The sequence below is a fragment of the Asterias amurensis genome, chromosome 12 (assembly GCF_032118995.1).
Source record: "Asterias amurensis chromosome 12, ASM3211899v1".
Taxonomy (NCBI): Eukaryota; Metazoa; Echinodermata; class Asteroidea; order Forcipulatida; family Asteriidae; genus Asterias; species Asterias amurensis.
This window is the reverse complement of record NC_092659.1, coordinates 13,927,514-14,348,079: the sequence shown is the minus strand read 5'-3', so window position 1 is coordinate 14,348,079 and position 420,566 is coordinate 13,927,514. Positions and strand designations below refer to the sequence as shown.

General features: G+C 39.0%; 16 protein-coding genes across 26 annotated transcripts; 10 read left to right on the top strand and 6 right to left on the bottom strand.

The window, feature by feature from the left end:
• Window positions 1–1,437: 1,437 nt before the first annotated feature.
• On the bottom strand, window positions 1,438–48,934 carry LOC139945217 (anosmin-1-like). 2 transcript variants are annotated; one of them, XM_071942523.1, is made up of 13 exons: window positions 48,649–48,934; window positions 30,741–30,812; window positions 16,915–16,974; window positions 15,411–15,627; window positions 13,893–14,083; window positions 13,169–13,504; window positions 12,592–12,724; window positions 11,346–11,504; window positions 10,735–10,829; window positions 9,967–10,014; window positions 7,272–7,443; window positions 6,268–6,491; window positions 1,438–5,761 (listed from the first exon to the last, which is right to left on the bottom strand). In XM_071942523.1, the coding sequence occupies exons 1-13, from the start codon at window positions 48,871–48,873 to the stop codon at window positions 5,438–5,440; spliced, it is 2,256 nt and encodes a 751-aa protein (XP_071798624.1). In that variant the 5' UTR covers window positions 48,874–48,934; the 3' UTR covers window positions 1,438–5,437. The 2 variants fall into 2 exon arrangements, with proteins under 2 accessions (XP_071798624.1, XP_071798625.1); XM_071942524.1 differs by lacking the exon at window positions 9,967–10,014.
• Window positions 48,935–55,773: 6,839 nt separating this feature from the next.
• Window positions 55,774–86,398, bottom strand: LOC139945553 (ras-related protein Rac1-like). Its single transcript, XM_071942942.1, has 8 exons — window positions 86,273–86,398; window positions 83,128–83,344; window positions 66,888–66,933; window positions 65,839–65,977; window positions 65,300–65,414; window positions 64,768–64,885; window positions 63,480–63,640; window positions 55,774–62,653 (listed from the first exon to the last, which is right to left on the bottom strand). The coding sequence occupies exons 3-8, from the start codon at window positions 66,910–66,912 to the stop codon at window positions 62,573–62,575; spliced, it is 639 nt and encodes a 212-aa protein (XP_071799043.1). The 5' UTR covers window positions 66,913–66,933; window positions 83,128–83,344; window positions 86,273–86,398; the 3' UTR covers window positions 55,774–62,572.
• A 97-nt stretch (window positions 86,399–86,495) lies between these two features.
• On the top strand, window positions 86,496–91,803 carry LOC139945552 (BPTF-associated chromatin complex component 1-like). Its single transcript, XM_071942941.1, has 6 exons — window positions 86,496–86,625; window positions 87,730–87,824; window positions 88,461–88,562; window positions 89,536–89,681; window positions 90,313–90,435; window positions 91,472–91,803. Exons 1-6 carry the CDS (start codon window positions 86,608–86,610, stop codon window positions 91,534–91,536), a joined length of 549 nt encoding a protein of 182 aa, XP_071799042.1. The 5' UTR covers window positions 86,496–86,607; the 3' UTR covers window positions 91,537–91,803.
• A 2,654-nt stretch (window positions 91,804–94,457) lies between these two features.
• LOC139945551 (lymphokine-activated killer T-cell-originated protein kinase-like) lies at window positions 94,458–102,561 on the bottom strand. The gene is made up of 6 exons (XM_071942940.1): window positions 102,108–102,561; window positions 100,933–101,065; window positions 99,648–99,780; window positions 98,454–98,650; window positions 97,749–97,902; window positions 94,458–96,420 (listed from the first exon to the last, which is right to left on the bottom strand). Exons 1-6 carry the CDS (start codon window positions 102,353–102,355, stop codon window positions 96,143–96,145), a joined length of 1,143 nt encoding a protein of 380 aa, XP_071799041.1. The 5' UTR covers window positions 102,356–102,561; the 3' UTR covers window positions 94,458–96,142.
• A 200-nt stretch (window positions 102,562–102,761) lies between these two features.
• LOC139945468 (lysosomal dipeptide transporter MFSD1-like) lies at window positions 102,762–117,390 on the top strand. The gene is made up of 13 exons (XM_071942820.1): window positions 102,762–103,096; window positions 104,658–104,710; window positions 105,169–105,281; window positions 106,302–106,344; window positions 107,040–107,107; window positions 108,595–108,703; window positions 109,853–109,949; window positions 110,766–110,864; window positions 111,577–111,688; window positions 112,450–112,663; window positions 113,043–113,140; window positions 113,696–113,808; window positions 116,140–117,390. Exons 1-13 carry the CDS (start codon window positions 102,883–102,885, stop codon window positions 116,259–116,261), a joined length of 1,455 nt encoding a protein of 484 aa, XP_071798921.1. The 5' UTR covers window positions 102,762–102,882; the 3' UTR covers window positions 116,262–117,390.
• A 2,670-nt stretch (window positions 117,391–120,060) lies between these two features.
• On the bottom strand, window positions 120,061–182,536 carry LOC139945137 (cAMP-dependent protein kinase catalytic subunit PRKX-like). Its single transcript, XM_071942415.1, has 7 exons — window positions 181,897–182,536; window positions 159,091–159,259; window positions 144,710–144,973; window positions 143,718–143,837; window positions 128,560–128,655; window positions 127,979–128,114; window positions 120,061–123,451 (listed from the first exon to the last, which is right to left on the bottom strand). The coding sequence occupies exons 1-7, from the start codon at window positions 182,033–182,035 to the stop codon at window positions 123,326–123,328; spliced, it is 1,050 nt and encodes a 349-aa protein (XP_071798516.1). The 5' UTR covers window positions 182,036–182,536; the 3' UTR covers window positions 120,061–123,325.
• A 1,748-nt stretch (window positions 182,537–184,284) lies between these two features.
• Window positions 184,285–193,522, top strand: LOC139945100 (hydroxymethylglutaryl-CoA lyase, mitochondrial-like). The gene is made up of 8 exons (XM_071942366.1): window positions 184,285–184,409; window positions 186,102–186,170; window positions 186,834–186,941; window positions 187,702–187,856; window positions 189,004–189,157; window positions 190,522–190,710; window positions 191,634–191,759; window positions 192,780–193,522. The coding sequence occupies exons 1-8, from the start codon at window positions 184,308–184,310 to the stop codon at window positions 192,879–192,881; spliced, it is 1,005 nt and encodes a 334-aa protein (XP_071798467.1). The 5' UTR covers window positions 184,285–184,307; the 3' UTR covers window positions 192,882–193,522.
• A 3,340-nt stretch (window positions 193,523–196,862) lies between these two features.
• Window positions 196,863–202,883, bottom strand: LOC139945099 (alpha-(1,3)-fucosyltransferase 7-like). The gene is made up of 3 exons (XM_071942365.1): window positions 202,622–202,883; window positions 200,672–201,291; window positions 196,863–198,372 (listed from the first exon to the last, which is right to left on the bottom strand). Exons 2-3 carry the CDS (start codon window positions 201,229–201,231, stop codon window positions 197,559–197,561), a joined length of 1,374 nt encoding a protein of 457 aa, XP_071798466.1. The 5' UTR covers window positions 201,232–201,291; window positions 202,622–202,883; the 3' UTR covers window positions 196,863–197,558.
• A 368-nt stretch (window positions 202,884–203,251) lies between these two features.
• LOC139944934 (uncharacterized) lies at window positions 203,252–211,938 on the top strand. Its single transcript, XM_071942121.1, has 5 exons — window positions 203,252–203,441; window positions 206,792–207,136; window positions 207,983–208,188; window positions 209,189–209,318; window positions 211,758–211,938. Exons 2-5 carry the CDS (start codon window positions 206,891–206,893, stop codon window positions 211,803–211,805), a joined length of 630 nt encoding a protein of 209 aa, XP_071798222.1. The 5' UTR covers window positions 203,252–203,441; window positions 206,792–206,890; the 3' UTR covers window positions 211,806–211,938.
• On the top strand, window positions 211,831–220,621 carry LOC139945433 (solute carrier family 22 member 15-like). The gene is made up of 6 exons (XM_071942781.1): window positions 211,831–211,982; window positions 212,600–212,734; window positions 213,811–213,896; window positions 216,639–216,753; window positions 218,263–218,335; window positions 220,448–220,621. The coding sequence occupies exons 1-6, from the start codon at window positions 211,831–211,833 to the stop codon at window positions 220,619–220,621; spliced, it is 735 nt and encodes a 244-aa protein (XP_071798882.1).
• Window positions 218,323–235,837, top strand: LOC139944932 (solute carrier family 22 member 15-like). 2 transcript variants are annotated; one of them, XM_071942119.1, is made up of 12 exons: window positions 224,332–224,373; window positions 224,464–225,003; window positions 228,456–228,787; window positions 229,573–229,778; window positions 230,420–230,549; window positions 230,713–230,804; window positions 231,365–231,589; window positions 232,003–232,137; window positions 233,445–233,530; window positions 234,056–234,170; window positions 234,408–234,480; window positions 235,493–235,837. In XM_071942119.1, exons 3-12 carry the CDS (start codon window positions 228,545–228,547, stop codon window positions 235,658–235,660), a joined length of 1,473 nt encoding a protein of 490 aa, XP_071798220.1. In that variant the 5' UTR covers window positions 224,332–224,373; window positions 224,464–225,003; window positions 228,456–228,544; the 3' UTR covers window positions 235,661–235,837. The 2 variants fall into 2 exon arrangements, with proteins under 2 accessions (XP_071798221.1, XP_071798220.1); XM_071942120.1 differs by lacking the exons at window positions 224,332–224,373; window positions 224,464–225,003 and adding an exon at window positions 218,323–218,335.
• Window positions 235,838–235,978: 141 nt separating this feature from the next.
• Window positions 235,979–243,216, bottom strand: LOC139944935 (dynein light chain Tctex-type protein 2B-like). Its single transcript, XM_071942122.1, has 5 exons — window positions 243,028–243,216; window positions 241,775–241,908; window positions 240,311–240,380; window positions 238,805–238,868; window positions 235,979–237,978 (listed from the first exon to the last, which is right to left on the bottom strand). Exons 1-5 carry the CDS (start codon window positions 243,120–243,122, stop codon window positions 237,931–237,933), a joined length of 411 nt encoding a protein of 136 aa, XP_071798223.1. The 5' UTR covers window positions 243,123–243,216; the 3' UTR covers window positions 235,979–237,930.
• Window positions 243,217–243,516: 300 nt separating this feature from the next.
• Window positions 243,517–363,527, top strand: LOC139944860 (guanine nucleotide exchange factor DBS-like). Of its 9 annotated transcripts, XM_071941999.1 has the most exons (29): window positions 243,517–243,616; window positions 279,751–279,896; window positions 289,838–289,927; window positions 292,024–292,138; window positions 294,482–294,508; window positions 298,258–298,348; window positions 300,519–300,632; window positions 302,813–302,929; window positions 314,804–315,072; window positions 315,347–315,461; window positions 316,868–316,987; window positions 318,054–318,245; window positions 319,376–319,567; window positions 321,188–321,202; window positions 329,910–330,152; window positions 341,952–342,055; window positions 342,903–343,085; window positions 344,542–344,611; window positions 345,913–346,011; window positions 347,507–347,599; window positions 349,032–349,157; window positions 350,117–350,317; window positions 350,726–350,818; window positions 351,576–351,663; window positions 352,660–352,696; window positions 353,473–353,698; window positions 354,166–354,391; window positions 357,182–357,232; window positions 359,302–359,417. In XM_071941999.1, exons 2-28 carry the CDS (start codon window positions 279,788–279,790, stop codon window positions 357,196–357,198), a joined length of 3,372 nt encoding a protein of 1,123 aa, XP_071798100.1. In that variant the 5' UTR covers window positions 243,517–243,616; window positions 279,751–279,787; the 3' UTR covers window positions 357,199–357,232; window positions 359,302–359,417. The 9 variants fall into 9 exon arrangements, with proteins under 9 accessions (XP_071798100.1, XP_071798094.1, XP_071798102.1 ...); XM_071941993.1 differs by lacking the exon at window positions 357,182–357,232 and having other exon boundaries at window positions 354,166–354,264; window positions 359,302–363,527; XM_071942001.1 differs by lacking the exon at window positions 357,182–357,232 and having other exon boundaries at window positions 359,302–359,462.
• On the top strand, window positions 254,879–259,235 carry LOC139945073 (uncharacterized). Its single transcript, XM_071942326.1, has 2 exons — window positions 254,879–256,745; window positions 258,179–259,235. Exons 1-2 carry the CDS (start codon window positions 256,170–256,172, stop codon window positions 258,221–258,223), a joined length of 621 nt encoding a protein of 206 aa, XP_071798427.1. The 5' UTR covers window positions 254,879–256,169; the 3' UTR covers window positions 258,224–259,235.
• A 5,574-nt stretch (window positions 363,528–369,101) lies between the features above and the next one.
• LOC139944786 (organic cation transporter protein-like) lies at window positions 369,102–381,906 on the top strand. Its single transcript, XM_071941899.1, has 9 exons — window positions 369,102–369,544; window positions 372,283–372,513; window positions 373,272–373,468; window positions 374,397–374,681; window positions 375,764–375,898; window positions 376,201–376,286; window positions 377,845–377,965; window positions 378,258–378,330; window positions 378,889–381,906. Exons 1-9 carry the CDS (start codon window positions 369,197–369,199, stop codon window positions 379,129–379,131), a joined length of 1,719 nt encoding a protein of 572 aa, XP_071798000.1. The 5' UTR covers window positions 369,102–369,196; the 3' UTR covers window positions 379,132–381,906.
• Window positions 381,907–387,689: 5,783 nt separating this feature from the next.
• LOC139944785 (organic cation transporter protein-like) lies at window positions 387,690–417,375 on the top strand. Its single transcript, XM_071941898.1, has 9 exons — window positions 387,690–388,852; window positions 392,455–392,685; window positions 395,085–395,281; window positions 401,458–401,742; window positions 408,753–408,887; window positions 410,549–410,634; window positions 411,681–411,801; window positions 414,487–414,559; window positions 416,815–417,375. The coding sequence occupies exons 1-9, from the start codon at window positions 388,505–388,507 to the stop codon at window positions 417,058–417,060; spliced, it is 1,722 nt and encodes a 573-aa protein (XP_071797999.1). The 5' UTR covers window positions 387,690–388,504; the 3' UTR covers window positions 417,061–417,375.
• Window positions 417,376–420,566: the final 3,191 nt, after the last annotated feature.

Here is a 420,566-nt window from a genome sequence, read left to right as displayed (position 1 = left end):
TAAGCAAAAAATGCAAACCTTGCTCACCAACTGCAATCATGAATAACATTGTGATTCAGCTAGTATTTCATTTCCACTAAGCGAAGTGCTTTTTGTGCTTACTAGTTATCATGAAATTGGGTCCTCGTTTTTTATTTCATAAAACTGTGAACAAGATGTTCATTCTAAGCATGAATTTCAACGATATTTAAAAAAAAAAAAAATAATAATGCAAAAGGTTACCAGCCAATGAGTGTATATGTTGTATGATAAATCGACTGGTAACCAACAAATGATACATGCTTAGCTTATCTGCTCACAGTTTTATAATAAAAATTCAACTTGATCAGTTGATCAGCCCCAACATAAAATTGTCTTCTGATTGAATAAAACATAAATACAAAAAGTGTTTTAAAAAAGTGTACAAAGTTTTCATTGCAAAATTGTAAAAAAAGCCCATCCAAAACCCATCCAAAAATAAAAATCGTGTTGTACCCTTCCACTGTACTAAAGCAAAATGAACATAGCAAAATGAAAAAAATTCATTTAAAATGACAAAAAAAAGTTGTCCCCCCCCCCCAGGAAAGTTTTTTTCTTTCTTTTTTCTTCTTAAACAAAATAAAAATAATTTCAGTCTGGTCAAAAATTGTTAACTCTAAGAAACTGTTAACTCTAAAAAAACTGTTAGAGCTCAAACAAAAGTGTATCCCCCACAACCCCCAATGATTGTTTAAATTGACAATGATATTTTAAGGTTGGGGTTCACCAATAATGAGAACCAATAAATAGGCACAAGTTTCATGATTTTTACATACATTGATAACACTTTGAAATATTTGTTTACTTATAACTTATCTGAAGTTTTAAACCCTAGAAATACAACCAAGAATACCGTACGCTGTGCTTTGACAAAATTTGCCAATACCATGTGACACAAAGGTAAGGCAAACTGTAACAAATCGAACAATCGTAGGAAAGCTGTATTTTTCCCGAAACTGATGTACTAGGAATTCTCCTGGCCAATTTCACAGAGCTGCATAAGCATAAAAAGGAGGCTAAGCATGACAAATTTCTGCTTAGCAGAATATACCCACCCAAGCACCATGTCCAAAGTACCATCCTGCTTGTATTTGCTTTACAGAAAATAGCTTGTTAAAGGAACACGTTGCCTTGGATCGGACGAGCTGGTCTATAAAAAGCTATGTATATAAACCGTTTTTAATAAAATGCATATGGTTGGAAAGATGTTTTAAAAGTAGAATACAATGATCCACACAAATTTGCCTCGAAATTGCGTAGTTTTCCTTTTACTGTGCGAACTAACACGGTCGGTCATTTATGGGAGTCAAAAATTTGACTCCCATAAATGGCTGACCGTGTTAGTCGACGAGGTAAAAGGAAAACCGTGCAATTTAGAGGCATGTTTGTGTGGATCTTTGTATTCTACTTTTACATCATCTTTCTACCCATATGCATTTTATAACAACAATTACAAACGCTTTTCAAAGACCAACTCGACTGATCCGAGGCAACGTGTTCCTTTAAGCTATAATTTCTGCTAAAGCAGCTCTAGGAAGTTGGGCCCCAGTTCTATTTCTATGATTGTACTCCTAACTTACTACTTGTCCCCTAATTTTAAAATATGAATCATACATGTAAGGTACATCGTACTTAAAGAAATCTGGCCTTAAAGTTTGTTGGACATTTTTAACCTGACAATAAACACACGTTTTGGTATTGGGGAGCGGTATGAAGAAAAAAAGAAACTGTGCAAAAATTCAAAAAACAATTAAACTACCAAATATGAACAAATTGGACGACATACTTCAAGATGTCATCAAGTCGACACAGGCTGTTTGGGAAAAAATAGTAACTTTACAAAACAAAGAGTGATCAAGAGTTGGACCAAAAACGTGAAGATAATTTGTCTTAAGTGTCTTAAGTACATTTAAGTATATTTTTTTAAAGGAACTTCTTTTCATCAATCCTGAGTCAGTCACAAAAAGTACATTTCAACAACAAGATATCACTGAATAAAAAAAAAAACTCATTTGGGAACCAAGTAACAAATTGAAATGATTAGAAGTTGTCACCACATTTCACTAAAACAAAAAAATGTACGAATCCAGAAATCTGTTTAACTGACACAGTTTACTGTTGTACAGATTACAGTGCATCGTGAACTGAGAAAGTCCTTTTTTTTTCTTCTCTCAAAACATTGTCTTATGTTTGTCTTAGTGCTTGAATATATTGATGATTTCTCTGGGTTTTCTTTTTTTTTCCAAGATTATTTTTCAAGAAGCACTTGTGAAAAAACGTGTTTTCATTTGTTTTTCTTTCATTAAGGATACCAGCCAAAAAGTGAATGATTTTTTTTTTAGCAATTGGCTTTAGAAAAATGCTTACTTTTCTAAAATAGTGCCACACACAACGACTGCATTCCAGGAATAAACACAGTGTTTTCAAGCAAAATATGGAACAAAAGGTTTTCTATAAGGCGGGTGGTTTCAACTGTCAAAGAAGAGTAAAAAATCACTTCTGTTTTGTCAATATTCCACCAATTTCTTTAAATAAATAAACTGAGACGTTACCAAGAGATAATTTAAACAAAATTTGTTACGCTGGTGGGTACAACATCAATACAATAAAGATAAAAAATATCGATTAAAAGAAAATCAATGTTTTCAGCAACATCTTCTTTCCTTCTACTTACAAGTAATGAATAACATGAAATGCATAGTAACACATAATGAAGGCAACACATATACGTAATACACATATTCTTGATAGGCATGCAGTGATTGCATATCGATAACAGTAAAAAATAAAACGACTTTTCAAAACTTCATGCATTTTGTTTTACAGAGATTATAAATATATCTTTGTACATACTACTGTTTTCTTTTTACACACTTTGTTATTTTTAGTTTTCAGCTGAATGTGAAGTTTGCATAGAGTTATATATAAGAACTAGAGGGAGCACTGGTAATGCTTCTTGCACAAACGCCACGGGACCGCAAGGAGACACGCACGCGTTATTCTGTACGCGTATTTAATAAGAAACACACGTTGGAGTTTGTGTTTATTGAAGGCTACGCGATGCTGTTTTCTCAACTTACAAAATGGCCGCACGAACACACCCTTAGCAATGCACGTTTGTTCAACTTTGATAATGGCCGCCTGCGCGCATGCCGGGTCGCGTATACAGGCCAGTGCGCCCTCTAGTTCTTATATATAACTCTATGGAAGTTTGTACTATTATGCAGACTCAACAAATCTCCACCAAATACATTCGGATGAACACATGAACAAGTTATTTGCATGATACCTCTGCCTGTTCCCATTGGTGAAAGAACATAAATGCTGCAGTAACCAACCAATCAAAGGGCTCTTAGATGACAGCTCATTAGCATAAAAGAATCAGGAACTGTTATAACAAAATAAAATTCAGCAACAATTGTAGAAAAACACAGTTCTACTGTCACTGGTTTGTGTCCAATATAAACCAAAACAAATTTTAAATTACTTTCACAAACATTGTGCTGTTTAACTTGATAGACAGCAGAAAGAATTACAACAAAAATACACAGTTTTATTCATATGGGGTGGATTTCACAAAGAGTTAAGACTGGTCTTAACAAAATACTCGTCCTAGCTTAGGACTAGCTACACATTTTGTATATCTCCTATGACTAGTCCTAAGTTAGGACTAGTCCCAACTCTTCGTGAAATCGACCCCAGCACATTCAAAACTGTCGTCCAAAATCTGAGGTAAGGCAAAGAGTTTTTTTTTTTTTTAAATAGGGAAAATGTGACTTTAAAAAATGTATTCAGTTGAAAACATCTCTTTTTAAAGTACAAGCTCAAACACACCTTTGGCATTTCAAGAAATGACAGACATGACTTATAGAGTTTTGAGATGTGATGGATGTCTCATTACGAATATTCAACTTTTAGAAAAGATTTCCTCCTTAAAAAGTATTTTAAAAAGTTAACTTGAGATTGGAGTTGGTACTGTCAGTATTGCCAAGTTACCATCTCGCAAAAAAAAAAGTTCTAATGTTATGTTTGATCCATATAACATAACTAAACTTTTGTTTAAAATGTGGTGATAATTTCAACCTATGCCGGTTTTCTCTCGCTTTTCCCCTTGTTTTTAAGGAATAGAGGAGTAAAAAAGAGTACAAAGATAAATTTAATAAATATAGTACATTTCAAAAAGATGAAAGGATTTCCCGCGATACAAAGAAAAATACTCACAATTTGGAGTAGTTACTACGTAACAATTGATGCTGGCTTACTCTTTGCTCTTTTTACGTTTCAACAGTTAATCTTAGATCAGGATTTTGTAGATCAAAAATGAGGACGAGTTTCAAGTTTTGTTGCCGAAACATAAGTAGTTTTTGAGTTATGAATAACACAATAATGCTTGTCTTTTAAAGTGAGAGAAGAAGAAAAAGAAACTAGACATGAAGGTTTTATTTATCTGGAATCCTGACCCTTATTCAGTTTCTTACAGTAAAGTGAAACCAGAGCACCAGTCTACAGTTGTTGAAAACAAATTAAAACAAATTAACAGAAAACATCCATAAGGCATCAGATGGGAACAAAAACATACGACTATATGACAAACAACCAAAAATATAAAAAGGACAAAAAAAAACTCATAAAATATACAATATAATCATATTTAAAACATGACAAAGTTATATAATGGTTCTGATTTTGTACAGGTGCTTAAGTGTACAATATAATACAATAAACAATTTACAATGCAACAATAACACATTCAGCCCTTTAAATTACAAATGCATATTGAACTGTACATTTTTAAATATAATACCAACGAAAAAAGTTGGTATTTGTGTGAGGCACAAAGAACTGTGTACTAAACCCAACCCTTAAAAAATATAAATCTCAATTCATGGTATTTTATTGCCGCAGATCACACAAAAAAATTAATGCTTAAAAAGCTCCATGAAAAGTGGATTAATAATAAATATAAACTGATACTGACTAACAGTCTCAGGGCAAATGGCTGATAACTTTCCGAAGAAAAATTAAACAGTGTATAACTGTACCCGTAATACAAAGATTTTAGACAGCTAGTCTTGCAGCCCATGGTCAACTTTCAAATCCCAGTGGTGTGGTTGCCCAAACCATGAAGGGACCATGCTATTTTTGACAGACAAGGTCTCATATAATCATGCACTGAAAAACGATCATCAAATCTTTACGATTAATTCAGATCAAGTGAATAAGCAGGAAACCAGACCAGGCATAAATCCTTGTTTTGAAAACTTAGTCATACAGCCATTTAAACCCTAGCTCCCTCCCCTTTCTGTAAAAAAACCTATAAGCAGTTCAGAATGTTTACAAATAAATTACCATGAATCCAGACTTTCCCAACCCCAGTTTTACAAAAAAAAACACCCTCTGATCTTGAGCCTTGACTTCATCATCTGAGTATTAACAGATGCATGAGGCAGGAGAGAAAGAGCACCAGACTCAATGTCCATTTTGATGTCTCGTGCCACGACCTCGTCCCCGAGTGACCCTCCTGGTCGGTCTGCACCGCATTGCTCTGAGTTGAAATTCTCCCCATGAGGTCGGTGACAACGGTCGCCGTTGGCACAAAGTTTTGCGGAGGACTGGGCTGGATCCTTGGCGTTTTAAGGTCCTCGTAGGCCACTGCACCGCCACTCCTGTTTGTCAGTGCTTGGATCTGAACCCCGTACCGTGTACCAGTCTTTAAGTTCTCAATATCATAGTTTTTCTTTCTCTGCATGTGTAAAATGTAATTAAAAAGTGAAATTGTTGAAACACATGTGAACTTTGTACGTCAAACAAAAGTAACTCCTTTACGAAGTACGATCAAGAGGCACCATAAATGAAGAAACAACTCCAAGGCCCTTTTTAACCAGGGGTAAGAGTCATTACTAACGAAAAAGTCTGAAACTTGGAAACAAATTCAAAATTATGTTGAAATGATGCCATTTCTACTGTTTGGTAACCCCTGGGATTATATATTCCAAGAAACTTTTGGAATCGGTATCCAAAGCGCTATAAAGTAGCCAAATGAGCAGGATTTCTTATTTTGTGGAAAAAAATAGTCTGATTTTCTTCACTAGGCCAATATAAAAAGTCTGAATTCAGTCAAAAGTCTGAACAATCTCATCCCTGTTTTCAACCAAAGGGCTAGTAAATGTTACTAAGAAAAGAAGGGTCATACGTCAGAATAAAAGCCTACGTCAATACATGATAATTTTACCAAACGTTGAATCTTACCGCTGGTAATATGATACTTTCTGCCTTGGACATCAAAAGCAAAGGAAAGCCCTCCCCAAATAGAGTGTCCGAGATCTGGGCATGCTCCGCCCACACGACCCTGTAACCTATGATGTCATACAGAGAAACGGCAGGAGGTGCCCATCGGAAGCGTGCCGTAATGTTGGTGTTAGCCAGTAGAAACACATATGAAACATTCTGTGGCTCACTCGGGATGTCCGGAACTGAAAGCGAAAAAAAAGATATACAATATATATTTGGTTTGCGGTAACACCATGTGTGTATCTACTTGCCAGGTAGAGTTTGTTCTTAGAGAACTGTCTTGCTTTAGTCTACTGCCGCGGAGTAGATAATAGTTGAAATCCTATACGGTGTACAATGTTGTAAGTTGTTATAAGTTTTGATTTTGTTATGTTAAGGCAAGCCACTAGAAGCTACCTGGCTTATTTTAGGCTTCCGCCTCCACGCGCTTTCCAGCTAGTTTATTTTTTCCCCGTCTTTTATGCAATATGCATTATAATGTAGTTCTGTCATTTGTGAAAATGTGTTAGTGGAAATGAGTTGAAAGTTCCCCGACTGCTGTACATGATTAAGCTCACTGTACATATCAAAGCTGGTTAAAGGTACCAGACTATTTCTGATATAAACCTCTTTTTGTAGCCATTATCAAAACCGTGGTTTAAACCTCAGCTCATGGCCTCAGACCGGTCTCCGGCTAGGCCTTGGCTCTGGCTTAGGCCTGGTCTCCGGCTAGGCCTTTGCTCTGGCTTAGGCCTTGTCTCCGGCTAGGACTTGTCTCTTAGCTATGGCTTAGGCCTGGGCTATGTCTTCAACCTTTATCCTCAGCTAGGCTCTGGTTTAGGCACTGTCTGAATTGCCATACTGAAAGTGTATGCTTTCAAAGTGGCCTTGCTGAATGGAGCTTAAGCCCAAAGCGGGGTTTGATCTCAAGAGCATAGTATTAAAGGCATCCAAAATTAGCAGATTTACACTCAATATCGTACCTGGTGTGGGGCAAACTGGTTTCACCCGACCTTTGACCTTCAACGCGTTACAGGCTGGCGTGTAGAAACGAATACTAGTTCCATTACTCCTCAGGCGTGTATCTGATACAGCTACTAATTTTACCCGATACTGGCAGTCAAACATCAAGTTGTAGATGTCGAAATGGCGGTTCTGTTGAGACGGAAAAAAAGGAAATTGTATAAATTTTGGGAAAGCAAAGGTTTCCTGTAATGGGGATTTAGTCATTCTTGGCACACTCATTCCGAATTTCATTCAGAGTTTTCTAAACGGGTCAAGTAATACGTACTTTACAGCTGAGTTCAAGCTCATAGGCGAACAATTCTTAAACAGCCAATCAGCAGCTATCATTCATATTAGATTATTGAATTTGCAATTATCCCTAGGCTTAGAGCTATTTGGATTTGTTTTTTGGATCTGCCCAGTACTTTTCAAAAGTATTTTTTTTTTTTTTTTTACACCCTGCTATGATCTGTATGGATTTTCTATCAACAATGTGTACATAACTCACATTCTTAATGGTATTGTGATGGTTGATTGTTTGTTTGGTGTTTTTACCAGTTTAAACTTTTAGCTACTTTTAAGGAAATTTGATGGATTGTTCCAGTGCAATTCAACCTATCATTTTATATTAATCTATTCTCAAATAGGGTTGTCTTGTTAAAAAATTAATATTTTGAATGGTTTCCTCATGCTCATTAGAATGTAGTCTGTGGATAAAAAAAAAACGTGTTATTGTCTTATTGACATTTAACGTTCATACAGTACATGCAATTACACTTTTGTTATCGCATGCACATCTTCAAATTGATGAGAGATTTAAGAAACATTGCCTTAAGTGGCAAATCTAGATACAGTTGACTCACTATCTTTCCACTTTATCAAAGTCCCACATAAAAACATAAATCACAAAAACTCTGAAACGTTTTCAATGACAAGCCAGCAGGACCAGTTAGCTATCTTATCACTAATCTGCCAGCTCTTTTTGACTAGTCCATGGTTCATATTAAATAGAGCTGTTTTCCAAACTTTTAAGTAGCCAAGACAACTTGGAGTGAATTCTGACTGGTCCTCAGGTGTTTTAGCTGGCATTTGGCCAGAAAACCACTAATAAGAGTGAAAGCTGTGTCACTGGAACTTAACTACGTGTATTAAAAGTGCTTTCAAACTGACATAAAGTGAGAGAAAATGGGACCACAACGATACTTATTCTTCAACAAACTCACAGTGATTTTAAAGCAATACAACAATATTTGCGAGTAACATTAAAATGACACTTTGACATTCGCGTCTAGCAAAAACATCACTAAAAGTTGTACAGTGCAAATTTGAGACACAAACTGGAACAAGAATCAGTTAAAAACAAGACATTTGTCTGTCTTTTGACAAAAAAAATGTTTCGTCATTATTACAAAACATGTTGTGCTATAGATAGTTCCAAAAAGACGCCATATCTACGGGCAAACTGTACGTTAGCTTGCAGGCGCGTCAAGCGCTCAAATTATTACAGCCGAATAGTCCAACCAATCGTGCAATGAGTTTTGTGGAATGTGCGCGAACTGTACATCACACTAAATTTACCTAACATTGCAACCCATCTACAAAACCACAAACCACCGATGTAAGTTTTGTAGTATCTTTACATAAATTCGATGTTAAAAAACACAAGCAAGATATTTTTCTAAAAACATATTCAACCCTAGCAATGTATGTGGCTGTGAAAATTAACCCATCCGTATTTAAGCATATATCAGGATTTGTCTTGGTTACAACACACCACGTGACCATAAAATTATATCAGTTAAAGCCATTGGAACCTTTCGGTACAGGGGAAAAAAAGAAAAAAAATCACAGATTTACAAATAATTTACAGGGTTTACAGAAGGTAATGGTGAAAGACTTCTCTTGAAATATTAGTCCATGAAATGCTTTACTTTTTGAGAAAACGGTAAAACAATATAAATTCTCGTTAGCGAGAATTACGGATTTATTTTAAACACATGTCATGACACGGCGAAACGCACGGAAACAAGAGTGGGTTTTCCCGTTATTTTCTCTCGACTCCGATGACCGATTGAGCCTAAATTTTCACAGGTTTGTTGTTTTATACATAAGTTGTGATACACGAAGTGTGGGACTTGGACAATACCGTTTACCGAAAGTGTATAATGGCTTTAAATGCTTCAAGTTGCGACATAAATAAAGTCACAAATGTCAACTTTGAACATGAATTGTGTATGAATAGACTGCAGTCAATGTTTTAAGAATTTTTATTAACCATTTTGAGAAAGAAGTATAAGGCCTGGAAAATTCGACTGAGACGTGACTAAGGGCACTTCAAAGTCTATGGGAAACTTTTAAAAGGCACCTCCATGGCCTATGTGTTATCCAAGGCATAGAGTAATTCACAGCTTCAAATGCATGGTGTTAAGTGTATTTATTAATACAAGGCATTCTTCGAGGGTTAAGGATACACCAAATATAAACAGACAAAAATGAGATTAATAGATGACGTGATGGTGAAATAAAGATAAAGAATGGATGAAAAGGTCAGCTTGGTAAATTCATGCACACATTAACTGGCAGGTACATGGTAAAACTTGCAGTTCACGTCAGTACTTCACATCGTGCAGTTGGTGAGAGAGGCTTTGGTTATATCAGGGCAAAGAAACTTACATGTGTTGTGGCCACCTTTTCCGGGTACTGGGGAAATAAGGCGTTTGCCTGAGCGGGCCGGAGGCAGGAAAAAACATTTGTGAGACAAGAGAAGGATACGACCAAAGGAATGAAAGCAAGGGGAAAAATTGATGATAGGAAACAAGTAAACCCATGTCCCAGAAAACAGGATCAAGATTGCAGTAAGAATGTCACCAAATTATTTTGTTTAATGAACGTCTGTCATCTGGGCCCAATTTACTAGAGCTGCTTAAAACAGAAAATACTGCTTAAACAAATTCAGCTAAGTAAAAACTAAGCAGGATACCAGCCACATATATGTAGTATATATGCTACATGTGAGATTGTATTTTGGTTGGTAACCTTAATCTGGTAAGCATGTTTATTTTGTGCTTAGTTAAGCAGCTCCATATAACCGGGCCCTGATTTCCTCAGTTAATTTTAAAAGAAGATAAAGGTGAAATTGGAAATGTATAATTCGTTGGACACCAGCTAAAAAGTCTACACGAAATAGATGTCCGCTTGTGTGTTATAAAGACAAAGGGTTGCCAAGGAAAATATGAAGTGTTGTAAAACTATATTAATTAATTACTTGGTTTTCCCACCTTACCCCCAGGTCATTAACCGTAGTCTGTGATACAACTAGTTTGGCACCAGCAGTGCTGGCTTGGTATTTGAAATTATTGAATCCATCAAACTCGGCTACAACAATGAGACAATATTTTGGAGGAATTGGGGGGTTTCGATCAAGCATTGTGAAATACTTACATGTGTTGTAGCCGACTTGGTACTATTTTCATAGTCCTGAGCACATCCCATAGGTTGCCAGTGCACCATGAAACGGTTGACTGTTTCCTCAAATCCTGTAAAATGAAGCAAAGAAAATATTAAGGTATTCCATTCCATCTAGATCATGGCGCTTAATAGCAACAAGAAGCAATGAAAAACAACTACATTTAAAGAGCAACCAGAAAGAGGTGATTTTTAAAGTTGTTTTTGAATGAAGAAATGGTGTCCAGTGATCTAACGCGAGATGGCATTGCTTATTCCACAGTTTCAGGCCAGAGATGGCTTTATCCGTGTTAGTGTTTTTGGACCTAGGTTCAGACAGCAGCGTACCATCATGGTAGGATCGAGAGAAAAAAGATTGACTGTTATTGTTCTTTGTTAATTTTTTTACATTTTTTTTTTGGGGGGGGGGGAGGCTAAAATTAACCTCAGATGTAATTCCTTTCACAGTTTCACTAAGTGGGTCCAACTAGGAAAAACGTTCAAACTTTTTAATTATTTCGCCTCAAGAATGAGTTTTGAGTGAACCTTTTTCGAGGACCAGAATAAAAAATAAAATAACTAAAAAAGCACCTTGAGAAGAGACTAACCTTTGGGTTTCTTCCACGAGATGCGGCACTTGAGAACTCCCGACTCCCAATAGGGATCTTCCGGCGTCACGTCTCTGGGTTCACCGGGTATCTCCCCTGCCTCACCTGGGCCTGGTAAGGGGTCGATTGGTTTCGGGACGTGAGGAGAGTCTGCCAGTCCTGAAATGAAAAAAGGAAATCGTTGGGTTTTGTTTTTGTTTTTTATGCAAGTTTGCCCAAAACAAGGTTTAAAGCCACTCTAGGTCAGCCACTCTAGGTAAGGGGCTACAAGAAGAAAACTATTAAACATGACAAAAACTCAATAGAGCTGGAGGCAGGAACTGATATTCCTCTTAAAACAGTCCAGATTGTAGAATAATAATAATAACCGTATTTATAACGCGCCTTTTACCAAAGGATACAAAGCGCCAGGTATTATTACTGCAAGGAGTGGGGCGAATTTTGAGATATAAGACCTAATCCTTAAGCACCATGTAATGGTTTACAAGGTGCTGTGGCGCAATATGCTGCCAATCCAGCCAGGAACACCGGGGCGAACCCCTTCTCTTTTCGATAAGTGCACTGGGTTCTTTTACATGCATTTATACAACACATGGACCAACTGCTTTACGTCCCATCCGAAGGACGAAGCAATGGTAATGTGTCTTGCTTAAGGACACAAGTGGGGGGGGGAGGGGAACATCCACCAGGCAAGGAGTTCCAAAGAGATGCAGTACGTGGAATAAACCTGTTAGAGTGACTCTGTGTTCTACATCTCAACACATCAAGAGTGTAGGCCTATGGGTGTTGTTGTTTGTTTGTAAACATAGGCACTTGGGTTACGTGACTAACGGCACTACATAGGTTGTCAGAACGAAATATAGTATGTATATTATTTTCACTATATTCACCTAAATATTTTCCTCTTGTTCTTTCCACTCTTTTTACCACCCCCTGCTCTACACAATCCTTTTTTCATTATAATTTTGCTCATGTTTGTATTTATGTTGTCCGTTTGTCTGTTTATCTGTCCTTTAAGGCATCCCTCCTCAAGCTCCGCTTTTCGGGATTTGCCCCAGTATCACTTCATCTTTAAGTTCTTGTTTATTATACAGCCATTTTGTATGCCTCCTTTGTTAGTTTAGTTAAATTAAATAACTGTCTATTTCCTGCATGCATTTTCTGTATTTTCGTCTGTCTGTGATATCGAAATAAATGTTATATGAATGAATATGAATTAAGGTTTGGCAAGCAAGAATATGCTTACCTCCTATCGTACGGATTAAGATTTCCGTCCTTTCACTTCGCATTCTTGCATCACCCCACAGGGATATTGCCTGAACTTGGATCTTGTATCGCATATCAGGGCGAAGATTCGGTATCGTAACGCTGTGCTGACTCTGCAGAGAGAGAAAAAAATGTAAAATTAAACGTTATCCGTCTCATGGCAAGCACATCAGCTGAATTAAAGGCACTGGACACCTTAAGTAATTGTCAAAGACCAGTCTTCTCACTTGGTGTATCTCAACATATGCATAACAAAAAAACTGAGAAAATTGGTCGTCGAAGTTGAGAGAGAAATATGGAAGAAAAAACACCTTTGTCACACGAAGTTGTGTGCTTTCAGATGCTTAATTTCGAGAACTCAGCTGAGGTCTTGAATTCCACCAACCCACTACACTCATCCATCCATTTGCCCAGGGAGGAACATCCCCACCCTTCCTTCAGCCAAAGTATCAAAATCTCAGTACATTTTCACCCCTACACCTGCCTGCCCTTTTCAGCCAATACCCCTCTACCCACCCATCTTCATCCCACTCGACCCTAATTCAGTCTGTACTCACCCCAGGAACATTAATGCTATACTCTGTGACCTCAAAGAGATAATGCATCACACTGGACGGCCATTCCACAAAGAAAACCCTGTACCTAGTGATTTGCAAATCGCTGCTCTTGGGAGGGTCCCATAGAATCTTGACGTCAATCTTGTGGTCGAAGGTAGCAGTGGACTGGCCCTCTCTGAGGTTAATAGGTGCACTGGGCGACTGAGGATCTCTTGATAACCTGAAGGGTGTCGATGGTTGACAGAATCCCATGGAGCCGTTTTCATTAACAGAAGCAATCTGGAAAGTGTAATACTTCCCGAGAGTCACGTCCACCTCGTAACTCCTGTTTTCCGTCTGTGAATGGAGAGAAGAAAAAAGAAAACACCAATGAGCACTAAAAACCAATCAGATTATTTGGAAAATCATATTTTACCTAGGACCAATTAGTAGGGGGTGGGATTGGATAGGTGTAAACATTAAAAACCGGGACCTATAACAAAAGACTACCTTAGGGATCCCGTGTGGGCAAAGGGCTCCCAGTTGGAGAGCATACACAAAACCAATGGGAGCTGTTGCCAAAAGAGTACAGTCAGAGGGTCCCCCCCTCCCTCTTTACTGTTTGCAGGAATCATTTTCTTAAAAAAACAATTAGCAAGTGTGAAATAAGCGTAAAAGAAAGTAACACAGATTTAACGGGAAGCTTTTTTTGTTTAATCAGAACAGATTGGAGAGGTCCACTTACTATTGCAAGGTCGGTCCAAACATCCATGTTCCGCGTACTGGGATGGCGCCCAGAGTTATTTCTACCCTGTACTACATAGAGTATGACGCCACTCGTATCCTGACTACCTCTAAGCTGCCATTCCAATGTGATAGAGGAATCCTCAAGGTTTTCTGTTACTGTTGGGATATTCCTTGTCTTTGGAGGAAGCTCTGTAAAGGTGATGAATAACAAACATTCGCATTTTTAAAACTTTGCCGATGCACAATTCATCATGAAGCCCGGTTCATACTTCCTGTTGCGAATTTGTGACGTCAACATTCGCTTCGCATTCGCAGGAAGTATGAGCCTGGCTTCATGCAAAAACAATTTATTTAATAAAAGATAAGCATTTTCAGACAATATGATTTTTTGTTCTAAATGCAGAAGATTTCACAGAAAGAATTTAGAGGGGCTTCAAAGCTGAATTTAAGTTTATTAAACGGCAATGAAAACCAAGCAGTAGAACCAATTTCAAATCAATCTACACTTTGTACAAAAAAAACCAGCAAAATTTGCGTCCCATTCCACAAGGGTTCTGACACACTCCTGGGCCCAATTTCATAGCGCTGCTAAGGACAAAAATTTGCTTAGCATGACATTCCTTCCTTGATAAAAACAGGATTACCAACCTTCTTTGTAAAGCGCTAAGAGAATTAAGTGTTAATTATTAGGCGCTATATAAATCGAAAGTTATTATTATTATTATATTAAAAATGTGATTTTCAGGATAACCAAACAACAGCTGAACACCAGTAACAAGCAATATATATGCAAGAAACGACATTTGGTTGGTAAACCTGTTTTTACCAAGAAAGAAATTTTATGCTAAGCAAATTTGTGTGCTTAGCAGCTCCATGAAATTGGGCCCTGGGGATAATCTTTTATCAGCCTGAACAAAGCATACCCTGGAGTTATATTACATCAGCAAACTAATTTGTTGACGAATCCCTGCTTCTATTTGAACTAGTTATCTTTTAAATCATTTATCTGTAAAACCAACTGATAAGTATGGCACAGTGTTACATTCGTCTCAGTTGGGTTGGTTTACAAAAGTGTCAAAGCAAACAACTTTTTCATGGAAGGGAGGGGGGGGTGATTGCAGGCCTGGGATTTTTCCCTTGAGGTTCCCCTGGGCCCAACTGCATGAAGCCTATAAGCACAAAAATTTGCTAAGCATGAAATTTCTTCCTTGATAAAAACAAGATTACAGACCAAATTTTAATTAGGTGCACATTGCTTGTTACTGCCATATTTGGTCGGTAATCCTGTTTTTTGTTAAGAAAGAAATTTCATGCTAAGCAAGTTTTTGTGCTTACAGGCTTTATGAAATTGGACCCTGGTCTTGGCCTTCCTTCCAAATTTTCCCAATAGACTTTCAAATGGAAATGCTCCTTGCAAAATGAAAATCATCTTATCTTGAAACTCTCAGAGATGAAATTCCAAACCTGAGATTGGTTTAACAGGGGGGGGGGGGGCTTGGGGAGGTTGACGTCTTACCCGATCTGTTCACAATTGGTTCTTGGCATGTATACCCACAACCATTGTAGCAACATTTCTCCTTCCGGTTACATTGCGAGTCATTAGAACACGTCTCGGCGCAGGCTTTACCGAATCCTTGTATTGTATCTAGCGGCGGGCAAGTGCCAGTTTTTTGGTTGTGACTTAATTTCAAATACTCGCAAGAGCTGTGGCACCATGAAATGTCAGACGACAACTGTTGAGAAGGAGAAAAAAAGTATTAACATTTCAAAGTTAGAATTTTTTTTTACAGTTATAGTTTACAGTATCATTTTCATAAAAAAAGGAAACACAAATTTGAAGCAAAACATTCGGAAAGGGTTTTGCATTAAGCTTATAAATACTTTCCTTTTTATTCTGCATTTAACTAAAAGGTTTTGCAAAATCGATGGTTACAAAAATTGATTTAAATGTTGGTGTACATTTTCAGACAGTTAGGAAAGTTTTAAACCTTCAAATGAGATACTGAACAAAGCAAATTTCCATTGATTAATTATACCTAGTTAAAAGATACAGCATGAGTTATTGTCAGGACTAAACATTATCGCACATAACCAGAGACATGAACAAACAATTTGCCTGATAAAAGTATTCCAACTTTTTATTTTTTATTTTGAAACAAACTCAGCTGTCAAAATTTGTTTCGCTAGAGAAGATGACGACGAATTTATTTTGGCCAGAATTTTTGGTGCATTTTCAAACAGGAGGCAGCCTACCTCTTTAACTCAGCGCCTTGTTGAGTACCTTGTTGGGTAGATACGTGCGCAATATAAGACTTCGATAATATTATTATTATTATTATTATTATTATTTCTTTGACTTCCAGAGCTGTCATTACTCACGTCTTGCAATCGGGGAGATTTTAAACACAAACTAGGGAGACATTTCGAATTACGAACAACTTGATCAAGACAATTTCCAAGTTTGTTCATTAGAACATAGAAAGATTGTATCATTTTCAGGGAACTGTCTGCAAAATCAGAGAGTTGGCAGCTCTGGGCCACTTTTTTCATTTCTTTGCCAACATAACCACCTCGCCAAGAACATTTGCCAAAAAGGAAATAATAAATGAACGCTTACTTTGTGTCATTTATGAGCTTTTTTCCCATGACATTTACATCACAGGAACACTCAATTTGGATGTAGATGGAATTATCACGCAAATGTGTTAGTGCCTCAATACTTGTCAATTTGCAGGCCGCTTAAATTTTGCTTCAACCATCAATTTAAATATTTAACAACCTAGCTCATTTCACTGGCCACTCCAGGGGGAAATAATAATAATAATTAATATCAAAGTCTTATAAAGCGCACGTGTCTACCAAATCAAGGCGCTCAAAAGATAGGTTATTGTAAAGCACATTGCTGGCACAGGCAAAATCCATTGATCAAAATGCATAAAAACCAATACAAATAACTGCTCCAGAAATATGCAGATTTTAAAAATTAAAAATAAGTAGTAACCATAACAATATTGACTCACCACACATTTTGATTTGCATAATGATGATGTTTTATACTCAGACGAACAAGGAATAACACACTGCAGAAAGAATGGGGGAGAAAAAAGGAATGGTATTAGAAATGTCAGTTCTTTAAAGCCATTGGACCCTTTCAGTAAACAGTATTGTCCAAGGCCCACACTTTGTGTATCACAACTTCTACATGTATATAAAATAACAAACCTGTGGAAATTTAAGCTCAATCGGTCATCAGAGTCGGGAGAAAATAACGAGAAAACCCACCCTTGTATCCGCGTGTTTCGCCGTGTCATGACATGTGCTTAATTCCCAAAATTCTCGATATCGAAAATTGATATTGTTTTACTGTTTTCTCTAAAAGTAAAGCATTTCATGAAAGAATATTTCATATCAAAACAACTTTTCCAAAAATGCAGCCCAACAAAAATGCTTTGTTGTATTGCAAATCTAGCAAGGGAGTATAGTCTGGACCCCTTTAAAAGTGACATATCCTGATTGCTATTGAAGACAGGGGCTATGACCAAGATAGCAGGAGCCGGTCTTTACAAGTCCAGATCAAACACAAAGATGTTTGACACTATGGCAAGACTGAATCGACCATGATGCAAATTCCCAAATAAAAGGATACCATAAAATGTCTCAATGAAATCCCCTTCAAGCAGCCCCCAAAATAACCAGGGATTAACAAAGCTCTTGATATTATTTTAACCAAACAATAATTGACAGCAAATCATTTTTCATTGTCCTTTGAGGAACCATTTCAGCAAGACAGATTTTTCATTTGAAAAATATTTAAAACTTACAAAAAAAAAACATCAGTGAATTGTTTATTTAGCTCAGTAAAAAAGGACAACCAGCAAAAATAATAAATCATTGTATATATATTGTTTGTGACTATCTCATTTCTTGCTTTTTGATAAACTGGCTACGCACTTGTTTCAGCTTAGCGTCTCTGTGGAGCAAAGCTTACGGTTTACTTAACTTGTTTACTGTTTTTTGAATATAGTTTCTCATGAGGATGTTGAACCCGTGAGATCACTTCCAGATATGCAAAGAGAAAACAGCAATGTTCCATGAACACCTGACTAGGCAAAGGACAAAGACGGATGTCAGTCGGACTAAAGGGGCTACTCTGTGTGGCGATTGTTTGAAACGCTGGCAACTTGGTATAATAGTGGCCCGGGTAAAGGCCCACGCATGCCTCATAGACGGACGACTAAAGGATGTGTTATCCCCCTCGATGATTGGCAAAAGGGAGCTTCTTCTCTCTGGACAGACTGATTACATGGTGCAACGGGCACGATCCATCCCCTGCATTGTACAAGTATCGCCTGCCATCAGGGCCACGAAAGAAAGCAACCCACCAACAGGGGATCTTGATAGAGAGGGTGATACATTGTCAATCACCTATCCTCAGTCATCCTTTGTTCTGGGATTTAGTTTCTTCTCAAGAAAGACACGTAGGTTCTTAATACGTAACGACTTTAATCAAACTTTGATCGCACTGTGGCTCATCTACTCTGTCAAGTCTATCAGTTGGTCGTATAGGAAGAGGATATTATTTTCTTCATTAAGAACACAGGAAAAAGATTAAACAATTGTTCAAGTGAAGTTTCTTGATATTACTTTTTTATATTTGAGTAAGTGAAGTTAAAATGATAAGATCAGACTTTGGCCAATTTCAAAGGAAGCTAAGCACAAAGGAATCTTGCTGAGCGGAATCATATTACCAACAATGAGTACTGCTTGCTTATTCTTCCCTGAACATTTCTGCACAGCACGGCAGATAACTAGTCAATATTATCAATCCTAAAAAGTTAGACCGCTGTCAAAATTCATATCCGTCGAAGTTAACTAGAATTTGAATAGAAATTTTCTCTGTAAAGTAAATTTTACCGAGAAAATTTGATATTAAGAAAATAGGGATACATCTAGTGTCAGGATTTCTCTCCAGGATTTTTCAAAACTGCGGGGCATTCTCGACCCAAATGTTTGAAGTTAAGCCTAAACACGATGGATTGAAATAATACCCTTGCAATATATGTTACTCTGTTTTTTTTATATCCTTGGTTTGAAAAGCCATACTGTGTATGCTGGGGCATTCTAAATGGTTATAATAGTTGGGTTTCATTACAATTTAAAACAATTTGATCTGAAGTCAACACCCTCCCCCAGAAAAACTAATAAAATAAATTATTTTGTTTTGTTGGCGTATTTGGATCATGCAATTCACATGAGCCGACCCAATGCAGTAGCTTGTGCATATGGGGAACTGTGTTTTCGAAAGGGACTATAATAGCTGACAAATCTGCAAGTCCGCACAACTACAACATCCAAAAGCTCTCCCTGCGTGCAACTCCTACGTCGCCTGTTATTTTGTTTCAGTGGGGGGTGCTACACCCCCACATACCCGGACAAGAAATCTTTATGCAGCGGAACAAAATATTCTTTTGACAAAATGTAATCAAGCGGTTTGGACTCTGACACATCATGAAGACTGTTTCCAATGGACCAAATCCCTCTCAGGTACAACCAATTAGGAAAAAACGCCCCTGTTCATCCTCCCATCCAAGCACACTTAAGATTTTTATTTCCAAACACCATTCTTATAACAGTCAAAAATAGACAATCTGCTTAAGTTTGATCTATCCCACTTCCTAATTAGACTGAACGTCATCGTGTTGAATTACTCATGTCTCTGGCTCAGATAGCCATTCCGTGTTCTGAAACCATTAACTGTAGTGGTATTGTCCCTTTAGCAGTCACTAAACTCTGACCTCAGGAATTTTCTTGTTCTTTTCAGCACAAACCAACAGTAACAATGCCATTATAAAGTGGGGGTGATTTTGCTCTTTGTTGCAACAGGTTTCTGCTGTTCATTTCTTCGCTTTTTAATAGACTGCTTGCATAGAGTGGCCTTTGAACTTCTGGTGTACAGGCTTATAGTATACATTTACACATTCAAGCGCTACTTCTCCCACAAATCAATTCAACAAAACACAATTTTGCAAAACTTGCAACCTTTACCACCCCCCCCCCCCAAAGAAAAAGTATTTATGCACCCTCTAGCTATGAAACACAATTTAATTTCATCACAATTTTTAATAGAACTGCTTGTATATGATGTTATCTTTAAAAAGAAAAAAAAAAAAAACAGGGGAAAAAAGACATTGAGAGTTTGTGAACAAACTCTAGGTGTTCGGTTTCCGGAAGTAAAAGCCTGGTGTAAAAAAACAAATATTGCACCTTGCTTTGTTCTGAGAATTTGTAATAAATGATCAAAATTGCGGAAAAAAAAGTCAAAACAACATGATGACATCATCATGCCGTGTAGGCATATATAATAGTGAGTGTTAAAGGAACACGTTGCCTTGGATCGGACGAGTTGGTCAAAACAAAAGCGTTTGTAACCGTTTTTTATAAAATGCATATGGGTAGAAAGATGTTGTAAAAGTAGAATACAATGATCCACACAAGTTTGCCTCGAAATTGCGTGGTTTTCCTTCTACTGTGCGAACTAACACGGTCGGCCATTTATGGGAGTCAAAATTTTGACCCCCATAAATGGCCGACGTGTTAGTCGACGAGGTAAACGGAAAACCACGCAATTTCGAGGCATGTTTGTGTGGATCATTGTATTCTACTTTTACAACATCTTTCTACCCATATGCATTTTATAAAAAACGGTTACAAACGCTTTTCAAAGACCAACTCGACCGATCCAAGGCAACGTGTTCCTTTAATATATAAAAACACAATGTATCCCGCACAAGTTTTTCACTTTTAAAATATTGAAGGATAACAAACTTTTATCAATTTTGTTCGACTGGTTTAATGTTTAAATACAAAGTCTTCATCTATCACCCAAACTAGTAACTGGTGGGTAGGAAAACTTGGTTTGTGCATATAATCCAAGTGGTACCGTCGTATCATGGCTACAGACAGCTGGCCTACTTGACAAACGGCTGGCCAGCTTGACAAACGGCTTGCAAACTTGACTCGGTAATAAATTTTTTAAAATCCACACTCAATCAATCCACACTGATTATTCTATATGGAAACCCCTCTCCGAAGCAGGGAGGAAAAAAAAAATCCTGTTTTCCATGACAATACCCTGAGCTTCCGTTCCACTTGTCTTTCTATTCTCCGCTTTATTGGTTATTGTGTCAGATAGTTTCAAGCCGAGCGGACACTGCTGGCAAGGAATGAAAGGAGCGGGCATAGCTGACAGGCAATGAAGCGGTGTGTTTGGTAAAGCCAGCGCACACCGCCCATAAAATCCTTGGCAGCAATCTAAGTGCCCTTGGAGAGCAGCTACAAATAAATTGAGCAGGTTTAGGTTCCCCCGCTCCTGTTTTGTTCAATTTTCTACTCTAGAGTACTTGATTCTTAGAAAAAGCTAAGAGGTTTTTGGACATGTGAGTTTATCTTTTTTCTTTTCTTTTCTTTTCTTTTTTGTCCCCCTTTAAACCACCAAAGCACTTATGGAAATGTTGAAAGGTTTTTAAGTATGTATACACAGAAACAGTAACATTTTTATTTCTGACAGAAAAAAAAGGAAAAACAAAAAAATTCTTTTTAAATTGACACTGAAAATAATTAGCATGGTACATCTCAGGGCAAACAATTAATATAAAATAAAAAAGTATTTGTTTACCCTGCATCAATAAGAACAAGTGAATTTTGTCTCAGACAATTATATTAATAAACCCTTTTTTTAAAGAATGTCAATCAGGTTTCAATCAGGCCTGGAATTACAGGCCTGGAAGCCATTGCCTCTACTGCCCTGGTCTTAGACTTGGTGCCCCTATAAAAAGTTTCCACAGAAAATGGAAGTGCCCTTTGTAAAATGGAAATCACCTTGCCCTTTCAAATAATGAAACTCCCAGTCAATCGGCATTTGTTGTTATATCATTCGCAGCCAGCATCTTGAAACAATAAATCTCTGTTTATCCCTCAATATTTAAGCCTCCTCCCACCCTTCGATCCGGGTCTCAGCGAGGTCCCCCCCTTTTTTTTCCCATCACGATCAGCACCCTTCTTGCACCTGTGAGCATCTCCCAAAGTGTATTGCAGGCCTTGTACGCTCTGGGCTATTTGCCAACCGTATTATAAGCTCCTCTTAATTCCAAATCCAACCCCGGGTTTCTCTCACTGCTTCTCATTCATCGTGAATCCTATTCTTTCCAAAGGGATCGAGGAGCCCGTTGTTTGGGAAAAAGATGGCAGCCAAGAAGATAAATCCGCCTTGTTTCTCTGCTCAGATAAGGTACGGTTTAAGCCAGTAGGTTTGGGGGTGTTAGATATTTAAAGAATTCTGACGTCAATGGGGAAAAGAGGCTTTATAGGAAAAAAGGGTTTAAAACAAGTAGATAACTTGTTCCAAGAAGGCCAGACTAGTTGATGTGTATTCAGTCTTAACTATTTAATAGAGGTTTGTCCTGGGCTTTATCTCTTTCAACACTGGCCACGCTTAGTTGTGAAGCTTTCTTAAATAAAGTTTAAATGAAGATTTTGTGTTTAGGTCCCATTTTCATTACAAATGATATCACCAAATATGAAACTATACTGGACAGGTTAAAAACTTGACTTTGGCATTTTTATAAAACCAAAAGTGCCTTATAAAACATTATTGTTCAATTGATTCGAGGAAAATGAAAGGATTTCTTTAAATGCCTTAAAAACGATTGATCATCTTGAGTTATGGGCTCGAAACCCGGAGCACTGCATAACAATAAGCCTTTTTTGAAATACTCAACGATAAAAATACTTGGGTAAAAACTTATGGATCATTTTGACACAGTCAACAAAAGGAGTCTCTTTCATGTCAAAGCTAGACAGCATCAAAACCCAGCACTCACAAAGAGAACAGCTACAAATTCTACACACTACAGGAAGGTCAAATCAAGCCAAAGGCACAAGAAACATAACGTTGAATTCAAGTGGCCAGAACTAATCCACTTGTTGGGTTCTCAATGGGAGAGAGGACTGAAGAGTAACCCTGGGTGCAGCGGTTTAGCATCCCACCCAACAGAGTCAAGCACACAGTTATCGCCCGTTTTTTCAACCTCCAAAATAGGCATTGGGTAAGACTTACTACCCAGAAAAGTGCACCACAAAGGGGCCAGAGAACCTCAGCTATCTACCCCTTTCATAGCAGCTTTTTTTCGGGGGGGAAATTCAGGGGCTTAATCCCCAAGACTTAGGGATCCCTAAATCCCTCTTGTGCTTGGTTTTTGTTCGGTTTGAACACGCCATCAGTCACAATAAATTACATACATGTACAAATGTATAACACAGACAGCAACTGTGTCCACTGTTGGATTCTGAAACCTGGCAGTTCCCCACTGCTCTAATTATTTGGGGCATTCCACTGTCAATAAACACTCTCAAATTGAAAACAATTTGAGCAGTATAAACATCTTGGTGTCATTTTCAAGTTTCAATACGCCTTTGGTGTTGTTTCTCCTGCCTCTTGGTGAATTCACATGATCAAAAAAAGAATGGGATAAAGCCAAAAGAATTTTGCTGTGTCAGGAATTCTTACGAATATTGTTATGGGTGCAAAATTTCACAACCATAACAACTAACTACTGTTGAGAAGCACTGCAGCTGTCGATAGTATAAACTATTTTGAGAAAGGAGTTCCGCCACAGTAATATGGTTTAGATAACTTTTCACACTCCCAATAATTGAATCTAAATATTGTTCTGTTATAAATGCTTTGTTAAATATTTTGCCCATTATTCATATTGAGATTATTTTGATTGTGAGTACGACAATGGTAATAAGCCATTGTGGTACATTGACAGTAATTCAGATGGAAATATCTCTCTGGAGGATTGGTTGGTACTGGTATGAGTTTTGTTTGATTAGTACAGTGCACTGATTGAAACTTGTCCATTTTATTTTCTCCAAATAAATAACAAAATGCTAATTTTGTCCTTTATCTTTACTATAGCAATAAATTCCGCACAGCAATTGATCTTAATTCTAATATATTCATGGTAGCTTTATAACTTTTTATTTTACATCCAAGTTAGAATTGATCAATTTTGTTCAAGGATTTCTCAAATAAACTTATCATTGGTTTGTCTAAGACCCAACAAACATTTAGGGAAAGAACAGTCCTGGAATAGAATCTTTGAGAGGGCAAGGCCATTTTCATTTTGCCAAGGGCACTTCCATAGTAAAATCTGAAAGTCTATGGGACACTTTTGAAGGGGCACCAAGGCAACCACCAGGGGGATCGCAGGCCACTGCCTCTGTGTAATTACAGGCCTGGAAGAAAAAACTTTAAAAAGTACAAAATTTAATTGTATGTATTTATGACATGTAAAGTGAAATCAATACAGCGTGTATTTTTAACTTTGTTTTGAGTGAAAAGGTACACCCATGATAGCTGAAAAAGCCACCGGATGTTTTGATACAGTACTGTGATGTCATCACTTGTTTTTATATATAATGTCACTGTTCACCCATTCTTACAATGCTTTTGTCTAGATTTAGTATTGATAGGGTCACGGTGTGGGTGGTTCTGGTCTGCGTATTAAACAAGTATTAAACCTCATTAATTCCATTCTGCTGTCATTTTTAAGGGTTTTGGTTAACAACAATAATAAACAAAATATGAGTATGTTTTTTAAATTCCCCCTCCCAATGTATATTGAGTCTTCACTTTACACGTCATGAATACATAATAATAAGACTTGTAATGCGCACATATCTTATTATTATTATTTCCATGCTTCTCCTCATTGAACCCAAGTCTCGACACTCATGGGGTGACAGGTCTTTTTTTTTCAGCCGCGCCACGCATCTGGAACTCTCTACCACTTAATCTTCGATCTTGTGTTTGTACCGCTAAATTCAAGTCTCTTCTCAAAACTTATCTTATGTCACAGGTTTTCAATGACTAATTTTGTTGTGTCTGTTTTTCTTTGTGTTGTGTTTTGTTTTTTGTTTTGTTTTTGGTTTTACTGCGTCTTGAACACCCAGCAGGGTGGATATGTGTGCATTACAAGTCTTATTATTATTATTTATTATTATTCAGTCCTACCATGGTCCTACAGTGTATTGCAGAAGGCCTACTGTACATGGTTCTCTCCAGCAATGACATTTTTCTAAACTTTGGGGGAATTCTGGTCCCAAATTAAGAGCCTTGGAATGTTTTCTAAACGGGATTGAATTTGGTTTTAAAAGCTCTACTGTGCAATCTGGAGCATTCTAAAGAGTTGTATATCTGGATAACTTTCGTGAGTTTGATGTGAAGTTTTAATGGCAGTGGACACTATTGGAACTACTCAAAATAATGATTAGCATAAAACCTTACTTGGTAATGAGTAATGGGGAGAGCTTGATAGTATAAAACATTGTGAGAAACGGCTCCCTCTGAAATGACGTAGTTTTTGAGACAGAAGTAAGTTTCCACGAAGTGGATTTCGAGACCTCAGATTTAGAATTTGAGGTCTCAAAATCAAGCATCTGAAAGCACACAACTTCGTGTGACAAGGGTGATTTTTCTTACATAGTTATCTTGCAACTCCAACGACCAACCAAGCTCAAATTTTCACAGGTTTGTTATTTTATGCATTTGTTGAGATACACCAAGTGAGAAGACTATGGTCTTTGACAATTACCCATTGTGTACAGTGCCTTTGTGCCTTTCAGAAAAAAACAATACAATATATTATTGTTTGCGTATAGGCCGCAATTCACATGTGTCGGCACGCAATTAGTACACACACACACGTATCTGCCCGATACGCTAGCTCTTGCATGGGGAGAAGAACCCTGATGTAAAAAAAAGAATTCTCAAGTCCCCATGAGTATTCTAGAATTAAGATCAATTGTAAGTGGGGGAATTCGTTGATTAGGGGTGCAACAGAAGAGGTGATTAAAACCATTAAGAGGATGAGGTGATTACTGTAATCCCACTAATCTTGCTGCTACAAATAAAAGAAGGGTTTAAAGGCTGTGTTCCAGCTATCCAGAGAAGGGATAATCCTGTCAGATTAATGTCAGGATTAAGGATTTAAGTCAAAGAATGTTACTTTGGTGGCTATTGAAATGACTGGTTGGCAGTAGATGTTGAATACAACTGGCAATGATAGGGGGATGTAAATCTTAGGTTAAATTTTTAACACTCCACCAACTAATGAGAAGCTTGCAGAACACTTTAAACTCCTTTATTTAGATTAAGTTAAAGTTCACATGGGATAAATTCAGCAACCTGAAGGTTACAAATAAAAGCGTATAAAGCATTATTCTTTTGAGTGTTTGTTTGCTTGTTCATTTGTTTGTTTGTTTGTTTGTTTGTTTGTTTGTTTGTTTGTTTGTTTGTTTGTTTGTTTGTTTTTGTTATTCAAGTAACATAAGTATGTTTTATGTGACTTTCCCAAGTTCAGAGTTCATAGAGCTACTTTAAAAAGCACCAGCAAAATAGCCAAGCAAAAGAGTTCTTCAACTGGTGAAAAACATAGCATCAGGATATGTGGACTTTTAAACTTAAGTGACTTGATACTGATTCGGCCGAGAAAGATCTTGGGTTGCCTCTAGTTATCAAATACCAATTTTCATCTGCCCTTTTTTGAAACCACGGCTTCCGCCCCAGATTCGGCTCAGGCTTGGCAGCGCGGTTGACATTTTTGCATGATTTGCATATGGGCTTCAGACAAGAGAACGGAGCCGAAAGCCGAAGACTAGAAAAGGGACGTGGCGTCTGGGCCCCATTACACAGATTTGCTTACACAGAAAATATTGCTTTGAAAAATTTCTGCTGTGCAGGAAAGAGCAGGGCACCAGTCACAAATGGATGTGACATGGTAGCTTGGCTGTTAACCTTAGTCTGGTAAGCACAATTCTGTAAAAATGGACCCAGGAGTCAAGTGGCTACATAGCTACCTTCATTAAACTTTGCCCCCTCCTCAAGTGTTGAGTTACGTCTGGACGTATCAATAATGTGACAAATTGATTAATAAATGGACAAGTGCATACGCACCTGCGCGATATCATTATAGCCCTGTTTCAAGACCCCCTGCGGTCGCTGACAAGCAGATGAGTTTCAACGACTGGTAATTGTTAACTGACATATACAAAATAACAGAGGGTTAAATTCAGAAGGCCAGGATCTTTTCTTTCTGGCAGAGAGGCCACAGAATCCTTAATTTTTTTCCAGCATAGGGCTGAATTTAAGCCGCACTGTTTGGCATTAAGCTGTGCACCATGATGGCGGTAGCTGGATTACGAACAGTGCTTTCAAATTTCAAGGATGCACTCTATTCAAACAGTTTACAAATCGCCGACACATTCAAACTTAAACTGCACTTCACTAAACCCTTTTTCAATAATCTGTGCCTGCTATATGTCGGTTCCCTTTTATGATTTTTCTTTTCCACCTTCAAAAACACTGTAAAAGTAAACTTCAAACATTTAATTCTTTTACTAGATTGTTTTAGGACAAGTCGTCTTTTGAAATGTAAAAAAAATAAATAAAATTATCTGACTTTGAATTCTGGCAAGTCGACAGAAAATTTTCTGAAGTAAAAACAAGCCTGCAAAGTGTAACAATGTATTACACACCGTAATAGTAATGCTATCAAATAGTTCATCAAATATGTAATTGTAAGCCCATGTGAAAAAAATGAGTCTTTTTGCAGTTGAACAATTCTGGTAAATTTGGCTGGAGGGGAGATGAATTCAAATTCCTCAGGTTGTTTTTTTCTGGTCAAAGTACTGTGGGCTGGAAATTTTTTATTTAACACTCTGAACATAAATGGCAGCTGTGTATCCAAAATAAACCACTTGCCGCCACACGCAAGCAGCGGTATTTTAAACTCTTCAGCTGATGAGGCTGGTGCCAAACTAATCACATAGCGTGACTTTGACCGATTGCCATGCCTAGTCGCAGGCAATTTAGCTGCACTTTTGAGGCCAGCGATAGGAAATCCTGCTCGGTGAGGTGTATCCGATAAAGCACGCAATCAAAAGATTCAACAATAGTTGCTTCATAACGACAAAACACGCCATCTTGGTCTGATTCTCCAGTCTGACTACCGAGAACAATCAACATCAAAGCATAGATGTAGGGTACCATACCATATGTTAAGTCTATCATACTTTGCTCCCATCACATCCATCTAGCAGATGCTGAACTTAAACATCCAAGGATGTTTTCTTAACCATAATGGTTTCAAGTACAATGAATTTCTTAACTTAATAAACTCAAAATTTCTTTAAGTCTTTTCCCATTTTCTAAAGTTGAAAGCATACTTTTTTTTGTTAAACGCTTTACCATTTGGCCATGTTTTGACACAGCATTATGGAGTCGTGTTTTGTCAATGAACATTCTTTTGTCGTCATGACAAGCTTGTTAAGGGGCATTCTTCAGTTGATTTCTATCAGGCCTACTGTGGGAAATGTTGTTTTGCACTAAATAATATAGCAAAAGGATTTTTATTTTGATGAAATAAAATAAGTAACAAAAAACACAAGGTTTTTCTAATTTATATTGATAACTTTGGTGAACATGAAAGGAATTCATATCAGGTGGAATTTTCACCTTCTCAGTGAGTTTCAAACACAATTGTATTCAAACTTTCCTTGAAAGAAGATAAGTAATGAAGTTTTTGCGTCCAGCACGGTCAGCGAATTTTCAACATAAAAACAAACTGAACCGACTAGATTAACTGGAATCAACTCTTCAAGAAAGGTCTCTCGGTATTCTGTTTACAGAGAGAGGGTGAAGAGTTTACAAAGTGCGGCAGACAGTTTGAGGGGATTACTGTATGTTATTGCAAGGAGGGGCCAGATGAAGGATGGTGATGATGCCGAGATCAGAGATCACTGATTGGTCATGTTAAAGGTTAATGGTTTTGGGTTCGTCACGGACAAGAAGTCGGTTTGTATTGCCAGCTTCATGTGAAAGCATGCATCTATATGTGATGTTGCTGATTTTGACTTTATGTACTTTAACCTCCCAAGGCACTCTAGAACCTAAGATTTGGGGGAACACCATGTAAACAAATGTACTCTGGAAATGAAATTTTGCCCAGTGGTGTAGATTTTGTTTTAACAGGTTAACAGGCATTCAAAGTTTCAAACCCCAAAATTTCCAAGATATGTTGACAATGATCATTCTTCAGAATCCCACTGAATTTTGCGACGTCACACTAAACTACTCTGTCTCTGCTGAGACAGTTATTATACATTACATTTCAAATGAATCTGTAAAAAAAAACAAGCAAACCTAGGGTAAAATTGTTAAAGATTTATGAGTTTGTTAAATGTTCCCCGAATTATGAATCCATCATTGATTCCAGTTAGTCTTTAGGGTCACAAATTTTACTGTTTTTACCAAACAGGAAAACCAAAATTAATCCGAGCATTTTAAATTTTTACGTAGAAATAATAACCAATACATTGAGAATTTACGTTAACCTGAACTAGTACAAGAACTTTAACTCAGCATGTTTGGTGCAACTTTCCAACAGTTAGTGAAGAATAATTTGAGTGATTTAGCCAAAGGTAGCAGGCAGGCCCTTAATTGACAAGGTGCCAGGCAACAAACTACCTCAACTGATCCTAAATTGACAGAACTGTGCATGCCTTTTGATAAACATGTGCACCCCAAACCTTTCCACTGTGTCATGTATTGGAGGAAGCCATTAGGAATACACCAGTCCGCGTTCACATTCAACTTTTTGTTTGTGATATAATCAGTCCAGTCACTTGTAAAAATGAAATAACAAATCTGCGGTTTGTGGTGTTATTTTTTGCAGAGCATACAAGGCTGGACTTCCTAAACCTGGGTCAATTCACGGTTAAACGACTTAACCACAAAGATATTGTCTACTTAATGTCAAGACAAAATGGAGTAAGATTGACAGCCACTGTCATCCAGACTTTGGACTCCCCTGAACTACATCACGGGGCATCGAATACATGTATTTTGAACTTGTCTACAACATTTCATTCCTGCACTGATGTGGCCCAACCAAAAACAATAAAAACACAATACAAAAAGGAGTTGAAAAACTTGTTGAATTTTTCTAAAAATCTGCACTCAGTAAGCAAATCGCTACTTACATGTACAGTTCAAACTGAACTAAATTTCATAAAAAATTTGCTTAGCAGAAACAGGTTACCAGCCACAATTCCATTTACGATGAACATTTTCTGCTGAACAGCACAATCTTTACTAGCCTTTAGTCAAGGCGCACGCGTCACGACCCCAGATATCACGCATGAAAAAAGACCAGCGCCAACGGCGAAGGCGCTAGCTGCGAAGCACCTTTAGCAACTCGTGTTGGGGCCTTATAAATGCTTTTCTTGACTTTTTGCCACAGATTTTGGTGGGAGAAATGTAATGCATAATGCATGAGCGTGATGAGTTGTTTGCCAATAAGAAGACGCAATACCATAGATCACACGCCGCATGCACGCCCCATGACCCACACACACTCAATGGTGCATTTAAAAGTCACGTGCTGAGGGCAACACACAGAAGGTGCACATATGCACCCCAGATATCACGCATGAAAAAAGCCCAGCGCGAGCGCCTTTAGCAACCCATTTGTCTAATCAGTTATTTATATATCTATGAATAACTAATTAGACAAATGAGTTGCTGGGGGTACCGCCGCCGCGTGCGCCTTGATTAAAGGCTAAATCTTTATCAGAACAAGGTCACAGTGCCATTTATGACTGGTATCTTGCTTATAATTATTTGCTTAGCAGAACATTTCTGAACACTTGGTGATTGGGCCATGATGATTAAAACTCGTTAAAAGAAAAAAAAGTTGTTTGCAGGACAAAACTGAATACTTACCGATGAACAATTTGTTGAATTTAAACATAATAATCTATACGACTCCCCCCTTGATTCTTCCGTCGTTGAAACCTGCAGAAGAGAACACAAAAATGTCATGTTAATACATTTGTTCAAGTTTGAATGAAGTTGACAATTTTTCTCAGATCATTGCATGTCCTGCTTTTTGTGTCGGCAACATCTTGAGGAACCAATCCCTTTACCAATTTTTTTCTCAGGGAGTTCCCCTTAATTTTGTTACGTTAACCCCCCAGATGGGTACTGTCCTTCGGAAAGCTTCATGAATCTAAACAAATTTAGATTCGTTTATTGGGGCATGACTGGAGAAGCTGAGCAATTTCTAACCAGGTTTAGGGGGGAGTGCCCAGATGCAGTTTTCTGGGAATGGACTGAGGAAAAAATTTGACCAAAACCCAGCTGGTCAGCTTGACCAATATCAGCTGCCATGCTGTGTTGGTGGTCGAAATTCCAGGGTCCAGGGATGGTTTGTCCATGGTTTGTCCAGGGATAAGATGATCAGAGAGGTTTGGTTCCTGTGGTTTGGTCCATGGGTCAATCATTGAGGAATGGTCAAATCATAGACCTATCCGGGGTGGTCTCTGCCTTGCCCAAGGACTGAACAGTGGGTGGTGCTCCAAGCAATTATGTTCAAATGAAGTGAAGTTTTGTGCATATATCACATGGGTTGATAATAAATTGTCACTCAATCCAAAGGTGGACACTAGCCCCCTTTCCTCCTACTATGCCTAACTTGCAGAACCCATTAGAAAATCCATCCACTAAATTGGCTTCATTTTGATAAATGGACAGTCAAACCATTATGGACAAACCATGGTCAAACAAACCATGCATAGTGCACGGAGGAAGGAAATTGTCCACAACAACCACACTGCATGCAGTTCAAGTTTTGAAACAAATGGGATTTGATGTCATTAGGCCATTATTTGAGCATACAAAATGATTCTTCTGTGCCCCCCTTTTTCAGGGGCGAAGGGGAAGGGGAAGGAATCCGCCCTTTTCATGGGGGGGAACACAAAAATGGTTTACACAGAGGTAATTGGAGGGGGGGCGCTTTAAATAAGATTGAAACCCAATTGCTAGGTTTGAGTTCAGACAACATGTACAATTCATTTCATAAAAGGAAGAGCTAAAGAACACCTCGTTGCTTGAGGTAGCTCATGAGGAGCTTGACACCTCAGTATCATTTATAAAAAAAAGAACCTCCAAACACCTTTAGAGATTCTGCAAACTTCCAAACACCATGGTTTTCCTTGAAGAAAGACCAAGAAGAAAAAAAAAACTAACATCTAAACAGCGAGGTTATCACACTATCCAATCCTACTAGGAGAACAAAAGACGGCTTTGGATTTTAGTTTCTGTCCAAGGAGAGAGCAGGAGGAATTCTAGACAAAACCTACGCTGGACCCAAGCCCTACCAGTCACAAAACCAACCTATTCATCTTGAAGAAACCCCATGTTCCCCTCTGAAAAAGATCCCCGGCTAAGCTGTGTAAAGTATTAATCTTAACAACGGTGGATGGATGGGTATTAGGAATACTGCAAAGCTGCTTAAAAATTTGTCAGCATAGTCAAAAGGAGAGAAAGACGGGAAGGGAACGCCATTGAAAGAGCTTGTGGTAAAGTTATTAACTGGAGTAGCACATTCCTAGAGATTTAGTTTTGTAAATCCGCTCCTAAGTTCTCTCTGTGCAAGGCTGAGACAGTGTCAGCTATGATGGGTCTCAATTCCATGTAGCTCTGTTTAAAGTGAATGTAGGTTAATACTAACGGGCTAATTTCAAAAAAAAAAGAGAAGAAAAAAAAACACGATCAGGAAGTATTCAAAACCTTATGTAACATTTAAAGTTTTTACAATTTCAAATCACCCTGGGAATTGACGCCTTCACCCTGTTCGAGGGTTCTTATTCTGAGAATAATCACTGAATAAAATATTATATCAATTAAAGGCAGTGGACACTATTGGTAATTGTCAAAGACTAGCCTTCACAGATGGTGTATCTCAACACATGCATAAAATAACAAACCTCTGAAAATTTGAGCTCAATTGGTCATCGAAGTTGCGAGATAATAATGAAAGAAAAATAACCATTGTCACACGAAGTTGTGTGCGTTTAGATGGTTGATTTCGAGACCTCAAGTTCTAAATCTGAGGTCTTGAAATCAAATTCGTGGAAAATTACTTCTTTCTCTAAAACTATGGCATTTCAGGGGGAGCCATTTCTCACAATGTTTTATACCATCAACCCCTCCCCATTACTCGTCACCAACAAAAGGTTTTGTGCAAATAATTATTTTGAGTAATTACCAATAGTGTCCACTGCCTTTAAAGTGGGACACAAAAATAACCATAAAATATTCTCCCAAATATTCACATCTTTTACTAATGTAGATAAACATCGTAAGAAGTCAAAAGTAAATGCACTTTTCTAACCACATCCCCCAAAAAAATAAAAAGCTTTATCACCCTATTAAAAGTTTTCAAGCCACAAGGTAAATGGTAATTTAAATGGAGAAAAAACAACTAAACAAATATTGCGTATGCCATAAAAATATTCACTCTTGTTTATAAATATTCATGTCACTAAATTCAAGTCAACTTCCTAAGTTACACCATAGAGAAAGGTTCAACCAGCCAAATAAAAAAATTAAAATGGTTTTAAACTGAACATTTGTAAGAGTAGACCAATAATTTTTCACACACTTTGGGTCGTTAAATGGTGATATTTTCCTCACTCTAAAACTACAATTTACAGACAAATACTGAACTCTTCTTTAAAAATCCTTAAAAATAAAAAAAATAATGTGGTTTACAAATTCCCATGCTCTAATGAGCTTGCTTGTTTTTTCCCATGAGAACTTTTAGCTAACATGGTCGCCACCGTAATTTTTCTTTTTAGCTGTGAGCAGTATTTCTCAAAATGGTCCGATTGTTACCAGCCTGCATTGCCGCAATACATGTACATGTAATTAATGGGGTGTCGAGAAATGTACAAAATCGCTTTTCAGCTTGATGTATGAGTGCAGACATTTTCTAATTCAAACCCTAAAATATTCAGTCGAGAGAAAACCCAGGCTGCAGCCACTGAATAAATTATTCCATTAGATTTATAAAGCCCCTATTCTCCTCGACACAAAAGCAAACCTTCCTGTGTGACTACAAGTGTGAATTTCAAAGCCAACAAAAAGACCAGTCGCGGAAATTCAACCGTCCTTCAGGTCTCTGCATGCAAGCCTGTCACCTTCTCTTCCTGGCATACATAAAAAAAACTGTGAGTGATGAATAGAAAATTAAAAACGAAAAAAATTCCCTTGGATAAAACTGCATGAGAAAAGAAAAGGAAAAAAGGGCCCAGCAGAGAATCAAAAAGGGAGTGCAAACTCTAGTTTTGCCTGTGGCTTTTTTATCGACAGAAGAAAAAAAAGGTATAACCTGTGAGAGCTACCCCGACCCCTGAAAAGGAAAGGTACCCCTCGTGTGCAGCTTGGCCCTTTTATAGGAGAGGAACAATAATCCCCGGTGTTGGCGCTTTCAATCAGTGCGCTGGGTGTGTGTGTTAGCTACCCTGGCCCAGGACTTCGCTCTGAGGCATTAGGGCTTAAAAGCTAGTGTTACAGCTTTACTGTTCAATGCCGCCAGCTCTTCACTCCTCTGAAAATATCTTGAACTTGCACTGGGGTTAAGCAGAAAAAAAGAATTGAGGTTTTTTTTTTTCTTCTTTCCTTTCTTTCTCACGGCGAAAAAGTGAGGAACACCGTGCGAAAAAAATTGCGGGTAAAGAAAATCCAGGTGGCATTTTTTGATTGCACCAGATGCTGTGGAATGAAAGGTGTTGAGGGAGAATTTGATCTGACCATGATCTGACGGAGTTTGTGGAGATTTTGTCACAAGGATCTGACTCTGTTTGGACCCGAAGACATCGCGATAAATATCACATGGGGGGCACAAATGGCTCAGAACCTCCTGGCCAGCTTCTTGGCTAAAAACATGACCCTTAAAAACAGGGTGTTTAACTTTGATACATTCTCATACATTGAAAATTCCCATACATATACCTTTCAGGAAAATAAAAAATAGTGTTTTTTTGTGGGGGTGGTGTAGGTGGTTGGCTGGGGTGGATCCTTGCCAAGCATCTCATTTATTTTTACAAATACCCTGGGATTTATGTTATTCTTTTCAGCAAATTTTGTTATTTGTATCTTTTTACAAAAGTTTTAAACTTTTTACTGACTGTGAACGTCAACAAAATCATCAACACAATTACAAACAAAACAGCCTTTCTAACATAAAAAACTCAAACCAGTCATCCATATTAACCTTATTTTCCCAAAGGGCAGGAAATCTGTTTTTATCATTAAAATCTAGAATTTGCTTGTGGTAAACGCTTATGAACAAAGAGGGGAAGGAGTGATTGTATTCCCAAAGACATGCTTGACAAGGTAGGCTTGTTGAAAAGAGATCTAGGATAAAAATCAGACATTGGGAACGCAATGGAAAGATGCTCTGAAGTGGAAATATTAGGCCTAATGACTACATAAGGTATGTTCCGCTTCTTTGGTTTATGAGTTTTGATTGTAATATAAAAAGCACATTTGGACAAATGAATACTGAAACGTTCCAGTTTCAAATACAGTAAATGGTGAGGTCTGTCAGTTATTGATATTATTCAAATACTTGATTTAATTTTGATATTGATTTTTATATTTGACAGCATGGATTATAAGCAAGCGTTGGTTACAAGATCACCGTCATCCAGCTAAATATTTGTCTTTAATTTGTTTTACAAAATTCAAAATATTTTAGCATTATGAAACAAACCTAAATGGAGTAGAAATTGTACATTCTTGAAAGGGTTTTTCTTAACTCTGGCCTTCTCAAACCAATTGTAAAGAATAAACGCTGCATGTGGCCACAAAAGTCATGGTTATGTACGAGTTGCCTAGAGGCAGTTTAAATTATTACACTGTCACAATGCTGAGTTTTCTGCATCGAAATTGCAAGTCACCAGTCCCGTTTTTGTCGGCAAGCAGCTAAGCATGGTATAATATTGGGCGTAGCGCTTGTAACCGATTCCAGCAAGGCACAATGAAAGCCTGGCCAGTCATGGGTTATGATCCTATTGTCCCTACCCATAACAGGTTTTTTGTGGAAATGTTTCCATTCCTGACAATGACGTTTGTGATGGAGAAGAAACTGTAACCCAATTGAACGCGCCCATTCATACTGTAAATCTGTTAAAACCATTTTTATGGGAGTGTTTGAGAGTGCATTGGGCGAAACTGAGCTTCTGCCAGAATATCATGATGTCCTAAGTTAGCCATACTTATAAATACAAGAAAGGTACTTAATTTTATCAAGTAGGGGGATAAACAATTTCCTCCTGTAAAAAAGCACTCCCATCAGAAATTATCAATGCTTTATGGGAACATTCCCAGAGCATCAAAGGCATACTAGTGGAGCCACAGGCCCACAAGCTTTAAGAGGCTTGACAGGGTTATTTGATCTCTTGTATTTCAATTTTTTTGCAATTTAAAGGAAATGAATGTTTAAACGAATGTGACATATTTTTATGTAAATGATACAGATGAAATACAATATCCACTACCAGCAATTCAAACCACTTGTGCCATTCAACAGAGTTGTACCCAAGGACTCTAAAAAGAAATTTGATCAACCACAATGAGATCACAACGATATACCAAAGCAATTAAACAGCTTAACTGCAGTGTGGATCTCATGTTATTCAGTACGTCCAAATTAGGGAAGTACTCATTTATAGACACTTTCGCCGACTTTCAATTCAGGATACTAGGGGGTTTTAAGTTACTAGGCCTTATTTTTCAAAATCCAACTGTCAGGCCTAGAAATCCGACGCGAATCCGCGAATCGATTCGCGCGAAGATTCGCGCCCGGCGAATACGCCGCGAATCTGAGTAGATTCGCGTGAAATTGCCAGCATTTAGAAGGGGGAAATCACTTTCTCGGCTTTACATTTGGGTCAACATGAATATATTTGTACTAAGAACCTCTAGTTTTATATTTTTAGTTCCGTTTAACCGACATAAAGTTAGTTTTTAAAAACATTCACGTCGCTGTCGAGTCGAGTCGTCGTCTGATCCTTAACCCTAAACGGCCGTCATTGTTCGTCACACACCACGCACTCCCTGCCTGTAATACACGATGTAGTTCGGTTGAATTTAAGTCGTTGGTAAACACAAGCCAAGGACCGGAACAGTTATTGGTTCCAGCCCCAAAACGAACCCCAGTATATTTTGTTTTATCCTGTCCGCGGATTGGTTGATAGCGCAAAAGATCCCGTTTTGGACCAATAGTCTCCCTGGATAGTAAGCTCACGGAATTAATCTGCTTTTATACACGTGGAAAAACACGATGCACAAACTACATGGTGCCGAGTATCCCATCGCTACACACACACACACGGTCGACCAAAGTTCAGTCTATCTGCACGCTGTGATTGGCCGTTGACGGCAGTTGGTAGTTCCATATTCACGATATTCTTGACTAGAATTCAGTGCAGTACACGTTCACCAACGGAGTAAAGAAATGCTGCACGCTGTGCATTACGCCTGCAGATTGTGCACAAGAACAGCCTTGGAGAAATTCTAATAACACGAACAACTTTTGCCGACAGAAGGCGTTATTGCGGGGCAAAGTTCATTGAATTATTTCTCAGTGACCGATCGTTGATTCTCAATGATTTCGTTACAAACGGAGTTCAAGACATGTTCAAAACAACCGATCCTCAACTCTCGAATTCATAGAATTATTTTTGATGGAAAACGGATGATTTAGGGCATGAATTAAGAGATAAAATCGTCCAAAAACGCAATTCTAAGGACTTCACCTATTACACAATTTTTTTTTTTTTTTTTTTTTTACACGTTACAAAATTTGGTGTATTCAATACACGCGATTGAAACAAAAAGTTAAGAGAAACCCCTGTTATGTCTTCTCATAATTACTTTATTTTCAAAACACTTCATGTAGCAAATATTCATGTAAAAATATATGCAATAAAACAGAAATTCTCCCCAAAAATATGCGAGAATCCTTCCCCGAAATTTAGGAGAATCTTGGATTCTCGCGAAATTCTTCAGCGAGAATCCATTTTGATTCTCGCGGAGTCAAGCGAACTTCTAGGCCTGACTGTAGTTTGATTCTGTAACTGACTGAGAGCTGCACTAGGCTAGTTTTTACTTTCACAAAATTGTTAATGTTAACTGGCAGAAGACAGAAATAAATCTGGTGTTACACAAATTTGATAATATTGAAAAAAGGGGAAAACCTAGGGACAAAGAGCATTATAAAATAATGCTCTTATTAAAGATGAAACACAATGATTTTTGACCTCTTTTCTTGATAAAGTTATCTTTTACACTTTTAATACTCTCTGACCATAGTACTTTCTCAGTTAACACCATTACAAACATGCCATTTTCAAAGAAAGTTCAATAATTGCCTAAAACTAAATCCGTTAGTAAGGCTACCCTACACAAAAAGGGGACTTTTACAGACATGCCCCCCCCCCCAAGTTGTATTGCATAATCATTCTGAAATCATTGATCTTAGTTCAAACTTTCAAAATATTTTACACACATGTTCACAGAGTAAATCTAATCCAAATATATGGGTTTCAGATTATCTGTAGGAAAACTGAGAGTAACTACCCCTCCCATGGCTTCCCTTGTACCAAGATAAACAGAGCTTGGCCATTGTGCCACAATGTAGGCCTACCTACATGGAATTTCTACCAGAAATACATGTAGGCCTACATTCCAAGAAAAGTACTCCTCAATGCATTAAAGGGAAGGTACACTATTGGTAATTGTCAAATACCAGTCTTCTCACTTGGTGTATCCCATCATGTGCATAAAATAACAAGCCTGTGAAAATTTGGGCTCAATCGGTCATCGAAGTTGCAAGAAAATGATGAAAGAAAAAACACCCTTGTTGGACCAATGTGTGGCTTTCAGATAGGAATAAAAGACTTCTGGCTTTTATTATTTTAGTACCTCTTTCTCAAAAACTACATTACTTCAGAGGGAGCCACTTCCCACAATGTTTTATACTACATGTATCAACAGCTCTCCAATGTTCGTTACCAAGTCAAATTTTAAGTTAATATTTGCTTTGAGTGATTACCAAACGTGTACCTTCCCTTTAAAAACAAAGAATTTTGATTTTGTATTTAATTTCTGAATCTACATTTTGATACTTATGCACACAAACGGAGAGTGGCAAAGAACAACACACTGTATCACATTTATTAGAAGATTGCATTGTAATACTTTCCAAAATAATTGCCCAATGAAGTGAAGTATAATGTAACACATTCATTTCCTATACTATTTTTGGCACTGTGACCTTCATGCACAAAGCCACTATAATATTTTACAAAACCAAAATACAACAAATTGTCACAAGGTAAAAACAAACAAAAAAGAGACAAAATACATATGAATCTAAACCCAGACTAGTATTAATTATCATTGTGTAAATTTGTTAAATCATAAATAAATTTAAATAGTATGGAAACAACAACATGCTGTTTAAACTATTTACTGGTACAGTCTTGTGGTGGATCGAGTGTGAGACAAAAGCAACACTATGTGTGACGGTACAGAGTTTTAGAAAGTAACAAACGAGAGCTACTGTGTGTTGAAAATGAATCTCATGATTGATTGGCAGGAGACCATCACTACCAGTACATCCCATCCCTACTTAAAGGAACACGTTGCCTTGGATCGGTCGAGTTGGTCTTTGAAAAGCGTTTGTAACCGTTTTTTATAAAATGCATATGGGTAGAAAGATGTTGTAAAAGTAGAATACAATGATCCACACAAACATGCCTCGAAATTGCGTGGTTTTCCTTTTACCTCGTCGACTAACACGTCGGCCATTTATGGCGGTCAAAATTTTGACTCCCATAAATGTCCGACCATGTTAGTTCGCACAGTAGAAGGAAAACCACGCAATTTCGAGGCAAACTTGTGTGGATCATTGCATTCTACTTTTAAAACATCTTTCCAACCATATGCATTTTATAAAAAAACGGTTACAAACGCTTTTGTTTTGACCAACTCGTCCTATCTAAGGCAACGTGTTCCTTTAAGATCCTTCAAAACAAATGCAGAGATTCACCCTGACAACTGGCACACTGTGGTACAAATACATTAACCAAATTGATGATTGAAAACTTCCACAGTGCACTTATAATCAAACTTAATATTTTAAAAGCCAGTTGACATGTTCTGGTCTGACTATGGACTGACTAGGCCTACTGGTCTTAATTGCTGAGGGTCAGTCAAAAATCTCTCCAACTGACTCGCTGGCTTGTGTTGAAAATTGTTTGCTGTATGAAACATTGACTAAATGTGTAGTCACTGACTGAAAACGATAATATTGGAAAACCATGCGTTTGATCTGCTGTTTTTAAAATGTGCGCCACGTGAACATTAAGAACCAGAATGCATTGTTTAACCACGAATGCATTGTTTAAACGCATCATTTCACTGGCTGTAGTGATCAATGATTCAAAGACTGAAAACTGAAAAACATCAAACATGCAACAACCTCAATACATTAACAATCCTAAGTTGTGTTTTACATGGACTTTATCAAATTAAATCTTCACATTTGGTGCTCATAGTTTACATGCATTATGTCATACATTCGTAGTAAAGGTTTTCTGTTCTTTCTTGCACCATGCTTCAAATGACCAGTGCAACAATCCGATCCAGTCCACTTCGGACCAAACCTATGAAAACACTGAGCCTGAGTTTGTTGATGATCCAAAATTACCCCATCCTTTCTGCACGTTTCCAGCCCACTCTACTCGCAGGCAATTTGGCTGACCGTTAATGACCATCTCAATAACGACCAGTAACATTGATGGTGCTCATGAAAGTCTGGTCTCACCTATACATACAGGTCGCTAAGACCCACAATTAGTGATGGGCTCCGTTAAAATGGAGTGGGTAATATCAATTCAAGAAGGGTGCAACAAAACCTCAGTGCTTCATATACATGCAGCTACGTTCCTTTAGTCATCTACAACGTTCTCAGAGACTAAACCATTACAATTTTGTACTCACTAGTTTGGGGGGGGGGGGTATTATGATGCTATTGATACGCAAATGAGAGGGGGCCTCTACCTGGCCTATGTGTGAACTTTGCATGCTTTGTGGGACCATTGAAGCCCCTTGAGTGGTCATTGGTCCTGTTTGCATTTGAAGTAAAGGATTTAGGAATTTCCTACTACATGCGTGGTGGGTATTGTTAGCATCTTGTATAATGAATTTGAGTGTTGTATAGAGGGGTGCATTGTCAAAAGAGTCCGTCCTGGTGAGAAAGTTACCACAAGGTGGACTTGGATGCGTCATTGGTGTGAATCAATGATTCAAAATGGCTCTTACATTCAAGAAGCTATCTTAATACAACTTCCATCTAACATTTAACTCGACCATCAAATAAGGGAATAAAAGGGTAGCGATGAGTTCTTAAACTGCTGTTTAAAACCAGCAGGGTTGTGGCCGTGCGATAAATTTTTAGTTCACAATGCCTTAACTTTAACAATTTTAAAAACGTGTTTTAGTAACAACTTCTTTAAAATAACATAGCATGCCTTTTATCCCATTATCTGTGCTTTCACTGAAATGCAAAAGGCATTTTATCACCAAGTTACATACCATGTACGTCAGTTATTGACATTAAACCAGCAGTTCTTCCATCCTCATATCACAACAAAAACACAACTTCACCTTTCGAGCCAGCTGTTAAAACTTGACTCCTTATCTGAAATACCAGTCACTGTTATCAGTTTAAATGGTAATAAAAACAGTACTGCCATCTGTTAAGGCCTTCTGTATTTTACATAGTAGATAAACTAAAACAAGTTGAATACTTAGATTACGATAACACTTTGTATAAATGATGACGCAGATGTCCCTGAGAACAATTTCAACAAATGCTAAGCATAAGATAATTCCATTTCAACAAAACTCTGAACCAGTCTTTAAACTTTCTGCAGTGTAAAGCTTCAATTTGGTCCTTTCTTTATGGTCATCCCCACCGCCTTTTGGTCGAGCCCTTGTTTGGGAACAGTTTTTTAGTTCCCACCTGATATTTGATTTTCCCTCCTTTAAAAACTTATTTATTATTCTTCTGTTCTTCTCACGCTTCTTTAGGCCTGGGAGCTTCAGTGCTCTCTATTTTATATATTTACATAATTTTACAAATAGAAAGATTAGTAGCAAAATAAATAATAAATTATCAGCAATAATACATTTCAAAGTTTCACGCCTACACCCACATTCCAAACTCATCAGTTCAATAGCACAAGAAGGGTCAGGGCAAACAGAAAGTCCCAAAGACAATAAAAATGAGCGAAACTAAAAGAACAAGCAGAATTCCAGAACAGACAATACTGATCCCTGATGAAGACTGTTAAGACTTCATCCCATTGATTTTCCATTCTTGGCTTGCCTACTAATGCCACTTCCTGTCTGCAACAAGAGCTTCTTTCCTCCCATTCATGTATTCCAATCAAGAACAAAACGTACAAAAATCAATGAGGAACTTTGAAGACACATTCCACAGGAACCAGTGGTGCAACCTATGAACGATGCTGCGACGGTCTCAGCCCACAATCAATATACATCGTGTGTACATTATTTATTAGGAATATCCCCCTCGGTGGCTGTTGACGGCGAGTAACCCCTGACAACTGGAGTCAGCCAATCAAAATTCGTTTGGAAATCTTTTCAGCGTTGATGAATCTTTCTGAATGAAAGGTAATTTGTGTACCATGCATACCTTTACTAGCATGGTAAATGCATAATTGAGCATTTTAATTTTGACAAGAAATTGTCGTCTTTGCTGAATACAGCAGGCTTGGAATTACATGGAGGACAATTGTTTCTGTTGCCTTGGTCTTGGTGTCCCTTCAATTTACAGTTTCCCATTGACTTAAGGTTTTCTAATTGAAGTGCACTTTGCAAAATGAAAATGGCCTTGCCCTCAGTCTCAATGGTGAATTTTCAGGGCCTGATACAATATTAAGTCTACCATCATGTGGAATGAACAAATGACTTATTCGTGAAAATGTCTCATCAAGGACATTTAAAAGATATTCAACTTGAATAAGGGGGACAAACTCCTTCCAAAAGATGTTAATTAATTGTATTGTTTTTCCTTTTTTATACCAAGAAATTCCCCCATTCAAAACTTTGCAACAGGAAACAAAAACCTCATATCAATCTCAATGACTACCTCAACATTCTTTGGAAAACCTTTCAAATCTTGTGACCATAAGTTCTCCATCAAAATTGTAATGGCAACTCTCAATAACCTGTACTATCAAAACATAAAGAAACCCCTCAATCCAATTTCAGATTTGTAAAGAATGTGTATGTCCGTTCTAATAAAAAGAACATCAACTTATTATGTTACAGCCACATACAGTACTTGTGTACCCTTACAATCAGTGACATACCCTGGGAAAGTAACTTCAATGCACACATAACATCAGTCAATTAAGTGAGGAGGCACTGAGAAACAGCTGTAAATAATGAGATTCTTGACCTTGCCAAAATGCCATCACTCACAACTGAGAAAAAGAGAGGATAGGGAAAGACAGTTTCTGACCAGAGAAATTTACTTAGTTACGAGCAATGAAGAGCTGTTGATGGTAGAAAACTTTGAGATTGTGAGAAATAGCTCCATTTAGAGGCACTGGACACTATTAGCAATTACTCAAAATAATTGTTAGCATTAGAAACTTACTTGGTAACAAGCAACGAAGAGGTGTTGATAGTATAAAACATTGTAAAAATGGCTCCCTCTGAAGTAACATAGTTTTCGAGAAAGAAGTCATTTTCCACTAACATATTTGAACTAGATTTCGAGACCTCGTAATTAGATTTTGAGGTCCCGAAATCAAGCATCTGAAAGCACACAACTTCATGTGACTTTCTTCCATAATAATTATCTCGCAACTTAGACGACCAATTGAGTTCAAATTTTCACTGGTTTGTTATTTTGTGTGCATAATATGCTGAAATACACCAAGTGACAAGACCTGGTCTTTGACAATTACCAATAGTGTCCAGTGCCTTAACTTCTCACTAAAATATTGAATGACTGCAGGCCTAAAGCCTTTTACTTAGCATCTTGACTAAGCACACAAATTTGTGCAACAAGGTTGTTTTTCAGGACTAATGAAAGGACAAGCTATATTGTAACTACAGCTTTCCATGACACAGAAAAAGTTCAGGGGAAACCCTGTACAAAACATGGAGACTTGACCCATGCAAACTCATTATCTATCCCATGACCTTTCTGAGCAGCAATCTTTTATCACCACAAATTCCATTACAATGATTTTTTTTTTACAAGTATTTCTAAAGGTTTTCAAATTTAATTGTACGGTAAAAAACCTGAACTAAAAAAGGCAATTTATCTGTGCATCAAAATTCATGCCACAAAACTTTAGAAAAAGAAGTATGGCAGTCAAGTAAAAAGATAAATGGGTGAGAATATCAACCAGTTTTAGTGACAACAATCAGATGGGGAAAGTTTATTTGTAGTGGACGATGAATCTCAATGCTAGCATCGATAGCCTTTTTACTCTTATCTGAATTGGTGACTTCTACCCAAAAAATAATACAAACATTTTAATTTGTGTATTATTTTAAAAATCATCCTACATGTAGGCCCCTACCGTTTTGTTAAGACAATTGAAAATTTGGCAGATATTTTATCAATTATGATGGCTGTACTACTAAAAACAAATCTGTCAGAAACCATTCACGCTTTTGCTGCACAGTGGTATGTTTTGTTTTTTACAAAAACTAAAACTAAACATTTTTTGTACACACATCAAATTCAACGCTTCCATATCTCAAAAAAACAGTTGACCAAGGAACAACTTGATCAAATTAACTTGGTCTGTTTTTTTCCTTTCCATAGTCCATCCTTATCGTACTTTACCTGAAGTCAAGCAGTTTTATAGTTTTCAAATTTTCAACGATGGCATTATTCTTTTCTCTAACCATTCACAGATAATACCACAGTCTGATTGAGGTCAGATCTAAATAAAGGCTCTACCGCACACACATGCACTGGAATTCTTAGCATGCTTCAATATAAGGGTTTGAGGGGGAGGCAGTGTGATCAGCCATAGCGATACAGAGATATGGATTTTTTTTAAAGCATTATGTTCAGACTGTTCTATTGTGTACACGTTGACTTGTCTATTATGAAGTGACCGATGGTGTATTGGTAGAGCGATATTTTGGCATGCAGAGACACGCCACGCTAAGCGCCACTGTGCCCGTCTGAGCCACCATGGTATTTACAAATTATGGATGGCCCATTGATTAGCAAAGGATTGCGACACACTTCCTATGTAGTGGCAGGAAATATGGAATGTCCCTGAAGTAGTCAATGCACTTCGCACAGCTTATCTCATAAGTTCAAAATACAATGTTCATGAAAGGGGAATTTATTCAAGTTTTATGTATGTAAAAAATGAAACGTAAGTAACATGGAATGAATTGTCTTTTGTGTCTGAAAGAAGTTTTTGAACATTTTTTTTCTTCAGAAAAGTTGACTCTTTTATACCAGACAAATAATACACTTTAGGGGATTTATTGTATTTGTGTGCATGTTAATCCTTATTGTATGTTCATGCTGCACGCACACCTTCAGAAGCTGTACATTTTTGTGGGAATAAGTCAGAAGCACAAATTTATTCCATTCTTTGACCCAATATAACCGAACTCTAGCCATAACCAATTCGTTATTGCGAATTATGGTCCCAGTATATTTTTGGGGGGCACGCATTTTATGCTTCAAACGAACGTTGATAAGATTTAACCAAGCTGTGTGTAGCAGCTGTTTAGTGTGTACCTATATGACTAAATGAAAAGTTTAGCAATGTTTTCATGTAAGACTCAGGCCTGATGTTATGGAGGCTACGGAGGCAGTCGATTGCATCCAGTATGGCAGTCAATTGCATCCAGTATCTGTTGCCCCTGATCATTGCCTTGGGCCCATGGTACCCCCAGAAAGGTTTTTTACTGGATTTTTTTTAATTTACTCATAGAGATGCCCTTTACCAAGGAGAAAAGGCCTCAGCGCAAAGCATTAGGCCTGGGTATTGCTGCATACCAGTAACTGTCCCAAACAGATTTTCTTTAACATGCAGAACCATGATGCAACACTAAACATACATTGTAATTATAGAAAGTGTTCAAAGTATCTTCATACATTGATCTACAATATAAAAATGAATCATTTTGTCATTTATTGCTAGTTGTGTTTGGCTTTGAAAAGATTTGCCAGCTTACAATAAACCGTTCCCTCCTTGACAAATTTAAATCTACCAGTCGTCAACAAAATCCCTGAAAATTACATCTGTGATAATTACTCTCGTTTCTAAAAAAATTGCGGTGTCATCCAAATCCCTCTTATGGAACAAATCCCTACCAAGTGGATACTAATCCATCCAGCATGATAATCTCTGAAAAGGATTTGGTATTAAGAGATTAAAATGGATGGGTCTTGGGAAGAATTTAACCACCAAATCCTCAGCGTCTTATCTCCCAACGGTGAGGGTTTTTGTAATACTTACTTTAAAAAATGCTGTAATAGATCATGGATAAGGGATATTTGGGAGAGACTGAGGAACACAGGGACACAAGGACGCTTGAAATTCGAATGACCTCCCTGAAATTGCTGTGACACGTAAATCCCCAACAAAAGCTGCATCTAGGTGCAGTTAGCATGAAACAGTGGCGGCATTGGATAATATCCAAGCTGAAAAGTTAGCATGAAACAGTGGCGGGCAGAGGAATAACATCCTCGCTGAAAAGGCTGGGTTAGCATGAAACAGTGGCGGGTAATGGATAACATCCAAGCTAAAAAAGGGCAGTTAAAGCATGAAACAGTGGCGGGCTATGAATAACATCCAAGCTGAATAGCCGCAGTTAGCATGAAACAGTCGCGGAAAATGGATAACATCCAAGCTGAAAAGTGGCAGTTAGCATGAAACAGTGGCGGGCAATAGATAACATCCAAGCTAAAAAGGGGCAGTTAGCATGAAACAGTGGCGGGCAATAGATAACATCCAAGCTCAAAAGGGGCAGTTCAGTGGCGGGCAATGGATAACAGGAACACACAAGAGCAATGTTTGGTTTTAACCCAAAAATGATGATTGAAATCAAATCAGCGCTACATGTATCAAATAAATAAAAAAATTATCTTTAAAATTGAGGTGTCCGACCGATATTCATCAGCCACCCAAAACATTCTTATCGAACAGTTTTGTGAAGGCATCAAACTACCCAAAAGAAACTACATAATGTAGCCAGTAAAATCAGTCTATCTCCTAAAACCTATCACTCATGACTCTGAGACATTTGGATGTGGATGACAGACAAATGAACTATTACAATGTACAGTAGAACATTTACAAGATTCTCAAATGGGGCACATGATCTGTATTCTTGTTGTAGAAGAGGAACAGAACATTGAGGAGGACACAGCCCCCCTGCACAGAACCTGGAGTACATCCAAGATTATCATTATAGTAGTAAAGGAAATTTGATATTGGTGTGGCCCCCAAGGCATCAAATGCTTGCATACCAAACTCAAAGTCCCACCACCATGGGTTCTTTCTCAAGGGTCAGTCAGCTCATAACGCTCATGGAGCAATAAACTATGGACCAGTGGCCGATTTCACAAAGCAAATCACAAGACAAAATGTCAGTATTACCATAGTGATTTATGTTGTGACATCACAGTTTACTAAGCAGCTACAATTGATTTGCAGTTTTAAGATCAATCTTAGCTCTTTGTGATATCGGCCCAACTATACTTGTGGTCTGCGATTTTGAACATCGTTCTTCGACTAAAATAAGACGATGTTAAAAGAGAGCCATCAGCCCAACAAGGTGGGCTAGCTTCACTGAAATACTTGTTACCGTTACTGACACCTCAACTTAAGTTGGGTCGATTCGATACTAAAGGGTGCAACTTCACCCTCTATGATATCATCATCATCATGGATAAACTTTTACAAAGGGAACAGGTATATTTAGTGGCATTCCATCTTCCGGTACATGATGTGGGTTTGTAATTAGCCTTTTTCTGACAATCTTGGATCTGATTTGTGACGAAATCTTACCACTGTTATGTTACTGATAACACTAAATGGGGCCCTATCTATGTTAAAGGTTGTATTTTTACCACCCACAAAATAAAAAAATTAAAAAGAGATATGAAATAAAACGAAGAGGAAAGCATTATAAAATGTAAACACTAATCATCTTTCAGAAAATCCAGAAAACCAATTTAGGTAAAATCCAAGGAATTAAATCCAAGGTGCTTTCCACTAAAATAGTATACAAATAAAACGTCAACAAGGATAAAACACTATTGCAAATGCAATTAATATTGAGGTAAAAATGACAAAATGTCACATGATCAAAATAAATAGCAAAATGTGGGTATATTTCAAGTAATAGCATGCAGGACGTCTAAACACAAAGTATCGAACTTCAAAGTGAGCCATTTTGTTTGAGACTCGGCATGCAAATATCATGTCGTCTGCTGTAGGCCTAGTGTAAATGAATACGGTAAATTTTAGAACGAACGGAGGACACTTTTCTCCTTTGCAAGAAAAACCTACATTCCCACATTTATTTCTTACTGAATAAACATAAAAGTAACAGTCATAATACAGAAGTGATATAAACACAAAACGGCGAAAACTACAGTATATGCCGAAGCGAAATGGTCATGCAATGGAGATTTGTGGACCAACCATACAAAATATTCACTGCACAAAATAAGGTTGTTACTCACGTGTAAAGATGTAGAACTGTAACATCTCGCCCGACATTGGGCCTCCAAAATACTACCATGTGTAATTCGTATTGTCCCAAGAAGAACTCCCAGCACTGCTAACCACTTCAATCTTGACATTTTCCTCTTTTGGACACTAAAAAATCTACAGAAATTCATGATATTTACAGGGGTTTGTCCCCAAAATCGTCGATCTTCCCATTCACATTGCTGTGTGCAGAGCATAGAATAACACAAATCCAATGGCCCGTATACGTTTTCGTGGCTGAAAAGCTACACACACTTTCCAAATACATGCAATGCATGTACAAGTCGTTTTGTCGATAAACGATGGGTACTGTGCTCTCATGCTGGGAAAAGATTTCACCATTATTACGAAGGGGAGCCTTTATGAGGGACACATATTTCAGGAATTAAACTGTACTTCTGTATCGCCTAAAAAATCTTTTCCTACTCAAGGGTACCTAAAGGCATTACTTGTTAATATTTTGTCAAGAAATAGCTCTAAATTTGGGGTAAATAATTGTATAAAACCAATATTTATTGGTAAAATAATATCATAGTATTTAGCACCCCGTGTAATAATGGACAATCCCCCAATTGCTTCGGCTCTACCCTGATTGGTCAGTTCTTGATTGAATAGCTTGTGCAATAATCCTGGCCCGCTAGGAGCAGTGTACAACAGAGGGCCCGCTAAATACCTCCTTTCACATGCAAAGCTTGTTGCAAATCCATAAGCTGTAAGACCATCGGGATTTCGCAGTCCCCTTTATTTCTCGACCCTCATTTTTGGCGAAAGGGGATCTAGGCACTGTTCTGGTTTTTGATCCGATCTTTCTAATAAACCAGCGCGGCAAAGGAAGACGACTGGATGCCCCCCGGAGAATCGTGTGTATGTTAAGGAAAGAAAGAAAGAATTTTGTTTAAAAACGATACAGGACCAAAGTTTGAAGTTGTTACTGCCCATTTCAGCTTTTTGAGATTGGTATGTTTACCAAAAGAAAAAACACCTAAAACGGTAGACCGTTCAGCAGGCACTATGGTGGTTGAGAATTGTGTGTATGTTAACGAAAGAAAGAAAGAATTTGTTTAAAAACGATACTGGACCAAAGTTTGAAGTTGTTACTGCCCATTTTCAGCTTTTTGATATTGATAGATTTAACATAAGAAAAAACACCTAAAACGGTAGACCGTTCAGCAGGCACTATGGTGGTTCTGTAAAAAAAAAATTAAAACGCGGAATGAAACAAAACTTTACCAACAAAAGAACACTGGAAAAAATATCTTGTGTGGTAAATTAAAGCTATATTATAGCTCCATCGTTCTCCGTCCTTTTATGTGGCTCCATTAAAGTAATCATTGGAGAGAATTCTTGTGAATGATCTCGCTAAATAAATCCTGGTTAATGGAATGGGTTTCATTTATTACCTGGGTTTAACAGTTAATCGCTAATTAAAACAGTTGAATACCAGAATAAACTGTTCGCTAAAACTCTGCAGGAGATAATGTATGGAACATTGCATTTCAGGGGAGAGAGGAGAACGGGTCATATAATCCAATAATCCATTACATTGACTAAGCTTCGACCCTCTGGGATGGCTTTGCCATGTTATGAATGACCTCGTTTAGAGATCTTATCGTAGAGGGAGCGTTCTGAGTCCTTGGACGCCCAAGAGGAATAGAATATATAGGCAGCAGTCCGGTGTGGCAGGAGATTCCCCCCCCCCCCCCGGAGATTCGGTCCGCCCATGGTAAACTGTGTACAAACTTTTTTTAATAGCGCCCTCTTTTGAAACCTCCTCCTCAAGCCCACTCTAATTTCCCGTATGGTGACAGAATCTCCAGCGGACAGAATTCCCTTGGACACCGGCTACTACCTATGGCTACGGCTAGATATCTGCGTCATCATGCATTGGGGGTATAGGACGTCCTTAGCAACACACTTGGCAACAGTCGTAGCCGTATAATAGCTGTAGAGGACACTTCGGATATACGGCCTTGGAATCCCCACTACAATTTGGAGTTTGCATGATCGGAAACGCCCTCTAAATTTCGCATAAATAGTTTTTCCTACGAATACCCATCCCCAATATAAAGAGGTAGTCTCGATCAACTTATTTTCAACTTCTGGAAATTGAAACAATGTAATTACTACGAGTTGGAACGGTGTAAAATGCAGTTAATTTGTTTGCACAGACTCTCTGAACAGTGCTCAACAGCCTCCCAATGGGATTTTTGTGCACAGGGCTGACGACCCGAGGAGACAATCACAAATAAAGCTCAACCACAGACTATTAAAAATGCTCAATCTGAATTTTTGTTACACCATCGGATAACCATTTTCAAGGGCTTCCATCTCGTACAAAATCCAAACAAGTTTGATTGCGTCACATTTACCTTTTTCAATATTTGGTATTGTTTGTATCAGATTGTTTAAAGGCAGTGGACACTACTGGTAATTACTCAAAATAATTATTCGCATAAAACCGTTCTTGATTACGAGTAATGTAGAAGTGACGTAGTTTTCGAGAAATAAGTAATTTTCCACGAATTTGATTTCGAGACCTCAAGTTTAGAACTTGAGGTTTCGAAATCAAGCATCTGAAAGCACACAACTTCGTATGACAAGGATACTTTTTCCGATCGCGCTCAAATTTTCACAGGTTTGTTATTTTGTGAGAAGACTAGTCTTTGACAATTACCAATAGTGTCCACTGCCTTTAATTCATCACTGAATTTTGATGATTCCAAAGAAAAATGGCACTGAATTTGACCATCTGCCTGATGCAATTAAAATTCTCCTTTCTGTAGCCTGTAGTACAGCCGACTTGGTTTGTATAATGCCTGATCATGTTATTTTTCAAATTTCGCTCTGAACAAGTTTACAAACAAAAAGGAAAATTTAATACGTGAGGTATATAGACTTGGAAATTAATTTCCCCACTGTCTTGGGGACGCTCGCGTTTATGTTATATTTTGAATTTCGCTCTGAACAAGTTTACAAACCTAAGAAACTTGAATACACAATTTCAACGTGAGGTATAGAGACTTGAAAATTAATTTTCCCCCACTGTCTTGGGGACTCTATCGATTATGTTGTTTTTAAATTTCGCTCTGAACAAGTTTGCAAACCTAAGAAAATTGAATAATATACACAAGTTCAACGTGAGGTATATGAGACTTGTAAATTAATATAGTTTTTCCAATAGATAGATAAACTTTAAGTGTGGTGTAACACAACTATAGATTTGACCTTGTGCCCTATTTAATACTTCATAATTAAATAAAATGGTTGAATTCAATCCATTTCCTGCTTATAGCCTTGGGTATACCTAATGGAGGTTGAGGAGACAAAAAAGGATTTACAAAAGAAATTGATGAATGGAACAAACGAGATACTGAACAAGCCGTACGTCATTGTAGTGGTTTGAGGCAAAAGTAGATTGGTCAAACTTTGCTTTCAATTTAATTTTTATTGCAATTTTCATTGCTCACAGTCAATAAATAATTTGATGAAGCCTTTGATGTTTAATGTAGAGTCACTTCGTCCTTCACGACACCCGTCATTAGGCAGCAGAATAAAAGTTATTAAAGGCAGTGGACACTATTGGTAATTACTCAAAATAATTATTTGCATAAAATCTTAATTGGTAACTAGTAATAGGGAGATGTTGATAGTATAAAACCTTGTGATAAACGGCTCCCTCTGAAGTGATGTAGTTTTCGAGAAAGAAGTAATTTTCCACGAATTTGGTTTCGAGACCTCAAGTTTAGAACTTTAGGTCTCGAAATCGAGCATCTGAAAGTACATAACTTCATGTGACAAGGGTGTTTTTTTCTTTCATTATTATCTCGCAACTTCGACGACCAATCGAGCTCAAATTTTCACAGGTTTGTTATTTTATGTACATGTTGAGATACACCAAGTGAGAAGACTGGATTTTGACAATTACCAATAGTGGCCACTGTCTTTAAATAGTCGTCGGGCGTTTGAAACTGTTGCGCCCTCCCTTGATTATTCCGTGTGTTCCACAACTTGTAATCCCTATAAGAATAGATCCGTCCCACATGGTCCCGCCAATCTCAATGCACTGTTAGGCCCTACTTCTTACACAACTTATACGGATCAATATGGTGCCGGTGGAGCCCGAAAATGAGTGGTGGATTTCCATAAGTCATGGGTGACATAATAATCAATAACTAAGACAGGAGAAAGTTTTTTTTTAAAGCAGCTTATCTCATCTTACAGAGGGCTGATCGTTGGGAAATTCTTTGGCCCTTCCGCTAGTGTGATAAAGGACAGATCTGTCCTAACTCTATGGTGTGATTATATCATTTTCTATGAAAAGGATGATCATGTCTATTTTTGGTTTACCCACGGATGATCATCTTGTCAATGAATAGTAAGACCGTGCAAGTCTCTCTTGGAACATTTTGGGGACCATAGCTCCATGGTCTCACGTAGGCCTATACGTTGGTTTCCATTCGTGGACGAAAGAGACAAGTTCATGGGTCAAAGTTTGAATACGCGCGAGACATATCACAGATGGTGTGATGTGGCTATCGACTGTGCTACGGACGTCTATCAACGCATCTGACGCGGCAACCTATAGCTGTAAAGACAATTCGGACACGGCCGTTCTCATTATGGTATCCGTACAACCTAATGCAAAAAAAAAAAACTTTATAAAGTTGGTCCATTTTCGGCATTATAATTCACAGGAAAAAAAAGTTCCGAGATAATTGGGTTCATATAGCAAAATTGATACATTTTCTTGTTTCATTTCGTTTAGCTCGTTGAGCTAAAAACATTATCTCCCGTCTCGAATTGAAGCCAGCAACTTATTTTTAGCATCCCTCAAAAAGTTTCTCGGTACTTAGGCCTACTCCAAAAAATTAATGGCTATAAAACCTCACTTGCTATAGAAGCGCTGCAGCTGACATTACATTTTAAGAAACAATTCCAAAGGAATGCGGCTTTGTAGAGATGAGCAAATCAAAAGCATTTAAACCTTTAAAAAAATGTTTTGTATGAAACGTTGCTCAGATTGTGTATTCCAGTAACAGATTGTCCTTCCAGTCGCTCCAGATCATCATCGGCGATATCCCCAAAACGCACTCCTTTTGATATTAAGTTTTCACATGTTAGTTTATCAAAGAACAAGGACCAGCTGTGGCTGTATTGTATAGCATTAAAACAATCGAATGGTACCAAAAACCAAAGGAATACTTTGCCAAAACAAACCGTTCAACATAAACTAAACAAACACACGTTTTGGAAGCAATCAGGGTGGTCCTTCTGTCTCTAAAATTCCAATAGACCTACAATTTTGTTTTGTTGCAGAGCATTGAACGGTCGTTCACTTTGCAAGGCGTCAATCAATAATCATCGGGGGATTAGAAACACCACCAAACGACGACCGTTATATGATACTTAGTTGGTGATAGATTGGTCGTCAACGTTGTCATGGCTGTGGCTAATATAGCCGCAGCCGTAATCGCTTGATTGGTTATAACATGGAGGTAGACGGCCAAAGTTTCAACGTCTTGGATCTTGTCATGTCTGATTAGCGACAGCCAAAAGAAGAGCATGATGTAGCGCCCTCTTGTGGCTTAAGACATTTCTGACCAGCAGTTTGGGTGTGTAAGCGAAAGGCAAAAGTTCAAATTTTCTACCTCTTTTGCAATAGATTTTCCTTGATTTTATGCTGCGACCAAACATTAAATTTAAGAGTACTTTAAGACAAAAATAAGTGAACACAACAGGGGAGATTGCTTAGAAACAGACCTAGCCTGCATGCTCACAGTTTATAATGCAACTTTTTTCTTTTTTTGCGTAATTCGAATCTTAATAAACAGTTGTAAGAAATTAATTACTACTTCGTCCATTTTTTATATTTTATTTTAAGACCTCGATAACCGAATTTAACATTTTTAAAGCTTAAAGGAACACGTTGCCTTGGATCGGACGAGTTGGTCTATGAAAAGCGTTTGAAACCGTTTGTTATGAAATGCATATGGTTAGAAAGATGTTTTAAAAGTAGAATATAATGATCCCCACATGTATCACTCAAAATTGCATGGTTTTACGTCGCGAACTAACACGGTGTTTGTCGACGAGGTAAAAGGAAAACCGTGCAATTTCGAGGCATGTTTGTGTGGATCATTTACAACATCTTTCTACCCATTTTATAAAAACAGTTATCTTTCTACCCATTTTATAAAAACAGTTACAAACGCTTTTCAAAGACCAACTCGTCCGATCCAAGGCAACGTGTTCCTTTAATCAAGGTTGTCAAGTTTTACTTTAAAAGATCCGCAAAAACCCTGCATACATACACGAACAACTTGCAGGCAGAATTTTGGATGACACACCAAACAAGAGGGCGTAGTAACCATTAAAAGGGCGCACCACACTTCAGGACAAAATTCATGCGCCAAGATGATATCATTATAATTTGCAAACAAAAGTTTGACCCTAGCAGAGTCTTCCTCGAAGGCTTCTCTTTTATTTTGCCTTCGAGAAAGACTCTGCTAGGGTCGAAACGTCAGGCCATTAACTATTTTGTTTACTTCATTTATACCATCGGTCCTTTTGGTTGGTTGTTTGCAACAGCTAATTCTATTTTCTTATCAATATAATTTGTAAGCCCACAGCTGCTTTAGAATTAATTTAAACTTTGGAATATAAAAAATCTATCACAACCTGGGGTTCTGTGTTTCAATTATTGAGGAAAACTGGCAGCTACTCGATTTGAGACAAAAAAGAGGGAAACAAATATTTCCTGTTTTTTTTCTTCTTTTCTCCTTGCAAAAATTCAAAACAACTGACCTGCACAAAAAGAAATCTGAAGTTGTCTAAAAATATGTTTTTGGATTGCTTTTAAAAGGGCTGAGAGACGTGTACCAGTAATTTGCCTTTTTTGTTAAAAGTATTTTTATTAAATATTTAACATTGATCGCTATATTATGGATGGCAGTTTATTTAGTGCAGTGCAGGCGAAACAGCTCGAGCGACTGGGCATGTTCAGGGAAATTAGACTTGCACAAGTCCCTTGCCCGTAAGTTCAAATCTTTGTTAGACGGACCAGTACACTTTTATTTGTTGACATGTACAAACCTTGGTAAACCTTTTTTTTATTTATTCATAAGCAATAATTCCATAACAAAAATTAGGTACAGCCTTGGAATGGATATAAAACAAAAGCATTCCCTCCTTTACACTACAAAGCAATATAATAAGTTTTACCTACAAAATTAAGAGGAAAAAAATCAATATGCCTAAAGTGAAATAATGAGAAAAGGAAAATAACCTTTGCTATTTTGGGTGCACTGCAATTTTTCTCTGACATCAAACTTAAACTGTAAAGTTTTTATCTTACACTGTTTTTGGAAGAGATCATAAAAATAAGCCTTCAAAATGAATCTTTAAAAAAGTTTTTGAAATTAGAAAACAAACTGCACACACAAACTAAAACAATGACCATCGTCATTAATTCTTCCACATACAATTGAGGACTGCAATGAACAAAATTCACTATCTAACTTGGTCTGGGTGTCTAGAAGCTGAGTATCGATTATGTATTGATGAATCAAATATAAAAACAAACAAAAAATCTGCTTTAAAGGAAAATTACAGAATTGTTTTTTTGCTAAAAAAAAAACAGTTGCTGGCAGTGTAAGCACTTAATGTTATCCACCATGTACATAAACTGACAAACCTGTAGAAGTTTGATATTGATCGCCCATCTGGGTCATGAGAGAATAGTGAAAAACTGATTACAAATTTTGCATTGCATCGATGCCAACATAAAAATTAGTAAAACGCTCACTAAGCGATAAACTCCAAACGCGAAGTTATATTATTTATTTCTCATCAAATATGACATTTCAGACCGAAATGTTTCAAGGGATGTTTTCTACTATCATCATCCTTAGACCGTGTAAGTTTTATGTAAATCTGTGATCTTCACGATTTTCGTTTCTTACCAATTCTGTAACGTTCCTTTAAGAGACGAAGTTAGAACGCCAATTTTTGTTTGTGGGGTCACGCAGCTTAGTACCTCTTTTAAATTAGGGTTGGGGGAAGAGTCTAGGTGGTGTGGGGGGGGGGGCTGGGTGAAGGGGCAGAAGGTGATGCCGCATTATCCTTTTTACTAAAAACATCAAGTAGCAAATAACACCTCTTTACAACAAAATCTGTTGGAAAACTGATTCAATTTTGGTGAGATTTTATGGTGGGCAATTTTCAATTATGTGTAGATTGTTCCCTAGTGTTCTGTAGCAGCACTATAGTAGTGTTTATTAAGACATACAAGGGGACCGGTCTAATCTCAGCCTTGGATTGGTTTTGTTCATTGGCAAGGAAGTAATTCAAGACTGCCACTGCAAGAAAAGGAAACCCCCCCCAACTATGTTATAAGGTATCAAAAAAATTCAAAGGTCTATGCACACACGAGAAATACAATGCAATGTGATACTAAAAAATAACAATCATAAAAATAACAAATACAATCAAATAACGTAAACATTGAAAGCGTATTACAAAGGAATATTTGGATTACAAAACCATTACAAAAATAAGCTGTGGAACTTGCTTCTCGTATACAAAAACACTTAATCATAACATAACATTTCAACCATATCCGGAAATGCCTTTACAAATTCCTTCACTCATTATACAAAATCATGCAAATGTATTGGCTAAACTCGGTATGCACCGAGTGTATAAAAAGCACCGTACAATTTGAATACCCTAACGTTATCTTTATAATCCGTTAAACCAAGTTAAAATGTCTTAATCCAGGTAACTAAACCAAGCTATCGAGTGGGTTGAAAAACCTGTTAAGTATTACTACAATCATTTTTTCACAATATGCTTTTGCCATCCTGGATTTTAATGTTATGGTTTTGTATGACCACAAGGAAAAGGTGATTATTACCTAGTTGTAGATTGGCGACATTATTCATTTTATACTGTACAAGTCTATGAGGATCAAAGAGAGGCTTGATTCTGAAATGAACTGGTGCCCTGCAAAGTGGACTTCATTAGCAGTGAATAACCGGATCTACGCAAACATTTGCTTTGTGTTGTTGAAGATGATTACGGATGAAGATATATTTTTAGGAAAAGCAATTTGTATGGGATTTTTAAGTTAATAATTTTAACAATAAATTATAAGGGTTACATTGCAGTTAATCATAAGATATATTTCATACCAAAAATCATACCAAAAGGAAACAAAAATATACGTATGTACACATCAAATCTATGCTTTAAAAAAAGAAGAAGTTACATATACATGATTGTATGTTTAAGCGAATTCAATACAATCAATTATTTTTGGGAAATTCATAATCGATTGGTAACACAGGTTCTGATCAGTCAACCTTACCCCCCGCCAAGCTTGGCTCTTTGGGTGATGCAGTATCAATCCATAAAAAACCTTGCCAAACCAAGAATGGATTTTGGAGGATTTGGAAGTCCTAAGAGTAAAGTAAGTTCAAGACTCAGGCAAACAGTTCTGGCGTGGACTTAAGAACAAGTCATAAACGTTTCACACGTTAAACTGCTCTCTGGCTTCTGATAACTATTAAATGGTGCCGAAAAAGCCCAAAGCAGTACTCTTGTGTAATAGTCTCGCGCAGTCTCACTAGAGAGCCATTAACGCTTTCAGCGCGACAACCATTTAACGACTTGACCACAAGTCTAGCTCTGGCATAGATCCATGCTGAGAAGTGAGAGGGGATGATTGTGAAAAGTTACCAACTTGAAATGTAATTACTCATGCCCTGTGAACTTTTAAAGCCAAGTTGATTTTGTTAATCGAGGAAGCCCCGATGCATACCTGAAACTTGGTTGAGGCAGTTGCTTTAATGCTCCTGGTCACTGTATAGATGGGTTGCAATTAGGGCCATTGATCTTTGATGTATTATCACTGGGAAAAATGCACGTGTGTACGCGCTGCGCGTGGCTCTCGTGCACTTTTCCAGTGGTAATTCATCAAAGATGGCGGTCAATGTCGCGTATTGCAACCCATCTACTGTTGCCCCTTGAAATTTCCCGCACATGCCCAGCAAACAATTTTTTTTTACAAATGCAAAAAAAAAACAATCTCCCTTCAAAGAAAATAGTATCATATGAAGCAATTTATTCCTTTTTATAAAGTGGATAAATTCTTTCTCACGTTTATCAAGGTCTATTCATTATTTGTATTTGTCACACATCGCTGTGAGGTTCAACAGTGGGGGGGGGGGGTGCATTCCCCTTTCCCCTCCAGGATGTAAGCTCACATATTTTCTGCTGACATCTTCCAAAATCCCAATTGGCCTAATTTTAAGTTTGAATACAAAATAACAGCCACTACTGGGGGATAAATGTTTGAGACGCTGGAGGTAGTAAGGGCATGGGATCCAATTTCATATAGCTACTTAGCAGAAAAAGGAGCTAAGCACAATACAATCATGCTTAAAAACACTGTGTCTGGTATCTTGCTTATTTTTGGTAAGCAGAATATTTCTAAGTAATATTAGTTGCATCTATGCAGCTCTATGAAACTGGGCCATGGTAACTTGATACTCAAACCATTTTTTTCTGGTTAGCATCATTTTGTTTTGCTTAGCTTTTTTGTGCTTAAATACACTGGACACTATTGATAATTGTCAAAGACCAGTCTTCTCGCTTGGTGCATCTCAACATATGCATAAAATAACAAACCTGTGAAAATTTGAGCTCAATTGGTCGTCGATGTTGCAAGATAATAATGAAAGAAAAAACACCCTTGTCCCACAAAGTTGTGTGCTTTCAGATGTTTGATTTTGAGACCTCCAAATTTAATTCCGAGGTCTCAAAATCAAATTACTTCTTTCTCGAAAACTACGTTACTTCAGATGGAGCCGTTTCTCACAATTTTTTATTCTATCAACAGCTCCCCATTACTCGTAACCAAGTAAGGTTTTATGCTAATAATTACTTTGAGTAATTAACAATAGTGTCTGCTGCCTTTAAGCAGCTCTATGATATTATCCACTAATGGATACACCAAGCCCAATTGTTAGGATTGCGTTTTAAGTATGAATCTATTAACATCAGTCAAAACTAGGGTATACATTTTTGAGGATTTTTCATCAGCAGGTGCAATCAAGCCACAAACTAAATACGTCCGCTTTCACACATCCAAATAATTACATCAATTAAATAATGTGCCCCATCAATGACCTTACAATGTTCTGCAAACGTTTTTTCCCCCCTTTTATATATACAAAGCGATAATACAATGTACAATTTTGTGTTGGTGGAATAAACATGCATCTTTGTTTTATATTTTTATACCCGCCAGCATGCTGACAATTTTTTTATTATTTTTTTTTTCAATCCAAAAAATTCAACAGAAAAAAAAATAAAAATTATATAAAATAATAAACCCTTCAGCTTTTTTATTTGTGCTTTCTTTTTGCTCCAAAGACACTGCAGTTTCAAATGTCATGCTTTAAACACCTTTAATGGAATAAGCCATTTGCATGTTAGATTGAAATGTCTGGTACAATACGTGCTTGATCACAAGTCACAACTTAAGTTTGAATTACTCAGACTAAATAGACAGTTGCTATGTCACATGATTTGGGCAAGCTTTTTAGGCGTTACGTAAGAGACGGTGAACACCCATACACAATGGACCCTTCCCATGAAATATGCTAATCACATTCACGTATGCGTACAGACCCTGTTGGTTGGCAAACGCCATAGAGTTGTGCACTAAGCAGACGCGCAATCGCGTCTGCGTCACGCACCCATTAGCCGTGTACAAAACAGCGCGATGTTCCCTCATTTTGCCAACCAAAACGTTAGTGCGCACGCGCTATGTGCAATTTACATATTTCATGGGAAGGGTCTATTCTGAATGGATGTGTATGGCACAATGGTCCATGGGTCTGCTCATCTGGAAGTTGCTATACAAAAGCTTGCCCCGAATCATGTCACATAGCAACTGTCTCTGTAGTCTGAGGAATTTAAATGTAAGTGGTAACTTGTGACTAAGCAAGTCATTGTACCAGACAATATTCAAATCTAACTCGCAAATGGCTTATTGGGCCCGCAAGTCTTGATGTCACTTTAGCATTTGCAAAGATTTATAAAAGAAAAATTGGTTGCGTAGCTGGAAATATTTAAAGAACAGGGTCAAGTTTCATGTTTGCTTACCTCGGGAGTCTAACATTTTTTGCTTAACTGGGTAGCGCTAATTTTCTTGCAAAATCTTTGCAGGCAAAAAATGCTAAGTTCACAGGCATTGGGTTCCTTTTCAAATATGGCTTATGCTTAGATTAAGTGTGAACGTTTGTTCCACCGTAAGCGATTTTGTACGGTAAGCAGAGCCATGAAACTGGGCACAGTATTTAAGAAAATTATTCTACACACATGAAGTAATTTCAAAATTACTCAGGATTGCCAGAAAACAAAAATTAAATTAGTATCAGCTGGAGACCCTTTTTAATAATGGCTAGTGGCTATGACTATGAGGTTTGCTTGCCGAGTACCAGGCAAAAAAAAACCTGTGGCTTATCTACATGGGAACCTGCTTGCTTTATACGAGGCTTTGGCTAAAGGCTTTGTCTAGGTCACTCCTTGAATCCTTAAGCCATGTCTGAATTAGCGGCTGCGACTGTTGCTAATGGGAACACATGTTATCTAATGATTAAGCTGCAGCCACAGTCAAAGCCGCAAGTTCAGGAACGGCCTGAAGCTCAATTAAAAAGAACTGCCACACGACCAAGGAAGCTCGATTCAGGCACTGCCAATTAATTACAAAAAATCCCACACTCATTGAGGATATCAAGATGAAGGGGAACCAGTTATCAAGAAGGCCTTGAACTTGAATAGCTGGTGCCCCAACTTCGAATAATCACAGGAAACAATACGTGGGAACCAGCTATCAGACTGTGATAAGCTGGTACCCAATTTCACAACAATCTTACTAATTCACTTAAAACAATATCTGGGAACCACCTATATATATAATTCATGAATAGCTGGTACCCTTTCTCACGATACCAAATGCACAGCAATTTAGCCGGTAAGCTTTGCTATTTCTGATCACAGCAATGCTTGAGGACAGCGACATTGCCCACAATTAAGACGTCATTAGATTTTTAAAACGTTATTAAACAAAATTTGGAGGGAAGGGTCTAGCTTACCTGCCGGTCCAAATTTTAAAGAGCTGCTAAGCAAACCATCCTGCTTAAATCTGCTTTGGTAAAGCAAGTCTTTGCTTGGAAAGGTGCTTAACAGCTCTATGACATTGACCCCTTGTCTCTTCACTGGTATCCTAACATTCTGAGGCATTTCTCATACAGAGACAACAAAGGGACCAGCTTATATCATCACGTCATTGCAACACAGGCTCAATTTCATGGAGCTGCTTTTAAAAGCAGAAAAAGTAGCTAAGCACAACAAAATTATGCTTACCAGAATTAAGATTACTAACCAAACTAAAATGTCACATGTACAATTCTCCATCACAAAGTGCATGTTAGATCGATGAAGACTACTTGCTAAAGCAAACAGTCCGCGGGATACCAGTCACAACATGGTAAATGTAATGGAATTTCTGCTGGTTACCTTTTCCTGCTAAGCAAGAACTTTTTGTGCTTAGCAGGTGTGTGAGTTTTCAACAGCTCTATGAAATTGGCCTGAGGGTGTATTTCTTGTGGTTGTGTGAAAACCTGGTTGCAAATCTCACTCTACAGGTTCCATGTGTGTATATATCTATGATCATTGTACGAGAGAGGTAAAACATTGTCTCAGTTACAAGATTGTCTATAACAAGAAAATGTCTTACGAACTTGATGCTTAGACGTGACGATAAAAGTCTTAGACGACTCAAAAGGATTTACTTGATGACACTTGTACGGCAGGGATACAGCAAACTCACAATATTCTACAATTTTTTCGTTTGGGTTTGGGTGTTGCGTTGGGCATCAAGACTATCTTCACTGCATCTTCGAACAACTGGAGAGAAAAAAAGAAAATGGAAAACAATTTAGGAAAAATCAGTAAAAGATGCATTAAAGGCACTGGATACTTTTGGTGAATGTCAAAGATCAGTAATCTCACTTTAAGTGTATCCCGACATATGCATAAAATAACAAACCTGTGAAAATTATATCTCAATTGGTCAACGAAGTTGAAATTAAAAAAATTAAAGAAAAAACACCCTTGTTGCAAAAAATTGTGAAATTGTTTTACTTATTTCTCAAAAACTACAGCACCTCAGCAAGTAATATTATATAAGGGAAGCCTTCTACCACCATTATCTTCAAACCATGTAAGTTTAAAGCCATTGGACCCTTTCGGTACAGAAAAAAAAAAAAAAAAAAAAAAGTTTACAGATTTACAAATAATGCACAGGGTTTACAGAAGGTAGTCGTGAAAGACTTCTCTTGAAATATTATTAATATTCCATGAAATGCTTTACTTTTTGAGAAAACAGTAAAACAATATCAATTCTCGTTATCCAGAATTACGGATTTATTTTAAACACATGTCATGACACAGCAAATTGTGCGATACAAGGGTGGGTTTTCCCGTTATTTTCTCCGACTCCGATGACCGATTGAGCCTAACCTTTCACAGGTTTGTTATTTTAAATATAAGTTGTGATATACGAAGTGTGGGCCTTGGACAATACTGTTTACCGAAAGGGTCCAATGGCTTTAATATAAGTCTTGTGTTTTGTGTTCTACAAAAAGTATCCACACCTTTTAACGGATCAGTCTTGGATTTGATATTTGATTTCTGAAGTATACCAAAGACACAGAGTTGGTTTGCTACTTACCGGTCTGAGGCCTTTCTGTGTAAGTGCAGAGCATTCCATGTACTTAACGGCGCCGATCTTAGTTGCTAGTTTTTCGCCAGTCTCCTTCTTGAAAGGGCTCTTGCCTTGCTGCGTCAGCTGAGCCAGTGTTTCCTTGTCTTCTCGAAGATCCGTTTTTGTTCCTGACGGGAAAAAAATGAAGTTTAAAAATCTGCTGTATTGGTTTTGTATCTTTGTTATAATAGCCTTGGTGCAAGTCAGGACCCCTGCTTGGTCCCCAATGTAGTACCAGGACAGAGCTGACAACATTTGCATCTTGCAATCAAAAAGATTTTGTATGATGTGTTTTTAAATTAAAACATCAAGTTACTTGTTGTAACAGCAGCTCTACCGATGTTTGATTAAATAGATGTTAAATTTGCATCGGGGATAAAGAATATTAATTTTGGTTTTTACCCATACACCAATGTGTGTTAGCACTGTATACTCAGTACTTTCCCCGAGTCCTGTGAAAAAAAAAAAAAAAAAATATTTCACAGGACTCGGGAAAGTACTGAGTATACAGTGCTAACACACATCGGTGTATGGGTAAAAAAAAAATAAATATGATGTTTGATTTCTTGTGAAAAAGGGAGAACAATAATGATCTGGTGACAGACAGTTAAATCTTTTTTTTAGGGAACGGAATCTCCTTCTGCTACAAGGAGGTATTTCACATTTCATAAATATACACCAATATGGCAAGAGTGAGGCTGGTACTGAAGAACTAGATGGCGCACAAGCCTAGACACGCAGCCCGGTGTGCGGACATTTTTTAAGTTGACAAAACAGCATGGCATAGCGTTATCATAATACACACACCAACTTGTACTTCATATTCAATGCGTGCACAAGGTTCTTACAAAATGGCCCGTGTGTCTCCTTGCGGTCCCGCTGCGTTTGTGCTCGCAGCATCACCAGTGCGCCCTCTAGTTTTGATATTTAACTCTATGGGCTGGTATGACAATAACCTGGTCATGCACTGTGTAAAAGGATTATGAAAGTTAATGGGCAGTCGGGGCATCAGACAAAGATGCTGCTTGTTGTCATCTATTTCATCACAAAATGGTCCTATACCCATTTTAAGAATTGAGATTAAGGCTGTATCCGAATTGGCGGCTGCGGCTACTGCTGAGGGTGTTGCTAAAGAACGTACTATTTTCCAAAGCATGATGACGCCATGATCAAGCCGTAACCACAGCCGTAGGCGCCAGATCAGACACAGCCTAAGTATGAGCAGTCATAGTACCTGACTAGGTTGTTTACTCACCTACTAAGATAAAAGGCACTCCAGAAGCATGGTGCTGTAACTCTGGTACCCATTTAGTTTGAACGTTGGAATATGAGGATGGCCCCACAACACTGAAGGCAACTAGGAATATGTCAGTCTGCAAGTCAAAAGGAGAAAGAAAAAAAATTATAACCAACTGATTTTATTTGACAAGTGAAAACCTTGGTCACATTTGAAGCTCAAAATGTTTACTGGACCAACATTTTTTGTGCAAGACCAGAATCAAAATGTGGAAAAAAACATTCCTGATTCCTGGCGACACGCATTTGAATGTTTTTATTTGAACAATTATTGCACTAAGAGTTATCTCATTTGCCTCTTTGGGTATAAAACTATTCTTCATTACTAAACTGAATTAAAAAGGTATTTTTCAGACTATAATAATATATAATAATAATGGTGCACTTTCCCTTTCACTACTGCTTACATGAAGAGCGCCCTCTATGTGCCATATATACAAAGCAGATATCAACAGTTTCTAGGTGGTGTCTTGGACTGTACCATTTCTTACCTGTGGGTAGGATAGAGGTCTTAATCTATCATAGTCTTCTTGTCCGGCAGTGTCCCACAGGCCAAGGTTCACCGTGATGCCTTCTACTTTGATCAGCTGGGAGAAATTATCAAACCTGCGTACGGATACAACAAGAATTATGAAATTAACTAAAAGAAAATTGACATTAGATCTCCAATGTTTACCGAGTGCTAATAAGTAATGATCTGCGCAAGATTTTATAAAGAAGCGTAAAAACTTGCTTAGCAAAGACAAATCCTACTCAACAAAAACTGGTTACCAGCCAAAACTCGATAAAGTTTACCATTGTTGCAACTGGTGCCCCACTCATTTTTTGCTAAGCAGTATTTTCTGCTTTACAGCTTCATGAATTTTTGCCCTGCACATGCTGTAGAGTTCCTGGTTGATAGCTGGAAGTTTTTTCAAACCTGACCCAATTTGATAAAATATTTTTTTTCCCTCAATATTTTTTTTTGGGGGGGGGGGGGGCAAGGAATCTGAGATCTTTTCCCATGTCCCGACAAGAACATTTGACTTACACTGTTGGGACATATTCTTTCGGGAAGGCATTATGTGTGTATGACCACAGCATACAAGTCTTCCCGACAGCACCGTCACCGACAACAACAAGTTTGACATTCCTCGCTGTTGCAGCCATGCTGTCGTCTCCGTTGTCAACTAGGAGAGAGAGAGAGAAAACAAGTTTTATTTAATTATTTTTCTATGAGATATTGCCCTACTCACAAGGCTGGACGACCACTTCAAGGCGAGGGCTACACTTAACTGATTTGGGTCCAGGGGCAGTTTGCCACCAATACTACACCTGGGGCCGAAACAGGGCTACCCCCTCCACAGTCCATAAGAAAGTAGGCTGTGGTAATCATCCACTATAGGAGCCTGGTTGGTGGAGAACCATGCACTACCTTCCCAACTTTACGAAGCAATGTCTGGTTCCCTGAAGGCACATTTATTATGGTACTCATCATTCCCATTACATAAAGAGAGACCACACAATTCTTCCGTTTGACTTCATTTTGGAGTACTCAGAGTTGCATGGCAGAATTGATGGATGGGCGGTTGGGTTTGGCGTAGTGGCATCTTTCCTTGCCTTCAACCTCTTGGACCCTGGTTCGAATCCAGTTGGGCCGCTTCAAGGTGAGGGCTACACTTTACTTATTAGGGTCCAAGGGCAATTTGCCATCTACACCTGGGGCTGAAACAGGGCTACCCCCTTCACAGTCCGGTAACAGTGCTACCCCTTCACAGTCCGTAAGGGACCCCGGTTCAAATCCAGTTGGGGGTGGGGGGGGGGGGCACTACGAGTACGTGGACTTAGGTTTGGTCCTTTTGTTGGATCCCTTTCTCTAAAGCCCTTTTTCATGGAAGGAAATTATTTCTGCGCTAGCTGTGTAAGCCTAGAATGCCTAGCGGCGTGAAGTACACATGCGCACATGCCCAAACTCCCGGCGAAACACGCTTGATGTAAGCACTAGAATTCCCTGCGTCTAAAAGCGCTGATTCTTTGCTTACGGTAAGCAGAGCCATGAAATTGGGCCATGATTAACATCATGTCTATTGGTATACATACCTCCACCAGATTGATCTGGGTCCATAAAATCTGGATAAGCAGGAATCTACAACAACAAAAGGAACATATTTATTATCATTAAAGGCAATGGACACAATTGGTAATTGTCAAAGACCAGTCTTCTCACTTGGTGTATCTCAACATGTAATGCATAAAATAACAAACCTGTGAATATTTGAGCTCAATTGGTCGTTGAAGTTGCGAGATTATGATGAAAGAGCAAACACCCTTGTCACACAAAGTTATGTGCTATCAGATGCTTGATTTCGAGACCTCAAAATCTAAATCTGAGGTCTCGAAATCAAATTCGTGGAAAATTACTTCTTTCTCAAAAACTATGTTACTTTAGAGGGAGCTGTTTCTCACAATGTTTTATACTATCAAAAGCTCCACATTTCTCGTTACACAGTAAGTTTTTACGCTAACAATTAGTTTGAGTAATAACAAATAGTGTCCAGTGCCTTTAAAGAGTTGTTTGAATTCGGGACAAATTTAGTTATCTAAATTATTTTTAGCGTTAAAAACAAACTGAGAGAGTGATTACTTACTATGTGTAATTTTTTTTTATAGGGAAAAAAGGGAGTCAATGTTTATTGGTAGATCAAATTTTCACTTTCGATTTTGCTGCAACACGACTACATGTACTAATTAAAATGTTATAATACATTTCTGGTAATGAAACCAAGGATGCCTCATAAGTGAACTTAATCACTGTAGCTTGCACGCCTGAAACCTGTAAACCTGGCTCCTTGCTACATGTATATGTACCAGAAACACTATAAAGCCCCTTTCACATGAGAGCAATTTAGCGAGGGTACCTTGCTAAATTGTAGCATGGTTGTCATATTTTACAAAAGGTACAATCGTGTGAAAAGACAACAATTTTTTGAGTGTCCAGGCTCCCTTGTAAAATCTTGTCCAACATTGCTACATTTTGTCGGAGGTCCGGACCTACAACAAAATCTTACACTAGCGAAATTTTTGACCAAGGACGTGTGTTACATCATCAGGAGAAGGGAATCCTTGATAATTGACCAACGTCCTGGATGAAGTTGCCCATACAGCGCATGCTATTGTGGGTGCTAACTTGTCCCATCGAGATGATCAGGATTACCAATAACTTCATGGCACACAAGGGTTGTTAGTTTTTTAACTTTGCAGTGTGAAAACTCACAAAATCAGTCACACAAGAAGATAACAAATAAACAACCCATGCTCGTAAATTTTGTAGAAAGGGACCCTGGCTATATTTTTGTCGTGTGAAAAGGGCTTTAGAGTTAACTCCCACTCTTCCAAAATGAAGTGTTCTTGGTTAGTTTACGTGCACAGCCAATCCTAGTAAACAGAACCTACTCATACATAGACGGCTAACTGTCTCATTCGAAGGACAAAACAATTATGGTAGGCTACGAGTGTCACGACCAGGACTTGAATCTTCTGCTGATCAGAAACACCAGAGCTCGAGTCCGGTGCTCTTAACCGCTAGGCCACGAGACGCTATGGTTGCACACTTTCATTATCTCCTTCTTCCCGGCACAATACAAAATATTAACGAAGTTACACCTTTAAGAGCCATTTCACACCTGGCAATTTATAGTTCAAGGTAATCGCCAAGAGGAAAAGATCCGTTCATTTGACATGTTCTTATCAATTTCTATAGCAGTTGGTTGCCTCCAAGTTGCCAGTAACAAACGTCAGCCAGAATTTGACAAGGCCCTACAAATTCTGGCTGATGTTTTTTTACAGGCAACTAACTTGGAGGCAACCAACTGCACTGCATGCACAAAAAAACAGCTAGGTAAAACAAAATGTGGCCGGCCGGAAAAAAACTACCATGTCACATGTCCACGTTGCGAGTGTGACTGGTATCCTGCTCATTTCTGCTTAGCAGAATGTTAAGCAGCTCTACATGAGATTGGACCCCAATTCATAATGTTCTTACGCCAGAAGCGTCAAATTGGCAGACATCAGCACCCTATTCGTATTGTTATTATTTTAAAAATGTAACATAGGCCTATCAGAGCTGCTAACAAGGCAGTGGACACTATTGGTAATTACTCAAAATAGTTGTTAGCATAAAACCTTTCTTGGTAACGAGTAATGGGAAGAGGTCGATAGTATAAAACATTGTGAGAAACGGCTCCCTCTGAAGTGACGTAGTTTTCGAGAAAGAAGTAATTTTCCATGAATTTGATTTCCAGACCTCAGATTTAGAATTGGAGGTCTCGAAAATCAATCATCTAAACGCACACAACTTTGTGTGACAAGGGTGTTTGTTCTTTCATTAAGACATTATTATCTCGCAACTTTGACGAGCAATTGAGCTCAAATATTCACAGGTTTGTTATTTTATGCATATGTTGAGATACACGAAGTGAGAACACTGGTCTTTGACAATTACCAATAGTGTCCAGTGTCTTTTGAGTAGGACATTCTGGGTATATTATTTCATTCAACATACAGTAGTTAGGAAATGAATGCGCATTTAAAACTTTTAGAACCAGCGGGCTATGTACACTGTATGCTGTACATTGTATGATATGTGTACATCATGTGTCAATATGAAAACTGTATGTAAATATGGTATTATTGTTGTTGTACTGATAATCATATTGAACTAGGCTTTTTATTTACCAACCGTGAGGCACACTGAATTGCACAATTCACACAGCCAGCACCATGAGTCACTCTACATAAACCACCCTACTACAACCATCATACACAGAGCAGTCAAAATAAGGAAACCACCACTGTACATGCTGTATATGTACATGGCATAATGTGGTTTGTCATTGCATTGACTATTAACAGGTGTGTTCGACCTCATAGCTGAGGTCAACTATTGCTAAATAGCAGAGGCAGTGGCTTTCAGGTACCCATGTGGTTTTGTAGTGCAGTCTACAAAGAACCTGGAACAGAGGACCATCCCCGCTGCGGCATAATTGGAAATGAGTAATGATAAACGTGGGAGGGGATGAGGTACCACTTTGTACATCATACAGCGGCCTGACACTGTTGCATTATCAGCCTCTATGGATGAATCATACAAAATGACATGTAGTGTATCAGAATGTATTTGTGCAGTTGTGTACCTGTGTGTACATGTAGGTCATGAAATTCACCTATCCTGTGGATGTATATGAACCAATGTACATGGCACAACAGGCTATGTACAATGTAAAACGAATTGACAGAATTCTTCCTATACAGTGGTCCACTGGGCAAGTGCTAGTTACATCATGGTTACGTACTATGTACAACACCCGAGGTCAAAAATTCAGTCAAATCCAGTCAAAATTCTCCCCAAATGGGTCCGGCTGGCTAGTTCAGAGCTGAAAATTATCACTATTTAAAGACAGTGGACACTATTGGTAATTGTCAAAGACTAGTCTTCACAGTTGGTGTATCTCAACATATGCATAAAATAACAAACCTGTGAAAATTTGAGCTCAATCGGTCGTCGAATTTGTGAGATAATAATGAAGAAAAAACACCCTTGTCACACAAAGTTGTGTGCTTTCTGATGCTTGATTTCGAGACCTCAAATTCTAAACTTGAGGTCTCGCAATCAAATTCGTGGAAAATTACTTCTTTCTTGAAAACTACTTCACTTCAGTGGGAGCTGTTTCTCACAATGTTTTATACTATCATCCTCTCCCCATTACTTATAATCAAGAAAGGTTTTATGATGATAATTATTTTGAGTAATTACCAATAGTGTCCACTGCCTTTAATATAAAATATGGATTAGTGAAAAGGCTGACTAGTATAATGAAATGCTAACAGGGCCCAATTTCATGCCCAATTATGTGCCTGCGTCACCATTCTTTTCTTCTACATGTACATCAAAAGTGCAGATCAACCTTCTTTCATGAGAGTATGGAAATAAATGTATTCTTGAATTGATTTGAATCAATTTTAACTGCTAAGCAAGTGTGACTGTCACAATACAAATCACAAATCATCTTTTACAGATGAATCTTAGCGCTTTGTGAAATCGAGCCCAGGTTTTAGTTTCACTTTCTAGGAAGTTTTATTTTGCGAAGTGCAAAGAGCCCCCCTCGATAAAAGCCAAGGAGGGTAGTTTATAAATAGCTCTCCCTGTATTCTTAAAAATGAAGGACTGGTTTCAGCTGACAGTGATATTATTAAAACATGATGCTCTTTGTACAGAATTGACCCCGAATGTGTAAGTACAGTGCCCTATTTCATGACTCTGCCAAATTCTGCGCTTATTATCACTATTCTTTGCTTACTGTGCAAGTGCCAAATTTCTGTGATACTTTGTAGCTGTGGAAGCCAAAAAATGCCTACATGTACATTGTAGTAACAGGGAGTGCCAACATGCACTAAGCAAAAATTCCCTGCTAACCTAATGTTGGCTTGACATAAGCTGGGAATTCTCTGCTTTCTATGTATACAAGTTATGGCACCCCTATGCCTAAACTCTAAACTGGGTTCATTTACTCAACAATATACATGTACACTCATACTGTATGAGAATAAGAGATTCTAAACAAAAACTAAATGTTGTTTTTTTAAAGAATGTTTGCGACATCACATCACATAATATCATGGCTGCTATTTTAATTGTCTTCACTTTCAATGACATTTGACTATTTCCAAATAGAGCCTGTTTTGGCATGGGGCGTCACAAAAAAATGTAAGTGTACCAGAAAATGTCCATGGGATGTCATTGGCCATGTGCACATTATTACTACAAGATTAGAGCACCTTAACTCCACTGTGAGTATTTGAACTATGTGCTAATTACTATTCCAGACATAACCAGGGGCCAATTTCATAGCGCTGCTAAGCACACAAATTTGCTCAGCATGAAATTTCTTCCTTGATAAAAACAGGATTAACAACCATATTTCAATTTTTTGCATAAAAATATATTGCTTGATACTAGTATTCAACTGTTGTTTGTTTATCCTCAAAACCATGTGGAAATTTGGTTAGTAATTTTGTTTTCATCGAGGCCAAAATTTCATGCTAAGCAAATTTTTGTGCTTAGCAGCGCTATAAAATTGGCCCCAGGTGTACAGTTACCTGAGAAACTAAAACCATATTTGATTACAGCTAAGTTCTAATCAAGGCTTTCACTAACTTTGGTTCCTTGTTTGTAGCAGCATGTCATAAAACAATATTGATTCCTGATAAACCAAAACAAAAGTTTACAGCTCAACTGTCACCATGAAACAGCTTTCAGTTTACAATTGTTGCACGCTGTGACAGGGTCCATGGCGTTTTGTACACCCGAGGGGGAAAATGACACCCGAGGCGAAGCCGAGGGTGCCATTTTCCCCCAGGGGTGTACAAAACCAATGGACCCCAAATCACAGCGTGCAACAATTATTTTGTTACCTTGGTAACATGATTATTCCTATATATATTTGGTTTGCGGTAACACCATGTGTGTATCTACTTGCCAGGTAGAGTTGTTCTTAGGGAACTGTCTTGCTTTATTCTACTGCCGTGGAGTAGATAATCGGAGGTTCGGGAGACTCCTCAGTTCTGAAAAGAACTGTCCTGCTTTATAACTATTACCAGGGCAACCCTAACAATAGCCCTGAGCCCGCCAACCACACAACCAATCAGAGCATTGATTGACCTGCAGAGGATCCACTGAACTTCTATAAATAAGCCCACTCCTCTCTACCTCTTCAGTCTCCTGATGATGACTAGAGCAAGCTAGTCGAAACGTTGAGACCAATTCCGAACTGACTCCGCGGCAGTACAGTTATTACGATCCTATAAGCTAAAGTAGTAGTCCAGTATATCTATACCATCCGCCCTGGTAATAGTTATAAAGCAGGACAGTTCTTTTCAGAACTGAGAAGTCTCCCGAACCTCCGATTATCTACTCCACGGCAGTAGAATAAAGCAAGACAGTTCCCTAAGAACAACTCTACCTGGCAAGTAGATACACACATGGTGTTACCGCAAACCAAATATATATTGATACCCCACCATGCAATGCCTCAAATCCTATATATATGATTATTCCTCTTCTCAAAGTTCTGTTGTCATCTTCAAACATTAATTACGACGAGTATGCAAAGTTTAATAGCATGGACAAACAGTAAAAGAAACCATTTTTCACTGTTCCCTCAAACCCGCAGCCGTTTCATACTAAGCGCTGGAAAGCGACCCAAGGTAATGTACACCGGTTTACAAAACTCATGTTACCCGCCGCGCTGTACAGCCATGGTACATGCGTTTTTGTTGCACCTCACGTGATTGGTTCTCGACCAATCAAACTTCACATTTTGTTACCGAGGTATAACAATCATGCATGTAGCCAACAATACAAATTCCCGCTTTAAAGGCAGCATGCAGGGCTGATAGGCTACACAACTAAGGAATTGCCTCAAAGCCCCTGACCTTTGCCTTGGCACTCCTTCAAATGTTCCAGTTGAAATGTGAAATTCCCCCTATCATAGCGGTGCAAATCTGATGCTTGGTTTTCAAAAGGTAAAGGGCACCAAGGCGTTTTCTCTGAAGGAATTGTCTCGTGTTGCCTTTGTAAAGTATCATGCCAGGTAAGGCCCTTTTATCAATAAAAAATGTCCCCGCCTTTATGACAATGAAATGTATCAGGTCTAGGCACAGCAGGCATGCACAAGAACAATTACCGAGTGATTTAACATTCACTGATATCAGATAGTATGGTACATGTAAATGTAGACACATTTATCTACATTTGTAGTACAACCCGTAACATAACACATGTAGCACTCTGTAAACATCGGATGACTAACTTGTACATGTGGATCACTTGCCTGTGTTATTTGCCAGAAAGTTGTTATCGTGATCTTTGCCATTTTGTCAGACTACATGTAGCGAAAAAGATACATTTTTGTACACAGGCCTGATATCCCTTGGAGTCAAGAGAGGCAATTGCCTCAGTTGTCTCTGGTGCCCTTTGAAAATGCCTTTATGCCCAGCTGCCCTTTAAGAAAACGAAGCATCAGGTACACAGGTCTGCTTTGAACTTTGAGTGAATTCAACTTGTATTCATGACAACCATGGCGTAGGGTCTCATCAAAAGAATCAATAATTTGTGGAATTCTGTTTCTAATATTGTCGCCCTTTGGAGGCACATTCTTCAGGTTCAATCCAGAGTGTCTTGTACATAATGTATGTGTTTCAATTTCACACATTAGAACTTAACATGTACATGTAGTTCATTATGGCTGCATTGTGTCAATAAGTGTTTAATCCACATCAACTGGGCAATTCAGGGGTCGAAATTAAGTGTATTTCCATGGTAGTCAGCAGGGCTAGTGACCAATAATTTTTAGTAGCCCTGATTAGATTTTGGTAGCCCGAAAGACACATTATGTCTCGCGTCACGGCTCAAACTTTACAATACACCAATAACATAGTTCTTTATTGTTTGTGATGATGATTTTTGCATTATTTTTCCATCGGCTATCAAACTGGAAAAATGAGTAGCCCGGCTGTAAATCTGGTAGTCCCGGGCTAGCGGGCTAGTGGCAATTTCGACCCCTGCAATTCCACGCAAATGCGACACAAGGGTCAAAATTTCAAAAAGCTTTTTTCTCAAACATCTTTTGCAAAATTGATAGAGTATATTTTAAAGTTTCTAGAAATGAAAAAAAAAAAGATCTATACCAAATATTTTGAAAGTTACAGCTCTCTGAAGTTGATTCTACGTTATTCTTACCTATTCTTAGGGATTCTTACAATCAATACATCATCGGAACCGCCATTGAAAACTCCGTAAATGCCTCACAGACATGACCCCGTTTTGACCTAGTCTTCCGGTTCAAAATTGAGGTTGACAAATTCCACCATTGGTCGTGCATAAAGATTTTACACATAAAACAGCGTCACGCTTCAGTGCTCATCCATAGAGTGCAATGCTTCACGTATAATAGTCTTCGTTCAAGGCGTTTTCAATATACAGTTCCCTTACGATTAGTTAGTCTGTTCTGTACAGTCGTCAATATTTCATAAAGTTCATATTTTCTCAACCACACAAGCTATTTTGACAATTTATACATCATATTGAAGGGCTTTACGTACTTTACAAAAACGGATATGTTGGTGACCTTCTCATGACCTTTTGACCTGTCTAATCTGGCAGTACGTGTATAATATACTTTGAAAAGGCGTTATGTAATGGCTTTTGGGTTGATACGTACACCTTTTGATGCTTTACCAGTACAGAATACAACTCTGGCAAAAGTCTGGTTTAAAAAAATAATACCGATTATGTCACCAAATGTAAGAGCGGCCTCTAGCGGCAGATTAAAAACATCTCAAAATACACTTGTACTACATACAGATATGTCTGTGGCAGAGTTTATAATAATTGTTTCAAAATTGGTATACATAATCTCCCTCATAATAGCAACTTATATGTGGAGTCTTAGCTTGATGACGTCATCATGTGTCACGTGGTATTGCTTTAAAGGTGCACTTTTCAAAGCTGTGTGTATGCAACACCAAAAGTTCGACTGAGGTGAAACTTGGTGTATTGTTAGTCAAGGACAATTTAACTTCTTGAACTCGAAATAACGTCATGATAACGTCATCGTGTTGTTGCGACAATTTTTGCAACTTTGATCATTTCTTACACATCTTGATACGAAGCAAGTTGCAACATTTGTTTTTTACACCAGGCTGTTACTCCCGGAAACCGAACACCTAGAGTTTGTTCACAAACTCTCAATGTCTAGTTAATTTTTGAACCAAAAATGTACACTGTACACCGCCTACTACTATAGACTTGAAATCATACGGGCAACACACACATACGACAATTAACAGGCACCCAGTTCTAACCAATCTCCATAAGAAATTCATATTTACATTTTCACATAATTTTCATAAGGATAGTACCACACTGTATGAAATTGACAATGTATCTTGTACCTTTAAAGAGTTCCTTATATTGCATGCTGTGTGATTGGTTGCCTCCAGGGGCAAGTTCGAGCAGTCACCATTTGTCAACCACTAGTTAATGTTCCAAGGGCAAAGCCATTTTCATTTTGCCAGTGGCACTTCCATTTTCAAAAATCTTAAATTCTATGGAAATTTGTGAAGGGACACCATGGCTGAGGCAACGGAGGTCATTACCTCTGTGGCCTGCTCGTTATTCCAGGCCAGCATGCCATTGCAATACATTCTGGGTACCAGGAAAAATCGCCCAATTATCGACAATAGCACCGTACCTCGCTTGAACTTACTCCAGGTTGTCTGTAAAAATTGCCCTAGAGGCACTGGACAATGTTGGTAATTACTCACAATAATTGTTAACATAAAAACTTACTTGGTACCAAGCAATGGAGAGCTGATGATAGCACAACACATTGTGAGAAACTGCTCCCTCTGAATTAACATAGTTTTTGAGAAAGAAGTAATATCTCACTCAAATATTTGAATTGAATTGGAGACCTCAGCTGAGGTCTCACGTTAAACCATCTGAAAACACACCATTTGTGCGACGACCAACTTCGACGACCAATTCAGTTCAAATTTTCATAAGTTTGTTATTTTATGCATTATACATGTATGTTGAGATACACCACGTGAGAAGACTGGTCTTTGACAATTATCAAAGGTGTCCAGGGGTCGATTTCACAAAGAGTTAGGACTAGTCCTAACTTAGGACTAGTCCTAACTTAGGACTAGTCTTAGGAGATATACAAATTGCATGGATAGTCCTAAGTTAGGACGAGTAACTGGGTCCTAACTGGAGATAAGACTAGTCCTAACTCTTTGTGAAATCCACCCCGGTGCCTTTAACAGAAAGTCACTGCTGCAGGTCTTATGAAAGGACAATACCGGTACTTATAAAAAGACTGACGTCACCAAAACACGTCACTGGATAATTAGCAGAATTGAGCGCAAATAACTTTTCAAACAGACATATACAAGAGCAATGCAATGGAGGCTACATTTCCACGTCATGGGACTGGCATGAAAAGCTCTCTTTTCAGCAAATCTTTGTTGAATAAAAGCTAAACACATAAAGAGGGTGCCATAGGTCATGTTTTGTGTAAATTCTTGCTGCTATTGAGGTGCTGACTGTGTGTGTTTAAGACCTACGTCATGTACAATGTACCTGTACACTTATAGGTTTTGAGGACAGGCTTTGGCCTGGAATAACCAGGTTTGTTGGGTTTTGCTATTTCTATTCTGTTTTTTTTTCTTTCCTCGTTTATTTCATTGCTGTCATAAGAAACTCAGTTACGATTTAAACATGACACAAACAAAGCCAGATGGGTGTGTTTTCGCAGCCGCAACCAAAAGCTGTTTCGGTGATTGGCGAGTGATTAACCAATGGCCAAGTCAATCAAAACAAATTTACTGGTCTACATGTACAATTATCAATATACGTACAGGCCTGATACTTCACAGAGGCAACGAAGGCGATTGCCTCCGTTGCCCCTGGTCATTGCCTTGGTGCCCATGACATGCTCTGATAGAAATGAACATTGTCCTCATAGGGTGCCCTTTACCAAGTAAAAAAATGCCTTGGTGCCCTAGCACTTTTAAAAACGAAGCATACAGGCCTGCATGTATGTACACGTACACTTCCAAAAGTCCTGTGAACAAAATCTACAGGCCTATCACAATTGGGATTTAAACTCAGGGACAGTTCACTAGTGCCATCCTCAGTCCAACAGAATCAAACAAAACATGCCAAGGGATTCTGAAAAGGTTGGGGACGTCTGATCTAGGGTTGAAGAAAAACAAATTTAGTGAGCAATTTTTGACACCGCAAGTGTTCAAGAGAGTAGGGACGAGAGTTCTGGCTGAAACCTTTGAATGTTTGGCAGCGTGTTACAACAAAAGGGCAGACAGGTCCCGAGAAGGAAACGCAATGTTTTAAAGTTTTGTCTGCATAGTTGTGGTCTATCTATAGTCAATGTTAGAATGTTTTCTATACACGAGCCATGTCTGATCCAGTCTTTAAAATGCACAATAACCTTGCCAGGAAGTTCACGTTGAAGCTCCATTGTACTCAAACACGCAAATTTGCACTCAGTATGTGTGTACCTTAACACAGAAAAAGAAAAGAAAAAAAAAACACCACCCAAGACAAAAAAAGCGAGAAAATAAGGGAGAAACAAAACAACACCAAGGCTAGGGCAGACCATTCAGATTTTAAAGTCAATAGCAAGTAGTGCCGCACGAAAACACACAGTGCAATCCACGAACTATTTTTGAACTTCCTTGTTGGAGTTGGCTTGACTTGGGGAAAAGGAAGTCTTTGGTGACCATAATCAACAGGTTTGATTACAATTTCAACATGTAGGATTGATTTTGATCTTCCCTCGCTGCTAATAATTGATTTTCATACGGTGCATTCAGTCATCATTGTTGTAGTATTGTCATACAATAAATAAATAAAATGGCCCTTCTGTGCAAGACATTCGATAACATTAAAGGCAGTGGACACTATTGGTAATTACTCAAAATAATTATTAGCATAAAACCTTTCTTGGTGACGAGTAATGGGGAGAGGTTAATGGTATAAAACATTGTGAGAAACAGCTCCCTCTGAAGTGGCATAGTTTTCGAGAAAGAAGTAATTTTCCACAAATTTGATTTTGAGACCTCAGATTTAGAACTTGAGGTCTCGAAATCAAGCAATGGGTGCGTTCGTTTAGCTTCCCTGGGTCGACCCCGGTGTGTGGCGGGTTTTTCCCCAGGACGAACGTGTGCAGATAATTACCATCGTTCGTCCTGGGAAAACAAAAACAAACACACACCGGGGTCGACACAGGGAAGCTAAACGAACGCACCCATTAAAAAGCACACAACTTCGTGTGGCAAGGGTATTTTCTTCTTTCATTATTATCTCGCAACTTTGATGACCGATTGATCTCAAATTTTCACAGGTTTGTTATTTTATGCATATGTTGAGATACACCAACTGTGAAGACTAGTCTTTGACAATTACCAAGAGTGTCCAGTGTCTTTAAGTGTTTATAAACCACACACAGAGATCCTTTCTCATTTGATTGGTGGAACAGTATCACGTGTCATACATTATTTTGCCGTATTAACTGCTGGAATGTCTATAATTTAGTGTTAAAGTCTGATATGGATAATTAGTGGAGGCTTCGCAGTGTTGTTTTTGAATAGTCATTCCCCGCCCGTTTTTTCGAAGAAGACATGGTAGTGTCACACTGCGGACAATATTGGTGTCTACATGGAGTGATGGGAGACGAGCGTTTTTCAAAATGCTCAGAATGCTTCATGAGATTTAAATTTGAACCAAAGATCATGGGTGTTCTGAAGGAGGCTATTGGTTCCATCTTAAAGTGATCGAAGACAAAAACTTCAGATTGCTCTGAGATTTATTTTGTACCTGTGCACATTGTTAAAAGTAGTTTTTCGATAACTTTTTCAGTGCGAAGGGTGGATGCAATGTGTAATTAAAAATTCTATGGGCCCTTTACATGTAGGTCAGACAGTCCAAAATTATAAATGCCCAAACATCACCGAATGGGAACAAAGATTCTCAAAGCTCGGTTTTGGATCTGGCTACCCAAACCATTATGCAATTTATGTAAATGAGTAGCGCATTTGTTGCATGAGGCTGTATACTCCCCAGGGAACTGAGATGGGGAATGATTTAAGGCCCAGTGACCAGGGGTAATAATTTGAAGTGCCTTGGGACACCCTTTGGGAGTGAAAAAGCGCTATATAAAAACTGGTTAATATTATTAAAGCATTTCATTGACTATACCACACAAATTATCATGAACTGCATGTCAACTAACTGAACAACATAAAACATCTTTCATAAACACAAAGTCTAGGTCAAGCATTGACAAAATCAACATGAAGTTATCATTCCACAGATTGTCGGCTACAGAGATGAGACTCTGTGTCATGCATGACGGAAGTAACTCGTACAACATGACTTCAGTCAACACAGTTTCAAATCTGGTTCTTACCAGTTTGAAAAAAAGAGGGAAAAAACACACCAAAGTTCATGAGGCCATGTTTCAACCAGAGCAGGCTAATATATCCATCCGGGCATGTGGTGAATATAATGCACATTTTGTGCGACCAGGGGTTGAATTTCATAAACAGTTAAGACTACAGTCTTATCTCGAGTTAGGACGAGTTACTCGTCCTACAACTTAGGACTAGCCTTAAGGTTTTAATATCTCATAGTACTCTTCGTGACACGACCCCTAAAGTACATTGCAAGGGATGTGTGTAAGAAATAGTCTGTAATATTTCGACACATAGTAAAGGAAGTACCAATACAGGAAGAGAAAAAGTTATGCCCTCATAAAGTGAAGCGATTGCCTTGGTGTTGTATTACAAAACTTAGTTCCTCAATGAAACCGACCCAAGGTATTTTAATAGATGTGGTCACGTTCAAACAAAACATTCTGTTCTACATGTACCATGTAATAGTTAGTCATTAAAAGTAATAACTAAGAATGTTTTTCAATGTTTTCAATGTAGGTAAATTTATGCGGCACTCAATTTTTACACTAGACCGCATGTCCGAGGCCAGTGGTTTTGGTGTCGGGCCAGTAAACTTACGACCGGACAAGTCTTACGGTCTTAAGATACATGCAGTACCAGTACCGCACTGTGTAATATATCATAAACAGAAACAAATTTGATCAAATATTGACTTTGAGTCTACCTTTCAATTGTAAGTGATTAGTGAAGCATTAAGCTAAAAGACATTATGAGATAAATTCTTCTCTTACGGGTCTCAGTACTTTATACAAAAAGTTAAAATAATAATAATAATAACAGTATTTATAAAGCGCCAAATTGCCAAAGGATACAAGGCAATGAGAAGGAAAGAAGAGGGAAAAGACAGAACGATAAAGACGACCAGCTACGAAGAGGCAAAAAGGTGGGTTTTGAGAGCACGTTTGAAGGCTGTGACACTGTTTGAGCTTCTGGTTAGGGTAGGTAGAGAATTCCATAGTCGGGGAGCAGCAATTGAAAATGCCCTATCACCAAAAGCATGTTACCAGGACTCATGAACAGTGGTCTCTACTTGATTCTGGTCTTGTACAAACATTTCTAATCCAGTAACCATTTTGACTTACAAGTCCTATGATCTTGTGGTATTTTTTGCTCAAATTTTAGCATTGCTATGTGTACTTATACATTATGTTTGACACCTAAGTCTTGTAAGGGAAGGCAGATTGTTTTCTTATGAAGGCTACTCACTGGCGGGAGATAGAGCACATTCCTTCTGGAACAATTCTAAGGGGCACCAAGGTAATGACTAAGGACATGAAGGGCAACTGCCTCCGCGACGTGTCAGGTTTGGTATTTGACCATTTCGAATTACAACAATGCCAGAGTGTTAAGGTAATGGGAGACTAACGAGACAATACTATGCGTCCCACTCACTGGTCCTTTTCCAGTGTTCTCAGCGATGAAAAAATGATTGGCCCAAATTTCATGGCTCTGCTTACAGCAGAATTCTGCGCTTACGACCCATATAACTGTGTGCTATACAGGCATGACAGGGCACCTTAAGCGCAGAATATAACAGTTAGCAGAGCCATGAAATTAGGTCACGGTAGGCACAACAACAGTTGCCATCTGAAAAGGCTTCCAATGCATCAGAATAAATTTCTATTGGCAAATACAGTTCAACATAAACAACTGTTATTTATACTGGCTACACCAGGAGTCATGAGTTTCCTCATACAGATGATCTCACTAACAAAATGTTTTCCTTAAAACAATGATGTGCACCCACTGATTGTTTGGGCACAGTGGCCAATCACCGGTTTTGGTGTCATTTAAAGCCATAATACACTTTCGGTAAACAGTATTGTCCAAGTCCCACACTTCGTGTATCACAACTTATATATAAAATAACAAAACCTGTGAAAATTTAGGCTCAATCGGTCATCGGAGTCGGGAGAAAATAATGGGAAACCCACTTCTGTTTTCGCGCGTTTCGCTGTGTCATGACATGTGTTTATAATAAATTCGTAGAATTGATATTGTTTTGATGTTTTCTCAAAAAGTAAAGCATTGCATGGAAAAATATTTCAAGAGAAGTCTTTCACCATTGCCTGAAGAAAACCCTGTAAATTATTTGTAAATCTGTGAACTTTTTTTTTTTTTTCTGTACCGAAAGTGTATAATGGCTTTAAGGGAACAGGTTGGATATTATTTTTATTTTGAAATTTGTGTAAGTGAACAGGATTTTGTAGATATTGTGGATGAACAGTTCTGATTGTCAAGTCATTGTGAGTACTGGGACGGTACTTTAGTGAATAGGACTGATACACACAAATTGCACTCCAATGCATAGAATTACAGTCGATACAACATTAAGATTGCTCTAATATATATTTGGTTTGCGGTAACACCATGTGTTTATCTACTTGTCAGGTAGAGTTTGTTCTTAGAGAACTGTCTTGCTTAATTCTACCTCCGCGGAGTAGATTGTTCGGGTGTTCGGGAGACTTCTCAGTTCTGAAAAGAACTGTCCTGCTTATTAACTATTACCTGGGCGGATGGTATAGAAATAGGCTGGGACTACTACTTAAGCTTATAGGATCGTAATTAACTGTACTACCACGAAGTCAGTTCTTGGATTGGTCTCAATGTTTCGACTAGCTTGCTCTAGTCATTGTCAGGAGACCAAGATTGCTCTACACAGTAGGGATAAAATAAAACCAAGGATAAACACCACTTGAGTCAAAAAACATTCTGAAGACCTTGTTTTAGTGAGCGTGCATCTAGGCGTAACTAAATAATTTGAATCCAGAAAGCCTCCCAGTTTTGACAAATCCTAGGGAGAACCCAGAGTAGTGTGGGTTCAAATCCCTCTCAAGATCCAAGAGACAGTGTCCATAGGCAAAGACTCTAAACTATAAATTACTTCTCATACCAAGGAGAAAATTGGTTCCTACGAGGTAGGTATCGTCAATGTGAGTGCCTCGCAACCTACCATCGATTTCACCAAACTCTTCCTAACTTGCAATTAATCTTAGGACTTAGGATGAGTTAAGCTCCGTATTCATAGGCGTTAGGACGCATTGAACCCATCCTAAGTTAGGACGAGTTAATTGTCTGTAGGATTTATCCTAATATTTTGTGAAGTCAGCTGCAGGTCTAAATTTGGCTTATGGTGCTGCATACTCCTAACGAGCCGGGATGACTATCGGAGTCTACGGCCTGATGAGCAGGGCTAGCGATAGTGTACAAATCTTTGATATTGGAAGACGGAAAATTATCTTACCTGCTCTTTTCAGCTATACACTTCAGTTATGAGCACCAGTTGATGCTCAGTACCAACCACAGGGGTAGCGTTGGCTATCACCTAGCGATGGTCAATTTCTAGGATTGGTCACCCGTCCAGCTGGCTTACCCTCAAGGACAGGGTACCGGGCTAACCTTGAGAGACTTCAGTACTGTGGGTTGACCATGAGGTTACCAGCCAATACAGACGTTGCTTCCTGTATGTGGTGGGAAAAGTTGTTAAGGGTACCGGTTATGTCATGGTCACTAGTGACTGGGGGTGAGGTTCAAGTGGGCAGGATACCATCAATGAGTAACGTTTATTGTAAGTGTAAGTATGTCAACTTGCGCTTTTATGGTTTTGGTGCAAGGGCAGCCAGCAGTGACCACAACAAGACCTTCATTACAGTAAGCCACCTGGGCCCAATTTCATAGCGCTGCTAAGCACAAAAATTTGCTGTAGCATGAAATGTTTTGCCTTGATAAAAACGGGATTACCAACCAAATTTCCATGTGATTTTCAGGATAAGCAAACAGCTGAATACCAGTAACAAGCAACACGTAACAAATGGAAATTGGGTTGGTAATCCTGTTTTTATCAAGGAAGAAATTTCATGCTAAGCAAATTTTTGTGCTTAGCACCTCCATGAAATTGGGCTCATATCGTTCAGTGAATATATTGAGACAGAGTTCCGATTATAGAACAAGTCACCTTGTTTACAAAACAGTGACCTCTACACCTTTTCTAAACTCAGAGCATTTCCTGGCGGAAAAGATACTACACAGAGCTACATATGTGTTTATAACAAGTTTGACATTTTGAAATTCATACTTTCATCATTTTAAAAAATTGTAAAGAATTTGGTCAACTAAACACTCAGTATTCACCATAGACATGTGTGTGTACATTGATCAGTGGTTTTCAAACTGTTTTTCATAAAATGGACATAAACAAAATGTTATGTGTACCTATAGATGATTGTGGCTGTGCTGTTAAAGCTTTTCCTCTTCAGCAAAAATAATACAAACTATGTTGAAACTTGATTAAATTGTGCCATTAACAAACTGTGGAAGTAGGAAGTGTTGTTTGAAATAATGTTATGATTGGTAGAGTGGCCCATTTACTATTTCTAATAATACTGACATTGATGTTTCGAAAACTTGATTTATCATTTCCATCCGTTAAAGGCAGTGGACAACTGTGAAGACTAGCCTTCACAGTTGGTGTATCTCAACATGCATTAACATAACAAACCTGTGAAAATTTGAGCTCAATCGGTCTTCAAAGTTGCGAGATAATAATGAAAGAAGAAAACACCCTTGTCACATGAGTTGTGTGCGTTTAGATGGTTGATTACGAGACCTCAAGTTCTAAATCTGAGGTCTCGAAATCAAATTCGTGGAAAATTACTTCTTTCTCGAAAACTATAGCACTTCAGAGGGAGCCGTTTCTCACAATGTTTTATACCATCAACCTCTCCCCATTACTCGTTACCAAGTTAGGTTTTATGCTAATAACTATTTTGAGTTATTACCAATAGTGTCCACTGCCTTTAATATTTTTTTAAAAGGAAGTTGTTTTTAGCTTGTACTGGTTTCCCTTACAACTCTAAACGACTTTTTCACAGCTCGACTCTGACTGGGTAAGCATCTCTAATTGGGTAAGACAAGCCTGTGTGCTTCATTTTTTAAAAAGAAAGGGCACCAAGACATTTTCTCCTTGGTAAAGGGCACCCTATTCCTATGAAGAAACTGTAAATATCTACCGTAAAGCATTTCAAGGTCACCAAGGTAATGATAAGGCAAGGGGGCATGGAGGCTCCGTGAAGTACGAGTCAGGCTTGGGTAAAATTCATTTGGTGCATTTTGGTCGCTTCACTTTACGATTGTAAGTAAAATTTAGCGCAGGGCCCAACTTCATACTCATAGCCTAGGGCTGCTTTAATTTAAATGCAGAAAGTAAATTGCTTTTAAAGGCAGTGAACACTATTGGTAGATACTCAAAATAATTATTATCATAAAACCTTACTTGGTAACGAGTATCGAGGAGAGGTTGATAGTATAAACATTGTGAGAAACTGCTCCCTCTGAAGTGGCATGGTTTTTCGTGAAAGAAGTAATTTTCCACGAATTTGATTTCGAGACCTCAGATTTAAAATTTGAGGTCTCGAAATCAAGGCTCTGAAAGCACACAACTTCGTGTGACAAGGGTGTTTTTTCTTTCATAGTTATCTCGCAGCTCCGGCGAACAATTGAGCTGAAATTAGCACAGGTTTGTTATATGCATATGTTGAGATAGACCAAGTGGGAAGACTGGTCTTTGACAATTACCAATAGTGTCCACTGTCTTTAAAACAATTTTCTGCTATAAAGCAAAAATGAGTCAGGATACAAGTATAATTTGCGACATGGTAGTTTGGCTAGTAATTTTATTCTGGTAAGCACAGTTTTGTTGTGCTTATAGCTACTTTTGGTAGCTCTATGTAATTCTGCGCTTTTGCATTGTTGTAATATTTTTTTAAAAGTTGAATTAGCCAATTCAATTCAAGGAAAAGTTTCTGTATCACTCCACCACTTTTTCATTTGATATGAAGTTGTATGTAGTATCTAATTTAAACCTTAATGAAATACGAGGAAAAGTTTCCGTATAGCGCCACCACTAATTAATTCGATATGAAATAATATAGTATCTAATTTACCTCAATGAGATATCCTTTTTTGTAAAAATGAGTGAAAAAGTGGTGGCGCCATACGGAAATTTATCCAAAAGTTTTTGTAAAAATTAGTGAAAAAGTGGTGGCAGGATACGGAAAGTTATCCCAGTTCAATTCAATTCAAATACGCTCCCCCCCCCCAAAAAAAAAAAAAAATTAAACCTCCCTTCAAATTAGTTAGTACATAAGGCCCAATTGTTTTAAAATCAATGACATTAATATTATAAAAACAGGGGAGCAGCCAGAGTAACAATAACATTCAAGTGAATTGTACACTACTATCTAAAGGAAAGTACTATATGGGGGAACACTGCTGCGTTGAAACATGCTGAACTACAACTAGCTTATTTCCACAATTTGGAAATATTGTAACGGGGAAAAAACAGTATAAAACCACACAGATAAAGCACCAAAATACACACAAAGACTCACCCGACAACATGAACAAGATGTCACACATATATTTACAAAATGAACTTGTGTAAAATGTGAATTCTTGTCAATTTCTCGCCACGGGACAGTTGTCACAAAACGGTCTAAAAACTCCACCCAAGTTGGTTCTTGATTGGATATTATCTACCAACAGAGGGCGGTATGATGAGGTCATCAAAAAGGTGATTCACCATAGTCTGGTACCATTCTGTCAGTGATTTGAATATACTCCAATAATGTGTGAGAGACTCAGGTAACAGACGTATGGTAAACAGCATTGGATTGTCATTATTTTTGTTTGTAGCGCGCGATTTCGGAACAAAAAGCCCGCAATAATGAGTTCTGTATCAAAGGTGAGTTTTGATATAGTTCGATTTCACCGGCATTAGGCTACCGGCTCATCTGTTTTTTTAAATTATATTTTTATTATAAATATAGGCCTATAAATAATAAATTAATTATATTTTTACTATAATTATAATATAAACTAACTCACTATACTAAAACAATAGGCCTGTGTAATAATTATTATTATAACTAAATTTCATTTGTTTGTTATTACCGTCTCCTCCCCAGTTGTGTGATGGTGTCGGTGGATTCAAGTAAGTTCAAGTAAGAGACTCGTGGGGAGCCTTATAGGAGGAGGGTTAGGATAAGGATATTGCAAGTAGGCCTGGGCGAATTATTCGAATATCCGGTTAATGGCAAATAGGTTTTCCTATCCAAAACCGCGAATGCCTTTTTTTTCTTAACCGGATATCCGCATAGGGCGCGAATAGCTATTTATAAACCGGATAGTTCTGTAATTACAACTGAGTAACTGGATATTCTTTAATATCCGAATATCCGCGGACGTCGGGCGACAACTGATATGAATGATTTGTCTGAATCCTTCTGAAACTTCTATTAAGACAGCATCAAACAGCATAAATTAAGTATTAAACTATGCTCACCTCCGTGAAGAGTTAAAACAATGACATTTCTGACGTAATTTGTTCAAAGATTACAAAAGTTTTCCTTCACGTAGAGTCAATCACGATCAAAAGAAATAGCAAATCGCCATCTTTAAATTAGATCCGGTCATTTTTATGAATGAACCGAGTGACACTGTCTAAACTAATATCAATCCGCCCATAAGATCTCATTCAAAAACGAACAGCGCCCTCTAGCGAAAAAAGAAAAAAAACAAAACATTTTTTTTTAATTTTTTAATAGCGCTATTTCACTATTCGCCCAGCACTAATTGCAAGTAGACTCGGAATACCCCCAAAGGTATAAGAAACTGTGAAGGTAGTAAATAAATCAGTGTGGCAGTAGATTCTGTGATTTTATGTGGCGCCCAAGGATTTTTTTAATAGGGAAATAAGAAAATAAGCAAACTTAATAAAGAGAACGCAGCATGCATTGCAGTCAAATCAAACAAACTAATTTTTTGATTATCTTGCCTCTTGTTTTAGGTTGGTGAAATCTTCTCTTCAGCGGGTGTGGCTTTTAGTCGCCTAGGAGACCTGACTATGCAGTTGCATCCTATGGCTGAATCATCCCCAACGAGGTAGTGTTACCAGACTAGAAATTACAAAAGTTTGACAGGAGTGGATTTCACAGAGAGTTAAGACTAGTCTTATCTCGAGTTAGGATGAGTTATTCGTCCTAACTTAGGACTAGCCTTAACTCTTTGTGAAATCGACCCCTTGATTGTTGAATGAACGAACCCACCCCTAATTCAGTGTTGTAGCCTCCGTGGGCCTGCCCAGCACTAACAAATTTCGCCCAGCACTCTGAGCAAAACACACTGTGCTGCCTAGCCCCATAGATAGTGCCAAATACGCTGGAGGGCGTGCAGCACATTTGGCCTTATTTATGTGCTGCCGAGCACAGATTTCCCCCCAGATTGCACTTCAGCCTTTTATTATGCATCTGAAAGCACACAAAGTAATGCAACAAGGGTGTTTTCTTCTTTCATTATTCTCTTGCAACTTCAATGACTTGTCAATTGAAACCAAGTTTTCACAGATTTGTTGTTTTATGTTGGGATACATCAAGTGAGCCCCCTGGTATTTAACAATTACTAACGGTATCCAGTGCCTTTTTATGTATAATGATACTTTTGTCTTTTTTTTTATTATTATTGGTTGTAAATCGCCTGGAAACTTCAATTGTTTAATATATCATTTGATTTTGTTTACAGCGGCAAGTGGACAGATGAAGAGATCGAGATGCTGAGATCCTCCATCAAGACATTCGGTGATGATCTTCAGAAGATTAGCGAAACAATCAAGACGAGAACAGTGTAAGACAGAGCCCCCAACCCCCAGGCCTGCTCACCCAACCCTATAAAACTTTTTTTGGGTTCCCCCAAATTCCCTTTTGAGTCCAAGTTTATGCATTTGTAGATCAAGGAAAAGACGGAGTCTTTTGTAACTTAAAGGGAAGGTAATTCCCCAGTCGTGACACTTGTGTCCTTAGTAGGCAAGACACTTAACCATTGCTTCGTCCTTCGTATGGGACGTAAAGCCGTTGGTCCCATGTGTTGTGTAATGCATGTAAAAGAACCCAGTGCACTATCGGTGTTCCTCGCTGTGGCTGCTGAATGCGCCATAGTAGCACCTCGTAAACCCAAAGGTGCTAATTGGGTCTCAGAATTCATAACTTCAATAACCTCTCTTTCTGTATAAATGTGTATACTAAGCGCCTTGGTAGATACGTGCGCTATATAAGGCTTTGATATTATTATTAATGGAAATAAAAACATTTGGTGAGAAGCCTACCACAGCTTTCAATGGTATAAAGCATTTCGAGAAACATTTCATTTTTTAAGTAAAGTGGTTACGTGAAAAGATGCAAGTTTTTATCCCCCCCCCCCAAATTTTGAATAAGGGAAGCCTGACTGTCAGTAACGATTCTCAGATTGTGTATTCCTTTTGGTTATTATTCTTCCTGCTCATTTTCGCTCTGAAATTTGCCTATGTTAGCCACAAGTGGGACTGGAAAACTTCCACAATACATCAGAGATACCACCAGCACTGCACACATTCAAGACACTCCTGAAAGCTCACCTGTTTCGGGAGGTGTATCATCAATAACACTTCTCCTGTTGGTGCCCATACATCAGCGCCTTAGAGCAAACTTTTGATTTTGACACTTTATAAATTTCTTTTGGTTGATTGATTGATTGCTGATCGGAAACACCTCAGCTTGGCCATGACATACAATGACACTATTTAATTTATGTCTTCCTGACCTTAACTTTTCTTGCTTGATAGATCTCAAATCAGGGCAGCAATGAAGAAGAAGGCCCACGAAACGGCTCAGAAACAAGAAAGCCAGAAGAGACCTCAAGAAAGTGGGACACAAGAGAACAGTCGGAGCGCCCCGGCAGAAGAGCCGCCAATGAAGAAACCAAAGTCAGGTAGAGTTAAACAAATTTCTGAACGATTTTTTATAATTCAATTTTGAATGGGTAAAGAATACACTTGTTAAAACAAAATTTCCAGCAGGTTGACCAACCATCTGCAACCCTTTAAATTGTGCTGGCTGTGTGTGGCGCTGCAACAAATGCACATGACTAATTGCGTTACTTGTGTTTATTGTTGTGATGTTCATTCACCGCATGATATCATATTGCAAGCTGGTATGGTTTATCTATCATTTAAAACCACAGGGGATGATATTGAAGGGTCAAACAGTAGGAGGGTTGACTGTGCACTTTGTAGAGCTATGTATTCAATACTATGATCATACTGCAGTCTGACATTAAAAAACACATTGAATGATAAGGTAGTAGGAGGGTTCAGCTATGCACCGTTGGTTTGGCTGTACAGTACTGTATCCATCAAACTCAGGCAAAACCTTCAGACTCTGTTAAGATTGGTATACCTTGCCAGGCCCCCTTGCTAAGTTGTTGGCTGTACAGTACTGAATCCACCAAACTCAGGAAAACCTTTATTGGCATGCCTTGCTACATGCTAAACACGTTTGGTTTGGTTGTGCAGTACTGAATCCATCAAACTCGGGCAAAACTTGGTTTATGTCTTTTGCAGAGGTGACATTGAACATGCTGAATTCAACGGAGACACCCGGTGACTCCCTGGTAGATATTGAAGGATTAGAGGAAAGCCCAATGAAGAAGCTTGAATTTGGATTGGCATCTGCGTCCGAACATGGTAAGATTTCAGACAGAACATTCTTTACCATTACTCAAAAGTGCCTTACACTGTGACTTGGGTCGAATTTGATAAAGTATGTAAACACACAAATTCGCTAAGCACATAAAAAATATTGCTTAGCAGAAACTAATTACCAGCCAGAATTCCATAAAGTTGTACATGTACTGTAGTGGCGTGTCGTGGCTTAGCGGTTAAGAGCACTGGATTCAAGCTCTCGTGTTTGATCAGCAGAGTGTGGGTTCGAGTCCCGGTCATGACACTTATGTCCTTAAGCAAGACACTAAACTATAATTGCTTCATAAAGTTGGGGAGTGCTTTCTACTTGGTGACATCAGCCCCTGGAAAAAAAAAAATTGTAGTCCACACCTATAAAATTAAAAAAAAAAATTACATGTACATTGTATCCAATGATATCACATGTTCTGTAAAACCAATACATGTCCTTAAAGGGAAGGTACACGTTTGGTAATTACTCAAAACAAATATTAACTTAAAAACTGACTTGGTAATGAGCTTTGGAGAACTGTTGATAGTATAAAACATTGTGGGAAACGACTCCCTCTGAAGTAACATAGTTTTTGAGAAAGAGGTAAATTTCTCACTAAAGTAATATACTTCTAGCTAAAAGTAGGCGCCTTGATCGGTTTTCTGGAAAAGTGCGCATTATAAATCCATATTATTAATATTATTAAGTCTTTTCTTTCTATCTGGAAGCACACAAATTCGCCCAACAAGGGTGTTTTTTCTCTTATCATTTTCTGCAACTTCGACAACCGATTGACCTCAAATTTTCACAGGCTTGTTATTCTATGCTTATTTATGATGGGATACACCAAGTGAGAACAGGTCTTTGACAGTTACCAATAGTGTCCAGTGTCTTTAAGGATAAGGGGGCATAAGGTTACCAGCCAAAATACTGTGTCAAGTGTACCATCTATTTATGTTGTGTCACATAAAGTGTGGATACTGGTCTTTGCGATTACCAATGTTGTCCGCGTGTTCTGACGAAAAATTTGTTTATTTCTCGTTGCAGATGACCTCAACCTGGAATCAAATCTCATCGCATCCAGCTCCGATATAGAATCCTTACAAAGATGAAATAATCGCCAGATTTGGAGTCACGAATTGGAGGTGCCAACCCAACTTTGCCTGCCCCCTCCCTCTTCCTAATACACAAGCTTTTGAACCCTAATCGTGCCATGAAATCGCACTTTGTGCATGACACTCTTGACCTGTGTTTGGCGCTAAGTTTCAAAGCAGAAGCAGGCGACGGGAATGCAAGCCTTGTTGTTTGACCCATATTATATAGTCACAGGCCTCATGGTTGAATCTTTCATAAACAGGAAGAGGTGACCTGAGGCGGGGGGGCGGGGGGGGGGAGGGTATTAGATCGGGGGAATGGTTTAATGCGCATGTGTATAATATGTCAGCCCATCCCAGCACCTTTGGATGAGCCATGGTGAGCTTTGTGAAGAATTTTTGGGTCAATCAACTTTTTAAGCCTTCTTTTGAATATGGTGATTATGACCACATGGTGACACTGCATTGTATAAAACATGTGTATTAAATGCCATGCATTTTAACCTGTAAATTACAATTTTTTTTGAAAGAAATTACAAAATCTAGAAACAAAGTCTGCAGTCAAGCTAAAAACTTGAACTTTGACACAGGTCATTTGAAGGCCAGTGTTACCAATACAAATCATGAGTTATAATTAACTCCCTGCTGATACATAGTCTAGAAATTGGATTGATTTAATCAGCCCATGACACTGCTAGGGTGAACGGAATTTGTTTAACCGATGTGAGAAAAGATCGGCCAAAATGTATATAAATAAGGCCAAGAAATGAATTACTGTAAAGTTTGTTTTTGTGATTTGCTTTTTAAATTATAAATCACTTTGAAAGGAACTGATTGTTTTAAACTTAAAAATTTCTCCCTGTATATATAAGGTTTGCTTTAAATATTATATGAATGAAATAAAAATCTGAATCTTGCTGAAACCGTTCTTGTTTCTTTCATCAGATTTATTTTATTATTTTGGGGTTTTACACATACATTGATGTGTTATATTAGCACTGTGTATAGAGGATGTGATCTCTGACGTCATTCAAAAACATGATTCGCGCGCATACCGCCGAGCAAAACCTTTGTGTTTTGGCAGCCAGCTAGAAAGCGTATGCAATCTTACCATGACTACGCGTCTTTTTGCCCGGTGAAACATGCTGTATACAGGGCGAGGTGAATGTAAACATATAATAGGTCACATCGTCTATACTCGATGTTTTACAAGTCCTGGCTACAAGGGTTTGATTTGAATCCACAACCTCACATTCTAACTTCTAGACCACAATGTTTAACCATAAAAGAGAGGCCAGTAAAGATCATTGTAGTAGCACAGGAAAGTGGAACAATTTGAGATGAAATAAATGTATCATGAAAAGAGAATATTTTTACACTAATGTGTGCTAAGCATTATGTCGTCTGTAGAAAAAAAAATTGTTTTTGACTGGCATATAATTTGTTTGTACCCTTACACCGATGTACATTAAGCACTGTACTCGATACTTCCCCAAGTTCTGTGAAAACAAATCCACAGGCAAATCACTCGGCGGGATTCGAACCCACAACCTTTGCATGGCAAAAGTATACTACTCATGTGGGATACAGTCATACTACAGGCATATTACTTGGGTGGGATTTGAACCCATAACCTTTGCATTGCGAAATCATCCTACTCATGTGGGATACAGTCAAACTACAGGCATATTACTCGGGTGGGATTCGAACCCACAGCCTTTGCATTGCGAAAGCATCCTACTCATGTGGGATACAGTCAAACTACAGGCATATTACTTGGGTGGGATTCGAACCCACAACCTTTGCATTGCGAAAGCATCCTACTCATGTTGGATACAGTCATACTACAGGCATATTACTTGGGTGGGATTCGAACCCACAACCTTTGCATTGCGAAAGCATCCTACTCATGTGGGATACAGTCATACTATAGGCATATTACTTGGGTGGGATTCGAACCCACAACCTTTGCATTGCGAAAGCATCCTACTCATGTGGGATACAGTCAAACTACAGGCATATTACTTGGGTGGGATTCGAACCCACAACCTTTGCATTGCGAAAGCATCCTACTCATGTGGGATACAGTCAAACTACAGGCATATTACTTGGGTGGGATTCGAACCCATAACCTTTGCATTGCGAAATCATCCTACTCATGTGGGATACAGTCAAACTACAGGCATATTACTTGGGTGGGATTCGAACCCACAACCTTTGCATTGCGAAAGCATCCTACTCATGTGGGATACAGTCATACTATAGGCATATTACTTGGGTGGGATTCGAACCCACAACCTTTGCATTGCGAAAGCATCCTACTCATGTTGGATACAGTCATACTACAGGCATATTACTTGGGTGTGATTCGAACCCATAACCTTTGCATGGCAAAAGCATCCTACTCGTGAGGGATGCAGTCATACTACTGGTGTATTACTCGGGTGGGATTCAAACCCAGATTGCCCAGCCTCTACCATGGGCAACACGAGGTGTTGATACCTCTCATCTCTAACCCCTGGAAGGGAAGCAATGAAAGACAACGTCAATTGGCTACTCAAAAAAAATTAATCTGCAAGCTCGTTAAAACCTATTCAAGTGAGGTGCTTAGTACATACATGGGTGGCATTGTTGGCTTGTGCGTAAAGTGCTCGCCTCTCACCAAGGTGACCCCGGTTCGATTTCCGGCCGGGGCCATATGTGAAATGAGTTGTGCGTTGGTTCTCTGCTGTGCCACGAGGGTTTTCCATACCAGACGGTTTTCCTCCCTCGGAAAAAAAATCAAACACTTTCGATCTTTGGCTGTGCTCCGTGGTCATAATGGGTTGATGTGGCTGGCAGCCAAAGGCGCCCTTGCATGCCAGCTTCTCGAACACGTTGTAGCCGCGTCCTTCGCAATTCAGCTCTTAGCTGTGAATTAGGAAGATTAGCCCCCCAAATTATTAGTACATACATGTCAAAATATTTGGATATTTTAAAGTTACACTTCCAGGGGTTATGATAAAGCAAGGTATTATAGGGGAAAATACGCAACGAGATCGTACACCACTGGGAACAAGGTTGCAGAACCGCACATTCTTGTGCAGATTCTAAATCAATTAATCACTGAGTGTGACAAGAGATCATTTTAAATTCTTTAGTTAAATTTATTGTTAATTTATTCATCCTAAGATGCATAAATTTGACAAGATGGACAACATCTCATAAAGTTGAGAGTATATGAGGTATCCATTGGTGATTAGTAATTATCTCTTATTTTAAGTACAAAGGAGAATATGAAAATATATCATCTAAATGTCATATAGCAAAAGGGCTAGCAATAAAAAAAGGTCATAATTAAATTTTGTCAAAAGGAAATTTCTTGCATGCTTGGAAATAAAGTTTGCTCTAGGCAGGAAGGTTGTATCTAACTCCATCGGTTTTGTGTATATACATCCAATCTCATGTTGCACAAAAACTGTGTTTGCAACAACATTGCAACAAGGTCTCGACCGTGTTACACCATGGAGGAAGGAAGAGAAGGAGCTCGAACGAAGGGACTTCAAAAGACGAACCCGTGGTACCGCGGTCGTTTAACGACACCTCGTAATCACCCACATACCTTATACAGACAATGGGCGACCTGGCGTATGTGAGTTTGCGCGTGCGCACTTGGTTCTGCACTCAACTATGGTGTCATATGTCGTATGGATACAATACAGAAAAAAACAACTTCTTTGAGACCTGATAAAAATTGTGTACACTTTGGCCCACCAAATCGAAAAACACAATTGAATACCAACAACCCTCGTGTGCTAATACCCAAATTTTGAACCACCGCTAGTGACCGGAAAGTAAAAAAAAATGTAAAAATATGCAATGATGTTTCCGTGAAACACCACAAACGGTAAATGAAAACGCGTGTATTCACAACTCTTGTCTTCACTGATTCACGAAGGCAACGGCGCAGTCTGGCAGTACCACACCTTCTGTACAAAGAGATCTAATCCTGCTCGTTAATCGGCCGTCCAGCTGGAGGTCTCCTATCTTTTTCCACTGGTCAGACAGGGGCATTGTCAGGGTATTCTTTTGTTACTCTGCGGTTTTGCGGGTCAGTCGAGCTCCTTCTCTTCCTTCCTCCATGGTTACACTAACAGCACTCTGTACAAAATATATACAAATTATTTATACAATATCCAGAATTAATAAATGAAATAAATGACTACAACAGCCTGTCAAAAAAAGTAAGTAAAGAGTTTTTGGAAAGTTGTTTGGTGTCCGTCAATTCAACTAACAATTTTTGTTGAAATACTTTTGTTACAAACTGATGATGACTCCTCCAATTGAAGTTTTCCTGCCTTGAGAACTTGGCCCAACTTCACAGCACTGCTTAAACAGAGAGTAAATTTTTGTGCTTACTGTAGCAGAAAATTTGCCAGAAGCCTATTTCACAGGTTAGCAAGAAATTTAGGCACGTTCACTATGGATTTGCATTGTGACGTCATTCATTTTTGTTCAGTAAGTACCGGAAGGTTAGAATGCCTTTTTGTGTGCTTACCGTTAGCATCGCTTTGAAATGGAAAATCGCACAGTAAGAACATAAAAAAGGCTGTGGTCTTGCGTTCCCCCGCTCACAGAAAATTTCCTAAAGGTTTTCGTCCATTGGGATATTTTCTTTGTCCATGCTTGATTCGGAGTCGCAAGATATCGATATCGACTCCAAAGCATCGACTACCAGGTTCGCTGATGGCCTCCTGGCTGGGTTCTCCTCGGTACACGCCCAGAATAGGCTGATGAGTGGGTTGTACTGGGTACCGAGGGTGAAGTCGGGTAGGGGTGGACGGGTACCGAGGGCTGCCTGGTACTGGGCTTCTTGGAAGGACTCATCGATACTGCTCTCATCAGTGTAGGAGTTGTTACCACCTGAAGTACAATTTGAATATTATTATTCAGTGAACGATTTCTCTTGTAGAGCAGAGCAAACTGCTAGACAAATTGTATCAGTTGCTACTCAAGAATCACCATTTGCTTCTCAATATTAGCTACCAGTGTGCACAAAATAAGTCCACAATATTTGGTTTTCTTTGTAAAACTGCTGGATGAAACAGCTCCCTTTTATAATGATGTAACTCTGGTAATGTCGTGAAAGTGTCGTCGCCGAGCGGTTAAGAGCACCAAACTCAAAGTCTGGTGTTTCCGATCAGCAGAGTGTGGTTCGAATCCCCAGCCGTGTCCTTAAGCAAGACACTTAACCATTGCTTCGTCCTTCGGATGGGACGTTAAGCCGTTGGTCCCATGTGTTAATGTAACACATGTAAAAGAACCCAGTGCACTTATCGAAAAGAGAAGGGGTTCGCCCCGATGTTCCTGGTTTGATCGGCAGCAAATTGTGCCACAGCACCTTGTAAAGCAGTACATGGTGCTATCAGAATTAGGTCTCATAATTCAAACGTAGTCCCACATCTGGCAGGAAATACTGTATGTTACAGCGCCAGGAGCGTCACTGGGTGACGGACATGTGCGCTAAAAGAAGCCACATTTATTATTATTGTAATGAAACCAAGGATGCCTCATAAGTGAACATAATCAATGATAGCTCCCAAGCCTGGGGAAACTCATACAGGAAAGCTCCACCAAAACTTGGAAACTATACATCCTTTTGAGTAAGAGGTTTTATACTTTGTCATTACTTGGGTCATTAAAGTTAGTGGATGAGCAGTTAATATGCCTAAAGCAGACAGCAGCCCTACTGGTTTGTTTCATGATCCAATTAAAAGATTGGGGTCCACTGTTTGGAAAAGGAATCACAATGAGATAACAGGTGTGAGTTGGTAAAGACAAAAAGGATGTATTATTCTGGCTTCTTTCTCTAATGAAGCTTTTCCGAAGGCTGTGTACCAAAAACATCTTAGGGGTTGAACCTTAAGCCCGGTTCATACTTCCTGCGAATGCGAATGTGAATCAAATTTTTATGTCACGTATCTGTTTTTGCAGCCAATGTTTTGCAGAAGTTGAGCACATTTCAACTGATGTGAATTAGTCGTTGCGAATTTTGTGGCGTCAAAAATTGTATCGCATTCGCATTCACAGGAAGTGTTCTGGGTTCTATTACCCATACTACAATTTCAGCACACAGGACCTAAATGGCTTAATAACCCACCTGAAGTGCACACGACATTATGCAAGGGATTTATTACTGATAAAATTCAATGGAAACCACTATTCCCAACAAAGGAGGAACGACTACCCACCCAAACACTCCAAGTGAGGTATCGTCAGAGACATCATCTCCCACAGGACCAAACCATAAGAGAAGATGTCCGCCTTGTCAGTGATGGGTCCCTCCTCATTGATCACCTCCGGGGCACTCCAGGGCTCCGTGCCGACATAGTGCTCATCCGAGTCCTGGACATGAAGGGCGGTAAACACAAATTACAAATGGAAATCAACATTTTCCCTTAACCCTTTGGTGCACAAGGCGGTCGCTAGCGACCACCGAAAACGCGTCAAATTTGACTTTTATAAACATTCATGACTTAAATACTACAACCCCATATACTTAAAGGCATGGACACTATTGGTAATTACTGAAAAATAGTTGTTGGCATAAAAACTTACTTGGTAACAGCAAAATGGAGAGCTGTTGATAGTATAAAACATTGTGAGAAACGACCCTCTCTGTTGCTCTCTGAAGTAACAGAGTTTTGAATTGAATTTGAGACCTCAGTTGAAGTCTCAAATTCAAGGCATCTGAAAGCACACAACTTGTGTGACAAGGGTGTTTTTTCTTTCAGTATTCTCTCGCAACTTCGACGACCAATTGAGTTCAAATTTTCACAGGTTTGTTATTTATGCACATGTTGAGATACACCAAGTGAGAAGACTGGTCTTTGACAATTACCAAAGGTGTCCACTGCCTTTAAGAGAGTGAGACCCCATCTGAACTCAAAACCTACCTCCAGACCAGTCAAGTCTTTCTTCAGCTTCAGGGAAACGCCAAAGTCACAAAGCTTGACGGAATCAAAGTCTCCACCTACGAGGACATTGCCGCTCTTCAGGTCTCCGTGCAATAGATGTTTCTCGCTGTGGAGGTAGCGCAGGGCCTTGGCAAGACCAAGAGCAACTTCGTACATCTCAGACGCGGAGAATGGACCTGGGTGAGGATGTAGAGAACACGAAAAGAGCTGACCCCTTTAGACCTAAGAGTGCAAGACCAATCTAAGCCATCATAAGTAAACTTGTCCTCCCATGTAAAGAGAAGCAATTATGGTTAAAGTTACTGATTACTGGCCCTACATAATACATCGTTTCATTAGTTACAGCCATACGCATCATGTAGTTTTCAGTAAACACATCATACAACACAAGTTGAGAACAGTTTATGAAATTAAAAAGTAAACAATTGCATCCCCTTAAAGGCACTGGACACTATTGGTAATAACACAAAATAAGTGTTAGGGTACAAACTTACTTGGTATTGAGCAATGGAGAGCTGTTGATAGTGTATAAAACATTGTGAGAACTGGCTCACTTTGAAGTAATGTTATTTTTGAGAAAGAGGTTATTGCTCACTCAAATTTTAAAAGACTTTTATAAGGTATCTGAAAGCACACATATTTGTGCAAGGGTGTTTTTTCTTTCATCATTCTCTTGCAAATTCGATGACTAATGTTTTGCATGTTGAGACACACCATATGAGAAGACTGTTTTTTGACAATTACCAATTGTGTCCAGTGCCTAAGGTGATCCCTCGGCTGCTGCTCTCCAAGCAGTATCGTAAATTTAGGTTTGACCCCTGACTATACGGCAGCTACAGGTTGAATGTTTTCTGACTGTCATCCCGAACAAAGATTTAACAAAATAGGGAGACCACCAACATTACTTTGGGCTACATGTAGATAGCTTGATAGAACGCCCGCACATCCATTGTTCAAAGATTTAAATTCTGCTCTAGCTATTTTCACTTTATTTAACCCAAAATATTAACACTCTTCAAGAGCTCGAATGGTTTATTACATTTTTTTTTAAACCAAACAAAAGTTACTAGTTTTCTGGGTTTTTGTGCACATTATTACAAACTTATTATTTTGATTTCGGCATAGCAAAATAAGAAATTGAGTGATACAAATTTTTGAGGTTCAAATTCTTACCACACCCTTCCTCGTCTCTGAGCTCGATGATGTCAAGCAGTGACTTCTCTCCGTTCTCCATGGAGAGGCAGAGTTTTCCATCCTCGGACCGACTGAAGGCACGAAACCCTACGATGTTCTCATGCTTCAGGCCCTATTGTAAACCAATCATAATTGATATCAGCATAGCTTTGCTTAACGCAGTTGCAGATTCACACCCCCCCCCCTTTTTATATACGATGCTCTTGGTCATTGCAGTGAAGCCCTTGAAATTCAGTAGAAATTACAACTTCCTCAAATAATAATAACCAAAACAATAATAGTCTGTTTTTACACTTTTCACACCCATTTAGGCTTCTCAAAGCGCTCCAACATCATTACCCCTGGTCACTGGGCCATTTGTTTAATTCATTCCTTAAACCATACCATCTCAGCCCTCTGATAGGGAGTAGGCCCTAAACAGCCCGTGCTACAAATACATGTATGTGCTTCTAAGCTAAATCAAGCAAAAGAACCATCTCTGCTCTGACAGGTAGGGCCTACCCATTTACCCCTGGGTAGAGAGAAGCAATTGTCTTGCTGCTCAGGGACACAAATGTCCTTTACCAAGGAGAAAACGCCTTAATCAGGCCAGCAACTTTGACTGCATCAGATGAATGTAGTTAATAAATCCCAATAAAAAAATAATCAAACCATCAGCATCTATAATCAACCCAACTGCAACAAGAACCAAAACCTAGATTCACGGCCACGGAAATATAGGATTAATAATGTGCCACAAACTCACAATCTCTATTTAAAGGCTAACTTGAGTGTGATCCCTGGCTACATGGCAGTTAAAGGCTCTGTATAAAACAAAACAAAACATAATGTCCACAGATTTACATTAAACTTACACCGTAATGATAGTAGAAAGCTTACCTTAAAACATTAGTTGCCGAGGCCCTGTAGCTTTGAGAAAATGAGTAAATCAATGTTACAAAAATACATTTTACATGCTGAAATAATTTAAACACTTGTTTTACTCATTTCTCAAAAACCACATCATCTCAGCAAGTAGGCCTAATATTTTAAGAGTAAGCTTTCTACCATCATTGTCTTCAAACTGTGTGAGTTTAATGCCTTTAATGGATGTACATCTGACTGGCACCCTGATCGAAAATATTTACAAAATAGGGAGACCGCCAACATAGGGCTAGCTCAGTTGGTTGAGTGACGGCACGTTGATCTAGAGGTCATTGATTCAAATCCTGCTCTAGCCAATTTATCTTAGACCCCAAATCTCACAAAGAGTTTACATACGTACCTTCAGAATTCTAGCTTCTTTAGCCAGCATGTTCTCAATACTGTTTGGGATGTTACCAGCACAGTTGGCCTGCTGCGTCCTGGCGCTTGTTCTCTTGACGGCCCATGGGGATAAGCCAGTTCCATCCGACCCCCTATGTCAGGACCAAAAGCAAAATTCATAAAATTGTATTTTCTTTTGGAAGACATTCATTTACACCTGATAAAGGATTGGATCTGAATTTTACGGTAAGAATTTGTTTACTTTTTAGCAATTTTGAGTTTGCACTGGGTTCTTTTACATGCGTTGCCGTTACATAACACACGGGACCAACGGCTTAACGTACCATCCGAAGGACGAAGCAATGGTTAAGTGTCTTGCTTGGACACAAGTGTCACCGCTGAGGATTCGAACCCACTTTTGAGTTTTTTTATTCAAACTATTAAACAAATTTTAAGTTTTTATAATAAAATAGGACTCCCAAATTAAATTCCATTTACAAGATACATTCCAGATATAATAAAATTGTATAAGGCAGAGTAAAAAAAAAACATGTTTCACGTCCGGGTTTTTCAAAAAAAGGAGGAAGAGGGGCTTTTTAGTTTTTATTTCAAGATGGCCGCCATTCTTTGTTAAAATGTCAAATATCCATTGTTTTTTCTACTGCTGAAATACACAAAACATAAATGAAACAATTTAGTCGAGGCATTCAGACAAGACATTCAGATTGTTTTTGCTGAGGTCATAAAAAAAATGTGCATAAAAAAATAAAATAAAAAATAAAATAAAAAAGGAGGCGGCCTGTAAAAAGGAAGCGGGCGGGGACGCTAAACATGTTTCTTTTTTTACTTGGCCTAAGTGGTGTTATTTAATGGAAATTTTCCATGCCGACACCACTTTGCATTCGTTTACTGTTTTACTCAAAACACAATGAATTCCCATTTTTGCTTTGATAAAAACGAGTCAACGTGGCAGCATTGCGCCTGAGGTATGGTCACCGTATGGTATTAATATTAATATTAATAAAACTATGGTAGGCCTATTTTTTGGGGGAGGGGGGAAAATCCTTTTTCTGCCCCGCAAATTAATCCTACATTTGACCCCCCAAAAAATATATACTATAGGCCTATAGTATAAATATAAAAAAATAAAAAAATAAAAAAATAAAATAAAAAATAAAAAACACCTCATAATACCTTTGAAAGAGATATACCGAGACACCCGTACCACAACCGAGTTTCTGCATGAATGGCGACGGGGGAATCGACGCGGTCACACGGCATGCCCTTGTTGATGATGGCGAGTCAAAACTGCACGATGAAACGGACGACCGCGGGACGCTGCAACCACTGCTGCCTGCTGAATGGCGACTCATTCGGCGACTGTTGCTAGGTTCTGGACTTAAAAATAAGTCTTTGCCCGCAGAAGAAGTAATATTCGTCATTCTAAAATTCTTCCGAAGTCAAAAAAAGGCGGAATTGTTTGAACGTTTTTCACCCCAAGAGGTTTGTTTTGAATGTCCCTCAATAATACACTGGTCTAGTACCTATACTGTTTTATTAAGAGTAGAACATAGAAAGTTAACGACAGGCACCACACTAAAGAAACTTTGACCCACATACCAAAATGTTTGTTTTCCTAGCATTACAAAGTCAAGCAAAAATAGTGAAATTATAAATTAATAGCAAGTAGAACCGTAGCTGTGCCTCTGTAACTGAAACATCAATTCTTCAACTTATAAATAAATCAATTTTTATGATGACACCATTTTTTGGATCTATTGTTCAAACTTCCTCACGTGATTGACTAATTGACCACGTGATACACTCATCCACGTGACATCCCGCCTGTGTCCAAAACAGAGCTCGAGTGTGCAGCTGTCCTGTGCACAAAACCATACAAACCAAGGGCTTTGGGAACTTATTTTTGTCACACTTTATAATTAGTTTTCCACATTTAAATTGTCCTGAAATGGCAGCCGATGAGTATCAACAACATAACAGTATCAACAGTAACCACAATTACGATGAGAAAAGACCACTTTTGAGGAGCGGTCGAGATGACATTGGGGACGGAGACGATGTAGAGTTGACGGGGTGCGCGGGGGCCTGCAAGGTCTGTGATCCCCGGAGCGCCTGGCATCGCTACACCTTCGTCCTTGCGCTCGTTTGCCTCCTAAGTTTCGGTTAGTATTTTGTTTGCCCTGTGATAATGGAGAATACGGGTTCATACTGTTATTACATCGCCTTTGTTTTCTTGTCATGAAGGCTGCACTTGAAGTTGAATTGAAAGAAAGAACTGAAGATATTTTTCAGAGTCAGACTTGCTTGCATTGCATTAATTAGTTTTTTTAGTTAGTTGCAATCACAAGGTCAAGGTTTTGACTATGAATCCCCCTATAGCCTATAGTATAGGCTAACCGCTGATTTCAAAATGACTAGAATAGCACAATTTCTTGATTTCTTGTTCATAACCCCCTGTGGGAGTTTGCTGAGTTCCCTTGACGGGAAAATCATCTAAACAAACGGTATAATTACTTAACCACGCCCACAAAAACTGGGAATAATTATGTTCCCCCCTTCGTATATTTTTGCCTTGATCCCGCAGTGGGAGGTCGGAGGAGATACATACATGACGGGAAAATGTCTGTATCACGCCACCACTTTTTCATTCGATATGAAACAATATAGTATCTAATTTACCTCAATGAGATATCCCTTTTTGTAAAAATGAGTAGCCTTGCTCAAGGCAGTCGCATTATTCGCTCCGAAAAGACGCCGCTGTAAACCCACCCGTATACCCTGTGCGTGGTGCGTGCGATCCCACCGCATGGCCCACCCGGCCGTATACACACTGTCACATCGTACGACTACTGTACACACAAGTCATCCGCACTCGTACCACTAACCGCATGCGGAGGCCGTCAGTGAGTGAAAAAGTGGTCGCAGGATACGAAAAGTTATCCTACATGACATAGAGGAGGAGTGGTCACCATGGTCCAGTTGTTCAGACCAACCGCAGGACTTACAATCACATGGTTGTGGTGGGTTCCATTCCTACCAAGAAGCTACTTATGTGCCGAATTTGCAATAACTAGAGAAGAAGAATGTATTAATGTTGTTGTCTACATGTAGTCAGTGATCCACAATTTCTCGATTTGTGCAATTCATAATAAACATTCATTATAATAGAACATAGAAGTATTAAAGCCATTAGACACTTTCGGTACAAAAACAAAAAAAAAGTTCACAGATTTACAAATAATTTACAGGGTTTACAGAAGGTAATGGTAAAAGACTTCTCTTGAAATATATTGTTCCATGAAATGCTTGACTTTTTGAGAAAACATTAAAACGATTTTTGGGGTTAAACAAAGAATTAACTAGAGTGGGATTCGAACCAACGACCTCCGGATTAACATGCCGGCGCTCTACCAACTGAGCTATCTAGCCCTATATTGGCGGTGTCCCTATTTTGTCAATATCTTTGTTCGGTGGTGCCAGTCAGAAGCCATACAAACGTTAACTGCCGTGTAGCCACCGTTAACTGCTGTGTTTTGTATTAAAACAATATCAATTCTCGATAGCGAGAATTACAGACTTATTTTAAACACATGTCATGACAAGGCGAAATGCGCAGAAACAAGAGCGGGTTTTCCCGTTATTTTCTCCCGACTCCGACGACCGATTGAGCCTAAATTTTCATTGGTATTGATAGTTTTGATGTTTTGTTTTTTTCCTGTTTAGGGAGTTATTATTGTTACGACACCCCATCTGCACTAGAGGACATTATAAAAGAGGTCAGTTTTGAATTATTATTATTTGTTATTTTTGTTTGGTCATTTCTCAAAATACAAACGTTCAAAATGCAACTACTAGTCTCTTTGCACAGGAAAACGTGTAGCCCAAATCAAGTTGGCAAGGTTTACCTAAAGTGTACTTAAACAATGTGACTGGAAAGTCTGCAAATCTCATCTGTAAATTTTGAATAAATCATGAAGAAACATAGAGTTTATTCTAAAACTGTGAAATTTACTTTTTTGAGAAAGAAAGAAAAATTAATAAACAAGTAGACTAAGTAAATTATTTTTTTTTGCAAATTTAATGCACAGACTGTAGGCAAGAAGAGAGAAAATTATGAAGAAATAATTAAATAAATATTAAATAAACAACAATAATAATATGCACAAATGCTGTTGAATTTGTTTACATGTAGCTTTGCATTTGTTTATTTTATTTTTTGGGTGTAATGTCACAGGATCTGAATGTAAACACATCTCAATATGTGTTGTTGTACTCACTTTACTCCTGGCCAAATGTCATCCTCTGCTTCTTTGGTGGATTTCTCATCGATAAAGTCTTTGGCATCAGGTAAGTAAGATATACATTAATACAGACGCATACTAAATAAAACTAACTTCCTGGCTGGTCACAGTGCATTACACTGCTTTTATGGGTGTGTTCGATTAGCTTCTCTGGGTCGACCCCGGTCTGCCCCCGGTACGTTTAAATACATTTGACTGCATTCCAGGGGCTCAACCGGGTCAGCCCAAAGTGCCTAGCTTGTGGAACGGGTCACTTTGGGCTGGCCCGAGGTGCATGACGTCACCACGTCAGGGCGAGTGATCGTTCGATTAGCTCTTGTCAGGGGCTCACACGAGTGAGCACCGTGGGGTCGACACAGGGAAGCTAACTGAAAGCACCCTATGTCACCTCTGTGGTTTTGAATGACAGATAAACTATGCTACAGTAGTCTGCAATATGATATCATGTGGGGAATGCATCTACACAGTACACAGTCAACCCTCCTACTGTATGAACATTCCATCTCATCTACTATGTTTTGGATATTTGCCAGCCTGCAGAATGATATCGTGTGGTGAATGCATCCACATAGTACACTGTGAACCCTCCTTTTTTTTCCTTTCTAGGGCAGCCTTCATAATTGAAGATAGTCGCACTGCCAGACACACCGGGGGTGAACCCCTTCTCTTTACCATGCATTGATAGTTGTTATACCAACACATGGGACCTGCAGCTTTTTGTCCCATCCGAAGAACGAAGCAGTGGTCAAATGTCTTTCTTAAGGACACAAGTGTCACGACTCTGGAACCCACACTCCCTTGGGCAGGTCAGAGCTTGAGTTCGGTAGTGGTGCTATTAACCGCTCGGTAGACGCCTCCACACTGTCTGACTGCTGTCTGACCATTTAATATCATACACGTTGTCTTTTAAATGACAGATACACTATGATAGCCTGTAATAATGGTACAGTAAACATACACAACTTGTAACGTTGAATTGTTTTGGATGGTTGAGCATCGGTGAAGAAATGTTTATGTTTATAACAGGTGGTTGATGATAATATATTTTTTGATTATTTCTGCACAGAGTTGGGACCCTTGTGTTTGGTGGCTTCGTACTTGCAGGACAGGTAAGCAGCATTCTATCAAATTGTGTAGGAGACGAATAATTGAATTTCTACTTCATTTATTCTGGCTTTGAAGCCAAGCACTCTCAGAAAAGTAAACTTATTTACTGTACTGGCCGATTACCAATTGGAGAGACGACAAAGAAGACAGTTCTCTTTTAAGATGTTGGAGGAAAACCCCAGAGAAATATTCCAGGGAAAACCCAATCAACATATAGTGCCCCCGATGTGATTCGAATGAGTGTGCTAGAGGTGGAATGCAGTGTACGTGATGTGATGATAGAGGCACCATAATACACAAAGGGCTCCCACACAGCAGCGTGTAATAAAATCATGTGAGAAAGTATGTTTGTGAATGACTCGCGTGATTTCGTTGATTCCTTTGATAACAATTATGAGGTATAAATCATTGGGTGCGTTCAATTAGCTTCCCTTGTGTCGACCCCGCGGTGCTCATTCAGGTGAGCCCCTGACAAGAGCTATTCGAACGATCACTCACCCTCTCGTGGTGACGTCATGCACCACGGGCCAGCCCCGAGTGACCCGCTCCTCAAGCAGGGCACTTGGGGCTGACCCGGGTGAGCCCCTTGGATGATGTCAAAGCTATTCGAACAAACCGGGGGCAGACCGGGGTCGACCCGGGGAAGCTAATCGAACGCACCCATTCATGTATACATGCTATTTATTTTTTCCAACAGTGTGTTTTTGCTCTTGGAGCCTTACTTGATAACTTCACATGTATGCTTGCGGGTAGATTTATCTTCGGGTAAGTACAAACTAGGAGATACTTTGAGAACAATGTTAACCCTCCTACTGACTTACCATTCAATACCATCCTCAGTGGTTTTGATAGATAGATAAACTGTGTCACCTAGCAGTCTGAGAACATGTGGTGAATGCACTTGCACACAACACAGACAATTCTGGGCACAGTTATGCCATCATTTACAACCAGTGCAGTTAAAGGAACACGTTGCCTTGGATCGGGTCGAGTTGGTCTTTGAAAAGCATTTTTAACCGTTTGTTATAAAATGCATTGGGTAGAAAGACGAATTGCACGACGACTAACACGGTGGGCCATTTATGGGAGTCAAATTTTTGACTCCCATAAATGGCCGACCGTGTTAGTTCGCACAGTAAAAGGAAAACCACGCAATTTCGAGGCAAACTTGTGTGGATCATTGTATTATACTTTAAAAACATCTTTCCAACCATATGCATTTTGTAAAAAACGTTTACAAACGCTTATTATAGACCAACTCGTCCCATCCAAGGCAACGTGTTCCTTTAAATGGAAGGGTTGGACAATTTACTGGAAAAATGTTCAACACCTCACGTTGGTATTCCAAAACATGTCCATGCCCATGTCCATCTACCAAAGAAGGTACTCAAGGCGCTGAGTATATATACAAACTTTCAGAAAGATAGGTTATTGCGGCCGAGTGGTTAAGAGCATCGAATTCAAGTTCTGGTGCTAATTCACCGGAGTGTGGGTTCGAATCCCGGTCGTGACACTTGTGTCCTTGAGCAAGATACTTTACTATAATTGCTTCTCTTCACCCAGGGGTATAAATGGGTACCTGCGAGGGTAGAGGTTGATATTGTGAATGAAAAGCTTTCGGAGCGCCACGGCAGCTCGGGGCTGTATACTCCCTAAATGGGAGCTGAGAAAGATTAAAGGGATGTTTATTGGCCCAATGACCAGGGGACTAATGTAAAGTGCATTGATACGGTTTATTGTGAAATGCGCTATATAAGAACTTGTTATTATTATTATTGCAGTGATGAATTCTGAGACCCAATTATGTAGCACCGTATAAGGGTTTACAAGGTGCTGCGGCGCATTCAGCAGCCACAGCCAGGAACACCGGGGCGAACCCCTTCTCTTTCCGATAAGTGCACTGGGTTCTTTTACATGCGTTACACAACACATGGGACCAACGGCTTTACATCCCATCGGAAGGACGAAGCAATGGTTAAGTGTCTTGCTTAACACAAGTGTCACAGCAGGGGATTCAAACACACATTCCGCTGATCAGAAACACCAAAGTTTGAATTCAGTGCTCTTAACCGCTCAGCCACGACACTTCCACTAAAAACGAATAATTGCTTAATATGAATTACTTTATATGAATTTTTAAATATGAATTGCTAAATAGGAATTACTAAATATGATTTTTTAATTGTAAATTATTAAACATGAGTTGCTAAATGTGAATGACTAGATATTAATGACTAAACTTCCATTTTTAGGCTTGGGGGTGAGAATTTGGCCGTAGCGCAGAACACCTACGCAGTGACATGGTTCAAAGAGAAGGAGCTGAACTTAGTGTTTGGTCTACAACTCAGCTTCTCAAGAATAGTTAGTGTGCTTTTTTTTGTTGTCCATTGAAATTTCTTGTTACCTTCCGTTCAGGTAGTAGTTAAAAAGCAGGACAGTTCTTTTCAGAACTGAGAACTGTCCCAAAATCTACTCTGTGGTAGTAGAACATAAAGCAAGACAAGAAAAAAGAACATTATCTACCCAGCAATAGACCGATCCATTAAGCTCCGCCCCTATGCGTATTGACCAATCACAACGCAACGAAGGTCCGACATGCACGCGTATGCTTGGCGCGCGCACCAGAGTTGTGCCGATAGGCATTGGAGAGGCTCACGTGTTCTTGCTCACACGTGCGTCGTGGGCGGAGCCTAATGGATCGGTCTATTAGATATGTACATGGTGTTACCACAAACCAAAAATACATTGAAATATTTTAAAATAATTTTGGGTTGAATTAAGTCAAATTGACATGTTGCGTCGTGAACAAACACGGTCAGCCATTTTGTGGAGTCAAATATTTTACTTCATAAAATGGTCGACCGTCTTAGTTCGCGACATACAGGGAAAACTGTGGAATTTCGAGACATGTTTGTGTTGATCATTATATTCTACTTCAAAATTATCTATCTAACCATTTCAAAAGTAACAGTTTCAAACGCTTTTCAAAAGACCAACTCGCCCGATCCAAGGCAACGTGTCCCTTTAAAGGGTCTATGTAACTTTTGTTGGACAAAACACACAATGTCCACAGATTTACACTAAACTTACACAGTTTGAAGATAATGATAGTAGAAAGCTTCCCTGTAAATACTACGTGCTGAGGTGCTGTAGTTTTTGGGAAATGAGTAAAACAATGTCATGAAAATAATTTTCGTCTCATGAGACGAAAATTATTTTAATCATTTACATAAGTATTTTCAGGACATTGTTTTACTCATTTCTCAAAAACTACAGCACCTCAGAAAGTAAGATTTGAAGGGAAGCTTTCCACTATCATTATCTTCAAACCCTGTAAGTTTAATGTAAATCTATGGACATTTTGAAAAAACACCCAAATCCTTTAAGTCATGTGCTCTTAACCCCTCGGTCATGACATGCCACCGAAGACAATGATGAATGGTCAGACAGTAGGAATGTAGTAGAAAAATCAAGTGATTACTTAAAATCATGTCTTTTTTTTGTTTGCAGGGCAGCACCTTAAACATGAATGTAAATAAGCCCATCTATGACACATTCAACACAGATCTGGAGCCATATACACGTCTTGGATTTACTCTTTTCGTAGGTGAGATAAATGTGTGATTTGTTTTTTTGTGTAAACAGTTTAAATCTTTAGTGGTGATAAAATCAAGGGGATCTCCTGAAACGTACAGGGTGGTTGGGTTAACAAGAATGTTTCTTTCCTCGCATTCCACCTCTAGGACCCCAGTTCAAATCACGCCGGGGGCACTGTGTGATTTTCAGTTCCTACCTGAAGGTTTTCCTTGGATTATTTCTCTAGGGTTTCCTCCCACATATAAAACTGAAACTTCTTTGTCTTCTCTCCATAAGCCTTTTTGAGATATGGGGGACACAATGCCACTACAACTATAAGGTTTGGGTAAATTTGTGTGTATTGACCATAGAAAAAATAGAACGTGCGTTATTCAGTGAAGTGCGCATTTTAGGTGACGCGGCGTTTACACGTAAACAACATGGTGAGTGAGGCATCAGTCGCCGCGTGTGACGCGCGTGCAAGGGGTCAATACACTTAAACCAAATCACGCCCGCCATACCCTAAAAAGGCTTATGGGGTTCTTGTGCTAGAATCCCAAGCCGTGACACTTGTGTCCTTAAGCAAGACACTTAACCATTGCTTCGTCCTTCAGATGGGACGTAAAGCCGTTGGTCTTGTGTGTTGTGTAACACACGTAAGAAAACCCAGTGCACTTATCAAAAAGAAAAGGGTTCGCACTGGTTTTCCTGGTTTCATTGCCTGCACATTGCGCCACAGCACCTTGTAAACCATTACACGGTGCTATGTAAAGGAATAGGTCTTATACCAAGTATTATTGTAATTATTTTTATTAACCATAAAAACACCTGTTTCTACCCTCTGCAGGTGCAGCAATGTGTTTGTTCTCGGTAATCTGCGGCATAATCATTGGTCTCCTTGACTACAGAGCTGAGAAAGTACTCAAAAGAGAGAGTGCAAGTACAGGTCAGTCTAGTCCCACTTAAAGGGGCTCTGATGAAAACATTTCATTCTCCCTGATTCTGTTGAATATAATTATAAATATCTCACTAATTTTCTTGTGCTGACTGTATGAAAATGAATGATGTAACAAGAAATTCCAATGTTAAATTTGCCCCGAGGATAAAGAATATTAATTTTGGTTTTTACCCATACACCTATGTATGTTAGTTCTGTTTACTCAGTACTTTCCCGAGTCCTGTGAAAACAAATCACAGGCATGTTACTCGTGTGGGATTCGAACCCACAACCCTTGCATTTCTAGAGCAGTGTCTTACCAACAAGACTACCGAGATCGCCTGTAGCTGGAGGCAGCTTGAGTCCTATGTTTTGGCAGCGGGTACCACAACAATATAGTTTAAGCATTTCCATGGTGAATGCCCAAGCTGAATAACCAAATAGACTGCCTAACCTGTGCAATACATTTATGCTTAAAAGCTAATTTTTCTGCTACTTTTAACAAGGAAGTTTAAGCAGCACTATAAAATTGGCCCCAAGATCCTAACTCACAATCTGACAATGCCATATCTTGAGACCGATGTGCTGTACTCAGTCACGATACACCACTTTTGGTTTTTTTAATTTCATTTTGTTTAAAAATTCAAGCAAAAACAAAAAAATCTGACAAAATCATCTTCGTTCACGTTTCCCTTTATTTTGTTATTATTTGTTTTTTCAGGTGAAGTCATCAAATTATCGGACGTGAAAGATTTCCCACTCACTCTCTGGTTGATCTTCTTCATCTGTGTCTTCTACTACGTGACCGTCTTCCCCTTCATTGGTATCGGACTGTGAGTACCGGGGAACTTAATTATATAATATAATAGTGACCACTTTTATGGTCCAGTAATCCACCCTTTCATACTGTCCATCCTTTGTCATCACCACTTAACTCGTATTGGTTCCTGGGCACCAATTGTTTCTTTGAAACTTTGATTGGCTATAATTTTCCCGCTTTTTCTGGAACCCTTCCCTTAATCCTTTGCCCCTCTTTGTTCTATAAATAGATATGTAATTGTTTGTACTTCACTGTCTTCGCACCCAATGACCTTTGCAATTCTTACAAACTAGACCACCAAGATTGCCCAGTAGCTAGAGGCAGTTTGAATCCTTTATTTTCGCAGCGGGTAGCACAACAATTTATGAGATGAAAATTTGTATCAGGGATAAAGAATATTCATTTTGGTTTTACCCTTATACACCAATGTGTGTTAGCACTGCATTGCCACCCATATACCATCAAGGGAAGGCCTGCGATCGAGCCGGGATGTTACTGGTCTTTCCATCCCAAAGAGTAGCAGGCCGATAGGCGATGGATCGTTCAGTGTTTTTGGGCCAACTCTCTGGAACAAATTACCACATACCATAAGATCCTCTCCAACAGTTTTTGCTTTCAAACACAACCTCAAAATTAGTGTACTTTAATTGCTATTGTTTTTTGAGTAAAGCGCAGTGATCATTTTTTTTTAAATTGCGCATACAAGAGCTGGTACTAATATTATTACTATTATTATATGCTATAAAATTGTTTTCCTTCTGCCTTCTTATTTAGGGTGTTCTTTGAGGAGAAATATGAGCTGAGTGCCGCCTCGGCCGGCATCGTCAACAGCCTGGTATACTTCATCTCAGCAGGAGCCTCTCCGTTCTTTGGACTCGTTGTTGACAAGACGGGCCGTAATGTCTTCTGGATAACCTTGGGAACTGTCATCACGCTTGCCTGTCACATGATGTTAGCGTTCACCTTCATCTCTCCATTTATCGTCATGGTAAAAATTTAGCTTTATAAAATATGAGTAGGATTTGAAACTTTGCATGGTGGAAATACGATATGGAAAGGTTTGCGGTAACACCATGTCATGACTATCTCTAAATGAGTTGGGGTGGTTCTGAAAAGAACCGATGGTTTCAACTCGACGTTTCGATCAGTTTGCTCTGATCGTCTTCTGGATAAAATATGTTGTAACAGTTACTTGGGGGGAATTTTGAAGAGAGTTACACGAGTTAAGCTTGGCTCAAAGACAGACTCGACTGAAGTTAGGTCCGACCTGACTATAAAAACCTGAACCCGAACCCTTGAATTGGGCCACACCATTGGCAAAGATGGATTTTAACCTGGGTTTGTTTAATTATTCCTTGCTTTTACAGAGCATCATGGGAGTGGCCTATTCTATCTTGGCGTGTTCTCTGTGGACCTTGGTTGCATTCATCATGCCTGAACATCAACTTGGAACATCGTTCGGCTGGTATGTATTGCGTTAACAAATAAATAAGTATAAAATCTGAAACTTGCATTGTGTTCTTTTCCCTAACCTTATAAGAATTATTTATAATTTTTATGAATTTTGAAGCAAAAGAACCAAGAAGAATTCATTTCATAGAAAAATAAACATTGTTTGAGTTGTTTTCTTGCACAGTCTTAAAGAACTTTGCCACAGTGCGGCCATCTTGATTTTCTCCCATTCAACTCAATGGGTCTTTCTCAAACCTCGGCTCTGGCTCCAGGCTCTGTCTGCTCGAACCACCGCTTGCAAAATACATGCTGCTCCAAAAATGTACAGGCCTGAAGGCCAGGCTGCGTTTCCATTGCGTTCGCAGCGCGCGGCGCCTAAGCCAGAGCCAATGCCAAGGTTTGAGAAAGGTCCAATGTAACCAAATGAAGGCTGGAAGGAAAAAAAAGGCTGGTACCATTTGTACAACTAAAATTGGCATCCTTTTATTGTTACTGGGTACAGGGAACATGACCAGTATAGAAAAGCCATATTGACATTCTGTGTTTGATCTTTTCACTGTTGACACAGCATGCAGTCCATCCAGAACCTCGGACTTGCTGTGGTCACTATCATCATAGGAAAAATAGTGGACACAAGTGGCTATCTCATGCTAGAAGTCTTCATGTGTGCTTGTCTGTGTGGTAAGTAGACCTATGACCTTGGACAATATGTCATATTTTTAGGACTGTTGGATGTAAACTTAAAACCATTGCTCTACAATCATTAAAGCCTGAAGGCTCATTTCAAAACCAGGGCCCATTTTCATAGAGTAACTTAAACAGAAACGATTGCATACGGCTAGATTTCCATGTTATTATGCGCTGAACTGACACCCTTAGCAACAGTCCTAGCCATTACTATAGCAGCCAATTTGGAAACAGCCTATGGATTTTTACAAACCTTGGCTTACGCCCCATGCTTCTGATCTAGCTTTAGGCTGTCTTGGGCTGTCTCTTGGCTCAGGCTGTTTCTGGGCTCAGGGTGTGCCTGGACTCTGGTGTATCTGGGTTCACGGTAGCTCTGGGCTTGGGGGTGTCCATGGGCTCAGGCTGTCTCTGCATAGGCTGTCTCTGGGCTCGAGCTGTTTCTGGTCTCATCATGTCCCTGGACTTGGGTGTATCTTGGCTCAGGGTGTATCTGGGCTCAGGGTGTCTCTGGGCTTGGGTGTCTCTGGGCTTGTGTGTCTCTGAGCTTGGGGTGTCTCTTGGCTTGGGGTGTCTTTGTGCTTGGGCTGTTTTTGGTCTCAGCATGTCCCTGGACTTGGGTCGATCTGGGCTTGGGTGTCTCTGGGCTCGGGGTGTCTCTGGGCTGGGGTGTCTTTGTGCTTGCGCTGTTTCTGGTCTCAGCATGTCCCTGGACTTGGGTGGATCTGGGCTTGGGGTGTCTCTGGGCTCGGAGTGTCTCTGGGCTGGGGGTATCTCTGGGCTTGGGGTGTCTTTGTGCTCAGGCTGTTTCTGGTCTCAGCATGTCCCTGGACTTGGGTGTATCTTGGCTCAGGGTGTCTCTGGGCTGGGGGTGTCTCTGGGCTGGGGGTGTCTCTGGTCTTGGGGTGTCTCTGGGCTGGGAGTGTCTCTGGGCTCTGGGTGTCTCTGGGCTGGGGGTGTCTCTGGTCTTGGGGTGTCTTTGTGCTCAGGCTGTTTCTGGTCTCAGCATGTCCTTGGACTTGGGTGGATCTGGGCTCGGGGTGTCTCTGGGCTCGGGATGTCTCTGGGCTGGGGGTGTCTCTGGGCTTGGAGTGTCTTTGTGCTTGGGCTATTTCTGGTCTCAGCATGTCCCTGGACTTGGGTGGATCTGGGCTTGGGGTGTCTCTGGGCTCGGGTGTCTCTGGGCTCGGGTGTCTCTGGGTTTGGGGTGTCTTGGTGCTTGGCTGTTTCTGGTCTCAGCATGTCCCTTGACTTGGGTGGATCTGGGCTTGGGGTGTCTCTGGGCTGGGGGTGTTTCTGGGCTTGGGGTGTCTTTGTGCTTGGGCTGTTTCTGGTCTCAGCATGTCCCTGGACTTGGGTGGATCTGGGCTTGGGGTGTTTCTGGGCTTGGGGTGTCTCTAAGCTGGGGGTATCTCTGGGCTTGGGGTGTCTTTGTGCTCAGGCTGTTTCTGGTCTCAGCATGTCCCTGGACTTGGGTGTATCTTGGCTCAGGGTGTCTCTGGGCTGGGGGTGTCTCTGGGCTGGGGGTGTCTCTGGTCTTGGGGTGTCTCTGGGCTGGGGGTGTCTCTGGTCTTGGGGTGTCTTTGTGCTCAGGCTGTTTCTGGTCTCAGCATGTCCTTGGACTTGGGTGGATCTGGGCTCGGGGTGTCTCTGGGCTCGGGATGTCTCTGGGCTGGGGGTGTCTCTGGGCTTGGAGTGTCTTTGTGCTTGGGCTATTTCTGGTCTCAGCATGTCGCTGGACTTGGGTGGATCTGGGCTTGGGGTGTCTCTGGGCTCGGGTGTCTCTGGGCTCGGGTGTCTCTGGGTTTGGGGTGTCTTTGTGCTTGGCTGTTTCTGGTCTCAGCATGTCCCTTGACTTGGGTGGATCTGGGCTTGGGGTGTCTCTGGGCTGGGGGTGTTTCTGGGCTTGGGGTGTCTTTGTGCTTGGGCTGTTTCTGGTCTCAGCATGTCCCTGGACTTGGGTGGATCTGGGCTTGGGGTGTTTCTGGGCTTGGGGTGTCTCTAAGCTGGGGGTATCTCTGGGCTTGGGGTGTCTTTGTGCTCAGGCTGTTTCTGGTCTCAGCCTGTCCCTGGACTTCGGTGGATCTGGGCTTGGGGTGTCTCTGGCCTTGGGGTGTCTTAGAAGTAAGGCCAGCTCTGGGCTCCAATTGATGTGGAAGCATCGTCCAAAATGCACTTTGCTTCAAAATTGACAGAGCCCATGGAAGCTAGAGCCTAAGCCTATGTTTAGAAAAGGCCTTAGATATGTCCCTTGTACCAGAAAATTCAAAATTTTTACTGAACTTTACATATCATGTTAAAGTTTTTTCGTTTCTTTTTTCTTTGCAGTGACCATCTTGTTCTGTGTGTTGCTGTACCTTGTAGACACGGCACGTGGAAGCGGCTTAAATCTGTCAGCCAAGGACAGGAAACGGCGCAAAGAAACAAAAGAAATAGGCAAAGATAAATAAAGGAATGTAATAGTATTACTGACTGGGAGGAACTGGTCAATAGTATGAACTAATTTAACGTGCTTTTGTGATGAAATTTAGACAATAACTTGGTTAAAGATATTTCCATGCATTTGAATTGCATGAGAAATAAATTCTGAGCTTTGAACTTTGATTTCCTAAGCAACTCCAAGCAAAGCTTCGACCCAGATAGGCTCTACTCCTGAATAGACTGGTTCCTTGCAGCAATAAGTTGTTTGTACTGTAATTTTGTATAGAGAAGATGGGGAACCTGATCATTGTCTCCATAAAAACCTGATTGACTAGTATTGACTGCAGACCAGGGCCTTTCAGTGCATTATTTAATACCACTGCTTGCTGTCCGTAGCAGCATGCGCTTCACGAGGCATTTTGGAGGCATATTTGTGTAGATCATTGTATTCTACTTTTACAACAACTTTCTACCCATGTGCATTTTATAACAAATGGTTACAGAACACTTTTCAAAGGCCAACTCGACCGATCCAAGGCAACGTGTTCCTTTAACAAATCTTACATTTTCCTTAAAAAGGACACTTGGTTGAATTATGAATGTTCTATTTGTTTGTTACGTATTTACCTGTTTCAGGTGAGCAAAATGTTTCTCTGTCTAGCACGTTTTTGTGCCTAAAGGCTATATAAAATTGGGACCCCAGTCCTGTGAAAACAGAATCCACTTGGAGGGGATTCGAACTACTGACCTTTGTCAATCTAGAGCAGATGTCAACACAAATAATATTATCTATCCCAAATTTGTATGTTGGCAATAGACCGTGCAAGTCTCACGCTTATCAAATCTCTGTTGTCATTATAATTTTACAAAACTCCATAGCAACTTGATATAAATACAATTTCCATTTTGGTGATACAAGGTATAAACTCAATAAAACTAAAGTATTCGAAGAAACAGAATCGAGCATACTTAAAAGTCAATAATAGTTGGGACCAACTTGGTCACGTAAGTTTAAATAATATGCACAGGACTTGCACGGTTTATTTGACAAAAGTTAAACAGTTGATTAATAAGTTGTTGAACTTGTTATAAGTCGATCCATTTGTATCAGATTTAAAGTATGTATATTAAAAGTTAACAATAAACATTTCTCTGCAAGTTGAAATGATTGGAAATAGTTTGATTTAACCTGTTAGTTTGATTGTACTGTCTGACCACTCCAAATCTTCCACAATGCTTTGAAGAAGGGAATCAATGTGTGGTGACGAGGTTTTCAACTAGTGGTTTAAACTCAACAAGGCCTGGTTCTTGATAATTTAACCGAGATGAAGTCGAGGTAAATTATCAAGAACCAGACCTCTGCACTTTGGTGGTGCACTGAAAAAAACCCAGAACACTTATCACATAAGAGTAGGGATTAATAAAGACAGTGTTTCTGGTTCACATTGCTAGCACCCTTGTTGGCAGGTTTCCTCAGGCTTGCGAGCCACAGTGATTTAAGCCCACTTGTTTTATTACCAGAAATATATGATAACAACAAAAATGCTGATGAGAAAGTTGGAAACTTTCAATCCAGATCTTCAAGAAGTTCATTGAAGGGATTCCATTTCCACCTGTTGATAACACCTAAAGTTATAGACTTAAAGAGGGTTTTGGAAATAGCATCCTCAACACTTAGTGCTTGAGAAATAGAAAAAGAGATTAATTCAATTATATCAAGAGAAACTTGCTCCTTATTGTTATATCACAACAAAATTCCCTGATACGTGATAACAAAAAAAAGTGACAATTCTTTTCCTTGACCTGTCACTGAAAACTCATGAACAAATCCTATCTCGTCCATCAAAGCCAAATATTAGGAGAAAAAAAGTCAAGAAATCAAAAAGAAAACAGCTTATAGTTTCTCATACTTTAACAACTTTTTATTATACTGTCTTTGCAAAGCAGTGTTTATACACTTTTACAGTGCAAAATTCCCTGAAACGTGACACAGCAGTACTCATAGCTGATATATTGAATGCATCACAACAAAATTCCAAAGATGTCCGCTGTTGTGCACATTAACAAAGCCCAGTACTACAGGGTGTCCAAAAAACACTTTACACTTTTGAAATGGCTGCCGAATAAAAAATCAATGATTCTAGGGGAAAAGGTTTATATGTATGGGCAGCTTATGGAGTCAACTTTCATATGACACCAACAAGTCTGAAAATAATTCATGATTGGGTGAGCACTGCTCACTTTTCTAAATGGTATGAAAATCAGGTTGCGCAGTAATTAGCCTTCCAGTGCGTTAGGGGTTAGTCTTTTGGAGCTTAAAAAATTCACTCCCAAGATGTATGCTACTTATTCTTCAGTGAGCAGTGCTCACCCAAGCATGAATTATTTGGTGTCGGATTTTTTGGTGTCATATGAATGTTGAATCCATACGCATCCATACATCTAAACCCTATCCCCCAGAATCATATATTTGCTAGTCGGCAGCCATTTCAAAAGTGTATATATTTTTTTGAGACACACGATGTTCAGGTAAATGGCTCTGCTTTGGACACAGCGGATTGAGGGCGGTATACAACAAATCTAAAAACAAGCCACACATTTTCTTTCTGCTTCAACACATCACACTCATATATACAGAGTAGAAAAATAACACCTCCGTCAATAAATGTACAACAATAATACTGGAGTGTTCTTAAATTAATTTGTGTTGGATGACCAAACAACCAACCACCTCTCTCATATCCCCAATCTCCATTTCGCTCGTCCCCAGCGCCTTGCTTTAACCAAAGGCGCTGGGATGGGCAAACGTATCTTGCACCCACATTGGTTTAATAATGCGCAGTCCCATCATGCATCACAGTACACTGCACCATATTTCTATACACTATACGCATGACGTACTTCCTGAACAAGAATCTGTTCAAGCGATAAGCCCATCCCAGCGGTCCTGGATAGATTGACTGACCGCTGGGGGCGAGCGAAAATCTCCAATTGTTTTAAGTGTAAATAGTTACATTAATTTATTGTTGTAATAATCGCGACACTTTGTTTTAAGGCATTGGACATTATTGGTAATTACTCAAAATTATTGTTGGCATAAAAACCTACTTGGTACGAGCAATGGAGAGCTGTTGATAGTATAAAACATTGTGAGAAATGGCTCCCTAGTTTTTGAGAAAGAGGTTAATTTCTCACTCAAATAATAAAATAAAGCCTTTTATTATGCATCTGAAAGCACATAAGGTTGTGCAACAAGGGTGTTTTTTTATTTCAATATTCTCTTGCAACTTCGATGACCAAATGAGCCTAAATTTTCACAGGTTTATTATTTCATGCACATGTTGGGATATACCAAGTCAGAAGACTGGGCACAAAAATTTGCTTAGCATGAAGTTTCGTCCTTGATTAAAACAGGATTACCAACCAAATTTCTGGGTGGTTTTCAGGATAAGCAAACAACAGCTGAATACCTGTCACCAGCAGAATGCAAAAAGTGGATATTTGGTTGGTAATCCTGTTTTAATCAAGGACGAAATTTCATGCTAAGCAAATTTTTGTGCTTACAGGCTTTATGAAATTGGGCCTTGGTCTTTGACAATTACCAAAGGTGTCCAGTGTCTTTAGAGCAAATATCCCTAAATACCTAGTATAAGGTTTAGGTTACTACATAAGTAAGAGGAATGGTGTCCCACAGGGCTCTACTTTGGCCAGATTAAGGCCGTTTTCAAAACAGTGGCTTAGGCTCCCGGCTTGGCTCTGGCAACCTGAACCAAGCCCTGTATGTAGAGCACACTTTTTTTTCTTCAAATAAGTGGCAGCCACCCTGACCACCAAGCCCAAACAGTGATTTTGAAAAGGGCCTTATTATGGCAAGAAACAGAGCCCTGAGGGACACCATTATTGATCTTTATTGTTTTAAATATATCCACTCTGCGTGGTGTAATAAAGACCATGGCACAGCCATGTAGTAATTCCTCCTCTATACAATAATCATGAGCATGATATACTAGAGTGGTTGCTTCCACTGGACGGCAAAATAATCAGAGGTCAGTTCTTTCTGTAGAAGACAAATCCAGAAGTCGACGAGTAACAAGTCATACAACTCCAAATACAATCATTTGTAATTTACTTATCCTACTAAACCCTGAAACTCAAAAAGCAAATGGACAAAAACACATTTTTAGCAAATTTCATCACAAACCAAATGCAAAACAACCACACAACACGTCCATATAAGAATCAGTTTCTTGAGAATGGAACCAGACTAGCCGTCTGTGTACCAGACTCTCTGTTGATAAGAACAAGGCAAGCTGTGTTCATCATAGAAAAGAAAAACACACAAGCAGGCACAAATAAGAAGAGTTGATGCCAGACTAATAATTTGGCAGACACACTCTGAAACACTTTGCGTAGGCACCGAATAAGTGGATAAAATACTGTTGGTCTAGCTACCAGACCCTTAACTACCAAGGGCCTGGATCAACAAGCTGTATCTTGTTTTGATACTTCTTTTTATTAATAAACTTCAAGGCCATTTGAGCGATTTTAAGGCTTTTCTGTAAGGCTTCGTAAATATCTTTCTCTTTAAAAAGTCATGAAAGCAATGGCAAAATCATTTTCAACTCCTCCTTAGGGGAAAATGGGGGGAAAGGGTATGTCATTTTCTGTCCACTCACACTCAGTCCATCAATTTTTGTTATAAACATTGATGAGTTGCAAAGACCACAACTTTGAAATATAACTTCATCAAGGAGCAAGTTCGAGTGTGCACAATGGTTAACTAAAGGTTGATTATTTTGACTCGAACCCAGGCTGGTCGCCCATTGGTTGACTACTGTGGGTCGACCCTTTGGAACCAGCCTCATAACCATGGTTTCTTCTGTGGTCCCAATAGCTTGTTCCATGCTGACATGTGTAAAACGCAGAAGGGAACCAGTGGCACTGTAGCGAAAAGGCAATGGAAGTGATGAATACTGTGTAAGGCTTCCAAACGAGTCGTTCGAGTGAGTACGTCACTGCGTATACACATTGCTGGTCAATGGTTAATCACAGGTCGACTAATGTTCACACTCGAACTTGCTCAAGGTGTGACTGTCTCATAGAGCTATATTATATATATTGACTAGATCGCTTAAACTCATAATTCAACAAGCATGTTGAGTACGGGCATGTGAGGGCTGGGCACAACTGAAAAAAAATGTGCATTCTCATTGAAAATGAAACTTGTGCGTATAATGGTTGGTGTTCTTTTTAAAAGAATTCTAACAATACGTCGGAAACGATACTCGTTTGAACAAGTACATACATACAGTTGGTTAATACAAAGTAAACAACAGAATTTATGATTTCCTTCACTTTTTTCTCTTGGATTTTTTTTATACAAAATACTGTACTTTTTAAAAAATATTCACAAACATCTTTGATACAAATATATGTTCATCTGTTAGACACTTTAAATAGGACATTAAAAAAGACATTCGGTAAGGAAGAACCAGTTTGCCATTACCCTGCGTGTCGTCAATCTTTAGGAAGAGCATAATCTCAGTCACTCATTATTAAAAGCCTTCAGGCCTGAAGCCTTCTATTATGCATCTGATCGCACACAGAGTTTTGCAACAAGAGTATTATTTTTTTCATTGTTCTCTTGCAACTTCGATGACCAATGAAGCTCAAATTTTCACAGATTTGATATTTTATGCATATGTTGGGATACACCAAGTGAGACCAAAAAGACTGGTGTCTAATGCCTTTAAGCACAAAAGTAGCTACACTGCCAAAAGAGATATTCTTTAAGTAAGAACAAAATCTTATTTAAAAAAAATATTATTGTGTCACATCCTTACAAAAGTTGTCCATTAAGATTTTTGGGAGTGGCACAAATTTCTTTGAATAAGTTGTTTTCTTATTTCAAGAACACAGTTTTAAGCAGTGTAAGCACAAGCAAATTATGCTTAACAGAATCTGGTTACCAGCCAAAATGGCTGAATGTACCACCGTCGACTGGTATCCTGCTGAAACACTATTGCCTGCTTAAGCAACTCTATGAAATCAGCCCCGGTCGAGAAGTTGAACAAATAGCAGATTAAATTGGTAAGCAACTATATGCTGCTTAGCAGCTTATTATATCAAATTGGACCCAGGAGCTAAAACACAGACAAGTTATTTTAAAGTACATTTGGAGATGCTTAACAAGCATGAGGTAGTTTTTGCTTGTACAGGGTGTCTCAAATTAATACTATACACTTTTGAAATGGCTGCCGAATAAAAAATATATGTTTCTTGGGGAAAAGGTTTATATGTATGGATAGCTTATGGACTCAACTTTCATATGACACCAAAAAGTCTGAAAAATAAATCATGATTGGGTGAGCAATGCTCACTTTTGTTAAGGGTATGAACATTAGGTTGCGCAGTAATTAGCCTTCCAATTTGTGAGAGGTAAGTCCTTTGGCGCGTACAAAATTCAATCCAAGATGTCTGCTACTTATTCTTCAGTCAGCAGTGCTCACCCGAACATGAACTATTTTAGGACTTTTTGGGGTCATATGAAAGTTGAATCCATAAGCTATCCATACACCTAAACACTTTCCCCAGAATAATATATTTTTTATTCGGGAGCCATTTCAAAAGTGTATATTTTCTTTTTGAGACACACAGTACATTGGCCCAAACAATGATACACAGGGTTAGGGTTTCCATCCACAAGGGTCAAAGGTCAAAGTTCATATGCGGGTATCCAGTGATTCTCTCCTTTCTTGCACCGCTGGAAATATGTAGGTCATGTAGATGGAGTTTATGATGATTACGGAAGAATGTTCGGAAAGCCACATCTACAAATCCATGCACAGAATGATGATCTCCTTGGCAACTGTCACCTGGTGCTCCATCCAAATTGTTCTTAAACATGATGACGGTATGTTATCAGCATATGTCACGCCATTATGTTCATACTGGGTTGCTTCAACATCGTCCAATGACATTGAGGTTTGTGAGCATGCCATGACGGCTCTCAAAAATTTTAGTTTTAAAAAAACATGGTGGGACACACTATGGAAGTCTGAAAGAGAGTTTCTTTAATTCCTCAAGCCATTCGTCAAAATTCTCTGAAGAGTTCAAGAATGTCGGAGGTGACTGCCTCCGCATCTTGCCAACCGTCATCCTCGTATTTGTCAAAGTTCTGAGTGTCTCCGTCGTGCGAAACGGTGGGTACTACTGGCGGCTGTCGATAAATAAAAAACAACATTTCCTTTTTAATGACAAACCCTTTTTGGAATAGACCAATCAATCATTCCCCTTAAGGAAACTAACCAATCCGGAACGTAGGTTCATACACACACAGACATGGTTCAACGCCAGAGTAGAATGTGATCATCAATCTGCCACCAGGGCCCACGCTCATAAAGCCTGTAAGCACAAAAACTCACTAAACAAAGAATAAAATTGCTTAGCAGAATCTGGTGCCAACCTAAAATTATATTGGGTTTGCATTACTGTGGCTGATGCCCGACTCAATTTTGCTTAGCAAAGAAATTTGTCAAGCAGTGTTTTCTGCGGACAAAGTGCTCGGACTGCTTTTGGGGCAACAACTCCGGCCATACTTTGCGACCCCCGCCCAATGTTGGCTCTCATTTCTTGGTCGGCGCTACAGCTGAGGTTGAAAACTTTTACAGAGGAAGGGTATGTTTATTGTCACGTGGCCAAAGCATTTTGGCTGGAATCGTAGATAAGGGACATTTTGACTTTGTACCCCTATTGTGTGTGCTTTGTGTGCTTGGAAACTCCCAAATTCTTCAGAGGATTTTAGGAGGATTCTTCAGTAAGAGGAAAATACAGGGCGATTCTAAAAGAAGTTGACTGAGATTTAAAAACAAAACAACAACTGACACTCAGAACCCCAGTGAAGCACATATAAACAAGCATTATTCCCTACTTATCTGGAGAAAAGAAAATACTAAAACAAATTAGTCACTTCTAAGAGAAGTTATGCCTGTTTTACTGAAAGCCCTCCATGGAATGTTAACGCTAGACTGCATCTAATCATCTGAGTAAGTAGCAAAAGGGTATACAAAAGTCATTCTTGTGTTTTGTCAAGTATTCCATGTACAGCTTGCAAGATGAGTATTCTTTATTAAAATAGACATAACTCCTCTTAGGAATGATCAATTTCTTTCATTATTTGTTTCCAATATGCAAGAGAGAGTGTTTGTTAAATACATGTTTACTGAACTTTTGAGTGTAATTTTTTTAAGGATTCAAACTGCCTCTAGATGCCCGGCAACCTCGGTAGTCTAGTTGGTAAGACACTGCTTTAGAATTGCAAGGGTCGTGGGTTCGAATCCCACCCGAGTAACATGCCTGTGATATTTTTTCACAGGACTCGGGAAAGTACTGAGTATACAGTGCTAACACACATCGGTGTATGGGTAAAAACCAAAATTAATGTAATTTTTTTTGTTTTGAAAAAAGTCATAAATCCCGGTCAACTTCTTTTTGGTTCACCCTGTAGGAACATTGGAGGGTGGGGATGAGGGTGTGAGATACCCTCTCTGCCCCAAAACGGGTATGTTATTATTGACTAGATGATTAAAGACACTGGACACTATTGGTAACTACTCAAAATAATTATTATCATAAAACCTTACTTGGTAACGAGTAATGTGGAGAGGTTGATAGTATAAAACATTGTGAGAAATGGCTCCCTCTGAAGTGTTGTAGTTTTTAAGAAAGAAGTAATTTTCCACGAATTTGATTTTGAGACCTCAAGTTTAGAAGTTGAGGTCTCAAAATCAAGCATCTAAAAGCACACAACTTCGGTTGACAAGGGTGTTTTTTTCTTTCATAGTTATCTCGCAACTCCGACGACCAATCGAGCTCAAATTTTCAAAGGTTTGTTATTTTATGCATATGTTAAGATACACCAAGTGAGAAGACTGGATTTTGACAATTACCAATAGTGTCCAGTGTTTTTAAGAGGTGCGGCAAGTGTCCATCCCACATGAATGCTGTAACTGCGAAGTTGTCACGGTGGACGAGGCTTAATTGGCCAGTCTCATTTCACATTCTTTTTCACCATCAAGCACATTCATTATGGTTGCAAGCCCTCAGGTTTTGTTATGTACAAGTAAAATGGTAAAACCATAGAGCATGAAACAGACCTGGGGTGGATTTCAGTCCTAGGCAATGCTAAGAGATAGGACCAGTCCTAAGTTAGGATGAGTTACTGGTCCTAACTTAGGACTGGTCCTATCTCTTAGCATTGCCTAGGACTAGTCCTAAGTTAGGACTACCTTTGTGAAATCCACACCTGGTCCCTACTCTATGGTAAAACACAGCATCCTTTCACGAATAATTGTCTTTACTTCCGGCCAAAATTTGTAACTGACTTTCAAACAGGAACAACCCTAATACTAAACCCCAAACCAATCCTTAAATGTAACAAATTGCTAAAAGGAAATGGACGGCAGCTATTTTGGGAGAATGAGAGAATCCCGCCCCAGCCCAGCCTGAAAAAGACCAAGAGGCCAACCTCCCCTTACAAAAAAGTCCTAACTATAGGCCAAACACCTAATCCTATAGGATTTATATAGGACTCCTATAGAATTCCTATAGATTTGTTGTCACTTCTTGGATTCCTCTTGGATTCCTATAAGACTCCTATAAAATTCTTATGTTTTTTTGTTGTTGTAAGGGTCGTAACACCTGGGTGTGTCAGCTGGAAGCGGACTTCAAGTCTCGGGCACGGCAGATGTGGCAATCAGCACCAGATTGCATTAGTTGGGTGGCTCTATCTCCCCATGATGGAGAGAATGGTATTATGATGAGAATCATACATGTAGGCCGTATCCAATGGGGGACTTTTGGGACGCTTGGTGGCAGCAGACTTAACAGGTAAAACCCATTGTTCTCGGTAATATTTTCGCATGCTTAGAACTACTGCAACAATGGAAATTTACCTGGTAAGTTCGCTGCCACCTAGCGCCTCAAAGTCTCCCATTGGAAGCCGTGGCTTTGACTGTGGCAGTTGCTAAGGGTGTTCCTATGGGCATCCGATGCTTCAATGCATGTTCACATGACAATCAAGCCACAGCCATTGCCGAAAATTTTGCCATACTGAGGCTTGAATCAAAAAAATAGTCTGGCACCTTAACATTAGTTTGAACTTGAAAAACTGATATCACACTTTAAGGCTTGTGATTTACGCAAGAGATCTGCTTTAAGCCTGCGTCAATTCAAGTTCGAACGCGCTTTTGACCTCGCATTCATTTCACATGGAGATTCGCAGCCAAATCCTACGTACATGCATTACATGTCAAACAAATGCAGGCGACCGAATGTGCAGCTGCCAAACATCGCCCCTGACCAATCAAAACACAGATATGGAAAGCTTACCTCACTGCAGGTTTATCCAATGAAATCATTGTATCCAAATCATTATATAAAACCAATATCTGTCTTTATCCGGGGACCAGTCTACTTAAACATCCACTTCACAATCACCATTGCTTTTAACCTAACATTGGCTGAGTTCGGGCGTTTCTTTTTTTGGGAAGTTGAAAACAAGTAGGATCGCTGTTCTTGCTTCATCCGCTCAAACGACGATGTTATACAGCGCCACGAAAATGTGATTTGTTACTGGTCAATTGTGACTACGCGGTAGGTCACTCAATAGGCTGGTTTTTCAATAATGGGAAACCTGACAGTAGAAAGAGACCTAACCTTCGACCTATTTCTTTGGGATGACAGTCTAATGTTAACTTTCAACTTATCAAAATTAACTATAACAATCTACTTTAGAGTAATTTTGCATTTAATTTACTAATTCCCTTGAGATGCTGCCGCCATTAATTTGTAAAGTGTTGTTCTCGAAACCTACGATGAAATGTGGTGTATGTTGTTCTTGGGTTGTGTTCTCATAGTTCGGGCGAGAGAACAGTGAACTTGAGCCAAGAACACCCCACCATAGAAATAGAACCTGGAGAACGCCGAGTAAGACATTGTGCGTGTGATTTCAATGTGACACCAGTATACTGTCCTAGGGTCGTATTCTCATAGTTCGGGCCTGAGAACAGTGAAAGTGGGCCAAGAACACCCCACCCCACCCACAAAACATGGAGAACGTCGAGTGAGAAAATGTGCGTGCGATTTCGTTGGGAGACCACCTTTATCGATGCACGTACGCCTTTTTGTTTGTTTTTCCATACAGTAGACGTCATGAACATTGGCCAATGAAAACACGTAGAAACGGTCTATGTGTTGTCACAAGATAATCATTTTGCCATACATGCATGTGATGGTGTGCGGTTCACCGCGTCCAAAGACGACACACGGGGCGGTTGACAAGCCTTTTGCCAAAGGATACAAAGCGCAGGGTATTTTTACTGCAAGGTGAGTGGGACGAAGTTTGAGTTATGAGACCTAATCCTTAGTACCATGTAATGGTTTACAAGGTGTTGTGGTGCAATATGCTGGCAAACCAGCCAGATACACTGCAGCGAACCCCTTCTCTTTTCGATAAGTGCACTGGGTTCTTTTATATGCGTTACATAACACATCAGACCAATGGCTTTAAAATGTACATCCTATCCGAAGGACAAAGCAATGGCTAAAGTGTCTTGCTTAAGGACACATGCGTCACGGCTGGGGATTCGAACCCACACTCTGCTGATCAGAAACACCAGAGTTTGAATTCGGTGATCTTAACCGCTCCGCCACGACACTTACATAACTTATTTTTTGATTTATTTACCTTGAGCTGTCTCCTCCTGACTGTATCCCAGTCTGTTCCAACAAACCAGTCATGATTTTTTATGTCTTCGCTGCCGTTGACTAAACATCCGATTCGTTTTGTCCTGTCAATGACAAGTAACTTCTGCACCAAATCCCTGAAAGAAAACATTTGAAACTAAGTTATGGAGAAGTTATGAATAGCTTGTCCTCAACAGGAATGGAAACAAGATTTATGTTGATAACGTAAGAATGAACCATTTGGGATGTGTACATTTTTTTCAAGAAAAGGTACACTTCTTCAAGAAAAGGCAATATTTTCTTCAAGGAATAAGAACATTTCTTCAAGGAAGAGGAACAGAGGTACATTTCTTCAAGGATTTTAATCCTTGAAAAATACTTTATTTCCAGGAAGAGGTAGTCATTTCTTTAAGACAAAGGACCATTTTTGCAGTTTGTACACTTCTTCAAGAAAGGCAATATTTTCTTCAAAGAATAAGAACATCTCATCAAGGAAAAGGTATTCCTTCAAGTAAGTTTTTATGCTAACATTGATTTTGAGCCTTTAAAGGCCAGATACTGCTAAAAAAAATGTTGACAAACCTTGCGTCTTTTTCCAGATGTTTGGGCCAGTCTATCTTGCCTTCCAATATCTTCTCATATATACCAAATGGATTATCATCAAAGAAGGGTGGGTACCTGACAGAAGAAAGAAAGAAAAAAAAATTCCCAATAAATATCACTAACAAAATGTAAAAGAGATAACATTGCTTATAACACATCATTTTGAGTAAAAAGATAATATTATTATCAGTCTTTATCCGCGAAATAAAAAAGGTGCATCTCCTTCATAAGGGCGATTCCTTTTGCAGCCAGGTTGTATTGTAAACTTGGGTGTGATCCCTGGCAAACTTATTGACAAAATAGGGAAATCCCCAACATACATGTAGAGCTAGTGTAGCTTGGTAGAGCGCAGACCATAGAGCTGTATATATTGACTAGAGCGCTAACACCCCGTTATACACGCACTAAAGTTTTGAAGCCGTGTGGGCGCATCCATGTTTATGTACAAACCAATACAAAAGCTTGATATTTTGTACGGCAATTGTACGGCTATTTGCATGATAGTGCGTTTGTTCTTTTCTATGTATCATCGAACAAAAAAATTCAGCCAATGTGAACGCACAATCTGCTGATGAGCGTACAAACTGCGAGCGTCATGTGCGTCATGTTTAAAAGGCACATATACTTTTTTAAGTACGTCAATCAAGTCGAACTTGCGGTTTTCGTAGCGCAGACAGACGCAAATGGACAGTCGCGTACGTAAGCGCACACGCCGAATGAAAAGGAAAAGCGCCAATGTGAATTAAAACCGTTCCGTAGTCACGCAACACATCAAGCATGTCTGCGCCCAGGGTGGCTTCAAAACGCAGAGCAAGTTAGCGCTCTAGTCAATATATATAGCTCTATGGCGCAGACACACAATATCCAGAAGTTCCTGAGAAAAATCATTTATTAAGTTCAATGTAATTTGAGGCATTGCATGGTGGGGTATCAATATATATTTGGTTTGCGGTAACACCATGTGTGTATCTACTTGCCAAGTAGAGTTTGTTCTTCACAGAACTGTCTTGCTATATATTCTACTACCACAGAGTATCATGTTTCACATTTTTGGGGAGATTTCGGCTCGGGCCCTTACCACACGGCCACGACCCTGCCGGTTTTAAACGACAGTTTAAGAACTCGTCGCTACCCTTTTATTCCCTTATTAAATTTGATTTTCATTTGTTGAGACATTATTATTTCTATTCCTGTACTCTTTGTACTTTGTTGTGTTCGTTGTCAATGCTAGTGTTTTGATGGATATAAATGGTTTTTTTTTTTTTTTTTCTTTTTTCAGAGATGGGATTGGCTGTTGACAAAAACACCTGTGCTATAAAAATGAGGAAAAAAACACCCTTGTAACACGAAGTTGTGTGCTTTTAGATGGTTGATTTCGAGACCTCAAATCCTAAATCTGAGGTCTCGAAATCAAACTCGTGGAAAATAACTTCTTTCTCGAAAACTATGTCACTTCAGAGGGAGCCGTTTCTCACAATGTTTTATACTATCAACCTCTCCACATTACTCGTCACCAAGTAAGGTTTTATGCGTATAATTATTTTAAGTAATTACCAATAGTGTCCACTGCCTTCAACAAGCCCTGCTTTTTGGAAGGTGCCTCCACATTCATATATTATTGACTGCATTTTTTTGATGATAATATGTGGAAATAAACCTTTCAAAAAAAAAAAAAAAATGTTCAGACTGCTGGATTGTGGTAAACCCATTAAAGCAATCGCAAAGCCGTTAATTAAATTAGCGAAAATCATAATGCAATAAGCTGGCAGGTGTACTGAGCAGGTTGGACAATTCAGTTCACCCGATAAGATTATTTTTAGAATATTACAGTTGCATTTGCCTCAGGGGAGGACGAGTGACCGTCAAATTTTCAGTGTGGCTTGAGCTGTCGTGTTTATGTTTGCTTAAAAAATCATGAAGCCCTGAAATTGTTTTTGCTGTTTTCTTTTGGACTCATGGACGTCATGAGTCACCAGCGAAATATTTGACACATATTTCTGTGGCCTTGCTTCAAGATTTACTCTCTATAAACTACCAAAAATCCAAATAATTTTTGATTTACGTCATGTAATATCAAAAAATCCCTTCACACACAGACAAATACTATACACGTCCCCCTGGCACTTGACAATTTGAGATTTTTTTGTGGGGGGGGGGGGGGGGAGGCACATTTTTTGATAGCAAGACTTTGATCATTTACGGTAAAAAAAAGTTGAGAAAATATTAGCTGTTGCAAATAATTTACCAACCAAATGGACCAATGGTATAAATGCACAAAATAGTTAATGGCCTTGCCTTTCAACCCTAGCAGAGTCTTTCTTGAAGGCTTAGTTATCTATTCATGTTGGTGGTGGAGTCATTTACATTAGCCTTTGAGAAAGACTCTGCTAGGGTCGAAACGTCAGGCCATTAACTATTTTTTGCATTAAAAAAAGTTGGAAACAATTTATAAATAAAACAAAATTAAAGGAATGTGATAAACTTAAGACTTGGCTGCAACCAGAAACTTAACATCAAATTTCACTGGCCACAGGAATTTCTTTTTTTCTTTTGTTTTGGATTAATTTCTGTTGCATGAGATAAACTGGCAGAGTGTCAGTCAAGTCCAACGAACATCTGGCCCACATGGTTTAAGGTCAAAGGTCATCCAAGATGTATTACTGTCAATCTGTAAATAATGGCTGGCGCTCTAATGGTTGGAGGCAAGAGGATATTGTTACAATGCAATATTATTACAATGATTACTGTAAAGGAGTTACCAATTATTTCAGTGCAAGGACAGAAGAAAGAAGGATTTCCAGCCATTTCACTTAAAGGCAGTGGACACTATTGGTAATTACTCAAAATAATTATCATCATAAAACCTTTCTTGATTACAAGTAATGAGGAGAGGTTGATAGTATAAAACATTGTGAGGAACAGCTCCCTCTGAAATGACATAGTTTTCGAGAAAGATGTAAGTTTCCATTAATTTGATTTCGAGACCTCAAGTTTAGAATTTGAGGTCTCGAAATCAAGCATCAGAAAGCACACAACTTCGTGTGACAAGGGTGTTTTTTTCTTTCATTATTATCTTGCAGATTCAACGACCGATTGAGCTCATATTTTCACAGGTTTGTTATTTTATGCATATGTTGAGAAACACCAACTGTAAAGACTAGTCTTTGACAATTACCAATAGTGTCCACCACTGGGGGCACTGTCTTAAAGACAGTGGACACTATTGGTAATTGCCAAAGACCAGTCTTCTCACTTGGTGTATCTCAACATATGCATGAAATAACAAACCTGTGAAAATTTGAGCTCAATTGGTCGTCGAAGTTGCGAGATAATAATGAAAGAAAAAACACCCTTGTCACACGAAGTTGTGTGCGTTTAGATGGTTGATTTCGAGACCTAAAGTTCTAAACTTGAGGTCTCGAAATCAAATTCGTGGAAAATTACTTCTTTCTCGAAAATTACTCCACTTCAGAGGGAGCTGTTTCTCACAATGTTTTATACTACCAACCTCTCCCCATTACTCGTTACCAAGTAAGGTTTCGTGCTAATAATTATTTTGAGTAATTACCAATAGTGTCCACTGCCTTTAAAAGGCACTGGACACTATTGGTAATTACTCAAAACAAATGTTAGCAAAGAAACTTACTCAAGGTAAAACCAGCAATGGAGAGCTGTTGATAGTATAAAAGAACATTGCGAAAAACAGCTCCTACGTAGTTTTTGAGAATTAGGTAATTTCTCACTCAAATAATATAATACCTCAGTTGAGGTCTTTTATTATGCATCTGAAAGCACACACAATTGTGCAACGAGGGTGTTTTTTCTTTCATATTCTCTTGCAACTTTGATGACCAGTTGAGCAAACATTTTCACAGGTTTGTTATTTTATGCATATGTTGGGATACACCAAGTAAGAATATTGATCTTTGACAATTACCAACTGTGTCCAGTGCCCTTAAAGACAGTGGACACTATTGGTAATTACTCAAAATAATTATTAGCATAAAACCTTACTTGGTAACGGGCAATGGGGAGCTGTTGATAGTATTTTTTGTGAATTTGATCTGAATATTTTGTTTAATACAAATCGATCAATAAATAAAAAAGCTAAACAATTTTTTTTACACTAATTTCTCATAAACTACAGCACCCCAGCAATTAATAATTTAAGGAAAGCTTTCTATCATCATTATCTTTCAACCAGGTAAAGTTTAATGTAAATCTGTAGTAATTATTCTGTGAGTGTCTGTGTTTTGTGTCGTACAAAAAGTACCCAAATCCTTTATTGGAAAAAATAGCTATTAATAAACAAATCTTAATGGCACTTTTGGGGGTAAATCGGCTAAAAACCTGACTAATCATCACCAATCTGCCTGACTTTTTTTTTTTTTTTTTTTTTTTTTAAATAACTAAATAAAAGAGACAACTTGACCCTTTTATGAGAGCCCTGTAACTGTACCTTCTAGAAAATCTGTGAATTGTGATCAAATTGCGCATCTGGCAGAAAGATTAACAAGCCGGTAACCTGGGCATAAAGCTGGCCCTCCAGTAACGCGCTCGGAAAACATTTAACAGAACAAATAGCTGGCATCCGTCACCCAAAGACCCTGGAATTTTTGTGCAAATGATGGAATGTTGATTTTTTTTGTGAGAGTATGCCTGACATTTTAAAGGCACTGGACACTTTTGGTAATAACTCAAAATAATTGTTAGCATAAAAATTACTTGGTAACGAGGAATGGAGAGCTGTTGATAGTATAAAACATGTGAGAAACTGCACCCTCTGAAGTAACAGAGTTTTTGAGAAAGAGGGAATGTCTCACTCATTAAAAGACTTCAGGCCTGAAGCCCTTTTTTCAGGCATCTGAAAGCACGTACAAATTGTGCAACAGTGGTGTTTTTTTCTTTCTTTCATTATTCTCTTGCAACTAATTGAGCCCGAATTGAACCCACATTTTCTATGCATATGTTGGTGTTCCGTCCCAGACTACCAAACATGTCCAATGCCTTTAAGGGTACGTGAAAGTTCAATGGATTTATTCTTCGTTTCGGAAGTCAACGTCATTTAAAATTGACTGACAGACCCGAGTGGTTTTCAGCTTTGCGGCTTGGACAAAAAATTGTCCAAGTATTCAATCACTATTATTAAAAGTGCATTTCACAGTTCACTGTATCTCCCCTCAAAAAACAAGGAAAAGAGAATAAAAAACTAGAAAACATCTTGAATGAGGACTACATTTTTCAGCGACATAATATATTTTGTTATTACCAAATTCTTGAAAATAAAAATACCCATAGCAATTAGTTATAAATACATTTTCAGTTGGGCAAATTTCTTAAAAATTATGGAGAAGTTGAACAAAGAGCGTGATTTCTGATATCTGAAGAAAACCAAAGTTACCACAAGGCAGTCTGAATTCAAAAACAAATCTGAAATTTCTCATTCATCCCTGGCAGCAACTCATAAAAAGATATCCGATGGAAGAATGGGTCAAACCACAATTTCTTCCTCCTTTGACAATGCCCTCCAAAGTGTCATCTTGACTTGTAGAGGTTTCTTAAAAAAATACCTGTTTTCTTAAAGACCCATAGGCGCCTTCCGTTTTTAGGACTTGAGAGACACTCCTCTCTACAAAAGAAAAATCAAACGCTTCCATTAAGACTTCAACGTCCCTTAACATCACAGCTCCAGTTCGGTTTATATTACAAGTACGCAAACCCCTGGGCACTGGTTGTAGTTTCTACATCAGCTGTAAAACGCAAACCGTGAAGCTGTTATTTTTTTAACACTGTCCGCCCGAACCCCCTTCAGGGGATGAAGCAACATCTTTGATCATCTTGCAAATCTTTTCCGTTTCTCCTCCCGAATTAGAACCACTTTCCAATCCGCCGGGATGATCTCACGGGAAAGAAGAAACAGGGAAGAGAGTTTCTTGAGTCTGTGTCCATTACACGGAACAGGTAATATCGTATTTTCAGAATCGTCACGTCTCAATACTTTCTCTTCTGACTCACCGTACTATGACAGACGAGGTGGTAGTCTTGACATCTTGAGTGTCTTGCTAGGGAGTAGATGTAACTCAAAGAACGTTGCAAAACACGCGGGATTATATTTTACGCGTGAGGTGCAACAAAGCGAAAAGCAAAGAAAATCAACTTGTACTTTGGTATAGAACAAATTCCCTTTTCTCACAGAAAGACGGGGCATCAAAAAGCGTGGCACTTATCAAGTTAACGAAAGAGCAGAAGTTATAACCCAAGTGTTTTTGGTTGATAGCACGCACCCTGTTTTTCACTTAGTTACACTCAATCTTTCTAGCTTCAGTGAACATGAAGTTTGCTGGAAGAGTAGGGGTTCCCACCATATTTTTGGTTGATTAACAAGTACATTTTTAGCAAGTTTCCTCAAAAGGCTTCCAGGCTTCCCAGTTTAATAGAAGAGGTTTAATTACTACAGTGGTTTTGGTTCACAGCAAGCACCCTAGAGTAGACTATTGCACAATTGTTTTATTATTTTTGTTTTATTTCAAGGCTCAAACATTTCAATCTCCTGCTTATATTTATCTTAAAGGAACACGTTGCCTTGGATCGGTCGAGTTGGTCTTTTAAAAGAGTTTGTAACCGTTTGTTATAAAATGCATATGGTTAGAAAGATGTTTTAAAAGTAGAATACAATGATCCACACAAACATGCCTCTAAATTGCGTGGTTTTCCTTTTACCTCGTCGACTAACACGGTCGGCCATTTATGGGAGTCAAATTTTCCCATAAATGGCCGACCGTGTTAGTTCGCACAGTAAAAGGAAAACCACGCAATTTCGAGGCAAATTTGTGTGGATCATTGTATTCTACTTTTAAAACATCTTTCTAACCATATGCATTTTATAAAAAAACGGTTACAAACCCTTTTTATAGACCAACTCGTCCCATCCAAGGCAACATGTTCCTTTAACTTGTTCACCATTATTCTCCAACTTAGACTTTATATTTTTTATTTTATTTTTTATTTATTTTTTCCCTGGAGGGGGAAATTTATTCAACTTGGACTTTACGAACATCTCAACAGTCATTGCTTTCAACTACTAGAGCTTCTCCCATTTTTTATGACCACAGATCTTTTTCATATGCTGCACAGTTTCTTTGGAATAGTCTTCCTGTGCATATTCACCAGGCTAGTTCTTTACAATGTTTTAAGTCCCTGTTAAAAAACTCTTTTGTTTGAAGCTGCTTATTTGTAATCTGCTTATTTGTAATTTGTATCTTTCTCTCTTTGTATATTTTATTGTTCTCTTTATGCGCTTAGAGGCTTTTTGCATTAGGCACTTTACAACTGTCTATTATTACTGTTCTTGCAAGACGTTGTACATGTAGTCTGGGATCCCGAACCATGGCACTCACAGAAATATCATGGAAAGAGTTCAAAGGAGAGCAGGGGTAGATTTCACAAAGGTAGTCCTAACTTAGGACTAGTCCTAAGCAATGCTAAGAGATAGGACTGGTCCTAAGTTAGGACCAGTAACTCATCCTAACTTAGGACTGGTCCTATCTCTTAGCATTGCCTAGGACTAGTCCTAAGTTAGGACTACCTTTGTGAAATCCACCCCTGCTCGCTTAGTCTCTGGTGACTACAGGAGGGAAACAAATGCTACTGCCTTAGTAGAAAAGCTAGAATGGGAGACTATTGAAGATCACAGAATCAAAGCTAGGCTCACAACAATCTATAAAGAAACTCACGGCTTCATACCGAGTAACATAGAACATCTCCACCAAACGGGCTTGTATCACTCGTATGGATGGCCAGTTTAAAGGCACTGGGGTGGATTTCACAAAGGTAGTCCTAACTTAGGACTAGTCCTAAGCAATGCTAAGAGATAGGACTGGTCCTAAGTTAGGACCAGTAACTCATCCTAACTTAGGACTGGTCCTATCTCTTAGCATTGCCTAGGACAAGTCCTAAGTTAGGACCACCTTTGTGAAATCCACCCCTGGGGTGGATTTCACAAAGGTAGTCCTAACTTAGGACCAGTAACTCATCCTAACTTAGGACTGGTCCTATCTCTTAGTATTGCCTAGGACAAGTCCTAAGTTAGGACCACCTTTGTGAAATCCACCCCTGGGGTGGATTTCACAAAGGTAGTCCTAACTTAGGACCAGTAACTCATCCTAACTTAGGACTGGTCCTATCTCTTAGTATTGCCTAGGACAAGTCCTAAGTTAGGACCACCTTTGTGAAATCCACCCCTGGACACCTTTGGTAATTTTCAAAATTAGACCAGTCTACTCACTTGCTGTATCTCAACATATGCACAAAATAAAAACAACTGTGAAAATTTGAGCTCAATTGGTCGTCGAAGTTGCGAGAGAATAATGGTAGAAAAAACACCCTTGTCGCACAACTTGTGTGCTTTCAGATGCTTGAATTCGAGACCTCAGCCGAGGTCTCGCATTCAATTGAAATATTTTAGTGAGAAATTACTTCTTTCTCAAAAACTACTTTACTTCAGAGGGAGCAGTTTCTCACAGTGTTTTATACTATCAACCTCTCCCCATTGCTTGTTACCAAGTAAGTTTTTATGCTAACAATTATTTTGAGTAATTACCAATAGTGTCCAGTGTCTTTAAGTCATCACTAGACACCATTAAAATAACTAATCAAGTTTAACAGTCACGCCCAAATTAAAATGTAGATCATTATGCATGCCACATTTGACGCTATACTGAGATAGTCCAGCAAGGTGTTGATTACAGTACACCAGCAGAAGCAGAAACATACTATTAAAGGCAGTGGACACTATTGGTAATTGTTATCACAAAACCCTAATTGGTAACGAGTAATGGGGAGAGGTTGATAATACAAAACATTGTGAGAAACGGCTCCCTCTGAAGTGACATAGTTTTTGAGAAGTAATTTTCATCAAATTTGATTTTGAGACCTCAGATTTAGAATTTGTGGTCTTGAAATCAGGCATCTGAAAGCGCACAAGGGTGTTTTTTCTTTCATTATTATCTCCCAACATTGATGACCGCTTGAGCTCAAATTTTCACAGGTTTGTTATTTTATGCATATGTTGAGATACACCAAGTGAGAAGACTGGTCCTTGACAATTACCAAAGGTGTCCAGTGTCTTTAAAAAAAATCAATCTTCCAGACGTTATTCCCACAGCCCTCATGAGTGATATAGGCAACTAAAGTTACAACTCTCCTCCATTAATGAGCCCGATGATACCACTTCGTACAGGTCGATGTCCCTCTATCCACACAGTCACTCTGACTGTCGCTAATTCTCTTCCAGCTGGGAACGCCAACAGCGTTTATTTTCTCTCCGGTGGGTCGAAGATTCAATTTCAACTTCAATTCTGGAACCAACTAATAACAGACTGGTACTATCACTTCCATCCCAATGTAAAGTTGGCGCTGAAAATAATAGTTTGTAGAGTGTCATGGCCGACTGGGAGCATCGAATTCAAGTTCTGGTGGTTAAGTCACCTGAGTGTGGGTTCGAATCCTGGTCGTGACACTTGTGTCCTTGAGCAAGATACTTTACTATAATTGCTTCTCTTCACCCAGGGGTATAAATGGGTACCTGCGAGGGTAGAGGTTGATATTGTGAATGTAAAAGCCTTTAGAGCGCAACGGCAGCTCGGGGCTGTATACTCCCCAGGGAGCTGAGAAAGATTAAAGGGATGTTCTTGGCCCAATTACAGGGACACTAAGCGTCAAGCGCATTGATTTGGTTTATTGTGAAATGCGCTATATAAGAAATTGTTATTATTATTAACAACCATCTGGAATTTTTCCCTAATCGAAGTACTTCAAAATGAAATATTTCTCAAATTGCATAATACTATCAGATGCTGCTGTTCTAATCTTAGCCATTAATTTTCAGAGTAATTACCAAATATTAAATGAGGAGGTGCTATACTTTTCGAGAAATTTCACAAAAATAAATTTTGTCTTAGGCGTGTCAGGAGCCAATATTATTTTAGCGACCCCACTGAAAACACTCCTCTTTGATTTTGACTTTTTATTTTATTTTAAGCTTGACAACTAATGAAGCTTAAACTTCTACAGGTAAATTATATTACATACATCTTCATTCACAGTGAGTGGGGATTCATGTCATGATGGCCAAAAACTACAAAAAGTATCAAACCCCTTTAAAGAGCAATGAACCAAGAGGGCTTCTTCAGAAGTTCTTCACTTAAAGACACTGGACACATTTGGTAATTGTCAAAGACCAGTCTTCTCACTTGGTGTATCTCAACATATGCATAAAATAACAAACCTGTGAAAATTTTAGCACAATTTGTCGTCGAAGTTCCAAGATAATAATGAAAGAAAAAACACCTTGAGACCTCAAAACCTAATTCTGAGGTCTCAAAATCAAATTTGTGGAAAATTATTTATTTATTGAAAACTAAGTTACTTCAGAGGGAGCCGTTTCTCACAATGTTTTATACTATCAACAGCTCTCATTACTCGATACCAAGTTTTTATGTTAAATTTTTTTTGTTGAGTAGTTATCAATAGTGTCCACTGCCTTTTAAGTCCACAAGCAAAAGAGCTGCTTGGCCCAATTACACTGAACATTTGACTCCTTCTGAAATGAGATATACAGACTGCGAGATGACGTTCAGACATTCCCAAAAGTCATCGCTCTATAGTAGGGTCAATTAAAGCGAAGATGAATCCCAACTACCCTCACTTGCAAGAAACGATTCAGAAAGAGACAATAAATGGTTCGTTGAAGTCGTCATTCATTCCAATTCCCAAGTTTCAATAACAACGTATCATAAAAGATGGATATTATGCGCATCATTGGTTTATGAAAGAATAAATTAATTCAAGTTCTGTAGTTTAAAAGAAACATCATAAACGGATGGTACATCATTATGTTCATCATTGGTTTATGGAAGAATACATTCATTCCAATTCTTCAGTTTTCATGAGACACTTTTATATCTTAAAGGGGTGGTACATTATAAAGGAATGGTACATCATTGGTACATCATACAGTTTACAAGAAACATCATAAGCCCTTAAACAAACAACCAACTAATTGTCAAGTTTAGCTATAAGTTTCTTTACAAATTATAAAGCGTTCAGCAAGAATATTTCTTAAGGGATATTGAATGATCAAACTTGTCATCAGGTGAGCTTAGTGACAAGTATATGGCTTTATAACGTGAAGCAGCAACCAAAACAATAAACCAAACAGCAATATATCTTTAACAACACTTTGACAAAAGTCAAGAGTTCAAACTGGAAGATTGTTTAAACGTAACGAACGAGCGCTGTCAACAAATTGCAGGCAGGCGGAGGAGCAACGACGCTCATCTGTATCTTATGATGTCATTTTAAAGTCGGGTTGATGGATATAAGACAAGGCTGTGGAAAGGATTCCCAATCACTTCCATTCAAAGATTTGAAAGTATGAGACTACAGCTGCAATGCTGAGTCCATCCTTTTTATTTTATTTTAATTAATGATAGCTTGATGTATAGTAAACAAAGTTCATTTTCATTCACAAGACAAATTCAAATTCAGAAAATAGTGCTAAAACCATTTTGGGGGTGGGTGGGTTGGTTGGGTCAAAACGATTTCCTAATGTATTATATTGTATGGTCTATTTTATGCTTTTGTAGGGCTCGAAATTACATGTATTACTGGACTGTAGGTCCAAGGGCAGTTATCTTTGGGCCAGTAAACTCATGACCAGACAAGTCCAGCACTATAGACAAAAAAGAAACCCCAGCAGTAGTAAGTCATTCTGGAGGTTGTAGTTTTTCTGATCTGCTCCAGGGAAAATATACCAACGTCTTGAAAATCCTCTCAGGACCCAGAGGGTTTTGAGTGAATGTTTAATCAGTTCAGACGATACTCTCCGTGATAACGGGGTGTTTTCTACCGTCATGGAATGGGCGGAACTTGGGGACCTTAATCTCAGTCAGCTGTGATAATTTCTCACTTTGCTGGGAAACGTTGTAAAGAGGGATCGGAGATGAGTGCAGGGCAGCTTCGAGCCGAGGGAGAATCTGACGGACAGTGAACTACTTTTGGCTTTTTTGTTTTTCATTAACGACCTCAAGCACTTCTCGGGTTGGTTTCTATAAATCCTTCCATTAAGAAAATGTTTTCCCTGTAACTCGGCCATGATACTTGGACCTTGGGGGAAAAAAGTAGGAATAGCTGTGATGCGATCAAGTAACATGAGTCGTTTGCCAACCCAAGTCATTTAAAAACAAAATTATACATTTGAAAAGAGCATTCTATGTCACAGTAGATCAGAATTACGTGTAGCAGACAATTTCCAGAACCAACTCATATCACTCAGGGGGAGTAAGGCTAATTATGAGAAGTTCCCAATCCACACCAGTAGATCATCAGAATTAGCTGATTAACTTCCGGAAACAGTTCATCTCACTCAGGGGGAGTAAGGTTAATTATAAGAAGCGCCCCAAATCCACTGAGCTACTCCATAGCAGTAAATCAGAGTTAGCAGGAACAAACTCATTTCACTCAGGAGGGGGGGGGGGGGGGGGGTGAGACTCAGGGGGAGTGAGAATAATTATGAGAAGTTCCCAATCCACATCAGTAGCTCAGAATTTAGCTGATTAACTTCCACAAACAGCTCATCTCATTCAGGGGGAGTAAGGTTAGTTATAAGAAGTGCCCCAAATCCACTGAGCTACTCCACAGCAGTAAATCAGAACTAGCAGGAACGAACTCATTTCACTCAGGGGGAGTGAGAATAATAATGAGAAGTTCCCAATCCACACCAGTAGATCAGAATTAGCAGAACAACTTCCAATACCAACTCATCTCAGTCAGGAGGATGTGAGGATAATTCTTATAAGTTCCCTTGCGCATACGCGATTGTATCCCATGGAATTCCGTATCCGCCAGAGGGCGGTATAGAATTCTTAGAAGTTCACCATCCACTAATCTAAGGCGCAATAGTAGGTCATTTTTGCTGGACTTTGTAGCACTTGCAAGAACTATACTCTACTCACAACAAAGAGATAAAGCATGGTGTGACTGCGAACCAAAGAATCAAGTTGACACTCCACCATGCAACGCCTCAAATGTAACAGAGATGATACCCTGTTGTGACAAAGATTAAAGGCACTGGACACTATTGGTAATTACTCTAAAATCATGTTTAGCTTAAAAACTGACTTGGTAACGAGCAATGTAGAGCTGTTAGTGGTATCAAACATTGTGAGAAACAGTGTACCGCAACGATTTAATAGCATCGGGGATAAAGAATAGTAATTTGGCTTCACCCTTTACGAGGATACGTGTTAGAAGTTGAATCTATTCAAGGCACTGGACACTTTTGTTGATTGTCAAAGATCAGTATTCTCAACAAATGCATAAAATAACAAACCTGTAAAAATTTGGACTCTATTGGTTGTCAAACTTTTGGGAGAATAATGGAAGAAAAAACACCCTCGTTGCACAAGTTGCGTGCTTTCAAATGACTTGAATTCAAGACCTCGGCTGAAGTCTATTCAATTTAGAAATTTGAAATTACTTCTTTCTCAAAAACTCTGTTACTTCAGAGGGAGCCGTTTCTCACAATGATTTATACCACAACAGCTCTCCATTGCTCGTTTCCAAGTAAGTTTTTATGCTAACAATTATTCAGAGTAATTACCAATAGTGTCCAATGCCTTTAAGACTTCCTTGATACTAAGCCAATTGGAATCTCAACTATTTGTACTTGATGTACATGTGTCATTAAGGCTTGTCTTTACTTCAAGTCAAAATTGTCCGACTTCATTCTATTAAATTAGGGATGCCATTTCTTCCGCCGCAAGGTTAACTCGTGATTAGTGTCTGACATGACAGTGACAGAAACGTTCCGCCGGCGTCATATGGAGGGGCCGCTTGACTTGCCGAGTTTAATCAATAAATAATTCTGTAACTCTGACATTCCAATAATAATTAACAGTGGTGGTGAGGCAACTTAGAGGCAAAGTGTACCCTTGGGTTTTTTTGAACCGTTTGATTGGTTTAATCCTATGTAGATATGTACAGTAAAACAAATCTATCAAGTTGCCCATGTTCCCTATGTGCACAAGCAGTAATGAATGCAAATGCAGGCCTGGATTCTTTTCTCCGGGGTAGGACCATTAATGATGAATTGAATTGAATTACAAGGCCTTTGCCTCTGTTGCTCTGGTCTTGGCCTTGGTCCACCTTAAGAAGTTTCCCTTAGACAGTGAACACAATTGGTAATTGTCAAAGACTAGTCTTCACAGTTGGTGTATCTCAACATACGCATAGAATAACAAACCTGTGACAATTTGAGCTCAATTGGTTGTCGAAGTTGCGAGATAATAAAGAAAGAAAGTTATGTGCTTTCAGATGCTTGATTTCGAGACCTAATTCGTGGAAAATTACTTCTTTCTCGAAAACTAGGTCACTTCAGAAGGAGCTGTTTCTCACAATGTTTTATACTACCAACCTCTCCCCATTACTCGTAATCAAGAAAGGTTTTATGATAATAATTATTTTTAGTATTTACCAATAGTGTCCACTGCCTTTAAAGAATTTCCCAATGGAAGCGGCCTTTGTAAGCTGAAAATGCCAATGCCCGTTCAAAGATGAGATTCCAGACATGGCTAATTATACCAAATGGGGTAGCCCGACTCAAGGAGTTACCGGCACAAATGAAAATATCATCTTTCTTTTACATGCTGTGATAAGATGAAATAATAATAATATTTGTGGCTTCTTATATAGCGCACATGTCCGCAGATGTCCGTCACCCAGTGACACTCCTGCCGCTGTAACATACAGTATTTCCTGGAAGATGTGGGCCTATGTTTGAATTATGAGACCTATATTCTAATAGCACCATGTAATGCTTTACAAGGTGCTGTGGCGCAATTTGTTGGCGATCGGACCAGGAACACCGGAGGAAACCCCTTCTCTTTTCGATAAGTGCACTGGGTTCTTTTACATGCGTTACATAACACATGGGACCAACAGCTAAACGTCCCATCTGAAGGACGAAACAATGGTTAAGGGTCTTGCTTAAGAACACAAGTGTCACGGCTGGGGATTCGAACCCACTCTCTGCTGAAACACCATGATTAAGATAAATGCAGTCTAGAACCCTGACTTACCCGACAAGCATCTCAAATATAAGAATTCCAAGAGCCCACCAATCCACTGCTTTTCCGTGACCTTTACTTTGGATGATTTCCGGGGCTAGGTATTCGGGAGTTCCACATAGCGTCCACGTCCTGCGAAATTTAAAATGAGAAAATAGATTTAGCTGTTACAAACAACTTACCAACCAAATGGACCGATGGTATAAATGCAAAAATTTTACACTTAGTTACTTGTTCATGTTTGTTGTGTTGTCATTTAGCCTTTGAGAAAGACTCTGCTAGGGTCGAAAACGTCAGGCCATTAACTATTTTTTGCAAGATTAAAAATGTCGAGATAAAATTTAAATGAGAGATAAATCAAACATTTTTACACTTTTTACTTGATCATGTTTGTTGTGTTGTCATTTAGCCTTTGAGAAAGACTCTGCTAGGGTCGAAATTCAGGCCATTAACAAATTTTTGCAAGATTACAAATGCCAAGATAAAAACCGAATGAGAGATATCTGGATGCTTGATTCAGAAAAAGTGTGCAGCAGATATCCAAAATCTTTTAAAACAGACTTGTTATTTTTTTTGAAAAATGAGATAATTTATGTAGCAAGGGTTTACAAGGTGCTGCGGGCATTCAGCAGCCACTGCCAGAAATACTTAGCGCTAAATGTAACTTGTTTTTTTTATGTGCATTATGGCTTGACATCCTATCCAAAGGACAAAGCACTATGGTGAAAGTATCTTCCTCAAGAACACAAGTGTCAAGTACAGGACTCAAACCCCTGCTCAAATTTTTTTTTTTCCAGGGGCCGTTACCACCTATTCCTGGGGCTGAAACAGGGTTACCCCCTACAGTCCATTTAAGGATAATAGGCTTGGGTATCATTCATCAGTAGTCTGGCTATGGTAGACCAGAAAGCACTACCTCCCCAACTTTCAAAGCAATCATGGTTTAGTGTCTTGCTTAAGGACACGAGTGTCCTGACCGGGACTCGAACCCACACTCTGCTTACCTGTCCTTTAACCTCTTGGCAAAACCGAAGTCCGTAAGCTTGACATGACCGTCTCGATCGAGTAAAATGTTTTCTGGTTTCAGGTCCCGATAGACGATATCTTCTTTATGTAGGTAATCTAATGCGCAGATGATTTCCAAGGCAAAGAACTTGGCGATTGAGGACTTGAAGCGTCCCATACTGCGTAGATAGGTGAAGAGTTCTCCTCCACAAACGTATTCTAGAAGCATATACAGGAATGTCTCGTTGTGGTAGGCCCATATTCTGCAAAGAAGAAAAAAAAACAGAAAGATTTATAATTATTACGGTTAAAATAAATTTTGGGGGTTTGAAAAGTCCAGCTCCCAGTTGTTGACTTCACCAAACTCTTCCTAACTTAGGATTAATCTTGGGAATTTAGTTCCGTATCCATAGACGTTGCGACAGACTGACGAGTTACTCGTTCTAACAAGAGATAGGATTAATCCTAGCATTTCGTGAAATTGGCTGTTGTCTCTTTTTAAACAGGGAGAAGCCAGATTTCAAGCTAAACGGACTGAATCCAACATGAATTAGTCAGACGTGAGATAGGGAGACCTGGAATTTCACTTTTTAGAGGGCGAGGCCATTTTCACTTTAAAAGAGGGCACTTCCAGTAGAAAAACTTAAATTCTTTGGGAGCCTTTTTCTTGGGAACATGAAAGCTTGGAAGTGTCGTGGTCGAGCGGTAAAGAGCACCGAATTAAAACTCTTGTGTTTCTGATCAGCAGAGTGTGGGTTTGAATCCCCGGTCGTGACATTTGTGTCCTTAAGCAAGACACTTAACCATTGCTTTATCCTTCCGATGGGATGCATGTAAAAGAACCCAGTGCACTTATCCAAAAGAGAAGGGGTTTGCCCCGGTGTTCCTGGCTGTAGCTGCTGAATGGGTCGTAGCACCTTTCAAACCGTTTAAGGTGCTACATAATTGGGTCGCAAAATTCATAACTTCAATATATCTTTCCCTATAAATGTATATACTAAGCGCCTTGAGAACCTTGTTGGTAGATACGTGCGTGCGCAATAAGACTTTGATATTATTGTTATTATTAAAGCTACATGTATATGTTTATTCATGTGTACTGAGTGTACTACAACTACAGTTTGGCCCGTTAATTATGCGATGAGAGCTTCAAGTGGACAGTGGAATGTCTGTCTGACATCCATGTGTTGTGAGCAAAAGTAAAATCATTATCGGAATGCATAGTCAGGCCTGCATGCTTTGTTTTTGAAAGGGCACAGGCACCAAGGCGTTTTCTCCTTGGTAAAGGGCATCCCATGTATAAAGAAATTGTAAAGTTCTACTGTAGCATTTCAAGGGCACCAAGGCAATGACCAGGGGGCATGGAGGCAATCACCTTTGTTGCCTCAGTGATGTATCAGGCCTGGGCTATTGCAAGTGTCATACAGTCATTGACTCCCACTGTTTGCCACCAAGAGCATAATAGTTTTGGAAGCTAATTGTATATTAAAGCCTTTTTGAGATATGGCGGACACACTGTTACAACACTATAAGGTTTGGGTAAATTTGTGTGTAATATACACCCAAACCAAACAGTACCTATCACGACCGCCATACCTCAAAACAGCTTATACAATGCTTCGTAACTGCTTGTTCCTGTCATAAGTGTTGTTCGGCTTGATATAATAATTCATTGGGATTTTCATTTAGTGTTTACATTTTTTATTCGTACAGTATCATTCACTTGTTTTTACATGCATTGAATGCAATTGTATAAATCATGCACCGTACATTGGTGATCTTTTTTGATATCATCTATTTCCTTGTTCCTGTTCCTATCACATCCGGAAACATTAATCTGGCCAGAGACTTTCAGAATTAACCAGCTCAGGGCCATTCACATGTTGAAACACTGTGTTTCAAGTATTATACAAGACCGTAAGAGATAAAGGAATAAAAGGGTAGCGACGAGTTCTTACACGGCCGTTTAAAGCCGGCAGGGTCGAATTGCCGTGTGATAAAGGCCCTCGCCTTCAGCTCGGGCCTTTAGCGCACGGCAACGACCCTGCAAGGTTTTAAACAGACGTTTAAGAACGAGTTACTACTCCTCTTTTATTCCCATTCATAAATGCCCTTTTGTTAAAAAACGTTAAAAAAGATACAATTACAGACACTTTGACATTTGAAAATTCACGTTTTTGTTTTGTTTAGATAACTCTTTGTTTTGTTTAACTCTTTGTGAAATCCACCCAGGACTGTGAAACAACCTTAAAAACTCAAATTTGCTGCTTATTTCTCAAAAAAGTACGAAAAAATAAATATTTTTTCCTGCCTTGCTCTCTTTTTTTTTATTTCTTTTTTATTTGTGTGTGTATTTGCAATGCTATTGTCTGTTTGCTAATGCACTGTGGTCTACACGAAATGGCGCTACATAAAAAGTCCAGTATGTTATAATGAAAGGTCCCTCAGAGATAAAATTTCTTTGTGTCACCGAGTATTTAAACAGCGTTTTTAACATCCTTGGGCTCTGTCCAAACCCATGGGTGAAAAAAAACCTTGAATGAGCAATTGAACGACTTCGTTCACATGATAGATGCAGGTTAACAAAACAAGCACTCTCTTGACAACTGTCACTTCAAGTCATTCACAATCTCTCTGTGATTTCCAAATTGAAGAAGGGAACAATGCAGCTATATTAAAGAGCTTATGCTACATTAACACCTATATTACCTCGTCTACACTATTGTACAGCTACAATGGATTGGCCACTCCCCGCTGGGGGCAAAAAAACTGTTAGTAAGTTCGTAACATGGCCGCATGACTTTAGGGACAGCTATCGTTGTCACAAATGCCATCCGAAAAAAAGAATGGTTTAAGCTTTTTCAGAAGAAACCCAAAGACAACTCATCCATGTGTTTACTTTACTTTTCCCCTTGAATAAAGAACTCAATCGAGCGAACGTTGTACAGCATTCCCCTGAGTATTCCCCTCCAATTCTCAAAGAACATTATTCTTTTTACGGCTTTCAGTGCCAAACTTATCAAAGCAGTGGCACTATTTTTGTTTAACAGGTGCGAAGCTGTCACTCAAATCAGAGTGACTAAAAGAGCAATTTTAGTCTGGGCCCCCAACGGAATGATGTTAAACCAGCACTCATTACTTTTAATGTAGACAAGGTACAGAACAAAGATGGCGGTGCGAGTTGAGATCATATAGTCTGTGGGTTGTTGATTCTGTGACATTAGACTTTACATCTGTTTCAGTTTATTTCATTGATAGTTTGTTTTACTTTTCTATAAAAAAAATAACTATTATTTTATAGTATAGACGATGTGACCTCTGACGTCACTCGAACACCATAACATGATTCACGCGCATACCGCCGGGCAAAACCTTTGTGTTTTGGCAGCCAGCTAGAAAATGCATGCAATCTTACCATGACTACGCGTCTTTTTGCTAGGCGAAACATGGCGTATAACTACATGTGTAAAATTTCTTTCCTGGGGTGTCGTGGGTGAGCGGATAAGAGCACCGCACTCAAGCTCTGGTGCTTCTGTTCCACAGAGTGTGGGTTTGAATCCGGGTCGTGACACTTGTGTCCCTGAGCTAGTCTTGGTGCAAGACGTTTCTCGTTTCCTTTTCACACACACCGCGGCCAATTCACCGACAGCGCGCGCAACGACTCACCTGACTTATAGTCCACTCACCGCCGGAGGTGAGTGGACTATAAGTTACGTGAGTCAGTGCGCGCAGTGTCGGTGAATTCGCCGCGGTGTGCGTGATAAAAGAAAACGAGAAACGTCATGCACCAAGACTATCCCTGAGCAAGACACTTAATTAAAGTTGCTTCTCTCCACCCAGGGGTAAATGGGTACCTGTGAGGGCAGAGATGGTTCTTGTGGTTGGTTGAGCTTAGTGTGCTACATATTTGGCAGCGCAGGCTGTATACTCCCCAGGGAGCTGAGATGGCTTAAAGAATTAAATGGCCCAGTGATCAGGGTAATGTTGGAAGCGCTTTGACACATGGTGTATAAAGCGCTATATAAAAACCAAATGTTATTATTATTTATTATCACTCTTTAACAAGACTTTCAGCTTGACAAAAGACTGAATAGGACCGGTCCGAGGTATAGTTGGGACATTCCTCAAGTTTGAATGTAACAAGCTTGGATATAATTGTTACTGAAAACCTTAATAGAATGTACCATCACCCTTTAAAGGAACACGTTGCCTTGGATCGGTCGAGTTGGTCTTTGAAAAGCGTTTGTAACCGTTTTTTATAAAATGCATATGGGTAGAAAGATGTTGTGAAAGTAGAATACAATGATCCACACAAACATGCCTCGAAATTGTGTGGTTTTCCTTTTACCTTGTCGACTAACACGTCGGCCATTTATGGGGGTCAAAATTTTGACTCCCATAAATGGCCGACCATGTTAGTTCGCACAATAGAAGGAAAACCACGCAATTTCGAGGCAAACTTGTGTGGATCATTGTATTCTACTTTTAAAACATCTTTCCAACCATATGCATTTTATAAAAAACGGTTACAAACGCTTTTGTTTTGACCAACTCGTCCGATCCAAGGCAACGTGTTCCTTTAACAAGATTTCAATTACCAAAGACTCAATTGGACCGGTTCTTAATTGGTGTGAATCTTAAGTTGGGACGGAACTTGCATGTATGTATAATGTTATCATGGATGTAGGGGTTTTACCGAAAACCTAATTTATCATCATTCTTTAAAGCCATTGGACCCTTTCGGTACAGAAAAAATAAAAAAGTTCACAGATTTACAAATAATTTACAGGGTTTACAGAAGGTAATGGTGAAAGACTTCTCTTGAAATATTAGTCCATGAAATGCTTTACTTTTTGAAAGCGGTAAAACAATATAAATTCTCGTTAACGAGAATTACGGATTTGTTATAAACACATGTCATGACGCGCGAAACGCGCGAAAACAGGAGTGGGTTTGCCCGTTATTTTCTCCCGACTCCGATGTCCGATTGAGCCTAAATTTCCACAGGATTGTTATTTTATATATAAGTTGTGATACACGAAGTGTGGGACTTGGACAATACTGTTTACCGAAAGTGTATAATGGCTTTAACAAGATTTCAATTACCAACACAGGACTCAATTGGGCTGATTCCTAATTGGGTTGATTCTTAAGTTGGGATGGAACTTGCATGTATGTATGTTACCATGGATGTAGGGGCGTAAGCGAAAACCTAATGTACCATCACTCTTTAACAAGCCTTCCAGTTCCTGATGCAAGACTCAGTGCACTGTCCATGTACACCATACAGCGATGTAAAAAGTGCACACAGTCACCAGTACTTTTTGGAGAATATCTGGTGTGTTATGTCAACAACCTTGCCTCACTCCTGCACTGGTCGATCCAATTATTGATTCCTTCTTTGACGGAGTGGACACAGAACAGACCTCTTGAAAAGTAAACTTTTCTTCGAATGACCTGAGCTTTTGTCTGGCTTTTGTCTGGCTTTAGTCCAACATTGGGAACCTTTGAAAACCCTGGTCTTTTGGGGTCTTATCTATTTACAAGTAACAGTTTTTTTAAGTGGTGAACCAAGACCAGTTTGATACAAGAAAAACTTCTGTTTGATGTAGTTTTAATGGAATCTCCAACAGTGGGAATTTTCTCTTGTGTATGAGGACAGATCTGTGGCACCCCAATGATCCACGCTAAAGAAAACTCCCTTGAGAGTGTATTGATTCTTTTGAGGTTGGATTGACACTGGACAACTGATGACATTAACAACAAAGCAACCCAAGAGTATCTCCCAGTAGCAATCGATGGGACTGGCTTTTTAAGAATGCAACTGATAGGCTGGTTTATCCTTGCTCTATAAAACCCAATGGGGCATTTCACTGTGGGTGTCAGTTATTTTATAATTATGAAGCCTGTCTCTTAAAGCCATTGGACCCTTTCGCTAAAACAGTAATGTCCAAGGCCCACACTTCGTGTATCACAACTTATATATAAAACAACAAACCTGTGAAAATTTAGGCTCAATCGGTCAACGAAGTCGGGAGAAAATAACAGGAAAATCCACCCTTGTTTATGCACCCTTTGCCGTGTCATGACATGTGTTTAAAATAAAATCGTAATTCTCGGTATCGAGAATTGATATTGTTTTATTGTTTTCTCAAAAAGTAAAGCATTTCGTGGAATAATATATATGAATAAGTCTTTCACCATTACCTTCTGTAAACCCTGTAAGTTATTTGTAAATCTGTGAACTTTTTTTGTTCCTGTACCGAAAGTGTCGAATTGTTTTAAAGGTTACTACTGTACACTATTGATAACTATTCAAAATAACTGTTAACATAAAAACTTACTTGGTAAAGAGCAACTGAGAGCTGTTGATAGTATAAAACATTGTGACAAACAGCTCCCTCTGAAGTAACGTAGTTTTTGAGAAACAGATAATTTCTCACTAAAATATTTGAGTTGAACTTGATACCTCAGCTAAGCTCTCGAATTCAAGGCATCTTAAAGCACACAACTTGTGCCACATGGGTGTTCTTTCTTCGATCATTCTCTCGCAACTTCAACGACCAATTGAGTTCAAATTTTCACAGGTTTGTTATTTTATGCATATGTTGAGACACACCAAGTGAGAAGACTGTCTTTGACAATTACCAAAGGTGTCCAGTGCCTTTAAACAGGCAACTATGTAGCTATTGCTATAGCCGTAGTGGCTGCAGCCACAACTAGCTATGGCTATAGCCGTAGTGGCTGCAGCAACAACTAGCTATGGCTATAGCCGTAGTGGATGCAGCAACAACGTATTCAGAGATCTGCTATATAGCCACAGGTGAAGCTGTTAACTTTGGAACCAACTAAACACAGTTCTTTAACTCACCTTAAAGGGTTTGGGTACTTTTTGTACGACAAAAAACACAAACGTCCACAGATTTTTACATTGAACTTATATGGTTTAAAGATAATGATGGTAGAAAGCTTCCCTTAAAGACAGTTGCGAGATAATAATGGAAAAAAACACCCTTGTCACAAAGAGTTGTATGCTTTCAGATGCTTGATTTTGAGACCTCAAATTCTAAATCTGAGGTCTCAAAATCAAATTCGTGGAAAATTACTTCTTTCTCGAAAACTACTCCACTTCAGAGGGAGCCGTTTCTCACAATGTTTTACACTACCAACCTCTCCCCATTACTCTTTAGCAAAAAGGTTTTATGATAACAATTATTTTGAGTAATTACCAATAGTGTCCACTGCCTTTAAAACATTACTCGCTGAGCTGCTGTAGTTTTTGAAAAATCAATGACACAATTGCACAATTTACGCCTCAATTTAGCATGTGCAACGGGTTTATGCGACTCTCCTGAAAACATTGCTCTGTGATTTTCACTTTTAAGTTCTCAAAAAAACTCAAAAACTTGACCACTAAGGCAGCTGAAACTTCTTCAGGGATTCATGTCATGGCCAAAATCTTGATCTACAAAAAGTATCAAATACCTTTAAGCACAAGAGTAGCCATCTTGGGGTTTTTCCGCTTCATTTTATTTCACCGAAACCAAAATTGAGACTGGATTGGCAAAACATCTTATCCCTTTCTCACACCCAAAGGGAATGTGAAATAATGTAGTCAAATACCTACTTTTAATATTTATTTCTCATGAAAACATGTCTTAATATGTTAACTGATGTTTCTGTTTGTTCAAGTGCCATGAGTACCTTAGATATTTAATATTATTACGAAATTGAGCTCGGAATGCCATGGAAATAAACTATTGAAGTAAAACAGAAACCAGGATATGAAGTAATGGTTGAAAAGTTGTTCCGTACTAACGAAAACTTTTTGTAGGACTTTTTAAAAGTAATAATAATATCAAAGTCTTATGCGCATGTATCAACCAACAAGGTACTCAAGGCGCTTATATACGTTTCCCAGACAGATAGGTTATTGAAGTTATGAATTCTGAGACCCAATTAAGGGTTTACAAGGTGCTACGGCGCATACAGCAGCCACAGCCAGGAACACCGGGGTGCACTGGGTTCTTTTACAAGCAGTCTTTTACAAGTGTTACACAGCACATGGGACCAACGGCGTTATGTCCCATCCGAACGAAGCAATGGTTAAGTGTCTTGCTTAAGGACACAAGTGTCATGGCTGGGGATTTTAACCCACACTCTGCTGATCAGAAACACCCGAGTTAAAATTCTCTTAAAGCCATTGGACCCTTTCGGTAAACAGTATTGTCCAAGGCCCACACTTCGTGTACCACAACTTCTATATCAAATAACAAATCTGTGAAAATTTAGGCTCAATCGGTCATCGGAGTCGGGAGAAAATAACGGGAAAACCCACCCTTGTTTCCGCGCGTTTCGCCATGTCATGACATGTGTTTAAAATAACTCTGTAATTCTCGTTAACGAGAATTGATATTGTTTTGCTGTTTTCTCAAAAAGTAAAGCATTTCATGGAATATTATTTCAAGAGAAGTCTTTCACCACTACCTTCTGTAAACCCTGTAAGTTATTTGTAAATCTGTGAACTTTTTTTTTTTCCCTGAACCGAAAGGGTCCAATGGCTTTAACCGCTCGGCCACAACACTTCCACACTTTTTAGCAGTCACCGATGATTGAACAAAAAAATAACCTAATTATTGATCCACGGCTTCGATTACCCGCGCCCTGAGCCAGCTTAAGCCTCATGATGGTAGATCAGCTATCATGAGCCATGTTGACAAGCAGGTGCTTCAGCGAACAGAAAGCAAACATTATACAGCGCTGGGTAAACAGTCGTTTACTACTTATGTCTACACTGTTTGGAGTAGTGCTTGAGCTTAATGACTGTGTATTCACATATAGTAAAGAGTTTATACAGTTATGATTGCATAGTTGGTAGTATAACAATGTAGTCTGAAGCACTTTATTGCCATGAGTGATTATCTGCAGGCACAGAGGAAGGTCCTTCCTTCTTTTTCCTTTCTAGTGCGGCCTTCATAATTGAAGATAGTCGCACTGCCAGACACACCGGGCGAACCCCTTCTCTTTGCGACAAGTGTGTACTGGGGTCTTTTACATGCGCTGATAGTTGTTATAACAACACACAGGACCTACAGCTTTATGTCCCATCCGAAGGACGAAGTGGGTGGTTAAGTGTCTTGCTTTTAAAAGGATACAAGTGTCACCAAGCTTGAGTGTCACGACTCCCGAACCCACACTCCCTTGAACAGGTCAGAGCTAGAGTTCGGTAACGGTGCTGTTAACCAGTCACCAACCCTAACCTACTGTCCTCAAATACAGCACACAGCCTTCTCCTGTGATAAAGGTCTGCTAAAAATGGCACTTCAAATAACTGAAGTCTTTCTCAATTGGGGAGAAACATTGATCACCTCTTTCTCTAGAACTACATTAATTAGTTTAAATAATGTTCTTATTAGGGGTGATCAAGACACCCTTCTGATAAGACATAAAGCTTTACATGCTGTATGTTGTGTAAGGCCAAATAAATAAATAAAATGTATATATCGGCTGCCCTTTTTAAAAATCGAAGGAGGACTTTTTCAAAATGGGCCGGCTGACACATTTTTAAAGACAACTAGCTGGGCTATTTTCCAAGATTCATTTTTTTTTCACCCGAGATTGCTAAAAATATCTTCTTCTTTTTTAAATCATAATAAAAAGTAAACAAAAAGGAGGCAGCCAATAAAAAGGAAGCAGGAGAAGATGCTAAACATTTCTTAATGCGCCGTAGCACCTTGTAAACCCTAATAAGGTGCTAACTAATTGGGTCTCAAAATTCATCACTGCAATAACCTATCTTTCTGAAAGTTTGTATATACTCTTGAGTATCTTGTTTGGTAGATACGTGAGCTAAGACTTCGATATTATTATTATTTATTTTTTTGCCTCATGAATGTCAGGGAAACCAGAACACTTTAGGCTACAATATGTATCTTTACAGAATAGACCTAATGCACATGACGTCCTTTCAGTAGGGCGCCCTCACCTAGAGGTCAAAAGGAGGTTGTTCATTGGCCAATCCTGTGCACCGCGCGTACAAATCTGTGCATTTCGACTGTTTCGTCACCGTTTTCCAATAAGATAGCTGCTGGATGGCGTCAATGCATTAAGGTCTATCGGTCTGCCCCTATGTTTCTGGCATTGGTTGGTTGCAGATTGTGCCACAATATAAAACCACTACAAGATGCTCTATAAATAGGACGCCTGTCAGGAGTGATTAATTGCTACCAGTATTAGGCCAAATAAAACAAAAACCCAGTTGATTGTTCCCTTCCTTGTCCTTTATTGTTGTTATTTATTTTTACTCTTTTTTTATTTGACTTTTGGTTCTCTTAATTTTTCATTAAACTTGCTAATCTTTTGAGAACTTTTAACTACATAAAGTGGTGACTTTAAACTGAAGAATGGGTGGCCAGTTTGAATTAAAATGCCTGGCAGCCACCATAGAAAGAAATAAAAAAATAAAAAGGACATCATCCTCCTCTTTTTGGAAAAACCTGGACGACCAACTGGTATTTTGTTTTACTTGGCCTTAATTATAATTAGCTACCCTGTATTATTAATATTAACTAAATGGAACCCCCCTCCCACTCATAGTAATATGTTCCAGGGAGTTGACCAACCATTTCAAAATCATCCAACTGTACCGGTTGCTTCAAAAAAAAGGCCAGCCAACACAACTGTGCACACAACATAGCTTGTGTGTTGTAGCTATGCATTCGCCATAAAGTTGGTGATCATTTTGTGGCACGTTTTTTTTCTTATTCAAAACCATAGTGGACGATATTAAATGGTCAGACGATAGGAGCTTTAAAGACAGTGGACACTATTGGTAATTGTCAAAGACTACATGTAGTCTTCACAGTTAGTGTATCCCAACATATGCATAAAATAACAAACCAGTGATCATTTGAGCTCACTCGGTCGTCAAAGTTGCGAGATAGAAATAAAAGAAAAAACACCCTTGTCAACCGAAGTTGTGTGCTTTCTGATGCTTGATTTTGAGACCTCAAATTCTAAACTTGAAGTCTCGAAATCAAATTTGTGGAAAATAACTTCTTTCTCGCAAACTAGTCACTTCAGAGGGAGCTGTTTCTCACAATGTTTTATACTATCAACCTCTCCCCATTACTCGTAATCAAGAAAGGTTTTATGATAATTATTTTGAGTAATTACCAATAGTGTCCACTGCCTTTAACGAGGGGCACCAAGGTCAATATCAGTTTTGAAATACACTCATATTCCAACAGAATGACCATCTTAGATTTGATTGTCTGCTAGTTTTACTCCCTCGATATTTGTCTTCCGCAATCCGCTCTTCTCTAAACATTCGACAACCCCCACCCCAATCTCTTCCCCATCTAATACTGCATACCTCTTTACATACTATTTATTTTGGGTAAAAACTAAAAATCGATATTCTTTTTTCCCAATGCAAATTTAACATCTGTAAAATCGTTGCTGTACCCGCTGCTGAAAAAATGTAGGATTCGAAATTTCGAACTGCCTCTAGCTACTGGGCAATCTCGGTGGTCTACTTGTAGTTGGTGAGACACTGCTCTAGAATGGAAAAGGTTGTGGGTTCGAGGTCTACCCAAGAAACATGCCTGTGTTTTTGTTTTCACAGAACTCTGGAAAGTACTGAGTATACAGTGCTAACATCGGTGTATATGGGTCAAACCAAAATTAGTTTATTCTTTATCCCCGATGCAAATTTAACAAAAATCATTGGGGTATACCTGCTGGTAAAATATAGGATTTGAACTGCCTCTAGCTACCACTACCACCAGGCAATCTACATTGTAGGTGGTTTAGTTCAAGGTGAGACACCTGTAGGACACTTTTTCCACAGCACTCAGGAAAGTACTGAGTATACAAATCAGTGTAAAGCCAGGTTCATACTTCATGCAAATGCGAAGCAAATTTGACGTGAATTTGACGTCACAACCCTCCTTTCGCAGAGATATTCGCAAGTGAGTAGAGAAGAGTTGAACTGCTGCCAGTTATTCGTTGCAAATTTGTGACGTCAACATTTGCTTCGCATTAGCATTCGCAGGAAGTACATTATGAACCGGGCCTAAATGGTAAAACCCAAAGTAATATTCTTCATCCCGGATGCAAATTTGACATCTATGTATTTATTTTTGAATTGAATTTTTAAAAGGGAAACTGTCATCATGATCATAGCAGACCTGTGGCTGTACATGGAAAATTATGAACTCTGACCCAGTTTAACTGAACACAAACAATGGCTGTCAGGGCGCTTTCCATGTAAAGCCACAGGCTTGCTAGATGATCATATTCATAACAACATACGTGGAAGTAAGCAGGCCTGTTTACTTAGTATTTGAAAGGGCAGGGGCCTTTGGTAATGGGCGCCCTATGGGGAAATTGTGAATTTCTACTGTAGCCATCTTGGAAAGAAGTTGAAAAGTTTCAAAAACTTAATTCTTGAATGGCCCCTTTTGGATATTTGCCACTGAATCAAGAAAAGGTGAGGTTTCAGATGTTTTTGTTTTTCAAATTTTTTGTCCACATTGATTATAAACGGTAATGCATTATGCCCTTAGGCTGGAGGCAACTGCATATTTCACCCTAGACGTTAGGCGCTGCCTATTTGTCTGCCTTTCATGCAACAGTCACAGTGCGATGTTACACATGCAACAGTCGTAGGTAGCGCGAGGCAGCTCGTAATTGCGACTGACTCACACACACACACTGGGATCGAGGGTGTGTGTATCGTCCCCGCAGCTACACCGCGCTGTAACTACACACCGCGCTTAACAACTACCGTCTTGACTTCAAGACTAATTCCACCCACACACGGCAGAAGAAAATCTGCCTACCAAAACAAAATACCACAATGTAATCTTTCCATTATCAAATATCAGAGGCCTCAAATCTCATCTGCGACAAAAAACACTTGCCAAATAGCCATGCGATATCCCAGGACCCGGTATTACCAGAATTAAACAAAACTGGGTCGCCTAATTCTGCTGTGTCGATAACTTGGTTTAGTGACATTTGGAAAAGGATAGAACACTTCAGCGAAGGCAAATATTTTCTTGTTGATGACATGAGGTTAAAAGCAGGCGAGAGGCAAGTGTTTTAGAATTGGGTCAGTAAAATTAAGGAACTTAAGACAAGTTTAGAAGTTTTGCGGGTTTCAATGGAATAATGATATGTAACTGCCTGCCTATTAACAAAATATTATTCAATGTTGACTTTTGGTCTGATAAAATCTTTCAAATTCTGTTAAGTATCGAGGTACTTATAAGAGAAATGAGATAAATCTTATCTCTCAGCGTTTGTTCAATTAAAAACAGTTAAAGGGAAGGTACACGTTTGGTAACTGTCAAAGACCAGTCTTCTCACTTGGTATATCCCATCATATGCATAAAATAATAAGCCTGTTAAAATTTGGACTCGATCGGTCATTGAAGTTGCGAGAAAATGATGAAAGAAAAAACACCCTTGTCGGACAAATTTGTGTGCTTTCAAATAGGAATAAAAGACTTCTAGCTAAGTCTTTTATTATTTTAGTGAGAAATTAACTCTTTCTCAAAAAACTACAATACTTCAGAGGGAGTCGTTTCCCACAATGTTTTATACTATCAACAGCTCTCCTATGCTTGTTACCGAGTCAGTTTTTTAATTAATATTTGTTTTGAGTAATTACCAAACGTGTACCTTCCCTTTAATCATAGGATAAAATGTGTCGATAAGAATTGTTTCCCCTTATTTTGATCGGTCTTGTAAACAAAATTCTGGTCCATTAAAAAGTTTGGACAAATCCTAAGGTCTAGTGGATTGTTCATCCAAATAAAAATTTGTGAGTCAGATTTGAATAGTGTCTTGTACAATGACTTGCTAACTCACAAGTCACAGCTTGAAGGCACTTGGACACTATTGGTAATTTACTCAAAATAATTATTGGCATAAAACCTCACTTGGTAACGAGTAATGGAGAGCTGTTGATAGTATAAAACATTGTGAGAAACGGCTCCCTCTAAAGTAACGTAGTTTTTGAGAAAGAAGTAATTTTCCACAAATTCGATTTTGAGACCTCAGAATTAGATTTGGTGACCTCAGAATTAGATTTTGAGGTCTCGAAATAAAGCATTTGACAACTTTGTGTGACATGGGTGTTTTTTCTTTTATAATTATTATCTCGCAACTTCGATGACCAATTGAGTTCAAATTTTCACAGGTTTGTTATTGTGTGCATACGTTCAGATACACCAAGAGAGAAGACTTGTCTTTGACAATAACCAATAGTGTCCAGTGTCTTTAAATTGGAATTCCACAGACTAAATAGCAGCTGTAGTTCGAGGAGGGGGGAGACATCTTAAAAAAAAGAGAAAGCAGAACAATTACTTACAAATTAACGATGAAAGGGTGCTGGATGGAAGCAAGAATTGCCTTTTCACTTAAGACATGGTCCGTTTGCTTTAACCTAACGATGTCAGAAATTGCTAGAGCCTTCAGTGCCATGTAATCCTTGGACGTCTTATCTTTGACAAGAATAACTCTTCCAAATGTACCGGTGCCTGACAAGAAAACAAAAGATTAACAGTTAATTAGGATGTTTTTGTTTAATTTTTTTGTTGTTGTATGCAATTCGACAGACACACAAGGCCCGAAGGCCACTTCAAGGTGTGGGCTACAATGTTTGTTCATCCAGCAGAGGCCGTTGCCACCTACTCCAAGGGCTTAAACAGGGTTACCCCCTTTACAGTCCATCTGGATGTAGGTTTGGGTATCATCAATCAGAAGCCTGGCTGGCAGAAAGCACTACCTCCCCAACTTTATGTAGCAAGTGTCACGACCGGGATTCGAACCCCCACTCTGCTGATCGAACACCAGAGCTTGAATCCGGTGCTCTGAACTGCTAGGCCACGACATGCCACCTAATGATTTTAATAACAATTTAGGTTGAGCAAGGACTTTTGACTGGAGGAGGAATTGAAACCTTTAGTTCTCTTTGCACATGATTGTGCAGTTAGCGCAACTAGAATCCAAGCCGTAGGCACGTTGACGCTTTTTGAGTAATTTGTGTTTAAAGAAGGCAATATTGGTGACTACTCAAAATAATTGTCAGCATAAACAAGAGAAAAGGGTAATTTTTTTCAAGACCTCAGAATTGGATTTTGAGGTCCCGAAATCAAGCATCTGAAAGCACACAACTTTGTGTGACAAGGGTGTTTTTTCTTCCATTATTATCTCACAACTTTGTCGACCAATTGAGTTCAAATTTTCACAGGTTTGTTATTTTTTTGCATATGTTGAGACCTACAAATGAGAAGACTAGTCTTTGACAATGACCAATAGTGTCCAGTTTATTTTCAATACATTATTACTCAAAATAATTTTATACATAAAAATAACTTGGTAACGAGCAATGAAGAGGTGTTGATAGTATAAAACATTGTGAGAAATGGCTTCCTCTGTAGTAAAAAAGTTTTTAAGAAAGGGTTAATTTCTCACTCTATAATAATGCTGCCTTTTGCAGCAAAGCACAAAGATGTGCAACATGGTACATGTTTTTCTTTCATATTCTCTTGCAACTTCAGTGACCGATTGATCCCAAATTTTCACAGGCTTGTTATGTTATGCATATAATGCCTTTAAAGACACTGGACACTATTGGTAATTGTCAAAGACCAGTCTTCACAGTTGGTGTATTTCAACATATGCATAAAATAATAAACCTGTGAAAATTTGAGCTCAATCGGTCGTCGAAGTTGCGAGATGTTAATGAAAGAAAAACACCTTATCGCATCATGGTCACACGAAGTTGTGTGCTTTCAGATGCTTGATTTCACGACCTCAAATTCTAAATATGAGGTCTCAAAATCAAATTCATGGAAAATTACTTCTTTTTGAAAACTACATCACTTCAGAGGGAGCTGTTTCTCACAATGTTTTATACTATCAACCTCTCCCCATTACTCGTAATCAAGAAAGGTTTTATGATAATAATTTATTTGAGTAGTTACCAATAGTGTCCACTGCCTTTAAGCGAGAAGCATAATTGAGTTTTGTTTAGTAATAATAATAATAATAACCCGTTTTTATATAGCGCTTTTCACACTCGGAGGGCGTCCCAAAGCGCTTCACATTATTACCCCTGGTCACTGGGCCTTAATTCACTCCTTAAACCATCTCAGCTCCCTGGTAGGGAGTATGCAGCCTGTGCAACATTAATATGCGCTACTCGGCTAAATCAACCACAAGAACCATCTCTGCCCTCACAGGTACCCATTTACCCCTGGGTGGAGAGAAGCAATTATAGTTAAGTGTCTTGCTCAGAGACACAAGTGTCACGACCGGGATTCGAACCCACACTCTGCTGAACAGAAGCATCAGAGCTTGAATTCGGTGCTCTTATCCGCTCGGCCACGACACCCCACATAAATTTTAGCTACATACACATACATTTAGCTACTTTTTGTGCTCCATCAGCTCTACGACCTTGGATATGAATTGCAATTGTTCTTTTCCCCTTCACCAGTTATAGCTTAGGGTTACATATGGAATTTCAGAGAGCCATTTACAGTATTGTTAACCAACAAAACTTTGACCTCCCACAGATTTTACAGCAATTTTTTTTAAAGCCTTCATAGTTTCTTTGCTCCACGGTTGGGGGAGTCTGCCGCAAGCAAAATGTGTACTAATTCGTGGACTGTTGTGATCTAATAAAAGTATTGGTTGTCAAATTTACATTGCAGAGGGCACAATAGATGAAATGGCATTGTGGTTGAAGTGTCGCCAGAATGCCAGATACTATTCCAAATTACTAGCCTCAAATACATTTATTTATTTATTTATTTATTTATTTATTTATTTATTTATTTACTTGTTTATTTATTTATTTATTCAAAAATCTTTATACAGGATACAAAAATCAGCACAAGAGCTGTTTTACATTATGGTCTTGTAAAAAGTCAGAGTAAAAAGATTTAACATCTATAAAAATAGGGACACCGCCAATATAGGGCTAGATAGCTCAGTTGGTAGAGCGCCGGCACGTTAATCCGGAGGTTGTTGGTTCGAATCCCACTCTAGTCAATTCTTTGTTCAACCCCAAAAATCATTTCAAAATTTACCCAGTCAGTTTCCCCTGTGGTTTATATTGATATTTATAAAAAAAACAGACAACATAAAAAAACAGACAACATGAGGATTATAATATACTTTAAAATTGATTTGTTTAAATACATATTTTTAAAACCACCAATAGACGATGCATTTTGGGCCTCAGGTGGTAACTTATTCCATATAGCAGCACCAGACTAATTAAAAGATTGCTTAAAACATTCCACGTTAGGCTTAGGGAGAACAACATGTCGTTCTAACTAAACAAACTTATATAACCCATATCCGTCGAGCTTCGTGATTTTCCGTAGCGTATTTTTGCCAGTTACGCTCCTCATTGTTTAACATGGTTTAAAGGCAGTGGACACTATTGGTAATTACTCAAAATAATTATTAGCACAAAACCTTTCTTGGTGATGAGTAATAGGGAGAGGTTGATGGTATAAAACATTGTGAGAAACGGCTCCCTCTGAAGTGCCATAGTTTTCGAGAAAGAAGTAATTTTCCACGAATTTGATTTCGAGACCTCAGATTTAGAACTTGAGGTCTCGAAATCAAACATCTAAACGCACACACCTTCGTGTGACAAGGGTGTTTTTTTCTTTCATTCATATCTCGCAAGTTCGATGACCGATTGAGCTCAATTTTTCACAGGTTTATTATTTTATGCATATGTTGAGATACACCAACTGTGGAGGCTAGTCTTTGACAATTACCAATAGTGTCCACTGCCTTTAACCCATTTCCATTTGGACTATTTTCAGACCAGAAATGTATTCTACAATCCTTTACTTCAATACACGCTACACTCAGACATGTTTCGCAGTTTTATGTAAATTTTGATCAATGTTTGGGCTGGAAATTCAATTTTTTTTTTGCAAGTATAAATTTCCAGTGGAAGGGGTGAAGAGTGCCGCGCATCCACAGCACACATGTTTGAACTGTTTTGATGTGAATTGTTGTCGTCTAAGACAGAGAAAATTGTCAATAAGGAAAACATTTCAGTGTTGACTGTCAAAAAATTATACTAAAGGCCCGGTCCCACTGCAGCGATAACGAGAATGTGAACGATAACGGACCAAGAGAACGCATTCTATTGGTTGAATGAGCGTGTGCGTATTCTGCGTGGAGCAATATAACCAATAGAACGCGGTCTCTTTGCGGATATGGGTTAATTGTCAATATTTTATAAATTTGTTGCTTTAGAAAATATAATTTTAGTTACATTTTCTGAAGTTAAAACTGTTTGCAAACTTCTTACCAATAAAAGAATGATCTTGTAATAACAAAAATAGTTAATGGCCTGATGTTTTAAGTATAAGGTAATGTATTTTGCTCCAGGACACAAGTGCCACGACTGGGACTAACAATCCCATACAATGCTGATCAGAAATACCAGAGCTAGAGTCTGGTGCTCTTAACTGCTCAGCCAAAATGCACAACTCACTCTTTTCTCTACTTTAGTACAAAAAAAATGCTTTAAAATGTGCTAAGCCAAAACAAAAGGAAAACAAAAAGTACCTGTGACAAGAAACATGCAGAAATGATCAGATACCATTCACATGTATACATGTACGTGTGACATATGACACATGTAGTACATGTAATTTGGCCAGGACAATCTGTTTAGCATAATTTTGATGTCCTTATCTACTTGTCTTGCTTTATAAGCAGCTCTAAGAGATTGGGTCATGGGTAATAGTGACAAACATGGCGGCAGCCTTCTGTCAAAGGAAGCTTAAATAAATGACCTAATGACAAACTCAACTAACAACATTAACGAATGACATTCTCAGAACGCATCAGTGAGACCATGAAAGGGATTAAAACAAATCGAAACCTTGGCTTTTCAGAGCCAGTCAGATGAAAGAAAACAGATTAAGCATTGGGATAATCCCTATTGAAACAGACAATAAACCTTTGTGAGTTGACACAAAGAGTACAAAGCCGTTTTAATCCGGTGGCAAATGGTAATGCGTAATTAAGCACACATTTTTAACAGGCTTGAAGAACGTTTATACCTCCATACAATATTTTCTCTGACAGCATTTGTTTTGTTGGTTCAGATGATCTTCCTGACAAGGGAACTCAGCAAAGCTCACACAAAGGGATATAAACACCAAGCTGGCAACAGCCAATCTCTCTCATAATGTACAAGAATTGGATTGCAAAATCCAACAAATTCATTCAGTAACTAGATGTCAATACTTCAAAGTGAAGGTTTTCGTTTGCTAATCAATGTGTACATTGTATAATTATTACTGATTGGTTTATTTCACAAATAAAAGCTTCACAGCCTTAAGGAGGCTTAACTTTATTTTTACAACATTACGAAAAGTTAAAAATTTAAATATAGTATAAAATATACAACATTAAAACAAAATTTAAAATTGTTTTAAAATCCAAAATACGTGGATACGACAACATAATATAATAATAATAATAATGCATTTATAATGCGCCATCTATCTAGTGTACAAGACCCTATTCCGAGGCGAAGCACAAAAAAACAATACATACATGTACAACAAAAAGAAATGTAGAACACAATAAAAAATTATACAATGAATAATCTACTGTCAAGACATGTAACGAGCTAAGTGTATGAGGGTTTAAATAAATGAGTTTCCAGCAAGTTTTTAAACAAAGGAAGAGAACTACAGCATCTGATGTTATTAGGTAAAGCGTTCCAAAGTTTAGGAGCACAAGCGGAAACATTAAACAACAAAGACATCAATCTACTTGCCAGGTAGAGTTTGTTCTTTAGAGAACTGTCTTGCTTTATTCTACTACCGCGGAGCAGATGTTCGGGGGTTCGGGAGACTTCTCAGTTCTGAAAAGAACTTTCCTACTTTTTAACTATTACCTGGGCGGATGGTATAGAAATAGGCTAGGACTTCTACTTTAGCTTATAGGATCGTGATTATCTGTACTGACGCGGAGCCAGTTCTTAAAATTGGTCTCAACGTTTCGACTAGCTTGCTCTAGTCATCGTCAGGAGACTGTTAACATTATTAGCAATGAAAACTTTTAAAAAGTACCCAAATCCTTTAACTATCCAGCAGGCAAGTTAGCTTGTCATTTCACTAGTCCGTACCTTTTTCACTAAATTTTCACTCAAGCAAAATAGTGATTCTTTTCAACCCTGGACAGCCGGACCACTTGGAGTGGATTCAGACTGCTAGTCCTCGTGTTTGTAACAGGCATTTGGCTCACAGACCACTGTTAATTAGGAAAATGCTGATTATCATTCACCTAAGCTTTCAATTTCTGTTCTCCCAAACTACTTCAGAGGCACAAAGCAACTAATCAAAAACTGTGGCTATTGGTTCAGATTTCAAAGGCTGGCCATTATAGTTTAGAAAGCATCAGCTGATAATAAAACTAACATCCTACAAGAATAGTTATCAAAGCCCCGTGGCACCAAATAACCCCCCAAAACAGGCCACTTCCCCCCACAAACAACTCTGTAATCGGACACGTTTGTCACCCAACTCAATCCGCTTGACAGAAAGCATGACCAACTTTGTCCTCTATATAACCATAATGGTGTGTTGTCGTTGCCATGGTGACAATTACACTAACCCTCATTATCCCCCAGGGGAACAGAGCAGTGGGGACAACTCAATTGAGGTTTCTGTTATGGTGTTGTGGAGTCAAGCAGACAGAACAACACACAAGACAAGATTTTAAGGTTTTAGGGCTGTTGTTCACCCCTAGTGGTAGTTCCCTTTTATTGGAGGGCAATGAAGCAATTTTTGGAACAGTGCTGGGTGTGTAGTATCCATGCGAATAGTGTACAAGTTATGAGGGTTTTTTCTCCAATTTATCAAGGTACAATATACATTCACTTTATGGGGTTTTTTTTCCTCGGAATGTCTGTTGTCTAATAAGACAGTTCTTTAAGAACACACTCTACCTGGCAAGTAGATACACACATGGTGTTACTGCAAACCAAATATATAGGGGCCTATATTTATAATGTCTGCTGTATTTAACGACAACTTTTATTTGTTGGTGAGTTCCAGCTTCATGTATCAGCTAATTGTCAAAACTGCAATACTTTCAACATTTAAAGGCAGTGGACACTATTGGTATTTACCCAAAATAATTGTTAGCATAAAACCTTACTTGGTAACAAGTAATGGGATAGGTTGATAGTATAATCGGCTCCCTCTGACGTGACAGAGTTTTCGAGAAAGAAGTAATTTTCCACAAATTTTGATTTCCAGACCTCAGAATTAGATTTTGAGGTCTCGAAATCAAGCATCTGAAAGCACACCACTTAATGTGACAAGGGTGTTTTTTTCTTCCATTATCATATCGCAGCTTTGATGACCGATTGAGTTCAAATTTTCACAGGTTTGTTATCTTGTACATATATAATGTTGAGATACACTAAGAGAGAAGACTGGTCTTAGATAATTACCAGTAGTGTCCAGTGTCCTTTATTATCACTCATAACTAGACTTGTGGACAGTCGTTTATGGTCACACTCGGTGAGACAGTCGAGTTGTCACTGTTCTTGCGCCAACTGCTGGTTGCCGACTTCTACTCGAAGTCGGGCAGGGCGCAGTAGTCGCGCAACCAGCAGTTCGCGCGCAGAGCACCACTGAAACTCGACTATCTTACCGCGTACGTTATTGACTTGTCCACAAGTCTACTTATCATTCGAGCCAAAATGCAAACCCACCACAACTTGAGAGGATCAACAAATCATTTTAGAAGTCAAACTTTTTGTGGTTATCTACATCACTATCAGTATCACTGTCACTGTCCCTATCTGTTCCTATCGGGCAATCCCTGTCCCAGCTATAGTTGGGCCGTCCCAACTGTATTACTCAAGTATGGGAAACCCGTCCTTACTGTAGCTTCTTAAAGGATTTGGGTACCTTTTCAAAATGTCCATAGATTTACATTAAACTTACAGGGTTTGAAGATAATGATAGTGGAAAGCTTCCCTTCAAATTTTACTTACTGGGGTGCTGTAGTTTTTGAGAAATGAGTAAAACAATGTCATGAAAATATGTTTGTAAATGAGTAAAATAATTTTCGTCTCATGAGACGAAAATTATTTTCATGACATTGTTTTACTCATTTCCCAAAAACTACAGCACCTCAGCAAGTAATATTTTCAGGGAAGCTTTCTACTATCATTATCTATAAACTGTGTAAGTTTAGTGTAAATCTGTGGACATTGTGTTTTTTGTCCTACAAAAGTTATATAGACCCTTTAAGTAAGGCCAGAACGAGGCCTAAAACAATGAACTGTCCAGTGCTAACACATGCCTGTATGCTTCGTTTTCGAAAGGGCGTAGGCACCAAGGCATTATCTCTTTGGTAAAGGGCAACCTATGAGAAAATTGTAAGTTTCTGCTGGAGCATTTCAAGGGCACCAGGGCAATGACCAAGGGGCATGGAGGCAATCACCTTCGTTGCCTCTGAGAAGTATCAGGCCTGTTCACACATACAGTTTAAATTGAACTTTAGCGAAACCACCTTGAAATGCCAGCCAAAAGATGCTCAGCTACTACACAAGAATGTCCTATAATGACCCAACTTCCTCTAGGATTAACTTCTTGAGCAGCCTATGTGTGATTAGCATACAGTGGTAAGGGCTCAACAGAACAGCTAAAGCCAGCTTTAGTTAATCTTGTTTTTCTTTTGACTGGGTGTTGGTAAAGTTCCCACTGGTAATAACAGTGGGTGGTAACACCGTAGAGTAAGGGTAACACTGGGGGATAAAGTTTGTTGACATGTTGGAACCATAGAACAAGGACCAACCAGAACCATGCCAAGCAAAGCTTGATAATGAAAAACAATTACAGTTACACCAACATTTTCTGAGCTTCAGAGTGCTATTCACATGACAGCAATTTAAGTGGGGTCCCTTGCTTAATTTTAGCATGTTTGTAAAATGTAGCAATGTTTGATCAAGTTTTGCTAGAGAACTTGTGGAAAACAATTGTTGTCCTTTGATACACTTGAGGTACATTTTATAAAGTTTTACAACCATGCTACAATTTACTGACTGTGTAAATCTTCATTAATTTGGGGTTGAACAAAGACAAATTGACTTAAAGCTAGAATCGAACCTGCCTTCTATTGTAGAAGGTGATTCGATTCTAGCTCTACACCAAATGAGCCGTCTTAGTAGAGTGTGGCAAATGGCTTGTTTGGATCTGCTTGTATGGTTAACAGAAATATTTATGGACTGTTGCAAATTAATAGAAATATTCTTCACAAATTTTTTGTATTTGACTACAACGCATGAAAAATAGCAGAGATCTGAAGGACGAAGCAATCATGGTTAAGTGTCTTGCTTAGTAGGGGTTTAAGTGTCAAGACCGAAACTCGAACCTACACTCTGCTGGTCAGAAACTCCAGAGCTTGAGTTCATGGACTTAACAACAATAATAATAATAACAAGTTCTTAATACATAGCGCATTTCAAAATACCCGTCTTAATGTGCTTTACATTGATAAGCGCCCTAGTCGATGGGCCAATAACACCCCTTTAATCTTTCTCAGCTCCCTAGGGAGTATAAAACCTTGGCAACCGTAGCGCTCCAAAGACTTTTTCATACACAATATCAACCGCCACCCTCGCAGGTACCCATTTATACCGATGGGTAAAGAGAAACAAGTTACTTGCTCAATGGACACAAGTGTCTTGACCCGGACTCGAACCCGCACTCTGCTGAACAGAAACACCAGAGCTTGAGTTCAGTGCTCTTTTTTCCGCTCGGCCACGACACCCCACAACACCAAAGCTTGAGTCCGTGCGCAGGCCTAATACTTCACGGAGGCAACGAAGGCGATTGCCTCCATGCCCACTGGTCATTGCCTTGGCGCCCTTGAAATACTCCAGTAGAAATTTACAATCTCCTGCTAGGGTGCCCTTTACCAAGGAGAAAATGCCTTGGTGTCCTTGCCCTTTCAAAAACGAAACACAGGTCTGCGGTGCGCTTAAAGGCCGTTGCAAACCTGCCCAAAATCGCGCCGATAGTTGAGATTATTCACAATGTACATTGGATCCTTGCTGCTTCAAAAGCTCTCAGTGTTGTCTTCATGAAAAGGTTAGGAGTAGGCGTTTTCCTACAAGATGTTTACAACTTCTATTCTTCAAGTTAATGGGTCCGTTGCATTTACCTTTTCTTGGCACTGCGGCCTTTTCATGACCCAGGGTCCTTCTGAGAGTTTTATTTTATTTTCACCCTCATTGGTCTGACAAGGGGGGACCCATTGACAAAATGCATCCAAGCAGTTGAGATTGGTGAGCATGAGAACACAAACATATTTATTAGGAGAAGAAAAACACAACTAAAACCACACACTACAAAGTTTCCCCAGCTTTACAACTTGCAAAGTTGTTGGTCCGAGTGTTGTAAACCCGACGCGGTCTAAAGATACCCCTCAGCTCGACGGTCTAACTTTTCAGGGTTAAACCAGATTCAGTCTTACCTTAGAACCGTTCAGACACACAGAGTTGAACTCGATCGGGTTGATTGAACCATGAGTTAAAACCCGACTTAAGTACCGTGTCTGAACCACCTCTATAAAAAATAAAAAACTCTGGGATACACACGGGAAGACATCAATAAAACATTGTCACTTATCATTCTCAACTCTTCATCACAACTCATCAAAAGTCTCCCCAAGCCACCCCTCCCCCCCCCCCCCCCGGGCCGGGTCCATCCATTGTCTTGGTGATGCCTAGATCCCTATTCCTTTACACAGCACTGTTCACTGGAGCATACTTCAATATTACTTGCTAATGTGCTGTAGTTTTTGAGAAATGAGGGGAAAAACAAGTCACAAAAATAATTTTTGTCTCACTCTCAGTGAGACAAAAATTATTTTGCATGTAAAAACATATTAACCAGTTATTGTATGTTACATGTACCAAAACTGGTTAATACATTTTTACATGCTAAAACTGAGACTAAAATAATTTGTGTGACATTTTTAAACTCATTTCTCAAAAACTACAGCACCTCAGCAAGTAATATTTTAAAGGAAGCTTTCTACTATCAATATCTTCAAACTGTTTAAGTTTAATGTAAATCTGTGGACGTTGAGTAAAAAGTATCCAGACTCTGTAAGGTCTATACTATACTGATAATAATAATAATAACAACCGCATTTCTATAGCGCCCAACACCTCCAAAAGAAAGTCTCTAAGCGCTCAGAGGAACCAAAAGAATAATTAAGTATAAGATAATTTGAATAGATGTGTTTTGAGAAGAGTCTTGAAACTTGAGATCGCAGTGGCTTGTTTGATGTGTAGAGGGAGATTGTTCCATAAGTTAGGTGCAGCAAACTGAAAACTACGTTGACCATATGCTTTGGTGGTAACTTTAGGGATAACGAGGGTGTCTTTGTTAGCGGAACGGAGGTTTCTAGTAGGAGTGTATGGAGTTAGTAGATTTTTCAGGTAAGTTGGTCCACTTCCAAGACTGCATTGAAATGTTTGAAGGAGAATTTTGAAGATGATGCGAGAATGAATAGGAAGCCAATGGAGAGATTGCAAAGCTAGAGTAATTTGGGCAATCGACCCAAATCAACTATCACCAGGGAGACGTTGCCACCTACATACTCCTGGGGCTGAAACAGGGTTACCCTGTTAACAGTCCATACGGATGTAGGCATGGGTATCATCCACTACAGGAGCCTGGCTGGTAGAGCAGAATGCACAACCGATTAAGCTTGGGCGATATCGATTTATTTTATTCACGATATATCGCCGACAATATATCGCGATATTCGATATAATCGCGATGAATGAAATTTTACATCATCAGTCTTAAAACTCCAAGTGAAAGTTGTAGAAGAGACAGTCACAGTATAAGAGAGGTGTTCTAATGACCTATTCTTCTAGTTTTACTCCAAACCTATGGGGTGCAAGATGTCTCAGCTAGCAAATACATCGCGATAATTAAACGATATATCTATATATCGCGATTATCTCGCGATATATCGATATTTCGATTAAAACCAAATCCATCTGATATCGAAATCGTGTCCAAATTAATATCGCGATATTCGATAATATCGTGATATTGCCCAAGCTTACAACCGATCCCCAACTTTTTAAGAAGCATTTATGGTTATTAAGTGCCTTGCTCAAAGACACTTGAAGTGTCATGACTGGGAATCTAACCCACACTCTGGTGCATGCTGACGACACCAAAGCATGGGCTCGGTGAACTAAACGACTTGGCAACGACCCGCCATCTTGGTTTAATCTCAATGTGTGCACTCAATAAGAAGAGGATTTCCTAATTATGGTTAAGTGCCTTGCTTAAGGGCACTTGAAGTGTCATGACTGGGAATCGAACCCACACTCTGCTGCTGACAACACCGGAGCTTGGGTGCGGTGAACTAGACGACTTGGCAATGACCCGCCATCTTGGTTTAATCTCAATGTGTGCACTCAATAAGAAGAGGATTTCCTAATTATGGTTAAGTGCCTTGCTTAAGGGCACTTGAAGTGTCATGACTGGGAATCGAACCCACACTCTGCTGCTGACAACACCAAAGCATGGGCTCGGTGAACTAGACGGCTTGGCAATGACCCGCCATCTTGGTTTAATCTCAATGTGTGCACTCAGTAAGAAGAGGATTTCCTAATTATGGTTAAGTGCCTTGCTCAGCTCAAGGACACTTGAAGTGTCATGACTGGGAATCGAACCCACACTCTGGTGCATGCTGACGACACCAGAGCTTGGGTGCGGTGAACTAGATGGCTCGGTTTAACTTGATTTAATCTCAATGTGTGAACCCGATAAGAAGAGGAATTCCATCAACAAAATATCGTTTACCGGACAAACTGTCTGGGAATCTCAACTATGACTCCATACTGTACGATACAGGTACAACAACCCATAAACAATCTAGAAAACATTCATCCATGGATGGCAAACAGCTTGTTTGAATCTCTTCCATGGTTGTAGGCCTACAAGATGACTTCTCAGTTCTACATTGTAAAATCCAGACAGTTTATCCAACATCCATTGCAACAATTTATTCTCGCATTTTTTTAAAATACTTAAATGACAATGCGCCTTATTTTTGAACGCGCGAGGGCGCTATAAATAGTATTTTTTTTAACTTCCGGGGGTATACGCGATTCGCCCTGCACAGATTAATAGGCGTTCTGTCACTTTTGTTGCGCCGTAGTTTCAGGTGGATTATAACGGCTCCTTTAAAAGTCTTGTCGTCCGTGATGGATTAGATGTCTGTGGTGGTAATGTGTTCCAATCTTTAATAACTGTTTTGGGTATGAATGAATATACCCCGGAAGTGATTCCACGCGGTCAAACATATGGCCCATTGCAATTACAAAACGTGTCCAGTGCCATTACTTTTAAAACTTGAGGTTAATTAGCTTTTTTTCTGCTTATCAAGTGCTATCATCTATTTGTAATGTAGATTTGGGTAGTCTCAATTAGGAGTGGTTTCATGAAAAAATCTTCTTTGAACACTACCGTTATTGTCATCCTTTTGAAGTTCTGTTTTTCAAATATTTGGGTTTTCACTATAAATTATTGTTTTCTTGTTTTTTTAACTCTTTGTAATTTTGACTCATTGAAATTTGACTGTTATTAAGCATTTGGCTGCAATTGTCTATTTTTCTATAAACCATTTCAAATCATGGACGGCCGAACCAGGGTTTAGGTGGGGGGGGGGGGGTATGGCATTTTCCCCATCAAGGTAGCTATTTCTTAACCACTCTCCACTCCAAGCTATTTAAACATTTTCCTTAACAAATGATAAGAGGGCAATCTTTAAGTGTCCAGCCGTCGATTTCACCAAACTCTTCCTAACTTAGGATTAATCTTAGGACTTTAGGAAGAGTTAAGTTCCGTATCCATAGACATTAGGACACATTGCCCATCCTAAGTCAGGACGAGTTAACATCCTAACTGGAAATAAGATTAATCCTAGCGTTTCAAGAAATCGGCTGCAGACCCTGCCTTGTGTAATTTGGATAATTCAAAATGGATGCCTGTACTTTGCCCCCCTTTTAGCTTTACCCCACAAAGTACATTGCAAGAGATGCCAAGTTTGGATACACTCTAGACAGCATTGAGAATTCATCAGCTGATTTTAGACAACAGAGTGTGGGTTTGAATCCCCCAGCCGTGACACTTGTGTCCTTTTAAGCATTTAAGCAAGACACTTAACCATTGCTTCGTTCTTCGGATGGGACACAAAGCCGTTGGTCCCATGTTGTGTAAACGCATAAATGAATTTAGAGAATTCAGTGCACATTCAGAAAGAGAAGGGGGTTCACCCTGGTGTTCCTGGCTGTGGCAGAATAGCACCTTGCGGTATAGCACCTTGTAAACCCTTATAAGGTGCTATAATTGGGTCTCAGAATTCATAACTTCAATAACCTATCTTTCTGTATAAACGTATATATACTCAGCACCTTGAGTACTTTGTCGGTAGATATGTGCGCTGTATAAGTCTTCCATATTATTATTACAACATTTAAGATAATTGGTTATGAATAAAAACACAGTTGGTTGATTACTGCGCTCAACTATATGATTGGGGTCATTTCAGATTATGAATTGCACTTTTAAAGCAACTTCCACACATGTCTGGTGGGTTTTAACAACAGAACCACAAGCTCTCATTTCATTGTCAAAAGCTTTACAATAAATCTTCGCACGCTTCCATACTTTTTCTTTGAATCCAGATGGAGTACATCATGCATTCAAAATGAATGTTCAATCAATCTAAACCCGGACAGGCAAATAATAGTCTGAGCCCTTTTTTTGGTAAGTACGATCAATCTTAATTCATTTATATTGTGACAGGCAGGGGACATGACCAAGATGGCGTTCAACGAGATCATAGTCCATATAAAGTGCTATTCATATCACAGCTATTTAACTGGGGTCCCTTGCTAAATTTAAGCATGGTTGTAAAATATAGCAATGTTTGACAAGAATTTGCAAGAGAACATGGACGTAGAATTTGTTTTGGTTCTTTCACACCTAGGTACATTTTGCAAACTTTTAAAACCACGCTACAATTTAGCAAGAGACCCTTGCTAAATTCAATTTGCTCTCGTGTGAAAGGGGCTTTATAGTAAAAACTACTCTTGCCCATAAACAAACCCAGCCAATCCTACATAATCCCCATGAAAAGCGTGTCACCAACAGCACAATTACTAACAGGTCTTTTACCTCTTAACGTGTCAAAAGGTCCCACGGCCTTGCACACACGCCATGCAATGTGCATGCGTTTTCTTTTTTTCAATGCATTTTTCCAGGGACTGTTAAACTAACAAGACTGATTGAACAAGGTTGGCATTCCATTACTAACTCTCAGTGCATTCATCAATCGTCAGAAAAAAAGAGCAATCTAGGATTTAAAAGAGACGTAACCAATAAAAGGATCTAAGTTTTGTTGCTCAGGATTCTCTAGCGAACAATCATTGAGGGACTTTCTCCGTTTTGGGTCAAGTGGCTTTAAAATTCTCAGAAGACAAACAAAGTATAAAAAATTTGAACTGATCAATTACTTACAAGGAAGTCATTTACAAGAAAAAAAGAATGGAGTGTTGCAAACAATTTACCAACCAAAAGGGCCGATGGTATAAATGCCAAAAAAAGAAGGTAAAATGGCCTGACATTTCGACCCATTTAGCCTTCGAGAAACGGGTCAAAACGTCAGGCCATTAGCACTTTTGTTTTAAATTATTTACTGCGGTAATGCTTCTTACGTACATTATTAAGTTTTGAGACAAAAAGTGATGTCTTTTCCAAAATTTTTCTTAAAGGCAGTGGACACTATTGGTAATTACTCAAAATAATTATTAGCATAAAACCTTTCTTGAGTACGAGTAATGGGGAGAGGTTGATAGTATAAAACATTGTGACGTAGTTTTCGAGAAACCAGTAATTTTCCACGAATTTGATTTCGAGACCTCAAGTTTAAAACTTGAGGTCTTAAAATCAAGCATCAGAAAGCACACAAATTTGTGTGACGGAGGGTGTTTTTTCTTTCATTATTATCTCGCCACTTCGACGACCGATTGAGCTCAACATTTCACAGGTTTGTTATTTTATGCATGTTGAGATACATTAACTGTGAAGACTAGTCTTTGACAATTACCAATAGTGTACACTGTTCCAAAGCTGTCTGTACTTCCTACCTCATAAGTTTTTGTTGCCATTCATTTTGAGAGTCATTTACCAAACAAAAATACGCACACTTTTAAAAAATGTCTGTACAACAAACATTTTAAAACAAATTCTTTGCTGTGTGATAACTCCTTTAGCTGAACCCATTCACTCGCCATTTTAGCGCATTAAATAATGAATAATGGCAGACTTGTGTGGCTCAGACAACAGCTGAAGTCATAGTGGAGGTCATGCAGGGGTCATGTCAAAGGTCAGTCATACCTGGGGAGAACAAACAGCTTGCATGATACAAACTGTTTTTATTGTTTTGATCAGACACCAATAAAATGTTATTATATTCAGATTATTCTTCAGGATGTTAACATAAATCAGAATTCAATTCAAAGGCACTGGAAACCTTTGGTAATTGCCAAAGACCAGTATTCTCACTTGGTGTATCCCACCATATTGCATAAAATAACAAGCCTGTGAAAATTTGGGCTCAATTGGTCATCAAATTTGCAAGGGAATAATGAAAGAAAAAACAACCCTGTTGCACAAATTTGTATGCTTTCAGATGCCAATAAATGGCTTAAGGCCTGAAGCCTTTTAATAGTTGAGTGTAAAATTACCTCTTTCTCAAAAACGACGTTTCTTCCAAGGGAACAGTTTTTCACAATGTATCAACTTCCATCAGCAATGTATCATACTATCAACTTCCATCTTTTTCATGCTCAACATTGTATAAATTTGGGCTTAATTGGTCATCGAACTTGCAAGAGAATAATGAAAGAAAAAAAAACGACCTTGTTGCACAAATTTGTATGCTTTCAGATGCCAATAAATGGCTTCAGGCATGCAGCCTTTAATAATTGAGTGTATTTTTTTCAGAGGGAGCTGTTTTCACAATGTTTTATACTATCAACTTCCATCTTTTTCATGCTCAAATTGTATCATTTATAAGACAAAACAACAATGCGTACTGATTTGTTTACTATTGAATACCGAGCCAATTCCAGGGCTGATTCTTCACAGAGGCAACAAAGGCGATTGACTTCATGCCCCTGATCATTGCCCTTCAAATGCTCTCCAGTAGAAATTTACAATTTTCTCAAAGGATGCCCTTTACCCAGGACAAAATGCTTTGGTGCCCTTGCCCTTTTAAAAAACGAAGCATGCATGCCTGCAGTTCTACAAAATGATTACCTGTGAGGGTCCCTCCAATTACATTACATTTGCAGAATTTCATACGCAAGAATCACTCCTATCCCGCTAGTAATAATAATAATAATAATATGGATTAATGCGCACTTTTCCAGAAAACCGATCAAGGCGCCTACACAAATTGAAAACATTATACAATAGAACATGAGGAATAAACAAAACATAATGAAACCCAACGAAAGTCTAAGTGATCAGTGTACTGCCGTCGATTTCACTAAACTCTTCCTGACTTAGGATTAATCATTTATAAGACTTTTAAGTCGGGTTTATACTTAAAAGCCTGGTTCGCAGGAAGAACGAACCACGCTTTAGGAAGAGTTAAAGGGTCTATGTAACTTTTGTAGGACAAAAAACACGATGTTCACAGATTTACACTAAACATACACAGTTTGAAGATAATGATAGTAGAAAGCTTCCCTGAAAATATTACGTGCTGAGGTGCTGTAGTTTTTGGGAAAGGAGTAAAACAATGTCATGAAAATAATTTTCGTCTCATGAGACGAAAATTATTTCAATCATTTACAAACGTATTTTCATGACATTGTTTTACTCATTTCTCAAAAACTACAGCACCTCAGTAAGTAATATTTGAAGGGAAGCTTTCCCCTATCATTATCTTCAAACCCTTTAAGTTTAATGTAAATCTATGGACATTTTGAAAAGCTACCCAAATCGTTTAAGCTCCTTAGTTAGGACGAGTTTAAGCGCCCTAACTTGAGATAGGATTAATCCTAGTGTTTCGTTGAATCAGCGACTGGGCTCTTAGGGGACTTGAACCCACACTCTACTGACAAGAAACACAAGAGCTTTGAGTCTGATGCACTAGACCGCTCGGGTCATGACATTCCAACCCATTACAAGGGTTCTGTATCTACGTCTTATCTCAAACAGCTTGTCCGTAATATAATCTTTCAATCATTGTCAAACAAATGTTAATTACTGCTTGGGGCAAGTTCTTAGAACGCCAATGTACAAGACCTTGGGGGATTCAAATGGAAAAAAGATACATGTGAACCCACCGCAGATGTTTAATCTGAAATCAATGCAAGGACAGACACTCACAATGATTAAATGAAGCCAAATATTTATCCTTGGCAAGTACAAAAATCATGCATGCAGAGCTGTATTTTGGTTTTTCACAAACAAACAATATTTTATCATAAAAAGAATTTAAATTGTTAAAAAATATAGCTAAACATTAAGTCTTTCACAAATGTTTACTAAAAATTCATTCAAATTGTACTATCTACATTACGATCTATATCATGAAATCCATTTTTATATATAAAAAAAAAGTATCAAAAAGCGGTAAAATTTCTGATCAGTTTTAAGATGTGCTCCCCTGATCTGATCTATCCATACTAGCCAAAGTTCAGGCCTGCTACTTCACAGCTGGGCAACAGGCTAGGCAATTGCCTCGATGCCCCACTGGTCATTGCCCCTTGAAAGGGCACAGTATAACATTCCACCCCTTTACAATAGATAAAGCTTGCCCTCCCTAACAAGTTAAGGAAGTATTAGACCTGCTGTCGATTTCACAAAACTCTTCCTAACTTCAGGACTTAGGACGAGTCCCAACCCTGCATTGTAGCATGCAGACCTTAAAACTAATCCTAAGTTACGACGAGTTACTCGTCCTAACTCGAGATAAGACTCCTAATTCCCAGGTCTCACTGAAAGCAATGTAGATGATTGCCTCCATGCCCCCCGGGTCATTGCCCTGGTGCCCTTGAAATGCTCTGACAGCAGAAATTTACAATTTCCTTATAGGGTGCCCTCAGGCTTTACCAAGTACATGTAAAGGCTGCGGTGCCCTTGCCCTTTCAAAAACGAAGCATACACTGAACAGACCTGCAAGTTCACAAACAGACTCTTTGCATGAGGCCGCCATTGATGAAGTCAAACAATTAAAACGTGCATTAGGGTTCATGTTTTACACCGGATCACAGGCTCGAGGGCATTGATTTTAGCGTTGGGTAATCAGTAATCGCACAAAATTAACCAATCCAGCGGTCCTGTATTATTAACACCTCACCATGTAATTATGCTTTACACAAAAATAATAATGTTCAAATGTTAAAACTATTGAATAATTAATTGAGTCAGGTAATATCTAGGTTTTCCTGTTATTTTCTCCTGGCTCAAGTCGGGAGAAAAACAAGTGAGTTTTTATGCTAACAGTTATTCGGAATAGTTATCAATAGTGTACAGTAGTGACCTTTAAAGCCGTTGGACACTTTCTTCAGTACGAGAAAAAAAAAAAGAAAAAAAAAGTTCACAGACTTACAAATAACTTACAGGGTTTACAGAAGGTAATGGCGAAAGACTTCTCTTGAAATATGTTTCCATGAAATGCTTTACTTTTTGAGAAAACAATAAAACACGACTCCAATGACCGATTGAGCCTAAATTTTCACAGGTTTGTTATTTCATATAGAAGTTGTGATACACGAAGTGTGGGCCTTGGACATTACTGTTTACCCAAAGTGTCTAATGGCTTTAAGCCTGTTTCATTATCTAATAAGTATTATTCAAATCATTCTACTACTATGAACAAATAGTGACTTGTTTTTTTGTATTATTCTTCTGAAAGTGCACATTAAAAAATAACATATTTTAAATAAATAGTAGCTATCTTTTTATTTTTTATTCCCTTTATCGATTTTTTTGTTTCAGTTTCGGACTAATTTTAATTTTGTAACCTCGTAGGGATGATGCTAAGTTTGTACGTGTGTTCATGGAGGAAGAACTTCCTCCAAGGTGTGTTCTTGCCTGAATTACTTTTCGTTTGTCTATCTGTTTGTACAATGGCCTGTTGTTTTTGGGGTCATCACTACATTTTGGTCTCTTGCTTTTAAAAATTAACAGCCTATGAATTGCAGGATTCTCACCAGAATCTTTCAAAACTGTGGGACATTCTGGAAACTAAATATTGTGAAGTTGTGACTAAAGAAACTGAATTGAAACTAGGTATTTGTTGTTAAATCTGGCTATTAAAATATTTCAGCACCTACATGTAAGTACACCTGTTAATTAAAAGGTCTGTATGCACTGAGAAAAACTCGTTTGTTAAAGGCAGTGGACACTATTAGTGTTTACTCAAAATAATTATTAGCATAAAAAACGTTCTTGATGAAGAGTAATGGGGAGAGGTTGGTGGTATAAAACATTATAAGAAACGGCTCCCTCTAAAGTGCTATAGTTTTTGAGAAAGAAGTAATTTTCCACGAATTTGATTTTGAGACCTCAGATTTAGAACTTGAGGTCTCAAAATCAACCGTCTAAACGCACACAACTTCGTGTGACAAGGGTGTTTTTTCTTTCATTATTATCTCGCAACTTTGATGACCAATTGAGCTCAAATTTTCACAGGTTTGTTATTTTATGCATGTGTTGAGATACACCAACTGTGAAGGCTAGTCTTTGACAATTACCAATAGTGTCCACTGCCTTTAAGAAATACAGCAGCTTTGGATAGTATAGACCTGTCTTATGTTTATCAAGCATCTGAAAGCACACAACTTCGTGTGGCAAGGGAGAGTTTTTCTTTTATACTGTAGTTATCTTGCAACTTCGATGACCAATTGAGCTCAAATTTTCAAAGGTTCGTTATTTTATGCATACATGTGAGATACACTAAATGAGAAGACTGGTTTTTGACAATTACCAATAGTGTCCATCGAGTCTTTAAAGAAACCTATCCAAAACTTTTCATAACAGTTTGGTTGCTACAACATAAAGCAGCTGTCGTTTCAAACAAAATTATACATGCTAAAACTAGTGAGGCTGATTGTTCACTATTTTCTTCTGTCCTGACTCACACATTGGATTAAAGGCAGTGGACACTATTGGTAATTGTCAAAGACCAGTCTTCTCACTAGGTGTATCTCAACATAAGCATAAAATAACAAACCTGTGAAATTTTGAGCTCAATTGGTCATCGAAGTTGCCTGATAATGATGAAAGAAAAAACACCCTTGTCACACAAAGTTGTGTGCTTTCAGATGCTTGATTTCGATACCTCAAATTCTAAACTTGAGGTCTCGAAATCAAATTCGTGGAAAATTACTTCTTTCCGAAAACTACTCCATTTTAGAGGGAGCCGTTTCTCACAATGTTTTATACTATCAACCTCTCCCCATTACTCGTCACCAAGAAAGGTTTTATGCTAATCAATATTTGAGTAATTACCAATAGTGTCCACTGCCTTTAAGGCCATTTTTACAGGTTTGTGTCTCTCATGTACATTATACAATTGTTGATCAGACAGAACATGAGCACTGTCTGCAACTATTTTTTCAGCTCTTAACCAATCCTGTAAAACACCTTTAAGAACAAAATGTTGTCATTATTATTTAACTTCAGAGTAAATTGTTTTCTTGCATGAGCGGTTGGCCTAAGTAATCAAGATGATTTTTCTCAATCAACTAGATATTAAATTGATTAAGCCCTCTGGATGCGAGCTGACACGGACATTCCTCCTAATGAGCGTCATGTAATAAGTGCATCAAACTGACCCTGGGGTGAGGAGGGGGGGGGGGGCCGAGGAGAAAATTCCATTCCTCTAGAGAGAAAGAGGGGTTCTTGATGTCTTCTTCCTAGACCAAGGAGTGCTGGAATTCAGGGAATTCAGCGAGGGCCTAGGGAAGGAAGATCCAGGCATGGGTAGGCAAGGCCTGTGAGGAGGGGATCACCTCGTTTTGACACTTTGTTTGTTGTTACATACTGAGCAAAGAGAACATCTTGGTAACTGTGGGCAACCAGTCCGAAGCCCGGGTAGTTCGGACGATACACTTTGGGAATGTTGGAGGGGGATTTGATCTGTCTACTTCTGTGTGAAGTAAACCCACACTGATTGTAGTGTCATTTAAACGACATTTATCTTCAATTAGATTGAAACTTGATGTTGAAACTTTATCTTGTGTTTTTTTAAAATCATCTTTCACAGTAATTGATGTGGTGCGTCGACTCAAGCTTCTTTTGCCGAGTTTCTCATTCTTGATGTTGCCTTAAAATCTAACATTCTAAAACATTACATCTGGTCTGGTGTAGGCCTAGTGTACAAAAGTCCCTCATCCAAATTTGACCTAGAGCTAAGAAAAACATCTGCTATCTAAACATTGGGTGTTGAGTTACAATGAATGGCTGAAGGTTTTGGAAACAACTTGGGAAACCTCTCCGACCCAGGTGAAACTGAACTTTATTCGTTGTTTTTTTTCATATTTTAATTGCGTTAGGACTAAACTGGTGAAATGCAAAAGCTTGCACGCTACACGAAAGCTTGAGCACCACGCATCCTGGTTAAAGACTTCTCACCATGTTTATTATATCGCGTGTTTACCCACGGCCACTTGACCTCCTCTTGACCTGTTGACCAATCAGAATTGGTGAAACTGTCCTGGGTATTGTCATTGATGAGCATGTCATGTCAGCCATCAAGAAAGATTTTGCTGGGGTCGGAACGTCAGGCCACTAACTATTTGTTTAGCATTTTTACCGCAGGTCATTTTAGATTGTATTGTAAGCAGTTTGCATTTTAAGATATAATATTTTCTTAATTTATCAATTACATGATTAATAATAATTAGGATACCTTCATCTTCAATATTTTCTTAATTAATCATTTATATTAACAATTATACTTTCAATTTCATGATAAAATTAAAAGATTATTGACACAAAAAGTTGCAATGCAGAATCAAACTTTTCAACTCCCAACTTACCAACAGTAGACAACATTTGTAGATCGTCCAGTTTATACTTCCGTTCACCTGGGGTATCTGGCGGAGGAAGGTCTTTTAACTTCCCAGACGAGCCGGTCCGTTTCAGGGTCTTCCCCTTGGCGATTCTTGAAGACGCCATCGTCAACCATAAAATAAAAATTATGTCCTAAAACTTCACTGAAACAGTTTGACTTCGTTGCCAGAGCAACCGATCTTTCATCTGTTCCAAATGTCCCTTCCAAACGCTCAAGGCAAAACGAGCCGAACGATCCTGTTTATCTGGGAACGAAACAAAAACATCCACTCCAGAGTCTGCCAGTGGTGGGAGTTTCGGTGGCAATTTACGGGTGCTGGGAGAGCTGCTTGTGGCGGTACGATGTGTTTCGAGCACGGTACATTTTTGGAGTTTTAATGCAGAGCCGTTTTCCCCAACCAACTTCCCGGTTCTATTTCTAAATCCAATCTGCAGAATGTCGCGGCAGACGTTGACTCTTAATTCTCAGATGACGAGGTTGCCTTCTTGTGTGACATTATTGAGAAGATCTTTTCGCAAGCCAAATGTATAAAATAAGATCGCAAAAGACATCTGCTTCGTCCACCTTTTCTTCGTGCCAGCGGGTATAACGAACGGGCATTCAACACGTTAATTCTGTCAGAGCTACTGCTGCATCATCAACGATGCAGCAGATATCGTGGTAGTACAAAGTGGATGCTGTGTGCGTGACTAGAAATAAACTTTACCCAGTCAACTGAGTAAACTTCTGTACAAATTAAATCAAGTTAAAACATACATTTTAATTCATCGCACCTCTTACTATTTTTTTGGTGCTATGATTTTGAACTTTGTACCACTTTTGAGAACTTTTATATTATATTATCAACAACATACTATTTTATACTTTAATGAAAGACTCAATCTAGTTGAAAAGTTTAGGCTCACGCGCGCTCAAGCTCTGGCGCCCTCTCGTGTATTTTTAAATCTTAACTTTTTTGAGCTTTTGGAAACTTCTGTTTGCACAAAAAAGTTAATAATAAAGTCATAAATTGTGATAATTTTGTCAAAATATTATCATAAATTCAAACAATATACATGTAGATAGACTATGTAGGCCTACCTATCACTAGTGTGCATACAAATCAACGTAAAGAAGCATATTTCTTGAGAATATATTTTTTTTTAGGCGCTAAAAAGGGGCACTATTATATCACTCTCTGGATTTTGGAAGACTCATGCTTAATAATTATTACAGTTTCCAACTTCAACGCTCAACAACTAGCCTATGTTTTAATTAGATTCGGGGCCAGTCAGAAAAGAAAAAGTTTTTAATAGAAAGTGGGCGATATTAAAGTAACAAAAACGTAACGCCCCCAAACCCACCTGGCCAATTAAGCTGGTTAAAGGAACACGTTGCCTTGGATCGGACGAGTTGGTCAAAACAAACGCGTTTGTAACCGTTTTTTTATAAAATGCATATGGTTGGAAAGATGTTTTAAAAGTAGAATACAATGATCCACACAAGTTTGCCTCGAAATTGCGTGGTTTTCCTTCTACTGTGCGAACTAACATGGTCGGCCATTTATGGGAGTCAAAATTTTGACCCCCATAATGGCCGACGTGTTAGTCGACAAGGTTAAAGGAAAACCACGCAATTTCGAGGCATGTTTGTGTGGATCATTGTATTCTACTTTTACAACATCTTTCTACCCATATGCATTTTATAAAAAACGGTTACAAACGCTTTTCAAAGACCAACTCGACCGATCCAAGGCAACGTGTTCCTTTAAGGATTATCATTCATGCTAAATACAAAGTTGTTTTGAATAAAAAGCCAGCAGAAGCCATTGAAAACTTGATGTTGGAGATTTTCATCTAAAAATATTTTGGTTCATTTGAGTCATAGGCCTGTTTGTTACTTTATTCTTCATGTTTATTATTATCAAACCATGCGGCAAGTTATATGTTCGGAGAACTAATGTTAGCACTTTTGACGGGGGCAAAGTCAGATGGGAAAAAAACAATACATAGAACTTATATAATCTTTGAGTTTCCGAAAACAAAACAATATTACAAGGGAGGCGGGCGGCAACTAGCTCCATGTCTTAACTTTTTTTTAAAGTGAAACAAAAAATGGAAACAATGTTGTATCCTGTTTTGTTTACGGCCAAACCGTACATGTGCAGTTTCTAATGAATATTAACTGTTTCATGGTAAAATTGGAAGTTAAAAGTTAGTCTTTGTTCGACCCCAATAATCTAAAGTGATTGCATTTTTGGGTTGGGAAGGGGACCACACGCGGCCGGGTCAAACTATTGGTTGAAAGAAGCGCGTGCGCGTGACCATGATCGGACAAGGACATTATTTTTTCCTCTTCTAAAAAAATGGTGGCGCTATAACAAAAACAGAATCCAACATGGCGGCATCCATAACAAAGTTGTCAAGTATTCGCACCAATCGGAGACTTTTGCAACTCAATCCTTGCCGCGTTGTGAATAGAAACTGTGCACAGATAAATGTAAGTTGGTTTTCACACTTACTTGCAAACAAAATTTCTATCCAGAGAACTTTTATTTAGGATCTAAACTGTTTAAAAAGGAACGTTAGTTAATTAAAACGAATAGCACATTAAAAAAAATTGTTAAAATGTTAGTAGTATGCGGGTACCGGTCAACTCGGTCCCAAGTCAACTCGGTCCCAGTCAACTCGGTCCCAGGTCAACTCGGTCCCAAGTCATCTCGGTCCCAGGTCAACTCGGTCCCAAGTCAACTCGGTCCCAAGTCAACTCGGTCCCAAGTCAACTGGGTCCCAGGTCAACTCGGTCCCAAGTCATCTCGGTCCCAGGTCAACTCGATCCCAAGTCAACTCGGTCCTTTGACCAAAATTTTATTGGTACTACTTCGTCTTTCGTGCATGTAATTTTTGTAAGTGTAAGTTAATAATATAAATATGATTTATTATGTTATATTGGTAGGCCTATGTGTTTTGATTTTTATTACGTGTAAGTTAACTGGAAAGTTATGTTTGTTATTATTATTTTTAACCAAACATCAATTTTCTCATGTTTTAATTCTCAGAAATCATACTTTTTTGTATTAATTATTTATAAAATTTGTTGATAAAATAAACACCTCAAAGAGGATTAAATTGTTACTGTTTGTCAATTGATGTTAATTGTTGAGAGCCATACAAAAAACAGTACTCTGGTTGAAAGCAAAGAAACATTTGAACTCGTTGTTTTTCAGTTGAAATTTATTAGCCCAACAAGAACTTCCCGTCAACCATACGGACCGAGTTGACTTGGGACCGAGTTGACTTGGGACCGAGTTGACTTGGGACCGAGTTGACTTGGGACCGAGTTGACTCATAAGCATCGATGCAATGCAAAATTTGTAATCGTTTTTTTTCACTATTCTCTCGTGTCATGACCAAGACAGTCGATCGATCTCAAACTTCTACATTATACAATTGTTGCACACTGTGACGGGTTCCATGGCGTTTTGTACACTCAAGGGGGGAAATGGCGCCCGAGGTGAAGCCGAGGGTGCCATTTGCCACCAAGGGTGTATAAAACCCATGGACCCTAGCCCCATAAATCGGTCCAATCCACTCTGTATCCTTGGCTCCAGCACCACTGATATCAAAATCTTTCGCTTCCTTGAAAAGCACCATCTGCATCATGAAACTTACCGATTTAATGCTTCAGAAGTTTCAGATAGCCCTACACTTGGAATTGTTCAAATAGGTATCACAGGTTTTGAGTAAAAATCAAGTGAATTTTGAGTGTGAATTTTCTCAGCTACCGCTCTTTTACCGCTAATGCCGATATGCCGATTGTCCCCCGACCCTGCGCGTATTTTTTTCCCAGGACAAACGTGTAGAACTATCTGCCCACGTTTGTCCTGAAAAGAAAAGATAACCAATCCACGCTTCGTGTACAAACATATGGACACGCGTCTGGGAACTACGAAGAATAGTTCCCCAGTCTGTGCTTTGTGTACAAACATATGGACACGCGTCTGGCGTTTCTCGCAATAGTAATGCTAACAACAGCTCTCCATTGCTCGTTACCAAGTATGTTTCTATGCTAACAATTATTTTTAGTAATTACCAATAGTGTCCAATGCCTTTAAGCATGATGAGCATGGTGAGTATTCTTGCTTTGTTGAGTCAGACAGTGATACTATTCCTTTCTTTTCTTTTCCATCAGACGAATGCTCTACCTACCTTTGTGAAGATTGTTGAGGTTGGACCGCGCGATGGATTACAAAATGAGAAGGTAAACTAATGACATGCCTACTGAGTAGCCCCCTGTGTTTCGCCAATAAGGTATCCACTTTATATCCACAGCCGTGGGTGACACTTGTGTCCTTAAGCAAGACACTTAACCATTGCTTCGTCCTTCAAACTTTATCATACGGCCGCCAACCCTGCTGGCTTTAAACGACCATGGAAGAACTCATTGCTACCCCTTTATTCCCTTATTCAATTAGACTTGAAAGGCAGTGGACACTGTTGGTAATTGTCAAAGACTAGCCTTCAAAGTTGGTGGATCTTAACATATGCATAAAATAACAAACCTGTGAAAATTTGAGCTCAATCGGTCGTCAAAGTTGCGAGATAATAATGAAAGAAAAAAACACCCATGTCACACATAGTTGTGTGCATTTAGATGGTTGATTTCGAGACCTCAAGTTCTAAATCTGAGGTCTGGAAATCAAATTCGTGGAAAATTACCTCTTTCTCGAAAACTATGGCACTTCAGACGTGTCAGAGGGAGCCGTTTCTCACAATGTTTTCTACCATCAACCTCTCCCCATTACTCGTCAGTAAGAAAGGTTTTATGCTAATAAATATTTTGAGTATTTACCAATAGTGTCCACTGCCTTTAATAGTTTTTTACATCTTTTAATAGTTTTTACATTTCTTAAAATCCCTGCAGGAAATGGTCAGCACAGATACCAAAGTGGAGCTGATAAATAGGTTAGCGGGTACCGGGCTAAAGGTTATAGAGGCAACCAGCTTTGTGTCCCCTAAATGGGTACCACAGGTAAGGATAAAATGGGCACCACAGGTAAAAAGAAAAAGGGTGAAGTTGGGGTTTAAAGGGTTATGTGCTGTCAAAATACAAGGGTGCTTATATTAACGGATACTTACGGAACCTCAGGCTCCAAAGTTGGACTTGGTCTATTTGTGTCTATTTGGGATCGAATTTAATTCTGAGGTCTCGAAATCGGGTTCAAATATTTTAGTGGAAAATTACTTCTTTCTCGAAAAACTACGTGACTTCAGACGGAGTCGTTTCTCACAATGTTTTTGTACTATCGACAGCTCTACATTGCTTGTTACCAAGTAAGTTTTTATGCTAACAGTTATTTTGAGTAATTACCAATTGGTAATTGTCAAAGACCAGTGTTCTCACTTGGTGTATCCCATCGTAAGCATAAAATAACATGCCTGTGAAAAATTGGGCTGAATTGGTCATCGAAGTTGCGAGAAAATGATGAAAGAAAAAACACTCTTGTTGGACGAATTTGTGTGCTTTCAGATAGCAATAAAAGACTTCTAGCTAGAAGTCTTTATTATTTTAGTGAGAAATTACCTCTTTCTCAAAAACTACATTACTTCAGAGGGAGTCGTTTCCCACAATGTTTTATACTATCAACAGCTCTGCTATGCTCGTTACCAAGTCAGTTTTTAAGTTAATATTTGTTTTGAGTAATTACCAATAGTGTACCTTCCCTTTAAAATAGTTAGTGGCCTGACGTTTGTAAATGTATTTCATGATCTTTCTTGAAAACTTTCTCCAGATGGGAGATCATAAAGAAGTCATGGAGGCCATTAATCGTCAGGACGGGGTCAACTATCCGGTTCTGACACCCAACGTCAGGGGCCTACAGTCGGCCCTTGCTGTAGGGGCCAAAGAAGTAGCAATATTTGGTGCTGCCTCAGAAACTTTTAGCAGGTGAGTCATAGATCATTCAAAGAACCCTGTTTGTAATTTTGGTTTTTACCCATACACCGATGAGTCCTGTGAAAAAGTATCACAGGCATATTACTCGGGTGAGATTCGAACCCACGACCCTTGCAGTTCTAGAGCAGTGTCTTACCAACTAGACTACCGCGATTGCCCGGTAGCTAGAGGCAGTTCGAATCCTATGTTGAACCCTGGTCTTCTTCAACAACGTACCTCCGGAAGCCGTGTATACAAGAGAAATATACCGGGGTCCAATTTCATAGAGCTGCTAAGCACAAAAAATTTCTATGTGATTTTCATGATAAGCTTACAAGAGCTGAATACCAGTAACTAGGAAATGCAACAAAATGGAAATTCGGTTGGTAATCCTGTTTTTACCAAGGAAGAAATTTCATGCTAAGCAAATTTTTGTGCTTAGCAGCTCTATGAAATTGGGCCCAGATCTGGAACTATACTTAAAAATATTAATTTTGGTTGTTTACCCATACACCGATGTGTGTTAGCACTGTATACTCAGTACTTTCCCCGAGTCCTGTGAAAAAATATCACAGGCATGTTACTTGGGTGGGATTCAAACCCACGACCCTTGCAATTCTAGAGCAGTGTCTTACTAACTAGACTACCAAGGTTGCCCGGCAGCTAGAGGCAGTTCGAATCCTATGTTGAACCCTGGTCTTCTTCAACAACGTACCTCCGGAAGTCGTGTATACAAGAGAAATATACCAGATCTGGAACTATACATAGGCCCCCTACTTAAAAAGAAATGTCCAGGGATGCCCTCGACCAGGGAGAGGTCCCTCTGGATTACAATTGCTCAGCATCCGACACTACTCGCCTCATGGAACCTAACTCAATCTAACTTGTTAAGTCAGCTTCAAGTCGCACATTATCTCATTTTGCTCCCCACACCTGGAATGCACTCTCCACCTCAATCAGGAAATCCGACTCTCTTTGAACATTTAAGAAGTGTATCAAACATTCTCTGTACCCTATCTAATGCGCTGCGTTCTTGACGTAGTGGCGCTATACAAATGCCCAAGGTGACCAAGCCGAAATACGACCATCATAAAGAAACATTCAACTTAACATTAACTTGCCCTTGCCTCTGTTTTTAATTCTTGGTTTGTTTTATCAGGAAAAATATCAATTGCTCTATATCTGAGAGTATAGAAAGATTCCGAGCTGTTGTTGATGCGGCTAGGGAGGCGGGTCTTTCTGTCAGGGCGTACGTTTCATGCGTGCTGGGATGTCCATATGAAGGGAAGGTGCAACCAACAGCTGTAGCTCAGGTAAATGGTCAATAGTCAATAGTATGGAACTACTGACTGCTATGAGTTCGCTTCAGGCAATAGGCATGGTTCTGAAATCACAGAGGGCCTATAGTTTGAACTGTTTTTCTATTATAAGCAGTCAATATTTCTTTTATATACCAAATAAAGATTCTTCTATCAACAACACTCTGACTATATGGTGAAAGGTCGTCTGCGAAGAAATATGGTGAAAGGTCGTCTGCGAAGAAAGGTCACGCCGTGACACGGAACGCTAGTCATACATTATACATATCATAGTTGCGCTATTTTCAGAGCGGGTATAGTCTATTGACTATGCCCTGGGCAGAGGCACTGTGATGCATCTTAGTAGAAAAAGGGGGCATAGCTATTTCCATGACTCCATTTTTAACAAATCAGACTAGAGGATTCTATTCATGAGGTACAAGTATATAATCTGTTTTATTGTCACACACATGTTCACAATATAGAGTGAAATTCACTCGGTTTGCGAGTCTAAAAACATTAAAATTACAAAACATAATAATAAACACTAAAGCCACGTATAGGCTACACAATACACCCCTTCTTTTTTTATTTATTATGTTACGCTTTTCAACTAAAAGGTCATTTATGAATTGGAAAAAAAAAGAGTTGTGACTCGGTTTTGAATGGCTGTTTAAAATTTCGCAGGGTTGTCGCCATGGGTTTTGGCTTGGTCCTTTATCATCACACCACAAGGACCCTGCCGGTTTTAAACGACCGTTAAAGACCTCTTCGCGGCTCTGGGTCCATATCGACATAGAGGGTGTACACAGCAGACATAGACATCAGGGCTCAATTTCATAAAGCTGTTAAGCAGAAAATACCACATGGCAAATTTTTGTTGCTAAGCGAAAAATTGAGTGAGGCACCAGCCACAATAGTAAATGCAAACCTAATGTACATGTGGCTGGTACCTGTTTGTTTGTTTGTGTATTTTAATACTGTTCTGTGCTTAACAAAGTTTTTTGGTGCTTGGCAAGTTTTGGGTACTTACAGGCTGTGTGAAATTGGGCCCAGTTGAGCTCAGCATCCACTACTCTGTATATTTTCGATTATTATTTATGTTTGCTTGTCTTTGTACTTTTGTTGTCCGCTTGTTTGTCTGTTCATCTGTCCTGTAAGGCATCCCACCTCAAGCTCTGCTTTTCGGGATTTGCCCCAGTGTCACTTCATCTTTAAATTCTTGTTTATTTTATGGCCATTTTGTATGCCTCCTTTGTTAGTTTAGTTATTATAAATTGTCTATTTCCTGCATGCGATTCTGTATTTCCGTCTTTCTGCGATATGGAGATAAATGAATGAATGAATGATGTTGATCTTTGATCCTATCAAATCTACAGCTGGCGAAGAAGCTGTATGACATGGGATGCTATGAGGTATCTCTGGGAGACACGATAGGGGTGGGTACCCCCGGGGAGATGAAGAAACTTCTCGAGGTCGTCACCATGGAGATACCGGTCAAATGCATAGCCGTGCATTGCCACGATACCTATGGGCAGGCCCTAGCAAATATATACGCTGCTTTGCAGGTGAGATGCATGAATGCATTCAGTTTCATTATTAAGCCACTTGCGAGTTAGATTTGATTAATGTCTGGTACAATGACTCGCTTAGTTATGATGCACTGCTTACATTTTAATTCCTCAGACTATCGAGACAGTTGCTACGCCACATGAGTGGGTACGAAAGAGACGGTGAACACCCATACACAATTCTGAATGGATGTTTATGACTGTAGGTGTACCAGGGTTTGCTCATCCTGGAGGTTGCTATACAAAAGCTTGCCCGAATCACGTGTTGAAGCAACTGTCATTGCAGGTCATTGTACCAGACATTATTCAAACCTAACTTGCAAATGGCTTATTCAACATTTATTTCATACTCCTCTTCTCAAGACTGACTGACTTGCCCCAGTCTCCTGACGATGACTAGGGCAAGCTAGTCGAAACGTTGAGACCAATTTTGGAACTGACTCCGCGATAGTGCAGTTAATAATAGTCCGTTTAGCTAAAGTAGTAGTCCAAGCCAGTCTTCTATACCTTCCGCCCGGGTAGTAGTTAAAAAGTAGGACAGTTCTTTTCAGAACTGAGAAGTCTCCCGAAAAATCTGGTAAATCTACTCTGCGGTAGTAGAATATAGACCAATCCGATGAAACAGAATTGGTAGCGCCCTCTATTGACAAAAAATTAACAACTGCGGTGTCTTTTTTTGCATAACCTAGGCACTAAAGACACCGCTGCAAATGGCGCGCAGTGCTCAACACTTGCGCACAGATTGGTGTATAGAAAGACAGTTCTCTAAGGAACAAACTCTACCTGGCAAGTATACACACATGATGATACCTCAAACCAAACAGTTTTAGCAAACCTCCCACTCATGTGGACCTTTACTTCTGCCATGTGTGTGTCACATGATACTGAAATGTACGCTGATCATTAACCCCTACTACTAGGCTGGTGTGAGTGTGATTGATTCATCGGTAGCCGGCCTCGGTGGGTGTCCATACGCTAAAGGAGCATCTGGTAACGTAGCTACTGAGGATGTTGTGTACATGCTGAACGGACTCGGAATTAAAACAGTAAGTTTTTTCTTTTATTCTTCGGGATTTTGGGTGTTTGTTTGTTGGGGAGTTGGGGTGTTTGTTTGTTTGTTTGATAGGATTTGGGTTTTTTGTTTGTTGGGGTGTTTGTTGGGGTGTTGGGGTGCTTGTTTGTTTGTTTGTTTGTTTGATAGGAATTTGGGTGTTTGTTTGTTGGGTGCTGGGGTGTTTGTTTGTTGGGGTGCTTGTTTGTTGGGGTGTTGGGGTGCTTGTTTGTTGGGGTGTTGGGGTATTGGTCTGTTTGTTTGTTTGTTCAGATCACCTCATTATATTACCACTTTACTGTCACATCACACTCATCCACGATTTCTTCGGTCCACACTTGACATCACTGGCTTGAATGTTCCCCGAGCAAACAAAGTTCTAGGTCGGAAGGCTTTCAGTGTTGCTGGGCCCATTATTTGAAAGAATCTCCCAACTGCCAATAGGGAATCTATTCTTTCTAGTGCGCTATGATGGAATAGCGCCTTATAAATTTGAATTGTTGTGTTATGTTGTGTTATTGAGAATTGTTGTGTTATGTTGTGTTATGTTGTAAAGTATTGTACGAGGGGATCAGAAGAGTAAGACATCAACTGTCATTGTCCGTTTTTGTTGGACTTTCTTTGCCTCAACGCTGGGGGATTTGGTTTGGTCTGATCGTGGTTTGCCCTCTTGGTTCCGGTGTGTTCCCAAATGGTGTTATTCTAATTATTATTTACTGTCTATGAAAGCATATCAAGAGGTCTTGTTTATAGCGCAGTAGAAATTAAATACTTAATGTTGGATAGTTTCTGCGCTCTATAATTGTATTTATTATAATATGAGATTGTGTACAATGATGACACTGTGGTTGATACTCGAATGGCGGAAAAACTCAAGGAAATGCCTACCAAAGGTTGCGAGTTGCCAGTATCAACATGGTTTGTTGCAGTTTTAAGGATTACCTAGCCGGTGACCCCCCCTTACAAACTCCCCTTTTGTAGTGATAGTAATACACTTCTTTTGTACATTTGGCAGGGCGTTGACCTTACAAAGGTCATAGAGGTGGGGAGATTCATCTGTAATGCTCTCGGGAGAAAAACTTCCTCCAGGGTTGCCATGGCAATGAGCAAACTCTGAAGCCAATGAGATGGTTCGTAGACCAGTCAATCATTCGCTCTGTGCACATCCTTCCGAAGGATAGAACCGTTTCAGAACGAAGCCACATTGGACGAGTGTGAATTTGGATACTGGACTCAAAGTAGTAGGTAGTCTTGTTGGTGGATCAACATAATATACCGGTAAGCTTTATATCCAACATTCTGTTCTTGGAAGAGTCAGCCTCCGATCATCAACAAAAATGAAACTGGTAGAGTTTAGAACGAACAGATCATGGGGGATAGATCCTTTGCTGCAGCAGCCCCTCGTCTCTGGAACTCTTTGGCACCATCCATTAGGTCATGCACCAGCATATCAACATTTTAAGAAACCGTAAAAAACTGGGCGTTGAACTTAAAAAATAATCCCCAGCTTCTTTTTGAGGTTTCAAGCCAAGGCGATTGAGAATTTGATGATGGTTTCAGTTGATGGGATATTTTTAAAAGTTTAAATACATGATAGAAAACAAGGATGTCGAAATAAAGATGATTTTGCCGTTTCAAAAACTATTTGTCATTATTTTGCCGAAAGTAGAATACCAATTTATTATGCCAACATGGAAACAACTGGAAAGGTATGGCAATGAAATATAAAATAAAGGCACTATCTTGATGGTACAGAAATTTTAATGTTGGTCATAATTTCTTTTGCATATATTGTTTATACAAATTATATTACCATAATAACTGCAGACAAAATACTAGTTACCTTCACCTTCTATAACTTTATCTGATATTTTAAACTCTGACCATGCACTTCGACATTACAGACAAAAGTTAGTGTCATGACTCCCGAAACCACACACCCTATATACTGTGCAAGTCTCGCAAGAAATTGAACTTCCGGGACCATTGTGGTCCCAACCTTATGGGGTTTTACGTTGGGGAGATTTTGTTTCGGCCATTATTTTAGTTTAACGTACCTTACGACCATAAAAATGACATATGTTGTTGAAAATGTAATACTAATTAACAACATAATATAAAAGTAAAAATAAATTCAACATATTAGCGGAGAAAAACAGATATTTAAATTTGACCTCAGGTCAAGTTGCTTGAAACAAATTAAGAATTTGTGCCCATCTCCGATCACGAAACTTACGCAGAAGCTTGTTTTGGTCGTGCGGGGTGGAAAGCCTTTTCATTTGTCGCTTAGGCGTTGGTTTCCCCCTTGAAAACTGCATCACGCACTAACCGAACGCCCTCGCGACAATCGTGCGATCAAATAAACATCCTAGTCCCGGAGTTTTACTTTTGTTTATGAATAAACTAAAACCCTATTAGTTGTATATTTGTTTTAAAAGCTAAAACTAATTTAAAACAATCTGTAATGTTTTTTTGTTGTTCAGATTCGCCATAAAGAATAATTTAAAGATTTGATTTCATAAAAAAATAAGTTCTTTGTCGTGGTGTTTTCTCGCTCCGGTGAGCGCGAGACTTGTACAGTCTATTGTCAGTTTTTTCCCCTTGATTTCAGGAGCTCTTATTGTCTAAATTGCATTATTTCCTGATTTCAAAAAGTTTAATCAGTTTTTTCTTCTTCAGAAAATCTGTTTCGGACAAAAGTGCCAACTTCAGAATCATTTTGAGAAATAGTCAAGAGTGCCTGAATGCAAATGCAAAATACTCAATATTGTAGACCCACTGTTGCTGTTGGGGTCTAAGAAACTCTCTGTGAATAATTTGTGGACTTTGCATTGTCTTTAGGTTTCACCCATAAAAACCAGATTATTATCTAAATTAAAGGGAGATTTTTATTTTTATTTGTCACTTTGTAAAGTTGGAGAACAATCAATATTTGAAAAGTTGCTTTTGAGTATAATTATCAATATTTTATTCAAACAATTTTATTCAAACAATGTACATGTATATTAACAAACATAACTCCACCACATATTTAATGTATATTTGAGAAACTGATTTTTACTAGTTTAAATAATACTATGGTAAAACTGGACGGTATCGAATGCAATGGCAATTTACATTAACTTAACACGACATATAGAATTCTTGTAATTTTTCCCCTCTCACACTCTACTGCCATCAATTGAAAAATGAGTATTTCACAAAAATGAATTGTCATTTCCCTTCTTCTTTATCAGATAATATTTATTATAACAAGTTCGACATTTCAACTTAGTTTTTTATATCTTAAAGGCAGTGGACACTATTGGTAACTGCTAAAAAAAATATTAGCATAAAACCATTCTTGGTAACGAGTAATGGGGAGAGGTTGATGGTATAAAACCTTGTGAGAAATGGCACCCTCTGAAGTGCCATAGTTTTCGAGAAAGAAGAAATTTTCCATGAATTTGATTTCGAGACCTCAGATTTAGAACTTGAGGTCTCGAAATCAACCATCTAAACATACACAACTTCGTGTGACAAGGGTGTTTCTTTCTTTCATTATTATCTCGCAAGTTCGATGACCGATTGAGCTCAAATTTTCACAGGTTTGTTATTTTATGCATATGTTGAGATACACCAACTGTGAAGGCTAGTCTTTGACAATTACCAATAGTGTCCACTGCCTTTAATTCGGATTGCTGAATTTTCAAGAATCAAACACTGATAAAGTTTAAATGACATGATCGATCCTCGTGCTGCGATTTATTTTGGGTTGCATTTAGACAAGGCCATCGAATTGATGGAAATACGTTAAGGAGAATGGACAGGAAAGTGTAGATTCGTGAATAGAATGTACGAGCCGAAGGCGAGTACATTGTATTCACGAATCTACACTATTCTCTGACTTAAAAACTATTTCCCCCAATCTTTGTACTTTGACAAATGACACTTTGGCTCATTTATAACTATTTTGCAAAATATTTAAGCATATTCTTGCAACATTATTGAGTACAATGTTTTTTAGTGAAAATTATATTATTTACTAAAGTTAATTGTTTTTAACTGAACATGTTTTTGGACATTGAAATAATAACATGTTTTCAGCCGAGTTTTTCACATCATGTTATTTTTAGAAAGAAGGTTAAATTTTCGAATTGAACTTTTACTCTAGTTTATACACTCAACTGTAGATTCGTTACGAATCTACTGTTTTCAAACATAACGTCTTGGACTTGCAAGATCACAGCTATTTGTTTTACTCATTTCTCAAAAACTACTGTGTTCAGTGCTGTAGCCACAGTGGGTGGTGCTGGGCGGACTCGCCCAGGACTCACAATTTTTGCACTCTGAGCAAAACACATTGTCCTGCCCCAGCACAGATTCCCTTAGAATGAATCAAAAATATTGTCCACTGTGGTTTGATCTGAGACACAGCTAATGATCAAAAGTAACGGAGAATGAACACAGTCAAAATGCTATTCGACTTATTTCCCCCATAATATGAACAGTTTTAAACTTGGCACCATGCCTGAAGCTTGCACATATATGGCCAAATAATTAAAAATGAGTAATTTTGTTGATCGCTCACCCTTGGTTTACTTCAAAAACATTTGATTTATAGCCCACCAAAGTTGTTCTACATACAACCCAGATTGCGTTTCATGCAAAATTACTTCACCATGACCATCTTTACACCATGTCAGTTGAGTGCTAATCATTCTGTGAACATTTACAATGTATATTTTTACTCCAATTAATACCAGACTGATTTGTACCAATATTATGCACACCCTTTTTAATCAGTATTGTTCCACAAAAGAAAAGCCCCTCCTATTTGTGGTATAGGTCCAGAAGAACATTGTAAGCAAGCTTGATTGTAAGGTTTGCTTCTTGTACGCATGGACATTTCGGGACCTCAATATTTCTCGACAGTTGATTGGTCCGACAGCCCACTGGTCCGACAATTTTAGATTTTTTGTTCAGAGGTTCAATAATCTGAAGTTCATTGGTCCGATCACCCATTAATCCCGTCAATAATTTGTTTTTACCCATTGGTCGGACAGCTCCATAGTCTAACAGATTGATACCAATCATGGACCCCCCCCCCCCCCCCCCCGCCCATAAAATTAGTTTTCACCCATTGGGCTGACAGTAAACAAAATTATGTATTATAAAGATAATATTCCACCCCACTTGAGGGATTTACATAAAAGTGCAACAAACTTATTTTTAATCCAGCTGGCACACATTGGAATAATATGAGGAATTTTGTTTCCAGTTTTTTTTTCGCTGGGAAATAAAATTTACAAGTGGAACTATGATGGAGGTGAATTTTTCAATTAGTATGGGAGACTTTCTGTGATGCTAGGTGGCAGCAGACTTACCGAGTAAATCCATTGTTCTCAGAATTATGCGCATGTTTAGAACTCAAAAACAATGAAAATTTACCCGGTAAGTCTGCTGCCACCTGGCGTTGAAAAGTCTCCCATTCCAATTCAATTGAATCAAGAAAACCGAGTCCAATTGGATTTCTAAATGGACGGAGTTGTCTATAAGATTTGATTCCAATTGGAATTTAAGTTTTTTAATATTTTTATTTAAACCAACTCACACCAACTCAATCCAATTCTTTCCAACTGCATATCCGCTTGAAATGAATTGCACATTTTTGGTAAGGGTAGATCCAGTTTTGTGTGGGTTCAATCAGGATTAAACCGGTTCAATCAGGATTAAACCGGTTCAATTAGGATTAAACCAGTTTAATCCAGAACAGACCAGTGGGTGACAAGTTTGCAGGTTGTTCAAAATAGCTCTATTTCCATGTTGAAAATGTTTTAAAGGAACCTTCCTCCGCAAACGTCCCCTTCAGGTTCTTGCAACCTCTGAAATACTCGCTTTCTTTCACCACTTTAAACGCTGGTGGAGGCTTCAATACAAAAGGCACAACCTCACAAAAAATACTTGAATCCAACGGTGGGTATACAGTTTTTACCCTTCCGTGCTGCCTCCATGCATGGTATAAATTATACATGCTTTTGTTTTTGTCGAGAAGTTTGAGGTAAGATGCTAGATTTGCAGTGGAGTCAAAATCGCTGATGTGGATGAACGACTTGGGAGGTAACAAGCGTTCGTAGGCTTCCTTCCGGCCGCCATAAACAACCGGAACCACACCTTGGCGGAGGCCATTATTCCAGACCTTCTCCGTTATATACTCGTCACATTCAGTGTTCTCAAGGGAAAGATAGAACTTATAACTTGCCATGAGCTTTGTACATTTCTCAGATAGAGCTGGGAGGCATGTTAGCGTTCCACAACCACCATAGATGTCGATTGGGATGTGTTTCTGAAGCTCCTTGACAAACTCGTTCCGTGGCCAGAAAGTATTCTTACAGTTACTCGCCATCCATGCGATGACGGATGTTTTGTTAACAGTCCAGTCTTGTGCCCCGACTTGTGTAGGCTCCCCGGGTATGTATTCACCATAGGGAAGGCGGATGTCTGCAGAGGAGTGGTAAAGGATAGAGTGGTGGTACAATATCTTGCTTATGTTGGAATCCCAATAGGTCATCATCTGCGGGCTTTCCACGGCGTAGAAAAACCAGTGCAGTTTAGAATGCAAAACATTCCTGTAAAGAAAGAAAAAAAAACCCAGCAGAGTGACTGCATGCTTCGTTTTGAAAGGGAAAAGGCACCGAGGCATTTTTCCTTAAAGGACACCCTAAAGAGCACATTTTCAAATTCTACTGGATCATTTCAAGGGCACCAAGGCAATGACCAGGGGCATGGCGACAATCGCCTTAGTTGCCTCCGTGAAACACCAGGCATGGATCTATTGTAATCTTACATGTTTACTCCTTGAAGCCAGACTTGCACATACACAAACTTAAAATATAATAAAAAATCAGAATCAAACCATAGTATTGATTAAAGGCAGTGGACACTATTGGTAACTACTCAAAATAATTATTAGCATAACACCTTACTTGGTAACGAGTATTGGAGAGCTGTTAATAATATTAAACATTGTGAGAAACGGCTCCCTCTGAGGTAACGTAGTTTTCGAGAGAGAAGTAATTTTCCACGAATTTGATTTTGAGGCCTAGAATTAGATTTTTAGGTCTTGAAATCTGATGAAGCACAAAAAGTAGCTAAACAAAATTCAATTATGCTTACCGCTTAAAGGCAGTGGACACTATTGGTAACTATTCAAATAAATTATTATCATAAAACCTTTCTTGATTACGAGTAATGGGGAGAGGTTGATAGTATGAAACATTGTGAGAAACAGCTCCCTCTGAAGTGACGTAGTTTTCAAAAGAGAAGTAATTTTCCATGAATTTGATTTTGAGACCTCAGATTTAGAATTTGAGGTCTCAAAATCAAGCATCTGAAAGCACACAACTTCATGTGACAAGGGTGTTTTTTTTTTCATTATTATCTCGCAACTTCAACGACCAATTGAGCTCAAATTTTCACAAGTTTGTTATTTTATGCATATGTTGAGATACACCAGGTACTAATAGTGTCCAGTGTCTTTAATTAACAGTAGTGCAATTGCGCAATTAAAAAAACCTGAAAATCCTGGAAGTTTGTGTCGGTCTCTTTTTGTCGGAGTGACAAGTTCATAACTCTATTATTTCTCTGAAAACTCAAGAGGCTCAAACATCTACCTTTTAATTATTATTTACTTTTGACATTTATAAATGAATTAAAAAGTAGATGTTTGACAGGATTTATATAAATATCTGACATCCAAAACCCACTGCTGAAAAAAGTATGCGGCCATAGATTGTTAATCTGGTTAGAAACATAACAATTAAAATGTATACGGTGCTATTCCATCAAGATCATAGCGCACTAGAAAAAAATCACATGGGAAAAGGTTAGTCTTTAGGACTTTACGAAATGCAGATAGAGTAACTGATTCCCTAATGCAGTAGGGAGATTGTTCCAAATCATGGGCCCAGCTACACTGAAAGCTTCTTGACCTAAAACTTTATTTGCTCGAGGAACATTCAAGCGAGTGATGTCAAGTGTGGACCGAAGAAATCATGGAGGAGACCGAGTGTAACGGGACAGTAAAGTAGAAATATAACGAGGTGTAGTTTTGTTCAAGCATTTAACACCAAGAAGAGAAATTTCAAGATGGATTCGTTCTCTAATTGAAGTTCCCTTAGTGACGGGGTAATATGTTCTTTCAAGGGTGTGGAATATATTAAACAAGCTGCACAATTTTGTAATCTTTGAACTCTGTCCAATTCACATGACACCAAATAAAATGAGATTGCCATAGTCAATACGAGAGAGTACTAAAGCTCTGACAACATGATGAAGAGTATCCTTGTCCATGTACCGTCCTTGTAGCTTCTTTAGAAGTGAATTTAAATGATGGAGCTCTGCAAATGTTCCACCCCAGAAACTGGCCGTCATGTGTTTGTGTACAGCGTAGAGGAAAAATTCTTCTTACAGCTAGAGGTGAGCTATACCACTTCAAGCCATTTCAATATGTTTGAACAGACAAGTACCACAAGTATTAAATTGGCCTTGCATGATTTCCTTGCAGAAAATGTCTGGAGGGTAGAAACATTTTGTTATTATTATATTTCCTCCGGCAATTAGGCTGTCGCATACTGTTTAGTTTTACCCATACACCGATGTGTGTAAGGTACTTAATACTCTGTGCTTCCCTGAGGCAATAAACTCAGGAAGGATTTGAACCCGGGACCTTCCATTCTAGATCAATTCCGAGTCCTGTGATAAAAAAATCCACAGGCATATTACTTGTGAAGGGGTGTGAACCTACAACCTTTCATGATAGTGTCTTACCACCGTGATTGCTTAGAAGCTAAAGTTTGAATCCTATATTTTAGCAGCGGGTACTTTAAACAACTTCACATCCTATGAGGCTATCACAGTTCAACACACCTTAAATGGGAGAGGAGATCCAAGAGCTGATCTTTCAGAATGTTGGGAAACATATTGAGAATGATGGCATCGCTGCTCTGTAGGAATGTCTCGTTCATGGTGACACGGATGTTGACATCACACTGTTGCAGTGGACACTGAAGATGCAGCGTCCGCACTCCTTTGGAATTCAGTACCGTCGCAGAGCTGCGCATGAACTCCTGCCAGAATGGCAGATACTCCCTCCACGCCTTGAAGGCGTAAAGGCCCGGTATCAGGATAGAGACTGTGGTGTTGCATTTTGGGGTATCCAACTTTGATTTGGGTGGGATAATTGGTTTGACTCCTAAGCCAGACTCGCTGTTCAATTTCTTCTCCAAGTAGACAAGGTTGCTTGCCGAATCTTGAAATGTTTGATTGTGTGAGTTAGCGCTCTGCTCTAGGGAATACCGCTTTCTTGGAGTACCTCTGCTTTCAAATAAGTCCTCTGTTGTCGACAGCAAGAGGTAGGTGAGGGATGTTGCGATGAAAAAGACGAGTGAAAAGGTTAGTAGTCTTAATCGGAGCAGGCGACCAAACATTTTGCTTCAGGTTGCTTGGAATACCACGGAAAAATCATCAGAAAGTGGAGGTCAAATTAGCTGTCCAGAAAAAAGAAAGAAATCAAAATAAATAAATCACAAAACATTTAAATTAAAGATGCTATGTCAGATTTTTGGCCCCAAAGATTATAGTGAATGGTACTTCAAAGAGTATCACCCGCTCTAACGAAAAGAAAGTTAAACTTTATTTCACTGCTACTAATAATTTGCGGACTTTTTCAAGCAATGGCTCAAATGAAAGCTTGTAACTTTCTCGACCCCAACCAAAATACCTATTGAATTTTAAATACAATTTTTTGGGTCAGAGCCAAAAATCTGACATAGCATCTTTAAAGTCTTAGGATTTGGGTACTTTTTGATGATAATGAAAGTGGAAAGCTTACCTTGAAATATTACTTTGTGCTGCAGGTTTTGAGAAATTAGTAAAATGCGCTTCACATGCTTAAATATTTTTGGTCTCACTGAATTAGACGAAAATCATTTTCGGGTACTATTTCAAGGAAGGCTTTCTACGATCATTATTATCAAATGGTGTGAGTTTGATGTGAATCTTTGGACATTGTATTTTGACCCTTTAAACATTGTTTTTTTTTTAAGGGATCTCTAAACCTTACCAAAATTCAAAAAATTTTAACAGTCTTGACAGAATAAACTTGACTATTTAACATTCAAAACTGTAAACTGAGTGTTTACATTAAAATATTACATTAAAAAGCCTGTGTGCATAAGTTCATTCTACTGTCAAACAGACCTCAATTTGAAAGTTATGTAACTACAAGGATTTTTGTTGTAAATCTTAGTATTTGTTTTCTATTTTAAGCGTACAAAGCTTAACACTACCATCCAATAAATTGACCCATTAACATAGCCCCTCAAATAGTGCAAATTCAGACCATATTTTAGTTGTTCAGTCGTCCAGTCTGACTATTGAAAGTGACACTACTTTACATAAAGTTATAAAATATAAGTTATTAATTTTTTTACAAATAAAATAAATTGTTTTTTTATATTGGCTTTTCACACTCAATCATTGTGGTTTCGCCCACGACTACACCTGCACCCTGGTTTTGTTGGATTTTATCAACTTCTTGTGCTTTTCGACCCCCATTTTGTTAATTTTCTTTCTTCTTGCACCTAACGCCTTACGGCTGTGACGCCACGCTGCACTGCACCATTAAATCCAAGTACAAAGCCAAATGACTAAATGTTGTGCTGCTATCAGCTATTTGAGCAGAAATGCGATGCAAGAGCCCTTGACATAAAATTCACAACGAAAGTGCCAAAGGTGTTCAGTTTTGGCTAGTGAAACACAACATATCTAGCGATTTGTAGACACAGTCTATTAAGAAGAAACTCTGAAAATACCCACCTTGCCCGAACGAAGTCAACATCTGAATGCCAATTATTGGCACATAGCCATGGCATTGCTGCTGGACAAGTAGAACGGTCGATCTCTATTTGCGCAAGTTGGAGGAATCTATTTTCTTCCTCCATGCTCCATGGCACAAGCATCATCATCTGATAGTCCGTTAGAATACTAAGGCTTTGCTATTATCAGCAGCACAATGAAACTGCATTCTCCTTAGAAGAATCGAGTTAGCGCATCACAGTAGCGAACGGGATGCGGTGTTATGTAATCAATGTTTGTTGAGATGCAGACTGGCCCCGGACACGGGATAATCAACAAAACACATAAACAACGTCTGGACCTTATGCAGTGTGTGGCGAAGTTCACTTTCCATTTTAATAAACTTGTTCAAGTCAACAGACGTTATTATGATACAGGCCACTATCTATGACAACAGCGATATTTAAAGTAAAAATGAATACAAGAAGACATGAAAAAGCAAGTAAGACTGAAAATGATGGTAATTTGTATCATTGCAAGCTAATGACAGAGCTTTCTATAAAACTTAGTTAGAATGGAAGATAATAAATTGATAAAAGAGTAATGGCACGACTGATTTAAGTTTAAACACACTGGTCGCGTGTTCTTTTTTTTCTGCCAGAGATGCGGTATGTTTTGTGATTGTTGTTTACCGCTTTAGTTAATTTTTTTATGATCGATCCGACACCCTACCTAAACTATAATTAGCACAGGGCCAGCAGCTGGTAGGTGGGTCGATGGTTATATACCATGTTAATCGAGTGCGAGGTACTTCTTGTGATTACTTGCATTCGTTTTCAAAGTAAGTAAATTTGAAGGTAGAAAACTTTTCGAATCCTGCCACCACTTTTTCGTTCGTTAAGAAACAAAAAATCAATTAGTTTCTGATTAGTTTGCTATAGGCCTAATGTCAATGAGATATTTCTTGGTAAGTAGGATTTGAAATTTGCATGGTGGTGGAATAGTTGCGATAACGTAACCCTCCTGCCGACGGCGTAGCTACGCTGTCGGCAGGAGGGTTACGTTATCGCAACTAGGTGGTGGAAATACGATATTATTGAAAGGTTTGCGGTATTCCCATCCCATATTTATTAGATGACTAAACTTATAGTTTCTAGAAGTACCATTTGACTATCTCTGAATGAGATGAGATGGGGTGGTTCTGAAAAGATGGTTTAAAGTCACCTGGAAGTGGTATTTTTTTAAAATAAAGCTTTTGTCACTAAAATATGTGTTTTTACGAGAGGAATGTGAATAAAAAGTTAACTAAGGTTTAAAAATATAAGTTTTGATTGTATTTACAAATTTACGAGTAGGCCCCGACCCGAGAGGGCGCTGTTCGTGACGTAATTCAAGGCGCGATATTTGAAGAGAAAATTTGTAGTCAGGCCCCCGTACATTACGTCTTTCAGATACCTTCTTCGATTTCCCACTAGCTGGAAAAATTGTTGGGACGGCGTCGTGTTTAAGAATGGCTCTTCTCGTCATGTCAAATGAGTGGTGTATCCTGGATTCGAAGCACGACGGTTCGAAGTGTTCGCTGCATAGCGCTGAAAAAGACGTCGGACCGGACCACTTTGCTCTAGTTAATCTGACTTTCGCAGCCCACAACCGCCTATACTTGGGATCTGCAGGAAATAGATGAAGACTGACCCCATCTTTAGTTGTTTTGCTGCATCCAGCAGCAATACACCTGGTCGGCATTGCCGGAAAAATGCCAGAAAAAAACCTTTTTCGCAGCGTACAAACTCACGTCTTAGAATTACATGTACTTTTGCACGTGTGTTTATCTACGCATCGAGGCAAAGTCTTCCTTTTCCTACGTCACAAAAGGGGTAGGCGGAGTCAACCCCCAAGCACTTAATTAATTTTTTTAACATATAAATCGCGACAAACAATTACTCAAAAAATTGTTTTATTGTTAATAAAAATATACTCTTATGTTTAAAAGAAAAAAACAACTATTTCCAGGTGCCTTTAAACTCTATTCCTTTTTGTAAAAATGAGTGAAAAAATTGTGGCAGGATTTAGAAAGTTTTCCTAAAGCATTTTGATAAACATTTCACTGTGTCCACAGATTTAGGATAACTTTCCGTATGGCGCCACCACTTTTTCACTCATTTTTACAAAAAGGGATATATCATTCAGGTAAATTAGATACTATATTATTTTATTTCGAATGAAAAAGTGGTGGCGCCATACGGAAACTTTTCCAAGATTTACATTAAACTAGACCCAGTGACTGGGGCGCTTGATTACTTTTTTCGAAATTTTGAAGAATCTAGCGCCCCAGTCACTGGGTCTAACATTAAACCATTCAGTTACACAGTGAAGATAATGATAATAGATTGTTGAAGGCTTCCCTAAAATTGTAAAAATGTTACTTGCTGAGGTTTGGTGTAGTTTTTGAGAAATGAGTAAAACATAAAACACTGTCACAAAAACACGTTTTACAATCATGCTTTAAACTAATTTTCGTCTCACCATAAGGTTTATCGCAAATAGCAAAATATCAAGAGAGGGCGCTGTTGAACCCACACAAAGGTATAGGCATTGCGTGCGTGGGTCGTTGAAACTGCATAGAAACCGCACCATATTCCTTCCCACAATGCATTGCGGTTCTGAATCGCGATAAACCTTACGGTCATGGAGGAATAAGATCAACCAAAGCTTTATGTCCAAACTTAATTTGAGCTCAATCGGTCATAGAACTTGCGAGATTATCATGAAAGAAAAAAACATCCTTGTCACACAAAGTTGTGTACGTTTAGATGGTTGATTTCGAGATCTCAAGTTCTAAATCTGAGGTCTTGAAATCAAATTCATGGAAAATGACTTCTTTCTCAAAAACTACGTTACTTCAGAGGGAGCTGTTTCTTACAATGTTTTATACCATTAACCTCTCCCCATCACTCGTCACCAAGAAAGGTTTTATGCTAATACTTATTTTGAGTAATTACCCATTAGTGTCCACTGCCTTTAAGGGAAGCTTTATACCATCATATCTTTTAAACCATGTAAGTTTAAAGTAAATCTGTGAACAGTGTGTTTTGTCTATTAAGTACAAAAAGTACCCAGGTTAAAGTAAAAATATATCAGTTTTTATAAATGCATCAAAGTTCAAAATTTACAACTTTGATGCAATAAGTTACAAACACTTTTATACTATATATTTGTATGGTAACTTAAAGAAACACGTTGCCTTGGATCGGTCGAGTTGGTCTTTGAAAAGCATTTGTAATGCATTGGTTAGAAAGATGTTTTAAAAAAGTGGAATACGCAATGATCCACACACATTTGCCTCAAAATTAGCTGGTTTTCCTTTACTTTGCGAACTAACACGGTCGGACATGGAGTCACAAATTTGAATCCATAAGTGGCCGACCATGTTTGTTGACGAGGTAGAAGGAAAACCACACAATTTCGAGTGATACTTGTGTGGATCATTACATTCCTCTTTTAAAATATCTTTCTAATCATACGCATTTTATAACAAAACGGTTACAAACGCTTTTCAAAGAACTCGACCGATCCAATGCATTGTGTTCCTTTAAAACTTTGAAAGCAAAGTCATTGATGGGTTATCTATTTGGTAATAATAGCTTTCGACCTTTGTGTTGTCTTTGTGTGTATGAACAATCTCGTACAGTGTAGCATAGTTGTTGTTTTTTGCACCGGCAGACGTGCCATCCTTGAGAAACATGATGCACGTTATAATTTAAAATAAATGTTTTGTCCGGTTACAATACATTTACATGTAGCATGCATGTACAGTGTAGGCCTACTACTAGACCTGGAAGAATAACACTTGAGCGCTGTTGTAAGTGCGGTTACATGGCCCACTTTCACAGAGCTGCTAAGCATGACAATTTGCTTAGCATGAAAATTTCTTCCTTGATAAAAACAGGATTATCAAAATTTATATTTGTTGCATTATGTTGTTACTGGTATTCAGCTGTTGTTTGCTCATCCTGAAAAATCACGTGGAAATTTGTTCGGTAATCCTGTTTTTATCAAGGAAGAAATTTCAGCTCTATGAAATTGGGCCCTGGTTACGACTGCCTTGCATCAATGAACTGATAATCAACATTTATTAATTATACCCAAACTTTGTCAATGAAATTCTCTTTAACTTTTATTCGTTGTTGACAGGTCGTGTCTCTGTACATTGAAGCAAGACGAGGAGGCTCTTCTTAGTCTTCAAGGTCAAAGGTCAATTGGAGGTCAACCCAGTGGCCTGTTGTTTTTACCATGGGGATAGACTTTGATGATGCCTTGGAGAGGGTCGGTGGTTTGGGTTACATCCAGAGGTTACACATGCTCCTCCTGTTTGTTCTTGGAATATTTCAAGGACCTTTCATCATGACGTTGGTCTTTGTTGGGAAAGAACCAAACTTTCGTTGTCAAGGTCACGCTCATGAAGTCAATGCGTGTGACCTTGAACCACCCTGCCAGAATTTTGTTTACGGTACAGAGTTTACATCCATTGTCTCAGAGGTGAGTTTGTTGCTAGGAACATTAAGGCGGTGTGGGTTACTAGTGTGTAAAGCACTCGCCTCGCACCACTGGGGCCCCTGGTTTGATTCGGCCAGCAAGGCCAAATGTGAGGCGAGTTGTGCCCTGGTTTACTCCTGTGCCACGTGACAAGTTTTTTTTAGGGCCCTCCCTTTTCCTCCCTCGTGGAAAAATCAAACACATTTGTGGCTCGTCTGCAGCACCTACAAACCGGGTAGCCCGCATTGTATTCCAGGTTCCACGTCATCATTTTGTCCAAGAATCAAGTTATAAACACTACTCTTACAAAGCTCTAAATGATCAGTCTCTGGTATATCTGACAGATTGCATTGCCACCCATATACGTGTACAATTAAGTGAAGGCCTACAAGAGAACCGGGACGTTAATCGTCTTACCATCCCAAAGAGTAACAAATGGAAAGGCGATAGATCCATCAGTGTGTCCGTGCCAACTCTCTGGAACCAGTTTACCCCAGACCATAAGATTCTCTCACCAACAGTTGATGCTTTCAAAAGCAATCTTAAAACCCATTTATTCTAGTTTGTTATAATTGCTATTGTTAGTTATTGTTAAAGCGCAATGATCTTTTCTGGATCTGCGCTATAAAAGAGCTGTTATTATTATTATTATTTGATTAACTGTTCATATCTGTATGGGATAGCCACACCAGGCGTTTGTACAGTAGCTAACAGATGCATGAATGTATGCAGATGGGGTCAATATGAGTCGATGTGGCTGGCACCTCTACAATTCTATCGCACTGTAGCTGCAAAAAACGAACCTCTTAATCCAACATGTAAGATTGTTTTTCAATTTCTTTTCACCAGTGGGATCTCGTCTGTGAGAAAAAACGAGATGTTGGCTATGCACAGTCCCTGGTGATGTTAGGCTTCCTGGCAGGGGTTGTAGTTCTAGGTCGCACAGCTGACAAATGTGGCCGCCTTAAGACGTATGCATGGAGTATGTTTTGTGTCGTTGTAGCTCAAGCTTTATCTGCTTTTACTCAAAACTTGTACCAATACTCGGCAACAAGGTAAGATGATGTCTTAAGTTTTAAAATTTTTCCTAATTTCTGAAATTCTCCCAAACCAGGCGATAGTTTGTTTTTAAAGGAACATTAGAGAATTGGTTTTGCTAGCAAAAAAGTTGCTGGCAGTGTAAGCACTTTATGTAATCCACCATATACATAAACTGACAAACCTGTAGACGTTCGAGATCAATCGGCCATCTGGGTCACGAGAGAATAGTGAAAAACGGATTACAAGTTTTGCATTGCATCGATGCCAAAACAAAAATGAATAAAACGCTCACTGAGCATTTAACTCGAAACGCGAAATTGGATTATTTATTTCTCATCAAATATGAAATTTCAGACAGAAATATTTCAAGGGATGTTTTCTGCTATCATCATCATTAGACCATGTAAGTTTATCTGTGATCTTCACAACTTTTGTTTCTTACCAATTCTGTAACATTCCTTTAAGAATGTCACAATCACAATGACATGACTTAATTTCACCCTGAATTCCACCCTGCGGATGATTTATTCGAATGGATGGGAACAAATAAGCAGTAAAGAACAATCTCTCTGAATCCTTGTCAGTACAATAAAAGAATGAAGGTCTGGAATTAGGGATAACACAACAAACCCTGGAAAGTGGGAGATTTAGAGGGAGATTTAGAGCACGATTTCCAGTACCTTTTATCCCTCCATCTTTGGTGGAAAATGAAGCGTAGTATGGTGAATGTGCATGCTACACAATGGAATGTCCAAGCGTGTTAATTTTTCACACACTTTCGTCCTCACAGCCCCTCCCCCCCCCCCCCACTCCCCCACCCTGGAAAACAACATAAATTAAAATAATTCTATGTACAAAACCAGGTTATTATGACTTTGGTTTGTGTGTTCATAAAAAATGCTCGTGTGAGATGAGTTTTCCGGCATTTACTTGTTATTTACTTTATCTGGTGTGTTTCGGTACCTTGAAAGTTGAAAATTTTGTTTCAGTACTTACCTTTGTTTTACTCGTTAGGTTTGTACTTGGGTTCTTTTGTGGCGGCGGTGGACTGGCGGGGCATGTATGGATGTTGGAGGCGCTACTTCCAAAGATGCGCGCCCTAATCGGGGCGATCTTCCACTGCTCATTTGCCTTTGGCATAGCGGTAAGATCTTCCCAACCACCTTTTGAACTCTCCTTACTGTCACCCTTAGTTCATAAATTTCATCTGAAAGTTGACTTGATGAACAGTTTTTGAAAATCAGCACTGGACGTTCTAACTTGAAATGCTTTAACCCTTTGGTGCACTGATTAATTTACCCCCCCCCCCAAAAAAAAAAAAAAGTCTATCAAAGTCCAATTTGACGTGTTTTTTGTGGTGGCTGGTGACCGCCTGGTGCATCAAAGGGTTAAGAGGAAACATAGACTGATAAATTCCAAATAGACTGTGCAACTTCCTCTTACGTATGTAAACTTCCCGAACCAAGTTGTTCCCAACCATATTGAGTTTAATGTATGAACATTATTCTGTTTCTTCACATACTTTAGTTTATTGCAAATTATAATATTATTGTTAGGAAAGTAAAAGTTGCCATGAAGTGTACAAAAGCCAAATATAATAACAAATAAAGACCAGAAAACCCAAGAACATAACTTGGCCTCCATTTTTTGGGTTACTTGCCCCAAAAACTTGGTTGTATGTTACTTGTGTTATATAGAAACTGAAATTGTTCTGATCACAAAATGCTATGGGTATTTGTATTTTCCAGTACACTAGTAACACTAGTACTAAAGAGAGTGGACACTATTGGTAGTTGTCAAAGACCAGTCTTCGCACTACAGGTATCTCAACATATGCAGAAAACAACAAACCTGTGAAAATTTGAGCTTGAAAAAACATCCTTGTCACACAAAGTTGTGTGCTTTCAGATGCTTGATTTCGACAGCTCAAATTCTAAACTTGAGGTCTCGAAATCAAATTCGTGGAAAAGTACTTCTTTCTCGAAAACTATGACACTTCAGAGGGAGCCGTTTCTCACAATGTTTTATACTATCAACCTCGACCCATTACTCATTACCAAGTAAGGTTTTATGCTAATAATTATTTTGAGTAATTACCAATAGTATCCACTGCCTTTAAAAGAAAATTTGATTTCATAGAAAAATATGATCTTCGTTTCGAGATTTCTCGTTTTCCAATCTTTGAGAACTTGCACAGTTATTTAAGAATAAGTCTAGACAGATTAGATATGCTTTCCCTTTTTGATTTTCTTTAAAGTCTGTCTGTATAAGTTTTAATTTCTGTTTTGGGATTTATTATTGACAGATGTATGCATTGATGGCTTACTTTATTCGGGATTGGAGACATTTAACCATAGTTACCTGCATTCCCATGGTGATTTTAGTTTTAGTTCCATTGTAAGTAACATTTGTTTCACTTGGCAGTTTCCCCCCATAAATGTTCCGTTAAAGGCAGTGGACACTATTGGTAATTACTCAAAATAATTATTGGCATAAAACCTTTCTTGGTGACGAGTAATGGGGAGAGGTTGGTAGTATAAAACATTGTGAGAAACGGCTCCCTCTGAAGTGCCATAGTTTTCGGGAAATAAGTAATTTTCAACGAATTTGATTTTGAGACCTCAGATTTAGAACTTGAGGTTTCGAAATCAACTTCGTGTGACAAGGATTATTTTTCTTTCATTATTATCTTGCAACTTCGATGACCGATTGAGCTCAAATTTTCACATGTTTGTTATTTTATGCATAATGTTGAGATACACCAACTGTGAAGGCTTGTCTTTGAAAATTACCAATAGTGTCCACTGTCTTTAAGCTCTGCCTTGTCATGAATTAGCCAATCACACCTTTGAATGTGTGCCTTAAAGGCAGTGGACACCTTTGGTAATTGTCAAAGACCAGTCTTCTCTCTTAGTGTATCTCAATGCATAAAATAACAAACCTGTGAAAATTTGAACTCAATTGGTCATCAAAGTTGCGAGAAAATATTGGAAGCAAAAACACCCTTGTTGCACAGGTTGTGTGCTTTCAGATGCCTTGAATTCGAGACCTCAGCTGAGGTCTCAAATTCAATTAAAATGTTTTAGTGAGAAATTACTTCTTCCTCAAAAACTTCTTTACTTGAGAGGGAGCCGTTTTTCACAATGTTTTATACTATCAACAGCTCTCCATTGCTCGTTACCAAGTAAGTTTTTATGCTGACATTGAATAATTACATGTACCAATAGTGTCCACTGCCTTTAATGCATAAAATAACAAACCTGTGAAAATTTGAACTCAATTGGTTGTCGAAGTTGCGAGAAAATAATGGAGGAAAAACACCCTTGTCGCACAAGTTGTGTGCTTTCAGAGGCATGAATTCGGGACCTCATCTGAGGTCTTGAATTCAAATCAAATATTTTAGTGAGAAATAACTTCTTTCTAAAAAATTGTGTTACTTCAGAGGGAACCGTTTCTCACAATGGTTTAAACTATCAACAGCTCTTCATTGCCCGCTACCAAGTAAAGTTTTTATGCTAACAATTATTTTGAGTAATTACCAATAGTCTCCAGTCAAATGTGTCCTGAATGTTTTGTTTTCTAGGGTAGTACCAGAATCGGCTCTTTGGCTTGCTTCAAAAGGCCAGAGTGATAAAGCAGAAGATATCCTTTATAAGATGGGTAGGACAAACGGTCTGAAAGTCACCCGCTCCATGCTGTCTCTGAACAGCCGGATCAATGAGACCAAAGTGAAGGCGTCTCATGGTACCTTGGACCTGTTTCGCACACCGATAATGAGGATGAGGATGATGATCCTCATGATCACATGGTAAGAATACATCATTTTGATTGGTTGTTGGGGTAGCCATCTTGTTTTTCTTACATTTTCTTTTACTTTAGCTAAAGTAGTAGTCCCGGCCGATTTTCTACTGCCCAGGTAGTAGTTAATAAGTAGAACAGTTCTTTCAGAATTGAGTAGTTTCCTGAATTCCGTAAATTGTTGTGGTCATTGTTTTTTGAAGAATTGACCAATCTATGTCTCCCTTTTTTAATGGTGTGTCGTTGCCTAGCAGTTTACTATAAGAGCATCAGACTCATAAGCTCTGTTTTTTGGGATAAGCAGAGTGTGGGTTCGAATCCAAGCTGTTACACCTGTGTCCTTAAGCAAGACACTTAACTAGAGGCTTCTTTTGACGGATGGGACGTAAAGCCATTGGTCGTGTGTGTTGTATAACGCACAAAAGAACCCAGTGCACTTATCAAAAAGAGAAGGGGTTCGCCCTGGTGTTCCTGGTTTGATATGGCAGCACCTTGGTGCGATGTGAAAGGAGCAGGTCTCATTATTGAAACATAGTCCCACATATCTTGAGGGAAATTACTGAATGTGCGCTTAAAAACAACCATATAAGCGCCTATTTAAAATTGTGTGTATTATTTTCAAACCAGGTTTACTTGCTGTCTTACATACTATGGTCTCACCTTCGGTGCTAGTGGCTTGGGTGGGAACATGTACATTAACCTGGCCCTCTCAGGACTCGTTGAAGTACCAGCTAGCCTCCTTAGTGTCTGCTCATTAAATAGGTAAGTCACAACGGTTACCAGTGTGTAGAAGAGAGGGATCATATAGAGTTATATAAGAACTAGAGGGCGCACTGGTGATGCTTTTTGCACAAACGCGACAGGACCGCAAGGAGACACGCGCAGTACGCATGTACCCGCGTTGAATATGAAGCACACGTTGGAGTTTGTGTTTATTGAACGCTGACGTGATGCTGTTTTGTCAACTTACAAAATGGCTGCACAACACACGCTGTGCGATGCCTGTTTTGTCAACTTAGAATATGGCCGCGTGCACGCATGCCGGGTCGCGTACATTGTATAGGCTAGTGCGCCCTCTAGTTCTTATATATGACTCTATGATAGGGATGCAGTGTTAGACCCTGGGAGAAGTCTTGATTCCAGGAGCAGGTTTTGATCTGTTTTGTTGCTGGACTTAGTCTGGCTACCTGTCTGTCGGAATAGATCTTTAAATATGATATTCCTCCTACTTAATAAAAGACACTGGACACTTTTGGTAATTGTCAAAGACCAGTCTTCTCACTTGGTGTATCTCAACATTTATGCATAAAATAACAAACCTGTGTAAATTTGACCTAAATTGGTTGTTGAAGTTGGGAGATAACTATGAAAGAAAAAACACCCTTCTCACTCAAAGTTGTGCTTTCAGATGCTTGATTTCGAAACCTCAAAATTTAATTCTAAAGTCTTGAAATCAAATTGGATGAAAAGAAAATTACTTCTTTCGCGAAAACTACGTCACTTCAGAGGGAGCCGTTTCTCACAATGTTTTATACAATCAACTTCTCCCCATTACTCGTTACCAAGTAGGGTTTTATGATAATAATTAACACGATGCTGATCAAAAACAAAATTACTTCTTTCGCGAAAACTACGTCACTTCAGAGGGAGCCGTTTCTCACAATGTTTTATACAATCAACTTCTCCCCATTACTCGTTACCAAGTAGGGTTTTATGATAATAATTAACACGTTGCTGATCAAAAACATCAGCGTTTGAATCCGGTTCTCTTAACCGCTAGGCCATGACAATGTTCCTTTTATTTTTTAATGAACATACTCGACTTGTTCTCTTTTCAGATTGGGGCGTCGACCAACCATGGCAGGTTCCCTTTTCATCGCCAGTGTATCCTGCTTGGGTGTTGTGGCTTTTCCAAAATCACTAGGTAGGTGTGGATTTTGTTGTTTAATTGTGACACCATATGTTTCAACTAGGAGAGGTACTGAATGCTTGTAGAAGTGTCGTGGCCGAGCGGTTAAGAGCACCGACTTAAAACTCTGGTGTTTATGATCAGCAGAGTGTGGGTTCGAATCCCCAGCCATGACACTTGTGTCCTTAAGCAAGACACTTCACCGTTGCTTCGTCCTTGGGATAGGATGTAAAGCCGTTGGTCCCATGTGTTGTGTAATGCATGTAAAAGAACCCAGTGCACTTATCGTAAAGAGAAGGGGTTAGCCTCGGTGTTCCTGGCTGTGGCGGCTAAAAGTGCCGTAGCACCTTGTAAACCATTATGTAAGGTGCTACAAGGTGCTACATAATTGGGTCTTATAATTCTTTCTGAAAGTTTGTATACTCGGCGCCTTGAATACCTTGTTTGGTAGATATGTGCGCTATATAAGACTTTGATATTATATTATGATATTTTATCATACTGTCTGAACTTGTGCATTTCCACAAGACATTCACAAGTCGGTTCAAAGGCACTCAACACATTTGGTAATTGTCAAAGACCAGTATCCTCACTTGGAGTATCCCAGCATGAGCATAAAATAACAAACCTGTGTAAAAATTTGGGCTAAATTGGTCATCGAAGTTTTAAGAGCATTAATGAAAGACTAGACACCCTCATTGCACAAGTCTATGTGCTTTCAGATCCGAAAAAAGGCTTCAGGCCTGAAGTATTTTAATATTTGAGTGAGGTATTACCTCTTTCTAAAAAACTACGTAGCTTTAGAGGGAGCTGTTTCTCACAATGTTTTATGCTATCAACAGCTTGCCATTGTTCATTACCAAGTATTTTTTTTTTATGCCAACAATTATTTTGAATATTTACCAATAGTGTCCGGTGCCTTTAAAGACCGTATTTGGGGTGAACATACATGTAGTTTGATTTTTGCTTACCGACCATAATTGATTCTCCTCACCCAGTAATATAATGTTGAGAGGGCAATGGGAGACTTTTGGGACGCTTGGTGGCAGCAGACTTGCCAGGTAAAATCCATTGTTCTCGGTCATGTGCGCACGCTCAGAACTACGTAAACAATGGAAATTTACCTGGTTAGTCTGCTGCCACCTAGCGTCCAAAAGTCTCCCATTGATGCCATTTTCATTTTGCAACGTCTTAAGACTATTGGAAACATTTGAAGGAGCACCACGGCCAAGACCAGGGGCAACAGAGACCATGGCCTCCCTGGCTTCCATGTTAATCAAGTCCCTTTTTATATTATGGTCAAAATTAAATTTGCATATGTGACCCAGATGAGTCAGAGGTTGACAATTTCAAGAATTGAGTTGTATGCATGGCTGGAAAGAACACACCAACAGCAGTATCTTGGTAAATGTCTAAGCTTTGGGGTGTATCGCGTTGCTGAGTTACTTCTGTTTGAAATTAGCCAATACATCATTTTTTCTGAAAAACGAATTACAAGTAAAGTGATGTTTTAAACTACCATTTCGCGCGAAAGGATACAAATTAGACATAAGTATTGTCACAAAATTTTTGTATTCATAGCTTTATAGCCTAAAAGTAAGTGTTCTCAAGGTTTATAACAATGATAATAAAGATCTTAAAAAATAAATTTAAAAAAAAAGTGGTTTTTTTTTCTCTTTTTTTCCCCCCACATTAAACTGTCCATAACTTAATAATGCTTTGGGCGACATCTGACTCATTTTCACGTAGCGGGTCACATATTATGCTGAAACCCACGTCTTGACGACTTATTTTCCCTGCCTCATTTCCAGTCCTTTCATGGTATTCACTCAATTTGTCTCTGACTTGATTTACGATTTATTGAAATTTGTTTGAAGGGACTTGTTGCCTCCACAAAAAGATAACCACGCAATCTTGAGGCATACTTGTGTGGATTGTCTTATTTTCTACTTTCAAAACATCTTTCTCACCATATAAAGTATGCATTTCATAACAAACAATTTCAGATGCTTTTCATTAGGCCTGGGCGAATTATTCGAATATCCGGTTAATGGCGAATAGGTTTTCCTATCCGTAACCGCGAATGCCTTTTTTTTCTTAACCGGATATCCGCATAGGGCGCGAATACCTATTTACAAACCGGATAATTCTGTAATTACAACCGAGTAACCGGATATTCTTTAATATCCGAATATCCGCGGACGTCGGGCGACAACTGATATGAATGTTTTGTCTGAATCCTTATGAAACTTCTATTAAGACAGCATAAAACAGCATATATTAAGTATTTAACTATGCTCACCTCCGTGAAGAGTTAAAACAATGACATTTCTGACGTAATTTGTTCAAAGATTACAAAAGTTTTCCTTCACGTAGAGTCAATCACGATCAAAAGAAAAAGCAAATCGCCATCTTTAAATTAGATCCGGTCATTTTTATGAATGAACCGAGTGACACTGTCTAAACCTAATATCAATCCGCCCATAAGATCTCATTCACAAACGAACAGCGCCCTCTAGTGGCAAAAAAATATATTTTTAATTTTTTTTTAATTTTATTTTTTTTAAATAGCGCCCTCTAGCGGCAAAAAAAACTATTCGAATATCCGGTTAATTTCGGATAGTTGGCCAGCGGTATCCGAATAACAAAATTTCACTATTCGCCCAGCACTACTTTTCATCGACTCACTCGTCCAATCCAAGGTAATGTGTCCCTTTAAGGTTCCTTATGTTTTTGTAATTTATGTTCTTTTTGCAGACGGTGCAATGTCATCAGCACAGACGTGCCTGGCCCTCATCGGCAAAATGGGTATCTCTGTGTCTTTTAATACCTTGTATCTCTTCTCTAGTGAGCTTTTACCTACAGTACTAAGGTAAGAATCTTAAACATCTAGGTAAAAACCACAAGGGAAACTGACTGGGTTTATTTAATAGTCAATTTTAGTTTTGAACAAGGAGAAATTGACTAGAGGGGGACTTGAGCCTGGGACCTCCGGATTAAAGGGACACGTTGCCTTGGATCGATCGAGTTGGTCCATGAAAAGCATTTGAAACCATTTGCTATGAAATCAATATGGTTAGAACGATGTTGTAAAGGTAGAATATAATGATCCAAACAAACATGCCTCAAAATGCGTGGTTTTCCTTTTATTTTACGAATTTAACATGGTATTAGTTCACGATGTTTAAGGAAAACCATGCAATTTTGAGGCAGTTGTGTGGATCATAATATTCTACTTTTACATCATCTTTCTAACCATAGTGATTTCATAGTTTCAAGATCCAAGGCAATGTGTTCCTTTAACATGCCAACGCTTTGCGTTCATTGTTTTTTGGGTGGGGGGGGGCTTTCAGTCAGAAGTTTTCAACCTGTAACTGTCTGTCGCACATAGCCAGGGATCACACCCAAGTTTAGGATACAACCTGGGAAAGAGGCAGCAGAGGATCACTTGAAAGGGGATGCCATGTTTTATTTAAAATATCAACAAATAAACTACAACGTGTGTTGTGTCATGTACGTAAAAAAGAACCCAGTCTGCCAGTGCCCTTATCGAAAAGAGAAGGGGTTCGCCCTGTGTTCCTGACCATGGCTGCTGAATGTACCCTGTAAACCTCTGTTAGGTGCTACATATAGTTGGGTCTCATAATGCATTACTTTAATAACCTATATTCCTACAAAAAAATGTGTATACTAAGCGCCTTGAGTACCTTTTTGGTGTACGTGCACCATAAAAGACTTTGATACTATATTATGTTGGGTGCATTCGATTAGCTTCCCTGGGTCTACCCCGCGGTGCTCACTCTGGTGAGCCCCTGACAAGAGCTAAACGAACGACCACTCACCGCTCTCGTAGTGATGTCATGCACCTGGGGCCAGCCCCCAAGTGACCCACTCCACAAGCAGGGCACTGGGGGCTGACCTGGGTGAGCTCCTAGAATGACCTCAAAACTATTCGAACGCACCGGGGGAAGACCAGGGTCGACCCAGGGAAGCTAAACTAACGCACCCATACTTTAACTAGACAGAACTACATGTAACTGTGTTATGTGTGTACTGTACTGTAGATGCATTCACCACAATACATGTATGTCATATTGCAGATAAGCATATAGTTTATCCATCATTCATAAATAAATACCCCAGGCAGTTTGCTCTATTCCTAATGGTGGTAGATTGTCCAGAATTGTGAAGCTGTATTGCCTTTTGACAAAAGGGCATTTATGAATTGGAATAAAAGAGCAGTGATTCGTTCTTAAAGAGCCGTTTAAGAACTCGCCGCTACCCTTTTATTCCCTTATTCAACTGTGGATGATGGTGTATGGTCAGACAGTAGGAGGGTTAGAAATCAAAGGATAAATCTTTATACTTGTATTCTTTTAAGGAATACGGGAATGGGTGTGTGCTCCATGTCTGCTCGTGTTGGTGGGATTTTAGCTCCAATGCTTCCACCATTTGTAAGTAAACTTTGAAAACCCTTTTATTGTTTGTACAGTTGTTCAATTTGCAGTAACCACAATGTGAGATTATAAGTACTTTCACCAAGTAGAATTCACTCATGAAAGAACTTATCCCACTATAGACCGTATTGAATATTGACGTACCATTCAAATACCTGTGCCACAACATGGCGTCTGTGACCGTGTGCGTGTGTGTGTGCGTGCTTGTGCTGTAGAAACCAGGAATGCTGCAAGCTGCGTGCTTCATTGATGTACGCGTTTAGACGCACATACAGCCTGCCCTATGTACATTATGGCCACTTTCATAGCAACATAAGGGGTTATTTGATATGGTCTATTGGCTCCTGCTACGGCATAAAGTTTGGTGAAGAGGTTTTCTAAAGACCATCATGTTGTCATCAAGAGGGGCACTTGTGAGTTTGTTTAAAAAAAAAGTTGGGTTGGCGTAGTGGGGCAGTTTGGTTGGTGTAGTGGGGCAGTCGGGTTGGTGTAGTGGGGCAGTCAGGTTGGCGTAGTGGGGCAGTCAGGTTGGTGTAGTGGGGCAGTCGGGTTGGTGTAGTGGGGCAGTCAGGTTGGCGTAGTGGGGCAGTCAGGTTGGCGTAGTGGGGCATTGGGGTTGGTGTAGTGGGGCAGTCGGGTTGGTGTAGTGGGGCAGTCAGGTTGGTGTAGTGGGGCAGTCAGGTTGGTGTAGTGGGGCAGTTTGGTTGGTGTAGTGGGGCAGTCGGGTTGGTGTAGTGGGGCAGTCAGGTTGGCGTAGTGGGGCAGTCAGGTTGGTGTAGTGGGGCAGTCGGGTTGGTGTAGTGGGGCAGTTGGGTTGGCGTAGTGGGGCAGTCGTGTTGGCCTAGTGGGGCAGTCGGGTTGGCGTAGTGGGGCAGTCAGGTTGGTGTAGTGGGGCAGTCAGGTTGGTGTAGTGGGGCAGTCAGGTTGGCGTAGTGGGGCAGTCGGGTTGGTGTAGTGGGGCAGTCAGGTTGGCGTAGTGGGGCAGTCGGGTTGGTGTAGTGGGGCAGTCAGGTTGGTGTAGTGGGGCAGTCAGGTTGGCGTAGTGGGGCGGTCAGGTTGGTGTAATTGGGAGGCAGGTCGGTGTAGTGGGGCAGTTGTGTTGGCCTAGTGGGGCAGTCGGGTTGGCGTAGTGGGGCAGTCAGGTTGGTGTAGTGGGGCAGTCAGGTTGGCGTAGTGGGGCAGTCGGGTTGGTGTTGTGGGGCAGTCAGGTTGGCGTAGTGGGGCAGTCAGGTTGGTGTAGTGGGGCAGTCAGGTTGGCGTAGTGGGGCAGTCGGGTTGGTGTTGTGGGGCAGTCAGGTTGGCGTAGTGGGGCAGTCAGGTTGGCGTAGTGGGGCAGTCAGGTTGGCGTAGTGATGGGGAGGCAGGTCGGTGTAGTGGGGCAGTCGTGTTGGCCTAGTGGGGCAGTCGGGTTGGTGTAGTGATGGCGACAGGTTGGCGTAGTGGGGCGGTCAGGTTGGTGTAATTGGGAGGCAGGTCGGTGTAGTGGGGCAGTCGTGTTGGCCTAGTGGGGCAGTCGGGTTGGCTTAGTGGGGAGTCTGGTTGGTGTTTTGGTGCAGTCTGGTTGGCGTAGTGGGGCGGTCAGGTTGGTGTAATTGGGAGGCAGGTCGTTGTAGTGGGGCAGTCGTGTTGGCCTAGTGGGGCAGTCGGGTTGGCTTAGTGGGGAGTCTGGTTGGTGTTTTGGTGCAGTCTGGTTGGCGTAGTGGGGCGGTCAGGTTGGTGTAATTGGGAGGCAGGTCGTTGTAGTGGGGCAGTCCTGTTGGCCTAGTGGGGCAGTCGGGTTGGCGTAGTGGGGAGTGGGGTTGGTGTTTTGGTGCAGTCTGGTTGGCGTAGTGGGGCGGTCAGGTTGGTGTAATTGGGAGGCAGGTTGTTGTAGTGGGGCAGTCAGGTTGGTGTAATTGGGAGGCAGGTCGGTGTAGTGGGGCGGTCAGGTTGGTGTAATTGGGAGGCAGGTCGGTGTAGTGGGGCAGTCAGGTTGGTGTAATTGGGAGGCAGGTCGGTGTAGTGGGGCAGTTGGGTTGCTGTAGTTGTATCTATCCTCGCCTTTCACCTCTAGAAAGAGGACCTAAACAAATGAACCCCATGGTCAATACTCTCTTGTATTCTTGACAGGGTGACAGGGTTGCCTACCTAACGTTTGGGATCGTTGCATTGCTGAGTTCAATCCTAGATCTGTCCCTCCCAGAGAGCCTTAACAAGCCGCTTCCTGAGACGGTGGCGGACGTGGAGATTCAAAAACATCAGGCGTCTTCCGAGAAGGAAGAAAAACTCCTAAGCGAGACCTAGCACTCCCTTCATGGTTTGAAAGAAAAACTCCTAAGTGAGACCTTGCACTCTCTTCATGTCTTCATGGTTGGAAAGAAAAACTCCTAAGCAAGACCTAGCACTCTCTTTATTGTTGGAAAGAAAAACTCCTAAGTGAGACCTAGCACTCTCTTCATGGTTGGAAAGAAAAACTTCTAAGCGAGACCTTGCACTTTCATGTCTTCATGGTTGGAAAGAAAAACTCCTAAGCGAGACCTAGCACTCTCTTCATGGATGGAAACAATCCATGGTACTTGGTACTTGGTAGATTTTCCTCCTGAAGCTTCCGCTGGGGAACTTAACAAGGAGGTCAGGAGAGCGTCGTCTTATTCGGTTTTTCGTTGTTGCACTCGTTGTTAAAGAGACAGTGGCGGATGTGGATATTTCAACACATGGGGCATCTTCTGAGAAGGCAGAAAAACTTCTTAGCGAGACCTAGCACTCTCTTCATGCTTTGAAACAAACCATGTGCTTGTTGTTTTCATCTGAACTGCCCTCTGTTGAAATCTTTAACTGATTGATCTTAACTGCGAATCACTCTAAACTGCTAAGCAAAGTGTGATGTGTGATACAATATCAGCAACTCAACATAAGTTAGTCCAGGTGCTCTGTGAAATCGGCACCATGATTTGTAGTCATGAAAAGTTACATCTGAAAGCTGACTGATCATAAAGTTCATACTGTAGTCAACATTCCAGAGATTGTTTTCATCTCAATTATTATACTTTAAAGCCATTGGACCCTTTCAGTAAACAGTGTTGTCCAAGGCCCACACTTTGTGTACCACAACTTCTATATCAAATAACAAACCTGTGAAAATTTAGGCTCAATCGGTCATCGGAGTCGGGAGAAAACAACGGAAAATCCCACCCTTGTTTCCGGGCGTTGCGCCGTGTCATGAATAAATCCGTGATTCTCGTTAACGAGAATTTATATTGTTTTGCTGTTTTCTCAAAAAGTAAAGCATGTCATGGAATAATATTTCAAGAGAAGTCTTTCACCATTGCCTTCTGTAAACCCTGTAAGTTATTTGTAAATCTGTGAACTTTTTTTTTTTTTCTGAACCGAAAGGGTCCAATGGCTTTAAGTCAAGAATGTACAATCGATTACTTATAGTGTTAAAATCTCAGGGCCAAAAAAAGCTGCTTAGAAGCACAAAAGCAGCTAAGTACAATAAAATTGTACAAAGAGATGTTAAATTTGCATCAGGGATAAAGAATATTTGCAAAATCAGAATAATGTTACCAACCAAACTGCTATTGTCCAATTTGTGACTGGTATCCTGCAGAAAAGTCTTTTAAAGCAATAATGTCCGTTTTTAAGCAGCTCTATGAAATTGGGCTGTGGTTTCCAAGCCAATTGTGATGGAACGTTGCAATTCAAATCCTTGCAAAGTCTGGCTTTAGTTTTGTTTTCTGTATTTCTGTAAAGCCATCTTCTGAAATATAATCTGTATTCAAAGGATAATATAAAAAAAACAGAAAAAAAACCGGCAATTCCAAAAAGTCTTCCTTTATTGCACTTATTTTAAAAGAGCTACACTCGTAAGTTACCAGTAAACAGCAGACAAACTCCTGCTTTTTCTGCTTTTTGTGTGTATAAATCACTCACTAACAATGCCCCTGCATATATTGATGATATTCTCAAACCATACATGTAAAATCCTCCTGGCAAACTCCAGTCTAAAGGCCCGGTCACACAGGCCTCAATAAGAACGTTAAAAATGGACGCCCTCAATTGGTTAAATAAACGTCGGCGTATTCTGCGTGGAGCAATTTAACCTAAAGAATGTGTTTTTTTTAAACAGTTACCGTTATCGTTTTCGGTATTGCTGCAGTGTGACTCAGCCTTTACAATTCTAGCCTCCTAAGCCCATATTCAATCATTCAAGGGGAGACTGATCTTTCTCACATGCTGCCCAACAAATTGCCATCAAAAGTAAAAACGTTTCTTTTACCGAGTTTAACAAAAACCTCAAATGAGTTATGTAATTTTTTGTACTGTGTTTTTGCTATATTTTCTTTACATTTGTATTTCGTATGTTCTAAGCTTAAGTTATCCTTTTAATTATTGTACATGGTGCATGTTCTTGTTTGTAATTTGGGTTTCTGCAGATCCTTAATAAGTATTCGTAAATACCTCATACAGTTTCGCTATTCCTATTGGTGGAGAGCGCGACATAGGCTTTTTTAACACTATTGAATTGACTTGAAGTGGTCGAGAAGTTGGTTTTTCACAATGCTGTATGATTGGACTTTGTACTTGTATTTGTAATCTTTAAATTTAAGGTTTTGAAGTCATGTTCCTATTTTTAATATGGATCAGAAATTTCAGACTTTGATCTTAACGTAAATCCTTTTTTTATATTCCTGCTTGGTGAATGTGTTAGCTTTTATTTTATTAGATATGAAGAAATTGTGCTTTGTTTATTTACTTCTGTATCGCTGGGGATACTTTGTCCAACTACTTATTGAAATCTACAGGTCACACCAAGTGAAAAGACGGGTCTTTGACAATTACCAAAGAGTGTCTTTTAGTCTTAGGCAAAAAAAACTCAAAACAACTCTAGTTGATCGTCCTCTCCCTCATCCTTTTTGGAGGCCGAACCATTATTATTATTATTTTTTGTATCAATATAAACCACAAGAAACATCCAGAGGTCGTTGGTTCGAATCCCACTCTAGTCAATTCTTTGTTCAACCCCAAAAATTATTATTTTTTGTGTTACATTTTTGTTTTCAAAAAGACTAATTTTCTGTGTATTTCTCATTAAACTCATAATCTTTTAATAACTTGTAACTACATAAAAAGTAGGTGGTGTCAAGTTTGAATTTAAAATACTTGGTGGCCACGTTTGAAAGAGAAAAAATAAATAACGTAAAATGAAAAAGGCCCTCATCCTCCTTTTTTTTTAAAACCTGGAAGAACTTGTATTTTCTTTTACTTAATTGGCTGTAAAATGTAACGACACTCACCATATAGAGCCAACTCTACCAACTGACAGACTGAGCTTATCTAGCCACAATGTTGGTTGATAACAATGACTGCCATCATTACGCCTTGATAGCTCAGTTTGTAGAGAGCAGGCCCGCTAATCTTGACCCAATTAGGTGTAAGCAATTCTTTTGCCTAACGTAGCAAAAATGGGTGCGTTCGTTTAGCTTCCTTGGGTCAACCCCGGTGTGTGGCGTTTTTTTTTGTACCAGGACGAACGTGTGCAGATAATTACTCATGTTCGTCCTGGAAAAAAAACCGCCACACACCGGGGTCGACCCAGGGAAGCTAAACCATGGCTAAACGAACGCACCCAATAGTTCCTTAAACCTATTTAACGAGCGGTTGCTAGCTTGCACAAAAACAAACTGCGCGCGCAACATTTGAGATCGTTTGCTTAAGCACAAAAGAGGAAGGTGCTGACAAAATGGCAGGCGAAATAAATGCAGAGTGGCGATAAAACAAAAATCATCACCTTCTCTGTCTGATATGTATTATTTGTAAGGGGTTAAGTGCCCCTCGAAAGGTTTACACACTAACTTGAGAGTAAACAAATAATACATTGTACACAATTTCTGGAGCATTTCAGACACTCGTTGACTGCACTGCACCTACTCACTGCACACACACACACGTGAAATACACACAGCTGCGCCGCCACATTAACGTATTGCAATGAAGTTGCACTATGCGCTGTGCTTAAACAGGGTGCTTAAGCAGAAAATTGGGGCTTTTTTAAGGTCCCTTTTTGCTTGCTTATCACTCTAAGCAAAGACCTTGCTTTTAAGCAAGGCTATGAGATGAAAAATTTGCTTGGTGCGCCTGTTAAGCCCAAAATCGACCGTTAAGCAGCTCTATGAAATTAGGCCCTGGAGGTTGGGCCAATTAATTCTGGTCATACCATGGAGCTTTCAAAATGATGGTCATATACCATTCAGTTTTCCCTGTGCCTTATCAATGATGTCACTTTTGCTTAAAATACCTGTTAATGAAATTTGAAACTTTTGTCTGAGATCGGGGTACTTGGCTTCTATTTTTAACATCAGTGCAGAATGCTATTGATAAAATCTATCTGTACAAACAACCTGGGTATTATTCTGTACCTCCTATCCTATTATCAAGAACAATGTGTATTGTTGTGTATCAGTTTGTGTATGTGCAGTGAACAATGTTCAGTGTGGTGCATCAGTTTGTGTATGATGCAGTGATTTATTATGTTGTGCAGATACAGTGCAGTGCAGGAATAGTATTCAAATAGTGTGTAATAGCATCAGGATAGCAATTATGGTAGGAAACTCATAAAAATAGTCGTTGAAGAGCGTTTCAAGATGGTTGTGTGGAAACGCTGATATCTTCCTGTGATAATAGGGGTAAGTATAACAAGACTGGTAGTATGTGCTTTACGCTCTATTTAAAGGATTAATCAAACAACGGTGGCCTGTCCCTTAGGGCAAGTTCCTTGCTTTATGGTTTTAAATTCAATTCATAAACACCTCAGACAGTTTTGCTATTCCTATTGGTGTAAATAGGAATAGTGAAACAGTCTGAGGTATTAATGAGTACCAGTTGATTGTCCGGCTTTTTTCAAAAAGAGGAGGATGATCGGGGTCTTTTTATTTTTTATTTTTTATTTCTTTTAAAGTGGTCTATGTAACTTTTGTAGGACAAAAAAACACAATATCCACAGACTTACACTAAACTTACACAGTTTGAAGATAATGATAGTAGAAAGCTTCCCTGAAAATATTACGTGCTGAGGTGCTTTAGTTTTTGGGAAATGAGTAAAACAATGTCATGAAAGTAATTTTCGTCTCATGAGACGAAAATTATTTTCATCATTTACAAACGTATTTTCATGATTTTTGTTTACTAATTTCTCAAAAACTACAGCACTTCAGTAAGTAATATTTAAAGGGAAGCTTTCCACTATCATTATCTTCAAACCCTGTAAGTTTAATGTAAATCTATGGACATTTTGAAAAAGTACCCAAATCCTTTTAAAGGTGGTCGGCAAGCAGTTTTGTTTTTTTAATGGTTACAAACTCTTCAACGATTAGTAACTTTGATGAGAAATACACAGAAAATGTGTCTTATTGAAAAAGAAAATAGAAAAGAAAAAAAGAAGATGCTGCCTCAAAAAAGGATGAGGCAGGGGAAGATCAACTGGTATTTTCTTTCTTTGGCCTTATAATGCTTAAAGGGAGGGTATACATTTGATAATTACTCCAATAATTAAAGACCATAAAATCTTACTTAGTAAGAAGTACTGCAGCTGTAATGTATAATAAATTGAGAAGTTATTCCCTTTAAAGGGACGTGGCTTTATAGGGAGAGAGATTTTATAAACATTTCAATCTGAGAAATGTTTCTGTGCATGAAACGTTTCCCAGATTGTGAATTCCAATTACAGATTATTCTTCCTGCGTGGACAGCCTCTCCAGATGTTCGGCGATATCTGAAGAAGCTACCACATCATGAAATGAAATGTTCACATGTTAGTTTTATTGTAAGTGAAAATTTGAGCTCAATTAGTCATTGCGAGATAATAATGAAAGAAAAAAAACCTTATCACATGAAGTTGTGTGCTTTCTGATGTGTGATTTTGAGACCTCAAAATCTCATTCTGAGGTCTCAAAATCAAATTTGTGGAGAATTACTATTTTCTCGAAAACTACGTCACTTCAGAGAGAGCCGTTTCTCACAATGTTTTATACCGTCAACCTCTCCCCATTACTCGTTACCAAGTAAGGTTTTATGCTAATAAATATATTTTGAGTAATTACCAATAGTGTCCACTGCCTTTAACAGTTTTATAATGGATCAAAACAATCTAACTGTCCCAAAACCCAGAGGTATTACTTTGCCTTTAACTTGGCCGTTATGATAGTTGTGAGTATCTAGTTCCTTAGCCAGCATTGTTTAGCCATCTGGATGACATCAACATAAAAACATATGCATATAGTGTATCTATTTGTGTGTTTATGCAGTGATGTGTAGGTTATATAGTTTTATTGTCTGCCAGCTAAAAGGTTGTCAAAAAAGCTTGGGAAATTGTTGTGCGGGAACAATCCAGTGTTTATAGCAAAAGATATTAATCCTGGTGGGATGGGATATGGTTGATTGAAGATGGTTTTGTGTATGATCTTCCAGTAATATCTGTTAGCTTGGTACGTATAAAAAAAACAAATATTTTTTGCATGGCCTCATGTTTTGATCCCTATACTAACATATGTATTTGGTTTGCAGTAACACCATGTGTGTATCTACTTGCCAGGTAGAGTTTGTTCTTAGAGTACTGTCTTGCTTTATTCTACTACCGCGGAGTAGATTGTACGGGTGTTCGGGAGACTTCTCAGTTCTGAAAAGAACTGTCCTGCTTATTAACTATATATTACCTGGGCGAATGGCTACTTCAGCTTATAGGATTGTGGTTATAACTGTACTACCGCGGAGTCAGGTCTCAACGTTTTGGTCTCAACGTTTCGACTAGCTTTCTCTAGTCAACGTCAGGAGACTGCCAGTTCTCTAAGAACAAACTCTACTTGGCAAGTAGATACACACATGGTGTTACCGCAAACCAAATATATATTGATACCTCACCATGTAAGACCTCAAATCATAATATATACTAGCAGACTGTATGAGCATTTCAAGCTAAAATCCATATAGTGATGGGACAGCATTGTATTTTGTGCTTTCTCTGTTTTTTATTCATTTTTTTCTTGCTGTGTGACAAAATTTCCCCCCAATGTTTTGTTGAATTTTGAAGGGCAGTTGCCTCCCACAGACCCCCTCGGTCATTCGTTTTAGCTAACTAATGGTGAACATAGTTAGGCGAGTTGCATAAATCCATAGTACAGGCCAAAACAAAAGTTGTCTCAAGAGACAAACAATATTTTTGTGAATTTCTTTTTGAAATGTCAAAAAACTACAGCAGCTCCGCAACCAAGTTATATTTCAAGGGAAGCTTCCCTACCATCATTATCTTCAAACCGTGAAAGTTTAATGTCAATCTGTGGAATTGATGTTTTGTGTAGGTAAAACGTACCGAAACACTTTAAGGCTCTGGACACTATTGGTAATAATTGTTAGCATACAAACTTACTTGGTAACGAGCAATGGAAAGCTTTTGATAGTATAAAACATTGTGAGAAATGGCTCCCTCTGAAGTAGTATGAGAGAGAGTATTAATTTCCCACTCAATTAAAAAAAGACTATAAGCCTTTTATTATGCATCTGAAAGCACAGAAAGTTGTGCAACGAGGGTGTTTTTTGCTTTCATTATTCTGTTGCAACTCTGCTGACAAAATGAGCCCAAATTTTTACAGGTTTGTTATTTTATGCATTATATGTTGGGATACACCAAGTGAGAATACTGGTCTTTGACAATTACCAAAGGTGTCCAGTGCCTTTAAAGGCAGTGGACACTATTGGTAATTACTCAAAATATTTATTAGCATAAAACCTTTCTTGGGCACGAGTAATGGGGAGAGGTTGATGGTATAAAACATTGTGAGAAACGGCTCCCTCTGAAGTGCCATAGTTTTTGAGAAAGAAGAAATTTTCCACGAATTTGATTTTGAGACCTCAGATTTAGAACTTGAGGTTTCAAAATCAACCATCTAAACGCACACAACTTTGTGTGACGAGGGTGTTTTTTTCATTCATTATTATCTCGCAAGTTCGATGACCGATTGAGCTCAAATTTTCACAGGTTTGTTATTTTATGCATATGTTGAGATACACCAACTGTGAAGGCTAGTCTTTGACCATTACCAATAGTGTCCACTGCCTTTAAATAAAAATTTCAATTTTATTTTAGTTTTTTTTTTACACAGATCTGTACAGGACCCGTTTAAGTCAAGGAGGTCTTAGTGTTTGAAGGAATCCACCTCTCCAACACCCTGAACCATGGGGATAGAGTTTGACGATGCCTTGGAGTTAGTTGGAGGATTGGGCTACATCCAGAAAATACACCTTCTAGCTCTCCTTGTCAACCAGTTATTCCATGCACCATTTATCATGACATTAGCCTTTGTTGGGAGGGAACCAACGTTTGTGTGTAAAGACCGTCCGAGCTTGAACCCTTGCCAGCTCAACCCACCCTGCAGAGAGTTTGTTTATGCCAAAGATTTCACGTCCATTGTGTCCGAGGTATGTAGGATTCATTATGCGCACTATATAGACTATGTGACCTCTGACGTCACACGAAAACCATAACATGATTCGCGCACATACCGCCGGGCAAAACCTTTGTGTTTTGGCAGCCAGCTAGAAAGTGTACGCAATCTTACTATGACTACGCAACTCAGTGCCCGGCGAATAATGACGTATATAGTGTTTTGTCAACAGAGGGCGGTTTGAATGTAAACATAGGTCACATTGTCTATAGAAGCCGCTATTATTCTAAACAAACAAACAGACACCCCAATAAACAAACAAACAAACAAACAAACAAACAAACAAACAAACAAACAAACAAACAAACAAACAAACAAACAAACAAACAAACAAACATCCCAACAACCCCCATAGACCCATTGCATATGACGCCACACTCTCAAAAAGGAGGCAGATCATTGGACAGTAGTCGTTCTCTGTGCGTTAAAACGTGCGCATGACCTCAGCGTACCTGTAGCATTTCGCGTTATGCAAGGGGGAGCTATTGATTTCTTACACAATACAGAACGCGCGTCCGAACAATGTGCGTAATTTTGGGTGTCAACTCTCTTTTGTGCATGTTTGAATACGATTTTGACAGCCAAAATGAGACCCAGGGTAGGCACATGTGAGTACGCTGTGCGTGTTGCAAGGGGTCTACACCCCAACAAACGAACAAACCAAAAAATAACCCAAAAAACAAATAATTTTGTACCCAATGCTTGAACCCACCCATGTCTAGCTACACCACTAACAGTTGGTGACTCTCTCTCTCTTAGTGGGACCTTGTTTGTGAGAAGAAAAGAGACTCCGGTAACACTCAGTCCCTCGTCATGTTCGGTTTCTTGGCCGGGGTCCTCGTTCTTGGACGGATGTCTGACAAATACGGCCGACTCAAGACCTTTTTCTGGGGGTCACTAGCCATGGTCGTTGCACAGTTGGGGTCTGGGTTCTCTACAAATTTATACCAGTATGCTATTTCAAGGTAGGTCCAATCTCAATCATAGCAGTGCATGTGTGTCAAAGTGAGGCTGGGATGAAAATGGTCTGGTACCTTTCTTTTCTTTTGATCCCATATTTGTGATCATGTATTTGACATAAATGGTCCAAGCAAATTGTCACTCAGAAATCTTTTTTGAGACGACTGTAACTTGCCATGATTCAGTTCCCAGGGTAGCCATGCCAAGGCGGTAAGGAAGAGTGCCCCAGTAGAATAGTCTACCCTGCCGTCCCGCGCACCACAGCTTGCCCCTCCAGCTTTGGACTTTCCAGCTTGCCCCCTCCAGCTTAGCGCTTTCCAGATTGCCCCTTCAAGCTTAACCCCTTCCAGCTTAGCGGGGTGCTTGTGTAAAGAGCCTTGGACAAGGTTGGCAAATCCAACCTTTTTTTAATCCTAAAATGTAAAATGTAAAATGAAACCCTGTCATACCAACAATCCATTATGTGGTTCAACTCGACACCCGAATGCCACAAACACCCCCAAAATTGGTGCTCTCTGCTTAAATGATTGTTTGCGTGCAAATAACTTGTGTTCATCTTTGAAAACATTTCTTTGTGATTTGACGTCTCCTCTGTACAATCCCATCACACCTTAACGGATAAATTTTGTATGTATATTCCTGATAGATTCTTAGTTGGTTTTTTCTACGGAGGTGGAGGTTTAGCCGGCCATATACTCTTTGTGGAGGCATTGCTGCCCAAAACACGTGCACTCATCAGTACGGTCTTCCATTGTGCATTTGCATTAGGAATCGCGGTAAGATATTTTGATTATTTGTGAAAAAATTTTGTTCGCCTTTGAGAAACAAATACAATTCCTTATGATTGTGACTTGTGTGGAAACTCTTATTAAAACTTAAAAATGCAAAAAAAAATCTTTTGTATTATATTTGATGTTTTTGTTTTTGACTTGTCTGTAGGTGTTTGGATTGATGGCCTACTCTGCACCAGACTGGAGGGATTTAACATTTCTGACTTGTGTTCCGATGATTTTACTGTTGATCATTCCATGGTAAGTTCCCTCAGCTCTATGAAATTTGTGGCCGCTTATGGTAATGTGGCTGCTGTATGAGCAATGGTCCACACTTATTAATCCCTCAATCACTGTGCGTGCCCCGGATTATCTCTCCTCTCTCCTTTCACTCCAGACATCTTCTTACTCTCTTCGCTCTTCTACTGGTAACTACCTTTCAGGTGACAGGGCATTTTCTATTGCTGCTCCCCGACTATAGAATTCTTTACCTACCCTAACCAGAAGCTCAAACAGTGTCCCAGCCTTCAAACGTGCTCTCAAAACCCACCTTTTTCCCTCTTTGTAGCTGGTCGTCTTTGTCTTTGTCTTTTTTTCCCCTTCTTCTCAGCGCCTAATTGTATCCTTTGGCAATTTGGCGCTTTATAAATACTGTTATTACTATTATTATTTAAGTGTCCGCTATAGCCATTTGTGGAGCGTGTGGGCATGTTGCCGAACATAATGGGAGTAACCTTTTGTTGACAAAATGATGTCTTGCCTCGATCGTTCCAAGATGAAATTCAATAAAGTTTCTCATTAATTGTTTTGACTTTTCCCAGCATAGTACCCGAGTCTGCTCGTTGGCTCGCTATGAACGGACAAATCGACAAAGCAGAGGCAATCCTAATGTACATGGGAAAGAAAAATGGGATGAAGGTTACACGGGCCATGGTCACCCTGGTCGACAAGAGGGAAGATGATAAGAGAAAGACATCTGAGGGGATGATTGATCTCTTCAGAACCCCGGTTATGAGGATGAGAATGATCACCCTCATGTTTACATGGTAAGAAAAATAAAACGGTCGTAGGCCACGTTTGGATCTAAGCGATTATGGCTATGGCTCTGGACATGTGGCTGCGGCGACATTATTGAAAATCGACCTTTTTCAGCTATAGCCCACAGCCACTGCTGACGCTGTATGTAGTAACCCCGAGTAATTACTGCACTACCTAATTTTCATACTCTTCACAAAAGGGAGCAGTGCTCACCCAAATCATTAATTATTTTCAGACTTTTTGGTGTCATATGAAAGTTGATTCCATAAGCTATCCATACATCTAAACCTTTTCCCCCAGAATCATTGATTTTTTACTGAGCAGCCATTTCAAAAGTGTATAATTTTTTTTGAGACACCCTGTACAAGAGCCGTTACTAATACTTGATTCTGACAGATTGTGAACTTGTCTTTACAATCAGGTTTACTGCTTGTATGGCTTATTACGGTCTGACCTTTGGTGCTAGGAATCTAGGTGGGAATATGTACCTGAATTTTGCTCTTTCTGGACTGGTGGAAATACCAGCGTGTGTCTTCAGCATCTACACATTAGACAGGTAAGAACATGTTTCACATGAGTTTTGTTTTTGATCTATGAGACCAGGGGTGGATTTCACAAAGAGTTAAGACTAGTCTTATCTCTAGTTAGGACGTGTTACTCATCCTAACTTAGGACAAGCCGTACGTTTTTCATATCTCCTAAGGACTAGTCCTAACTTTTAGTGAAATCGACCCCTGGGCCCAAGACTTCGCTTACCGTAAACACAGAATTGGCGCTTGCGGAAGCAGGGAATTCTGTAGTTACGACAAGCAAAGTTCACGAGGTAGCAGCAAATTTTTGTGTCAGCGCGTGCGTACTCCACGTTACTAGGCATTCTACACTTACAAGGCTAGCATAGAAATTTGGCGCTTGCACGTAAGCGGGGAATTGTGATTGAAGGCGCGAAAGCATGCAAACTCAAAAACTTGCAAGCAAGAAGCCCAAATAATAACATTTATCTTTAGTTTTAAAAGCCCCACGCAATTTTGGGTGTTATTGTATCGTTATATCCCCATTTCATTTAGAATTTGATCTAAAAAAAACCACCTAACAATAATCTTCTTTATTGTGGGGGGGGGGAGAGATTAAAAAACGGGAAGATCTTTTTAGGGAGGAATCACATCCCTGACTTTTATGGGAAATCTTAAAGATCTATGACAACTTTTTGAAGGCGCACCAAGGCCATGACAATGGCAACAGAGTCCATGGTTTGGCCTCCCCAAGTAATTCCAGGCTAAGCAGCTAAAGTCAATTTCCTACCTAGAACCGCCAAGGTAGTAATTAATGGACATCAGCTCTTCAACTGAATAGTCTGAAATCTACGGCAGTAGAATAAATAGACAGACAAGTTCTCTGTCAGTCAGAGGTAAGGCCCCACTATAACACTGACTGTGGAAGTGTCGTGGATGAGCGGTAATAAGAGTACCAAATTCAAACTCTGGTGTTTCTGATCAGCAGAGTGTGGGTTCGAGTCCCAGTTGTGACACCTGTCTCCTTAAGACACTTGACCATTGCTTCGTCCTTCGGATGGGATGTAAAGCCGTTGGTCCCCTGTGTTGTGTAATGCATGTAAAAGAACTCAGTGCACTTATCAAAAAGAGAAGGGGTTCGTCCCGATGTTTCTGGCTGTGGCTGCTATATGCGCCGTAGCACCCTGTAAACCCTTAGAAGGTGCTACATAACTGGGTCTCAGAATTCATAGCTGTCAATAGCTTCTCTTTCTGTATAAATATATATACTAAGCGCCTTGAGTACCTTGTTGGAGATACATGCGCTAAGACTTTGATGTTATTATTATTACTGTGTTGGTGTTTTTCCTGATAGATTTGGACGCCGGCCGACCATGGCAGTGTCTATGTTGATTTCAGGCTTTGCCTGCATAGGAGTAGTAGTTTTGCCTAAAGCTGCTGGTAAGTGTTTTAACAAATGAAAAGCATTTGCTTACATTTAGTTATTTTTTTTTAATTTCTTACTAAAGGTAGGGTCATGCAGACCAACCTTCTCAATTTTTTTTAAATTTTTGTCCAAAAGCCGAATTTGTTTCAAAGGCACTGGACACCTTTGGTAATTGTAAAAGACCCTTCTTTAACTTGGTGTATCTCAACATTAAATGCATAAAATAACAAACCTGTAAAAAATTGAGCTAAATTGGTCAATAGGGAGCCGTTTCTCACAATGTTTCATACAACAGCTCTCCATTGCTCGTTACCAAGTAAGTTTTTATGCTATCAACTAGTGTCCAGATGATTGGCTGTGTGGGATGGGTAAGATTATCTGAAATAGGAAGAAGAAAATAAAAAGTTTGTTTGACTAGCTTTGCCATCTGGCTTATAGATGGCTAATGGCTAGGTAATCAGCCATATCCAATACATGTATACTCAAATTCAGACCATCTTTTTTTATACATGTATTTTTATGTTGATTTGTTTTTACAGAAACCACCCTTTTCTCAGCTCAGACGTGTCTGGCGCTAACCGGTAAAATGGGCGTCTGCGTCGCCTTCACTACAGCTTATTTATTCTCAAATGAACTTCTGCCGACAGTCCTCAGGTAAGGGTCTAGTATGGCCTCGATGCACAAGAAGGTTTGGCAACACGGCGGCAATGCGGCAGCATCCAAAATGGCAGCATGCTCAAATTGCCTCAAAGCAGATGTCTAAGATGTTTCCCTGGGTACTATTGCTTTGATCTGGGGGTCGAGCCTCAATTGAGTTTATTTCAACAGCCGTCTTCGATCTTCAATTTTCTTGGAATACTTTTCCTCAATGTTATTTTTGATTGTCTGCAGGACCACTGCCATGGGAGTGTGCTCAATGTCAGCTCGGGTTGGGGGAATGATTGCACCAACTCTCCCACCGTTTGTAAGTAGATCGTCTCCAGTTTTTTTATATTATACTGTTTTTGCAAGGAGAATATTTTTGCAAGATCAGTACAAAAAGATTTTGCACCTACGCGTCAATTTATGACTAACATCCTGCTCAGTTTTGCTTTGCGGAAAATTAGTAGGTAAGATTTTCATATTGAGCAGCTCTATAAAAATGGGCCCTGGTTGTTTTTCTACTGGGATTATTTCAGACCAAAGTCTCAACTTTTTTATTATCGGTGCCACTCTTTATTTTGAACTAAGTGTCTGGTGACCTATGACCTCGCAGGTTTTTACAAAAGAACCACAGAGCATGGACTTCCTGCATGCAAGATTTGTACAAAGCTTACTGGAAGAATTCATAAAATCTCACAATTTATGGAAAGTGCACTCAACTACAATCTCTCAACTTTTAAATAAAGAAACCTGGTACATCTCAAAACTTCTTCAACCCTTGATTATATGGGAATTCTGAGACAATATTTACAATTTCTCAGTGCATTTCTTGTCCGATAAAAACAGTAGATCGTGTAGTATCTTGCCTGCCAGGAAATGCCATGGAACACACAAGGTCACTCCTAGTAGGAACTAGGGAACATGGTCAGGCCTGATACTTCACGGAGGAAGGCAAGAGGCAATTGGCTCCATGCCCCCCTGGTCATTGCCTTGGTGCCCATAAAATGATCCAATAGAAATTTAGTTTCCTCACACGGTGCCCTTTACCAAGGAGAAAATGCCTTGGTGCCCTTGCCCTTTCAAAACCAGGCCTGGATTTATACCAAGGCCATGGCATCTGTTGCCCTGGTCTTGTCCTAAGTACCTCTTCAAAAGGTTCCCCATAGACTTCAGATTTGTCCAATGGAAGTGCCCTTTCCAAAATGAAAATGGCCTTGCCCTCTCAAAGATGTAATTCCAGGCCTGCTGGAGCCAAACAATACTTTGAAATCATAATACGTGAAGGAAAAGCTAAAGCTACTTTTTGTTCACCTTTTTTTCTTATTAACACACAGGGAGAGAGCATTTCCTACATGGCGTTTGGTATCACTGCATTGGTAAGCGCTTGTCTTGATCTTCGCCTACCAGAGAGTCTTAATAAGCCTCTCCCAGAAACTATTGCCGACGTTGAGAAGAAACCAGTCAAGGTTTCAACGAAAGCAGACGGGGTCAACATCAGCTAGCTACAATGTCCTTAAAGGCACTGGACGCCTTTGGTCATTGTCAAAGATCATTCGAATATTCGCAAGAGTTGAGCACAGCTCAACTGCTGTGAATTATTTGTTGTGAATTTGTGACGTCAACATTCGTATCGCAGATGCATCGGCAGGAAGTATGAACCGGGCTTTATTGGAAATACAACTGCCGATTCTTTAAAAGGAATTTCTGAAAGGATTCATCTTAAATTGTTTGGAATTCAACATCTGCTGGTTGGAGGGGAGTGTACACGATTGCTTACCAGTGTGCTTTTCCAAGCAAATAACGTTTGAGATACACTTAACTCCGATAATCAGTTTGAAGATTTTAATATTTATCAAAGAATAAACAAAGAAACTTAACAAAGAGTCTTAAAAATGCTAACATACCAATGTATTATAACTCATTACAGACAATTGACTTCTGTATACCATAAAATGTATACAACTGAGCGCCTTGAGTACCTTATTGGTTGATACGTGCGCTATGTAAGACTTTGCTATTGTTATTATTACCCATACGGCTGGGCATTGACAATTTTGTAAGGTTTTTTATTGGTTTTGACTCTATTGTTATTAGTATTAAAAATAATCTGGCACCTCCGAAAAAAAAAAATTGACAAAATAATGTTTATTCGAAGGTGGCAGGTGCTAGCACTAGTCAATGTTTCTTTGTTGAACCCAAAATTTTAAAAGTAATCTAAAAAAGAAATTTGTTTTTATTATCAAAAGTTAACACAATTCCATTGGTCTGGTTAGGATAAATGACCTTTTACTTTGACCTCTTTGGTTGAAAGGAATGTAGGTAAAAATATTACGCCCGTTTCCGGGTGCCATGGGTTATTTTGATATAAGCCACTTACGGGTTCTATACGCCTCTCCTTATATTCATGCATGACATCACCATTCGGATGGGACGTAAAGCCGTTGGTCCCATGTGTTCTGTAACGCATGTAAAAGAAACCAGACGTGCACTTATCGGAAAAAAGGGGTTCGCCCTGGTGTTCCTGGCTGTGGCTGCTGTATGCACCGTAGCACCTTGTAAACCCTTATAAGGTGCTGCATATTTGGGTCTCAGAATTCGTAGCTTCAATAACCTTTCTTTCTGAAAATTTGTAAGCGCCTTCAGTACCTTGTTTGGTAGATACGTGTGCTATATAAGACTTTGGTATTATTATTACTATTATTCTAATCAAAAATGAGGCCATCAGCGCAGCCACTGCAGCTAGGAACAAGTGGCTGGTACTGGTGTGACGTGCGCTGATAGCTGATTTGGGTTACAATGCTGTTGTCATGCATGAATATTAAGAGAAGTGTATGGTCTCTAAAGCGCTAAACCATCATAGACAAGTAAATATGAGACAACAAATATTTTAGCATGTACAACGAATTTATGCAATTCTCCCGAAAACATTGCCCTGTGACGAGTAAATTATATTACATACATTTTCTTTCACAGTGAGTAGGGATTCATTTCATGGCCAAAAACATGACCTACAAAAGGTATCAAAACCTTTTAAATAAGACAACTTATTTCATGTCCATCTTTAATATATGTCAAGTAATAAACAGCAAGGGAAACTAACTGGCTATGTTTGTAAATCTATGTCCATACAGTATTGTGATTTGGTGCCCCACTACGCCCCCCCCCCCAAAAAAAAAAAAAAAAAAATCTAGAGATTGTACAACTAAATAAAACAAAACCAGGTATACAAAATGTACATGCCAAAGGTGGTAATGGACTCACGTTTCGACCTTAGAAGAGTCTTTCTTTAGAGGTTAAAATGAAAATGACTCTGCTGGGGTCGAAACATTTGTGACAATAAACTGTTATTTTTGCAGTATTTATACAACAGCTACACATATTCGGGCCTGATGTTCCAAGAAGGTCAAAGAGGCAATGGTCCCGATGCCCAGGTCTTGGCCTTGGTACCCCTTAAAAGGTTAAAATGAATGTGCCCCCTTGGCAAATGAAAATGGCCTTGCCCTCTCAAAGATGAAATTCCAGGCTTGCCTAGTCCATCCCTCCTCCGCCCCAAACAAAGTACATATTAACATCAGCGGATTTTTAAAATACCATTTTCATCCTCACGTGTCCAATAGAAACACCAACCAACCAGATGATCACATTTTTGATGTTTAAAATAATGAAAAACCACTTTGGTGCTTCACCGAGTCCTGAGAAAATTCCATCTTGCCGCCTCTTCCATTTATCACCCCTTGTCTACAAGTGGAACACTTCAGCTCACATCCCTCGTTTAGTAGTGGAATACCCCAAAAGCTGCAGCTACACAAAATAATGAGTCCTGCAAAGATCAAATGGGAAAAAAACCCAAACTAATGTTCATTCATTCATAATAATAGTAATAAAACGGCTTTTTAAAAAGCCTTTGGAGCGCCACGGCCCAGGGCTGTATACTTACCAGGGAACCAACAATGATTCAAGGGATGTTATTGTTGGCCCAATAATGAACGGAGGGCACTAATGTAAAGCTCATTGATACCGTTATTGTAAAATGCGCTATACAAGATTTTGCTCTTATTATTAAGGGAATCAATGTGTGGTGAAGAGGTTTTCAACAAGTGGTTTAATCCCAACGAGGCCTGGTTCTTGATAATTTTACCAAGACGAAGTCGAGGTAAATTATCAAGAACCAGGCCTTGGGGGGTTTAAACCACTAGTTGAAAACCGATTCAACACACTTTGATTCCCATTCATAAATACCTTTTCGGTCAAAAACATCAAAACTTTTTGGTCAAAAAGTAAAATAAATGCAAAAATTATAATTGTTCAATGATTTCGTTCAACACAATACCCCTCCAGCTGTGAAATGGTAAAGCCCTCCGCCGCCCTCGGGTAAACAACTCCTTATAAGGGAATGCTGTGCGCGTCGCGCATATCGCGTGATGTGGCACAACTGTTTCAGCCATTGCTCTCGACCAATAGGAATAAAGAAACTGTCTAAAGAAACAGGTGCAAGCTCGCGTGTCACGCCCATGTTTCAACACTTTTGACTGGTCATAAACAAAGGTTTATACACACCCACGTGACGCGCTCTCCACAGATAGGAATAGCGAAACTGTCTGAGGTATTTATGAGTATACGTATAATTATTTTTTTCCCTGACTTACATTCATAAAGATATCTTGAGCATAGTTGTCCGTGTCGGAATCCCAGAAACATCTGCATCCCATCCTGTGAATAAAACAAAAAAGGTTTCAGATCATAAAATCTTTTAAAGCCATTGGACACTTCCGGTAAACAGTATTGTCCAAAGGCCCACACTTCGTGTATCACAACTTATATATGAAATAACAAACCTGTGCAAATTTATGCTCAATCGGTCATCGTAGTCGAGAGAAAATAACGGGAAAACCCACCCTTGTTTCCGCATGTTCGCCGTGTCATGACATGTGTTTAAACAAATCCGTAATTCTCGCTATCGAGAATTGATAACTGTTTTAATGTTTTCTCAAAAAGTAAAGCATTTCATGGAATAATATTTTAAGAGAAGTCTTTCACCATTACCTTCTGTAAACCCTGTAAGTTATTTGTAAATCTGTGAACTTTTTTGTTGTTTTCTGTTCCGAAAGTGTATAATGGCTTTAAAGGAACGTTACAGAATTGGTGAGAAACAAAAATCGTGAAGATCACAGATTTACATAAAACTTATCGGTCTAATGATGATGGTTGAAAACATCCCTTTAAATATTTCTGTCTGAAATGTCATACTTGATGAGAAATAAATAATCGTGTTTCGCGTTTTGAATTTATCGAACAGCCCTGAGCAAGTTTGCACAATGGCCATTGGTTTACTTGTGATTGGTTAGTGACAAACGCAGGGCATGTGCACTGAAATTAAAGTGTGAGCAACTCTAGTCATGTTAAATTAAGCCGGCCATAAAATAATGTCAGATCTACGTGTGTCAGTTTTTTTCCCTGATAACCGGCTCTGCACTGTGGAATGCACTTCTACACAGTGGGCTCCTACCCTTTCAACCACTTTGGGAGTGAATTCCTTTCTGTACTTTTTACAGCTGTCCGCCGTTTTGGGATAAAAAGTATAAAAAGGAATTACTTTCCCATTGGTTGATCTGGTTATAGCAATATACAGGAATGTCACATGTTATTTGATACAGCTGCCACAGGCATGCAGCTCAGTTTGACAAAAAAAGAGGAAAAATGTACAGCACAGCAAGACTTCTTTCTAAATCGGAGGCGATATTTAAAGGGTATCTAGGTACTTTTTGTAGGACAAAAAACACCATGTCCACATATTTACTTACACAGTGTGAAGATAATGATAGTAGAAAGCTTCCCTGAAAATGTTACTTGCTGAGCTGTTGTAATGTTTGAGAAATAAGTAAAACAATGTCATGAAAATAACTTTCGTCTCAGTGATCATGAGACAAAAATTATTTTAGCATGTAAAAACGTACTTTCATGACATTGTTTTACTCATTTCTCAAAAAATACAGCACCTCAGCAACTAATATTTTAAGGTATGCTTTCTACTATCATTATCTTCAACCGGTGTAAGTTTAATGTAAATCTGTAGACAGTGTGTTTTGTGTTTCAAAAAGTACCCAAATCCTTTAAAAGCTCAATTTGAATCTGATTGATCGTTTTATACTCACTTGACTCCTTCACCTCTCTGCTCGCCTATGACCACCTGAACGATGTACTTATATCTATCCAGTCCAAGAGCTGAAGAAAGAAAATCCAAATCAAAGAGAGTTTGTCAATCTATTTGCTACCTTTAACTCGGCGTTTCTAACAACGCTGGAGTGGGGTTTAAAGGCAGTGGAAACTATTGGTAGTTACTCAAAATAATTATCAGCATAAAACCTCATTTGGCAACGAGTAATGGGGAGAGGTTAATAGTATAAAACATTGTGAGAAACGGCTCCCTCTGAAGTGACGTAGTTTTCGACAACGAATTAATTTTCCACGAATTTGATTTCGAGACCTCAGATTTAGAATTTGAGGTCTCGAAATCAACTATCTAAAAGCACACAACTTCGTGTGACAAGGATGTTCTTTTCTTTCATAGTTATCTTGCAACTTCGACCACCAATTGAGCTAGAAATTTCACAGGTTTATTATTTTATGCATATGTTGAGATACACCAAGTGAGAAGACTGGTCTTTGGCAATTACCAATAGTGTCCACTGCCTTTAAGAACCATTAAGCCATTTTGAGTCATCACAAATCTCCATCCAATTAAACCATTCCAAGTACCTCTAGCCATCCGACTAGCTGGTGGTCTTGTGGTAAGACATCTGCTCTAGCAATGCAAAGGTCGTGGGTTCGAATCCCAGGGATTTGCCTGTGGATTTGTTTCCACAAAACTCGGGGAAAGTACAGTGCTAAAAGGTAGGTACATTTTGTAGGACACAAAACACAATGTCCACAGATTTACATCAAGATATTGATGGTAGAAAGCTTCTCTTAAAATATTACTTGCTGATGAGGTGCTGTAGTTTTTGAGGAATAGTAAAACAAGTCACAAAAATAAAAAAAAAATTTTCGTCTCAGGAAAATGTATTTCCGTGACATTTTTTACTTGATGCTCAAAAACTAAAGCACCTCAGCAAGTAATATTTTAAGGTATAACCACTTTCTAATATCATTATCTTCAAACCGTGTAAGTTGAATGTAACTCTGTGGACGTTGTGTTTTGTAACATAAAAAGTACACAAATCCTTTTTCACATTAGTGTAAGGGTAAAAACAAACAAATTATATATTCATCCCGATGCAAAGTTAATAAACATCATTTTGAACTGATTGACGGTAGACAAACATTTGAATGTGAATTTAAATGTAGCAACATCTGTTGGGCGGTTTCAAATCATCACTAATTGCTACCATTTTTTCTAGGTAGTCATGGACTGACAAATGTAACCAGGTTGCTGGAATGATATTTCATGCTAAGTCCCCCCACAAATCAATATTTTCTCGAAAAATACAGTAATTTCCCTTTCAATAAGTCATGGCTTCTCACAGGAAAATTTGTTTTTGTTGACTTGTTTATGGCTTGATTTAGTTCTGATTCACTTTTAACGTCAAAACCTGAATCAAATGAACTCTTTGGAGTACCTTTCAGTTTCTCTTTGATCTCGGAGCTGATTTCTTTACACCAAGCGGTTGTCTCTTCAGCATCATACTGCTTCTCTGCCAACATTTCATTCAATACCACATGAATTGCCTCCTTGGCAGTTGCTGGGCGATATCTAAAATTTAAAAATAAACCTCTGATTTAAAAAAGTCACTTTTGTCTGCACTTATTAAAGAAAAACATTTTAAATCTTTTTCTTATTAGTCCAAAACAAGGAAATTTGTGTATTACATAGGGCCTACAACAAGATGAAGAGTTAAAATATAAATATGTATAAAAAAAAATTAAAGATGATGACACACAAGTTTAATTTTCCTCACTTGTTTTAACAGAAAAAGTAATAGAATTTGGTAAAATAGGATACAACTTCTTGAGGTCAAAATGAGTTGAAGAATAGTGGTAGGATTTGGCACCTTTTCCCAAAACAGCGAAAGTGAAGTAGCAATATCACATACTATCTTTTTATGTAAACTTTTTTTGTATAAATTGTAATTTTTACTGTCATTTGGCCATTCATTGGCCACGAGTGTAAAAGCAATAAACCAGACTATCTATCTTTCTATCTAATGACATGGGATGATGGTGGAGCATGCCTGTTCATTTTTGAATGGAAAGGGGAAGGAACCAAGGCAATGACCAGGGAGCATCAGGGAATCACCTTCCTAGCTCCATGAAATATAAGGACTCGTGAGGTATACATCACCTACTACTAAAAGAGATACTGCAATACGGCTAGATCTTACAGTTTCATTTAGTATTTTTTAGTAACTTAACATCAAAAATCACATAAACCGGGTATCATTAATTCAAGCAACGAACAACTGGTCCCTGCTCTATCATGTCTATATGAGACTATCCTATGCTATGTTGTGGAACAAGCAACAACAAAACAAAAACCAAAAATAATATTCTTTATCCCCGATGCAAATTTAACACCTATTATATCGTTGCGGTAACCGCTGCCAAAACATAGGATTCGAACTGCCTCTAGCTGCCGGGCAACCTCGGTAGTCGTAGTTGGTAAGACACTGCTCTAGAATTGCAAGGGTCGTGGGTTCGAATCCCACCCGAGTAAAAATATCACAGGCTGTGATATTTTTTCACAATACTCGTGAAAGTACTGAGTATACAGTGCTAACACAACGGTGTATGGGTAAAAACCAAAATTAACAACAAAACAACATATTAATTCAATCAATCATCGCTCAATTTTTCGTAAGACGTAAGCACTTACTTATGCATAAAATTCGGCCTAATTGTGTAGGTGTTTTCGGGCACAGGCTCCACGGGCTTGTCCTCTGAGACACCCTTCTCCACTACGTCTGCCATTACGTTTTTGTCGATGTAAAAATAACCTTAAATCCGAATTTTCTTACTCCATAGTTTCTGTGTCATCGCCACTCATTCACTTTGACACTTTGCATGACATCCAAATAAACAACATGGCGGCTTCACTTGACGACACAGAAACTATTTGATGAAAAGTTAAAAGATTCTAGAAAATTAAAAAAAAAATACAAGTAACAAATATGTTATGGATCTGTCGTTTCATTTTCAAAATGAAGTTTTTAAGTTGTTATAAATATTTCCATAAAAATATTTTTGGAAAGATATTCAGACGATACCCAATAAAAAATAAAAAACGTAAAACAGTCGTCGATAATGGGAAAGAGCTAACGACTAAAGAGGGCGCCAAACTGAACTATGCTGCAAGGAAAATTGTAAAAGTCTGAAAAAGCTCAGTTGACGCAGATTAACACCCCGACAGTATGAGGAAAAACACAATTATTGGATGAAATAAACTGAAGAATTACAAATGTCTGGTAAGTCTGATACTTCGTGGTTTATGGGTGCTAAAAAATTACAATAGTGGTGATGTCAGTGTCTTGATTTGTGTAAAGTTGTTTTATTTTTGGGACGTGTGTTCAGTGCAGTAGGCTAGTCGGTTATCATCAGTTGCAAACATTACAATTTTTAACTCCATAATAAACAACCTTCAACCACTGTCCTTCCTCTATGCTTCAACAACCAGAGCGAGCACAGCATGCAGATCTAGCAGCGTAGTGGGCGAGCACCAGCACTATTGACATGCTTAGGACAGATAGACAGGTGTTTGGTTCAAATGTACAATAGTGCAAGGTTAATTATTATGATTGTAATTAAAAATTATTTAGGCCATGATTTATTACTCAACCCCAGGCCATACATACATGATATAAAATTAAAAAAGGGCCCATGAATGATGGGTCCATTTCTCTCAACCATGTCAACTCAACCCCATTTATTATTATTATTATTATTATTATTATTATTATTATTTTTTTTTGGGGGGGGGAGGCGGGGGGGGGGGGGGGAGGCAGCTGTTATGAATGGCCATCATGGAATTGGGCAGGTACACTCATCTGCTCATTGATTTTGTCATTTCATGGTTGAATGCTTTCTCTGCATTTATTAAAGCTTTAAAAAAAAAGGCAGGAAAAGTTTCCGTATGGCGCCACCACTTTTTCATTCGATATGAAATAATTAGTATCTAATTTACCTCAATGAGATATCCCTTGTTGTAAAAATGAGTGAAAAAATGGTGGCGCAATACGGAAAGTTATCCAAAGGCAGATGACTGGCAAACTTCCCACAACTGTGCTGTGTCCCACACTGCGCTATTTCTCTCTGTTATTTTGTTTGTCAAAAAGGTAAATGGTGAATGTATTTTTTGAAAGCCTGCAAAAAATGCTGAAGTCATAAAATAAACTTAGCCTACCACTCCATCCAGCCTGAGCCAGATACACCACAGTTAAAAAAAAAAAAAAATGTAGGGGGGGGGGGGGGTTAGAAATAAAGTCCAACTTTCATCAAACATGTGAATCGCACAACGATCTTAAACAATTTTTTCTGGCAATATTTTTTTTTTGCTCATTGTTTAAGGGAAAAAATGCAGTATCTGAATGGCTCTTTTTCACCCATTTTGACCAATCACAAGTGGTCTAATGGTCAAATAGTGGCAATCAGATCCTTCACATTTTAAGCACAAAATAATGTCACAAAGCATTGCCAGTATTGCCCACCATCCAGCTAGGAAAGTATCACTGACAGGATGGATGTACAGCTGGCCCAATTTCATGGCTCTGCTTACCGCAGAATTCTGTGCAATTGCAGACCTCAATGTTTCTGTGCTACAGTACTCATGTACTAAACTTGTACGTAATGAAGTAATTGTGAACGTGTATTGACATGGGTCACAAGTAAAAGTTCCTTGGTAGCCTTTGAAATTGACCGTGTTTACTAAGCATTGATCTAGGTATGCAACTTTTCAGCTGCTTAGCTGATTACCTATGCTGTTTATTTATTTTCAAAATGTTATTTTGTAACATATATTTGTCTTTGATCCTAATTTTTCGAAGCAGTTTTTGTTTGCTTTAGATCTCAAGGCAGCCTCAATGAGATTATGAAAATATGGCTCCTGGTGACATTATGATAAAAAATCAATCAAGGTTTCCTAGCATGCTAGGTTCTGGGTATTATCAGGCATGCAACTCTTCCGCGTTTTCTGCGGAATTCCGCGTTTTTTTTTCTTTTTTTTTACGTGAAAAAAAAAAACAACTACTACAATCATGTAAAATAAGCCTAGTACATGCTAAAGATGCACCTAAGAGCATAATAAACCTCAACATTTTCTAGGGTACCGTTGTGGGTATCATGTCCTGTGGCAGTTCGGCTGCCTCGCTCCGCACTTGGGTTGTGCCTTTGAAAATGTTCCCTTTTTTTTTTCAACAGGCAGTTGCATGCCTGATTATGCTGGAAAGTATAAAAAGTTAGCCTCGCTCGGACTTTATAAGCCATCTTCTTCTTCCTTTACAAGTGCTGCTTCATAATTGAAGATTACCGCACTACGGCTGGGCGCACGTGTGAAACCATGAACCGCAACTTCAATCAAGTGCAATATACATGGTGCAAGTAAAAACTGGCCTTGTTGATTGTGTCCCTGATATATATGGAGCAATAAAGGACAGTTTATACAAACAGGGTGTGTTGGCTTAGGTGGGGTTCCCAGATTTGCTGAAAATTATTGCTCAATCTGCATTGTATAGTACACATATTCTTGCCTATTCTCCCTACTGCCCAATTACTCTTGTACAATTGTGCATTGTGTCTTGACTCCTTGAGGTATCATGTGTATTAAATCATATGGGATGATTGGAAGGAGAGATTTAAAGCAGCTTAAAATCACAGTGTCCTTGATCTGTAATTGCTTGAATTACTTCCAACTGACTAATAGGTGTGTAACCTTGTGACGTTATCCCATACCTCACCTTTATACAGTTTGTCAACATCTCTGAAATCTTCCTGTTTGTACTATAAAAGTTGGCAGGATTTTCTTTAGGCCCTTCAGAACCACCATCTTATTTATCCTTCAGCCAAGGTTCCTCATTCTATACACCACATGAGCCAGTTACAGATAACATGGATAAGATGGGACCATGTGGAGCATCCAGGGGTGTAGAGACAAAGGTTTTTTTGAAGCAGTGCAGACACAACACGGGGCTACATGAAGAGGTTCTGCAAGATCAGTAACAGCTACCCCCTTCAAGGTCTTTTCGGTCATTTCTGAATATAGCAGCACCCTGCAAAGGCTGGATCACCACATTAGCATGCATAGTGAAGCATCTAGGCTGCCTCTATACCAGCACCCTTGTAACAACCACAGACTACCAAACTCACAAAAGAAGCAAAGGGGCACCGAATTCAAACGCTGGTGTTTCTAATCAGCAGAGTGTGGGTTCGAATCCCCAGCTGTGACACTTGTGTCCTTAAAAGCAAGACACTTAACCATTGCTTCGTCCTTTGGATGAGACGTAAAGGCCTAAATAAAAAATAACGATAAATAAAAAGGCCCTCATCCTCCTCCATTGGTTTGCTCACTTTATAATGCTTTGATCTTGTCGAAAAGGCCGGAGGCGCTTAAAGGAGCACGTTGCCTTGGATCGGACGAGTTGGTCAAAACAAAAGCGTTTGTAACCGTTTTTTATAAAATGCATATGGTTGGAAAGATGTTTTAAAAGTAGAATACAATGATCCACACAAGTTTGCCTCGAAATTGCGTGGTTTTCCTTCTACTGTGCGAACTAACATGGTCGGCCATTTATGGGAGTCAAAATTTTGACCCCCATAAATGGCCGACGTGTTAGTCGACGAGGTAAAAGGAAAACCACGCAATTTTGAGGCATGTTTGTGTGGATCATTGTATTCTACTTTTACAACATCTTTCTACCCATGTGCATTTTATAACAAACGGTTACAAACGCTTTTCAAAGACCAACTCGACCGATCCAAGGCAACGTGTTCCTTTAATGTTGTTGTACAAATGTCTTGCCTGGCAATTTGGTGAAAAGTATTGTGTGTGTTGCTAAGTTTTGTCAAGGTGGGCAAATTTTGTGATAGAGACTCTGCAGTTACATTGTGCTGTTCATCCACAGTCCGACCATTTAATAAGGTAGTGGACACTATTGGTAAATACTCAAAATAATTATTAGCATAAAACCTTTCTTACTGACGAGTAAAGGGGAGAGGTTGATGGTATAAAACATTGTGAAAAACGGTTCCCTCTGAAGTGCCATAGTTTCAAGAAAGAGGTAATTTTCCACGCGTTTGATTTCGAGACCTTAAGTTTAGAACTTGAGGTCTCGAAATCAACCATCTAAACGCAGAGAACTTCGTGTGACAAGGGTGTTTTTTCTTTCATTATTATCTCGCAAGTTTGATGACCGATTTAGCTCAAATTTTCACAGGTTTGTTATTTTATGCATATATATGTTGAGATGCACCAACTGTGGAGGCTAGTCTTTGACAATTACCAATAGTAGTGTCCATTGGCTTTAAAGATTTTCTAAATTGCTGCTTCATTTGAAATGTTGCCTATCAACCATACAAGATGATTGTATGATAAACCACCAGAGTAATCCAATCTGCAATGATATCATGTGTGCCAACAATGCACACAGTACATAGATAAGTATACACCACACACAGAACACAGTGCGTGTGTGTAATGAAAAAAGTTGTGTCACCATGTAGTATTGTTCAACCAATGCACTGTTAAATGTTGGTTGCACAGTTTTTGCTAGTTTATTGCTCCATGGTTGCACATGGTCAAATTCATTAAGGCCGGTTTATAGTCGGTCACGTGATGGTCGCGCAGTGGGAATCTTGCGCGCGATCCTTAGACTGAGGCCTAAAAACTGTGTCTTTTTATGATTGCGCGTCAAGATTTCCATCGCCCGACCATTGCGCGACCGACTATAAACCAGCCTTTAGATAGAAACAAAATGGTGCAAAGAGTAGAAGGGCTAATAATAACTGTAATTCTCCACTCAACAACATTTTCAGCAATGTGTAATCAATTTAAACCAGGAAGTGGTGTCTATGTTATCCCTGTATTGTTTTGATACACACCAGTTTCGAGCATAAGGATGTGTTTCTAAGCAACAGTCCACTCTTATTGTTTTAAAATTGTTTCAGGTTGATCAGTTCGCTTGAGCTATAGGCTAGTTTAAAGGAACACGTTGCCTTGGATCGGACGAGTTGGGTCTAAACAAAAGCGTTTGTAATCGTTTTTTATAAAATGCATATGGGTAGAAAGATGTTGTAAAAGTAGAATACAATGATCCACACAAGTTTGCCTCGAAATTGCGTGGTTTTCCTTCTACTGTGCGAACTAACATGGTCGGCCATTTATGGGAGTCAAAATTTTGACCCCCATAAATGGCCGACGTGTTAGTCGACAAGGTAAAAGGAAAACCACGCAATTTCGAGGCATGTTTGTGTGGATCATTGTATTCTACTTTTACAACATCTTTCTACCCATATGCATTTTATAAAAAACGATTACAAACGCTTTTCAAAGACCAACTCGACCGTTCCAAGGCAACGTGTTCCTTTAACATGTGATGCGATGCCTAATGCGATTAAGCAAAATAAGTTGTCTGTTGACTCAGGTCACATTTGAAAAGACCATTTAAAAATTAGTGCTTAGCCTAATTTATGCTGTTTAAAAAAAAACTATTTTAATACCACATTTGGTTCAAAAGTTGTGGAAGTAGAAACTTCATGTGATGCGAGATTAAACTGAGAAAGAGTTTTAGAGTCTAGTTGTTTTATTGAAAATACAATGAATGAGCGGCACGTTTTTTGTTAAATTCAATTCAATTAAATTCAAATAAACTCTTCCACACTTCCATTAAGTATGTCAGTGTGTTACAGAGTAGAGCCAAAATATAATTAAGTAATAGTAAACATTAATGTAATCAATAGAGTATGGTCCATTTTGGTAAGCTAAGCTTGTAAAAAACAGCCAGCCAGACTAAGAAACAATGCTTATTTTAACCTCTTTTTATCAGGAAGGAAGTTGCCAATATAGCATAAGATACTTTGGCATTAAAAAACTAAAAAACCAAATACAATACTTTTGAAAAATTTAACCCATGTCAGCATGTTTTGGCTTGTATTTTGTGTATCCTCCTGATATTTCTCACAAACGACTCATTTAGCACTTTTCCAAATGGTGTCATTTGGCGAACAAAGATGACACTGGGTGAACACTGCATGTATTTGCCCTAATACAGTGTACTGTCTGGCTATTTAATATCAGCCACCATACTTTTGAATCATAAATGGTTGCATAAACTTTGCCAGGCGGCATTTATTATATCATGCAGTGAGTGCACACAACCCATGCAGTTGAACGGTTTCAAATAGAGTCAATTAGCTGAAAAATGTTACCAACAGAGATTTTCTTGTGAAGCTTAAGCTTAATATTGTACAGTACACACTACAAGTCTTGCTCGTAATCTTTTTGGGCAATCTTTTTGATTGTTGGGAACACTGTGCCCGGATTTTGAACTTTAAGTCATGAAACTACAATGTCACTACGTATGACAATTTGTACGTAGTGGTGTTGTATGTTAAATGTGAACAGTTTGAAATTCCTGTTTTTTAGTGTCTAATTTTTTATATGTAGTTTTTAATTTTTTTTTTTTATTAGGGGGCCTATATATGAAAAGAATTTTAAATTATTTTTGGTTATTTTTCTTTTACTTTTTGTTGGTGGGGGGGGGGGGGGGGGGGGGGGCGGCATACAAGTCAACATGAATTGATTTTACAAGCCCAGAATAAAAAATAAGGAAAACAAAGACAAAAACTGTTTGTCAAAGGACTGGTGCACACACTTTTTGTTTTGCGCTGCTCAGCATAATTACTACGAAACAGCAGTTTCTGCTGAATAATAATAATAAAGTCTTAATATCAAAGTCTTATATTATAGTGCATGTATACACCAAACAAGGTACTCACGACGCCGAGTACTTACAAACTTTCAGAAAGATAGGTTATTGCTGTGATGAATTCTGAGACCCAATTAATTAGCACATCATAAGGGTTTACAAGGTGCTACCGTGCATACAGCAGCCACAGCCAGGAACACCGGGGCGAACTCCTTCTCTTTTTGATAAGTGCACTGGGTTCTTTTACGTGCGTTACATAACACATGGGACCAACGGCTTTACGTCTCATCCGAAGGACGAAGCAATGGTTAAGAGTCTTGCTTAAGGACACAAGTATCACGGCTAGGGATTCAAACCCACACTCTGCTGAGGCCAAACAAAATAAATGTTGTGTTTACGGTAACCCGACCGACCTGAATTTTTTGCGGCCGAATTGCCGACCTCAAAACATTTTTCTAAATATTTTGTGAGTTGGTAAAATTTAAAATGAGAATTTTAACATGTTGCCTCACTTTAAAACTGTTTATTACGACTTACCAGTGTAATAATGCATTTTTGCAAAAATCATGGCGATATCAAAACTTGTGCACCCGGCCCACGCCTAGCCTAGCTTACTGTACTGCCACAATTTTTTCTGTGAAAGGTGCACGCGCCACCCGATGCCCGGCCCCGACGCACCCGCTGTGTTCACAGCGTACTTCGGGGCTATCCAATGTCACACGAAACGAAATTGGGCCCCTGGCAGCCGGCCGCATATTGGACACCACAACAAAACACGGTACAACAGTACAGTACAGCTAGCTGTCAGTGGTACAGCACGAAACGAAATTGGGCCCCTGGCAGCCGGCCGCATATTGGACACCACAACAAAACATGGTGTAGCTGTCAGTGGTGTACAGCACGTGGGTGACCGGCCGCGTACGTTTACAACACGTTTTACACTACGGACAGACTGCGAATGAAAACTGCATCAAAACATGGCGTCGACGTCAGGCAGTTCTTCGTGCGGTAACATGAACAAATTGTTTAGCTTGAAAACAGAAAAAGTGCCTCCATCAGCCAGCCAAGTTGAAGCTAGTAAACATCGATGTCAGCAAGACATTTCTCAATATTTTCGAAGATCACCATGGGCCAAACTTTTATCACTGTCAGACTTGTAATAATTGAAGACATATTCTAATTAGTTTCAGCGCCGTCGTCCTTACGGACCCAGGAATTGCTAGGCCTGTAAGCTTTTGTATCAGTTTTCAAAGAATCATGCCACATTGCGTGAAACTTTTTTTTTTTGCTAGTTACTTTGCAAGTATTAAAATGTGACCATGCTTAAATCTAGCAATATGAGCCACATGTTTTGGGCCACAGAAAATTTGAAATTGATTGTCCTCTGAAATAATTGGACAAGAAGAAAAAGGTTCGCCGTTTATGACAAAAAAACATTTGACTTGTAATAACTGAAGACATATTCTAATCAGTTTCTGAAAGTGGATAAAAACAAAGAGAGACGCCTGCAGTTAACTTGTTATGGTAGACAAGTGATTCTGCCGTTGAAATAAAACATACAGTTCAAGTTTTCAATTCCAATTTTCATTGTTGTTTTATTAGTGATTTGTTTCTTCGGAGTATGATTACCCATCAGACACTAGTTGAACTGGCCATCGGGAAGCTTTTGAGTTGTTTTGAAGTATATTTAAACTACCCAGAGACTCACAACACACATTCAGATCAGATCAGGCTGACATTCAAAATAATAAGTTTGACCCTCAAAAGTGTTTATTCATTTTGCTATATTATTTTGGGGAAAATGTGAGTTGTGAGTTTCGGCTCTGTTGTTAATGTTATGGTACACCTTGCACCACTGAGCCTACTGAGTGACATCATTTTCACCCAGCAACCCGGAGGTTCGTCAGTCTGGGTAAAGTGCAAGTAAGTGTACAACAATGGAATGAAAAATGTGAACAAAATAACCACACCTCAAATTGAAAGTTGGTAAAACTGATGTCAGCATTTAAAACATGGCCCTGATTTAATGGTAAGATAAAAAGTTTCCTTGTAACTTCTAAAGCGCTTGCAACTTGACCTATGTTATGTTTTTTCTAAAACAACTTATAAACTTTTATATTTTACCACTTTCCAACATGAGGGTTTATAACTTGATGAGTCAAACAAGGTTAGTATAATTCATGGTAACAGGTTTAAAATATTAACAAATAACTCAAAATTCAAGAACTTAAAAATAAAAATAAAATTACAAAATAAAATTATTTTCCTACCTACCTACCTGGAATTTTTTAGGGCCGTTACCGTAAACACAACATTTATTTTGTTTGGCCTGATCAGAAACACCAGAGTTTGAATTAGGTGCCCCTTTGCTTCTTTATTTGAGTTTGGTAGTCTGTGGTTGTTACAAGGGTGTTGATATAGAGGCAGCCTAGATGCTTCACTATGCATGCTAATGTGGTGATCCAGCCTTTGCAGGGTGCTGCTGTATTCAGAAATGACCGAAAAGACCTTGAAAGGGGTAGCTGTTGCTGATCTTGCAGAACCTCTTCATGTAGCCCCGTGTTGTGTCTGCACTGCTTCAACAAAACCTTTGTCTCTACACCCCTGGATGCTCCACATGGTCCCATCTTATCCATGTTATCTGTAATTGGCTCATGTGGTGTATAGAATGAGGAACCTTGGCTGAAGGATAAATAAGATGGTGGTTCTGAAGGGCCTAAAGAAAATCCTGCCAACTTTTGTTGTCTGAAAAATAAGTGTGCTCTGAACATCTTGTTTGAGCTAATGTTGAGGTGCAATATTTATGTTGTTGGATAATGATCAGGCTGACAAAATAAATGAGTACATTGGGGACTTACTGTTCAGGCTAGGCCTGGAATGACACAGTGCAGCAAACTTGGAAGCCAGGGACTTTGTTACCACTTCAATTCAAAGCTTTCCATACACAATTTCTTAGTAGGACTGCAATGTCGTCTCAAAAAAAACATGTCGTCTCAAAGAAAAAATGTTGTGAAAATAATCACAACGAATGCCTCTTTTACCTCGGCCCAATTTCATAGCGCTGCTTAGCGGCCAATTTTGTGCTTACTGTGCAATTTCCATTTCATAGCGCTGCTAACCGTAAGCACACGAAAAGGCATGCTAAGCTTCCGGTGCTTGCCGCACAAAAATAAATGACGTCACAATGCAAATCCACCTGCTAACCTGTGAAATACGCTTGCACCGTAGCAAATTGTTCTGCTACAGTAAGCACAAAAATTAGCTTACCGTTAAGCAGCGCTATGAAATTGGGCCCAGATATCTTCTTTACCTACAGATATTGTCTTAACCTAAATGTGAAATCCTTTAAAATAATGGCAATCCATGACCTGATAGTTTACATGAAACAAGCGTGGTTGCCATCACTGTAGGGTTACAATTAGTGTAACGTGTTCAGACAGGAACAAAAAAAAACCTTATTGTGTTGACCTCCAGCCTTCAGAAGTAGACTTGAACACCCAGCAGGGTGGATACGTGCGTATTACAAGTCTTATTATTATTGTTATTATTATTAACATCAGTTTTTTCTCCTAATGGGAACCATCTTCAACCATCATGCTAAAGATTGCGTTCTATCTACAGCTGTTTGCTGTGTTTTAATCAAGGGAGTCAATGTGTGGTGAAGAGGTTTTCAACTAGTGGTTTAATCCCAGCGAGGCCTGGTTCTTGATAATTTTACCGAGACAAAGTCGAGGTAAATTGTAAAGAACCAGGCCACGGCGGGTTTAAACCACTAGTTGAAAACCGATTCAACACACTTTGATTTCCTTTCACAAATACCTTTTCGGTCAAAAACATTATCACTATTTGGTCAAAAAGTAAAATAAATGCAAAAATTATAGTTGTTAAATGATTTCTTTCAACACAACACCCCTTCAGCTATGAAATGGTAAAGCCCTCTGTCGCCCTCGGGTAAACAACTCCTTATAAGGGAATGCTGTGCGCGTCGCGCGTATCGCTCGATGTGGCACAACTGTTTCATCTGTTGCTCTCGACCAATAGGAATGAAGAAACTGTCTTATAAGAACAGGTGCAAGGTCGTGTGTCTTGCCCATGAATTAACACTTTTTACTGGTCATAAACAAAGGTTTATACACACCCACGTGACGCGCTCTCCACCAATAGGAATAGAGAAACTGTCTGAGGTATTTATGAATGTTGATATTATGTGTAACTTTGAGGGCGTTTGTGGGCAACTTGAGGAGTAACAGGTTGCACGCGGTTTCCATGCTTAAGTGGTAAAAGCTTGATCCTTATAAGAGAGGTTCAACGTTCAGATTGAGTTTTGTGAGGCACTTATTTGCCTATAGATTGACTCCTCATGAAAATGTAGAGGAAATTGACTGCTATTTTGAGTGAATATCAGCAAAATTCAGGAATGAACTGAATTTTGTTTATAAATAGAAAAATATACAGACCATGTTTTTGAAATGTGACTTTGCATCAAACAATTTTGTTTTGACAAAAGTTACACATGAAGGGGTACCAAATTTGGCAATGTTCACCATGTTAACGTAAGATTACATTTAAGTAATTGTAATGTTTTCCTCATTATTTCCACATGACCTCTTCTAGTGGAAAATAGGTGGACCACCAAATGAGTTTGACCTCTATTCCTGAAAAGTCTGGTCCTGCATTGATGGCAGGTGGATTCCAAAAATATCTAGACTTGTGTAAACAAATTATTGACATTTAAATTTGCATAATAATACATAGTGCAATGGATCATCCTGGATGCAGGCTCTGCTAAGACTGGTTGTGTTAGGGCCTATAGTTCAGACGATAGTCATTTGCAAAGGATCATTTTGTTTGTGGTGAAACTTCGGCGGGAAACACAGTGAAGTACATATAGGATTTTGTTTCTTACAACGTTCTATGCAAGTTTTGTTTGCAACTCTTGACACCGTGGGTGTTTGTTGTTCAAGCCTTGTGTTCTAAACGGTGAGACAGCAAAAGTGCATGTTGTTGTTAGAGCGAGCAAGACAGCAATTGAGTTTGTATTTTCAGTGGTGTTTTTATATGTACTGCATCTACCAGTAATAACTCCTTTGTTTGTTTAGGTTTTGAGCTGTGTACGTTTCGGTTAATTGGTTAATGGTGCGGTTGTTTTTAATAGGCTCAGTGTTTGAACATGGTGGAAGGAATTAGCTATGATATGGTCGGCTTATTTTTGAGATGAGTAGGAGGTATTGTTTCGCTTTCTCCTCGAGTCGAGAGTATTTTGAGCCTTGCCTTGGAATTTAATTGCTCATTGATGACTGTTGTGAAAAAATAGGTACACTACGTTTGCTGATGTGTGACAAAAGGGGAACAAAAAGGTTGTGTTTTTCCAGTTTGTCATTGGTGTGCTTTTTAAAACGATTTCTATGTTCTCGAAAGATTTCAAGTTGTTGAGGTTGACACGAGTTCCTTGGTGTGGATTATGGATTACATAATTGTATTGCTGGCACATTTCCAGATTAAGCCGGCCTTGTGAACAGAGACTTTATGTAAACATTTTGAACAACAATCTGATGATTTCTATGAAACTTCATGTGAATTAGGTCTTGCACTTCTACCCCCTCCCCTCTAACTGTTGGAGTGCAAACAATTAGTGTACTCAACAGCTACTTTTAATCCTTTGTGGTTGCAAAATGGGTTTTGCTTGTGTTGTTCTGAACATCTGTATTCAAATGAGGTTTAACTTACACTGGTGATCAATATTGACAGTCAGTCACTGCTTCTTTGTATCAGCTGGTCCTCTGGTCAGCTGGTGGCATTGATGAAGGAACAAGGGGGTGCTGGCATGGAAGCGGTGTGTTCTGTGACACAGCAGTTTCTTTTGTGAAGGGGCTTTCTGCATCGTGAATACTTTCCATACAGCGAAGGCTCTCATTTATGTAGAGTATAAGATTTGAACTTCTGAGACCAAAAATGAAAAAAGATTTTGTGAGAGAAATTGAAGATTTGTTAAGGAAGTCTATATAAACGTATTATTTTATGTGTGAACATTTTCCATTGGATATATTGCTTTGCAATCGGCCGACAATAGACGTTTATTTTGGACTGTGTAATATACTGTATTATGGAAGCAGAGGATGGGAATGGGAGCTTCCAATCTGGGAAGACATCCTGGCTTCTTGGTTTGATCTGTCCGTGTCTTAGCAGTAATCTCGGCAGTCCAGAGACTAAACCAATGAGATGGTTCCAAGTTGAGAACGGCCAGCTTCAGTCTGTCCCAAAGAAAAAGCTCACAAAGCGACAGAAGCGCTCCAATTCCACTGACGCGCGCAAAAGAGCGGAAAATTACACAGTCGTCAAGGATGCTCAGAATAATCCCTCGCCAATTATCATTAACAAAGAATCCTCTGAGTTTGATTGGAGTACGAGATGGGGAACGACATCGAACGTTTTGGACACGCAGAAAAATCGCGACACGGTGTCGGATTTTCGGAAGCAGCCAGTGTTCTCTGCGAGGGAGTTGTCTGCGCAGAGCAGTGACGCGCACTCATGTGACGATGAGACACCTCCGTTGTTACGGAGTGATGGGGACCCGTACCAGCCGTATGTGATCATGGAGATTGCAAATGCAAGCTGTCCAGAGACAGAGTCAGAAAGAATGAATAATCCCAGTCAAGCACATGAGATTCCGGGATCAGAGGTAATCATAAACTACTTTTGTTAATAATATGTAGTCAGGATCTCACAGTGAGAATAGTTATAAACTTTTGTTGTTTTTATTTCAGGCACAAACTAAGTATATTATTAATATAAAATTGCAGAAAGAGTGACTTTAAAATAATAATAAAAATAATAATAAGACTTGTAATGCGCACGTATCCACCCTGCTGGGTGTTCAAGACTTTCACTTGAAAGACATCGCAAAACTTGCTATTAGCGTGGTTTAGCTGCACGTTTTGCGAGCAACAAAATGTGTTGTTTTTGGTTGACATCGCCACTTTGGGCTTATTGTATGCTCACATATGACATCTGCGCGCACGTACGTACGTACGTACCTGATTTGAAAAATGGTAACCTCCTGTATGCTAAAAATGTGAGATTTTTACGACACAATTTTCTGACGTTCATGTTCCATTCACGCGGAACATGCAGCTAAACCTCCCTATTGCTTCACTAAACCCAGGTGTATTTGTATAAATTGAAATGTGATAGGACTGCAGACAGTATTGTGTTGGAGTCCTCTGGATTAACCTGGCGCTAATTTAAGCAACTTAGGGTTGTGTGCTTAATAATATAATAATAATAATGCATTTATAATGCGCCATCTATCTAGTGTACAAGACCCTATAATGTTGCAAAGCGCCTTGATCTAGCTTTAGATCATCGAGCAAGGACCACATGCATGCTATTAAAGACACTGGACACTATTGGTTATTGTCAAAGACCAGTCTTCTCACTTGGTGGATCTCAACATATAAAATGCAGAAAATAACAAACCTGTGAAAATTTGGGCTCAATTGGTCATCGAAGTTGCGAGATAATAATGAAAGAAAAAACACCGTTGTCACACAAAGTTGTGTGCTTTCAGATGCTTCATTTCGAGACCTCAAAATCTAATTCTGAGGTCTCGATATCAAATTCGTTTAAAATTACGTCTTTTCTCGAAAACTATGTTACTTCAGAGGGAGCCATTTCTCACATGTTTTGTACTATCAACAGCTCCCCATTACTCGTTACCAAGTAAGGTTTTATGCTACAATTATTTTGAGTAATTACCAATAGTGTTTACTGCCTGTAAGAACAAAGTGTAATTGAGTATCCCGAATGGCAAGCTGAGAAGTGATGTTTACTAGCCCGTGTCAGCTTTTACCTTTTATTCTGGGCTAGTGTAAACAATGTTTAAGGGTGAGCCCCGCCTTTCTTTAAGGTACATTTCAAAAACGAAGCAAAAATAATTATCATTTATACTAATTATTTTCTGGCAGGGACATGTTACATGCACAGTTTATTTTAAAACTTTGGGTGATTTATTCATGCTGCTAAAATAATGATGAAGGAAAACTTTGAAAGTTTTTTTTCCATTAGTTTCCTGAGTGTCATTCTTACAATAGATTTCTTTATTTTTTGTTTCAGAATGATGATGAGGATAAAGGAGGTGAACAAACGGAGAATGTATGATAGGAAAAGCAAGAATGAAGGATCTGTACATGTTGCAGAACTTCTTTGATGCCATTTAAGTGTGTCTTCCAGTATGCCAGAGTAGCTCTTGCTGTACTCTTTTGAGGCTGAACCCATCACATGTCTAGAATGTAAGCTTGGGCGATACCACGATATTATCGAATATCGCGATACTAACTTGGAAACGATTTCGATATCGGATCGATTTGGTTTTTATCGAAATATCGATATATCGCGATATATCGCGATATCGATTAAATATCGCAATATTGGGATGTATTTTCTAGCTGAGACATCATGCACCCCATAGAATAGGTCATTAGAACACCTCTCTTATGCTATGACTGTCTCTTCTACAACTTTCACTTGGAGTTTGAAGACTGATGATGTCAAATTTAATTAATCACGATTATATCGAATATCGCGATATATTGTCGGCGATATATCGTGAATAAAATAAATCGATATCGCCAAAGCTTACTAGAATGGTCTTCGCTCCAGCCGCAATCGGACATTTTATCAGAGAAACTGGGCCTCGAAACTGGGCCTTTTCTGTCTCTGTTCTTTTGCAATCCAGCAAAGAGAAAAAGCCTTATTGCCCTTGCCATTTCAAACACCAAACCGTCAGGCCCGTGGTTGTTAGACAGTACTAATCTAAAAGACAATGCAACAACTGCTAACATTGTAAACAATGACTACTGAATACTGATGGGATAATCACTGCCAATAAGGCATGCTTTGATGGCAGGGTACGTATCTTGACAGTTGCTTTGTTATCAGATTGTGGGTGTGTTTCGAGAAGATAAGAGAACTCAACTTTGATTTTAGGTTTTTTGTTTCTGATCATAGGAACCTTGGTGTATAATCTGTCAGGAATATTGGTAAGATCAATATTTGCTTCTGGTAATGATACATGATGAAATGCCAGTCTAGCTATATCTATGCCCAACTTAAAGGAACACGTTGCCTTGGATCGGACGAGTTGGTCATAACAAAAGCGTTTGTAACCGTTTTTTATAAAATGCATATGGTTGGAAAGATGTTTTAAAGTAGAATACAATGATCCACACAAGTTTGCCTCGAAATTGCGTGGTTTTCCTTCTACTGTGCGAACTAACATGGTCGGCCATTTATGGGAGTCAAAATTTTGACCCCCATAAATGGCCGACGTGTTAGTCGACAAGGTAAAAGGAAAACCACGCAATTTCAAGGCATGTTTGTGTGGATCATTGTATTCTACTTGTACAACATCTTTCTACCCATATGCATTTTATGAAAAACGGTTACAACCGCTTATCAAAGACCAACTCGACCGATCCAAGGCAACGTGTTCCTTTAAAGGCACTGGAAATGTTTGGTAATTGTCAAAGACCAGTATGCTCACTTGGTGTATCCCAACACATGCAAAAAATAACAAACCTGTGAAAATTTGTGCTCAATTTGGTCATCGAAATTTGCAAGAGAATAATGAAAGAAAAAACACCCATGTTGCGTTACTTTGTGTGCTTTCATCAGATGCGCAGTAAAAGGCTTCAGCTGAGGTCTTTTATTATTTGAGTTAGAAATGACCTCTTTCTCAAATCTGTATTACTTCATACGGAGCTGTTTCTCACAATGTTTTACACTATCAACAGCTCTCCATTGCTCGTTACCAAGTAAGTTTTTATTCAAACAATTATTTTGAGTAATTACCAATCGTATCCAGTGCCTTTAAAAGGTATGGTCAGAGTTGGACTTCACCACTTAGCGCTGGGGTTGCCAAACTTTTTCCATGCTCACTGACAGGATTTAAATCTTTCGGAATTGGCGGGATAATTTGTGGATTGACGGCACAAATCTGCATAAATTGTCTCAGAATAACAGCCGTTTCACACTCAAAACATTTCTCGAACCAAAATATTCCCTTCAAGATTCCGAAGCAAATTTCTCAAGAAAGTATTTCTGCCTGACTTCTCAATTATTCCAGTTCAACGGCTCGTCTCCATTACAAAATTAAATTCCTCAATTGCAAAATGTGAACTACCTCTAATTGATGTCGAGTATATATATAGCTAAACAGCTGGTATGACTTATGGGTTTCTTTGATGGGCTACTTTGCCGCTTTGCCACTGTGGACTCGATAAGACAAATCATCAGAGACTCATCACAGGGCAACTGTCCTCACCAACTCATAACTATATTAAAGGAACACTTTGCCTTGTCTCGATCGAGTTGGTCTTTGAAAAGCGCTTGTAACCGTTTGTTATAAAATGCATATGATTAGAAAGATGTTTTAAAAGTAGAATACAATGATCCACACACATTTGCCTCGAAATTGCGTGGTTTTCCTTTTACTTCGCGAACTAACACGGTCGGCCATTTATGAGAGTCAAAAATCTGACTCCCATAAATGGCCAACCGTGTTTGTCGACGAGGTAAAAGGAAAACCACGCAATTTCGAGTGATACTTGTGTGGATCATTATATTCTACTCTAAAATATCTTTCTAACCATATGAATTTATAACAAATGAATACAAACGCTTTTCAAAGACCAACTCGACCGATCCAAGGCAATGTGTTCCTTTAATAAGCTTTACTAAAGCCCCTTTCACACGAGAGCAATTTAGCAAGGGTCCCTTGCTAAATTGTAGCATGGTTGTTAAATGTTGCAAAATGTACCTTGCAAAATCTTGTCAAACATTAAAGGAACACGTTGCCTTGGATCGGTCGAGTTGGTCTTTGAAAAGCGTTTGTAACCGTTTTTTATAAAATGCATATGGGTAGAAAGATGTTGTTAAAGTAGAATACAATGATCCACACAAACATGCCTCGAAATTGCGTGGTTTTCCTTTTACCTTGTCGACTAACACGTCGGCCATTTATGGGGGTCAAAATTTTGACTCCCATAAATGGCCGACCGTGTTAGTTCGCACAGTAGAAGGAAAACCACGCAATTTCGAGGCAAACTTGTGTGGATCATTGTATTCTACTTTTAAAACATCTTCCCAACCATATGCATTTTATAAAAACGGTTACAAACGCTTTTGTTTTGACCAACTCGTCCGATCCAAGGCAACGTGTTCCTTTAATGCTATATTTTACAACCATGCTAACATAAAGCAAGGGACCCCAGTTAAATTGCTATAGTGAATACCACTTTACAAATAATACACAAATAATATAGCTGTACACTACTAGTCTATGCTTGCAAAAAGTTGTCAGTCCACCTCGATATTCCCCCCCCCCAAAAAAAAGACAAAAAGATAAAGAAATCTTCATCATCTATAGCCTTTGAATAAACGTACTAGATGGATGGCACAATGTCTTAGTTTTGCTAGACGACGGCCGTGTGATATTGCGTCAGTTTGCCATGAGCTAGTCCGAAGACTAGCACATGGCGCCGTGCGCTAGTCCGACAGACTAGCACATGGCGTGCAGTACCCAGACGTCCGTTGCGTGCACGAGGATGATGAATTAATAGTCTGTAACCATTTCGGATTGCACGACACTACATGCAACACAGTAAGTAAAAGTGTTTGCAATCTGTATTCGCGTCGTCCGTGGATTGTAGCATTCAGGTCTGTAACTTAATAATAGTACAGTATTTAGAAATGTTTGGGGTGTTATAAAACAAATGTTGACTGCTTTTACTCGTACAATTGGTTAAAAACTATGACTCCCTCGGTGATCCCCGGAGCGTTCTATTTTCCCTCGGCTTCGCCTCGGGAAAATAGAATGCTCCGGGGATCACCTCAGGAGTCACAGTTTTAACCATAGCACTCGAAGCAGTCAATATTTGTATACTATCTGAGTGTGACTGGTCTCCCACTATTTTTGCTTAGCAGAAAATCACTATTTTTGCTTAGCAGAAAACCAGGCAAATAGCTGTAAGCAGCTGGACAAAATGTCAAGCTTGCTAGGTTTGTAGACAAGCACGGATGTACGGTTCACCTGGCTTTAAAACACAGGGCAACCTAACTGACTAGTCATATTTTATTTTAGTATAATAAGACAATTAAAGGCATTGGACACTTTTGGTAATTACTTAAAATAATTGTTAGCATACAAACTTACTTTGTAACAAGCAATGGAGAGCTGTTGATAGTATGAAACATTGTGAGAAACAGCTCCCTCTGAAGTAACATGAGAGAAAGAGGTAATTTCTCACTAAAATATTAAAAGATTTTAGGCCTGAAGCCTTTTATTAAGCATCTGAAAGCACACAAATTTGTAAAACAAGGGTGTTTTTTTCTTCCATTATTTTCTTGCAACCTCGACGACCAACTGAGTGAAAATGTTCACAGGTTCATTATTTTGAATGCATGTGTTGGGATACACCAAGTGAGAATACTGGTGAGAATTATGAAAGGTGTCCAGTGCCTTTAAAGTTTCTAGATTGTTTTTTGAGGATATTACAGTATTAGATAGAGAGACAGATTGATGACATATCTGACCACGCTCCGATGGAGCATAAACTCATTTCTTTTCTTATAGTGACCTAATGTTTTAAAGGGTGTTACGTCATGTACTACAAGGACTACATTTTGTAAGTCTGCCAATCATTTAAAGGGATTTTGTACTACATTTGGTATTGGTTTGCATTTTCGTAGTGTACTTTTTTCCCGTCCTCAGGTTTTCAATAGAGAAACAAGGCAATCAACTTGTGAACATTCCATTGATGGAAGTGGTAAAAATAAAGCAAAAACAATGTAAATTTTGTTATATTTTGTGTATATTTATAAACTCCACACAAATGTATAGGTCTAGATAATGATTGCTGTGATCGAAGGTATACATTTGGTAATATCTCCTAAACAAAATTGCAATTTAACAAATTACTTGGTTAAAAGTACAGCAGCTTTCGATTAGTATAAATAAACATATCAGTTTTTATCCACCAATAATTGAAGCTAAGAAACCTTAATTTAAGTCCGATACTTTGGTATAGGCCTGGGCGACTAATAGTGAAATTTACTACTCGACTAGTCGCGCCTCAAATAGTCGCGATTTTGATACTACTGTAGTCGCGACTAATTTTGAATTCCTAAGATGCATTGTGGCATACTGTTTGCTGCAGGCGCTATGTAGTAAAGTTTGTGCTGAAAGGATTGAAGTTATCATGAATAGTCGTGAGCGACACAATTGGTTCACCAAGCAGTAGTCGCGACTAATTTTGTAGTAGTGGTGGCTAGATTAACCATCCGAGTAGTTGAAACTGATAGTCGTGATTCGACAGGCAATCAATAGTTGCGACTTCGACACTAGTCACAATACATGTAATTGCGCAGGGTTACTTTGGTAAACACCAAATTGATTTATGAATAGTTTCTCAGATTCATGTTTTTTTTATTGGTTTCTAATCAATAGTGCCATTTCAGATGAAGTTATTTCAAAGGATGCCTACTATTACCCGGGAATGGTATTCTTCGGACTTAAGTGGTTTATTAAACCAAGTTGGGAAACACTTTGTGACATGTGCATGATTTTAGTCCTACACCTTTTCTGCTGTATTTTATCACTGACTTAGTCAGCACAAACACGGTTTTGCCTGGTACAATTTTTTCCTTGTAACTAGTGCACGAAGTGAATTTGCACATTGATGCAGTTGAGTGTTGAAAAATTTGAAAAATAAAAATCTTGATGTAACACAGACACGGTGTCCATGTTACATCCAAATCACACAATTTTCAAAATAATTTCCATTAAAAAAACCTTATAACAATTTATATTTCATCAAACATTTTTACACTCAAAGGAAAATGTTACATGAAATAATTGGGTCCAATAAATGATTTCTGTTCATAATATGGACAAATATCGCACAAAAATCACACTGTGTCTGAACGAGGTGGAATGACCCAAGTGTGACTTATGTTGGTTTGGGGAAAAATCAAGGGGAAAAAATGGTTGAATAACCTGTAAAGTCTTTAAAGCTTCTACTCAATGAAATCTTCCTACTTTTCTCATAGGACAAAATATCATGCCTGCATCAACCTCTATTTAATTTAAAAACATAATCTTTTGATAAAAATTAAAGTGTCGTTTCTTATTTTGTAATTGACGCAATAGAATCATTATTTATTGTTATTATCAAGAATTGTGTTATTGTTTATTTAAATTTTGTTAAATGCCAAATTAATGTAAATTGTGTAATTTTCGACACGAAGATGATCGAGCAAATCTTGTGTGACAGTGTACCTTTAAGCTTTTGTGTAGAGTGTTACATGTCCAATTTTCATCTGTGAATTTTAATAAAAGTTTGTTGGGTAGAATGTGTAATTCCATGGTTTTGATTTTGTGTAATTAAATGAGCTATAAGACAGACACTAATCTCTGACAATGGACTTTGTTTCACAAACTTTGTTTGGCAAACTCAGCTTTTTCCTAGGAGGGGTGGGGTGGGCGGGGGGGGGGGAGCTTGTAATTTCACTCTAGTAGCTTGTGGATTTTATTTACTTGTTTACTTTTGGCAAGAATCAAAAAGCTGTGAGTATTTACATAGCTTACCTATGATCAAAGTTTTAGCAAATCTAAAGTGACCATTATCAACCAATCATTCAATCATATTCCGCAGGATGTTGACTCCGGGAATCTTGCCTTTTTGGTGTTCCTAAAGCGAATGGCCTACCCTACCCCGTCTATTTTTCCATAATTACAGACCCTAAAAAACTCTGTTGGAAAAAGAACCAAACAAGCAGTGAGTTTGTGTGCGTTTCTTTTTAGCTGCAGGCTCTGTTGTGCTTTTTTTTTGTTAAAAAATTTGTTTTTAAGGGGAGTGATTTATGACCATGTAGCCATGACTTCTGACACCTATTATTAAAGTGTCAATACATATTTTGTATTCCATTTCTGTGGAATGCTGTGAATTCTTTGAGGGTTTTTGTCTTCATATTTTTCTGTGGTAAGTTATTGTTAACTGTCTGTCCATACATGTATGTGCACATGACGCAAGTACCAGTATGATGCAGTAATAGTTCGGTGGATTTGAGTACAGGTACATGTCATTGTCAAGTGTTCACGGAAATACCGTACACTCCTGCATGATTATTTATAGCTAATTTACATACATGATGTAGACGGTACATAAACATGTCAATTTGTCAAATGTACTTATCCCCTAGTATACTTTAAAGGCAGTGGACACTATTGGCAATTACTCAAAATAATTATAATTTTTGGGGTTGAACAAAGAATTGACTGGAGTGGGATTCGAACCACAAATTTGAATTTGAGGTCTCGAAATCAACCATCTAAACGCACACAACTTCGTGTGACAAGGGTTATTTTTTCTTTCATTATTATCTCGCAAGTTCGATGACCGATTGAGCTCAAATTTTCACAGGTTTGTTATTTTATGCATATATTGAGATACACCAACTGTGAAGGCTAGTCTTTGACAATTACCAATAGTGTCCAATGCCTTTAAAGGGTCTGGGTACTTTTTGTAGGACAAAAAACACGATGTCCACAGATTTACATTAAACTTTCACAGTTTGAATATAATGATGGTAGAAAGCTTCCCTGAAAACATTACTTGCTGAGGTGGCACTGTAGTTTTTTTTTAGAAAAATTGATTAAAACAAAGTTATGAACATAACTTTTGTCTTAGTGATCATGAGACGAAAATTATTTTAGCATGTGAAAACATATTTTCATTACATTGGTTTACTCATTTAAAAAAATATACAGCGCATTAGCAACTAATATTTTAAGGTACGCTTTCTACATGTTATCTTCAAACGGCGTAAGTTAAATGTAAATCTGTGGAAATTGTGTTTTGTGTTACAAAAAGTACCCAAATCCTTTAAAGGTACCACACTTAATTGGTAAGAATACAAAAAATAATTGTTTAATTTCAGTTTGAAAGCTTACTAATCATGAGGTTCATACAACATGTAGAAGAAATTTGGGCTGAAAGGGTTTCAACAAAGTTCAGTCTGACGTTACGTATTTTTGTATGTACATTTAAAAAGTAAGGGAATTTTAGTAGAGGATCCAGGGATGTGGACAAGCTCTAAGAACGTTTAACTTTCATCTTTCTTATCGGTAAATTTCTAATACTCTTACAGAATTGAAAGATATTTGTATGTTTAAATTAAAAATGCAGTGAGGTGTTACATGTAATATTCAAAAACACAAGACCGCCAGACTTGTACGGTCATAAATTTACAGCGATCTCTCTTTGGGCCTGTGGTCCAGTGCTAATTTCGAACTGTGTTTATGATAGGAATCTGTAGAACTTGTCAGTCCCCTTTCCCCTAGCCCTCAGCAAGAGACCCTGAATAGCAGCTTGTCATAAAAGAATGCACAATTTGTGTAAAAAAGGTACTTCTTTTTTAATAAAGGAAAGTACTTATTAACATAACGCTCAAAAATACTTCAAGATCATAAGAAAAAGTCTGAACCCTTTGAGGTGATTGATTATCACTGCTTTGATAGTACAGGAAGACAGGACACCCAACAGTGTCTCTGCCATATTATGTGATAACTGGTAGTAGGTGAAATCGAAAGGGAATCTTGAACTCCCTGATAATTGGATCACCCTCCCCGGAAGTATTTGATCTTCCCCTTGAAATTTAATTTCCTGGAGGGGTTTATCGGCAAGTAAATCGGAATTTCAAAGCGATCTCACTCAGCAACGAGACTGTCTTAGACTGGCTGTGAGGTCACCACGGGTGTATGACTTTATAATGCCCTGTCCTTGACCGTGGCTGTCAGTAAGAAATGATTGAAACTGATATTTTGATTAATAATTCGTGGGATATTTTGGCAATAGACGTTGTCTATTTTGAGTATGAGTACATGTACTCGGTCAAGCATGGAACTACATCAAGCTTGAAACTACGTGTACATGTAGCTTACTATGTACATACAAGTGTATTGCTTCACAGAGGCCCTGTAGGCTACGGCCTATAAGCCTTTTTGATGTTAGCGGACAGAATGCTACAACACTGTAAAGTTGTGGTAAATTTGTGCGTATTGACCATAGAAATAGAACGTATGTTGTTCAGTGAAGTGCGCATTTTAGGCGACGCAGTGTTTACACGTAAACCTAATGACCACCAACATGGTGAGCGTGGCATCAGTCGCGGCGTGTGACGCGCGCGTATCACGTCCGCCATACCTCAAAAAGGCTTATGTTCCCCCTGGTCTTGGTCTTGGTGCCCTTAAACAGTTGCCCCAGAGACTTTAAGATTTTTCAATGGAAATGCTCTTTTCAAAATGAAAATGGCCTTGCCCTCTCAAAGATGAAATTCCAAACCTGATGTTATACTATGTCTGTACGCGTAGATGAAAGGAAAACAAGATCAACCTCGTTCATTCCATATTTTATCATCCATGTCACATTTCATCCATGTCACAACCACAGCTTTTTCCCTAACTAAAAAACATTGTTGCAAGCTGTAAAGTATTTCTGTTCATGCATCTTGCCTGGAATTCCATTTCTCCAGAAAGGGGGAACTTTCAACTTGAGTACCTAAGTCTAAGCTGGTGGACACATAGGGTCAAGACGAGTCTTCTCACTTGGTGTATCCCGACATATGTATGCATAAATTAACATCTGTGACAATTTTGGCACAATTGGTTATTGACGTTGCAAGAAAATAATGAAAGAAAAATAACCCTTGTTGGTCAGTTGCTGACTATACAGTGCTTTCTGAGCTACTGTTTTTTTTTTTTTTCCAATAAACAAAGTTGCATGGATGCTCTGAATCTGCAGTTGAAATCATCATCTTTAAATAAATAGATGTTACATGCTGTCTTTTCCCTATTAAAGATGTCTGCAGTCATTACATAGATATCTATTTGAAGATCAGTCATAATCCAGCTGTGTTATTAATTCCCTAGAACCTCCTTAAAGCAGCAGTCTGATTCTAAATATTCCATTCATATCATGTAGGTGTAATACAACTTTATATGCATAGGCCTACTGATCTTGATTTTGACAATTGAAACAAATAAGAAAGAGAGAATTAATGCCCCTTGAATGCCTCTGTCAACTTCCTCCTTTTGCCCTTAAAGGAGCAACCTCAATGTAATATAAATGCTTGTGATACATAATGCAGTATTCACATTGCATTAAAAGTTGTTATACAGTTAAAAACCGACAGCCACTCTCTTGGTTGATTTCTTCCTAGTGAAGAAACCACATGCCAGCCACCCACAACAATGCTTTAAGCGTTAGGCTTATAAGTTGGTACATTTCATTATTTAGATAAGGACTGATAGTCCCTTTAAATGCGTCCAATGACATAGACCATCCTCCAGAATACAATCCGAGCATACTAACCGAAACGTGGAGTTGAAACCAACGGTACTTTTCAGAACCACCCCAACTCATTGAGAGATATTCATTACATGGTGTTACCACAAACCTTTCCATATGAGAACGACCTTCCTGTTAGTTAAATGTCTCCAGTATGTATATGGATGTATAACTGCTCAAATCAAAAGTTGGCCTAGGTGTGAAAACAATGTCTGCCTTAAACCGGTTGGAAAATCTGGAATGCACATCCCGAACATCCCAACACTTTCCTTTACAAGATGCACATCTCGAAAGCAGCTTATAGGGTCTATGTAGTTTTTGTCATGTTTGTAGGACAAGAAACACAATGTCCACAGATTTACATTAAAATTACACAGTTTGAAGATATTGATAGTAGAAAGCTTCCCTGAAAATATTACTTGCTGAGGTGCTGTAGTTTTTGAGAAATGAGTAAATCAATGTCATGAAAATAATTTTTGTCTCAGTGATCATGAAACGAAAATTATTTTAGCATGTAAAAACGTATTTTTATGACATTGTTTTACTTATTTCTCAAAAACTACAGCACCTCAGCAGCTAATATTTTAAGGTACGCTTTCTACTATCATTAACTTCAAACGATGTAAGTTTAACGTAAATCTGTGGACATTGTGTTTTGTGTAACAAAAAGTACCCAAATCCTTTACACCCAATCTTGCATTATTTCTGAAATCATGGTTAATATCGTCAATTATGACTCACCATCTCTAATAAAGACGATACGACTGCTCCTTTAATACTAGCCCCCCCCCTCCCACCTTTGGATGACGTAGTGCACTTGCTCCAGCAGAGAGCAAATCCTCTCATGATAATAAAATGTGTCTCTTGGAGAAGGAAGACAGTACAGTGTGGAGGTTGCATTTCCTTCAGATGACAGAATGGTAACACATGTGCACACATGGATGAGATGGTTTCTGGCTGCCGAGAGCTATCCACCGATACCTCGCCAGGGTAGGTGTGGTTTCAACCATTTTTCTCGTTCATCTATGAGTGTTAATTGTTGGTTGTTTCTTTTCTGTCATTGTGTTTGAATCCTCTCCCATCTGGAGAACGGGAAGCAAAATGTTGTCATGAAAGTCTAATGAAGTCACTGAAGAAGGGTGTGTGTGTCTGGGCTCACACAGCAGTCTGCTGAAGTCATCCTGTGGCATGTTCGTTAGGGTATTTTTTGTAGCAATTGTTTGGAAGTCTGTGTAGAATTCATTCATAGAGTATGTAAAGGGATTGTATATTTTTGGTAAATGGAACCCACTGTTCGTTTCAATCCTACAGTTGTAATATACCATCAAACTAATCTGTGAACATTTTATTTCAAAATGTGGTACCGTTTTTGAGTTAGTGCTAGAAATCTAGAGCGGTTATGTCAACACCTAGGAAGAATAATTAATCCCAAATTGGAAAACACAATTTGAAAAACATTACTGTACATGCTGCTGCTTCTCAGATTCCTAATTTAGGACTAGTCCTAGGAGATATAAAAAACCATTATGGCTAGTCCTAAGTTAGGGCGGGTAACTCGTCCTAACTCGAGATAAGACTATTCTAAACTCTTTGTGAATTCCACCCTGGCAGAACAATAGAAAGCAATTTAAAGTACATTAATACACAATGTGAAAAGTGAAAAACAAGTGAACAGCAGGACTGACAAATTATTTGAGGGCAAAGGTTACTCTCTCTTCAAACTTGTTGATGAGTTTCAATGATTTGTTGATGTTGAACAAGAGTTTCTGATAACATTAATGGAAAGCAATAGTGGATATCACTGTTGTCAATGAAACAGTAAACAAATTTAGGGATTTTATTTAGGTCTGCATTGTCATTTTTGAAAGGGAAATGCCATTTTCATAGGACAAGTTCCACTGGAATGCCAAACCTGGGACTATGTATTTGAGAGGGCAAGGTCCGGCCATTTTGCAAAGGGCACTCTCATTAGAAAATTAGACAAATTTATGAGAAGCTTTTGAAGGGGCATCAAGTTCAAGACCAGGGCAACAGAGGCTATGCCCTCTGTGTCCTTCATGTAAAAAGGACAGGCCAGGAATAATCTGATAAGTTTATCTTAATGTTTCCTGGTGGTTGAGGGAATAACCTTCATGTCTTATTGTATCCTGTTTATTAAATGAGATGGCCGTCAACCATCCCACCATGGTCAGGGTGATTGAACATAGAGTGATATTAATAGACTGTATTGAATTCGCCATCTTGTAGGGCAAACCGTATGCGCGTCCAATGCATACATCATCGAAGCCCACAGCACTCCCGGTTTGATTTCTACGGCACATCCACGCACACACGCACACACACACGCACAGACGCCATCTTGTAGGTCAGATATTTGAGCCGCGTGACGTCATATTCAATATGGTCTATTAACCCTTCAGTTCAGAAACCATAGCGACCAGAAACAGCTGTTGCCCATAGCGGCTGAGAATGGCTGCAAGATTTGACCATGTACTCTCACTCAACCCAAAAAGGTCAAATGTAAAGGTCATGACCTGAAATAATATCTTCAAATGTTTTCAATGTTAACATATTATCTACATTATATTTGAAAAGCAATACCAAATTTTTGTTTTATATTGTGTTTGTTTCAACAACAAAAAATTGTTTAAAAAATCTCCAATAAAAACCCCATGTCTGGGCGTATGGTGATGATGAAATACAGAAAATAATCGCCTCTAAAGGGGTTAATTCATTGACGTCTCATTGCCTAGGTCCAATTCCATTAAGCTCTTAAAGGAACACGTTGCCTTGGATCGGACGAGTTGGTAAAAACAAAAGCGTTTTTAACCGTTTTTTATATAATGCATATGGTTGAAAAGATGTTTTAAAAGTAGCATACAATGATCCACACAAGTTTGCCTCGAAATTGCGTGGTTTTCCTTCTACTGTGCGAACTATCACCGTCGGCCATTTATGGGAGTCAAAATTTTGACCCCCATAAATGGCCGACGTGTTAGTCGACGAGGTAAAAGGAAAACCATGCAATTTCGAGGCATGTTTGTGTGGATCATTGTATTCTACTTTTACAACATCTTTCTACCCATATGCATTTTATAAAAAACGGTTACAAACGTTTTTCAAAGACCAACTCGACCGATCCAAGGCAACGTGTTCCTTTAAGTGCATAAGTTTTTTCTAAGCCAACATTTTACCATATCATGTACATTGCTTAGGGCTGGTGTTTTGAGGCATATATTGCATGGTGAGATACATGTATCAACACCATACCTACTTTGCTGTGTAGATTTGTTTTTTAAACTTGTCTTGCTATTTATTCTACTGCCGCAGAGTAGAGTTCGGATTGATACGTTTACATTTAGGAGACTGTTACGTTCTGAAAGCAACTGTCCTGCTTATTAATTACTACCCTTGGGAGATAGGAAATAAACCTACCCGCACCTTTACTATTCATCATAAAGTGTATATTTTATTGGAATTAAAAATGCACTCACCAATTGGCAATGATTGGGAAATATTCTGTAGTAACAAGAGTTGACATTGATGAATGATATTAAGATGACTCATACTGTGCAGTAGTTGATGTCAATTGAAACGCCTGCTTATAAATGACTGATTATTGTAATCTATGTGGATCAAATTTGTCCTCTGTCACTCTTGCTTTCCTTCCCGTAATAATCTTTCTCCTATGTCAATAGACCTTTATTGCGCTGTCACCATCTTGGTCATGTTCCCTGTTTCCATAACAGAAATGAATGCTAACATGTATTGCGCAAAACATGGCACCAGGCTATTATTTCGTCCAGCCTCAGTTTGGTTACAATGAGTTGGAATGGAGTAAAATCAAGATGGCCACACCGTGATAAAGGTCTATCTCGCAGCAGTTATCATCCCCTCTCACCGTTAAATCCAAACACAAGCTTTCCTTTTCATCAAACCTGATTGACAAAGTAAAACCCATCACGCTTTCAACCCAGTCATTCCCCCACCTATCAATTTCCCTGAATTATGCTCACCCAATTGTACCCATCCCAACCCAGGCTCTAATCCTGCCCCTTTATCGCCCCAACTCTCCCTGATCAGCCCAGTCAATCCCCTACCCATCAATTTCCCTCAATTATGCTCCCCCAATTGTACCCATCCCAACCCAGGCTCTAATCCTGCCCCTTCACGCCCCAACTCTCCCTGATCAACCCAGTCAATCCCCTACCCATCAATTTCCCTGAATTATGCTCACCCAATTGTACCCATCCCAACCCAGGCTCTAATCCTGCCCCTTCACGCCCCAACTCTCCCTGATCAACCCAGTCAATCCCCTACCCATCAATTTCCCTGAATTATGCTCACCCAATTGTACCCATCCCAACCCAGGCTCTAATCCTGCCCCTTTATCGCCCCAACACTCCTTGATCAACCCAGTCAATCCCCTACCCATCAATTTCCCTGAATTATGCTCACCCAATTGTACCCATCCCAACCCAGGCTCTAATCCTGCCCCTTTATCGCCCCAACTCTCCTTGATCAACCCAGTCAATCCCCTACCCATCAATTTCCCTCAATTATGCTCGCCCAATTGTACCCATCCCAACCCAGGCTCTAATTCTGCCCCTTCACGCCCCAACTCTCCCTGATCAACCCAGTCAATCCCCTACCCATCAATTTCCCTCAATTATGCTCGCCCAATTGTACCCATTCCAACCCAGGCTCTAATTCTGCCCCTTATCGCCCCAACTCTCCCTGATCAGCCCAGTCAATCCCCTACCCATCAATTTCCCTGAATTATGCTCACCCAATTGTACCCATCCCAACCCAGGCTCTAATCCTGCCCCTTCACGCCCCAACTCTCCCTGATCAACCCAGTCAATCGCCCACCTATCAGGTTTCCTACATTATGCTCACCCTGTTGTACCTCATCCCCTCAACCCCTCTAAAGGTCCGGTCCCACTGCAGCGATAACGATAACAACGCAAAGAGAACGCATTCCATTGGTTGAATGAGCGTGTGCGTATTCTGCATGGAGCAATTTAACCAATACAATGCGTTCTCTGTGCGTCATGATCGTTATCGTTCTCGTTATCGCTGCAGTGTGACTCTGCCCTTATATGTATCCTGCACCTTTATCATCCCAACCTTCCCCATCAACGCGGTCAATCCCCCACCCATCTGTTTCCCTGCATAGAAATAATAACACATCATTTGTATGGCGTACTTTCTCTGTAAAGCATGCTTACCCACCTATACCCCTACCCCATGTTCAGCATCACCTTGACCATGTCAACCTACTACCTTTATCTTCTTCACATGATTTCCTTTATGAGTAAAGTAATAACCAGACCAGGAGGAAAACGTTGGCGCCAGCTGTCACGCCACATCAGTAGTTTCTCATCGTCCCCATTGATCCCCCCCATCCCCTCTGCTTGCTTCTCTATTTTCTGCCCTTGAGCGGTTCAGACAGTTATTGGTATTATCAATTGAGTGTATTAGATCTGCATATTTGTTCATGTGTGAGTACTGTCTGGTGAAAGTAATGGAGCTGAATTGTCATCAGGATTCTCCCCAGATTTGTTTTCTAAATTGCGGGGCATTCTGGACTGGAAGTTTGGCCAAAGCATGCTGAACTAAAATAAGGTCTTCCGAATGTTTTCTTCTTGGTGTTTATCTTGGTTTTAAAAGCCCTACTGGTCAATCTGGAGCATTTTATATGTTTTTTTGTGTTCATACTCCTTGTGAATTTTTTTTATTATAAATACAAATAAAAACGTTTGCTAATCGGCACGCAAACGGCGCATAACGGCCCGATGCGTGAGCTTGTGCATGGGAATAACTCTGGTGATTGTGAGATGAGTGTTGGGCAGAAGGGATGGGGGAAAAGATTGTGTGGCAGGGTGTCCTATGCTCCTGAAGCTTTTGAGAAAGTTATAAGGAATGATGTACATGGATAATAATGGTGTAAAGTGCCTAAGCTGCTAGTAAGAAGAAGAGGGAGACAAAACAGAAAATGGAGAGATAAACTAAATGTAGAGTGACGTGGCCTAGGAGAGGTTCCTATGATCCTGAAGCTTTTGAGAAAGTTATAAGGAACGATGTACAGGGATAACAATGGTGTAAAGTGCCTAAGCTACTAGTAAGAAAAAGAGAGAGACAAAACAGAAGATGGAGAGATAAACTAAATGTAGAGTGACGTGGCCGAGTGGTTAAGAGCATCAAATACAAGTTCTGATGCTAAGTCACCAGAGTGTGGGTTTGAATCCCGGTCCTGACACTTGTGTCTTTGAGCAAGATACATTACTATAATTGCTTCTCTTCACCCAGGGGTATAAATGGGTACGTGCGAGGGTAGAGGTTAATATTGTGAATGAAAAAGCCTTCGGAGCGCCACGGCAGCTTGGGGCTGTATACTCCCTATAGGGAGCTGAGAAAGATTAGAAGAATGTTATTGGCCGAATGACCAGGGGACTTATGTAAAGCGCATTGATACGGTTTATTGTGAAATGCACTTTATAAGAATTTGTTCAATAATTCATCCTTTCATACGAAACATCCTTTGTCTTCACCACTTTATTCCTATTGGTTCATAGCCACTATGGTTTCTGAAATAGAAACTTTGATTGGCTGTTATTTTCCCGCTTCTTTCTGGATCCTTCCCTTAATCCCTTTCCCCTCTCTTTTTCTATAAATGGATATTGTATTTGTTTGTACGTACTTGTTTTATGCCTCTGAAGAAGGTCCGGTTTGGATCGAAAGTTAAGGCCATCTACCCTACTCATTATATAAGAATTTGTTATTTAATGAATAGGGTTGACGGCCTTAGCTTTCGATCCAAACCGGACCTTCTTCAGAGGCATAAAACAAGTACAAACAAATACATATCCATTTATAGAAAAAGAGAGGGGGAAAGGGATTAAGGAAAGGATCCAGAAAGAAGCGGGAAAATAACAGCCAATCAAAGTTTCTATTTCAGAAACAATATTGGTGGCTATGAACCAATAGGAGTGAAGTGGCGGGGACAAAGGATGTTTAGTATGAAGGGATTGGGTTACTGGACCATAAAAGTGGTAAATGTATTGTTCAACAACAATGCAGGGAAACATGAGAGGGTAGGATTAGAGAGCAAGTTGCATTATGATGCAACTAACAATGGTAAATTAATAAGAATAGCAAGATCAAAGGTATGATGATTTTAAAAATAGGTATGAGGGACCTGTGGAAAAAAAGGGGGGGGGATTACTTACATCAGATAGTTACAGTGATGAATTTATAAAAACAACTTTAAACAAAATTAATTTAAACTTTATGTACAGAATATATACAACATAAGTTCTTCGGCAGAATGAGAAGTTATTTAACACCAGTGTTTATGTTAAGTCCAAAGGGTTTGACTGTCTTGAGTTGGTGAATCCAGTGTGATTCTCTACTCTTGCGGTGTGTGTCATCACCATTGCAAGCTTCAATCACCAGAAGTTCAACATCACTAACACTATGATTGGGGCTGTTGAAGTGGATAGAGACTGGGTTTGGTTTCTTAGTCTTTATAGAAGAGACATGATTCGCAAAGCGAAGACTAAGTTTGGTCTTAGTCTCTCCCACATACTGTAGCCCACATCTCTTACATGAGATTTGTTATTTATGTACACTACATTGTACACAGTGTATCACAATATTACATGCTGAGGAGGAGTTTACTAAAGCCTCTGTACAGTATTTTCCCTTGAATAATTAATTGTTATCAGTTTGTGAGTCATCAACCAAAACATCCGATGGTTGATTGTACTTAAATGTTACCCAAAACAATATTGTGAACAACTACGTCAATAAACATCAAAACTAAAATAACGGACTGTACATTATATTGAATTCCATGACAACACAGTAATGACATACGTAGTTTTCACATAATTCCATATGAGGCTCTTAATGGATTAAACATATGCTGGTTTAGTTGATCTGTGACGGTGACAGCTACGTCTGGCAAGTTCCAGGAATAATTTCCCCGTTGAATCAAGCGGGACACTGAGTAATCAAACATTGTTGAATGCCACAGGCTTGCCAATTGTTTCCCGTAGGAGTTTGAGTGCGTGTAGTGGCTGTAGTTAAAGGCACTGTACATGTAGACTATTGGTAAATTTTCAAAACAATTGTTTAGCATACCATCTCTAGTAACTGGCAATGGGGAGCTGTTGATAGTAATGAAATATTGTGAGAAATGGATTCCTCTAAAGTAACATGGTTTTTAAGAAAGAGGTACCGGTACATGTAATTTGCTCACTCCAATAAAAAAAAAAAGACTTTAGGTCTGAAGCCTGTTTAGGCATCTGAAAGCACGCAAGTGTGTGCAACAAGGGTGTTTTTTCTTCCATTATTCTCTTGCAACTTCAATGACCAGTACTGAGTTTAATATTTTTACAGACAAGTGAGAATACTGGTCTTTGACAATGGGAGAGTTTTGAGACGCTGGTGGCAGCAGACATAATGGTCCTGTTTTGCACCTCTTTAAGTGCGCGCACATGCTTAGTATTGCGCGTGTAGGTCTGAGCACGCGTAGAACTATGGAAAGGGACCGTCCAAAAGTCTCCCATTACTAAAGGTGTTGTCCAGAGCCTTTAAAGGTATCACACAGCATTGGTACTGTACTTAGGATAAAAAACATTGTGGTTAAATTTTAGTATGAAAGCTCAAGTACTATGAAGTTCATACTAGAACCTATTTTTCTGTGAAATACTCCCTCTGAAATGAAGTCATTCTGTATCTGAAAACTTTAACAAAAAAATCTGTTGATTTTGGTTGTTAAAATCAAAATTAAGGATATTGTGTTTACATGTCGAAAATTGTTCATGGTTTTCATTATTTTCTGCTGACTCACATAACGGGTTAAAGGAACACGTTGCCTTGGATCGGTCGAGTTGGTCTTTGAAAAGTGTTGTAACCGTTTTTTATAAAATGCATATGGGTAGAAAGATATTGTAAAAGTAGAATACAGTGTCCGCACAAACATGCCTCGAAATTGCACGGTTTTCCTTTTACCTCGTCGACTAACACGGTCGGCCATTTATATGGCCGACCGTGTTAGTTCGCACAGTAGAAGGAAAACCACGCAATTTCGAGGCAAACTTGTGTGGATCATTGTATTCTACTTTTAAAACATCTTTCCAACCATATGCATTGTATTAAAAACCGGTTACAAACCCTTTTTATAGACCAACTCGTCCGATCCAAGTGTTCCTTTAAGCCTGAACGTTTACATGTACATGATTGTTGTTTCATGTATGATTGATAAATGATTACATAAAACATGAACACTGTCTGCGACTAGTTTGTCAGGTCTAATGCAGCAATCTTTTGTATTTAATACCTTAAGGTTATGGCTGGGTTTGAGAGACAGATCCCTTGTGAGTCTGTTATTTTCTTCAATGAAACACAGTATTTTTCATCAACAAAATATAAACTGACTTAATAAAAGGCCAGTGATTTGTCAGAATCAGGCATGCAACTTTTCCTCGGATCAGCTGATTTCCTCTTTTTTTTCATTCTTAAGTTTTACCATTCAAAATTGAAAATTACTATACAAAACCATTTATGTTTTGTAGTTTCCTCCTTTTGGTGAAGTTACAGATTGCATGCCTGCAGAATGTTCTCCTGATTTTCTTCAAACCTGTACATGCATTTTCTTTCGCCTTTGAACTTGCTTGAATATGCAGACTTGTGTCTGATCCTCCTCGTCGCTCATCAATGCCCATTTGTAGGGACGTAGAGAGTCAGTGAATCCATAACTGAAACACCCTGGACATTCACAAGGTTTTAGATATTGCTATGACCAGATCAACATTGTTTCAGTTTCAGGATGTTGTCATTCGTAGGTCTTCATTTTTCATTCCACTTTCGATTCTTGAAGATGTTTTAACACAAGTTAAAACTTGTGTCAAAGAAAGCAACTGATCTCCCATTTGTAGTAGTGATGTACACATACCGTATGTTTATGTGCATGTGTTGTAGAGACTCTGTAAATTCATTACTTGACCACCCTGGCATTCAGGAGGTTTAATCTCTAACCAAAAGGAGACTGTGACTTGGAGGTTTCAGGATTTTATCATTGATCTTCCTTTGCCTTTGATCTTTCTTGAAGATGTGAACTTAAGCCTAGTCTCCTATGCATAGTGATGTAGACACTCTGTGAACCCATTACTGTACCACCCCGGACATCTTGGTTTTATTTATCTCTAGACTAAAATGAGATGATCTCCATTTTGTCAGGAATGTTCTCGTTTGTCCGATCACACTCCTCAAATAGTAGAAAAGCCACCCCCCCCCATAAAAAAAACACCAAACAACGAAAACCGGAAACAAATAATGTTTAAACTTAAAAAAACTTGTTTGTATAGTGAAGGTCAGTGTTCCAGTTTAAGAATCAAGCCCTGATTTTATAGGCCTACTTCCATCTTTTTAATCCCTTAGGGTTTATTTGTTGTTGAATAGACAAACAGAAAAAAGCTTTAAGACGAAGCTCCTTGGAGTGGTTGACTACAACCCCTCCACACTCTAGCAAAATCTAACACCATTATGAATTTTTAGCACCCAATCGTTGGACTCTGATTGAAGTGTTATTCCTGACCCCATTTAAAGCACAGTTTAGTACTAGTGCATTCCTCAGTCCAACAGAATCTACCAATACACACCATTGGATTTTGATAGGATTTTGGGAACTTGTGTTGTTAAAGGAACACGTTGCCTTGGATCGGACGAGTTGGTCAAAACAAAAGCGTTCGTAACAGTTTTTTATATAATGCATATGGTTGGAAAGATGTTTTAAAAGTAGAATACAATGATCCACACAAGTTTGCCTCGAAATTGCGTGGTTTTCCTGCTATTGTGCGAACTAACACCGTCGGCCATTTATGGGAGTCAAAATTTTGACCCCCATAAATGGCCGACGTGTTAGTCGACGAGGTAAAAGGAAAACCACGCAATTTCGAGGCATGTTTATGTGGATCATTGTATTCTACTTTTACAACATCTTTCTACCCATATGCATTTTATAAAAAACGGTTACAAACGTTTTTCAAAGACCAACTCGACCGATCCAAGGCAACGTGTTCCTTTAATGAAAGTTATTGTATGTTTTAGGTGGGCATGCAAAAAACATTTTTCTTTGATGCGATGCTGTTTAAACTCTGTATTTTTGCAAATAATTTATTTAAATTCAACAGGTCTTTAAACTTGAATGTCTTACAATTTGCCAAAGTTTTTACTGTCTGACCATTACCCCCTTGGCTGTAACTCCCTCAGAAGTGTGTGAACCCCATGTCGCCCCCGTCTCTATAGGATGGCAGCTCTGATCGCGTGGGGCGTAGAAACAGGACAGCAACTTCTCAGTTACACCCTCGTCAGCCCCAACGAGCTTCTGAGGTCCTACCACCAATTACCCCAACCATGTAGGTATTGTGTTCTTTGCAGAGTTTGACGTGCATCCCTTGCCTGATTACTTAACTAACCTACTTTCTGAGCTAGTTACTAAACCCTTCAAAACCACACAGCTGTCCTGTTTTGTGTGTTACAATGTAGTTACAATGTACTAAGCATTTCCAAACCACACAGCTGTCCTGTTTTGAGTGTTCTAGGGTGATTTTTTTAGTTAGTTACTAAACCCTTCAAAACCACACAGCTGTCCTGTTTTGAGTGTTAGAGTGATTTTTTTTAGTTAGTTACTAAACCCTTCAAAACCACACAGCTGTCCTGTTTTGAGTGTTAGAGTGATTTTTTTAGTTAGTTACTAAACCCTTCAAAACCACACAGCTGTCCTGTTTTGAGTGTCAGAGTGATTGTTTTAGTTAGTTACTAAACCCTTCAAAACCACACAGCTGTCCTGTTTTGAGTGTTAGAGTGATTTTTTTGTTAGTTACTAAACCCTTCAAAACCACACAGCTGTCCTGTTTTGAGTGTTAGAGGGATTTTTTTAGCTGGTTACTAAACCCTTTAAAACGACACAGCTGTCTTGTTTTCTGTGTCAAAGGATGATTTTTTGTAGTTAGTTACTAACCCCTTCAAAACCACACAGAGTCCTGTTTTGAGTGTTGAGGTAATCTGACCTAGTTACTAGACCCTTTAAAACCACACAGCTGTCCTGTTTTGCGTGTTGAAGTGATTTTGTACCTAGTTACTAAACCCTTCAACTTAAACCACACAGTCCTGTTTTCAGTGGTTAACTTTAACTAAACTTAACCAACTTAAGTTTACTTAACTTAACTTCCCTTCCCTTAACTTAACTTAATTTAATTGACATGTAACTTAAAGGAACACGTTGCCTTGGATCGGATGAGTTGGTCTATAAAAAGCGTTTGAAACCGTTTGTTATGAAATGTATATGATTAGAAAGATGTTTTAAAAGTAGAATATAATGTTCCACACAAGTATCACTCAAAATTGCACGGTTTTCTTTTTACGTCGCGAACTATCACGGTCGGCCATTTATGGGAGTCAAAATTTTGACTCCCATAAATGGCCGACCGTGTTATTGGACGAGGTAAAAAGAAAACCACGCAATTTCGAGGCATTTTTGTGTAGATCATTGTATTCTACTTTTACATCATCTTTCTAACCATATGCATTTTATAACAAACGGTCACAAAACGCTTTTCAAAGACCAACTCGACCGATCCAAGGCAACGTGTTCCTTTAACTTCCCTTAACTTAACTTTACTTACTTTAACCTTTTATATCATAACTTAACTTTTAAAGTTGGTTTTTCTTAGTCATTACAGTATATGTTTCATATGTAACATGTTGGCAAAAAACTTCAGTTCCCTTCACATGCCTGGAATTACACGCAGGCCTTGACCTAGTCTTGGCCTTGCCCTTTAAAAGTTGAAATTCCAGGCCTGCCTGCCCTAGGCAGGAGGGCTAATGGCCACTCATGAAGAGCATCAACACCAATTTCATGTCAGAAAATTTGTGCAGGTATGAATGATTTATGTGTGAGAATCCTTGCATGTTGCACGATTTTTGACCCGCATGTGGACCTATATCGTCAACAATTTCACGAAGGGCCAAAAACCTTAAATATCGATAAAAAAACAGATTTTGATTTTTTTTGGTGGATTTGACTAAGGTGATCGGGATCTAACTATTTACAAAGTTATAGGTCTCAAAATTGTCTAGTTTCTTAATTACGCTAATTTGATGAATGACAAAAACCTCTGTTTACCTTACCACGTTGATTGTACAGCTGGCGCAGTGCCAATCATGAGCGCGCCGGCTTTTGCGTTTTCACGAAGAGCCAAAAACTTAAAAGGACAAAAAATAAGCACCACCGAGAATTGCGTTTTCACGAAGTGCATAAAAGTGTATTGCTCTACCGCGTGGAATTATCCCTTGGCACGGTGCCAAAAATGGGTGCTCCAGCTTTTGCGTTTTCACGAACAGCCGAAAAGTGTATACACGACGCGCTGCACGCAGACCATGTTTTGTAACGTTTTCACGAAGAGAACATTTTGTTAATTAAGTAATTACTCATTAATTAAACACGTTAGGGACAAAGTTGAAACAGATTTGTATGATTTAGGATCTCTTCTTCCCTGACATGTAAAACATTCCAAGATTAAATCTTCGAAGTCAAGCTTTATCCGAGCTTTTTTTCACAGAGAGCTATAAGGTTGATCTTTAATTATGATGGCAGTTGTAATATCGGAATAATAATAGTCATGATAAGAATCATTTATTCATTTATATAGCGCACATTCCAACATAATTGTGTTCAAATGTACTAAACAATAAAGTATGAATAAAAAGTACAAGAAAGTACACTATAAAACTATACCCATTGTATGCATTATAACACACATTAAAATGAATAGAGATAGAGGCAATAAAATTACTTTAAAAGTGAACAATTTAAATTACAAATAAAATTACCACAATCAAAAGAAGATTAAAAACCAATATTGAATACTAACCACTATGGCAGTATTGACCATTCATAGATGAACCCAGTGTTTGTGAGATCGAGTTCTGCCAGGCTAGCAAAAATAAGAATTATCTGCACCTATCGTTTTCCCTTCTGTAGTGTGAGAGGAAAGTCTATTTTGATCTTAAGCAGTTTTCTGTAGAGAGCTTGATGGCTTTGTAGTGGAATTAATAAGAGAATAAAAGGGTAGCAACAAGTTCTTAAACTGCCGTTTAAAACCGGCAGGGTCAGGGCGGTGCGATAAAGGCCCGAGCCGAAAGCGTGGGGCCTTTATCGCACAGCCACGACCCTTCAAGGTTTTAATTGGCAGTTTAAGAATGAGTCACTATTCTTTTATTCCCATTCATAAATGCCTTTTTTTGTTAAAAAACTCTGTAAAACTTATCCGTTTTTCGACTTCCTGGAGCTCCGTATGTGAGTTCCATTTTTATGCCTGAGATACTTTTTTTCGGATATGCATTCGTGCGCGTAGTTAGTATGCATCTAAACGTATCCGAAAACAACCGGTTATAAACAGCTTTAGCTGGTCATTATCAACCGTTTAAACACCACCACCACGTGACGCGCTCTCCACCAATAGGAGTAACAAAACTGTCTGAGGTACATGTATTTATAAATGAAAGTTTCTATTGGAAGTGATATGGCATGTTGCATTCCCTCTAACCTTATTAGTCTTGTTTGTTGTGCATGTCTAATTTATGTACAGCAGCTAGACGATCGTCTCGAGTGGATGATGTGTTACATTGACTTTCCTAACAAACCACCACACAGGCCTGTATGCTTCATTTTTGAAAGGGCAAGGGCATTAAGGAATTTAATACACATGTACATTTCCTATTGGGGCATTTCAATGGCACCAGGGCAATGACCAGGGGGTACGAAGGCAACCACCTTCGTTGCCTCTGTAAAGCATCAGACCTGGCCACTGGTAAATTTTGAGAAGCTTTGGGTGTGGTTCCCGTTTATATGGCAGTTACAGGTTGTATAGCTTCTGAATTGCCTCCCATGAACAAATATATTGGTAGAGTGTCACCAAATTTTTCCACCAGATGTCACACAGGGTTAAAGCCATTGGACCCTTTCGGTTCAGAAAAAAAAGGAAGAAGTTCACAGATTTACAAATAACTTTCAGGGCTAACAGAAGGCAATGGTGAAAGACTTCTCTTGAAATATTATTCCATGAAATGCTTTACTTTTTGAGAAAACAGCAAAACCATACAAATAATCGTTAATGAGAATTACAGATTTATTTTTAACACATGTCATGACACGGCAAAACGCGCGGAAACAAGGGTAGGTTTTTCCGTTGTTTTCTCCCGACTCCGATGACCGATTGAGCCTAAATTTTCACAGGTTTGTTATTTGATAGAAGTTGTGGTACACAAAGTGTGGGCCTTGGACAATACTGTTTACCGAAAGGGTCCAATGGCTTTAAATCTAGTCAGTTTTCCCTAATGTTGCAAATGTTGGCAGCTCTAATGAATATCATTAGTATTCTCACCTTTGCAGTACAATATTTATAAAAAGCAGCTGTTTTTTTCACCAACGAATGAAATTTGTGTGTTCTGGGTCACCCCTTCGCTACACCAGCTGTTGCCTTTTTGCGCAAACAATCACTGAACATTCTGTTTTCATTCTAACCAAATGGTATGCAAAACCTGTTTGAAGGGACGGCCAAGCTGTGATTGTTTTGACATGGTGCGGAAACTGACGCTCTTTACCAAAGGTTCTGAGTTTTATTGATCAATTTTTGCGGAGTATAAAGGCTGATGATTCACATATTCTGGGGGTGTTGTACAGGTATGTTGTAAAAACAGTTTCCTCCATTTTATATTTTTTTCCCATTTTTTGTTCAGATCACAATGTTTATGCCAAAAATTCCATGAAAAGGATTAGTTGTTGGTTATTTTGGTCGATAAAAGAAATATGTAGGCTGTAGTTTGATAAGTTGCCGTTGGCATTAGCAATTTGTAATGGTACCATGTACGTACATTTATGCTGTGTAATTTTAAATTGGTTATTTTAAAGGCTTCGTTCATTCAGAACGGATATACAATTCATTGCTCTCGGTCACATTTCCAGCACATTGGGCAACCATTTGAAACCATTCAACTTCAGGCGTAGTGTATCGTGGCACAACTGGGTGCAGAAACTACACACTTTACAGTACCTTGTTACTGTGTACGTACATGTATGTATACATACAGTCCTGTCTCTCATAGGAGGAGGGTGACTTTATCTACATTGTGTACTGCATAGACTGTGAAATTACCACAAGATTACAGGTTAGCATGCATTTTAAAACAAAATCAGTCAAGTATCATATTATTGAAGGCCGGCATAGATACATTATGTTGCTTACATGCACAGTATCTATCATCCAAAGCCACAGTGGGTGATATTAAATGGTTGGACAGTAGGAGGGTTGATTGTGTACAGTGTTGCTTTCACCGATTGATGCAGGCTGGTAAAGTTAATCATTATTCAAAACCACTCTAAATGATATCAATGGTCAGACAGTAGGATGGATGACTTCCTTTTTTCAGCTGATTTCCTTTTTTGGGGTTTTGATTTTCCTTTTTTCCCTTCACTTTCTGTGTACAAAAGTACAGGAATATTATCTTTTCCTCTTTTTTTCTTGCCTCCTTATTTTTTTCTCTTTTCCTAATTTTTCCTGGATAGTTACTCACACTCGCGTGTGTGGATGTATTTATTGTAGGCTGGAATAGTTAATCTACATCATCATCAACACCACAGTGGATAATGTTGAACGGTCAGACAGTAGGAGGGTTAATCCATTATATTCAGTAGTCAACCAAATCCTTTACTTTAGCCCCTCCTAGCTTATGAATTATTCATAGAAATTTAAGTTATTCCTCAGGCAAGCAATGTCTCAGCCAATCAGCCGATATCATATTGATACTTACTATAAATGCTGTACACACAGAACAGAATAATATGGAGAGGATTCTGCGCAATGCCGTGTCAGCTTTTCCTCTTGTAAATATTGCTGTTCTATTAATACATGTATGCAAACATCACTAGCGTCAGATTACACTTGTATTTCAAAAACAAAAGCAGTGACTCACCATGCAATAGGCATTGTTATATTTCATTTTAAAGGCACTGCAACCAATTTCACGAAATGCTAGGAATAGTCCTATCTCGAGTTAGGATTGTTTCAATGTGTCCTAACGTGAATGGATACGGAAATAAACTTGTCATAAGATTAATCCTAAGTAAAGTAAGAGTTTGGGAAAAATCGACGACTGGCCACTTTTAGTAATTTCCCAGAATAATTGTTAGCATAAAAACTTACTTCTAACAAACAATGTACAGAGCTGTTGATAGTACAAAGAATAGTGAGAAAAGGCTCCCTCTGAAGTATCTTAGTTTTTGAGAACATAAGTAATTTCTCACTCAAATATGTATTAAAAGACTTCAGGCCTGAAGCCTTTTAGGCATTTAAAAGCACACACAAATTTGTGCACCAAGGGTGTTTTTCTTTCATACTCGCTGACAACTTCGATGTCCAATTGAGTCCACATTTTCAGTTCAGGCCTGAAATTACATGAAGGCCTTGGATACCTCTGTTGCCCCTGGTCTTTAGGCCTTGGTGCTCCTTCATAACATTCCCATAGACTTTTAAGATTTTCTAATATTAGTGCTCTTTGAAAACTGAAAGTGGCCTTGGCCTCTCAAAGATGAAATTACAGACCTGACAGTTGACAAATATCATTAAAGCCAGCATGTCAAAAAAAAAAAAACACCAGTGGATTGCCAACGTTCGCCAACGGTGGTCGCGAACAACTTGTTCCACTTGAAATTGTTGGCGAACGTGCGCAACTGTTGGCAACGTTTGCGCGAGTGGAACGCACCCCTGGCTACAATCACATTGTTGTGTCACTGTGTCAAAACACTGTGACATTTTGTGTCTTAGGCTTACTACTTTGCTAGTTTAAGCTTGTTTGATGTGTGTTGATTTGTGGAAACTATGACCCAAAATGTAAAAGATCCCAAATGACCAGTAGTGTATCCTGCCTGCCAGGAAACGACCTAGAACGTACAAGGTCACTCTTAAAAAAAAAAAAAAGTTTCAAGACATGTACTGTACTAAATTTCAGACACCTATAGATGTACAGTAGGCCGGCCATGTATGAACTTTTTTGTTTCTCGTCAAAATGATTATGTATTATCATACAGGTTCTATCTCCTCACATTATGCACATAATGATACAGGCCTATACAGTATGTAAGTGAGCAACATTGCATTTTGGTTTTGTGTGTCTAAAAAGCATTATACACATTAAAACATACATGTAGTTTATATGCGCTCAAAACCGCATCATAAGTATTGACAAAAATATACATTAATACACATTTCAAAAGTATTAAAACAGTAATAAAATGGCAGCTTCCTCACCCAGACCACAATAAAAACTACCATCAAATATGTTTACAGTCAGTGAGTCACTGTATGTAGAAATACAATACACACGTACATACATTAGTGTTCTGCCAGTGAGCAGAATTCCTAGAGTCGACTGCCTTTTTTATTATAAAATTACGTCTTCTATAGAGGTTTACCACTAAACGTGCTCATGGCATTTGCTTCAATAAAAGTTCCCTCTTGGTTGTCCTTCAGTGGTGCAAAAATCAAGAATTGTTTAATTTTTTTAATAGAATATGGAATGTTACTGAAATGTTTTTGAAAAAAATGAGAAATTTCCCATCCCCAGTTGCAGCCATACTGCATGTATCTCACATCATGAATCACAGAGCAATAAATAGTGTCTGTCATTGATAGGTTTTCACTTAGAATTCTGAGATTATGCAAAGGTTTACCGATGTAAGATGACACAGACATGGCACTACACAATTGAACAAATGTCCTTGTTTATAATATGCTCACACAAATCTATTTACTCTAACAATGTACCAAGGATGACAAAGAATTCCATTTTGGTGCGGCATGAGGTGCCTTTCTGGTACCTCTGTGAGGTGTATTTGGTTGGATCCCACCGTAAATGGGGGTAATGGGTGATAGAGTGGGCCCTCTACAGTTCAATCCCAGAGAGTAAATTTTCCACTAGACTCTTAAATAAAAAAAAGGCCATTGAATGATTTCCCTTGTATACATGTAGCAGAGCAAAATGCTATGCAAAATATGTCAGTCGCTTCTCAAAAACCATCATTTGCTACTCAATATTGTAACCATTGAGTATGCAAAATTTGTTCTGTCGAAATATTTTGCTATCAATGTAAAGGGAAAACTCACTGGGTAAATTTGCAAATGATATTGGGGGTTGAACAAAGAATTGACTAGAGTGGGATTCGAACCCACGACGTCCGGATCAACTGAGCTATCTAGCCCTGTATTGGCGGTCTCCCTATTTTGTCAATTTCTTTGTTCGGGGTGAAATATTGTGCTACGCAAAAGTGCTGGATGAAATCGTTCCCTGAACGTCAAACTTTAGAGCGGGGCGTATCCTAGCCAGCGGTTCCATCCCCTCAATGTCACTCCTACATGAACTGCACCTAGTGGTTACTGTCTGTTTACAAATCATACCCCATTTAACCATCCCGAAGTACTAAAAACAACAGTTCGATTAGGTTTCCATTCCCACAAAAGGAAGTTGAAGCATCTCACCTTTCGTTGATTATCCATCTGATAGTCAAAATGTATTTCCTGATGTACTGTTCCGGTCGGGCCTAACGAATTGTTGTTATTGTTTCCTGTGACTCCAACTAACTGTAAAGAAATTTGTCGAACATGAATTATTTCATTGATAATTTGAAAAGTTTTCTGACTGACTGCATGGTTTACGATATAATTAAAACATTTCAAGGATTCTATTCTAAACAGATTTTATTAAATCTTGTGGCATAAAAATTTGAGAATCACTACTGTATCACCCTTCTGCGTATTTTTGCTATGTTTCTTGTTATAATGCGTAATAAAACACAATCAATTTTATTTCATAGAGTGTACAAAAGTCTTGCAATTCACTTAATTTCTTTGTATATGTGTATAAAATGTTGAAACATACATTTACAATGATTTCTTAGTGTGTGTAAACAAAAAAGTCTTACAATGCGCCATATTTTGGACCGCGTGAGGGCGCTCTCAATCACTTCCGGGGGTATATTCATTCATACCCAAAACAGTTATTAAAGACTGGAACACATTACCACAACAGACATCTAATCCATCAAGGACAACAAGACTTTTAAAGAAGCCCTTATAATCCACCTCTAAAGAAACTTAAAACTACAGCGCAACAAAAGTGACAGAACGCCTATTAAAACTGTGCAGGACGAATCATGTATACCCCCGAAAGTGACAAAACTACTGTCGAGAGCGCCCTCATGTGGTCAAAAATAAGGCACATTCACATATCTTTGTATGGGTAAAAAAAAAGTCATAAAGTTCGCTAATTTCTTGGTATGGGTAGAAACAAAAGTAATAAAGTCCACTTTTTTTTCTTTGTATATTAACAAAAAAAGTCTTAGAACCAAAAAGAAATTCATTCATTTGGACCTCTTTTCCCCCAAGAATGCTACAGGCAGTAACAATGTTTATTTGTTAGGCCTTGCAGTTACCTCATCATCGACCTCCGGGGAAAAAATACAAATGAAAACTGTGCCAAGGATGTATACCAGTGGTTGACACCGGTAACCCATCCTCATAAAGTTTGCTACCTGACAGGAAAGACTAACCCACACTGACGTATCAGTCAGTTCTAAGCTTGTGTTTGTCGCACCCGCTTTTTGAAATGTTTGTTTGTGAATCCACCTGTTTCATTGTTAACCACAACAATCTAGTCATGTTGAATAAATAACCTCGCCACATAACTCATATGTTGCTTCTGCGTGCCCGCGTTGTCGTAACTCAAATCATTTTTACATTTCTCCAGTCAGCTTGATCAGATGTTGATGGATTTGTTTTCCCTGTGACAGGACCCTCTTGGACTCTAACTATAACTGCATTCCAGGAAATGTTCATAACAGAGTCAAAAGAAATGTGTCGAGTTTTTGTGCAAAAGCTTTTGTCAAAAACTTTGCCTGGATTGTAACATTTGTTGATTGCTGTGAATGATTTCTTCCCGGTCTTTTGTTAGCCACTGATGGTACTTTGAACGACAAAGACATATTTAAACCATGCACCATTCCGAGTTAGTGAAAAAATAAACATTGGAATGAACTTCATCTGTATACACGTTCATGTTGAGCTGTTCATCTGCGTTCTGAAGGAAATAAGTCTTTAGCCCTGGAGAAAGACTCCGCTGGGTTTGAAACATCAGGCCACCAACCATTCCTTTGGAAATAAATATATCGCGAATGTCTTCATTGTGGGAAAGTTCAAATCTCGGCATCTTGAAGAAATGTTTTATTGTTCGCTCTCTCCTGTAGATGATGCTGCTACCATGGCAACAGATGAAGATGAAATCTTGATCCACGATGTGGCCAAGGAGCTGCAGCTGGGGGTTGCGTTCCTCTCAGGTAAATAGAACATTCCATTCTTTTCACAATTTCTTGTTGCATACTTCGAGGAAACTTAGTGTACCATGTAGTAAGATAGAACGATACACAGTTATTGTGTAGCTTGTTTTTATCACACGTGAAACTGGCGTTTTAAAGACAGTGGACACTATTGGTGATTGTCAAAGACCAGTCTTCTCACTTGGTGTATCTCAACATATGCATAAAATAACAAACCTGTAATAAATTTGAGCTTGATTGGTCGCCGGAGTTGCGAGATAACTATGAAAGAAAAAAACACCCTTGTCACACGAAGTTGTGTGCTTTCAGATGCTTGATTTCAAGACCTCAAGTTCTAAACTTGAGGTCTCGAAATCCAAGTTCGTGGAAAATTACTTCTTTCTCGAAAACTATGTTACTTCAGAGGGAGCCGTTTCTCACAATGTTTTATACCATCAACCTCTCCCCATTACTCGTTACCAAATGAGGTTTCATGCTAATAATTATTATGATGAATAATTACCAATAGTGTCCACTGCCTTTAACCTTTGTTCCCACTACGGTTTTTACAGTTTTTTATTTGTTTATTTATAAGAGTACCGCGACTTTTCTGTAGAATGACAAAACTAAATCCAAGCATGGTAAACTGACCTCCCAGTCAACTTACCCATTCATGGTGTAAAACTAACGGGCTAAAAGAGGTCGTGGAATAATCTTACCAAATCCAGCTCTTCTATAGCGCAATGCCCCCCACAAAAAAACTTAACAGGGCCTCTAAAAAGTGAAAAAGTAACGGCTCCGCGCTGTACATGTATAGCAACCGCAGTCACTCACAGTTACTTTCCGCGTGGCTGTTGAAAAAAAAGCCAATGGGAACACAGCTTTAATATTTTAGATGGGTATGCAAAGCTGTTTGAATTATGAAAACCAGTTGAAGGTTTACAAAGAGATGCAGTGCAATCTGCATCTATTTGTGCTAGAAAAACGTGTACATTGTGTTGTGTAAATGTCACGCTTTTCCAAGCTCAAATGGTCAAACTAGAGAGAAGCATGAAGTGTAGAAAAACAAATATAATTACTTTTGGTAGACAATCGATATTAGGCCCCCCCCCCCCTCACTCCAAATAGAGCTTAATACAATATTCTATGGTATTTTAATGTAGTCATACTATGACTACATGTAAAAACACACCACAGACTGCAAAACATTTCTAGACAAACAAGAGGTTGATGATGACAGAATGTGAACGGAATGTACATTTCATGCATACAAATGAGCCATATGGCCATTTTGTATTGATCCCACACTCATGCCATGGACTTTTATGTAAATCGAATGCAATTTCCAAATTTGGACTGTAATATGTTTTGGATGCAAAACTACATGTTGGGTTGGTCGTCACAAAATGACCATTTAGAAGATTTATGATTGAAGAAATTTACATAGATATAAATTATAATCCATCAACGCCCAACATCTGGTTGCGTACAATGTATACAAAGGCTATAAGCAATGGATTGATACTTGCCAAAAACAATTTTATTCTGAATGCTCGAAAAAAAGAAAAAAGTTTGTACCAGAACCATCCTCCAGAGAAAAAGTCTGCCTGAAATGCCCCTGGTCATTGCCTCCATGCCCCTTGCCTTTTAGGAGGTGCAGTTTACTCAATAAAAACTGCCTTGCCCTTCTTAACAAGGCAAGGCTTCTGTTCAGCAGAGTGTGGGTTTGAATCCCGGTTGTGACACTTGTGTCCCTAAGCAAGACACTTTGCTTCTCTCCACCAGGGGTAAATGGGTATCTGTGAGGGCAGAGATGGTTCTTGTGATTGAAACTAAAGTTGCACAGGCTGTAAACTCCCAAGGGAGCTGGGATGGTTTAAAGAATGAATGACCCCAGTGACCAGGGGTAATAATGTTGGAAGCGCTTTGAGATGCCCTTAAAGTGTGAAAAGCGCTCTATAAAAATTGGTTATTATTATTATTACAATAACAAAGTACAAAGCTGAATCAAGATTGTACTCATGGAGGACTCTGTTATTAAAAGACTGAAAATCCTTGTAGGTAAAATTTGTTTTCTTCATTTTATTATTTGTTATTTGTTATTTGTTTTTTCTCAGGAGGAAAAACCAATGAAGGTTATCCGATTATTACGATGCCAGACTGTCCCAAGTTTGACCTCATCACAGACGAAGAGTTTATTCGATTATTAACTTATTTAATCAGAATACCAAGGTAAGAAACAGCTTTGACTAAATCAACTATTTTTAATGTATGTTGTTTTAGACTTTAAGTTTTAGGCTTTAAGTGTAGCGCATGACAAGTAAGTCTCAAAGACACTGGACACTTTTGGTAAGTGTCAAAGGCCAGTCTTCTCACTTGGTGTATCTCAACATATGCACAAAATAACAAACCTGTGAAAATTTGAACTCAATTGGTCGTCAAAGTTGTGAGATAACTATGAAAGAAAAACACCCTTGTCACACGGAGTTGTTTGCTTTCAGATGCTTCTAATTTAATTTTGAGGTCTCAAAATCAAATTCGTGGAAAACTACTTCTTTTTCAAAAACTACGATACTTCAGAGGGAGCCGTTTCTCGCAATGTTTATACTATCAACAGCTCCCCATAACTCATTATCAAGTAAGGTTTTATGCTAATAATTATTTTGAGTAATTACCAATAGTGTCCACTGCCTTTAAAGCCATTGGACACTTTCTGAACAGAACAAAAATTAAAAGTGCACAGATTTACAAACAACTTTCAGGGTTTACAGAAGGTAAAGGTGAAAGACTTCCCTTGAAATATTATTCCATGAAATGTAATACTTTTTGAGAAAACATAAAAAAAATTATCAATTCTCGATATCGAGAATAACGGATCAATTTTAAACACATGCCATGACATGGCGAAACGTGCGGAAACAAGGGTGGGTTTTCCCGTTATTTTCTGCCAACTCCGATGACCGATTGAGCCTAAATTTTCATACATGTAGGTTTGTTATTTTATATTAGTTGTGATACACGAAGTGTGGGCCTTTGGACAATACTGTTTACTGAAAGTGTCCAATGGCTTTAAAGGGTCTAGGTACTTTTTTGTAGGACACAAAACACAATATCCACAGATTTACATTAAACTTAAACGGTTTGAAGATAATGATGGCAGACTTGCTGAGGTGCTGTAGTTTTTGAGAAACAAGTAAAACAATGTCACAAAATGTTTTGTCTCAGTTTCCTTCCTCCAAGGTTTTAGCACGTACATTGCTAAAATAATTTTCGTCTCATTTTTCGTGACTTTTTTTAAATTTAAATTTTTTTTTTTTTATACTCATTACTCAAATCAGCAAGTAATATTTTAAGGAAAGTTTTCTACCATCATTATCTTCAAACCGTGTATGTTTAATGTAAATCTGTAGACATTGTGTTTTGTGCCCTACAAAGAGTACCAAAATCCTTTAGAAAATGTCCTCTTTGCAAAAATTAGCATTTTGTTATAGGGCTTGTATGTCAACAACCCCCCAGGACAAAATTTGGATTTTTTTTGGTCCTTTTATTGGGTTCTAAATTCTGTGTAACATAGATTATTTTGAGTGCCTACAAAATATGAATGAAGCCAAGGCTCTGTTTTCTCACTAACATAGTGGGGTGCACCCAGAATTGCATAAGATCACTATGAACTGTACCAGAATCAATGATGAGCTCTAGAGGGCGCCATAACGCCTCACCAGTAAAAACAAATCTGAAGCCGAGTGTACATTTACAATGTTGGGGAAAGTACAAACATTTGTAAATTAGGATGATGCCAATTGTCAACCCCCCCCCCCAGAAGATATAAATGTTTCTTTTAAAATGTTTTCACTAAAAGCCACGTATGTTAATAAATCTTTTTGCAAAGCTTTGTAAGAATGCTGCTCAAATACTTGGACTGTGCCTTGAATGCGGTACAAATTCACCTTGAATTCAGTCAGAACGCTCCAGAATAGACGATTAGAGCCACCAAGCCTGGGCTTCCTGCAGGCACGATTTGTTCACAGCCTAATGGAAGGAAACATATTTTATGGAGTTGCACTGTCCAAATCTTATCAAATTTTGATATTATGAAAGATTGCACATCTCTAAACTTGTCCAGCTTTACTTTCATAACTCTTGGATTTATGTGGAAATTATGGCACAAAATATACTTTCCCATATGACCAGTGCAGTATCTTGCCTGCCAGACTAGCCAAAGAATGTACAAGGTCACACTTATTGTAAACAAAGTTCACATGGTCTGTAGCCACTATGGTTGGAAAGCCAAGAACAATGCAAACAGAATGCAGCGCGAATATTAAGAATCTTCTGTGAATGGTGCACGATAGGGTATAAAATGCTGCTGAATCTAGCATTTTCATCAGTCTCAGCCCAACCACCGCCGGGTATGTTGGGGGGGGGGGGGGCTGTTAAGGGCTTTGAGAAGGGATTCTTATGCTCTAATAGCTTTGGCTGCAGCTACTAACCCTTACGCTATGCATGTTTGTACTAACACCCTTTTTTGTCTTTTGTTTTTTTTATATGATTTTTTTCTTTTCTGTGAACAAGCAGCTATTTCAAAGGCTCGAACCATGCAAGGTATAGTCTTATTAGTGTTTGTGTTGCGTCCTTTATTTTTGCCTGATTAACAATTTCTGCTGTCTGACACCATTTTAAGACTACACGTTGCTGCATGTCATGTGCTTAAGAAAGCTCCTCATTTAATTTGTTGGTATAAATTTTGTGGATGAAAGAATTAATTTTTGGTGAATGGGTTTCATTAAAGTAACAAAGTTACAGTATTTATTTGTAATCGGGTGATGGAATTTCATTTGTCAGAGGAACCAGGATTCAAAGCTATTTAAGCGTTCATGTGTGGGTTTTAAAGGGTCTGGGTACTTTAGGACACGAAACACAATGTCCACAGATTGACATTAAACTCACGCGGTTTGACGATAATGATATTAGAAAGCTTTCTTAAAATATTACTTGCAGAGGTGCTGTAGTTTTGAGAAACGAGTAGAACAATGTCAAACAAATTTGTTTCCCTTGAAAATAATGAAAATAATGTTCGTCTCACTGAGACAAAAATTAATTTCAGGACTTGTTTTACTCATTTCTCAAAAACTACAGCACCTCAGCAAGTAATATTTTAAGGGACATTTTCTACTATCATTATCTTGAAACCGTGCAGGTTTAATGTCAATCTGTGTACATTGTGTTTTGTGTCCTATAAAAAGTACCCAGCCCCTTTAACACATTGCCTGGCAAGGTGTCAATGTTTATTCGGTTTGCAGCAACACCATCTACTTTGCTGTGTAGATTTGTTTGTTAAGACCTTGTCTTGCTATTTGATAATAAGCAGGACAGTTTTTCAGAGCTGAGCAGCCTCCCGAATTTCAAAAATCTACATTGTACTATAAATAGATTGCAAGACATGTTCTCGAAGCACAAATCCACGCAGAAAACAAGATAAATTTACATGGTGACCTACCAAAAATGGAAATCAGTTTTATGAAGTTTTTATTTATTTATTTTTTTACTCTTTCATAGAGAGAGACAAAATAAAAAAAAGTAATGGGAAATTTTTACCAAAATGAATGTTCAGAGAATTGACAGAATGTTAGCGGCACAACCCCAAAAACTTGCTCTGTATTGGCGTTTACATGATTCCCCCCCCCAATCACCAAGCCACATACTTACAAAAGGCAGAACATTTTCCAAGCCCGCCCACACCAAGGATGTGCACATCTGTGCAAGTGTTATTTTATTTTGGCCGGTTTTTAACTTTGTTTGACCACCATTTAATCACTGTGGTCACCAAATGCACAATTGTTTAACATGTTAGAACAGGCAGTGGACACTATTGGTAACTACTCAAAATTATTTTTAGCATAAAACCTTACTTGGTAACGAGTCATGGAGAGCTATTGATAGTATAAAACATTGTGAGAAACGGCTCCCTCTGAAGTAACGTAGTTTTCGAGAAAGAAGTCATTTTCCACGATTTTGATTTCGAGACCTTAGAATTAGATTTTGAGGTCTTGGAATCAAGCATCTGAAAGCACACAACTTTGTGTGACAAGAGTGTTTTTTCTTTCATTATTATCTCGCATCTTCAACGACCAATTGAGCGTAAATCTTCAAAGTTTTGTTATTTTATGCATTTGTTGAAATACACCAAGTGAGACAACTGGTCTTTGACAATTACCGATAGTGTCCAGTGTCTTTAATAATGTAATTAATAGCAAGTTCTTTTATAAGGCATTTTACAATAACCGTATCAATGCGCTTTAAATAATAGTGCCCTGGTCATTGGGCCATTAACATTCCTTTAATCTTTCTCAGCTCCCTGGAGAGTATACAGCCCGGAGCTGCCTGGCGCTCTAAATGCTTTGCAAACACAATAGCAAGCTACCTGCAAGTCAGTCGTCTGACTGACTACAAAATATTAAGGGGGCCTCGAAGTTGTTTCAGGCAATCAAAACCTTTCGCTGTTAGACAAATTTAGCAGATATACACGTCATGCAACTTAAAGTGGTCAATTTACAAAAGGGTTCAAGACTTGATCCTACATGTATGTATAACATGTACTATTGGCACTGTCTAAAAAGAGATGCCTGCCTAACTAAATGACATTAAACATATTAAAGGAACGTTACAGAATTGGTAAGAAACAAACATCGTGAAGATCACAGATTTACATCAAATTTGCACGGTCTAATGATGATGATAGAAGAAAACATCCCTTGAAATATTTCTGTCAGAAATTTCATATTTGATGAGAAATAAACAATCTAATTTCGTGTTTGGAGTTTACCGCTCAGTGAGCGTTTTATTCATTTTATTTTTGGCATTGATGCAATGCAAAATTAATAATCGGTTTTTCACTATTCTCACGTGACCCAGATGGCCGATTGATCTCGAACGTCTACAGGTTTGTCAGTTTATGTATATGGTGGATTACATAAAGTGCTTACACTGCCAGCAACTATTTTGCTAGCAAAACCAATTCTGTAATGTTCATTTAATAGGTATTTGTAGAGGAATAAAAAATAGTAAATAACTAATCATGTGCCGTGACAAAGCAACTAATTACAATAACAGGCACGGACCAGGTATTTTTTATCCAAATAAAGTTGTTTTTTTTAAATCATTTCCTTTCAGTATTGGTTTGTGGGAATTCATGCCTTATCACAAATTTATCAAATGCTCCAAAATCTCTCATTGTGTTTTCCCTGGTTGTGCTGTGTTCAGAATCTGACAGCCAAACTGATCATGCTTTGAGCTTGCTCCTTTTGCTTTATGATCTCAGTATCAAACACTATAAAACTACGCTCCTGTCCCCCTCTCTCCCTCCACAATGTTGTTGCCAGGAGGGCTTACATGTACAATGTACCATGCAATAAGAGCCAACATTGCCAGGGGGTAGCCAGAATGTGCAGAGCAACAATCCCCCCCCCCCCCCCCGCGCTTATTGTTGATGGAAGCGCAGACTGCGCAATAAGAGCCAACATTGACAGGGGGTAGCCTGAATGTACAGGGCTACAATCCTGGCCAAAATGCTTGGGCCACCCCATTGCAACTCTCTCCCCCTCCCCCCCCAAGGTTGATGGAAGTGCAGACCGAGCAATGAGAGCCAACATTGAAAGTGGGCACAGGGCCTTGGTGCGGGGGGTCTAGACATCTCTCTGGAATGGCAAAGGTCCTGGGCTCAAATCTTATGAGTAATTCTGAGTAAAGTACTGAGTATTCAGTGCTTAACACAAATTAGTGCGAAACACAAAACTTATTATCCCGAAGCAAATTGAACATAAAGTGTTGCAGTACCTGCTCCTAATATATAGAATTTGAACCGCCTACTAGCTACAATTCCGGCCAAAGTGGTTGGGAAACTTTTAACTTTTTATGAGAAGATTTGGAATACACATCCCCTGGTCCCCTACCCCCCTACCACTTGTTACCAGGACGGCTTACCATACAATGAGAACCAATATTGTCATTGGGGTTGGTGTCCGGGAGGAGCTACCGGGCAAGGCCAGTGGTCTAGTGGTATGACATCTGCTCTAGAATAGCAAAGATCTTGGGTTTGAATCCCAGCCGAGTAATATACTGAGTGAAAGTACCAAATAAACAGTGCTTTAAAGCCCGGTTCATACTTTTTGCAAATGTGAATGCGATACGAATTTTGACGTCACAGGGCTGTTTTTGCCAGGACTTGAGCACAGGGCAAGTGATGTGAATTTTTTGCAGGAAGTACATGTATGAACCAGGCTTAAATCATCGGTTGTGGGATGAAACACAAATAACAGTCCCTGATGCAAATTTATCTCTTCACTATTTTGTAGCATGCTTGACATGGACAAGGGATTCGTCCTCCTGGTAGACAAGCGGAGTGAAACATGGGGAGCTGTCAAGTCGGCTCTCATAAGGATAGCGGTAAGGAGACTCATGTCTTAAAGTTTTGTAAACTTTAATGATACAGTTCACAGTATAGACCGTATTGAATATGACGTCACTACTCAAATATCTGCCCTACAACTTGGCATCTTTGAGCGTGTGCCTCTGTGTTCGGCGTGTGCGGTAGAAATCAAACTGGGAACACTGCGTGTTGCGTGCTTCTTTGATGTACGCGTTTGGATATGCATAAGGTGTGCCCTACAAGATGGCGACTTTCATAGCAATGAAGGGGTTATTTAATACGGTCTATTGCACAGGATTGGTAGAGCCGACAAAAAAAACACAAACAGTTTACATGAAATAACAAATCAGTGAAAATTTGGGCCTGATCCTGTTTGAAGCCTGGTATGGAAAGTGTAAATTTTCAAAATGATAAACCGTTGTTATATTATATTTATGGAAACCAAGGATGGCTCATAAGTTAATCACTGAAGCTCGCAAGCCTGAGGAAACCTGTTAATGAGGCTGCTTGCTATGAACCAGAAACACAGGGATTATTAACCTCTGCACGATAAGTTTTCTGGGTTCTGTTACATGCATTTCATGCACACAGGATCTATGGCTTAATGTCCCATCCAAAAGACAAAGCAATGGGTGCGTTCGATTAGCTTCCCTGTGTCGACCCCACAGTTCTCATTCGGGTGAGCCCCTGACAAGAGCTAATCGAACAATCACTCACCCTCTCGTGGTGGCATCATGCACCTCGGGCCAGCCCCAAGTGACTCATTCCACAAGCAGGGCACTTTGGGCTGACGCGAGTGAGCCCCTGGGATGACGTCAAAGCTATTCAAACGTACAGGAGGCAGACAAGGATGACACGGGGAAGCTAATCAAACGCACCTAATAAATGTTAAAAGTGTCTTGCTTAAAGACACGTGCCACAACAGGGTCTTGAACTCAAACTCTGCTGATCAGAAACACCAGAGCTTGAGTACGGTGCTCTTAATCGCTCGGCCACGATACGCCAAAGAGCCTTAAGGCCTGGTCACACTGCAGCGATAACGAAAACGATAACGATCACGAGGCAAAGAGAACGCGTTTTATTGGTTGAATGAGTGTGTGTGTATTCTGCGTGGAGCAATTCAACCAATAGACTGCTTTCTCCTTGCGTCGTGATTGTTATCGTCTTCGTTATCGCTGCAGTGTGACTCGGCTTTTAGTCGCTGATTGAAAAAAAAACAAAAAAACTCAGTCACTGCCAAAGCTGAAGCTGAAGCCTTGGTTTCCAAAAAGGGCCTCAGCCATCAGTGTGGATCCCTGACTCCAATTCAGATATCAAATGTAGCAGTTTAAAAGATTATAGATTCAAGCCTCATTGTGGTATATCCAAAGGCTGTTATCTACATCTGTAGGCAAAGACTGAGATGGCTTCTGCTTTATGCTTTTTGTTAAGTTTTCACAGCACTTGAGCATGCTCAAATGTTTGTTTATTATTTATATTGTCATGTTGTAGCATGTTTATTATTTATTCCTAATTGTTATTTCTTTGTTTTGTATCCCCCCTTTTCATTATCCATTTTGTCTGTTCCTTCTCCACTGTGCACTTGTTCCTTCCATTGTGCATGCCATTATTGATGTTTCATGGGTGCATCTTATTGCATGCTTGTTTTGTGCATTCACATCTCCACTTTCACTGCACATCTTATGATCATCTGGCCTTTTCCATGTTTGCCTTGTCTTTCCCATTCTTGTCTCCCCATGTACGCTTTTTGTATCTTTGCCTTTTTCATTCTTACGGATCCCATTTTTGCCTTTCTTTCCCATGCTTGTCTCCCCTTTACATACATCTTTGCCTAACCTACATGTATTCCTACATTTCTTTTTTTTTGCATCAACCATTTTTGCCTTGTCTTACCTGTACATGCATCTTTGCCTTACCCATTCCTACATTTCCCATTCATGTCTTTCCCATTCTTTCCCATTCTTACCTTTCCCATTCTTACCTTTCCCATTCTTTCCCATTCTTGCCTTTCCTGTTATACCGATCTCTCCACACCAACAAACCATCTCGTCACCTCAACCCTCTTGCATCTCCATCCTCCTGCACTGCACGCTGTGGTTTCGTGGATTGGTGTTATTGCATCCCTTCTCTGGCTCTAAACTCCCTGCTGACTGGCCCAACATCTTTACCTTGGCGTTCCTGTAGCAGGGCTATTTTCCCGGGATCATCCAGCAAGTGTACGTCCTCAAACCAAAAAGCTTCTTCCAGAAGAAACTTTCGGATCTTCGCTTCAAATTCGCCAAGGATGAGTTCAAATTTCAGGTAAGAACTTGACTAAGGTATCATACTACCCTATGGTACCCCATTTTATTTATCCGTATTTCATGATTCAGTCAGGATTTCATAGATTGATAAAATAAAATCACAATTCATAAATACCTCAGACAGTTTCGCTATTCCTATTGGTGGAGAGCGCGTCACGTGGGTGTGTATAAACCTTTGTTCATGACCAGTAAAAAGTGTTGAAACGTGGGCTTGACCTGTGCTTATAAGACAGTTCTTCATTCCTATTGGTCGAGAGCAACGGCCGAGACAGTTGTGCCACATCACGCGATACGCGCGACGCGCACAGCATTCCCTTATAAGGAGTTGTTTACCCGAGGGCCTTACCATTTTATAGCTGGAGGGGTGTTGTGTTGAAAGAAATCATTTAAAAAAATTATAATTGTTGCATTTATTTTACTTTTTGACCATAAGTGTTGATGTTTTTTGACCGAAAAGGTATTTCAACTAGTGGTTTAAACCCGCCGAGGCCTAGTTCTTTATAATTTACCTCGACTTCGTCTCGGTAAAATTATCAAGAACCAGGCTTCGTTGGGATTAAACCACTAGTTGAAAACCTCTTCACCACACATTGATTCCCATATTTGCACAGTGTTTGCTTTGTTTCAACTTGTTTTAACAGTCACCACAAGAGGGAGCTATAAACACATGTACACCAGAGCTGTGTATCGAAGGAGTTGAGACAACTGATGATTAAAAGCAATTTTTTTAAATAAAAACATGCATGTGGGCATTAGTGCTGGGCGAATAGTGAAATTTTGTTATTCGGATACTGCTGGCCACCTATCCGAAATTAACTGGATATTCGAATATTTTTTTTCGCCGCTAGAGGGCGCTGTTTAAAAAAAAAAATTAAAATTTTTTTTAATTTTTTTTTTTTGCCGCTAGAGGGCGCTGTTCGTTTGTGAATGAGATCTTTTGGGCGGATTGATATTAGTTTTAGACAGTGTCACTCGGTTCATTCATAAAAATGACCGGATCTAATTTAAAGATGGCGATTTGCTTTTTCTTTTGATCGTGATTGACTCTACGTGAAGGAAAACTATTGTAATCTTTGAACAAATTACGTCAGAAATGTCATTGTTTTAACTCTTCACGGAGGTGAGCATAGTTAAATACTTAATATATGCTGTTTTATGCTGTCTTAATAGAAGTTTCATAATATCAGTTGTCGCCCGACATCCGCGGATATTCGGATATTAAAGAATATCCGGTTACTCGGTTGTAATTACAGAATTATCCGGTTTGTAAATAGGTATTCGCGCCCTATGCGGATATCCGGTTAAGAAGAAAAAGGCATTCGCGGTTACGGATAGGAAAACCTATTCGCCATTAACCGGATATTCGAATAATTCGCCCAGGCCTAGTGGGCATACAGGATGCCAGACTAGACTGCACAATGGGTTGTGTTTCATTTATACCAAAAATGGCGTCCAGCAACCACATGATAAAAAACAAACTGGTTCCGCCATGTCGCAACTCTCTCAATACGCAGCTCTGAAATGAACCATGTAGACGATGTTCTTAATCATGTGGAGCAAAACCAACTTGAAGGGAGAGGGGGATCTGGATCTGGATATATTATACTCTGATAAAAACGGATACCCGCATCGCATCAGAGTTGAAGAAAGGGGTGGAGAGGGGGGTTAAACCTGTGTACGTAGTAGGCTTTGGTCCAAAGTAAATACCAACGCTATTTTGAAGAGGCGCCAATATAGTAAATTACATTCCTGCCATCTCGGAAACAATGTCTGACATTTAAGAAATATACGCAAACTTGTACAAAGCAGCGTTGCCTAGCCTGAGCCAGCCAACGTTCCCTCTAATAGCCCCATTTCCCCCATTCCAATCTTCATGTACAATAATCCCTGTGAGATGACTCACTACCTCAGTCCCCTTACCGTGACACAAAAACAAAAATTGCTGTACATGAAACGGCGACCTGCATCAAATCTACAGCTCACTCATATTAGCTACACTTCCTGCCTATCATATAGAAGGTCTTTTCAAAAGAAGTGTAACTTGCACAAGCACCCGTTTTATGTTTTGTTAGCTTTCTAATAATTAAAGCCCGAGATAAACATCTGCACTATCTCTCCGAAATTCTTGATCTGGATCTTTTTTTCTTTTTTTTCGCGGGTTATGGAAAATATTCTCAGGTGCTTTTACTGGACTCTGTGAAGGAGCTACACGCTATCATCGACTCGACGCAACTGACTAAAGATTTCGAGGGAACCATCTGCTTTGATCTGACTTCATGGATTGAAGATAGAATGGTAAGTCAGCCATTTTAGACAATGACGTCTGCCTGTGAGCCATTGTTAAACATTGGCTGCGGCTCTGGCTGTGTTAGCCATTTTGAGGGTCTCGTTGCCAAACGCAGCAGGGCTTCAAAATGGCTAACAGAGACCAAGCCAAAGACGACACAAACATTTGGACAAGATCCATATTTACTTTTTAACGAAAATTGACAAAGCTGACCCGTCTCTTCATGTGACATAATTAGCCTCTTATACAACCTTTCAAAGCCAATTCACAAGTGTTCTGTAAGTTAGAGATTTCCGGTCAGGTTCTTTCAATTTAGGAGGATTTTTGTTTTTTGGCATAGATTCTTGAAAGTCATTACGAGAAGTCGATGAACGATTGTCATTTTGATGCTACTATTCGTTCACTCATCAAGTTCTTATAGAGGTTTTCTGTTAAACGGCTGGAAAAAAAAGCCACTGAATTGTGAGGAAGCCATGTTGTTGTTTATATGCATCGTTAGTGCCAGAGAGAGGCTGGAAGGATATTAGTAGTCTGGTTCCTTGATTATGGTATGTGATTGAAATTCAGGCAGTACTTATCGTGATTTTCTGTTAATTGGCTCATGAAAAGGACGCTGTTGTGAAAAAGCCATGTTGCCTTTCTGTTACATGTTTACATCCTTAGCACCAGAGTGAGGCTAGTAGGAAGGTAGTCTGGTTCCTGTATCGTAGGTATAAGGAGCATTAGCTTTACTATCACTACCATGCTTATAAAGTACACTTTAAAAGGTACCTGATCAAAATGGGTGCCACAAACATGTAAACATGGTACACTGTTACATGTGTTCATCAATGTAGGTTTCTCGCTCGGTAAGAATAATTGAATCCCTTTTGTTGAAGTCTTCGGTTTGCACGGGTTGGGATGCCTTAGAAGTTTGTCTGGGTATCAAATCATCATTCTCTCTTCACAGTGGTCAGCTGACCAAGTGCCAGTTAAAGGCAATGGACACTCTTGGTAATTACTCAAACAAGTTGTTGGCATAAAAACTTGCTTGGTAACAAGCAATTGAAAGCTGTTGGTAATATAAAACATTGTGAGAAATGGCTCCCTCTGAAGTGGCGTAGTTTTTGAGAAAGAAGTAATTGTGCGACAAGGGTGTTTTTTCCCCCATTATTGACGACCAATTGAGTTCAAATTTTCACAGGTTTGTTATTTTGTTGAGATACACCAAGTGAGAAGACAGGTCTTTTACAATTACCAAAGGTGTCCAGTGCCTTAATCAATAATTCGCTGGTAAAATGCCAGTTACATCACCTGAGGACCAGTCAAAAGTTTCTCCAAGTGGTCCAGCTGGCTAGCTCAGCGTTTAAAAGCATTATCCCTATACAGACAAGTGAAAAAGCTAGGGGACCAGTGGCATGACAAGTTAAATGGTCTTGCTGGATAGTCACTGGCAAAGACCTAGTCTTGGTGCAAGACATTGTTATTCATCATCACCACTCATCTAGCGCGATCCCCTGCTCCAAGACGTTGTTGTTCATCATCACCACTCATCTAGTTACGGGGAGTACCTCAGACAAATACACAACATCACTCCCTTCCAGCAGAAACTCAATACACACTTGTTCTTGCTTGCTTTCCAACATCTTGACAAAACTTGACCGGCGCCTTTGAATGTTTCTCTTTTTCAGTAAAGTGCGCCTTATAAATGCTGTAGTTAATTATTATTATCTAGCGCAATCCCCTGCTCCACTTCTCCTTGCTGCGCTCATTACTATCGAACATTAGCGTTGGCGCTGTTGGAAAACTTCAAGATAACCCCACCACTCCACACTCTTGGTGGTGGGATCGCGGCTCACAGAAACGCCCTATATCTGTGAGTGTGCGACGTGTGTAACGTTGTTGAGTGTTTGGGGCCTATGGTATTATCATAGAGGTTGACCAACTCACCCAGAACGTCTTGTAGCAAGACTAGGGCAAACCCTGCAAATGAATTGAGTTGATGTCTTCTGTAGATTTACATCCCCCAATGCACTCCTTTTCCATTTACCTTTAATAAATATTTTAAGGTGGAGGGGATAGTAGTGTCAAGTAATGTTTGAAATACAACCAGAGAGGATCCCTAACAATAAATAATATTAAGATAATATTGAAGTCTTATATAGCGCACGTATCTACCAAACAAGGTACTCAAGGTGCTGAGTATAAACAAACTTTCAGAAAGATAGGTGATTGCAGTGATGAATTCTGAGACCCAATTATGTAGCACCGTATAAGGGTTTACAAGGTGCTATACGGCGCTTTCAGCAGCCACAGCCAGGAACACCGGGGCGAACCCCTTCTCTTTTTGGATAAGTGCACTGGGTTCTTTACTATGCGTTACACAACACATGGGACCAACAGCCTAACGTCCCATCCGAAGTTTGAAGCAATGGTTAAGTGTCTTGCTTAAGGACACAAGTGTCATGGCTGGGGATTCGAACCCACACTCTCCAGATCAGAAACACCAGAGTTTGAATTCGATGCTCTTAACCGCTCGGCCAGGACACTTAATGGATTCACACCTGCTGTGTATGCCCTCTATGTTAGAAACGGACAAACACTTCAAAGGTGAATAGCCACAATCATGGGTACACTTTTTGTTACGAATAAACCAAACAAAAGACAGTTTTACATGTAATAGGTATTGAATAACTTTTTGCAGACCTTGTGTTTGAACTCAAGCTTTTTTTTATTCATCATTGACACAGCAATTGTTAACATTGACATGTAAACATCATTGAGATAACTGCTTCATCAGTTTCAAACCTTTGTTTCTAAAAAGTACTTGACAAAAATGTGTAGCCGAGATTGTGGCAGTGCACTTTTACAATGTGACATACATGTATTTGTTTGTTCAGGGATTAGCAATATCAGATTATTATCTATATTTTTTATATGTGCCAATCGTGATAAAAAGAGTTGTTATTTTCTCGATGTATAACAAAATCCTGTTCTTTTATGGTGAGGATGGTGATTATAAAACCACCTTGAAATCTTATACCTCAACGCATGATGATGCGGAAATCTAGCTGTAGCCCTATAGCTGTAGCCACCAGTTCGGCCACGGCCGTAACACAGATACTGATGTACATGTACAAAGCATGTACAAAGCATTCTTTTTTGCTCATTTTCCTTTGAGTGTACAATAATATATTTAGCCTCCACTCTGAAATTCAACGCCTCGGGCACTGTCACAAATAACAAAATCTGTTTATTATTGGAAATGTGTACAGCCATTGATCAATATCTAATCAATCCGAACTAAATGTGAGCATTTTTCACAGAATTCTAAAATGATTTAGATGGCACTATTTTTAGAGGATTTTACAAGGCCAGAGAGTTTGATGTGCTAATAATAGACTATCCACTCACCTTAAAATGATAGGGGTGACTTGCCCCGTGTTTTCCTTCTCCCTCCTTCGACCCCCCCTGAATCGATCAACACATGACAACCACTCAGCAGTGGCTGAATGAGCATGCCAGGGTCACGTGGTGATCGTTTCACGTAGATGACGGCCCTGAGAATAAGGTCGCCAGCATGTCCTATCTTTTAAATATAGAGGATTTTCAGTCAGTCCACACCTGTTCAGGTTTCCGATTTCCCTGGCGTCATTCTCTCCTGACGATTTGGGGACGGTTGGGGACCACCGGGAATGTTCTGAGGAGTTGAGGTGGGGGCAAGGAGGTTAAGGTGGGGGGGAACAACATGTTATTTGGACCCTCTCGAGGGACAGGGAGGAGGGGAGGGAAGACTGGGGCAGTGGTGATGAGGGGGGAGGGGGGAAATTGGTGATTGGTGGTTTGGACTCGGGACAACCAAGTTTCTGCTTGATGACGTCATCAAGTTGGGAAGCTTTCCTTTTCTGAACATGACATTTTCTTTGACCTTTGGGGGTTTCATGAGATTAGGGGTGATACAATGGCCTCTGGTGGGTTGTTTGAGGCCCTTGTGGGCATTTATAAGGGTGTCATCAACTTGTAGCTTCTATATGTTGTGCATCGTTGTTTAATTTGCTACGAGTTTAAACGAAACTCGGATGATCTGTTTAATCTTATTATGTTTTGCAGAGCTGAACATTTTTAAGCAATATTTCATGCTTAAGCAGAGCTATGACATGACAATAGACCATGATTAAAAGAACCACTGGCAAGTTTATAGCATATGCCATCTGCGCTGTTTATGGTAAGCAGCTATTGAGTAATTCTGCCATGGGCCCAATTTCATCCTATAAGCACAAAAACTTGATAAGCACAGAAGTGAAGCTTAACACAACACGTTACTCACAAAAATTACAGTAAGTTAGCTTTGTTGCAACTGGTACCCCACTCAATTTTTGCTTAGCAAAGAAATTGGCTAAGCAGTATTACATGTATATGCTTTTAACACTAACAGCTTAATGAAATACATGGTCTGACCTGTAAGCAGAAATACCTGCGTACAGGCTTCATGAATTTGTCAACAGCGAGAGTTCCTTCAGCTTTTTGAAGAGGTAAAATGTTTTCAGTCGTGCTGCGTTGACTCATTTTAGAGCTGCGTAATCCACTTCAGCCAATCAGTTGCTCATTCTAAAAGCATCGATTGAAGTAGTTAACCCAAGTGAATTACATCATTGCTCATACTGCTACAAGACGTCCGCTGGTTATCAGTTGTAATTAACCTGATTTTATGGATGAATTCCCATTTTAAAATAGGGCTGTGCCCCCCCCCCCTTTTCCTTTAAGTCAACGGCTTGTGACTACAAGCTGATCCTACCTTTAGTTCTTCAGAATCGGTCCCCTTGGATGTCAGTGACAAACCAACCATACTTGTTGTGGGGAAGGATAATATCGTATCAGAGCCCAAAGACTACCTGCGATACAGTAAAGAAAATATCATTCAATGACCTCCAAAATCACTGTTGCCTACAGTTATTTTGGTTGCAGCAATAAAAATAAGACTCATATGAACAGGCACATACATGTAACACAGACGAGACATCAAGTTGTGTGCGTAGAATTCACTAAAACCTATTTTCCAAATTTTATAGAGCAGGTTACAAACAAATATTAGCTCAGCACTCTGGACAAGATTATTAGCCAAAGTATCATGTCACATGTTTTATTTGTAACTGTTATCCTGTTTAATTTTGCTTAGCAGCTCTATGAAATTGGGCCCATGATTCAATTATTCATAGACCTGCATGCCTTTGAAGCAGAAAATAATGCTTAATGAATTTCTGCTAAGCAAGGATAAGCAAGATACCAGAACTTTTACTACACGTGAAGTGGTGTTTTAACCTTTTTTTCTGGTAAACATAATACTGTTGTGCTTAGTTAGTTATTGTGCTTAAGAAGCTCTATGAAATGGGACACTGATCAGAGCAATAAATTATTTTTCTTAACTGTTTGTTTGTATTGCAAGTTTTCTGAAAATAAATTGACCTTTTTTACCCAGAGATTAATGCTGAACTTTTCATTTTCACGTATGACTGTATTGGAGTATTGGATTGAACCAGCTTCACTAAGCCACTCATTATGCCGAATAATGGAAACGAGCAAATAACAAAACAAACAAACAAACAAACAAACAAACAAACAAACAAACAAACAAACAAACAAACGGTAGCCACTGAGGAACGCCTGTGCGCTATACGTGCACGAATGTCACCATGATGAACAGAGTCAAAGATTCATGTTGTTTTGATTCGAGATTTCATGGCAAATTCTGACCCGACTCTAACATGTCTAGAGCAATTAACAAAACAAACAAACTGTAGCCACTGAGCAATGCCTGCGCCACCGCTGTTTGCAGAGCGACAAGCGGTTCGCCCTCATGCGCTGATTTTTAGTTCTATCTAGCGCTCTCTGGTGGTTAGGTTTGGTTATGAGTAAACACGATCGCGTTTTGAGGAACAAGGTAATTATTGGTACCTTTGTTGGCGTTTTTAAGGGTCGATCATGAGTTTTCTTGTTGAAAAAAAAAAACAAGCTCAGGAGGGAAGACTGACTCATTGTGAACAGGTACATGATTATTAACACTGAGCAAACCGCAAAGGAGCCTCGTGGAGAGCCATTTAGAAAAGGGTTGTTAACACACACTGTGGTCGCGTTTTCGCTGCTGTTAATGAATTTTCTATTTAAAGACAGTGGACACTATTGGTAATTGTCAAAGACTAGCCTTCACAGTTGGTGTATCTCAACATATGCATAAAATAACCAACCTGAGAAAATTTGAGCTCAATCGGTCATCAAAGTTGTGAGATAATAATGAATGAAAAAACACCCTTGTCACAGAAAGTTGTGTGCGTTTAGATGGTTGATTTCGAGACCTCAAGTTCTAAATCTGAGGTCTCTAAATCAAATTCGTGGAAAATTACTTCACGTTTCTCACAATGTTTTATACCATCAACCTCTCCCCATTACTCGTTACCATGGAAGGTTTTATGCTAATAATTATTTTGAGTAATTACCAATAGTGTCCACTGCCTTTAAGACACGGTGTGCCTTGGCTACCAACGTGTAATGTTGCTAGGGCCAGGAGATTGTGTTCAAACGTCACTATGCACAACGCGCAACGGAATCCCCAGAAATCTTGTTTGCCGAAGTAAAACCCGTGGGGGGAATCCCTCCATTTTAAGACAAAGTACTGGGTTTGCTCATTTAAAAATATAGTAATTAAGTTAAGGAAGGTTTAACTTGTTACATCTTACTTTCCACGTATAAAGAAAAACTCATCTTCATGAAGAAAATCCGCCTCCAAATCTGTAAATTTGTTAGCCTGCGTAGGTCTCGTTTGAAAACAAACTTTGGCACAGATTTCCCCAAATTTCGCGGGGTTCCGTCATCACTCTGATCTATGTTTCTTTACTACATAAGTTTGCAGACGATAAGTTCTTCATGATCCAATTGGTTAATCCTCCTTTGAGTATGAATATTCAGTATGTAAAGGGGGTTTTATCGATGAAATATGGGCAAAAATGTGCTGGAGGTAACGTTTACTGTATATGCATTTCCAAATGACCTCGCAGAGTCTCGCGCATGCGTGCAAACCGTGTGTCGCTCACAGGGTTTTTTATACAGCGGTGGCGAGCTGTACGCGCAAGGACGCCACCAAGATGAACAGAGTTAAAGATTCATGTTGTTTTTATGCGAGATTTCATGGCAAACTCTTACCTGACTCTAACTTGTCTAGACTACAGGATGTTTCACTTAGGCTATCAACGGCACCCATCCAGGCAGGCAAAGGGGGGGGGGGGGGAAGGGGGAAGGGGGAAGGGGATGGGGGCGAGGGTTGGTTAAAACACATCAACCCCTAGAATACAGGGTTGTGATTACAGCAGCATTCGGTGTCAAACTGTTTACGTTTAAAAACGTCAAGAGCAAATAGGATTGGACGTCAATTGTAATGAGTGATTGACCCACACGCCTGGTTATCCATCCAGTCTTGACCTGTGAAATTATCGGCTACATTCAACAACTTGTGATAATTAGTTTGTGTGTGTTGAAACTGTTTCAAGGTTCTAGAATGGATTTTTGTGTGTGAGTGCTTAATCAGAATTAAGATTTCTTATTGAAAAGGGCATCATTTTGGATTTTGGGTATGGAAAATAAATATCAGCAACTAAAACTAGCTAAAAGATTTGTTTTGTTGAGTGGTGGAAGTCTTAGGGGAGTAGAACAAAAGTTTTGGTTCGTTTAATGCACTAAAATACTGTTCTTGGCAAGTAGATACACACATGGTGTTATCGCAAACCAAATATATATTGATATCCCACCATGCAAATGCCTCAAACCCTTTAAAGGCAGTGGACACTATTGGTAATTACTCAAAATAATTAATAGCGTAAAACCTTTCTTGGTGACGAGTAATGGGGAGAGGTTGATGGTATAAAACATTGTGAGAAATGGCTCCCTCTGAAGTGCCATAGTTTTCGAGAAAGAAGTAATTTTCCACGAATTTGATTTCGAGACCTCAAGTTTACAACTTCGTGTGCGAGGGTATTTTTTCTTTCATTATTATCTGGCAAGCTCGATGACCGATTGAGCTCAAATTTCCACAGGTTTGTTATTTTATGCATATGTTGAGATACACCAACTGTGAAGACTAGTCTTTGACAATTACCAATAGTGTCCACTGCCTTTAAAATAGTGTTGCTGTTGGTGCACGTTTAAAACTGGTTTAATTAACTCATAAACTTTGGTGTAATCCCTGGCTATGCAGCAGTTATAGGTTGGGTGGCTTCTGACTGGCACCCCTGAACAAAGATATTGACAAAATAGGGCTACATGTAGTTAGCTCAGTTGGTAGAGCACTGGCATGTCATTTTTTATTATTAAACTATTTCTCTGACGTCACTCTATTGTTGAAAGTGTAGATTATTTTTACGAATCTACACTTAACTAACGAATCTACACTTAATGTAGATTCGTAACATAATCTACAGTTGAGTGTATTTTCATTACAACAGTTCAGCTTGAAAATTACTGTCTTTCCAAACTGAAAGATAGCATGAAGTGCAACAAAACATTGGCTATAGCTGAATACATGTTATCTTTAAATTTACAAAAACATTTTCCAGGTTAGAAAAATCACTTTAGTAACACAATTTATTGTTAGCTGAGCAAAATGAGTTGCTGCAAGCACTAAAGAATGCCTCTATATGTTGTAAAATATTTATAAAATGTGACCAACGATCGTTTGTTAATGTATACAAAACTAGATAGACTAAATAGTGTTGTTACTATTGAGAAGCCCAATTCATTGAAACTGTTACATAACCAACAATGGGGGAAATAGTTTAAGTCAGAGAATAGACTATAAAGTGTAGATTCGTGAATACAATGTACTCACCTTCGGCTCGTACATTCTGTTCACGAATCTACACTTTCTCGTCCATTCTCCTTAACTTAACCCAGAGTTTCCAGGTTCAGCTTCGCTGAGTTATTTTCATCTTACATGTTTTTTTTTCTTACAGCCCCTTTCTGAGAGTGGCTTTAGCATTGTTTGTGACAAATTCAAATTATAAATTGTTAACAAAATATTTAACGGTCACAAATGTGATCCTCAAAGGGTGTGTGCAACATTCAATTTATCTTTGTCACTTATAGCTAGAACGATAATCTGGTGACAAACATCTTAAGACCTTTGCCCACCTGCCTTGTTGTTTTATTAAATGTTTCCGAGAATGTTTTTCGTCAGGGTGGTGTTTTTCTCATGATCAGGAAGTTGAAAAAGCCTCAACCAATCAGGGACTGACAAAAACCATTAGCTGCAATTTCCTCAGGGGATTATTGTATGCGCCGTAAAGGATTGCAGTACGCTCTCTGTCATTGGTTGAACCACAATCAGTGGTAACCCATGGGGATGCCTTCACAGTGTGCAGAGGTGTACGTTATACCAACCATTAATTGAGCCAATCAGTGCTTGGCTACTAAAACAATTAAAGTGAGGGCCAAATTGTTGTGAAGTGTTTACTTGTAGCTGGTAACTCAAATGTTATCCCTTTAACAGAGTGCAGTAACGCGTGCGGTACCACCCATCACTTAAAAAATATAAAAAATAAGTGAAGGGCAAAACAGCTGAAAGATATGAGCTATTACAAGATAAGGAGATTATTTTCTTGGTGGTGACGATAAGTTTCGATAGTACAAAAAAAATTCCTCGGTTGTCACATTTAGGGATTTTTTTCTCAACTACTTTTAAACTCATTGGGATGAGTTCATCACAGGTTAGTGTCGTGTTTTTGGACAGTCCATATTACGCAGAGGACTCGTTTACAGCCGTGGGTGGCCAACGGTCATCAGTTTCTTGGCTGCGGCCAAAAGCGATAGTTGGAAATTTTCTTCCGTTTGGAAAGGGCTTGTTTTGTTTAAGAGTTCTTCAGCTGAAGTTGTACTTCCAGATTGTTCCATGGCTAAGAGCAAGTTTGAGTGTGCACCGTGGTTAACTGAAAGTTGACTGACTCGAACCCAGGCTGGTTGACCATAGGTTGACCACTGTGGTCAACCAGTTGGGACCAGCCTCATGACCACGGAGCAAGTTCGAATGTGCACCGTGGTTAACTAAAGGTTGACTATTTTGACTTGAATCCAGGATGGTAGACCATAGGTTGACGACTGGTTGACCATTGGTGACTAGTGTGGTCAACTAATTGGAACCATGATTAGTAGTTTCTTTATTATTTCCAATCTGGTGTCTCTGTGTTTTCCATTCCTGTGTTTGGGTTTTATGTCTGGTTTTGGTCTGAGTAGAGTGGCGCAAGGGTCCGCTATGCGACATCTCATGACCATGGTTTCTTTACTGGTCTCTTCACTGGTTTCTTCACTGGCTTGCTCCATGCTAGCATGTGTAAAGTGCAGAAGGGAACCAGTGACACAATAGCGAAAAAAGCAGAAGGCAATGGTAGTGTTGAATGTGGTACCGATGGTTGAATAGACTTCCAAACGAGTCGTTCGAGTGAGTACGCCACTGGGCATGTACTTTGCTGATAAGCATGCGTCTGAAATGTACTCACTCGAACTTGCTCTAAGTTACATGCAGACCGATCGTCAAGTTTGTGTGTAATAATGTCATTCCTCAAAGGACGTAATCTGCAACTTCAACGGTTTGGCTGTTCTGGTGGATTTGTTTTTGCATGGAGCAAATGTACATGCTGTGGTTTCTGCCAGGCATAAAAATCTTATCAGAGTTTGAAGGTTTTGCCTTGTTTTAATTTTGATAGGTTCAGTATTCTGTGTATCAATGGTAGACTGTAGAATAGAATAATGTTTTATTGTCACTTGTAAAAAAAGACAAATATTAGTACAGTGAAATTCATTTTGGTTTTGCGTGTCTAAAAATATTATGTTATATACAAATTACACTAAAAATTAACCATTTACAAAAATACATGGAAATATAATATAAACAACTCTGAAAAGTATTACAATATACAGGCGAAATACGAAAGATAAAAATAGTACGATAGAATTAAAATCAGAAATAGACATTCATGATTAAAACCTGTCATTTAGAACATGAACAGCTGTGGGATAAAAACTCTGCAAAGTACGGTTGGATCCAGATTTAATTGAACGAAAACAATTCTTAGACCGCATGGGCTGAAAGAGGGAATGTGCTGGGTGAAACTGGTCATCTACTATAGAGAGGGCTCGTTTTTTAACTCAAGAGAGATACAGTTCATCAAGTGATGAAAGTTGGCAACCTATGATTTTACTAGCGGTGCGAATGATCCGGCTGATACGCTTCCGGTCATCGGCTGTTGCATTGCCCAACCAAACGATCATTGAATGTGTCAAGACACTCTCAATCACCGCTCGGTAGAACTTCAACAGAAGTGGCTGACTGACATGGAAGCTTCTCAGCCGTCTCAAGAAAAATAATCTTTGCTGACCTTTCTTAAACAATGGAATCTGCATTACATCCCCATTTCAAATCAGATGATAAATGTACACCTAGAAATTTAAAACATTTCACTATTTCCACTTCAGAACCATTAATGACCAAGGGAGCAATAGCTGCAGGATTTTTGCGAAAAATCAATAACAAATTCCTAGTTTTATTGACATTTAATTCTAGATCGTTCTCAGTGCACCAGTTCACAATAGATTGTAGTGTCACTTGCAATCAAAAGGTTGTGGGTTCAAATCCCAAAGCTAGCTGATTTCACAATGACTAGAATACGTATTGTTGTCTAGTTACTGGATAGACGTCATAGACATTTAACCAAAGTTTGTATGAGAGATTGGCTGTTGCCAGTTTGGTGTTTATATCCCCCTGTGGGAAATTGCCGAGTCCCCTTAATGGGAAGATCATCTAAAAAAAAACTAAAAAAAAACAATAATTGTTGAATATTAATCACTGACGTTTCTCTGTATTTCAGGCAATCGAAAGGTTCGCAAACAACTGCCGGGAGCGCTCGACCGCAGTCCAGGTTCTCACGGACGAATTCACCCAGACTGAGCTGCCGAATGATGTGGAGGCGGCCAACACTCTCCTGATGGATCATCGGAAGAAACGGATGGATCTTAAAGATGATCTCCAGAGTGCCATGAAGTACGGACAGACGCTCCTCCGATGTCTGAGACGCCCTCTGGATGAGAGTCCGGAACAGAACCCTCACAAAGTAGCGACTCTTTGCGGAATCGAAAGGTGCAATGACTTGTAAACAGTCAAACAGTTTCCATTTTCATCATCATCATACTTTTATTTCATTGCTGTCCTTACATTTCTTATTAGTAATACACAGTAAGGGCCGAGTCACACTGCAGCGATAACAAAAAACAATAACGATAACGCAAAGAGAACGCACTCTATTGGTTGAGTTGCTCCACGCAGAATATGCCCACGCGCCTTAATACAGAGCAATGTGAGCTTTGGAGAGGACTGAAGGAAATATAATTGTGTTTCTCTCTTTTTAATTAAGACTCTTGATTCAAATGGAGGAGACGGAGCAGAAATTTGAAGAGATGTGGGGAGGACATGAAGAGAAACTTGTGCAATGTCTGAAACTCAGGAAATTTGAGGAAGATTTTAAAGAGGTAAGTCCATGTTCCCGTATTGACCCATTTCACCTGACGTCATCATCAAAACAATCTTGAATGCGCCATACTGGTGGGCAATTTCACTGTACGTTTTTATATATAACTCTATGATGTGCGTTATGCAGTGAAAGTGCGTGTTTTAGGCGACGCGGCATTACATGTCATACACGTAAACCTAACTTGCCCACCAACATGGTGAGCGCGGATCAGTCGCCGCGTGTGACGCGCGTGCAAGGGGTCAATAAGTATCTTTAACCAGTTCACTTTGGAGAACACCTCAAGTGCCCAATTTCATAGAGATGCTTAAGCAAAAAAAATGGTAAGCACAACTAAATTATGCTAAGCACAATATGATTACCAGCGAAAGTAGCATTTCAAATTGCACCATTTATGACTGTCAAAACCTATAACTGTTTTTGTTATATTGGCCATTGGTTTGTCACTGGCAAATGACCAATACAATTATTGAAGACGGTCGCCAAAACACACCCCAGAGCAAAGATAATAATCATAGTACAGGGATGTCATTCCTCCGTTTTAAGATCAATTTCTTAAAGAAATGGAGATATATCCATATAATATCTCAGATTGCAGAGTAGGGCTTTCAAAACTAAAGATAAATATTAATAATTGGGCTTCATGCTCGCAAGTTTACGAGCTCACCTGCTTTCACGTTTTGCGCTTACAGTTAATTTTTTTTTCTCAACAGCTTGTCGCATCCCTGATACTAACATTTGCGATCATGCAAAAATGAACTGTGTGACATTCTCTGTATCTTTTTTAATTGGTCATTGAAGATTTGTCATGTTCCTAAGGTATTTAAACATTCATTTGTCATTCCTGTGCCCAAGCGTACACCTGTTTGTTTAAATGATTACCGACCAGTTGCTTTGACGTCAAATCTGGATCCAACCGTACTTTGCAGAGTTTTTATCCCACAGCTGTTCGTGTTCTAAATGACAGGTTTTAATCATGAATGTCTATTTCTGGTTTTAATTCTTCGTACTATTTTTATTGTTCGTATTTCGCCTGTATATTGTAATACTTTTCGGAGTTGTTTATATTATATTTCCATGTATTTTTGTAAATGGTTAATTTTTAGTGTTATTTGTATACAACATAATATTTTTAGACACGCAAAACCAAAACGAATTTCACTGTACTAATATTTGTTTTTTTTACAAGTGACAATAAAACATTATTCTATTCTATAATAATAATATTGAAGTCTTATTTAGCGCACGTATCTACCAAACAAGGTACTCAAGGCCCCGAGTATATACAAATTTTCAGAAAGATAGTTTATTGCAGTGTTGAATTCTGAGACCCATTTATTTAGCACCTCATAACGTGTGCAATCTTTAAACTTTGATTTTGTTTGTTCGCTTGTTATTGATTTACAGGCAATAGTTTTACTGGAGAATCTTTTAGAGAAGTTAGCCACCGCTACAGACCGTGGAAGCTCCATGCTTCAAGTGGAGAGTCTGATTAAAACTCACAACGATTTCACTGTAGACAGTCAGGTGAGTTAGACTGCTTTGTAAAGCGTGACATAATTTTACTGTAGGCCATGCCTAATAATAATAAAGACTTGTAATGCACACATATCCACCCTGCTGGGTGTTCAAGGCGCAGAAGACGCCGGGCCTTGCAACTGATGAGAAACCCTTCGTATTTATAACATAAACCCCTGTTAGGGATGAACTAAAACAAAATTGGCCGATTGGCTCCTTAGGGACTACTTTGCATGTACGCTTGTTGATAACTTTTGAGCGCTCGTATGGCGCTTGAAGGACGATTAGTACAAATGACTCGTGTTTTTACACAGTCACACTAAACTGCATACAGCTATACATATCACAAGATCAAAGAAGAATGAGAGGGGACCAGTTTGCTCTTTGACTTGAAGCCTCCTGTGCACGTGACCATACTTGATCAGGCTTGTAGAGTAGATCACCCACAGGCCAAATTAAAATGTGCCAGATTCTAGCACATGGGTTAAGGGAGGCAACTTATGGTTAAGGACACAAGTGCATGACCGAGATTGGAACCCATGCTCTGTTGTACATGCCATTAGAACTTGAGTCCGGTTGTCTGATGTGCTATCTAGACCACTCGTCCAGGTTTCATTTATTATACACCAATGTGATTTAGTTCTGCACTGTACCAATGAATGAGCATTTAGTCTCAGAACTGTACAAGTCCTGCGGACAAGTGGGTTGTTGGGTTCGAATCCCACCTGGTGTTCCTGAGTATTTCGTGCTGTTACAAACAAGTAAATAAATAATTACAACGTTTATAGAGCGCTAAATACGGAAGTTTCTAAGCGCTATAACCAGATTGACATAACAGATGGGTTTTAAGTAGAGATTTGAAAGTGTCCAATGAAGGAGCTGCTTGAATGTGGGCAGGTAACTTGTTCCAAAGGCGCTATGACTGAAAAGGAGCGATCACCATAGCATGTCATGGTGCGGGGTCCCGGTGAAAGCTGGAAATGAGAGATTTAAGAAGAGCTTATATCCGAAATTTATGAGGGCTAAACCGAATCACATGTCAAATTGTTGTCATTTTATTCCCCTGGTGATACAGGGTTCCATCGAAAACGCACAAAAACTTCACGAGATTGGGATTGATTTGATAGAGACGGACGGTTACGGTGTGGACAGTATTAAACCAAAGTGTGCTGAGCTGAAGAAACAAATGGAGGATCTCACGCAACTTCTGGAGAATCGGAGAGTGACGCTGGAACGATCGAGGGAACTCCATGAAAGGATCGATAGAGTGAGTAGAATCACAATAAAAAAAAAAATCTTCTCTAGCCTCACCTTAAAACGGTGTAAATTGCCACTGTGTTTGATGCCCTTCTAGAGCACTTTGTGAAATGTCACATTTCAAATATAGGCTGAAAATTTTTGTAAGGAGAATTCGCAGTTCAATTCTGAACTCTGATGATATCGAACAACAAAACACTGAATTTTACTAGCTGACGCCATAAGTGTGGAGTACTGTTATAGTTTTGCGCAAGGACGCGAATGTCACAACCAGGATTCGAACTCACACCAGATGCCTTGGACACAGGGCCCAATTTCATGGCTCTGCTAACTGCCGAATTCTGCACTTATGATCATCATTCTCCGCTTACACAGCAAGCGCCAAATTTCTGCGCCAGCTGTCTAAGCAACAATGCCTAGCAATGTGAAGTGCATGTAGGCAAGCTTGGAAGCCAAAATTCCCAGGTAACCTGTGTAATACGCTTGACGTAAGCACGCAATTCCCAGCTTTCGTAAGCGACCATTCTTTGCTTATGGTAAGCAGAGCCAAGGGATCGGGCCCTGAACTTGAATGCTCCAGACTGTTTGGCCGCCACATGCCATCCTCTTGTAAGCAGTCAAGAAGCCGATCAACATTATGAGTTGTAGCCTAGGCTAAGGAAGATTTTCATTGTTGCATAAGTTCATCTTGCATTTGCCTTTTAAAGACATTGGACACCATTGGTAATTGTCAAAGATCAGTCTTCTCACTTGATGGTGCTGTGATGTATGGTATCAAATCCACAAAATAACAAACCTGTGAAAATTTGAACTCAATGGTCTTCAAAGTTGCGAGATAATACTAAAAACGGAAGAAAAATAATCTTTGTAAACACAAAGTTGTTTGCTTTCAGATGATTGATTTCGGGACCTCAAAATCTAATTCTGAGGTCTCGAAATCAAATTCACGGGAAATTACTTCCTTCTCAAAAACTGTTGTCACTTTAGAGTTAAGCCGTTTTTCACAATGTTATATGCTATCAACCTCTCCCCATTACTCGCTACCAAGTAAGGTTTAATGCTAATAATTATTTTGAGTAAATACAATAGTTTCCACTGCCTTCGATTTAACTATTTCTTCTTCATTCAATCTTTCAAAAGGCTCAAATGTGGTGCACAGATGGAATGAAACTCCTCGCCTCTCAAGAAATGGACAAATGCCAGTCAAAAGAGGGCGCCGATCAGTACTTAAAAGCAATTCAAAGTTGCCTCGCCGGGGCCAAGGAGCTGAAACTAAGCGACCCTAAAGAGTTCCGCTCCATGTTTTCAGATATACTCACGTCGGAAATCAAGGTAGGTTAAGTCATCGTTGTTGTATTCCAATACCCCCCAACCCCCATGGTAAAGGTTCAAGTGGCAAGACCAAATGGACTTTATTTTTAAACCATGAAGCTGTGACTAAGCAGCATTAGCTGTTTTTAAACCATTAGAACAAAGCGCACACAGATTTAAAAACAGGGGATGCGAACTTAAGTGATTTTCACAGATAAAGGACGCTTGCCTGTTTTCAGCATATAAATAGATTTAATAGATGCTGAATTTTCATGGGGGATGAAGAATATTAATTTTGGTTTTACCATTACACTGATGTGTGTTATAGCACTGTTTACTCGGTACTTACCCGAGCTCTGTGAAAAAAAAGAAAATCACAGACATTTTACTCAGGTGGGATTCAAACCCACGAACTTTGCAATTCTAGAGCAACTACCAGCGAAAGTTTGATCAGTCAAGTTTGACCAGTAACTTTGACAGGGTTTTCCAGTTAAATACTTTTTGGGTGCTGAAGGAAAGTTGACTGGAATGGGATTTGAACCTGTGCCACACCTAAGTCCCTGTACCAGTGCACTGTTTCACTAAATGTCTTTTGGGGTAGCTCATGACAAATCACTGCATCTCAAAAATACTACTCAAGACTACTCATGACAGATTAGTCAAACTTACAACTCAGTCAGGTTCTCAAGTAAGTTGATACTACTTATGACATCTCAGAACACTCGCTTGCGATACCCACACACGACAACTCACCCCAATTTACACTGTCTTGCAGAACATGCAGAAAACTGATGCAACTCGACCCCATATTCAAATACAAATTATTACCACTTACAGTACAAATGTACTAGAGACACTCAACACTACTCAAAACAAACCGTTGCAGCTTACAACTCATAGATACTCACATAAACTCACTGATACTCAAGCAACTCACATATACTCAAACAACTCACAGATACTCAATGCTACTCAAGAAAACGTAAAGACAAATTATCACAACTGACAGTACAAATATACTAGAAGTTCTCAACTCTACTCAAGACAAACCGTTAAAGCTTACAACTCACAAGGACACTCACGCAACTCATAGATTCTCAACGCTACTCAAGGCGACTCAAAGACAAATTATTACAACTTACAGTACAAAGATACAAGAACTACTCAACACTACTCAAGACAAACCGTTAAAGCTTACAACTCACAGGGATACTCTTGCAACTCACAGATACTCAACGCTACTCAAGGTAACTCAAAGACAAGTTATTATAAGTAACAGTACAAATATACCAGGAATACTCAACACTACTCAAGACAAACCGTTAATCACAGGATACTCATGCAACTCACCGATACTCAACAATACTCAACTCAGACAATTTATCAAAACTTACTGTCGAATATACTAGAATCACTCATCACTACTCAAGACAAACCGTTACCACTTACAACTCACAAATACTCGTGCAACTCACAGAAACTCACAACACCAATTAGAAATACTTGTAAACAGCAAACACCGATTGTTTCTCATGTTTGATTGGTATCCTATTTTGGTGTTTTGTATGACATATTCTGTGCATGATTTGTTGTTCACATATTTTGGGGTCGTTTGTTGTGTTGTACGCACGTCACCTTCAGGAGCCTGATTATGAGGTTTGTAGGATTCAAAATGTCACCCTTTTTTCTTTTTGAGTTTGTAATTGACTGCCACGGGAATGAGTATGATTTCACAGCCTTTTTTGATGCATAACTGCAAGCAATAGAGGGCGCTTTTCAGACAGTTGAAACATGAGAGATTTTGGAATACTTTTGTGTCTGGATTTACATGTTTGGTACCCTGACTGGTAAAGTGGCAACTCCATGTTGAAATTCAAATACTTCAGGCTAGAAACATACAAGCAGAGAATCCAATTCAGGCCGTTGGTACAGATTTTTATCTGTTTCCGGCCTTTTTCCAAAATCCTGTGTTTGACTTTGGTTTCATCACAGGCTCCTTCCATATTATTGAGGCCCCTGTCAATGCGTACAATGTTAAAAACTTCAGCTTCAATTCTGCCGTAGTTTGTCCATCATATCCTGAGTCTATGCCAAAGTTCAATATTAACAAAATTGTAGACTGTGCCTTTAAAGGAACACGTTGCCTTGGATCGGTCGAATTGGTCTATGAAAAGCATTTGAAACTGTTTGTTGTGAAATGTATATGGTTAGAAAGATGTTTTAAAAGTAGAATATAATGATCCACACAAGTATCACTCCAAATTGCACGGTTTTCATTTTACGTCGCGAGCTAACACGGTCGGCCATTTATGGGAGTCAAATGTTTGACTCCCATAAATGGCCGACCGTGTTTGTCGACGAGGCAGAACGAAAACCACGCAATTTCGAGGCATGTTTGTGTGGATCATTGTATTCCACTTTTACAACATCTTTCTAACCATACCGATTTTATAAAAAACGGTTACAGAACGCTTTTCAAAGACCAACTCAACCGATCCAAGGCAACGTGTTCCTTTAATGCCAATTCCATGGTTTCTAAAATGACCTATGATTCTGAACTTAAATCAAAACACCCTCAGTTGAAGTTATACAGCGCCCTCTATTGGCAGTATGTAATCATATCCAGAAAGTGCATCCGCATGGTGACCGGTTTTCAGTTCACTTTTTTAATGAGTTGGTAACCCATACCCCGTACATTAGGCACTGGCATCCCAGCTGTCCCTTCAACAACCCACCGAATCCCCGCCTCCCTGGTTCCCTTTCAGCTTAACGTAGAATGGAACAGGGTGCCCCCCCCTAATTTTTATTTGGAATGGTTTTAAGTTTACTAACAGGCATCCCCTTCCCTCTTAACCCAACCCAACGCTAACCCCTGGCCCATGGATTGTATTTTTTCCCGCCACCCTATGGTTCCTTCGGAACACTTAGACAAACACATTGATCATTGGGGTTTATAGATGTTGAAGTTATTTGGTCAAAAGCCTTTAATAAATTCATCGTTTGTCTAATCCCTACCCAACTACTACATTGGGATTAATTAATTTTTGAAGTTATTTTGTCAAAAGCTTTTAATAAATTGATCAATTGACTAATCTAAACTGAATTATAACATTGGGAAGTATAAGTATTTGAATTGTTTTGTCAAAATGTTTAATTTCATCACTTGACTAATCTGTACTCAATTATAAAGTTGGGAACTAATTATATATTTTTGATTTTTTTTGTCAAAACCTTTAATTTCATCACTTGACTAATCTGTACTCTTTTGTTACAGTTGAATTAATAGATTTTGAAGTTGCTTTGTCAAAAGCTTTTAGTTTCATCACTTGACTAATCTTGAGCTAACCTGAATCTGTAAATATATACATACATAAAGTTAAGTAGTTACTTATTTGTGCTTTAAAAAAAAGTTGTTTGAGATTTACAATTTTTCATAATCCATTCAAAATTATGTAGTTGTTAACCTTTTGTCCTTTTAATTTTTTTTTTAATTTTTGGGGTTTCTTTCGGGGGAATACAGTAGTGACTTGGTCTTAAACGTTCGTTTAAAACTGGCAGGGTCGTGGTTGTGCGATAAAAGGTTTGATAAAGGCCCTGGCCTTCGGATTGGGCCTTTATCCCTCGTCCACGACCCTGCCGGTTTTAACAGGACATTAAAGACTGAGTCACTACTCTTTTATTCCCATTCATAAATGCCCATTTGTTAAAAAGCGTAATGAAAGTGAAAAATTTGTAAAACAAATCAAGAAAGTTTTCAATTGCTGTCTTGGCTCCCTTTCGCGAGGGGTCAAAATTGCGTTGACGCTCAACGGTCGTGCATATGCGCTGTTGCTAATCGTTGTTTTTATTTTACATTGAGTACAGGCGTATTTAATGATCTTACCTGTAAAATAACACCACGTGGTAAGCGCCCGCGTCATGCCTATGTTTAAACACTTTTTACTGTGCTTATATCATCCGTTTAAACACCCCCTGGTGATGCCCTCTCGACCAATCACAATGGATAAACTGTCCCGGGTATTTATGAATAAATATTCAGCTTGACAAATAATTTTGCCAATTTTTAGTTTTAAAAGTAACTTCTCTTCAAATAGGTCATATGTCACTGTAAGCGTTTCCCTTCCAAATAAAGCCAAACAGCGTTTACAAGAACATAAGGTTTATGCCAGCCCAATAATATTAGCACGGATGAGAAATTTAAGATTTTTACGATCTGAATTCAGAATTTTTATCTGAATTAAAACTTGGTGATAAAAAGTAGCTGTTATTTAGTCCTCAATATGAATAAATCCGCTCTTTGACTGATTTCTCTAGTGTTGAGGATCCTGTTACCGGAAGCTCTTTGAAATCTATAATTCTGGGGGTTACCAAAGGGTGGAAATGCCACCATTTCAAAAGACATAAAATTTTGATTAAAGTTTCAGACTTTTTTTGTTTGGAGTGACTGACTCTGTGCATGACCCCTGCATTAGTTACACAGAAGCCTCCGTGACAAAAAAAAAATCATATAAAAATGAGTTTCTAAAACAAACACAATAAAAGTTTTGCAAGTGTGAATCACCATGAGTAGGGATCACTCCCAGCAGTGCCTTGCCCATCTTTTATGGTCGGCCAACAAAGAGCGTCACGGTTCAGTGACGTGGGAAGAAAAAAAAGGAAGGTTAAGGATAAATTCTTTTCTTCAAATCCATCAATGCGTAAAGTTGAAATAAAATGTAGACCGTGGTTTTACAAGCTATCATTCATTCACACAATATGTTCTTGGCTGGGAAAAATCGAATGTGAATATAAACAGGCACAAACATGGGATTGTTTTATCGGACGTTTCTTCGGTGAGTTTCTACTTTAATTTGATAAAGTTGTAAAGCTAACTAGCTCTAACTTCTGGAAATTTCTTGAGCAAAAAGTAAAATTATTTGTGACGTACCTTAATTTTGTAAGGAGTGTGAGTAACATCACTTTCCTCTGCATTAAATGCAGTGGATACTATTGGTATTTGGGTCTGTCCACACTAATGGGACCATTTGATGTGACTTTTTTTTATAAATGGGTGACAAAAATAAACAAGAAGAGTTTTGTCAAGCTTGTTTCCCATGCACATTCCAAATCACTTCAAGGTTTTTGTTTGCAAAGAGCAAGACACATTTATCTGTATTTTAGCAATAACTGGGGATCATCTTCAAGATGATTATGTTTGTAAAGGGAATGTTGGACAGACATTTCATACATAAATGGTGAGAAAGGCATAATAATATAAACAGATTGCCAAAAATGTTGTCCCCTACAATGCTGTCCCTGCAAAGAATGTTTCCAGGCAAAACCAAGACATCTGCGTGGGTACTCAAGAAACTACAGGGAATTATCTTGAAGATATTAGGTTTGTAACATGGACAGATATTTGTCACAATATGTCTGTCCATGTTAAAAACAAACATTCATACCAGCTGAAAAACCTCAAGGTACTCTTGGTTTATACAGATAACCATAAAAATAGGGGCAATGGGTCTAACTTAATTAACCTTTGAGTAAATCGATTAATTAATTATTTGTGTTATCCATTTCTAGTCAATTCCAATACAAAATGTCTGTCCTCGTTACAAACAATGTGTCTTAAAGAAAACTGCGTAACTTCTTAAATAATAAGACATTTGTTATACTGTTTGGTAAGCACACTCACTATCAGCAGAGAATTGTACAAAACAAAATACAGGGAAAAATGTTGTGTACCCTCCAAGTCACAGTCCAAAAAGTTATCTTTTGGAACCAAAAAGACCCATTAGTGTGGACAGACCCATTTGTCAAAGACTAGCCTTCACAGTTGGTGTATCTCAACATATGCATAAAATAAAAAACCTGTGAAAATTTTAGTTCAATCGGTCATCGAATTTGCGAGATAATAATGAAAGAAAAATACTCTTGTCACACGACGTTGTGTGCGTTTAGATGGTTGATTTCGAGACCTCAAGTTCTAAACCTGAGGTCTCGAAATCAAATTCGTGAAAAATTACTTCTTTCTCGAAAACTATGGCACTTCAGAGGGAGCCATCAACCTCTCCCCATTACTCGTCACCAAGAAAGGTTTATGCTAATAAATATTTTGAGTAATTTCCAATAGTGTCCACTGCCTTTAACCTTGTTCAAAAAATAGCACACTTTATAATTTGAAGTAGATTTTTTTTCTTTCTTGGTAAATTTGTTCAAAAGTAGGAATTAAACTGCTGATGAGACCACACTGGTTATTCTCAGAACCAATACCACTCCCAAAAGACTTGATACATGGTTGTGTCTGCGAGTTTACTGCAATAATTTTTCTCATGATCCAAAACTTCAAACGTAAATTCCCAATGTGGCATTCATTTGCTTTGAATATGGCATACAACTTTTCAGCTGATCAGCTGATTTCCTCTTTTACTTTTCAAAACAGTGTCATAGAAAACTGAAAAACACTGTAGAAAGTTTAAGTTTGATCAGCCATTTCCCTTTTTTTTTGCAATTGGAAAGTTGCATGTCAGTACAATTATACCAATCCAATCTGGCCAGGTACATGTAGTACGCACATACATGAACATGTATACGTCGTCAGAAACATCAGGAACAGTGACATGTAGTTTTCAATTTCACTTTTATGATTATTTATGGGAAACTTGGTACTGTGAACATTTTATAGCTGGCCTCATATTTCTGAAAATGAAGGACTGTTGTTTAAAAGTATTGAGTTAACCCAACACTATAAGCTTTCAAATTAGTATAATTGGCTTCATACCAAGTACCGGTGAATCCAGTAAGGGATTTGTTGGCAATTTTGATTTGTTACCAGCTAGCCTTGCTCAAGGCAGTCGAATTATTCACTCCGAAAAAAGACCGCCGCTGTATAAAAACCCACCCGTATTCACTGTGCGTAAAACCCACCCGTATTCACTGTGCGTAACATCGCACGACACGATGCCCCCGTACACTATCCGCATGCGGAGGCCGTCAGGCCGACAGCCTTGTAGGATCTGTGTTGAAGCCACTGATCTCATTACTATAATAAGCGAAGAGTTCCCACGGTCAGCTCATTACCATAATGCCCGCGAAAGATGAGACATGTCTACATCATCACACACCACCACAACGGACGCTCAGCGAGCATGATAGGCGTGTGTGATTGGACGTCAAAATGAATAATTCATTTGCCTCACATCCTGTGTTGTCTGATAGGTCTGACGAACGATATACATATTCATGAGCTGCATACTAGCATATCCTCGAGCCCCCCCAATTTCGTCCACTATTGGAATTTTTTCAATACAACACATTAAAACGGGAAGATACAGATCCGACAAGGCTGTCGGCCTGACGGCCTCCGCATGCGGTTAGTGGTGTACGAGTGCGATGACTTGTGTGAACAGTATTCGTGCGATGTGACAGTGTGTATACGGGTTGGTCATTCGGTGTGATCGCACACACCATGCACAGGGTATACGGCGGGTGGGTTTACAGCTGCGTCTTTTCGGAGCAAATAATGCGACTGCCTTGAGCAAGGCTAGTTACCAGCCAGTCCTGTTTGACATGAACCACCTGTAGTTAGTTCAAGTGAAAGTGAGAAAATGTTGCAACAAAAACATTGCCATTGACACCAACTTCCAAACGACAATTAATTTTGTTTTTCTTGTGAAGTGAAAGAGTTAAAAGAGAATCCATTTACTCAGCGATATCCAGTTTTTAAGTGATTAGTATAGGCCTGTTTGCTACTTTTTGGAATAGAAATAGGCTGGGACTAATACTTTAGCTTATAGGATCGTAGTTAACTGTACGATCGGGGAGTCAGTTTTTGAAATGGTCTCAACGTTCCGACTAGCTTGCTCTAGTCATCGTCAGTCTCCTGCCGATGACTAGAGCAAGCTAGTCGGAACATTTAGACCATTTCTAGAACTGACGCAGCGGTAGTACAGTTAACTACGATAAAGTAGTAGTCCCAGCCTATTTCTATACCAACCGCCCAGGTGATAAGCAGGACAGTTCTTTTCATAACTGAGAAGTCGTCCGAACACCCGAAAAAATCTACTCCGCGGTAGTAGAATAAAGCAAGACAGTTCTCTAAGACAAAACTCTACTTGGCAAGTAGATACACACACGGTGTTACCGCAAACCAAATATATGTTGATACCTCACCATGCAATGCCTCAAATCCTATATAAAATCTTTCTTTTTGGCAATACCCCATATTTAAAAACAAGTAAATAATGACTCTGACATTTACTAGGAATCACAACAGAAATGTATTTATTATTATTGTTTTGAATTCAAAGGGTGCATCGTTCCATTTGGACGACTAAACATATTTCTCATCCTCAGGATTTAACAAACAAATAAAAAAAAATCCCCTGAGGAGGTTTTGATATCTTTAGATAATTTGACGTAATTAAACAGATGGTCCTTCCTTGTCAAATAGGAAAGAGAAAAAAAAAGAGAAGAAAAAAAAAATAGCTTTCAAAGAAGAACAAAATCCCCTTTTTTTTTTTTTTTTTGGGGGGGGGGGGTTTGAGCAGACTTGAAGTTAACCCTGGAACCCCGTTGTTCCAGATTTCCAACCCTGCGTGTAATCTTCTACCCCAAGAAAGGAAACCCTTCCATCCTTCCTTAAGGTGGCTGGACAAATACAAAATATCGTTACTTGGGCCTGGTACTTGTGTTTCCCTACCTCCCTTTTTTAATAAAACCCTTAATTTGTAAGTATGTTTTTGTTTATACAAAATAACCTATACGTAAAGCCTGTATTGAGTAAAAACTTGCAAAGTACAGACAAATTTTGCTTAGCGGCAACAGGTAAACTTGCTTAGCAGCAACAGGTAAACAGCTAAATGTGCCTTGTTACATCGGTTGCCCTACTCATATTGTTTGTGCTTAGCACTATTTTCTGCTCAACAGCTTGTTGAACTCTGACCCTGCACTGTGAGTGCAGAGTCACAATCGAGTAGGGTATCATTGTTGCTGAACGACCATCTTAGATTATCTGATGTACAAGTCAATGAGATTGAAAACGAGGCTAGGTTGCATATTAGACTGGTGCAATTTTTTAGGGACAAATTGTTAAATGTCTGGGTATCAGACTGCCAGTCAAATGATAATTCATGTTGCCTGCAATCACCCAGTAATTTTTGTGTTTTGATATTTACCAAGCATTTTTAATTTACAAGTACATCTAACTGAGATGTGTTACATACATTCTGCATTGAGTTTGGTCATTTAAAAGGTCTGGGTAATTTTTATTGGACACAAAACACAATGTCACAAAGAATGATTAAAGTCACCTGGAAATATAATTTTTTTTCTTTCAAACATAAGAGTATATGCTTACGAACAATAAAACAATTTTTTTAGTAATTGTTTGTCACGATTTATATGTTTAAAAAATATATAAAGTTGTTTGGGGGGCTGACTCCGCCTACCCCTTTTGTGACGTCAATCGAGGCAGACTTTGCCTGCAATGCGTAAAGTAAACACACGTGCAAAGTACATGTACGTCCAAGTCGTGAGTTGATACACTTCAAAAAGTGTTTTTCTGCATTCAGCAGCAATACACCTGGTCGGCATTGCTGGAAAAAAACAAAAATTTCTTTTTTTGAAACGTACAAACTCACGACTTGGTTCGTACATGTACTTTGCAATTGTGTTTACTCTACGCATTACAGGCAAAGTCTGCCTCGATTGACGTCACGAACAGTGCCCTCTCAGGTCGGGGTCTACTCTTAGATTTGTAAATAACATAAGAACTGATTTTTTAAAACCTTAGTTAACTGTTTATTCACATTCCACTCATCAAAACACATATATTAGTGACAAAAGCTTTATTTTGAAAAAATACCACTTCCAGGTGACTTTAAACTCACACAGTTTGAAGATAATGATAGTAGAAAGCTTCTTTTAAAATATTACTTGCTGAAGTAATAATAATAAATAATAATAAGACTTGTAATGCGCACATATCCACTCAGCTGGGTGTTCAAGGCGCAGGTTAAAATAAGTGCTTTAGTTAAAATAAAATAAATGAGTAAAATAAGTCAGAAAAATTTTAGCATGTGAAACGTATTTCCGAGACATTTTCTTGCAAGTTTCTCAAAAACGACAGCACCTCAGCAAGTAATATTTTAAGATTTGTACTATTATCTTCAAACGGTGTAAGTTTAATGTAAATCTGTGGACATTGTGTTTTGTTTTACAAAACGTATCCAGACCCTTTAACACATTACTAATAGGATTTAAGGTTATTCTAAAATTGTTAAGACAATAAACAAACTTCATAAGCTCAACCCAAATCATAACAATTAATCCGATTGGCCAGTTCCAAGTGTTTCTCATTCCCATTGGTCATTCCCACCAGGCTATTGTCCATGAGGCCATCACCAAAATGGAAGACGTGAAAATGATGTTTGAGAAACGGCAGGACTCCCTTCTAAAGGTCATCGCCAAATGCGAGAAGGAACGACCCGTTCAGATCGTCCCGGCGACCCCTGTCCAATCGTCACCGAGGTCACGCTCCCCGGGACTATCGCTGTTATCTGGTAATGGATCGCCCAACGATTCACGTAAACCAAAGAAAAAGGTCAAAGGTTACAACACCAAGGTGAGTCCATTTCTAGATTTCTTGATATCAGGTCTGCTCGTTCATGATTGTTCTTAACCTAAACATCTGACGCTCAGTTTAGGCTTGTGAGTTAAAGCCAGGTTTATACTTCACGCACAAGCGAATGTGAATTGAATTTTGGTGACGTAACAATTAATCAATACGCGCTGTTTTTTCAAATTGTGATGCAAGAACATTCGCTTCCGCGTGAAGTATGAACCAGGCTTAAGCCAGAAAGCGGCGCTGAGCTTGCGTGTATATTTTTAGTCACGTGGTACCGTTGATCTCTCATTCATTTCGCAGTCAAATTGTACGTAGGGACTACATGTTTACATATTTAAGTATGTAAATTACTTATTAAGGAGTAGTAATTTATGCTAATGAGTTAGGTGTTCAGGCAACATTCGATTATGTTTATACTACTTGAGTAATAGTTGACTAAGTTCTGAATAGTAATTTATGCTAATGAGTGAAGTGTTTAGTCAACCATTCAGTCTTCTTTGTAGTAAGTTAGGAAAGTGGGTAAATTATGACTGGTAATTTATGCTAATGAGTGAGGCAATTAGGCGGCCAATCAGAGTCATTGAAAGTGACACTTCTAAATCAACAGGAATAAGGAAATAAGTCTGTTATTACAGTTAATAAGGAAAGTCACCAGTGACCAATCGGAGCACAGGAAAGGTTTCCTTATAAATAGAACAGAGTGATAGAAAGGTCGGCTGTCACAGATAGAACATTTTAGGTGAGGGATCAAAACAATCGGTGAACAGCTCTCCTCTCGCTGTGAGGGAACTGTGCAGGAACTGTGAGGGAACTATTGAGGGAGCCGTGAGGAGATTAGGGTTCAATGAAGGACTGAGCTTTAGCAGGGAATACTCATGAAGCCGTCATGGTTGGACCGAGGCTAGATATGATCCGTAAGCTTTCCGTGCGACGCCGCTCCATGCCGGCTGAGGTGCACATTGGCGAGTGCAGCTTTAATGAGACTGTGAGTCTTTCCATTTCCCGCTTCTTTGTGCGGAGACAGGGTAGTTAATTAGGATTGTGGATTGCTCTGTAATGAAAGTTCTGGACGATTACCAAGAACAGAAGTTGATTAAGATAAGTGAAACTGGATTACATGTATATGTGTCTAGTTCGGTGCCCAATTTCGTTGAAGTTGTTGAAGCAGAGAACCGTGCTAAGCAAATTTCTTATGAGGCACCACCAAGTTGGAACAGTGTGAGAGAATGGCATTTTGTCCGGTAACCTGTTTGTTAGCTAAGCAACATTTCTTTTGAGTTTGTGTTTCGTAGCTTTATGAAATTGGGTCCAGGATTTTCACGAAGGGTTAAAATTTATTTTAAGATGATATGTCAGTGGTGCTGTAGTGATTAATATTGTGACACCACACTTTGCTTAGCGGTAGCACTCTACACTACTGCTAGAAAAAGAGAGTAAATATTGAAAACACAGGCTGTGACGTCAACATCCGCATACGCTGTCACATGAGAATGAACCAGGCTTAAAGGCTGTGTCTGTCATCCCTTGGTGCCAAGTTTGCATCTTTCAAGAAAATTGGAAACCAGGGAAATGTACAAACAAATCCCGAATCTGAAAAAATATTCAGCGTCTGTGTCCTATATTCAGCTCACCTACTGGCATCATTGGATATTGGACGCAGAAGTGCTACATTTTTTTGCATTCCACTCCACTTGTAAAATAACTTATAGTATCAGTTGCTACTTGAAAAATTATTGTTTCCTCCTCAGTGTACATGTACATGTAATATTATTCAGCGTGCACACAACATGTTCAGGTTCATGTTCAATATTTTCAGGTTTGGCTGGTCTGTTTTAAAGGAACACGTTGCCTTGGATCGGTCGAGTTGGTCTTTGAAAAGCGTTTGTAACCATTTGTTACAAAATACATATATGGTTATAAAGATGATTTAAAAGTAGAACACAATGATCCACACAAATTTGCTTCGAAATTGCGCGGTTTTCCTTTTACTTTGCAAAATAACACGGTCGGCCATTTATGGCAGTCAAAAATTTGACTCCCATAAATGGCAGACCGTGTTAGTCGACGAGGTAAAAGGAAAACCACGCAATTTCGTGTGATACTTGTGTGGATCATTATATTTTACTTTTAAAACATCTTTCCAATCATATGCACTTCATAACAAACGGTTACAAATGCTTTTCAAAGACCAACTCGACCGATCAAAGGCAACGTGTTCCTTTAACTGTTATATATGTTGGTATACTTCTTTTATAACCACTAAAAAAGTTAGAATATAATTTTATGAGCCTTGTAAAGTGCTTTTAGTAATAATAATAATAACATGCATTTATATAGTGCTAGTAACCCCGAAAAAGTCAAAACGCTTCATAAAATCAAACCAAGTAGAAAACCACAACATGGGGAAGTGACCAAATAAACTTTTAATTAATTTTGAGTTGAACTAAGAATGATTGCCTCCAGTAGGATTCGAACTTGCATTAAAGCCATTATACACTTTCGGAACAGAACAAAAAATAAAAGTTCACAGATTTACAAATAACTTACAGGGTTTACAGCAGGTAATGGTGAAAGACTTCTCTTGAAATATTATTCCATGAAACGCTTTACTTTTTGAGAAAACATGAAAACAATATAAATTCTCGATATCGAGAATTACAGATTTATTTTAAACACATGTCATGACACGGGGAAATGTGCGGAAACAAGGGTGGGTTTTCCCGTTATTTTTTCCCGACTCCGATGACAGATTGAGTCTAAATTTTCACAGGTTTGTTATTTTATATATAAGCTGTGATACACGAAGTGTGGGCCTTTGGACAATACTGTTTACCGAAAGTGTCCAATGGCTTTAATGTGCAGGCACTCTCTGCCATCAAGTTTGTCACACTCTTTGTTTAGGGGGTTCCAGTGAGAAGAAGCCATTTAAAGGCAGTGGACACTATTGGTAATTACTCAAAATAATTATTAGCATAAAACCTCACTTGGTAACGAGTAATGGGGAGAGGTTGATAGGTTAAAACATTGTGAGAAGCGGCTTCCTCTGAAGTGACGTAGTTTTCGAGAAAGAAGTAATTTTCCGCAAATTTGATTTCGAGACCTCAGATTTAGAATTTGAGTTCACTTAATCAAGCATCTGAAAGCACACAACTTCGTGTGACCAAGGTTTTTCTTTCTTTCATTATTATCTTGCAACCTCGACGACCGATTGAGTTCAAATTTTCACAGTTTTGTTATTTTGTGCATATGTTGAGATACACCAAGTGAGAAGACTGGTCTTTGACCAATAGTGTCCAGTGTCTTTAACCTGTAACTGTTGTTTAAGCCAGTAAAATCGGACAACACAACAGTATAGTTTTGGCAGTGTCAGAGTTTTAAGCCTTACTGGCTCGTAAATTTGTCTACATGTACAATCTGAAGGATGTTGACGGGTTCGGGAAAGTTCTGCAGGATCCCTTTTTGTATGGTTTTCCCCCAAACCATTTTATCAAAAGAAGTCCACTTCCTTTAAAGGGTTTTGATACCTCTTGTAGATCAAGTTTTTTGCGATGACATGAATCCCTATGACTGTGAATGAAGATGAATGTACACAATATAATTTACCTGTAAAAGTTTTACCCTTGTTAGTTGTCTAGTTTTTGAGGGGAAAGTAGGTGAAAATCACAGAGCAATGTTTCAGGAGAGGGGTGTAAATCAATGCTGAAATAATTTTTGTCTCACTGAGACAAAAATTATTCTGGTGAAATTGTTTTACTCATTTCTCAAAAACTACAGCACCTCAGCAAGTAATATTTGAAGGGAATCATTCTACCATCATTATCTTTAAAGGGAAGGTACACGTTTCGTAATTACTCAAAACAAATGTTAACTTAAAAACTGACTTGGTAATGAGCATTGAAGAGCTGTTGATAGTATAAAAAATTGTGAGAAATGGCTCCCTCTTAAGTAGCCTAGATTTTGAGAAAGAGGTAATTTCTCACTAAAATAATAAAAGACTTCTAGCCAGAAGTCTTTTATTTCTATCTGAAAGCACACAAATTCGTCCAACAAGGGTGTTTTTTCCGTCATCATTTTCTCGCAACTCCGATGACCAATTGAGCTCAAATTTTCACAGGCTAGTTATTTTGAGCTTATGTTGGGATACACCAAGTAAGAGGACTGGTCTTTGACAATTACCAAAGGTGTACCTTCCCTTTAAAGTTTAAATGTCAATCTGTGGACACTTTTTTTTTTGTCACACAAAAAGTACTCAAACCCTTTAAAGTTTTGTGGGTCATACAAGACAGATAGGATCAGCGGTATTGGTTTTGTGGTACTTGATTGTGAGAACTGTTTGTTGTTATAATGGGACGAGTGTGAAATGATACATGGTTCTTTTATGGTTTGAACTCATGCTGTACATTGTTCAACTTCCTGGTTCCATCTAAAGTGGGAAATAAATAGCAGTTAAAGGAACACGTTGCCTTGGATCGGTGGAGTTGGTCTTTGAAAAGCGTTTGTAACCGTTCTTTATAAAATGCATATGGGTAGAAAGATGTTGTAAAAGTAGAATACAATGATCCACACAAACATGCCTCGAAATTGCGTGGTTTTCCTTTTAACTTGTCAACTAACATGTCGGCCATTTATGGGGGTCAAAATTTTGACTCCCATAAATGGCCGACCATGTTAGTTCGCTTAGTAGAAGGAAAACCACGCAATTTCGAGGCAAACTTGTGTGGATCATTGTATTCTACTTTTAAAACATCTTTCCAACCATTTGCATTTTATAAAAATCGGTTACAAACGCTTTTGTTTTGACCAACTCGTCCGATCCAAGGCAACGTGTTCCTTTAAGACAAATATTATGTTAATGATTTATAGCTGTTGGAATATGGATTAAGAATTTGATATTGGGGAGGCTAATAGTAAAAACAATTTTCTTGGGGCTTCATTACAAGGATTTTTACAGATTGACTTTAGCCAGAAAAAGATGCATTCGTGCAGTGTAAGTAGGAGTATTTTTGGGGGTTAAAATATAGATTTGATGTCTGTATATGTTCAGGTTTCGAAGTAGTAGATCAAACAACGTATTTATTTGTAGTTGTTTTGGTTTTTGTGTTGTTAAGGATGTGGTTGATAACAGTGCAGTGTCATCCGTTTATGCTGTTAAACACGTTTGGTAACTACTCAAAATATTAGCATACAAAACTTGTTGGTTATGAGCAACGGAGAGCTGTTGATAGTATAAAAAATTGTGAGGAACGACTCCCTCTGAAGTAACCTAGTTTTTGTGAAAGAGATAATGTCTCACTAAAATATTTGAATTAAGTTTGAGACCTCAGCTGAGGTCTCAAATTCAAGACATTGGACACTTTTGGTAATTACTCAAAATAATTGTTACATGTAGCATAAAAACTTACTTGGAAACAAGCAATGGAGAGTTGTTGGTAGTATAAAATATTGTTAGAAACGGCTCCTGCTGAAGTAACATGTATAGTTTTTGAGAAAGAAGTATATTTCTCGCTTACATATTTGAATTAAATTCGAGACCTCAGCTGAGGTCTTGAATTCAAGGCATCTGACATGTCTGAAAGCACACAACTTGTGCGACACGGGTGTTTTTTCTTCCACTATTTTCTCGCAACTTCGACGACAAATTGAGTTCAAATTTTCACTGGTTTGTTATTTTATGCCTGTTGAGATACACCAAGTGAGAAGACTGTTCTTTGACAATTACAAAAGGTGTCCATCGCTTTAACTTCACTACTGCGGACTGAGATCTCAATGTGTCTCAACATTTTGACTAGCCTGCTCAAGTAGAATAAATAGCAAGACAAGTTGTCATAGAACAAATCTACTCAGCAAAGTTCATGTACGCACTTCTGACATTTTTCTTTGCTGGCTGCTTTGTTGATTAGTTGTCATTATTTTGTTCTTCATTTGTTAACTTTTTGTTTTGTTTTACTAACATATTTCCATAGTCCACTTTTCCTGATCACCAACTGTACGTCCCTCCGCCACATCAGGTAGTACTAGTCCACATTCTCAAAAATAACGGAATTAATTTACTCCTTTTTTTAAGCGGTGCTGCCAAAAAAAGTCGCTGGTCATTAAGGGGTGTTAGGTGGTTGCCATGGTGATCTGTTACTCCCTACCAATTTCTGAACTTATTCCCTGGTGATGGTCTTTAAAAACAAATTGAAAAAATTGAACACCCTGGTGTGGTTCCAAAACAGGAAAGGCGAATCCCCATCTCCCCCTAATATGCATAAATAAGTGACAAAAAAGACGAAGGCAACAATTTGTTCATGGCCCAATTTCATTCTCCCTTTTTATTTTCTCTCTTCCATTTTGTGTGTGTTTTGCATGTAGGAGTATCACCCGGAATAGCATCCCTTTGCACTTGCACTTCTCATTCCAGTGGGTGGTTTACCAAGAAATCCCTCCGCATGACACTGCATGACTAATAATAATGGGATTAATAACAGAGTCATTGTCACCCAAACTTTCCCAATTTGGGGATATGTTACCATGATCGGAACCTTTTGTCCCAAATAGGTTATCTAAATGTAGTTGTTTCTCATTGAGAAAAGAGCCCCAATTGGGGTCTACAACTCTACATGACATGTACATTTACCCCAATTGGACACCTTGTTCCAATCGGACACTTTGTTCCAATCGGACACTTTGTTCCAATTGGACACCTTGTTCCAATCGGACACCTTGTTCCAATCGGACACCTTGTTCCAATCGGACACCTTGTTCCAATCGGACACCTTGTTCCAATCGGACACCTTGTTCCAATCGGACACCTTGTTCCAATCGGACACCTTGTTCCAATCGGACACCTTGTTCCAATCGTGACACCTTGTTCCAATCGTGACACCTTGTTCCAATCGGGCACCTTGTTCCAATCGGGCACCTTTCTCCAATCGGACACCTTGTTCCAAACGGACACCTTGTTCCAATCGGACACCTTGTTCCATTCAGACTTTGTTCCTATCGGACACTGTTCCAATCGGACTCCTTGTTCCAATCGGACTCCTTGTTCCACTCATACACCTTGTTCGACTCATACATGTTGTTCCATTTGGGATAACAACCACCCCAAACCAGGAATATTTTGGATGACAATGACACTTGCATAGTTAAAACGCAAATAATACCCACTTCCATAAAGCTGCTGAGCTTACAAATCTGCTAAGCAAAGTTCGAAGGAAACCAGTCACTAGCCGAAATGCTGTAGTTATTGATAGTCTATGTGACTGGTTCCCGACTAAAGCTCTGCTTAGCAGAAAAAATGTTTTGTGCTGAGCAGCTTTATTAGAATGGGAGACTTTTGAGTCACTTGTGGTGGCAGCAGACTCGCAGGTAAAATCCATGTGGCCATGAACCTTATGCACATGATGTCATTTCAGTAGGGCGCCCTCAGCAAGAGGTCAAAAGACGGTTGCTGATTGGCCCATCCTGTGCGCGTAGTGTGTGTCTCTCTTGTTTCATTATCGTTCTCATTTTAAGATGGCGGCTGGATGACACCAGTGCATAAGGTCAATTGATATTCAACTTTGCCTCTGGAATGTGCCAAAGCCATTATTGAAAGAGTTGCGATTTGAGGTAGTTTTTGGTCTTAAGGACGCATGGGCGAACACAGGGTGCTAGACAAATCTGTCCATTGGGTTGTGCGCAGTTGGACAGAAAATGGCATCCAGCAACCACATGACCAAAGAAAAAAGGGGTGGATTTCACAAAGAGTTAAGTCTAGTCAGGTGTTGAATAACTCCTAGGACTAGTCCTAAGTCAGGACTATCTTTTTGAAATCAACCCCGCCAGCCGATTTCACTAGTTGGGATTAGTAAGTTGCCTATTTTAGAATGGGTTTCAATGCATCCTAATGTCTATGGATACGGAACTTAACTCGTCCCAAGATTAATCCTAGATTAGGAAGAGTTTGGTGAAATCGACGGCTGGTCTCTCTATGTCGCAACACTCTCAATACACAGCTCTGGAATGTGTATATCAAAACTTCAAGTCCATGTTTTACAAAGATAACTGCATTCATAAAAGTAGATATATAAATTTCATGCAAAAAATATATTTAATGGCCAGACATTTCGACCCTCTCAGAGTCTTTCTCGAAGGCCATTAACCATTTTTTGCATTTACACCATTGGTTGGTTGGTACATGTAAGTCGTTTGTAACAGCTAATTCTATTTTAGTAATAATACAAATCTATAAAACGCACAAACCCACTCAGGTTGCTCAAAAAAGTTCCAACAACAAACAAGGAGAAAGAAAATGCTTTTGATATGAGATGTGTTTTGAGAGATTTGTATTAACTCTTTCACGCACTGACCGACTCTGCTGATAAGAATACCAGAGCTGAAGGCCCGGTTCATACTTCTGGCGAATGCGAATGCAAAACGAATCTTGACGTCACAAATTTGCAACGAACAATTCGCAGCAGTTGAACTCTGCTCTACTCCCTTGCGAATAATCGCTGCGAAAGGAGGGTGTGACGTCAAATTCATGTCAAATTCGCTTCGCATTCGCGTTCGCATGAAGTATGAACCGGGCTTAAGTCCGCTGCTCCTAACCACTCAGCCACAGCACGTTATTCTAGGCGGGAAATACCCAAAAGAATTAATGTCTTAAAACATTAGCCCCTGGTAATATTACCACAGGATGATCTTTTCTTGGAGTTACTCGAAGTGTGTGCATCAAAACCTATTCAGCAAAGTTTGTTGCCCTGGAGCAATTAACATTTTTTGTTCTCACAGAAATTCCTCTTTTGGTTTTTAATCTGACCCAATAATCAGTTTGTTTTTTCTAACCACTAATGTATTTCTTTTTTAAAAAGAAACAAACCTCTTTCACTTTTGTTCTGTCAAGTTGTGTTTGTCAAATGTTGTCATTTTCACTGAGTAATGTGGTATTGAGTTTATTTCAGTGTTTTGGGTGTTACATGAGTTAAATGAATTGGCAGTTCTGATTAATGGCCGGGCGTCTCAACCCTAGCAGAGTCCTTCTCGTAAGCTAAATGACAACTTAACAAACGAGAACAGGCTACACAAATGTAATTGTTATACCTCTGTACAAATTGTGAAGTTTGATTGGTCGAGAACCAATCACGTGCCGTGCAACAAATCCGCATGTTACATGGCTCGACGGGCCCGGTAACATAAAAAGTGATGTACACCGGTGTACATCACCTTGATCGTTCCCAACGTTGGTCGAATTCCAGCACTGTGTACGCTGTGTTCGTCTGCTTATTAAACAATGAATAGACCATCGTAATAATGTTTGAAGATGACAATAGAACTTCGAGAAGAGGAATAACAATTAAACAAAGGTATAACAAAACAATTGTTGCACGCTGTGACTGGGGTCCATGGGTTTTGTACACCCTCACAGGGAAATGGCACCCTCGGCTTCGCTACAAGTGCCATTTTCCCCCCTCGGGTGTACAAAACGCCATGGACCCCCGTCCCAGCGTGCAACATTTGTATAGTGTATCATAAGCAGTGAAGTGGAAACACATGTACATAAATAGAGAGAGAAAGACTCAGAAAGCACACAGAAAAAAATTGAAAAGCTTGTCATTTGTTGATTTTACTGCACTAGTTTCACTTTCTCTGAAAGAAATGTACCACATAAAGATGATGGCATCAAAATTTCCTTCTTGGCAAGTATCTATTTATATAAAACTAGTAGGGGAGATGGCCTTAGCTTTCTATCCAAACCGGACATTCGTCAGAGGCAAAATATATATTATTTTAGAGTATGTTTATCTAATAAGTTTTCTATTTAAGTGAATAAGTCGACATGGCAAAATAATCTTACTTAATACACTACATGTAGCCTTTTTTTTTTTACATTTTGATTGTTTTAATCCTATATAAAACGTAAATAAATTAAAACTAACATGGGAAAACTTCATTTAAAAAAGGTGATCACGTTTTTGAAATATCGCTGAAAAATCGAAACGAAGTATTGTCCATGCAGGAAGAATAATCCCTATTAAAGGAATACACAATCTTAGTAACGCTTCTCAGATTCAAATTTTGGGGCATAATAGATGAGCTACAATATGATATCATGTTGTTAATGCAAGTACAAGTTTAACCCTCCTACTGTTTTACCATTCAATATCACCAACTGTGGTTTCAATTTATAGATGGGGTTAAATTGTTATGATACATGTGGTTAATGCAATCTACACATTACACAGTCAACCCTCCTACTGCCTGACAATTCAATATAATCAACTGTGATTTTAAATAATAGATTTAAGGTTAAATATTATATCTTGTGGTGTGGTGAATGGACCAATACAGTACACAGTCAACCCTCCTACCGTCTGACCATTCAATCAGTTTTTTAATGGTTGGCCAACTTCTCTGGAAAATGTTGCCAAGAGCATGCAGGAAGAAGCTCGGAATTCTTTTTAGATTATTATTTAGAGGGGAAACACATGTAAAAAAAATGTTGTTATTGATATTTTGTAATTATATTATGTGTATGTTCAGGCCAGAGCTGGATATTGAGAGAATGTTGCAACCAGTTTGCTTTGGCTGTTTGGTGCTGGACATCATTAATCCAAGGCCCTTTTCAAAACGACTGGATTTGGCTTTGGATTCTGTTGTTTTGACAGTTGCGCGTGCTTCAAGTATACGTGCCCAGGGTTTCAGACGAGAGGACGGAGCATGAAGCCGAATCCAAAAATGAAGCCGTGGTTTCGAAAAAGGCCAAAAAATAGCACAAACCCAATGTGCAGTCTAGTCTGGCACCCTGTGTGCAGACATGCACTGTTTGTTACTTTGGGGGGTAGGCACCCGGGATGGGCTTTTAAATAGCAAGTTGTTGCAACTCTCTCAATAAACTGCACAGGTCTTAATTGTAAAAATTGGGCTCTCCGAACAAACATTAAAATAGAGTATTATATATTTTAGTTTTTGCACACTGCTGTATTTATTTATTGACATCACTGCTGTTTTATAAAACAGTGCAATGTACAGATTTTACTGGGACTATTTTTGTTTATTTCATGTTTCTTCCTGCTATAGTTCCCCTCGATGATGTCATAGCTAGTCCCTGACCAATTAAATCACCCCAAAGTGGATATTTTAAACTGGGAACCGCCAAAAGGACATCATGACTGTTCTTTCGGAAATTAGTGGCTCAGAAATTAAGAATCTTTTTAAGAAAGCTGTCCCATACATGTAGGCCTACCTCTCTCGATTTATAAATATAAAAATATTACCCTTTTTCAAACTCTCCCTGGGATCCCTGGAAAGTGTTACTCTCTTAAAGACAAGCTGTACTGTTGGTAATTGTCAAAAACCAGTATTAGTGTATCCCATGCATAAAATAACAAACCTGTGAAAATTTGGACTAAACTGTACATCAAAGTTGCAAGGGAATAATGAAAGAAAAACACCCTTGTTGTAGTATTGTGTGCTTTCAAATCCCTGAGAAAGGCTTTCTCATATTCAAATCTTTATTTGCTCACAAACAGGGGATTGAATTTCAGATTAGTCAGTGTCTAGTTTAGTCGTTATTACAAAATCCGAAATGGCAAAATGCTTTGGCAACAAATCTATAAAATACAAAATGTTGTAACTCCTTTACCTTTTCAGTTTTGTTTTTCAAATCCAAGGTACTGTATTTTTTTAATCACAGTTGTTGTTTTCAGTAAGTTGTTTAACTCCATCTGAAACTAGTTTTCTTGGCTAGTGAATTTAAAAATAATTACTTTTGTGTGTCCATGAATAAGATTATTATTATTACTTTTTTTTTAAACTGTTTAATTTCAGACGGATAAAAGGATAGAGATTGTCCGAGGAGACAGCCCAGACTTTGGTCACGTCATCATTACGGAAAACGGCGATAGCCCCAACTCCTTGTCCGCCAAGAGAAGGTAATTTTTTCGTCTTCAATTGCTCTTTTTTTCTTGACAGACGTTTAATCGATATTCTGGTGAATATTTCCTTTATTGATCTAATAGCATGGGATTCGGTACACAGTCATAGTGTGTCAGTAAGGAAAGGTATTTGGGGCCAGTGGCAGATTCGTCCTTTGTAAAAAATATAGGTAAAATCACGAGCATTTCCCAATTTACAAATGGCTGCCACTGGTTGCTACTCTATCCATATAATTTTTGTACACGGCGTGCGGCGTGTCGTTGGTCAGCGGATAAGAACACCAGACTCAAGCTGTGGTGTTTCTGACTAGCAGATGGTGGGTTTGAGTCCCGGTAGTGACACTTGTGTCCTTAAACAAGACATTTTACAATTATTGCTGCATCCTTAGGACGGAGCATACTGCTTAATCTTTGATTTTGTCTTTGTGCCATAATGTTTGAATCTCTATGTAAAAACTTACCTAAAGCCCGGTTCATACTTCGTGCGAATGCGAATGCGAATGCAATGCGAATATGATGTGAATTTGACGACACAACCCTCCTTTTGCAGCGATATTCGCAATTGAGTTGAGCAGAGTTGAACTGCTGCAAATTATTTGTTGCGAATTTGTGACGTCAACATTCGTTTCGCATTGGCATTCCCAGGAAGTATGATCTGGGGTTTATGACGTTTATGACGGGGTCACATTTTTTTTTTAAGGATTAGTTTTGTTGTGTCTAGGTTTTACCGTACCTTGAACACCCAGCAGGGTGGGTATGTTCGCATTACAAGTCTTTATTATTATGAATATTATTATTTTTATTATGGCTCTTTTTACCCTACCCCCACCCCCCTTCTTTCCAGACATGTCATCACGGAACTCATCGAGACGGAGAAGCTGTACGTCAATGAGCTCCATGCCGTCTTGAGGGGGTACATCCAGGAGATGGACAACCCTGACCTCATGCCCTTCATTCCTGAAGCCCTTCAGGGAAACCAGGAAATTCTCTTCTCAAATTGGGATCATATTTATCGATTTCACAGCAGGTAATAAAACAAAAATCACTCTGTATCATCTTAAAGGCACTGGACACTATTAGTTATTACTCAAAATACTTGTTAAGCAAAAAAAATACTTGGTAATGAGCAATGGAGAGCTGTTGGTAGCATAAAACAATGTGAGAAACGGCTCCCTCTGATGAAGTAGGGTAGTTTTTGAGAAAGAAGTAAAGTACTGAGTATACAGTGCTAACACACATCGGTGTATGGGTAAAAACCAAAATTAATATTCTTTATCCCCGATGCTAATTTAATCTATTATAAAGTAATTTCTCGCTCAAATATTTGAGTTGAATTCGAGACCTCAGCTTAGTTCTCAAAATCAAGCATCTGAAAGAACTTGTGCGACAAGGGTGTTTTTTTCTTCCATTATTCTCTCAAAACTTCACAACCAATGGAGTCCAAATTTTATGCATATGTTGAGATACACCAAGTGAGAAGACTGGTCTTTGACAATAACCAAACATGTCCAGTGTCTTTAAAGGTAGGGTCGTAGATTGGTTAAAACTCCAATAGTTGATGACCATAAAAACTTACTTGGTGAGAGGTACTGTGGCTGTTAATAGAATAAACTGTTCTAAGAAAAGGATTCACTTTGAGGTAATTTAGTTTGGATATAATGTTCACCACAAAACAAAGGTGTTTCATTATAACAACACGAAAGTAGTATGAACATGTATTACTTAACAGAGGTTTTACTTTCAGTGACATGTGTTTTGTGTAGAGCATTTGTTGTGGTTTTATCCTAGAAGAAAATCAGAATCCACAGGCATTTTTTAAAGTAACTGACGACATACAATGTAATCTTTACACTAGAGCGCAGGCCTGTGATCTTCACCCTTGGTCCAGTAAACTCACAACTGGACCAGTCCTGGGCTGGATTTCACAAAGAGTTGAGACTAGGCTTATATCGACTTGGGACGAGCTTACTCATCCTAACTTAGGACTAGCCATACGTTTTAATATCTCCTACCTAACTCTATGTGAAATCAACCCCTGTTTTCTTGCGCTTCAATAACTCTGGATACTAGAGAGATGCAGTATGTACCTGAGTCATCCTGGCATGTCCCTGCATCATAATTTCAGAGTGTTAGGGCAACTTCCACACTTCTTGATAGCGTAAAGGAAAAGTAGGCGGGTTTGCTCAGAAACGATCTCAACAGCCTCCCCTATGGGAATTTTGTGCACAGAGCTAATTCGATCCCAGTTTAATGTTCAATCTTAAACTTAACTTAACTTAACTTAATTTAACTTAACTTAACTGAAGTTAACTTAACTTAACTTTCAAACTTTGAAACAGCGCTTTATAAATGCATTTAAGTTTAAGTTAAGTGTGTTGTTCAATTCACTGTGTAACATTAATTTAAACTACAGTAGTGCCAGTTTACCCAAGAAATGATACATAAAATGAAAATACTTTGTTTTTGTTATTATTGTTTGGCAGCACATTCCTCGTGGAGCTAGAAAGTTACATCAACACCCCAACGTTAATCGGCAAATGTTTTGTAAAAAGGGTGAGTATACGTTCAGTTCGCTTCAGTTCTTCTTTTAGCCGTCGATAAAACATTTTCCTGGCGGGTGAATAGTTTGAAAATCATAAAGCAAGATGAAACAATAACAGCCACACAAATATAAAATGTCTCTGGGTATTTTGAGATATTCAGTTCTCAAACTGGAACTGAAAAATGAAGTAACCAAGAGATAGCAATTTTGCAACAACCTTCTTATTGTGTGACCGTTAAATATCATCCACTGTTGTTCTGAACAATAAACTATGCTAGCCTGCAATATTATATCATGTGTGAATGCTTCTACAGAGTACACAGTCAACCCTCCTACTGTCTGATCGTTCAATATCATTCATTGTTGTTCTGAACAATAAACTATGCTAGTCTGCAATATGATATCAAGTGGTGAATACCCTCCTACTGTCTGACCACTTATTGTACATCATCAACTTTATTCTTGAATGAAAGATAAAGTATGCCAGCCTGCAATATTATATCATGTGTGATTGCTTCTACACAGTTCACAGTCAACCCTTCTACTATTTGACCGATCAATATCATCCACTTTGGTCTTGAATGATAGATAAACTATGCCAGCCTGCAGTATTATATCATGTGGTGAATGCATCTACTCAATATACAGTCAACCCTCCTACTGTCTGACCATTGAACATCATTGATAGCCAAACTATGCCAATCTACAATATGACATAATGTGAGGAATGCATCTACCCAGAACCATCTGTTCATTTTCAAAGAAATGTCAGGAAACACAACTAAAGATTCTTCCAAAGTGAGAACGGCAGTGTTCCCCTTGTGTTCCTTTGTTCTGGTGTCCCCACTCTGCTGACGATACCATGACACAGTTCACTGGGGTCAAGTTGTTAGACTGCAGGACTTGCAATCACAAGGTTGTGGGTTCGGTTCTCCCAGCTAACCGCTGATTTCACAATGACTAGAATGAATATTGTCGTCTAGTTACTGAATCACAATTTCGTGATTTGTGTATTCATAATCATAGACGTTAAACCAATGTTTGTATGAGAGAGATTGGTTGTTGTTAGCCTTGGTTTATTTCCCTTTGGTGGAGTTTGCCGCGTTCCCTTGATTGGAAGATCATTCAAACAAACAAAAAAACCTTGCACAACCCATGCAGTTGAATGGTTTAAAAATTTAATGCAGCTCGCTGGAAATGTCACAAAGAGTAGGAGTAATAATGACAAACAAAAATTTTGCAATATTTAAAATTTTGCTTGAAACATTCATTCTTTTGTTTGATTTTTTGGTGTCTCTCTCTTTTTTTGCAGAAAGAAGAATTAGATAGTTTATACAGCACCTATTGTCAAAACAAACCTCGGTCAGAAATTCTAAGAAGAGAATGCGGTAACGATAATCCCTTCTTCCAGGTAAGAACTGAAAACAAAAAGCTTAAAAACATTTACAAATTTATAAGTTTTTTTTTCAATAAGTTTAGGGGTTGAACAAAGGATTGCTTTTAGATGACACTAAAAATAATAGTAGCTTCTTATAAAGCGCTCAAATCCATCAATAATGGCTGCAACATTGTGTAATGGTGCTCCAACGTTATTACCCCTGGTCATTAGGCCATTTATTTAATTCCTTAAACCATCTCGGCTCCCTTGTGTGCTGCCAAGTATGTACCAATTTACCCCTGTACTGGGTGAATAGTATACACATATTGAGTGGCTCGGAGTGGAATGGGGCTAGTCCAAATTTTACCGAGCGATAATATTCCTTCCATTCCACGAATTAAAGCCACTCAATATTTGTTTTATACATAACTGACATAAAGATCCTTGTCATTTGATGTATTTTAAAAGTATAACATGAAAAATCACACAAATTACTGACAACCAAAAATCATATAGCGCCGTGTACAATGCATAAATCGGATCACAACCTTTTGCACAGGTGCTCCTTTGTTTTAGCAGCGGCGCTACGGCGCTGTACTGCTCAAAAACATTGGGAACAAGGATGATCCTAACTTTTGAATGGGAAATGCTATTCCCCATAGGTCTTTTTGATTGCCGGATGGGAGTAATAGTGGTTGTCACGTGAAGTAAGTTCCACCAATCAAATGACAAGGATCTGTATGTCAGTTATATAAAAGAAATTATAGTTAAGTGTCTTGCTCCTGGACACAGTTGTCATGACTAGGATTCGAACCCACACCCCGATGACTCAGCCACCAGAATTTTAGTCCGATGCACTAAACCGCTCGGCCATTTTTTATTATACACATATTGACTGGCAATGAGGTAACCAGTGTACGTCTCTTCCCCGAGAGACTTTGAGTGACCAGAAGAGGGACCTATTCCCGAGGCCGAGGGAAATAGGCCCCTCTTCTGGTCACTCACATGCCCGAGGGGAAGAGATGTACACTAGTTACCAAATTATGCCCCAGTCAATATGTGTTTTATAACACACCTTTGTCATAAATGTGAAATAAGAAGAGAAATCTGGAAAAGAAGGGAAGTTTTGTAGTTGCTGTTCACGGTTCACGTCAAGAGGGGGCGCTGTAACCAGGCACTGTTTTAAAAGATTAGTGCCCAGCGCGCACTAATCCCACAAAACATGCGCGCGCAATCTCTAGACTATAGTTCACCCTACGTGACCTAGTTTCAGCCAACCAGAATACGGAACAAGCAAGAGGTGAGTTATAAAGTGCATTAGTGTTGGAAGGTAATTCTTAAGGACACAAGTGTCAACACCGGGACTAGAACCCACACTCTGCTGATCAGAGTCACCAGAGCTTGAGTTAGGTGCTCTTGACCGCTCAGCCACAACAAGATCAAAAGTCCTGAAGAACACTGGATAAAGTTTGGGACTCAGAGCAGATTCACAGTTTTGAAATGTTGTATTTTGTTCTTTGTCTTGTAGGAGTGCCAAAGATTGCTTGGGCATAAACTACCCCTGAGTGCTTATTTACTTAAACCAGTCCAAAGAATAACCAAGTACCAACTTCTTCTTAGGGTAAGTGAGACAAGACCGTCTGATCCTAGCTTGAATTATGAAGTTTGTTAACTTTGTACTGGCCCTTTAAACAGAAGGTATTCAGTTGGTAATCACTCGTAAAATTAATGCAAATAAACAACTTTTGGTAAGAAACCTACAACAGCTTTCATAGTGTAAAGCATTTTGAGAAAATTTACTTTTTAAAGGCAGTGGACACTATTGGTAATTACTCAAAATAATTGTTAACATACAAATTTACTTGGTAACGAGTAATGGGGAGAGGTTGATAGTATAAAACATTGTGAGTAACTTTCCATAAATTTGATTTCGAGACCTCAGATTTAGAACTTAAGGTCTCAGAATCAAGCATCTGAAAGCACACAACTTCGTGTGACAAGGTTTTTTTTCTTTCATTATTATCTCAATGAACGATTGAGCTGAAACTTTCACAGATTTGTAATTTTATGCATATGTTGAGATACAGCAAGTGAGAAGACTGGTCTTTGGCAAGTACCAGTTGTGTCCACTGTCTTTAAGTACTTTGATGAACAATTGAGCTTAGCTTTTCTCAGGTTTGATATTTCGTTTCGGGTCGCTAATAATTTACCATTTTGACCGCATGCTCCAAGTTGTTTTTCAACCACAATGTTTTGTAGTGAATTAAAAGGATTGCATTCTGCCAAGTGACCGACATTTGTTCTGTTTTTTGTTTTAGTTGAGAAAATAAAGTTGCCTGTTGCAAACTGCTTACCGATCATTGGTACACATGCAAAAAGAACCAGTTAATGAACTGACCTTCAACCCTAACAGAGTCTTTCTTGAAAGACAACCTGCACACAGTGTAACAGAAGCAGTCAAGTGCATAAAAAGCAAGGGATGAATGAACATTGAAGATTGAAGTTATTTTTTTTTTTGAGTGAGGTATAAAGTTCTGATTGCTGAAATTTGACAACCTTAAAAAAACCTCCCAACATGGCTATTTTGAAGCTAATATTTGCACTCTGTTAAAGGAACGTTATAGAATTGGTAAGAAACAAAAATCGTGAAGATCACAGATTTACATAAAACTTACACGGTCTAATGATGATGATAGTAGAAAACATCCCTTGAAATATTTCTGTCCGAGATGTCATGCATGTATTTGATGAGAAATAAATAATCTAATTTGGCATTTACATGTAGAGTTCATCGCTCTGTGAGCGTTTTATTCGTTTTTGTTTTGGCATCGATGCAATGCAAAATTTGTAATTGGTTTTTCACTATTCTCTCGTGACCCAGATGGCAGATTGATCTAAAACTTCTACAGGTTTGTCAGTTTTTGTATGTGGTGGTTTTCATAAAGTGCTTACACTGCCAGCAACTTTTTGGCTAGCAAAACCAATTCTGTAATCTTCCTTTAAATTTGTCATTTCTATAAATACACTTTCTCCATGTGATTCAATCCTCGCAGGAAATGTTAAAATATTCCTCAGCGGAACCTGGGGCTGACGATTTGAAGACTGCCCTAGACTGTATGCTGACTGTCATCAAATACGTCAACGACACCATGCACCAAGTAGCCATAACAGGGTTTGAGGTATGTATAAATAGTAGTAGAGCGCCCTCTGTTGGCTTAGTGATTAAAACCCAAGAAGACATGGTAGGTCTATCTAAGCTAGACTGGACCTGTCTTTATCCGCCAGGATAACGACAGGTCCCTGCCGCTAGATTTAGTGATTCCATTGGATACAGTGATATTGGATAAACGTGCACAGTGACATGAGCTTTTCATAGATATCCAAACAGTTAATTCGTGTCAAAGTCCGCAATATAATTTGTCTGCGTATCTCTATGTGAAATGAATAAGGTCACAAGTGAAAATACACGTCGGTTTGCAGGCAGGTCTCTGGCGTTAATCTCGAGCCTCGAAGTCTGACATGAGATGTTCAGGCTACATCTTGGCCTGAAATGTCACACGTTGAGGCTGGTAAATCCCAGTCCAAGTCCCAGTCACCTTTCACCAACATTAATTTCAAACACAGTCGAATTCTACATGTATACCGACATTACACGCAATGAACATGTGAGAAAGTAAGCTTTCCATATCTGTGTTTTGATTGGTCCGAAGCTATGAGGGTGCAACTGACAAACATCAGCTCGGACCAATTAAAACACAGATATTTAAAGCTCTGTCACTGCACGGTTATCCATCTACATTGTTTTGTATCCAATGAAATCACTGGTTCTGAAAAGCAAGTACCTCTCTTTATCCTTGTGGATAAAGACAGGGGACCAGTCTAGGTCCATCTTAGCCTAAACATCTGAGGCCACACTGTGACACTTTGAGGCTTTTGAATTACGCTAGAATGCCAGAGATTGGCCTTCAGCCAATGTCAAGATCCTGACGATCACCTGGTATGGATGTACCGTTTATCTTGCACTCATTTCGCAGTCAAATTGTAAGTACAGGTATACATGGATGTATTTGAACGGTAATATACATTGTATCCAATGATGTAACCAAGACTTAACATTGTCCGTTTCTTCTCTCAAAAGGGAAAGCTTTCAGATCTCGGCAAGCTTCTCATGCAGGGCGCCCTCTTTATGTGGGTGGACCACAAGAAGCGCAACCTGAACGACATCAGACAACGCAAGATGCAACGCCACGTCTTCCTGTACGAGAAAGCAGTTTTGTTCTGTAAGAAGCGGGGAGATATTAAAGAGAAGACTTGCTACGCTTTCAAGAGCTCCTTAAAGGTGAAGATTGACCCCACCCTGCTCTAGATCCCTCTGCCGTTTTCTTAACTCCCAACTAAAAAGTCGCCCTAAAGCAACTTTCGCCAAATGCTTAATTTTAAAAAATAAGTCTGTATATTTCTATGAATGAAACCAAGAATGCCTCATACATGCAAGTGAACTTAATCACTGTAGCTCGCAATCTGATCTTTTGATCTGAAAGCTGCAGTGCCTGATTTTGTGTGGAAACTATGGCTGTTTGCGAAACCATGGCTTGGTCTTGGCCTCAGGCTCTCTCAGTTATTTAGAAAACGTACATGTATGTTGTCCTTGTGGGGCTTCAAACAGTCTGGCAGAGCCAAACCCCAAGACCAAGACGTGGTTTCGAAAATGCCCTGTGTAATTTTTTTTCTTTTTTCCTCTTTACAGACTGCTGGAATTGGACTGACTGAACATGTCAAAGGAGACAAGAAGAAATTTGAGATGTGGTCAGGCGGGCGAGTTGACGTCTACACTTTTCAGGTGAGCTTTTTTGGGAAGAAACAGCTCTTGACTTGCCCAATTTCATAGAGCTGCCTAGTGGCCGATTTGATGCTCACTGTGCAATGTCGATTTCATAGTGCTGCTTAAACCAAAAGCACACCAAAATATGTGCTAACCCTCCGGTGCTTACTGCACAAAAAGAAATTATGTCACAATCCAAATCCATAGTGAATGAGCAATATGGCCGCCTAATGATTCTGCTAACCTGTGAAATACGCTTGCATCTTAGCAAATCTTTCTGCTACAGTAAGCAGGAAAATTTGCTTACCATTTAAGCAGCGCTATGAAATTTGGCTCTTGTAAAGCCTGGCTATTTAAAACAATCATATGATTTATTTGTTCATCCCCAAGTATTTATTTCGCTACCTGTTCTTGGCAAGTAGCCCCTGAAAAGGCTTTACACTTTTATTCATTGGGCCCTAACCATTCTTGAAATCTCCTCATCTCCTGAGGAGTATGCAGCTACGGCAGCCAAAATGGACGCACAAGTTGCTTTATTATTCCCTTTAACAATCTTCACACATACCCATTTTCTCCTGGGAGATGATGTTTTTTTTTTTTAAGTATTGACACCTGCCGAACCTATGAAGCAAACAAAACTTCAAAAAAGAGGTCAAAATATGTTTTTGAGTAGTGCAATCAGTGCTTTTTCCTTTGCCAATTTTACCTTGATGTAATTAAGCTCAAATGTTTTTTAAGCCTGCTTGCCATTTTCATTTGTATATTTTCTTTCAAGGCGCCTTTAGAGAAGGAGAAGATGGCGTGGGTGAAAGCAACGAGACAAGCCTTACTCCAGAATCAGCAGAATCAGCTGGAAATTGCCGGTAACTATAGACTGTTCTTTTGCAACATCACATCTACGGCATCTCCCAACCACAACACTACCCAATCAGCGTTTTGCCAAAAATGTGGGGGACCATCGCTGCCCAAAAAACACCAACTTATTATTGAAAACATTAAGTACCGATATTACAAAACAAAAAGTCACTCACTACCAGAGCTGCCAACTGGCCATGATTCTGCAGAAAGTTCCCTGAAAATAAACCAATCTTTCCATGTTCTGATGAGCAAATTTGAAAAACTCCATGATTTTGGGAACTTTTTCCTAATCATGTCAAGTGTAATTCTTTCTTATATCTTCCTGATTGTTCTACAAAATCTCCCTGGTTGCAAAATGCTGATATGCATTTTTGTGGGCCTGGAACTGCATGGAGACCATGGCTTTTGTTGCCCCTGGTCTTAGCTTTGGTGTCCCTTCAAAAGTTTCCCAAAGACTATTTTATTTTCGAGTGGAAGTGCCAATCGCACACTAAAAATGGCCTTTCCCTCTCAAAGATGAAATTCCAAGCCTGCATTAAAAAATATGGTTAAAAATATCTTACTACAAAATGGCAGATTTGTACCAACCCAGTTTAACGAGCCTTCTCACTGCGTCACATTTCGATAGCAACAAGGGAGGTCTACCATTCTGGAATATAATGCACATGTACAATCTGTACGCGTATTACTATCAAGCGTTGCGTTTCGCAGCGCGTGTTTGTACAGTTCTAGTTCTGTTGTGCCGGACGTAGGAGTGATAGGATTTCAGCATGGCGAACAAGCTTGTGACCACCTCAGAGAAGGGTCTCTATTGTGGCACTCGAGGCGGCTTAAATATATTGGTGGTCAGTATTTGTAAACGAAACAAAGATGAACTCCAAATCTTGTGAAGTTGAAGACAGACAATATTGGAAGTAGAGGGAGTTGAATTTTTAGTGTGGAATCATAGAGGTTTTTTAAAGTTAATTCTGATAAATTTTGCTTTTCTTTTTTTGAAATAGGGAAAAATCTACAGAAACCCAACAGCTTGGAAAGTGGGTGAGTAGTCGTTTAGTTTAGATTTGGGGAAATGTTGGGGACATCTTTGAATGGACTGCTGTCATTGGGCAGTCATTGTCTTATTCCCCTACATCGATGTATTGACCCCTTGCACGCGCGTCACACACGGCGACTGATGCCACGCTCACCATGTTGGTGGGCAGTTAGGTTTACGTGTATTAACGCCGCGTTGCCTAAAACGCGCACTTCACTGCATAACGCACAGCATGCTCTATGCATAGAGTTATTATATGAAAATGCATAGTGAAATTGCCCACCAGTATGGAGCATTCAAGATTTTTCTGATGATGACGTCGGGTGAAATGGGTCAATAACCAAAATGCGACTAGAAGGTACAATACTCATAGGCCTTTTTGTCTCTCTAATAGTCATCAGCATTATGGTATGAAATGCAGCAACGTTTAGTGCATTCTAGTGGCGTGTTGTGGCGGAGTGGTTTAGTTCATCGGACCGCAAGCTCTGGTGTTGTCAGCAGCAGAGTGTGGGTTCAATACCCGGTCATGACACTTATATCATCACACCGCTTTACTCCAGCATCCATTGCTATCATCTAAATGAGCAGTGCCATTAAATTGGGCCAATGTGGGGGTTTGGGGTTTGAGTCCCACTCGAGCATCATGTAAATTTTGTTTTTTCCCTGCAAGACTCATTACACATTGCAGGACTCTGAAAACACTGTGTATACTTTTCACACTTTGGTGTCGGGGTTAAAAAACTAAAATGATTATATTACTTCTCTCTTCCATTATAAATAGGCCCGCCACGGAAGCCACGACCGTCACATCCAACGGAGGCCCTCTCCCGTCCCCTACCGCTAGCGATACATCCTCCACAGGGTACGGCAGCGCCAACCCTTCCCTGGCCAGCGAGCAATCCTTAGAGATTGAAGAAGAAGAGAATGAGGAAGGCTGGGCTAGCGGAGAATTCAGTGAGTCCGACGATGAACTGTTAGATGACAGACGTGAGGTGGCTTCACCTCAGGTGAGTTTTCATTTATGATTTTCTAAATCTGGGCCCAATTTCATGGCTCTGCTTTACTGTGAAATTATCTGCTTATATTCCACAAGCGTTTTGTGCTTTACATGGCTCGGTAAGCACAGAAGCTTGTGGTAAACAGCGCCATGAAATTGAACCCTGAGCTGCTTAAGCTGAAAAGATTGCTTGAACATTTTCTACTTAGCGAAAATAAGCAGGATACCAGTCAAAGATTGTACATGTAGTATGGTAGTTTGGCTGGTAAACTTGTTTTGGTTAGCATAATTTTGTCTGTCCAATCTCCTTACCAGGCCGCCGACTGGATAAATGACACATTGTGCCAGACTGTACTATTTTGGTCAAGGATGTAATTTGTTTCCTTCTGCAATAAATTCTGGCACAGAAACCATTTTGCCGTAATTTTTTGGGAATACGTTACATCTATTTTTTGTTCTCTTCCTTTGATGTTGAAGCCTGTGACAGTAAACCAGTATGTAGTTCTTGCCGAGTACAACGTCGTGGAAGAGGGAGAAATGGCCGTGAAAGTCGGCGACAGAGTCAGCGTACAGAAGGTCGGTAAAGAAGGCTGGTGGCTGGTAAGCCGTCCGGATACCGGCCAGCAGGGTTGGGTACCGGGCGGCTACCTGGAGCCTTTAACCAATCAGCTTGCACGAAGCAGTCCTAGTCTGAGCAGTCAAGGTTTGTTGTTGCATTGTGGAGTGTGACTTTTCTGTTCCTTTTTAATTTGTAACATTTTTCATTTTTCATCTGTTGGGCTACCAATCACCCCCCCCCCCCCACCACAACTCTTCCCATCCATTTTATGATTCCTAAGTCATGTACTTCACTGATTATGGCGAGAAATTACTAGGAAAACTGGAAAACTTGATATCGTGCTTTTATTGCCTCTGAAAAATAAAGTTGTACCTTCCAAAAGATAATCACTAAAATATTTGGCTCCATATTATTTTTTTGCTCCATATTACCCTTTTGCTCAACTAATGTGCTCCTTACCTGCTGAGAAAAAAATTGCTACTTCATAAGCTCTAACAATTATTTTGTTAAAACATAAACAACATTTATCCAATCTCCCCTCCCCACCCACATTTTCTAAAACTGCTGCCAACTTCCCCGAACCCCTGTCCGCCATCAGCCACCTGCGCCAACAAAATAAATAATACTACTGGAACAATTAGTTTTATGGTTTCATGTCAGCAGATTTGATTATGGGCAGTTGAGTTGATTTGCCTGTTGACAAATAAACTTGTTGCATTTCAAACAAGTATCCAATCACAACCCTCAAAACAAAAACACTCAATAAACTTTCCCTTCTTAACATTTTAATGGTACTGGCTTTTAAGTCTCTCTTAAGTAACTGACTCTTTTTTCCCTGCCCCATCCTTCCTTGCCGACCCATCCCCACCCAAATCTTAAAATCCAAGTCCTTCAGAGACCCTTCGTGCTTTGCATCCTTATTTCAGTTAATAATTTTATCTAATAAGTTGTATTTGTTTTGATCTTGAGGGATGGCATGTTATTTTAGCTCAAATGTTTTTGTTTTTTGCAAGTTGATGTTTCATATGATTTATGCATGAGGCATGCTGCAATTACAATCATTCTATTGACCCGAGTCACGGATGTCATCGCAATAAGTCTGCCCCCTTGACATTTTGGGTGTTGGATCACCTGTGCGTTACTTCGCACATTCAGCTACATGTGCAGCATGTTTGACTCCCAAAATGGCAAACCATAGGCAGACAATAGCCGTGTTTGATATCAGTGCACTGGGTCTGTTCATTTAGGAATCATACCTTTGTGGCAGTGTCATGGCCGAGTGGTTAAGAGCACCGGATTCAAGCACTGGTGTTTGATCAGCAGGGTGTGGGTTCGGATCCAGGTCGTGACACTTGCTACATAAAATATGGGAGGTAGTGCTTTCTACTCTACCGGTCAGACTTCGAATTGATGATACCCAAGCCTACATTCGTATGGACTGTGAAAGGGGTAACCCTGTTTCTGCCCTAGGAGTAGGTGGCAACGGCCTCTGGAAAAAATAATTGTAGCCCACACCTTGAGTGGTCTTCAGGCCTTGTGTGTCAGGCGACTTGCATAAAGAAAATATCATTAAAAAAAATAATAAAAAAAACCTCTAGCTTGAAGTCTACATGTGTAAGTCAAAGTTATGCATTATACTGTAGGTCAATGATTGTATTTGCATATGTGACTTTTTTTATGAGAACCTGCTAGAAAAAGTAGAAATCATAAATGAACACAATTTCAATTTGCTAAAAGTTAGAAGAAGAAACTTCCTGAATTCATCAGCATTTATGCAGTTTGGACATCCAAATCTTTAGACTGTGATAACATTGGTATGCCTGGCTCAATGCTGAGCATGGTTGGTTTGGCTGTACTGTACTGAATCCATCAAACTCAGGCAAAACCTTCAGACTCTGATCAAATCGCCCGGTTTCGTGTTAAGCATGGTTGGTTTGGCTGTGCAGTACTGAATCCATCAAATTCAGACAATACATTTGGACTCTGATAACACTGGTATGCCTGACTCCATGTGGAGCACGGTTGGTTTGGCTGTACACACTGAATCCATCAAACTATTGCGAAGCCTTTATACTCTGATAAAGTTGGCAAGCCTGGATTCGCCGAGCATGGTTGGTTTAGATGTGCAGTACTGAATCCATCAAACTCAGGCAAACATTCAGGCTCCAACAAGATTGGTGTTAGTGTGCCTTGCTCAATGCTGAGCATGCTGAGCATGGTTGGTTTGACTGTACAGTAATGAATCCATCAAACTCTTGCAAAGCCTTTATACTCTGATAAAATTGGCAAGCCTGGATTCGTTGAGCATGGTTGTGCAGTAGTGAATCCTTCAAACTCAGGCAAATATTCAGGCTCCAATAAGATTGGTGTTAGTGTGCCTTGCTCAATGCTGAGGATGGTTGGTTTGGCTGTGCAGTACTGAATCCATCAAACTCAGACAGTACTTTTGGACTGTGATAACACTGGTATGCCTGGCTCAATGCTGAGCATGGTTGGTTTGGCTGTGCAGTACTGAATCCATCAAACTCAGACAGTACCTTTGGACTGTGATAACACTGGTATGCCTGGCTCAATGCTGAGCATGGTTGGTTTGGCTGTGCAGTACTGAATCCATCAAACTCAGGCAACACTTAGACCCTGATAAGCCTTGCCCTGCTAAGCATGGTTTGTTTGGCTGTGCAGCACTGAACCCATCAGACTCGGCCAATTTAGACACAGATAAGATTGGGAATGCCTGACCTCAGGTACAGTTGACTGAATCCATCAAAATTAAGCAATCGTTTTAGCATTTTTTTCCCCTTCTTTTTCATGGAGTTTGATGAGGTTCAAATTATAAGTGCATGGAGATTAACAGCATGTCGTTTTCAATTAACTGTTTTCACCCTCATTTTTCTCATCGTTCTTCTTTCACCCCTACCCTGATATGCTTTGCAGGATTTTTCTTTGTTTGAGCCTGTTAATAGGTCACAACCATTTTCATTTGAGGTAAGATTTCTTTCATGGGCTCACTCACTATTGTTTCATCCCCTCAGTCTGGTAACCAGGCTCTCTCACATTCTTTTGGGTGCTTTGCATTTCACTTGCATATTTCCATACTCTGCTGATCATTTATCTTTTTTGCACTCAACGAAAAAAATTCTGTTTAGTCAGAGTCACTAGAGAGCAGTATACACCTCACGCATTAGACACAAAACCTAAAAATGTATTTGTTTACTGTGTTAAAAAAAATTCTTCTTTTTTAAATGTAGAAAATGGACAAATTGAAATAACATTGAGAAAATAGAATTAGCTGTTGCAAACTGCTTACCAGTGTAATGGCCTGACCTTCTGACCCTAGCAGAGTCATACTTGAAGGCAAACAAAATAATATCATATTTATTTATGGGAAATATTCAGTAGAAACTTTTTTTTAAAGACCAATGGCTGTTTCTGCTTTCGCCTTCTTACCACAACTAACTTTTAAAAAAAATTTAAAAGCTAATTTTCAGTGTGACATTTTAATCGGTGTGTATTTTCTAACCTTGGCTGCTCGTCAAATTTGTTTTCTGTGTATTATAAATTGTTATAAACAAGATTGTGTTTATGCAGCTGTATTTATTATTTTAAGACACTGGACACTATTGGTAAGTGTCAAAGACCAGTCTTCTCACTTGGTGTATCTCAACATATGCATAAAATAACAAACCTGTGAAAATTTGAGCTCAATTGGTCGTCGAAGTTGCAAGATAACAATGAAAGAAAAAACTCCCTTGTCACACGGAGTTGTGCGCTTTCAGATGCTTGATTTCGGGACGTCAAAATCTAATTCTGAGGTCTCAAAATCAAATTCGTGGAAACTTACTTCTTTCTGGAAAACTACGTTACTTCAGAGGGAGCCGTTTCTCACAATGTTTTATACTATTAACAGCTCCCCATTACTCGTTACCAAGTAATGTGTTATGCTAATAATTATTTTGAGTAAATACCAATATTGTCCACTGCCTTCAAGTACAAGAAATAGACCAGAAAAGCTGATTCAACCTCATGCTCATTAAAAAAAAAGTCAAAAGTATGGACCGCAGCTGCAAAAAATTATTCGCTTTTTTATACAAACTAAAATAGTGATGTCTTCTTGGAAATTTTGCACTGTGTTTATATGGCATTTCTTTAAAAAATCCTTTTAAAATAAAGTGGGCCTGTGGAGAAATGCTTTTGGAAGCTGGAAAAAATAGTTTTAAGCTGGCATACCATCTATCAGTTTGGTATAATCAATCGTGGTCTTGAGTTATAGACACATTGTGATATCATGTGGTGAATGCATTTACACAGTCAACCCTCCTACGTCTGACCATTCAATATTATCCACTGTGGTTATGAATGGTAGATAAACTATTCTAGCCTGCAATATGATATCATGTGTTGAATCCAACTACACAGTACACAGTTAACCCTCCTACTATTTGATCATTCAATATTAAATTATTCCAGCCTACAATATGATATCATGTGGTGAATGCATCTTCACAGTACACAGTCAACCCTCCTACTATTTGACCATTCAATATTATCCACTGTGGTATGAAATTTCAGTATAATTTTTCTGAAGACCTTATTTCTTAATGCTCTGTGAGAAATAGCTGTGTTCTCATTGTAATTTATAACCCCATGGGGGTGAAAATATCATTTCATAAATGTGGAACCTATTTCAGAAATTATTTTCAGCATTGACTCTCTTCCCTGAAGCAAAGATAAGCCAACCCCCCCCCCCCCAATCCATCATGGTTCTATCCAAAGGGTAACGTTATTACTTATCTTTAAGCATGGGAATAATTCTGTAGACCGACATCCTCATCATTATTGGTCAACACCCCTGCCCCCCATCCCCCACACTTTTGATTTTGTTCATCACAGCTGTTGCCTCATCTTTTTCCGGCTGAGCAATCTATGTGGAAGAAGAGTCCTTCAGATGCACTTATCCCTTGATCTCTAGTATTAGACCACCTCTAAATTGTAGTGTGTTAATCTGTTCACAAATCCTTTACTTAATAATCTCCCGCTTCAATCCGCCCAATCAGGTAGAGTCTTGTGACACCCCTCTTCCAACGGCCATACCGGAGAAGCAACTTCAAATCATCAAAGAGGTTCCAGCCCCGCCTCAGTCATCGTCGTCGCCATCGGCAGCACCGGAGAAGCAACTTCAGATCGTCACCGAGGCTCAAGCCCCACCATCCTCCTCTCTACTACAGCTTGTTCCTCCTCCTGAACCCAACCCTAAACCCGCCCTCATCGTTGACCCCCATCCGCCGCCCCACCCAGAAGCACCATGTCAATCTTCTCACTCCAACCCAGTACGTAAGCCAGTACGATCGGCATCATCACCATCAGACACCATCCCTGAACCCCACCCACAAACACCTCTTGAACGTGCCCCCCTGATCAAACCCCACCTAAAACCACATTCTGGGACACTGGATGACCAGCCAAAGTCGTTTGTCACCGAGACTGTCATCCAAGTCTCCGATAGGAAACTGCCGAAGAATATGTCCCTCGACCACGAAGAGGAATCGTCAAGTAACGCCACTCTGGAAATCATCAGCACACAGATAACAGATGTCGGTGATGGGGTGATAGAGATAATGATACAACCCGAAACACAAGGTGAAGCATACATGGTGACGCAGGAGGCCCCCACTGTCACTCTAGAGTTGTCGCCAAATGACTTCAGTAATTTAAATGGTGCAATATCTAAACCGTTGACATCGGGTGTCGTGGAGTTTGACGTTTCGCCAAGCGCCAACGGAGTGACGGAAACCTGAAGAAAGTCCTTCATCTAAATCCTAGCTGTAAATCTTTGTAAATGAAGCCTTACTACTGTGGCTGAGTGAGGTACAACTTCAGTTGAATGCTTCTGCGAAGAAAAAAAAGAGAAAGCCCATTTAACCACTAATGTGCGTAAAATGTTGAGGGCGCCATCTCGATTACTATCGCTGTTGGGTGTATGATACTGCATATTTGTATTATGGCAGTTTTTTTTCCTCAAAATGTGTTGGCAACCTTATGATGTACACAAGGCGGTTGGCTATTCACAGCCCCAAAATAAAAACTGCATAGAGCTCGCTTAAAATGCTTGCTTTCTTTTCTGTTTAAAGACAGGGGGAGGAGGGTGAACGGAAAAGGCAAGTTATTGGTGGTGTCTTCTGGGGTTGATAAATAATAGAAATTAAGGCCATTTGAACTGTTAATGATTGTATAAGCTTTGAACTTTAACCCTTGACCCATGACCTGTGTCAAAACAATTCCAGCAGTCTTTCTACAAACTCGGTTTACTTTCTTTTTTAGGAACACCACATCCAATAGTTTAATCATAAAATTAGGACTTGTTTCTTCATGTAATTACTAATTTTTCTTTGTATTTTTTCTTTTTTTTGTACATAATATAAATTAATGTTTATGCTAATGTAATTATGTATAAACTATACATCAAGTTTAAAATGCTAATACATATTCATGGTGTCTAACTCATGCATATGTATTTCATGTTAATGCTTGTATATGATATACATAATATGAAAATATATATTTATATAAATTTTATTCTCTGGCATTATATGTTGCTGAGTTAGGTGGAACTGTGATTATTTTTGAATTGTTTTATTTATCAAGTATATAATATAGTTAAAACATTAATTTTCAAGTTATGGATCCAAATAATATCAGAGTTCAACATTTTCAAATTCTTTCCTTTGTAGTGAAGGCAAGAACTTGAATGTGACGCTCCTTGTTAAAGCCAGGTCCTTCTGCCAAAACTAAAAGAACTTGATTGGTTTTCTCATCAAAAGTCACCTTATGAGACCATAGAAGATAATAATTTCTCAACACACAGCATCACATCATATTGATACCACAGCTGTTGTTCCAGTTGTCTTTACTTATATCGACATTTCACTATAACTGAGAACTTGGCTGATTTTGGCACTGGCCGCCATAAAAGTTGAGTTGCTTAGCAGAAAAAGCTGCTTAGCAGCTTAATAAAATTAAGCTTTTAACCCCAATATACTTTACATCAAAACTGCTCTATTTATGTTCTATTAACCTCGTGAGTTTTCGTCAGGGTCAGGGTTAGGGTTAGGGTAAGGGTTAGGGTAAGGGTTAGGGTTAGGGTAAGGGTTAGGATCAAGGATGTCAGAAAATACACAGGTGTGTTATTGTCGCCACATCATCCTATAAATTTTGCTTGCACCATTTTTGGAGTTGGATAACCTGTGTTTCATTGTGCAGTGCATGGATACAAAGCACTGTGCAAGTACATGCATTTTGACTCCAAAAATGGCAGACCACAGGCAGACGCGTTATAACAATAAAAACTAGTTCTTATGTATCGCATTTCACAATAACGACTCAATGCGCTTTACATAATAGTGCCATGGTCATTGGGCAAATAAAATTTCTTTAATCTCTGTGGAGTTTATAGCCCCAGCAATTGATTGTGCTTTAAAGGCTTTGTTATACACAATATCAACTTGTACCAACGCAAACCAGTTATACCCCTGTGTAAATAGAAGCAACTATTAAAACATCTTGGACACAAGTGTCATGACGGGAGAAGAACCCACACTCTGATGACTTAACCACCAAAACATGAATTTGATGCTCTTTGATCTGACACCACCACATGCTCTAAATTCCGACACCACCACATGCTCTTAATCCTTAGCCTAATCCTAACCCTAGTCCTGATCCTAACCCTAATCCTAACCCTAATCCTAGCATGTAGATTAAACAGGGTTATTGGATCTTGGGTGTTGTGGAACATTGAGCAGTTTCAGTGGTCAGTACATCATTTGGAGAAATAAACCTTTGGTTATAAACATTTTCATTACTAATATTACTATATTTACCAATTTCCCCTTAAATTGTAAAAGAAAGAGGTTAAGAAATACAATTATGTACATTGTAAATGTTACAAATAATATGCGTGATTTAAAGTAGGGTCAGATTTGAAGATTTGAATGCCTTGAATTTACGTGATTTAACGTTAAGATTGTGATTTGTTCACAGATGAACGTTGGTTCTGATTGGTCAGGTGAGTTGTCCAATCAGAGTGTTTTGCTGTTTTCACTCTTATTGTTGTCTGGTACCCCACCTTTATTAGTGTCTGCTGCGTATATAAGTTTGCTTTTCCTGACTAGATAGAACCCTTGCCAACATTGATCTCCATTATACTGGAAATCAATGGTCGCCAATCACTGAGGTCAAATAAAAGGTGCAGTAGACGCCATCTATTCAGGCAAATTGCATTTTTGCTTCCAGGGGCATCAAGCGCTCAGTGTAAAACGCAACCACACTGTTTACTAACGAATCAGTCAACAAGTTTTGTGAAATGTTTGCGGGCTGCACACCATTCTTACGAAAAAAGCAAGGCTGTGTGTTCCAAATTGCCCTTGAAGATGGCCGATTTACATAATTTGCAACCTATCTATGGAAACGAGCATAACGCGTAAGCGCCACGCACAACTCTCAGCCAATGATAGGTCTTCCTGTGACCTTGGATGAGGTGTGTGGGTAGCTTTCAGGTCGGTGTGAGCAAACACAGTTAACAGGGTATCAATTCCAGATGAGGCCAGACTGTTAGGGTTTGGGGGATTAGTTTTTCATAGATTGTTTTGTTTGTTTGTCTTTGTAAAGGGTAGCAGGCAGTGCGGTGGGCTAGAGGGCATAGCAGCCAGACTACAGTACACTTGCGTTTGATTGGGCAACACGTATCACGGAGTCACGCAGCAATGTTAACATAGTCATAAGTGATTCGTCAAGTCGCTGTCCCGCGTTGGGGTATGCATAGCATTGCAAAACAATAGTTTTCTTGGGATGGCACATGATCGGGATTGGAGTCAAGTCTAGGCTTTGGCCCTATCACTGTTCACGCTGCAGTATAGCATCCACCTCCCCTTCTCAGAAAAGGTACTTGAAATAGGCTGTCTTTTCGTTGTATGCATTTTGTTCATTTCAAAGTGTCGGTTTAACAATTTTGGAAAATGGTTTTGTTATGAATTTCATAGTACACATGTGGTTACACTCCTGTGCACAATGACTATGAATACGTCAGGATTTTTCGATCTGCATTTTGCTGTGGCTGATCTATGGTTATACATTGTGTAAAATGTACAACGGGAGCAGCCCCCCCCCCCCAAGCTCACCTTGTTGAGCTGTTAATGGCTCTCTTGTTAAAGGGACACGTTGCCTTGGATCGGTCGAGTTGGTCTTTGAAAAGCGTTCTGTAACCGTTTGTTGTAAAATGTATACGGTTAGAAAGATATTGTAAAAGTAGAATACAATGATCTACACAAATATGCCTCGAAACTGCGTGGTTTTCTTTTTACCCTGTCGACTAACACGGTCGGCCATTTATGGGAGTCAAAATTTTGACTCCCATAAATGGCCGACCGTGATAGTTCGCGACGTAAAAGGAAATCCGTGCAATTTCGAGTGATACTTGTGTGGATCATTATATTCTACTTTTAAAACTCCTTTCTAACCATATGCATTTCATAACAAACGGTTTCAAACGCTTTTAATAGACCAACTCGTCCGATCCAAGGCAACGTGTTCCTTTAACATCGGTCTCATCACAGTGCAAATATGCTGCCCCCCCCCCCCCCCATTTCTGGGGGATAATGCTTTGAGGCCACTTACAGAATTTATCCCGAGGTCAATGAACAAAACAAACTTGTACTTTTGTTCTTTTGTAATGTTTTCCTTCCTCTCTGATTTTATGGACCTCCTTCCTTACTATTGCAACGTCAGAGCCCGAAGCTGGCCAACTGAGGTTGGGAAAACTATGGAAAGCCATAAATGCAAAACGGTAACTAGACAGATGACAACTATTCCAAAATAGTAGTGAGTTTGTTGGAAACAAAGCAATCAATCAATCTTGAGTAGAAACTTTGCACAACATGTTGAATTTGGTTAGAACATCTAATTAGGGCCTATAATAACACGATTGAACGTTTTGCTTACCATTTGGCCGTCCATGCGGAACCAGCGCGGTTTGTTAATCAACGGTTTTAAGGTCTGACGTGCGAGAATTGGCTCCAGAGTGGTGTCTCCACGTCCTGAGCATGGTCCATAGGAAGCTCTTCTTTTCAAATGGATGGTTTTATTGTTCAACTTCGTAGTTAAAAATTCCCAACGTTTTCACCACAAATAGACTCTTCTCCGATTTTTTTCCCCAACTTACAAGTTGAGACTTTTTGGCGCTCCTGTTATTAAACAGAAAAGTTACAGTTGGCCCTCTGCCGTTCGTGGTCGGACAGTTTTTCCCTGTCGAAGGGCCTTGATCTACATGTGCAAAATTACATAAACAAATCAACTGAGTTTCTCAATCAGAGTACCTAAAACGAGTCTTGTGTGAGAATAGTCTGGTGCCGCAATCATGTCATTAGGGAGGTTTAGCTGAACGTTACGCGAGCAAAAACGCGCACATGAACGTCAGAAAATTGTTTCGTTTCTAGTCGACGTCACCACTTTGGGCTTATTTCATGTTCACGTATGACGTCCGCACGCACGTACCTGACGTGAGAAATGGTAACTTCACGTGTAATAAAATTATGAGATTTTTACAACACAATTTTCTGACGTTCACATTCCCGTTTTGGCTCGCGTAACGTGCGGCTAAACCTCCATTATGTCCTGTCTTTAGCCCCACAAATCAATGGCTAGCACATGTTTTGCACCATGCTTTTATCACGAAATACATTCAACGCTTTTTAATTACCTTTTGGGTTGTTGTGTATAACTATTCTTATTAATTATTTTTTATATATAATAATATTGTGCAATGAATTTTATTGAAGGGACTAAAAATGATTCTACTTAAATTTTAGTGCTGTAAATTGTAATATGTAATACAACTGTTTAACTATAATAAAAGTAATGCCTTTGGTTTGGCTGTGATGCTTTTAAAGAATGATGAGTCCATTAACGGTGCTTATTTTTTCCTCCATGGTAAGAAACGATCTCTGGTGAAAAAGGCAAGTCACTGTATAAAAGCTCTTCCTGTGGCCATCCGAGAAAGTAATCACTACAAGGGAATTCAACATGGGACGAGAAAAACCTGCCGTCGATTTCACTTAACTCTTCCTAACTTAAGACTAATCTATAGATGGACTTGGGACGAGTCCCAACCCTGCACTGTAGCATGCAGACCTTAAGATTTAAGTTAGGCTTACTCTCGTTCTAACTCGTGATAGTCCGAGTCCTAACTCGTGAAATCGACCTGGTACTGGACCGGCGCCGTTCGTTAGAAAGTTTGGCCATCCGTTTGTTTTTATCAGCACACAACAAAAAATGTTGCAAGCGTTCTACCTTTTTTTTTTTTTTTCTTTTTTTTGGGGGGGGGGGGGGGGGTGTCTACGGGAATTAAAGGCACTGTACACGTTCGGTAGTACCTCAAAACATATGTTAGCATAAAACCTTACAGCCCCTACTTGGTTACGAGCGACGCAGAGCTATTGTGAGAAACGACTCCCTCTGAAGTAACATAGTTTTCGAGGTAAAGATGGTAGTTTTTCTCAAAATAACAAAAGACTTCTTGTCAGAAGCTCTCCATTGCTTGTTACCAAGTAAGTTTTTACCTCTAAAAAGTATTTTAAGTAATTACCAATAGTAACCAGTGCCTTTTGGCCATTGAGACTGCTGCGAGCGAAACTTATGAGAGAGAGTCATTAACTTTTCTTCTTATTGATTTTATTAGGTAGGTACTGGTTGGTAATCAGTAATATGACAGCCAAAGCTATAATTCCCTGTACTGAGCAGAGACTAGTCGAATGGAATTTACAAGTTCAAACATTTCAAAGGAGTTGTAGGCTACTCTATGTCACCTTAGTCCAAACTAGGTTAGACTATTTCAGGCGCCTTTCTGACCGTGAATATGGTTCCAGAAACGCCCAACAAAAGAAAAGCATATTTGGCGGTAAACAAGGATATAATCTTTTCATAAACTATTTTACTTTTAACCTGAGCGTGTTTGAACAATGTGTTTATTTTTCCATAATGTACTCTCGACCAACTTTCCAAATACCTCGGATTTCACAGCAGACCGAGCTCGCGTTTTGTTCGCAAAAGGAGTCCTTACCCCCCGAGATTGTGAACTAGTTTTGGGATCGTTTATTTCACTTTTATTGTTAGAAGTACCTTTTGATATGAAACGAAGAGGAACAGGACAAACAAGTACAGACGGCTTCGGGCCGGAGAGGTTGTTTAACGGAAGTTTTTGAGTGACTTAAAACTTCGGCGCAATGCATCAGTTCTTTTGCAAGGTTAAAAAAACAAACACTTCTCTCAGCAGAATGATCAAAATGGCCTAGTATTGTGACGTCATGAAAGGTGCAACGGAGCAAACACAACGGGAATGCTAACGCAGCAGGTTTAGCTCGAATTTCCTTTTGGGAGCAAACTATTTACTCGACTCTTGTTAAAGGCAGTGGACACTATTGGTAATTGTCAAAGACTAGCCTTCACAGTTGGTGTATCTCAATATATGCATAAAATAACTAACCTGTGAAAATTTGAGCTCAATCGGTCATCAAAGTTGCGAGACAATAATGAAAGAAGAAAACACCCTTGTCACACGAAGTTGTGTGCGTATGGTTGATTTTGAGACCTCAAGTTCTAAATCCGAGGTCTCGAAATCAAATTCGTGGAAAATTACTTCTATCTCGAAAACTATGACATTTCAGCGGGAGCCGCTTCTCACAATGTTTTATATCATCAACCTCTTCCCATTACTCGTCACCAAGAAAGGTTTTATGCTAATAATTATTTTGAGTAATTACCAATAGTGTCCACTGCCTTTAACTGCTGCTTCGAAATAGTGATATAGAAATGGATACTGAGCTGGGGAAATGTGTCACTGTACTCGGACATATTAAAAATGGCGGTTGATAGGGACCATCCGAATTTTAGATCAATGGTGGAAGCTATAACCTGACTTAAAGACCCTGGACACTATTGGTTATTGTCAAAGACCAGGCTTCACTTGGTGTATCTCAACATTATGCATAAAATAAATTTTCACAAACCTGTGAAAATTTGAGCTCATTTGGTCGTCGAAGTTGCGAGATAATAATGAAAGAAAAAACACCTTGTCACACGAAGTTGTGTGCTTTCAGATCAGATGCTTGATTTCGAGACCTCAAGTTCTAAATCTGAGGTCGCGAAATCAAATTCGCGGAAATGTACTTCTTTCTCGAAAACTACATCACTTCAGCGGGAGCCGTTTCTCACAATGTGTTATACTATCAATCTCTCCCCGTTACCCCTCGCCAAGTAAGGTTTTATGCTTAAAATTATTTTGAGGGACCCGTAGCGTCCACTGCCTTTAAGGACGGTTTCCATTTCCATTGGTTTTTGCCATCAGCTTCGCCGATTTCCGTTGACGGGGCGATCATCATATAGTATAAACAAACTCTTATGGGATACGGATGGACCACTGTGTTGGAATCATGCATATATATTATCTTTGGAAATACATTTACAGACGAAGATACTGAATATGAAAGCTCAGACTAAAAAATACACACCAGTTCCAACGTCCGAAAGAAAATGTGCGATATACGACATTTGAACACCTCAAAAAGATATTATTGACCCTGATGCTTATATCCAGAGTCAAAATAAGTGATTAATGAACGTGCGCCAGATCAGATTAATTATACAAACAAATGATTAATGAACTTGCGCCAGATCAAAACAAATAAATGATTCCCCTCCCGAAGTTTTCAACAACCGAATTTGATCGGCAACATTGTTGTCACTATAGTGAGTTTGTATGTCAGTGATATCAGAAACTGCGGATGAGGCGAAATTTAGGCCTATGTCTTCCAAACCTGTACTTGCAATCAAAATATACCAAGTCATATCAGTGAATTGATTTTGATGCGTTGATAGATTACACCACTGTGATTGGACACCATTGTATAAAAAAAAAGTGCTGCTTATACCTTTATTATCAATGCGTTTTGGGGTCGGTGTGCCGCAGCACGTGAACAACTTTGTGGTTTACGTTTGGTATTTTTTAGAACCAGAATTCTGCGATGTTCTGATTTTATGCTGGTACACAATATTATTGGAAAAGTTGGCTGCGTTATAATGTTGAGTTTTAGAGATCTACATAAACGCTTAATGGTCTCTTAATGTACGCTGAACTTTGTCCGCCAGGTAGGCCAACATTTGTATTTATCAGCTTGTTTTAAACTTTGTTTTACAACTTTGTGGTTTACGTTTGGTATTTTTTAGAACCAGAATTCTGCGATGTTCTGATTTTATGCTGGTACACAATATTATTGGAAAAGTTGGCTGCGTTATAATGTTGAGTTTTAGAGATCTACATAAACGCTTAATGGTCTCTTAATGTACGCTGAACTTTGTCCGCCAGGTAGGCCAACATTTGTATTTATCAGCTTGTTTTAAAGTTCACAGATTTACAAATAACTTACAGGGTTTACAGAAGGCAATGGTGAAAGACTTCTCTTGAAATATTATTCCATGAAATGCTTTACTTTTTGAGAAAACAGCAAAACAATATAAATTCTCGTTAACGAGAATTACGGATTTATTTTAAACACATGTCATGACACGGCGAAACGCGCGGAAACAAGGGTGGGTTTTTCCGTGGTTTTCTCCCGAGTCCGATGACCGATTGAGCCTAAATTTTCACAGGTTTGTTATTTGATATAGAAGTTGTGGTACACAAAGTGTGGGCCCTGGACAACTCTGTTTACCGAAAGGGTCCAATGGCTTTGAAGTGCGCTGCAACATAATGAGTCTTTGCTTTGTTGCCAGATAATAATTACTACTCAATTCCCGGTGCTGTAGAGCAGGTGTTGCGTGGGAAGACCCGTAGATTCCATCACAGTCGCCAGGTGCGAAGACACGGAACATTATCTGGTAGGAGGGTGGGGGCCTCTAAACACCATGGATTTAGACGATGTCTGGGTGTACCTGGGCGACTTTGGCCGGTACCAGACCGTAGCATTCATCTTTATAACTCTGGTTGGAACATGGCTACCGGCTTGGCAGATCTTCGGGATTATTTTCACCACCGCTCAGCCACCTTTCCACTGCCGGGCTTCACCGGGGTTTACATTGGAGGAGAGTGTGCCCCGCATTGGGCTCAAGAACGAGTCATTCGCAGAGTGTTTGATGTACGCCGTAGAAAAAGGTGAAAACGGCACGTCGTTCCTCAATACAAGTAGGCAAGTGGAGTGTACCAATGGATACGAGTTTGTTTCGCAATACGATGAAAATACTATCGTTATGGAGGTAATTAGCTTCTACCCCCCCCCTTCTCTCTCTCCCCCGCCCCCTCTACTTATCCATAAGAATGAATTGCTGGTTCATCCTATCAGGGTGTTTGAGCATGAAACCAGCGGCCGATTTCACCAACGTCATCGTTAGCTATCTTCATTGGCACACATGCCGCGGTTCGATTACAAAAAATAAAGCCGCAAATTGCTGTTGCATCAAAAAAGTCATCATAAAATTCAATTTGTTTCATTTAGTACAAAATTAATTTTGTATAAAATTTTGTGAATACGTTTAAAGGCACTGGACACCATTTGTAATTACTCAAAATAATTGTTAGCATAAAACCTGACTCGGTAACAAGAAATGGAGAGCCGTTGGTGTATAATTGTGAGAAACAGCTCCCTCTGAATTACCGTATAGTTTTCAAGAAAGAAGGTAATTTTCCACGAATTTGATTTCGAGACCTCAGAAATAGGTTTTGATGTCCCGAAATCAAGCATTGAAAGCACACAACTTCGTGTGACAAGGGTGTTACTGTTATTCTTCCATTATTATCCCGCAACTTCGACGACCAATTGAGTTCAAATTTTCACAGGTTCGTTATTTTGTCCATAAATCGGCGGGTCTCGGCGGGTTTAAACCACTAACATCATGAAATCCTGCGCATTATGACACTCAATTAGAAAATGTGCATTATGTTAAAGTATTGGGTGTGATTATTTAAGACAATTTATAGTGGGACAGACACGAATGAGTTAATCAAAAAATGTAACAGAAAGTTGTACATGTTGCGTTGTTTACGTTCTCATAATCTACCTGTGAACGATCTATTGGCAATTCACAAGGGTTATGTTAGACCTGTTTTAGACTACTGTGTTCCTTTGTTCAATGGTAATCTAACTAAAGAGCAGGTGAACAAATTGGAACGTATTCAAAAAAGGGTGTGTCGGATAATTTTTGGTAAGAACTATTCTACTTATAGGGATGAACCCTTGAAAACCGTAGAGACAAACTGTGTAGCGATTTTGCTGATTCAATCGAATCCCATCACATGTGTAGAAATTGACACACCAACAAATATGACCCACCCAGATGTAAAACAGTTCGCTACAAACAAAGTGCAATTCCTCAAATCGTCAGTCTTTTAACTGCTTTTAATATAATTATGTGCGTATATATAATAATTGTGCCTACTGGGTTTTTACCAATGTATTTTTGACAATGTATAATAATAATGTCTTGTTTAATATCCTTTTCTTTGTTAACTTCTACTTGATGTAATTTTTTGTTTAAACATATGATGTTGACATGTGCAATTCACTTTTTATCTGCGAGACATGTTGTAATAAACCATTTTTTTTAATTGAATTGAATTGAATTGAAAATGTTGAGATACACCTAGTGGGAAGACTGGTCTTTGACAATTACCATGGTAGTCTCCAGTGTCGTTAATGAAATCGATAAAAATCTGACAACGTAATTAAATTCTGTGTATGTACTAGATTTAGACTTCTGTCTACGAACATCTGTCAAAGTCTCACACTGTCAAAAGAAAAATCGTTAGAAATAAAGGTCATCCTGAAAAAAATCTATAATATGATACTCTAATTATTTTATTGGGCTTAAGCTTACCAGCACAATACGAACTGTTCGCGTAGCCTAATTAATTTCCGTATGATATAGTTTCGAGGTCAAAAGCTGGAAAACAGCTTTTTAATTAATTTTTAAAAATTCCATTCAAATTCCAATTAAAGGTCTATTATTAGCGAAGTTTGCATAAAATGACGACTGTGAAATGCACCGTGATGTTTGTTGATGTGTTGGATGCCACTTGAGTGATGTTCGTCTGTGTGTACAAAACAGAACAATGATCGTAAAGCGCATGACACCCGGGTTGCCAGGGCGCTATTCTACTTGTCATGCGCTTTTATCATCTTTATCGAACTATTCAATGTTACCCAGGGGGCCAGTTAACCCGTCGGAGTGTTACCCAGCGTCATGGTTAAGTTTACCCACAATAATAATCCAGTGCGAACACGGCTAAAGTCAAATTCTGAGGTCTCGAAATCAAATTCAAATATTTTAGTGATAAATTACTTGCTTTCTCAAAATCTACGTTACTCACAATGTTTTATACTATCAACTGCTCTTCATTGATTGTAAACAAGTAAGCTTTTAAGCTGACAATTAATTATTTTGAGTGATTGCCGATCGTGTCCCGTGCCTTTAAAGGCAGTTGAAACTATTGGTAATTATGTATAGGAGGATGATGCCCGAGGTGCGCGCAATTCGTGGGTAAGAATTTGCTATCAACTTCTTTATGCGGCCACTATTAACGAGTTATCAGTCGTCGCTTAAAATCTTTTTGCGATGAGCAAATTGGTCGCAAATATTAAGTAAAATCGTTATCCTAAAGGCGGTTTGGGTACAATATGAATGGTCGACAAACAACATGGCATCACTAATGCGTCCAAGATATTTTTGAAGAGCTTTGACTACATGCAGTGTAGCTGTATAGTCGAAGTTGCCGTTTCGGACACGGCCTGTATCAACTGCAAAGCAAAACTTCCAGATAAATTGGCTTCAAATATTTCACTATGCTGTAGTCACACACGTCCAAGATATTTTTGAAGAGCTAGAGCTTTGACTATGCAGTGCTGACTCATGGATGCAAGGCCCAACCTTAATTTGAAAGATAGCTTTCATTCTGTCGTCACACAATCTTATTTTCTTTTCATCTTTTTCTACCATAGCTGGACCTTGTCTGCAAGGACAACATCCTCCCGAGTACAGCACAGTCTATTCTATTTTTCGGCGTCTTGACGGGAGCTTTTGTCTTCGGGCAGCTCTCGGATCTCATCGGCCGTAAGACGGTGCTCCTGACCGCCGTGTTTCTGCAAGCCATCGCCGGTATCATTATCTACTTCATCTACGTCTACCACTGGTTTGTGGTACTGTTCTTTTTCATCGGAATGTTCGAGCAGGTAACTCCAATTCAAATCTCTTGTTGATTCTACAATCAAGACTGTTTTCTGAGGAAAATCAATTCCAGCTTTCCGCTCCCTGAAATTATTACTCAGAACCATAGTACCAACAGTAGGGTTAGCCCAAGCCCAGGTCTAAACGAAAGCCCAAAGCCCAAGCCTTAGGCCAAGCCAAAGCTAAGCCCAAGCTCAAACCCAAGCCAAAGCACATTCACAAGCCAAAGCACAATCACAAACCCAAAAACACAACCCCAAACCAAAGTCCAAGCCCTAACCCGGGCACAAGCCCAGACCAAAGCACAAGTCCCAATCCCAAGCCAAAGCCAAACGCCAAAGCCAAAGCCTTAACCAAAGCACAACCACAAGCCCAAAACAAAACACAACACCAATCCAAAGACTATAAGCCCAAACCAAAGTCCAAGCCCTAACCCCGGAGCACAAGCCCAGACCAAAGCACAAAACCCAATCCCAAGCCAAAGCCAAAGCCAAAGCCAAAAGCCAAAGCCAAAGCCAAAGCACAATCACAAACCCAAAACAAAACACAACACCAATCAAAAGACTATAAGCCCAAACCAAAGTTCAAGCCCAAACCAACGCACAAGCACAATTCAGACCAAGCACACGCCCAGGCCCAAGCCTAAGCCTTAGCCTAAGCCTATAAAAGTCTAATAATTACCTTGACAAAAACCACGCGATGCCCTTACCTTCGAGTTTGGTTTCATCATAATTCATAATTGTTTGCTTATTAATGTCAAAAGGGAATGAACTTGACGGAGTTTGTCCTGATCATGGAGATGTTCTCTCCGAAGATGCGAACCATCGCCGGGTGTATTAACAGCATAGCTTGGGGTGTGGGTGTGACCCTACTAGCTGCCATTGCGTACTTCCTACGTGACTGGAGGAAAATGCAGCTGGCCATCTCCCTGCCTTGCCTGATCGCAATACCACTCTGGTTGTAAGTAGATACTCCATTATTGACTTCTTATGAAATATCCGAATTGACGGCTACGGCTTCGACTGTTGCTAAGTGTGTTGCTAAGGACACTGTACCCTTAAACGTATGATGAGGCTGCGATCAAGCCGTAGCCAAATCCACCAATTCGGACACGGCCTTAGTGTCCAAAATCCTTCAAACCCAACTGCATGTTTTGAACCAACAACCTCTGGATTAACGTGCCGGTGTAACAAGAGATTGTGCCCCCCCCCCCCCCCCCCCACCCCGGAGATTTCGGTCCCCCATATGGCAAACTGTGTACAAACTTGTTTGATAGCGCCCTCTTTTGAGTCATCTTCCTCAAGCCCACGTTAATTTCCCGTCTGGGGACCGAGTCTCCGGCGGACATAATTCTCTGGGACACCGGTGCAAACTGTGTATTTCTGATAGCGCCCTCTGTTGAAACGTTAATTTCCCATTGGGAAGAGAATCTCAAGCGGACAGATTTCCCTGAGGCACCGGTGCTCTACCAATTGAGCTGTTTAGCGCTATTGCAGACTTAAAAACTGGGCGAAGTCGGAGATTATCTCCTTAGTGTACAAAGGCCCTTTTCGAAACCAAGGCTTCGGCTTTTGGGTTCGGCTTTAGGCTCCGTTGCTCTCTTCTGGAGGCTGCGCAATAATTGTCGAAACAACCGCGGGGGGTGGGGGTGGCTAGTCTGAACCGAATCTGAAGCCGAAGCCGCGGTTTCGAAAAGGGCCATAGAATAATTTTGACACCGGGTAAATCTCCATTGATTAAATAAGTAGTTCTGAACATGCGCAAATTTCTGACAGCAACGATTTAATATTGGCTGGCACTTCACAGTGTCATAAAAAAATCTATTGGTTAAAGTGAATTAAAATTGCCTTGCGCTCCACTCGCATTATTTAAACCCTTTTTTCCCCAGCATTCTTTACGAGTCCGTGAGGTGGCTTTTGTCAAAAGGACGTAACAAAGAATCCTTCAAAATCCTCAACAAGATCGCCAGAGTGAATAACATCAGCCCACCTGCGGATGGATTCGTTTTAACCCTCGAGGATAAAACCATTCGCGAATCGGCACCTAATGACGTCACATCTAGCTCTAGCTCAGCAGCACCTCTGGTCGTCGACAAAGAGAAAACGTACACGGTGATCGACATCTTTCGGAGTTGGATAGTCTTCAAGAACTTAGTCATCATGAGCTTGTCGTGGTAAGTAAAGTTTATTATTATACCTGGGTTGATAACCAGTTAAACTCGCATAAACTGTGTAGCTTTTGGCAGGATACCTCTCTGTATAATGGCTGTTACATGACGTCATTTGAGTAAGGCGCCCTTGCCTATTCGTCAATAGACTTGTCCCAAGTCCCATCCCGTGAGAGTCATTTTATTTACAGTCCCATGCCGCGGAACTTAGCTACATTTTGACGGTGAGGGCGCACTGTTTTACGTCAAGTTTGCAAGTTAGCGCGATATGATTTGGAACCTCTCGCACGAGAACGTGACTTCAATTGTCTAATTCGTCCAAGGAAAGTTGTTCATTGGCCAATCCTAGACAGCGCGAGTACAAAATCTGTGCATTTAACCTTTAAGGTGGCGGCTGGATGACGTCAGCGCTCAAGGTCTATATACAAATGAATACTCAACAGGATTGATTGGAGAATTGAAATAACTATTTGGAATACTATAGGTGGTAAATCGTGATTGTTTTTGTTGTTAGTATATTTTCCTAGTCTACCTATAGGGGCTGTACATAGATTTCGAGATCAGACAACCTTAACACTTAGTTTTTTTTTGATCGGTACAAGTTATCATATTGAACTGTATATACCTTAACTTAGTAATGTGAAAACATGACGTCCTAATTGCATCAGTCTGAACTGTTCTATAGACGTTTGTTGGTGTTTTTGTGGCGAGTCGACGACCTCGTTATTTGCAACAACGGCCTGCATTGATTCCTATTATTCACGTTCAAAATACTGAACAGGGTTAATTCAAGTAGATTCCTATCAAGTTAACAAGTAAGTAAAACCCAAATACAGACATCGATATAGTTGCACCCTTTCCCAACAAACAGTAGTTTGTCCTAGTGCTGACGCCTCTCCTTAACGACAATTATTTAAGTTTATCTTCCCCGTCTCTCAGTTACATGTCGACATGACCATTTGCCACATCTCGAAGTACTATTAGCCTATTAGGAGTCAACCCGACCCCACGTCGCATAATCTTGTTCAATAGTTAGTTGGCAACTTAGTTATTAAAACTCTTATGTTACTTTTTTCTTAATGTTACAGGTTCGTGAACAGTATGGTGTACTACGGCGTGTCACTGTACAGTTCCAACCTCGCTGGAGACAAATATCTCAACTTCTTTTTGTTGAGCGTTGTGGAGATACCAGGTTATGTCGTCACCATGTTCACGATGATGTGGTACGTTCATTGGTCAAATGTACAAAGGCTCATTTGCATGTCTGGTACACTGACTCAATATTAAATGTGACAATTTCCTTGTTTTGACTATTTAATTAAAATGGATACATTCCGTTCCATTGTATATAATTTTAGTTTCTAAAAGGTTTAAGCAAACTAAAAAAAAGTTAAAATGAGTTAAAATGAGTTGAATACAGAAATGAGCAAAATAAAGGTGTCTGTCCACCATGCAGTTGTACGAACACGTAAAACGAAAGACAGCAAACTTTCTGATACGTATAAATTGTGCCTGTTTCTTCCAGGTGGGGTCGTCGACCGTCGTTGGTATTATTTCACATAGTCGCTGGTGTTGCTTGTATAATTACAGCTTGCCTACCACGTGACACAGGTATGTACAGACCTTATGAGACCGCAAAATTCAAATCAAACTAAAAGAACTTGCCTTATTTGGGCTGCCATTTTCCACAAATACAAACAGCGCCCTCAATGGGTAATCAACGAAGACCTCTCATTTGCTAAAGAGTTGTGCTGGAGCGCGCATGGCGAGGTCGAGATCGAACTCAAGTTCCGGTGTTTAAAGTCATCAGATCGGGGCGTGGGTTCGAATCCTGGACATGACACTTGTGTCCTTGAGCAAGATTATATAATTGTTTTTTTTTTCACTCGTGGTACCTGCGAGAGTAGAGGTTGGAATTGTGTTTGAAAAAGTCACGGCATACCAGGGGCTTGGGTTCAAACCCTGGTCATGAAAGTTGTATACTTGAGCAAGATGCTTTGCTATAATTGCTTCTTTTCACCTGTGGTACTTGCGAGAAAGAGGTTGAATTTGTGTTTGAAAAAGCCACGCAGCCCAGTGGCTGTTCACTCCCCCAGGGACCTGAGCAAGAGATCTGTATAGAATGGCCATTCCAGCGTTACGGACATTACATTTCAGACAGTTTTCACAAGTTCAAGAGCTAAGCAACATCTGCATAAGTTTATCTAGAATCTTTCATTACCACAACATTGTAGTCCATATAGAGAACATACACTGTATCTCTTATTCAGTAGATATCACACATTAATGCTGATGTTATGGACATTTCTTTTTGTACCCTTTACATTTGTACAAAAGCCTGTGAGTTTTGGGTTCCCATTAATGTATTTTTGGTATACCAAATAGTCAATACGATATTGTGTGAAAGATGTGGAGGTACATTTTGACAGAATTTGTTGCAAATTTGGTCTCTAAAGTACAAAACATGGCGTTCCGGGTATTGAATTTGGAGCGTTTTGTACATTAAACTTCTGACCACTGTTTTCTTTCAGTAGCTGAAAAAGTATTGAAATTATGCATTTTTTTTCTTCACTTAATCATAATATAGATCAGTTAAAGACAATGGACACTATTGGTAATTGTCAAAGACCCGTGTTCTCACTTGGTGTATCCCATCATAAGCATAAAATAACAAGCCTGTGAAAATTTGGGCTCAATCGGTCATCGAAGTTGCGAGAAAATGATGAAAGAAATAACACCCTTGTTTGACGTTTTTGTGTGCTTTTAGATAGGAATAAAAGACTTCTAGCTGGAAGTCTTTTATTATTTTAGTGGGAAATTACCTCTTTCTCAAAAACTACGTTTCAGAGGGAATCGTTTGCCAAAATGTTTTATACTATCAACAGCTATCCAATGCTCGTTACGAAGTCAGTTTCAAGTTAATATTTGTTTTGAGTAATTACCAAACGTGTATACCTTCCCTTTAATTGAGTTTAAGTTGAAAACTAAGCATTTATACAAAGTTAATTTTTTTCACCTTGATATTTAATTTTCTGTGGAATTGCCCAAAATTGTTCGCGTGCAGGTAATTTAAATGGAAAAATATTCATTAAAATATCCGTTTGAGTTCAATTTAAAAGTTTAAAATGTATCAAACCACTGCTATTTTGTAACTATTTTGTCTCCGCAGGCGATGGTACTGATTTTTTCATCCCACTTATTATACCAGCGATGTTTGGCAAGTTCTGCATCACGAGTAGCTTTTCCGTAGCTTTCTTGTATGGAGCGGAGATCTTCCCTACGCCTGTCAGGTAAGAGGTTGATATTTTTAACCTCGCCCCCGTGTGTGTGTGACAGCCATAATACTCTCTAAATGTAAAAGAGTGAAAAACACCACCTATTAATTGTGTGACCACGGCTCATACTGAACGAAAGATGTTATTAATGTTGTAGTGACATTGATTGACACGTGTTATGTATGTTAGGTTGTTAACTCTCCATCTTTACTTGTCAATCATTAGACTTGACTATAACAGAAGGTCTTGGACCGACCAAGCTTAATAAAAATACCGTTCTGGCAGTTACGTTGATTTTTGTTTTCAGGAATATCGGTTTCGGTATTGCGTCAATCTGCGGTCGTGTAGGAAGCATTCTTGCACCTTTCATTATCTATCTCGTAAGTATAACAAAAACAAATCTTAGGATACCAAGTTCAATGGATAACACAATTAAAACCAACTCATCAATATTCTGCTTCTAAGAGTCCATTCACTTCTTATTCTACTACACTGTATAGTGCTGCAGCAGAAAACAATATTGCTTACAAAGTGTCTGCTGTTAAGAAAGTATGAGCAGCACACCAGTGACAGACTTTAAATGTGATACCACACTTTGGCTGGTAACCCTATTCTGGTTAGCGAAGTGTTGTGCTTAGCTGCTTTTGTGCTTAAGCAGCTGATGAAATCAGACCGAGGTCTGTTTTGTTGAAAGGGTGGAAAACAAGATAGTTACCTTGAAAGAACTGTGTTGCCCAGTATTTTCTATACCAATGGACACAACAGCCCCAAAGTAATTCAGAATTTGTTTATGAACGAATTTATGCAAATGAACCTGAAACTATACATCTTAATGTAACTGTTATAATTATTCTGAATCAGACGATAATGATCTACGAAGCAGGGCGCCCTCTTCCGTTTCTGCTAAAAAATGCTCTCTGTGTTTGTTGTGCATGCAGGAAGAATATTCTTCCTACCTGCCGCTTAATATATTCGGAGGGTTGAGCCTCATTGCGGGCGTCTTGGTTGTGCTGCTTCCAGAGACAAGAAATAAACCCCTTCCGGAGACAATGGAAGATGCCGAGATGCTGGGAAAGACTCGACCAATCAAGAGTGAGCTCAGCAAAGGGGGCGTGGCCGAGGACTTGAAACCAAGAAATGGGATTGTCAATAATGCTATGGAGGACAGCGATTGGTTATAAAGGAAGAAAGGAACTTTAAAATGCTGTTTGTATCCCAATGCCCATGCTCCAATGGATGTTTGCGTGAATCGTGTCGTAGAAGAATGGGTGAAACACTTCTTGCGTTTACAGTGGGTCTCCTACTAATATCGTGATACCAGAAAGTTTACCCTTTTTATGTCCAATACGTGTTATATAGCCGACTTCTTTCATACGGTGAATCGATAGCAAGAGAATCAGAATTGTTTTTAGTTTAAATATTTGTAAAAACAAAATCGCTATTTACCGGATTGTCGCTTGGCCATGTCTGACAAAGTGCCAATAAAGCATTACAAGTTTTAACTTATTAATGTTGTAAAGTGCATTGAAATATCAGTGTGCATATCCCGTTTCACGTTATGAAAAAAAATATTAATAAAAAATACGCACTGTACATTATTGGCAATTGCAGATGGTTGGTTATTGGTATTGGTCTTACGGAATGAACCAGCAAAGTTGATTGTAGAGAGGTTTTGGGGTCCGTCATGTCTTTCCCCCAAACGGGTATAGCGTGAATATTCCTGGTTGGAAAGAACAAGGAGGCACCGGGAGTCCGGAAATCAAAGGGGGTGATCCCTAGAGGTGGTCACCTTGCTGGTTCGACCAGACTTGGAGTCACGCGAACGCCTGGCTGCACAATTTATTTTACGAAAATATGTAATATTTGTTATCCTGTACTGCGCAAAATTAAAGTTATGTAGCTTCTTGTAAAATGATATGGTTTAATAAACTGAAAAAAATTGTGAGGCAAATCGAAGAAAACCATTTTTCGAGGGTTAACAATAATTTAAGCTAGACTTACCCTGGAACAAACCGTAGATAACTTTTCGAGGCTGAACAAAAGACAACACTTGCCACGTGCAGTTTTTTCTCAAAATTTTTGAAACAGTTTTCGACAGTTGGAAAATCCAAATCGCCTATTTTTTGGCAGAGAATTGAAATGCAGTGCGACGAGCTGAAAATTCTTAGTTTGAGGTAAATTTTGGTCGAAAATACTTCTTTCCAAAAATGCTTTAGTATCTGATGTTAGAATTGAAACGGGGCCGAGTAGCAGAACATTGTTGTTTGAGTCGTCTGTCTTTGCAACTTTTGAAGATGTTGCCTATAATTCTTAACAAAAAAATTCAAAAATGAAGAGAGGTTAGACAAGAGTCTTTACTAAATGAAATCACTTTAAGCGGAGTAGGCCAGTCTTCTGTTACCATTCAACCTTTCTTCTTATTGAATTTATTATTATTATTATTATTAGGTTATGGTTTGGTAATTAATTTGCTGTGACAGCTTATACTAGATTAATTTAAACAAGGACGAGTTACCATTCATTTTTGTCAGAACTAGGTTAGAGTATTTCAGGCAAAAGTTTTCAGTCTTTTGGCGCCTTTCTGACATAGTTGTTGAACAGGCCGTGAAGAGTGTTTCAGAAAGGCCCAACAAAAGGAAATCACACCAGTCCGGTAAACAAGAACACTTTATATTTCGTCTTTTCATAAACAATATTCTACTTTTCTGAGCGCAGTAGAGCTCAGCAAAGGGGGCGTGGCCGAGGGCTTGAAACCAAGTAATGGGATTGTCAATAATGCTATGGATGACAGCGATTGGTTATAAAGGAAAGGAACTTTAAAATGCTGTTTGTATCCCAATGCCCATGCTCCAATGGATGTTTGCGTGAATCGTGTCGTAGAAGAATGGGTGAAACACTTCTTGCGTTTACAGTGGGTCTCCTACTAATAGCGTGATACCAGAAATTTACCTTTTTTATGTCCAATACGTGTTCTATAGCCGACTTTTTTCATACGGTGAATCGATAGCAAGAGAATCAGAATTGTTTTTAGTTTAAATATTTGTAAAAACAAAATCGCTATTTACCGGATTGTCGCTTGGCCATGTCTGACAAAGTGCCAATAAAGCATTACAAGTTTTAACTTATTAATGTAGTAAAGTGCATTGAAATATCAGTGTGCATATCCCGTTTCACGTTATGAAAAAAAATATTAATAAAAAATACGCACTGTACATTATTGGCAATTGCAGCTGGTTGGTTATTGGTATTGGTCTTACGGAATGAACCAGCACAGTTGATTGTAGAGAGTTTTTTTTTTACGAGTACAGTTGTATATAAAATTTTACAGGTAATACACGGATGGTAATTATTTTAAGTAGTAGTTCCTTTAAAGGGAAGGTACACGTTTGGTAATTGTCAAAGACCAGTCTTCTCTGGTGTATCTCAGCATATGCATAAAATAACAAGCAAGTGAAAATTTGGGCTCAACTGGTCATCGAAGTTGTGATAAAATGAAGAAAGAAAAAAAACACCCTTTTTGGACGAATTTGTGTGCTTTCAGATAGGAATAAAAGACTTCTAGCTACAAGTCTTTTATTATTTTAGTGAGAAATTACCTCTTTCTCAAAAACTACATTCCCTGTAAAAACTATTCCCTACAAAAACTATACGTACCTTCCCTTTAAAGTGTAAAGATGTTCATGTTAATCTTCATTGAGTTATATTTTTGTATAAATGTAAGTATTGATTTTTTCCTCTGGTAACTATGGTACACTCTTTCTTTCTTTAATAAAAAAAAAAAAAAAAAACTAGTTGAAGACATTTGGACACTTAGTGGCAGCAGACTACCGGGTAAGTTTATTTTCTTCTTTTACCCCTTTCGTTCAATTGCGTTGTCCACATGGTCCACAGCTGATACACCCGGTTCGAATACTACTCGTACCAAAAGGGATATGACTTTGACTGCTGGCTAACTGTGATGGATTGGGGTCCGTCATGTCTTTCCCCCAAACGGGTATAGGGTGAATATTCCTGGTTGGAAAGAACAAGGAGGCACCGGGAGTCCGGAAATCAAAGGGGGTGATCCCTAGAGGTGATCACCTTGCTGGTTCGACCAGACTTGGAGTCACGCGAACGCCTGGCTGCACAATTTGTTTTACGAAAATATGTAATATTTGTTATCCTGTACTGCGCAAAATTAAAGTTATGTAGCTTCTTGTAAAATGATATGGTTTAATAAACTGAAAAAAATTGTGAGGCAAATCGAAGAAAACCATTTTTCGAGGGTTAACAATAATTTAAGCTAGACTTACCCTGGAACAAACCGTAGATAACTTTTCGAGGCTGAACAAAAGACAACACTTGCCACGTGCAGTTTTTTCTCAAAATTTTGCCGACAGTTGGTAAATTCCAAATCGCCTATTTTTTGGCAGAGAATTGAAATGCAGTGCGACGAGCTGAAAATTCTTAGTTTGAGGTAAATTTTGGTCGAAAATACTTCTTTCCAAAAATGCTTTAGTATCTGATGTTAGAATTGAAACGGGCCAAGTAGCAGAACATTGTTGTTTGAGTCGTCTGTCTTTGCAACTTTTGAAGATGTTGCCTATAATTCTTAACAAAAAAATTAAAAAATGAAGAGAGGTTAGAAATCACTTTAAGCGGAGTAGGCCAGTCTTCTGTTACCATTCAACCTTTCTTCTTATTGAATTTATTATTATTATTATTCGGTTATGGTTTGGTAATCAATTTGCTGTGACAGCTTAAGCTAGATTAATTTAAACAAGGACGAGTTACCATTCATTTTTGTCAGAACTAGGTTAGAGTATTTCAGGCAAAAGCTTTCAGTTTTTTTGGCGCCTTTCTGACATAGTTGTTGAACAGGCCGTGAAGAGTGAAAGGCCCAACAAAAGGAAATCACACCAGTCCGGTAAACAAGAACACTTTATATTTCGTCTTTTCATAAACAATATTTTACTTTTCTGAGCGCAGTGGAACAATATTTACTTTTCCATAATGCACTCTCGACCAACTTTCCAAAATACCTGTTGGATTTCACAGCAGACCGAGCTCGCGTTTTGTTCGCAAAAGGAGTCCTTACCCCCCGAGATTGTGAACTAGTTTTGGGATCGTTTATTTCACTTTTATTGTTTGAAGTACCTTTTGAAATGAAACGAAGAGGAACAGGACAAACAAGTACAGACGGCTTCGGGCCGGAGAGGTTGTTTAATGGAAGTTTTTGTGTGACTTAAAACTTCGGCGCAATGCATCAGTTCTTTTGCAAGGTTAACAAAATAATAAACATTTCTCTCACCATGATCAAAATGGCGCATTGTGACGTCATGAAAGTGCAACGATGGTAACACAACAGTACGCAGCATGCAGGTTTCGGTCGAATTTTCATTCGAGAACAAACTATAACCCCTGAAAGAAGGTTTATAGGGCGAACTGTTTAGGGCTACTGCTGCTTCAAAGGAGTGACGTGATATATAGAAATGGATACTGGGCTAGCTCTACGGAGATGTGTCACTGTACTTGTGCACATTCAAAATGGCATTTGGTTGGGGCTAATCTGACGTCATCATCTCTCTCTACGGACGGTTTGTATTTCCACAAACTGTAGGGCAGACACCAAGATGGCTTATACGGTAACGACTACACACCATGTTAGTTTGGTAGGATTCGACTACACAACCTTGTGACTGCAAGTCTAACCACTGGACCACGATAAATTTAATGGTCAATAAAATAATCAATGGTCCGTTCCGCCATCCGTAATAAAAAAAAAACAGAGTCGTCCCGAGATCGATGATTCTGTGAATTAGTGTTAAGAATTTTTGAGTGCAGGTTTATAGAAAAGGATTATGGCAAAACAGCCCGATTTCACAATGACTAAAATTGGTAGGCCTATTGTCGTCTAGTTACCGAGGCACAACTTTCTGATTTGTGCAATTAAACTAAACCAATGGCTAAACCAATGTTTGTATGAAGGCGATTAGCTGTTGCCAGCTTGTTTTGTATTCTCCTTAGCCTTGAAAACAAATTTACCGAGGAAGAACTGTGATAGATCTGTATAAATCAGTAAGAGTCTGATATGGTTAACATGCTCACCAATTTCAATCCGCAGCAGAAAACTGTCGATAAACGACCAGGGCAAACTGAATTTGAACATAATAACTATCCTGTTGCTTATTGAAAGTTGAAGTGAGCATGGAGGCTCCATGAAATGAGTAAGTAATGAACGGGCACCAAGTCATTAACAAAACGTGAACGTTTTCGCAGTTTTCACATTCAAGAGTGATCTGAATTTGATCAAAATTTGTCGTTGTAGAGTTTCAGTCTATCCGTTATAAAAAACTTCGAGTGAAAAGAAGTTGAGACCTACTCATCTGAAACTGCACCTTCCCACTTAAAGGCACTGGACACTATTGGTAATTACTTAAAATAATGATTAGCATAAAAACTTACTTGGTAACGAGCAATGGAGAGATGTTAAGTACTATAAAACATTGTGAGAAACGGGTCCCTCTTAAGTAATGTAGTTTTTGAGAAAGAAGTTATCTCTCACTAAAATATTTTAATTGAATTCGAGACCGCATCTGAAAGCACACAACTTGTGCTACAAGGGTTTTTCACACATGTGTATACTTTGTGCATATGTTGAGAAGTGAGAAAACTGTTCATTGACAATTGCCAAAAGTGTCCGGTGTCTCAGATTAAATAAAAAAAAATAGAACTTACGGGTTCTCGTTCGAAACCAAAGATGACTATATCAACAATGTTAGGATCATAATAGAGCCCATTTTGTATTGACCAATTTCCATGTTGTTGACCCCATTGTATTGAGGTGTCATACTATAATGTACACAACACAAAATTGTTCTAAATCCAAGACCAGTTGTCCTAGGCAACTAAAAGAAAAGAATATTTCCACGTGAGCTCGCGGCAAGCTTAAAAACATAGTCTTGCTTTTTCAATAATAACTAATTGCTCGTTGTTTATCCGTAGTTGAGAGGTTATGGTAAGACAGCGAGTTGATAACAATTTTTTCTAGCTTAAATGCACTGCATGGACACTTTTGCTTATTAAGTTGTCAAAGACCAGTATTCTCACTTGATCCTAACATATGCTTAAAATAACAAATCTTGGAAGCTTTGGACTCGAATGGTCATCGAGGCTGCAAGAGAATAAAGAAAGACAAAAACACCCTTGTCACACAAAGGTGTGTGCTTTCAGGATTCATTTTCGAAGAGGGATTCCTTTTGCGACAAAAACGCGAGCTCGGTCTGCTGTGAAATCCGACAGGTATTTTGGAAAGTTGGTCGAGAGTGCATGATGAAAAGTAAATTATTGTTACAACTTATTTGTTAAAAAAAAATTGGAAAAAAAACTTAATATAAAATGTTCATGTTTACTGGATTGATATGTTTTTCTTTTGTTGGGCATTTCTGAAACACTCTTCACGGACGAATCAACAACTTTGTCAGAAAGGCGCCAAAAACCTGAAAGCTTTTGCCTGAAATACATCAACCTAGTTCTGACAAAGTTGAATAATTTTAATTTCAGAAGATATATCCTTTGATATGTTTAAGTTAATCTAGCGTTAGTTGTCATAGCCCATTGCTTACCGACCAAAACCTAGTAATAATAAATTCAATAAATACAACAAAAGTTATTATGACTCTGAATTTTCGCTCGTTGTAGTCTCAATAGCCTAAGGGCACTTAAAACTTTTGGTAAATGTCAAAGACCAGTATTAGCACTTGGTGTATCCCAACAAATCTGTGGAAATTTTGACTCGACTTGTCATCGAAGTTGCAAGAGAATAATGATAAAGCACCCTTATTGCACACATTTTGTGTGATTTCAGATGCCTAAAAAAGGCTTCAGGCCTGAAGTTTTACATTTACAAAGGCTTTACTTCAGACTGGCTACCGGTCGGTTCAGGAGTGCCACAGGGCTCTGTACTTGGCCCCCTGCTCTTTGTTTTGTACGCGAACGATCTTCAGCTTCAACTTTCTTCAAACCTTGTACAGTACGCAGATGACACATTTTTGTTCAAAAATGTTACAACTGACGCGCCGGATTCTCTACTTCAGAAGGACCTAAACACTATAGTTAACTGGGCTAAATTGAACTGTTTGCGCTTAAATGCTGACAAGTGCAAATCGATACGGTTGACTTGGCGACGTATGAGCAAACCAGAATACAATCTTGGAAACTCCCCCCTGGAATGTGTGGACTCCATCAAGCTTCTAGGCTGTATATTCCAGAGTAACTTATCTTGGGATCTACAAGTGCAGGCTGTTACTTCAAAATGTAATAGACTGATTGGTTTGATTCGCCTCATCTCTGGCAACTGTCCTTCGTGCGTATCGCTCCATTTGTTCAAGACTCTTGTGCAGCCAATCTTAGACTACTGCTCACCCGTCTGGTGGGTTCACCGTAAAAAACACATCAATTCAATCGAATCGGTACAGCGCAGAGCCAGCAGGATGATACTTCGGCAAACATATATGGAACAGCCTTATCAAGAAAGACTGAAGACTCTGGGTCTTATGTTGCTGTCTGACAGAAGAATTTTTTTAAACATTTGCTTTATTGTAAAACTGTTGATGTCCACTCGGTATAGTTTTATGAATGACTTAACTAATCTGTCTAAAGTTAACTCCCGTCACACAGAATTGCTCACTTTTCATCACCTAAAACCTAGGACGGATGCTTATAAATTTTCTACCATTGTTCGCTTTCCTAAAATGTTCTCAGAGCTCACTTTGGATACCAGGAATGTTTTGATTTTGGAGGGGTACAAGTCCTTTCGTATGAAGCTGAGGGGGGAATTTTTAGTATGTTAAAAGTGCTAGTGGTTTTAATTGTCTGAGGGGTCTTTGTGCTTTTTGGGTGGTGTTTGGGGAGGCTCTCTGCTATCATTGTCCTCGGGCCCAGTGGGTTGGCATGAATCTGTGAGGGTGCACTCTGTGCCAATTTTATTTTTTCTGGTTTTTTTTAGTCCATTCTATGTTTTTTATTATTTTCAATTGTTGTCCCTTCCTCTTATCGCTGCGGTGTTTTGTTGTGGGTGTAGTTTTTTGTTTTCAATAGTCTGATTTTGTTGTGTTTTAATGATTTCTATTGTGTGATTTCTTAAATGTTTCAGTGCAATCACCTTTTTATATTGTATAATTATATTTTTATCGTTGGCAGGGGTCTGGTTTTACACATCTTTTGATGACAGTTTTATACTTTTGTTTTAGCCTTGACAGCCCCTGTACAACTTGCAACTATTGTGTATGTCTAAAGATTTAAAATAAAAATAAATAAATAAATAAATAAATTTTGCTAAAAAACTATCGTTACTTCAGATGGAACTGTTTCTCTTAATGGTTTATGCTACGAACAGCTAGTTAATGAAGTTGATATGCTAACAATTATTTGAGTAATTACAAAATAGTGTCCAGTGCCTTTAAACTTCAGAATCACAAAAAATGCTTCTTTCAGATAGTTGCCAAGTTTTTCACCTTTTTTGACTAGCGCCTTTTGGTTTTATAAACAGGCAAAAGTCAAGGGCGGGACCACTTTGCGAAACTGAAAAGAAAGAGAACAAATACTCTCAACATCAACAACTAAACAAAACAACTTGGACGTAGAATTACAAGGAACTCGATGGTCACAAAAAAATTAGTTCCACTTCAATTGGAAACCTTGTTTGGCAACAAGTGAAAAATGGAATTTTTTTCACACTTTTACAATTCACACAATTGAGTGGCATACCTTGGTGAATAGAAAATCCCCTGCTTAAATAGTTCCTGTGAACTCTGGGCAGACCTTGCGAGTTAGGGGAGAAAAAATATATATGTTTTTGTGGATTAGGTAAGTTTATTTTCGCTCTCTCCTTTTTTCTGCCCCTCTCGGCCGGTATTATTTTATCCGTGTACACACACGCGTCCTTGGAAAAAAAAAATAAACAAATGAATTTACATTATGAATAAAGGGAGTTCACTGGACGCCGTTGAACTTAGACATTCGTCAAAAACTGTCACGTGTAATCAAATTATAACCAGTGCAACACCGTGATTGGCCACCGGAAATAATATAAAAAAGTGCCCTGTTCTTGTAGCCCTTCATAATCAATGCGTGACTCTGTTGTTTGGTCGGTGGTGCAATTGCAGCGCGTGAACAACTTTGTGGTGTGTTTCTGGTATTTTAAGAACAAGAATGGACTTATTCTGGATATTGGAACAGCTATAATGCGTTGGTTGAGGTTTAGAGATTCACATCACTCGCTTAATGGTCTTTTAAGTTGAGTACGTTGAACTTTGTCCGTCGGTAGTTGGCCCAAATTTGTATCTATCAGCCACTTGAGAGTATAATTTACAAGTTCCTTATTACTTTGTTGTTTTTAAGCGTGCTGTAGTTCAACAACTTCACAGTATTTGCTTTGTTGCCAGATAATTACCACTTAATCCCCGGTGCAGTTAGACCAGGTGCTGCGTGGACAGACCTATTGGTAGATTCAATAGCCACCAGGTGCAATAACAAAAGCATTATCTGGTAGGAGAGTGGGGGCTTCTAAACACCATGGATTTAGACGATGTCTGGGTGTACCTGGGCGACTTTGGCCGGTACCAGACCGTAGCATTCATCTTAATAACTCTGGTTGGAACATGGCTACCGGCTTGGCAGATCTTCGGGATTATTTTCACCACCGATCAGCCACCGTTCCACTGCCGGGCTTCACCGGGGTTTACATTGGAGGAGAGTGTGCCCCGCATGGTCGACCAGAACGAGTCATTCGCAGAGTGTTTGATGTACGCCGTAGAAAAAGGTGAAAACGGCACGTCGGTCATCAATACAAGTATCCAAGTGGAGTGTACCAATGGATACGAGTTTGTGACTCTATTCGACGAAAACACTATCGTCATGGAGGTAAGCTTAGTTCCCCCTCTTCCCCCGCTCTCTAGTCCGTAAGAATGATGTGCTGGTTCTTCCTATCACTTATCCTAAGGGTGTTTGAGCATGAAACTAGGGGCCGATTTCACTATAAAGTCACCGTTTACGATCATCGCTATCACACTTGCGACGACACCGCAAACCGCAAATCTGTCACTCTTGCGACGTCGCTGAATTTGTCACTTTCACTAAAAGTCGTCACAGTTGCGATGATTTAAGGGGGGGGGGGGGGGTTCGTTCGAGGCATAAAGTGGTGACCTTTGACATAACCAACAAGCAAAATCATCAGTCATGGCATGGTGGCCGTTGTACATGTACATGTCAAGTTGTTGCCGCGGTTCTATTACACATTAAAATGCATACATTGAAGTTTAAGTGTAAATCAGTTTCAGGCTGGTGCGTAAAAAAAGTGTGAGGAGGACAATAAAATTGTTAAAATTATTATTTGAAAAAATTACGAAATAAGATTCATCTTGATTCCTTAGTACATAATTATTGCTGTAACTTTTGGTGATACTGTGTGTATTGACGTGAATGAGATCGATGAAAATCTGTCAAACTTCATTAAAAAGGCACTGGACACTATAGGAATTACTCATTTTTTCAGCGTAAACTAACTTGGTAACGAGCAAAACGATATGAGAAACGGCTCCTTCTGAAGTTAAGTAGTTTTTTGAGAAAGAGGTAACCCCTCTCTCAATTAATAAAATACTTCAGCCTTTTACAATCTAAAAACACACAAAATTGTCTTTTTAAAGTTCTTTCATTCTCTTGCAAATGGGATGGCCAATCGAGCCCAAATTTTAACAGGTTTGTCTTTTAATGCATATGTTGAGATACACCAAACGAGAAAATTGGGGTCGATTTCACAAAGAGTTAGGACTTGTCTTACTCGAGTTAGGACCAGTTACTCGTCCTAACTTAGGATTAATCTTGAGGTCTGCATGCTAAAGTGCACGGTTGGGACTCGTCCTAAGTCCTAAGATTAGTCTTAAGTTAAGAAGGGTTTTGTGAAATCGACGGGAGCAGGTCTTTGACAATTACCAAAGGTGTCAAGTGCCTTTAAAGTTTGGTTTATTATGAGACTGGAGTTTTTCAATGTCATCTGTCAAAGTCTGATCTATAGACGACATAAAAATTACAATTTGTGTGAACTAATCCGAAAGAGCTGTGATCATGAAAAAATCTATAAAACATACTGTAGTTTTTTACAAAGCTTACCAGCACAGTACGAATTATTCATGTCATTGATTTCTGTCTGATATCCTTTCAATGTCAAAAGGTGGGAAACACGTTTTTAATTGTTGTTTGCGTCCAAGGCCTATTATTAGACCAATTTGCATAAATAGGCCTATGTCATTGCTAATATTCGTAAAAACTGGCCACCTAAAATGTTGAGCTATTATAATAAATCGGCTTCTTATATAATTGTTGTTTGCACGCAAAGCCTAGGTCTTATTATTATATATAGTTTGCATAAATAGGTCCAGTCACTTCCAATAATCGTCAATAATTGTCACCGAAAATGTTGAGCTCTGTAACAATAAATTGGAAAGGACGGTTTGCAAATGCAATATTATTACAATAGTTTTAAGCCAAACACTGGCTATGGGGATCTCCTATTTCACCAATTGTTACGCCTTATTCGAACTGGCGACTACAGCTACGGCTACGGCTGTTGCTAAGGGTGTTGCTAAGGACGTCCTTTACCTTAACGCATGATGACGCGGCAATCTAGCCGTAGCCATAACTAGTAGCCGCCATTTTGACACGACCTAAAGTAAACAAAACTCTGCAATAGTCGCTGGGTCGCTGAAAGATGTCATCAGTCAACTACGTTGTGTTTTCCGAGTAACAGGCCTATCCCAGTAATTAACGCAATCAGAGTATTACATCAAACGCAATTTTACTCTTTAATTTACGGACAAACTACGCAAGACGTACACCGCTATTATCAAACCCAAACACAAAATGGCACCATTTGTCATTAATGTGCAAACAACTTGTATTCTGTGACTACATAACGAGTCCTCGCAAAATTATCATTGGTAATCAAATACAAATTGCGATGACCAAATTCGTCGCAATTATGTAGTGAACACGTTATCCAAAATCGATCCTTACGATGAGATGGATTTTGAACTTAACGATCGGTTTCCACCTTTTGACCTTGTTAGTAAAACAGAGGGATAATTTCGTCAATAATTCGTATAGATAGATTATAGGGCCTATATAGATAAAAACTGTCCTCGCAGCACGAAGGTAATAACTGGAAATAAATTGGTAATAAAAACAAGAGTTAGAATACAGGCCATAAATATGTGCTAGTAAGCTTAGTTAAGTAAAGTAAAGAGAATACCATTATAAAGAATTGTTTATGATGAAGGGCCCATATAGGACTGTTTTTAACGAGCCGTCGTTTTGAAAGTTTCAAACATTTACAGATATCACAAAGAAAAACTCTCATTCTCATTCATAAATTTAACAATAGTTTAACTAAGTTTCGTCATTTTTTCATCGATCTTATTGCATTTTAATGAAGGCCTAAGATCGTCCGGTTATTTTACATGCACCAGCATGAGACCAATTTACATTTAATAATATTAATAATTTAGTGAATTTATATTGCGCTCTGTTACTCTCAAGGACCAGCCTGTTCGAGTTCGTATTACATTAAAATTCCAGTAAAATAATTACACACGAAAAATAAGTACAATAGAAAAGAAAGCAACATTTAAAGGAACACGTTGCCTTGGATCGGTCGAGTTGGTCTTTGAAAAGCGTTCTGTAACCGTTTGTTGTAAAATGTATATGGTTAGAATTTTGTAAAAGTAGAACACAATGATCTACACAAAAATGCCTCGAAATTGCGTGGTTTTCTTTTTACCCTGTCGACTAACACGGTCGGCCATTTATGGGAGTCAAAATTTTGAATTCAGTTAGAATTCTATTTTCCCTGACTTCTATAACAAAAATAATACGCTTAAGGAACATAACGTGAAGTTAAATTTGCCAAAACAAGGTCGTTTACTCGCTGGACTTTTCATCACAGACTGCTCCGCTGTCTGAAGGGAATATGGTTTGCCATGTTTAGTAAATAGTATTGTTTGATGCAATTAACCCTACCCGTGCAAATATTCACGGGTCCGCCCCTGGAATGGTGAAATACAATTTCACGACCATCTGAAAGACTGTGGCATTGCTACATCAGCTGGTTTTAGCCCTCAGTTATGACTAGTATATGAAGATAAGTAATCTCTTTTATGTATAGGAGTGAAATTTCACTCTCTTGTCCGAGTGGTGTAAGTTTCGCTCTTTTGAGAGTGAAAATCATTCTGTGTTTAACTTCACTCTAAATCGAGTTGAAAGTACGCGTCTTTCACTCTAAAAAAGTTGTCTGGCATATAGCTGTTTGCAAGAGTGGAATGGCGAACAAAACGAGTGGTTTCTACTCTTACATTATAAGAGAGTATTGCCAGAAAAGGCCGGTTTTTATTATAACGCTCCAAATGGACTCTTGTGTGTTTGTTTTCCTCTTGCAGCCCTACTAATTTTCTTGTCATCTTTTTCTTCCATAGCTGGACCTTGTCTGCAAGGACAACATCCTCCCGAGTACAGCACAGTCTATTCTATTTTTCGGCGTCTTAACGGGAGCTTTTGTCTTCGGGCAGCTCTCGGATCTCATCGGCCGTAAGACGGTGCTCCTGACCGCCGTGTTTCTGCAAGCCATCGCCGGTATCATTATCTACTTCATCTACGTCTACCACTGGTTTGTGGTACTGTTCTTTTTTATCGGAATGTTCGAGCAGGTAAATGATTGAAATATTTCGTTCATCCAATACAATCCATACTTTTTCTGAGGAATACTGAATCCTGTCATCAGCTCCCCTAGGTTTTTTTCTTCTGAAATATTTTCTTCTTGCAGCCACTTAGTACCTAGGCTAATAGTATACCCGAGAGTAGGGGTAGCCCTGTTTGAGCCTAATTTACAGTTAATGTAAACAAAATCTCAACAACCATTCATTTACATCATGTTTTTCATCAAACACAACATAAAACCATCCTGGTGAATAACCAAATTTTGCGATCGCAATCATGGGCCCTTCTTGAAACCGCGGCTTTGGCATTGAGCTTGGACTTAGGCTCTATCAGTTTCTAAGGAGCCCGAACCCAAACCCAAGCACAAGCCAAAGCCCAAGCCCATACTCAAGCACAAGCACAACCATAGGTCCTAGCTCATGCCTATGCACCAGCTCAAGCCCAAGTCCAAGCTCAATCCCAAATCCTAGCACAAGCCTTAGCTCAGACACAAACTCAAGCACAAGCACAACCATAAGTCCAAGCTCATGCCTATGCACTAGCTCAAGCCCAAGTCCAAGCTCAATCCCAAACCCTAGCACAAGCCTTAGCCCAGACCCAAACTCAAGCACAAGCACAACCCTTTGTCCAAGCTCATGCCTATGCACTAGCTCAAGCCCAAGTCCAAGCTAAATCCAAAGTCCAATCACAAGTTCAAGGACAAGCCCAAGTCCAAGCTCAATCCCAAACCCAAGCACAAGCCTTAGCCCAGACCCAAACTCAAGCACAAGCACAACCATAAGTCCAAGCTCATGCCTATGCACTAGCTGAAGCCCAAGTCCAAGCTCAATCCAAAGTCCAATCACAAGCTCAAGTCCAAGCTCAATCCCAAACCCTAGCACAAGCCTTAGCCTAGACACAAACTCAAGCACAAGCACAACCCTTGGTCCAAGCTCATGCCTATGCACTAGCTCAAGCCCAAGTCCAAGCTCAAGCACAAGCCCAAGCCCAAGCTCGATCCCATACCAAAGCACGAGGCAAAAGCCCAAGCCCCAGCCCAAGACTATGTCCACCCCAAAGCTCAAGTCCAAGCTCAATCCCTATAGTCCAATCCAAAATCCAAGCTCAATCCAAAGTCCAATGCATAGCCCAAGCTCAAGCCCAAGTCAAATCCATAGCCCAAACCCAACCAAAGGCCCAAGCCCTATCTGTGGTTTCGAGAAGGGTCATAGACTGCGTAGGCCAGTCTTGTTTAACCTTTTGTTTCCACGTCGTACAAAACAAAATCGAAACAAAATCGGAACCGCTTAACCGACATTCAGAGAGAAAGACAAGATTTATCTATAGTAATTATGACTTCACACAAATCATGATATGTCATCTATGAGATATAAGTTTAATGTAACCATGACTTGTATTAAGTCTTTACGATAATCGTCCCTCACCCCACCTCAATGTCCCTTTAAAGCTTCCGTAAATCACATATTTGTAACGGAGCCAACTGCCGGACAGTGGACGTTCCACCTGTTTTGTCTACATGGGTTATTTGGTGTCCTTATTCTCGTGAATGATTTTCAGTCAACATTATCGCAGTTTGGCAGCGAATGGAACAATATTGACACTTGCTCAAGTTTAAAGCACTACGGTTTCAGTATGTCATCCTTAAAGACACTGGACACCTTTGGTAGTTGTCAAAGACCAGTCTTCTCACTTTGGTGTATCTCAACAAATGCATACAATAACAAACTTGAACTGTGAAAACTTGAACTCAATTGGTCGTCGAACAATGGAAGAAAAAACACCCTTGTCAAACGAAGTTGTGTGCTTTCGGGATCTCAAAATCTAATTCTGAGGTCTCGAAATCGATTTCAAATATTTTAGTGGAAAGTTACTTCTTTCTCGAAAACTACTTTACTCTAGAGGGAGCCGTTTCTCACAATGTTTTATACTATCAACAGCTCTCCTTGCTTGTTACCAAGTAGGTTTTTCTGATAAACATTATTATGAGTAATTACCAATAGTGCCCAGTGCCTGTGAAAGTAGGGTCTTTCTTTGTTAACGTGGAATTTTTGTCCGAAAGCCGATTGTTATAGAAAGATGTTAGTGCCTTATTGTTAAATTTTTTCGTCTTCGAAGAAAACAACAGAAGTATGATGAAGTAATATTTGAATCTCAAAATCATATTACTGTGGAATGCAAGTTGCGAGCAGAGGTCTATCACCTCGCTCAACGTGGAATGATCCTCATTCTTATAGAAACACATGACGTTAATTCTGATTCTTTTGTTGTGTCGTTCCTGAAAAATATAGCCTCAATCGGCATTACGCCGACAAAAACATAGCATGACTCTACCTTTAAGTTGGTTTTCACCACGTCATAATTGAAGTTTCTTTTTTTTTTATGTCAAAAGGGCATGAACTTGACGGAGTTTGTCCTGATTATGGAGATGTTCTCCCCGAAGAAGCGAACTATCGCCGGGTGCATTAACGGCATTGCTTGGGGTGTGGGTGTGACCCTACTAGCTGCCATTGCGTACTTCCTACGTGACTGGAGGAAAATGCAGCTGGCCATCTCCCTGCCTTGCCTGATCGCGATACCACTCTGGTTGTAAGTAGATACTCCATTATTGACTTTTCGAATTGACCATCCGAATTGACGGCTACGACTGTTGCTAAGGACACGCCGTACTTGTTTGATGAGGATGTGATTAAGCCGTAGCCAGAGCCGGAGCTGCCAATTCGAACACGGCCTCATTGTCCCCAAATCCTTCGAAACTCAACTGCGTGTTTTGTTTGGTTCTGTTGGACTGAAGACTGCACTGGACCCAACTTCATAGCGCTGCTTAGCGGCCGATTTTGTGCTTACTGTGCAATTTCCATTTCATAGCGCTGCTAACCGTAAGCAAACAAAAAGGCATGCTAACCTTCCGGTGCTTACCGCACGAAAATAAATGACGCCACAACGCAAATCAACGATAAACACGCAATTTGTTCTGCTAACCTGTGAAATACGCTAAGGCTTAAGCAATTTTGTTCTGCTACAGTAAGCACGCAAATTTGCTTACCGTTAAGCAGCGCTATGAAATTGGGCCCTGATCGTGCAGGGTCAGGCAAACTAGAGTCCAACAGTTTGGGTGTTGGGTAAACTGTTAGTGGTGGATCGAGGGGGCTAGGATCACAACAAGTAAACTGTCCATGCTGTCGTGGGGTCCAGCATGCCTCCATAACAAGTGTCCGACAAGTGTGTTCTGTCACCACGTTTGGATTTTGTTAGAGCCAGGAAAGATTTTAAACGTAACAGTGAATCGCTCAGGGGAGTTGATTTTTGACTAGACCAGGACAACTTCTTTAAAATAATAGCAAAGATTGTCCGCAGAGTCAGAGATAGAGAGTCAAATGGTTTGCCTGTCATTTTCTGCAAAATGGGTGGCCAACACGTTGCGATGTTCTATTTCGCGGGAAATTTAAAGCTCATCAAAACAGTCATCCAATGTTTCAATTATTATCTCCTGACGATGACTAGAGCAAGCTAGTCGAAACGTTGAGACCAATTCCGAACTGACTCCGCGGCAGTACAGTTATTATGATCCTATAAGCTCAAATTTCTATACCATCCGCCCTGGTAATAGTTATAAAGCAGGACAGTTCTTTTCAGAACTGAGAAGTCTCCCGAACCTCCGATTATCTATCCTCGGCAGTAGAATAAAGCAAGACAGTTCCCTAAAAACAACTCTACCTGGCAAGTAGATACACACATGGTGTTACCGCAAACCAAATATATATTAATTATTATCTCATTATACAACAGAACAATTAGTGCAAATAACATAATCATTGGGATACGAGAAGAAAATGTTAGGTAATAGATGTGGCAGGACATAACCCAAAATTGGTAAACCCACGCAGTCAGTTAGGGACTGAACACCACATCCACATGTAAGTCTCTGGTCTGAGCTGGGTGATTCAACTCGAACCACAGAGGTGACAAGTCAGGCAATTTGTTCTTCTGAGAACGTCGATTAAAAAAGATATCCAAAATCGCAGCAGTTGTTTCGCTGTTGCGCGATAGTGTGCTAAATTGAATGCCGTTTTCGCATTGCAAAAGGGACGCCTCTATATTTTGTGGCGTGTTTATGTTAAATTTAATGCTCAAAAAATAAGATTCTAAATCCAAGTTTGTAGATCTAGAACTCTAGAATTCGCAGACCAAAATATGTAGCTGACTGGAAATGTTCTTTGCAAACTGAATGTTAAAGACATTGGACACTATTAGTAATTGCTTTCAACATTTATATGCATAAAACAACAGACCTGTGGAAATTTGAGGTCAATTGGTCGTCGAAGTTGCGAGAGAATAATGAAAGAAAAAACCGCCCTTGTATAGTGTGCTTTCAGATGCTTGACTTCGAAATCAAATTCAAATATTTTAGTGAAAAATTACTTTTTCTCGAAAACTACGGTTCAACAGCTCTCCATTGATCGTATACAAGTAAGTTTTTATGCTAACAATGAGTTTGAGTGATTACCAATAGTGTCCAGTACCTTTAATGTTGATCACCAAATGGTAATTTTTGATAGATTCAATAACTTCCAAGAATAAACATACTTGGGTTTTAGAAAATTTACGTCTCATAGTTTATAGATTTGAGAAAAAATACTTGAATGATTAAACAGTGACCATCCATCCAAGGGGGTGTGTACCTTTGTGGACTTTCAAAATTGACGCCAGATGAGTTTGATGACCTGGGTTGTCCTTGACGCTGTTGGGGTTTTGCTTGCTTTATTTCTTCTTCATAAAAACAGATTTTCTCAATTAAAAGTTGTCCTTGTGTGTTTTAAATATTTGGCCGTTGGCTTAACACGACAGTAAATTTGACCTTTCTGATCATTCATTTTTTACAATGGTCTTGCACCCAACCCTACTGCAAAACAGAAAAAGAAAAAGAAATATTTATCTCAAGAGGGCAGACATGTGAATGAACTTTGAACCCCTGTGTGGCTTCACGCAGTGTTCTTTAAGAAATAAACAAGATGGGAGAGGTTTCAAGAGGCAGTTTTGGTTTTTATGAAGTAGAAAGACACAATTCCACTGATTGAGTGAATTGAATAATAGAGCTATCTCGGGAAACGTGGTTTTGTGAGCTAGATTCAAACGACTTTTACACAGTGCGGGTGGTTAATCTCTTGCGTGGACTTCAGCAGGGTTGATAGTGACTTTAAAGGCACTGGACACTATTGGTAATTACTCTAATTAGCCGTTAGAATAAAAACTTACTTGTTAGCTATCTATGGAGAGATGTTGATAGTATAAAACATTGTGAGAAACGTCTCCCTCTGAAGTAAGGTAGTTTTCGAGAAAGAAGTAACTTTCTACTGAAATATTTGAATTTGATTTTGAGACCTACCTTAGAGTTAGATTTTTATGTCTCAAAATCAAGCATCTAAATGCACACAGCTTTGTGTGACAAGGGTGTTTTTTTCCATTATTATCTCGCAATTTCGACGACCAATTGAGTTCAAATTTTCACAGGTTTGTTATTTTGTGCCTATGTTGAGATACACCAAGTGAGAAGACTGGTGTAAATATTTTTCTTGCAAACAAACAACGACAACAAAACTGTCAACAAACTTTGATGAATATTGGGTTGTGCTTTTGCATTCGATTGTACACAATCACTATTACGTCGACACTAACAAAATAATGGGTTCGAGGTGGAGAGGTTCGATGTCAGGTGGGCTCCAGGTTAAGAGGTTGGAGGGGGAAATTAAAGGGGGATTCATTGATTGCCCGGGTGACCTTCATAATGTCATTTAGCAATTACTGTCTTTTCAGACTTTCAAGAAAACAGTGTGAAAGTTAAAGCCATTGGACCCTTTCGGTACAGGAAAAAAAAAAAGTTCACAGATTTACAAATAATTTACAGGGTTTACAGAAGGTAATGGTGAAAGACTTCTCTTGAAATATTAGTCCATGAAATGCTTTACTTTTTGAGAAAACGGTAAAACAATATAAATTCTCGTTAACGAGAATTACGGATTTGTTATAAACACATGTCATGACACGGCGAAACGCGCGAAAACAGAAGTGGGTTTTCCCGTTACTTTCTCCCGACTCCGATGTCCGATTGAGCCTAAATTTCCACAGGATTGTTATTTTATATAAAAGTTGTGATACACGAAGTGTGGGACTTGGACAATACTGTTTACCGAAAGTGTATAATGGCTTTAAGTCGTGTTCTGAGAAGTCACTTCTGTAAATATTTTCTGCAAAAAAACCTACTTCATAGACAAATTCTTGCAAAAACTGATGACTAGAATACAAGTACTGCTTTTTCCAAACGAGCTATTTTTTCGTTGTGATCTCACCGGTGGGAAAGTTTGTACTTTTGTGCCCGAAAAAGGGGTCGTATACAGACTTCCCTCCCTTTTTTCGTGCATGGGACTATTGTTAATTTGTCTATAGAACAAGGTGGTTAGAATTATACCACAAGTTTTCCCACCAGACACATTCGTTGCAGTTGGAGGTTTCTTAAAATAACAACTTTTGGATTCATTTCGTTTTTTAAAGCCAAAAGTTTCCCAAACGTGTTAAAGTCAACATCTACATGTTTTCTTCTTTCATCATGACGTCACACATTCCATGGCAGAGTTGATCAAAAAAGTATGTATATGCAACTAAAAAAGATTTATAAGATTTAAATGGTTGACTGTCGCATTCTTTTTTATAACTCGTCAATCATTAATACAAGGTGTACTCTTGCTCTGCGTGAAGACTAGTTCAATTCATTCTTCTTTCGAAAACAAGTTTGCTTTGTGGGGTAACGCCGTGGTTTGCCCAGCGGGCTAGCCCACAAGAGACGCCGGTCTGCAAAAACCAACAATTTTACTCTTCTTGTGGTAATTTAAAACTGAAATAACAGGAATGGTTCTACATCCAACCCAATGTGACAACACAAAAGCTCCTAAATGATCCTTTCTTAAGTGTTCCCGTACAAAGGATCTCGCAAGGATTGTGGTCTATTAAGGTCACAACAGTTCACACCTCCAGATTCTTTGGGGAATCAAATTTATAACTTGCAAAGAAAAACACCGCTACTTTAGTCTGTTAACGAAGTAAAGAGACATTTTAGTCTGACTGGTAAAACCAGTCTATACGTCAACTTAAACTTGAAAACCTGATTTTATGGCGAAGAAAACGCATGGCTTTGTGGTTTTTCATTTCCCAACAGGTTTCTTCTGTCATTCAATCACGTCAGTTGTCCATTTTTACTAACTTTGAGATATTCTACAAAGCGAAAAAAATAACACCTTTTTACAAGAAAAACTGTAAAGTTTGCTAAACTTTGTCAGTCTTTATTAGATGTTAAATTTGCATCGGGAATAAATAATATTCATGTTGGTTTTATCCATATACACCGATGTGTGTTACCATGTATACTCAGACGGCATACGTTCCCGAGTTCTGAGGAAAAACCCACCGGGCATATTACCTAGGTGGGATTCGACGATTCGAACCCACGACCTTTGTGATTCTAGAGCAGTGTCGTTTTAACTAGACATTGTCTTTGTCATTGCCGACGTCATTCCCTGCTATCCTGCATGTAATTAAAAACACGTTTCTCTTGCGATCTAACAGCTTACAATTTTGCTGAGTTTTAATTAAACGGCAAGTTTGTGCCAACCCATTAACACATTTGTTTAAAAGACACTGGACACAATTGGTAATTGTCAAAGACCAGTCTTCTCACTTGGTGTATCTCAACATGCATGAAATATCAAAGCCTGTGAAAATTTGAGCTCAATTGGTCATCGAAGTTGCAAGATAATAATGAAAAAACACCCTTGTCACGCGAAGTTGTGTGCTTTCAGATGCTTGTATTCGAGACCTCAAAATCTAAATCTGAGGTCTCGAAATCAAATTCGTTGAAAATTACTTCTTTCTCAAAAACTACTCCACTTCAAAGGGAGCCGTTTCTTACAACGTTTTATACTATCAACAGCTACCAATAGTGTCCACTGTCTTTAAATTATACAGGGCCCAAATGGTGGTAAACGTTCCTGTAAAAACAAAATGGTGGTGCCATAGAAATTGCCTATTGTTGGTATAAACAAACCGCGCTATTGGCATAGATGTTACCAAAGCGTTCAATCGTGTTAACAGATGTTGTGACTAAACCACAAATAAATAATACATCCCCAGATTGTTCTGTTTTTCATTTGTGGCTTCCCATATTTTTCCAGCACTTGGTTTGTGAAAACTCGGGCTTGTTGCAACTCAAAGCTAGTCTTTTTTGGACCAAAAGAGGGCACCTTCGAAGGCTTATTTCCTTGCATCACAGTATTACAGTTTCATCATATTTATTACTGTCTGTTTGTTGTTTTGTTTATAAATAAATCAACAAATAATATTAACTGAAAAAATATGTGAAAATCAGCTTGTTTTACTCGTTTTGCATTTTTCAAATTGGGTTCACACATCTTCCTTACTCGGGTATCCTTTTGCAAATCAATAAAAAGGAAAGTTATGATGCTCGTATATACAAGGCATCAGACTACTTTTCTCAGTATGATTAAGTGGTGTGTGTGTGGGGGGGGGGGGGGGGGGCTACTTCATCATAAAGGCCTATAGAAAACCGTAGGCAAAGATCTGTCGCATGGAAGACTTTGGCAGCAGGCACCCATTAATGTAGTGCTATAATAGCACAAAGACTGTCACATGTACAGTGTCCACAAATTTCTGTTGGTCAAAATGAATTTATTCCCTTAACCTTTGCTTTTCCGCAGTATTCTTTACGAGTCCGTGAGGTGGCTTTTGTCAAAAGGACGTAACAAAGAATCCTTCAAAATCCTCAACAAGATCGCCAGAGTGAATAACATTAGCCCACCTGCAGATGGATTCGTACTAACCCTCGATGATAAGACCATTCGCGAATCGGCACCTAATGACGTCACATCTAGCCCTAGCTCAGCAGCACCTCTGGTCGTCGACAAAGAGAAAACGTACACGGTGATCGACATCTTTCGGAGTTGGATAGTCTTCAAGAACTTAGTCATCATGAGCTTGTCGTGGTAAGTAAAGTTTCTTTATCTTATATACCTGGGGTGGATTTCACAAAGGTAGTCCTAACTTAGGACTAGTCCTAGGCAATGCTAAGAGATAGGACCAGTCCTAAGTTAGGATGAGTTACTGGTCCTATAGGACTGGTCCTATCTCTTAGCATTGCCTAGGACTAGTCCTAAGTTAGGACTACCTTTGTGAAATCCACCCCTGGGTTGATTATCAGCTAAACTCGAATTGGCGGCTACGGATATGGTTACGGCTGTTGCTAAGGGTGTTGCTAAGGACGTACTATACCTCAACGCATGGTCGCGGAAATCTAGCCGTAGCCGTAGCTGTAGCCGCTAATTGGGACACGGGCCAAGTCTCTGTATAGTGGCTTCAATATGACGTCGTTTTATAAGGGTGCAAAAAGGGTTATTCATTGGCAAATCTTGCAAGCTACTACTAGCCAATCAAAACACATGGACAGCTTACGTCACTGCACGTTTATCCAATGAAATCATTGTATCAAATGAAACCACTGGTTCTGTCGAACCAACACTTGTCTTCACCAGTGCCGATAAATAAACACAAGGGACTATTAATCTGTAGTACGCAGCAAGTAAACAATGCGTTTCCATTCTACCGTAATCTTTTTAATTCTAAGATGGCGGCTGAATGATGGCGTCAATGCCCAGGACTGATTGCAATCTTTTAAAACTTCATAGAATTCTTTTAAATACTAGGTGTGATAAATAAAATCGCGGTTGTTGTTGTTGTTTGGTTATTTTTTCCTGATCTGTGCAATCCATGATGCAATAATAAGTAGGGGATTATACAGAGGTATAGAAAGGCTGCCCACAAAATAAATAAATAAATAAGAACCAGACAAACCAATGGAATTCGGATTTCTTTGATGTTTTTTTTTTTATTCGTTCACCTGACTGGTTGTGGATAAACTGGGTAATAGGCTTGCATGAATTTGTTTCGCTTCGTTGATAGTTGCAGAGTCCTTCCTAATAAAAAAAAAGAAATCTGCATTCCCAGTAATATGTTGGGCCGTCTGTGCTGGGGCTAATGTACTCTATGTTGTGTTTGTTAACCCGAACTGTATTTTTCACGATCTACCATTTTTTGTTTGCGATGTTTTTTTTTCTTCAAGTTTGATGATCAAAGAGCTACATAACTATTGGTGAGAGTTCATGGAACTTGATTTAACATCCATGTGTACTAAACACGAAATGAGACAACAACAGGCAATCATTTCGCAAGGCTGCGGTTTCCGTTGAGTTGTGCAAAGGATATTTATGAAATGTCAAGAGTATCAGCTACTAACTCAATCATACAGAATAAACGTGATTTTCATGTGTTTTTTTTACAAAAGGCTCATCGGCAATACTTTCCAATTATACATTATGTGTTGAACATGGTCCCTGCACCTCACTACCTTTCAATTGAGCCGCGAAAGTTTTGAACAACCCTAACCAGAAAATCATGTTTTGTTTGCATTGATTTTCATGCAAAATGTGTCTGGGTTTTTCACTATTTTCTCATGACCCAGACGGCCGATAGATCTCAAACTTCAACAGGTTTGTCAGTTTATGTTATGTGGTGGATAACACTGCCAGCAACTGTTTTATTTGCAAATTCTGCAGCGTTCCTGATACACGTCTGGTGTAATCGCTCTTAAAGTTCATTTCGAGAATCATTTCACTTTGAAGGAATAACAGGTTCACATTTAACTGCATTTTTTAATATAAATTTTGGATGATGTTTCATATCAACAGCTTGAAATTGTCATTTGGTCTGAAAATTGCTGTCGAAACAGGATTTTTAAGCAACAAAGTTTTACCATTTTCTCCTCCAAATCGTGAAAAACATGCTGTGTAGATTTTACAAATCAATCTAATTAGTCTATGCTAACATTTAACAATTGGTCAAATCTATCCCTTCCTCTTTTTGGCTTAGTTTGTGCACCCGATGTTTACTTTATTCTTCCAAAATGTTTTATGGAAACAAAAACAGCATAATTTCAACATTACAAACATTTTTAAGAAGAGTTGCTATATAAAACCCCCAAAAGGTGATAAATCAAAAATCGTAGTTAGATTTGAACCTGTTGTATGTGGACCTGGAAAACCAGAAGTTTTTGTACCGCAACCTTAAAGTTGAGAAGGGTTACTGTCAGAAATGTTTCTCATATAGTGTACTCCAATTACGGATTAGTATTCCTCTCGTAAAATAAATCGCTCCGGTTTGTTGGGCGATATCTCAAAAACGCTACCGCCTTTTGGACTGAAATTCGTAGTTTTATTGTAATGGGCCTAGTATATCTACCATTTTGTATTGAACAATATTTGAACGGTACAAAAAACCAAAGGTATACGTTCCCTTGTAAGACACTGGAAACTATTGGTAGTTGTCAAAGACCAGTCTTGTTACTTGGTGTATCTCAACATATGCATAAAATAACAAACCTGTGAAAATTTGAGCTCAATTGGTCGTACAAGTTGCAAAGATAAATGCAAGAAAGAAACACCCATGTCACACAAGTTGTGTTCTTTCAGATGCTTGATTTCGGGACCTCAAAATCTAATTCCTCGAAATCACATTCGTGGAAAATTACTTCCGTTCTCAAAAACTACGTTACTTCAGAGGGAGCCGTTTCTCACAATGCTTTATACTATTAACAGCTCTTCATTGCTTGGTACCAAGTAGCCTTGCTCAAGGCAGTCGAATTATTCACTCCGAAAAAAGACCGCCGTTGTATAAAACCCACCCGTATTCACTCTGCGTAACATCGCACGACACGGTGCCCCCGTACACTATCCGCATGCGGAGGCCGTCAGGCCGACAGCCTTGTAGGGTCTGTGTTGAAGCTACTGACCTCATTACTATAATAAGCGAAGAGTTCCCACGGTCAGCTCATTACCATAATGCCCGTGAAAGACGAGACATGTCTACGTACATCATCACACACCACCACCACGGACGCTCAGCGAGCATGATAGGCGTGCGTGATTGGACGTCAAAATGAATAATTCATTTGCCTCACATCCTGTGTTGTCTGATAGGTCTGACGAACGATATACATATTCATGAGCTGCATACTAGCATATCCGAGAGCCCCCCCCCCCCAATTTTTTCCACTAGTGGAATTTTTTCAATACAACACATTAAACCCGGAAGATACAGACCCGACAAGGCTGTCGGCCTGACGGCCTCCGCATGCGGTTAGTGGTACGAGTGCGATGACTTGTGTGAACAGTATTCGTGCGATCTGACAGTGTGTATACGGGTGGGTCATGCGGTGTGATCGCACACACCACGAACAGGGTATACGGGTGGGTTTACAGCGGCGTCTTTTCGGAGCGAATAATGTGACTGCCTTGAGCAAGGCTAGTTACCAAGTAAGTTGTATGCTTACAATTATTTTGGGTAACTATCAATAGTGTCCACTGCCTTCATCAAAATGTATCCAAATATACTTTGTGTGACAATGCAGGGTAAGATATCACTGTCTCAAACAATCTAAATGTTTGTCGAATGCGAGTCAATAGATTTTCTTTAATTACATCCATAAGTAGGCCCCACTGTGACCGGCTGTTCATTCGCTGAACACAGATAGATTTGACTGGGAAAAACAACCGTGTTTTTTAAAAAGTGTTTTCGTTTAGTCTGGGCGTGATGCAACAATTGTTTTCTTGCTGCTATATAATGATGTATAGGTTTAGCAAGTTACAAATCCGTGCCGTGAAACTGATAAAAAGTACAGCATCCACTCCGGATAGCCTAAACCCCCCAAAAGAGACTTTTCACCCGTGTGCATTTTTTGCGATGTGTGTGGTAAAAGAACTCCAAAAAAGTCGACCAAACCATTGATTGTGCCGAGGGCAGCTTATTCTATCGATTTACCGGTCGTGTGGGCTTGAATGGTCTGGTAGCGTGGAGATATACCTGAGCGTGCTAAGCTTAAATAGTTGTGAAGTTTAATCTCATTACTGTCTCGAATCTGTCAGTTTCCATTACTGATGGATGATTACATGTATTGAAACTCGCTCAGACCTTTCTAGTTGACTTCTTGTGTGCTTATATTATATCCATATTTGACCATGATGATATTGAGTTATTTTTATCATGCCAGCAGTTGGGTGAGCAGACTGCGCAATGCAAACAAAAATGTGTGACCGGAAAACTTTTTGAAAATCCCAAACTGAGATTTTCCGGTACACTTCTCTAATCATTGGACAGCTACAAATTATCTTGACATGATTAACCCTCTTACTATCTGACCATTCAATACCATCCAATATGGTAAACTATGATACACTACGATGTCAGTTGGCAATCCGATAAGGTATGATTGCACCTTTCACATATAAACGACAACCATTTTGTGCACTGCTCCACCCATACTCAACCAGTGCCGTTGAATGGTTTCATATCGTTGCTGGAAAGTCTTCAAAAAGAGTAGGAATGTTCAACTGGTATAGGCATAAATATATATTTGTTATTTTCTTCAAAATGTACTTTTAAAATAACAACATCTTCGAAATGCTTATAAATAGAACAACAAGTTCGTTTTGAGCTGTCAGTGCCGTTTATTTAACATGTGTTTACAAAAAGAACGACCATCTACATTTCAGAGCATTTCTGGCAGGCAGCTGCAGTGATCATGGGAAGAGTTATTAAACAAGTAACAGCTGATCAAGTTTATGATGATAATAATAGATGTTAAATTTCCATCGGGTATAATGAATATTTATTGTGTTATTTTTACCTATTACATCAATGTGTGTTAACACTGTATACTCGGTACTTTCCCGAGTCCTTTAAAGGCAGTGGACACTATTGGTAATTGTCAAAGACTAGCCTTCACAGTTGGTGTATCTCAACATAAGCATAAAATAACAAACCTGTGAAAAATTTAGCTCAATCAGTCGTCGAACTTGCGAGATAATAATGAAAGAAAAAAACACCCTTGTCACACGAAGTTGTGTGCGTTTAGATGGTTGATTTCGAGACCTCAAGTTCTAAATCTGAGGTCTCGAAATCAAATTCGTGGAAAATTACGTCTTTCTCTAAAACTATGGCACTTCAGAGGGAGCCATTTCTCACAATGTTTTATACCATCAACCTCTCCCCATAACTCGTCACCAAGAAAGGTTTTATGCCAATAATTATTTTGAGTAATTACCAATAGTGTCCACTGCCTTTAAGAACAACAAACACAGGCTATGCTTGAGTGGGATTCGAACCTACGACCTTAGCCCTTCTAGAGCGGTGTCTTACCACTGGACCCCCAAGATTGCCCGGTGAGCTAGAGGCTTTGATATGTTTCCCATTTTCTTTAGTGTCAACAATAACAACTGCATTTCTATAGCGCCTAACACCTCCAAAAGAAAGTCCATGAAAGTATTTTGACAGTTTCAGATGCTAACACTACGCACTACTCTATAGGATCGAGAAATCGGAGCATCAACTTGTTTTTGCATATTACACAGTAAGTGTCATATTGGGATAAGCAAATTGCCACAGATATCTTTACTCCAGACTATAAGCAGTTTTGCTACAGTGGTTCCCATTGCCTTTTATTTACTATTCTCCTATTTATATACTCCCACAGCAAATTTGTTTTGCTCGTCTTTCAATTATACGATAGTTTAACTTGGAAATATGGAAGCTTGTGTGATCACTGTCAGCTTCCGTAGTGTTTCAATGCATTGTGGAGAAATAAAATAATTGAATTGAAGGTACACGTTTGGTAATTACTCAAAACAAATATTAACCTAAAAACTGACTTGGTAACGAGCATTTGAGAGCTGTTGTTAGTATAAAACATTGTCAGAAACGGCTCTCTCTGAAGTAGCATAGATTTTGAAGTAGAGGTAATTTCTCACTAAAATAATAAAAGACTTCTAGCTAGAAGTATTTTATTCCTATCTGAAAGCACACACATTCGTCCAACAAGGGTGTTTTTTTCTTGCATCATTTTCGCTCAACTCCGACGACCAACTGAGCTCAAATTTCCACAGGTTTGTTATTTTATGCATATGTTGAGATACACCAAGTGAGAACACTGGTCTTTGACAATTACCAATACTGTACCTTCCCTTGAGTGCAAACCTTTGGTTTGTGGAACCGTTCGATTTTTTCAGTCACATATACGTGTAATATACAATTAGCCCGTGTTTAAATATCGCCGAGACTCTGAAGCGACGCATGGAAAAAGAATCCATACAAGAATACACTATCCGAGAAGCGTTACCGTGGTAACGCCTCTTATATTCTTATTTTGGGGATAAAAAGAATAGATTTTTCCATGACCATGTACTTCGAAGAGAAATGTTTCTCAAAATGTATTAATGTTCTTACCACGTACCCCCCCCCCCCCACCCCCCCCCCCCCACTACCACCACCTCCACACACAAACATCTAGATGAGATGGGGAAAGGGTCGGATCACTGACATCTCTAAGGTTATTGGAAAGGCGAGTCTATGATTTGCTCAGATGTGTTTTATGGGTATAGCAACTTATGATACACTTTTGGAACAGAAAAAAAAATTCACAGATTTACAAATAACTTACAGGGTTTACAGAAGGTAATGGTAAAAGACTTCTCTTGAAATATTATTCCATGAAATGCTTTACTTTTTGAGAAAACATTAAAACAATTATCAATTCTCGACAACGAGAATTACGGATTTATAGTAAACTTATATCATGACACGGCGAAACGTGCGGAAACAAGGGTGGGTTTTCCCGTTATTTTCTCCCGACTCCGATGACCGATTGAGCCTAAATTCTCACAGGTTTGTTATTTTATATATAATTGGTGATACACGAAGTGTGGGCCTTGGACAACACAATGTTTACCGAAAGTGTCCAATGGCTTTAAATTGTTGTCATTTATACGGTTGGACAGTGGGCATTTATTTATATTTTTGTCGGCGAGCCAAATATTTGCAGATGAAACTTGATACAATTATTGTTTGATATTATTTTATAACTAATGTCAGTTGTTTCCTTATGTTACAGGTTCGTGAACAGTATGGTGTACTACGGCGTGTCATTGTACAGTTCCAACCTCGCAGGAGACAAATATCTCAACTTCTTTTTGTTGAGCGTTGTGGAGATACCAGGTTATGTCGTCACCATGTTCACGATGATGTGGTACGTTCATTGGTCAAATGTACAAAGGCTCATTTGCATATCTGGTACACTGACTTCATTAACTTTGATATTGTGTGACTATGGCCCTTTTCGAAACCAAGGCTTCGGTCCAAATTCGGCTCAGGCTCGCTTGGCCCCGCGGTTCTTTTGACATTAATGTGCGTGGTTTACGTGCTCAGGGCTACAGGCGAGAGAACGGAGCCTGAAACTGAATCCAAAACCGTTGATTGGAAAACGGCCAATAACTTATGTTCTATAGTGTTCTGCATTTCACTAAATTTTTATACATTCTCAAAAAACAATTTGCCCAAAGTACTAATTAATACTCTCTGATAATTCTAAACCATTAGTTTGTTTGTTATGCCATTTCGTATTTACCATCTAAATAGTTGGGGCTGAAATGAAAATTTCAACTAAACAAGTTTATTGATTGCTTTACAGAGTTTTCGTCTGCTTTAAATTTATTTTCACACTACACACAAGCCGTGTACACATAGTTGCGTTTGGCATAGTTGCGTATGACATAGTTGTACCATCATCTATTTTATTATGTAGGCCTACGGAGCTTTTGTGTGAAAAACAAATTTTGGAAAAAAATCATGAGAACGAACAAAAAAATATCGTTCGCACGCAATTTTGTTTAAAATTTGTTTTGCGCATGTCCCTTAAACAGCGCCGTAACTATGTTTTTTTAAGAATCTGTCGATTTGCAATTTAAGTCAAACATCATTACAACTAAAAGGTTCAAAAGGCACGAGACACTATTGGTAATTATCCAAATTAGTTCTTAGCATAAAAACGTACTTGGTAACAAGCAATGGTGAGCTGTTGATAGTATAAAACATTGTGAGAATTGGCTTCCTAAAGTAACGTAGCTTTGAAAAAGAGGTAATTTCTCACTCAATAATGTTAAAAGACTTCAGCTCAGAAACCTTTTATCAATTAAAGGCAGTGGACACTATTGGTAATTACTCAAAATAATTATTAGCATAAAACCTTTCTTTGTGACGAGTAATGGGGAGAGGTTGGTGGTATAAAACATTGTGCGAAACGCTCCCTCTGAAGTGCCATAGTTTTCGAGAAAGAAGTAATTTTCCACGGATTTGATTTCGAGACCTCAGATTTAGAACTTGAGGTCTCGCAATCAACCATCTAAACGCACACAACTTTGTGTGACAAGGGTGTTTTTTTCTTTCATTATTATCTCGCAAGTTCGATTTTCACAGGTTTGTTATGTTGAGATACACCAACTGTGAAGGCTAGTCTTTGACGATTACCAATAGTGTCCACTGTCTTTAAGCATCTGAAAGCTCACAATGTGTGCCACAAGGGTGTTTTTCTTGAATTATTCTCTTGCAACAATAGATGACCAATTGAGTCCAAATTGTCACAGATTTGGGGGTTTTATGCATATGTCGGGATACCCAAGTGAGAATACCATGGTCTTTGGCAATACCGAAATGTGTACAGCGCCTTTAAAAAAACGAAAATAAAAAATTCTTTAAAATAGTTCACAAAGATAAGCAACAATTGTGTTTGCAAGCGAAATACAGCATCGGGAGGAAAAATGTACTGGAAAAAACAAACAGATTTTGCAGTTGAATAGTCTCGAAAATAGTTGGTCAACTATGCAAATAATGATTTTGCCTGGTTTTTTCTAGGTGGGGTCGTCGACCGTCGTTGGTATTATTCCACATACTAGCTGGTGCTGCTTGTATACTTACGGCTTGCCTACCACGTGACACAGGTATGTGCAGACCTAAATCAGAACCCCAAAGTCCAAAACAAACTAAAGGAGCTTGCCTTTGGGTGACATTTGTCACAAGTACGAACAACGCCCCCACTAAAGCCGGCTACTGGTAACCAGTCCTTTATTCGCAAGGATAAGCACGGATAATGACAGGTAAATTATACACATACGTCGGATGTAACTACAAATCTCCAGAACCGCGATGAAGGCCACGTGAAATGATGTGAGGTCAAAGGTTAATATGTACGTTGGTTCAACTCACGAGCCTCGAAGTGTGACGTCAGATCAGATGTTCAGGCTAGGCTCAGTAATACTTCCTGCGAAGGCGAATGCGATGCAAATATTCTTGCGTCACGATTTGAAGAAACGGTGCGTGTATCGATTACTGCGTCACCAGAATTCGCTTCGCATTTAATTTTGCTTGAAGTGTGAACCGGTCATCAGCACTAAGGCCTACCTTTAGACTTGACTCAAGTCCCAATCCCAATCCTCTAACATCAGAAAACAAACCCAACCTTTGCTGCGCATTCTTGGGACCACAATAGCCACATATTGACGGCGGATACAGGGACCTCTCGCACGAGAACGGGACTTGAATCAAGTCTAACTTATCATGTGCTAATGTGCTGGCGCACGTTCCCATTGTTTGATCTCAGCGATAAGCGGTCACAGGCCCAGGGTCAAATTTCATAGAGCTGCTAAACACCACAATTTGCTTAGCATGAAATTTTTGCCTTGATAAAACAGGATTACCAACCAAATCTTAACGTAATTTTCAGGTTAAGCAAACAACGGCTGAATACCAGAGTATGCAACAAATGTAAATTTGGTTGGTAGTCCTGTTTTTATCGGGGAAGAAATTTCGTGCTAAGCACATTTTCATGCTTAGCAGCTCTATGAATTGGGCCATGGTGTTCAGCTCAGGCTGTGAGTGCGGATCCCTATAATGGAACACTTTTCACCAAATAAGTTATTTGAGTTCATTTCAAAAGTTTAAAATGTACCCGCATTGCAAGTGATAATTTGTTCAATTGTTTCCGCAGGTGATGGTTCTGGTTTTGCCATCCCATTAATTATACCTGCCATGTTTGGCAAGTTCTGCATCACGTGTAGCTTTTCAGTTGCTTTCTTATATGGAACAGAGATCTTCCCTACCCCCGTCAGGTAAGAGGTTTGTATTTTTAACCTCGTCCCCGGGTGAGTCAAGTGTTACTCCACACCCAGCGCCATTTTGGTCATTAACTAGTCATGCACGCATGGACCCTTTTCGAAACCACGTTTTGGCCTCATGCTCCTGCATGCTTTAGGCCCTGTCAGGTAAACAAAAAAAATTAATAAATACGAACTCACTCCGCGGTAGTGCAGCTATCCTTTATAAGCTAAAGAAGTAGTTAGTCCCAGCCGAGTTTTTATACCTTCCGCCCAGGTTGTAGTTATTAAGCAGGACAGTTCTTTTCAGAACTGGAAAGTCTCCCGGAAAACCCGATAAATCTACTCCGCAGTAGCAAGACAGTTCTCTAAAGAACTAATTCTACCTGGCAAGTATATACACATGGTGTTACATAAAACCATTGATACCTCACCATGCAATGCCTCAAATCATAAACAGGGTCTGTATAGTTATCATAACCACGGAGGAGGGATTTTTTTTTAAAGTCACCTGGAAGTGGTATTTTTTCAAAATAAAGCTTTTGTCACTTATATGTGTTTTGATGAGTGGAATGTGAGTAAACAGTTAACTAAGGTTTTAAAAAATCAGTTCTTATGTTATTTACAAATTTAAGAGTAGACCCCGACCCGAGAGGGCGCTGTTCGTGACCACAATCGAGGCAGACTTTGCCTGTAATGCGTAGAGTAAACACAACTGCAAAGTACATGTACGGACCAAGTCGTGAGTTTGTACGTTTCAAAAAAAAAAAAATTGTTTTTTTTCCGGCAATGCCGACCAGGTGTATTGCTGCTGAATGCAGAAAAACACTTTTTGAAATGTACCGACTCACGACTTGGACGTACATGTACTTTGCACGTGTGTTTACTATACGCATTGCAGGCAAAGTCTGCCTCGATTGACGTCACAAAAGGGGTAGGCGGAGTCAGCCCCCCAAACAACTGTATATATTTTTTAAACATATAAATCGTGACAAACAATTACTAAAAGAATTGTTTTATTGTTCGTAAGCATATACTCTTATGTTTGAAAGAAAACAAATTCTATATCCAGGTGACTTTAAGGCACTGGACACTGTTGGTAATCACTCAAAATAATTACTATAGCATAACAAACTTACTTGGTAACGAGTAACGGGGGAGAGGCTGGTAGTATAAAACTGAAGTAACGTAGTTTTCGAGAAAGAAGTAATTTTCCACGAATTTGATTTCGAGACCTCAGATTTAGAATTTGAGGTCTCGAAATCAAACATCTGAAACCACACAACTTCGTGTGACATGGGTGTTTCTTTTTTGCATTTATCTCGCAACTTTTACGACCAATTGAGCTCAAATTTTCACAGGTTTGTTATTTTATGCATATGTTGAGAAACCCCAAGTGACAAATACCAAATAGTGTCTAGTGTCTTTAACCCGGAGAAGGCCAAGTTCGTTTGGCCAGACTGGTTCCTTGTCTTTATGCGCCATGATATTAAGACAGATACTGGTGGTCTCGCAGGCTCAATGATTTCATTGGATAAACGTTTTGTGACGTTAGTTTTTCATGACTGTTATGATTGGTCCGAGGTGATCATGTGATATAGCGTAAAGTTGCCTTTTTGATCGTCTGCATGCAGCGTGCGTTTGTATGTTATGATGTGTACCATGCAGTAGTGGTGTTTTATTCACTATAGACTGCGTTCAGACGCGGTACTAAAGTTGGTTTAACTCATGGTTCAACTCGATCGAGTTCAACTCAGTGTGTATGAACGGATCTAAAGTTAGTCCGAATTGAGTTCAACCCACAAAAGATAAACCGTCCAGGGAGGGGGTTTATCTTTAGACCGCTTCGGGTTTATCTTTTACTACTGTGTGTGGACAGAATAAAAAAGACCACATCCGGTTTAACTCACAACAGGCGACCCATTGACCTCCGTAATCATTACGTAAACACACGGTGACCAATGAACAGGAGAATAAACAGGATGTGAGAGTAACGGGGTCGCGTTTTCTTTGACCTCTTAAAACCAAAGATAAACCGGATCGGGTTTAACTCAGTGCTGTCTGAACGCAAAGGGGTTTTATTTTTACGATCATCCCCCTGCTGCTCGTAAAAGTTAAACCGGCTCGGGTCTAACTTAGTACGCTGTCTGAACATTTGTATAATGTGGGGTTGCACATATTGTATGTGTGAAACTGCTGTGAAATGTCAAAGGTACATCTGGCAACATCCAGTCAGGCGTTTTATTCACAAGCCTTATTGTGTGTGACGTCAGACAGGTTGACTAGCCTGCTGGGTACGCCCTGGGCGAATATCCTGCACATCAACATGATGGGAAAGCTGTAATTTGCCATTTAGCTAACAATAGCGGGCGCACAATGTCTCAAACCAGACACATTTATTAATAGCGGGCGCACATGATTTGCCTAAAACCAGACTCATTCATTTTTTTAAGTACCTGGTTGCCATTTAGCTAACAATAGCGGGCGCACATGATTTGCCTCAAACCAGACACATTATCAGAGTTCTCTTTCTGAGCAAAATACTATACTTTGATTAATTGCTATTATTTTGTAAGGCTGTGAAGTTTCTTCAACTGTATTGTGTCAGTCATTGGACGAGAAGCTCTAAGCCTAGCTTAACCAAGGCCAAAGGTATCGTTCTGTTAGTCACATTGATTTTTGTTTCCAATCGGCATTCAGGAATATCGGCTTTGGTATTGCGTCAATCTGCGGTCGTGTAGGAAGCATTCTTGCACCTTTCATTATCTATCTCGTAAGTATAAACACAAGTCTCCAATATTCATATAGTTATACATAAGAACTAGAGGGCGCACGAGTGATGCTTCGTGCACAAACGTCACGGGACCGCAAGATGATAAGCGCGTCATTCTGCACGCGCGTTGAATATGAAATACACGTTTGAGGTTTTTTTTATTGAACGCTCACGCGATGCTGTTTGTTCAACTTACAAAATGGCCGCACAAACACACACTGTGTGATAGGCCGTGTCCGAATTAGCGACTTCGGCTACACCTACGGCTAGGGCGCGCGCGTCTGCCTATTCTTTAACACTGACAGACGCGCTGATCTAGCCGTAGCTAGCTGTAGCCAAAGTCGCCAATTCGGACACGGCCATAGCTGTTTTGTCAACTTAGAAAATGGCCGCCTGCGCACATGCCAGTGCGCCCTCTAGTTCTTATATATAACTCTATGCCAATAGTATAGCTAGACTGTCCTCGTGTCTTATCCAAAGACAAGTACTTGCTCTTCAGAACCAGTGATTTTATTGGCTGCAATGATGTCATAGGATAAACTGGCAGCAACGTTGGTTTACATTATTATCTGTGTTTTGATTGGTCCGAAGTGATGTGGGTGCGCTTGACAAACATCGCCTCGGACCAATCAAAACACAGATATGGAAAGCTTATTTTATGGCGTCTGCATACATTGTTAACATGTGTAAGGCATGTATTACTTGGTATGTAAGATTCGACTGTGTGTGAAATGAATGTAGGTGACAGGTGATTATGGGCGGGGATTGACGACCTAGACTGCAAGCTACTCTCTGGCGTAATTCACGAGCCTTCAAGAGTGACGTCAGATGTTAAAGCTATATGATACCAAAAGGTTCAATTATAGACAACAACAAAATGGGAGACTTTGGAACACTAGGTGGCAGCAGACTTAGTTACCAGGTAAACTTCCATTGCTTTATGAAGTTCTGAACGTGCGCACACTATACCACCAAGAATAATGGATTTACATGGTAATTCTGCTGCCACCTAGCATCCCAAAAGTAACACAAAATTCTGATAATAAAGGTATTAAATAGAACTGCTTTAAGCAAAAAAACTGCTTACAATTTGTTGTCTGCTTATCAAGAATGGAGCAGGATACCAGTAACAGATTGTACATGTGATATCATATTTTGGCTGGTAATCTTACTTCGATCTGCTGTGATTTTGTGTTAAGAGACTTATTTGTGCTTGGGCAGTTGCTGGACCCACATGTTACATGAAACTTAGACTTGACTCAAGTCCCAATCCCGTGCCAGCGTCACAGAAAATAATTGTTTTCCGGGCCCCAACCTGTTCTGCTTGCTGCCATAACTACATTTTGACGATGAGGGCGCACTTGTCTTATGTGTGACTATTGGTACTTGACTGCTGGCGCGTTGTGTTTCGGACCTCACACGATCAAGGGACTTGAATCAAGTCTACATGAAACTGAACAGGTGGAAAACAAGATGTCCTATTATAAATATATGTGTTCCCCGTCACTAATCAACCGCTTCAAACAAATTAAACAAAAATACCAAACTTTCACCTTTATGTTAACTGTTAATTGATTTGTTACGTTTAACTGTGCACCGGGCGTTAATGATATACAAAACAGGGCGCCCTCTACTGTGCAGGAGGTACAATCAATCTTTATTTTATTGTTAAGTTAGATCATAGTTCCTTCGCTCGGCCCCAGCGGCAAGGTCCATCCAGGACCACTGGGATGGGTTTATCAGCTTCCACAGATTCTTGTTCAGGAAGTACTTCAATCGTGCAGTGCAAAGTAGTGTGAGTGTGATGCATGATGGGACTGAGCATTTTCGGGATATACCAACGACCGTGCTGATGCGTTTGCCCATCCCTGCGCCTTTGGTTAAAAAGGCAAGGCGCTGGGGACCGAGCGAACATAGTGTGCGTTCGATTAGCTTCCCTGGGTCCACTCCGGTCTGCCCCCGGTTCGAATAGCTTTGACGTCATTCCAGGGGCTCATCCAGGTCAGCCCGACCACTGGTGGACTAAATGTGCGCACTCGAACTTGCTCAGGGAAGCTAATCGAACGCACCCTTAGGCCGGATCCGAATTAGCGGCTACGGCTACGGCTACGGCCGGATCGCCGCATCATCATAGCCACCAATTTGGACACGGACTTTGTTCCTTGCTCTAAACGAGCGCTGATGATCTAAAGAGCAGGGCGCCCTCTACTGTCTCCATTAACCATTTCTCCTCAAACCTGTGTTTGTGCATCCAGGAAGAATATTCTTCCTACCTGCCGCTTAATATATTCGGAGGGTTGAGCCTCATTGCGGGCGTCTTGGTTGTGCTGCTTCCGGAGACGCGAAATAAACCCCTTCCGGAGACAATGGAAGATGCCGAGATGCTGGGAAAGACTCGACAAATCAAGAGAAACAACATGAGTGGGGGCGTGGCCGAGGACGTGAAACCAAGCAACGGGATCTTCAATGTTGCTTTAGAGGACAGAGATGATTGTTTGTAAAAAAAAGCTTCTAGTTACAAATTGTGTTTTTACCTCAAATGGGAATGTTGTTGTCAATGTAACTATGGGTTCACCTTCGGCTGCTTATTATGACTGTGATGTTATTAACACCCACGTCACACATTGGCTTGCGATGTGGCCGCTTGGGAGTAGTCTGCGACAGATTTTCTAGGCATTTTCGGCCGGGTCCAACGGGACTCCTCGCAGATGCCGGTCATTTTTGGAAATTGGGCGGGCATCAAGTTACTTTTATAATTCGGACTTAAAGGAACACATTGCCTTGGATCGGTCGAGTTGGTCTTTGAAAAGCATTTACAACCGTTTGTTATAAAAAATTCATATGATTAGAAAGGTATTTTAAAAGTAGAATACAAAGATCCAAATAAGTGTCACTCAAAATTGCGTGGTTTTCCTTTTACCTCGTCAACTTACACGGTCGGCCATTTATGGGAGTCAAATTTTTTACTCCATAATTGGCCGACTGTGGTAGTTTGCAAAGTAAAAGGACAACCACGCAATTTCGAGGCAAATTTGTGTGGATTATTGTTTTTTACTTTTAAATCATCTTTCTAACCATTTATGCATTTTATAACAAACGGTTACAAACGCTTTTCAAAGACCAACTCGACCGATTCAGGGCAACGTGTTCCTTTTAAATCTGGTGCGGAGTTTTGCATCGCAAACTGCTCACCAATAAATCGGTCAATGTCTGACCGATGTCCGGCTGGACATCGCACACATCGGGCGGGCGCCGGGCCAGTGGAAGGTTACAAGTTCACACACATTTTGATCACACATAGGCAGGACATCGGACGAATGCCGGCCGAACACCAGCCGAACACCAGCCGAACATGCACACCAGTCGATAACGAATTCGACCCCATTTCCGTCATGGCAGCGTGCGGGAACACTTATAAACTGCGACACAATAATTGTGACCAGCAGCGATCTTTCGCTGACTTCTACATGCTGAGCCTAATTTCACAGAGCTGCTTTTCAGCACAAAGTTCGCTTTAGCTAAAACAAATCATTGCTTAGTAAAATAAGATTAATGGCTAAGTTACCACTTTGCAATGTAAATGGCATGGAATTTTGGCCAGTAATTACAAGTGTGAAATAAGCAGGCTATGTTCATGATGCTTCAGCACCTTTTGTGTTTAAGCAGCTCTTTTAAATTATCCCCTGGTCGATGCCTAGAAATCACACTCACCGCCCGGCCTCTGCTTTAATTGTCACTTGAGAATAAGCAATTAGGTGTTTCAGGATTATTATTTTAAATTGGTTAAAGATGATATTACTTCTATGTAAGCAGCCATCAGTTGTTTTTGACTATGCCAGTATAGGTTCAATTCGAAACCACTGCTCAGGTCCGTAGGCTTCGGCTTAGGCTACAGCTTAGACTCTTATTATTAGGCTCTGGCTTAGGCTCTGGATTATTCCAACTGAATTGGTGTGATAACGGTACTTTTAAACGGCATGCAATGTTGTTTTGTCGTATGAAAACTTTTTGAGCTTATTTCGTTGTGCTTAAAAGCTACTTTGTAATTAAGCAGCTCTTTGAAATGGGGAAATGGGAAGTAAGCCTAATTATTACGAGGTGTAGGTACGAATATGGCCTCAAAACTAAAGCGAGGCTAGATTTTAAAACAGTCGGGCTGTTTTTTCTTTTATATTATGCCGTCCCGATATAGGGGCATGGGGTACCTACTTTAGAAGACTTTTTTATTCTTGTACAGAAACCCCCCCCCCCAAAAAAAAAAACAAAAAAACAAAAAAACACCTCACATTGAAGACACAATTGGGGGGGGGGGGGTTGTAACAGCATGCTCCTTATAGAGCAATCATTAAATTGCCGTATCATCCCGTGTACGAACTGGCTGCTACGGCTACGTCTTCAGCTTGGTCGTTGCGTCATCATGCATTAGTGAAGTATACGAAGTCCTTAGCAACGCCATTAGCAACAGTCGTAGCCACAGCCGCTAATTCGGACTTGGCTTTCATAAAATATTGTTTTTATACAATTGTAGTGGGCATACTCAATGAGCGAGCAAAGTGGATTATCTTTGTACAGAGGTGATTTAACAAGTACAAATTGTAAATACAATATTACTAATCGTAGCAATGGTGGTGTTATTTTCCATTATTTTTTAGTTTAAGTGTACAAATGTTCATGTTAATCAGGATTTTCGAAGAATGTACAATACAAAGTCAGATAAACTAGTTATATTTTTGTATAATGTAAGTATTGATTTTTCCCTATTAACTATGGTACACTAACCTCCCCCTTCTTTAATTAAAAGCAAGTAACATGGTAAAGAATGATAGCGGTTTCAATTGATTATGACGATGGTGGCATACAGACACGAGGTGGCAGCAGACTTCTTAGGAAGTTTGTTTTTCTTTGTCCATTTTGTTTTGCATAATTATTCTGAGCATGAACCCACTTGAAAGGAAGATGGGTTTAAAACGAGTCTGCTGCCACCTAGCGATCCCAAAGTCACCAATCATATTTACAGGTTGATTAGCTTAGAGAGGCAAATAGTAAGTGGGGTATGTAAACAAGGAGGTAATGGCCGTTTGAAAGTTATAATAAAAACAAAACATAAGGTTTTTGTTTGAGTCGTCTGTGTTGCCAACTTTTGTCCCCTGCCCCCACTCCCCCTAATATTGACGCCCGTGATTTTAACGCATAAATTACTGACAGAATCACAAGGGGCAAGTCCAGCATTATCATAGAGCTATAAATAGCTCTATGGGCTAGTCCAACAATTTTGTCCACTTTTGGCCAAAATGTTAACAATCAAAAGGGGTAAGTCCAGCATTTTTATCAAATTTGGACCAAAAAATCTGATAAAAACATAAGGGGGTATGTAAGCCTTGCAGTTTATTTTAAATTTGGCTAAAATTTTATAAAAACACAGAGGACAAGCAAGCCTTGCAGTTTAGTCTTAATTTGGCTAAAATATGATTCAAACACAAGGGGTAAGCCTTGCTGTTTAGTGTTAATTTGTATAAAATCTGATCAAAAATACAAGATGCTGCCTCGAAGTTTTATAGCTAATGTGATAAAATCACAAGGGGTAAGCCTTGTAGTTTAGTCTTAATTTAGCTAAAATCTGATAAAACCACAAGAGGTAAGCCTTGCCGTTTTGTCTAAATTTGGCTAGAATTTGATAAAAACACAAGGGGTTAGCCTTGCAGTTTAGTCTTAATTTGTAGAATTCTGATCAAAACACAAGAGGTGCATAATTATAAATTTGAGCCAATTATTGAAGAATCACAAGTCCAGCTTTTTAATAAGTTGTTTGCCAAATATTAAAACAAATGACAAGATGGTAAGTACAGCATTTTTAACAAATTTTTGCCAACTATTAATAAATCACAACGGGTAAGTCCAGCATTTTTATCAAATTTGGGCCGAATATTAAAAAATCACAACGGGTAAGTCCAGCTTTTTTATCAAATTTGGGTCGAATAATTATTGAAAAAGTAGAAGGCCTACGTTC

Excerpts from the sequence above, each read along its gene's own strand:
- LOC139945217 (XM_071942523.1), bottom strand. The coding sequence starts at position 48,873 with ATGCTCTGCACACAGCAATGTGAATGGGAAGATCGACGATTTTGGGGA. Across the intron at positions 10,015-10,734 it reads CCAAGTCGGCTACAACACAT|GCAAACGCCTTATTTCCCCA; the intron begins GTAAGTATTTCA and ends CGGCCCGCTCAG. Across the intron at positions 5,762-6,267 it reads AAAGTATCATATTACCAGCG|AGAAAGAAAAACTATGATAT; the intron begins GTAAGATTCAAC and ends TTACACATGCAG.
- LOC139945553 (XM_071942942.1), bottom strand. The coding sequence starts at position 66,912 with ATGGACCCAGATCAATCTGGTGGAG. Across the intron at positions 65,415-65,838 it reads AAAGAATATGTCCCAACAGT|GTTTGATAATTTCTCCCAGC; the intron begins GTAAGTCAAATG and ends ATCCGTACGCAG. Across the intron at positions 64,886-65,299 it reads GACCTCTATCCTACCCACAG|ACTGACATATTCCTAGTTGC; the intron begins GTAAGAAATGGT and ends TTTGACTTGCAG.
- LOC139945552 (XM_071942941.1), top strand. Across the intron at positions 87,825-88,460 it reads GCTGAATCATCCCCAACGAG|CGGCAAGTGGACAGATGAAG; the intron begins GTAGTGTTACCA and ends TTTTGTTTACAG. Across the intron at positions 88,563-89,535 it reads ACAATCAAGACGAGAACAGT|ATCTCAAATCAGGGCAGCAA; the intron begins GTAAGACAGAGC and ends CTTGCTTGATAG.
- LOC139945551 (XM_071942940.1), bottom strand. The coding sequence starts at position 102,355 with ATGACGAATATTACTTCTTCTGCGGGCAAAGACTTATTTTTAAGTCCA. Across the intron at positions 101,066-102,107 it reads TCGGTATATCTCTTTCAAAG|GGGGTCGGATGGAACTGGCT; the intron begins GTATTATGAGGT and ends GTCCTGACATAG. Across the intron at positions 99,781-100,932 it reads AAGAAGCTAGAATTCTGAAG|GGCCTGAAGCATGAGAACAT; the intron begins GTACGTATGTAA and ends GGTTTACAATAG.
- LOC139945468 (XM_071942820.1), top strand. The coding sequence starts at position 102,883 with ATGGCAGCCGATGAGTATCAACAACATAACAGTATCAACAGTAACCAC. Across the intron at positions 107,108-108,594 it reads GCGGGTAGATTTATCTTCGG|GCTTGGGGGTGAGAATTTGG; the intron begins GTAAGTACAAAC and ends TTCCATTTTTAG. Across the intron at positions 113,141-113,695 it reads CTTGGAACATCGTTCGGCTG|CATGCAGTCCATCCAGAACC; the intron begins GTATGTATTGCG and ends CTGTTGACACAG.
- LOC139945137 (XM_071942415.1), bottom strand. The coding sequence starts at position 182,035 with ATGGCGTCTTCAAGAATCGCCAAGGGGAAGACCCTGAAACGGACCGGC. Across the intron at positions 159,260-181,896 it reads ACAAATGTTGTCTACTGTTG|GCACCGGTACATTTGGAAGA; the intron begins GTAAGTTGGGAG and ends TTTTCTTGTCAG. Across the intron at positions 123,452-127,978 it reads TCAGGAGGAGACAGCTCAAG|CCGCCAGTAGTACCCACCGT; the intron begins GTAAATAAATCA and ends ATTTATCGACAG.
- LOC139945100 (XM_071942366.1), top strand. The coding sequence starts at position 184,308 with ATGGCGGCATCCATAACAAAGTTGTCAAGTATTCGCACCAATCGGAGA. Across the intron at positions 189,158-190,521 it reads AACCAACAGCTGTAGCTCAG|CTGGCGAAGAAGCTGTATGA; the intron begins GTAAATGGTCAA and ends TCAAATCTACAG. Across the intron at positions 190,711-191,633 it reads ATATATACGCTGCTTTGCAG|GCTGGTGTGAGTGTGATTGA; the intron begins GTGAGATGCATG and ends CCCTACTACTAG.
- LOC139945099 (XM_071942365.1), bottom strand. The coding sequence starts at position 201,231 with ATGTTTGGTCGCCTGCTCCGATTAAGACTACTAACCTTTTCACTCGTC. Across the intron at positions 198,373-200,671 it reads GATCTCCTCTCCCATTTAAG|GAATGTTTTGCATTCTAAAC; the intron begins GTGTGTTGAACT and ends CTTTCTTTACAG.
- LOC139944934 (XM_071942121.1), top strand. The coding sequence starts at position 206,891 with ATGGGGATAGACTTTGATGATGCCTTGGAGAGGGTCGGTGGTTTGGGT. Across the intron at positions 207,137-207,982 it reads TTACATCCATTGTCTCAGAG|TGGGATCTCGTCTGTGAGAA; the intron begins GTGAGTTTGTTG and ends TCTTTTCACCAG. Across the intron at positions 208,189-209,188 it reads TACCAATACTCGGCAACAAG|GTTTGTACTTGGGTTCTTTT; the intron begins GTAAGATGATGT and ends TTTACTCGTTAG.
- LOC139945433 (XM_071942781.1), top strand. The coding sequence starts at position 211,831 with ATGGGTAGGACAAACGGTCTGAAAGTCACCCGCTCCATGCTGTCTCTG. Across the intron at positions 212,735-213,810 it reads AGTGTCTGCTCATTAAATAG|ATTGGGGCGTCGACCAACCA; the intron begins GTAAGTCACAAC and ends TTCTCTTTTCAG. Across the intron at positions 213,897-216,638 it reads GGCTTTTCCAAAATCACTAG|ACGGTGCAATGTCATCAGCA; the intron begins GTAGGTGTGGAT and ends TTCTTTTTGCAG.
- LOC139944932 (XM_071942120.1), top strand. The coding sequence starts at position 228,545 with ATGGGGATAGAGTTTGACGATGCCTTGGAGTTAGTTGGAGGATTGGGC. Across the intron at positions 230,805-231,364 it reads TTACTGTTGATCATTCCATG|CATAGTACCCGAGTCTGCTC; the intron begins GTAAGTTCCCTC and ends GACTTTTCCCAG. Across the intron at positions 233,531-234,055 it reads AGTTTTGCCTAAAGCTGCTG|AAACCACCCTTTTCTCAGCT; the intron begins GTAAGTGTTTTA and ends TTGTTTTTACAG.
- LOC139944935 (XM_071942122.1), bottom strand. The coding sequence starts at position 243,122 with ATGGCAGACGTAGTGGAGAAGGGTGTCTCAGAGGACAAGCCCGTGGAG. Across the intron at positions 238,869-240,310 it reads CAGAGAGGTGAAGGAGTCAA|GATGGGATGCAGATGTTTCT; the intron begins GTGAGTATAAAA and ends TTTTATTCACAG. Across the intron at positions 237,979-238,804 it reads CTCAAGATATCTTTATGAAT|GACTCATTATTTTGTGTAGC; the intron begins GTAAGTCAGGGA and ends TGATCTTTGCAG.
- LOC139945073 (XM_071942326.1), top strand. The coding sequence starts at position 256,170 with ATGGAAGCAGAGGATGGGAATGGGAGCTTCCAATCTGGGAAGACATCC. Across the intron at positions 256,746-258,178 it reads ATGAGATTCCGGGATCAGAG|AATGATGATGAGGATAAAGG; the intron begins GTAATCATAAAC and ends TTTTTGTTTCAG.
- LOC139944860 (XM_071941993.1), top strand. The coding sequence starts at position 279,788 with ATGGCAGCTCTGATCGCGTGGGGCGTAGAAACAGGACAGCAACTTCTC. Across the intron at positions 302,930-314,803 it reads CATGGATTGAAGATAGAATG|GCAATCGAAAGGTTCGCAAA; the intron begins GTAAGTCAGCCA and ends TCTGTATTTCAG. Across the intron at positions 318,246-319,375 it reads TCCATGAAAGGATCGATAGA|GCTCAAATGTGGTGCACAGA; the intron begins GTGAGTAGAATC and ends ATCTTTCAAAAG.
- LOC139944786 (XM_071941899.1), top strand. The coding sequence starts at position 369,197 with ATGGATTTAGACGATGTCTGGGTGTACCTGGGCGACTTTGGCCGGTAC. Across the intron at positions 373,469-374,396 it reads ATCGCAATACCACTCTGGTT|CATTCTTTACGAGTCCGTGA; the intron begins GTAAGTAGATAC and ends TTTTTTCCCCAG. Across the intron at positions 374,682-375,763 it reads GTCATCATGAGCTTGTCGTG|GTTCGTGAACAGTATGGTGT; the intron begins GTAAGTAAAGTT and ends TTAATGTTACAG.
- LOC139944785 (XM_071941898.1), top strand. The coding sequence starts at position 388,505 with ATGGATTTAGACGATGTCTGGGTGTACCTGGGCGACTTTGGCCGGTAC. Across the intron at positions 388,853-392,454 it reads AAAACACTATCGTCATGGAG|CTGGACCTTGTCTGCAAGGA; the intron begins GTAAGCTTAGTT and ends TTTCTTCCATAG. Across the intron at positions 395,282-401,457 it reads ATCGCGATACCACTCTGGTT|TATTCTTTACGAGTCCGTGA; the intron begins GTAAGTAGATAC and ends GCTTTTCCGCAG.